This window comes from Meriones unguiculatus, chromosome 5 (genome assembly GCF_030254825.1).
Source record: "Meriones unguiculatus strain TT.TT164.6M chromosome 5, Bangor_MerUng_6.1, whole genome shotgun sequence".
NCBI lineage: Eukaryota > Metazoa > Chordata > Mammalia > Rodentia > Muridae > Meriones > Meriones unguiculatus.
In genome coordinates, this window is record NC_083353.1 from 51,922,436 (window position 1) to 52,499,151 (window position 576,716).

The window sequence follows — 576,716 nt, forward strand, 5'->3', positions numbered from 1 at the left end:
TGACATTGAAATCTTAATCCTCCTGCCTCTGCCACATTAGCCATTTCCAAGCCTCCAGTTCTGCCACATTTGCTGAGTTCACTGTTATGGAGCAGTCCCTGCCTCACCCCCATCATTTCATCACTCGCCCTCCACCATCCTAGCCCCACCATCCTAGCCCCACCATCCTGCCTGACCTGTCAACAGGGCTTTTCAGTTTTCCAAATAAAACCATGTACTTTAAACACCAGCCCCCAAGACTCCCCGGTCCCAGCTCTCATCACACTCCCTTCCCAAGACTCTGATTGCCTAAGGGACCCGGCTTATGTGGAATCATTGGGTCCTTTTGATTCTGGCTTATTCAGGGTATTTCAGGTAGTATGACTTAACCTCATTCAGTACAACAAACTCAAGACTCATCCATATCATCACTGGTCTGATTTTCTTCCTTTTAAAAATCTCAATTATATCCCTTAAAAAAATTTTTTTTATAAAAAAAGAAAAGGCAATTGAGAATCTAATGCCAGTTACCCAGAGGCTTTGCAAAATCGTAAGGTCTGGTTACCACAGGGACACAGTGTCCAGTGACACCACTGCTGGTGACCCCCAACCTTTCCAGCTCCTCCACTGCTGCCTGCTGAGCTGGGCTCCATCACTCCCAGCTGACCCGCCCCTCCCTGCACAGGCTCTGAACCCTTCTCTCTGTTCCCCTGGCTGGGATGTCCTTGTTTCTTCCTAGTCCTGTTTATTGCAGCCTTGCCAAACCTGTGAAGCAAGCCTCTTTCTTAGCAATCCTCTCTCCTTTGACCCCTGCTGTTTACTCCTTATCATCTTTCCCCTGGGTTGGGGAAGCCGCACTACCTCTCTCTGTGTGTCAGCTCATGAAGGTCGGTCTGTAGGCCTCCTGCTCGCTTAGGTATTGGGATGTCAGCGTTTGGCCTGAAGTGGGCCTCAGGCTCCGCCCAAGGCTGCAGAGGTATGGTGTGAGAAGGGCCTTGAACTTCCTGAACACACCTCATCTCTTCTGAAAGAGCGAAGATGTGTTTTCAGGTCCCATGGGTTCTGGTTCAAGGTGGAGCTACAGTGGGGGCTGACACTGACACTTCCTTTTACCTTCAATGTCAAAAGTACATTCTGGGCTCTTCCAGGGGGAAATACAGTGGACCACTGTGGCTTCCAGGGAAAAAGTCCCAAGAGTGTCAGGTGTGTCTTGCAAGGTGGGATGTGGGCATCTGAATAGGAGGACCCAAGAGAGGAAAACTCTGCCCCCAAAAGAACTTTTGTAGCTGCAATCCCATCTTCAGGAAGCTGAGCTAAGAGATCTGTGTCAAGGTCCAGGGCATACCCTGTATCCATAAAAGAAAACAAAGTGTGGGTCACTTACCCTGCTCACCTTGACTTCCCAAGGCCACAGTTCTGGCTAGGTTAATGTTTCCTTGTACCAGAGCCAGCTGAATCATGCTTATACAACAGAGAGAAAAGGTGTTCTGGCCATCTGCTCACCTGTGCTGTGCCTCTGAGCCAGACAGCCCCTCCAAACACCTCAGGAGTAAGCAGTAGCCCTCCCCCCCAACTTCCGTTCCCCTCCATCCTCTATCCCTTCGTTTACTCCATCTCTTTACCCACAGCCTAGAGAATGGCCAGTACATGCCATTCTTCCTGGGAACCTAGTCACAAGGCCCTACAGAGAGAGCCAACAGTTATCCTGGCAGTAACTGCCCACCCACACCCCCGGGAAGGCCTCTTCAGCATCCTTAGTAGAGATGGTGGCTTTAAGACAAAATAGTGCATCCCTGCTCCCGTAGAAAGATAAAAAAAAAAAAAAAAAAAAAAAAAAAAAAAAAAAAAGCATGGGAACTATGACACTAGAGTGTGGTTTGTGCTAGGGCACACATGCCACACTCATGCAACTGCTGGGTACTGCTGGCATGGTGGAGTGGGGTGGTCATTCCATGAGTACCACATAGGCATGGGACACAGGCTGGCTCTTCCACTCTCTGATCTCAAATCTGTTTCTCTGTTTGCCTGTGAAGGCATGGATCCAGAATCCACACAATATGATTCCGCCAGTTTTCATTTGTTTGAAACAAGTCCGTATATCCAGCCCATACAGGAAGAAATGAGACTCCACAGGCCCTAAGGAAGGAGTTTTTAAAACTGCCATGGCCTGTGTGCCAGCCACAGTCATTTACATTTCCCCCACATGCAGAACCAACTCACCGATCTGGGCACTATGAAGGGAACCATAATCCCACACTTGGGAGGCAGAAACAGGAAGATGCCCAATTTAAAGCCAGCACGGCAAACATTCACTCAGAAAACAAACATTCACCCCTCCTCACTTCCTCCTGAACCCATCAACTGCAGTTTGCAGTTGCAGTCCAGGACTGCCCTCCAGAAGAAATGACAGAGAGGACCTCAAAGGCAAGAGCAAGAGCCAAATCCACTCACATCCAAAACCTGCATCTACTCAGGGCTCAGATGCAGCCTGGCATCTTGTTGCAGTCCTTCAAGTGTGGCGCCTGGGGCCAGGTATCCTAGCATGGGGACAAGCCTAGGGCAAGCACTTTGCTGTTCAAAGTAAAAGGTGAAGGAGATGGTGAGTCCCATACTCTTCTGCCTTTTGAGCTCCTCTCGGTTGTCCTTCAGGAAAAGTAGCCTAGGTCTGCACTACAGCCTTCAGGAATCGTGGACTTCTGCATGCTCTTTACCGTCCCCAGGAGTTAGGATGCTCCCATTGACACACATCTTCAGGGAAGCTGTCCCTACTGCAGCCCCTGGGGAGGGGCCTCTAACTGTTTTTCTTGACCTTCCAATTGCAGTTTGAGCAATCTTAGGCCACCCACAGGAGTATGAGATGATACGGCCTCATGCTTTCTGCCAGTTGAATTTGGGGAGTCAGTGCCGTCTTCATTCGGTGCTCTTGCTAATCCTGCGCATCCTCCTTGTCCCTTCTCTCCAACGTGAGAGAAGGTATGTCTTGTCTGAACTTCATTGTAGCAGCTGATCTCGTGATCTCGATTGTCTTATGGGATGTCAGGTCTCCATGGAAACAAATCTCTGGGCGCAACTGCGAAGGAATGTATAGATTCAAGTTAACTGAAAACCCACCTTAAGTGTGTGGGCTGAGGTTCAGTATTGCATAAAAAAGAGAGAGGGAGCTGAACACAGAATTCATCAGTCTCTACTTCCTGATCTCAGATGTGAAGTGACCAGAGCTGCCTCACTCTCTGCCACCATGCCTTCACCACCATGGACCACACCCTCAAACCATGAGCACCGACAGCCCTTCCTTCCTTTTGTTGGGCATTTTCTTTTCTTTTTTGTAAATGAGACTAACATAGAGGTCTCCCTATTACTACAGGGAATTCTGCTTATGTCCCCTCATTATAGAATGGATCCCTTCAGATTTTCTGATGCCTCCGAGGGACAGTCAGCCTCCAGGCTGCTCTTTGGGGGAGATTCCATCACCTACCCTTCTGTCAACTCCATTTCAGCACCAAAGCAAGGAGCACGCCAAGACCCTGAATTTTAATCACGTAACCTGCGATTTTTACCCCTTCTGCTGGCACACACACGGCTCAGTGTTGGAAAATTGCGAGGCCAGCATCATCTCACACTCCTGTGGGTGGCCTAAGATTGATCAAACTGCAATTGGAGGGTCATAAAGGAAAATTAGAGAGCCCTCCCCAGGGGCAGCAGTTAGGGACAGCTTCCCTGAAGATGTGTGTTACTGGGAACATCCTAACTCCTGGGGATAGTAAATAGCATGCAGAAGTCCACAATTCCTGAAGGTTGGTGTATGGGCAGGACAGTAGAGGCCTGGAGAACAAGGCCGAAAGGCCTCAGCTAGGAACCACCATAATCCTGCCTGTGCCGGCACAAAGGAAAAATACATGCACTGAATCACTCAACAAACATTTGTTGAGCAGCTTCTCTGTGCCTTGGGAATGAAACAGTAAAGACCACTCTTGCATTTCCTGCCCACAGAGAGCTTACATGGTAGGGGAGGGGGCAGGGGGTGCTGTGGGTATGGTTAGTTTCTCTGTGGGCAATAACTGGGGGTGGCAGGGCATGGAGGAACCTAGAAGGCTCTTAGGTTGTGTGAAGGGATACAGCATGTTTGGGCTGAGTGCCTAGAACCGTTGGTAGGCTGGTAGAGACAGAGGTGCCTGCTATCACAACCGGAGGGCAGAGTCCATGCAAAGGTTGTGGTTAGAGCCAGCCCGGCAGACTGAAGGGGTAGGAAAGGGCCACCAGAAGTGGTTTTTTTGTGGTAGGGCTGGTGGGACGGGGGTGGGGGGTGCTCCGGAAGGGAGCCTGCAGGACAGAGCTTTGGTCTGAAAGTGATGGACAGGTTACTGGAGCCTGTATTCTCTTCTGACTTACCTCTACCGGAAGGACCATGACCCTGCCTAGGGAGGGTCTGTGGCACCCAGACAAGGTGGAAGGGCGGGCAGAGAGGGGAACATCTGAGAAGAAAACCAGAGTCAGGGCTGGAGAGATGGCTCAGTGGTTAAGAGCACTGTCTGTCCTTCCAAAGGACCTGGGTTCAATTCCCAATACCCATATGGGAGCTTACAACTGTCTGTAATGCTAATTCCAAGGGGTTTGACACCTTCACCCTAACGCACATAAAATTAAATAAATTATATTTTAAAAATTTAAAAAAGAAGAAGGAGGAGGAAAGAAAACCAGAGTCTGTGAAGAAGTGGGAAGGGCATGAGTTTGGAAGCTCAGGCCCACCAGAACACAGCCCCGGGTCCATAGCCGGTGGGTGATCTTATTTGCCTCAGTCCACAGCACAGAAGTTCTCCTCGCTTATCACTCTTGGGTGCGGGAAATGACCCAGGTAATGCAAAGCCTTTTTAACGTGCTAGGAGTGCTTTGTGGGTGCCCTGTGCCACCACGAATGCAGGGACCAGGCCACATAGCGGGGCTAGCCCTCCCACTCCCCTCCCATGGGTCCCGCCTCCAGCAGGTTAGGTCTTAACTGTGCAAGACTAGAAGGCAGATCCCGCCTCCTCTCCTCTTCGCTGTTGGATTTATGCCATCTTCAGTCTGAGAAGCTCACTGCCGTCCCATTGCGCGGTCCGGTCAGGTGAGTCAGCAGCTGGCTCTGGACGGTGGGTGACCAGCTGGGCTCCAGGGATGCTGGGCCTGGAAGCTGGAATGGGGTACAGGTAGGTCTCCAACCCAGCGAGAGATACTCAGCTTTTTGAGGACTGGCCTGTGGCTTCAAGGTGCTTTGTAGACGACGGCGGCCCGTTTTGCAGAAGGGAAAGCTGGGGCCCTCTGGGGAGCAAGGTACTTGTGAATGGATGGCCTGTGCTGGGTTCTGCTAGTCCACTTTCCAGAGCCCTCACCCCATTCACAGGACTAGGAGAGGATCCCCCGATTGGTCGTATCTGGGGGCCTGGCCTGAGGGCCTCCTGCGATTGGAAGGATTCGGGCTGGGCGTGCTCCTCGTGTCCGCCCCTCCGCTTTGTGTGGAGGAGGAGCTCTGACCCCAACCCGCCCCCGCACAAGACAAGAGCTTGTGAAGGGGTGTGGGAGCTCACTTGCCCTGGTGCGGACAGACCTTCGCAGCTAGCAGGTACTTCTGAGTTGCAAGCCCAGGGCTCTGGGCTGGTGACCCTGTTCTCCTTACTCCCCCTCTTTGACCTTGGGTAAGTTTCTTTTGTTTTTGTTGTTGTTCCTGAGCAAGGCACCCAGAGCCGCTCTGCTGCAGGGAGGCGCTGAACCTTGGAACCATAGCTCCTGCTCTGAAAAAACAGCTCCTGCCCTTCTTTTTTTGGGGAGGGGGGGAAGGGGGTCCGTGAGTAGCCCTGGCTGTCCTGGACCTAGCTCTGTAGATCAGGCTGGCCTTGAACTCAGAGATCCGTCTGCCGGTTCTCTCAAAAGTGCTGGAATTAAAGGCATGTATCACCATGCCAGACTCATGCCCTGGGAAGTTTCTTAAGCGCAGCTGACTCTTGGCTTCTGGTCTGTAAAATATGGAGGTACTGCAGCTAACAGTGCACCTCTCCTGAGGTTCCTGGAGAATTCTGATCCTAGGAAGCTGCTGCTGAGTGTTGGCACTGTCCTCTGTCTTGATAAGTTCTCCATGCCCAGGAGAGAGCAGGGTCAAATTTAACAGAGGCGCTTGCGGTGACAGTTTACTTAGGACTAGCTGAAGTCTTCAGGCTTGAGAGATAAGTTACTCTACTTTGCCCTGTAGCCACACCCAAGATCATGGAAGCGTCCGACTGATCTTGACGCTCTCAGGGACATATCCATTCCCTGCCTGGAGTCCAGGCAAAGAGGCTATCACATGAGAAGGCCAGCCTTGCACAGTTGTGGAAAGGGGTCCTGTGTATCCTAGCAGAAAGCCTGGCCGTGGGATGGTTCATGGCGTGGGCGGTCATGGTTATGACCGCCACCAGGTCTGCTCCCAGCCTGAGACACCGACAGCTATAGAACAGAGGACTCCTACTTCTGCTCTGCTGACCTGACCCAGGCCTGGAAGAGGGCACCGCAGGGCAGGAGCTCTCCAGAGTCCCTAGACCCTGAAGTTCCAAGGCCACACTAGCCCCTGGGGGTATCCCCTTCACAAGAAGACCCATCTGCGAGGCTGCACTCCCTATCCTTGGGGCTCAGGATGCCCTCAGGCCCCTCCCCCAGTATCTGTATGGCCAAAGGCAAACTTTAAGTGAGGGTTCTGGCTTCATTTTCCTTCCTCTTCCTACCTTCTCGTCCCTGGACTGTAGTGATGGCTGATCCGCAGCTACCCTGACTGGCCCTCTGCAGCCAGAAGTGGAGTTAGGTTTTGCTTTTGTTTGCTTGTATTTCACTCCTTTAGTCTTTCTGTATAATAGATGTTCACAGGGGAAGGAGGCAGGTGTGGTAGTACTCCAGATCTGAAATCTCAGCACTCAAGAGGCTGAGGTGAAAGGATGGGAAAGGAAGGGCAGCCTGGACTGTGCGCTGAAACTCCCTTGAAAGGGGACACACACACCAAACCACAGACACCCCCACACACTGACACACATTACTGCTTTGGGAAACGGCAGGGAGCTGTTATCTGCTGGAACATTTTGGCTCACATATTCCCAGCCAGCAACAGTTTGCTACATCCTAATAGCACGGCCTACGAACTACAGCAGCGTGAAACCCACCTGCTGTCCTGTGGCCCTCCCATGGTTTATAAGGGAGATAACCAACTCAGGAGCTATTTTCCAAGTTCCCTGCACACATGAGAGAATTTGCACACACTTACTGTTTTCCCATAGCCTCGCCGGCACAGCGTATTCGTATTATTTTCACTGCCTGTCAATATTACGGGCGGATATATATGCCGTGTTCGACTCTTTGTTTTTCCCATTGGCTGTGATTTGAACATGGTTTTGTCTGTTGGATGTAAGTTCTTCCTTTTAGAAATTGCTTTATCTGTGACATTCATCATGTTCAGTTTGCATTTCCACTCTTAGAGCCAGACCTGTACAGCCCTTAACACAGTCCTTCACTCTCCCTCTTCTCCCCTCTCTTCAACTCCTCCTTTTCCTTCTTCTCTTCCTCTTTCATTTTTGAGACAGGGTCTCATGTAGCCCAGGTTGACCCCAAATTCTCTAGTAGCTGAGGATGACCTTGAACTCCCATCTTCCTGCTTCCACCTCCCAAGAGCTGTGCTACCTTACCTTTTTTGAGCAAAATGTAGGCTGGAGAGCTATATTTTGTTCCCTTTAATTAATAATCAACTTTCAGAATTTGTTTTAGGTTTATGGAAAAACTGAGGGCAAAGCTGGGTCCCCATATGTTCACTCTACCCATGCCTTCCCTTGTTAAACATTTACCATGCTGTGGGAGCCGATGCCAGCAAATCAGCAGAGGCTGTCGTATGGTGTTTGTGTGTTCTTCAGGTTTGAGGTGTGTAAGGACGTGTATACACCCTTGCAGTCTTAGATCCCACGAATGTTCTCCACCCCACCATCCTCTCCTCAGCCCTGGCAACCACTCATCTTTTTTGTCACTGTCTCTGGTACCCCGGTTTGATTTTTCAGAGTGCTGTGCAATTGTGATCAGAGTGGATGGCTGGCTCCTTTGCAGATTAGCTTCTTTCACTCAGCAGTTTGCACTTAGGTGTCTTGAGCATCTTTTCACAACTTCCAAGCACACGTTCTCTCGGTTCTGGGTTATATCTGAACCCCATCACACAGGATCTTTTTTTTTTTTTCCTGTTCACTCTAACGGTGTCGTAGTTGTTTCCAGGTTTGATCAGCGCTAAGTAATGCTGCTGTCAACATTTGCATGTGGGGCTTTATGTGGACGTTAGTTTTCTGTCCATTTGAAGAAATACCAAACTCTACATAGGGTTTTTATCCTTGTGATGAAACACCATGACCAACAGCAACTCCAGGAGGAAAGGGTTTATTTGGCGTATGCTTCATCTTTACTGTTCTTCATCAAAGGAAGTTAAGAACTCAAAGAGGGCAGAAACCCAGAGGCAGGGGCTGGTGCAGAGGTCATACAGGGGTGCCGCTTACTGGCTTGCTCCACATGGCCTGCTCAATCACTAATTAAGAAAATGCCACTTAGGCTTGCCTACAGCCTGACCGTTTGGAGGCATTTTCTCAGTTGAGGTTCCCCCCTCTTCAGTACTCTAGCTTGTGTCAAGTTGCTATAAAAGTAGCTGGCACAGAGTGGGTTCTGGAACCTGTAGTTAAAGTGATCTTTGCATTAGAACAGGAACGCTTTTGGGAACTGGAGAGCACTTGCTGCTCTTGCAGAGGACCTGAATTCTGTTCCCAGCGCCCAAGCCAGGCAGCTCACAACCTCCTATGTCTCTAGCCCCAGGGAGATCTGGTGCCGCCTTCTGGCCTCCACAGGCTCTGCAGTTTGATGGCTTAGATCTTCATTAGCTTCTGTTTGAATTGTTTTCCTTCTGTTTGAGTTTTGAGGGTCTGCTGTTCTTTCTCAGGTTTCCAAGTTTATGGATTCTTATTTTATTTTCTTGATGGAGTCTTTTAGAAGTAGAAATATTTAACTGAATGAAGTAAGACTTAATTCTCTTTTTCACGAGCTCTCTGGTGCTGTGCTTTGAAAGCTGTTGATGAATGTTGATGAATTCAAGGCTGTCCATGTTTCTCTTATTATCTCTGAGAGGCTTTTAACCTCAGGTCTATGATCCATTTGGACTTGATTTTTGTGAAGATTGTGCAACGTTTGAGCCAGCACGGCCTCCTATGACATGTTCACACACTGACCCCTGAACGTTCACACTCCCACAGGCTAGTGAGATGGGGAGGGAAGCAGACATGGGTTTGGGTCTGAAAGGCTCGTATGTGAAGTTGGCCAAGCAGACAGGCATCCCTGCTCTGTGCTGTGTGAGCTCTGGGTGCTTGGTGACCAACAGGCATTTCAGGGTGTTCCTTGCAGCAGCATGCCATGGAAAGCACATGTGTGAAGCAAATGTGTGAAATTCATGAGGCTGCTTCACACTGAGGTTTCTGCACTTCTGAGCTGGTGAAGCTTACAGGGTTTTTTTGTTGTTGTTGTTTTGTTTTTTTGTTTTTTTCCCTTAAACCAGGCATATGTGGTAAAAGGACAATTTAAGGAAGGATACCAGTGAGAACTCAGGATTTACGGGAAGGTAGTGAACTTAGGAGCCATCACACTCACTGAGTTCTGCTTCGTTTCCTCCGCCCTCTCCTCAGCCTTTCCCTTTGGTACCGCCCCCACCCCCGAGTCCCTCTGTGCTGTGAGCCTGATGTTAAGCAAAGCTTGTTTTTGTCCCTCTTGTGGCTTTTGGGCCTGGTGTAATAAGCCTGGCATAGCCTCAAGAGAAGTGTGGTAGCTTTCTCATTAACACCGAGGGAACAGAGGCTTAACGGGCGGTGACCCAGGTCACAGAACTGGTCAGTTCCAGGCTGTGTTCCAAAATAGCTCTGAGGACTTGCAGCAGGTTTGTGACAATTTGCAGGGATTGATGAAGGGACCCACTAAAACTACAGTCACTGTTTGACCCACCAGCTGTGGCCAGAGTCTTCACATTCACAGATGTCAGGATTACCCGTGTCCCCTGGCCACCTTGCAAAGTGGCCATCTTCCCAAAACAGCCTCCTGTTTGTGGAGCCCCAAAGATGACCAAGGCAGGGAAAGCACCTGCTGGAACCTGGGCTCTTTCCCCTGATTCCAAAGAGCCCTTTCTAACCCTCCGGCTGCTCCTTCAACAGGTGCCTTCCAACCCTTTTGTTGCCATGAAGATTGCGGTAATCGGGCAGAGCCTGTTTGGCCAGGAGGTTTACTGCCAGCTGAGGAAGGAGGGCCATGAGGTGGTGGGTGTATTCACCATCCCAGACAAGGATGGGAAAGCAGATCCGCTGGGTGAGTGAGCAGTTCAGGGATAGGGAGGGGCATGGGGAAAACCCCACCTCTGGGAACAGAGGTGCTACAGTGGGCAGTGGGTAAAGTCTGGGGGCTCATGGTGCAGCCCTTGCCAGAGGGCACTCACACACCTTCCACCCTGAATCCACGCTGATGCCAAGTGGCTGCTGGACTAAACCTGGAATAAAGTGACTGTGGGGTGGGATCAGTGTCCTGACCAAGGGCCATGGAGAAGCCCACCTTGTCCCGTGCACCGCTCCTAACTTCTCTGACCCAAGCACCTAATCTCTGAAGGGCTCCTTACGATGGTCACCTGGGATTGTCAGCTCACCATCTCTGGGGCTCTGTTAGCTCTGAGTACTCAGCTCCCTCCTAGGGTTCCTGAAACAGCAGAGTGTGTGGAGCTGAGAGGTTTCCCTTTTAGCATCTTCCAGATGTTGCTACCTCCTTGGGGAGGAGACACTTGGGAAGCAGGAGCTCAGTGCCCAGGATGCTGGGGCCTCGGTATGACAAACAGACCCTTATCAGGCCTGATGGAGAAAGACTGTAGAGCACACAGGAGACTGAGAGTAGGAAGGCAGCTTTGTGGGACCAGCCAAATCCAGGACAGTGTCCTGGACTCTGAAATGACCGCTGGACTCTGCACTACCACTGCTGGTGCCTGCCAGGCCACAGCCTGCAACTGACCACAGCATGATATACATGACCCCACAGCCTGAGCTCTGCAAACAGACACTAGCGGTGACCAGACAATTTCTGCTCCAGGTGCCAGCCCAGGCCTGGTTGGGACCACTGCTTGGCCTTGGCTGTGGATGGCCTATAGGAGTGTCTCACTGGCCACAAGGAGGCTGCTTTGGATGTATAGTTCAACCTACTCTCATCACAGCTTGTCACATTACAAAACAGATTTGTCCTGGTGTTCGGCTGGCTTCCTCTTTTTTTTTTTTTTTTTTTTTCTTTTTTGTTTACCCTGGGACATGGGATGGTGTTATCCACATTCTGGTGACTCTCCTCTTTTCAGTTAGCACCTTGGAAACACCCTCATAGACTCACCCAAAGTGTGCCCCCTGCTGATTCCAAACCTGATGACTTTGACTTATGTAGATTAGCCCTCACCTCAGACATGGTGGTCAAGATGAGGACAGACAGAAGGGTCAGGCCAGCCAAAGGAAGACATTACAACAGGAGTTTTCTCAAGAGAATTGCTAAGGATATTCATAAGTACTGAAGGACAGAAGGACAGAGAGCCCTGCAGGGTCAGGGTTGTGCCTTCCAAAGGCAGCTGCTACAACCAGGCTGAGGGTAAGAGGCTATGGGGCTATGTAAGAAACTGGGCCTGTAAGGAGGCAGGAGAGGCCCTACAGGCTGGGGCTAGGCCTCCAGGCTGCAGGTGTGAGGAGTAGAACGTGTACATTGGGGCCAAGTCTGCAGGCTGGAAACGAGGACTCAGTAGCTCTGGGAAGGAACTACTGTAGCTGGGATGAGACAACCTTGGGTGCCAAGGGACAGGACCCCCTTAGGAAGGACCAAACCCTTTCCACACCCTTCTTGTCCTCCTCCCTCCAGTCTTTCCACCTCCTCCTGGCAAGGAAAAAGCTGACAAGGTGGGACAAGAGAGAGATCCAGGGTGGAAAGGGAGAGAAAGAGAAGAAAGGGAGAGGAAAAGGAGAGAGAGTGAGGGAGAGGAGGAAGATGTAGTGTTGGACATGGCTGGGCCTCTGGAAAGGCCAGTGATGAGCGTGGTTATTGGGGACCTGTGGGATCTGAACAAGAAGGGCACTTGGAGACCTCAGTGCCCAGCAGAAGGCAGCATCCAGGCAGGAAAGTTCCTGCCCATCACTCATGCTTGGCCAGTAGTGCCCTACCCACATCCTAGCAGAGCCTTGCTGGGCAGTGGGAACGGGAAAGGGCACCGGGAGCAGACCAGTAGCCACAGGTAAGCACAGCTCCCAGTGAGTGGATGGCACAGAGACGAGTCTCCCACCTGTTCTCTCCACAGGCCTGGAGGCTGAGAAGGACGGTGTGCCCGTGTTCAAGTTCCCTCGGTGGCGGGCTCGAGGGCAGGCTCTGCCTGAGGTGGTGGCCAAATACCAGGCTCTAGGTGCAGAGCTCAACGTGCTGCCGTTCTGCAGCCAGTTCATACCCATGGAGGTCATCAATGGCCCCCAGCACGGCTCCATTATCTACCACCCGTCTCTGCTACCCAGGCACCGAGGGGCTTCGGCCATCAACTGGTAAGATGAGGTCCACCCCCAATCTGCCTGGTGTGACATCCTCCTTCAGCCTGGAACGTCTCTCTGGGGCAGTCAAGCGCATTGCACAGGTGCCTGTCCTGTACTGCCATGCGTCTCCCTGAAGCACAGTCAGGGGTATAAAGACAGCATGCTTGCCCCTGGTGGTGGCACACACCTTGAATCCCTGCACTCAGGAGGCAGAGGCATGAGGATCTCTGAGTTTGAGGTCAGTCTGGTCTACAGAGGGAGTTCCAGGACGGCCAGAGCTACACAGAGAAAACCTGCCTCGAAAAACAAAAACAGAACATGTTTTGCAGCAGTGGGATCAGGAGCTCCGTTGGTGCAGCACATGCAGCAGGACAGGGTGCAGGGGGTTGTTCTAGGATGTCTCAGAGGCTGCAGAGAGCCAGGCTTCCTTGTACTCATCCCACCTGACATGGGGGCTGCTGCCGGAAGCAGAATACTTCAAACATATAGCTGGCATGGTGGGTGAACATAAACACTGTTTCCTTTCTTCCCTTTTCTATAGGATCAGATGTCGGCCCTCCTAGGGGAGGAGGTGGCCTTCTGGTGAGTGGCAGAGGCCAAGGGGCAGCTCCCAGGGTCTGTGACACATTTCCCTCCTATCCTTCAGGACCCTCATTCACGGAGATAAGAGAGGGGGCTTCACCATCTTCTGGGCTGATGATGGTCTGGACACTGGGGACCTTCTGCTCCAGAGGGAGTGTGAGGTGCTTCCAGATGACACCGTGAGCACCCTGTACAACCGTTTCCTCTTTCCGGAGGGCATCAAAGGGATGGTAAGGCTGAGGGCTGGCCACACCTGCCCTCCCATCACACACCTGCCCTGACACAGGCTCTCCACTCTTGCTTCCGCTGCCCTCCCTGATCCCCGCTGGCCAGTCCAATTTCAGGACTCCTGAAAGGGGGTGCTCACTCTTCAGGATCTCAAAGAGATGGGGTAATGAACATGAAGGAACTGTGGGCAGAGCCCAGCTCAAGAGGGTGTTACCCCAAAAAGGCATCTTTGATTGGGGTCATTGACTAGACAAGTACAGGGGCAGGATGGGCCAGGTGTGCTTGAACCCAAAAGCCACCTTGGATCACTGGGTTCTCACACTTCAATTTGGCCTCTTTTCTGTTTAGTTCATTTTATCCTCAGGTCAGGTGCTCTGTATGAGATGAAAGATCATTGACTCCTAAATCTACGCTTATTCCCTATTCCTTGGGGTGACATTTCTCCAAGATACACAGGGAAGACACTGGACGGCTTGGGGTCCTATGATTTGCTGACTTGGTCACCGGGCATGGCAATGGAATACTCTGATTTGTGGGGGGTTCTTCAAATACTGTAGCTAGCAGAGTGTCAATCCGGGGAGGCAAGAAGGAAATTCAGTTCACCATGACTCAGTAGCTGGTGTTGGTTCAAACTTCGAGGTTATCTTAGGCATATTTAAGAACAGCACAATTTGGTGGAAAAAAAAATTCCTGGCAATTAACACTGAGTGCACACTAAAGCTTAAGACATGACTACATTGAAACTCTTTGTAAGTTGCATGTGACATCTTCCATAAAGATAGGTTCTGTAGATTGAGGTAAAACAAGTTCATGATAAGGGTCTCCAGGAGGGTGTGGTGTGGTCTCAGCCACACAGATAGCATAGCACAAATGTCACCAGGCTATTAACCATGTCCTTGCTGAGACTTCTGGGCAGAGAACCAGTTATTATGCATCTCTCTGTTTGAAGAGGCAAATCTGCATGGTTTTTGTAGTTGGTTTGGTTTGGTTTGGTTTGGTTTGGTTTTTTTCGAAACAGGGTTTCACTGTGTAGCCCTGGCTGTCCTGGAGCTCACTCTGTCAGGCAGGCTGGTCTCAGACTCAGAAATCTGCCTGCTTCTGCCTTCCAAGAGCTGGGACTGAAGACATCACCCCAGGCTAGCCCTCCATGTTTAGCATTCCTGATTCCCCTAGGGCTTGTCTGTGAACACAAGGACCTCTGTGTCTCCTACACTGATTGTCTGCCTCAGAGACAGACATACTGCTGTGATCAGTCAGGGAGGCTGGGCACTCAATGGCAGTGGTGGCCCAAACTTCCCATCAGGCAGGACCCTGGAAAAACTAGGAAGGACATGAATGCCACTTATAGCTAGTATCCCCAGAAAGGTCCTACAGGCCTTGTGTGCCGACTGCTGTCGTTCCTAGCAAGAGAGGACCAAAGCCATTGATAATCAGGCCAGGAAGTTTCCAGACAAAGAGCCCTGTCATGTGGCAGTGAGCAAGGTGTCAGTCAGCCACCAGAGACCTTTACATCCTGAGCCATATGACCCCTCACCTTAGTCCTTTTGCACATCAGCTGTCTCTTTGCCTTTAATGTTTTTGTTGTGTTAAACAGTAGTGAACCAAGCTACCTTGTTGGATATTTAGCCTGAGACAAGAAGACTTCACATTCTATTAACAATGTGGCCATTCAGATGGCCATTAGAGCTGGAGTGTCCATGGCAACCACTGCTCACAAGTGTCTACTTAAATTAATTACAATTAATTTCCATTTAGGCATTTTGGGGTGGGGTGTAACTCTGTAGAATAGTGATTCTTTTGTATAGGGGAGGCCCTGGGTTTCATTCCCTGTGTTACAACACACACACACACACACACACTTTGAAGTCCCCAGGAACTGCAAGTTTCCTGGCCATTGCACAGGACTGTGCAAATACAGCCTATGTTTATCACTATAGCATATTCTCACTGATACCCTCTTTTTTTCTTTTTTTCTATTTATTCGTGTTATATGTGTGAGTGTTTGCCTGGGTGTATGTATGTGCACCACGGATATCAGAAGAGGGTATCAGATCCCCTGGGAATGGAGGTACAGGAGGTTGTGAGCTGATGCATGAGTGCTGGGACTCTTACAAGAACAACCAGTGCTCTTAACTGCTGAGCCACCTCTCCAGCCCCATGATACTCTATTTCTTGTCAACAATAGCTCTTCTGGGCCCTTCCTCAGGGTGAGTTTCAGGCTCCTTGTCACTCCTTGATTCAGACCCCAGAGAAGCTACTTTACTGTAGATGCCCAAGTCCACATCAGGGCTCAGGATCTATTCCCCTTCAAGATCGTTCTAGACAGCAACCAACAGGCTTGTACATCTGTTAATCTCTGATGGGGTTTGGCAGTTTCCTCACCTAGAGATCTAGAACATCTATATAATCTAAGGCTATGCTGTTTTGCTGATGGTCTGTGGTTCATTACACACACACACACCCCAAACCCTGTCACCCACACCTTGTGTCCATGCTCTTCAGGTGCCTGCAGGGTGAGGACCAGGGCTGGGTGTGGGCAGGACCCCTGATGCCGGGGAAGCTGACTGCAGAGTCTCTTTACAGGTACAGGCTGTGAGAATGATCGCAGAGGGCACAGCCCCCCGCCTCCCCCAGCCTGAGGAAGGAGCCACCTATGAGGGCATTCAGAAAAAGGAGACGGCCAGGGTGAGTACCAACCCGAGATACCCAACACTGCCCGTGAGTGGCTGGAGTGCAGGCGTGGCTCAGGGAAGCAAGGCTCAAGTGACCGTAATAGAGCAACAGACTGTGGTGTCACAGCAGAGTGCTGAAACATATGGGAACAAGGTCCCTTCAGGTGTCCTAGTCTTCCTGTTTCTCTTTAATGGAAGGAGCAGGCAGCACTCCAGGAAGGGAAAATAACCAGGGCTACGGCATTTATAATGCTAGAATCTCCAGGACATTGTCTGGGAGGTTTCTTGGAGCAGCAGTAGTCCCGTGGCTGCCTCCGTGGCCTGGTTATCTCTGAAGGAGGTCCGCATGAGCCCTGGATGTATGAAGATGCTGTGGTGGGGCTCCACAGGATGGCCCTGGGGACTCTGAGGGGTTCCAGCTGCCTTGACAACTGGAGAGTAGCCTCTTCCCAAAGCCATCCTACAGGTTGTGCAGGAAGACACCTGGGGTCAGAGCCCCAAGCCAGAGAACCCACTCTGCACTCAGACCCGGGTCCAGGAGGAAGCCCAGGTCTTACCTGCAAGGCAAGGCCCACTGTGCAGCAGTCTTCAGGACTAGGCGAGCCTAGCTGAGGACTCGGCATCTTGGTCCCCACAGATCAACTGGGACCAGCCAGCAGAAGCCATTCACAACTGGATCCGTGGGAATGACAAGGTACCAGGTGCCTGGACGGAAGCCTGTGGGCAGGTATGTTCCCATGAGGTTGGTATTCAGGGGGAGAACTGCATGACCCCATCCTGCCAGCTGGAAAACTACCCACTAGGTTTAAAATGCTTAATAACTTCTACAGCTCTGATTCTGCTTCCTCCCAAATGCCCTCTTCTCCGGGACTAGGAGATCCTGGACCATTCAGAGCTAAAACAAGATGTCTGCTGCCTTTCCTCTGGCTAGTTTGTCTGCAGCAGTGGCCAGCAAGGGTCAGTGGCCTTATGGCATACCTAGAGAAGACTTTTCTGGAGGTCTGTGCCCCCGAGGTTAAAGGCCCTGGGTCAGTACAAGGGTCTCAAGGATGACAGAGGCTTGAGGGATCCAGGTCTTCAGATCTTCTGGGTCTCATCCATGGCCTCAAAGACTGGGTCCAGGTTCTCCTCAGCCTTGTGTGTAGATCCTCTGGGTTTTTCCTCTGTCCCATGGAGGCTGCTCTCAGGCCCACTCAGCCTTTCACTCTCTAGTACCAGCCCCTGGTACTATTTGGCCTTCTCAGCCCTGTGGAGGTACGGCTGGGCTGCAGATAGCAGGGCCTCATTGTACCTGTTGTCTCTTGGCTTCTCTCCCTCCATAGAAGCTGACATTTTTCAACTCAACACTCAACACTTCAGGCCTGGTGGCCCAGGGTGAAGCTTTACCCATCCCAGGAGCCCATCGTCCAGGCATGGTCACCAAAGCAGGACTCATCCTCTTCGGGAATGATGATAAAATGGTAAGGTGACAGCACACCACTGTGAGTTACTTGCCTGCGTCGTAGGTTCAAGGTCACCCGCACTGCTGTCCTTTTGCCCAGGCCCTACAAGAAGACCCCAGGCAGCTCTTGAAGAGAGAGAAAGAATCAAGAGTCAAGGAAGCAGCCCCCACCTGAGCACAGGCCATGTGAAGTAGGGCTGTGCCTTCTCTGATAGGTTGGACATTGTGTGACAGAAATCCTTTCGAGTAGCCCCAGCCTTGGACTTCATATATGTTATCAAGGCCAGGTCCGTAAACCCCTAGGCCTCAGTTTCCCTCTCTCTGAATGGGGGTGGCATAGTGACTTGGTACAGGGAGCTGCTGGGCTTTGAACTTTGCACTGAACTTTGTACATCAGTATAGCAGCTAAATTGAATGGAGTGTGCTTAGGCACCAACCATTATTTTAAAACAATGGATAGGCATTGCATCTCAACCTCCAGACAACCCTATGATGTAACTGTAGATACTGTTTGCGTATTTCGGAGGAGCAAACTGCAAAACAAAGACTTAAAAAGTTTGCCCAAGGTCACCCGAGCTAGTCAGTGTAGAGCTGAGCTTCAGACCCTAAAGCCCTGAGACTCCACTCTGGGGATTTTCTCATGGCAGGGAGAGGCAGGGCCTCCAACACGTGCCTGTGTGAGAGGGTGGAGTGTGGAGAATTGTGCTGACTGACATGGCTCTCTCAGTATTCACGTGAGGTATTATGCCTCTAGGGAGGCCAAGGTATTTAGATGTGCATAGTGGATGTGTGCAGATCAATGCTCTCTGTCTGTTGTCGAGGTCCCTAGAAATAGCATCTGAGAGGGGAATTCTCCCACAAATGATAATTCAGGAGCACGCTGGGAAAATCCTATGAGGCCAAGAGGGCAGAGGAACAGGCTCAGCAAAGTCAAGAGGTCGGGGACTGGGCTTGTCTGATCCAGGGGTCTCTGGGGGTGTACATCAGCCAGCATCTGCTGCTCTTGCCCTTGGGGAAGTGTGGAGCCCTTGGCTTCTCTAGTCACAGTGCTTTCCCATCTAGCACAGTTGGAGGGGAGTGTGCAATAGGCTGCCAGTGGCCAGCTCCTTGCAGCAGCTGGAGGCTGGTGTTAGCATTCCAGGGCAAGTTCCGAAAGGCCCTGACTGCCTCTGCCACTACAAACAGCAGGGCACAGGAGCCTTCAGGAAGCAGGTCTCAGGCTTGCCTGCTGTGTCTAGCTGGCCTTCTGTTTCCTGAAAGTTCCAGAACATCTTCAAAGGTAACTGGTTGGCTCTCTAGACCCTGCATCCAGCCCTGGTTGTGGCTCTAGAATTCTGTTATATTTACCTGAGATATTGTAATGTATTGTATGAGTTATCTGAACCCTGATAGCTCATGAATAAATGTTTAATAAATGTTAGAAGGCTGGGCAGGGAGAAACAAGATAAATAATTTTGGTGGAACTGGCTGCAAGCTGACATTTCTCCATTGGTAAGGGTGACTCTGGAGACTTTGCACACTTTCCACAGGCTCCACAGAGCGGGAGCTAGGCTCTGCCTGGACTGCTGTCCACATGGATGTGCACTAGGCTTACTGGACTCTCTATCCTCTCCTCTCTCCACCTAAATCCCAGAAAGGCATTTGTCCTCTAGATCTTTCAGTGGGTTTCTGGGAGTGAGCCAATGATTAATGGTCCATCGTTTACTCAGACTTTTGAAGTGGTTCTGCAAGCATTTTTGTTTTTCTGATGAGAAGTTGTCCTTTTAGTAGAATTAGCATCATTATTCAACAAAAGAAAGTACTCAGCCTATGCTTGACATGAGGGAAGCCCTGGGTGTCTCTGTCTCTGTCTCTCTCTTTCTTTCATGCACATACACACACATACACACACACACACTCTCTCTCTTTCTCTCTCTCTCTCTCTCTCTCTCTAGAAATCAAGCAGCAAGCACAATGTAGCAAGTGATGGACAATTAGGATAAAGGACAGACACAGGGTATATGGTTTCTTCCATGTCCCTAGGGCAGTGTGCCTTACTCTGCACATCCCTGTCATTTTCCTGTGGCTCCCTGCCCCCTCTTGGCTGTAAGAACAAGTGTGAGCCCTTCTTAGCTCTCCATCCTGCCCTGGTCTTACAGATGTTCTCCCTTTTGCAGCTGCTGGTGAAGAACATCCAGCTGGAGGATGGCAAGATGATACCAGCCTCCCAGTTCTTCAAGGGGGCTTCTAGCAGTGCCCTGGAGCTGACAGAGGCGGAGCTGGCCACTGCAGAGGCCGTGCGGGTAAGAGACGCCATCCATGGTACCCTGCAGTTGGGCAGGTTGTACGCTGCACGTGTGTTCTGTGTGTTCATGTTCCCTGGAATTGGGTATATGCACTGGCCTTGGAGACTGCATTGCCTCTGTCCCATGTTGGCACTTTCTGATGTCCCTGGGCCCTTCCTCCATCGTACCTGGGCCCCTGAGATTTAGGTCAGCCGAATCTGGTTTTCCTAGGAATCCAACCCCAACAGTTAACAAATGAAACTATTGGCTTTGGATTTGTTAAAGGAGGCGGTGCTTAGCCTCATCACCTGTGATGAATGTGTGGTGTGGAACTGGCCCAGGGAGGGGACTGCACAGTAGCGCCCAGGCAGTGACCAGCACAAGCTCATAGTGAGGTTTGCTTCAGCTCAGTCCCTACATGGTCTACAGGAAGCTTCCTTCTCTGGTTGCATAGTCTGAAGCTGCATCAGCAGCCACTTTCCAGAATCTGTTCCTGGCCCCTACCCCCTAGCCCCCTGTCCCCAGAGCCGTGTGTGGTACTGAGCCTTGTTGAGTAGATGACACTGAAGGGTTTCAGTTTAGTCATCCATCCAGTCAGGAGTTCAAAGACAGCTGCTGCTCTGCCTGTGGCTCTACCCAGGCAAACCCGTCTGAGAGGCAAGCCTTGAGAGTTGAATCTGCACTGAGTGCAAAGTTCAGCAGCAGCACGCACAGTGGAGTGTGTTGGTGTGATGATGGAGCTGCCTGAGAGCTGCAGCTCACCCCACTCTGGGCATCGGGAAGGGATCCCACCATGTGGGTAGCCTGGGAAAAGCTCTGAATGCCGCATTCCACATGGGATTCACAGTGCACGAGGAACCCATGTATGTCCCAAATTAACGTGGCATGAAGAAGAGAGTAGCAAGGCCTCACACACTCAGGGATGTGGGAACACTTGCTGAGCTGCTCCTAATTGCCAGGCAGGGGGTGGGGATGGTGGGCGAAGCTGCTGTATGTAGAGAGCTCCCAGCGGTTCAGACGGAAGGCAGCTTCAGAGAGAAGACAGTCTGGATGGAAACAGGGGCTGTGAGACAAGGCCTCCAAGCTGGGGTTAGCATTGGATGGAGAGAAGCTGAGGGCTGGGTACAGAGAAAAAAATTTGAATAAACCTTAGGGCAGAGGATGTTAAGTATAGGGACACTACAGGTGCAGGGACACCACGGGTACAGGGATATCCCTGTTTGAGGAGGACACCACTGCCATGACCCAGGAATAAGAGAGGGAGCTGAGTAGAAGTGTCACAGCTCATTTTATAGCACTGAAGAACAAGACCACAGCACTGAACAACAAGTATCTATAAGAGACAGACAAGAGGTGCCATGTGGTCCAGGGCAGCAGAGAGCCAGCATCTTCCCTAGGGACGCCGGGCAGTTAAATGTCTGAGAGGGAAGGGAGGAATGAAAGGAAGGGGGAAGAGAGAAGGGAGGGGAAGATGGAGGGAGCATCTCCACATTTGCTGTCTTTAACCCCTCTTTCCAAATCAGGAGACAGAGCAAACAAAGCAATTTCCAGAATATTCCTGGAGCTTCTGTGGCTATGGCCCTGCCGTTGAGCCTGCCTGGGATTATTGGGTCAGCTGGACCAAAAGGCTCTGAGCCAAAGATGCTTGCTTACAATGGCTGCCGTGCAGGCCTGTGCAATGGGGTGAAAGTCATCTCAGTGGATGCTGATTGGATAGTGCAGTCTGGCAGCTAGGAATAGCCATCCTACCGTGACCACTGGTTGGCCTTCTGTATGTGGGAATGCTGGCCACTGGGCTGGTGGCCCCAGCCTCTCCTCACTTGCCCACTAGGCCAGCAGCTGGTTCTGCTACACTTCAGAGGGCCCAGGTCAGAAGAGTGCTAGCCAGCCAGTATGTCTGAGCAAACAAGATTCAGGTCCATGAGGCCCTCACTGTGTCTGGCCTTCACTATCACAAGCATTGCCTGCTGCCATGTCAGTGCTATGCTGGAGACACAGAAACCCTGAGAGCCACACCAAGGCCAGGCATGAGCCTTTCTGATAACCAGCCACTTTCCACATGGTTGGTACTGGGACACAACCACATGTTAGGAGGCCAGCAGCCCAGTGTCAAGGTGGCTGGAGCTGTGGCACACTCTGGGTCCTTGGATAGAGACATAGAGACAGTGCTTTGAAGACCACAGAGGTGAAGCCTCCAGTCAGCAGTGAGAATAGCACCCTACTTCTCCCAGCACCTGTGTCTCTCATGGCCTTTGTCTTTCAGAGCATTTGGATGCGAATCCTACCCAATGTCCCGGAGGTAGGAGACTCTACAGATTTCTTCAAGTCGGGAGCTGCATCCGTAGATGTTGTGAGGTGAGCCCAGGGGCAAGGAGGTCCTTTCCAAGGACCTATTGCAGACCCACTGAGGCCACTGTTGGTTATATTTGTGTATCCTGTGTGAGGAGATAGGAAAGGGCCCAGTTCAGAGATCAGTTCAGACAGGCAGATCTGAACTGCTATAGAAGCTGGGCCCAGATGACAGTTCCCAGCTGGCCTCTCATCCCAGAGGGCTGCTGATGCCCCGCTATCGCTGCTGACCCTCGGATGCTGTTGGCTGGTGTTGGGGACTTGGGCACACATGTCGCGGCTCCTCGTCCTGAAAGCTTTAGTACCAACGAGGAAGGCATATGTGGTAACCTCACTGTATCGCAGCTGCTCTCTGGGTAATTCCCAGCCATCCCAAGCCAAGGATGGGGACAGAAAACTGACCTCTCTGACCCTCAAAAGGAGGATGTGACCAGAACCTGTGTGTGTTCGAGGGTGTGGGAGCCAGGGAGAGGAGGGACGATTGTTGTTACGAGCACTAGAGTGCAGTATACGTACGAGGAGTGGCACCGGCCCTTAGTGACCAGTGGACGATCTGCCACTTAGACGCCTTTGACTTTGCTGTAGTGGCCCTGCTTGTCACAACAGTGGCAAGTTCTAACTATAACAAAAGCAGGAAGCAGGACCCATCGCTATGGCCGGCCATGCTTGCAAGAAAGAGTAACTTGGGGCTGGGGGAGGGGTAGCCATGCTGGTTATCCTAGCACTGTGTGTGTGTGTGTGTGTGTGTGTGTGTGTGTGTGTGTGGTGGGGGTGGGTATTGAGCTAAGCTTGGCAACATAACAAGTTCAAGATGGCCTGTGCTATGAAGAGAGTAAGGTCATTCACATTGATTTAAATAGGTAAAACAAGGGGCCCAGAGAAATGAAGCATTAGTTAGGAGCACTTGCTGCTCCTGCGGAGGACCTGGATTCAGTTCCCAGAACCCACATGGCGGCTCACAGGCATCTGTAATTCCAATTTCAGGGGCTCCAATGCCCTCTTCCAAAGTCATCAGGCACACACATGGTACACAGACAGACAGACAGACAGATACTCATAGACATGAAAATCTTTTAAATAAAACAAAGCTGGCAGTCGTGGCACACACCTTTAATTCCACTTGGGGGCAGAGGCAGGCAAAGCTCAAAGCCAGCCTGGTCTAAAAAGTGAGTTCCAGGACAACCAGGGCTACACAGAGAAATCCTGTCTTGAAAAATAAACCAACCAAACCAAACAAAAAAAGCAAGCAAACAAACAAACAAAAGAAACACACAAAAATAATGAAACAGCAACAAAGTCCACAGTCAGCTGTCCTGAGCTAATGACCACAAAGACTCACATTGCATCATACTTGCATGATCTCTTACCTAGAGACTGGTTCGATTTCAGGCAGGATTTGTCTTCATGGTGACAATTCGGCTGCACAGTTGCTGCAGTCTGATTCACTATCTTGCTACAATCCTAGTAAAATGGGCTTTTCCTTTCCTGATGGTTTCATCACATTTCAAAATTTCATTTAATTGGCTTTAAGGCAGTTACACACAGCAGTAAAGCTGAGTACAGGCCAGAGAGAGGCGCACTTTGATTGGCCAAGGCTGGATCCTGTGCCTACTCTAGGGGCAGAGGTTGAGTTGATTGCCTTCTTCCACATTTGAGAAAGGACCAAGGCCACTCCCCTGGGACATGCAGATGCTTTTGCAAAAAGGCAGAGCAGCCTGAAACAGCAGAAACAGAGCTGTCATGATTTGGGAGGAGCTGCTTACCTCTGAGGACTGTTCAGAAGAAGATGAGGAGTCCAAGTGGGAAAGGGTTGTGCACAGGAAGGAAGAGGGCGAGTTGTGTGCAAACTCCAGAAAAAGGCATCTCCAGAAAGCATCATCTGTCTTTTCAGTTTACTCCCATGGTGAAGGCATTGCTAGTGAGTGTGGACATAGAGGAGAGCTGGCCCCGGAGTCCCCACAGACTTGTCCACAGGCCAATCTGATGGAGGAATTTTCTCAGTTGAGGTTCCTCTTCCCAGATAACTAATGTAAGAATTGGTTTTCTGTGGCTTGGAAAAACACCATGACCAAGGGAAGCTTTATTTTGGGATTTCAGTTCCAGAGAGATAATAGTCCACGGTGGCTGGACAGAGATGTGCTGGCAGTAATGACCGAGAGCTCACATCTCAGACCACAAACAAGAAGCAGAGATAGCTAGAATCTTTTGAAACCTCAAAGCCTGCCCTCAGTGACACACCTCTTCCACAGAGTCCACTCTGTAGCCCTCCCCAAATAGTTCCACTACCTGGGAACTAAGTATCCAAATGCCCGAGACTATTGGGGGGCCATCTCATTCAAACCACCACCAAATGTGGCTTGTGCCAAGTTGACAAAATCAAGCTAAAACAAGTAAACCAACAAACAAAAGCCAAGCACCATAACTAGCCAGCAACCCATGATGCTGGGAAGGGAACCCAAATCCTAAAGCAGACAGAGAACTCACCCCACCGCACCCTGCCCCATCCTGGCCCAGGCCTTTTCTTTTTAAATACTCCTAAGTGTGTCCCTCTGGCTCCCTGTTGCTCACATTTCCCCAATGGCGTTTAGCACCTCACTGGGTTCATATCTGCCTCAAGCTGCTACTCTAGAAAAATATCCCTCTGGGCTTCAACCCATTTCTAACTGGGTTTGCTTTCCTGAGGTTTGGGTTTGGAAAGTTCTCTAAATATTCTAAACCTAAGTCCTTTATTGTGTACTTGATTTGGACACACTTTCTGACAATCTGCGTCCTTTGAAGGTTATTCCTAATCTATTAGTTATCACTGTCACTCAGTGTATTGTCTCATACAGTCACAAAATTTGAGAGAGGCTGTCCTGTTACTGTTTATGTTTTGTGATTCAGCCCTGTGCTAGTACCCGGCAGAGCGAGAGTTTGAAACCAAGGCTTTCTGCATCCACAGCCTGGGAGCCCCAACCCCAATCCCAGGCTCTTGAGCACCACCAGGGGACCCTAGTACACAGGAGCAAAACACAGGTCTGCTGGCTTTCCGCCCTGCTCTCCATTATTCTCCTCTTCCCGCCAGGCTGGTGGAGGAAGTGAAAGAGCTGTGCGATGGCCTGGAGTTGGAAAATGAAGATGTTTACATGGCCACCACCTTTGGGGACTTCATCCAGCTCCTAGTGAGGAAGCTGAGAGGGGAGGACGAAGAGAGCGAGTGTGTCATTAACTACGTGAGTGCTGCCCTGGGCCTGTAGACCTATGTGACACCATGGGGCACCTGAGCACCAGGGAGCCAGGAGCCTGGCACTTACCCTCCAGTTTCACCAGTCCTGGGTGGCATTTTCTGCAGAGGATATTACTGGCCAGTGCACGGAGTATGGGCAAATCCTATGTTTCAAAGCCTCAGAGGGACTAGAGTGGAGAGGCTTCTGTTCCCAGTGAGAAGGGGACAGCTCCCTGTGTGTTCAGCTTGTGCAAGGGAGGTGCCACAGTGACTGTAATTCCATTTATGAAAAAGTTCATGACCGTTTCCCTTCGGCTAGCTGGGCAGCCTACCATCCACAAAGGAGTGGGTTTCTAGGTACTTTGTTCACCTGGTAGTTTGGAACAAAAGCTGGGGAAACAAGTGGCCAAGGTGGACGCCAGCTCACCCATAAGATAGTGGACAAATAGCCAGTGAAGTGACTTCAGGGCGGGCTGGTGTTCCCAGGATCCCTGGGTTCAGGGTGAAGAGGTCGATGCAGGAGTGGCAGGCAACATGTTTGAGGGTAAAAGGACTTCACCACCCAAAGCAAGCTGCCACCACGAATCCCCCTACCTCATCCGGGTCACCTGGGGATCTGGCAGACCTGGCACTCTGCCTGAGTCTGTGTGCCTTGGCACTCCTTACCACACAGTGGCCCCACTCTCTAGGGAAGTTCCTGGAGCCGCAGCCTTCCTGTGGTTATACACCCCTCGGTGTGTCCCTGGGCATGTACTTGTCACAGGTGCCTATGCATGAGGGTCCCCTGTAACTGAGCCTTCCATCCCAGGTGGAAAAGACAGTGAACAAGCTGGCTCTCCGAATGCCCTACCAGCTCTTCATCGGAGGCCAGTTCGTGGACGCCGAGGGCTCCAAGACCTACAATACCATCAACCCAACAGATGGAAGTGTGAGTACAGGCCTCCTCTGACCCAGCTTAGGGGCACTGGCGAGGGGCCTGGGCTTCGATGTATATGTCTCTATTGCATATGTGCAAGGGTCTAATCTAGGCCTCAGGAGTGGAACAGGGCGATGAGGAGAGGAGTGGGAGAAGGCAGGAAAGGGCTGAAGAACCAGAATCTGCTTTAGAGAATGAGGATGCTTAGAGCCATTGGTCCCCTCCACACTGCTGCCTTCCTGACGCATGGAGGCACCATCAGCACGTCTTCCTCTAACAGCCCTGTGTTTGTCAAACATTCTTTTAAAAATTTATTTGTTTATTTTATGGATATGAGTGCTCCACTTTCATGCACACCAGAAAAGGGAATCAGATTCCATTACAGATGGTTGTGAGCCACCATGTGATTGCTGGGACTTGAACCCAGGTCCTCTGGGAGAGCAGCCAGTGCTCTTAACTGCTGAGCCATCTCTCCAGCCCTGCCAAACATTCTTGACTGTGAGTCTATCATGTCATGACCAAATGCATATGCTACATCACGCAACAGATCATACACCTGAGGGTCTCCAAGACAAGACCCGGCACTGGGATGACCTTCCTTCTGCTGGTACCCACTCAGTCCTACAAGAAATAGACATCTTAAAATGGGTCATCTGGGGGACGTCGATGAAGTGAATTCCAAGGGGCAGGCAGGATGGGTGGTGCCTCAGGGTGACAACCTTGCAAGTGTGACATGGGCAGGTCTGCCTGGCAGGCCCCGGGGCCTCAGGTGCAAAGGGCAAGGCTCTCCATGGAAGCCCATAGGAGATGCCAGCCTTGCTCTTTGCACAGCCGCTCCGGTTCTCCTTGTCTACTGCCACATCCCTCAGGACCTATCAGGCCAGGCATGGGACTGGGGCATGGATACAGAGTCCTGTGTGTTGGAGCCTTTCTGGCTGGCCTCACTGAGCCAGTGGATCTCGGTTCCCACTGCGAACAATGTGAGACTGCCTGGGCCCCTCAGAGGCAGCCAGGCTACCGGCTCCTTTGGGATCTGTGGAAATGTGAGAGGGATGTGCAGATCCCAAGGCCTTCACGCTCCTTTGCTGCCTGATTCATCCACCAGCACTCTCCCTCAGTGCCTGCCTCTGCGTGGCCTCAGGATGAGATGGGGAGCCAGGGAAGGAGGCCATGGCTTTGTTTCATCCACAGGTCATCTGCCAGGTGTCCCTGGCCCAGATGAGTGATGTTGACAAAGCAGTGGCGGCAGCAAAGGAGGCCTTTGAGAACGGACTGTGGGGGAAGATCAACGCGCGTGACCGGGGCCGGCTCCTGTACAGGTGAGAGTTAGGGAACACATGCTGCCCTCACCATCTTCAGCCAGGAGTAGGGGCAGGGTGGGACCCTTTAGAGGGCTCTATACCTGGGGTCCCACCAGTGGTAGGTGGCCTGGGCACTGCAGCCCAGGGCTTAGAAGATGTCCTGCAGAAGGGTTGGAGAAGCAGCAAAGCTGTCCACAGCTGGCTGTGGCCTCAGAGGAAAGTTGCAGGGGACGGTGAGGAGCTGCAGAGGTGAGGCTGTGCTCCAGAGGGACCACAGGCTGTGGTGCCTGAGAGATGGGCTCAGCAGAGACTGGGGGCTTCTGTCAGCTGAGGACAACAAGGGCAGGCATGCCTGGTCCCATCTGCTTGGCACTGCTCAGCTTGGCTGCTAGCAGCTGGAACCTGCTGCCGTCAAGTCTTTCTTTCAAGGTTTTTAAAAACTGTTCTTATTATAGTGTTGTGCGTGTGTGTGTGTGTGTGTGTGTGTGTGTGTGTGATGTTTGTGGGACATGTGATGTGTGCTGCATGGTGTGTGTGTATGTGTTTGGTGAGATATGAGGTGTATGTATAGTGTATGTGGTATCTGTGTGTGTTTGTGGTGTGAGGTGTGTGTGGCATGGTGTGTGTGGTTTGAGGTGTGTGTGTGTTGTATGTGTGTGTGTGGTGTGTGCGGCGTGGTGTGTGTGTATGTTTCTGTGTGTGGCGTGTGTGGCATGAGGTGTGTGTGATGTGTGGTGCATGGGGGTGAGCGTGTGCATGGTATGTGGCATGAGGTGTGTGTATGATGTACGTGCAATGTGTGTGTGTGTGTGAGATGTATGTGGTGTGCATACAAGTGTACATGTGTGTGTGTGCATACATATGGCACACCATGTGCGTGGAGGCTAGAAGACAGCTTTCCAGAGTCAGTTCTCTCCTACTGGGGGTACAGGTTCAAACTCAAGCTGTGAGGCTTGCATGGCAGGACTTTTGGGCACTGCGCCGTCCTGCTAGTCCCCATCTTCCCCTGGATAATGTGTTTAGTCAGAGGAAGGGGCCTCTCTCCCCGGAGTGCCAGCTACAAGTCTTAGATTTCTGGTTGCTTGAGCTTGTGACAGAAGGGTGAGCTGTAGAGGGGCCTGAGTGAAAGCCTGTGCCCCTAGCGCCGATGCAAAACATACCTCATTCCAAAGAGGCAAGAGAGCACTTGACGTAACAGGAGCAATCATGGCTGGGAACATGGATCCCCAAACTGCCCCAAATAATGTGCTCCAACATGAAAGCAGTTTCATGAAGTTAAAAAAAAAATGTGTATTCATGTATGCATGTATACACAAAATGTATACATATATATATGTATGTATGTATGTATGTACATGTTCATGTGTGTGATGTGTGCACGGGTGGAGATCAGGTGGCAACCTCAAATGTTAGTCCTGGCCATAAGTCTTAAAACACACACACAGAGCAGCACAGCAGCAGCAGGCAAACTGGGGCACAGCAAAGTGGGGAAACCTCTGCCATAAGGCTCAGATGCTCTCTGATAACATCCCTAGCTTTGGGTTTGATAGGAGCTAGTGGTCTGATACATTCAGACATTTCAGGGGCTGGAGCCATGGCTCAAAGGTTGCTCTTCCAGAGGTCCTGAGTTCAATTCCCAGCAACCACATATTGGCTCATAACCATCTATAGTGAGATCTTATGCCCTCTTCTGGCACGCAGGTGTATATGCAAACAGAATATTGTATACATAATAAAGAAATAAATCTTAAAAAAACAAGAACACTGACTGTTCTAGAGGATCCAAGTTCAAATCTCAGCACCTACATGGCAGCTCACAACTGTCTACAATTCCAAGATCTGACACTCTCACACAGACATACACACAAGCAAAATACCAAAGCACATAAAATAAGAATACATAAATTATCCAGGCGGTGGTGACGCATGCCTTTACATCCCAGCACTTGGGAGGCAGATCTTTATGAGTTTGAGGCCAGCCTGATCTACAGAGCGAGTTCCAGGACAATAGCCAAGGCTATACAGAGAAACCCTGCCTGGAAAAGAAAAGAAAAAAAAAGGACATTTTAAAAAGTTTCACCTCAGAGTCACAGGAATATTAGATAGGCAGTGAATGGCTAATGAGGGGGCCAAAGTTAGTCTGTGACAGTTTGGCTTGGGATCTGCAGCACCCCAGCCTTCTATAATCACAATGTTCTAATCAGTCAGTCTACCTCGGAAAATCTTTAATCTGGCATGGCCTTTCCCCGATCCCCAGAACTTCAGTTCACACTCTGAATTAGGGAGTGCTATTTCCAGAATCAGGAGGTAATGGGCAGATGAGCCAAGCAGACTCAGAGGAAGCCAGTAGACATTCCGTGTCCTGGGAACACTGTGGAGCTCAGTTTTGCTACAGGCCTCCCCAGTTTGCCTGGTGACGGGTGGGAGAGCCTGGTCCTGCAGTCCCAATGGTGTTTTTGTCTTCTGAAGCCAGTTATTCCAGGTGGCACAGGAGCGAGGAACCAGAGCCGGCCCTGTGCGGCCTGCAGGATAGGAACCAAGGAGTTGAGACAGACAAGGCTCAGGAGGTCAGCCACGCCCTGCCTGTGGAGGCATCCAGGCTCTCTGAAGAAGCCATAGACTTTAGGAAAGAGTCAGCTTGCCACCGAACGGTTTCCAGAGCTGGCAATGGTCTCAGCTGTGACACTCCAGCTGCCCTTGGGCTTTAAACTGGAAGCATCCTCCATTAGATGATCTGCTGCCACCTGGTGGCCACTGTTATAATAACCCCGCTAGCTCATTGGGACAGGGCCAGACCTAAGAGGAAACTGACTGGGTGGAAACCACACCTCCAAGGGTCCCAGCTGTGTGCCTGTGACTGCTGAGCTCAACTCAGGTCAGCTCAGCAGGCCTGGGGCAGGCAGAACAGTCCTGGAGAAGTAGCTGTAGCGAGCCACTGGTTTGGTATAGTGCCTCCGGCAAAGGTCCCAAGGTCAGAGGCCTGGGTCACCTGAGTAACAGGCAAGGCAGGCAGAAATGGGTGGGAAGCTGGAGCCCCGAAATGAACTTGTTACGGGGCCTCAGGGCAACTCAGCCACGCATAGACTGTGGCTATGTCCTAAGTAAGGAAGGTTAGGACAGGGGTGCCCTAGAGAATGTCAGTGGCTTTGTCAGGAGCAGCCAGGGTCTGTGTGCAAAGATGGCCAGGATGGGAACTGACCAGCCGCCTTCAGTCATACGCTCAAGCTTGGACGCAGGTGCAAGACTGAGGCCTTCTCCCGCATCAGCAGAGCCTCCTGTCAGTGAAGAGACAGCACTGTAACTCCAGGATGCCCTGCAGTGACCACCAGGAGCAGGGCAGGACAACCAGATGCTGACGAGGGCAGACTCACCACAGCCCGAAAGGCACCTGCCCCTGCTTGTCTCTCCTGCTTATAATAAGGGCTGGAGCCACCTCTCAAGCCCCAGAGCTCAGCCCACAGGCCGCATGATTCCAGAGCTGAGCTGTCCATCTGATTGGGTTACTTTCCCTCTTTTGGAGCTATCCAAAAACAGGAAGGGTAGCCCAGGGCTTTGGCCTCTCAGCCCTCGGCCACGGGCAGGCGAACACCTTTTCAGGATAACTTCATGGGGACATTGTAAAGTTGTCAATTCATAGGCCTTCCGGGAAGAAAGAGGAGAGGAGGGGACAAAGGATGTCATTCTCACAGCCATCCAGGGAGGTAAACCAATTGTCCCATCAGACAGATGAGAAAAGTGAGGCCAGCACATCCAAGTGACAGTTCTGGTAGCGAAGGGCGGAGTCCTCCACTGTAAGGAATGGCATTGGAAGAACAGTGCCACGCCTAAGCCAGTCTCCTGCTCCTCTCTTGCTGTTGGCCAGGTTGGCGGATATCATGGAACAGCACCAGGAAGAGCTAGCCACCATCGAGGCCCTGGACGCAGGTGCCGTCTACACGCTGGCCCTGAAGACACACGTGGGCATGTCCATCCAGACCTTCCGTTACTTCGCTGGCTGGTGTGACAAGATCCAGGTGGGTGTGGGCTCACCCCCTCCCATGTGTGCAGGTGGCTTCTTGGGGAGGAGACTTGAAGGGCGGTGCCCTGCCAGGCCTGCTGCGCACCAGCTATCACAGCTGTGGCTTAAGATGTTGGCAGCTCAAGGTTGGGCTACTGGGAGCCCAGCAGGCTTGGCCAGTTCTGTGCTAGGATCTCACAAGGACGCCAGTCAGCTTTGTTTTGCAGTAAGGTGTACCTAGTCAACTTGCAAAATGAATGGCTATATTTTGGCTCGTGTCCAACCTGTTGACCCCGTTGTTCTTGGGTCCGTGGGCACACATCGTGGGACTGGGGTTGGAGTAGCTCCTTGAAGGACACTCCAAGACCTAACCTCCACCACCCTCCTCTTAAGAATTCCTCTATCAGGCAGACGAGATGCCGCATGCCTGTAATGCCAGCACTTGGGGGGCAGAGGCAGGCGGATCTCTGTGAGTCTGAGGCTAGTCTGGTCTACAAATTGAGTCCAGGACAGCCAAGGCTACACAGAGAAACTCAGTCTCAGAAAAAAAAAAAAAATCCTCTACCTCCCAGTACTGCCCTTCTGGGGAACAGTCCATTACCGTGCAAGTTTTAGGGAAACATTCAAAACCCAACTATGACAAATACGTGTGAAGGCTAGACTTCATCTTGAGGCTCTGAGGTGAGCTTGTTTCCAGGGCCATTCAGGTGTTGCCAGAGTTCAGTTCTTAGGGGTGCAAGGCCTGTGTCTCTGCTGGCTACAGGCAAGAGCCTCTCTGTAGTCCTCCATCTCTCTCCTGAGGCCTCCGCCTCCCAGTGACAACATGTCATCTGTGAGCTTTGGGTCTCTGCTGATGTCTTATAACTATGGGATATGGTCCTGGGACTTCCTATGCATGGTCCTCCCTACCTCCTTCTCCCCTGTGAGAAGATCTTGCACATAGCCTTCCAAGAGTGGGGTCAGCCACTCTTGGAAGTTTCCCTAGGGAGAGAAGGGCCCAAGGCTCCTCTTCTCCCCACTAGGGGCTGAGAACTATGGAGCACGATGGCTATGTGAGAGGTAGGCCACCAGGCCTCACCCCCATTCTGCCTCCTTGTGACTTCCGTGGGCCACCTCAGCACTAATGGCTCTAGGGGCAACCTGGCCTTCTCCCCAGGACACCTCATTCTTTCTTTGCCCAGATATGAGAGGAAGAGGCCTTGTCCCTGGGAGGACCGGCCTCCTCTCCAAGGGCTGTGTCTGACGTGGAACTACTACTTTGCTCCCTCTGGTTGTCCAACCTGATACCTCTGAACTCCAGCCATGTCCCTGTCAAGTGTAAGCTGGTTGCTTTGGTCTCCTACCCAGCTCATTGTGGGACAGTCAGCACTAAAGAAGACCCTGTTTCTCCTGGGTCTCCTACAGGGACTGACTGGCCAAGGAGAAAGGATAGGAATGCCTGTCCACCCTCACCCCAATGACACTGCTGTGCTTCTTCTAGGGTACCACCATCCCTATCAACCAGGCTAGACCCAACCGCAACCTGACCTTGACCAAAAAGGAACCTGTTGGGTGAGTGGCAAGGCACAGGTGTTCTGGGACACCACACACCAGCCTGTAGCTTATAACGTCCCCTGTGCATATCCACGTTGGCTGTTCCATTCACATCTAAAGTATCTGCTCTACCCGGCACAGCTATAGTCACTGTGTCTTCATTTGAATGCACAGTAACTGTTGGTCAGAGCCATGAGGGTAAACAGGAAGGCTACATCCAAAATGGTTGGTGAAGGAACTGTGTATACACAAGTGAGTCAGAGTTAGCCAGAGGGATAGAGCCAGCAGAATGTACCTGTAACTAAAAGACCAGGTGGCTTGGCCTCCACCATCAGAGGCTCTGTAGCCCACCTGGTCAACTTCAAGCTGGAGGGCTGGGGAGACAGAGCCACTTCGTCTGAGAGGCTGGAAGATTCAAAATAAGAGTGACACATGGCACATACCATTCCAGGGCCGAAGGCCTGGGATTTCCCTGGAGAGGTGCTGGTGTGGCTCTGGATTCAAAGGTTGAAGAATCTGGAGTCTGATGTGGATGGTTCTCCCCTGAGATGCCTCACGGCCATCCTGTCCACTGGCCTCTGCAGACAGCTTCCTGTCTATTGTGCTTCCTCAAAACTTGGGCCCAACTAAGAAGCCTCCTTTCCGGATGGTAGCGATGTTGACACAGACGTCAAGGGCAGCAGAGCCACAGGATCAGGCTGCAGCCTGTATACCTGCTTTTCACCCCCAGGCTATTCTAGCCCTGATCTGAGTGTGAGGCTCACACACTAAGCCAGATGTCCCCAAGCATGACTGACCTCATCAGGCCTCCCACACAGACCCCATCTTTTCCTTCTGCAGGGTTGGCCTCCAGCCTCACACTCAGGAGGACCCTGTCCCAGGCCCTCCCGAGCCATCTTTATGACCCATGACCCTCTCGTGACTTTCTACCCTGAGTACACACCTGTGTCTGCCCACTGTACCATCCTCTACTTCCCTTCCTCCCTAGACAGCTTCTCACAGACACTGACCTCCGTTGCACCCAGTATGTACCGGAGCATCGGAGGCATTGTCTACCTCAGCAGGACCGTTGCCTTTCCTGGAAAGCCTGGCTTTGACAGTGGCGTACAGTCCTGGGTGAGGGGCTGGAGCTGGCAGGTCCACTCTGGTCACCCTGGATGAGGAAGGACAAAGGCCCTCTGCTTCTGTTTGCAGTGTCTGTGGCATTGTCATCCCCTGGAACTATCCCCTGATGATGCTGTCCTGGAAGACTGCAGCCTGCCTGGCTGGTGGAAACACGGTGGTGATCAAGCCTGCCCAGGTGAGTGCGCACTCTCTAGACCAGGCCGTGGCCTGTGAAGGGAAGGGAGAACTCACTGTCAGGAGGTAGGCTGTCCTTTGCCTACATCACACTGCTACCCTCAAAGCCCAGCTTACAATAGATAGAGACATGGGGGTTGAGAACTAGCTGCCTGAGCAGACTGTGTCCAGCTGCCAGTAATGGGGACCTGGAGACTGTGCTGGGTGTCACTGAGATGTAGGGGTCTTCCAGCCCTCAGCAAGCAGTTACCGATGGCAGGAGAGTAGAGATGTAATTTCAGGGCACAAGTGACCCCCAGGTGTGACAACAACAGCCTCAGCTTCAGTTTCATCCGAGCATCAATCACCATTCACCCACTGCTTGCCTCCTGCACAGGAGAAATTGGGCACGAGGCGTCACCTTTGGAGGGATCAGGGCCCAGGAGATGCTGTCTCTCCAGGTTCTTTGACACACACTAGCCTTGAGGGCAGCAGCACAAAACCCAATGAGGATTCTAGAGAGGGAATGCCAGAGGCCACACTCCTCCAAGCATTTTAACACGTTTTGTGGGGAGGGAGGGTCTTTTTTTTTTTTTTCCATTTCTCAAACTACAGAATTAAAACAGCAAATGAACAGTTAAAAATCCCCATTTGTATTTTATTTCTGGAAATACCTTTTCAGAGTGATTTGTTTAAGAAGATTGCAATTGGGTCAGAAAAAAAAATAATAATCCTGTCTTCTGAAAATAAAATACCAGAGAGAGCGAGAGAGAGAGAGAGCAGTGGTTAAGAAAATTGGCTGCCATTCCAGGGGTCCCGAGTTCACTTTCCAGTATCTACCTCAGGCCACTGCCAACTGTCTGCAATCACACACACACACACACACACACACACACACACACACACTCACTCACTCACTCACCACACTCCAGCTTGAGTGGGCTCCCACCCAGCTCTTCATATTTCTTCTTTCCTTTTTTTTCTTTTTCTTTTTTTTTTTTTTCTTTTCTTTTCTTTTTTCATGTTTAGAGGGTCTCCTTCCCTGAGGCTGGCTCCTACTTGCTGTGTTGCTGAGGAAGATCTTTAGCTCCCCTTCTTTCCAGCTGCTGAGCAGAGGCATGGGCTAGCACACCTAGTTTGCGCTGCAGTGAGAATGGGCACTTGCGAGAACCCTAGGCTCCCTCCATCCCCCACACACCTAGGGCAGATCCCCAGAACTGCCTTCTCTTGTTGTTGTTGTTTTTCCCCAAGTTAATGATGTTTATTTTATTAATTATGTTTGCGTACTGTTTTTTGTTTCATTTGTATTGTTTGCTTATTTACTTTGGGTTTTTTGAGACAGGATCTCTCTATGTAACCCTGGCTGTCCTTGAACTCACTAACACATTCAACAAATTAGCAGTGTGCAGGCACCAGCTTATTTAGGATTGATGAGACCCCCTGAGACAGACCTTGATTTTCTGTCAAGCGGGTGGTGCTGCTGGCAGGTCATGGTCATTGTTTTGGTTCAGGCCAACCTTACCTTTATGTACTCTCGGGCCTAAGGAAAGACACTGACAAGGACTGAAGCCCCAGAGTCATAGGCAGCCATTCAGCCAAGGCACCATGGGATTATGAAATGACCTAACCTTGACTGAAAGAAACTGACCCAGCAGTTTACAGGAGCCAGGGGCAGGTGGGGGTGAAGGGGTTGTTGGGAACTGAAAGGGCTGGAAAATGGCCTCCCTTTGGTTTCCAGATATGGAGCAGTACTCAGTTACAGAGAGGCATGGAGAGTGGGTCACTGGATCCCCTATGGGCAGTACAGTTCCACCAGGGGCCTCCTTAATAGGCTGGCACCTGCAGTTCTCTGAGCCAAAGCTGGTCTCATGCTGAGGGGTTACTGAGGGCCACCTTGTTGGGGGAGCTGAGCCTCTGTGGATGGGCCTGATAGCCAGTCCCATTGGATATTGGGGCTTCCACACTAAGTGCAAACATACTGAGAAGAGACAAACATGGGGTGGAAAGGGATCCAGGCCTAACTGAGGAGCTGCCGGTAGAAGAATTTAACACACTTGGGGTCTACAAGACCTCATTCCCCATGGGAGGTGTTGGGGATGCTAGCTGGGTGGGCAGCGCCTATGTTAGCCATGAACATGGCCTCCCTATGGTCTTCCTGCTGCTCCAGGCACTGCTGCCCCTTTCTGTTTCAGACAGCTAGCTTCTAGGAGAGGTGCATACGGAGAGAAGATACGAGGTCTGTCTACACCCTGCATCCAAACTCCTCCACACCCATACTCCTTTCCTCTTCTCCCTTCAGGTGACCCCACTCACAGCCCTGAAGTTTGCAGAGCTGACCCTGAAGGCTGGCATTCCCAAGGGTGTGGTCAACATCCTCCCAGGATCTGGTAAGGGCTGAAGAAAGGGATGGGGCTCAGAGCATCCAGGTACGCACATGGCCAGAGCAGTGTGGGGAGGACAGTGCTCATGACCAGCCTGTGGTGGAGAAGTTCACACTCTGTGGAGACCTAGAAGGGGCTTAACCTTCACATGCCTCCTCGGATGCTTTCTGCTTTGTTCTTATCTACACTCTGCGTGATCTATGTGGCCTGAGAATTGTCTGCCCTCAGACATATATGAGAATCCGTCTGTAGAACGTTCTAGACTTAGAGCACTTGAGCACTCAGTGTTGCTTTAACTTCCGTGGTTAACTTCTTGTTTATAGGCAAAATTGTCTCATGCCGACTCAAAGTCTGTTGGTAGAGCTGTCTATGATATTCTTTTATTGTTTTGTCTCCTATGCTGTTATTTCCTTTGTCTTTCCCCTCAGTTGGTACCTTTTGCTTAGGTTTGTTCTGGTGTTGATAGAGGTACCTATGATTTTGTGACCTTTCTTGCCTGAACTTTTACTTTCAACAATGGACATTTTTTTAATCTTAACCACACTCCAGATAGCGTGTATGGTCAAACCTGGGGACTGCTGCTTTTTCTTCTAGTCTTGCAATCCTTGATTTTTTTTTTCAAAGATGTATTTGTTTTTATTTTATGTGTATGAGTGTTTAGCTGCGAGTATGTTATGTGTCACATGTGTGCAGTGCCTGCAGAGGCCAGAAAAAGGTATTGGGTCTCCTGGGACTGGAATTACAGATAATTCTGAGGCACCATGTAGATACTAGGAATCAAGACAAGTTGTCTGAAAAACAGCAAGTATTCTTAATTGGTGAACCATCTCTCCAGGCCTGTTCTTTGCCTTTTGATAGATGGCTTAATCCATTTACATTTAATGTTATTTTGCTATTATTGGATTTGTCAATATACCTTTTACTATCAATCTCTTTTACTGCTTTATTAAATGGTATCATGTTTTAATTTTTTTTATATGGAATCTTGCTGTGTTACTAAAAATTGTCTCACTCCTGGACATGATCCTTCTGCCTCAGCCTCTTGAGTACTAGAACTATAGGTTTAAACAATTGTACCTGACTAACAGTTTAACTTTTCAAGAATGAGTTTTTGCCATGTGTGTATATATATATATACATATAAGTACATATAGACATATATGTGTGTTAAACTTTTTTGTTAAGGTTTTTTTTAATTAAGACTGTGTATGTATTGCTTTGAGACAAGGTCTCACTATGTAGTTTTGGCTGGCTTGGAACTCACTATTTAGACCAGGTTGTCCTGGAACTCATAGAGATTGCCTGACTGCCTCCTGAGTGCTAGTATTAAAGGCATGAGCCACTGTAACTAACTAGATTATTTTTGGTTGTGTATTTCTGTGTCTATCTGTGTGCACGTGTGTGTGTGTGTGTGTGTGTGTGTGTGTGTGTGTATGTACATATGAGCACAGGTTCCTGTGGAGACCATGAGTATGCATTCTCCCTGTAGCTGGAGTTACAGGTGATTGTGAGCCACTAGGATTGGGCTCTTCTCACAGACTACCCTGTATCCTCTGCAAGAAAGCAAGTGCTCTGATTTCAACCACCAAGCCATCTCTAGCCCATTGTCTGTTTTTTACTCCTCATCTTAGAAGCTTTTTAGGACTTAGCATTTACTCTTAATTCGTGGAAATCTGCTTTATACTGACTCTTGGCAAACATAGAACCATCACTTTATGTAGCTCTGTGATCTCCTTTTGGGTGGTTACTTTTGTGCATATACAAATGTACACCGGTGTAATTATGTGGCACCTAGCATAGCTACTGACGCTACTTTGTGTCAGGTCATGTCTGCTGATGAAGCTGGAAGAGGGGCCTTCTGCAGTTCTTATCTGTTCCCCTTTCTGGCCTCCTAGACCTGAGTCTCTGTTTGCCATCCCCTTTCTCTAGTTTGCTCCTCCCTTCTGTTCTTGGTGTCCAGACTCTTACATAGTAACCTGTTTTAGATGTAAGGAAATTGTACAGATGCTTCATATAGCTGCTTTTAAAATTACTTAAAGGACAAAGGGAAGATGAAGCCGTGCATCACTTTGAGTAACCGTATTCTTAGTTCTTGGTCCCCTCCCCCATTTCCCCAGAGATTCGGATTACTGTCGGGTACTGATTCTAGATCACAGGCTTTTATCTCTAAGAGCTTCCTTCAGCATTTCTTCTGCTTGCCACAACCTCTCAGTTGTCTCTGCACCAGTGTGCTTATTTTCCTCCATCTTTTGAAGATTTTGAAGATGGCTTGGCTGGGTGTGAAGCTGCTTTTTTTCTCGGGCCTTCCCCTGTTGTCCTACCTGCTGTCCCTGTGTCACCAAAGTGCCTCTGGCCTCTGGTTTCTGGTGAGAAATCATCAGTTAGTCTGATTAGGGTTCCTGCGTCTCTGACAGGTCATTCCTCCCTCACTGTTTTCCTCAGAGTTCCAGCCTGTGTGTCAGGACAATAGATTTCATTGTATCCATTTCTTAGTAGAAACTTCAGCTTCTTAGATGTATAGGTTAAGATGTTTCTCAAAGTTCTGGGGCATATTCATTACAGTTGTTTTGCACCTTTTTCCTTATCCTCTCCTTTTTGGTACTCCTATGACATATATCTATTGCCACAACTAACGGTGCCCTGCTTTTCCCAGAGGCTCTGGCCATTTTTTGAACGCTTTTTGCTCTCTGTTCCTTAGATTGTGGCATCTCTGTTGATACTGTTTTGCATTCACTGGTTCTTCTGTCAACCCTTACCTGATGTTGAGCCCTTTGGCTTAGTTTTAATATTCCCGGCTGGGTTTCCTTGTATGCTTTGCTCTGTTGCCTGCCAGCAGTTCTTTGTGATACACTTCAGTTGTTTCTTTTTATGCCTTTTTCTTTTCTTTTGCTTCTTCTTCTGCTGCTAAAAATGAACTCTTGTAGGTTTTTAATATTTAGTATTGATTTATCTTTTAGTTAAACAGTGGTTATTCCTAAATCAGCTGTATACCCAAATCACCACACAAAGACTGGGATTTATTTAATTAACCTAGAGAACAATACTGGGCAATAGTTACTCTATCCTAAACCTCCAAGCCAGCATAGTTTCTTCCCATTCAGATTTCCCACATTATACTTGCTTTTAGTCATATCTCAGGTCCAGTTCATCTCTCCTCATGGTTCCAAGTCCTCTCCTGCTGATCTCTCCTTTCCTGACTCCTCCCACTTGCTTCTTTCTCCTCCCCTCCAGACCAGGATGTCCCTATTCTCTCCATTGCTCAGCATTGGCTAGTTGTTTTATTGACAATACAGAGAACAGATGGTGGCATTTTACACAAACTTTAGACAGGTGACATTTAGAATAAACATCACAATGCAATGTCCTTATTGAAACCAGATATTGGGGTAAAGAAATTTGAATGAGCAAGGGTAAATTGTATACATTCCACAAGAACATTATACTAACAGTAAACATTTTTAACAATATTTTGTAGCAACTTTGAATACTGTTTCCCTCCCTTTTCCAAGCTTGTTTTCCTTTGCTTGCTTGTGTAGTGACTTTATTACACACTGCCAGTGAAATCTCTTTCGCCAAAGCTTGTAGCCTAAATATCATTTCTTAGAGGGTTGAGCTGGAGCCTGGCAAGACAGCAATCTTATCAGGGTTCATTTGACTGAATTTCTTTGTCTGCTGTTAAGCCATATGCCTTTTCAGTGTCACTTAGCTACTTAGCCCATTGATTGCAGGTTAAATACTCATATATAATATATATTAATGTTTATGGGTTTTTTTCTGCATGTATGTTGGTATACTGTGTGCGTGCCTGGTACCCAAGGAGGCCAGAAGATGGCATCACATCCCCTGGAACTGGAGTTTTAGATAGTTGTGAGCCACCAGGTGGCTGGCAATCAAACCTTGGTCATCTAGTTCTTTTAACCGCTGGCCATCTCTCTAGCCTCTGCTCTTCATTTTTTTTTTTACAGTATCCCATGGCATTCTACAACTTCAAGCCATTTGAAGAAGCAATTTTTAAAGATTTGGTTTACTGTTTTAGATTACGTGTGGAGGGATAGATGTGCATGAGTGTAGGTGGCCACGGAGGTCAGCAGCTTTTATCCAGATCAGTGCTGGGAATCAACCCAGGTCCTCTGAAAAAGCAGCCAGTGCTCTTGACTGCTGAGCCACATTTCCAGCCTGTGAAGGGGTAGTTTTTTAGTGCCAGTCTTTGATGTTTGAAGGGCCTCTCCCTCTTCCTCTTGGGTACCATGTGACCCGCAGTTTATCTTATTACCCACTAGAGCCTCCTGCTCCTTCTAAGTTGCTGACTCTCAAGCCTGTTATTACGTATTCTTAAGGTTGAGTGTCTCTAGCTGGTTCCTTTTGGGGGTGTCAGTGTGTTCTGTCCTTCCTTTAAGCTTTCCTGCTGGTCGGAGTCTGTCATGTGAGGGAATGGGGGCAGTTAGATGATGTTCTAGAGTGCTCCTTCACAAAGGGTTTGGTGAAGAAGAGATCCCCAACCCCTCAGCCATATTCGCCAAGTGGCCAACCCAGCTAGTGAAATGCTGCATGCAGAAGTCAGAGAGCAACTGAAAGGAGTCCTTTCTCCCCTCTACCACATGAGTTCCCAGCTTTACGCTCAGGCATTCAGGCTTGCCTCAGGCACCCTTATCCACGAGCTATCTCTCAGGCTTTACTGTGTTCTAGTTTTATTATTCTTAGGTCTGAGATAAGTTCACCTTTCTCTTTGACCCTAGAGACGCAGGGCAATTCCAGAGTTTTAAGGATTGTTGTTCCTAAAGCTTCTCATTGCCCACGTTACCATCAACGTACCCAGCCATGTATCATTGTGTCAGGGTGACTGCAGCAAAGCCACGAAACAGGGCATTTCCCTTACGATGCATGCTGTCGGCAGGTGGAGCGCCACAAACTATAGTCTTGTTGTTTGGCAGGCTGAGCCAGGAGGGTTGCTGTAAGTTTGAGAGCCTGGGCTACATAGCAAGGCCTTGTTTCTCATGCTTGCTTGCTTGCTGTATGCCCAGGAAGGCATCTCTGTGTATCTTTTCCTGGGTTTTAGTGGGCCATTTGTTTTCTTACTGTAGTGTTTTTTTTAAATGCTTTTGCATATTTCAGATATGAGTCCTTTGTCACATCCATCTTTACAAACATCTTCTTCCCTAAGCAGTGATTTAACAGTTGTGTCAAATGGAATTAGCATCGAGGTCAGCAGCTCCCGGGTTTTCCTCCCAAATAAGCTGGCTGCATGAAGTGTCCATTTTTCCAGAGTATGGCCCTGGGATTGCAAGCAGGGACCAGGGCTGGTGAAGAAAGACTAAAAGCACCTCTTCAGAGGTGTTGGATTGGAGAGGCTCTACACCACCTGAGCATGAGGCTGAGCAAGCTGAGCAGGATAGATGGCTCTAGGTTCCAGGGAGCCTGGCTGGAGGTGCAGATTTAGGAGATGACATACCTAATGGCCTTTGGAGGTCTGGCCATGATCAGCTGAGGAAGCCCTGTAAACTAAGATGTCTGAACCGAGGACCAAGCTAGCCCCGGGTGTCTGAAGGTTGCATAAGCCATGAAGATGGGAAGGAGCGGTCAGGGATAAGAACAAACCATGAATACAGAAACCAAGCCAAGAAAGAGCCTGGGGGCTCTGGGGAGGGGTTTCTACTGAGCCTGAGAAAAGGCAGCTGTAGGGCAGCCCACGTTGCATCTCGCTGAGCCAGGCCACAGACGGACACTAAGGACTTGGCATTTGCCGGCCTGAGAGGTCTGAAGGAGGGACGGGTAGTGTGGGGAGGGCTGGAGCCCAGCAGCGCAGGCAGCCAGGGCAAGACGCGAGGCTAGCAGCGTCCCAAGGGTGGGGCTCTCAAGTCTGGGATGCTCCTTCATGGACCACCGCAGTGTCTACTCTGCCATTTGAAAACCACTGAGTTTAGGTGAGCTTTAGTCACCCCTGATTTCCACATTTCATGCCAAGTGCTGCCATGATGAAGTGCTGAGACTGGGGGTTTGCTCATCAGAGAGCTGTGGTTACAGCCCTGGGGGGTTGCAGGGTGGCATCCTCTGACGCCTCTGTCCCTGACTTGAAGATGCCACTGCCTCTGTGCCCTCGCGTGGTCACCTCTCTTGTAGATCTATGTCCTGATGTCCTTTTCTCATAGGGACACCGGTCACGTAGGGTAGGATCCATCCTATGACTCCTTAGCAGACCCTGCCTCTAGGTACACTCATGTTCAGAAGCAGGGTTTAAGCACTTTAGCATTATAATTTGGAGGGACGTTATTTCAGCCCCTAGGAGGGCAAGCTCCCCCTCCCCTCCACACGTGGGCTACCATGTAGAGAGCATGGTGTGGTAAGCTCTGGTGAACATGTGAAGGACAGGTGACTGCCTTGCTCAGACCCCGAAGCCTCCTTGACTTCCTCACCTCTCCTACCACAGGCTCGCCGGTTGGCCAGAGAATCTTAGACCACCCCGACGTGAGGAAAATAGGGTTTACAGGCTCCACAGAAGTGGGAAAACATATCATGAAAAGGTAGGTGGGGCACAGGGAGGACAGGTCACCCCAGCCAACGTGTCTGCGAATAAATGATGTATCCCATAAGCTGGGTCCTGCTTCTTGGGTTTTGGTGGGCCTAACCACCTCCAGCAGCCGTGTTGATACAGATGCTAAATTTCCACAAGCCCTTGAGAGGCCCGTGGGTCTGATCAGCGGAGGCCATACGAGCCAGCAGGATCCTGGTACCATGCCACCTCCAAAGCACAGCAGTGCCAGAAGTCAGTGGATCTGATGAGATTGCCATGAGTATGAACTAGACACCAATTTTTTTTAAGTTTTATTGTTTATTGTGTATACAATGTTCTGCCTGCATTATGCCTGTAAGCCAGAAGAGAGCACCAGATATCTTTATAGATAGTTGTGAGCCACCATGTGGGTGCTAGGAATTGAACTCAGGACCTTTGGAAGAGCAGCCAAGTGCTCTTAACCTCTGAGCCATCTCTCCAGCCCTAGACACCACTTTTAAAACCTCAACACACACACTTTTAAAATATACTCATTCACAACTTTGATATTGATTACAAGCTGACCTGGCAATGTTTTCCTGATCCATTAGATTAAATGGGACCTATTCTAATTGGCTTTCTGTATCTAAGTCAATTTTGCCTGTGCTGAATGTGTCCTGCTTTACACATACCTAGCCAATACAAGTGTTCACACCATGCTTACCCTGTGTTAGGCCTGGACGTCATGGAGAGAGCTGTGGGTGCAAGAGGATAAGAACAGCCTCTGTGTGTACACACTGTTGTCCATAAGAAGCCTCAGCGCCTGAGAGCGTTGATACCCACAAGGCTCTGAGTCACCTGTGGGCAGTGGTGGAGCAAGGGAGCCTTCCGCTTGGGTGTCCTGAACAAGGAGACTTCTTCTCACAGGCCATGCTTGGCAACTTTTTTTTTAAATTAATTTATTTTTTTATTAATTATAGTTTATTTAATCCCAACTGTAGCCCCTCCCTCGTCCCCCTCATTCCACCCTTCCTCCATCTTCCCCACCCATGCCCCTCCCCCAGTCCACTGATAGGGGAGGTCCTCCTCCCCTTCCATCTGATCCTAGTCTATCAGGTCTCATCAGGAATGGCTGCATTATCTTCCTCTATGGCCTGGTAAAGCTGCAACCCCTCAGGGGGAGGTGATCAAAGAGCAGGACAATCAGTTCATGTCAGAGACAGTTCCTGTCCCCATTACTATGGAACCCACTTGGACACTGAGCTGGCTTGGCATCTTCTTGAGGGTGGCATCACTCAAGTATGATTCTTGCCCATGGACACATCTGTGATTCCCAGCATCTTTCTGCTTGGCCATTAAAAACATGAGATGTCCCTCTCTGGCCAACATAGCTGTCTGGCCACAGCTACCCCAGCTGAGGGATGATTCCCTTGAGGTCATACTCGATGTGCATTTCTGGGGTACCAGCTGTGCGCTAGGCACTGAGATGTCATAGGAACCGGACAAGCACATGCTGCTGTAGGGAGGCCTGCCTTCCCCCAGATGGAGCCATTCATAAATATGCAGTGGAGGTGGGGGTTTTATATGGGAGGATCAGAAAAGGACCCTAAGAAGGGTATGGAGTGGAGCAGAGGAGGACACTAGTGAGTGTGAAGGGCCAGGCCTGGGCTGGGTGTTAGGGGGACTAGGAATGGGCCCAGTGACAGGAGGTGGCAGCGGTTGTGGGGAGAAGGTGTGTCTGGTTGCTCTTTGTAATTCGTCACACTCTGGACCTGCCTTATCCCCACTTGTAAGGCCCTGTGTTCCAGGCCACCTGACAACTCCACTATTCTGTTCCTTCCAGCTGTGCCCTGAGCAACGTGAAGAAAGTCTCCCTGGAGCTGGGTGGGAAGTCGCCCCTTATCATCTTTGCTGACTGTGACCTCAACAAGGCTGTGCAGATGGTGAGGCTGGGCCTGGGGCTGGGGTGGGTGGGAACAAGATGGGAGGAAGCGGAGGGAGGCACCCAGGCAAAGGCAGAGAGATGGGCGTGGGGGATCTCTCGGCAATAAACGGTTAGCATCATGTGTATAACCATCCACAATGTCACCCCAAGCATAGGTAACATAGCAAGAGGCACCCTTGGGGCAAGGATGACGTGTGCTCCCCACAATGTATTCCCGGCATGTCCTAACCATCCTACCATTGAGCCAGCTGCTCAGATTGGCAACTTTTTTTAAAAATTAACTTATTTTTTTATTAATTACGGTTTATTAAATCCCAACTGTAGCCCCTCCCTTGTCCAGGAGCAGGCTCGCCATCTCGGCACGTGTAGAAAGCAAAATATCCCTAGATCTCTTGGGCATGACTCTGTTGACAGCCCCAGCTCTGCTGATGACCCTGCACACATGCCCAGCTCTCCACCCACTCACTGAGCAGCCACAGGCTAGACCTCAGCACTGCCATCTGCACAGGGCGAAGGAAGAACCTATCTGTGGTGGCCTCTTAGATTGGCCTCACTGAGGGCTGCCTGTGGTACACGCCATGGGAGTGGTTTTAACGTTGGTTTCATCACTCATACCTTGGTCTCCTTTCCACTCCTATGAAAACACATCAGTCAGGGCCATTCCTCCAGGTATCCACCTATCTAAGCAGCCCGCCTAAGCCTCATTCTGCCTTGGAGGAGGCCATGCCACCCAGCATAGTCCTGAGAGGGAGTCCAGCCTCGCTCAATGGGAAGCTGAGGGAGGCCAGGACCTTGTTCATGTCCCCCCTGAGCCTAACAGCCCAGGCTCTTGGCTCAACGCAAGCTGCTGCTGCTGCTGCTGAGCCTTGCACACTGCAGGAGGCCTATGCCAGCTGTTGGGCTGTATCATGCAGGCCAGGAGAGCTGGCCTGGACTCTGCACCCCTCCCTGGCCTCCTGCAGCCGGCGTCTCAGCTGCTAGTGTAACCTTCAGGTTTCCTGTACTTCCCTGGAGTAAAAGCTGAGCCCTGCTCTCGGCTCTGTGATCACATGCAGCCTGGTACCTTTTGGGCCACCCAGTGAACCGACCTATGGGCTGGGGCGGGGGGTCCAGGCAGGCTCAAACTCACCCCATATTGTTCTCTACTGTTTGTTGTGTGGCAATGGGAGTGAGGTCTCTAGAGCATGGCTTCCTCTGACTGCGTGTCCTCATTTCCCACTGCCACCTCTTGCCTCCACAGGCTAAGGATCGCACAGGACTTATGTGTCCTGTGCTGGTCAAACCTGACCCATGGGAGGAAGGCAGGATGCAGGCACACCCCCTCTCCCCTGAGGAGGATTAACAAACAGTCCTGGTGGGCACTAGGGCAGAAGCACTGTGGAGATCTGTGACCTGGCATTTCTGACCTTCTCTGAAGGGCATGAGCTCCGTTTTCTTCAACAAAGGGGAGAACTGCATTGCAGCAGGCAGGCTCTTTGTGGAGGACTCCATCCATGACCAGTTTGTGCAGAAAGTGGTAAGTTCGAGGCTGGAGTCTGAGCTGGAGGGGCGGGCTGCAGGAGAGGTGGTGCTGAGTGAGGAGTGGCTGGGCACCTCTCCTTGGGTACAACCTGCCTGTTCAGACAGTCCTTGGGGAACCCTCTAAGACTTCAGCTCAAACTGACATAACCAAAAGGGCCTGTGGGTTTAGGGTATCTCAGTGGACTAATGCTTGCTCAATGTTTGGTATTCCATCCTTAACACCACCAAAAAGGAGCATTCTCCAGAAATAGAGCCAAGGGTAAGGATCAGGTATACAGGATTCACAGGGTTAACTCATTAGGTAAGACCATAGGAGTGAACAGAAGAAGGCAGGACAAAGAAGAGGACAGTGAGGACATGGCCTCAGGACAGCATCTCTGGAGAAGGAAGCACCCTGTGCTGGTACCCAGAGTCAAGAGGCCAGGCTTTGTGCCCAGGCCACAGTATTGGGCAGTGGTTGCCCAAAGCTGGCCGTGGAGTAAGGGGTTGGGGGAGGCTTCTGCCAGCTCACAAGACTGTCAGCAGTAGCCGGTCAGAGCCTCTGGGGGACCTGGGGAAAGTTACTAGGATACATAACAAATTCCCAAAGGGCCAACTCAGGATGGCTTTGGGAACAAAAGGGTCTTCTTGGCCCCCTAGGGCTGTTTTGTTTGTTTGTTTGTCTGTTTGTGGTGCTAGTGTGAAGCTCAGGGTCTTAGCTTCTGAGATTACTGCTGTGTCACTGAGCACTGGCCCCAGCAAGGCATGTTTCTAATGCCTGACTTCTGGGTTTCTCTGTGGATTGGCTTGTGACCAGCTTCATCATGTGAGAATGACATTTTTCTAAAGCCAGAGAGAGAAAAATTCCAACTGTTGGTATGAAGTTATGGGTGAGACAGGTCAGCCCAGCCAGAGCCCCACCCCCACCCGTCTTTAGTCTAGACAACGGTGTCTAGGTGACGGCATCTGAGAATGGAGCTGCCCTTGTGACAACTGTAAGCCCATCCTACATCCCGGAGATCAGGCAGGAACCCAACAGGAGTGTACGGGGGATGCTGAGAGGTGGGGAGTCTGCCACTTTACCTACCCTGTGGCTGGGAACCTTAAAAGGATGGGGTGACACTGCCATTTAGGAGCACTTCCTGTGGGAAGGTCTGTGTAATAGAAGACCTGAGGGAAAGGATTCATATGGAAGAAAGGTTTGTCCTTGCTCATGGTTTCGGAGTGCGAGGTCACTTGGCCCCCTTGCACTGGGCCTGTGGTAAGGCAGAGTTATCATGGGAGTGAGCGCACAGCAGAGCAAAGCACTCACTTCATGGCTCTGGGAAAAAGAGAGGGAAGTGCTGGGTCCTGATATGTCCTTCAAGGGAACAACTCTAGTGACCTTACTCCTCCCTAGTATGTCCTATCTCAAGGTCCCACCACATCCCAATAGCACCCTCCCCCAGCCTGGCAACCAAGCCTTCAACATATGGGCCTTGGGAGGACACCAGTGCCAAACCAGAGTCGAAAGGTGACAAGGACCGGAAAAGACGGGGCGGCTTTGCTGTGTAACATATAGCATACAGTACCTGGTAGCTGAGTGCACCAGGCTCACAGCCCATCCTGACCAGAGTGAGCCCTGAGAATGTGGGTGGAAACAGCTTTGCCTGAGCTTAAGACTCCAGGACAGGAGCCTGGGAGCCAGGCCACACAAGAAAGAGCCTGCAGCCGCTCTCCCAGAGGCAAACAGATCTGTCTTGTTGGACACTGATTCTGTTTACCTTTATTTAGCTTACGTCCTGACTCACTTTTTAAAAACAGAGTAGTATTTCATGTGCTTGTCTCTCCCACATGTGTGTACATACACTGCATGATTCGTATCCACAGACATCAGAAGGGGGAATGAATTTCCTGGAACTGGAGTTGCCGATGGCTGTGGGCCTGTGTGTGTCTGGGTACCAAACCCTACTCCTCTGCTTTTAACCCATGAACCATTTCTTTAGCCCCTGACTCATTTTCTGTCTCCCTACCACCCCAAGCTCCAGAGTCATTAGATCACCCCCCACTATCACACCCTGGTGAAACCGCAGTAAACATCTCTAAACTACAAAGCCTAGACTCGCTTGAACTGGCTGAGGACGAAGGAAGGCTTCCTGGAGGAGGCCGTTCCCAGGGCATTTGTTGAAGCTAAGGAAAATGAAAGCAGAGATAAGCAGACTTGAGCCTTGGAACCCTTCTCTCTGTTCAATATCTGTCCCTGAGAGTACGATAGTAGGTAGGTTTGGAGTGAGGCTGGAAAAGCCCCGTTAGCTGGGAAATGGTCTTCACACTCTTCAGGGACCTATGATCAATACAAAACTGTAAAGATGTCCCAGTGTTGACCATCACAGGACGCTGTGGTAGTCATGAGCAGGACCTGACTCGAGGACTCTCTGCAGGTGGAGGAGGTGGGGAAGATGAAAATCGGCAACCCCCTGGACAGAGACACCAACCACGGCCCCCAGAATCATGAGGCTCACCTGAAGAAGCTGGTGGAGTATTGCCAGCGAGGTGTGAAAGAAGGGGCCACGCTGGTCTGTGGTGGGAACCAAGTCCCAAGGCCAGGTCAGTCAGAGTTCTCTGAGTCACTTGGGTAAACTGAGGCAGCAAATACTAGGCCTCTGGTTTCTGGCCCAGCCTTAACTGGGTACAGCTGAAGGCCAAGTACCATTGTGGACAGGATCCAGACCTCTAGGTCAAATTTGGATCTTGGATATAATGGGCCTTGGCTGTTTGGTCACCCGCTGGACCCAAGCCTGGGTTGGAGAAGATGAGGACTCCAGAACATTCCTCAATGCTGGTGTAATCTGCTGTGCAGGGTGTTGCTGTTCGCATCACTCTACCATGGCTCCCATCCCCTTTGACTTGATTTCAAGGTCCTCCGACTCCTTTGGTTTCTATTTCGAACAGTTGTTTTGTGGTGCTGTAAGACTTCTGGGGAGACACAAACTAATGCCCACTCACCCCAGATAGGGCACCAGTGATGGACCAAAAGACACAGACCTATCCACGTCTAGTTTAATGAGCCAGTGAGGGCCACCTACAGGAACCTGAATGGCTCAACGGCAACTACCTCAGAGCCTGGGCAACGACTCCCAAAAGCTTCATCCTGGAGCCTCCACCTTACAGACTCCACCCTGTGTTTTCTCCCTCAGCAGCTGTCATGGCTCAGTGAGCAGGTGGCAGGGGCCTTATGTCTCTTGTGTCAGTTACTTGAGTGTTCTGAACCTCCCTCCTCCCTGCAGGGAATATTTTAGTTCAGAGGAAATAGCTAGGCATCAGGTGAACATTCCACAGTGTCCCTCCAGTGATGGCCAGCTGCCCTTAGCTGGGGATGAGCCTTTGTCTGGCGCAAGCAACCCTTGAGATGGTGCAGACCCTCACAGACACATGGCTCAGGTCATCCACCTGGAGCTCTTGACATAGCCAGCACTAGAAACTTTCACCTGCGTGGTCCCAGGCACTTGGCTTCAGCAATTATCTCACTGCCTGTGTTAGTTACTTCTCTTTCGCTGCAAAGAAGCCATGACCAGAGCAATTTACAAGAGTTTATGGGGAGTTTACAGCTTCAGAGGGTGAGTCCATGACCGTCCATAGTGGGGAGCATGGCAGCGGGCAGGCAGTTATGACACTGGATCAGTAGCTGACAGCCTCTACCTTAAGACAACAACTATGAGACAGAGAGAGCTAACTGGGAATGATGTGGGCTCTTGAAACCTTACAGCCTGCCCCAAATACATACCTTCTTCAACAAAGCCACACCTCCCTAGCCTTTCCAAGCAGTTCCACCAACTAGGAACCAAGCACTCAAATACATGAGCCTGTGGGGGTCATTCTCATTGAAACCAGCACAGTGTCTGACCACAGACACACTTGCTTCTCTGAAATCTCCCATCCAAACCAGGAAAGCAGAGGCCACAAGGATGGAGCCTTGTGCTGCCTAGCCATAGCACCGCAGCTCCACATGCTGCCTGCCTTTACTGTCTGCCTTTTACACCCTGTACGGAACCGTGCGGAGAGGAGGCTCTCATTAACAGATGAAAGGAGGGGAAGAGAGATTGTACCTCTCTGTCTGCCCTCTTGATTTGAATCCCCTCCTGGTTAAGTCTGGCACTTTGTTTATACTGCGGCTCTCCTGGACCACCACCACCTTCTGTACCTCATCTTGCCATGTGTCCCCGTGAGCCACTGACCCTTTGTTTACTCACCCTCTGAGAGCTCTTGGGTCCTGATGCTCAGCAGCGCCCTCCTACTTCAGGGGCAAGTTCCCTGACTGCCTGACAGTCTCATTTGTGAATGCTGTGACCTGCCCTTAACCCACACGCACCATCTCTTGCAGTCTCTCTGGATGCTCCTACCATCTGTATTGGCTGCTCCTCAGCTTGGCAAATAGCTCCCCGGTGTCCCACCAGGAGGACATTGGTCATTTAGCTCAAGTGGCATCCAAACACAAACTTCCTTCTGTCACCAAAGCAGTGGTTCCTTAAGGCTGGGAAGCCCTAGCAGGGGGTGGATGGCAAGGTTCGATCTGAGCACTAGAGAGAGACCCAATGGGGCCAGTGCAACCCCTGAGACCACAGGGGCAGCACATCTTCTCTCTCAACTAGAAGGTGGAGAAATTTCTAGAACTCAGTCAAGAACAGGGCAGATCAGGGCTGACTCTTTTTGGACATTTCTATCTGGAAGGCAGAGAATGAGCACCTGGGTCTATAGTGAACCTGTTAGAACCAGAGCCAAACAGAATGCTGTGTGAGCCAGGCCCTAGCCAGAATAGGGAGGAGACTGTCAGGGACCTATACCTCCTACCTACCTCAGGCCCCTGTCTCCCCTACAGGCTTCTTCTTCCAGCCAACCGTCTTCACAGACGTGGAGGACCACATGTATATCGCTAAGGAGGAGTCCTTCGGCCCTGTTATGATCATCTCTCGGTTTGCTGATGGGTATGTGATCCGCCATGCCTGTCGGGGCCTTTTCTCTGTGTGCCTGGAGCCTTGATATGAGCTGTAAGAGATAGTCCATGACGAGAAAACTAAGTCAGCGAGGAACCTGTGCACACACAATGCCTGAGCTGCCTGCTTCTTGAAACACAGGGGCTCTAGCATCCCTTTGCTTCTCCTTCTCTGGGCCAGAGGCCAAAAGGCAATTAATTTCCTTGCATGTCCCTGCTGCCCCATGTCTGCTATGCATCTCTCTGGTATCATAGCCTGCCAGATCCTGTTCTCATGGTGTCCTGCTGAGTACTAAACTTACCCTAACCAAGCGGCCTGGGACAACTTGGGTCATACTCATGACTGAGCCCATGCTTCTGGTTGGTTGGATGGAGTAAGCCTAGCTCTGCTCTGTGCCACATCTGGACTTGCCTGATACAAAGGAAGTAGCTGAGCTCACCTGGGATCAGGCTCTCTCCCCGAGGCAGCCTCAGGTCACAGGCCAGGAGCCTGGGTCCCATAGAAGCCAGCTGGAGGTTGCAAGAATTCTCAGGAGCTAGCTTCAGAGCACACCCTTTGGCCCAGCAGTTATCCAGGCCATCGGGCTAAAGAGAGGAAGGGTCCACTCACATTGAAGGGGGCTACAGATCTTTGAATACATTTGCCTGGCTATGCCACTTTTCTGACTTATTTTGAAGGCAAAAGGACATCTTCTCCTTCATCTTTTCCAACCAGTGGTCACTGTCCGACTACAACCACCAGCTTATGATGACTGTATTAGACCTCACAGTCTTTGCCAAGCAGGCACAACCTTAGCTCTTAGGTCTGATGTCCACTGAATGCTCAGCCCACCTCTGCCCCAAGCCACCTTTCTGGACTCCATTCCTGCCTGGATCATGAGGTCCCATTCCCAGATCTGCTCTGTGAATACCCTACACCCCTGCCCCTTCTGACCTCTGCTCTCTTCTATATCGTCCCCTTCTCCAGTCTTTCTCTGGCCTCAGGTTTTTCCCTGCAGGGTCTCACAGGTGGGTAGCGAGAGATCTAGGAACTTTAGGGAGGTAGATTCTGATCTTGCCTTGTCCCAAGCCCAGAAGTGGGTGCTCTGATCGCCCCTCAGGGAGCTCTTGGATTTCCTCCACAGGGATGTGGATACCGTGCTGTCTCGTGCCAATGCCACAGAGTTTGGCCTGGCCTCTGGTGTCTTCACCCGGGATATCAACAAGGCCCTGTATGTCAGCGACAAACTCCAGGCAGGCACAGTGTTCGTCAACACGTACAACAAGACTGACGTGGCTGCACCTTTTGGAGGATTCAAACAGTCTGGATTTGGCAAAGACCTGGGTAACCAAACGCTGTCTGTGGGGCTGCTTTCATGTATTCACTCAGCAAACACCTGTCCAAGGCTACCAAGTATCAGGTCCTGCCCCTCCTGCTGGGGGGTCACGTTAAACGAGATAGCTGGTAGCTGATCAGTCCTTGCTGGGAGGGCTACTCTCAGGGCTGATATTGCTGAGACAGCAGGCAACAGTGGAAAGGATACGTGGAGTACCGTCCAGTCATAGGCACACAGGAAGGCAGCTTCCTGGCTGCCCGTAGCCAGTAGGGCACCCATCCCACTTCCTCTACCACCAATGCCGTTGGGACTAGAGAAGGTTCTAGAATGGCTGCTCGAGATCATTCCCCTGCCTGCCCTGGAGCTTGCTGGGCATGTGATTTCCCCTAGGAAAATCTCAGTTTCTCATCTGTGGAGAGAGCCTGGCTGCCCACAGGTGTGTTCCATAGGTGTGTCCCCAGAGATGAACCCTGTACAGCCACAGGTGTCCCAGCGCACGTTCTGTCTTGCAGGAGAGGAGGCCCTGAATGAGTACCTTCGGGTCAAGACGGTGACTTTTGAGTACTGAAGCCAGATCTCAGTGGTACTTCTGCTGTATGCTGTTGGCCTCCCATCAGGAAGCCCTGGCCCCACCTGGTGGCTTAACACTTAGCACTGCTCCCCTCAGCTGCTGGAGCTATCAGCCTGGACCCCTGCTGCCGACAAGACAACCCCCAAACAATCACTCCAAGCGGAGTGAGCAGTCATGTCTGAGATGAATAAAAATTGTGAGCAGGGGCCACCTGCGTTTTGTGTCACCACTCTGTCTTATGGGTGCCCCAGGATGGCCCCAGAAGTCACCCTGAGTCCTGGGCATGTATCACCACTTGACATCCAGTGAATGAGACCCCTTAGTGGGAACACAGGAGGAAATGCATGTGTTCCAAAGGCAGGAGCTGAGATGGGTGCAAGATAGGTGGAGAAGGGTAAATTTCCAGAAATAGGAAATGGGAGTTGAGGGGTGAGCCCCAGGCCATAACACAGCCCGGTCTCCTCTTCAGGGACCCAGGTCCTCTGCACTCAGTGGAGTTGAGCTGTCATGATGGCAGCCTGGAGCCTGCAGCAGGGCCTCCACCCTGCCTGGCATTTCCCTGGGCAGCACTCCCATTTTCTGCCGTCTGTATTTCTTGTCATCTTGCACCACCCGACTCAGCCAAGAGCACGGCCCCTTGCAAGGCTTCTGCCTCGTGCATGCTCACCTGGGGGTGACCGAGGCCCTCTCTCCCCATACACACATCCTGGAGGTCCCATACACAACCCAGCAGAGTTGCTGTTGCTTTGGTTTGCCAAACATGCTCATTCTCTTCTTGGCACGCCAACCATTACCACTTCTCTCCGGCTCTGCCTCTCTGGATCCACAAGTCTTTAAAGGCCTCTCTGTCCTTTCTCAACTCCCCTGGCCTGGGAGGGAGTGACCTGGATCAGCCTGCACTTGTGTGGCAAAGATTTCAGGCCTATGTGCTATCCTGGCCTTTCTCCGCACCCCTGCCCTTCTCCCAAGCACCCAACATGGCTCAGAATGACATTTTGGTCAACGAGAAGCCACATATCTAATATTGGTCCCGGAAAATGGCAGAGGATCTGAGAAGTCCTGTCACCTATGACGTCATAAGTGATGTGATGTAAACCTGTCACTCCTGTATTTGTGATGGGGCTGTGTAAACACCACTACTGGAGTATGAAACTGCAGTGGTCACAGTCGCACTGTCACTGGCCTTGTGTCCACTCAGCACCAGTATACACGTTTTTAAAGATTTATTATTCGTTTTTTTTTTTTTTTGTCTGTGTGTTTGTGTGTAGGTGCACATGCATGCAGGTTCCAGAAGAGGGTATCAGCTCCCCTGAAACTGAAGTCACAGGCAGTTGTAGACTGACAGACATGGGCGCTGGGAACAAACTCAGGCCATCTGCAAAAGCAACACGCTCTAAAGCCATCTTTCCAGCTTTTGCAGTCTGTGTGTTCGTGTGTATCTGTGTGCATCTCTGTGGGTGTGTTAGTTGGCTCATCTATCAGGTGCATGGAGTGATGTCGCCAGCAGATCATGTCCAATGAGTGACCTTGACATTCTAGATTACATGGGTATGCACTACTGTGACACGCACAGTGACAGTGCCTGACAGCATAGTTCTCAGATCAGGTGTGACATAGGACAGTAGACTGTATGAACCGCCTGTGTGCACACTGGTAGCAATGGCAACCACTGTAGCTGGGTGAGTGCTGCATGCCATCCAGGCTGCTAAATCCTCCCTCTCCACACATTTGTATTGTGCATGCTACGGTCTAGTGAAGGAACAGCAGCTCCCCACAGAAGCACAGAAGCCAGCTTGCTTGGGGAGCTGTGGCTGCTGTGAGCTTCTTTTCCTTTCCCAAACCATAAGACCCTTGAAGCCCACGCAGTGCTCAGAAACCCAGGTCCTGAGTCTCTGGGAATGGGCCCAGAGCCTTCACTTTCAGGCCACAGCTATGAGACACCAGTTCCTAATGGGAGATCTAGATCATGCCCTCTGTCATGGATTTTTCACTCCTGTGCAGGGGATGAAATGGGCTGCACCCTAGGGCTCTGGCTGCAGCCCCTCAGAAGTGTTCTGTCAGGTCTAAGATGTGAGGCTCCCTCTTTGAGGCTTGTTCTGGGTCCTATTGTGTGTGTGGTGGGGTGGGGGTGGGGTGCTTCTCGATTATTTCTTTCCTGCTTTTCCATCAGTCCCCCTCCCCCTCTCTGAAGGGCTCTGGGCATGTCCAACCTTGCTTCCTGATGCCCACAGAAGGGAAAGATGTGCTTTACTTCCATTGCCCATTTTTAAGTGGGATAAGGACATACCACTGTGTCCATTTGAAAGTGTGTAGTTTAGTGACATTAAACACCACCCATCATTTCCAACTGTTACCTCCTTCCTTTCCCAGAACTTCATCTTGCAAATCTCAGGGTCTTTCTACTTCCAACCGCAGGCTTTTCATTCTCAGCAAAGGTGAGCTGAATCTGTGACCCCAGAGTTCACATTCAGCTGGGATGGAAAGAAACATCCCCGAATCTGAACTGTTTGCGCATGCCCCACAGCCATCTAAAGGTCTTTCTGGGTTGGGGTTAGCTCAGTGGGAGAGCAGTCATCTAGGTGTGTGAGGCTCTGGGTTCTATCTTCAGCACATGTGTTTGAATGCACGTTAATAATCTGCAGACACGGGCTGGAGAGATGGCTCAGAGGTTAAGAGCACTGTCTGCTCTTCCAGAGGTCCTGAGTTCAATTCCCAGCAACCACATGGTGGCTCACAACCATCTATAATAAGATCTGGTGCTCTCTTCTGTCATGCAGATGTATACGCAAATAGAGCACTCATATGTAAAATAGAGAAATAAATATTAAAAAAATAATAATAATCTGCAGACACTATTCTAGCACATTGTCATGTATGAAGGATGTACTCCATGGAGTATTTAAAACATGCCACAGGGCTTGTCATTCTGTTCTGGCATTTCTTCTTTTTCATATTCTGCTGCCCTCCAAACATAAGGTAATTCAAGCTCTTTGCAAGGTCCTGAGGAGAAAGATCTGGGCCCTGTGAGGAGACCCTATGCTCTGGCTCTCTCAGCTGCCCTGGGATACCCTCCCCTTGCCAGTTCCTCCTCATGTGCAGTCAGCTAAACCTATCTTTAGCGTCAGGTCAGTTTCCTCATGGCCTCAGGTCAGTCCTGAGGGGAGGGGATTTTAGCTGCCCGGGTGCTGTCTCTGAGGATTGCAGCAAGACAGCAGCAGTACTTATGTGCGAGCTGTCCCTACTGTGACCCCACAAGCCGAACAGCCACTCTTGAGTCCCACCTTCCTCCTCTAGACAGTGCTGAGGCCACAGCAGAGTCCGCACTGCGAAGTACGGTAAGTGGTTGTCCCTGGAAGTTCTCAGCTTGGGGTTAGCCCAGGTCCTGTAGGGAGAGGCTTGCTAACAAGTCAGGAGCATACCTAACCTTTAAAATCTGACACTTCCCGACACCCTCTGGTGGGCACGCTTCAATTTCCTGCCTGAAAACAGCAACTGCAATGCCGGCTCTGCCCACTCCAGCCTCACATGGTGATGGGTGCCACCATGGTGTCAGTGGGTGCCATAAAATCCAAGGGCTAGTACCTTATGGTTTTGCAAATTACTAGTGGGTTTCCAATGACAGCCTTGTCTTCCTGGTAGCATGTGGCCACATACACAGCCTCCAGGGAGGTCTGAGGTGGGGGGTAGGGTGTGGGGAACTGCTTCAGACTTGGCCAGTCAGGGCCTCTTATGGGGCTGGTCTCAGCTGTCTGCGGCAATCTTTGGCAGACCAATTGACCTGACAGGACAGAGTGAAGATGGACTTACCCATGTATAACAAAAGCCAGGGATGGCATTGTGTTCTAGATGGACAAGACTGGTGGGGGTGGGGGTCCTTAGCTCACCCTTGGGTATCAGGAGAGGAGTGGGAAGGAGCCACCCTGGGTGGACTTGAAGCATCTTCAAATTAATCAGAAAACAATTTTTTTTAGAGCTTTCTTTCCGTTTTGCATGTGAAATTGATATTTTAAATGTCATGTTTGAAAGGCTATGACAGGTGTGGTGTGGCGGAGCTGAAATCCTCGCACTCGGGAGTCAAAGGCAAGTTTTGTGGGGTTGAGGCCAGCCTGGTTTACATAGCAAGTTCCAGGTCAACCAGGATACCCACAGGATACAGGATAGTCTCTGTGTGTGTGTGTGTGTGTGTGTGTGACCCTGATTATCCTGTGCAAGCACTCTGGCACTAAGCTACAGCTCAGCCCTGAGCCATCCTAAAGTGTTGGCTTCAGGTGGCCTGATCTTTGCTGGTTCAGGTGAGGTATCTCTGAGTTCCCCAGAACTCACGCTGTTGGCCTGTTGGTAGTGAACCTCCTGTTTTGCTTCTGCCTCCCCTCTGTCCTCACACAGGGCTTTCTAGGTCAGCCTTCAAGCAGAGGGTTTGAGCGGGGTTCTGTCTCAGGGAGGAGGGGCTGAAGTCTGCTGCTCCCTTCAAGACTGTGACACCAGTTCCTTGGGTTTCCCCGCATACTAGACCCACTTCCCTAAGGCTCTGCTGTTAAACCTTTATGAAACCTCCAAAACTATGGGCCAAAACAAACCCTTTTCTTTGCATAAGTTGATTTTGTTACAACAAAAGAAGGCAGACCAACATGGAATCCAAAATCAAGTTTCAAGGGCATCCTGGTGATGCCTCTTCCTGCCTTTCTATGTCTTACCTCCATGCACACAGGGAGAATGAGCTGTCAGGGTGCCTGGTCTTCCAGACAGGACTCCAATCCTATTGTGACTGCACCCTATGACCTTATTTACTGTTACCTCTTTACGTAAGCCCTGTTGACAAATGCAATCACTCTGGGGGCTCAGAGATCAACACTACATTTTGACAGTGTAAGCAATTCAGTCTGTAATCTTCTCTAACATGTGGAATGCTATCATCTGTGTTTTGTTTTGTTTTTCATTTGCTGAGGACAGACTCCAGGAACTGTCCCGTCTTGCATCAGCCCTGCCCTTTGCATACTTTTTTGTATCTGTTATATTTACTTCTCTCTTGTAAACTACGGTCTTGCACAGCAGGTTTCTGCAGATGCAATTGGCTGCTTAGAATCCAGCCAGGGTTCAAAATTCCTGAACCAGCAAAGAACAGGAAGGGGTGGGGGGTGGGAGGCGGCAATAGGATTAATTGTAGGAGCTGGTGTCCACCGAGGCTCTCCACTGCTGGGTTTCCCAGGGCTTATCAGCTCTGGTAGTCCACAGCTACCCCCGCAGGCGAAGGTTGCAAAGGACCCTCGCTTCCCATCAGCCCGACTTACCTTCTACAGTAGCAGAAGGGTGCAGAGAACTGGGAATTACCACTTTTGATAAGTGTGAGAGCATCATAGCCATGTTGAAGGACAGAACTTCCACGACACATAGCCAAATGCTTAAAGGTGAAACATCTAGAAATGTCATCTTGAAAACAAAACAGGCAGCTGTCGCACCCTGAGGGAAGCTGGCCCTTGCAGTGTGCTCCTGGAGGTCAGTGGCACTTAGCTCGGCAGCCCAGTCATGCCTCCGCCGGTGGCCCCGTCCTACTCATAGTTCTGCTCCCCGGTCCAGCTGATCCCCCTTGGTCCCTCCCCTCAAGCGGACCAGCCCCTAAGGCGTGCCATTGGGTCCTTCAGCACCCAGGGAGCATCCCTACACACCCCACTGCAGGCTCAGCGAACTGCCCTGTGCTCATTGGAAACCTCCGGTGTTGCCAAGCTGGGCGCCTTTTGCGAGTTAAACGGATACCTCAGTCCACCAGACCCTTACTGGAAGGCTTTAAAAACTGGGTTTTCCAAGCTACAGCCCTATGATTTGGCCCCGCCCAGTGAGCCCCGCCCCTCACGTGGCCCCGCCCCCTGCGGCCCCGCCCCTCTGTCCGGGCGCCTGGGCAGGGCGGGGCTGGCCCACCGGCCGCCCTTCCCGCTTCCTCCCGCCGCAGGCCTCCGCGGTGCCAAAGCGCGCGACCCGCCGCCTCGCTTCGCCGCCGGCCGGGAGAGGACCGGTAAGCGCGGGCCGGAGCTAGACTGGGGACTGGGAAAGCCGAGGGAAAGAGAGGCACCAACGGGCCTCCGGAAGGGGCGTGGGGCGCAGGGTCAGCCGGGTGGCACACGGGGCGGGTCAGTTTGTGGCTCTCTTGCTCCAAAGGTCTGCAGGGACCGGCCCCACTTATCCCCTTTCCTCTGCCCGTGGTGAAACCCGGGACGCCTGATTCTGGGGATCATGATTGACTTCTTCAGCACCCCGACAGCATCCCTGCCCATCCCACAGCAGGCTCAACGAGCTGACCTGCGCTCAGTGGAAACTCCCCAGGCTTGCCAAGCTAGAGGTCGTTCAGGCTTGAGAGGATAGATACCTCAGTCCACCAGACCCTTTCTCGAGAGCTTTAAAAAACTCAGGGTTCTCAACTGCATCTTCGCCAGAGACCACTTAGAGATGCAGCCTCTCTAGCCTGACCCAGATATCTAGTTCTCTGCTTCCTGAAGCTGGCTTTATGCCGCTGGTACCGCGGTAGTTTAAGAACCACGGATGTAAAGGAGTGCAGAGGGGTCTGGAGACAAGCTCGGTGCCCTGTAAGGAAAACACATTACAGAAGGTTATAGTAATCTCCTTGTATCTGAGGGAGGCACCAACATGTTCCTCAGAGGATGTCCGAATCCTGGAATGATACCCAGACATATAGATTGTTTTCCTAACATACATACCTCTGGGTAGCGTTCAGTTTGTGAACTAGGGCACAGTAAAAGATGAACAACCAGTAAGACAGGACACGTATAATGCTAGACTGTGATATAACTGTCACCAACACTATTGTGCCATTATTACCTAGAATAAGGGTTGCTTGGCCAACCGCACCGCTCCCCTAACAACTGTTGTGAGGGTAACCAGCAGGTGGGAGGCCTATGCAGCATGGATACACTGGACAAAGGAATGGTGCACATTCTAGGAGGGACAGAGTGGTGGTAGCCGTGCTGCTCAGAGCTGAACCCAATTTAAAACTTATGAGCTGTTTATTTCTAGAAATGTTCTCTTAATATTTTTGGAGCAAGAATGGTTGCCAGTAACCAAATCCTCTAAGGGGGCAACTGGAGAAAGCGTTCGACTATGCTCCATCCGAACGCTGCAGCGGGTAGTAGGAGTTACCCCCTCTCCCGAGGTCACAAGTCTACAAAGAAGAGAAACTGGGATTCTAACCCTGAGTTTGGGTTCCTGTACATTCCCACTGGGTGTTCGCTATAAAGTCAAGGAGATGATGCCCAGACCTGTTTTCCTTGTTGCTACCCACCGGGCAGCTAAGAGGCTTTCTATCCATCCCAGAAACTTAGCACACCCATGTCCTGGTTAGAATCTCCCTGTCCCGGTTATGTGAGCCTCATTTTGTATGCTGTGCCAGAACCGGGCCTCACAGAGGGATGCTAGTAGCCGAGTGCTAAACAGGTGCTCACAGGCCTGTGTTAAGGACAGTTTCTCTGGGCAGTACGATGCTTCCTAATGCTAGTGTTCAGTGTTTGAGTGACAGACCACGCCTGTTGCCAGCTAAGGAGGCTTCCTAGGGTATGTCAGGCCCTGGCCACAGGCAGTCCTGTCCCATCCCTTTCAAGGCCAGCTGATTCATGGGAGGATCTTTAATCACTAGTATCCAGGGCTGATGTTTCTTGGACTCCACACAGCATTGAACTATGAGGCTGGTGAATAGCAGGTACTTCCTCAAGGCGACCATACACTATCTGGTGTACTTAGGGGGTTATCTGACCCTGGGTCGACCCTAGGATCCCACCTTCCAGTCAGTACCCTCCTCCACCAAGCCTCCTGCATACCTTGAGCTAAAAAAAAATAAAAAATAAAAAAAAAATGAGGTTTTTCTGAATCTACTGCCCACTCCTCATAGGCACCACCTCCTCTCCTTTGTCCTACGGGGCCTGGCTTGTTCACCTGTCTAATTTATAATGACACCAGCGACATTATACTCATTAAACACTTGAACATTTCCAGTGACTCAGAGGGGCCTTCAGCTGCCTTCGTGGGGTGAGGCCCCAGCAGCAGAGGATGTCCCCAACTGATACAGATGACTGCTGGATGCTGACTGCTAGGCTGAGCCAGCTTAGGTGACTGACTTGATCCCCAGTGTTCGCCCTGGCCAGGGCTCTGTCTGGAACCCACATATGTGCCTGTGCGGTGAGGATTGCAAGGCCAAATGGTCACCACCAGTTGGCAGGTGTGTGACCTTTTGTGTGTGTAGGCCTTGGGTCCTTCTGGTGGAGACGCAAGGCACTTCCCCCAGGTTGCAGTTGGCTGCTTTCTGATCTAGCTTCACTTTGCCCAGGTGAACTCCATAACTGCCTAACCTTTCATTGTCCACGCTCAGCTGTGTGATTTTTATTGGCACCAGATACTGTCTCCTAGACTTTAAGTGTTTTAAAGTCATACTTATTTATTTGTTTGCTTGCTTGCTCGTGTGTGTGTGTAACAGTGCACTTGTGGAGGTAAGAGCACAATTTCAGAGAGTCAGTCAGCGCTCTCCTCCCACTGTGCGGGTCCCAGGGATTGAACTCAGTTTGTCAGGCTTTGTGGCAAGCACCTTTACCTGCTTAGCCATCTTGATGGTTCTAAATTCACTGTCTTGTGAATTGTGTTCAGACTTTTGCCCTTGCAGTATATTTAAACTTTGATACTCTTGCTCTCTTATTCTATTTAATCTTCCCTACTCTCTAGGAATTTGAATCTATGATTTTGGATTAAAAGGCTTTCTTTTATAATTTATTTTTTTCTTGTTTGTTCGGTCCTTCTGACTTCTCTCTGGCTGTTCCCCATGTCCAAACTCTACTCTGCCAGCAGAGGGAGCCTAAACAAAGCTTTAAGACCCGTCTCTGAGACCTGGAACTATCTGCCTGTTAGATTCATACTGTGTGTGTTGACTGGGTTTGACTCCCTGCTGTCCTCTGTGGCTGCATCCCGTTATTTGCACAGCACACTGCCCAAGTTCCTCAAACACTAAGAATGGCATATTATTCTTCCCGAGACATTTAATTGCTGACTGTATCACATCGTGTTTTGAACCCTTCATTACAACCATAATTGGTACATCCAACTCCTGTAATGGTTTTAACATGTCCACAGTTGGTACACAGCTACCCCCTCCGATAATCTGCTCACCGTAAAACTGGCTGGAAAGTGTCAAACAACATGGTAGAAGTGCCGATCCAGTCCTCCTCTATGTCTGTGGGTTCCTCGTCTGTAGAGTCAGCTGATCTGGAACCTGAATATATTCAGCAGAAATAGCTATATCTGTTGAATATTAACAGAGCCCTGTGCTCGTCATATTAGCTGACAACACACAACCAGCACGGGCTTGTGCCAGGCATTGTCACAGCCTAGAAGGTGTGGTATATAAGGAGCTTGAACACTGGAGGGTTCTGACACCTATACAGGCCATCCTGGAACTCCCTAGCACCACCACACACACCTAGGGAAAACAGAAAAATTCTTCCATTTTCTTAATTTCTGTAATTTCACTGCTATTTGTGTGTGTGTTTATAGTTTTAGGAGCCTCGCCAAATTCAAGCAGGAATGAAATGCAACCTCCCTGCGCAGTAGCGGTAGATATGTGGTCATCCACCACCTACTTGGCGAGGAACCACAACCTGACCCAGGTGTCTGGATCAGCCTGTCGAGAAAGCCCCACCTCTCCATCATGACCTGTTTCTTAGTATATTTGGAAGCGCATTCGTGTCTGACCTTAATCTCAGTGATTAGTGCTCAAGCAGGAGTGACAGCAGGCTTGTTAGGCCCTTTGTCTTGAAACAGAGCTCACTCTGTTGCCTGGGCTGACCTTCAATTCTTGGGCTGATTTTCCCACTCAGCCTTCTGAGGTGCTGACCGTCGAACCGGGCAGGTGTGTTTCCTGTGCAAGCTCTGGTGCGTCCCTGCACCTCTGGTTCCCTAGTTCTTGGAAAATAGTCAGGGGCCTCTCTAATGGCTTATCTTTCCTGGCCACATGTACTTAGCAGCTGTGAATGCTGCCTTCTGCCTGGTGATGCCATGGCACTAGGTTAGTTCAGCTTTCCTGTCCAGTTCTTATTTTCCTGGCATATGTGGACTGGTTACAAACAGATGTGGCTCAGTCGGTAAAAGTGCTGGATTCAGTCCCCCATCTCTACCCACCCCAACCCCCCGCCACATGAACACGGCAGTGCATGCCTGCAATCCCAGCACTCCAGGGGAAGAGGAAGGAGGATCAGAAGGTCAAAGTCATCCTTAGCCACCCATCCAGTGTGAACCAGCCTGGGCTCCGCGCAGCTCACTTGCCCTGCATTTGTTACTGCTTGATGCTGGCACTGCTGCTGTAGGCTCTCGTGGTGGTCTGACCCTCCTTCACTTTAGCCACTCCACTTTGCTTTCCCATGCTCCTGTGGTGATCTCGTTATCTCGATTACTTTATTTTTTTTTTAACTTCTCTTCCTCCAAGTTATGGGACTCGTTGCCCCAGAGCATTGGGAGAAAGCCTACAATTTGGATGACTTTTATAGAGTTGCTTCATTTAGGTTCACATTAGTTTTAGCCCTTTGATGCTGTGAACCTGGCTGTCCTCTAAGCATGTGGCACAGGTCATTTTTTTATCCACACGGGCATTCATCTGCTCTCATCCCTGTCCCCTAGGGAAGACTGGATGGACTATTTTGGAATCACAGTGAGGTTGGCCATTATCTTGTAGTGGCCAACACATTCTTCAATGGTGACTCATTGTTTCTCAGCGTTCTGGGGTTCTGGGCAATCCTCGGCCCCAGAAGGCCTTACCAGGGTCACTGGCCCTGATTCCCATCTCCCTCCTACAGGGCCTCATGAGGCCCCATGTGACAGACAGCCCCGCCCACTGCTCTGTCTTGGGCTGCCCCCCTGTTCTCACAGCCATGGCCTGCCTTCAGAAGCATGCACGTGGCCTTGGGCTTGTGTTCTCTGCCTGAGGGGAGCATCTTCAAGGTTGTGCACACCTGCCACCAGTTTTGTCAGTTCAAGCTAAAGGCTTCCTTGAGCTCTTTGGACATGCTAAGAGAACCACCTTGAAGTTTTCTCCAGGCCAGTGTCTGGTCCTTCTTGGGGACACTTTCCGTTAACTGTTTTTTCCTGTCAGAGATGTACTTTCTTGTTTCTCTGTCTCATGTGTGCTGAAGTGAAATTGTTTTTATGTCTTGTTTGCTGTTGAAAACTGGGTTCTCTCAAGAGTGAGCCATTTCTGGGACTGAGAATGTCTCCTCTCAGGAGGACTTGCTGTGACCACTGTCTGGTGACGTCTGAAGACACTGAACACCATTCTGTGCTCTGTGTGTCACTGTTGCCAAGTGATTCATTATGACTCACCACCACAATCTACAGTCCCCACTGAGGGGTAATCTGGGCCCCCAAGGCCCCGCCCATGCTAGAGCCCTTAGTACCCCTTCTCGGCCTTCACCCTCTGCTGGTCAGCCACTTTCTGAACTTGTTTCTCACGTTCGACACGAGCCTAGTGCGTTCCCACGTAACCTTGGAGCATCTCCTGCCCCTGTGGATGTCTCACTCCTCAGCTTTTGCTTTTGAACCTCTTCATCAGTCTATTATTGTTTCAGAGGTTTTTAGCGCTAGGGGTCTCCAGAAAGTCTGCAGAGGGAGTGTCCCCAGAACTTCATATGGGTACAAGGACCGGGATTCTTCTAGAGCCAAGGAGCTCTGGCTGCTGCCTTTCCACAAGGCAGGGTGTCAGTTTGTTTCCTCACTGTTCTGAACAAATACTTGACAGAAGCACCATAAGGGGTATTTGTTTTTGCTCAGGTGTCAGAGTGCAGCTCACCATGGGGGAAGGCGCCCGGGCACACAGGCCGGAGCTGTCATGGTGGAAGGCCCACGGCTTCGCCGGTGGGAGCTTGCCTGCTTCTGGGCAGTCTGGAAAGCACCTTTCTTTTTATTCCATCTTAGACCTCAGCCCACAGAAAGGTTTAAACTTCTCCACAAGGCGTGCCTCTGCAATGCCCGGGCACTTCTTAATCTAATCACGTTGGCAGAGAGATTTAACCCTCCCAGACACCTATCTTCCAGGCTAGAGGCAATGAGACCGACGGAGTTGCAATGTCACTAATCTGATGAAGGTCACAGTGTTCCTGATAATCCTTGGGTTGCTATAAGCCTTGGCTAACTTCCCGGAGTTCTGAAAAATGTTCTGACTGTATTTCTTGCTGTGTGTCCATTCATTCATTCATTCACTATTCATGTTGTATGTTGGTATTGAGGATAGAAGCCAGTCCATAAGTGTTCTGCTCCCCATCAGCACCGGGTCAGGTTTTTGATTGGCTGGTTGAGGGAGAGCCTCAACTTTTTTGACACCAATGCAGTTTAGAAATCCTTCGATGGGTGTGTTTCATCCTCAGGCCTGTGCATGTGACATTAGACTGCAGAAAATTGGGGTGTTGGAGGCAGTAAAGGCCAGCTCTGAATGATGGCTGCCAGGTATAGAGTCTGAGGTCCTGGGGAGTCAGGAGTTCTACCCTTCAGTGCTGTCACTTTGTGTCTCCCAGGTCAGGGCTGCTGGGCTCAGCCGTGTGCCGATGGAAGGGACAGAGGCCCGACAGCGGAGGCTGGAAGGCTGTGGCAGGCCAAAGGAGCTGGGGCCACCAGCCAGCAATCGGGCAGCAAGACTCTCAGAGGCTTCCGAAGATGGACATCCACGGGTCTCTGAGAGCCAAACCGTGGACGCCAAATCCCTGGAAGGCGAGCAAAGTAGGGAGGGCCACCTGGTCATTGGCTTCCAAGTGTTGATACCCTTCCTGCTTGCAGGCCTGGGGCTATCCTGGGCTGGCTTGCTCCTGAACTATTTCCAGGTGAGAAGACAGCTAGCCGGGGGCAGGGGAACCTGACAGGGAGTGGGCAGGTGAGGTCATCAGAAGGGATGGGAACTATCTGTATACACTACCTTTTCTATGTGCTGGGTGACGTTTCTTCAGTTTAACCCAAGTTAAGCATAGCAGGATAGTGGCTGGGCTCAGGGACCTTTGTCTCCAGCCTGCAGGTCCACCTAGATTCACTGGACCACTTCCTGTCTCATGTTGTTCTAGTGAGGGAGTAAGGAGCAGAAAGCTAATTTGCTTATTGCAGAGACTGGAAGCCCAGTATCAAGGTGTTGCAAGGTGGTGTCCCTCCGAGGCCTCCCATGGGTGTCCTTTTCTTTTTATGGGTACCAGTCATGTTGGATTAGGTCCGTGCCAGTGACCTCATTGACGCTTTTCTTTTAAAGGCCCTGTCTCCAGAAATAATTACGTCCCAAGCCTTGGCCTTCCAGGACTTACACTGGGAGGGACACAGTCCAGCCTATAGTAACAGCTTAACGTAGCCTCACTATCGAACGCTGCCGTGAGTGAGCTTAAGGAGCAGTGCCCCACGCACCTGAGGCAGTCAGTTGGGTTACTGCTGCAAGCAGAACTGCCAGGTCTGGGGATCTGCCTGTGGCTTGGATGGCTGTCCCCACATCTCCTTCTCAGTTCAGGGAAAACTGTAGGGATACCCGTTTCCCAACCCTTGCGGGCAGGTTACTTTAACAGTCTGCCAGGAGATGGGGAGACGGCTCCGTGGGTGAGAGTGCAGACCTGTAGAAGCTGTGCAAAGCTGCAGGTGCACCTCCAACCCAGATAAACCCAGAATTGGTGAATGGAGACAGATCCTGGGAGCTCAGCTCTCCTGGCCAAAGTGGCAAGCCTGCAGGTTCAGCAACAGGCCTTGTCTCAAAGAAATAAGGCCAAGAGTGATAGAGGACACCCACATCTTCCTTTGGCCTTAGAGAACCTGCATACACACACACACACACACACACACACACACACACACACACACAACTGCTAGATAGAAACTCCATTTCACATGTTAATTTCTATTGCTGGCTAAATCTTAGTGGATTACAGTGTCATACTTTTTAAAGCTCACAGTGTCTGTGGTCCAGGACCCTTCTCTCCTAAGGCTCTGGATGTTTCCGTTCTCACTGCCTGAGTGACTGCTTGACCCTGGCCCCTGTTCCTCACTGCTGTTCTTAGAAAGACCCTTGTCCATGGGGCCCCTGATTCATTTGTGTGCAGTCTGCCAAGACCATGGTGGTGAGCCTGTCAGGACCACCTGATCCCAGAGGCTTTGCTGCTTTTGCTTGCAAGCTGGGTTCACTAGGTTTGGTCCCCAGAGCAGCAGGAGGGATTGTGTAAAAGCATCAGTGGTAGGCAGCAGCAATTCTGGGGTCTGTGGCAAAGGCAGCAACCATGTGCATTATGGTGTGGTTTACATTGAATAATGGGCATCTCCGTACTTATTTATATGCTTTGCTTACACACATCCCCTTACTGGTTGATATTCTTTGCTTACACGCTGCGTTTGAATGTGGTTTGTCCCCATCATTGCTCATGCTGAGGCTTGGTCCCCAATGTAACTGTGGTGGTGAGAGGGCTTGTCGAGAGGTACTTGATCACAAAGGCATTAATGTAGTTCTCTCAGAATGGCTCGGTTATCCCAAGTCCAGATTGTTATAAAGTGGTCTTAGCCTCCTTGGTTTTCTCATGTATCCTATCTTCCATGTGTACCTTCTACGTGTACCCGCCTCCTCTCTCTGCCTTTCCACCGTGACACAATGTAGCCTATGGAGGCCTAGAAGCTGACTGCGTGGCACTGAGCTCCCAGAATTCCAGAGCCACAAACTGAAATCAACCCTTTTCCCTTCCTAAATGAGCTCAGAGCCTGTGCCCTCCTCAAGCACTCTCTTCTACCGTTGCCTTCCTCTGGGGTCTGGCACAGGTGCACACAGGCGCACACAAGGACCCCAGGGCTGAGCTGATGGACTCGCAGGAGGAGGGCGTCCTGTTTTGGGAGGGAGTGTTTCAGCTTCTTGTTGCATGTTTCGGAAGTTGTTTTGTCGAACCAGTTGGTGTTAACTGGGAACGTTTAAGAGCAAAGGCTTTCTGTAGGCATCCATAGATTTAGCAGAGCTCAGGTCTGTGTGCCAGTTTCCTGTTGTGGTGTCACATAAAACCTCAAGCTTGGCAGCTGTTATTAGCTCCTGGTTCTCTAACCCAGAAGGGCAGGCACAGGGTATGTGCTGGTTGGCTTTTGTCAACACAGACCTAAACATACATGAGAAGAGGGAAACTCAGCTGAGGACCCGTCACCATCAGATTGCCCTGTGGGCAAGTCTGTGCGGTATTGCCTTATACATACATTTGCATGCGCCTCCTTGATTAATGGGGGGGGAGCGCCCACTGTGGGTGGCACCACCCCAAGCAGGCGGCCCCTCATGGTGTATCAGGAAGCCAGCTGAGCATGGCCTCTGCTTCAGTTCCTGCCTTTAGATTCCTGCCCTGCTTCACTTCCTGTCCTGCCCTCCCTCAGTGATGGACTGTTACCTAGACACATGAAATCAAATTTTCTGTCTTTTCTCCCCATGTTGCTTTTGGTCATGGTGTCTACAACAGCAATAGAAACACTAAGACAGGGCACCCAGGTTTCTGCTCAAGGTTCTGGCCTGGCTCTTCACTGTCATCAGTTCACTTCCACGTGGTTACAGAGCTGAGGTTCAGTTGTCCTTGTTAGTTGTCAGCTAGGTCATCCCCCCTTCCTCCAATTTTTAATTTTTTAACTGACATATTAAAATCATGTATGAAATAATTTCCATTTATTGACACACAGCTCTTCCAGTGTCTGGCCTAATAGTGGGAAATGGCATTCCTGGGAACACCTATTCACCCATCTAGGCTAGACTCCATCTGTCTCCCTTAAAGTCCAGCAGAATTACTATTTGGAAGCAGGGAGCAGACAATAATGTCAGAGTCTTTAGACGAGTGGGACACAGTGGCCTGAAATTTGGGTGGGGATGCTTAGATGAGAAGATACAGAACAAGCTTCAGGAGCTGTCAAAGGAGCAAGGGTCCCTCTCCCCAAAGCCATGAACTTGAGTGGGCAGTCAAAACAATCTCCCGTCCCCAACTGGGTTCTTATCCCAGCCTCCTCTAAGAGTAGAACAGACAGACATTGAAGAATATAAATGGGAGGTACATTTTCGTGAGTTCTGATTAACAAGCCTGAGTAGGAAGGACAAAACAAATACGGATTGCCATGAGGGATTTGAAGGATATAAATTTGAACCCTAGGGTGCAACAAGGGTCGCAGGCTGGGGCTTCTGGGAGATGTTGTATGTGGCTAGCCATTGAAGCTGTACATTGTGTAGGACAGGACAGCAGCCAGTGGACAGTTGGTGGTCATCCAGACACTCCAGGGGCTGTGGGAGAGACAGACACAGGCCTGCTTCAGTGAACAGGGCTCCCATAGGGATTCTTACTGATTTCAGTTTAGACAAACTGTAGAAGTATGGGATAGAAGGGACTATTTGGAGTAGGCTGCTTGGCAAAAGGCATGGGCATAATTAAAATGTATGCATGAATGTTTCCAGAGGTCAGAAACTGTGCTGTCACAGTGTCAGGGGTGGTGTGGTCCCCTGATCATGCTGCCATTTTCAGGAATCTAATTCCCATGGCCCAGCTTTCAGAGCTGTAAGACAGTGTCTCATTTTTTTTTCTTTCTCTCTGCAGGTTTCTCAGTAACTTGTCTGCCCATTAAGGGTATGTAGAAAGGACCTCAAGGGAGGGGGATGTCATACCTTCACTCCTGTGGGCTAGGACAGGTACAGTGCATTCTGCTGAACTCTGTGGTGCTAAGGCCCACCATGGCTGGGGATTGTGGGACCCACCATCATCTGTACATAGGGTACCTCTCAGCAGCCACTCACTCAGTACTGATGGGGGGGTCGTGAGTAGGTTCTTAGTGATGGGAATTCATTAACACTGTGGTTACCCATCCCAAATCCTTTCTTTCTTCCCAGCTTTGGACAAAGGCCAGGCTGGCCTTCTCCAAGGATGAGTACAGCAGGGTCCTCATCCTTCCTAAGTCTGGAAACGAGCCTCACTCTTCAGAGGCCTGATTTGAACCTGTGTTGGGCAGTACTCACCGAATTGGGGGTGGAGAGCATGTCCCTGGGGCCGCCATTTTTCATACAGCTCACAAGTCCAGCCAGTTGGTAGGAGCACCAGGGAGTGCCTACCAGACCTTGCTGCTCCACCCTGAGAAAAACTAGTCAGGATAGTTCTCCCTGTGGCTGAGAACAGCCTTGGGGTGAGAGGAGGAGGCTCTATAAGAAGAGAGCAGAGAGGGCAGGCTTTGTGTGGAGCAGGCTCTTCTGCAGCTGGCTGCTGTGAGCCCATCTCCTGCAGTTAGCTAGCAATGCGTGCAACATAAGAGCTAGACAGATGCCCTGGGTCATCCTGGGATCCTTCCTGCATGAAACTGACTGGAGAGCCCCTCCTGCCCCACTGGTGAGGCGGGGGTCCCACTCTAGGCTATAGAGATAGTGATTCTGGTACCTATAGCCAGATGAGCAAGAGACACAGCATTTCCTACTCTCCCACACTCACAGCCTGGGGAGAGGGCTGCCAGCACATGCGTGTGGAGCCATCTAGGAAGGCAGAAGAGCTTTCTTGGCAAGTCCCTTGGGCTAGCAGAGTGAAGCCATCATTTAGGGACAGGCAGGCTCAAGGCCTGGACCCCTCACTATAGAGGACATTTGCCAGGGGACCTGAGGAAGGTGTGTTCCTGAGCCAGTTGCTGAGGAGGGCAGTTGGTCGGAGAGTTTTCCCACAAGAACGGGAGCCACAGGGACACTCCTGATTAGAAGCCCTTCTGGCTTAAGTGCTGGGGACAGTTCATTGTCATCACTCTGCCTGTGGGAAGGGTCAGGGGCTTCCTTTCTGTCTTGTGGTGCTGAGGATGGCAGCAAGGGCCATGATCATGTGAGGCCAGTGCTTTCCTGCTGATTAACACCCCAGGGTCCCCTGACCAGGTTACTTTTCCTTGTTGTTTCTGCCATTCTGTTTGTTCATTCGTTCATTCGTTCTGGCAACATACACTGTGTGTGGGCAAGCCAGGCACCACACAGGATCGTGGTGAACAAGATAGACAAACAGGCTGCGCTCCTGCAGCACTCATGACTGAATGGGGAGAGACAACAGATGCATTTGTTTGTGCCAGATAGCAGCAAGGCCAGACAGAGAACAGCTGAACTATGCCAGGACAGCTAGGGAGAGGGGGTGGGGGGGATGGTCCAAGGTTCACTAGAGGAGATACTGGGGAGGAGACCTGAATCTCTCCTAGGGAAAAGAGCACCTGAGAGCTGCCCTAGGCCTTCACCTCCTCCCCTGGGTTCTGCTGGCTCAAACCGGAAAATAAAGGAAATCGGAAAATGAAGGACTCAGTCTGATGTCTGAGGCCTGAGCAGCGGGGATGTTTTCAAGGCTAGCTAGGCTGTCCTGCCCAGTGCATGGCACCCGGAAACTGCTCCCGGGTTGATGCACAGTTCGGGAGTGGTATCAGACTCAGAAAGCTAGGGTGGGTCACAGGTGTGCCAAAGCCCTGTGCTCTCCCCTGCTGTGTTAGGACCTGACCTCACACATGCCTCGCTCACCACACTATACCTTCAGTAGGGGGCAGGGAGTCATGGTACCTAACGCTTGAGAGCTTCTCACGGGCCCCAGTCCCAAGTGTCCAGGACTCTAGGACAGGCTGGCGGCCCAGGGATGCAAAGGACTGTGCAAGGTCACCCAGCAAGCCACTTGATGCTTGACCCAGATCCGAACGATGCCCAGTCAGGCTCGGAGATTTTCCACTGTGCTGGAACTATTTTTAAAATCACATTGAGACGTCTGTGTTGTGACCCAGTAAGCCGTGTTGATGTATGTTGTTCTCAGCTTTCCCGGGAAAGCACTTTTTCTCACATGAGTACACGCTTTTATTTATTTCTGCTGAAAGCTTAATGGTCCTAAAAGCAAGTGATTACAATAGTCAGCACACACGGAAATCAAAACGGGTCATTGTATCCTGCCCACCAAAGGTGACCACTTCAGCATTTGGTTTTAATAACCCCCTAAACAATCACTTCTCCCTTTCCCCTCCCCTTCCCTTCCCCTCCCTTTCTCTCTTTCCCTCTTTCTCCTCTCTTGTGTTTCTCTGAGGTTGGTGAGTTTATGGTTGTTTCTCTTTCCTTACCGATGAGAATGTTTCAGGAAACCGATGTTGTGTGATGATGCAATGAGTTCTGTTTAGATGTATGATCCCGAGCTACAGTGACCTTGTGGAAGGTGCCGGGACCAGCATAAAACGCTGACCTGACTGTCTGGGGATGGTTCTCCTTGGTGTTCGGCAGCCAGCACAGTGCTAACCTGCGGGGGCTGTCTCAAGCCAGCCAGTGCCCTGACCCCAGCAGCTTCTGTAGTCCTCCTGTCTGCTGTTTCACACTAATTCGTGCGTGTTTAAACAAGCCACAGATCGCAGACCATAGGGAGGGCTGCCCGGGTGGATGCTGAGTGCGTGCTCTCCCATTAAACTGTACCTCTGTGGTGGGGAGGCTGGTGGGGACCCGCCTTTGTCTTTCTTGAGTGTCAGCGCACATTGTGATTGAAGGTGAGCCTTCCTAGGGTTTTAAATCCCTCATTTGCAAAAAGTAGGTGTCTTTAGCTGTGGATGCAGTGAGGTGTTTTGTCCACTGACAGGGCTTTGTAGAGTGTGGTCAAGAGTGACTTCCTTGCTCTCAAACCACAGCAGGGCTGCCTGGACCAGCCCTTGCTTGGGAAGAATGGTTAGGTATTCCTGTTCATACTTCCACAGGGCCATTGTGGTACTTGCTTGCACTTAGGGATTCTGGGTAAAGAGCTGTGAGGCTTTGGCTGGAAACTAGTGGGGTTCAGAGATCAAGAGGCACCTCAGCTGGCCACAAGGACAATCACTATTGAGGCCAGCCAAAGGCGTAAGGAACATAGGGTGGCAGAGGGATTCATGAGAAGTTCCTTCCGGGTGTACAGGGTAGCGTGGCTGTGTGCCAGGACAGAGATGGCTCAGGTGTGGGTGTGTTTCAGATGAGAATTGCTCGCACGCCATTCTCATGTCACGAGGGTACCTCATTCGAATGCCCGTGTGGATTGTTGGTATGGAGATGGAGCGTTGGTTTGTTGGGAGAGATGGGTGAGGGGCCACAAGGTCATGACTGAGATGGTCCCCAATGCTGGAGCTGAGGGGACAGATGGGGGAAAGCTTAGAAGGCAACATATGGATGTAGGGCCGCAGTGAGAGTGTCTGGGCTCAACTTGCCTTTCTGACAGAGGGTCACGGAGTGCGAGTCTTGACGGAGGCACTGTGGAAGAAACTACCAGGAACAATGGGGAATTGAGGGTCCTTGCTCCTGACAGTATGCTGAGAGGAACAGTCTGGAAGCTTAGAAGAGGCTGGGGCTAGTGGGGAGGCTGGAGCATCTGGGGTGAAGAAAATCTAGAGCACAGACAAGGTTCCGAGGTCCAGTTTTGGCAGCTGTGTGGCTCAGCGTCCCGAACTTGGAAGCTCCTCTCCTACCACTCACTGTGGTCACTGATCTTCAGCTTAAGCATCTCAATGGCAGCACCTGTCGGCCACGCGCACCACCCTTGCCCAAGGTGCCTCACCTGCACGCAGCCTCCCCTTGTGGTCTGTCCTCCTGGCTTTCAAAGATGAGCGTGCCAAGAGACAGACAGGCCCAGAAACCAGCCCCTATGGCGGCTCCTCTGCTGTGGCTGCTGGCTAAGTAGTCAGGATATGTAGAGATGGCCCACCAGAACCAGGATCAAAGTTTAGAGCCTGCACGTCTGGCTCCTGTGACAGGCTTAAAACTCCAGACAAATGAGCAGAAGAGAGCGAGTGAAGACGCAGTGTGGATTTCCGGGGCAGGTTGTTGGGGGCGGGGGGGGTGGGGGCGTGCAGTTAGCTAGTGAGGAAGTTCTGTCTGGGGAGATAAAGGAGTTTGAACTTGAGCATGGGATGGCTGATCTGTGAGAGGAGAAGGAGGCAAGGTGTTCAAGAGGGTGGTGCGGTAGGCATGGGACAAAGGGGAGGCCAGGACTCCGAGGTCAGTGGGACCCTGGGTCAGTGGGCGTCAGTCAGACCTTCAGCGTGGCACCTTTGCTGGCGGGGTCCTCAGTTTGTATTCTGTCAGCTCTTAGGCCTGGAAATGTTCTTTCTGGCCCATAGCATATTCGGGGAGCACCCTCAGCACCCAGAAATTCTAATGCGGCTTCCCAGTGGGGGCCCTTCCTTCTGGGCCAAGGGTGGGGTCAGCAAGGCCTGTTCTAATTGTCCTAAGCTGAAACAGCTAGACAAGTCTTCCAGGCCTTTGAGGAAGAGGAGGGCCACAGTGCTTCTGTGAGCACAGGCTTATACTATGGCCGTGAGCTCTATGGACAGCAGCATAGAGCTGATTACAGGTGTCGCTTTCCCAGAGGGTCCTTGACCTTGCAGGATAGAACCCCATATGTGGGCCTGGGTGAGTATCCCTGGAACTGTCTCCTGGCCCTTCTCAGCCAGCAGCCCATGGCACATGTGCAGAGGGTACAGAGGGTGGTGCTGACCTCTGCGTGGGTTCTGTCTCTGCCCAGCCTGACTAGCGTGGGTTGGACTACTGGACACTGTCAAGGTCGCTGCTGAGGGACAGTGAGCCTCTCTGGCAGGCTGGCAGAGGGAGGTCCCGGCAGATACACAGCCACACTCTAAGGAGAACCTGAGCAGTGGAATGGACAGAGGACACTGGCAGCTTCCTGAATGAGGCTCTGAGCAAGCCTGGCCTTGTTTGCTCTGGCCCTCAGCCAAGGGACTCTCAGGGACCCACTGTGGTGCTTCCTGGAAAGCTTCTGTCTGTGTGGACCTCTGCAGAAGAGAGCCTTGGTGGGCAGGGAGGAGAGAGGACAGACTCGACTGGGGCCCAGCCATGGTCGTCACTCAACTCAGCCTTGAGTTCCGCTTTCAAGGCAAGAAGCTTCGGGGCTTCAGCTGCGAGCTCACCCGCTCCCCTCATGGGGTCCTCCCTGAGTCCGTCCTTACCACCACATGCCAGGTCACCATACCCATACTGTTGTCGGGCCTGGGCATGATGACGGCTGGCTTGGTGATGAATACTGTTCAAGTACGTACAGGGCTCCAAGGGGGAGAAGGGGCAGACAGGGTGGAGGGCGGGAGTCAGGGGCTCCCCGTGGGTGGCAGCTCTGAGCTGGGGTCCAGTGTCAGCCGTGCTGGCGAGAGGGCACACTGGGCTCCCAGCGTCTTAAGAGTCACAACATTGGCATTTGACAGCCTTGAAAGGCCGCCTCTGTGAGCCCACAGCAGCCCATATCTCCTTCCTGACACACTGTGAGCTTATTGGGCTCTGCTGCTACTCAATACAGGAGTCTTTAATGCCTCTCTGCCTCAATTTTCTCTTTTGTAAATCAGGGAAAATTAGAGCACCTGCCTCTCTGGGTTGTGAGGACCCGGTGCCTGGGTGCATGCCTGCTGGTCTCTGTGGTCTGGGTGATGGGCAGGGCTGAACAACACACCCACCTCTCTAGAGTCCCTGCGTAGCTCCTTGGAGGAAGGGAAGGGTACAGAACAGGGCATGGGAGTCCCACATTCCCCCAGATATCCCCTCAAGGGGCAGCAGCCTCCATCTGGCAGGGTATTTGCTGAGAGACATCGTCTCCCTGCATTGGCAGGCACCCTGAGTCTGCTTTAGGAGACAGCATGTTGATGAGTGAGTTCCTCTGTCTGTCGCCTGCAGCCTGTGTTATGGAGCTAAGGGTTGCTTCAGGGAAACTGGATTAAGTATCTGTCATGGAGGAAGGATGCCCATCAGAAGCTGGCAAGGTTCTGGGAGCTGGAAGTCTGAGATCAAGGCGTTGGCAGGGTTGGTGTGATCATCCAATAGGGCCATGTATTTCGCAGGTCATCCCCCTCTGCACAACTGTGCCCCCATCTTGCTTGTGAGTTGCTAGTCCTGTAAGACTGGAGCTTGCCAACCCATGGCCGCCTTAGCTCAGCTCCCCTCTGAGGACGGTCACTAAACACCTGCATCTGAAGGTCCTGGGAGTTAGGGTTGCAGTCTATGAATTCGGTGGTTACCAAAGTTATACTTTGGTATGCGTATAAGCACAGATGTATGTGTGGTGTCATACAATCACTTGTGTGTGGTTGTGATGCTGGGCATGGAATCATGCCAGACATGCACAATACCACTGGCTTCCATCCCAGCCCCAACGTTTTTGTTGTTTTGTTTTATTCTTCAAAATTACATTGAATTTTCAACCCACAATGGTGTCTTCGTGTCCTGCACATACTCAGTAGTCCCTCCGCGATGCACAGTGCTTCCCTGGGAGCCTGTGTCCAGCTTCCTGAAGTTGGCGGTGAGTGTCAGTGATTTCTGGGCACGTGCTTGCTCACCTCAGGGAGTGGGACACTGGGTCTTCAGAATTCTGGGATCCGTCTGTTCCTAGAGAGTCTGTGCAGCCTTCTTCCGTGATGTCCTCTGCCCCTACCTGAGGCTACCCGGCTAATCCCCAGAGACTGAGCCTTGCCAGCCTGTACAGCATGAGGTCATCCATCCCCGGCCTGCCGTGTGCTCCCTCCTCCCAGTGTTTCAGTTTCTGTAGGCTCCCAGAAGGTCTGCTTGTCAGTCAGTCAGGACTGAGCAGCACATGGAGGTGGTGAGCAGTCTGTGTGAAGAGGAGGTAGCTCCTTCTTCCTGTAGGTCAAGGATCTCTAGAGGGAACAGGACAGGACCATTTGAGTGGACCTTGGAGGACAGTGTAGCCGTTTCTACACTGTGGGAGGGTGTGAGCTCCAGGCGGAGGCCCGAGTAAGGTCTGTGGATGTGTAGGAGTGGGAGTTTGTGGAGAAAGGAACATTGGGTGGTTTCTGTTGAGAGTGTAGACACTGCTAGCTGTGAGGACCTCTGTCTACTCTGCCAGGAGCCAGACTTCACACTAAGGGCAGAGGGGCTTGGCATTCTGCTTAAAGGGAGTGTTGCCTTAGTGTTGCTGGAGTATAGCATAGCCTTGTGCAGACTCTCTGATTGGTCCATAATAGATGGTAAAATACAGGTGGGGATGCTTTAACCACTGCCTGCCCAGCCACAATGCCCAGAAGGGCCCCTCTGACAGCCTATGCTGGTGTTTGGCTGTGCACGAAGTGTGATGCTGCCAGCCACATTCTTGAACAAGTTTAATGACCCGAGTGGGGTGCATACTCAGGAGTGGAGTTGGCAGTGCAGGGTCAGAAGTGCCTGGGTGACGTGATTATATTTATGTCACAAAGCTCAATCCTGGCAGCAGTATCAGCAGCGTGGGGGAGGAGAGAGTGAGGGAGGCTCTCCCCCAGTACCACCGGCTACCACTGCTGATAAACCTCACCCTCCCACACACCCTCCTACCCTGCCTGCATCAGGAACGGACATCTTTAAAGCGTTTGAGAGATCAATAGCAGAATTTAAAAGTTGGGATGACTTGAAGTCAGATTAGGGGGGACACAGGGTTAAACTCTAGTGGGCAGAGCAGGATGTGGGCAGGAGACAGGACCAAGGTGGAGGCAGGAGTCTGGAGATGGTGAGTTGAGGTTCCAGTGCAGTCAGCTTACCGCCATAAGGTGGGTAGGATCCTGCAGATGTTGATGAACACAGGGCATCAGTCAGCCAAAAGGGTCTTGTGGCCTGGAGAAAGTGCTGTCATGGAGCTGGGTGATGTGTGATATCAACATTGTCCCTTTTGTCATCAGCCTCAGTCTGGCAGGGCTGCTGTAGAGTGGCGGAGGCCAGGCAGTATACCCCACAGAAGTTGACACTGTCATGGCTCTGGGGGTTAGAAGCCTGAGAGTGGGTGTTGGCAGTATTGGTATCCTTTGCCAGTAATGCCATTTCCCCCTGTGCCCCACATGCTTGCCTCTCTGTGCATGTCTATGCCCTAATCTTGCTTGTGGGGTACCAGTCTTGTAGGGTTGGGGATCACCCACCCATGAGCTTCTTAACTCAGCCCCTCTTTGAGGACTGGCTGTTGGAAGTAGGTCCAGCCTTGAAGAGAGAGAGGGTGTGTGTAAAAAGAGAGAAGAGTCAAAAGTGAGAATGGGTCAGAAGAAGGAAATGGGGCCATGGTGGAGTCGTTAGGGAGACCAGCAGGGAGCTAGGGCAGCATCATGGAGGGCAGAGAACAGTTCAGAGGCAGGCCTGTCCCTGTATGTGCGTTATCTTCAGTTGTCCCAGCAGGAGAGGGGGCAGCACCAGCAGGCACAACGTGGAGCTGTGACAGGGAGGATGGGAACTTGAGTCAGGAGTTCCTGGCACTGAGGGAGGGGAGAGCGTAAGTCGGAGAGAAGGGAGTTTGTTCTGATGTGGGCTTAGTAGATGCTTGGCCTCGTGTGTGGCAGAGAGATTGTGCACCAGGCTGTGGGGGAGGCAGAGGACGGTGGGTGAGGGCTGGGGCAGAGGACATTCAAGGAAAGGACAGGGTGTGCCAGACAACCCTGGCCAGGGGTAGGAGTATGTACGTTGGTGCTGTGGCTGGTGTGTGCCCCGGGGTGTGCAGGGCTGATAGGCGGCTGCTCATGGGCCTGAGGCCCCTGCTGCAGAGAGCGGGGAGGCAGTAGCTGGACTGATAAGGAGGGCCCCTGCAGGTGGGCCTCTGCCTCCGACATAGTCCTTGTCTAGAAGCAGGAAATAGCTTGTATTTCTTAAAGGGCTAATGTCTGTATATCATCAAATAGCCAAACAAATGCACGAATGTGGTCAAATGCAGATACATCATTTTCAAGAGGGAATATGTTATGAACAGGGTAAAATGTTCAGACTCAGTACTGAAAAGCTAGGCACATTAAGTCCACATTTTGCTCCTACACAGACAAGAAACACAGAGATAAGACTTCTGCAGAGCTTCTGACTGGTCCTCCTCCTCCGTCTCTCCAGGACACCCCCAAGAGTACTGCTGCCTGGGGGTGACTCCTGCTTTCCCCAGGGGTGACATGTTTGTGTACCTTTCCCTACTCTCACCTGGGGAAAATGGAAGACTGGAGCTCAGGCCCCCTGCAGAAAAGAAGGAATTTATCTTTAGGCCTAGACCTAAGACCCTATAAGATCTTATTCCATCAAGGTCCTACTTAAATCAGATCTGTGGGTGTTTAATGGGGAGTGGGGTGGGGTGGGGTGATTTCTGTCACCACAAACATCTCCTCTCTTTGCCAGCTTTCCTGGCACATCCCTCCTATTCTGCCTCTCAGTTGTTATGTTTGAAGGAGATGTGCGGTCTCCATCAAACGGAATTTTCTGTTTTGGAAAGCCCGGGGCCCAGCAGGGTGGTGACTGAGAGACGATGTCAAAGCGCCCCCACCAGCTAGTTTGCCAAGTGTTTCCAGGCTTCCCAAATTAGGAGAAATAACACCCCGAATTGGTGTCTCACTCCAATGTCTACATAACTGTAGTTGCACACTAAACAGCACGTTTTCAGGCTGGGCTGGACCAAGACCGTCGGCCTCCAGTCTAGCCCTGCCTTTTTCCTGGCCTCTGAGGATGGGAGGCAGGAAGGAGCTTGCTGGAGGCCACTGCTGATGATTTGATTAATGGCTTTTAACATGTCCTGTTTTGTGTTTCATTTTAAACCACTTAAACTGGGTATGGGGTGGTGCATGCCTTTCATCCCAGCACCAAGGGGCTGAGGCAGGCAGGTTTCTGTGAGTTCAAGGCCAGCCTGGTCTACAGAGTGAGCTCCAGGACAGCCCAGGCTACATAGTGAGACCCTGTCTCAAAAATAAAACAAGAAACATTTAGGACACTACTTGGTCTCACAGGTTGATTCTCGGGGTGGGGTGTGGGGTGGGGACAAGGTCGTTGACGGAAGGTCATCTGCAGACATTTGCAGAGCTGTGCCAACAGGCTGGCCCCATCTTATTCCTTCTCTTCCAGCACTGGCCAGTGTTCAGTGACGTTAAAGAACTGCTGACCTTGGTCCCACCCCTGGTGGGACTGAAGGGAAACCTGGAGATGACGCTGGCGTCCCGACTCTCTACAGCAGTAAGTGGCAGCCGGATGCCTCAGGTCTCAGTGGCTTGTGGGTAGGGACTGGAGTCTCCACCCACACAGGTCTTGTTGGACTTTGGTGTCTCACAGGCTCTTACTGTCTCTCCCTGCTGCTTTCTGTACTGTTTATTTTTTTCCTGGCTACCACGAGCTGGTGAGGGAGCAGCACAGCGCCCCAGTGCCTTTATTCTTCCTCAGCTGAGTGTCAGTTGGCTGTGTCCCTGTTCCCCAGAGTCTGCATGCTGCTGCCTGCACTCTAGGTCACACTCCCTTACTCCCTGGCACACTCACATGAAAGCTTTAGTGGGCAGTACAGGTTCAAAAGAGGATTCTGGGGAGGGACCAAGGAGGGGGTGGATGTCAGTTGCCCATTAACCTCCTCTGTTCCTGTGATAGCTGTCTATATTTGGCTCTGTATCCAACAAAGGTCCTACCTCGGCAGGCTCTTCTCCCTTCTTTAGACATGCCCAGGAGTTGTGTTCTTTCCCTCCTGTTAATACAGAAGGGTTTTCCCTTTCTCCACTTGGCATCCAGCATGTGAAAAGGATGGTAGCCAAAGGAGATATATCGTGTTCAAGGGCCTGAGAAAAAAGTCCCAAAGCCGATGAAGAAGACCCAGGGATAGAGACCTACAGTGTACATTGTTCACTGTGGGATGTCAGCATCTCCAACTATAATTACAATGCTGTTTCTCCACAAAAGAGGCTAGGTCAGGGACTGAAGAGATGGGTTGGTGCTCTTCCACAGGACCCCAAAGGACCTGGGTTTGGCTCCTGGCACCTACATGGAAATTTACTGCCACCTGTAACTCTAGTCCTAGGGACCCTGACACCCTCTTCTGGACTTCACAGGCACTACATACACATAGTGCACAGGCATAACACAGGCAAAACAGCCATATATAGAAAATTAAAATAATCAAAACTGGGGGGTAAGGGAGAAGTCCAGGTCTATTCATTAAAAGCAAGATGTGCGTGTGGCTAGAGAGCTGACTCAGCAGTTAAGAGAACATACTGCTCTTGCAGAGGACCCAGGTTCCCAGGTTTAGTTCCCAGCACACACGTCGGGCAGTTCACAACTACCTGTATCTCTAGCTCCAGGGGATCAGATGCCCTCTTGTGGACTCCTCAGGCATCTGCACTCACATGTGCACATACTCAGACACAATTATACACATAGTTAAAAAGAAAATAAATCTTAAAGGGAGCAGGGGAGGCAGGTCACAATCTAGTAAGCCTAGTGGCATAATCTGTTCTGAGTCCTAGTTTGTTTCCTGAGAGAGAAGCTGGCTATGGCCAGGACACCTGGCTTCTCCGGCCTAGCCAGACTGACACTGCTTTCATCTCTGTGTGCTAGGCCAACACTGGGCAAATCGATGACCACCAGGAGAGGTTCAAAATCATCAGCAGCAACCTCGCCGTGGTTCAAGTGAGTCTTGGAACATCGCATCATGCCTCCGCTCCCCATCCTCCTCCCCCTCCCCCATGGATCTGCAGCCTGCCTCTTTCTGTGTAGGATGAGAGAGGCCATGTGAGCCTTGCCCCTGTACTCTGGGCTGAATTTGGAGGACAGGTGTCCATGTGTCTGTCCATCTCTCTATCAGACCATATCTGTAGCATAGTGAAGAGCATTACAAGGAGCCACCATCCCTGCCTGGAGATGCCTTTAGGTCTTTGGTCCCTGCAACTTCCCCACTACCTGCCTTCTGAGCCAAATTTGTACAGGGCCTGAGTGTACTCAGCATTTGTCATGCCCTGCATTTGCTGTGGGCTTCTTCCACATTTAGACCAAGAGCATGTTTCCCGGGGTTTCTGCTGTTTCCCAGATGGGCACACCGTAACTTTGCTTTCTGCCAGTGACTTCACTTAATTTTCCTGGGACCTAATGGATCATTTCCTACCTGGAAAGCCCCCCATTAGTCCTGCTCCTGCTGCTTAACCTGCCTGTCATATCTCAACCTTTGCAAGAGGCCTTTGTGGCCCTCTCACACAGTTCTTCCTCCTGCCAGGCCCTCTATGGACTCAGTTTGTTTTAGGCCCCTTTCACAGTAAACTAAAGCCAGGGCATCCAGGCAGGAACAAATGAGGGCAAGACAGGCTCAGGCAAGAAGGAGTAAGGCTGGACATACAGCTGTGTCTATGGTTACTGTGGTCCAGGATCTACCGAGCTTCTCTGGGTACAGGCAGCCCCTGATGGCACAAGAAATGTGCTCTGAGTTCAGACTCTACATCACCTGTCGACTGGGCAGCCTGGTGAGGGCTGTGTGTCCTTGTCTGTTAGTGACACCTATTCTTCCTGTTGTCAGGGTCAGGGTATTGCCTCTCTGAGAGGCATCCCCCAAAGAGCCAGTTAGAACAGGCCTCACAATCCCCTCCTTGTGCCTGTTCCACTGTGGTGAAGGAATCCTGCCTGTGGAACCCCTTCTGTCTTAGGCAGGCTTCAACTGCTGTGATAAACAGCACGACCAAAAGCAACATGAGGAAGAAAAGGTTTATTTTATCTTAGAGTTTATAGTCCCTCACTGAAGGGAAGGCAGGGCCAGAACTCAAGGCAGGAACCTGGAGGCAGGAACTGAAGCAGAGGTCATGGAGGAGTGCTACTCACTGGCTTACCCAGCCTGATTTCTTAAATCATCCAAGACTGTCTTCCAGATATGACACCACCCACAATGGGCAGGGCCCTCCTACATTACTCCTTAGTGAAGAAAATGCCCCAGTAGACTTGCCTACAGGCCAGTCTGATGGAGGCCTGTTCTCAGCCGGGGCTCCTGTCTTAGTGAGTGTTCCATTGCTCCGAAAAGCCGCCACAACCAGGGCAACTCTTATCAAAGAAAGCATCTAACTGGGGACTTGCCCTCTCTCCCTCTCAGGTACATGTGTGAGCCAGCCCTCTCCCTCTTGGGTACAGTGGATGTGCCACCCACCTTACTGTCCAGTTGTTTCAGAGGCTTAGGTCATTGTCATCATTGCAGGGAGCATGATGGCACACAGGCAGACATGGAACTAGAGCTACATCCTGATCTGTAGGCACAGAGGGATGACTGGGCATGGCATGGGCTCAAAGCTCACCACCTCCAACAAGACCTCCTAATCCTTCTAATCCTATCAAAGAGTTGGCTCCTGGTGACTAAGCATTCAAATATATGAGCCTATGCCCCCCCCCTTTTTTTTCAAACCACCTTTGTCTCTTTTCCCGTTTGACTTTAGCTTCTGTCAAGTTCACAAAAACAAAACAAAGAAACAAACAACCTAAGCAGGACCCCAGCCCTGCTTATTCTGCTTTCCTTTCTGGCTGTGAGGGGAACTGTTTGCATCCTCCATGATGCTGCTTTACCAAAGGCCAAAGCAGTGGGGTCAACGTGCCATAGACTGTTCCCTCGAAAACTGTGAGCCAGAATAAACCTCCTCTCTGATTATCTCAAAGATTTTGTTACAGCTGATGGAAAGTCGACTATCATGTGGCCACTTCCCGGTAAGGACTGATCCTTCCCACCTGACCAGGTTGGAAACGAAGTTACCCTCTCCCGCTCTCTCCCCCTAGATCTCACTATGAAGACCCTCCCTCTGTGCCCCATTTGAACCGAGCCTTGCTTCTCCTCCTTTCCTGCTGATGTCTGTAAACCTGTATGCCTTGCAGCTGCTCCTCCTCAGTCCTCTCCCTCTCGAGTACACGATGTGTGGCCCTTCAGACCTCTCTCTTTGTTGGATGCAGTAGATGCCTCCCAGCCTACTGTTCTGATTCAGATCTATCTTGGCCTCTCTTGCCTTCTGTAGCTGGGCTGAGTCTTATAGGCCAGAACTAAGCCTGTGGCTGAGTAGCTAGGAGATTAAAGCAGCACTAAGATCAACAACAGAAGGTCGGGGGGGGGGGGGTAGGGGAAGAGGGTTGACAAATACCCAGCACTGGATATGCCGCTCTTGCCTTTCTAGAACCTTCCGTACAGTGAGCCTAAGGACTTACGAAGCCTTCCTGGACCTGGCTTAACTTACGTGCTGTCTCAATCTAGCTTTTGTATGATTTTGTTTCCTCTTTTTTATAAAAGGGCTTAACTGTGAGTCACAATTTGTCGGGTAAATTTCATAGTTGGACTTCTAAAAAATTTAAACATGTACTGTCATTTAAACGTGAAACCAAGGGTGAATTTTTTAAATAATTTTAAAAATTATTTGACAATTTCTCATGTGTTCAATGTACCTTGATCATATCTACTCTATTCCCCATGCACACCTTTCTGAACACCACCCGACACATCCCCTCCCACCTTCATGCTCCCCCTCTTTGTGGTGAGCCGCTGGATGCAATTAGTGCTGCCTGCTGGAATACTGACTGATCTTGGGCAGATAAGCATAGCTGCAGTGAGCTCTAAGTGCAGTGGCCATGTCATGTCCAGGAGATGGCTGTTACCCACCTCCTGTTCTGATGTTCTTTCTGTCACCTCTAAACTGAGTCTTGAGGAGGTTGATGTCACTGTTGTGTGTAGGGCTGAGAATTAAATAGTTATTCCTTCTTGGCATGGATTTATTTTGATTTTTAATTTTATGTGTATGAGTGTTTTGTCTGTCTATCGGTGTTTTATGTGTGTGGGTGTTTTGTCTGCATGTGTGTCTGTGCATTGTGTGCATACCTGGTTCCCACAGAGGCCAGAAGAGGGCATCAGCTCCTCTGGACTGAAGTCACAGATGGTTGCAAACACCATGAGCATGTTAGGAATCAGACCTGTATACTCTGCAAGAGCACAAGTGCTCCTAACTGCTCTTAACCATCTCTCCTGCCCCTCAGTGTGAAATTGTGAGTTGTGGGGACCCCCAGCAAGACTGAGGAGGCCAGTGGCAGGTCCCCACACAACCAGTGAAGCCCCCACTCCCTTGCTCTGTCTCAGAAACCATAGCCTCAGTTCTCCCTAGTCTTTATTTTCTAGGTGATACTGACATGGCTACATTCTCTTTTACCTTAAGGCTTATTGTTCAGTCTGTCTGTCTGTCTAGGACTGTCTAGGACAGAGTCCCACACAAACTGGATAAGCATCTTGTCACTGAACCATGTCCCCAGCTGTTTGTGACCTTCTGAATAGTTTCAAGTTTAGATTTTTCTCTGGGAAAAAAAACCACAAAACCGCATCCCACAAAATGTCCAGGCTGTGGAGCATTGAAATGACTAGTACTGGCAGTAGCATGTGAGCGGCTGCTCACTGACTGCCCCATTGCCTACCAGAAAGCACCCCTTCAAAACTACATCTCCCCATCTCCATGCGCATGACCACAGAGACCTCTGACTTACAGACCTGGGGTTCTTTCCTGTGCTTGTGCCTCCCCTGGGATGACTTAGACTCACTGAGCAGCATGCGAACAACCAGCCACTCTCGTCTGTCACACTGTTACCTCCAGTCTGTTCACATACACAAAAGCTTCTTTGAAAAAGACGCTAGGTCTCAACTGCCCCCCTCCACCTGACGCCCATCCTAGTTTTCACCACCATCAGTGAATAAGGGAACCAACTTCACACGTATTTGTCAGTAAGTTTCCTCTGTTACCAGCTTTTCGGTGTCTATGAGTGTTACTATGAGTCTGTCTTCCGTCTCTGTGACAAAGTGCCTGAGGCAGTCCGCTTGTGTGGATGGAAGGTTTGTTTTGGCTCACTGTTTCTTAGATTGCTGCTGTCACTGCGTCCGTGGTGATGAATGATGGAGCAAAGCTGCTTGTCTCAGGGTGTGCAGGAAGCAAATCAGAGTGGAGGGACTGGGGCTCCACAATCCTCTTGAGACTCTCCCAAAGCCAAAGCTTTCCCAGGAAACTCTGCCTCTTGATGGTCCACACACCTTCCTGTATATGAAGATGAAGATGAACAGACTTAAAGCGTGGGCCTCTAACAGTGCAAGGCCTGAAGGATAAAGAACAGGCCTCCCAGTTAGTCACCCATTCATTCCCATATATGATCAGTAAGAGGGACGCAACATCCGGTGACATGCTTCCTGTCAGATTTACTTAGAATCTTCCTGAAAACTAGGGAAGTCAGTCATTTTCTCTATAACTCCATGGTATCTTCATCATGAGGCATCACATGAGTTTTATGTTTAAAGTATTGACAGTTGGATCACATGCATCAAGGTGAGTGCTCTACCATCCAGCTCTATCTCCTGCTTCTGTTTATTTACTTTAGATTTTGATACAAGAGTTTGCTTTGAACTCACTCTGTGGTCCAGGGAGGCCTTGGCCTGTGACCTTCTTACCTCAGTCTCCAGGGCAGCAGGCATTATACGTGTATGCCTGGCTTTGTACTTTTCTTTATGGATTTTTATGTTGTAGCTTTAAAAGAAGTTCTTTTCTGGCCGGAGATATTTTTAAACATTTATTTGATTTTGGCGAGCTCTCCACGTATAATAGCTGACCTTGATATCTTGTGCCTCCTGCCATGGCTCTAATTGTAGGAGCAGGCATGTGCAACCAAGCCTGGCTGCAAAAACCGTAAGCACACTATCCTATATCCCTTAGTGTTTAAGGGTAGAAAGTGGGGTTGGGAGTGTCCACCTTTATCCTGGCCATAGCCCTTCAGCTTCCTTTGTCTGGGTGTTTAATATTCATCCACTGGAGTCATATATCCAGGATGTACCCTCTTCATCCCTTCTTGGCCAGCCTCGTTTTCCAGAGGCATTTCCTCTGCTCACTTTCTGGGCCTTCTTCTGGCCCACGGCTCCAAATGTCTCTTTCTGGCAGTGCCGCGCTGCTTTTGTTCTTCCAGCTTCATAGTGCGTTTTGATCGGTCGTATTTTATAATGTATCCAACATTTATCAGTAACCCCCCCCCTCCCCGGACCTCTTTTCACTAAATGGTCTTGGCTCTGCACGTGTGGTTGCTCATCTCTTAGCCTGTGGAGTGAGCAGTCAAGCACCGAGAGAAATCTTGGGGGGGCTCTGCTTGGAATCACATTAGTTAAATTGGGACTTTTGTTGCTGTGGTCACTGCCCATGCACCAAACCTGAGTTTGATCCCCAGAATTGGCCTAAAAAGCTCAGCGTGGAGCTGTGCGCTTGTAGTGGAGGCAGAAACAGGAAGATTTCCCGGAGCTTGCTGGCCAGCCAGCCAGCCCCATGAGAAAACAGCCTTGAGTTCATGTCTCAGAAAATAAGAGGTAGGAGCCACAAGATGGCTCAGCTCGTAAGGGCACTTGCTGGCCCAGCTGGCAACCCTAGTTCAGCCATGGGAGCCACCTGGCAGAAGGAAGGAACCAGCTCCACACATTATCCTCTGACTCCCCTCGATGGCCACACACGGAATATTGGTAAATAAATGAAAAAACTCAGGTGGAGGCCTATGAGATGGCTTAGCAGGTAAAGGTGCCTGCAGCTGAGCCTGCAGATCTGAGTTTTTTATCCCAGACACCCATGTGTGTCTGGGGAGAGCAGACTCAGCAAGTTGCCCCACATGTGCCCCTGGCCCCCTCACAAACATGTAAAAGATATAAATCAGGGCTGGGTGTGGTGGCGCACACCTGTAATCCAGCACTCAGGGAGGCAGAGGCAGGCGGATCTCTGTAAGTTCGAGGCCAACCTGGTCTACAAAGTGAGTCTAGGACAGCCAAGGCTACACAGAGGAACCCTGTTTCAACTCCCCACCCCCGAAAAGATCTAAAGCAGACAGCTCCTGAAGAGTAGTACCCAAGAACTTCACTCTACACACACACATACATACAGAACACACACAGAAACACAAATACATGTGTACCTACATGCACACACAAATACACATATACACACACCCACACCCACACCCACCCCCCCCCACACACACACACACACACACACACCCGTTAGACATTTCAAGCTCTACCTGTGTTCCTTCATCGTTTGGTAACAGGCCCCATTCCATATAGATATTTTGCATTGGAGGTCTTGATGTTGGCTCAGACCTGGGCTCTAGGTGGTGAGGGTCTTAGCAGCCCAGAGCATCATGCTCCAGAGACAAAGAAGCGGCCATAATGGGAATGTGACCTGAGGAGAGGATAGTTAGGGTGTGAGCCAGGCCTGTGGGAGGATGCTGTGGGCCTGGGCTACCACGGGAGGGAGAGGCCAGTCAGTCCTGCTGTCGGGGTTGCCTAGTATGCACCTGTGCCAGTAAACACGGAGCTCTGGGCCAGAGCCAGGTGTCTCTCCAAGACCCCGCTTTCCTCTTTCAGGTGGCATCTCACATGGGGACAGAGGTAGACAGGGAGTCTCTTGAGGGAGTGCTGAGGAGGAAAACTGCCAGCAGGGCCCAGGGTGAAGGGTATACGGTAGTGATGGAGGCCTTGTTTGACCCCTTAGCTGACCCAGAGTCAGAAGGACAGGTGTGGTGACAGTGCTCAGGGACCCTTCTCATGGGTCTGATTTCTGTCTTGGCAGGTGCAGGCCACTGTCGTGGGGCTCCTGGCTGCACTGGCCGCCCTGCTGCTCGGCATAGTGTCCAAAGAAGCATTGGATTGGGACAAGGTGGCATTGCTGTGCACGAGCAGCGTCATCACTGCCTTCCTTGCTGCTTTGGCCCTAGGTGAGCCGTGCCCCGTGCCCCTCAGGCCCCATGCACCTCAGGTCTCATGCCCCTTGCCCCTCAGGCCCCATGCACCTCAGGCCCCATGCCCCATGCACCCCAGACCGCAGGCCCAAGGCTTGCTTCTCTGCTGTTTTCTCCAGAAAGGTGAGCAATGAGGCTGTCGTGGTGCTGAGGTGGAACTTCAGCTCTGAAGTGGGTAAGAAGAGTCCATTAGGTCCTCAGTCTGCCCTGTGCCCTCTCCAGGACATGTGACATGCACGCTCGTGTGTGTGTGTGTGTGTGTGTGTGTGTGTGTGTGTGTGCAGAAAGCATGTGCATGCCTGAGGGAGCTCTATTGTCCCTTCTCTAAGCCTGGACAGACTTCAGTATATCACTTTGCTAAGGTCAGAGACCTGAGCATGTCAACTTTCTTCATCTAGTTTGTTGGCCTCTACATGTGTCAGGAGTGTGATGTATAGAGCTGTGTGCAAATTGGCTCACAATTATAACAGGCCTCCTCCCTCAGCTTCCTGAGTGCTGGGATTACAAGTGTGCATAATGGTTTTTAATAAGCATCTCCACACCAGTAAGCGCCCTTTATCAGGCTTCAGTGAGACCAGCACCAGCCCATTGGCTCAGCTGTGTAAAGTGAGGTCCACTGGAGCTGGAATTTAGAAAGACAGGGCTGTGGTCACACATAGGATACAATGTGGCAGGTGGTGGCAGCATTAGGACAGCTTCGAGAATGAACTAGTTGTTTTTATTTTTAACTCCCTTCATTTTGTGGTGCCAGGGACCAGGCACGGGGCCTTGCTATAAAGGATTCTAAGTAGTGTTAAATTCTAAAAGCCAAGATGCAGAGCGTTTCGAAAAACCAAGGGGAGCCCTGCTGAAGTAGAAGCCCCAGCCGGTGATAACAAGGCTTGCAAGACTGCAGGACAGGTGCCCTCAGACAGAGCAGAGGGTCCTGGGGCTGAGACCTCAGAGAAAAGCCTCTCTGATCTCCCAGCCAACCCATGAAGCCCATGACCACCTGCATCTCAGGGTCATGTGTTTCATCCACGTGACCCAGGGACATCATGGCATAATGGACCCCCAGGAGGTGTCTGATATCTGGGCCAAACCCTCCAGTGCAATGGTGTTGGGACACACACCCACCTGCCCTCCTGCTCCCTCCTCCGTTGGTACTTGGACCTGAGAAATATCTCACATCAGTTACTCAGAGGGCTCAGCAGATATTAGAGGCCAGGTCCCCTGCCCCTCGGGCTCCTGCTACTTATGGTATCCTAGGAGCAGCCATCCCTCCGTGCAGCAGAGGCTGGGAGCGCTGTGTCCCTGTAGTTCCAGGTGGTTTGAGAGGCTACCTGCCTGCTCACACATGTCTTCAGGGTTTTCAGGGCAGCCCCACAGGTCCCAGCCGGTGACAGAAACTCAGGGAGGTAGGCAGCCTGCTGAGCAGCCAGACTTTGAGAGATTGAACTATTTAGTTTCTAATCATCTGCTTGATCCTTCGTGGGGCGGGCCTGGGAGGGGTGCCTCTATGCCATCTCAACATCAACCGCTCCCTTGGCCTCCCCTCCTCCCATTGCAGGGATTCTGATGATATGCATAGTGGTCGGTGCTCGGAAGTTCGGAGTCAACCCTGATAACATCGCCACGCCCATTGCAGCCAGCCTGGGAGACCTCATCACACTGTCCATCCTGGCCCTGATAAGCAGCTTCTTCTACAGGCACAAAGGTAGGGGAGGCTCCAGGGAAGGGCACTCGCAGATACCATAAACATACACACAGACACACAGACATAAACATACACACAGACACACACACACACACACACACACACACACACTCGTGTGCACCATCTCCAAAGAAAGGAGCCAGGGTGCTGTGACAGGGGGACACCTGGAGTCCCTCAGCAAGTCCAGGATGGCTGGAGAAACAGAGTGTGGGATGAGATGAACCGCTCAGGCCTGCAGATGCGGGATGTCAGTTTCCACCGAGGCTGCTCTGGAGGGGGATGAGTCTGTCCTTCGGGATGAAGCCAGCCTCGGGAGAGGGGTTTGGAAATGGTAACAGTTGTTGGAGGAGATGCCTGGCACAGCTCAGTGCCCTATGGAAAGAAAGATTCGGAGGTCTGAGAATAATCAGCAGGTGCAGACAAAACCGCTCAACGTGGCCTCCACCCTCCCTGGGATGCCGCTATCTGGTCTGGACTGACTCCTGTCCGTCCTGTCCTGTCCTGTTAGGTGACAGTGAGGAGCCTTGGAATCAGAGAGGATGAAATAGTTGTACTTTTAGGCCACACTGAGTTTAAAACAAGATTTGCATAGAAATTTGTTATTTGCATTTGACTTTCAAAGCAAATAAAAGTGCCACCCCCCCCACCCCCCAACCAACACACACACACACACACACACACACACACACACACCTCTGCCTATGCTCAGGGCCCAATCCCAGGAGAGAGGTCTTTGCTGACTGGGAAGTGAGCTAGCTCATACTGCCAGGAGCAGTCAGGGAGGTGCATGAGTGTGAGAGCTGTACAGCTCCTGTCAGAAGTTCTGGAGATCCTAGACTGCCCTCCCAAGAATCTTGTAAGGAGATGCTTCCACACAGGTGTTAGTGACCTGCTTAGAGATTGAGGGGTCTGCCTTCCGGCTCCAGGGATGGTATGGAAGCTGGCCATATCTACCACGAAGCGTTTGGTCTATAGCTAGCCTGGAGCACCTGTGGCAGACGAAGGGACTGCAGTTGTGGGCTGTGGAGAATAAAGAGGGGCTATGACAGCACACCCAGGGACTCCACCCAGTGACCCAGCCAGAGGAGGAGAGTGAGACAGACACCAAGCATGGCCACCTAGCACTGGGGCTTCTTGGGAGAGTAGGGACAGGGTGCAAGTCAATGTCCTGTGCACGTGTGGGAGGTGGAGTCAAGAGAATGAGGCTGGAAGGGAGCAGAGGCAAGTAGTACTTTGAGGTAAGACAGGCCTGGATAAGCAGGGCACTGACCTCACAGCTGGAGGTGGCTCTGGGATAGGAGTAGCTACCAAGCCAGCCTGATCCATACCCCACAATAATGTGGATGTCTCAGCCAGGAGAAAGTGGCCATGTGCCCTGGGAGCTGCCTCTTTGCTCTTCTGGTTTAATTTATTATTTATCTATTTATTTTTCTTTTTTTGGTACCTCTAAGGAGGGCTACGGAGAACTGCCATGCACGTGCAAGGCTGCCTCCTGCTCAGACCCTGTCCTAGTGCTATTTATCATAACACTGGGTAGGGGAAAACCTGATCAAGGGTCTTGACAATTTCCAGAGAAGTGCTGGAGGTGACAGGGCAGAGACGGACTTTCCTGAGGCCCTCTGGCAGGACAGCCGTGCTAAATGGCAAGTTCCCAACTCACTCACACCTGTGGAAGGCCACACCCCAACCAGCTCCTGTGTGCCAGCCTTGACCATATGAGCTGTGTATGTGTGTTTTCTCTCAGAGACGTGGTACCTGATGCCGCTGGTCTGTGTCGGCTTCATGGCTCTCACCCCTCTGTGGATCATCATCGCCAGGCAGAACCCGCCCATCATGAAGATCCTCAAGTACGGGTGGTTTCCCATCATCCTGGCTATGGTCATTAGCAGGTGAGCATCGTGGAACAGCAACCCCTCCATTCTGTGACAGAAATGCCTGACAGAAACAACCTCAGGGAGGGAAGATTTCTTTTTCTCTCTGTTGCAGAGGATTCAGTCTGTGGTCGTGTGGCCATGTGCTTAGAACATGGTCCCAAGAGCATATCACAGAGAAGTTCTGTTGACGTCAGAGATGACTGGGATCCAGGCTAGGCTCCCAGTCATCTCTGGGAGGCCAGGCTAGCATGTGGCCTCCAGGGGTTCACACCCCTAGTGAGCTGCTCCTCCTAGCTAGCTGTACCTTCTGCCTTTTTGCCATCTCCCAACGAGGTTATTAATCTATCAAGGGTTCCATCAAACCCCAGTGAGCAGTCATAATCAAACCCTTTCTGGAAATGTCCTGACAGACACATGCGGTACTGATCATCTAGTGATTCCAAATCTGTTAAGCAAACAGTCAGGATTAACCATTTCAGGCCAGGCAAGGTCCCACATGCCTTCAGTCCCAGCACTCTGAAGACAGAGGTGGGTGGATCTCTGTGAGGCTGAGGCCAACAAAATGAGTTCAAGGCTGTCCAGGGCTATATAGTGAGGCCTTGAAAAAAAAAAAAAACAGCCATCACAACCCACCCTTATCAAGTTGACACACAGACAAATTACTTCAAATCATAACATTGCATTATCATTCCATGGGGACGTCAATCATCCCTGTGGTGCTAACAGTTCCCACACTATCCAGCAATCTAAGATCAAGATCTCTTCCAAGACTTTAGACACTGTAAGCCAAAAACAAGTTGTATCTCAGAGAAAACACAGACTACCAAAGTAAGACTGCAACAGGTCAAGGCAGACGCTCAATCTGTAGCCCCATGTCTGGCGTCTGGAACAAATGGTGGCATGATACAAGACTCAACTGGCTTGGGAAGTCCAGCTCCTGTGGCCTTTCAGTCACCTGCCCACAGGGCCTCCATCTTTGACCGTCTCTACACCGAGACACCTTGAACACACTCAAGTCATCCCTCCAACTCCCTCTTGTCTAGGCTCTGACTCTCCTAGCTTCACATATCACCCACTCAGGCTGCCTCAAGAGATCCTGACCTTGCCATTCATTGCCTGGCCGAGGACTTTCCCCTGAAATGTGGGTGGAAGCTTCCATGACCTTCCACGCTTGCATTCTACATGCTTGCAAGCCAGCACCACATGTCCAACACCAAGGTCTTCCACGATCTCAGGCAGTATCCCTTAGACCATGTAGACAGCAACCTTTAGGTGCATGGGTGGCTCGATTCAGAAAGACCCTCCCTGGCTGGACCTGTGTGAATAAGAGAGCTCCTGAGCTATTCTCAGGAAAATGACATTCACATGAATTTATAATTTAACATCTCAGACCCTGGGAAGGGTAGGGTCTGGTCAATTCCTGAGATGCCCTGAAAGTACTTGGCTTCTCTTGACTGTCACTAATTTCTTGGGCAGCCGCATCCACTATCTTCAACTTTTCTGGAGTTAGACATTTTCCCCAGGTCCGACTGATCTGCTTTCTGCTCCCATTTCTCACTGTAAACCTAACTAAAAGCAGCCAGAATTACTATACCACAGCCTGAGTGCTGTGCTGCCTCAGCATCTCCACCAAATAAGTCATACCCAGCCCTACCACTTTTGAGGGCATAACCAAAATAAGTAAAATTCCCTTTACTCCTACATTTTATTTTGGTCAAACTCACTCCTCAGTGTTCCACTTCCAGATCTTAGGATTCTTTCCCATCCCTGTCCTGACTTCATGTCCTCCACAGATGGATGGATGGATGGATGGATGAATGGATGGATGGACGGACAGATGGACAGATAGATAGATAGATAGATAGATAGATAGATAGATAGATAGATAGATAGATATGTGTATGTCTATATATCCTACTCAGTCTAGTTACTTATGGGTATAGGGCTGTCCACTGTAGTGTGGACAGCCTACTGAGGGCTTCAGCCTTGAAGAAAACTGATTTTCTGTCCCCCAGCAGCCTTTGCTGCCTTTGGCTTCTCAACTAGGAGTGGGCCTTGTGAGTGACTTCTAGTCATACTGGAATATTATTGCAAAATTATTTGCTAGCATTCATCATGAATGGCTCCTAGCTCAATTCCCATCGGAGCCCTCATTCCTGTGTGAAGCCTCACAGGGGCCAGGCCTTCACTGTCCACTCCCTCCCTAACTTCACTTAGAACATTCTAGGCTCTCCAAGCCCATTAATCTGGATTTCCCCAACTTCCTCCCTCGAACCAGTTCCAAAGAGTTCAGAAACATATGGTCAGGTTTGGTCACATGGGCAACTTTGTGTCTGTGGTTCTAGTTTTCCCTTTGGTTGCTGTTTTTGTCACTGACAAAAATGCCTGGCAGACACAACCTGGGGGAAAATAACTGATTTGCTCATGGATTTAGAGGGTTCAGTGCATGGCTGGTTGGCCCTGTGCTGCTGGGCAGAAAGAGGAGACGAGTCTGCGTGTATGGAAAGCTGTCCATGTCATAGTGACCACAATGCATAGAGAAGGGCACAAAAGGAAAGACCAGGGCAGGGCGTGGCCTCACAGACACATCCCCAGTGGTACAGCCTAGAGGTGTGTCTTAACTATCCACAGGTATTTCTTAATCAATTTGCTCCCTCCCAAGAGCCATGGAGCACTCAAAGTGAGAACAACACAGGTGCTGTGATGGCGACACAGGTGTCGTGGGTTTTCGGCTGGTGTGGCCTCGCCACATCACCTGTGAACGGCCCACACTGTACTCTCTGAACCTCTCACCAGGGCCTCATCTCCTCTCCTGAGGCCACTTACAGCCACAGGAGTGCTGGCAGCTGGGAGAGCCGAAGCTGAGCAGAGCAAGTGAGAGGCCCACAGCCCAGCTCCAGACCCTGTCCTGATGCTGTGGGACTCGGACTGTAGAGACTCCTTTGTCTTGGGGTTACTATTGCTGTGACAAAACACCATGACCAAAAACAACTTGGGGAGGAAAAAGCTGATTTTAGATTAGAAATTTCAGTCCATCACTAAGGGAAGTCAAGGCAGGAGTTCAAAACAGGACTCTGAAGACTGAAGCAGGGGCCATAAAGGAGTGCTGTTTACTGGCTGGGTCCCCATGGCTTGCTCAGGTTGCTTTCTTATATGCCCCAAGATCACCTGTCCAGGCATGGAAGCACTCACAGTGGGCTGGGCTCTCCTGCATCAGCCATCAACCAAGAAACGAGCCACAAGCTTGCCTGCAGGACAATCTGATGGAGACATTTTCTCAAATAAAGTTCCTTCTTCCCAGATGGGTCTAACTTTGTGTCAGGTTGACAAAAGCCACCCACCACGGTGAGCTTCAGGGTGCCTCATCCTGGCTCCAAGGAAACAGTCCTCACCCTGGCCACTATCTCAGCTTGGTCCTGACATGGTTTCTGGTAGGAAATGTTGATGAGGACCACTGTAGTCCATTCTGTGGCTGCAGTAGACATTCTGTGCGAGGATGGGATGGTGTTTATGAAGCCCAGGAAGGTGGCCAGTGGGCAGATGGCCAGGCCACTCTAATGCCAGCTCCATTCTTCCCCCAGTTTCGGAGGCCTCATCCTGAGCAAAACCATTTCTAAACATCAGTTTAAAGGCATGGCTGTCCTGACTCCTGTCATATGTGGTGAGTGCTGGGTGCAGCTCCTTTTGGGGACTCTGGGATGGCTAAGGGAGGTAGTTGGGCAAGCTGAGCCTGCACAGTGTTCAGGGTCTGATTTTCTCAGATGCAGAGGATCTGAAGGGACCCCAGAGTGTGAAGAGAATGAAGCACATCTATCTTATTGTTTTTGATGGGGTCTCACTTTGTAGATCAGGCTGCCCTGGAACTCTGTAGCCCAGGTTGGACTTGAACCCATGGTGATGATATTCCTCCTCAGCCTCCTACGTACTGGCACTAAAAGGGCAAGCACCAGGCCAGGTTTTCATAGTTTGTTTTAGAGTCACACAGGAGACTCGGGATCTCTGACTTCACCTTAAAAATCAAGCCCACGACAGTAGAGGGCTTACTCTCTGGGCCTGAAAACAGCCAGCATGAGCAATTCAGCACTCGGCCCCACAGTTCCCTGCTGTCCTGCACTGACTCGCTTCCTTTCATTGCCTTACTGTCATTGGTCTGCAGGCTTTGGGTTGCTGATACCCTGACTTCTCTCCCAGCTGCTCAGAGATGTCAGGCAAGCAAGATGGGGAGCAGGACTAGCTGGAGGCCATTCTTAGCCTAAAGGAAGTGCTGCCTGCCCTGTCCTTCCAGCCATGGTGGCTGTGGGAAGCTGGATCCTGGTTCCCAGGGAGCTCACAGGTTGAGAGAGACTGGGAATTGGGGCCAAATCTATAAACATACCTAATTTATTTGCCTTCTTTTTAAAGTTGTGTACAGTGGAGAAATTTTAATTTCCAGCCACGTGTGCCTGCAGGTCAATGTCTTTCTCCACTGGGGCCACCTATGTGGCTGAACTCAGACCCTGGTCTATTTGGGAAAGTTCTTGTAGGGCTGTGGACCCCTGTCTGGGACAGGTCCATACGCTGGCAGCTCCCAAGAGAAGGCTGTGGCCAGCTAGCTCATCCCATCCTGCAGGGCTCACAGCCTCAGAAGGATGTCTCAGATCCAGGGCATGGACATGCTCTTGGTTTTCTGGGCTCTTGGTGGCCTCCTGGCTCCTCTGATGTTCTGTATACCATTCCTCTGCCTCTTGAGCCCCCCTGAAGACACCCATCACTGGGTGCAGAGTGATGGCACCCAGTGCCATCTGAGTGGCAAGGAAAGAGTTGATAAATACTGTGCCAATCAAGGATCCCATCCCAGAGAAGGCAGTGTACGGTAAGAGCTAGAAGCCAGAGGTCAGAGCATGCCACACCCTCTCTCCTCACAGGTGTTGGTGGCAACCTGGTGGCCATTCAGACCAGCCGCATCTCCACCTTCCTGCACATGTGGAGCACACCTGGGGTCCTCCCTGTCCAGATGAAAAGGTTCTGGCCTAACCCGTTCTTCATTTTCTGCTCCTCAGGTCAGTATGCTGTCTGCTGAGGCCACATGACTTCTTTATTCCCCACCCCCTTGTTCTTATGTTTGCAATGTGTCTCACTATGTTCCCCGGGCTGGCCTTGAACCCCTGGGCTCAGGTGACAGTCGTCTCACCTCAGCCTTGCAAGCAGTGGTGACCACATGCACATGCTCCCATATCTTCTAACATAATTCACAAACTGGAGACCCTTCTTCTGTGTTACTTATGTATCATGGATTTGCTTAATTCTTCCTGTTCACACATGGTTTTCCTACAAATTTTCTCGAGTGTCTAGTCCAGCTGCTCCACTTGGCATGCTGCTCCTCCAAGCTGTATATTCTGGGTAGTCATCCACTCCACAGCTTCCCGTTTAAGTTCTCTTTATATACCTTTAAAAAGACAAAGAGTTGGGGCTGAGGAGATGGCTGGGTCAGGAGAAAATGCTTGCTGTACAAATGTGAGGACCCAAGTTCAGTCCCTAACATACCCTAAAGACCAGCAACCACCAGCACAACAAAACCCATCAGCAACAGCAAAGACCAGGCATGGCGGTGCTCCCTTGTGACTGTGGTGCTGGGAAGGCGGAGCCGAGGGAATTGCCACGGTTTCTTGGCCAGTAAGCTTTACCTCATGAGTGAGCTTCAGGCCAATCAATGAGAGACACAAGCTAAAAAGTAAACGGATAGCCTGAGGATACTGATACAGGTGGTGCACACCTGTAATCCCAATATTCAGGAGATAGAGGCAGGAGAATCAGAAGTTGAAGGCCATCCTGCTCCTCTTTGCCCCTCAAACGTGGTTTCTGCAGAGCTAGGGATGGAGAGGGCCTTGAGCATGCTCAGCAAATGCTTTGTCACCAAGCTACACTCTATTCTAACAAACAAAACCAAACCAAACTGCTTTAGTTCACGTCTCCTTTAGTTGATTTTGTTGTTCTTGGGTTTTCTGAATTTGACATGTGATTCCGTGCCTTTCCTGACTGTCTCACTTTTACTGTACCACTGTGTTTTGAGAAGGGGTCACATTCACTTGCTGTAATTTCCAAAGGTTTGTTGTTGGGCCTGGGTGCGGTGAAGCCCACTTACTATGGATCCTTAAACTCAGAGAGCAGAGGAAAACCAGAGCTTAGAGCTCACTGATGGCCCAGCAGTACTGACAGGGCTGAGGTAGGGGGAGCCCAGGAGCCTATGAGTATGTCACACTCCCGAGTGCCACAGGCTTTTTTCCACAATCTTTCCTCCACCTCAGCCCATGTCCTTTCCACCCAAGGGTCTTCAGAGAAACTGCTCCCACTTGTACACACTTCCTGGTTTGAGGGTTTTTTGTTTGTTTGTTTTTGTTTTTAATATTTCTGACCTTCTGTGTTTGGACTCTTACATGATTCTAATCCCTTCACTAAAGGAAGGGAAGGCCAGGACTGAGTCCCCACTTAATCGAGTGTGCTGCAACACAGGTGTTTGTAGGCGAAAGAACTTGGGTATCTCACTAGGGACTCTTACTTTGCCAAGATGGCCTCTGCAAGTAGGTAGGTTTTGTGATCCTCTTGGTTTCATTTCTTCCTCTAGAAGTCAATTCTGTGTCAGCTCGAGTCCTGCTCTTCCTGGTGATCCCAGGACATCTGATTTTCTTCTACCTCATCTGCCTGGTGGAAGGCCATTCAGTGACAAGCAGCAAGATCTTTGTGGCACTGTACCTGGTGGCAGGCATCGTCCAGGTGAGGGCGACAGTGACATTGACACACAGCTCCACAGCCTCTCGGCCAACATCAGTGGTCCTTGTCCTGTGGGAGGTCCTGAGCGTAGGCTTCCCATCAGGCAAAGCTTCCACCAACTTGCTCAAGCCCAGGGGCATGGACTAGACCCAGAGGCCACTGTGCTGCATGCCACACGCCTCCCACCGCGACTCTGCTGCACGTTGCGCGGCTGTACCTCAGCCCTTATCTTTCACTCGCTTTGCACTGCACTGCACATGCCACACAGAATGCTGGAAGAGCGGCTGAGACACACTGTGTTCCACAAAGGCTGAGTCCACCCCTCACAAAGCCCCTGCTTTGCACGGTACTCAAGGGCTTGTGTCGTCGCCCTTTCACGTGCAGGGTGGCCTGTGGACGATGTGAAAGAGATTAAGCTGCCGCTGCTTTAAGAGGGGAGCACTCGGTGCTGCGGAGCTGGCAGCTGGCTAGTGTCCCTGGTGTCCGCAGAGAGGCCTATAGGCACTGTGGACTGCTCCTTGAAAGCTTCCTGAGGGGCTCACCAAGTCTCCCAAGGGGGAGGGGTTCAACCAGGGAGGGTCCTGGCTGGTGAGTGGCAGCAGGTCCCTGGAGTACTTCTTAGGCTAGGGCAGGACCCAACCAATAGGAAAGGCATACAATGGTTGAGTCTAGAGCCTTCATTAGACCCCAATCTGCCCTCTTCTGTGTTGCTGGATAACTGACAAATAAAAGAATTGATCCGCTCACACTTAAGTTGCTGGGGGTCCAACCAGCCTGTGACAGATGTGGGAAAGTGGACAGAGAACCAGCTGTGGTGTGCGTAAGAAAGCCAGTCAGCAGCAATGGCCAAGTCTCACCCTTTAACAGCCTGCTTTGAGACCTGATTCAGACAAGAAGTATCAGTTTATTCATGACCTTACCATTTCTCACTAGGCCTCAACTTAGAACAGTCCTCCCACCTCAGTGCCATCCCAGTAGGAAGCAAGCTTTCAGCCCATGTCCAAGACACTGCAGGCCCCAAGCAAAGCTGGAGAGAGGGAACTTGCTGGGGTTGGTTTGTCTGCCTTGGTGGTGTCCTTGGAAACTGGCTGGTGTTCTTGGTTGCCATTGGGCCTCTGATTTGTTTTTTTCCATCTCTTTGCTCTTCTGGCAGGTGTTAATCCTACTGTACCTGGCAGAAGTGATGGTTCGGCTGACCTGGCACCAGGCCATAGATCCTGACAACCACTGTATACCTTACCTCACAGGCCTTGGCGACCTGCTGGGCACTAGCCTCCTGGCACTGTGCTTCCTTCTGGACTGGATACTGAGGGCCAGAATTGGTCTCGCAGAGTTGGTTTCAGAGCTAGTTTCTGTGCCTCCCTGATGGAGCCTGCCACCTGCAGGTCTCCATGGAACTTTCCCTTATATCCACAGTATCTGGCAGGCCGTTCCTCCTGCTGGGGCCTCAAGCTGCTAGACATCTGCCTGGGCAGTGGCCTCATCCGTCTGCCAGGGAGACGAGCACACACCTTGATTCTGAAGTTGGTAGCTGAGCCAGAGGTGGAGCCCTGGCATCAGGAGCTCTGCTTGCAAGTGTGTGAGTGTATGTATGCCTGGTACACATATGTGCCTGTGTGTGTGTGTGTGTGTGTGTGTGTTTGTGTGTGTGTGTGTAGAGAGAGAGAGAGAGCAGGCTGTTCTAACCTGAAGATGCTGAGGAGGAAGCCTGTTGGTGTAACACAGGTTGGGTGGAGCAGGATGGAAACTCTTCTGCATCCCCAGGTCTCAGGGCTACCTAAGCCCGACTTAGCTGCCATCTCTGGGTCCAGCTCGCTGGGCCCACACTGCTAGTGCTCTGGGCCCAGCGACCATGCCCCTCACCCCAGGCAGGCCCTGCAATACCCCTCATGTATAACCCAGCATTTAATCTTGTAGCTGCTTTCTTTTTATTTCTCCTTTCCTCTGTTTTATAGCAGAACCTTCTGTTTAGGTTCTGGTGATCAAAAGATGTATAATAAAACATAGCTGACTTTGCACTTGGTGTTTGGTGTCCTTCAGAGTGATCAGGGAAGCCGTAAGGCTCAGTCTCCAAGCAGTAGATGAAATTTCTCTAGGACGGTGTTGCTTGTGGTTTGGTAGAGTGTGCACGTCACCTGCCAACTGAAGAAGATACACAGACCCCACACTGCCCTTCCATCTCCAGCCTGTCTCCCATTGGCCAAGCCAAGGTAGAAGTTCACGGTCTGCGGAGCAGGTTGATGGTCCACAAGGTCTCCCTCCTCATGGGCATAGAGGCGGGTGAGAGTAAGAATGGGCTGAAGGGGGGGTGTGGGCTCAGCTCCAGGCTACCTGGGCAGAGCCTCTGTCCTGAGGCTCAGATGGAGACAGTCAGTGTCACAGAGGCATTGGCTTGCATCAGTTCTGTGAAAGAAGCAGATGGAGTCGGAGAGTAAGGTGAGAGAGTAATGGTAAGGATTGCTGGCCTTCCATCGTACTTGCTCATTTACATAGTAGGTTTCAGGCTGAAGTTTAAATCATAACCCAACTCAAACACATCTTTGTTTGGTGAAAGGGAGGGCTGGTTTGATGGACAAGGCTACACACTGGGCCTTTTTTGCTCAGCTTCTGAAACGTTGGTTATGTGACATGGAGTCAGATGTAGAGGAGAATCACACCCTTTCTGGTGACGGTGCAAGCTGAAGTGGTGTGGTGTTGGGTGCCTCATGGATTCACGTGTCTTAGGTGTAATGGTTTCGCCAGACGGAGAAAGCTACAGTGAGATTAAACTGGTAGCAGACCCCAAACAGTAACCAATCCTTCCCTAGGTGCAAGATAGACCTTAGGAAATCTTTCTGGGTCTAGGCCAGTGTCTAGTGTTTCTCAACCTGTGGGTTGTGACCCCTTTGGGGGTTCTGCATCAGATATTTATATTACAGTTCATAACAGTAGCAAAATTACATTTATAAAGTAGAAATGAAATAATTTTGTGCTTGGGCATCACCACAATATGAGGAGCTGTATTAAAGGGGCTCAGCATTAGGAAGGCTGGAAACCACTGCTCTAGACACCCCACTTTCATTACATCTATGAGCCATGGAGAAATGGTCCTTTGTTGTTGCAAAGAACAAGTCCAAAACTACCAATATTTTTTTAATTCCAGCAGCTCTGAGGTGTCCACTTAGAAACCTTCCCTGTGAGTTCACCTTAAGTGCTGAATGACTCTAAACAGTCTGGCTGAATTCTTTGATTTCTCTGTAACGGTAGGAGATTCTGCTTTGATGGTTGCTGTTGGTCTCAGTTGGTCACTATCAGCTCCCAAGGTGGCCAATCTTCGCTCCTCATCTTCAAGGCTCTCCTCATACAGAGCTGCTTGGCTGTTGCACTTTGAATCCTTAGCAGTTCCTGCTGGATGGGCAGGAAATTACAAATTGATCCTATCTTTATGACTTATTTTGAACTTGGATAAGAAAACTGCACAAAGTTGCTCTGTGTCTAACATTATCTTCATAGTCTAAGAGAAATGTAAAATAAACAAATTGTCTTAATTTTAAATTACTGTGATAAGATAACATGACTGAGGCAACTTAAGAGTTTATTTGGGGTATAGTTTTAGTGGGCTAAAGTCCATGACCATCATGGCAGGTAGCATGGCAAGCAGGCACGCATGCCTGCTCCTGGAGCACTATGTGAGAGAATGTATCTTGATCCACAAGCAAGCGACAAAGCGAACTGGGAATGGCTTGGTCTTATGAATTCTCAAAGCCCACCCCCAGTGATACACCTCCTCTAACAAGGCCACACCTTCTAATCCTTCCCGAATAATTCCACAAACTAAGGACTGAGTATCCAAATACATGAGCCCATGGGGACCATTTTTGTTCAAATGGCTACGCAGTATCATTAGGAGAAAGGGATGTGAATTTTTTTATTGTTGGAATGCATATTAAAATATGTGCCACGGCCACGTTTATTAAGAATGTGGGCTCCATCCTCAGCAGAGAAGAGACAGGCTTTGCAAGGCTTCTTTACCCTTCTATATCTATGGCTGCTGAGCAAGAGCTTCCAAAATTTGAATGATACAGTCAGCTTGTGTGTGGTGGAAGAGTGAGATAGGATCCCAGATAGCTGTAAAGCTGCTGTTAGAGGAGAAGCAGGAGGTAGGGTGTCGAGGTAATCACCTGAGGAGGTCTGGAGTAAGCAGAGGTGACCTTAGGTGAACTGGGGTGTGGGATGACAGACCTGGAGCCTGAGCACCTTCAGCATCTGATGAGCCTTTATCTCTGGCAGCTCTTCAGTATGGAGGTAGGAAAAGAGGATACAGAAAGTTAAGGGGAACCCAAGAGATTGTCCCAGAGTCCAGGGAGAGTGCAGGGAGGGTGGTCATCAGCGTCTGGTGGTACTGAGATCCGAAGACCCAGCTTCTTCAAGGTACCTGCTGATTTGGGGAACAGGGTTTCTTGGGTGAGGAGTGCGGAGGGAGACAGGCCAGAGGTAAGTGGGAGGATTGAGGAAGGGAGACACCCAGCTGGACCTTAGGGAACGAAGGGCAGCAGTCAACAAGTGGCTCTCCCAGAAGAGACCAGGAGAAGAGGAGCACATGACCAAACCAAGGCCATGAAACCCCAGCCCTGCCTGACTAGTGCTGCACCCCACTAAAGCTGAGCTGGAACACACATGAAGAGATGTTTCCGAGAACTCAGCTGTAGTTTCTGCCTGGTGCTGGGACAGCTCACATTCTTTGTTTGCAAAGTTGGCTTTGGAAATTTTTTTTTTCATTTTTTTCCTCTGAGACAGTCTTACCTGGTAACCCAGGCTGTGCCAGCCCCTTCGTGTTGGAGTTGCCGATGTGCTTCACCATGCCAGGCTATGATCTGACTGGCATGAGAAAGTTAATTCTGGAATAGTGTCAGGCGGGGTAGGGCCAGTGTAAGAGCTGGGGTTGGGGACACATTTGCTGCAGGGAGGAAGTCGGGATCTGGGATGGAGTCCCATGCAGGCATCAAGGATGAGCACACCTGTGGGGGCAGCATGACTTGAGTTTGATTCCTACACTCCAGAACTCTGAAAAACACCCAACCAGGACGTTACCTTTCCGAACGCCCAGCAGAGATGTGTTTGCTTTTAAAGGAACTGTTGTAGTGTCTTCCAGATGGCTGTGCCATTCTGTAGTACAGACGACTCCTGCTGCCCAGCATTCTTTTTGGCATTTATGGGGTTGTGCTTTTAGATTTGGCCAAATTTTCAGGTGTTTGACTTTGTCTCAACAGGTTTTAACTAGATGAGATTAATAAATTTCTTAACTTATGAAATTCCTTGATTATCCTAATGCAATGTTGAATGTGTATGCACGCGCGCAAATCCATGTGTCTATGTGCAAGTGTGCTTGGGTGTAAGCATGCCCCTGTGTGCATGGAGGCCAGAAGAAGGCGACCTATAGTCTCATTCCTCAGGCACCTTAATTTTTGAGTCAGGGTATCTCATGAACCTGGAGCTCATGGATTGGGGTGACTGGCCAGCTAGTAAACCCAGAGGTCCTTCTGTCTCTGCCTCCACTGTGCAGGAAGTATAAGCATGAGTCACCATACTATCTATTCTGCATGGGTTCTGGGAGTCAAACCCAAGTCCCGGTGTTTATATAGCAGGTGTTTTACCATGAACTCTTTCCCAAGCCTGAACAGTTTTTCTTTTCCCTTTTCCTTTAAAAATAATTTAATTTATTTGTATTATCTTATGTGTGAGTGTTTTGCTTGCATGTATGTCTCTGTACCATGTGTATTCCTGGTGCCTAAGGAGGCAGTGAGCCTTCATGTGGGTGTGGGAAACTAAACCTACGTTCTTTGCAGGAACAAGTGCTCTTAACCACTGAGACATCTCTCTAGCCCATCCCTTTCCTTTTTTTCCTCCCTGTGTGTTTGTTTGTTTGTTTGGTCTGATTGAGACAGGGTGTCTTCTGTGTAGCCCTGGCTGTCCTGGAACTCACTTTGAAGACCAGGCTGGCCTCAAACTCATAGAGATCTGCCTCTCTCTCTCTCTCTCTCTCTCTCCCTCTCTCTCTCTCTTTTAATAAGATATCACTACTCTTGTGGGTTATTAATATTTATTATTGATTTATCTTTTAGTTAAGCAGTAGTTATTCCTAAACCAGCTGTATACCCAAATCACCACACAGAGACTATGATTTATTTAATTAACCTAGAGCACAATACTGGGCAATAGTTACTCCATCCTAAACCTCCAAGCCCATGTAGTTTCCTACCATTCAGATTTCACTCATTATACTTGCTTTTAGTCATATCTCAGGTCCAGTTCATCTTTCCACATGGTTCTAAGACCTCTCCTGTGGATTATCTCCTCCTTTTGCTTCCTCCTCTCCTCCCAGACCCTCCTTCCCCCTGGACCAGGATGTCCCACCCTATTTTCTCCATTGCACAGCACTGTGGCTGATTGTTTTAACTGACAACACGGAGAAAAAATGGTGGCGTGTTTACACAAACTTGAGACAGGTGATGCTTAGAAAATAAGCATCACAATACAATGTCCAGATTGAAACCAGATAGTGTGGTACAGAAATCAGCATTTGAATGAACAAGGGTACATTCCAAAAGAACATTATACTCATATTCCCCCCTGTAAATCCAATAAAAGGCTCCTTTTCTTTAAATACAATAATAATAATAAAAGTTATGAACACTGTCAGGTAAGATTTACATGTACAATGTCCAGTCCACGTGCATTTGGCAACTTAGGAGAAAGTATTTAATTATCTTATCTTGACAAGTTTAGAGTTCTATACTTAAATTAACTTTAATCCTTATTGGTATTACCTATATGAAAACATTTTCCTAAATTCTAAACAACTTAAACTTAATTGTGGGATTATAACTATTTGTTCTTCAAACAACCAGAGACTTGAGAAGGAATAGTAGTTACTAGAGTAAATAAGAAGTGCACGTTAAAAAAAAAAAAAAAAGAAGTGCACGTTAGCAGCTTCCAAAAAATAAAAAATTAACAGAGACAGTCGCTGCCTGAAATGGTCACCCATAATTCTCTATAACATTGGAGCATCATCTTCAGCCTCCTGGCTCAGAATATTTGATAGTCATATATGTGAAAGCAGGAACTATTTGGAACTTGCTTACCCTGTCTTGGCAGAGTTCAGCAGTTGACTTGTCCTGCATTTAAGCTTGCCCATTTTTGGCAGGATTCTGTCTGTCATAAAGCAAGGGTATTTTTTTTTTTTTTACCTGAGTAAAAATGTGGCTCATTTGCCACATTTGAAGCCATCTCTATATGGAGGTTTTTCGATGCTCATCTTCTTTGAGGTAGGCAGGATGCTACCAGGAGATGATCTGTCTCATTGTCAAAGAGTCTTTAAAATAATAAAGATATTTTTAAATGACATATTCTGTATGTCTCCGACATTTTTGAAGACTACCTATCTTTATATAATTGATCTGCCTACAAAATCATATCCATCTGTTAAACCCGGGATGTATATCCAGTGATAAATTAGACTAGTGTTTGACATGACTGTGAGTTGATTAACTAACAATTAACTATTACCTAATACTCTAAACAGTTTGTAATAGCAGTTTAAAAGTATTGGAAATAACCTTGAATTTGTATCACTTATACTAAAATTTACCAAGGTATTAAAAATACTTATTTTTGCATCAATATACAAAATCCTATACCAGAGTTAAAATTAACCTGATTTGAAAATAACAAATAAAACCTTGAGTAGATTCAATAATGTACCTTTTGTGTTATTATTCCTATAAGATATCCTTGTATTCCCCTTTCTTTTTGACTCCCTTTCTCCTTATCTAAGAAAGAAAGATAGAGAAAAGAAAAAGGAAAAGAGAGGAATCCCCGAGTCTAACCTTGTTTTCTCTCTGAATAATACCATTAATAATTTATAACCATCTCCCAATGACAATAAACATTCATAGCCATAGAAAACAACCAAAAACCTACTCAAACCCCTTGAGGAAATTGGATGTTGTTCTCATGTATTTCTTCTGACATTTTGGACATGCAGAAATCCTCTTAGGGGGCCCAAAGGAAATTGGGAAAAATGGTTAATTAAGGAAGCATTAACATTTGTGGTCTAGTCTTTGAATGTTGAAAAATTTTAGACACAATAGAAGTCCTGTTTGAATCAGTCTAAAATGCTGGACCAATTGAGATTTAGTAGCTTTCTTTAAAGCTCTCTTGGGAGCAGGCTGTAACAAGAAACAGCAGTTGAAGCAGTTGAGGCAGGAACAAGCAGAGTGCTAGAGTATGCAGGGTGCTGGAACAGATGTGTCAGAGTCTCAGCATGCTGGAAGGATGAATTTTGTCAAGTTTGATCCAGCATCTCCAGTGTCCAGTCCTTTTATTCTGCAAACATACAACTTCTCACAAGCATTATACACTACTAAAATTATAAATGTATGAAATGTTCAGAATGAAACTAAACGGTAAACCAATTTTATCTATGCCAATTAAAAGAATGGCATAATAAATTTTGAGGCTATTATAGCCAAGGATTTGAGGAGAGCAGAGAATCCACAAGAGAGGTCTTAGAACCACATGGAGAGATGAACTGGACCTAAGATATGACTAAAAGCAAGCATAATGGGTGAAATCTGAATGGTAGGAAACTACACAGGCTTGGAGGTTTAGGATGGAGTAACTATTGCCGTATTGTGCTCTAGGTTAATTAAATAAAATCGCAGTCTCTGTGTGGTGATTTGGGTATACAGCTGGTTTAGGAATAACCACTGCTTAACTAAAAGATAAATAATAAATATTAATAACCTGCAACACACTACATAGCCCAGCTAGGCCTGGGATTTCCCATCTCAGCATCTCGAGTGCTGGAGTTATAGATGCAGACCAAGAAATAAACATGCTGCAGAATGATGTCTGTGGACACCCCTTGTTGAACATCGTGTTGCATGCACATGCTTTGACATGGCTGATGTCCAGCCATTTGCCAGTGTCTAAGTCTCACCTCAGTGCAGAAAGTTCCAGTGGCTTCACATCCCCACCAGTTTTGTACATGGCTTCCTTCCGATATTGCTCAGACACTGGGTCTCAGTTAAAGAACCAGGACTCCCTAAGGACCACATCCACAAACAACAAAGCCTGGAAACCAGTTATAGGCTGAAGGAGATGGATGAGCCATGACAACACAGTGTTGATCCCAGGAGAGAGCGCACAGCCTGTATGAGTGCAGCAGTATGGCTGCTCTTAGACCTGGGTATCTCTCAGCTTTGATAACACTACCATGGCTCCATTACATTCTGTCCCACAGGCCCGAGCGAACGGTTTACAGCAACTTAATACTATCCAACAACTTTTCTTACATTCAAAACTAACTCAAAAGGTTTAAGGGGCAGAAGGGGCAGCTCAGCAGTTAAGATCACTTGCAGCTCTTTCAGAGGACCTGAGTTCCATTCCCACAATGACTATGACTCTAGCTCCAGGGGGTCTGATGCCTCTGCTGGCCAATTTGAGTGCACACACACACTATACTCGCACACACTATACACACACACTACACACACACATACACACACAGAGAGAGAGAGAGAGAGAGATTTGCCTGTGGTCAAGACTTGTAGACATTTTCTTGATTGATGATTGATGTAGGAGGACCTGGCTCACTGTAGGGGGGACCCATCCCTTGGCTGGTAGTCCTAGGTACTATAAGAAAGCAAGCTGAGCAAGCCAGGAGAAGCCAGTAAACAAGCAGCAGAAATCCTGACTAAGACAGTACCAGCTCATGAGGTACTGCTGTGCCAGACCTGACTATGTGGTTTTTGGAGCACTGTGAAGCATTTGGACTTTGGGCTGGAAAAGCTGTTGAGTGCTGAGACATCAGCAGGCAATTCTGTGGGAGCTTGGAAAAAAAGAATGCTGGCTTGTGAAGTTTCAGAGGGAAGTTTGAGAGTTTTTCAGAGACTTTATTATGAGATTTTTTTTTTTAATTAAGAATTTGAAGTCAGCGAGTGCCTGTAATCCCAGCATTTGTGGAGGCAGAGACAGGTGGAACTCTGAATTTGAGGCCAGCCTAATCTGCAAAGTAAGTCCAAGGACAGCCAAGGCTACACAGAGAAACCCTGTCTCAAAAACAAAATAAAAAAAAAAAAACCAGAATTTGAAGTTCTCGTGGTCTGGGGCTGAAGAACTGACCGTGATTAACAAGAGGCCAACACCATTTAAGTGCTTTATTGGAACAATTAATGCTCGTCAGCTGGGGCTAAAGAATCACTGTGGATAAGAAAGACCAGCAGCAGTGCGGATCATAAATCTGGGAGTATTTTCTCAGGGTCAGCATACAAAAGCTGTGGCTCAGAGGGGGCCAAGGCTACCCTGCAGCGTAAGAATCCCCCAGGTGGTGCTGGTTTTGAAGGCCTGAGGGATCACGGGGAGCAGCTGAGGCACCAGGAGAGGCTGGGAGAGGCCACTGGTGAATGTGAAGCCTCAGTAGCAATGACAACCTTAGAATTGAAGGGTGATAGAGAAAGGCGGAGGGTTGGCATCATAGGGCAGGGTCAGGGTCACTGAAAGGAGCCTGGAAGAGGTTGCTGGTGAAGGTAAGGCCAGGTTGTGCATTTTGAGATGCTAGCAGCACTGAGGAGTGGAGCTGATTTGGGCTTTTGTTGTGTATACTGAGGAGCCTAGAGATTGTCCCTCAGTCTGACACTAAGCTTTCCACTGTTGAACTTTGGTTTTGCTTTGATCTGATTGTGTTGGTGCCTGACTTTTTCCTCTTGGAGTAAGAGAGTAAATAACTTATTTATTTGTTTGCTTATTTATTTACTTACTTATTTTACAGAAGCCCACAGTTAGGAGACTTTGAAATTATGGAGAGCCTTTGAACTTTTAAAGAGATTTTGGATATTTTAGAGAGCTTTGGATATTTTTTTAAGAGACCGAATAAAGTGTTCGCATTTTTAAAGACTGAGACTTAAAGGTTGGAGTGTTTTATACTGTGATAGTAACGTTAATGTGCCATCTTGGGAACACATGGTAAATAAGAGGTTCTGGTTGAATAGTTATGTGTTTGTGCGTCAAGCTGACAACAGGTCAACTGTGTTGTCTCCTTTATTGTGTCAACTCAACACAAGGTGAAATCCTTTGGGAAAGGGGAACCTTGAGAAAATGCCCCCATCTGATTAGCCTATGGGCAGGTCTGTGGTGCATCTTGATCGATGATGTGTGTGAGCCCAAATCATTGCAGGTGGACCTGCCCCCTGGCCTGTGGTCCCGGATGGTGTAAGAAAGCAGGCTGAGCAGGCCCTGAGGAGCAGAATAGTAAACAGTGCTCCCCATGGCTTCTGCATCAGGTCTCGTCTCTAGATTCCTGTCTTGAGTACTGCTCTGACCTCCCTGGACGATGGAGTACAGGCTGTAAACTGAAATGTAAACTCTTTCCTCCCCCGAGTTGCTTTCGGTCTTCCTGTCTCATCACAGCGATGGAAATAAGACACTCTTCTCGTTCGGTCTTTGCGCACTCTTTCTTGTTGTGCTCGTTACTTCTGTTGCTGTGATAAAAATACCATGACCGAGGCAATTTACGAAAGAATGATTTTGTTTGGGTTTATGGATCCAGATAGTTCGAGCCCACGATGATGGGGAAAGCACACAGCAGGAATGGCAGCTGAAGCAGAAAGCTGAGAACTAACACCCTCAATAAGCAGAAAGCTCAGCACTTCCTAAGGCTTCTAAGTCTTTGCTACTATGTTTCTTGTTGATGGGGATACAATGTCCATAGCATAAAACATCTAAGAGGACGGTACCTTGGCTGTATACCATTCAACATTTTACTCACTTCACACTTTGCCACCTCCACTACCCACCTCCTCCTCCCCCAATATCTCCTCCCATTGCCCGTACTGTCTACCATCACTATCTCCTTCATCCACCACCACCATCTCCCCACCCATCCACTATGACCCCCCCAGTCCCCGCCCTCCACCATCACCCTTGTGCAACCCCCATATCTCCCATCCATGTCCAGAAAATTTTCATGTGTTATCTTTATTTAAAGTGTTGGCTTTGCTTCTGGGGGGACCTTTAAAATAGAGGCTTCCTTGGTATAACAAGGTATAACAAGCTGCATAACAGCAGCTCCTATGCCCACTGTGGACTTGTCTGTCTTCGGTCCTTGTCACTCTCCATTCTCAGGTCACAGCTCTGCCTGGACAGGCAGCCTTGCCTTTGATGTCTGCGAAGGCCTGTGTCAGGGTTCTCTGCTGACATATATTTCTCTTTTAGCTCTGCTCCAGCTTCTCGTGGCTTGTGCTGAGCCGCTGGTATTCTGTATCAGTTCCTTGTACTACGCTGCCTGTAAGTGGTTTCAGGGAAACTGGCTGTTCTGTACTGATGGTGTTTTGCATATTTTTTGCTTGCAGTTCTCTGAGCTTCTGGGCTCTGTGGATTTATGCTGTGTGGGCTTTGATAAACACACGTACACCCAAATGCAGTGAAATATCGAACACACAAACCAGTCAGTGTTCACACCTCCACAGCAAGGGGGCGGGACCCGGGGGTCCCCACAGGTGGACACTGCCAGAGGAGAGAAAACCTCCATGAATTTATTTACATACAACCCAAAAAGTAAATAATTGTACTACCTACCCGTCAGAGGCTCATAGAGGTCCGAAGACAGGACAGACTGGCTCATCACAGGCATAGGAGTCCTCTGGTGGGAAAGGGGGAGTTTTCTTGCCGAGGTGGAGGTTTTGTGAGTGAGCACATGCTCTGTCTTAAGCCTAGACTGAAATGTTGCCCGCTGATATACTGAGGAGGAGTTTGCACGGCAAGCCAGTAGGGGGAGCTTTTCTTGCTGCTGTGGCTGGTTGGACTTGTCCAAAGGCCAAAGCCTGAGGCTGGCCTCTGTCTGTGCCACTGAGGCTGGCCCTGGAGTCTGTCTGTAAGTGCCAGCTGGTCTAGGCCAGGACAACAGTGGAATTCGAAGGCACAGAGGTGTCAGGCTTTATTACTGAAACCTTTGAATCTATTTTTGTTTGAGTGTGCATGTGTGTGTATACATGTTGATATGTGTGTACGTGTTTGTTCACCTACACACGTGTATGTGTACGTCTATACATGCACACCTGTCCCACCCAACTTTTCCCAATCTGTGTTGAGGTGCTCACTATTGCTTGGGGTGGTCAAGGTGACTCTAAACTTCCCTCAGAAGGAAATGGTTCAACCACATTACCATGTCCAGAGAGACGGCGAGAATGTTCCTGGCCTAGAGGATTCTAGACTGGTCAGAGACGTCTGTGCTAGGATCATGGCTTTTTTCCTGAGTTTGGATACCCTGCCCCTACCCTTGTGGTACAGCCAGCATTGGCTACTTACTGCTTCAGAACTCTATCCCGGTTACCCAACCCCACTGTATCAGCTCTTCTCCACCCCCATCACTCATACTCTTCAGGGAAGGAAGGATATATTCTATTTTGTTTTTGTTTTTCAAAGAAAACTGGCTCCTTCACAGTATAAAAGAAGAAAAAACTTGTTTTGACTAAAACACAGGCATGGCAGAACAGGCAGAAAGTTTAGTATGGCTCAGATTAAGGTGTCAGCAGGAACCTGCTCTCCTGCTGGAGCACCTCTCTTGTGTGTACTCTCATGCCAAGGTCTCCAGGTTAGCTCTGTTATGTATTTGGTGACATCATGACCTTAGACTCAGTTTATCATCTATAAAACAGATGTAAGGCTCCTTAGCCACCACTGAAAGTTGAAGATCAAACACAAAGTAAGCTCAGTGTAGTGGGCCCTCTGGCCTCTCCCCCGTCCTGTCCTTTTACGCCCAGAGCAGTGATTTCCAGAACACAGTTTTGTTCCACAGTCATTTGGGCCGTGTCCAGAATCAGTATTTTGCATATAAAAGTAATGGATGAGACAAAAGACCTGTGTGGGTTGGGAACACACTCAAACCATTGCCAGTGTCACTCTTGCCCTTTCCCTGTGAGGATGGACAGCAGTTTCCATTCTACCACTGGCTTCAGCATTGGCTTGTCATGTGTCTATTTATGACCATCTTAGGGACTGAGCTATGCTTTTCGTTGAAGGGTTTTGTTTTGTGTGTGCATGTGGCTTTTTAAAAAATATTATTTATTATGTAAATAGTGTTCTGCCTACATGTACACCTGCACGCCAGAAGAGGGCATTATAGATGGTTGTGAGCTACCATGTAGTTGCTGGAAATCAAACTCAGAACCTTTAGGAAGAGCAGCCAGTGCTCTTAACCCCCGAGCCATCTCTCCAGCCATTTGCCTGTGTGTGTGTGTGGTGTGTGTGTGTGTCTTTGTCTGTCTGTCTTATGGAGATAACTATGATTTTCCCTCTCATTTCAATAACAATGGTGGCTTTTACCAAAAATTCCCAATATCAAACCATTCTTGCATTACTGAAATAAGATGGTTTGGTTTGTTCGTAATGCTCTCATTGATGCTCACTGCGACTTCACTGGCAGTTGCATGGCTGCTCCATAGATGTGTGTTTTAGTAACTTTGACCACGCCTAGAAAACACTGACACACCCCTTTGCTAGGGTCAGAAACAATCTGGGCAGTGTTGAGACCATGTGGTTCTTGAAAGTTTGGGACATTCCCCACAAAACTGGACTTGGGAGTCTATGGAACTTTACTCTCTTCTGCTTACTTGGGGCCCACTATCCACTTCATCAGTGTTTTCACATTTGTCTGCATGAAGTAATTACAAATAGCATCATAGGTGGAAAAAAAAAATTACTGCTGCTTGCACAGTCCTGCCTGCCTTGCACTTCTGTGTTCTCACTTCTCACTGTGTTCTCACTTGCTCAACTACTCTGTTGTCTGTTTTCTCTACTTTTAAAGAACTAGGTTTTGGCTGATGAGGTTTCTTTTTTATTTTACTTATTTAGTGTGTATGTGTGTGTGTTATGTGCATGTGCCACAGTGTGCATCCTGAGGTCAGAGAACAATTTTCAAGAGCTGGCTCTCTCCTTCAACAAGCACCTTTGGTCCACTGAGCCATCTTGTCAGCCCCCGATGGCACCATTTTAAAAAATGATTCTACATTTTACTATTTATTGAACAAGTTGGCAATGGCAATGACATTTCTAAAGATGTGCTGATCTGGTTTGACCAACTTGTGATTACAGGATATTGGTATTATCTCAACCTTAGCGGCTGTTGACTTTTCCTTTGTGAAAGGTCATGTGGTCAGTCTTCACCCATCTTTCCTGTGCCGGAGGCAGAGGCTTGATGGCCTGGTAGGACCTTGCAGTGATGTACTGAGCCTGTATGGCTGGATACCTAGATGGACCTAAGTGTTCATAGCTTCATTGGGAATTTAGTTGCACTATAAATCACATGATTTTGGATCTCGCTTTTGAGACTGCTTTTTATATCATTAGACACCAAGATATAACTCCTGCCCCTACCCCCACCTTTGCCTGTGTGTGTGTATGTGTGTGTGTGTGTACCCTTATCCTTATTTTTATTAAACCTTTCTATAGACCATCTTATGTGTGCCTAAGAATAGGGGCAGAGCTGGCTGGGTTTGGGTTTGGTTCTCGGATCCAGCACAGACTGAATATGATGAATATTCTGGTTCACATCTATCATGATTTCATGGAAAGCTGGATGATTGCTCCAACCCTTGACTTCCAGGATGGGTCCACACTCTCAGTGTGGCCATAGGAATTTTAAATGGTGAGGCATGATGGAGGTCTCTGTGTGCTAGCTGGCCTTCAGACCATGCCACAAACAGGTCCTTGGTCAAACAAGACTCCTGTCCAAACCAGTTGAACCCCAACCAGGCTGCAGGTGCATGGCTTGGAAATGAATGCATGCTTACTGTGTATGTATGTGTTGCATGATGTGCATGTAGAGAGGTCAAAGGTCAAACTCAGATGTCATTTCTTAGGTATCATCCACCTTGTTTTTGAGATAGGTCTACCATTGTCAGGAACTCACCAAATAGCCAAGCCTGTTGGCCAGTGAGCACCTAGGGACCAATGTCAGCTTCCCCAGCACATGCCCAAGCCTAGCTTTTTTTGGGGGTGGGGTAAGTTGGGGGGTGGCTACTGACCTCATGTCCTCATGCTTATACAGAAAGTACTTTCCTGGCTGAACATCTCCTGATCCCAAGTGCTCATTGTTCAGTGTCAATGAGTTTGAGCTCTTGATCAGAATTACTTGGCAAATGATGAGATACAAGCCAATCTTACAGTATTTTCCCTTTGATGAAAGTTGAGCATGTTTCCTCACAGATGTGGTGGCATGGCTGTTGTTTTAAGCTAGGTATTTATTGTACTCCACTGTCTTTCAGTGTGTCCTGGTCTCTGGAGCCTGCAGAGCTATGTGGGAGGGGATTTATTAAAGGAATTGGTTTGTGATGCTGGGGGCCTATGACATCCCATGGTCTGCCATGTGCAGACTGGAGATCCAGAACAGCTGTAAATCACATGCCCGAGACCATGGGGAGTCTGAGGTGTGATCTGTGGTCCAGAGCCAAAGACTGGAGGTGGGATTTCCAGATGCAAGAATCTGGAGTCTATTTGAGGGCAACAAGTGTGTGCTCTAGCCAAAGCCAGACCAGAGTTCCATCAGTCACCTGCTCTGTGTGGGCTCTATTCTATCCAGGCTGTCCATGGATTATTGATGGCCCCCTTGTCAGGGTGAGGCAGATCAGCTGTAGACAGTTACCAGGTCAAATGTTGGTTCCTTCTTGAGAACCCTCTCAGGCCACCCAGGAAAAATGCACCTAGTCATATAGGTAGGTATTTCTCAGTCCAGTCAAAACCACACCCCAATCACCCATCACAGCAAGTCATCCCAGTGAGCTGACTGCTCACAGTACCCTCACTCTGTTTCTTCATCTTACAATGCCAGTCCATCTTCATCAGTAATGTGCTCTCATTATTTGGTGGTCCAGTTGATACCTTCTTTATCTTCAAAAGTCAATAATTTTATAGTTTCTTCTCTTGATGAGAGAATCCTAGTCCACTCCTGAAGTCTGGTGAGATGACCCCTCAGGACAGTGGTTTCACTGTCCCATTGCTCTCCTTCAGGGACTTGTTACAGACCGCTAGATGTTCCCATGTCTCAGCCTGTACTCTGATCTCAGATTCTTTCCTTTAGTTTCACACTCTCGGATCCTTTCAATTTAACCCCCATCCCATGGTGATTATGAGTTTTACTATTCATGAGGTGACTGTATTTTTTCCTGCAGTTTTTCTTACAGTGAGCTTGTGTTTCTGCTTAGGACTGTTTTCATATCCCTGCTTGTTTACTTATGCTTCATAAAGGGAAGTGCTCTACTTAACACTTTCTGTTCCTGTGATAGAACACTGCAACCAAAAGCAACTCTGGGAAGAGTTTATTTCAGCTTATACTTCCAAATGATAGCCCATCCCTGAGGAAAGAACTCAAGGAACCGAAAGCAGAAACCAGGAAAGAATGCCTCTTTAGTTGCTTCCTGATAGATTCCTCTCAGTTGGCTTTCTTATTCAGCCCGGGACCACAGGCTTAGAAATGGTACTGCACACTGTGGGCTGGACCCTCCCATATCAAACATCAATCAATCTAGTCTCTCATAGACATGGCCACAGGCATGACATAGGCAATTCCTCAACGGAGGTTTCCTTTCCTAGGTGACATTGTGTCACCTTGATAATAAAATCCAGCACAGGTAGGTTGTCTTATAGTTACCTTCTGCTTCTTTGTGTATATGGAGTATGAATATATTCACGTGGGGGTGTGTGCCTGTGTATGTAATCTAGATGTCAGCATTCAGGATCAATTGCTCTCCATCTTATCCTTTCAGACAAAGTCTCTCATTAAACATGGAGCTCACAGATTGGGCCAGGCTAGCTGGCCTGAGTTCTAGAGGTCCCCTTGTCTCTGTGTCCCTTCCCCTGAAATGCTGGGCAGATGAGTGCCCCTATGCCAAGCTTTCACATGGTTGCTGGGGATTTGAACTCAGGTCCTACACATTTGACTTTTGCACTTACTTGTGTTCACGTTTCTTTGGTGTTTGTAACCAGGCAGTGAGTGAAATCCCATGATAAAACTTGCTTGTGGAGGTCTGACTCTCCATCCTTAGAGCTTCCTAATGAACACCTTTTAAGGGTCTGTGTGCTGGCTGACTGTATTGTGCTGTGGAGTTCATCCTGACTCTGCTGGCCTCAGGGGACTGTCTTCCCACTAACCTGTGATATTTGTGGCTTTTGCTCTCCTAAGAGCTGTGCATAGCCAAGCTGCACATGGAGTTGCCTGTTTTCTCCAGGATAGTTCACAAACTGCAATAAGCCCATCTTTCAGATTTAAGTGGGATATCTCTGGCTTTCAGATTGGTTTTATATTTTATAGACCGAATCTTGCTATGTAGCCCTGGAACTTATTGTGTTGCCCAGGCTGACCTTGAACCTATGGCAATTTTCTTGCCTTGGCCTCCCAAATGCCGAGATTTCAGGCATAGGCTGCTGTGCTTGGCCTTGGCTTGCCTTTTTGAGATATTTGCTACTGTAGCCCAGGCTGGACATGAATTCAGGGCATTCCTCCTGCCTCAGCCTTTTGATTTCCAGAATTACGAACTTATGTCATCATGCCTGACTTTCAGATTTAAATGAAAGTTTTTCTCCCTTATGGCCCTGGTCATATTGCTTTAATAGGAATAGAGGGAAGAAAAGGCATGAAACTAGAGGTGAAGGCAGGGACCTTCATAGTACATGATGTACTGTGAACTTGCTGGCAAGGGATACCATTTCAGAGTTACAGGCTTCATGACATGGCCTAGGGAGAGCAGGTAGAGATGGGCCTAAATTGGCCTCCAAGGGCATCTCATAGCTCCGTGGAAGACTGGCCATCCCAGGGAGCCTGGCAAAGGAGTCCAGAGAAGAAGGGCTTGTAGGATCATGGGGCCATGCAGAGTTCTAGGAAGGGATGTGCAGGCACAAAGCTGCTGAAGCAGAGGTGAGGACCCCATACTTCTGGGGCTGGACCCATCCATGTGAAGCCTGCAGGAATCAAATCGTCATAGAAAAAAAAAAGTGCCTGTTCCAGGTAGGCTATGTCTCCCTAGCCAGGTTTCATTCTGTCAAGGGCAGCAGAGCTGGACACACTGTTGAGTCTGGTGACAGCATAATGAAGAACATATTCTGAGCACAACTGCTAGTGGTGTTGCCCCAACATCCCCATCTCCCAACATCAGCTCATCTTAGGGGCGGTTTGTCCAATCCAGCTCTAGGCTGGTCTTCAGTCAGACATAGCCCTTGTTCTCAAGGGAGGCAAATAGCTAGTACAGCTTCAGAAAGCCCACACTATAGCTCAGCCCTTCCAGGGAGCCCCAGGCTGCAGCCTGAAGGGGTCAGGTCTAACTTGGGAGAGGACTCGAACGGCACAGAGCAGTATGGACCACCTGCCACAGACAGACTGCACAGACCATGGTGCTCATTTCCATGAGTGTGGTGGTTTTGAAGGAGACCAACAAAAGTTACTCTGGGAAGGTCCCACATGGAATTGGACACTCACTGGGAGTTAGTATTCAGTGGAGATAGCCTGGAAAAACAAATGATACCCACACAAGTCAGCTTCATACATCACATTAGCCAACGTGGAAGACAGGCAGTTTGCCTTGAGTCATGGCCCTGTTTTTGGATAACTGGGGACTGAGATCCTTCTTATCTTATCCTTCTCCCCATATGTTGCTCTCAGCCCCTGCTGGTACTGTTACCCATTTCCCCTCTAGCTCAGTGAGAGCCCCAAGGCCCAGTGTTTGCTGAGATGGACATGATGGGCATTGCTGAGCACTCCTGGCTCATCATTCAGTCTCTCAGCGGCACCCTCAAGCAGGCAACTTTGGGGAAGCTGTGTCCAGACAGGACAAGCCTGGTCACATCTGCAGGTCACACCAAGCCCTGAAGACCAGAGTAAAGTGATAAGAAAAAGTAAGACCCTGAGCCAGGCACAGGCTTTATGGGACTTCCCCAAGGACCTGTGTTATAACCTGGCTGGGCCTTCCTCACAGTACAGATGTCAGTCAGCTCCCTCCCCCACCACATAGCAACAGGGTGGCTCTCAGGTCTCTGAAAAGCAAAGATGCAAATCCTGATGCTTAACCCTTTAAAATGTGCTAGACAGCATGCTCCACACCAGGTGGCTGGGGACACTGATGGCACATTAGGGTGAACTTTATTTTCATATTACTATACAACTCACTTGGGAACTTAAAAAAAAAAATACAAACCCACAGCTTCACTGTTGTCCCTGGAAAGCCCTTTGTGACATTACCACCTGCTTCCCCTAAGGTACCCACCTGTCACCAGTTCCACAGATGACCAGAATAACTCATATCATTAGAGAAGGCCCCATGTGCATCCTCACAGTAGTAAATAGAAGTTTACTCAGGGGCCCTGCCTCTTCCTGTCTCTCCTCTCCTCAGACAAGGACCACAGTGCCTCAATGCCCTAGGTGACATGAGACATCAGTATGCTAGTAGCTTGTGCTTTCCAAACTAGTTCTGCTGTGTGACTCACAGGTCACATTCTCTGAAGACTCGTCTCTGTAACACAACACAGGATCCAAAGTCTCATTATCCTGACCCAATAACCCATGCAGTTGGGAACCCAGAGAGAGAATGAATATGCATGGAAGTCTGTAGAACCTACCCACTATCCTCAGCTTACCTCCAGGACACTTGGAAGGTAGGATAGGAGGAGCCACAGCCCTGGCTAGCCAGGGGGAGTGCAGGAGACTGTGGAGTGAGGGAGGCCCCACCCCACCCCACCAGATAAATTGGGCCTTCCTTGTTCTTGAGTGGTGTTCCCTCAAAAAGTGGGAGGGTGCACTTAACAGCCATGTCTTTTTTCAGAACCTCAAGTTCACGGTTGACTTACCACTGGCTCAGAAGAGGCTGAGAAAAAGCCGGCATATTTAATGTTACCACTCCAACTATTTGCCAACAGTAACACTGGTGTATTTTGTAAATGTACAATACAGAGAGCACAGCCCCACACGATTGGTGCCAGGTGACATGCAGAATAGTTTCCTTTCCTCGTCAGACAGTGTCCTTCGACTCAGGACAGACAGTGCATGGATTGTAAGCAAGGGACTCAGGGCACCATGAAGTGGGCAGCTCCTCACCAGCTGGCCCCAGTCAGATACACTATGCTTATCAGTTCTCTTTTTGTGCAGATGACGAGAGAAAGATGAGCCATGCCGAGAGAGGATGGGACAGGCAGGCCGGGCCACTGTGAGACAGAAGCCTGACCTCCATGTTGCAGGATTTGCTCTCTGCAGAGATACAAAGTGCTCAGTTTGCAGATCTGCTGGTTACGTGACCTTGACGATGACGACATGACGGGGATGAGAGGAGGGAAATGGGTGAACCCAGCGGGCCAGCAAGGTGAAGATGGGCCAGATCGGGATTTTGATCTCTTGTGGTTGGGCAGGCCGCGCTGGCACACAAGGTCCTAGACGCAGCCCACGGTCAGGCGGCAGCTCCTTCCTTTCTGAAAGGGCCTCCGCGCAGGCAGAGGCCACAGGCAGTCCTCAGGTCCTAGGCTTAGGAGCACAGCACTGGAGGCTGCGGTGGCTGGAAGGGCTGAAACTGTAAAGTACAGCCCGTGGGTGACTCAGGCACAGGAACGTGGGCAGCATGTGGCCCCAGGGGAGTGCATGGTGTCACACACGGAAGCGACAAGAACACAGCTGGGGCATGTGGGGCCTGGCAGCTCACTGGACCATGAGAGGCAGTGGGGGCTTCACTTGGCCAGGGCCAAGCACTCATTGGCCAGGCGCAGTGATGACACAGGGGTCACGAGCACATGGCTGCATGGAATTACAGTGATCGCTGTTGCCACTCAGAACACAACACGGGACACACACACCGCCCTGGGCCGCCCAGCGCTCACGCCACCCGCCTGCTGGGGCTGGGAACTGGATGAGGGAGTTATGGCATTGGGTAGACGAAGATGAGTGGTCATTGTGTTGGGGATGGGTCCCTCTGCCATGTGGGCCCTGGGAGGATTGTGGGAGAGGGTGAGTGTGGCTCACCATGTACAGAGGGAAGGAATGTAGAGCATGGGAGTTCAAAGTTATGGCAGCCAGTATAAAGTGTCTAGGGATCTGTGGGGCTGAGGTCCTGAGACAGCCAGCTCTAGACTGGTTGCCCAAGTGCTAGGGTACAGGTGACTGCGCTTTGCCTAGTTGCTTACTGGAGATAACAGCAGTTATAATACTGGTTACTTAGGATAGTACTCTGTTAATAAAATAGGGGGCTATACAGAGCAGAGAGGGGTATTATTAGACAGTCAGGTGCTGTGTTACTTGGCACAGTGAGTCATGAGCGTGTAAGGTTTCAGCCAGGCTAGAGGGGGGTCTCTTCGTATGAAAATATGGAAGGATCTGGGTTTGTTCTAGCAGGGTTTTTGGTCTACTCACACATTTATCTAGATTGACTTCCTGTCACTTAAGTGGCAGTCCTTAGGAGGTCTCTAGTGCTAGCTTTGTGGATGAAATGCTTATCTTCCACACATAAACACTACCTATACAGTATGTATATATATATATTTATATATTTATATATTTATATTATATAAAGTTTACTTACGTATTTTCATCACCCATATCAGGTCTACTTATTATTATTTTGCCCACTGCCAATAACAGAACAATGACACAGCCAGTCTGGGGGCTGGTTCTGTTGTGTCTGACTTTTCTATCTCATATTTTCCTTGCTAGGTTGGGTTTTCAGATGTTTACAGAGTGAGGGGCTGAGGGCTGACAGGGTGGGAGGCAGTTCCACTTCTCAGTCAGTGCCATGTCAAGGCCAATGGTGGCTGAGGCCCAGCCTTGGGCCAAGGGAGGCCTGGGTACCAGGGCTAAGCCAGAGTGGGAGCTCTGCTCCATGGAGGGTAAGCCCATGAGCCCACCCAGGTTGTGGGGGCGGAGGGAGTGGAAACAGTGGTGCCTTGGGCTGGTCTGAGGCTGGTGCCCGGTAGGCCCTCATGTGCCTGGTGTGTGGGAGGCGGCTGCCTATGCTGTCTACACAACTGTGCTGATGCCACTGGGCTTGGCCTTGCTGCTGGTGGGGGGCGGTGGGGCAGGAGGCTGCCCATGATGATGCACTGCATGCCCATGACCAGGGTGAGTTGTGGGCAAAGGCGGGTGGCTGTGCGCATGGGCCCCATATGGGGGGTGCCCGCCATGTGGGCCATGGTGGTACTGGTGGGTGTGCTGCAGGTGGGGGGGGTGGGTGGTAGTGGTGGTGGTGGTGATAGGGGGGTGGGTTCTGCTGCGCATGGCAGTACTGTGCATGGTGCCCATGCAGTGGGCCCTCTGAGGGCCCGGGATGATGGGCATGAGGGGGTCCTGGGGGAGGGCCTGACGGGGGGTGGACCTGGGGAGGGGGCTTCCCTCTCCTGCTCCCAAACAAAGAACCCAGGAGAGAGGAGGAGTTAGGCACGGGCTGGGGGGGGCGAGATGGGCACTCTCGTGTTGAGGTCGCTCTCCGGCGCATATGAGGACTGCTAATGATGGAGCCCTAAAAAGGAAATTCATAGAAACCAAAATTAAAAGATCTCAAAGCACACAGGCCAGACCAAGTTTTCCAAATTCAGAAGTCACCCACTGACTGCTGGGCCCGAGGGTGGGAAGGATGCGGGCTCGGCCTCACAGCCACTGTGTGGGGGCAGCTGGGGGCTGGTCCTGATGGAATTGGGTGGCATTTCCTTTCTGTGCAACAGCACAAGGATGCTTCTGCTCATGCTGTGCTGCTGCCAGACTGAACCATCAGCCCACATGACAGGGTAGGGTAGGGTGTTGTGAGCATGTGAGGCCAAGGAATGGCAGTGAGTGTGGAAAAGGAATGAACCAGATTCCTGTAAAGTTGGGCCTTAAGCTCTCCTGGGACCTCTGCCCATGTGGGGGTCCAGAGGTGTCTGGGAAGATGGTACCAAACAGGTAGAACCCTATAACCTTATCCTTGGGGGTGTAGGGCATGGCCTAGGACTTTCCTCGCAGCTGCCTTTACAAACCCAGGAGGAGTAAAAGGTCTGCAAGTTGAGTCAAGGTGTGGGCAGCAGGGAGCAATGGGGGTGGGGAGAGGGGAATGAATGAGAGCTCATGAAATCCACACTGACTCTTCCTTTCTCTCCGAAACTCCTCCTGTGAACTAGCGAAGCGATTCCATTGTGTCCTGACCCCAGACACACAGCCAGTAAACTCCAGGAAGTAAGCGATGGATGGCGGAGCATAGGGACAGGTGAGTGGGGCTAACACATCCAACAGTGAGAGCTGAGGATGAGTGAGGGGCGGGTGGCGCTTGCGCCCGGGGCGGGACCTGAAAGCCAGGACGTTTATCATGCTCAGGGACCACAGGGAACAGGGGTTAAGTGGAATGAGAACACAAAATCCACACCCTCCCTCTCCCCCACCCTCGGGTCAGAACAAGCAGTTGAGAGGCATGGATGCTTCTAGGCAGAGAAGCTGCATGCAGGGCGGAGGCAGGCAGGGCGGGAGGGCCAAGTCTGTGTCTCTGCAGGAAGGGGAGGGAAGAGCAAAAAAAGACAACATAGAAACCAAGGGTGGGTGACACAGGATGGCCAGCTGGACCGGGTGCTTCCTACTTACTTCCACATTGCTCTCTAGCGATCCCGCACTGCTGCGACGCCCTCGCTTCCCTGCCCAGAACATGCAATACCAGAGGTTAGACACGCACACCAGGCCTGGTGCCACTGCCGCCTGCCGCTGCCACTGCCCAGAACTGGGGCTGGCCCATGTGTCTGCCAGGTAAGGGGCTAGAACGGGCTCAGTGGGGAGGCTGGCAGCAGTGCAGTGAGGAGTTTTAAAAACAATGGCGTGAACAAACGCTCAGCGAAAGGGAGGAGATGTTTTTAAAACTAGGTCCAACTTTGTAATGCTTATCCTGAACTGTGTTTTTTTCGGGGAAGGGTGTCTGAGGTGTGGATGTGTGGACCACCGCCTCAAACTCTTGCCTGCTCACCTGACTCAGTGCAGCCAGCCTCAGCTAGGGTCTGGGGGTACAGCTTCTGCAATAGCACAATGCCCCTGATCCCCAGTGGATTTCACATATATATATGCATATCCACATGCATGCTCACACATATATATATATTCCTCTCCTTGACTTCTGGGGCAGAGCAGTTGGTCAAAGGGAAACTGAGTCTTGGGCCCCTTGTCCCAGGTGCCTCTGGGGCTGTCGGTTTAGTTTGTGCAGTGCCCTGGCTCCTGAGCCTAGCTCCCCTACCCAGAATACTGCAGTGCGCTTTAAGTCCAAAAGTGTCTGAGGACACAGCACATAGTAGGTACTCTTCAATGTATGCTGTTTATGTCAAAGGGAGGTGGGGTCTTCCAATAGCCCACTCATGCCTCTTCAGAAGCCGCTCCTTGCCTTCCTGTATGAGGGTGCAGAGGCATGGACTCCCTTCTGGATCTCTGGTAAGCTTCTGTGGGTGCAACTCTAGCTGTGAGTTGCGCACCATGCTGTGAGTCAGAGGGAAGCACCACAGCTGAGACAGGGCACGGGCTGCCTCCACTTATACATGTGTTGGTGGGCACTAGAAGATGAAGAGGCTGCTGTGTGCCTTTCGGGTGGCCATGGCCTATCACTGGGGGGCCTGAAAAGCTGCTCAAAGGAGACTGGATTGCACAGAAGTATCAGGTGGAGACAAGTATGGATCTTTCAGCCTTTGCCATGATCATGGAGAGGACCAATAGTGACATCCCCAAGCCTCAGATTCATGGGAGAATCTGAGTCAAGGGAATGTCATGATATCAGCTGCTGGGCATCCAGGGGAGATGATCCCCTCCTTTGGTGAGAAGAAAGGTTGTTTCCCCATCTGAAGGTACAAAAGAAGCTTCCCAATGAGGTCCAGGGACATGGCAGAAGCAGACTTTGAGCTGCAAAGGATATACTCACTACTGCTTAGGTTTTTGGCCTCAGTTCCCATCTGTGAGAAGGATATTTCCTGCCTCAAGATTGCTCTCTTGGGTGGCCTGGAAAGTGTGGCACCACACAGGCATGATGAGTGTGCCCTTTCTGTTGTCATTTTTCAAACAAGCTCTCAAGCACCTCTCAAGCTTGTGGCTCTCTAGGAAAGACCAGGTGTAATATATGCTGTAGCCTGAACTGGAGCAGAGAGAGGCTGTACTTACTGCCCAGGGGTGGGGTGCGGGCTGTAGTTTCTTCAATTTTATCTTTTCTACTTCTCAGCTCTCTCTATAATCAATCACAGAGCTGTGTGTTCACGGCTGCACCCCACCAGCCTGTTGAAACATTGGGCCAATGGGAAAAAGGCATGCTGGGTGCCTAGACTCACCCTCTGGTCTGCATGGTTGATCTGAAAGGCTCTCTCTCATATGGTCCTCAGAGCCTCAAAGCTGCATTGCAGAGGTAGGATGAACTCTCCTTTTCGCATTATGGCCTCAAACCTCACTCATTATTGAGGACAACAGACCAGTTCTAAGTTCTTCACATGCATTGACTTGTCATTGTAACTGGGGAAACTGAGGGCAAGAAGAGCCTGCTCAAGAATGGTAACAGAGTAATGGCATAAACTTCAGACAGCTGACTCCAGAGCCCATGCTACCCACAGTCTCTGCTGGACAACGTGCAGGAGGTGACGCAGCTCTTCATCTGCCACCAGTTCTCACAGGTGGACTCCCTGGTACAGGATACAGAAGCCTCATTGATTCCAGGGTGGCTTCTGTGTGGGAACCTGGAACTTGTCAGTAGCTGGAGAGGCCAGGCTGGACACAGCCACTTCAGTGTCTGCTGTGACAGCCCTGGTTCTTGTGGCTCAGGAAAGAGGACAGGCCTAAAGGTGGATCTCCTTCCATCTCCCAAAGTGAGGTGCTTATAGATGGGCTTGCCTGTGAGCCATCCCAGGTTCCTGCTGGGCTCAGGCTTTGTCCATGTTAGATGGGCTACTGCAGATCAGAGGCAGCTGCTCTCAGGGTACCCTGACCCAGAATAATGACAAAGGCCTGCATCTTCATGATAGCACACCTGACTATCATCACCTCAGGCTTAGCACAATGCCAACTGTGGAAAGTCAGGCCAAGTTGGCTGTCTGCTGGGGGCTGGTTGCCCAGGTCAAGCATCCTGCCTCCAGGTGCACTGCCAACATCTTCCAGGGTAAGCTGCTGCTTCACTGGACATCACACGTGGTCTTGGTCTGGCCTCAGATGCCTGGGATCCCCCTGAGTTTTTTGACCCTGGAATCCTTTCCTTGGCCAAGAAAGTACCAGTAACAATTCAGAGAGCAGCTGCATCAAAGATCTCCATCCTTGCAGGGATACAACGAGGAAAGTGTTCTACCCCATCCCTGAGCCTGCTGTCCTGGGTCTCAGTCACAGCAGGGCAACTGCACAGACTCAAACCACCCCAGGGCCCAAGCAGTTGATTGACATGGGCTGGGTTGAACAGGCCACTGGGAAGCTAGTGATTCTCAACCAGGAGTGATCTGACACCTAGCATTTCTGGAGATGCATCAGGTTGTCACAACTGGGCAAGTGCTGCTGGCCTCAGTGAACCCAGGCACAGTGCAATGGCAGACAGTTGTTTGCCCCAAAGTGTCTCCAGTGCTCAGGTTGAGAAGCCCTGGCTTAAACCCTCATGCTGGTGGTGAGCATCAGATCTTCACTATGGAAAAAAAAATGACAAAAATAAAACTCAAAAAGAAAAAAAAATTCCCGAGAAATGAGAAAGCAGTATGAAGCAGAGCTGGGTGGGAAGGCTGGGAGGGAGTGCTGGGCAGGCTCCGAGGGCCCCACCTCACTCAAGGGCTGAGGCAGGCTTAGGGGCTCATGTGCCTCCTGAGGGACAATAAGCCCAGGTCACACTGCTCCATGCACACTGACTGGCTAGACACTTGTGGTAACTAAGGGGCTGCTGCTCTGGCAGCGTCTGCTTCCACTCCAAGGCTGGATGAGGCCACTGGTAGCAGCTTCCAGAAGCTCACAGTACTCTCTACCTCTAAGAAATCTAGGAGACTTGGGGGTTCCTGTCTTCTGAGGTCAAATGGCTGGCAGCAAATTAAAATTAAACCACACAAATGAGAAAACACCATTGACAGAGAACAGCTTCCGCCAGGGTTTCCCCACACCCTGCCACACCTACTGTAGCAGTGGCTTCTGGGTAGATAGGGGTCTGGAATTCTTAGGAAAGGAGCCCTACGAAAAGCAAAACCAGGACAGTGAGTGGCAAAGGGGGTTCCCAGACAGCTCAGGAGGCTTTGCTCCATTTCATTCATTAGTATAGAACACACAGCAGCAGAGAGCACTTGGGGAGCACCAGCCTGACGCTCTTAGCCTTAGAGCAATTGGTACAGGGGAAAGCAATAAAGACCCCAGGAGAAGTAGGGAAATGGGGCACCATCCCTGGCTGTCTTGCACAGACTGTCTCTTGGACACTTCTGTATTCTGCTACCGTCCTGGGGTGCTCATGGACATCCAAGAGCATTGTGTCCATGCCCAAGCAGCCCTTTCCAGCACCGTGCCTGCCCATGGATGCCAGGCCTCAGCCCTGCATGCACCAGCTGGGAGGGTGCTTCTCAGCCCAGCTCTTACCCGCTTCTGAGAGGTCTCTCAGGGAGCTGCTGAGGGCGCTACGCTTGAGGCCCTCACTGCTGGCATAGCTGTCATCCAGGCAGGCCCTGCTCAGTGTCCCGTTGCCTGACTCCTTTTTGAGGCTGGAGCACTGTGACATGCTGGGCCGCACGACACCCTTCTGCTTCTCGAGCTCCGCTGGAATAGAGCAAAAGGACCAGTGAGAGGCAGTGGCCACTGTCCTGGGCCCTAGCTCCTGAAAATAGGGAAGGAGATTCCTGGGAAAGGAGAGGGGCACAATGGCATCCTAGAGGTCCAGCTGCCTGTCCTAACAAAGACTAGCACTTTCAGGCTCAGGAGGGCTGCAGGTTAGGCCTGGATTGGGAAAGGAGTGGTCACAGGAAGAGGTGGGGCCACTGCAAAGACCTAGACCCAGAACTCCAGCAGTTACTGGGCCAGAGTGATGATAAATATCAAATGGCATAAGTCAGCTCCACAGTGACCAGAAACAAGGGCCAAGACAAGCAGTGTGCTGAGGGGAAGGATGGCTCCCCAAGAGCTGTCTTAGCACATAGTTGGGGGTGGGGTGACAAAGACTTGTATATCTCATTGCTGTACCACAGGGAGTTCTGGCACCAACCACTTCTGAACGTTGTCATTGCCATGAGGTAGGAAGGCTCCCTGGGTAGACCACTTAGGACTTAGGCACTATGGAGTGCTTCTCGGTATCCTGCCTGGGACTTACACTCTATCCGGTGTTTCTCCATCTCCTGCACTTCAGCAACAGACTCCCGCAGATCATCAGTGAACTTTTTCCGGTCCTGAGGATTGGGAGCGTTGAAGTTTATTAGCACTTTGATATCTGCTCCAGGGACAGCAGACGTTAGCCGGATGCCATTGGGGTAGTCTGCAGGGAAGGAGAGGAAGGGCCATAGAGTCAGAAGTCACTGTATGGTCCACTGAATTCTGGATAGCAAAGCCATTTACTCCTGAATGGCCTTCAATTGTGGCCGGCTTCCTTGGGGTTACCATATCCTCTACCCCATATCAAACAATCTCTCTCAGTAGTATGGCTCTCTTGAAAGTAAAGGCCTCTGGATGAGCATCTCCCTGAGGCACAGGGAAGTGAGTACTGAGTGGCTCCAAGCTGAAGCCTAAGTTATCTAAATCTGACGTGAAGATTTAGATATAGACTGGACAATTTTCCCCAAATCGTTCAAACCACATATGTGCCTGAAGGAGGCATTTCCACCGCAAGGTGACTGGTGCTCCCATCTGGCATCTGGGCTGGAAGGCATATGGACATAACCATCAGCATTCACAGTCTGGCTTTACTCCTGGGCCCACTATGTCTCTGTTCTGGCCTGAGCAGGCTGAGTTCATCACCCTCGTAGGGTATGGACTGAGTAGCCCAAACCTTGCCAGCTCCAAGGTGAGAAAGGGTTATGAGGGGACAGGGCAGGTATCTTTCTGCCCCTCAGTCTGAGGAATAGAAGTGCTGAAAGTCTCAAATGCAGGTTGCTAGAACTTGTGGCCAGCTGTGGCTGACAGCTTTCCAGAAACCTACAGGTTAAAAACCTGGTCAGATGACGGTACCACCCTATCCTAAAAAGAGGAGGGGTTCCCCATTAGTACAGAACCCCTTAGCCCTGCTACACACACTAAACAGGGCAAATGTCCCAGCTCAGGGACTCCTGACAGAAGTCAGAAGACAAAGGAGAAGAAAACAGCAGGCTGGGGAGAGGGGGCCAGACCTAAGCAATAATGGGTCCACAGGTGTGAGCCAGCTCTGGGCCTAACTACACTATACTGTGGAGAGCACCTAAAGGTAGGCAGTGCTTTGCCCACATTACAGACCAGGGGTTGGTCCCAGGGTAATGAATTCTCAGCCTCTATGTCATCAGACTATTCACCGAATTCTTCTCTTGGACATGTCATAGATGCACCCACTTCTGCTGGAAAGCCTTGTCCCTAGCAAAGTACCATTCTATTTGTCTAGTCTGAGAGGAAAGGAGTATGTACCCAGAAGGCTTAAGTCCCAGCTGGAGGTGACCAGGATGAGGGAAGAAACAGGCCCTCTCACATCCCACAGGTCCCAGGACTTACACTGGTTCTCGAAGAGGAGGACCTGCATGCCGTAGAGGGAGAAGGACTGCCGGAAGCTGTATGTCACTGAGTTCTTCTTCTTCTGGAAGATCTTGGTGACCTAGGGCAGCAGAGGTGGAGCTGAGCTGCAATGTCTGTGTGGAGTAGAGGCTGGGGTCCTCATTCCATGTTGGTTGGCACCAAAGCCCAAAACACAACAGAGGGGCAGGTGCCCATGCTTTCAGATGGGCACTTAGAGCTAGGGGTAACTTGTTCAAGAGTTTGAACCTTCAGATCTGAGTGAGGTCTCTGCCCTTCACAGTAGGCACTGTTACCAAAGGGTCCAGAGGCCAGCCAGTAGGGTAACTGTGTTGGTTAGCTTATGGCATGTTGACACACTAGACTCATCTGAGAAAATTCCTCTATTAGAGCAGCTGGTAGGCAAGTCAGTGGGGCATTTTCTTGACTGAGGTAGGTGGTGCTGCATCCTGGGCAGGTGGTCCTGGGTTGTATAAGAAATCAAAGTGAAGAAACCAGTAAGCAGCATTTCTCCATGATCTCTGTTTTCTTTTGGTTCCTGCCTGACTTCTCTTCAAGATGGACTATATATAAGCTAAACTAAACCCTTCCCTCATCAGGTTGCTTTTGATCAGGTATATATCACAGCAATAGAAAGCAAACTGGGAGGGGCGCTTACCTGCCAGGTTGGGGGTGTGTGACCCAGTAAGCAGGGCAGAGTCCTACACTGCCAAGTGGCAGTGATACAGTTGGGAATGGCATGTGTAGGTTAGAGACTGTTCCACTAGAAGCCTTAAGAATTTCATGGAGCAGCAGAGTGGGGCCTTCATTGCTCAGGGTGCAGAGTCCTGCAACACTGAAGTGCTCTGGAGTCAGGCCCCTTGGCTTTTCACATGGGCCAAAGAACACCACTGCTCATGGCATGAGTCCGAGTCTCTCTTGAACACATGACTCTGGGCTAGTGCCCTTGTTCAGACATGGGCATAAGGACACCTGGGCTCCCAACTGCCCGATACCCTCCACATACCACCAGGAGGTCATTGAATAGGAAGATCTCTCGCTGGTGCAGTCCCAGCTTCTGTGGTTTGTTGGGGTCTGGAACTTCGAAAAGCCGGCAGTAGCAGACCAGCCGTCGATGGGGAAGAGAGAGCACCTGTGTATGGAAAGACACCTGACTATGGTCACCTGCTCTCAGGGGCCTACACGGAAGCACTGCTACCACTCTGTCCCCAGAGGCACTCTCAGATTCTTGACCTCTGCTCTCCAGCAAGACTGCATCTGCTACACCCCTTTCCCATGTGTTCAGATAGTTCCCTGATGCGTCACAGAAAACTCAATGCCAGACAGGAAGTCATGTGTACTGATTCCTTCAAAACTGCCTTCACTTATCAGCCCTGTTTCTGCAGACAACCTTCCCAGAGTTCTCTCTACATGAGGAAACTGAGGCATGCAGAATTTAGAGTAGTTGGTGCTGCAGGACACTGCAGAACCTTGCTTTGATTTGAATCTCTGGAACATCTCCCCAAACCCTACCACTGGTGCCTTCTGATGCCTTATAGATAGCTGGAGCCACTCTGTGGATCTGGCCAGGGCCTTGTCCTATACTCTGCACACATGCTGCTACATGTATTATCACTGGTTCACAGGAGCACCCCACAACTGAACCATAGCCAAGCTATCACCCTCCAAGCCAGACGGCAAGCCAATATTCTGAGGTTGAAGGGGTGAGCCATCAGCAAGACCCAGCTCTGCTCTGGGCATCTTGGCTCTCACAGGACACAGGTGGTTTTGTAGAGTCAACCCTCTGGACCTGCTCACAGAAAGTCACCTAGCTGCCAGCTGTTTGGTGGAGCCACTAAGTTTGGGTCCTGATTTCAATGAGTGGGCTGCAGGTGGCCAGAGCGGAGACAAGAGGACAGGGTTTTTGGAGTGTTTCCCTGGGCAGTCTGGAATGGGGGACTGCCCTTAGAGGGCTGAAGACAGCTAGCTAGGTATAATGAAGACTGCCAGGCATGTGCTTGCTTGTGTGTTTTGGGACATGGGTAGCCAAACATGGGGTGGCTGGGATAGCAGAGGTATTAGGTATGACAGGCAGGGACAGAGCTAGGGCAGAACAAGGAATTCATGGAGGGGAGTTGGGGAGCCACAAAGGCCCTTTAGTGGCCACATAAATGTCCTCTCAGGCACAGCGTCTAGGTCTTCGGCCAGCAAAGTACCCACAGGAGAGGCCAGGAGCCCATCTGCTTGGCTTGCCACCATCACCTTTCTTGAATGGCTTAAGGTCTCAGGACCCACTGAAGTGTGATGCTGGGTAATTTATGAAATTGAGATTTGGCTTTCTCTAGAAATTAAGTTGGACTCTGTAGCAGCCCTGAGGCTTGGCAGAGGAACTTCAGATGGGGCATCAGAGGAAGAGCAGAGAGTTACTCACACAACCAAGCCCGTGATGCAGGGATCCAATCTGTAGGAAAAACAACACACAAAAAGTAAACTGACTTTCCCAAAGATAACTTGTGTCCCTACCTCTGCCCAGAAGACATGTTCTTTCTTTCCAGCCACCAGCATGCCCAGGAGTACTGCCAAAAAGAGGCCTTGGTTTGCTGTGGTCTCTTGGAGGATCTAAGTGCATCCCTAAGCCAGTGTCGAGCAGGCACAGACCACATGCCACTGTCACCCATTAGTCACCAAGGACTTCATGTTCTCAGGTTAACAGCTGCAAGAGGAACTACTTAGAAAAGCTCCAGCCGTGGCTAGGAGGGCCCTTCCAGTGGTGGCAGAGCTGACCCAGGGTTACACTGGGGGTGGGGGATCAGGCCCACCGCATACCGGCTTCTTGCCCACGATGAGCTTCTCAACCTTCTGCACCTGGGACACATGGTCCTCATTGGTCTTCAGTTCTCGCTTACGGATCCGCTCATAGATCCCAATCAGTGTCTCCCGGGGAATGTCTTCACCGTCATCCACACCTGGTCAAGGAACAGTGGTTAGACAAGACAGTGGCTGGGGTTTGGGCAGCAGTGCCTCCATCAGCCTTGGGCCCCCAGATTCACATGTCTCTAGCTGGAACCAGCAGAGTCACAACCTTTCCAGGGCCCCAGTTATGGGTCCCCTCAAGTCCTCCCACCAGAATGGGGGCTGTGCCACCTTCTAAGCCATGCACACAGACCTTTATAAACATATATCTTACAAATGAAGCCAAGACCTTCAACATGGCCACAATGGTCCCAGCTCCACAAATGAGGCTACAGCAGTGGTTCTCAGCCTGATGCTGCGACCCTTTAATACAATTTCTCATGCTATGGTGACTCCCAACCATACAATTATTTTGTTGCTACTTCATAACTGAAATTTTGCTACTGCTATGAATCATAACGTAAATATCAGACATGTAAGATATCTGATACCTCTTCAGGGTTGCAATCTACAGGTTGAGAACCACTGGGCTCTGCACACTGAAGTGTGAGTCAGGCTCTGAGAGACTTGGAGCTAAGCCCTATTTAGGTCTCTTCCCAGCTCACAACTATGGGAAAGCGAGCTTTGGTGTCCTCCTTTGTATAGCAGGTCACCAAAAGCATCAGCGATACATGGGCTTGTCACAGAGAAACTAGGGAGACTCATGGTGTGTCTAAGCCACCTCTGCAGGGCTGGCTGTGGTGTTGCCACCTGAGAGCTCATGTCTCTCCACTGACTGCCTTTGAGGAGCTTGTCTCATGGGAGATGACACACATGCTAGCGAGTGAAGTTCCCACTCACATCCTACATGAGCCACTCAGACACCTGTGTGCCTCCCAGACAAGGACCACAGCATGGTGAGAAAAGACACTATACAAATGGTCTGAGAAGAAGAACAACAGCAGCAGGGCTCTAAGAACTGAGCCCAAGACCTTCAGGGAGGAGGTGTGGCCTGGTGAGACAGGGGATACATTGGAGAATTTTCACTTTCTGTTTTTAAAAGATACACTATAGGCTGGCAAACTGGCTTGGTGGATAAATGTGCTGGTTGCCAAACCTGATGACCTAAGTTTGATCCCTGAGACCCCCATGGTGGGAGAGAACTGACTTCCCCCAAGTTGTCCTCTGACTTCCAAACATATGCCCTGGCAGCACAGGGCTAATCGCAGACGCTAGTGAAAGCTATGGAAAAAGAAATCATAACCTGAATATTTTGCGTTATCCCTGGATTGAAAAGGAATGCAAGAAGAGGAGCACTTGTCCAGTATGGAACAGCAAGAATTGATCTTGAAAGAAAGGCTTTTCCTTGGTTGTGTTTCTCCTATATACCCTGACCATGGTCCTGGTAGCTCTTTCCAGGGCAGTTCTTTCACAATGCCCTGCCTTATTTATTTATGTATATTGCTGTTTTGCCTGAATACATGTGCTTCCTTAGGAAGCACAAGTTTCCTTGGTCAACACGCAGCTGAGGGCCTCATGCAATGAGCCCTCTCTTGGCCTGCTCCTGGCTCAACTGCCCTGGTCCACTCAGTACTCTTCTCTCCTTCCATAAGACCTGCAGGAATCACTGGTGTGCCTGGAGCTCAGCTAGGGCCACCTCCCAAGAAATGTGGGGTTCTCCTAGCCTTCTTGCTACAGTGGTTCTGCCAGCAAAGGGTGAGTAACGACACCAAAAAAGTTCACAGGAATTGGAGAGCACGACCCAGGGGCATCCTGCACGGGGGAGGAATGACAGAGCCACAGTTGGCACCAATAATCTGATCAAGTGTAGGCCAGCTCTGCTCCTTTAGGTAATCATGCACTGTATCTCCAACAGATGTTCTCATCTATAGCCAAAGGCAGCACCTGTCCGGCTGGGACTCAACATGCCTGCCTCCTGTACAATGCATGGGGTTTCTGACTACTACCTCTGTGAGCAAACACCATGCTAACACTGGGAATGGCACAGGGGGCGCCCTTTTAAAATGCATCTGTTAGGTAAAGCTCCACAGGAGGCAGGTCCTCTCTGCCCTTGGGGCAAGGAGGCTCTTCCTCCCCTGTGGTAAGGGGCATGTGTGGCACAGGCTGCGCTGCACTCTGCTGAGCATGTGTAGTGCTGGGCTCCCTAAAGGGCCCTCTGTGCCAGGCCTATCAGAACTCAGATCTCAGGTACATGTGTCTCCTCTCACTGTGTCTGGGCCCTCAGGGCAGAGGGGAGCAGGGTGAGGCGGCAGTGTGTCCTGCTCCTGGCTCACCTCGGAGGTTCTTGACGAAGTCCTCCAGCTTCATCTTGCGCTCAGGCTTGACATTGGGGCTGTACATGTCTGTGTTGAGCAGGATGATGGCGAAGGCCAGAATGAAGATGGTGTCTGGGTTCCGGAACTGTCGCACCACCCCAGGGTTGCAGACACAGTACCGCTGGCTGGGAGGACAGGGAGCTGGTTAGGATCCCTAAGCCTTGCACTTGCTGCTAAGCTAACCTAACCTTTGGCTGATGTAGTCCCTCATGTCCTCATCCCAGTGAGACTGATTACTGGCTGTCCAGACCTCCCACTGCAGCTAGCTCTCGAGATCCAGTTCACTCATGGGAGGGCCCTTTCATTCTCTTACCTGGAGTGAGAACATCTCAGTAGGGTAATGTAGGCCACCTAGGACCACCGTGAGGAAGCCAGCTTCCCTGCACTATGAGCCTCACAGTTCCTGCCTGAGACCTCTGCCTTCAGCAGCTGACCCAATGTTCCACTCACTTGCTCTGCCTCACTGGTCACCACAGATGTCTTTCCCCAACAGCCTCTCTACTGGAGACCTCACGGACGGTCAGGGACAGAGCAGATGACTGTATCTATGTGCAGAATAGCTGCAAGTCAGCCTTCTCCAACCAGGCCCAGCTGAGTGCTGCTCCCTCCAGGAAGCCACCCTGGAGTGGTCTACCTTCTGTGTCCTCATTCCTCCTATCCAGTGGATAGGAGTCTTCTCTACTCAGCCTCAAGCATGGAGGCCTCAACATGGCAGCTCTGTACACTATCCCAAAGAGAATGACTACAAGTTCACTGTGACCATTCAGGTGCTGGGATAAACGGACCACTTCATCTTTCCACCCTTCTCTCTAAGTGCTAGTACCTTCCCCACCTCACAGGTGGAGAAGGGAGGCACAGGGAAATTAAGTAGTCTGTGTAAAGGCACAGCAGGGAAGTGGAGGATTCAGTGAGTAACCCAGGTCATGTGGCTTTATAGCTCGTGTGATGGGTTATCACAAGACACTGTAAGCCTGGGAATGGAAAACTGCCTCCAGAAAGCCAGAAAACTTTGAGACAGTGATCAGAATGCTAGCAGTGGAGACATTAACCTTTGAGCCTTGGTTTCCTCATCTGAAAAATCAGAATAAGGTCTGTCTTTCCAAACTCCATGTGCCAGGAGCCAGCGACCCTGCCTGGTGCCTGGTATACAGGGAACCATTTATGCATTTATGCCTGTACTGCTGTGACCCTGGACCCCTGCACAGCCAAGTGGGGCATGTCCCTCCACTAATGTAGTATATCCCACTTCACCCCACACAGGGCCTGACCTGAATGCCTCGATGAGCCGTTCCACTTTCTGAGCCTCCCCCTGGACTCGGATGTGTGCCTGGAACTTCCGGAGGGCTTCATCGAGCTCCATGGCAGAGAAGTCCATCTCATCCACAACGCAGCTGGAACAGAGATGGATGGCTTGTGAGAGCAGCCGCATGCCCATAGGGGTGGCATAGCCAATGTAATCACATGATGGGGCTTGGGCCTCAAGAGTCATGGGTCCTTGAATCTACGGGGAGAAACAAGACTGCCTCTGGGAAGCCTGTACCTCAGATTTCCAGGTTTCTGAGACATCTTGAGACCCCAAAGTTGTAGGGGACATATGTTTTCTGCATGTATGCCATTCTCCAAGGATGTGGCTGTTCTCCAATAGAGATCAGCACTGCAGTTCACATATTCTACGGGTACACAGTGGATGGCCCATGCAGAGAGCCCTCAGGCACCAGACAGGGTGTATGCCCAGGCAGTAATCTTGCTCTCATGTGGAGGGAACAAGATTGGCAGGGCTTGGCAAGAGCCTCTCAAGAGCTGCCTTGAAGACTCTCTAGTGTGAGGGAGCAGGGCAGGAGAAGAGATAGGCACACCTTCAGTTCTCTCTGTGATGAGGCCTGAGTGGAGAGGATGGGGCTAACGAGGCATTCCCCAGGATGGCCTAGTGTCCACCACACCTCTGAAAGCAGCTATAGCCACAAAACTAGAATGGATTGTGGTGGTATCATAAGCCAGGGGCCTGTCCTCACTCCTGGGCCTGTGCTGGGACCTAAGGAGTGCAGCAGACAGGCAGAATCTGGGCAATTCAGCAACCCTCCAGGAGGCCTGGGAGGTGGGCTGGGGGCCTGGCTACTTCCTGAGGCCAGTGCTATTTTCTAATGGGAGTAGAACAATGGAAGGATATCCTGAGACCAGAAATTCAGTGGGTGGGGGTGGGGGTACTAACAACACTGTGGCAATGGATCTGCTTTCCTTGCACCTTGCTCTTCACGCTGATTAGTGAGAGGAGGGGGAAGAAACACCTGAGGACATGGAGAGCTCTGCTGCATGCCCTTGTCTAAGAAGTGTCAACCTTCTGCTGGCACCTGCTCTGTGGCAGCCTCCACCAAAGCTTGGTCCTTTGATTTGTGTGCCTGCTCATGTCTACATGCACATGTGTAAATGCAGGAAGGGTTTCTGTATCAGTGCATGTGTGGGTGTGTCAGCACCCAGGCCCGCTCCCTCAGACCTGGTGTCTTGTGTGAAAAAGGCACAGTGCTAGCCACCATCTCTCTGAGATGGAGGCGGAGGGGCAGTAGTCCTTGTCAAGCTGCTGAGATCCACTGCAGAACACCCACCACAGGACACGCCTGTTCCATCTCTATTCCCCAGCTGCTGCTGTCCTCTGTGTAGCACATGGCAGGGACGATTCTATGTACCCTTCCCAGTACTGACTTCTCCCCAGGGCTCAGCATCTCAGTATTTCTGCCAGTTGTGACATCCCCCAGTCACAGGACTAGGCACAATCCTAGCAGAGATAGCTAGCGGGCCATGTGCACAGGGAAGAGACACTGTGGAGAAACTGTGCATCCTTCTACTAGGGTAGACAGTAAGCCAGTACTCACAACAGAAAGTAGCTGGAGGATGGGCCCCAGAGCCCTCCTCTCTGCAGGGTTTCCAATAGCCCAGTGTCATATACTCTAGCTTTCAGGGATGTTGGAATGTGACTGAGTGCTGCTCACCAGGGAGATGGGATTGTGGGTTAGGCATAAGCAGGGCTACTTCTCTATGTTGGATGGTCAATTGTCAGGTTAAGGTGGCCACACAGACGTGGGTCACTAGAAGATTATTTGTTATGGCAAGAGGCTCTGGGGGTTAAGAGGAAGGACTATGGGAGATAGTAGAGTCTATATTAGACACAGCTGGCCATATGTATGTGGCAGGGTAGGGATATAAAAAAATGGCATGGGGTGTTGGTTTGGGCAAATAAGACTGGGTAGTGGCTGGGGTTGAGGTGGGGTCAGTTCAGGCAGCTCTCTGCATACCTGGGCTCCCCAACCTCAGATTCATCAACTGTGGGCCCAAAATAGTTGAAAACAAAACAAAACAAAACAAAACAAAACAAAACAAAACAAACCAACAAATTTTGTCCATGGTGACTTCTTTTTTTAGGTGCCTCCTATACAATTGCCTATACAGAGCATTGGCGACATGGGGATATTAGTAACTCTGAGATACTGATGTCTGCAGGAAGATGTTTGACAAATGAACATTTTAGGATGTGCCTTGAGCATCCCGGGGTTTTGGTCTCTGTAGATGGGTTTAGGATTCATTCCAGGAAAACAAGAGGCAACTCTATGTGCCAGCAAGCAGCATGCTTGACGCTGCAAGAGTGAATGTAGGTGATGTGGCATATGAGGGATTCCATGGCTGACAGCGTGTTGTGCATGTGGACTAGGGCCCTGACCCCCCAGACTTACTCGAGCACATCACGGTTGAACTGCTTCTGCCGGTTTCCCAGGAACTCACCGATCATCTGGCGGCTGAGGCCCTTGCGCTGCAGCAGGAAGTGGGCCACCCCCACTGGCGTGTCGGGCACGAAGCCGCGCTCAATGAGATACTGGATGCCCTTCTCAGGCTTCCTGGATGGGATGGACATGAAGAATACATTCAGTAATGACTGCCTGGCCCCTGGAGCAGGGGGAGGGGTGGGTCTTGTAATAGGTGTTCCATATCCTCCCACTCTGTTTATCTGTGTCAGCCCCTAGCCCTTGTCGCTTTGTCTTCTCCTCCTATGTGGCATGGGTGCTGACTTCAGAGTTCAAAATGACATCCTGCCTTGTCTGGTTCCAAGCCCTTTATTCAACTGCCTAGATTCCATGCTGGCGCTGGGGAGGCTTCTGTGGATGATAAGAAACATAATTCTCAGAATTACCTACAGACACTTCTGCAAGCATTAACTACACCACACAGTGCAAGATTTGTGCCTGCTCTTCCACATGGAAGCTGCTGCTGACAAGTGACAGTAGGGATGCTAACACCGGGCCACGATTATGTGCAGTTCCTGGACTCACACCCGCACCGCACCCATTCCTCCCTCTCCCATCTCTCTCCTCTTCCCCCCACCCCCCTCCCAGCTGCATGGCCTGCCTTGGTGTAAGGACAGTTAAGTCAGAGCTAGAGCTAGGGGTGGGAGGGTCCCCTGAAGGTAAGGGAGTCACAAATCTCAGCTGCACCAGGGTCGTCCTAGCTTGACAGCAAGAGTCTCAGGGCTAGGAAAGGCTGGAAAAATCAGCAAGCAGCCTGCAAAGACAACCATAGCTCTTCCCTGATTGGTCTCTAGCTCTTTCCTGATTGGTCCCCTTTCTAACCTTACTTTGTATGCACATTCATCCAATCAGAGTCTAGCTGACACCCTATAAATCTGGACCTTCCAGGGCTGTACGAACAGAAGACTTAGTGCGCCCTCAATGGAGAAGGAAGAGGGGTGGAGTAGGAAGAGGGAGGGGGTAGGAAACAGAAGACTGCCATAGAAAGAAAAGGGAATTGCTAAGAGGCAGCCTCTAGGATCTGAGAAAAGGCCACTAAGCAGGGGGACTCATTTCTGCCTCAGTCACCAGAGACACAGGACTGCAGCTTTGAGACTTGCTGGAGGCCTGCTCCTGCTTCTTCTGCCAGTGACCTGCTGACTTGCACTGCAAAAGGACTACACCTGGTTGGCCCCCCAAAGTCTGAGAACCCCAAATTATAAGTCTCTTAGTTGGTACCCAAAGCCTGCTGGGAACATGGACATGTAACCCCTGCTGTCTTGGCATGCAGAAGCCAAGCCCACTGCAGACCCAGAGGTGAAATACTACAAACCCCTTGCCAATCTGTGGTTACCAAAGGCATCAGCACTCCTACTGTCCCATCCAAACTGTCACTCCCATAGCAAATAGTTTCCCTATTTTCCCTTATGTGTCTGTGCTTCCCCCCCCCCCCCCCCCCCCGAGGAAAGCAGGACAAGAAGCTAGTTGGAGGCAGGAAGAACAGCAAGAAGCTGTTGTACCTACTGACAGGTTCAACAGGACCACCCAGGCTTTCTCTGTAAAGAAGTACCTCTCAGCAGGAGGAAGCACAGAGGCTAGACTTCTACCAGAGGCTTTAACATTGGCTCTGTTGGGGAAGCCAAGACCCAGGAAGGTGTCTGGGGCAGCACTACCAGGTTAGGTGAGCCCCCCACCCCCATCCTCTGCTAGGGTGTGGTCTCATTAGCTAGGTCCTCAGGGGATAAGGGACCATACAGGCCACACACAGCAGGTATAGACAGAGCCTATATCCTACCCTGGCTCCAGAGCAGATCATACTACCTTTGACACTGGACGGCTATGGAGGGGCAACTGAGGGTCCATAAAAGGGAGGGGAGGGGTGTCCTGTGATTCAAACAGGCTTCTTCCAGCCCCTGGCCTCTGGTTTCCTGTCTGTCTTTGTGTAAGCCCAAACCCTTAGCTCACCTGGCAGGGAGGTCCTGTTTTCACAGAAGGATGACATGAGTGAGTTTGAAAATAGCTGTACAGGTGACTCTCAGGATATGTGTTCTGCTCTGCTCAGTTCAGCAGACCACTCAGAGCTGTGTGGAACCCCTAGGGCCAGGCTGGCCATTGGATCAGCGTGGCTCCCTTTCCCTCTGCAGTCACTGAGAGCTGTTAAACAGTGAGGCACCCTCTAAGTCAGCCCAGGCACACCCAACTCTGTGCCCACTGTATGGGGAGACCAAGCACATTCTCTTATTCCAGTGGGCAGAGGTCTATTCTTCCGTCTCCTGGGTAGGACAAAACAAGTACCAGTGTCTATTGGTCCTTTGACAGCAGTGTCCTGGAGCTATGCTAAGTCCATGAAACTGGCTAGCCAGGTCCTGGCACAGCTGGTAATGAAGTAGCCCAAGATGACCTGGTCATTTCCTACCCCCATAATACTCTGCCCCCTGCTTTGGCATACTCTTACTTCTTTGTCTGCTCCCGTAATTATACACAGACCCATGATATAAGGGCTCCTTGACAGGCTTCTCTGACCAGATGTTCCACAAGGTATGAAGCTGTGGCATCTCCCAGGGCACATATACTTCAGGTTAAGGTGCCAGGCACAGAACCTGAAGTGAACACAGGGCTGCTGGCACAGCCAAGGGGGCTGGGAGCCTAAACAGGGATAGGCCCTTAAGTGCAGAAGAAAGGGTCTTTCTAAGCGAGGCCTAGGGATACTCTCTAGGTAGAGGCCCACAGAGGGGTCCCAGGTTGCTTGGCAGTGGGGACTGAGGAGAGAAAAGGAAGAGTAGACAGCAGAATGAATGGGTGTAGAAGCCTGAATGCTTAAGATCCAATTTCTGTGTTCTAGAAGTTTCCCTGGCTGGTCTGATGGGATCAGAGTCAGGACACCATATTGGCCAAGCTAGGGGCACTCTAGCACCCAGTCATTGCACAGAGGAGGAGCAGGGTGGAGGTCAACTTGAGACCTGGTCTTTGCTGCTGCTTCTGTTGCTGTTGTGTGTGTGTATGTGATGGTGAGGGGTACAGTAAGCAAAGCTCAGACTTACAATCCTTAACAGCTACTGCTTGTGACCCAAATCCAGGGCAGAAGGGACTGACCCTATCTAGATATCACAGAAGAGAGGAAGCCACTGTCCCTGGGGCTGAGGAGTACTTACTAGTAACTGCAAACTATTTTGAGGGGTGGGATAGACAGGGGGGACAGACTGTAATGAGGGGTAGCTCCAGGGCCCAATGACAGCCCGTAAGAGGCTTCTTGCAGGAGTGACTATCTCATACCGGCCTCCAAGCAGGTGGACAGCCATTTTGCTGCATGTGCATGCTGTGTAGCCATTGCAGGACAACCTTGTAGTCCTTCCTCCACTGTGAGTGAGGCAATCCCTGCCCTGTGTGCACATGGTGGCCTCTATTCAGGCTTCCCTGTAGGAAGAAAGCCAAGGACCTGCTTTGATCTTTGAACTGTAAGTAGAGGGATGTGCCACAGTTCCCTTTGGCTACCTGCCATAGGCCAACGAAGTCCCCACCCTCCAAAACCATGTTTTCTCATTGGTGTGTGAGGCAGGGAGGGATCTGGCTATGGAGACAGATAACAGGAAGCCTGGGCTTAAATCTCAGTTCCACTTGCTGGTTGGGGACCCTGAGGCAAGTTACCTAACCTCTCAGAGGCCTTTGTATCCTAGGGATGACCGGGTCATCTGGCAAGAATGAGGCAGGAAATTCAAGCTGAAAGCTTCGGCCAAGCCCCTAGGAACTATGCAGACTCTAAGGAGAGAACAGGCCACCTCTGAAGCAGAGGGACACCACAGCAGCCTGGACAAAGTGTGGCTTCAAGTGCATGGTTGGAGAGACTGGGGCCTTCAGAAGAGGAGCTGTGTAAGGGAGTTAGGAGGGTTCCTGGTGGAAGGAACCACTCCCTTTAGAGACAACAAAATGAGGGGTCAGAAGAGTCAAGTCACTCAGCTCCAGGGTGCCCAGCAAGATAGTTTAAATACTCTGATGCCTCAGGAAGCCTCCAAGCCTCCCTAAGCCACCACCAGATGCCACAAGGGAAAGTCAGTACATACTTCAAGGACACAGCATCAGAAAGTGTTTCTCTTGCCTCTATGCCTCACCCACCTCTCTGTGTAGACATAGAGTTCCTTTTGAAATAGGCAGGAGGTTAGCAGTGAGCCCACTCACACACAGTTCTACCCGGCTATCTACTTCTAGGTCTGGCATGCTTGCCTCCTCTACAGCTGGTTAAGCCAGCTTTCCTAGACATCAGGTTGATTCAGACTCAAGTGTGACTAGGAGTCCACATTTGTTGTAGTTACTTTCCTCCACCTGGGTCTCTCTGGTCTCTATCAATCCCCTACATGTTTTCAGTGGTAATAGGAGCTATGGATAACTCTGGGTGAGGACAAGAATGAGACTGTGAAATGACCTTATAGAACATGAATGCTCATTTGGCTCTCCCACAGCCAGCTGCACAGGGCCAAGAGCCTCCAAGGCTGAGCTGAGCCTGACGGCAGACACCCATAATACCTCCTGAAATGGCAGCTGCAGCCAAGCCTTTGTCTCAAGTCTTGTCCAAGTCCTGGGTACAGGGACCCACACCCATTTTCCAATTGTGCCCAAATGAGGCTCAGAGACACAGGGATACACTCTGGGTCCCCCTCTGCCTGGGTCTTCTGGATTCCTGCCTTCTCTTAGAGCTGCCTTCCAGATGTGCAGCTGGGGCCTGGACAAGGGGCTGAGCATCTTGGGGCCTGAGACAGGAGCCTGAGGACATCAGGAGGTGGCACAGGCTCCTTAGTGATGCTCTCACCACTTGCCTTACTTTCTCAGCTCTCCCATTTCATTTTTCTTTTTCTGGCTCACTGTGGGTCACCATGCAACCCTCTGCAGACCTCTGGACAGATAGGTACCTCACTTGTTAGAGAGGTAGTAGGACCTACATGTCCTAAAAGGTTCTCAGAAGGGGTGCAGGCAAAAGTGGGGCCTGCAGGGAGGAAGACACCAGAGACTCTCAGAAGAGCCCTGGGCAGTGGTAGAAGAGATAATCAGGAGGCAGTGACTGGGCGTGAAGGGAGAGGGGAATAAAGGTTGGATCTTATGGATAGGGACCCAGAATGGTACTAGGACTGCTGAGGACCATTGGAGGCCTGGCTAAAAACTACAGGGTCTTAGGGCAAAGTAGTTACAGTTCAGCCAAGGACACGAGGGCTCAGGCTCTCAGATCTAACCCTGAAAGGGCCCTTGGGTTCTGTGAACTACACCTAGAGCTGAGCCCCAGAGCTCTTCCCTAAGGAAGAGCCTTAGGAAGGGACCTAATTGCTCTAGGACTGGCAAAGAGGTTCTGGCTTGTTTAACTGGCAAAGTTATAAGCAATTCAGAATCTCCAACACTCGCTGACCTGGCATCATGATGAAGTGAAGGAGGAAATTGAAGCTGGGTGCTTTCTTGTTAGAGGCTGAGGTGAGCACCAGCCAGGGTCTTGGGGTCTGTTTCATATGGAACCTTACTGGCTCCTACCAGTAGCCACCAGCAAGATCTCTCAGAACCAGAGCTGCTGCAGGCTGCCCCATTGGGGCTATAGGCTGCTCTGGCCTGTTTTACAATTATGTACCTATCCTGGTCTCCAGTAACCACATGTGTCTACTGCCCCTGGAAAGCAAAGTTAATTTTTATTATTTTCAATTAATACACACCGCTAGGTTGGGCCTTTCAGTCCTGTCTCTGGCAATAAAGAGACTATCTCTCCAAATTCACCTTCAATCTGGAGGTGTCTCCAGTTTCCCTGAAGGGTTTCAATGAGTTGATTCTAAAATTCATGAGGAACAACTTTATCCATAAGGAGTGTGACAATGGAAAGAGGTCCTTGTCTTAAAATACCATGGCACATGAGTGGCTGGGGAGATGACATTCACACACATATATATGCATCAGCACCTGCACACTCATGAATATACACATGCACAGCAGATACATGAGAGTGTAATGGTTAGACCTGATAGTAAGGGTTGGTATGTACCTCGGCAGTGAGCATTTACTTAGCCTTTGCAAGGTCCAGGGTTCAGTCCCCAGCAGGGTAAAATAATTAGAAGAATAGAAAACAAAACATAAAAAGAAAAAGCAATTTCAAACACAAAGGCACTGGTGACTACACTAAATAAAATTAAACACTTTCATTAGATAAGAGCAGTACCGTTAAAGCTAATTAGATTCCTCAGTGTCCCTTTCATTGTGTTCAAATTATATCTAGAAAGAAAAACTCTAGGAGAAAGACAAGTAGTCAGCAGGGGACATAATTGTAATTCTGAAAGAGTCATCCTTAAGAAGGCCTCATAATGACACATCCTTAAAAGCGACAAACATTGGACATCAGGAGGCCAAGGCAGGAGGGTCATAAGTTCAAGGCCTGCTGGGGCTGTACAGTGAGTTCCAGGCTAGCCTAAGCATTTTTTGAGATCCTGCCTCCAAATATAAGGGCTGGGGATGTAGCTTGGTAACAAACCACTTGCCAGTGGCCCTAAGTTCAAGACTTAGAACTGGAAAAAAAAAAGAAAAAAGACAGCCAATGAAGAAATGACAGTGAGTAATCTGAAAGGTGGGTTACAGAAACCAAATAGTAAGGTGCTAGCAAATGGTGCCTTTAAAGTAAGCAGAAAGTGCTAATTACAACAACATATACTCTGCCTGGAGGAAGCAGGGCAGTGCTAAATGGAGTGGGTGGGAGCAAGCATTGTCAGATCCAAGGGTAGGAAACAGGTACAGTCCCTTTAAACGTGAACTTGGCAGCTCTGATACCAAAGAAAGTCTCTACCCAGGAGCCTACGATCCCACTCAACTGTCATCCTGAGAAGGTGCTGGGAAAGTCCACATTCCAGGGATACAAAGAGGCTGAAGCAACAGCCAGATAACCCTCAGAGAACCACTCTGGGGTGCATCACATGTGGCACACATGAGAAGGGACAAAAACCAAATGTAATAACAACAAAACAAAACATAAAAACCCAAACAAACAAAAAACAAAAAACAGCAAGCAAGACCTTCAACAACCAGCCACTAAGAGGCCCTAAGTCAAAGTCATCTAGCGCAGGCCACTAGTGATGAGAGCTGGGTCATGTAACACATTTGTCCTTGTACTCTTCACATACTAAGCTTGCAGGCTCAGAGTCTGGAAGGAGGTGCCATCAGCACCAGCCCTCCTGTTTCATAGATGTGGAAAACACAGAACAACAGGTCCACAGACATAAAGACCTGGATGGGCTTGGGGAGACAGTTCAGTCATAAAGAGTTTGCTGTGCAATTACAGGGAACTGAGTTCGATGCCCAGCACTCATGCCAAAAGCCTCCCATCCCAATTCTGGGAAGGCAGAGACAGGAGGACTCCAGCGTTCACTCGGCAGCCAGCCTAGCTGACTCGCTGGCTTCCAGAGTTAGAGACACTATCTCAAAAAGTAAGGTGAAGAATACAAGCAAACCCGACATCAAGCCCGCTGTGCTCACCCATGCACATACACGTGACCTCAGACAAAGCAGAGGCTCCCATAGTCCAAGATGATGCGCCCTGAACTAAAAGGTTTTTGTTGTCAGGCAGGATGTATTTTTGTGTTGCACATGTAATTAAGTAATGACAGATTGAGAAAGAATCTACGAAGGCCAAAGCTGGCTGGTTGAAGAGATTGTTTCCTTTGCCTCCTGAACCCTACTGCTGGCCTCCACCAGTCCACTCTGCTGCAACCCCCACGACCGAGGGATGCGAGGCAGTCCTGGAGCAGGGCAGTGTGTAGGAGTAGCAAGACCAACATAGGACAGATGAACTAAGCAGGAGATGTTCATCAGTGACCTGTGGGCTCTGGCTGTGGCTTCCACAGTGGTGGGTTGGCTCTTATATGCAACAGGCCACAGGTAAGGAAAAAGGTTATAGGAGTTCCTCTCTTGGCAAACGTGAGGAGGGGTCTAAGACTCAGCTCCTGGAAGCCTCAATGAAGGCTACACAGCACACCCTTCCCACCAGGCCCTTCTTGCCCCACTCCATCTGCACTGTTAGGGATGCTCAAAATCATGCCATCCTAGTTTCAGAGGAGCAGAGGAACATCAGTATCTGGCTTAGATGTGGCTGGCCCCCACTGTGTCCCACTACCCTCCTGTGGCCCTTCTGGGAAATCCCTAGGGTGTATGCTTGTAACCAGCAGGAAGGCTAGTCACATGCTTTCTAGGTCCACAACCCCCAGGGAGACCACACCAAGCTGGTGACTGATGACCCCAAATCCCAGAGGCCCCAGGGAAGGAAATAATGTAAAATCTCAGGTTAAACAAGAGCTGCCAAGGTCCCCTCTGAGGGTGTGCTCAGCCCTCCCCACTTCCCATGCTATTTTTGACCCTGCTAAGAATAGCTTGCTTTAAATATCCGCTTCTTACCATTGCTTTGCTCTCAGGGCTGCTGGCTGCACCTTCCCCGAACCCCACCAGAGCAGCCACTCAAGCTGCCCAGTCCACAGCTCCCCAGACCTTGCCTTTTCCCCTGTGCCCCTACAGACACAGACCTGCCACGGGCTTGTTCCAAGACCTTTGTGTTTCACATTGGCTCTTAACCTGACATCTGAGGATGAGCCAGCTACAGGGACACAAGGGTGGATATGATGGGTAGGAATTTACTACAGAAAAGTTCCCATTCTGCTGTTTAGCCCATGAACATCTGCTACCTCTACAAATGGCCCTTAGAAGGAGATGGGTCTCTTGGGATTCAAAGCTGTTCTAACCATAAACATGGTACAGCATCCTGCCTTGGCCTTACAAAGGCTGCCTTAAACTTCGGCCTCAGTAAGGGTGTGGGCATAAGCTCAGAGCAGGAGGGAAGATGGATCATCTCTTGCTGGCCCAGCCTAGGTCCAGGGTGTGACTGTCAAGGACCATATGGGTCCTTCCTCCATGCATGAAGGGGGAACTCACTTGTTGAAGAGATTCAGGCCAATTCGGTAATGCCTTTTACGGATGACATCATTGCTGAAGGCTGGTGAGTCCCAGCTGTTGCGGGTCTCCTTGTGGTACGTCTGCTTGCTGAGCGTCTGTTCCCGTAGGCTGTCCCTTGATGAGGACTCAGAGCTGCAGTTAATAGTGTCATTGGAGTTGGACGTGCTGTTGATGCTATCATTGTCCCCATCTGAGTAGTCAGACTCAGATTTGCTCTGCCGGTTCGCTGAACCATTGATGGCTAGGTGGCTCTCGAGAGGTCTGGGGGGCCGAGGCCGCAATTCAGGTTCCTCCCGAGGGAGGCCTTTGGGGGGGCCACCGTGGGGGCCATGCTTAGGGCTGCCCTGCTGCCCACCGAGGCTGCGCTCATAGGCACTCTGCCTCTTGAGTGAGCTGCGATCCGAGCGGTCACTGAGTTCCACAGAGCTGTCACTGGGCGGCTCAATGGTAAGCAGTGGAAGGTGCTCCACTCGGAGCCTTGGCTCTGGCCGCTCCAGTGATGGTGTGCTTCGGCAGCTCGTGTCCGTGTCAGCCTTGTCCTCTTTGTGGGCCAAGGCCCAATAGTCCTGGGCTGCACCCCCAGACCTCAGCCGCAGGTCCGACTCTGTGCTGGAAGGCCTATCACCAGCTTGTGAGAGTGGTAGAGGCGGTGACAGCTCTTCCTCATCAATGTAGAGGGTGACATCACTATACGAGGCTGTCATCTCATCCAATTTGCGGTGGTCCATGCTATGCAGGCCCGGCTTGGGCTCAGTGTCCCGAGCCCGGGCCGTGTCTGAGGCTGGTACCTCCTCACTGTGTAGGCTGCGGCAGTTGAGGGCATCATCAATAGACTCAGCCAGGGACTTCACCTGCCGGGAGAAGGCATCCTCCAGTTCCGTGATGGCATCTGCAAAGTCACTGGAGGGGGCCGGAGACTTGAGGGCTGGATCGCTAAGGTCTCCACATTCTGAGGGCACCAGGGCACCCAGCTGGGAACCATCATTGGTCACAGAGACCTGCTTGCCCTCAAAGTAGGAGCTGTGCACCTTCTCGGGGCCCTCAAAGGAGAACTGCATCCTCATGTTGGACAGCACAATGCGACGTGACATGCGGTTCTCCGACATGGAGCTGCGCAGGCGCTCAAAGTTCTTGTTCATCTGGTACTGGCGGAACGCCGTCTGGATGGTGCGGGCTGCATGGCGGGTCACGAGGCGTCCCCCATACTTGCGTTCTAGCATTTCCACCTGGTGGGGTAAGGAGAGGAGAATGTGGGCCCTGTGTAATGGCACAGAGATAGATACCTGTGCTCCATACAGACGTAAACTGGGATGGTCTCACCACATCTCCAAGTTGCTAAAACAGCAGCTTAGGGCTGCTGAGGGTTTTCAATGTCAAATAGGACAGATAAGTGCCAGGGTTGGGTGAAATGGGGTAAAGGTGGTGGTACACATATGCTGAGCATCCCAACACCTCTGGTTACAGAAAGTGCGAGCCCTGTGGTTTTTCTGAAGATGCATCTACAGATTTGACCCCCAAGGCTGGGAGGCTGAGGGGGTCAGGACCTAGTCAGAGAGCCTCGCTTGACCTTGGCTCTGACTCTCATCAGCTGTGAATGAGCCTTGGAACCATGAAGCCCACCATTTCCTTATCTGATGAGAGGCAGCAGCAGGGCCCACTTTCTAGTGCCTTAGTAAGTTCACAGTGATGGAAGCCAAGTGCTTGGCACAGGCCAGGGGCAGCTGGCTAAAGACCTACCCATTTCTAGGTAGCAGCTGAAGTTGTGCGGTCTCTGTCCTCCTTACTACAAAGATGGCTGAGTTAAGGCCCAGGGAGAGACTGGCAGGGCAGGCTCTCCTTCTTTGCCCTTTGGTTCCATGAGCACAGATGGGTGCACAGCTATAGCTCTGCAGGGCATGGTTGTGAAGTAGAAGGGGTTTTAGTTAAGCAGTCAGACACCTCAGCTCAACATCTCTCAGAGTGACCCATGGCCTCCTAAAGTCCCAGACGTCATGGTCTGCCTAGCCTAAGGGCTAATCCTGAGTCCGGATCCTGGGTAAGTAGGAAACACACTCCTTCAGCTACAGCCTGGTTGGTCTGCAAGGATCAGCAATCTACCTCTGGCTGTTGGGGTCAGGCTGTATCTATGTAGGGATAGGGAGAGAGTTCAGGTCCCCAGGAGGAGGTAAAACCCTGATTCCAGCTGTCTGGCACTATAAACCAGGATCTCACCATGTGTGACAGTGCAAATGGGAGACACACAAGGTCCCTGTCCTGGGGAAGCACAGAGTGTGTGAGGTTAGACAAATGTACAGTCAGATACAGAACATGAAAGACACTGAGCAAGGCCAGGGCTGTGGTCCAAGTCTGGGAGAGGCTCCTCTGCACACCATCTCAGGGCCTCCAGGGACAGCCACAGAGGCTCTGGGTTTTTCTCCCTGTCATCCAAAGATGGCTATACTGCCACATCAACAAGCAAAAGCACTACTGGCTGAGGGGTAAGAGAGCTCCGGGTCAGAAAGGGACCAAGGCTGAGCCTGGGAAACCCTCTTCCTTCCCTCAAGTGCTTCGGAAGCCTTATCCTGGAATCCCTGCCAAGAGCTTCAAAAGCACCAGTCACCAAAGCTTACTCCATGGCCTTCCCTGATGACCTGCACCTTGGAAACCATCCTGCTTTCCAAGTTCCCAAAGTTTGTGTGTATTGTGTTGGAGGGCAGAAATGGGCTCTGTTATGAGTCACCAAAGAAAGCCCCTTGCTGTCCCTCCCCTAAGGCACTTGACCTAGCCCCACTTTCTCTCTTACTCCTAAAGTCACCATAGCTATCCTGCCTCTGGTCTGGAAGTGACATGAGGGCCCATCTTCTGGGACCCAGAGGAGGGAAAAAAACTAATACTTGCTACCCCATGGGTTGCCAGGGACCGAATGAACCACACCCTCACACAGTTCTTAATGGTAAACAAGGGACTCTGTTATCCCTGCTTCCAGATGACAGGAGGGAAGCCAGTAGCCAGGCTCCACAGTCAGTGCCAGAGATGCTGGCCCTGGGGCCAGGACTCATCCTTATAGGCTTACTTGCTAAGGATTCTCTCAAAGTAGCATGCATGGGGATCCAGAGGAATTTCCTTCCACAAAGTGCAACTGCCACCACTCAGAGACTTGAGGTCATTCCCTTATCTATATGCTCGCCTCTTGCTCTCAGGGACGGGGAAGGAGAAGGGGCAGAGAAAAATGCATCTGATTTCCCAGTGACTCTCCTCACAAAGATGGGACTCTACCTTTCTCTCACAGCTCTCATGTAATCTACCCTACTCCTACGTTTGCCTTGCTTGCCAGGAAGCTCAGTGCAGAATGGAATACTACGTGGCTACTAATGTTAACTCCTTTTGCCTTGTTCCAACTTTTCCCTGTCTTTTTTTCTTTCTTTTTTACTCTCACATACACCAAGGTCATTCTTGTCTCAGAGCCTTGGAGCATACTGTTAGCTCTTCTCCAAATGCCCAGTTTTCAAGCCAGCCACTGTCATTTGCTACAGCCATGATACTCAAGAGTCCCTCTAATTCTTCTTCCAGAATTATAACCCCCAGGGTCTGTGTCACTTCCTGCAGTGAAAATGTCTTAACTGCTGACCTGCTTGTCCATCCACTGTCCAGCAATGTCGCTCAGGTACAGCAGCCTCATTTTGCTGGCTGTCCCCATCCCATTATCTGGCACAAAAGGAAATTCAGCTAGGGGTGGAAAGAAGGTGAACAGCTGCATCTTTGTGGCATGTAATCATTCCTACAGCCTGTATGCTGTCTTAACCATGCCCAATTCTATTTCATGGTCCTGGGCAGATGACAACAAACGCTTCAGGAATCACTCTGAATCTAGCCAAAGCTGAGAAACTCAATGTCGGCTGTCCCGCTTGCTGCTGGAAAAGGAATCATGGGCCACAGCATGGGGGAATATCTGCTACTAGGCCCCTCGTGAATCTCAACTAATAGGAAGGAGAATAAAAGCGTATGAGCAGAAATGGACAGGGTATCCTGTGTCACAGAACATCAATCCAGGTATGAGAGGTCAAGGCTGAGGGTTATCTGCTAAGGGAAATGATCCATCTGAGGGCACCTCACCATGCCCACAAGAAAATGTGGCTACGTTAAGCCTAGACCTCTATTCTTCAAGGACAGAGGCCCTTGGAGAGCAAATAGGACAAAGCGTCTAGCAGACATAAGCAGGAGGGAGAGCACATCATCTGTGGCTGTGGGAAGGGGTCCTGGTGTCAGCCCATGGGACTGCCTGGGAAACACGAGAGCTTGCCCAGAGCACAAGGCCCGGAGCTATGGAATGCCGGCCACATGTGCTTGTCCCTACATATCCCTGAAGCTCAGGGCTCTCCTGAAACCTGGCATTGCTCAGAGACACAATCAAACATCAGGCACTCACTCCCACACTGGCCTGTTCACTGCTGGGCACCTATACCATGAGGATTTTCTGTGCTCACAGCAACCCCAAGAGTGGGCCAGGCCCTCTGAACCTTGGGTCTGAGGCCTGAGGAAGAGCTAAAGCTATCAATGCAGACATCTTCTTGAGTCTACAACTGTGGAGCCACATGCCAAGGGAGAATACAGTAAGTAGCCCCCTCCCTCAGGCCTTTCTTGGGCCCTAAGAACCTCTTTATGGCTACCTTATCCTGGTGGTGCTAGGCCATGACACTTAGACACCCAACACAGGCCCCATATCTTGGCAGTGAGAGATATTGAAACCTACAAAGGCAACATTTGAAGAGAACTCTATTTAAGTCCCCAGAAAGGATGTCAGTGCCCGTAACCATCAGTGTAAATTCTTTCCCACATTTCAGCATAGCTGGGCTGGGAAAGGCGCAGAAAGAGGTGGAGACAGGGATCTCCTCATCCTCAGGTGTGCACACCAGCTCATATCTGGAACCCATCACCAAAAGCATCTGGCAGCTGAGGCTTCGTGTCACTTGGGAGACCATGTAAAGCAGGCAGAGACCCCGCCACCTACCTGCTTGTCTTGCAGATCTGAAGAGAGCTCATAGCTCTCAGAGAGTGACCGAGAGCGCTTGATGGCCTCCTCCTCAGCCTGCTTGCGCAGGACTGAGGTCGAGTGTTGCAGCCGGGGCCTCCGTGTGCGCTGTTGTGGTCCTGGCCCTGCGTACAGCCCATAGGCGCCCACTGATGTATGCTCGTAGTGGTCTGGGCTCAGGCTGGAACCAGGCACCAGGGGACCCTGATGGTAGGCTGAGGGGCTGTCCAGCGACGTGCCAGTCTCGCTGCTGGGGACCTCGCCCTCAACACTGCAGAGGAGAGAGAAGAGAGACATATGCTGAATGGGAAAGCAGAACCCAGGGAGTAGGGCAAGAAAGAGCCCTCCCAGGCAGCCAGAGACCCTACAGAGCCCTCTGCTCTGCATCTTCCTGGAGCTTCTGAACAACTTGCATGTTCTAACTTCCAGCATACTGTACTGATGAGGCTGGTTTCCCAACCAAGAATATCAACTCTCCAAAGCCAGAGGTTTTGACCCATTGTGCTGATGGGCCCCACAGTTAGAACAGAGCTTGGCCCGTGCCAAATGCTCAGTGTGTTTTGAATAAATAAGACCATTAACCTCTCCTATTACCTGAATTAAAGGTAGGGCTGGTTTTGTAACCCATATCCCCATGATCTTTTAAAGTTAATTTTTCTTTATTTTATATGTAGAAGTGTCTTGTCCGCATGTATGTATGTATGTATCTGTGCCTGCATATCTCCTGGAACTACAGTTACCGACAGTTGTGAGCTACCATATGGGTGCTGGAAACTGAACCCAGGACCTCTGCAAGAGCAAGTGCTCTTTAAAGCTCAGACATCTCTCTATATCCTGGAGACAGCATCATCAAAACAAAACACATTAGGTTGGACCCTGGTATAACTGAACTGGTATCCTTCAAAGAAGGGAAATTCAGGATACAACATGCACAGGGGAAGATAGTGTAACGACATGAGGAGAAGGCGGCACACCAAGGAGAGAGGCTCAGGAGAAGACAGTCAGGCCACACCTCCATTGCGGACTGGCAGCCTCCAGAGCCTTAGATAATGGAAGCCTGTAGGTGAGGTCCACCTTTGGTATTTTTCATGGCAGGCTTAGAGGCAAACATAAAGCTGCACAAGTGTTTTAAGTTTTAACACTCCCTGCAAAGAGGACCTGTAACTCCCTGTACAGGTGAGAAAACTGAGGCCCATATAAACACTGTCCCAGGTACCACAGCAGAAAATGGGTCCCCTTCTACCTCACTGCCTCTTGTCCCTCAGAGTACCTTCATGCCAGGCAGGAGCAAGGCCAACTAATGGGGACAGAGGGACTGGCTGCTGACTCATCCCAACTCTGGGCCTGGAACATTCTATTCTGCACAGACACTGGTTTCCTCTGCAGTTGCTTTTTAGTGAGGAATGGGAAGAAAAAGGAGACACTGATTTAAAGAGTTTCTAACATAAGCCCTCATCTTTTGCCAGGCTCCCTCTCCCAGCGGGACCAGACACCCAGGCACTGGCAGGGACTTTAAAAGGCCTGTAGTGCTTGGGGCAGGGCGGAGGGTCTCTAGAATGGGCACAGAGAAAAAAGAGAAGGGCCCCACCCAGGCTGCAGTTCTTTCCAATGTCCGCTCTTCAGAGCAATGGGGAATGTCTTGCACTAAACAGCTTGGCAGACAGGCTGCCCTTGCCTAGTTCTGCTAGAGTCCTGTTGTTTGTTCTCCAGGGCAAGAACAGACTCCAGAGGGTCCATCCAGGGTGGGGCTTGTGGAAGGGAGCCTGAAACAGGAAGGACCAAAGCTGCCTGCCCTTGGACTCTAACCGCTCTGTGCCACGGACAGCAGCAAATCTCAGTACCTGCTTTCTGGCCCATATCTTAGAAACAGGACTTCCGAGGCAGCAACTGTCTCTGGCCTCCAGGGACAGGCAATGGAACATGCTCCAGTGGTTAAGGTATGACAACCATTCTTTGAGGAGGACCTGGATCAGGAGCTAGAGACATATGCTTTGCCTGGGTCTGCTTATAGTTTTCCTTTCAGTAGTATTAGTTGCTTAGTACAAACACAACACCCTTCAAGGATCTCTGGTTACCACAGAATCACTGGACCCAGTGTGTGTGTTTGTGTTTGCACACACAGGGGATGTTAGATCTGAAAATTCTCCCATAGTTTTTTGAAACTTGGACTAGCACTTTTCACTAAATGCTCAGAACTTCAACCAACTGTCACAAGGAGGGAATAAGTCCCATTAGAATTGGGCCACCCAGGGTACAGAACAGCAGCCTCCACTGGGAAAGCCCACTCTGCCTCTCTGACACCAAAGCTGGGTCCCACTTTGGTGTCACGTGGGTCAGCACACACAAGGACGTATGCCCCTTAACTGAATGCATGTTCTGGTCAGGGGCTGGAAGAAATACAGCCTGTGCCTTTTGTAGGGGGTTTCAAACCAGCTGAGCACTGGATCAGAAGAAAGAGAGCAGAGCCTGAAGCCACTTGGTGGTCAACAGACTATACCAGAACCACAGGGCACTTGGTCAGATAAGAGTGGGCTAGGCCTGGCTCCTGGTGCTCAAGCTCAGAATCTTTTCTTGTTTGGCCCAAGAACAGCTTCAAGGGCAGAGCATTTTGTTCCTGGCCACAGGGAGAGATCAGGACCTAGGCTGCCTGCAAGCCTGGGAGTTCTAGCCTATCCAATAGGCTTCAGCTTGGGGCAGAGGAGCTGAGCACAGAGACTTATCTCCAGCTGGCTTTGCCTCCATAGATGAGACACCAAAGTGAGTGTCTGCCCTGGAGAGGAGTATCTTTGGGATGAGTCTAGGATGAAAGAGGTCAGGGATAAACAGGAACTTTCTAAAGCTCTGGGCAGTTTGGGACCAACAGGTTTTCAGAATGTGCTTGGGAGAGAAGACTAGGTTTCTCCAAACCTTTGTCTGTAAGAAGGGAGGGGGTGAAGTCACCAAAAGGCAGCTCATCAGTGACTCCTCTGGAGCCAACCCAATCTCAGTCAGCTGGAATTACCGTTTGTCAATGTCTATGTGAATGGCAGCCCTGGATTGTGTGGTGGAACAGACTGTCCACAGTCCAGAAAAACCATACCCAGGACCAGAGAGATGGCTCAGCAGGTAAAGGTGCTTGCTTGCCAAAGCTGAAACCTGAGTTTGCTCCCCAGGACCACATGGTCGAAGGAGGGCCTACTCTCTCTTAAGTTGTCCTCTGATCCCCATACACATGCCATTGCACACACACACACATACATGAAAGAAAAAAATGTAATAATAAAAAAAAAAGATTCTGCTCTAACCATCCCGTCGTAGTAAAAAAAAAAAAAAGTGTGAACAACTTCATGGGGACCTGCTGCAGACGTGAGGACAAAGCCAGCACCCAGGACCTTCCATAGGTGCCTCAAGGACCTATCGTGACAATACAAATCCAAAGCCACACAGTGTCACGCGCCAACAGAGGTTTTTCTTGACTGGAGTGTTTCTGATTTGGGAGGGGCACAGACATGCTAAGTGAAAAGGCCCATGCTAGGGCAGGCATGAGCAGGGCTGTCCTAGTTTACTCTGGTGGACACTTGGACATTCAGGGAGGGACCTAGGATGACTTTTCTCTGCAATAACCCCCTAAAGCTTCTTCATGAGGTTGACTGAGTGCCACCACACATTCTTTGGGGGTGGGCTGGGGCAAAAACTGTCCCTGTTGCAAAACAGCCACAGACGCTCACAGTGTCCTGGGATACAGCCATTTGCACTGAGATTTTTCTGAGTTTGAGGAGTGATCAACACATCAAGTCATAATATTTCCACTTAGGATCTATTTCCAAGGACATCACCATGCTGTAAGTGAGGAGTGTTCTGTATGTTAGTCTCTAGCCAGGACTCTGGGGTGGCAACAGCTAGACCAGGTCCTACATCCTGACCTGGCACCTCCTCCAGCCTGAGCTCTGGTTCTGTGTCTCACCTTCCTGACACCCAGGTTCATTTTCCTAAATCCAAGTCTGTCAGACAAGGCTAAACACCCCAGAGTGTGTCTTCAATAATAGCCCTCAATCTACCACATCTCTTCCAGACTCCCAGACTACACGCAGACCAAGGAATGGGACGAGACTGGCATTCCACATCCCTGACAGTCCTTAACTATTCAGTTTCTAGAATGTTCTATGGCAGTTAGGTGGTTGCTGCCTGTCACATGTCTCAGAAGATGTTTGTGGTTCAACAATCTTTCTAGGCAAAGAAAGCCAACACACAAAGGGTAGATACAAAGATTCACAACGCTGTGGTCTCTAAGCGCTGCAAGATTAGAAATAAATGTAGACGCCCACCTAAAAGGGACTGACTGCAATTACTTTTATACCCACACAAGGGAAGTAATGTCAAGACGGGGAAGATTTGACCTGACAGCTGTTCTTATGAAGAGACCTGGAGAGGTTTCAGCTGACTATAAGATTGATGTGAGCTGATGCCGTAACACAGCTGAGGCCCTGTGCCGCACTCAACAGAAAGCCAGAAGCAAAAATAGCCCTGGTGCAGTTGTCAGATCACAGCAGAAGCCTCTGCATCTTGGAGCTAGGCTGGAGGTGGCAGACCTTTCATCTTTCCCTCACCAGCCCCCTGCAGACATTGCTAATCTATCACTGACTCCCTCCTGCTGATCTTGGGTGGAGTCTCAGCTGGGTTCCATATAGATTCCCTACATCTGATCCTAGCTGGCATGGGAGATGGACCCTGTGGGTCAGACCCAAATTACTGCAAGCTGGGTCAGCTAGGCCAGAAACAGCCCCTCTCAAGATATAGGATCCCTTGCCTCAATCCTAAAGGATAAGCTCAGTCCTAAAGGATTTCCCCATGGAAATCCTTCCCATGTAGTCCCAACATGAGAAAGGAGGTGGTGAGCACTCTCTCTCTGGAGGTATATTAGCTGCATGGGTCATCTGCAGAAGTGGGAAATATTGCTTGCCTGTGTCCCCAGGGCACTAGGGCAGCAGGAAATCTCCCTAGTTCCACAGGGCTGGTCTCAACCTGTAGCCTTTAGTTAGATCTCATAGTCTCTGAGCACCATGCTCTCATCTGATCTCAATCCCCACTCCTTTTGGAGGACCCTGTCACTTGCCACTTGTACAGCAACTGGGGTGAGTGCATGTGTGGTTCTTCAGTAGACGGGGGATGAGCTCCCATGTTCAAGAAGAGGTCATGGTGGTCGGGTAGGCCTGATGCCACCCATGGACAGGTGCATTCTCTGCCCCAGTGCCCCTTCCTACCTGAGGCTTTCAGGCTGACTCAGAAAATCAGCTTCCCACCCTCTCCAGTCTCAAATGTTTGTACCTCACAAGAGATGGTCTGTTATTTTTTTCCAGAAAGAGTGAGGCAGAGATCACTCAATAAACCCCAGAGTCCTGCTGCCCTAGTATACTGGGGACACAGAGAAACTCTGCTTGCTGCTTTTTTGCTTGCACACTGCTTAGTAGTTGTATGACATGAGCAGGGATAGTGGTGTCTCACTTTTTCATTCCAATGCAATGAGAACAGAGAATGGCTGTTTCTGGGCATAGCAGTGTTGATACTGTGCCATCCTGCACTGCCTCTGCACAGTGAGAGCTCCACACATGAAAGAAACACACTTTCTAAAGGCTGTTTACTCTGACTGGAGGTGGGAGGAGCCCAGCTGCCCAGGACAACCTCATGAGGGGATCTCTGAGGCCCTGCCCCTAGCTCAAAGAGAAAGTCTGGGATCTCTGGACTCAAAACTCCAGGGGAAAAGTAACTCTGACCAGACCCCAGGGGCCAACTAAGATGCCACATCCTGACTCTGGCCCTGGCTCAAGTTCTAACTGTGTGTGAGTCAGGGTCCGGGTAAAGGCCTTGACCTTTCTGCCTTGGATGTCTCTAATTATGGTCTGTGAAGTCATAAGTGACTTTTTCTCAAGAAAAATGTTAGTCAGAGGTGGTTCCAGGGACCTGCTGTTTACCACTAGTGCCGATGATGGTCAAGGCAAGCTAAGGTCTACACACCTAGGAATGTTCTAAGCTTCACATGTAACTCAGCCTCCTCTCCTATCCCACACAGTAAACCAGGGAAACCAACACTCCGGGAAGGTTGGCTTGAGCCTAGCACCAACCCACTTGTATTTCTTCCTTGAGAGTGAGGTTCATACACAGTCTTATCTGAGATGCAACAACACAGGTCCTGCCCATACCCACCCACACACTGTTAACCACCTAGAGAGGACTTAGAATATGTAATCCAAAGACAGTGCTATGAAAAGACTCAGTACACTATAATGTTTGAACAAGGAGGAGACTGCATCTTATGGGGAAGCACCCTCTTCAGGGCAGGCTGGGACTGGGCTAGGGTTCCTAAACTATCTGTGCTTAAGCATCCACATTTAAGTGTCTTGGGCCAGATTCTAGGCAGCCTGTATCTGCCAGAGGCAAACAGCTTCCTGGCATGTGCATGCCTCTTGAGGCCTCCCTAGACAGGGTTTCTGATTTTCAAGATGGGAGGCTGGAGTAGGTTAGGCCAACCATTCTTTGGCCTCACAGGCTCTCACGAGGGCTTCTGTATGGCTCTTAGCTGCTTGGGTGGCATTAATTGAGGTTAATCAAAGACAGGGGGCAGACTTAGTCTCTTACTGGGCTGGGGTCCCATGAATTCCATCATAGCCTCAAGTTGGCTAGTTGGGGTTGTTAACACAGAACCAGAGCAGGGTCTGGGGAGGAAGTGAGGAGACTGTGTCCTCTATGCATGGGTAGGGCTGGCACAGCTCCAAGGGGAGGGCTATCACCATAGGTCTCTTTAAGGAAGTCCTGGGGCCAAGGAGTCAGAAGCAGAGGGGAGGCAGTGACATGGAGGAGTTGCTGGAGGTAGCGAGGGGAGACAGGGGTGGTGCTTACAGGGTTGGGAAAATTAATTAGTCTCCTGAGTGGCTCTGGTCCAGCTCACTCCCTAGGTAGGCCAGAGCCAGCTCAGGAAAACCACTGGGACATGCTGCTCTTCATTCTGTGGCTCATGGAGGCTTCAGCTGAGTCAGGATTTTAGTCAGGGTAGTCCTTAGTCCTTTTACCATGGAATGTTCCTAGGCTGTTGTGGCCTCAGGAGCAGAGTGCAAAGACACAAAGGTATGGGTTAAGGGAAAATAGAGTGGTGGGGGAAGCCACTCCTTGGCAGGTCCTGCACTCCATTGGTAAATGGTTCCTGGAAGGATTGTGTGCTGCTGGTGATTCAGGAGTCTTAGAGACTGAGGGAATCCCCCTATCCCCCAGGGAGGAGGGCGGAGACCTCTAAGACTGACCCAGAAGAGCTGGAATGAGTATGATTTGGGAGAGAGAGATCATGCATGGAGGGTGTTGACATAGCCAGGGATCTGGGCAGGGGTCCAGTAGAACAGAGAGCCCATGAGAGAGCAGAGTATGAGCCCTGTGCTCAAAGCTTTAGATGCAGCCAGGTCTGGAATGTGGAGGCCATTTGGGAACACAAGAGTGAAAGATTTAGGGCCCATGTTAGAGCCCAAGTCTTCAGGGGACACATGGGCCCTGACAACCATTCAACCACATCACCAGGGCTCTAGCTGGGTAACCAGGAAACACAGCTCTTAGATCAAAAGTTGGTAAACATGCACTTCTAATAGTGCAGAAACTTTCCCTGCAGGACTGGATGGAGGTGGGGAGGGGTATCAGGTGGATTTCTGCTTTTATCCTGTTCTGAAGTTTGCATTAATGAGGACACAGATAATCAGAGGACCCAACATCCCCTGACCCAGCAAAGCAGGAGTCCTCAGCAGCAGGGGGTGGAGCTATACTCTACCCCTCCCACCTCCAGGAGGGCAGCTTATCCTTTTGGCAGCTCTCTCACACACATTTTCTCCTGCCCATCTGTTGGCATCCCTAAAGCAGAGCCAGCTCTGACCACTTGACTGGCCTACCTGCTACCAACCAGTGGACACCAACCGGGGATACTGCCCTGACCACTTGGTCTTCTCCTGTAGCCTCTCCCATAGTCCCTTTGGAGCCTCCTGTTAACTGGACCCCTCCCTATAACAGCAGTGATGCAATCAAGGCATAGCTCCAACCACATCCCACCTCAGCTCCTACCCAGAACTGGGAAATTACATCATCGCTATGACCCTGAAGACTCACAAGACCCAGCCATGCCTCCTGGCCCCCTCCTCTGTACCCAAAGGGCTACCAAGCTCAGCTTAATCCCACTAGTCTCCTGGCTAGTCATCTACGATCCAGCTCCCACCTCAGAACCTTTTTATATATTATTTGCATAGCAGCTGCAGGCCCTGGTAGAGGAATGGGGGGTGGAGGTATCAGTGGAAGACTGTGGCTAAGAAAAAAAATAAAAGACTGGGTGGGAGTCAAGGGTGCTGGACCTCAGGCAGGGCAGTGGTTCTGGTGTTCACACAGGGGACATAGGCAGGAGCACAGTTCTAGAAAGAGCTGCCAGAAACAGGGCTCTGAGCAGGGCTGGGTTCTCTTAGGCCAGTCAGCTGCTCACTCCTCCATATCCCAACAGGCCACAGCCTGAACTCTGCACTGGGCAGTTCAGGATCACTCTGGCCCATGCCTGCTATATATAGAGAGTGAGGTCCAGCTCCCATGGCTTCTGTGGCCAGAGGCATCCTGGGTACTTGGGATACCTTGGGGCTACTCTAGCACAACCCAAGCACTACCTTCATGGGGACACTGGCCTGGCTCTGGCTTTACAACCTTACTGATTTGTTACTGGTCCCAGCTGGAGAAAGATGCACTGCAGCCCTGGTCCAGCCCACAGCCTGTGGCATTCTCTGACTACCCGCACCAGACTGCCAGAAGCTACCTTTATATATGTAGAAAAATATGGGTCTCCAAACAATGGGCTTTTCAGAGCAGTGGCTATTTTTAGAGCTCTGCTTACTGAACTAACACTCAGCATTTCACTAACTTGTCAGCTGCCGCCCAGAGCCAGGCAGGCGGCAGGAGGAGCAGAGGTCAGGATCTGGGGGCTTCTTGAGCCATTTAGGGGACATTCTGGTGTGCAGAGACAGATGGGGCTGCCCCAGGCTAACAGGAGGCATGGCTAGCAGCCTGCCCATGTGTCCCACCCCGTTCAGCATGGCACCTGCCCTCCCAACAACTGTTCTTTTTGTCCAGTGTGTTATGGGTTGGAGTTATACATTCGTGACTGCACACCACCTTTTCTGAGCCTCCATTTCCCTTCTTCATGTGGGGCAATGTTGCCCCTCTGCGACAACACAGAGAAGTTGGTGGGAGTGTCTGGGAGCCCAGAGGGCAGGCTGAGCAGGAACTCCTTCCTCAGTGTCCTGGGCAGCTGACCTCACACAAGTCTGTTCACCAGTGCATCACCACAGGGAAGGAAGAAAGGGCTCTGTGTCCCTTGACCCAGACCCTGCAGCAAGGCTCTCACAGTGTCCTATCCTGTCAACAACATGTTCTAGAAGGCTGGTCATCCATCCGGCCTCTGAGCCAGCCCTCCCTCCCACTGTAAGCAGCGGTGGGTGCATGGTGGGGGAATGGGACAGAATGGACAGTCTCTTGGCTCTGTTGGAGTGTTGATCCACAGAAAGTTCTGAGTATCAACCTCGGCTTTGAGCCAGGCCCAGAGAGTGAAACCAGCCAGCCTTGCCCATCCACGACCTCGGAGAGGCCCATCAAAGGAAACACAAGAGTCCTGCTATGTACAAACACTCCCTAGCCCAGGACCAGGGAAGGCCTAGCATCCATGTGAACAGTGCAGGTGTCTAGCTAGCTACGTGCACCCTATCAGCAGCATGCAGGAGTAAGAAAAGGGTACAGACACCTACAATTATCACCACTTGGGATCTCCTTAGCCCTCTCCCAAGAGTATCAGCTTAGAGGGCAGAGGTATCCATTTGCTCACAAGACAACCCCAGGACCCAAACAGGGCTGGGCACAGACGTCAAATGGTTGAATGATGCTGACAGTGAAGGACTTGAGTAAGTGGGACCAGATCTTCTGATCCAGAGCCCAGTTTAGACAAGCCACATTGAGGTGAGAAAAGACAATGACATGGTCTGGTGCATTCCCTCTCCCCTGGCCCCTGCCTCCCATGGGTGGGAGGCTTAGGGAGGCTTACAGGTAACACACATGGTAGGAAGCAACATTGTGGAGATGCTACAGATGCCACATAGGTACAAATTCATCATATTATAGCACAGTTCCTTGGCCTCAAGTCACCAAGTATGGAGGACAATGCAGATACACCCTTTGGGACACACTGGGCTCAGCTTCAGGGCCACTGAATCTGCTCACTTCTCACAAACCCAGGATGCTTCTAGGAGCTGTGCTCTAGCAGGCCAGACAAAGGCAGTAGGAACAGAGCCCCTGACACAGGCTGGCAACACACACCCTCACTTGGGAGGAGAGCCAGCTGGCAAAGGGGACAGGAGGCTCTGGGTGGGGGGGCAGAAGCAAACGCCCTGCAATCAAGCCCAGCCAGTCCTCAGTCTGGCAAGGTGTCATTCGCACAGTCACCACGATCTGCAGAATGCCCCATCATGCCTGAGGATGCTGTCCCACATCCCAGGGCCATAGCACCAAACAGGGCAGAGGCCTAGACTCAGAGGAAAGCTTACACTAATGACCCGCTGTGGGCAGCCTTTCCAGAGATTCTAGACCAAGGCCAGGGTAAAGGTAAGGCCCATCCACCTGGCTGGGAGGTTAGGCAGTCCCTGCTCATAGAAAGTCTCTGAGGGCACAGGGCTCTTAGTACATTATTCCAGCACAGACTGGCAGCGTGTGGTGTGGCTTCCCACAATATTTTGTCTTAAAAATTAGAATAAACTAGGCATAGTGCTACATGCCCATATCTCGGCACTTGAAAATCTGAAGCAAGAGGATCACAAATTCAAGGCCAGCCTGGGGTACAACAGTGAACTCTTGTCTCAAAACCAACCAACCAACCAACCAACCAACCAACCAACCAACCAACCAACCAACAAACCAACCAACCAACCAACGAACGAAAGAACTAAATAAACAAACAAAAATAAAGAGTAAGTTGGTACCATTTTAACATCTAGAGATTGGATACAAGAATTCTGACTTCTTAGAGGGGGCAACAGCTAAGAATCCTGCCACCTGGGCCTACAACCCAGGGGTAGAAGCCGCGGCCAGCTCTAGAGTGCTTGTACTATACTCTGCCACAGTCCCCATGATCTCATCACGGATTCCCACCTCCCCACCCCCCGTCTGTGGTGGAGATCTGTGTGATGATGAAATGCAAGGCCCACTCATCATTCCCAAGAAGCCTCATTTAGAAGGCAGAGTCCCCAGGGCAGAGCTCTGCAGGGATGGCGAGGAGCTGAGGCCTTGCCCTCGATGGGTCCTCAGAGTGTGGGTTTTTATTAGACTCCACAAAGGCCACCTCATTACACTGACCACAACCCACTCATGGTAGGTCATGAGAGCTGCCATGCCTCTGTGTGCCAGACAATCTTGAGTCTGGGTCTCAAAGAATGAGGACACTATTTAAAACGTCACCAGATGGCAGTACTTATTTCAAACCGTCAGAATGGCATTCTCTGCCCACCAAGAATATCAGCCCATGCTTGGGAAAACATTTCACAGCTCCAAAGGTACCCAGGGCCGAGTAGGTGAAGTGCTGTATGACCTGAGGCAATTGACCACACCTCTCTGGGGTCACTTTGGCTAGTGCTCCTGACCACTGGAAACATGGGGTCAAGTAAAGACAAGCCTTGCCAATAACAGCTCCCACACTGGGCTGTCCTGCCCTGTGCCATTGACTAGTGAAGGGCTCAGTGATGTCCCAGGGCATCAAGAATGCTCCCCATGCCACTACCCAGCTAAACCCTCGATGGCTCTGGAGACAGACACATCAGGGAGAATTCAAAAAAGCTCTGTTTACTCCAAATCACTCCCTGCTGGGTCCAGGAGCAAAGTTCCCCACAGTTGCTACCAAGTTCTTATCTAGCCTCCCCCTTCCTCCTCCCTTCTTACTTTCATGGACCACTCCCTGCAGCCCGCCCTCTGCCAGCTTACCCCAGCTAGCAGGGCGGCTCTTGTTGGTTTTGAATGCACAAAGATGACCAGAAGCTTCCGACCCCGGGGCTTGCTCGGAAAGATTTTTCAGAATACACATACACACACAGAGCCAAAAATCTTCCCGGCTGAGCCAAATTAAATACAGAGTCCTCTAGTTATTTCCATACGCGCAAAATGGACTTAAATAAAGCGGCTCTCTGTGGCAGGCTCCAGCAGACAGGGCCAGGCTGGGCCCCAGGGACACCCTGGGAGGGCTGGGGGGAAGGGGGAGGCACAGGCTGGGGAGGCAGCCCTGGAGAGTATGGGCTGTGCCAGGGAGAAAGAGGCCTGTGTGACAGGCAACCTCTTGGCCCACTCTGCCTGGCGCCAGACGTAAAGCTCCCAGAGGCCCCAAGTACATGGCAAAAGTGGGCAGAGAGCACAGTAAACTACTCCTGCCCCACCTGACACAAGGACAGCCCACCATATTTAACATGAAATCCAAGGGATAGTGTATCACAACTGAAGACCCAACTGCCACACAGGACCACCCAGCACCTACAATGAGGAGCACCTAGATATCACAAATGGCAAACTTCTGAAGGCACGCTGGGTTGTCCGCCTTCCCATTTTGTGAAGGAAGAAAACCAAGGCACAGACAGATGAAAACTTAACCAATGCCATAAGCCTCACAGAAAAAGGGATGGGGGAGGGCTCTGCCAACTGGGATGTGGACTACCCCCTCCCCCCCCAAGACTCGGCTACTTCTCTGTTCCCTGCTTATATCCCTCTGGGTCCCTCTGGGGCCAGCCCACTACTCCTAGTCACACAGGGCAGAGCAGCCAGTAGGATCTCACTGTTTTTTCAGTCCCCTAAGACCCTCATCTGCCCCACCCCTGATTCCCTACATCACTGGCATACAAGACCTTCTCCCAGTGACTGCATACGCCTCAGGCAGGGATTATGAACACAGGTTAGGAGCTAGGCTTCTCTAGGCCTGCACTCTATAAGGTGGGGGTATCAGCCAGGTATAGTGGTGCATGTCTTTAACCCCAGCATTTGGGAGGCGGAAACAGGTGGATCTCTGTGCGTACAAGGCCAGCCTGGTCTACACAGTGAGTTCCAGGACAGCCAGAGCTATGAAGTAAGACCCTGTCTCGAAAACAAAACAAAACAAAGCAAAAGAAGGTGGAAATATTACTGACTACACAGGGCCTCATGATGACATACCCACAATCTTCAACTGGGGCCTGCAGGCCAGGAGGTGCTTTTAGGAGTGTTATCGCTGCATCACACCCTGTCAACAGGTGAGAGGTGATGAGCAGGAGGAAGCTCAAGGAGGGGGATTGCCCTGTGAAAGCAGAAGCATCCACCCCCAGGGTAAGGGTGGGAGTCTCACCTAAGTATGCTCCCTGCACTGAGACAGAGCCAGAAACAATTCGGGCCTTTTCTGACCAAACCTGGTTGAGTCCTCTCTATTATGTGCCAAGAACTGTGGTAGGTGGCAAGGATAGTCATAAGACATTAATAATAATGACAGCAACTGACATCTAGATACCTACTATGTGACAAGGCTCCCAACCTAGCACTGAGGGCTGGCCAGCCCCTAAGAGTACAGGCCAAAAGAGGTGTCGGGGAGCCTTAGTGGGACAGACTAGACAGGGAGAAACAGTAGAGATGAGAAGGGAACAAAACTTCTCCAGGACTTGGGCTGTAGGTACCCATCAGACCCCTCGAGAGAGAGAGAGGTGGTGTTAGTTGCCTAGTGTTAGCTGGGCCTGGGCTGGGGTGGAACTACAAACCCTGGATGAAGGAGGAAGGGGCTGGGTGAAGGCTTGGGACCCTGACACTGAATGGCAGCATGTCAAAGGAAACAACAGGCTAAGCAAGAGGGAGGCAAGAGCCATAGCCTGACTCACAGCAGGCTACACTCAGCTGAGAACCTGAGTCAACAGATCTCATGGGAGAAGCCAAGAGCCCATTTCCATGGCCTCACTCTCAGGGGTCCTGAGGTGACAGAGAAACAAGTCTTACACATAACCAATGAGGGAGCCATAGGCACAGCCTCTTTCAGACAGCAGGCCTCTCAAATGGGTCAGGCATCAGTACATCACTAACTGGGAGCTGACCCAAGTGTAAGGTTCTTAGAATGGAGTCACCATGGCTAGGGGCTGTGCAAGGCACCCACCCCAGGAACAGCATATTTCCAGGCCAGGATAAGGCTACCATGAGCCAGGTCCCAGAGTCAAAATCAGAGGAATTTGCTTCAAAAGAATAGATGGCAATAAGATGAATTGCCCACGGAATTAATTAATAATACTATTCTATATTTCTTCAGGCATTTGAAATTTTCTATAACGGGCTTAGCAGTTAAGATCACTTGCTGTTCCTGCAGAGGAAATGAATTTGATTCCCAGCACCCACATGGAAGCTTACAAAACTAGTTCCAAGGAACCCAAGCTTTTTTCTGGCCTCCTCAGTACCTCATCAGTACCACACACAAACGGTATACATACATACATGCAGGCAAACATACACATACACATAAAGATAATAAATATTAAAAAAATATTAAAAAGTAATTTGCCATACTAAACATTTAGTTAAAAGACTTGCTTTTGCATCGAGGCCTCTTACCCTCTGAGGGCATTTTGCCTCAAAACAGAACAAGCTTAAAGTGCATACACTTAAGCACTGGGACTGATTTGACTGGGCAGCCGGCCCAAAGGGGCCCTGAGCAAGCCGGTTGCTCCTCAGCAGCAAAGAGCTATTCCCCAGTCCCAGTCCCACCAGGACTTACAGCTTGGGGACACAACCTGAAACTCACACCATGACTGAATATGATGGCTGGACCCAAGCATTTTAGCAGGAATTAAAGTGTCTAGTAGGCACTGCATTCCCATTCCCTGCTTGGACTGATTCACCCTTCTCTCCTGTCATGGCAAGTAGAGCGCTGACCCTGTCCGGTCTTGAAACCATAGGGCAATCTTGAGAAACAACAGGTAACTTTCTGTGGCTGGCAAATGGACCCAGAGAGGCAAATGGCAGTACACCCTAGCATCCATTCCATGGGGGCACACAGGAGCCCCACACTGTCAATGGGGGTTGGGTGAGCCCAGAAGGGTCTTATAGGCTCTGGTTTCTCTATAGCTGCCACTTCCACCCTTCTGACCATCTTCATCCAGGGTACTATGCCTGCGTGTCACATCACCACAGTGCCTAAGGCTGGCTTTCTCACCAACCAGAAAACCTTACCTACATACTGCAAAGCTCAGTATGTCTGTCTGTCCAGCCTCAGTTTCCTTGCCTGTAAAATGGAATGATGGCAGCAATTCCACAGTGTTCATGGGAAGTTCCAATGTGTGTGTACCACTCAAAGGCCCTGGAATGCATCTTCTGTTGTTCTTATTCTGTCACCTGGCCACATCCCATTGAAAGCCTGAGCTAATAGTCAGACCCACTAAAAGTAGTTGGGGCTTTGTCTAAACCCAGCACCCTTTCTTTCCTGTTGTTATGGACTGGGTATCTGTTGTGAGCCACACCCACAATGGCTCTCCCTGCATAGTCCCCACTGACAGATAAGGCAGCAGCAGCTCAGAGCGGTGACCACTTGCCCCAGTAACACATCTAGAAAGGGGCAGATCTGGGACTCTGGCCAGGTTCCTTCAGCTCTCATTGCCATCCTATAGCCACTGACATCGCTTCTAACCTGGGGTGGTGGTAGGGTGGCTAAGGAGTGCTCCCTATCTCCCCTTGCCAGGACTAAGCCAGGCCCTGAGCCCTGGGCCTGAGGTGCCAGAAGCAGAACAGACAGGACCAGAACCACCAGAGTGGCTCAAAGCTCCACCCAACAGAGGCCACCCGCTGAGCCCTAGGTCCCACAGTCCTACTCCATCTGCCTCTGGGCTGGGCACTCTTCCTAAGGTCTGCAGTGTCCAGCATCCCTGGTTTTAGGATTCTGCCTCCTAAAGCACACAGGTGCCTTGGCTGAACAGCGAGCTACCTTTCTGGCTCCCCTTCCAATCTGTGGCCAAGCAATTCCCTTCACCTCTGGGTGCTTCTTAGCAGGGGTTCACAGCACTACACGCACACTAGCCTGTGGACATTCATCACTTCCTCCTGGTCTGCCCTTTTCCCGCTCTGCCTTGTCAAATTCATGACAGTTCTGGGCCCCCTCACTGCTATGTCTGCCTCCCTCCCTCTTTTAAAACGAGTTTTCTCTGTGGCTAGAAAGTGAAGTTAACTACTCCTGCCCAGTAAGGTATTTTCCCCTAACAAGCAACATGGTTCTGTTCTAGTGTTGGAGAGTCACACCAGCATGAATATTCAGTGCTACCACTTGTCACTACTGGTTCTGTGCACCTCCACAGAGTGCCATGTGAATCAGTGGTTCCTGTCCTCACAGCTACTCCACAGCCACCTGCCATCATCTACACTTCATAAGTGGGGAAAATGAGGTGCGGAAAGGCTATGGGATGTGATTAAATCGCAGAGACAGTGGGGAGCAGAGCTGAGGCTGTGGTCAGGATACAGGTAGTCGATGAGTCTGCTCCCAACAAATGGGCTGAGCACCCTTATCTACAGGTGACCACAGGACCTTTATAGGGATGGAAACAGAAAGCCAGAGGAAGTTGACAGCCAGTGAGGGACAGGCCTTTCTAAGCAGTCTCCTCTTGAGGGAGAGGTGACCCTTCAAACTTACTAATAAACACATACAAACCCACAAAATAAATGACAACTATAGCCACTTTCTAGTAAGGGCTTAGTGGGACCACAAGCTCTGGTTCAAATGCTCTCTCTGCATCTGAGTGCCCACACCACCTAGCTTCCAGTCAAAGGAGAAACAATAATACCAGACACTTCTTTTAAAGCGGGTCTCTGGGAGAATGTATTCAGGTTGCTGACAGATTACAATCCAGCCTGGGCAGTAGGCAATTTGGGGGAACCCTTTCTGTTTGTGTGTATGAGATGCTGTTCCCAGCTGGGGCCTCTTCCAAATCTTCCAGTTTATTAACCATCCTCCTCCTCTCCAGGGGATTAAGTTCACCGCCCACAGCCATCTGTCCTTTCATGCCAGAAGCCATGGGTTTCCTCACCATGTGGAAGCCTATTGCATTTGCATTGGTCCCTCAGTGAATCAGCAAAAGAGTCAGCTTTTGTCCCTGAGACCCCAGGCCATACATAGCTGGAGTTGGGACTGCACATAGAATGAAAATATTAGAAGGAGGAGGAAGAGGAAGAAGAGGAGGAGAAGGAGGAATAGGAGGAGGAGAAGTGGTACTACCCATATACCCCCTGTAGAATGCAGAGAAGGGGGTCTTGTAGTCTGTTGGGAAAGAGATGTCAGGAGAGCCTGGCACATTGTCACTGACCAGGGTACAGGCTGGGGCACTTGGGAAAATTTTGGGAATCCAGACACCAGGGGATACCAGATCTATTTACACTAGTGACATTTTGCCAGACATGAGTTAATCCCAGAGGAAATAGATCCTGGCTGTGGTACACACAGGCCCTGAAGCCAGACAGACAGGGTGCAAATCCAGCTCAGCAATTCCTGGCTAGGGGCTCTGCACCACTTCCCCACATCTGAAATGAGGGATAGAAGCCTGTACTCCTAAATAAAGAAACACATATACACACTGTACCGCTATGCACAGCCATGTGGCTATTACTATTACTGCACTGACCTTTGAACAGAAAGGAAAAGCAAATACAGTGAGTCTCCCTGCTTTGCAAGCAGGAAGGAAGTTTCATGAAAGCTCTACAGAATGCCTGAATCCTGACAGTTCAAACTGAACTGTCACTGTGGAGAAAGACCTTGCATCAAGAGAATAAAATGCGAAGGATGCCACTTCCATGATGAACAGAGAAGCTGTGGCCACAAACAAATGACACAGACAACAAACTCTAAGTGAGCGGCCTCAGAGAGTGTTCCCATGTAGGGTCCCAAAACCAGTCTAAAGAAGAGAAGATACTGGGGACCATTTTAATACAGCTGTCCTGTCACAGAAGGGAAAAGCTAGACAGTGACAGAAGCAACCATTCACTGGGCTTCTGTGGGAAGACCTGCTCATCGCAAACCCACCACCACTCACAGCTACAGTCTCATTTCATGGGTGAGACAATCAAGGCTCAGAGAGGGTAGGTAACATACTCAATACTGCTCAACGGGAAGGGACAAAGTCAAGGCTCTATGACATAACAGAGTACCTATCAGTTCAAGGCCTGACCAAGGAGATGCTCAGTAGATGTCATGTGAATGAAAGAACACAGGCAAGCCCGAGGCTGAGTACCCCTTGGGTCAACCTCCTATACCTATTCACACTTGCATTCCTGGATGCAGTGGCCAGTCTAATCATGGGGTAGGTAGGTGCTGTACTAGATAGGGGCACATGCCATGGGCTACCATTCAATAAAGCCAGAGTTGGGACAGGCCCAGCTGGCACCATGCCACATTCTCCCCATAATTGCCATCAATTTTCTCTCTGCAGCAGCTCCCGCAGTGGATCAGCCAGATCCTCTAAGGCCACAGCAATTAATTCTTCAAGAGCCTTAATGGCCTTTAAAGTCATTAGGATCTGCTTTTGAGGACTCAGGGTAAATCACACTCAACAGCCTTGAGTGTCCTCTCTCCAGACAAACACACCTCCACAGAGAATCTCCCCCAGGCCTCCAGCCATGGTCCAGTCCCAGCCCACTAGAGCTGGGTGGTTGCCTTGCCTCTGTGCTTGCTGGGCGGATATTTCACACGTCATCATCATTCAAAGGAAATTTACAAAAGAGGAAGGAAGAAAACGCAGCGGGTCACTGGCAGCTGGGAAGTGCACAGTGCTGACTTGGACAAACCGAACAGCGGACTGGTTGGTGGCTTCAGGGCTGGCCAGCCATGGAAGGCCACCCATACCTGAAAAGCCCCTGCCAGGCACTACTGTCATGCCCTATCATTAAAGGGGAAACTAAGGACCAGAGGGCTGTGTTAACTTGCACTAATTTACAAAGTGACCTGTGATTTGAAAGAACTCATCTCCCTGAGCCATCTTCCTGCTGTTCTAGACTCCTGAAGCTCCAGCAAACCAGGATTTCATGTCTCTACAATGTAGCCAGGTAAATGTGCTCACACATGTGCATGCACACACACACGCATACACACACACACACACACACACACACACACACACACACACACCCTGAGTGCCTGTCCAATCCCTTCCACAAACACCCATCTGCCCAGTCATCAGGCTATTCAACCATGCAGCTGTCAGTCTTATCCATGTTTTAAGCCAAAGCTGTGTAAATATTAGCACAACTAGTTCATAGTCCGACTTCCTTGAACAAAAGCCTGAAGTCCTAGCAGGGGCCTCCAGAGGCCTAGCCTCTTGCCAACATCTGGACCTGAGCCCTTTGAGCTGCTGTGGTTCAGGTATGGCCACTGGGCTCTCTGTTTTTGCTTGTGTTCTTTTAGAAAACAAAGGTAACCAATCCTGTGTTGCTGTGATGTGGGAAAACAGTGAAGCATCAGATGACCAATTCTGTGCAAGAAGCCTGTGCATGCAGGGTAGTGTGCCAGTCTGAGAGTGACCTGAGGCCCTGTGACGACTGAGACTAGGGTTCTTTAAGTCTCTGGAGCATGCTGGCTCCTATCTGAGTTTAGGGAGCAGGGGATGGCTAGGTGAAAGTAAGCTGCAAGAAAGTCCTAGCAAGGCACTGTAACCAAAGGAGGGCTGCACATAAGCAGGGCTCCTTGCTCTCTAGAACACCTGGCCCCACTGTGGTTGCAGAGCAGCTGTGAAGCAGCAACCCAGATCCACGATCTAGGCAGGAACCCCTGCAGCTGGAAGATGTCCACCAGAGACACAGAGCAACTTTTGCTGATGGATGTGGAACAGAAATACAATGGAGGCAGCCATGGACACACCAGCTAAAGTGGCAACACTGGGAGGTTCTAATGGAAAGAGAAAAACAAAAACAAAAACAAAAACAAAACAACCCTTATCCCCTTCAGCTCCAGGGAAAAAGTGGTATGGAGAGAAACCACTGACCCATTTCTCATGGTCATATTATGATCATGGTCATCCCTAGACTGCTGGCTACATGGAGACAAAAACCACAACTCTGAGCTATGTTCACTGTTGTGCCTTTCCCTGGTCCTTAGGCTAGAGACTAGTATACATACACTAGGCACTCAATAGACCACAGAACCTTAATAATGATGAGACTGAAGGCTCAAACTCTTTGCTCTCTTGCAATATGAGGATGCTGGCACCACAGGACAGGAATGCAAACACTGGATGGGACGGCTGAGGAAGTGTGCAGGGTGTTGAACACCTGTGGGATCTGATGGTGACCCGCCAATACTAAGTGGAGCCCATAATTCTACACAAATGGTTTTGCAGCTGCAGCTTGCCTGGCCTTTGCCTCAGATGCTGGGAGTACTGGGTCTTAGGAAATGGCGCCTCTTCCCACAGCTCCATAAAAACCTCAGCCCCAGAATCCCAGGCTTGGGTGGGATGGGGTACAGCAGAATACACCCATGTTTTCATTGCAACTGCTAGGCAGGCTTTGTGAAAAATTTTAATGAAAGATTAAAGGTCTCTAGGTGGGCTTCCCCCAGAGAGAGGCCCAGTCCAATTGTCAACAAATCCTCTCAACCCCAAACCCCTGCTCATGGAGGGGCCTGCAGACAGCTCTGGGGCAGCTGTGCTGCCAAGCAAGAGAAAATCAATATTCCTAACACACACACAGTCTCCCTCTCTCCATAAACATAGGCCTAGGGTACTCAGACAGCCTCCCATAGGCCCCTAAAACCAAGAGGGGCAGGCTTTTCGGAGCCATCAGATTTCTTACTGGACCAGGCACAAGCTTCACTCCATCAGGTAAACAACACCCACCCTCCCAACCAGCAGCCTCACTAATATCTGCACTTGGTCAAAAACAGCAGCCACACAAACTCCAGGCATCAGAGCACCTGCCCAGGTGGCCTTCCAGGTTGTGCAGTATTTAAACACACACACACACCCCTGCAGCACACCCTTGCTGGAGTCTCCCTGACAGAGTGAATACGTAGCTGCCGACAGACCCAGGGTTTCCAACAATCAGACTTGTAGGAGAGGCCCCTAGCAGCTTGTGCACTGAAATCGGACACAAACACAGACAGAGACAGAGCTGGGTAGCTTCCCTGACAGACTCCTGGCCATTTGCTGTCTTGCCCTTCACACGCACACCGAATCTAGTTTCCCCCACAGCCCCACAGAACTCCTGTCCCTACAAACCCACTTCTATCCTTACACACCCTCACTAATAGAGACCTGCTCTTAGCAGGCAGGCCAGGAGTGCTGCCCCACAGTCACACAAATCCCCCGCAGCCCCTCTCTGGCACACACTTGCACGATCCCCCACTGCTGGCGATTCCACCCCGGCTGGGGCCCACCTCCCTGCGCCGGCCTCCGCCCTCGCCGGCCCCGCCTTACCCGCTGTCAAGCTCCAGCTCCAGCAGGGACTGTGTCCTCTCTGAGTTGCAGTGCAGGCACCACATGACGGCCGCCGCTGGAGCGGCCCGGGCCGGCGCCCGGCGACCCAGGCCGAGCCGCGCGCCCGCGACTGTCCCCGAGGCCGCCGGACCCCGGGGCCGATCCCTGACAACCGGTCCGGCCGCCACGCGCCCCGCCGGTCCCTCTGGGGAGCCTGCAGGTTCACGCAGCCCTAGGCCCGCGAGTACAATCGCCGGCCCGGTGGGACCCTCCCGCCGCCGCCGCCCGCCAAGCGTAGCTCAAGTCTGGCCGGAGGAATGTGGTCGGGAGGGGGCGGGGCCACGGGAGGGCGGGGCTCTTGCGGGGGCGTGGTCAGCGCCGTGAGTTCCGGGAGGAGCGCAGATTCTGCTCTTGCCAGCGCATCAGCAGAACTCCAGGCTTGCTTTACAGGGTGTGGGACTACAAGCCCTCATCTTCCCCACGTGTAAGCGCAACAGTTAGAATGCGCCAAAAACCTCAGTCTGCGCCAGTCACGACTGGCTTCAGTGTACACAACTTTGCACCCTCGAACAGCCGGGCAACAAGTGTTTCCAGGGCTTTAGCGCGCCTATTCCAGATCTGGTGGAAAGAGGTTTCTCTCCAAACATACTCACACATCCTTTACAGCCAGTGACATGCTAGAAGCAATAACGATCAGCATAGTATAGGACTTTTCTGTTACCGGGGCACTCCGGGCCCCATTCACTGATGACGAACTGAATGAAGCTGAGGTTCCTTCCTCGCCTTCTCCCCCATCTACAAGCTCTCATAGCCTGCTGATCTCTTGTACGCTTAACTTGTTTATGACACATAAGGCAGGCAAGGTGCCCAGTATACACTCTGGTAGAGTGCCCACATGTACAGGGAGAGAGCAAGAAGATGCACACAAATCAAAACACCTATCCCACCAGCAAGACCATTTCCTGAGGGAGGGAAGAAGCTGCAGGAGCCGCTGTGTGTGGGGCATCTTGTACTCATCCATTGACAATGTTAAAAATACCCAGGTTGACACGACTCTATGTGATTCCAGAACCTAGGCTACTGAGTCAGGAGGATCCTGAATTCAATACCAGCCTGGGCTATGCTGTGAGCCCTAAATCACGAATAAATAGAGACTCAGTGTGGGAAGAAATGCTTATATATCAGATCTGATAATACTCTAGTGTCCATCTCCTAAAAAGAACTCTTCCTTGTCAGTAAGAAGGCTGATTTTTGGCAAAAGGCAAAGGATGAGAATGAACAAAGAATACATAGCCAATAGCCAATAAGAACACTGAAAGACAACTGGCATCAGTGGCTGCTAGGGAGGTATGAATGGAAGTGTGAGGCAGTACCACTCCTCGTCTGCTTTAGAAGGCTACAAAAGTTCCCATGCACAAACACAGTGGCCACATCTGGCATCTGCTTGGCTGGGGTGAGTTCCAGAGGTGTCAGGAGACAAAGACTGTAGCAGCCACGTGTGGGGAGGTCAAAAGAAAACTCTCAGCTCTGCCCAAGCTGCTCTCTAAAAATAGGTGATATTAAATAAAATAAAGAGGATCCCCCAGGCCTAGCTTCAGGAACTCTGTGGAAACAGGCTCCAGCTTCACCATCCAGATCAGCCAGGAATTCCAGGCACTCCTCCCAGGGCCAGGGCACACTCCCAGCCAGGCTGGTCTGGGCAGCAAAGTTCAGGCTGGGATGTAGATGGGGAGAGCTTTCCCCATGGACATGGATGGGGTAGTGGGGTGCGTCCCTGGAAACCAAACACCTCTATTTCCTGGTGTCATCTTCCTGAACACAGTGGGTCTTGTGTTTGCTCCAGTAACTGCCTGGCAGATTCATAACAAATGGCCATGAGTGGGAACAAGGAAAGCCCTGGTTGGGAGACACAGGGAACACTGACTTCTCTGCAGAAATGACTAGCCCGGACAGAATCAGTTGTTATTCCTGCCATTTAGGCAAATTTATTAGCCCCCAGAGTATCGGATTCCTCAAATGTTCGCTCATCAGACATCTCTACCCAAACTGATTCAATGTACTGTTTAATTTACTCAGCCCCCATCTTCCAAGGCTTCAATGAGGAGACACTTTGATAACAAGTATCCCCTAATATGCTGTTACTGCCCCTGGAAAGGTCACAATGATGGGGACATTTTAGATTAGGCCTTGAGGGATAAGTAGGAGCTTCTCTAAGGGATGCAGGAAGCAACAAAATCATAAAAATGTTTAGTTCCACAGCTTGGGCCTGAGTTACAGTCCTGAGATGATTGCTTTGGCTTGTTTTACATAACATAATCCCAACATATTACCATCCTCTTGGCTTCTGATAGTATCCCTGCTCTCCTTGGCCAGACATGTGACATCCCAAGCTGTCAGGGTGAAGCCCAGCTCCTCCCTACAGCTGGCTGAGGCTCATGTGGCCTAGCCATAGGCCATCTCTCCAGCACTGCCCCCACTCTCCCCTGCCTTGCCAACAGTAAGCTTCTTACTGCTAAGCTTTACTGAGCTCTAACCCCCATGACTGAGATGGTGGGGTTCACATTCCATGTCCCTTTTCCCAGACAGCCATCAGACCAGCCCCTAGTCCAAGTCAGAACCTTCCCCTTTGACTCCGGTTACTCTACTAAGCCCCCTCCTTATTTGAATAAGCTATGTCACAGATGTGAGGAAGGGGTGGCCCTATCCTTCCTGCAACTACCCCTATGCCTACTCTGGGGAGCCTGGGTCCCAAGGTACCTAGCAGCCACATATACCAAAAGGTTTGGCTGAGACCTAGATCCAGCTTGCCGTCTGTCTTTATCTTAATAAAGTTTTATTAGAAGGGAGCCATGCTCATTCACTCAGGTCTTGTACTGACTAAGTAAACAGTTGCAAGGGAGAAATATGGCCTGCTACCCAGGCCTTTCCCAAAAGGATCTCAAATCCCCACCAGGAGCTTCACGGAGACCCCAGCCACTCAGTAAAATCTGTCCACCCAACCTACCACACATCTTGTGCCTGGGTGGGAACTGCCAAAGTAGAATGGAAACACTGTGGGGGAAGACAGTAATGAAATAAACAGGCTAGGTCAGATAGTCTGTGCACATGAGAGCCTAATCCTTATTTCCAGAAATGAATCCTGCAATACTACCTGACCCCTGAATGGAAACTCACACTGAACAGACAGTGGCCATGGCACTGCAATGCTCTGGCAGTGATGGTGGTGCCAGTGGCTGGCAGGGGCTGGGGGTGGGGTGGGCATTGGAAGATATATGTAACATTATAGGATGAAGGCCATAAAACATGCTGTGTTTAGTCAGATGGGAATGTGAGCATGCTTCCACAGGACTGCAGTCACATGACTGCTGAGATTGTGCTTGTTTTCTTCTATGATGGGGATGAACCCAAGGCTTGGGACATGCTAGGCAAGCACTCCACCACTGAGACGTACCACAGCCCACCCAGATCATTGTTTACAAGAGACACAAGGAAGAGGTACCAAAGACTGCCATGAGAAGGGAACCTGGGGATCCCAGACAGTCCTGGTCCCCTGCACCTGAAGCCTGTCTGGGACAGTGATGGGAAAGACCGACAGACTTACACTGTCTGACCTCTGATAGTTTTCAAAAAAGTTAATGTTTATTTTCATTGTTTTTAGGCGTGTGCATGTGTGTATGTGTGTCTGTGTGTAGATATGTACATATGAGTGCTGGTGTCCACAGAGACCAAGAGAGGGCATTGGATCCCCTGAAGCTAGAATTACAGGTAAGCTATGACCATCTGACATGGGTTCTGGGAACTGAACTTGGGTCCTCAGAGAGAACCTCAGCACTGGGCCATCTCTCCACCCCAATTTAAAAATTTGAAAATTTAATCCATGTTCGTTACTTTGTAAAAACCTAGCACAGCAAAGAAATCAATAAAATACATCATACTTCAAAGGACAGGAGTAACAGGAGTTGATTTATCAACTTCAAGAAAGGTCTTCAAGGCCACCAGACAGAGCTGGTCCGTAGAGACCCCAATTCTAGCTGGCACTTGAGCAGCAGTCTCTAGGGTTGCATGAGGCTGTATCTTGCAGGTAGCCGGGAAGAACACCTGGCGCTTCTTCACAGACTTAAGCTGCTCCCTCCGTGTCTGTTAATCATTAGCATGTGACTAGCCACTCTGCTGGAAACTTCCTATCACAGTTAAGGCTCTGTGCTGAGAGGGAAGCTATGTAGCCTTCCCTGAGCCCAAACCCTCATGCATGAACAGGGAAACTTAGGCACAAGAGGATAACCATGGGATGTACCTGGGATTGTGTAGACATGTAATAGATACACTATCACTGACACAAGTTTCGGCCATGAGTCCACCAATATCACTGCCTTGGTAGCACCGACAGGGACCTGGACACTGGGGCAGATGACCCAGATGGCTTTAAAATCCGCCATTCTAACTCAGGCATCGTGTGGGACTTAGTCTAGTGTCTAGGCTGCAGTGAAGAGCCAGGCTGAATGGCTACAGCAATGGTCCCAGCTCCTCGGGAGGTTGAGGCAGGCAGATTGCCTGAACCTTTGAATCTAAGACCAGCCTAAACCATGAAATGAGATCTTGTTTTAAAACCAAACAAATACAAACCACTGAAACTACCTAAACACAACAAAGACAAACCCAGAGGTCTGGGGTGTGACCTATCAGGGAGCCAGGCAACCCCCTACTCTCCACCATCTCTCCCCTCCCCGACAGAAACAGTCCCAGGTAAACAAAGGTCTTTCTGAAAAGGGCCAATTTCTCATTTCAGAACTTGAGCCAGTTTTCAAAGAAGCTTACACATGGGGGCTTTCCCTCTCTCCCTAAGTAAGCTAAGCTGGATGAACTTGAAAATAAGGGGAATTTCAAGGCTCTTACTCTGCAATCTTTAAATGAACATGAAGTCTGAAGGCATGGTAACTCATAAAGGTCCTGGGGCTAGGAGCTATGGAACACAATCCTGACTATAGAAGTTCCCAGACACCCACACACCTGCAGCAGCTGAGGAAGGGCTTTCCTGCATAAACAATGAGGCCAAGATGGTCTTATTCCGGCTGTGCTTAGATGGCTGTATGTTTCCAGGTCCCCAGTGTCCTCTGCTACCATGCCACGTACCAGGGTAAGAAGGTGACCGTAGAGACCCTATGTGCCCCATATCCCTCATGTACCTGTCAGCAGACTCCACTTTCCTGGTCCCCCTGCTGTCCTGGCCAGATGAACTGAGGCTGGTGTCCTGGAACCAGGGGGATGGGCTTGTGGCTTCAGAAGTACAGCCATATGAACTATATAGTCATTGTCCAAGAGCAAAGGAAATGGCTCAAGGCCAGTCTTCCTGCTGAACCAGGGACCCAACAACTTCAAGAGGAAATGCAGCCATCTGCTACCTCTGTCAGCTACCAGCTGTCCTTTTACACACACACACACACACACACACACACACACTAGCCACATTGCCTGGCACTCTTCAATTCTAGTGCCCATAACCTCAGCAAACAAGTAAAAGTACTTTAGCTCCTTGTCCCAGCCTGTTTCTTCTGGGGAGTAGTAGCAGGGAGCTACAGCAGGTCCTCAGGGAAGGTACAGGATGACCACAGCCACCCCAGCCTCACCATATTTCTCAGGCCTACAGAACCTTCAGTCCAAAGGTGCCTGTGAAGTGCAGTAGTGACTCTACTCCACATGGCCAGGGCCACACAAGGCTGCCCCCTGGAGCCTGAAAGCTCCTCCCTTCCTCTACCCCCACCTCCCACGGGGCTAGAACTCAAAAGCAGTCAGCATGCTAAGTGAATAAGCACCCTGTCTAACCTGGCTGCTTCCCACAGTGGGGATGCGCAGAGCTTGGGGCCCAACAGCTTTGGTGTGGTTCAAAAGGTTTAGGGTGAGATCTTGGATCTTGGGCAGGTTGTCAGGTCTCATTCCTCCCTTCCCTCACCTCTCCTTCTCTTTAAGATGAACTGTTATGGCCCTCAAGCCAAACTTTACAGAAGCCACCAGACTGAATCCTCAGTTAAGCCTTCATTTCACAGATAAACTGAGACACAAGAGCCTGAGAAAGTTATCTAAGGACATACAGCTAGTGCCTGGTGATCAGGGATAAGCCAGGTACATTTGGCTCCCAGTCATGAACTTAACTATGAAGCTAGACTCCAGGTAATAATTGGATGCAGGCTCTGGACTAAGTGTACCATGATCCAGAGAAAAGAGATCTGGGCTGGGCAGCATTAAGAGCAAAAGTGAGTAAAGAATTTGAACCCAGGGGTGGTGTCTTGAGTCTGTGCTTGCTAAATGTTCCATTGAGCCTTTATAGATAGGTTCTGAAAGCTCTTTCAGGGGACTGCCTCCCTCTGGATGATTATCATATAGATACAGGTCAGAAACCAGCTCTGTCCTTCTAGTGTGGTCATGGACAATCCCTAATCGGCCTCAGCCTTCTCTATAGCATGACAACATGCACCTCAGAGGTCTCAGTAAGAACACAGTGGTTGCAGCACCCTTCCCCACCCAATCTGAGGTACTCTGCCCCTATGCAGCCTTCTCTCTTTCCTTTACACTGCCACTTCCCAGCATGCCTCGATTCACCCTGTCACAGAGGGCAAAGAGAAGAGCAGGGACATCTGTTGGCCAGCCCTGCCAGACCATCCTGGAAATCTAGGTGTAATCCCAGCAGAGGCCACTCTTACCTTTCCCTTCACTTCCCATCTCCAGAACCTTTCCATGTTTTCTTTAATATGTGGGTCCTCAGATAAAGCCAACACTCAGAGGACCTAGCAGTGAGCTCTCCAGGGAGCTGAGACCAGGGATGAGTTTATGTTTGGATGGAAGATGAGTAAGCAGAAGATCTCAAAGACAGTACCTATATGCTCGAACTTCCAGGAAACCCTCTAATACCTCGGCAGTAAACACACCCCACCCTATGTCTCCCTAACCTGGCTTCTGAAGTTCATCCAACTATCAAGGCTCATGAGGCAGAGGAAGACTACTGCATGTCCAGGGTCAGCCTGGGCTGTATAACAAGATCCTGTGTCAAAAGCAGATGAATGAATGAATGAATGAATGAATGAGTTCACCCTGGTCCATAATCGTCTTGCTTAGGACTTGTCTACTGGTGGTCACTTCCACCAGAGTGAACATTCTGTTCCTGGTCTGTAGTAGATGATCAATAAATATAGCTGAGTGATTCCTTCACCCCTCTGTACTCTAAAGACTCTAGGAAAGCCAGGTGAAACAAAAACTGATGGTCCCATGTGTGCTGTGTGCTGAGAGGGCCCACCATCAAGGGAAGCCCGCTGGCTGAAGTTTATAACCAAGACAAAATAAAATGACACCATGGCCACTGCTGGCATGTATTTCTTTCCTTCCAGCTCTACCAAAACAAGGGCTTACCTGCCTGTTAAAGCAGGCAGAGAAATAGAGGGAATCTAGAAAAATCTATCTGGAAAGCTGCTTACCCTCCTGCAGACCATCCCACTTGATTTTTCCGTCTGCAGGGGCCATGGCAGAGCAGGCCCATGTATTCCTAAGTACTGAATTCACAGCCAAGGGCAGCTGGCTGGGTGGTGCCAGGCCTGGGCCTGCGGCCTCAGCTTAATGAATAGATGTGTTCCTTTATAACAAGGGCTGGGGCGCCTGCCTGGCAAATGGATGCCATTAAGGGCTCCTGAGACACCAGCCACTTTTTAAGTGGGTTAACATTCCCCCTGCAATCTTCTCTATGTAATTGATTTAAACAACACCATCTTTTGTCCCAGTGGGGAGGAAGACTTCGACCAGTGTGACCCCAGCACACTGGCTGGATGACTGAGGTGGGACCCTGGGAGGGCAGAGACACATTTGGCACGAATCTGAAGCTGATCATGACTGCCCCAGCATTATCTCACCTGCTCCAAGGCAGGGCCTGCCTAGGTCTCTCAAGATGCAGGGAGACGCCTGCCCTCAGGAGGCTTAGGCTTGCCTGGGTGAGAGGCATAGTTTTTTGTTGTCAGCCAGTTCTTTGAGTTTCACATAATCCTGAGAGCAATTCTCCGACATAGGGCTGGTTTTCCAATTTGATCACAGAGGGCTTGGCACCTGGAAGGTGAGTTTTCCCTAAGAAATCACACTTGTAAGTGATGGAGTCCAGTTCAAACCAGTAAGGTGAGTCACATATGCATACTGGGTGGCAGCCAGTAGCAGGATGCAGCTCATGAGTGGGTAACTGCTCATCATGGTCACAGGGAAGCTGCCCAGCTACCACCAGCATCATGTTTGTCGAAAGCCAGTATAACAGCTCTCCTCAAGCAGCACTCGGCATGAAGTGCATGTTCACATGTTAAGAAATCGACAGAACCAGACATTGCTGCAGAAGCCTGATCCATCTTGTATAGGCTGGAGATGGGCAAGTGGGGAGAATCCAGCTGGCAGAAGGCTGCTCATCAACCATTCAAACAGAAGGATGGTTTTCACACCTGATAGGAGCTGACCTTCGAGAAACCTTGCTAAATGAAGAGGGAGATGAAGAGCACTACCTTGAGATAGAAAAGGGGGGGGGACAGCGGTGTGGCTCAATGGAGCACTTGCTTAGTATGCACAAGGCTGAAGGGTTCCATATGCACCATGGCAGAAAGAAAACAGAAAAGGTGTGTGTGTGTGTGTGTGTGTGTGTGTGTGTGTGTGTGTGTGTGCGCGCGCGCGCGCAAGCTTGGGTATGCAAACTGAGCAGTGGTCAGCCCTGGTGAGGAGAATTTGACACATCTGGGACTCTGCGCTCACATGCATGCTTTGATATCTTTAGCTGCAGAGCATATAATAGCGTTACTATGCATATAATCTAGAAAGGTAACTAAGCCTTTCTGGTGACAGGCACTTGAAGACATGTCCTCTTTGATGGACACCTTGGTCTTAAAGAAACAGAAGAGTTAAGAAGGCAGTGGAAGGAGAGTGACTACTCCATTGTGTCCCTTGGTGTAAGGTCTGTAGACTGCCTGGAAGCGCCTGTGGCCTGAATCTCACACTGTCAACATTCTGCTCTGTAAATCTGAGCACACACTATGTGCTATAAGAAATGGCACAGTCAAGTCCAGTCAAAGACTCGGTCAGGGCTACCCAAGGCAAGTAAGGAAGCTGCCGGGGCTGGGCAAGGGAAGTCGCCACCTCCCATGCGCACAGCAGGGAAGAACTGGGTTCTGCTCCAGCCCCCTGCTGCCCCCTGCAGGTCAAGTGGAGGAGAAGCATTCAGTGCCCCAGAAGCACCGCTTAGACAGTTGTACTCCTTTGACCTATGCAGTCTCTCAAACACTTCCAGCACCCACTCTTCAGTTTACGGAGACCCTAGGAAACCAAATTAATTGCTTCAAGGCTGTTCAGCCAGTGAGGCAGAGCTGGAATTTAATCACAGGCCTGCTGCTAGGGAGAAATCTCAGAGCCTTGCTAGCTCCTAGGCCTCGGGCTAGTGAGAGAGCTGTCCAGGCTACACAACAGAGCCCTTCAGATCCTGCAGCCTGCATCTTCCAAGCGACACAACCCACAGACCCTCTGGTCTCTAGCAATTTTCATAATCAACCATAATTTATGTTTAACAGCAAAGATATCAAGGGCGGGACCCCCTGGGGTGCTGAGAAGGCAATTTATACTTTCTAGCACACAGTGTTTGCTCAGAGCATCAGCCACCAGCTGCGTCACCTCAGAGACTATTACCCTGGATACTGGTAATTTACACTGAGCACACCATACAGTCAGGAGAGGGGCTGGGCTGGCTGGGTTGTCATCCTGGCTTTCACACCATTCCATCATTTGAAGGCACTGAGGAGCCTGAGAACAGATCCATCTTGGCTAACCCATCCATCCATCCCATGGGTCCAGACACAATGATTATTTTCCATTACTTACATTTTCTCCTTAGTATCCAGTCAGCTATACCCTATTGTTCCCAGGGTGCCTTGGTGTGTGGCTGAGCCTCCATGAGTGACCATCTGCCTTCCTAAACACAGGATGAAAATTGAACCAGCAGAGCCAACACTGCCATCCTGGGCATGTCTTCTAAGGTGGGTACTCCCCCAGGAGAGCCACAGTAACTATGACTCTCCTAATACTGGACTGATGGAGGGTCAGACAGGCCAGGATGCCTGCAAAAGACCCAAGGTCACACAGTAGAATCCAGCCACCTAAGAGCCACAAGTACCTCTACAGCTGGGCTGGGACTGCCTGGGGCTTATGGCTATAGGCTCACCTCTTAATGTGGTAACAATGAAGAGTGCGCATAGGAGGCATGGGGGATGGCATAGGTTCAATGGCAGTGGCAGCAGCCTGGGGCCCTTCCTGAGGGGCATATGATACCTCCTGAACCATGAGCCAAGTATGTCTGTGGCACCTCAAATTATGACTAAAGGAATAATAAAAATAAGCAAAGTCAACAGGAAATCACAGCTGTTGCTCCAGGGCAAAACACTTATGTGTATGTGGGGGGGGGGGGAGGGAGGGGCTCTGTTCTGCAAAAGCAATAACAAACAACAAAACAAAAGCTAATCTTGACCATATAGCATTCAACAGGCATAGGAGGCAGAGAGGTTAATTCCCTTGCCCAGGGCTACAGAGCTGGTCCAGGCAAAGCTGGGCAAGGCACACAGGTTCTAGAGGAGTAAGCAGGGCTTGTGTATGTGGAATGCTGGGACCAAAGCTCTGCTGCAGGACAAAGCTCTTTTGGAAAATGATGGAAATACAGACACAGGAGATGAAGAGACAGAAAACAAGCAGCGTCCCCCACCTCTACCCCTGAACCCACCCATCATGTGCGGCAGGGCTCAAACCCAGGATCCTCCTGTTTTTGCTTCAGCAGATCTGTTTCAGGTGAGTTCCAGCCATAGAGAAACAGGGTAGGAGCCAGCACAGTAAAGGAACAAAGTCACACAGACACTCCCAGGTCTGTTCTGGGGTAAGGCTGTGTGGGGTACTGCCAGAAAGAGAAGCAGCTGCCATCTGCCAGCTCAGCTTTTGGTTCCTGGCTCTGTTGTTTTCTAGCTGTGCAACTTGGTCAGATTAAGGACCTCTCTGAACTTCAAACCCTCTTCCACATAGAAGATAATGAGGTCAGTGTCCCAGAGCCAAGTGAGAACAGCGGACTACACAAGGTGTCAGACACTGTCTGATCTCATCACCACAGTCTGCGCTGAAAAATGGGATGCCGAGGGACTGGGCTGTGGCTGAGCAATGGAGTATTTGCTTAGCATGGGTGAGGCCCTGGGCCTAACTCCAGCAAGGCAAAATAAAGTTGAAGGGAATAATGTTTATATATACTTGGTTATATAAACATAAAAGTTAAACTAGACATGAGAAGCTGAACCATGATGAGCAAAATCTAGAGAAGAGCCAGGCAGCTGAAAACTACAAGGTTTGCTACAGACCCAGCATGGAGGGATAAGGGGAGGGGACATCCCCCATTGTCCTCTAGTATATTTTGAATACTTAACCATGTAAATAAACATGATATAAGTGAGAAGTATGGGCTTGAATACAGCTCATACAGAGCTGTTCTTTATATTTGAGGAGAAATACTGAGGTACTGTCTGGAATCCTCCATGTCCTCTTCTAGCACTTGATCAGAAGCCAGGCCCAGAGGAACCAGGAACCAGCTCTGGACAATAACCTCCAAAATGACCACCAGGTGGCAGCCTCATTGGCACCTGGCGTTCACCCCATCAGTAGAGGCCTGGTAGGCCTGCTCTCACCCTTCCCAGGAGGACATTCAAGTGTCTGAGTTCAGATATGGCCCGAAAAATCCCCTACACATAAGTAGAGGCTGACACTCCAGGCCAATGGCTACCAGTGGGTGGCTCCGAACCAGAATGGCCTGGTTTGACTGATCTGGACTCTGGACTACCCTGGTCACTGGAACCTGGTACCAAATCAAAGCTGGACCCTGTAAGTGGCTGAGCACTATATGGCTGTAATTACCACCATTCCTATTTGTCCCATTTAGAAACAACTATCAGCTGTCTTTTGTCTATCAAGTATTCTTAAATTTTTGTTTTTTTTTCAACATAGGCAAGTGATACTCAAACTTTTCAGTCATAAGTTCTTTTTTTTTTTTAAATGCTGATTTTGCCCAGGCTAGCCTTGAACTCAGGCAATCCTATTGCCTCAGCCTCCCAGGTGTTAGGATTAAAGGCTTGTATCACCATCTTTCTTTTCACTCTTTATTGAAGATCAGCAAATTGTTTATAAGGGCTATCAATAATTACCATATAAAAAATTAGACATCTTTTTAGCACACAAAGACAACAGTGCTATTCCATTAACCAACATGGCGTATAGCCTCCAGAAAAATTCCACTGAGAGAAAATGAAGTGAAACAGATAGACAGCAGCTGTTATTACAACGATCTGAACTCGCAACTCTTGCCATCACACTTGAGAAAACATGGCTGGCAAGGAATGTCCTCAGCCTCAATGAAGCCCATATGGCCTCACCAATGCCTACCCCCTGCTGACACCTAGGTCTGACCCTGTCTAAAAAGAAGTGAGTATTCTCTGGTTCTATAGGCAGAATCAGTGGCTTGCCCACACTGCCCACACCACAATCTGAGCCTCTGGCCTGCACACTATTTACTTGCTGCTGGGTGCCTTAGGAACCTAAGATTCAACCCAAATGTGCTCAGCTTGCAAGAGGCAGTGCTGGGGTGCTGGACCAGGTACCCTAGTGCTGCAGCTAAGGAAGGAGGCCCTGAACATGGTCAACAAGTTCCAGCAGGGGTCACCGCCTGTCCTCTCTGTGCACAGATAGAATGACATGGCTTCATCTACATATACTCCCTGCCGGACACTTGCTCACTTACCAGGGCCCTTGTGGTCCTTCTCTTGTAATCAGCATTTCATGTTGAAATCTGCAAGAGCTGAGATCTAAACCTAGGCACTATGATTCTAGCTCCTGAGCTCCACTGCCTGCGAAAGAGGGATTCTACCAGCTGTCTCCAGGTCAGGCAGCAGTGGCAAATGTATATTGGCTTAAGACAGCCAGGGCACAGCTGCTGGAACAATCCTCAGAGGGGATGAAAGATGGGGAATTGGTAACTGCATTTGGGGCCCAGGAATGGTGTGTGGGTGAGGGGCAGAGAATCCTATCCAGTCAGGAGGGAGCAGTCTTCAGGTATGTTTGTTTGTCCTAGGCCTGCTAGGCTGGAGCACCCACCACCTCTCGGGGGTTGGTGCCACCTGCTGCCTTGCTGGAGAACTGCAACCTTGCTGGCCCAGCCTGGAGACTTGTGGTTGAACCCAAAGGTGCAGCCTTATGGCCTGACTAACCTCAAAGGTGGCTTTGTGCCTCAGATCCTTTGGGGAAAAATGAATTAGCTCACCTCAGCTCTCGGGTGATCTGTGGGAGAACATGGCCTTTTCCCTGGGTAGGCTGTCTGTGTACCTGTCCCCAGGCTCAGCACAGGTTTAGTGTTACTGGTTGTAAACAAGTTTTTGTGGATGAAGTTAAGTTATACTGGTTCATGTGAGTCTCTGTCTACATCCTTACACCTTCATAAACACAAAATCCCCACCCTTGGAAAAGGTGCAGAAGCAAGAAGGCTTTTGCAGGCTCAGGCTGGAAAGAGAGGGGGCTGGAATCTCCACAAGAGGGGTCCTGACCAGATGCACAGCCAGGAAGGGCAAAAGCAAGATGCTGCACATCTCTTTCTAACCAGAATTCACAAGGCACTTTCCCACGGTTCTTCTGTGAGAACTCAAAGTCCCTCTTCTGGTAGACAAAGACCTCAGGTCCAGGGCAGGGCAGAAGTGCAACCCTCCACTGCCAACTGCCCTTGTGTGGGTGTATAAACTCAACATCTGGAAGAGTTTGAGGTTCTGGCCCACTGAATGGCTATGAGTTCTGGTCTCTGCCACCCATCCCCAGGCAAACTGAATTGCTTTTTTTGGAGCGAGTGGGGAATTCAGGTGAGGGCTGAAATATTTATGACTTGTGACCCCATGCAGCCACCTGCTACCTTCTCTTCTTAGACCTGAGGTAAGATAAAGCCCTGTTCCAGCCCTCTGGGAGATGTGGAAATGGACAGAGATAAGAAGTTTGCAGACCCAGATGTCACAAGGCCAGGCTTAGCTTTGCTTTCAGCTTCCTCCTGGTGTGCCACAAAAGTTTATAAGCCACAAAATGCTGAACGCAATAACCCCCAACCCCACAACACAAGTCTCAGTCCTGGTGGCTCAGGTGACAACACGCAGCTTGCTTAGTTCCACAAGGGGACACAGCCTCTACGGATTCCAGCAGCTGCCACAGCCTGGGCTCCCCACTGAGTCAGGAGCCTGGAGGACAGTCGCCAGAGCTGGCTCAAGGTCACACAGTGGCCAGCTGGCAGTCAAGCTGGGCCTGAGCCAGGTCCTTAGGCCTCACTCCCCCTCCCACTCCAAACCCAGAATCAGCTGGTGGGGGGGTAGGGGCCTAGTTCCTGCCTGGGGCCTTGCTGGGCACAGAGGAGTCGTTCTTTCTGCTCACAATTCCTGCTGTTTGCCCCGTGCCAGGCTGCAGCCTCCCTCCAGCCCTGCTGACGAGGACAGTCTGGTGCCAAAGCTGACAATCTGTGTGCCTTCTGGAGGGCGGTGGCCGCCAAAGGCCCAGTTCAGAGCGGTGGACACAAAGTCACAGCAAGCTGCCAGGGGTACTTTAAAAAACACCTATGGTGGTTGATCAAGATATACTTGACGGGCACCCCAAAATGCTTTTCATACTTGCTCCGGGGAGGGGCACACATACTCTCTCCTCTGCATACTGTTCCGGGATGAAGTTCTTGACCACAGTTTGTACTTCCTAGCAAGCATGGGTTACTAGACACGCACACAACACAAAAAGCCCCAGAAAGAAAGAGACAAGAGCTAAGAACTCTATAAGACTAAGGGATCTCAATTATTGATCTGTGAAAACAGCCTAGACTAAGTGCCAGAGGGATGTAGAGCGCAGGACAGGGATCTTGAGGCATATTCTTCATCATAGCATTTCAGAGTCTGTGGGAAACTAACAGTAAGATAGGTAGGTACCACCGTGACATCTACAGTACAATCCCAATCCAAGTCAATCCTAGCAGCCTAGGCTAACTGCACATTGTGGGGAGGGCTGTGCATAGCTGAGTGGGATCCCATGTGCTGGCTTTTCCCTGACTTTCTCCCCCAAACCTTGGATTCTCTATATGAGAGGTACTGCCCTTTGTCACACAACCCAGGAAATTCACTGAGGATCAGTAGCAGAGCCTATAACATACAGGTCCCTGTGGGCAGGGCACTGAAATGCTGGGTGGGGCCGGTGCAGAAAAGTATCCTCGAGCCTCAGTTTCCATAGCTGTGAAATGGTTGGCTCTTTCCCACTTTGTAAGTTAAGAAGAGCAGTGGTAGTGAGATACCCGGACCTTAGCCCTTCCTCCCGTCTTGTGAGAAATGAGGAAAATGAAGGCCTTTTTTTTTTTCAAAAAAAAAAAAAAAAAAAAAAGCAGGCTATGTCTATCAGGCCAGGAACTGACCACTGATCCAGTACAGGCTGTAGGGCCAGACTTCCTCCCAGCGTAGAGGACACATTTGAGAAGTGGGGTTGTTGGGTAGAAATCCTGTGCCATGTGTAAGCTCCGGCAGGCACTTGGACCAGGCAAGTAAGGTCTGAAGGCTGAATCCTGAGACAACTCCCAGCTCCCTAAACACCTAGATAAAAAGAACCCGAGATGGGATAGTTCAGCTTCTAGTCAGCACCCAGAGCTGGGTGGGGCATCACTTTTCCTTACCTGGGTCTAGGGATGGGTGGGGCCTTTTGCTGAATGGTGGCCACAGTAGCCTCTGAGGAGCCTCTGCACCCCCGAAGCTGAGCGTTTCCAGCCCTCTGCCTGTCAGAGGCCAGCACAGGTCATAAACCTCGAGCCCCTGCTTAATCCACCACAGCCAGAGTCAGCCACAGGCTGGACACGTGACCTGAGGCCCCAGGACCTGTTTGGCAGGAGCAGCAGCTGGTGGGGTGGGGCGGGGAGGGGCAGTGTCTGCCCTCTGGTTGCTTCTGGCCATTTTCCCCTGCAGGGCCCTATTGCCCAGAGCCTGCAGCCAGTTCTAGGCCTAGGGGGAGGGGAGAGACACAGGCTAGAGACTGAGCGCTGCCTGCGAAGGCCTCACCCAAAGATGCTGAGCCGTCTAGGAGGTATTTGCTAGAGGACCTGACTGCACACAAACCTGTTCCAGGTGGGGTAGAGTCCTAATGTGAAAGGCGGATTCTGGGTAGGACTGAATTCCTCAAATGTGTGAGATGTCATCGAGAAAGATGAAGATGGGAATGGATAGTTAAAGAAGGAACTGAAACCATAAAATCCCTCCCAAGGCATCGTTAGAAGCGACAAAGGGGGCGGGGAGACAAATCAACAGGCCCAGGGGTACAGATCAGGAAGGATTAGGATGAGAATTACCCAAATTCAAATTCTACAAATCAGGGAGGGAGGAATGAAAACACTGAGATGGGGCTGACTTTAAAAGGTACTTCGCCAATTGAGAGGAGATGATGAGTAAAGGACAAAACACACCTAATGGGGCCAATCTCACATTCTTTTTGCTTCTTATTTTTCTGTACATGTACATCATTTCTGTGTGACAGGACTGGGAACAGGCATGGCCCCAAGCTGGGACTCAGGGCCACCAGGCAATGGTAGAGCTCATTCTGTTCTTTCCTCTCAGACATGTAGTTTTGCTCCTGTGGTTGACTGACCTCAGCAATGACCACAAAATCTATCATTCCGTAAATGTGGACCTGACATTGCTATTTGGACTGTGAGGTTCTAGGTGGTTCCTGCCATCTCTCCCAAAGGAAGTAATTAAAAATAACCGTAAGACATGGTGTGCTTGCACGGAGTTACCCTTCTCTGTGCCTTAGCTGATGGTCAGTGTGGTCTTCACCCCAATGAGAAAGAAAGCTAGGCATGGTGGAGCAACCTGCAGTCTCAACACTCAGGAGGCTGAAGCAGGAGGATTGCTGAGTCAAGAGGCCAGCCTGGGCTATATATATGTAGTCAGTTCTGGGCAGCTTGAGCCACACAGCAAGACCCTGTCTCAAAAAGCCAAAAACTGAAACACACACACACACAGGATAAAACAGACTCTGAGAGGTCTAGTGACTTGTACCAAGTCATGTTCAAAGCCAGAAAACTGGATCTAAATTCCCATTGGACTGAGGACACGATGGCTATCTCCATGTCCTGCCTCTGAAGCCCCTGGAGCATACATCCAAGTTCATCACCTTTCAGTCCCTCTTTTTGCTGTTTATTCCCACCTCCTGTAACTTCTGAACTGTGCTGGCTAGTTTTATGTCAGCTTCATACAAACTAGAATCATCAGAAAGGAAGAAGGCTCAACTGAGAAAATGCCTCTATAAGATTTGGCTGTAGGCAAGCCTGTAGAATATTTTCTTAATTCGTGACTGAAGCCTGGGCTGGTGGTCCTGGGTTCTATAAGAAAGCAGGCTGAGCAAGTCATGAGGAGCAAGCCAGTAAATGGCACTCTTCCATGGCCTCTGCATCAGCTCCTGCCTCCAGGTTCCTGCCCTGTGTGAGTTCCTGCCTTCACTGCTTTTGATGAGGAGCTGTTATATGGAACTATGAGTGAAATAAACCATTTCATCTTCAAGTTGCTTTTGGTCTATAGTGTTTCATTACAGCAATAACAGCAATAGTAACTCTAACTACGACAGAAACCATTTTTCTCTTCTAGCCCCTGCTCACTGTAGGGAAGCCTGGGTGATGATAGGTTAAAATGAGGGATGTTTCAACTTGGCTCAGAAAAGGACCTGTGCATAGGAGCAAGAAGGGCAGCGAGGCATTGCCAGACTCTCACAGGTAACAGGGCCTGAATGTGCTGTAAGGTACTCACCTGCCTTCCTGGTTTGCTTCAGGCCAAATGCCCAGGCTAAGTCCAGAGCCTGCCCCATGCCTGGCTACAACGAACACCCTCAGGACTCTTGCTATCCTCTCACCTCAGGATTCTTGCCATCCCCTCAATGTTTCACAAAGTCCTTGGAGGAATTAAATACAAGGTACAAAACACATCACTGGTGCTGGAGACTTGGAGTTAAATACCTCTTGGGGGGTGGGGGGCAGGCATTAAAGTTCACCCTATCTTATATACCACTGGTAAAAAGGAACTCAACTACTCTCTAAGGCAGGGTGTTTCTTTTCTGGGTGCAGCCCATGACAAAACTTACATTAGTCTCAAGCATTAGTGACAGGCAGGGTCACCTTCCCTCCCTGCAGCATCACTATAGAGATGGAACACATGCAGATGGGTTCCCTTCTACCCAGGCAGCAGGAGCTCACCAGCCTCCACACAGTATCCACTGTCACAAGCAATACACAGAGACCCATGCAGGTCAGCACGAACGCTGAGCCTCACATGTACAACCATCCTGCCCTAAGGACACCCTCCCTGAGGGAGTCCGGACCCACAGACTGGCAGACCACCGGTGCTCTAGGATTATCAACTCACTTTGAAAAGATCATTGGGTTATAGGTTGAAGGGAGTAGGTTTCCACATTCTTCCTGCTGGTCTGCAAGGGTAACATCATTGTTTTAAGATGAAGCTTCTAGAACCATTGTGAAAGTTAATAGACCAGCTTGGGGTTTTTCAGATGGGATGGATGCTACCTGTGAGGCCTCTGTGACCTGCCTGTCATGTAGCAGGTGCCTAAGAAATGTTTGTGGGGGCTTCAACTGCATGAGGCAAGATAAAAACCCAAATGGTTCTTCAGAGTCGCTAAGAACTTGCTTGCTCACTGCCTGGCATCCCCAGCTGACCTTTGCCTGGGGCTAGAGGACTGAAAGACAATGTACCACCATCAGCCTGAAGTCACTGTACCCTGCCATAGTGATGATGGTGCCCTGCAAAGAACTCAGAAGCGGCAAAGAAGAGAACTCAGAAGAATAAATGGTTTCTAGATGGCAGGAATAGGGGGCAGACTCATTCCTGCAGGAGCCAAGCCAGAACAAGGTGGAGGGTTGGGGGCAAGGAGATAAGAGCACCAAAAGATATCGCCTCCAAACAGAACGGTGCCACACACATCTGTACTGAGAGGTTACATCAACAGCTGTTCCTGTCTAGGAACACTTAGGGGCTTAGATATACCACATACCAGTGTCAGAAGGCTAGTATATAGGCTAGCTGAGGACGGGGGTGGGGGGTCAGCTCTTCAGCCACAGCCTTGGTACTAGTCTCCAGACAATGGGGAAGTGGCCAGTTATAAGATGGCAGGCAGAGCAGTGACTGCTATGGGCCCTTTAAGCAGCCTTGAGACTAGTGGAAACTTTAGTCATAAGACCTAAGATTACTTAATGTGTGCAAGCTGCAGGAGCCAGAGTTCCTTACAGGGAGGAGCACTGGGTCCCCTTCTTTATTCCTCATTGTACAGACCTCTGTGGTGGCCTCCAGTCCTGTGGCACCTTCTCCAGGCAGCAGCTACCCAAGAATGCCTGGAGTGCTCAAGAGATGGGTATAGCCCCTAAACCTTAAGTGTGCTGTGTGACCTTGGACATGTCCCTGCCTCTCTCTGGTGTCAGACTCCTGGGTACTCTCTCCAGCACAATATTCAGTGGCTGTGCTGTGGGCACGGTGGCACACTGAGCAACTTCTAAGCATGTCTTTTCCAGCACTGGGGATGGAGGGCTAGGGAGTGCAGCTGGTTTCCAAATTCAACTCCAGGGCTTTTATGGGCAAGTGAGTTCAGAGGCCTGGATACCTTGCCAGTCCAAGAGGGACAGAGCACAATGCTGAGGGCAGGAAAGGGTGACTAGAAGGCCAGACTGGTATCACTTCTGGAGTTGAAGAGGAGCTACACTGGCCAGTATAAACAATGTCAGGTAGATGCTGGCCATGAAATGGAACAGTGGCTCAGCAATGTGCATAGCCAGACCACCTGCTTCTGGCCACCAGGTAGGAACCGAGCATGCTCAGAGCAACGCAACAACTGACCAGGCAGAGCCCACTGCTGTCCTTGCGGGCCTCATGGATTGGACAGAGTCAGTGGAGAGGACAACCACTGTCATCTTTCTTCTGTTTGTTCCAGTGACAGAGCAGCCGTGACAGTTTACAGCTTGGCAATTTACAGTGGCTACCACCCAGCAGAAACATGGAAGGGGATTTTCCCTGGGACTCCTGGAGGTGTGGGAGGTCCTTATACACCTTCTTTGCTGACCAAGTCTGCCAAGACACAGACTAAAAGCAGGGGTGGAGTGGGATTTCTCACACCAAGCCTCACCCGCAGGTCCTCGGCCCAGGCTGTTAGATAGGCATGGGCTTTCCTTTACTAGCCCCCAGCACATCTCAATCCCACACTACAGCATACCTTTTGTCCCATACAGAAGTGGGTCCAGAGGTTTCATGATGCCCTGCCCCTAATTCTTGACCCTTGAACTTATTTCACTGGGGGACCTACCAGGAGGACCCCAGAGACCAGGATCCAGCAGGAGGGGCAGGAGGGGCTGCCCATGGCCACACAAGTGGGGCCAGTTTTGGATCCGGTCCCTCTGGTCCAGGCCCCTCAGCCCGAACTAAGCTTTCACCCACTCCCGGGCGCGTCCAGCAGGCTGAAGCAAATTCCTGAGATGCTTCTACCTCCCAACTGCGCCCGCAGGCTCGGGACTGGGAAGCGCAGGAGGGATTTCTCCAGGTGGTAGAGGGGGGAGGGGAAAGGAGGCGAGGAGCACAGGACGACCCCCAGGGTCCGTCCCAGAACAGCAAGATGCACCGCATTGGCGTGGAAGGCGCCCGCCCCTACCCGGATTCCCGGCACCCCGCTGCGCCGTCCGCAGAGTGCCGTGGCTGCTCGGCCGCGTCCTCCGCGCGTCCCAGGGGCCGCCCCGCACCGCCCCGCTTGCAAGGCCGGTGGCGCCGGGTCCCCAGAGCCTTCAAGCCCGCACGGCGCGCGCGCGAAACCACCGCGGCTCCACCAGCCCTCCCGGGTCCGCACAGCCCGGCCCCGCATGGGGGGCCGGCGCCCAGCCCGCCCGCTCCTACCTCTCGGTGCCCGCAGCTGCCGAGTGCGCGCCGACCCGCCGAGAGCGCGGCCCCTACGCGTCGGGCCGGCGGGGCGCGGGGTCCAGGGGCGCACAGAACCGAAGCCTGACCCCGCGCCCCCACCCGACGTGACCTTGGCGGGGGTCCTCTCTGTGCCTGGCCTCAGTTTCCCCTTCCGAAGGTGTGTGTGTGCGCGCGTGTGTGTCGGGGGGCGGGGAGGACGGGTGCCGCCCCAACCAACGACGTCACCCGAGCCCGGGCGAGTGGAGGGCGCTGGAGGCCGCGGGGCCGCCGCAGCGGATAGGCCAGGTGGCCGGGCACGCAGAAAACCGGCGCGGAGTCGTCGGCACAGCGGCCCCTTGCCTTTTCCCTAGCGCACCTCAAGATCCCCAAAATCAACACCCAGTCAAAAAGCTCCCTGGCTCTCCCAAGGAGAACCGCATCCCCTGCGGCCAGTCTGCTACTCCCGCACTCGTCCGCAGTTCGCTGAGATAGGCTAGAGACGGCAAGCCACTGGTTCGGAGACGCACAGGGTCGGGGCTGCTGAGGTTTACCGGGTCACCACGCCCCTCTGCTTTCCCTTTAGGACCCACGCTGTTCTGTCGGGCGAAGGGAGGGCGGAGGATCTGGGCCTGGAGGCTGCAACCCTCGTCCTGCTAGCGCAATGGACTCCGCACCAAATAAATACTGGGACAAGCCACAGGCAGCCTGGCAACTATCTTTGAGAATGGGCTAGGGAAGTCTTAACCGGGGATCTTAAGTTGGGGGGGAAATGGCCTGGATAGGGGAGCTGGGCCTGGAAGGGATAGGAACAGGGTGCGTGCGCGGGGCTGTGCCTAAGGAAAATACAAGGATGGGATTTCGTGCTGTGCAATGGAGAGCAGAGGCGTGGGGAGCACACGGCAGCCCACTCTGAAAAAGGGGTTGCCCTTCCTAGGCAGAGGCCCAGCGCCCCTGGCCAGGTGGAGCAAGGGCGCCAGGAGACGACACTGCATCCAGGCAGCGCCCCCTGGTGCCTAGAAGCGGCGAGGCGAGAGGCTGGAAGGATTCAGCTGCCGCGGTCCAGCCTGGAGGAATCTGGAGGAGTGATGTCACACGTGAGCAGATAGGGCTGGACAGGGCCGCCATTGGGCTGTATGACCTTGGACAAGGCACTTTCTCTTTCTGGGATTCTATTTTTCTCTTATCCCCTGCTTTTTTATTTATTGAGATGGAGTCTCACTTTAGCCCAGGCTTGCATGGAACTATGTAGCCCAGGCTAGTCTTGAATTCATGACAATCTTGCCTCGGCCTCCCCTGTTCTGTGATTACAGGTGTTAGCTACCACGCTGACACCCAACTCTTTTAGAATTTACTGAACCTTAAAACATAGGGTATTGATGGCAAAGCTAAGAGGCAGTCTAGTTCCTGGTGTGTCTTTCCTGCCCTTGGCAATCATAAACCCAGGCCTGGTAGCCCACTCCTACAACCCCAGTACTTGGTAGATTATTTTTCAAGACCTTTCCCTGCCTGCAAAAGTAAACCCATAGGCTGGAGAGATGGCTCAGTGGTTAAGAGCACTGGCTGCTCTTCTAGAGGTCCTGAGTTCAAGTCCCAGCAAGCACATGCTAGTTCACAACTATCTATAATAATACGATCTGATGCCCTTTTCTGACATGCTGGTGTGCATGCAGATAGAGTGCTTGTATACATAAAATAAAGAAATAAACCTTAAAAGAAAAAAGTAAACCCATGGCACCTTGCTAGTGCCCATAGCAGGGTAGTAGGATGGGCTCACAGGCAAGGTGTGAATCTTACCCTTCCCCCAATCTAGCTATAGACTTTCATGTTGTTAGAGCAAACAATTATTGTTTTAGTTATATAGCCTGAGCTAACCCGGGACTCCCTTGGGAGATCAGACTTACCTCAAACTCACAGAGATTCTCCTGCCTCTACCTCTCGAGTTCTGCGATTAAAGGTGTTACCACCATGCCCAGCCTACTTTACTAGTTTAAAAACATATTTTTTAAAAGAAGCCCTTCAAGGAGGGAGGTTCTTATGTCTTTTGTTGTTGTTTGTTTGTTTCATAGCTAATGTTGCTTGCTGGTGTGGAGATCAGTTACTGTGCTGGTAGGCAGTCAGGTGATAGAAGATAGGCTAACCGGGGCCGTGGCAGCTGTCTGACCCCCGCAGGGCCCATCACCTCTCCGAGCTCCATATAAACTGTGAGGTGGAAGTGACGGCATCCCCACCCTGCCTTCCTCTAGGCTGCTGAGCATGTCGGCTGCACTGATGTGTGGAAGGTGTGCAAAGGGCACTGTGCAGATGCTTCATTCCCAGAAGCCAAGAAAGCAAACGCTGATGTATTGAACTAGTTCAAATTAGACTACATAAACGGAATCAGAATGCCACAAACAAGGTAAAAAAGACAAATGGCACCCTGAAAACAATGTCTGCCACACATAGGACAAGTTAATGAGGAAAATGAAAGGAAAGTTAATTTCCCTAACATAGAAAGTGCTCCTTCCAATCGATAGGATGACTAACCCATTAGAAAACAGCCAAGGCTATGAAAGCTCTTCAGGAAAAAATTCACTCCTGCTTGTAATTAAATGCACATTAAAGAAATGTAATCAAGGGGTGCTGGCTGCCTGCTGTCGAAATGGGCAAGTTCATGAAACCCGGGAAAGTGGTGCTGGTTCTGGCAGGACGCTACTCCGGACGGACGCAAAGCCATGATCATGAAGAATATTGACGATGGCACCTCAGATTACCCTTACAGCCATACTCTGGTGCCTGGAATCGACAAAAGTGACAGCTGCCATGGGCAAGAAGAAAATCGCCAAGAGATCAAAGATCAAGTCCTTTGTGAAAGTTTATAGCTACAGTCACCTCATGCCCACAAGGTACTCTGTGGACATCCCCTTGGACAAACCTGTTGTCAACAAGGATGTCTTTAGAGACCCAGCTCTGAAACCCTAGGCCAGAGGGGAGGCCAAGGTCAAGTTTGAGGAAGGATACAAGATAGGGAAGAACAAACGTTTTTTTCAGAAGCTTCACTTTTAGGTATATTTTTGTTTCTATCATTAAATTTTTTTTTTAAAAAGAGAAAAAAAATGCAATCAAAACAATTCAATTCACTTGCTTAAAAAAAAACAACTACCTCCATTTGGGGGGCTGGAAAAAATGGCTCAATGGTTAAACACTTGCTGTTCTTACAGAGAACCCAAGTTCAGTTTCCCACACCTACAGTGTGGGAAACTCTTTTGCTTGTCTTTTTGTCTCAAAAAGTCAAGTACACACAGCCCCCAAGCTATGATGGTTCAGCTTACATTATCCTCACTTTAAAATGGTGAGTAACACGTATTCAGGGATATGCCCGTGAAACATGCACCCCATACCTAAGTCCTGATCTTTCTCTGATCTAGTGTGATGCAGTCTGATCATTGTCCAAAGTGTTGGGATGAGACAGCAAACCAATGTCCCACAGGGGGCAGGACATGACATCAGCCCGCTCTATACCAGTGCTTGCCAGCTGCACAGCCAGTCAGCAGCTATACTGAATGAGTTTTCTACCCAACATTATCAGTTCATGATGGGTTTGTTGAATGTGATTGCTTGGATCTTAAGTAGCCCCTCCCCCCAGGGTCCTTGTAAAATAGGTTTGGCCTTCAGGGTGGCAGTATTGGGAGGTGGTTGTATCTGCTCTTCCTGTCTTCTTTCTCATGTCTTGGCTAGTAGTTCCATCTGCTTCCTGATCTTGATGCGCTATGCTTCCATGGGGCCCCCCAAAAAATGGAGCCAAGCAACCACAGAACTACAACTGTAAGCCAAAACAAGATGTTTGTTACAGCATTGGAGGGCTGACCTGCGTGCTCAAGTTAAGTATTTACACCTTTGAAGGTAAGGGGGGCACAGAATATCTGCTGGTCCTTGCACATACTACCTCTGACAAGAATGAGCCAGGGATGGGCATAGCAACTTCCTGGGAAGGGCAAGGAGAGTTGGGAACAGGACGGGGGTGAAGGGAACTGGTTTTCCACTGAAAGCATTCTACTTACACAGTATGTGTGTATTTATGTATATGTATGTTGTACACACGTATGTATAAGTACATATCTCACTATATACTTATGTCACTATATACTTTGTTTTTTTGTGGGGTTTTTGTTTGTTTGTTTTTTGTAGCTCTGGCTGTCCTGGAACTCTCCTTGTAGACCAGGCTGGCCTCTAACTCAAAAGATCTGCATGCCTTTGTCTCCTGAGTGCTGGGATTAAAGGCATGTGCCACTACACCTAGTTTAGACATGTTGCTGTTTTTTAAAATCTGTTTGAAAATAATAAATTTCTGTGGCTGGAAAGACAGCTCAGTGCTTAAGAGCTCTTGAAGATGATCTGGGTTCAATTCCCAGCACCCACATGGTGGCACACAACAATCCTTAACTCCAGGCCTAGAGGATCCATGAGCACCAGGCACACACCTAGTGCACATATGTACATGTAGGCAAAACATTCATACACATAAAATAAATGTAACAATTAAAAAAGAAAATAGCCAATTTTGATCCTAGACAGGGTGTTGGGAGGTATGGTGTAGAAAGCCTGCTCTGACATAGGCTTGGGATGATTGCCTAAGTGACCTCAGCATGGAGGGTGTCTCTTCCAAACCCTACAGTTCCCTCTATCAATGGACAGGAAGCATAAGACAAGTGCCCAGCTCATAATGCCAGATCAGAACCTTCTCAGCAGAAGAGCTAAGCGGGTGTTGAAATGGCTCCCAGGAAGATGAGGATAGCAGAACTGAGTGTCAGGGGATCCAAGTGACTTCTGAGGTCCCCCTGGCTCCCTCAGGGCCAGTCCTATCTAGTTTTCCCACGTCCATATCCTGCCTGGAAATATTTGGTTCATGTTTCCTGCCTGGGGTTGCCCTGGCAACAGCTCTGTCATCTGACTGGGTTGGAGGTCAGTCCTGTGGCATGGGACAGATGACCAAACACTGGATACCATGTGGGTCTGAGATGTCTGGAACAAAGCCTCATATTGGGCAACCAACCCTACTCACACAGAGAACAGCCTGGGTTCTCTCCTGCCCTGCCTCCTCTACATGTAGAAGCCAGGGGACGGATACGGGGGAGACCACAAGGAACACAATAGTATGCTCACAGCAGTACAGATGCTTGCAACACAGGAAGTGTGTGTGGCAGAGGCCATCCATCCCCCATGCCGGTGAGTCTGTCCTTCCTTTTCCCTCCCACCTCTCCATTATCAGCCAGCATGTTTGTGCCTTCTTCCTGTGGTTAAAACAAGGCACTCTTTAACCAGACAGTCATGACCTGTACTTTCCAGCTTCAGTCTACACTTCCAGCTCCTCCTTCTATCCATTATTATCCTTTATTCAGAGCAATATTCAAAAATTGATTCAATCCTATCCCTTTCCTGCTCAGAACTCCTCTAGGGCTGGCTCCCTGTGTTCTTGGGATAAAGAGGTTCCCTTCCCAGCTCTATCTCCAGCAGCTGCCCAACCATCAAGCTAAACTTAATGGCTTTGAGCACACACTGTGGTGCCATGCCATCATGTGTCTGCCCATTTTAGTCTTCTGCTTTACTATCTGCAAAGGGTTCTTCAAATCAACAATAAAAAACCCTATTCAAAAAATTTTAAAAATCCAACTCACTAAAGTAGCCCAGATAACAAAAACATAAATGAACTATAAACATATAAACACAAACAGCTTCACCAGTAAAGACAGAGCTTGCACAATGACAATATACTGTTAGCTTTTAGCACAGGGGCAAAACTTCTTAAATGTCTGTCGACTGTCCAAATCCATTAAACCCAGCTCTGAAGTTGTATCATCTTCTCTGATCCTACTGTGTCCGACACTTCTAGGACACTGCTTTGGTCAGAAGGTCTACAGATGACAGCTACTGATAACAGGAGCTAAGCAGCCACACTGACCAGTGAGATTTGCTCAGCTGATGGAGGGCTCTGGGGCTAGGAAAACACCCAGTTCATCTTGCACAAACCCTGCAGCAAAGCTGGCCCCAGAGAAGACAGCAGTGAAGTTGGGACAAGGGTACAGAAATAGAGGAAGGGCTGAAGCAGGGGCCAGATTCAGGGGCTGCTCTGCAGAGATAGGAACAGAAGAACCTGGGGGGAGGTGGCAGACACAGCCATTTTCTGTTACTTGGTACCTGCTGTATGTCAGTCAGGTGTTGCTACCCCACACTCGGTCCTCACGGTCCTCCTAGATAATGGCTCCACGTATACACATATGAGAGGACATTGGCAGGTCAGGGACTTTCCTAACTAGGCTCTTCTTACCACTCTCTGACAACTCTGTTGGCCTGGGGCACAGTGGACACCATGACATGGGTTGCTTCCCTTACCTAGCTTGAAATTCTCTCTACCTTCACAGCTCTCTACCATGGGATTTTCAAATGTAAGAATGTGGTCTGTGAAGCCCCACTTAAATAAGCATTGATTCCACTGTTTAGCCCTGCCACATTGGAGGGTCCCATGATAGGCACTGCTTCAGAACACAAGCAACAAGACTATAGCTGGGTTCTGGGCTAGACCCAGGGCCTCTTGCATGCTAGGCAAGCATTTGCCCCTGAGATACACCCCCAGCCTTCCAAACTTTTTTTTTTTTTCTGGAGAGGTATCCAAATAACCCCTTAAAAGGGGGGGGGGACTTAACACTACGAAAATAGCATTTTAAAATGTACAGTCAGGCCTGGAGTGTGGCTCAGTGGCTTGGTGCTTTTCTAGCACACACAAATCTCTTGCTCCATCCTTAGTTTAAAAAAAAAAAAAAAGCCAAACTGGTAGTGCAGGCCTATAAGCCCAGCCACTCAGCTCAGTAGGCCAGGGTAGAAGTGCCTCAAGGAAAGACTACCTGAGCTATGGGGTAAGTGAGGGTAAACCTGAGCATTCCAGTGAGTTCCTGCCTCAAAATAAAGAGGGCTCAGTGACAGTGTACTTGCCCAGCATCTTTCAAGGGCTTGGGGATTGGGTTCTATTCCAAGCACTGTGAAAAAAAAAATAAAAACAAAACAAAACTAAGTACTGTAAAGTGAGTTGTGACTTTGACCACGATGCTGAGGTAATTCATTGGCCTTACTTCTTCCTCGTGACAGCTGGCTATCTATATGTAACAGGACACTTTGAACACTGACCTCCTACTGCACAAGACTTTGGCTCAAAACAATCAAAGATCTGAATGGGAGAGAGACAGCTCTAAAACTCTTGGATAAATTAAAGCACTGATGTGAGTTAGGCCATGATTTCTTACACAGCACTAAAATGCAAAGGATAAAATAAAACTCAATAAATGAGACCTTATCACAAAGAGAAATTTTTGCATATCAAAAAAGACCACCAGGGTTAGTCCCAGTACTTAAGGCAGAGGCAGGTGGATCTCTCCAAGTTCCACTGTAAATCTCACTGTATAGCCTAGTCTACACAGTACATTTCAGGACATCCAGGGCTATGTAGAGAGAGCCTATCTCAAAGCACGCCCTAAAAGGAATAAGATGCCCACTCACAGGGAAAAATACTCATTAGTGTCATAATCACTGTGAAGTGCTTATATTTGGAACATAAAATGAATGGCTCAACAAAATGATAGAATAAAAAACAAGATCAAGGTTGGAGAGATATTTTGCCCTTGGAGATATACGAGGCCCGTGAATGCAAGAAAAGCATCCCAATACGATTGGTGCAGAGGACATGCAAATCAAAGCCACAGAGCAGAGTGCAGCCCTTCATACTGAAGAGGGTGCTGTAAGTGCTACAGATTACAGCTAATGTTGGAGAAGACACAGGCGTACACTCAATGGTGCAGTGTGGTGGTGGGTGGGATGGGACCTCTGCTTTGGAGAACAGCTTGCCTATTTCTTCTAATATGACCCAGGACTGCACTCATGGTTAGCTGTTTGAGAAATGGAAGTATTGCCACATACAAGTATTGGCAAAACCCCACAGCACTATCATTTGTAAATGCCCAAAGTGACAACCACTAGTGTCTGCCATCTAGGACCAGACAAGCCAGAAATGGACAATAGACTGTTACTTAGCAACCTATGGAAATAAAGTGCAGACATGCTACAGTCCTTGACTCCATACCAAGATATTAAAAGCCATATCTGGCAGGTCTCCATTCATAGAAGATCCTTCCAAGGTAACTCTACAGAGACAAGATGGCTGATGGGTGTCGAGGATTCTCAGGAGAAAAGGGAGTGGAGTGACTTCAAATAATTCTTTGGTGCTGGTTATACCCTTGACCCTGATATCACCCTTGCTGATGTTGTGGAGCTAAGTTTTATAGCATATACACTGTCCTTGAAAAAACACATAAAGACTTCAGAAAACACACAAAGACTCAATGCAATGGAAGAATTAGATGGAGCTGGGAGTGGTGGCAGCACCTGTGATCCAGAACTTGGGAGGTAGAAGCAGGAGGATTAAGAGCTCAATGTCATCCTCAGCTACATGGAGAGTTCAAGCCTAGCCTCAGCTACATGAGACCCTGCCTCAGAAATTGAAAGGAAGAAAGGATGGAGGGAGAGAGAAGGAAGGGAAGAACCTGACTGGGGTAAATGGCAAAATAAAAACATGGCTTGTATAAACCTCATATGGACCACGGTTGAATGTCTTGTTCTTAGGAAAAAGACTGGTATATTATTTAGGGGTAAATGTCTCACTGCACATTTGCTGTGAACTCAGAGTCAAGAGGGGAAAGTGTAAACACACCAGAACACAATTGGGTGACATTTTACTAATGGTGACTGGGGTGAACAGGACATGGGAGAAGCCTGCCTTTGTCAAATAATTCTCAAAACTCTGCTGTGAGATTACTAGGCTGTGATATAGCAGTTGCCTAGCATACTTGAAGCTGTAGATTCTGTCCCTGGTGATGGAAAACTAAAACTAACAGGTTAAGAGCCAAAAAAAATGTTTTATTGAGTAAATATTCTTGCCACCAAGGCAGACAACCTGAGTTCAATCCCTAAAGTTGTCCTTAGACCTCTACATGTGCACCATGGCATATGTGCATGCTCACACACATACTTTAAAAGGCTTCAGATTAATTAATTGGTCCAAGATAATTAAATATTGTTCAAAATAATTAATTAACAGTCCTTACAACTCAAAGAATTCAAGAGTTAAAAAAAAAATGCTGTCCAGACCTTGGTTAAATCCATGCATTGCTACAGGGAACAGCACTGATTGGGTGGTGAGCAAAGGTCCTGGGCAGGTGGAGGTAAGGGGCTCATGCAGTCTAGTCAGGGAAGGCTGTGTAGCATGAAGAGAATACGGGCACCCTACAGCAGCACCTTGTCCCAGACCCATATGAGCCCAGTGTTCTGGATAGTGTGACTTGTCTTTACTTATCTCTGCCCTGTGGCCCAAGATTATAAGGAAGTCAAATTTTGTAGAACTCACAAGCTTAGTGAGGGCCTTTGGTGATTTGTTTATGGTTTGTTTCCCAAAGGAGCACAAGTAGACATTTGGTTCCCTTTGCAACAGCACCAAGAGGTGGTAGGGACCTTTCAGATTTGATATGGAGGTATGGCTCTAGGAAGAGGTTAAGGTAAGAGGAGGGAGCTGTGGTTATCAGGAAATCAGCCTCTGCTTTATAAAGTGAGGTCCTTGGCCTTTTTGCACTCCGGCCAATTCCCTATACACTTGTCCACCACATTGTGTCCAAACTGAGACTCATACCAGACACTGGCCCCTTGATGCTTGGATCTTCTACCACTAGAATTCTGAGATAAATAAAGCTCTTTTCTCAAACCAACACCCTTCTTTTCTTTATAAAGTATCTCGTTTTCAGCTATTTGGTATACCAACCCAAAAGAAAGGCCCTGCACAGGGAAAGTACATGCACAGAGCAATCTTCTGGCCAGCAAAGCTGAGAACTGCACCTGTGAGAGCAAATACAGAGGTAGCCAGGCCACTAGTTAAAGGCTAAGAGATGAGGTGTGACATCATGTGGTAGGGCAGGGTTGAGGAGTGCTGAGAGATAACACCTCACCTCCCTCCACAAAGCACAGTGCTAACTAGGCCCAGCTCTAGCCTCCTGAGGACCCCACAGGGCTTCCACACTACCACATAGCTGACACTTCTCAGAGCTTCCAGCTCCTGGAGGTTTAGGGGATTCCCAAGCTGGGAGCCTTGACTTATTTTAAGGGATCTTGCATCCCATATGTACAGCCAACACAGTGGCAGACCAAACAAACACTGCTTTTCACATGCTGACATCCTTCAAACCCAAACACACCCGTTGCATTGCCAGCTGCAATCTCCCTAAGCTGGGTCCTCAGTTAAGCTCTACGGGAGGGGAGGGGGCATCTCACAGTTTCTTATGAAAAGCAGCCAAACTCCTTTTCTGAAAAAGTCTGACAGGAAGATGGAGGCCTACTTGCTCCACTGCAGGGCAGTAAAAGATCAAAGAGAGGGTTTGCTGCGGTGGATGAGGCCATCCATCCAGGATTGGTGGGAGGCTGCACCTGAGGCTCTGGAACCCTGAGGAGTTTGGGAACCTGGTACCCAACTTAGCAACCCCCACCAACAGATGCAGAGTTCCTTCAGTCAGTGCCCAGCACAGGTGGTCATGTTGGATGTTAAGTGGCCAGCCCTGACATCCAATGCCAAGCCTTCCTTCTTTCTCTACCTCTTAGCATGCGGCCACTGAACTCTCAGCATGTGACTCAGAAACAGAGATTTTAATTTTATCTCATTTAAATATCAACCTATGACTAGTGGCTAACAGCCTGAGCAGCTGAGCTGAAGAAACTGAAGAGTGAAGGGGTCCTGGAGGTGGATGGCTGTTGGCTGCTCTGCCTATCGCAGTGGGGGCCTGGGGTCCTCTCCTCCCAGCAGAAGATGTAGTACCCAGCACTGACACACCACAGCAGACTGGCCGTGCTGCTGTGTGGAACAGCACACAGAACGGAGGTGCTAAGACTTGGGTGACTGAAGTGTAATCTCAATAGAATAAGACCTAATTTTGGAACAATGACTTTGCCTAACCCACGTGATGAAGGCTCCAGCAATATCCTGAAAGGTGTCCCATGACTGAAAATTATGGCCACAGATTCCCCCTCCTGGCACCCATGTCTTTCCATGGCAGGAGCTGGCCTTTCCTGCAACCTGAGTTCTAAAATGTGGTAGAAGTTCTAGTCATGGCAGATCCATGGGCTCTAGCCTGGGAACTTGTAGCATATATTTCTCTGCATGCTACCCTATGGCTGTAGACTCAGAAGGCAGGGACTGGCATGCCCTTAGGAGACCACATGGAGGGGTATGGGAGGGGGCTGCCATGTAAAGAGGCTCATTTGCCACTGAGAGGCCACTTGGAAGGTGGCGGTGAAAAAAATCTGAGATGTCTTAGACTTTGCAAGGCCAAAGGGTAAGAGGACAGTTTTGAGTAAAACAAAACTACCCCAATAACCAAAAATTGCTCCATACTCTTGAAACTATGTTGAAACACTGGGTACTAAGCCCAGGGTACATCTCATTGGTAGAGCAGTTACTGAGTATGCACATGCCTCCAGTAAGACAAAAAGTACCCCTAAAAAATCTGGGGATGGGGAGGAGGATCATTAGGGTGCATCCCACCCTATTCACCCTCCCTTACCCAGAAGCAAAAGATCCCTTTATAGACTGTCTTCCAGACTGTCTCTGCCTGTTGTTTGCCTTTTCCCTCCCCACCCTATCCTGGCCACTGTGGCTTCCAGTGCCTTCCACCTCACATTCCTAAGAAAGACTCCCAGCTTTGGTCTGGTGGATAGTTTCCACCTGCCTCCTTGACCTGCAGCTGATGTTCTCAGAACTTACCCCAGGACTTAGCCCTTTCATTTTCTGGTAATGGCTCTATAAGCCCTTCTATGGCCGAGATTCTTCTTTTCATCTCAAGAGTTGTGGTGCAATAAGGGATATAAGAGTCTGGGCTGGAAGAGACTATCCTTTGGCAGACATGAGAGTTGAGCATCTCCTGCCTTCCAACCTATCTGGCCTTCCTGGGAGACCAGCAAAAACTGGCAGATCCCCTAACCCACAGATCCCACATCACAGACCACTGCTGTTTCAAGCCATAGCAGCACACCACTTGTTACATAGCAACAACTAGCACTTAAGAATTCACCAATGACTTCCTGTGGTGCTCAGGCAAGGGCACCTGTTTGTAGGACTGAGACCCTGAAGCATTTCCTATGCTTTGGGAGAAGGGCCAAGAGTAGTCTCTACAACCCCCAGGAAACTCACAACTTTTCAAACAGACCATAGATCCACACAGCCAGAGGGAACTAAGGGAGATGCTAGGGTTGTTCTCTGAGTTTCTGGTGAGCAGCAGCCCCATAGGCCAGCTTCTCCTGGAGCCTCCCAAGTAAATGACATAGCCTGTGTCCTAAAGGGAATCTTTGTCCACCTCATAGATGAAGAAACAGACCAAGAGGCAGGAGACTATGTCCACAGTCATCCTTGCAAGGAATTGTCCTCCTCTGGATCTGGCCTTTCTGGTCTTCCCCGAAATGGAAGATATCCATTCAGTTCCAAGTTGTGCATACAAGAAGAGTCCAGAAGAAGTGAGGAATAGCCATCATACCCTGGATTCTGACACCCTGAGCTTGCAAGGGACACTGACCACTGTGAAGAAAGCTAGGTGGCTGCTAGGAAAGGGGCCTCATCTGCAGGACCAGGTAGGGACCAACTCTCAGAAGCTGCCCCAGGCCATTGTGATCTTGCAAATGAGGGAGAGGTGGAGCCTGTTGCCTGAGGGAAGAGGGTGGAGTTTGCTTCCTAGAGGATAGAAAATACTGAAGTCTGTTTAACTCAGTGTTTGGGACATACTCTCTCAATTGCAAAGCAAAGACCGATTCTAAATTCCAATTCTGATGCTGCTACTTTGCAGAATGTAGAAAAGAATTCTAGCAACACACCTGGCTGCCTCAGTTTCCCCAGCTGCAAGATAAGATCACAGCCAGTTCTGGCAGTGTGGGCCTTTAGCTGAAGAATCACAAGTCCAAGACCAGACTGGGTTACAGAAAGAGCCCGAGGCCAGTCTGAATTAAGTTAGTGAGATGCTGTCTCAAAGAGTAAAAGGATAGCTGAGGGTGGTGCTCAGTGGTGGAGCACTTGCCTAGAATATACAAGGCCATAAATTCAATCCCCACTACTAAAACAAACAAACAAACAAAAATAGCACTAAAAGGCACCCCTGCTTGTAGGATTTGCTGTGAGAAATCAATGAGGTGTTTTATTTTGCCTCAAACCAAAAGTAATCCCCCTGCCTCAACTTCCAAAGAGCTTGGTGAACCATCAATGCCCAGGACCCCAGTGAAGTTGTAGCTGGACTAATCCTTATATAGATAGAAGCTAGTTGAACAGTCAACAACTCCACAGGCAGGGCGCAAGGTATGGCGGTGCTTGCTAGCTCTAGCCCTTCTAGCTATGGACAAGGCTGAGGGAAGAGGATGGCTTGAGCCCAGAAAAAAAAAAAAAAAGGAGAAAGGAAAAGGGAAAAGACAGGAACAGAAGAGAGCCAGGCCTAATGCTGTAAGGGGGGCAAAAGGACTGCCAGGAATTTCATGTGATATGGCTCAGTGGTAGAATGCTTACCTATCATGCCTAAGGGCTTGGGTTCTACTTTCAGCACTGTAAAAACAAACAAACAAAAAACCAAACAAAACTCCTAAAACAAAACAAAACAAAACAACAACAACAACAAAAAACCACATTAAACCAATATCATAGGTTCTCTACATCCTGCCTGGAGGCCCCTTGTCCCTGCCCTGCCCTGCCCTGCCCTAGCCCTTCCCTTCTCCCTAGTGGCCCAGTGGGTGGAGCTCACCCTTATCTCTGCTGTGTCTCTGCAGGCAGATGAAGCAACAGAATTGAAGCTGAGGCTGAGTTGCAAGCCTCTCCCTGTTCTGGGTTCCCCACCCCTTACCTCATCCTTTTGGCCCAGGGCTCATCATGCTTTGCTTGTAAGTACTCAGCTTGCCCTGCTCCCCCCTCCAAAAAAAAAAAAAAACCAAAAAACAAAAAACAAAAAAAAAAACAAACCTCACAGGACCTTCTAATAAAATAGACCCTCAACCTCCCTAATTCTGCGACCTAATTCCCCAATCGTAAAATTATTTTTGTTGCTAGTTCATTGCTGTAATCTTGCTATTGTTATAACGTTATGTAGGACTGGAGAGATGGCTCAGAGGTTAAGAGTACCGGCTGTTCTTCCACGGATCCTGAGTTCAATTTCCAGCAACCACAAGGTGGCTCATAACCATCTAATAATGAGATCTGGTGCCCTCTGCTGGTTTGTAGGCATATATGCAGACAGAATACCGTATAAATAACAAATAAATAAATCTTTAAAAAAAATTAAGTCATTATGTAAATGTCTGTGTTTTACAATGGTCTTAGATGACCCCTGTAAAAGGGTCATTTGATCCTCAAGGGGTTGCAACTCACAGGTCGAGAAACTGCTCTAATAGGTGGGTGACTTCTCAAAATCCTTCTAGCCTAGGCTTCTCCCTAAGGGAGCCAGCTTTAGTCTGCTCTTTAGTCTGCAAACCCCATCGATTCTGTTTCAGGAAGAAACCCCACAGTTTGCCATGTGAGTGGACAACACAGGGCCACATCTTTTGGTGTTTGTGTGGCTCTGGTTCCTACCTATTACTATTGTCATACCTGTGGCCAAGAGAATTCCCCTTGTTTTCAACATAAAGGTAGCCAATCAGGCCCCCTTAGCATGTGTGACACTGCCTTGGGAGGGGCATTTCAAAGTTCCACAACTGGACTCTCCTTTTACTTGAACCAGCTGTATCCATGACATCCAAGAGAAACCTGGACTCATGCAGAGGATCCAGTGTTTCAGCTCTGGGTTTTCTTGCTGGACAGCAGATGCCCAGCATTTCTGACACAAACTCCTTCTCAAATATCGTCAGTCTTTTCAGACCTGTTCTCAACACATCCAGCAGACCCCCACATGCCAGAGAGTCCTGCATAATGTTACCAATACCACAGTGAGGTAGGGATGGGGGACAAAGAGCCCATAGTACCTGGCACATAAGGCTGCCCAGCCATAGCCATGACTTTACTATACTGCAGGAGGCCAGCACTAAGGAGAAACAGTGACTTGTCTTGGGCATATGTTCTAGAACTAGAGCTGGGTCAGGTGACTTCTGGGGTTTACCTTTGAAGAGGAAACATGGATGCTTATGTTTTGACAATGGGACTGATCTCCACTGCCTCTCTGAAGTATAGCTCTCCACTGCCCTCATCACCTTCAGTCTGGGGCTGCCAGCCAGGCTACCTCCCTATCACTGCAGCTTGTCCTCTTCCAGCCTGTGCTGAGGCAACAAAGTGAGCACTATCCAACAGTGGAGTGTCCAGATTCTCTGCCCAAACAGACATCCCCAAAAGGATTCTGCTGGAAGTCCAGGTCCCTCTGTCCTTACAGCTGGAATCCCCAGCTGGTCCTTCACCCCATGGCATCCTTCTTCCTGGCCTCAGGTTCCCTTTGACCACCCAGGAGGCCATTCAAAACTACACTACTCCATTGCACTCTGTAGTCTGTTTCCTGAGCCCCAGACACTCCAGAAGGAAGGAATTCCAATGTCACTCCCTCACCACTCTGGGCAATGCCCAACACACAGAGGGCATTTAGGAGATATTAACTGGGCATATTTTTAGCCAGATAACTCACTCAGCCCAGCTCCTGGAGGAGAAAGGTGTCAGTGGAAAAGACGCTTAGGTGCCTAGCCTGACAGGTGGGCAAATTCATCTGGACCAGGCATTGGTTACCCTTTCTCACCTATGCCAGGATAGTTATTAAGCCATTTTCCAGATGAGTTATCCAAGGCCCAGAAAAGCAGAATGATTGGTCCAAGGCCACCTAGCTTGCTCAGGGCAGAATGGAGTCTGAGGCCAGCTTTCTAAGACCTACAGTTATCCTACTCTGAGGCATGGAGGGTGTGACCCTTGGAGTCGACCACCCAAAGAGAGAGAAATCCTAAGTGCTTGAAGTCCCTGGCACTGGGCCAGAGTCTTTCCATGAGCCTCTTTTTCTACTCTGAGACAGTTCAGTTTTGCAAATGCTAACCTAAGGCTCACTGACTTTTTCTAAATAACACAATGAGGCAGTAGATCCAGAGAGCAGTGGAACCCCTACCAACAGACTTCCCCATGTGGTGACAGAATGAAACACATTGAAGTTACTGCTTCAGTTTCCGCTTGTGCACTGGGGGTGTGGGCAGGGTGACCATTGACAGGACATGAGGTGATTAAGGAGGCAGGCCAGTCACACCTTCCACATCGGGCTGAAAGGGGAAGTGAGGGAGTAGCTGTTTCCTCATGTCATCAGCCCCACCCTGCCCCAGCACCTGGTGGGTAGCACCTCTCTGGAACCAGTCCCACCTCATCCCCTGGTAAACTCCCCCTGAAATGCCCACAGTGTCAAAACCCAGTGTTGCTGCAGCTTCTAAGTTGGGAGCTCAGAAGATTGCCACAACATTTAACAATCCAAATTTCCACACAGCCTGTATCTACAGGTACTGCAGATTGGATACAAAATATTTTATATCCTTGAAGAGACAGTGGATGAAGCAGAAAAGCTTGAAACACTACTGTTGCAGAATAGGAACCTTAAATAAAACATCAACATTAACCTAGGAAATAAGTCAGCTTGCAGAAGACTAGAAGTCTTTATCTGGGCTTCATAACCCACAGTGCATGTGGGAGAAGAGCCCAGAAAATACAAACAGGTGAGGCAGACAACACAAAGAACTTAATCCAGGCTCCTAGGCCCACCTCTAGACTTGGAGTACTTTTCCTTTCTTAACCGGCCATCTCTATGTCTACTTCTAACCACCAGCCCCTTGTGCCTCTGGGCTGGACACAAGATCCTGGGATCTGATGGCATCTAAACTCAGATCCACAGCTCTGTACTCCTAAGCATCTTTTCCCAGCCACCCTGGGCTTTCTATTCCTCTGACTTCCACGTCTAATTCAAAGGCATGACTCTATCCAGCATGCCTTCTCTTGGAGGCTGACGGGATTTCCAGCTTGCCTGTATTGTATTTCCTTTAAACTCTAATAAAATTATCCCAAGTTCCTTTTGAATCTTAATTTTTAAATTCTTTCATTTGTAAGACTAAGAGTCCCAAAAGGACACTCCAGTTCTCCACTAGGATCCATCCTCTCTGTCATAGGGCCCTGCCTCTTTTCAGCCCAGGGCCTGTCCAGCTAATCTATCCTCCAGCAAGTACCCCAGGCATCCTGGGGCACACTAAGAACTGGGGTGAGTTCAGATAAATCAATGGATCAGGCTGGGTCTGGATGCTGACCCAGGTGCCAGGACCTCCTCAGGAACAGAAGGGGGTAAGCAGCTTTCAGCTTAACCAGTGTGGGGTGACTTGTTCTTAAATCATGAGGAAAATGACAACTGTTGATTGACTCTCATGGAAGGAGATGATAGCATGCTGGACCTCTAGGCTTTACCTGCCTTTCTTCCTGGCCTTAATGTAAGTCCTCAACATGCCCAGACCCATGTGACTCTAGAGGGCTGGTTGTTTTCTACATACACCATTATGGAGGCTGACCTAGCTACCCTATCTAACACTCTATCCTGGCTCCCATCAGACCTGCCTTCAACACCACTTCCTCCTGGAACCTTTCAGAACTTCTTCCCTGGCACTCTGAAGTGTCTTAGGCATCTACCTTGGCTTCCCAGAAGGGCTGCAGCTTTAGGGCAAAGGGCACTGGTTGCTTTCTTTTTCCTCTCAGGTCTCTCTGTCTCACTGTCAAGAACATCCAGGAGTTGACATACTGGAAACTCTGCTTTCACATCAGCGTTTGCCAAGCATTAGGCCTGACTGCTACACAGGCTAAACTGGTGCCTACCTCAAGGCACTGGGCCTGAACCAGCTTCCCAGTAAGCTGAAGTCCAGGGCTGCAAAATGACAGCACTTTAAGAGTTTAGATCAAATTGAGACCATGCCTCTTCTTGGGAGTTAATAATCCAGGTGTTTATTGATCTGTTGTCATAACATTGCCCCGGATAGACTCCTTGGTATTATATAATCCTAACTTTGGATTTCCCAGGTGAGGAAACTGAGGCTTCCAGAGGTATAGGGAGCTACCCTCGCTTGCTCACTCCCTGTGAAGTGGTTCTCAGCCATGGAACACAGCCATGTTCTTTCCATCAGCCCCTCCCATCCCCAGTGGGATACGACACTAGGAGTCAATTACTACACAAGATTTAAACACCCTGCTGCTTAAAAGCAAGTGGATGTCCTTTGTCACTTCAGCCAAGGCTTTTCTTTCACTTTACCCTTCACCAGGCTTGGCTGTGACACTTGTCTCCAGGCTCTGGTTTCAGATCAACTGTGGCTGCCTTCATAGCAGCTGTTGACAGAGTTTCTACAGTTAGCCTGCTGGGAAGGTATTTCAACACACTCCTGAGCACATGCCTGTTCTGAGCATGATGACTTCCCTATATATCACCTTCATGGGTGACATCCCAGCAGCCACCTGACAGCAGTCAAGGCTACAGAGCCTATCCAAAGCATGAGCCCCAAGTCAGTCTAGCTCTAGATCCAGACATTGCTGCCCATTCTCTACAAAGGAGTGAGGAGCTTTCAGTAGTGGTCACGTGATGCAGCAGCAAGGCAACATACAGAGTTTTGGACAGAACCTTGAACACAGTAGGTGTCCACCAGGCACTTGGTCAACTGCGGCTCATAGCCACAGCTGGAGCCCTCTCCTTACTCTCAAGGATGGGGACAGAATCCGCAGCCTTGTACCTGTCAGACCAGTGCTCTTCCACTACGCAGCACGGAGCCTAGGACTAGCTTTCTTTTTTTTTTTCTTTTCTTTTCTTTTTTTCTTTTTTTCCTTTCTTTTCTTTTCTTTCCTTTCCTTTCTTCCTTCCTTTCTTTCTTTCTTTTTTCAATTTTTTGAGACAGGGTTTCTCTGTGTAGCTTTGGCTGTCCTGGACTCCCTTTGTAATCCAGGCTGGCCTCAGACTCACAGAGATTCTCCTGCCTCTGCTTTCCTGAATGCTACAGGGTTATCTTTCACATCCACTGGTGTGGGTTCAGTAGTCCCACACCACTTGTGGTGAAGATGAAGTAGGGCTCCTTCCTAATTCAGGCCAGGCTGGGCAGCCCACCCTGAGATCTGCCCAGGCCAAGTCCCCACCCCACCTCATTGCATTAAAATATAACACAATTGTTACCTCCCCCCAGGAAGCCCCTGGGGAGCCCATGTTGAGAACTGTGATGTTCCTTCTCTGGCCTGATGGCTCACCTCTTCCTCAGCCCTGACTGTCCTGTGTGGCAATTTCCTCTTTTTTGTCCTACCTCCCCCAGGGCACGGCAAACAACCTTATGAGTGAAAACTGTGTTGCTCACTGCAGCTGGCTTGTCACAGGGTGGTGACACTGAATGGAAGGAGATGGCTAAGGTTTTCTGAACAGTTGCTACATGCCAGGGACGTGAGGTGATAGCCTGCCTCAGGGTGAACACAGTATGTAAATATGGAAAACACCAAATCCACCAGCTGAGCCAATGGATCCTGCTGCTCCTGAAGCAATCACCCTTCACCTTACAGTTTCTCGAATCACTGAAGTCCTTTCTTTTCTGCTTAAGCCTGCTAGGTTTGGACATTTTCTCACTTGGAAGTAACAAGGTCCTCATGGCAGGCTTAAACCTGGGGATGAGGTTTGTAACAGGTCATATAACCAATAAAATAGCAGAGCTGACACCCTGAGTCTGGGCTGTTAACCTGCAGCCTGACCACACCCCAGCACCCTACTTTGTGTGCCAGCTGGCAGCCGCCTCAGTGCCCCACTTGCTGGACAGAGCCTGGACTCACCTTCTGCTTGGCCAACCCTGCTACCTCTGTCCTGGAGTTTCCGGAGTCATACTGGCTTGAATTTGAGGCACAGGTTTGTTCACAGCAGCCTGGCCTTACAGGAAGCATGGAGCAGAGAAGAGGGACCATAAAGAGGACTCCCCACCCCTCTGACTGGCCTCAGCAGCCTAATGACTAGCAGGTGCTTTCTCAAAGGGAATGTGGGTTCATCAAAATAAAACAGATCCTAGCATCCTGCCTTCCCTTACCCTGTGTCACCTACCTTCTCAGATCCACCACACTGCTATGTTAGTTCAGTTTTGTCTGAGGACCCTATGCAAGGTGAGCAACTAGTTAGATCAAATTTATCACCTTTTGCAGTCTCACAGACAAAACAGTGGCTTAGCACTCAGTAAGTACCTAATAAATGCTTAACATGTGATTTGATTAATTTAAATGTATTCATGTGCAAACAACTTTGCCTGAAGTCACAGTCACCAAGTGCTGAAAGGCTCCTGATCTCACTTGGCTAGCTCACAGATGACAGAAAGAGTGAGGCAACTGTCTGAGATCCCTGTGGGTACTTGGTTGTCCTAGCTCCTAGTCACATCCTTTCTGACCTGCGCTAAGGTCTTTTGGGTTGAACTGACATGGGACTTGGGCACAGAAGCCTGCATCTAGCTTGGGCCTTAGAGTCCCATAAAGGCTGCAAGCAAAAGCCTGACCATCTAGAGTCCCTCGTGTTATCAGGAGGCTTTTGCTAAGCTACAAGAGCAGCAAGGATGTCCTTACTCCCTCAGCCCAGCTTCCTACACCCAGCCTGGATCTTCAGATGGAAGCCCAGCTCTTGGCATATGGAAAAACAAACCCAACAACAGGGAAGTTATGGAACATTCTCTCCTTCCCTGGCAGCCAAACAAAAGGCTGCATAGAAGTGAAGGCCTAGAACCTTTCCAGATTTGCACTCCAGCTCCTGAAAATCCACTGGCCAAATGACACCAGACAGATGTCTCCACCTCTCTGAGGCCGATTTTACACAGAACCAACATTGAAAGTCTCCTTGTCTGGGGTGTCTCGAGTCTGGATGGGATCAGGGAAGACAACCTTCTTGGGATGTAGATGAGCCCAGCTACCTCCCCCTCCTGCCACTCACACACAAACACACCAAAAAGTATTTCCCTGGACAACAGCATCACTTGGAGGACAGGGACTGTCCTCCAAGACTCTCCCAGCCCCAGGATTGAGAGCTTCAGGTTCTATCCTGTACTGGCTCAGAAAGAAACAAAGACATGAAATGAGCTAAATTGCCATTGGTTAGGTGGCTTCTGATAGGGGTGGAGGTGGGGTAAGTGGCACCTCAGAGGTGTGGGTCAGGACTCTCCAAGGCATGATCTTCCCAGCACCGATTTCCTCTAATAGGCAGGAACCCCAACTGGGCCTAGCTGGGACTCCTCTCCCAAGACTCCAAACTTTATGCTTTAAGATGTCAAGGGAGGATGATAGTGGGGACAGAAAATATATCAGGCCACATACCAGAAGCCCTGAGCCACTGTGTCCTAAGAGACTCAGTTTACTCAGCTGTGGAGTAGTTGTGACCAACTCCCCTTTCTCAGGTACCTGTGAGGCACCTGGACATATAGTTTCGTAGGCACAGGGGCCTTGTGTAGCTCCAGGCCCACGCTGGCCTAATGTCCCCGAAGAGCTTTGCCTGTAATTGATGTCACCCTCTGACAGTTGTAGGGAAGCACCTGGGGTTCCAGGGCCTGGCTCAGACTGTGTCTCTCAGGCAGAGAAAAGCAGTTACTCTAAACAGCTCCTAGAAGCAGCTGAGAGTAACCAGCCCCTCACAGGCTCCCAGATGAGGCAAGTGGTACTCACGGTGTCACAGGGGAAGACTGGAGATCTCCCTGGAGCCAGTGCCTGGCCTGCCTCCTTAGGCCCTGGGGACGAAGGACCTCAGGCTCTCCCTACCAGGGGACCTCCCCACCACAGCCCTGACGTCTAACTTCCTCCTCACTCAGCCGGCATCCAGGAAGCTCCGCCCCGGGTGAGGGGGCCAGCACCCTGGGGCCCACACCCACCCTGTACAAGATACTGCCCAGAGAGTTCCTTCAAGGCCTGGCCAGTTTAAACAGCCTCACTGGACAGACAATAAATAATGCAGCTGCTCTCTGGCCAGCCTTCTGTGACCTATCGCGTTTCGGGCCACTCGAGTTTCGGCCAGCCTGCTTTGTTCAGAATGCCAAGCCCAGGCTGGGTTTCTGGCCACGTGGGTACCATGGTCCCACTGAGGGCCAGTCTGAGCCTGCCCGACAAAGGCTAAGTAAGGTGGCTATCCTTAAGAGAATGCCCTACTTACTTTGAAACCAGCTTGGGACTAAATAGGATGCAGAGGTGTCATTTTGACAAGACCGGGTGGCCTTCCTCATCTTCCGGGTCAGAAGGGTTCTCTGAGGCCTGCAGGAATCAGAGACCCCACACCACACAAGGCCACACTGGAGAGTTCTCGCCATCACTCCTTGAGGTCGCATCCAGGGAACTTTCATCTCACACTGCAGCCCCCTACAGTCCCACTCCAATGGGGAACACAGCTGCTTCTGTCTGAATTCTCACTGTAGCCATCTGCAGCCTGCGCTGTATCCCTCAGTGACAATGTCTCCTATTTAGACAATGACCATCATCTCCTTATTGCCAACTGCCTCCCTCTCTGCACTGGTCTCATTTCTCTATGGAAGTGTAGTGATTGTCTAGAGACTTCATGCACTGTTTCTCCTCCACCCACCCACCCTTCACGCCCCAAATATACATGTTCTCCGTAGGGGCTGGCCCTGCCCACTTCCTTCCTCACTCCTGCTTGACTGCCTGGCTTCTAACTACATCTGCAAACATACAGGTGGCTCCTGTCTCAGGGCCGTTGTACTTGATGGACCCTCTGCCCAAGGGTCTTCTTCTGCTCACTCTCCTGGTCAACCTCCATTCAAGGCTACTTGCTCAGACCATGTTCTCTTTTCTCCACTTCCTTCTATAGAAATTCAGAAGTAATTCCTGTGCCAAGCAATTCACCCAGTTAAAGCGAGCCCATGGATGCTTTAGAATCTTCATGCCTCTCACCACATCCTAGTTCAGATTGACCTTGCCTCCAAAACAAGTCTATACCTGTTTTTCTGTGCCTTTCCATGGCCAGGGCAGCCCCTACTATGCTTTCTATCTTGGTAGACATGTCTGTTCCAGAAACTTCTCTGAACGGAGTCAGACAGCATGTGGCCTTCATGATGGGCCTCTTTCACTTGGCACATCTTCCAGGGTCATCCAGGCTGTAGCTAGGGTTGAGATTTCACTCATTCTACGGCTAACAGCATTTCACCGTGTGGGCTTGCTACATCTTGGGTCCATTTATCCTTAAAGACTTCTGTTCTAACTGTCTCACTTGTCACTGTCATCCCTCCACTTCTGCATTCTTGGGAGTGACCCCCATCTGATGACATCTTCACTTGTCTGTTTCCTATGTGCTCCTTGAGGCCTGGATGTTCTGCCTTGTTCATTGCTGCAGTCAAGCTCCTGGCATGTACTGAGCTGGCACATAGTAGGTACTAAGTAAACACTGTGTATCATGATGGAAAGAAGGCAAGGTCCCATGTGCAGGGACTGCTCCTGGCCTCCCTGCCTGTGAGCTCTGAGAATAAGTGCCACCTAGTATGGATCACCAAGAAGGGCCTCAGGCAGAGTAAACAGTGACCCTTCTTAAAGCAATGTTGGCTGCTGCCTGTGAGAATCTCTCCTGAGGTTCCGGTCTGGCACCCTGGTGGCCCAGAGGGGATTGCACTATTGTCTATTGAGATTAGGTAGGACCTACCTTGGAGCACAGCTTTATAGTCCAAGGAATTCTAAGCCAGCATGGGCTATGCAGTCAGGGAAATTCTGGCCACTGTGGGCTCAACAGGATGGGCCAGCAGGTAGGTTGGGACCTGTAGTGCAGAGCCAACCACCCAGCAAGGAGAAGGAACACAACAACAAGGCAGGAGGAAGCTAAAAGTGGGAAAGAGGTTTCCCTTGACATAGGTTCCCTGGGCAAGCACAGTACAGAATGGGAACAGCACAGGCTCAGGGCCTCCTGTGGGGGGCACCAGATGGCTGATTATCCAGGAAGCTCCTGGGACGCTTTCAGGGCCTAGATGCCATCTGCTCCCAGCCCTCCTGTCCAGAGACAGCTGCAGCAGGAGGAGAGAAGGGCCTACCAGGCTCAGGGTAGGCCTGCTCCTCTGAGCCCACCCTAGTCGGCACTGTATGCCCAGGGGCAGCCTGGTCTAGGAGATGTAACTGCCTCTCAAGGGACAAACTCATCTTTCTCACCCAAATGTACTAATATGTGTCAGTCATTCTCAAGTCTGATGGAGACAGGCTGAGGATTCAGTCTGATGGGAGACAGAGTGAGAATAAGGTCTTTGGGGAACTGGCTGAGTGTGGTAGCTTGCTTTCTGTTGTTGTGATAAAACATTCTGACTGAAAGCAACTTGGGGGATGAAAGGGTTTATTTGGGTTACACTTCCATCAATGAGAGAAGTCTAGGCAGGAACTCAAGCAGGAGCCTGTAGGCAAGAACTAAAGCAGAGACCATGGAGGAATACTGCTTACTGGTTTGCTTTCACCAGCTTCCTCAGCTACCTTCCTTATAAAACTCAGGCCCACCTTCCTGGGGCTGGCATTGCCATAGTGGGATGGGCCCTCCTGTATCAATTAGCAGTTAAGAAAATGCCCATCAGACATGAGCTCAGGCCAAATTGATCTGGGTAATACTGCAGTTGAGGCTCCTTCTTCTCAGGTGACTCTAGACTTATGTTAGGTTGACAGCTAAAGCTAACTGTTAACACTAAAGATGTAGCATCATGGGAAACATAATGAGGATATGGCCCATGGGAAACAGGCTGGGGATACAGCCTTATGGGAAAAAGCTCAGGTGAGGTATAGGGTGAGGGTGCCCACAGAGAAATGGTAGGGGGATTGAGCACTTGCTGAAGGCCACTTACAATACTAATGTCACCAGATGAAGCAAATAGGGGGCGGCGATGTAAAAAAAAAAAAAAAAAATCTGATAAACTACAGCTACAGGTACCTCTTCACTGGGGCCCACTTCTTGCAGGCATCCTGTCAATGCCTTCCAAATGTATCCAAAGTGGTTTTCATAAGGCTAAGCCAAGTTTCTAGCTCAAGTGAGCCCCTCTGAGCCTGTGTTCCCTCCTCTTCCTCTCTGCCCACTGCTTCAGCCCCCTCTGAGACTCAAGGAAAGGAGGGGAGAGAAAGGGGTCACACCTAGGTGCTCCACTGGCATTGTCCACCAGAGCCTATTGCTAATTTTCCTTTGGAGCCTGGCTCAGTTTGCTTCTCTCCCCGGGAATGGAACAGCCTAGCAAACTCAAGCAACAGCCAAAGAGATATCTTCCAAGTGCCTGGGTATTGGACCCAGATGGCCCTGCACCCCCTGCTGTCCTGCCTAGGAGCCAATAGCAGCCAGTATGGCCCTCACAGAGACCTTGACTTGAAGCCTTGGATCCCCTTGGCAGAGAGCCAGGGCTGGCAGCAGTAACAGCTCTATGTACACCTCACGCTTTTCCAGATGTGAGTGGGACCCAGCCAGGGGTGACGGGCTCATGCGGAGGGGAATCTGAAGACGCAAGTGGAAAAGTATGTGCTGTCCCATCATAACCCTTCAATTTGTCCTCCAGCAGCTGCCAGTTCTCCCCCACCACAGATTTGTGGATTTAGGTCTCCCCTGGCAGTCTGGGGTTGGGATTGCCCCAGAGACTGCTTATGCTCACATTGAGCTCTGGGGAGTGGCTTCAACTTTCTGGAGATGGGGGCAGGGATCTATCCTGAACAGCCCCTATCCATCCCCACACCACCCCCCAAGTCCATCTTTCCCAGCTAAGCACAGGACACATGGTCTCTATGAGGGCTGCACAGTGCGGATCACAATGCCCACACCCACCCCAAGCTGTTCTCCCATTAGCAGTGGGGAAATGACCACCCATCAATGCTAACTACCAGTGGCCACAAGCACTTCCTACCTTCCCACAGTGAGTTTTACAATATTCCCATTCTGTGGGTGAGGAAACTAAGGCACTTGTGCAAACAGCTAATCAGAAGTACAAGACACAGGGCCCTCCTCATGCTGGCCCATTACATTCTCAAACAGGTCCTAAGGGTCCTCCAGTGAGCCAACCACTAGAAACCCCAGGAGAGAATGAGGCAGGAAAGCCTATTGCAGTTGTGTGACCAGAACACTGGACACTTGATGGGGCCCTGCCTGGCCCAGCCTCTGAGCTACCCACCCAGGAAGTCCATCATGGACCAAAGCAGGGGAAGGTGGCCAGTGACTCACTCCAGGACTGGACTCTGCCTCTCCGTTCCCACAACCAGTTGGCATCCCTGTCCAAGCAGAATGCCTCTCACTGTTGGCCTGGAAACTATAAATCTGTCTGGGCCCAAGGCCCACCATCCAGGGCTCTAGACAGTCTTGCCTTGTAGCAGAGCAACTGTGGCTACTGTACATGTGCTTCTTATTAAAGTGGGAGTGAACTATGCAGCTACATTTCCCCTTTCCCCTGGACTCCTAGGGAGCTTGGCAGGTTTTACCTCAGCAGAAGAACCCCAGGTGCCTGAATACCTGATTTGTTCATCATAATTGTCACCCTCATCAAAATGAAATCTTATTCTGAATTATGCTCTTTTTCACTAACTAGTATTTCCTATATGATAGCACAAATACCTTGTGGAAGAAAGAAGGCAGGAAGGTAGAAAAGAAGGTAAGAGGAAAGGGAAAAGGAAAAAGAGGAAAAAAAATGAAGGGGGAGGAGGATAAAGGGATAGGAAGGAAGATATTGTGCAGTTGATATACCAGACAGTGAGCCAGGAAAGAGAAAGGTCCCTTTACTTCATTATTTTTTATAAAACATTTTCTTTAAGTAAAATACACACTAGTAGGAAGTATTCAAAACTCCAAGGCATATTCCCAGTGGGTGTCCTGCATGCAAATTACAGACCCTATGATTCTATCTTCAGAGGAGAAAGCCCAGTCTTGCCTGAGATCTTGTGTCACCCTGCCTTCTAGTCCTAGGCAGGTCCTATCAGGTGTGGTAGAAGTTGGAACCAAGCCCAGGTATTCTGCCCCCTCCCCAGGTGAACCCTGTCCCTAGGTGGGTTCTCTCTCCAGAGGTTCTTAAAATTCTGCTCTACCTTCCTTTACTCTTTCTAAACAGGGGTACCTTCCAGGCACCCCCCACAGACTTCTGAGGAGGTAGGGTGATGGACGTAACAGTGGCTGCAGGTAATCACACTTGACACTAGCTGGTGGCTGCTGGCACTTGGGTTGCATCACATTTAATCCTCACACCAACCCTGAAAGCCGCTTCAGACGGGATGATTACTGGAGGAGCTGAGTTGGTGTGCACAAAGGTTTAAGAAAGACTAAGCCTGCCTTGAGTGGGCAGCCTAGCACCTGATTCAGGACTTTGCTCTCTGCCATGGGGTGACTGATGTGGAAAGGTAGAGAAATCGTCACTCACTATACACTGGAGAAGAAAGTACCAGCCCTGTTCACCCAGACATAACAGTCTGGGAGTTGGGGGTACCCAAGACCCTTTCCAAAGCCAGTGGTTGTTATGCAACAAGTGCCTCCTGTTCATTGTACCTCCAGTGGCCTTCCCCAGGGGGAAGCAGCCAGCACATGTCCTGACTGTTGGTCCACTCTCTCCTTCCTGCTTCCATCCTTACCACTAGACCACACATTTATCTTGAGGGAACCAGGATCAGCTTTTCCTATCTTCCATCCCTGCTCCCTCCCGAGAACTTCCAAACCACATAGGTCCCTCACCTGGCCCACTTAGGGAAAAGCCGCCTCCACACCCTGTCCCTGGTACCTGAGGGTCCTCACAGAGATGCAGTACTTCCACATGAGGCCCCACACAGCGCCACCATCACCCTTCATGCTTGGATCAGTGAGGTGCAGTGTCTGAGGGCCTTTGCCACTGCCCTGGACCCTGGGCCTCCTCGCAGCCAGGGGATGTCTCTTGTCTTGGGCTCTCAGGTCACTTCCTTCTTCATGACGATGAAAACAAAAGGTCCAAAGACAGGGTGAGGGGAGGTCCTGACTCCCCCAGGCCCCTGCAGGTTCCTGGTGGTGTGATCCCAGGCTGGCCTCTGTTTCTGCTGGAGGACGGCAGCTCCAGACCCTGGCGGCTAAGCGTCCCTCACACTCCAGACCCCGTGGCTTCAGCACAACCTTGCGCTTGCCGCCTGCCAAGAGGCAGGGGTGGCGGAGGGCCAGGGGAGCAGTGAGTCACTGGGGCGGGTCGGAGGGGGGTGTCTACCGTGAGGGAAAGTGGAGGCTCTGGTAGCCAGGGGCCGCCCTGTGCATCCAGAGGCCAGGGTGGGACTGGAGAGGCAATACTGAGGGAGGGAGGTTGTGGAAGAGAGGGCGGGCCCACATCCTCCACCAGTCCCCAGAGGCCTAAACCCAACACCGCCCCGTGGCTACAGCCTTGCCTGCATGACCGACAAGGGTCTGCTCTGCTGCTGGCTCCGGAAGAAGCCTGGACAGAGAGGAAAAGAAGTCCAAACTGGGACTGTGCCTTAGGATAGCAGCCTCCTCCCAGGGCTCTAAGAGAAACTAAGACACACAGGTACAGAAACTAAGGCACACAGGTCATAGGCCTGAAAGGGGTATTGAGGCTGGGTGCCTGGGACTAGATTCTGAATGCCAACCAACCTTCTTTAGAGACAGGGGTGAGATAGGCCCCTGTGGGTAGTGGACCACAGTGGGCTGGGCTCCTGGGGCCTTTCTAGACTGGGGCCCAGCTGGAGCCCCACCCACCTGACAGCTGCTCAGGGCCCGTCCTAGGGCTGACAGCTGGGGCTTCCCAGGCAGGGGTCCCTGGAGACAGTGACTCACAGGCTACCGCCCACTGGAGGGCTTCTTTCCACCCAGGGCCCCCAGGAAGACCCTAAAGGGCAAGGGGCCCAGGACCTGCAAATAACTGTCCTGTCCAGCAGGCACCAGAGCACCAAGTCACTGGAAGCTCAGGGGCAGGCATGGCTCTGCCTCACTGTCCCTAGGGCTCTGGCTTTGTCCTTACACACATCACAATCCTGCCTTGATTCCAGCCTGATTCCCACAGCAGAGCTCCCAAAGCTGCAGAATGTCCATTCCCCAAACTAAAACCAAACTTTTAATCTGAAAACAAGAACTCCCTGGGGGTTCTGGAAGCCAAAAAGAACTCAAAAACAATAACAACAACAAGACAACCTCTCTCCTTTTCACCACAGGAACCTCCATAAACCATCCTTACAGGCCCTGTATGACATCAGAGCTCACAAGAAGCCCTGGCTGGCCTCTGCTGAGCACCAGTGAACAAAGGCTCACGGTTCCTTAAGGCTGCCCAACCCTTACGGAGGCCATGATCTAAGGAAACTCTGAGCTCATGGCTCTTCTCAGCCTCACTCTTTGTAGCACACAGAGCTTCATGGGAATGCTCTACAGCTGAGTTTTCTCAGGGCCTTGTGAAGGCAGAGACAATTTCTGTTTTCACTTCTCTATCTGCCCATCTTGGTACCTGTCTCACCACCTGTGGGCTCTTGGGTTAAAGTATCCAACACATCGCCCCTTCCTCCCTCTGTTACCCTTCCTTAAGTTTATCACCACTCAATGTGCTCTTCATCTGTTGATTTTCTCTTCTTTCTGTCCATCCCTTCATCTACTTCTCCCCCCTCTCCTTTCTTTTCCATCTATTCCTCTATTCATCATCTTCCCAATCTGTCCTGTCTACTCATCCATCATCCCCTCATTAATGCATTATCCATCAACCCACCCATTATCCATCCACCAATCATCCTCTCATTCACTCATCATCCACCAATTTAACAATGGATGATTGTTAAATCATCCATTCTCTGTCCATCCATACCGACTCTCTATCCATCCACTGACATACTATCCTCTCTCTACCCATCCACTATCAATTCATCTACCCATCCTCCATCCATCACCCTCCCATCCATCCATTTACCCATCTTCCATTTGCCTATCATCCATCTATCCTCTATCCAGCACCTCCCACTCTCTTTTTTGACCCAGGATAGCCTCTCATCCCCACTCTGCCCAAGAACAAAGGATGTCAATTGTCATAGCAGCTTTCTCTTCCTTGCTGAGCTTCCTCCCAGCCTCCCTATCAGCACTTTATATCTCATGTGGTCCCCCAAGTTTCCATCCATAGCTAGGAATCTGCTGTGTCTCTGTGACAAATTTGAGGCCCTGTGTTGCCCAGATTGTCCACTGGGCTGGACTTTCCTAAGTCTCCTAGCCCCTCAGCTCAGGCACAGATGCTCTTGTCCTAGGCTTACATGGCACCATGACACTTGTAGCTGAGGGTACAGGTATTAGTTACCGGTACCTTAAATACCTGCTATGTAGCAGATGCTAGCCAGGCCGGCTGCCTGCTAGAGAGAGCAGGAAGCATCTTGTGCCCAAGAGCTGGTCAGACAGAGTATGACATTGTCAGTAGAGGCCAGGACCCTCTGGGGGCTGACACCAAAACCACTGAAGGGTTGGGTCCCACTGCATTTTTTTTTTTTTTTCTTGAGACAAGGTTTCTCTGTGTAGCCTTGGCTATCTTGGAACTTACTCCATAGACTCTCTGGCCTTGAGCTCAGAGAGATCTGTCTGCCTCTGCCTCCTGAGTGCTGGGATTAAAAGCGTGTGCTACCACTGCCTGGTTTGCATTCTTCTTTATACTTTGTTTTCCTCCTTACCACAAGTTCCACGTCTGCCCAATTTATAGCTAGTAAGCTAGGCCTAGAATGGGCATAGCCCAAGACCACCACATTCCCAGTTTCTCTGAAGGCTGCTTTCTTGTCTTGGGGCAGCAGGAGACTATTTGAAGAGCTAAGAGTATCTGGAGGAAAGTCAGGCTGAGACTGACTTAGTAAGGAACTTAGTAAGTCTACCAGAAGGGGCAGACTCACACCACATCCTACACCTCTGTGAAGGGGTCATCTTCTTTTCCTTCCTATTTGCTGGGGATGGTCCTTGCAATGCTCTGCCACTGAACTCTATGCACAGACCTATGGACACCACTCTTGTTGAGCATCTGTCTCTCTGGGCTAGGAAACTCAGTGGGCCAGCAGCTGTCACGGGGAGCACTCAGTAGCATGATCTGGGGCATGCCAGGCTCCCTGACCAGTTCCATACCTGCCTTCCTTGTGCCGTTCAGCGTGGGCAGTTAATAACAGTATTCCGTCCCCCCTCTTTCATAGTGCAGGGAATGGGACCCAGGGACTGTGCACACTCTACTGGGCTGTATCCCAGCCCTGACATGTTAGGGATAAGGAAACTCAGGGCACCCACTAAGATATCTTGCCCATGGATACTACCCCTGCCCTGCACAGGCTTGTCCCTGGGAACAGTACAGTTCCTTTACTCATCTTGGACTTCTGAGATACTCTGTCATTATGCACCTCAGTTTGCCCCACTGAAGTATAGGAGCAGGAATCCCACCATACTGGCAGAGGACAATATAGAACGGAGTAACCCTGGGGATGTGAGGTAACCTCTCACTATTACGGTCCAGGGCAGTGTGGGCTGGAATGTAGTGTGCTCCATGAGGGCTGGCTATCACAGAAGATTGAAGAATGAGGGTGGGCAGTGCTCCAGAAAGAGGGCTCCCTCGATCTTCTCAAAGGCATAGGGAGTCACAGCCCAGAATGAGCTGGGGAAGGAGGGCAGGTCTGCATGGAAACTCTGTGGAGAGCTGCCCTCACCCTCAACTCTGACTCACATGGCCCATGGAGTCACCACCACCAAGGCACAGAAAATGTCCCATTTGTTCCCTGAGGGGTGGTCACCATTAGGAACTTAGCCTATGGGCAGATTTTGGCTCAGGGATCAGACACGCTGGCAGGCAGAAATCAGGCCAGGGAGGGTGATGGGTGAGCTTCCTGCTCAGAGGGTGAGGATAACAGAGGTGATTTTTAGGTGTAGACAATAAACCCTCATTTCAATTCACAGTTCTAGTGATCCCATAAGTGAGATAATAAACTTCTAAGCTGGTCACTTGCATTCTCTGCAGCTTCTTGTCCTTTATGACCTAAGTACCACCACTACTACCACCGCCACCACTACCAGAAAGCCACCCCGGATTTTTCCAGCTCTAGGTATGTCTGAGGTCTCTCTGGGCCACTACACCACTGAAACCGCTGGACTGAAAGAATTGAGGGTAAAGGGGGAAGGGTATGCTTCAGTTCTTCTTGCCCTAGCACAGTGGGTAGCCCAGAGCAGGGCCTAATGAGTAAGTGACAGCTGAATTAATGAATGAGCGGTTCTCTCACTTGATTCTTCTTCCTTTCATTTTGCCAGTGAGGACACTGAAATCCAAAGAGGGGACGTGATCTACCTAGCATGGATCCAGGGTGGGGTCTGAAGCCAGGGCCTACTCACCATTTGGGCTATTTTCCAGCTGTCCCCAGGGGCTGGACAGGCAGGAAGTTTGAGGACAATTGCATGGTCAAATGGAGTTCTGTCTCTGGGAGACAGCAGGAGCACAGACAGCTGCGAGCATCCGAGGGAGCTGGTTCTGGCCATAGTCACTTGGAAACTTGGGAACAGAACCTCTAACTGGTGTTAGGATAGAACCAGAGCCCAGGATCAATTGGACACACCAGCAACTAGAACCTGGGACACAGAGTCTGCCAGTAGCCATCAGTGGAAACAAGAGCTAGCCCTTCTGATTCTCTCCATCTTCCATTCAGGAAAACGAGGCTTCCAAGCAACGGGGGGCCTGGCCCAACTCTTCTCTGCTGGGTGTGAAGGCAGAGAGGCCTAGAAACGTGTTCTGACTTGCCTAAGGACACTGCAGATCTAGGTACTGGCAGGGCGCTGGCTCTGAGACCCTGGTCCTGTCATACTGCTGAGCTATACAGCTGTGAGGTTCTCAGAGCCTCTTCCCCACCTGGATCTTCACCCACAGAACAAGGAGAAAAATGAATCCAAGGACCTTGTGGGAACCAAGCCAATTGGAGGAGCTAAGGCATGGGCATCCTTCTCAAGGTGGATTAGGGAACTCTGACTCTAAAGCCTGCCCCTCCTCACCCCTGAAGCTGTTTGGCCAAGCCAAACAGTAGCAGTGCTGTCTCTCCCTGTGAGCACTCACTGCCAGCTCATTGTAGCCAGCGTTCTGTGTCACAAACTCACATGCTCCAGTTCATGCTAGAAGTAGCTCTGAAAGAGACTAAGGTGTGGAGAGGGTATTCAAATAGTACATCTAAGAATTGAGCCTACCAATTTTACTCTAAAACAGCCCCCATGCAACATGGCTTTCTAGTCACCATGGAAGTCTTTCACAGTGTCTGCCCCAACCTGTCTTGTTGCCAGTACTCTGTAACCCACTCATAGGTAAAAGCTTCTTTTCTGGTTCTCATCTGTGCTGAGAGGTCTAAATTCCCTAGAGGACATGCAAGTCAAGGGGCCTAGAAAGGACCACCTTCTAGACTGTGTGTGCACATAGGTGTGTGTGTGTGTGTGTGTGTGTGTGTATGTGTGTGTCCTTCTAAGAGGATCCTCCCTGGATCCTCCCTGCTGCATCCTCCCTGGGTCTTTACCTCCTCTCTGGCCTCCTTGCCTTATACCTCTCCCATCCATTGCTATGTTTCACAGATACAGAAGACACACAGAAACACACATACAGAGACAGACAGAAACACACATACAGAGACAGACAGGCAGACACACACACACACACACACACACACACACACACACTGTACAGACCAGCTGGTTGGTAGAGGCTCCACTGTGACCTCCTCCTCCTCACTGTCCTTTCAGTTCTCAGTGCCCTTTCAGACGCTGACTTTCTCAGTGGATCATCCTTACCTCACAACATTGGCCTGAGACTGAGCCCACCGGGAGAGACAGGGCTCTCTCCTGTTGGCAGGAGCGATCCAAATAGAGAGACAGATTAAAGGACATCTATGGAAGATGATCTGCCAGTCCTGAAGGTGGGATGTGCTGAAGGTAAGTGGCAACATGTAATATCAAAAGAGCCAGGCATGATGGCTGAAGACTGGAAGCTTGGCACTCAGGAGACTGGTAGAAACACCCAGGCAAGCTCAAGGCCAGCCTTGGCTACACACTGAGTTCCATGTCAGCCTGGGAGAAGGAAGGTGAAGAAAAGTGGAGAGGCAAGGGGAGGTAAAGGGAGGAGAACCATGTGTGTGCCTACCACCTAATCAGAAAGAACAAAAGCCACAGTGATAGGGGAGACATTTCAGAGATGATTTGGAAAGTGGAACTAAAAAGGTGGTGTGGAGTGAATGGGGAAGCCTGGAATGGTGAGCCATGCTGGCTTGCAGGTAGCTTTCACTTTGGAGTCCTGTGCAGACCCTGCCAAGAGCTTCCAAGCTCCCACAACAAAACTAACAACAGTACACAAAGCAGCAAGGGAGCTAGCCTTCCCAACTGAACATGCTTATGTTAAAAAGAAACGTTATCTCCCTCCTCTCAGTGGAAAAACCAGTGTCCTTGCTGCAAGTAGAAGGTTACAAGGAAAACTAGAAGACACTACTGAGTTTCAGCAAGTACGTTTCCTGGCAGCATGCTACTGACTTGCCCATGGCCACCTCCCGGTGCTGCTGACTTCCTTGACCACCACCTCCATGTGCTGCTGACAACCTGACCACAGCCACTTCTTCAAAGCACTGCTAGCAGGTAAGACCACACACCTTCTGCTGACCAGGAAGCAATGACTAGCCTGAGGAAGGGGAACAAGGTATGTCAACCTGGCTCAGGGGCTTGAAAGGGCTGTCGGGTGGCAGAAAGGGCTTAGCGGAGGGACTCCTTTCTAGCAGCTCAGAGCTTTCTGTACAACTCAGAGCTTTCAAAATCTTCCTAGCTGGATACAGATGACAACGTTCTCAGTAGGGCGGCATATGAGGCAAGTGTGGGACCAGGCTCCAGGTTCTGGTTAACCCATCTGTTGTTTCTGGAAATAACATCAGGAAGTAGGAGACAAAAGTCCCAGGTGCTAAGCAAGCAAGTTAGGTAACTTGCCAGGGTGGAGAAGGCAACCATCAAAACAAAGAAGGGTGATATGGAAGAGGAGCAGAAAGTGGCATTACCTTAGACAGGGTGTCAAGGAAGGCTCTGGAACTGAAGCCTGAGGGAGAAGAGGTACAGGGCTCCAGCAGCATCTAGAATAAGAGCAGGTACCACTGGCTCTCTGAGCTCTACCCTCCGCTGTAAGCTCCATTAAGTGCAGATTTGGGAAAGATGAAGACTTAGGGATAAGCTTAGCCCCAGGATACTTCCTTCTGGGTGCTCTCCCTGGGCAATGTTCTAGCCATGTACTTAGCAGGGAGCATTGCTACACATGCACACGTGTGTGTATGTGCGAGCACACACACATACACCGTTCTTAACTGAGAGTAAATCAGCTACTCCAACATCCTGCTGCTGTGGAGTGTCTTTCATAAAACAAGGACATGCTAGGACATAATCACAGCAGGGCATCTGGACTGATTGAAGGAGGTCAGCTCCTCTTCAGACCTCAGAAGAGCCGCTAACTGACCTAGTGAGCCCGCCCCCATTCTTGATCATCTATCATGCACACAGACATTAAGGGTAGTAATTTCCAGAGTGTCTTCCAAGGGGAACAGTCAGCTGATGGATGGACAGCCTTACCCTGAGAATCTTACTTGTGGCCTGTCTTCCCGGTCCTACAGAACACAGATGGGTCAGCTCAGGGCCCGCAAGAACATGAATGAGGTAGGGCCACGATGGAGCCTGATACATATGGAAAATGTGCATCCCGCACACCCCTACAGACCAAGCACCCTGACACCACATCTCTTTCTGTCATGCACCGCTTTGTACTTATTATACATGCCTCTCTACTGTGCACAACTAGGTTTCACATACCTTTAGGTAACACATACCCCTATGTACACACTGCTCACCAAGATGCCTCTCATCCTCTGAGCCAAGGGAACTGTGCTCATGAAGCTCTGTATAGCCTATGCTATAGATCTACTCACATGTCACTATCACCCACAGAAGCCAGCCTCAGGCCTGGACACTGTGGCCCCTTCAACTGTTCCCATTACACAATGATAGGGTGGTGAGACAAGCCACAGCCTGTGCTTGCTTCAAGCCACTGTGTTGTTTACTTAGTGGCTGGGTATTTTGGCATCCCCCTAAATTCCATGTTTGGATGAATGTTCTACCCCCTCCCTAATTCCTCCACACACAGAGCACATGGACTCTGCAGTGATTGGGTCTGTACACGTGCCCTGTGCTCCACAGCCTCAGGATAAGCTGGAGGTAGGGCCTCATGCCCACTTAACAGAGTAAGATGTAAGTGCAAGACTGGTTTAGAAGGACTGCATTACAGTTTGAATTTGTTTCCCAAGTTCATGCCCCAACCCCAGAGCAATAGTGTTAGGGTCTGGAAGAAGTGATGTGATCCTGCAAGCCCAGTCCCTCAATGGAGCAACAATGTTATCCTGGGGGCAGTGTGAGTATATTTTGAGTGTGTTCCTGAGAAAACAGATGAACCCCATTCTCAGTCTTCTTTGCCCTCCTGCTGTCTGCCATGAGGTAGGTACTGCATGTGCTCCCTTGGGCTTCCCTGTTTCCAGGAGTGTAAGAGGAAGGGCTCCATTCTTCATAATGATCTGCTCCAGCACAGCGTGGAGGTTGACATGAAAAACCCCTTTTCTCTGAGTTCTATGGAGGTTCAAACCAAGGTGCCAGTGGGGCTGGTTTCTTCTGAGACTCTTCCCCTGCTTTGTAGATAGCCCACCATCATCATTATCTATATGCATGTCTATACCCTTGTGTATCTATGTAGCCATGTCTATACCCTTGTGTATCTATGTAGCCATGTCTATGTATGTATGTATGTATGTATGTATGTATGTATGTGTGTATGTGTGTGTGTGTATGTATCTATCTACCTATCTATCTATCTATCTAATCCAGCCATCTACTGTTCTACTTACAGGATTACAAAGCCAAAAAGTGCAGGGCCCAGAGACCGTGTTTCAGTCAGCATCTAAAGGCAATAAAATGATCACAGGCAGGCAGGCAAGAGTCCCTGTTACTGAGCCTTGTCTATTCAGGTCTTCAACTGACAAGACAAGGACACCAAACAAGGAAGGCTTATCCAAATACTTCTAATATAAACTCTTGGTACCTGTGGCCCAGTGTAGAGGACACAGCCAACCCTCACAGCAGAGTTCCCCGAGCATCTGTGCCAAATTTCCTCCTATAAAGAGATGGACTAGCATCCATCCTAATCACCCTATCTTACCTTAACTCCCTTAAAGACCTGATTTCCAAACAGGGTCACATTCTGAAGGAGTTGTAGTTATGAGTCCAACGTGAGAAGTTAGGAGAATGACAATTCAACAAACAGCAGGCCCTAACAGGGGAAGGGTTCTCCTTCTCTGCACCAGCTGGGCATGTGGGCTGGCATGATCTTCCTGCCACTAAATTTGGCAGTGATCAAAGGCAACAAGTGTCTCTTGTGATAACTCAGTGAGGTCTTGGCCAGCAGCAATGCCCGCATGCATCAGATCTCCCTGAATTCAATACCACCTTTCCACCTCACTACCACAGGGAAATTGCCAACACAGAAGACAGTGCCAGAGCCTGGCCTGGCCCACAGTGCCTCACCCCAGGGTCTGGTTCCATGTATAACTGGGTAAGCTGCTAAGACTAGAAAGGCCAGGAGATACTTGTGTACCCAGAGACATGCATTCCCTTCTCCTCCCTTGCCTGTCTTGTATTCTTTCATTAAGCTGGAGCTGTGCCACCATAAGCTTTTCCCCATCCCTGGCTGTTCAGCCAAACTGACCCTCTGCTGAATTTCCCACCTGCCCACTCCCCCACCTCCGACACATACTGGCCAGATGTCTGGTTGAAGTGTCTGAAGTGAGAGGGCAGCTGGCAAAAGCCTGGAACACTCTCTACTGCCCTGTAGCAGACTCCTTCTGCAGAGCCTCTCTTCAGCCACAGAGAACAGATGCTGGATTCTCACATAGAACAGGGTACTGCATGAAACCCAGAAGATTATCACTCATGGAGGCCAAGAGTATCTGGAGACTTCTTCCTGCTTCCGTTCCTGTGCATGAAGTGATGGGACACTGAGACTTAACCACCCAAGTGGGGAAACACAGCTATGCAGGCCTTGTTCAGACCTGTGAGCCTGCACTTGGGCATCCAGAGTGAAGGTCCCCTTCCCTGGCTCTTAGTCCACTTTTCTAACTTCCTACTGAGTTCTGAACTTCCAAGTGGCTCCATGACCCTTTGTTCCCTTGCCTGTGGCCTTCCTTTTCCTTCTCCTTCCTTCCTTCCTTCCTTCCTTCCTTCCTTCCTTCCTTCCTTCCTTCCTTCCTTCCTTCCTTCCTTCCTTCCTTCCTCTCTGTCTCTGTGTGTGTCTCTCTCTCCAGAGATTCTCTGTGTAGCCCTAGCTGTCCTGGTACTCGCTCTATAGACCAAGTGAGCCTCAAACTCAGAGATCTACTTGCTTTTGCCTCCCAGAGCTGGGATTAAAGGTGTGTGCCACCATGCCTAGTGCCTGTAGGCTTTTTCCATAGCCCCTAGCAAGTGTCCTGTTCACACCCTTGTTAAATCCTTCCCCAGGACATACTGCCTTTCCTTGTGGGCCTCTCCCAGCTCCCAGCCCCGGAAGTATAACTTAGCTTCTTTCCTTTATTGGAGGGAGTGACTTCTTTCCTCAGTCTGAACTTAGAATCTCACTGATAAGAGTACCTACATTTGCTTAGGACTGGGTCTCAGGTACTCCTTCCCTTTCTCCCCATCAGCAACCTTCCTAAGTTCATTTCAGCTCAGGGACCTGAACATCATGGGAAGAAAGTGACTTGCTGCAATCAAAATGGCTGACTCTGTTTCAAAAAATGCCCACCACCAGAACCCTGATGCAGGCCAAGAGGTGAATAGTCTCAATATCCATCTAGAGTGGTCAGGACCTTGTGACAATGCAATGTGACACAGGTGTCTGCTGAGGTCTGGACTCACAAAGTGACAAAGGTCCTAGTGGGTTCTTCTTCTCACTCACCCCTTTATACCACTCTCTTAGGTAGTGTTTCTGGATCTTCCTAATGCTATGACCCTTTAATACAGTTCCTCATGCTGTCATGATCCCCAGCCATAAAATTTTCATTGCTACTTCATAACTCTAATTTTGCTACTGCTATGAATCATAACGTAAATATTTTTGATGACAGAAGTTTGCCAAAGAGGTTGGGAGCCACAGGTTGACAACTGTTGCTTTGAGGTGTGAGGCATCCTGGATCACAGGGAGGAAAAGAACCAAACAGAGAAAACATGGGTGAGGATGATGTCAGGGGTGCTTCTAGGAATCTAACCCTAGGCCTCAAGATGCCCCAGGGGACAGTACATAGTGAAATTGCTGTTCAAAAGAAAAGAACCATTGGTTTAAACCACTAGGCTTTGGATTAATTTGTTATATAGTCACAGCAACTTCAATACTACAGTGATCTTGGGAGTGTTAATTGGCATGGATAATGACTAAAGCAGCCTAGCCTGCATAAGCTGATTGTATGCCGCCTCTGTGACATCAGGAAAATAACTTAGTCTCTTCTGGTCTCAATTTTTTTTCTGGTCTGAAAAAAACGGGGAACCAACCGCATTCCTTCCCTATATCTTTTTTCCATTTTGTAAGTTTTTCAAAATTTATGTGTGTGTGTTTATGCATGTGTGCACATGTGTGCATCTGTTTGTCTCTGTGTATATGTGTGTCTGGTAATATGAATGAAAATGGCTTCTATAGGCTCATCTATTTCAATGCTTGCTTGCTTGCTTGCTCTCTGAAACTGTTTTGGGAAGGACTAGGAGATGTGGCCTTGTTGGAGGAGGTAAGCAACTGAGAGCAGGTTTTGAGATTTCAAAAGTCCACACTAGGTCCTGTCTTCTGTCTCTAATTAAAAGAGAAGACGTAAGTGCTCAGCTACTGCTCCATCGCTATGCCTGTCTGCCTCCTGCCTTGCCCCTGGCCATGATGATCATAAACTCACCCGCTGAAACTTTAAGTCCCCAGTTACATGCTTTCTTTTATAAGTTGCCTTGGTCTTGATGTCTCTTCAAACAATAAGTTTCTCTCTCTCTTTCTCTCTCTCTCTCTCTCTCTCTCTCTCTCTCTCTCTCTCTCTCTCTGTGTGTGTGTGTGTGTGTGTGTACAGTTGCCTATGGAATCCAGAGAAGGGTTTTAGATCACTTGCAGCTATAGTTAACAGTGATTGTGAGTCTCCTACCATGGGTGTTTGGCTCCTAACTCAGGTCCTCTAGAAGACCAGCAAGCACTCTTAACCACTGAGCCATCTCTCTAGGCTCCCTTATTTTCTTCTTTGTGGTCCTCACCCACCCACCTGCCATGCAGTTCTGGGGATGAAACCTTGGCCTTGGGCTAGGCAAGCTCTCTGCCACAGAGCCATAAGTCCAACCCAGCAGTAGTCACTAGACAAGCTGTCATTCATTGAAGTAGCACAAAGATTTAACACCTACTTCTCAGCGACAGGGAGACTTCTTACCATCAAAGGGCTGCATTGATTCTCATGAGCCTGCAGGGCCCCTCAGGTTGCCCCACTTCTTATGGACAATGGGAGCCAAGACCTGAGACCTAGTGAACTAGAAGTGCTTGTGTTCCCTCAAAGCCCTGCCAGATCCCTTTTCCAGCCATGCCCCAAGAGCCCTCTGAGCTCTGTATTGTATGGCCTTAGTTTGGAGAGCAGCCTTATAGGTTAGTGTTCTGACTTGTAAAGCCCAGGCTTCAGGAAGTTAAGTAGACAACTGCTATGCTGTGAGCTTGTTCCCCTACCCAGTGTGTTTGGAGGAGAGGCTACAAGATCATCATGTAACAGGGTAGGGGCCCCTTTTAGGTCCCCCCACCTGTGGGAACTGGAATCCCAAAGCAGAAGCTTAGGTGAGTAATGTACCACCCTCCTGAATGCTGGGAGGCCCAGAGGCAATTCCACACCACTGACACACCTCTTCAGCTCACTCTTTCTCTTAGCTTTTACAATAAAAACAACACAAGGCTTTTAATAATACTCAGCAAGAGCGTGGAGCCAACGCTCACCCACATGCTGTCACAACTGCTTTAGAAAGTGACCTTGCCCAGCAAAGTAGAAGGCTCTCACTCACACACCACCCTGTACACATCCACAGGAATGCCAGCTCAAGAACTAAGAAGCACGGGCAGGAATGAATCATGAATCTCTGCCCTGTCTATAACTTCGAACGCGCAGCTATTTGTGTAACAGAATCCAATACAACAACAAAGATGAATGGAGGGAACCATGCACAGCAACACCATGAATCCCACCAGTGAAGTGTTGAATGAATGGGTTGGGGTTAGAATTCAGTGGTAGAACACTTGCCTAGTGTGCATGAGGAATTTTCTCCCTGGTATTGAATAAATAAACCTTAAAATACTGAATGCAGAAAGCAAGTTGTATTTTTTTTTTAAGACAAGGTCTCCCTACATAGGCCTGGCTGGCTTTGAACTTACAAAATACCCCCCTCCACCCATCCACAACCTCACCCCTGCCTCTGGCCTCTCAAGTGCTGAGACTTGAATATGACTCCAGGCCTCAAAACAAAGTACTGATTTAGTACTGATCCTAACACCCAAGGAAGGAGCAACTGGAGTGCCTCACCAGTAGAAAGGAGTAAAACAAGGTAGAGACTTCTAATAGATTTCAGCATTAGAAAGGGAGGCACCTACGGCATTTGTTAGCCTGCAGACAGCCGATGGTGTACCAAAAGAAATAAGAAGTCCCTCAAGGACAAATACTTGGGTGGGTGTGGTGGTGTGAACAGGTATGGCCCCTAGATTCATGGTCTTAGGGAGTAGCACTATTAGGAGGTATGGCCTTGTTAGAAGAAGTGTACCATAGGGGTGGGTGGCGACAGGGGCCTTGAGTTCCATACTCAAGCTCTGCCTAGTGTGGAACTCCAGTCTCCTCTTGGCTGTCTTCATATAAGCTGTAGAACTCTTGGCTCCTCTAGCACTATGTCTGCCTGGATACCCACATGCTTTCCGCTATGACAATAATGGACTAAACCCTCTGAAACTGTAAGCCAGCCCCAATTAAATATTGTCCTTTATAAGAGTGGACTTGGTCATGGTGCCTCTTTACAGCAATGGAAATCGTAACTACGATGGTGGAGGTACTTAAAAATAGAAAGTAGCACTGTGGGGCCATGGGAGGGGATGAGGATCAGTGCTTAATGGGAAGTTTTGATTTGGGAAACCGGGAACATTCTAGAGTTGGGTGATGGGATGGCTGCACAAGTGTTAATGTGTGCCACAGGGCACAGTGAATTGGTTACCACGGTAGCTTTTACTGGGCTCAGTGGTGCAAATCTCTGTTCCTAGCACTCAAGGGCTGAAATAGGAGGGTGTGTTGAGTCCAGTTCAAGACTAGCTTTGGTAGCATAATGAAATAATGAAACTGCCTGTTTGCTTGTTTTCAAGACAGGGTCTTACCATGTACCTCTGGCTGTCCTGGAACTAACCAGGCTGGCCTCAAACTTGCAGAGATGTGCCTGCCTTTGCACCTGAGTATGTATGCTGCCACTAGGCCTGCTATTTTTCTTTTTAATACTAAGTTTTATGTTACATATTTTACCACAAAACATTTAAAGCAAATATCAGAACATCGTGCTCTGTGTTTCAAATGGAAACGTGGAAATTCATCTTTTGTATTAGCAGAGTTATCAAACTATGCCTGGAAATGCAGGACGTGGGGTCCTTTTAGGGTCTGGGTCTAGGATGTAGGAAGGAAGGATGAGACTTGAGGCATGCAAAGGATGATCCCGTGGAAGCCAGAGGACAGAAAGCTCTTCCTTTCTTTTCTCTGTATCTGGTTTATTTCATTCACAGTGCCCCCAGATCTGGCCGGCCAGGTGACTTGGGAGAAGGTCCTTGCTCCTATCATGGCTGAAGGGTCTTGTAGCACCCCACCCATAGCAGCAAAAAACAGAGGCATTCCTGAACTGTTCGATATGGTTTCTGGTTGAAAGAAGTCAAAAGCTCCAGCCAGGCCCAGCCATTGGCGGGGCTCCAGAATCAGTCTACATTAATTTAAGATCACTAATGAAGAATAATTAACAGCTTCAAGGGAGCCTGGCACACCCTGTGTTTAGAAGTGGTTAATTATGCATTGTCTGCACAACACCCTTTTCATACTCTTTAAGTTTTGGGTCGCAGTTTTAAACAAGGAAATATGGCATCAGGCAAACCGCCAAGTGGCTGTGCTCAAAGCCTCTGTGAGGCGGGCCCCTGGGGGCTGTGCAGCCACTCGCTAAGCCCCACTAGGTACACAGCCTTTGGCACTTTCATGCACTTTTCCATTGTCCCCAAAGAGCTTCTAGAGGTGGGTTTAGCAGACCTGACCCTTTAGAGAGTACCCAGCAGAACATCAGAGAATGAGGAAGGGACTTCTCGAAGCTCCTGGCCAGGCAGGAGCTGACTATATCCAAAGTTCCTGCCCATTTCAATGATACACCACCATGGCTGTGGTGAAGAGCAGATGGAAAGAGGACTAAACCCCCTGCCTTGGGCATGGTGCTCACTGGCACCAGCACTCAGTGAGCAGCAAGTGACTTCTCTGGCTAAACAGGGTGCTTACCTTACCTAACCAGCCTTGTAACTACAGCCCAAGTATATCTCCCTGTGCCTTATTTTTTTTTTCACCTAGAGAGTGCGATGTGCCCATCCCCCATTGCATGGGGTCAGCACTCAGTCGGTGCGTGTAGTGGAGTGTCAGAGCCTCACCATTTCCATCACCATCCTGCCTTTCTTTGTAACCTTCGTTCTTGAATTTACCCAGTACTATCACTTCGCCTCTAATTATTCTAAATATACAAGGACTGCCCAGTGCTGGTGCTGTTCCTGTCCAAATCCAGTGCCTAACCCTAAACATAGGTTAGATGGCATTGCCAACAGTAAGTCTTCCCAGCTCCTCCTGGGGGCCTCCCTCATGCTGCAGAATCATGCAGCTGCTGTCCATGGGTTTCCCTTGGCAGGCTGGAAGAAAGGGTACATTTGCTGAATAAGAGCCTGTCACACGGATGGGTGGGAGGGGCTGCTGTTGGCTTGGTCTTTTACTCTTGGACCATGAGTGTAAACCTGGGTTTGCTACACCCAAGATCCTTAGTGGGCTCTATAGTGTATAGCACAGCATCCAGCCCTGATGGCGCCCTGTGGGTTTTCTCCTTAGGCTTGTTCTATATTGTGCCTTTCTCTGCTGGGACCCCCAGCACAGACCTTCAGACATAGCCTCCGCTATGATTAAGAGGTCACTTTTGGAATCCAGACCCAGACCCTCTGCTCTGCCAGGGCTCTGACGACATGCCTTCGATAGCTGACAGGATCGGCTCCCCTTCCTCTCTACCTGCTCCAGGGCCCTGGCATCTGGATGGTCTTAAGTTATAGATAACTGAGAAAATCTGTCCCAGAACACAGAAACCTGAATCTTAATCCCCAGGTCACAGGGACACAGCTCTGTGCTTGGGTCTGACTCGGGTCTGAATCGCCTTCTTCAGGGGCTTTACTGCCCTTTTCTGGCTGACACTAACAGAGTATAATCTACTGCCCCACACAGTGAGGACCAGGCACAGGTGTTTCTGGGCACACAGCACATTCACTCCTGGAGGGCTACACACACAACCTGAGAGACAAAAGTCTCTCCAGCTGCATGTGCTGTGTGTGCTGAGGCACTGGCCGAGTACCTAGAGCTATAATGTGGCTGGAATAATTAGATGCAGGACGGGCCTCATTGCTTGGCACCCACCCAAGTATGAAGACTTCCTTTCTATGGTGGTTGTGGGACCCTCAGCACCCTCCTCCAAGAAAGCTCTCTGGGAGTGAAAGCAAAGCTCTCATACTTTCCCAGAACTGCGTGCATACTAATGGCCATGGACTTCACAGAGTGTGAAATCAGGAAAAAGCAATTCCCCCAGAGTAGGTAAAATAGTTTGTTCCTCGAAGTCTGTGATTACAGCCATTCAGACGACCTTGCCATGGCTACATGGTACTCCCCTGCAGGACACAGCCTAAGTGACTCGAGGAAGGTGTACATGGAGGCACACACACATACACACCACACATACACAAACACATACCACACACACACACACTTAAATACTTTATACATATTTTACACAGATAACACAAAGACTCACAAATACTGCACATACACAGTCACAAACATTCTCACACATTTATCCATTCATAGACATACATATACACACACCACACACACTTAAATACTTTATACATTCTTTACACAGATATACACAGCCTCACAATACCCCCACATACACACTCACAGCCATTCTCATACACCTATCAACTCATAAACATACACACATAAACACACCACACACATTTAAATACTTTATACATACTTTACACAGATATACACAGCCTAATACCCCCTACATACATACTCACGGCCATTCTCATACATCTATCAACTCATAAACAAACACACACACACACACACACACACACACACACACACACACACACACACAGAGCCTTGCAGCTTCTGCAGTCCTTGTCACTGTAGGAAGCAACACTCAAATCCCACTCACTACAGTTGTCAGGTCCAAATCCCTGCTGATGAGATAGCTGGTGCTCAAAGAGGAAAAGTGACCTGCTCCAGGTGGTACTTGATTCCTCAACTTCAGTCCTCTGACCTCCAGGACAGGTATCCCCAAGTCTGCCATCCATGCTCGGTGGTAAAGTCAACCAATACACTTGTCATAGCAACCCTTCCTACTGGAAGGAGTGTGGCTACCAGCTAGGGGCTTCTGGCTCCCATTGTTGCCCTCCTGGGAGTCAGAGCCACTCAGTACCTCACCGCTTCCCTGGATTGACCCAGCAGGAGGAATTATGAAGCAGTGTTGTGCTCTAACACAGTCAAGGAACCATGTCTTTGCAGAACCCCTTCAGTGACAGGATGGAGGGAGAGGAGCCAAGTTGTTAAGCCAAGTTGCAGAGCAGACCTCACTAAGTACCAGCAGCATTCCTGGACAGTGGCGGGGACCCTGAGCTGAGCTGAGACAGTCTTGCAGCTGGGCAGACTCAGGGTGAACTTTCTAGGTCCCACTGCCCTCATGGCCCAGGTCCTCTGCAGAGGAGGATCTGCTTACCTTTTATAGGCCCCATGCAGCGGCTGCAGGCACAGGAACTGCCAGTAATCCAGGCAGAAGGCCTTGAACTTCAGCATTTTCACTTTCCAGTCTCTAGTTGACTGCAGTGGTGTCTCCAGAGAGACACAGCAAGGGGCTTCAGGGAGGTAGAGGCCTGGCTGCTGGTCCCTACCACGGCCCCCACTCACATGGCCCAGCCCTGCCTGGTGCAGCTCACACACTGCGCGCCTCCAATACAAAGAGCAGTAAGCACAAAAGCCTGCAGCTCATCCGCGTGCACGCTCTCACCGGGCAGGCTCACGCTGCTGCTGTCTCTGGTGCCCAGTGCTTCTGGGGGATCCCTTGGGGGTCCCCAAAGCAAATCAGGGCATTTCTGGCTATGCTGACCTGGGGGGCCCCCCAGCCCATCTTTCTGAGGAGCCTGTGAGCAATGGCTTCTGCAGCTGCTCTGCCAGCTCTTTTTCCAACTAGGCCGGGGTTCTGATGGCGAGCCAGTGTCCACCCACCTGCCTTGACTGAAAGGCAGGGACAGGGCAGGCTGAGGGGAGCAGGGAGGGAGGGGTCCAGGTAACAGACAAGACACTGGCCTCTGCTGCCAGATAAATTAGGTGTGGAGGAATCCCAGCCTTGCCTGAAAGACAGAAAACTCACCACGTAGCCACATGGTGCTTGCGGTGGGGGTAACTGGGCTCTGAAAGGCAATAGGGAAGACTGACAAGGCCGCCAGCTCCGTTGCCCAGGCGACAGGAACACATTGATAAAATCTAAAATGGAACCCGCAATGACAGCTGCTCATTGGCTGCTGGAAGAGACTCCTGTGGCTAATGAGGGACGGTGGGAGGGCAGTGGCTGGGCTGAGGGGCCATGGGCAAACAGGGGCATTGTTTCCCAGGCTGAGTCGGGGACTCTGTGGGCTACTATGAGGCCTGGTAGCTTCAGGCCAGAAGCAGAATCTACTCTTCCTCTTGTCTCCTTTCCTGCCTCTTGGCTAGTTGGCTGGTCTCTACCAACCCACTGGCCTCTTCCTCACATGCCACCCAGTATCTTAGTGCATCATTTTGGTTCCAAATACCAACATGATCCCCCTGCTGCACTCGGAATAAAGGCAGGGTTCCTCACCAAGCAACTGGTGGTGACTCTGCTAGTGGTCTGACTCCTCTGATACCCAGACATGCAGCCCCAGCTGTCCTCGTTTCTCTCTGATGCATCAACCTAGCCCTGTGTGGGGTTCCCTCTACTAAAAATGCCTCACATCAAATCATGCCCCCATTACTTCTCAGGTGCCTACCTTCCCTAGATGTCCCAATAAAGCAGCACAGCCTCCCTTGTCACCAAGTGTGATTCTTCCTGGATGCCTGCCTCTTCATGTCTGACCCACAGCTTCCTTCATCAGCTTGGAGTGCCCCCAGGGAGGGACCATCTCTTTCCATCAATGTCTGTGCCAGCAGCTGCTCCACCATCAGCAGGGGAAAGTGTGAGGACCTTAGGCGGCAACTGGGACAATCTCAGAACCCAAGGGACTTTCCTAAGTGCCACACTCACTTGGCCACCTCGGGCTCCAAATCTGTACCAGCTCACATCTTTACAAAGAAGGCCACTTTCTCCCTACAGATGATGAAATGAAGGCTCAGGGAACAACCTGCACTCAAGATGTATACACAGAGCTCTGAGTCTAGCAGCCAGGAGAGACCTGATCCCTGCAGAGCCTGAGCTCTGTGTACCCTGAGCTAGAAGGCCCTACTCCTAGGGGGAAGGTGGAGCTCTATCCTGTACAAAGCAAGGCACCTGTCCTGGCAAGGTGTTCTCAGCTGTGGCCACCAGCAAGCTCTGCATCTACAACAGTGGCTTTCAACCAGAGATGACATGTCACCAGTCTATCATCTGGTTAATGCCTAGAGAAGTGAGTGTTTGGTTGTTCACCACCAGTGCTGGTGTTAAGGGACGATTAGATGCTACCAATTATGGTACTCAGCACAGAACAAGGTTCCTAGGCCCTGACTCCTTTGTTGGAAGTGCTGGATTGAGAAAGTGGGTTTAGAGAGTGGGTCCCTGGGGCTACACGGCTGCAGGAACCACAGCAAGCTCCCCTGCATGCACTGGCCTGTGGCTGGAGAAAGGGAAGGGTTATACTAGTTTTCTTAGAGCCAAGCAGGACCCCCTGCTTCATAAGCAGGAAGACAGCTGGAGGGCACGCAGGAAAGGGAGGTGGCCATCTGCCTGAGAGATGAGCCTATTTGCCAAGGTGGCTTACTTACACTGTTCCCTTCCCCCACCCAGAGTGCCATTGCCCCCTCCCCGGGACAAGGACATTGGCTTCCCTCTCACGCGTGTGGCAGAGGAAGCTGGCTATGCCTGTGAAAGGCGGCAATTACTGGCTGGGACCTTTGTTTCTGATTTCCCAGGCTGCAGAGTCTTTAGAACTTTGGTGGGGAGGGCGGGGCAGAGACAGGCTTGTGGCAACCCTCCATCAGAGCTTGAAACACACTTTCCCAGGGACTTGCAGACCTCTGCCACTTACGAAGGCCACAGAGGCCAGGTGGCTGGAGGGGTGCGGTGGAGCCCTGGGTCCCTGTCATGAATCTGGTCCAGTGTTCCTGATCTCTCTGGGTCTACCTTTCTCATGTGCAGAATGGGCACAAGGAGCTAGCTCTGGTTAGATCCAAGGGGGCTGTAAGGACCAAAGCAGGTCACATGTCACACCAGGTGGCAGACTCCAGCAGATGTCATTTAGCATCTGCTTCAATGCTGTGCTACAAAAAGACCCCTTTATTCCACCTCAGGGCCTTTGCACTAGCTGTTCCCAGCAGAGATGCTGATCCCACCTATACCCCTCAAGGCTAACCAGTGGAGACTCCTCAGAACCACTTCCCCTAACCTCCGACTGGTCATTCAGTGCCATTTACTGTTGTGGATGTTCCGGTTTATGATATGTAAACATATTTTCATTAAAATTCCAAGTTGGAGATTTTAGTTTGCCCACATCTGTTAAGTGTCTCATGCAGACCGTGGTCTTTACCAGGTGGAATTAGTTAATCAATCCTGAGGACTTTGAGGGGTATAAACATGACAGCCCAGAGGAAGAAGGTGCGGCTGCTTGGAGGGGGACTGCTTGCTGCTGTTTTGTCCTGCTGCTGCATTTGCTACTTGCTGATTTGGGGGTTACCTGGACTTCTGGATTTCTGGATGACTGATATTGATACCCCTCCCCACACACACACAAAGAATTCTATGACCCTACCTATGGGGAAGTAGCAGAGAGAACTCCACCCCCTGTCCCCACTAATCTGGTGCTGGGGAGTTGAAAAGGGGGTGGAATCGTTTAATAACCCTAAATAAAGTAGGTCTGTCAAAAAAAAATCAATCAAGGACAACAATTTGCCCTTTTTCTTCACAGCCCTTGTTATCTCCTTCCCTGGTACATTACACTAAGGGCAGAGTTTGTACCTTTGTTGCCAGGCCCAGCCACACAGAAGCTCTGCAAGGGTGACAGGGTTGTGGCTATGATGTTCTAGGGGCTTGATACCCACAGGTACTTAGGAACCAGAGCTGGATGGAGGGGTGGCTGCCTGAGCCTTCCTCTGACCCTCAGCTCTGCCCTCTAAGGAGCAAACGGCTACCCTCACCGTGGCCTTGCCTGGTCTAGAGAGAGCTTGGGCTGGCTTGATATAAACTGTACAGCCCAAGTCAGTGAGGAACTCACCCAGCCCCTGCATATCCTAAATCAAGAGCTCCATCCGCCCTTTCCTTTCTTCATTCCAGAGTTTTCTGCCCTTCCTCTAGTAGGCCCCCATGACTGCTGGGATGGCAAAGAGGATCATGCCAGATGTAGACACTGCTCTTTGTAACTGATCTGGGTTTTAGAAAGTGACAGAGGCCCAGCGGCTCTCAGGGGTTTCTTGATCCCTTTTCTCTGGGGCCCAGCACATCCTGCCATGACATGTGAGTACCCTGAGCCAGCCTGGGGTAGGAATTGGGAATGTATTCAAGTGTGAGCATGGACTTTGTATGTCCCGACATGGATTATGGTCCTGGCATCCCAGGATGTGTGGAAGCCCATGGGCAAGTGTGAGGATACTGGGTCTGCCTGGGAGGAACCAGGACTGTGTTCTGGATCTCATGTACGCAAGAGTCTGTAAAGTGGATGAGAAACTGCTGTGTCAAGTGTGTCTCACATGTGGGTGGGATTGGGACAGCATGTACACCAGGACCCCAAGGCTCAGATCCCAGCTCTGTTTCCCAGGTAGACATTGAATAGGAAATCTTTGTCGTAGGGCTACAACTGTCCTGTCTCACTGGGTGTCAGCAAATAAATATGCTTTAGTAGCAGGTGTCTCTGGAGTATACATATACAGAATTGTGTACATTACAGGCATGTGCCACACAGCTCTTCATTCCTAACTCATATCTTGGGGCAACACTCAGCTCTGAAAATGTGAACAGAAACTGTCCCCTTACTATATGCACACACAAAAGCTAAAAATTTCCCACTATAACTTCCACATTTCTGTATTCTGACATGCAGGTCTGGCCCTGCTTACTGTGCCCAGTGATGGGTTCACACCCATGAGTCTCCTCTCTTCTTCCAGTTCCTGAGTGCCACTCTACCCCCACCCCACCCCTGCATCATCAGTTCAGCAGACTGGGCCTTTTTCTGGGAGAGGCTTACAATACAACTACAAATTTGGACAGCCAACTTCAAATCAGATGTACCCCATTGCATCAAAACACAAACACATACACACATACACACACACACACACACGCACACCTGCACACACACATGCACACATGTGTGTTCTCAGAGTCACTTATGCCACTGATAAAGGGAGCAAAGCTCTTCAGGTCCTGGCTAGGGCAGGGGTCCAATATCTAATCTGTCTTTGGATAGGTTTTGGATTTGTTTGTTTTTGAGACTGAGTCTCAGGTAGCCCAGGCTGGCCTTGGGCTTGTTGCACAGCCATGGGGGATCTGGGACTTCTTATCCTCTGCCTCCATTTCCCAAGTACAGTGTGCACCATCACTCTTGATTTATGGAGATGGAACCCAAGGTCTTCTGCATGCCAAGCAGTCACTCTATCAACTGAGCTGTATACCCAGCCGAGTACCTAATCTCTATTGGTAAAAATGAAGTGCACTGGATAGAACACTGGGATCTGACGCATACAGACACAGCGCCATGCCCCCAGCTTGTACTCACTGTCAATCAATGGAAATCCCTGGCTCTCGCTGACTCCAGCTTTGGTTGTCATGGGAACTGCCTGCTGCAGGCTGCTTCTCAGGGGACCCCAACCTTGGATCTTGCAGAAATCAGACCCAGCACAGCCTGACCTCCAGGGGACCTCAGTTCTGCTCTTGGGAAGGCCTGGGGCTAAGCCCTTGCTTGGGAGGATCTACTTCAATTGTATGTATTTTCTGGGGAGGGGGATACATCAGCAGGACTTCTGGTATCTAGGAGAACTGGGGGACCTCTAACTAGGAAAGTCAAATTTTCACCACCCCCAAGGCTTCCTCTCCACCCCAAGAGCATTCTGAGACAGGAGAAGCAGATGCAGGACAGTACCTGTATCGGTCAGTGGAGAGGCTGCTTCCGGTATCCAGGGAGCTCCTGGTGTGGTAAAAGCGAGACAGGGTTACTAATGGTCCCACGGCATGCCCCTTGGCACCCTGCCCACTCAGGTCACATGGGTGGCCTCAGAAACCATGCACTTTAACCTCCCTCTGCTGTCCCTAAAGGTTGCACTGCTACCCACACCTCAGCCTGATGCTGGCACAAAGGGTCTTTGGCAATGTCAGCCCATCTGCTGCCTTCTCAGATGGGGAAACCAAGGCTAAGAAGAGGCTGTAGTACAGACAGGGTCAAGCAGCTCTCAGGACTGGGATTTTTTTCCCCCTAAAGAGAGAATATGGATGCTGGGAATCATGACAGAAGGCCTTGTACATAAGCAAGCTCCTACTGATGAGCTATGTTCAGCCCTGGTTTGGGATTTAAACTTGTACACAGTTGACAGAACACTGTCATGACCCTTTCCTACAGAGTCCTGACCAGGCTTTACAGCCTCCATATTGGAAGAGAAAGTCCTCCCCCGACCAACCCCCAGTCCACAGCTCTGTCTTCCAGCTCTGGGCCCCAAAGCTTGGTTCCCAACACCTTTCTTTGCTCAAACTGTGCTAATGGGTATGACTAGTGGCTGACCACACTGGTATCATATTTTGACCCCATGATGTACAAGCTGAGAAATAAGTTTGGTACAAGTCATTTTCCATCCCGAGTCTCAGTTTCCCTGTGTGTAAAACGTAAACAGTAATGAGGCAAGCTTGCCCTGCCCAGTACCACACTCCAGATTCTCCCCTGCATCCTACAATATTGGGAGAGGAGGTCCAGTTGGCACCTTCTACTGGTCATATCAGGGTTTCTGTAAGGAAAGAGACATGTCCTGTGTGGTGGTTTGAAAAATGGCTCTCACCGGCTCATATATTTGAATGCTTAGTCACCAAGGAGTGGTACTATTTGAGAAGGATTAGAAAGCATGGTCTTATTGGAGTTGGAGAAAGCAGGCCACTATGGGTGGGCTTTGATAGTTCAAAACCCATGTCAGGCCCAGCCTCTGTCTGTCTCTCTGATTCTCTCTCTCTCTCTCTCTCTTTTTCTCTCTCTGTCTATGGATCAGGATGAAGCTCTTAGCTAATTGTCCAGCACTCCATCTGCCTGTGCACATGCTTCCCGACATGATAATAATGGCCTGAGCTCCTGAAACTGTAAGCAAATGTGAGCACCAAAGTTTCATTTTAAGTTTTAATTACTGTGCCTAAGAAATCCATAAAACAAAAATGCCTCTAACCTTGCCCAAAAATAGATACTTCCTGAAATCCTAGAAGCTATTCATGTAAGATAACAAGCCACATTTTCACTCGCATAAACAAGTTCGTTTGACTCAACTGACCGTATATTCTTGATCACATGTAGAAGAAGAGGTATGTAGACAAGGAATTACATTAGTATATATGCTTGTCTCTGATTGGATGTAGGTGGGGAGTATGTAGGCGGGAAATACATTAGGATATATTCTTGCTCCTGATTAGATGTAGGTGGGAGATATACAGAGTGGAAATATGTCAGTGCATATACTTGCCCCTACTGGACCTTATGGGAAATACATAGCCTTATTGTTTTGCCTTTCTAAGGCTCTACAAAATGTGACTTGTGGCCAGTTTCTGGGAATCCTGAAGTGGACCTGGCCAGAGTCCATCTTCCTGGCCAGTATTTAATTAAAGCTTGCTTCAAAATTGGCTCAAAAATTGTGGTAGTGATCTTATTCTCATATAATGGGATTAACACAAGTTCTCAATTAAATGCCTTCCTTTATAAAAGTTGCCTTGGTCATGGTATTTCTTCACAGCAATAGAACAGTGACTAAGACAGAAGTTGGTACCAGGGACTGGAGTATTGCTGTGGCAGGCCTGACTGCTGTTTGCTGGAGGAATGTGGATTTGGATTAGGAAAGCAGTTGAATGCTTTAAATGGTTTTAATGAGCCATACTAGTAGGAGCATGGAAGACAGTGCTGCAGATAGCAATGTGAATTATAACAGCCCAGCTCATGAAGTTTCAGAGGGGAAGGATATTAGTAAGTGCTCTAGAGACTATTCTGGTAATATTTTGGCAAAGAATGTAGCTGCTTTTGCCCTTGTCCTAAGAATCTGCCTGAAGTCAAATTGAAGAGTTCTGTATTAATGGCATTGTCAGAAGAGATTTCAAGATAGCCTAGTATTTACTGTGTAACATGGTTATTAGTGTTCACTCTTATGCATATTTATAGTGAAAAGGAGGAAGATGGGCAAGAAAAAAAAGACAAAATATATTTTCAGGAGAAAAGTAGCACTAGGAAATGTAATGTTGGAGCCAAGGTCAGTGCTCAGTGAGATAAAAAAGTTTAAAGAAAAGCCTAATGCTAAATGTAATAAAGAGAGTGGTGACCTCAGAGCAAGACCCCACTCTGCTAAGCTTCCAACTTGTGAAAAGGAATTAATGAAAAGCTTAAGTAGTGAAGGAAACCATCAGCAACTGGAAGCTGATACAATGTAATTGAAGCAGGGGGCCACATTCCAGGCAGCAGAACTTGGCAGCTTCTACCTCGTGGTTCTGGCTTTAGAATTATGATTAACAGAAAGGGCTGTGTAATCTCTCCACTCACTAAGGAAAGTTGCTGAGGCCAGATGTGTATCAAAGGGCCTAGAGAGGACATTGCATGAAGCTGTAAATGTAAAGCCTGGATTGCTGGATTGTGTTAGAGACCCCAAGATACTGGAGATCCTAGAGTCATGAGATACCCACCAAGAACCAGCCCAAGAGAAAGAAGTGTGTTGCAATCAACAAAGCTAAAAGGAGTTGGAGATCTGAAAGAGTGGTTTGACATCAGATACAGAGATACAGAATTTGGGGTTTGCCCTGCTGGGTTACATTCTTGGTTTGTTCCAGTATTTCCTCATTATGCTCCCTTTCCTCCCTTTTGGAATCATGATGCATATTCTGTGCCATTGTATGTTAGAAGTATGTGACCTTTTTATCTTGATTTTGCAGCAGCTTACAGTTAAAAGATTGTCATGAGTTTCAGAGGAGAATTAGAGTTTGGACTTTTAGACAATGTTGAGACTGTGAAAGACTGGGGACTTTTGATTACATTTTGCAATATGGCTATAAGCCTTTGGGGACCAGGAAATGGAATGTGGTGGTTTGAAAAAGAATAGCCCCATAGGTTTTTAATATTTGAGTGTGTTGGAATCAGGGAGTGGCACTATTTGAGAAGGATTAGGAGGTGTGGCCTACTTGGAAGATGTGTGTCACAGGGAGTGAATGCTGAGGCTTCAAAAGCCTCTCTCTATCTGTCTGTCTGTCCCTCTCTCCCTCTCCTCTCCACCCCCCCACCTACATATCAAGATGAAGTTCTCAGCTACTTCTCCAGCACCATGCTTGCCTGTTGCTAGGCTCTCTGCCATGATAATGGATTAAGCCCCTGAAACTGTAAGCATCCCCAATTAAATGCTTTCCTTTTTAAGAGTTGGCTTGTTCATGGTGTATTTTTTTTTTCACAGCAATACAACACTAAGACTTCCTGGGACTGACTTTCTCTCTAATGCCATGCTGCCTTCCCACATAGGATACCTTCCTACTGCTGCAGTGGGCACTATGCATCTTCCCTAACTAGGATTTCCCTATCGCTCTTATGCGAGTCTATGTGTGACTACCAGGGGCTTGGACAGTCCAAGCAAACGCTGGGTTCCTACATCAGCAATCCAAATTTCAGTCTCAATTTTCCTACTGTCCTTGCTGGAGCTTCTCTGATGAAGGCCAGTGACAGCTATCTCTGCCACAGATCCAGAGCTCCCTGGGGCTATACACCACCAGCTCTAGAGCAGCTCTACCTGGGTGTCAATGGTTCACTGAACAGCCCAAGCAGAGCAGGAATCATGAAGGACTATGTCAGAGTGTCCCAGAATTTTCTAGAATGCTCATAGTCCATGTAAAGGCTCCAGGGTGGTCATCAGGGCACTGAGGAATGAGTGGGCAGGGATGATAAACAGGTTCCGTGATGACATGGGTGGTAAGCTGGCCTTCAAAAGCCTTACCTGAATGAGGGACCAGTCCCAATTCCCCAAGCCTGGCTGCTCAGCTACAGATACTCCATGTAAAGTAATACCAGGATGAGGTAATAAGATGCCTCCAAATGGTGGTAGGTCCCCTGGTCACCCTGCCATGGGACAGGAATTCTGCCTGCACTGCTGATTCTAACCCCAGCGTTGACCCTGCTGTGACCACAGCAACATCTGGCCTGCAGTGAGAAGTACATTTCACACAGGGTCCTATTATCAACCACTTTTATCTAATCCTCCTGAGAGCCTTATAAGGTACAAGGAGTCATTTCTCTTTCCGTAGGTAAGAAGAGTTTTGGAAGCAGCACATTTACACACCATTCTACTTCCCCATTCACCCAGCAGTAAACTCCTATTCAGCCTTGAAAACCTAACTAATATATCTAATGTTAACTACTTCATGCAGCCCTCTCCTACTGCCTACCTTGTTTCCATCCCATATGGACTATTTTTCTTTGTTCCTTCCTCATCTCTTTTTCTAATGATGTATTTGGTTGTAGGATCACAAAGATATGGACTGGGCAATACCTTCCCACCAGAAAACTCAGTCAGCAAAGGCTCTACGTAAGAAGGGAACTGTGGGACAAGACACAGGGCCAAGGGCTTAGCAAGGAGATACGACCCTTGCTGCCATCTATACACACAGCTTTCTCCTTGACTTCTTTAACCCATATCCCTATCCCTCAGGATATTCCTCAGGGGTTGCTTGATCTGACCATTCCACAGCCCCTGTATATCTTGGTGATCTCTGGCATGTAACCAGGTCCAGCTCTGAGAGGATCCTAATCTGAAACCCTCTGTCCCCCATGCTGTGGTCAGGCTGCCTGAGGTCTTTGGTGCCCAAGACAGGCTCCATTACTGCTTTTCCTTTCTTACTGCTTCCTACTCAGCATGCACACATTTAGGACTCCAGCCTGGACCCAGAATGAGATACAAATTCACCTAAGTCTTTTGGGATTGTGGAGGGGAAATGATAAGCTGCTTCTAAGTGCCACTGAAAGCATCTAAGAGACCCTGTAGTGTCTTGATCACCATGACATGTTTACAATATCAAGATGTCAGACCTGCAAGGTTACAGCCTGAACTCCAGAGCCAGTGTTCAAACCCCAACTGCTCCACATGAGCTGTGTGACCTTAGGCAAGGTTGCTAATCTGTCTGTGCCTCCACATAGCTTCCTTATTGATAGTGTTGTAGCATATTAAATGGGTTAATATACTTCAAGGACTCAGAACAATGCCAGGAAGTCTAAATTTTGTAAATGAGAAGACAGGATTCCAAAGGCTGGCACATATGAAATTAAGTCATGAACATATTAATTATGATACAATGTCTACAATAAAACACAAATTAACACATTCTACTAGCAGATTAACTTTGTTTAATGGAGATTTGTTTTACTTGCATGTACACACTATTTGTATATGGAGCTGAGAAGTAGGGGGAACCCATATCCCTTCTACCCCCTGTTCAGAGTTCCTCTAACTCCTCTGGAGCTGCTGCTTCCTACCCTGGGGACTCTAGAGTCTTTGAGAACCCCTGGACCAGACTTCACGTCAGTCAGGTTCTGCAGCCCCTTTTCTGTAACCCTGGAAAAGGCATCCAGGCCAGCCTGAGAGCCCCCATCTTAAGCACTGCTACTTCATGTTCTATCCCCAACTCTGCTCTTCAGCATCCTGGGAAGGCAGCTTCTATATCTTTTCCAGAATCTACTGGATACTTCTTCCCTAGTAAGAGGCATCAGCCATGGACACAATTCAAGGGCAGGCCAGACAATTCTGTGGTTGGGAGTCAGAGAGGCTCCCAGGAACTAGATGGGGGCATAGGGCGGTGTGTTCTGGGATCCGGATGTTGGTAACACACATCTTAGTTTGTGATGTGTCTGCAAGCCTCACACTGCTCCTGTATGTACATAACAGCTCATCGAAACTTATGTTAAAGATGAAAATCAGTGTGGGGACTCTAGCCTCCAACCTGCAGTAGCCAAAGCCCAGGCCTGGGGCACCAAAAAGCTAGCCTTAATCTCCTCTCAGTGCAGCTCTCTCTAGCTTTAGTCTTCTCTACCAAGTGTAGGGGTGGTCAATGCTTCTGTCCCTGGCTACAGAGAGGATGCTCTGGGTCCTCAGAGACAATTCCTGAGCCTTGGTGCCCCAGGGAGTCCCTGCATGTATAGCTTGGCTACCCCAGCAAGAACACCCTGCTTAACTGCAGAGTGTCACCATCACTGTGAAAAGTTTATCAGTCAACCCACAGAACTTATGATGATATACAATGGCACGCCTACATGTGTGTGTGCATGCATGCATGTGTGTATGGCTGTGTAATTCTGTCATTTTGGTGGCCTTATATAAAAAGACCCGTCATGCCACCTCTCCACCATCCTAGACCCTTGGCCACTGCTCATCTCTGTAACTGTATTATTGAGAATAATAATACAGTTATATAGATATAGCCACATGGACAGGACTACTTAAGGCGGACTTTCTCACTTCGCATGGTTCCCTGATACTCATCCAGATGTCACATTCCTTTTCACTAATGAGTACTATCCATGGCATGGATGTGCCATAGTTGACTTAACCATTGTAGGATACCATAGCTTGGTGACTGAATGCCCCTCAAGGCCCATCTATTAATGGCTTGGTCCCCAGCTCAGTGTAAATCATAGGTGATAGAATCTTTGCATCTTCCTGGAGTGTGACCTTGAAGGGGCTTTTGGGGACTCTGGGCTCTTCCTCTTTTTTGTTCTTGCTTCTTGCCAATGAAGAAAATGATTTTGTTGTATCAAATGCTTCCCACAATGCCATACTGCCTCCTCACAAAAGGGGCTGGAGACTCAACAGTTAAGAGCGCTTGAAGAAGAGGACCCAGCTTTGATTCCCAGCACACATATGGGGCAGCTTACAACCATCTGCACCTCCAGTTCCAGAGGATCCAATAATGCTCTTCTGGCCTCCATGGGCACCAGGCACACACATGGTACACAGACATACATACAGGTAAAATACCCATACCCAGAAAGTAAAAATACATAAATAAATAATAAAAATTTTGAAAACACAAAACAAAGTACTGGGGTCAAGCGACCTTGGACTGAGACTCCAAAACCATGAGCCAAAATAGCACGTTTTTCTTTAGATGCTGATGGTTTCAGTTTTATTGTAGGCCTGAAAGCTGACTAGCAGCAAGAACATCTGGGTGATGTCCAGTTGCATCCATGGCAAGGAGCCTGTGGATACAGGCTGTTAGCACAGAGCTTCCATTCACTGGAAGGAAACAGCCCAAGGGTACCTCCACTGGCTTTATGGGAGAGTATGTTTATTATTAAAACAAACCACACTGACTCCGGAGCAGATGCCTGCTCTGCACTCCCCATGGTATGGGGTGAATGACTTCACTCCACCACAGCCTTCCTGGTATTGCACTAGCAGTATTCTTTATTTAAATTTATTTGGTTTGAGTAGCAGCTCTGAGGTGTGGGGTGTCAGGTGAGGAGAGGATGGAGCTTGCTCCTGAAATAGATAGGGAGTCCATGTAAAGCAATTGGGAAGAGGAGGCCCACCAGCCAATGCTGGCCCAGTATGGGTGAGGGCTGGTGGTGGTGGTGGTGGTGAGTATATGTGTGTGAGAGAGAGGCAGACTTAGAGCTCCTTCCTCGAGTATTGGCTCAAAGCATGGTGCTCTTCTAAGGGGCATACCTGTGGAACCTCCGAGTGGGCGGTGCTTATTTGAGCTGAATCTTCCTTTCAGAGAAAGCTAAAAGCAAGGAAGATTCAGACAGACCACTATGAGCTTTGTTTGGAGGGATTTTGCTTCAGTTTCCAGAGAGAAGAGAGGCCACTGCCTCCTGTAACTCATTCCCCTACTTCTTATTAGATATTGAGGAACACACAAGGCACTGGCTTAAAAGGTGAACACTGGGGGCCGGGGAGAAAATAAAGTGCTTGTACACAAGCATGAGGACCTGTTCAGACCCCCAACATGAATGTAAAAAAGCTGGATATGGTGGCATGGTCCTGAATCCTAGTTCTGGGGAGGCAGACACAAGAGGATCCCCTGGCCTCACTGGCCAGATGCTCTTGCTCAGTAGATGACCTTAGGTTCCATGAGAGAGACCCTGTCTCAAAAACTAAGGTGGAGCAGGATAAAGGAAGACACGCGATGTTGATCTCTGGATTCCACATGTACATAGAGACACACACACACACACACACACACACACACACACAGTAACTACTAAGACAAGAGAAGATCAGCTCCCCTCCCTGCAACTCCCTGGAGACGCAGTGTGACTGCTTCAGGGTGTTTCTGCTGGCTTGCATCTCAGGAAGCTGCATGGGGCTATGAATATTTGTGATGTCCATTCTATGACACTATGCCCCCACTAACTGTGTGCTTAGGGGTTGAAGACACATTCCTTTCTGCCCTTTGTGGCTATGGGGTGTGTGGCAAAGTTCCTAGCCCATTGGGGTAGCTGTGGGCTTGGCTCAGCTCTCTTGCCTCCCTGGTAAACAGACCATAGCAGCAACTCAATGAGGTGCCTGTGCTCAGCTAGGGCTCCTTCAGAGCCGTCCCTAGAACTGTGGGCACGGGGTGGAGATGTTTTTATGGCCTTGGGTAACTCAGATGACTGCACAAAAGGTCAGACCCACCTCCTCTAGCCAGCACTGGAGTGTTCGCCTGTCTTCAGGGCCCTAGAAGTTTCCCTGTTTGGGGCAGAAGTTATGGCAAGAGAGGTGGTAGGCACAATCCTGCCCCAAATCTCCTTCTTGCCAGGTCCTAGTCCCTCTGTAGGGATCAGGTACTGGCATTCTACAGAACTATTTAGCTATGCTGAGATGAGACACTCAAGAGCCCATGTAGCTGGCCATTCTGTGGCTGCAGGAGAGCTGATAGCCTAGCACAGAGGTCAGTTGCCCCTTTGCTTGGGACACAGGGTACTTTCACTCTATTTCCAGGATTTTTGAGGCATAGACACAACAGGGAGCCATGGGTTCTAGGCCCTATACCATGCTAGGTGGGTACCTCATGATCCTACACCCTAGGCCTTTGGCCTAGAGTCATATGAGGCTTTAGCATAGGCTGGCACCATTGCCAATCTTGTGAGCTATGAGCCTTTGTCTGGGCCTTTCTTTCCTTGGATGTAAACAGGCTCATCTTCATGCTTTGGATAGGGAGTCTGAGGTGCCAGTGGGCAGACTCACCCTTCATCCTGCCTGGCCCTGAGCCTCATCCACAGGCCAAAGAGGACTTATTGGCTTTCCTGTGCTGGCTCTGGCTAATAGACAGCCCTGCCTTCCAGCCAGGGGCCCCCACCACAGGCACAAGGAGATGATTGTCCCTAGGTTGGCCTCTACACTACTACTTGCCGCCAGACTGCCCTGCCCAGAGTTCAGCCAGAGTCTGGAAAAGTCCAACTTCAGGGGCTATGTGGAAAGATGCAGGGGTCCAGGTGAGACAGGGTATCATCTGGACTCTGGGCCTGGGTCTTTCCTTTACACTGGAAGGAGATTTGTCTAGAACAGTGGTCATCAGCTCCAGGAGGGTGCAATTTGAGACAGTGAGTCATTTTATTTGTCCAGCCTAATATCTACACAGTGCCAAAGCAGTCTCTTATACACAGGGATATTTTCCAATATCCCTGGGCGATGTCCAACACCATGGCAACAACGGTTTCCTGTATGCATATGTTCAACACACAGTATATTGAGCAGAGGCAGAGAGGGTTAAGAGTCACAACTACCGGGGCTGGAGAGATGGCTCAGTGGGTAAAAGCACTTGTTGCTCTTGCAGAGGACCAAGGTTTGGTTTCTAGCATCCACATCATTACAACCATCTGTCATTCCAGTTTCAGGGTATCCGATGCCCTCTTGTGGCCACTACAGGCATTTACACATGTAGTACATTTAGACGCAGGCAAAACATTCAGAAATGACCATAACGCACCATGACAGAAGCCACAGAAAACCTATCAAATTATTTCTGGAGTTTTCAATTTTTTTCAAGCCTTGGTTGCTTGTGAAAAACTAAAAATACAGAGAGAAAAAGCCATGGGCAGAGTACCACATGGGTAGTGCATGTGATAGTATGAATGACAATGGCCCCATAGGTTCATATATTTGAGTGCTTGGTCCCCAGTTGGTGGAACTGTTTGGGAAAGGTCAGGAAGTGTGGCCTTGTTGGAGAAGGTGTGTCACTGGGGACAGGGGTAGGCTTTGAGGTTTCAAAAACCTATACCATTCCCACCTCTCTTGTCTCATATTTACAGATCAAGATGTAAACTCTAAGCTATTGCTCCAGTGCCATACCTGCCTGCCTGTTTCCATGCTTCCTGTCATGATGGTCACAGATCCACCTTCTGAAACTGGAAGCCCCGAATAAACTCTTCTATAAGAGTTGTGCTTTGGTTGTGGTGTCTTATTACAACAATTTAAAAGTAACCAAGACTTCACCATGCCAGGCACCCAGTGACACAGGAAGACCACAGACACCCATCTCAGAAGAGTATCCAGTGTGACTCAACAACTCCACTCAGTGGGCAAAGCCAGAGTGGGTGATATAAAACCTCTACCCCTATAGAAGGGCAGCTAGGCAAAAAGGCACACAGCAAGGTGGCCACAGAACACCGGGACCCTAAGTAAATACAGGGCAACCACCTTCACTAAATAGACCCCTCCAAAGTCCCAGGGGAATCTGCACTGAGCCCTGAGAAAGGATGGTCAGATGAGAAGAGGACTCTACGGGACCACTGGGCTGGGCTTGAACAGGGAACCTTACCTGGCTAGGTCCACTTGCCAGGAATCCAAATCCTCTTACTTCCCAAGACCTGGGGTGTATCCACCCCTTCCCAGGCCAATAGTAGTAGAGGCTTTGCCGTACAGCTCAGTACCCTGCAAGGCCTGTGTCCCAGTGGCCTTGGTCCTGTCCCTGAGACTACAACATCCTGTTTTTTCCACAACTAGACTACTTATTGGAGGACCCACAAGACACAAGATGCAATGCAGGAAAGAAAAGGTCCTGCTCAGCCCCTAGGCTCAGCTCACCCAGACTGCCACATGCCATAGCCTGGCATGCCAAACCCTCAGGTGCCACCCAGCAGCAGGGCAAATACAGAGGTACCAACTTTCTGGGTCTTCTTGGCTTTTCACAAGGTTTAGCTCAGATTCTGGGATGCTAAAGTGGTCCCATTCAGTTGTCAAGCCAGAGCTACAGTTGCTGATTCCACATTGCAGATGAGGAAACTGAAGCTCAGAGAGGCAGAGACACCCCCGCTACACACACACACATACATGCAGGCCTCCTGACCAGTAAGGAAGACACCCTACCATCCACAGGCAGCCGGACTTTAATCCCAAGACCATATGCTGACATGAGCAATCTTCCCAGCTTTGGAAGCTCAGAAATCAACCCAAATCACCACAGTCAGACTCATGCGTTTTACACATGAATTTTTAAATAGCTAATTGATCCTCATGGTTCTGAAGTAAGGAGGAAGGAACAGACAGACATGTATGTCTATTAGGAGCTGCCCAGTTATTGGTTAAATGACCCTTCTCCTGCCAAGTCAACATTATCCCTTGCCTGGGATGGCAAGGGCCAGAAGCAGGGCTCTCTGAGCCTCATGCCCTAATGCTAGTGTGTTCTGAAGATAAACAGGCACCTGACTGAAGCCCAAACCAGAAGAGAGGAGAAGACGCAGGAGGGGCAAGCCTTATATGCCAAACTAGTGGGGTGCCTACACTTCTATTTTGGGGTGCAAGATGGTGTGGCAGCAGGCACTGTTCCTCAGTGTTTGCTCTGTTCAAAAGGCAGAGCTTCTCCTAGCAGATGGCAGTGGCCTTGGCAGAGGTCCCATGTGACCTTGGTTTCAGAAAGGCTGGTAGCACTAGAGAGGAGAACCTGTCCTGAACCAGGTTTAGGGGCATCTTTTCAGAGTCCAGTAAGATGGGGAGAACTATCCCAGGCAGGCAGACCTTTCCTGGAATCTCCTTACTCCCTGTCAATGAGATCACTGTCCTGAGTCTTTAAGGATAGTACTGCCACCACCTGGGCCCTTTCCCAAGGCCTATGGATACCAGGGCCTTTGGGATTTCTTTTCTCTCACTCCTCACTTTGAGCTCAACCACAGTGGGACACTGGTGACCTGTCGCAACAGCTGCCTTAGCCCCCACCAGAATTCCTTTGGCTTTTCCTACCAAGATTTATCTCCACCCAAGGCCTCATCCACATGCATCAAAGACAAGTATGTGTATGTGTAAAAGAGAAAGAGATGACATACCGACAGGTCACAGGCTGCAAAAGACCCATAGAATATCCTACACTTATTCGACACACACGTACTGAACCAACTCCATGCCAGGTCCCATGCTTCCCTATGCTCACTGATGGCTCCACTGGTCCAGAGACATGGTCAAAAGGAATAGTAACTCTAGGCCATGTGCCAGCTATGAACCTTCAGGGAAGAACTAGTCAGATCCTGAAGGACTGAGGTGGTTCCTAGTCGCTGCAGGAGGACTGGTAAGACAGCACCAGCCTCAGAGCCAGGGCTGGCCTTGGGAGTGTGAGTTTCAGAAGCAGAAAGGAAAGAATCAAAGGTCCCAAAGGAGACAGGTGTGGATGGAAGTAGGGCAGGGTAGAGAGTGGCTGGAGGATGAGAAGAGCAGACCCTGAGAGCAGGGGGCAAGCCTTAGATATTCTCAGAATCAGCAGCTATTGACCTTTGAGGCTGTATCTGTTAGCCCCACAGGCACAACTCTCAAGCTCAGCCCCATAACCTGGCCTCCTACTATAGCAGTGATCCTGGGGAAGAGTCCTCACACTCTAAGGTACTCCCTGGAAAAGCCACCTTCCCAAGGCCAATGGCAAAGCCAAGGACATGTCTGAAAATGAGACAGAAGGGAAGTAAGGCTATGTACCCAGTGGCCTTGTGCACTTGGGCATAAGTCGGGACAGCATCTGCCCTGTCCGTGTGACCCCTCACCAGTGCTCCAGAAGAAGTGGGGGTTCTGGTGGAGGGGCCCTCATTCTGAAAGGGTCTGAATTTGAGGGGATCCTTCTCCCCCTTTTTTAAAGATTTATTTATGTATTATTTATACAAGTGTTCTGCCTTCATGCCAGAAGAGGGCACCAAATCTCATCAGAGATGGTCGTGAGCCATCATGAGGTTGCCGGGAATTGAATTCAGGATCTTTGGAACCTCTGAGCCATCCCTCCAGGCCCTGATCCTGTCCCTTTTGAATTCCCAGTTTTCTCTGAAGAAGCCCTAGGGTCAGACTGAGTCCTTCTTGCTCTCCTGCCTAGTCAGGCATGGGGAATGTTAATGCCAGCCACAGTGCCCTAGGCTGCCTGTGTCCTCAATATTCAAGAAGTCTTCTTTAAGACTCCAGGAACAGCCACAGGGTCAGGCTGTCAGCAGGGGATGGGGGCACAGCATTTCTCTCCTCTGCTTTTCTACAGGGAGGCTCAACCCAGCTGGGAAGGGCTTCTGACACAAGATGCCAGGAAGGGTTTGAGGTCAGTCTGTCTAGAATAAGTGATGAGTTTTCTTGAGGAACATGCAACCCTTGGCATGGTTTACAGTTATAGAAATACCAATGAAAAAGATAAACATGAAAGAACAAGGTATTAGCCGTAGCCAGCAGAGCACAGGAAGTTGGGGTACTCTGGTATGGGGTCCCAAGGTTTGTTGTCTTGCAGCCTAACTTTCCTACTCCACATAGGGCCCTTGAGTGGGGTCAGGGAGGCAGGCTACAGGCTCAGTCCTGATATGCCCAAACTTGCCTGGCCCAGCTCCCTTCTAACACTGAGAAAATCCACTGATTTCTCTCTAGCTTCAATTTACCCTCCCTGACTCACAAATAAACCTCTTCACAAAAGTGACCTTCTTCTCTATTTCCAGTCCTGTGGTTCAGGTGGGGCTTCCCAGGCATCCAGTTCTGGGATGGCCTGGTGGCAGAGATAGCCTGTCCAGTACTGGCTCTCGGCCTTAGGGTTGTTTAAGGGAGTCAATTTACCTCAGGACTGGCCAGTGGGCTTGAAGTTTCTCAGGACCTTCATGGACAGTTGCCAAGGCTCAGGTTCTGCTGTATCTAGCCTAGTCATATAAGAACCAGGTCTTTGACCACTAATGGCATCCATTTGAATCCCTTTTGACTTGAATTGGTATTGCAACTCAAAGATTCCTGGTAAATGCATCTGTTCCCTCAGCTCAATAAATACTCATATTTCTTAAGGCCTAGAATGTCCTAAGGTATGCCAGACTGCGGAGAGACCTAACGAGGTGCCAGGGGACAGCAAGGCAAGGACACTATTTACAGGTCCTGACAGCCACCCCACAAAGGTGGAACTCAGAAGAGGAAATGGGTTTAGAAAAGTTAAGACCCCTACTGAAGTCATACTGCCAACAGGCAACAGATACAAGGTCCTTGAGAGCAGCTTCTTGGAGACATGAGAAGAGGTCTGAGTTATCCCCACACACTGGACCCAATCTGGTTCCGGAAGCTCTGCCAAGGAGGCCCAATCACTCTTCGGCTCTAAAGTCCAACCACGAGTGAGACTAAAGTCCAACCATGAGTGAGGGGTCTGAGACACTTGGGGACATTTCTCATACTGACACTGGAAAACAAATGGAGGAAATGTTGAGTGTTATCCAGTAGCTTCCAAGAGACAGGCTTTGAATGTCAGTAAGCACCATGGCAATTAAAAACTCATCATGTTCCTCGTGAGCCACTCCAAACAGATATCTTTGTGCAGAGGAATGGAGCTGCTGGGACATGTAAGACATCCTGTGGCCAGGCGTGCTTCAGCCTCCCTGTCTTTTAACCCCAGCTTGGCTTTGACCACTCTGAGGCTAGGCTGTGTAAAACATGGGCTCTTATAGCTCTTGCCTAAGTAGATCCCAGGACACAGGACAGAGTGGGAAGGTGGGACGTGGCTGCAGGCATCCAGTGAGCTTTGTCCTACATCCACACCATGCCCACCTGGCTTTGACAACCCCAGCCCAGTCCAGCTCAATGGCCCTGTCTCGCCTCTCCCTTAGTTGGTGACAAGGCAATTTGCTGAAAGCCAATTCACAGAATAGTCAATTTGTAGAACGCCAAAACCATCAAAAGGCCTTGTTTCCCGTAACCTTTTAGTTTTAGCCGACTGGTTTCCATTTTTGTCTTCAAAATGGCATTTGCGGGAGTGTTCAGTTTGTCTCTGTCCCCGCCGCCTGCTGTGGCGGCAGCAGGCAGAGGAGAGCGTGGGGACTGTACCATCACTAACATATGTAGCTCTGGGCAGAGGAAGAGCAGGCATGGCTGACAGCCAGCCAGACGCACAGGCCCAGGGGAGAGGGGAGGACTTCTTGAGAAGAACCCTCAGGTTGGGCTGGGCCCTGATTCTGGGAAGGACCGAGGGACAGTGGGCCAGACCCTGCTCCAGTAGCTGGCTGATGGTCAAGCCTACTAGTCTCCAGAGGGGCTGATACTATTGTCTTTAAGAGCTGGACTTGCCTGAGCCTTGGAAGGGAGGGTAAAGGGATCTCAGCTGATAGGGAAGAAGGCAGCAAAGGGTGGTAAGCACAAGGTACCTTAGAGGACAGCTCCTGTCCCATAGTCACCAGGGTCAGAGCCAACAGATGCTTCATAGAAGCCTCAATTTAAAAAAAAAAAAAAGATATATTTTATTTTTACTGACTTGAATGTGTCTGTCTTAGTAAGAGTTTCTATCACTGTGATAAACACCATGACCAAAAGCAACTTCTATGTTGGAGTCCATTATCAAAGGAAGTCATGGCAGGAACTCAAAGCTTGGAGGCAGGAGCTAATGCAGAGGCCATAGAGGAGTGCTGCTTATTGGCTTGCTTCCCGTGACTTGCTCTTCCTGAATTCTTATATAACCCAGGACCACCTGCCCAGAGGGATAGCATCACCCACACTGGGCTGAGCCCTCCCACATCATTACCAATTAAGAAAATGCACGACAAACTAATCTGGTAATAAGCTTTCCCAAATGACCATCCTAGCTTGTGTCAAGTTGACATAAAAACCACCTAGCACAGTATCTGTGTGAGTGTATGCCATGTGGTGCAGGTGCCTGTGGAGGACAAAAAAGAGTTAGAGTTACAGGTAGTGCTGAGCCGCCTGATGTGGGTGCTGGGAACTGAACTACGTCCTCTGGGAGAGGAGCAGGCACTCTTAATGGCTGGACCATCTTTCCAGTCCCCAGAGCCTCAGTTTTTTTAAAGACTGAATTTGTTGGGGCTCGTGTGCAGCTTGGTATTATATCACACACGTACCCCATTCCCAGCACCAAGCTCTCCAAACAACAACAAAACAAAAACCAGATAAATCAAATGTGTGATTATGAGATAATTTTAGACTCATCTGCAGTTATGAAAAAATAATATTGGGAGTTCCTGCCAACACTGTATTCATTTCTCCCAACAGTACTATTTCAGAATGCCGTAGGGTACCAGCTCCTCAGTATTGCTCATCCCTTGAGTAGAGTGAACACGTGGTAGAACGGCAAAGCACTAATACCACACACGCACACATGCACGAGCACATGCATGCACATCAAGGCACAGCTTCCAGGAGCACCTGGAAACAAGTTCTTCATCTCAGAGACTTGGGTAAGTGGCCCAGCCTAGGCTTCCATGGAGCACATGACTCTCAGGAGTCACCCTACAGATTCCAGCTTGCCAACTTGCCCTCTGCCTATCCAGACCTCTGTGCCCTCTAGAGCTGTTATACTCTTCCTTCCCCAGGGTAAAGAAATGAGATAGTGAGTGTGAGGAGATAGAGGAGCCAAATGGAGTGCAAGCATTGAGCAGGGCTGGAAAGCACATCCAGAGAGACTACAGGACCACACTGCCTCTAAGTAGGAGTTTGGGCCCCATTCTGGGCTTCCAAGGACCTTCCACAGTTTGGCTTGGTTCTGTAGCAGCCACAAATTGGGTTTTCAGAGAGGACAGGAAGCATAGAGGAAATGACAGGAAGAAGGGGCAAAGACAGGAAAATGGTAGGCATGTGGGGTCAAGAATGTCTGTCCCAGCCAGGCTTTTAGTGCCAGCTCTTGAGAGGCAAAGAAAGGTGGATCTCTGTGAGTTTGAGGCCAGCCTGGTCTACATAGCAAGTTCCAGGACAGCCAGGGCTGTGACAGAGGGAAACTTTGTCTAGAAAAACCAGAAAAACAAAAAGGGTGGCCCTTGGTCCTCAGAAGGATTAGCTTGCAGACCCCTTCAGATAACTGGGCCCTGGTCTTGCCATCCTCCTGCCTCAGCATCTTGAGTACTAGAATCACAAGTGCCCAGAATCCCAAATACATCTAGGTAATACAGCATGTCAAATGCTGGGAAGATGCTGTAAAAATAGTGGTGACACTGTGCTGTTTTTGGGAACAATGGTGTGAAAAGTCCATACATCAGGAGCAAGCCAGTTAGCAGATGTGACTGTCACTGTCCCACATTCTTGAGATAAGCAATATTAAAGAGCCAGGTTTACGGGGATGAAAGACCTGTGGAGGAGAAGCAGCCACAGCAGGGTGTCTGCACATCAACAAATTCCTGTGGGTTCAATGACGTGCTTGGTACAGGGTCAAGCAAATCTGAATTTCATTCTTTGGAACTTTATGGAAATGACACCCCCCAACTCCCTCTCCCACACTAACCAAATTTCTATCTGCAGTTGGCTAAATCCAACTGTATCAAACCATACTGAACACAAAAATCTCATCATTGCAAAGACCCCTGACTCTATGCCCCTCTGTCCATCCCAAACCACACTGCACTGCCCACTTCTGTTCTGAAAGGAAGTGCAGACACAAAAACGCTTGTCCATATCCACACCACACCAAGCCCTGCTCTACATGAACACTGCAGAAAGGGAAAGACCTGGTATGGAGATGACAGTCATTTGCCAAGCAGTGGCCACCCTTAGCCAGCTGATCCCATAGGCACCTGCTGGGGCAACTTTGTTCCTAGGAAAGCTGCTGCCTTTGGGGACATAATGCTCTGGGTGGTGACAGCTCTTGGCAGAGCTCCCAACATATCATAGTCTGATCTTCCCTTGACTTCAAGAGCAGTCACATTCCTAGAAAACTCAATGTATAGCCAAGTCATGTAAAACACATTTGGACATCTATCTTGTTTGACACAGGCAGGGGCTCGACATCTTGCTTAAGCAAGCCTCAATTCAGAGGCAGTTTCCCCTGAGTTCAATCCCCAAAACCACAAAGAGGTGGGAGGAGAGAACTGATGCCACAAAGTTGTCCTCTGACCTCCACTTATGTGCCCTGGCATGCACCTTTCCACCATATATACAATAATAAATGAATGAATGAATGAATGTATCAACAAATGAATGAATATTTTAAATCCTGTGTCCAATAGAACTGATCTAAACAAAGATTTATAGAAAGGGATGATAAGGGCATGGCATGCAGGTACTTCTTAGGGGCACCTGACCAGTGTCCTGCTACTTAGGCCTTTTGGCCACCCTTGGACCCTTCCTTGCCTTTGAATCTCACCTTCTAAACACCTGCTGCCTACCAGCCATGTCCTCAAGGACAGACAGATAAGGATTAATGAAGAGGGTATGGGGTCTAGATCCAGATAGATTCCTGGCCATGAACCTGAGCAAGTCACTTCCTTGCAGAATAGGCCAACCACAGACTCAACATGACAAGTATGGGGGCTGTATAAGCCTGAAGTCCTCTGAAAGCGAGTTAAGCTAGTGCTATGAGGTAGGCCAAAACCCCGTGAGCAAGGTGCCTCATCCTGAGAAACATGGGGCCAGTGTTAACTGCAAGGAAGAACGCACAGCTGCTCTCAGCCTAGCCTGGCCCCTGTAGTTTTCCCCAACTGCTCATTGTGGCCAAGGGGCAGGTCAGGTTCCTGAACCTCTACTTTCCTGCAAACTCAGGCCCACCCTCCAAGGCTCTCTCTGCTCAGTAGTCCACCCTGGGTTGGGACATTGGGAAGCAGCCTACAGGGCCCTATCCGTGCTGTTAGTTCATCTCTCATGTTTCCTCACACTTAGTCAGCATTTGCCATTTCAGCAAAACCCTTCAGCATTGTAACAGGCTTTGGGGTGAAGATTGCCCAGGTTCACTCCTGCTTGACTGTTGCCTGGGACAAGTTGTTCGGGGACTCACTCCCATCGTCTATACAAGGCAGGTAAGAATAGCCCCACCTCCTAGAGGGGATGGTCAAATGTGCTGAGGGACATGACATTTGCGTACTCTGAGTCCCCTGCCCTCTTTGATAATGTGGCAAATGCTGGTTGTACTCCTCAGGGTTCAGCCAACTCTGGAGACCACTCTCTGTGTTGGGCTGATGTTGTTTATGTTTCTCCCCAAGAGCCTGTCACTGCACACTCCGTAGTTCACAGCTCCGCAGTCCCGCCTAGGACAATGTCTGGTAGGACCCAGGACTTGATCATGTATCCTGAGTGCATTCAATGTGCCTGGCATTTTTCTAGGTGCTGGAGGTCTCTGAGTCTTACACTCCATCAGGAGTCTGTCAAGCAAGCTGATATTCTAGTAGTAAGGTAGACTGACCAACCAACAAGGGGAATATAGCAGCAGGGTAGACTGAGGTACATCAGGGAAGTCAGAGAATGGTACATTTAGCCTTGCTTGGCAGGTCAGAGCCGGGGGGGGGGGGGGCAGGAAGTTCCAGGCAGTAAACAAATGAGCCAGTTAGTGGATAGATGGGTGGACCGCAGAACCGGAAGAGGCAGCCAGTGCCTTGCTCTGCAAATCCTTACAGCCCCACTGCATAAGCTGGAGCCCCAGGAAGTGCTGAGCTGAGAGTCCTCCTCAGCTATCAATGGAGGGTTGTGAAGGTGCTGCTGTGATCAGTCAGGATGGGGGCCTTCCTCACAGTGCTACTAAGCTGACTAAGCTCTCAGTGGCAGCCTGGTCAAGGATTGTAGGCCTTGTGATTTCTCCACTCAGTTATTATATGTTGCTTTCATCGTTATCTTTATCCCATCACCAGAGCACCTTGATAGGAGACTGATCTCTCAGTGATAGTCCACTGAGTGACCCACAGTTGGTTATGGGGGGGGGCAAAAGGAATGAGGATGGGTGGGGAGGTGGAACAGAGTACACAGTTTGCCTGTGGGGGGGCACCTTTAGGCCAAGGAACACCTTGATGACACATGGTGACACATGGGAACACATGGCTGCTCAGGTCTGGGGTAGGGCACAGGCAGAGGGACAGAATCCCTAATGGCACAGCAGCAAACAGCTACAGGAGCCTAGTCAAGTTCCTTTCTCCGTGCCTCAGGTTCCTGCTCTGTATAAGGGGATCAAGCACACTATATTTGCAGCAGTTGAGGGGGACAGGACCAAGCCACAGGATGTGAGAAAGCGCAAAACTAGTCAAAACTGCTCTGAGCTAATAGCCCTCAGTCCCTTTCCACAAGACTAGCCTGGAGAACCAGAAGTCTGGAGTAGCAGTTACTGAGAAGTCCCTGTGCTGGGCTGGGTCCTGCCCTGGTCAAGTGGAATATAATGGTGTGCAAAGAGGCTGCTGAGTGCCGAGCAGGTAAATCAGCAAGGCCTGCTTGACTTCAAACCCTCTGCAAGGGCAGAGGCCATAGCTGATCTCCAGCCCTCCCCAGCCAATCTGTTTGAAATGGTTGATACCAACAGAATGTAGGAAAAGGTGGGGGTTATCTCAGAGATATCTCAGTCTATAGAGTCCCAAGAGTTAAAGAATAGAGAGACCTTCAAGGAAGGGAGGCGGGGGACACTGATCCCCAGGCAGGTGCTGCCAACAGGGCTGCCTAACGCTGTGTGTTCAGATGCAAGTCCCTGGCCCTTGACAGCTTGAGTGACCCTAGAAGTGTAGTAAACTCTATTGACAAAGCAGTGCAAAATGATTTCCACGGAAAGCCCAGGCCCTACACCTAGGCCAGTGCACACCAAGTTTCTAGGCTTTGCCCAGCCTCAGTTTCCTCATTCAATCTTGCCCAAGCAAAGCCTTGGGCAGATGGCATTCCTGAGCTTTGGAAACAGGCCCTGAGCCCAGCTGTTCTCCTTGAGAACTGTCACATTTCATGCTAAGGACGTCTTCCCTTCACAGCAGCTTAGTAGCCTCTGCAAGTTGTCATTTTCTTTGGCACTAGAGGCTCCGATGCCAGCAGAGGTGTGGCAGGTAGAAGGGAAGCCTGGGAGCACCTTCTTCAAAGGTGAGATGAAGCTCCATTTTGGGAAAAGCTTTACTATTTCTGCTGTTGCCACAGACGGCAAAGACTCTGTGCTGTTCCCTCATAACAGCAAATCAGTTCACAGGCTTTTCCAATGAAAATGTAGACCCAGACCAGTGGCCAAGGTCCCCCTCCTCCTGCAGGAGCCAAGAGCTCAGCCTGCTGATTCGGCCTCAGGCTGTGTTTACTTTCTTGCAGGCTCATTAGCATGGGAGCCGCCCCTCGAAGGAGGGGAGGAAGCAAGGCCTAAGGAAGGCTTGGAGGATTGTTGATGGGGCTTGGGGGTCTCTGTGAGTTCAAGGCCTGTTTGAGGAGAGTTTGAATCCCCCAAATGACCACCTACAAATTGTCACAAGCCCCCTCACCTACTCCTGGTGGCTGATCCCAATTCAAGAACATCATGCTTTGCTTTGTAACTTCACAAGATCCAAGATCATGGAACTGTCCCTAGCAGCTTCCAAGCACTGAACAGATATAGCTTAGGGCAGGCAGAGACCAGATCCTAGTCTCAATTCAGTCTCCAGGGCCTAGAGTGCCCACACAAGGCAAAGGTTGTTCTTCCCAGAACAGCACCTGCAGAGCCCCAGAGAGCCTAGAAGGAAGCCAGCATTTGAATCCCACTGCCCCCTGGAAAGCCTGGATTCACCAAGCACGGCTTTACTTCCATAAATACCCAGTCCCATGATGTCACCACCCTAAGCCCGACTTTCTCCACCTCCACTGCTGGCATCAGGCCCAGCAGACGGGTGCTCTATACCAGCACATTACACCTGCGCTCAACAGCTGGACAGTGCTGCCACCTTCACCTGTCTATGGAGGATGCCATCTCTTGCCACTGTCTCAGCCTGCTGATGGCCTTCCACCTGGTTTGGGTGCAAGCCATGGGCTTTCTTTAAACAGGCCTGCCAGGGGCACTGCCAAAAGCCTAGACCATGGCGATGGGTCTGGGACATTCATTTATGGATATGGATTAGGAGGAGGATGCCTGCTTCAGCAGAGGACTTTCAGCGCTCAAGGAAGACTTGCTGACTAAGATCCTTTTTCTCCTCAATATCAACAACACTGCCTCTGCCGCAGGGGACAAACACTGGAGGCAAGCTTGCTCCTCCTGGAAGACACCTGCAGAACAGCCACCCCACCCCCACGGAGCCCCTCACTCCAACAGGAGTTGTGGTCCTTTCTGCCTCAGGCTTTAGGATTAACCTGTCTCGCATACTCACAAATAGCGTCTTCGGCAAGCCATCCTGCCCAAGTCTGATTTCCTTCTCTTTCTCTCTCCCGCCTGGGCTGAGAAGACTCAAGGTGGCTCAGAGGAGGAGCAGGATGCTCAAGCGAGGTGGAAAGGAAGAAAATGAAAGCCAAGGGCAGTCACTTTCCCAGGACTAGCAGGTTCATCTAGAAAAGCTGGGTGTAATGTGGCAGGGGGCTCCAAACGGGTCCTCCTACGCAGGGTTTACACAGTGCCCAGGAGCCTGGGAAGACGTCGAGTCACCATGGTCGCCAGGTTGGGCGGGGGCGTCTGCCTCGCTGCTACCTGGGACTTCCTTGGGATTTTTCCCTCCTGCACATCCGGGGTGGCAGTGCGCTGGGATGAGGAGGGGAGGGCTGGGGGAGGGGGGTGTCTATGCCGGTTTGCTCTCGCAGCATCCGGAGGAGGGACAGGAGTGCAGGAGCGCCCCCCTCCCTCCAGGAGCAACGTAGTGCGGCCTCGCTGGACCAATCGCCAGAGTGCTCGTTGCCACGGTAACTGCAGCATCAAACAGGGCCGCCCTGCAGTACGGCTGCAAAATTAAGAGCCCTGGCGCTGAGACCAAGGCGGCTCTTTCCTGGACTTTACTGGAAACCTGGAAATTAGTTACTAAAATGCAGCCCAAAGAATGTAATAATGGCAGTGCTTTCCAGGGCAGCTTTTTCGTTCTTGGCACAGAAACATAGAAGCCACCAAACTAAGTGCTCAGGAGATTTTGTGCCCTGGAGTTAGGGGCCACGAGACTTCTGCTAAGCAGAGTGTCTCCTGGGAATCTCAGATGTGCTACTGTAAAATGGGCTCATTACAACTGTGTAACCGGTTCTAGAGAGCTGGCCACATACAGTAGCTCCATAGCAGATGACATAGCTTGGGCCACTGCTGCCAGTCGTGACCTAAAGGGAGTGGGGCTGGGGTTGGGGCCAGTTTGTTCTAGCTGTGATGCCCCTCCTACCCATCTTCCCAGCACCCTCAATATGCCTGCAGAGCATTTGCCTTCATCAAGGATACATTCTAAGTGGTGGCAAGTGGGTGGGGTGGGGGTAATGAAAGCTGAAAGTGAAATTGTGCCTGGCAATCAGATCAGGGTTCAATTAAGCAGAAGAGAGAAGGGGCAGGCAGGAGCCATCTTCTTGACCTGGGAGCAGGGAAAAGGAGGCCTCTCCATGAGCCCTCACCCAGGAGGTGGACTGTGATGGCAGGAGCTTTCTGAGCAAAGAGCTGTGCAAAGACCCTGAGGCAGAAAGAAGCCGGATGGATTTGAGGAACACTGACACAACCAACATGGTGGAGAGGAGATGAAGATGAGAAATGTTCTGCTCCTCCTCTCCCTGTACACTTACCTTCTCTCCCCTCTGTGTATTTCATGTTTCCTTGAGCAGGTTGTCTGTTTACTAAGTGTCAGTCAGGAATCTCAAACCCAGCCAAGCATGTGCATAAGGAATGCTTTTTAATGCACACATCAGACCCCAAGGAGGCACAGGGTCCTCGTTCATTTAAGGACTAATGGACAGAAGGTGGCATAGCCAGCACTTTGTCTAGCCTGAGTCTTTACTTGCAAAGCTGCCTTCAAGGGAGGGGCACACAAAAAGATGAGGTAGTAAGAGTGTAAACCCTCTGGCTGGAGGTGGCGGTTGCCAGGCTGACTCTATTTTCTTTCCATTCTCTTAGTCTCTCAGACTCACTGAAGTTAGGGGAAGAGGGACACTTCATTCTTGAGTTCTGTTTTCTTATTACAGAGATAATGGATCTCAGAGGCAGTGAGCAACTTATAGAAAGTCACACAGCAAAAAGGGACAGAGGCCAGATGAAGAGGACCTCATTCTCCTGGCAGAGTATCTTGTGTGCAACATGGTAACTGCTGAAACAGCTGGGTAGCCAAATGCAGGGAACTCTGGAAATGGCCAGGCTGCCCATGCTCGCCCCGCCCCCAAGAATGCTGTCATAATTCAGATTTATGTAAGCTTAGCACATGATGAACTGTCCCAATGTCTCTCCTTGATTGAGTTGCACTATAGTTTATCAAGATCAGAATATCACCACAGCATCAGAATGGATCCTTCTATTTTGGTCCTATTGTTTTCATAGCTGAGAACATATCAGAAACAGGTATGATTAACCACAGCCTCTCAAAGCAGCAGTGGGAGGGAGGGGCACTAACACTGAGGCAGTACAAGATCACCAGTGTGCCCATGCCTAAGTGATACCCTTTCAACCTTCTTAAAGAAGAACTTCTTTTTCACTCTCATTTCACAGATAAGTAAACTGAGGCTGTGATGGAGAGCTGGCTACTCTGAGAGCACTGTGCTATAAAGTTTCCATCATCGGCTCCTTCTCATCCTCCCTTCGGACCCATGATATCCATTGCACACCCGTATCTTTTCTGGCCCTTCTTCCAGAGAGGTACACACATCTGTATTACACTGTATTTTAAAGTAGGGTAAGTAATAAAGACCTCCACACTCAGAAACAGCTGCCAAGGCCTTCCGGCTTTGACAAAGCATTGAGTGCAGCACACAACAGTTTTTCTCACACCTGACACTCTATGCCTGGAACCAAGTCAGGTCTGGTCAGGTAAAGGAGACTCCAAAAACCCAGAAGGTTGACATTACAGCTGGTATCTAACTTGAGACCCCAGAAGACCCTGAGTTCAAGGAAGTAACAGAACGTGCAGGAGCATGCTATCACCAAGTGGGTCAGAGTGGTTAGTTCAGCTTTGGCGATGTGAAGCCCAAGGGCACAAGAGGGTTCAAAGTCACAGAACTGCTGTGGCAGACTGCACCTGTCCACTTCAACTGCGACTAGATGCCTCAAGTGGGAGGGAATGGCAGTCAGCCTTGGCATGACTGCCCTTGGCTAGGATAGTTGAAGCTGACACAGAGCACTCCATAGCCATTCTATGGACCCACGTTCCCATCTCATTTCTGCAGTCTGGGAGAAGAAGCAGCTTTCAAGGCTGGTTCCAAAAACTTCCTATCTAGAACGTTGCCTCATAGACTGGAAAATTCCAACCTGCAGGCTGACAGGGACATTCAGGCAGAGAGTCTCTGTCTTCTAACCTGTGGCCATCTGTCCTCTAGGCAGGAGCATAACAGCATTTGGGAAGAGGGAGAAGGCTGCTGGCAAATGGCAAGGAGATATGCCAGTCTCAATCATTGCAGGCAGGCAGCCATACACCTTAGCAGCAGACCATCTTCATAGGGACATCAGCTCATCCCCCTTTCAGGTGGTCAAAGGCCTAACTGTGGAGCTCCAGTATCTGTACTACTTTTCCTGTACCAGTCCCCAAAATACAAATGCTTCAAGCCCCAGCACTGAATTTCCCTTTTTCTGAAGCTTTACATTTTCAGTAAGTAAAATGCAAAATGCAGAAATAATGTGGACATCTTTTCTTTTGAGACAGGGTCTATGTAAGGTTGCCTGGTATGGATCTCACTGTGTAGACCAGGCTGGCTTGGAATTAACAGAGATCTGCTTGCCTCTGCCTCTCAGAATGCTGGGATTAAAGGTGTACTTCACCAGGCCCATCAAGAACGACTATTCATAAAGTATGTACATTCCTCTTCCCATCAGCCCCACATCTTACTACTTCTGTTCATCTCTGCAGAGAAAATAGTTCTCATCCATCCGGAATATATCCTTCCAGCCCTTTCCTACATGTTCATGCATATATGCATGCATGCAGGAAACAGAAAGTACTACATAGAACCTAGAATGATACTGTGCTATGATATTAGAAATGTTTTAAAATTTCCAAAAGACATAAAGATGAGCACCGTGAGCCCTGATGCACCCGCTGCCCTTAATGGAAAATCTCACTTGATAAACATGCTGGAAGCCTTAGGGTCACACTTCATCATCCTCTCTGCAGCCCAGCTCCTAGCCTCCTGTGAGTATATGAATGATCTGTAGGTTACCTTTCCTACTCAGTTGTCCACACACAGACATCCTAAGCAGAATAGTCTACTGTGAGTATTTAGAGCTGTACATAAGTGGCCTCACACTGTGTGTCCTTTTCTGTAGCCAGCTCTCTGCTCAACATCATATTTGGAAGGCTGAATCACACACTCTGCAAAGCATAGGCTTTTTTATGCTGCAGTTGCACATCACATGCCTCTCAATTCATAGTTCTGGCCAGTTTTCTAAATGTGGGAGACCCTGAGGGGCAAGCTGAGATGGGAATTCCATTGTCTACAGCCTCTCCCCTCACATGCAGGGTAGCTGAGAAAGGAGCAGCCCCTAAGCAATTATCTCTGGAAATGTGTGTGGGCTTCTAGAATCTCAGCAAACACTCCTTTCTGCAGTATACCAGATAACACTGGGTGCTCCATCCCCTGGCTTGGGAGAAAAGATCAGATTCCCACACCAAGGTAGCTAAGAAAGGTCCTCAGGGTACCCTTGGGAGGGAATGAACATCTGAGACCACAAAGGCTGGCATCAGTGCCTCCCTCTTTCCAGGCCTGCATGTCCCAGAGTAGCTGTGATGCACCAAACTTGCCAAGGCTGATGACGGTACTTCATGGGCACACCTGAAGAAGCCCATTTGTACTGGGCAACCATGATTGGGGAGAAAAACATGTTGGTCAGGGTTGCCCTGGAATATTCACAGGGAATAAGAGAGCATGCCCAGCTCGAGCTGGCCTGAAGAACTCAGTCTGGAAGGTGGGGTGAACAAGAACAAAAGGGGGTATTGGTGAGTGTTGAATTCTGAGACCCTAAGCTGGGAGTGTAGAGTGATCTAGGACTGACTAACCCTGAGATGTAGTGGTTCTAGGCTGGGGGGTCCTCCCACTCAACCCCTAAACCCCACCTCTCATGAAGCAATGAGTCCAGTGGTCAAGACTTGGAGCCACCTCTACCATCAGTTGTGGATTTTGGGTTGGGGAGTTCTCAAACTTGAGCCAGGCTGTGCTCCCCACTCACAGCTGTGAGACAGTGACTTCAAGCTCTGTCTATGTCCCAGAAGCCCCACTTCCTGAACTAAGCTTATCTGAGGTCTTTCCATTTGAAGGATTTTTTCAATTTCTTTCTTCCTAGATAGAGGCTCGTGTAGCCAAGGTTGGCCTCTAACACAGTGGAGATGTAGATAACCTTTAACTTCTGATCTTCTTGCCTCCACATCCCCAGTGCTTGGTCTACAGGCATGCGCCACTATACTTGGTTTATGAGGTGCTAAGGGTCAAATTCAGGGCTCCCTACATGCTTTTTCCAGTTATAGTCAATACATCATGTGTCAGCCAAACCCCTCCACTGAACGACATCCACATAAACACTGCCATGGAACAAATTTGATCCCTATGATCTCACACAGCCTGGGGAGCTGAGTGCCAATCTTGGAACCATGGGCTGGTGTGAGGGTGCCAGGTAGGGTGGGTGCCTGAATTTCCCAGTACTCCCAGCTTATGCTGTCACAATTTAGCACTCAGTAACAACTCCTCTTGCTCCTATTCAACCCACCTCTCAGACAGGACCCCTCAGGACAGCTCTGGGGATGTGCACTTGTACCCTCTGGAGGCTGCAGCATCCAGCACAGGGAAACATTGACCAACATGTTTTTTCCCCAGTCAGAGTACCCAGTGCCGCTTAGGCTACCTAGAGCAGGACAGGCCTACACGCAGGTTAGGCAGATCAGAAACAGAGAGATATAGGTTCTTCTGGGCTTCTGAATGGACAGTGGCCTCATGTAACTTTATGAGACATACTGGAGTGAGCTGAGAGAGGGCCCCTCCTTTTGGCAGCGATGGGCAGGTATGAGATGAAGGACATGAAGGATTCCTGAAGGAATCACCATAAAGAATTCATGAGGGCTTACTAGAACCTTGGCTCTAGGAAAGTGGGGGACAAAGGGTTAAGACTGATTGGAGAAATGGGCCTTGGAAGGGAAGGGTCAGAAGGGAAGCCACTAGAGCAGAGGAAAGAAAACAAGCATTCTGGCCCCCAGCTGCAGTATTCCTGCCCTCTGATGGGCACTGCCAGACAGACAGCACATGCTCCCAGCCCTACCTCCCCTTACCCAGGGACCTGCCATCTGTTCCTTTCTACCAGGGTGATTCAGGCCCTGATTCACCTCTCTAGAATCTGAGATAAAAGTAGAACATTCTCAGTGAAAACAAAATAACAACAAATGTGTGCGTGTGCGTGTGTGTGTGTGTGTGTGTGTGTGTCAGTGTGTGCCTGCTACTCAGAGTCACCTGCCAATGAGTACAGACAATAGTCTGAACATAACAATGTCAAAAAATTCAGGCTGGAGAAACTTCTGGAAAGGCACATTATGAGACATGGCACAGTGAAAAGTTGCTGTCTCTCAGCTATGGAATTACTGGTCAATTGTATGCCCTCTTTTTCAAATGTTCTACAGTGTAGGCAGGGAGAAGCTCAGAGGCAGAGTACTTGCCTAGCTTGAGCTGGGCCCTGGTTTGAATTCCCAGCTCACCTCACCCTTCACCACAAACAAACATTCTGTGGTGAAAGCCTCTCACATAAAAAAAAAAAAAAAAAAAAAAAGAACTTCAGCCATCTAACAATTACTAAGCCTGCCAATGAGCTGGTTTTGAAAGGAAGTACCTGGAGACCTGAACAGGTTCAGAGTAGGCTGTGGATTTGAAAGTGACTTTACGAAAAATCAGTTCCGATCCTTCTCACAGAGGATTGTGAAAAGCAAATAAATAGGGCAAGAGAGATGGCTCAGTGATCAAGAATACTTGCTGCTCTTACAGAAGACAGGAGTTCAGATCCTAGCACCCATGTTAAGCAGCTCACAACCACCTGAAGCTCCAGCTCCATGAGATACAACTCCCTCTTCTGTCCTCTGCAGGCACTGCACTCAAGTGCATATACCCCCACACACACGTACAAATAAAAATAAAAATATTTTTATTTATTATTTATACAGCATTCTGCCTCCATGTGAGCCAGCAGGCCAGAAGAGAGCATCAGACTTCATTTCTGATGGTTATGAGCCACTATGTGGTGGCTGGGAATTGAACTCAGGACCTTTGGAAGAATAACCAGTGTTCTTAGCCTCTGAGCCATCTCTCCAGCCCCAAATAAAAAATATTTTTAAAAGAAAGAAAATTAGATGAATGAATATGTATGGTGGGCCAATGAGAGCAGAGTGACCTATGACAAATGTCCAACAGTGTCCCCAGGGAAGTGTGCAACGAAATAGGTGAGGACAGGGCCACTGGGTAGGGCAAATGGTGCAGCCTGTGCACTGCACTTTGCATGGAGCAGCTGTTAGCCACTGATGCAAACAGTGTGCCAGAGCTGTGTAGGCTGCACAGTCTTTCACAGAATCATGTAACAAAATGATAGGCAGTGGGCATGGTTCCAGAATTCTGTGGGCTCTGGGACCCCCTTTCCAAACCCTGACAGATTAAGGAAGGGAACTTGTGCTCCATGAGGATGGCACCTCCTACAAAGTCCAGGACAATCAGGGCCTGACAGGCCATGGTTCCTTATAGTCTTTGTCTCTCTGGTGCCTAGAGCAGGCTGGGCTGCAGGAGGAGTTCAGGCAGTGTTTTCTGGATTGAATATTCCACGTCTCATCTCTATACCAGGATCGCCTAGGAGAACATGCACTTTTCTACCTGAGTAAGCCAGTGTCCCACTGCTCCACTCTTCTTCCACGGAGTTTTTGTGGTGGCCCGGGTGGGTGGAAGGGCGGACCAGGGCTTTGAGGGCATGGAAAGCTCAAGTCCCAGGTTCATTAAGAAGAGGGTCTTAATCTTTTCTGTTCAGGGCTGTGACCCTAGTGCCTGGGACACCACAACTATTCAATACAATGCTGTGAGTTGATAAATGAGAGAATGACTGAAGGAATATGACCTGGGTTCCAAGTACAGTCTCACACTGAGTCCCACTAGGGCCTACTCCCCTTTGTTGTCATACTCCCTGTCTTTATCTCCCTACTCCACAGCTGGCCATGAGAGCTATAGCGGCAGAACTCATAGGGTATGCAAGGCAGTAAGCTTACAACCTTCTGTATGGATGGTCCCCAGAACCTCAGCCAGGCCTCCAAATCCTTTAGATTTGTGTTTCCCATTGTGTTCTCTCTCCTGGAATATTTGGGTGTCTGCTGAATACCAGGGGACCCCATGTTCTGTCAACCAGTGAACTCCAAGGCAGGCTGAATGAAGCCTAAGTACAGAGCACCTGCACTGCCCCGACCACTAGCCCTAGACCACATGTGAGCATGCTCATCACAGAGAAACTCAGTGGTTATGCTGGAAGATAACTCATGAGTGCCCCCTGGCTGACTTGAACGTCTCTGCTCGTGGGCTGTGGTCATCATTAGATACCCTGCCCAACCACAACTCCCTTCATTTAATTCCTCAAAGCTGTCCTTCACCACTTATCATTTAGGTCTCAGGCTCATTCAACATGAGTTCAGCAAGGTCTCTCTCCCACCTCTGCCCCTGCAGCCCCGAACCATCCCTCTCTAACACCACTCACAGGTCCATTGTCATTCTCAGAGGGTGTCACCTTGAACTCATGAGGGCTGGAAGACCATGTCTGAATTCACTGATTGGCTCCAAAGCTCTTCCCCTACCGTGTCCAACACACAGTTGGTCTTCACAGGACACTGGATAGATGAACAAATACATACATCCTGTGACCCAGGCTGATTAAGGCCTGGGGCAGGGCTTGCTCTCTTACTTAAGTGAAGTGGCTCTTGTAGGCTCTGTATCCCTGGATTCAGCCAGACTGGACATATTCCCTAAAGACACTGCATCTGTGACAAACAAGCCAGGTTCCTGTCCTTACCCTAACCCACATGGCAGAACAACCCTTCATACTAAATACTGCAAGATATCTACAGCCCATCCAGGCTTACCAGAGGTGTTGTAGAACATGAGGCTGTTCACATGCGAAGCTCAAATGACAAGGCTTTTGATGTACAAATGTATCCACTTCAGATACCAAGGGATGGATATTCTTGGTTTCATGTTTCTACCTTGTGCCCACCTATCCCTCCACTTCCCTCCTGACAAATGACAAAACCTTTGCAGCTATGGCAGAAGCAGATCAGGGCTGTGAAGGGTCCTAGAAGCCCACAGCAAAGCTGAGCTGCTTCAGCTAAGTCACTCCTGTTGTGTTACTGCTTGTCCCCATGGCCTCTTGGGACTACCCTGCCCTACTCTATTCCACTCTGTGCCTAGATCCCTGTCCTGTCCTCTAACCCAGATGCTGTAGATCTGTCAGGACAGAGGTGTGGGTAGGCAGAGGGTGACAAGTCACACGTTGTATGGGGGACGTTCTCTGAAGTTCAGCTCCACCATGAAAGATGAGCAGGCTTATGTGGATGAAGGTGGGCAGGGTCTGAGGAATTCTGACTGGGCCTTCTTGAAGCAGGTTGGTTATTTTGTGTTTCCTGCATCCTCCCCTATCCTAAGCAGCCTTGAGGCTCAGAGATAAGGCAGAGATCATGACAAGTGCTGATCTAGGGTACCTGGTCAGAAGAAACTGCTTGAAAGGGGGCAGAGGGAATGAGAGTCCTGATCTAGGGCTAAGGGAGACAGTGAAGGCTGAGCAACTGCAGAAGGGGACTTGAAGCTTCTGAGGGCTATCCTTTCTCAGGAAAGCTCTGAGTGTTATACACAGACACGCCAGCAGAGGGCAGTGTTTGGCTGAATCAATATCATTGAAAGTGTGAAACCCTAAGGCTGATTCCACAGCAGCTAGACTCCAGTGGCTGGGTTACTCCTTGGTCCTGCAGCCAGCATCCCCCATTCTCAGGCTATTTTGCTGGATTCTCTCTTATAACTTCGATTCCTTCTGCTACCTCCTGCTCCAGAGCCTCAGTGGGGCCTGTCATCTAGGCAAGACACGGGTCATGGAATACATACAGGCGTTTGGGCCCTGGCCCACTCCAGCCTGGCCTCCTCCTCTGGACTCATGTCCCGATGCTGGGTCCCTCTAATCTGTTACAGGCACACTAGCAAGCAGAAAACTTTATCAAGCCTCAGAGCTTTTGTGTTTATCCTGTCTAATGTCCATGGTGTCCTTTCCCTTCCTCAAAAGCTATGATCTCAAATCCCACCTCCTCAAATAGGCCTGTTGAGCACCTTGGAGTTCCAACTCCCAGTCCTCTGTGTCATCTCAGTGCTCTGCAGCATCTCAATCCCTGGCATTATTGTAGCAAACCCCACAAAATAAAAGGGCCAGTGGTCTCTAGGTAGATAGTCAGAACCTCCATTCTCACAACTCCTAGGACTGTCCAGGGACAGAGAAGACTGGAGGCTTCTATTTATGCCTGCCCATAGGTACCCAGTGGCTCCTTGGAGCCGGAAGACCTACTCCCCCATATGCACAAGGCAAAACCACAAAAAAGCTGCCAGCCGTTCTGCTTTGGAATGAGCAGCTTCTTCTTGGACAGGCTTTATCCTGCGACACATGGATGAGTGGAGATCCAGGAAGGCAGGGCTGCCTCAGGATGACCCATAGATGATGTAATTTTGCCCCACAGGAGGCTCCTTCATCTGGCATGTGGTGTGTAGCAAGTGGCCAAGGGCACCCAGGAAGCATTGACACCTAGTGATTCTGATATGGGCACTGAGGACCATGTAGGCAGCCACGGCTGGATCTTGTGCTTGTGTCCAGGCTCCACTTGTGGTTGGAGCCTCCGAAGGCATTCTTCCAGGCCCCTGATGCTTGGAATTCTTGCCATATCCAATCCAACGACTCAGCTGGGTCACCCTCTTGGTCCTAGCTCCCCAACCCCATCCCCACAGGCCCAAGATATACATGAGATCTATCTAGTCTAGCTAGCATCCATGCCTTCTGGGCTCAGTGATTTGCTCAGAGATGAGGGTATGACCTGAATGTGGCCAGTAAGAAGCAGCACAGGCGGGATCTTCTGGATACTGGGCTTCAGAAGTGTAGGTGGGGAAAGATGGGAGGCACCTTAACATTAAAATACAGACTTCCTGAGACCGAGGACAGGGAAGCAATCAAGGCTGGGACCCCAGATGGTGCTAATTGTAACATTATCTTCTAGCCCATCAGCTAAGCCCAAAGACTTATGGACTGGACTACTTTCTCCTTTGGACAATACCCCCAATCCCCTTACGATTTAGATCAAGACTCCTGCTGACACAGGCAGGAGGAATACAGGCTAAAGGACCTACTACACAGCCCAACCCCTGCTCAGTGTGCTCACTAGGAGCCAAAGGGCTTGCCAGATACAGGAATGGGAGCTGGAGATCCTTGGCCTTTTCATTCAGTTCCCACCTGAACATGAGGACCTAGCCCAAGCTCAGCTTCTTCCCTAAACAACCTTGCAAAAGGCTTGTGCTGGGAACTTTCAATGGATAGGCCAGCAAGAAAGGCCCCACTATTGTCCCACAGCACAGATCCAGAAACAAAGACAAGCAGTTAGGGGACTGGCCACCTGCATACTGCCAGACAGAGGGCCATGGGGGTTCGACCCAGGTTGACTGGATGCCTCAAATGTAAGCTCCTGGCCTTTTTTTTTTTTTTCTTTTTTTCCTGTGGAGCTCTGTGGAGCCTGTTCAGCTGTGTGACCTTCAGAGAGCACTGGAGTTCTCTGGATCTAAACTGGGACTCTCAAGTAGCAGGAGATTAGAGTTTAGCATCTCCCAGGCTTCTCAGTACCTCCCATCAATCCTGGGCTAAGTGCAGCATGTCTCCAAGGGCTGGCAGTGTTCATTACCTGGTGGCGGTGGAGGTGTGTAGTTAGTTGGATCCCAGGGCAAGATTTGGGACTAATCTCCTCTGAGCATTCTCCCTCCCTCTACACTTCAGTCCTGGCTCACACAGCTTAGCAGGACTAGAGGTTTCCTTGGGCAGGCCTGACCAGTGGTGGTGTCCTTCCTCCCTAGAGATAGCCCTAGCACAGCCCAGTTTTTGTTCTTCCTGCAGCCCCTTGGGGCCTGAGGATTGTATGTGCTTGGTCCCCAATCATTGTGAGATCTTTGGGGGACTTGTGAGTATCCTCTTGGGTCTATTTAAACTTTCTGGGCCAGAACCTTTGGATTTATGAGCCTGGGCCTCTGGGAATGCATCTCTGATGAGCTACATTAGGGATGTATTGCCTTCTGTCTACAAGAGCACCAGGAGAGAAAGATGGAGCAGAGGCTATACCTAAATGTTCCCTATCTGATGCACCCAGAATCAGCTCCAACCACAATCCCTTCCTGCTGGGTGCTCGTCACTGCCTCACCCCTTTTCACCGACACCTGGGGCTTTTTCCATCACCTTCCCCTCTGGTAGGCCTGGTGGGACACTGAGGACGCAATCACCAGCCTTTTAGGAACTGGTACTGTGGAAAAGAGCTGGGATGTCCTCCTGTGGAGGATGCTGAGTGAGACTCATGCTGGCAATTTGCAGCACAGGCAGATGTGGAGACAATGGGAGTCTGATTGGCAGGGAGGGAGAGGCTGCAGCTGCACTTGGAGGGGCTGGGAAGGTGGGGTATCTGCAGGCCCAAAGGAAAACTGCTGAGCCAGCTGCATGGAGGGAAGCTGGAGGGGAGGCCATAGTAAGGCCATGCTCTATGCTGCATTTCCAACTCTAGGAGGCTCACAATGGGGCAGTGATAGCTCTCAGAGCCCCTCAGTTATACAGTTCCCACCCTGGCTCCCACTTACCCAGACCTTATGCCTAATGGACTACTTTTGTGATGCCAACTATCATGAGGCAAAGCAATGGGCAGAAGTACCTGGAGTATCCTTGACACAATGGGACCTCCCAAGTGTGGACTCAGCCTGCTGTCACTGTGTTTCCTTCTCATTTGTGCAGACATCTATTGAGCAGCAAGTGTATACCAACCTCCTAAGAGTGGGCTCAGCTTCCAGCTCTTGTTTTCTTTTCATTCATGCACTTATTGAACACCAACTGTGTACCAAAGTCTGACCTGGGCAATGAGAGCCGCAGAAATGGACTGCACCCAGGACCCAATCCTTCAGGAGTTTGGTCTTAAATGTGGGAAACAGTGGTCTCTAAATAACCTCAAAGCAAAGGCAAGTGTGGGAGACCTACTCAACCATGGAGTTACCTCCTTCTTCACTTAGTCATCCAACAAAACTGATTACCGTCACACTGAGTGACTGCCATAGACGCTCCCACTAGGGATTCAGTCTCGAAAGAATCAAGCCTGAAGGCATGATGCTGACTTATAATTAGAAAGACACTGCAGAGAAGGTGCTATGGGAGGTGGGTTTTGAAAGGTGCATAAGAATTTTCTGGGACTGGGAACTAAGAAAGCATATTTTTTTAAAGGAAACAGTCTGTACAAAGGCACAACCACCTCTCTGATGTTTGAGAAGACTGTCCCAGCAAGGAGGAACTGCTTCAGTCCAAGCCCGGACACCCTCCTGGACAGGCACTGGGATTTTGTATCCAAGAGCTAGATCTGCCCCCTAACAGAGCTTCCTCTCCCCATCCATGCCAAGCAATGTTCCAGGCTGCTCTCTATCCCCCAGACCTTGGAAGAGCACTGTGGCTGCTGGCCCACACAAAGAGAATACAGCTAGACCAGGGTAAGAAAAATCACTGCTCAGTGTTTAGGGGGTCAGAGCTGAGTTCAAATCCACATTTCAGCCCACATTTGGGGCTGGCCTTAGCTTGACTACCTGCTGTGCACCCCCAGACCCAGCATCAGGCTCCCTTTGTATTTGCCACTAGTCCAGCTGGAGCCTCAATCTTCCCCTGGGAGCTGGCCCAGCCCCTCTGCATGACCATACCACTTCTAGGTCACAGGCCTAAGGAAACATCACTGGGCCTTGAAGGCCTCACTTTCTCTCCACTTCAGTAGCTGCCTGCAGAGCAATGATTGATGAGGAAGAAGGAGGAGGGGGGGGCATTTGCCTCCGGAATCGCCTGGCTGTGCAGTCAACTTTAAACTGATGAATAACGCACAGACCCAACATTCATCACCCGCCATTTGTCACTGGGAAGCTGGGCAAGTCTGTTCTTTGTGTCCATCTGCTCCAGTGTCCCTGCATACTATATATACTGAAAGGCCTCAGCCCATGGAGCTCCAAATCCAGGCAGGCTCTGGAGACCAAAGCTGAGCATCCCTGAGCCAACCCCAGAATGTCCTTCATGTCCACACAGACACAAGGTGACCTCACTGCACCCTGGGCTGGGTCAGAATAGTAAGGGGACTCCAGAAGACCCCAGCATCTTTTCACTCTCTCGATAATCATTCTTTGAAGTACCATTATGCACAACTATCTTTCTGGTCACTGAGGGCCAAGTAGAGGATAAGACCTAGTCCCCAACTATTCAGAGAGGTTGACTGGCAACAGTACCGACAAGGAAGTAGACAAGTTAAAATCTAGTAGGAATTAGGTAATTGGGGGGCACAGAAGGAAGGAAACTGATAGCACCATGGAGGAGATGCCATGGAAAGTGGGTTTCAAAGGATGCACAAAAGTTCATTACAAGTTCGAAGATGTGAAGACTTTTCTAAATAAGGAAAAGTTTATGAATAAAAACAAATACAGTTTAAATTGGGAGGAGGAAAGGGGAGAGAGTGTTATTAATTTAACCGGGGCTAGAGAAGGCCACACTGATGTGGGTGGCAGAGAGCCATGGAGACATGAGGGAATGGTGTTTGAGGCAGGGGCAGTATGCAAAGGGCCTGAGCTAGTAGAAATGGAGAGTTAAAAATTACAACACAGAGCTCAGTGGTTAATAGAGAGATGCCCTAGTGGTTAAAAGCACTTCCTATTCTTGCAGAGGACCCAGGTTTGATTCCCAGCACCAACATGGCAGCTTACAATGTTTGTAACTCAAGTTCCAAGGGATACAATGCCATCTTCTGGCCTCTTGGAATGTATGCACAGGCACACATCCTACATATAAACTAAAAATAAATATATTTATTTTAAAATTCACACACACAGCATGAGAAGAGCCCTCCCTGAAGATCAGAGTAGAAGGCTCCATTTTTATGAAATTCCTGAAACAGTCAAACACACACACACACACACACACACACACACACACACACACACACACACAAGTCATTCCTGGTTCCCAGTAATCCAGAGGAAGGAGATAAGAGTGGCAGCTGATACAAATAGGGTTTCTTTTTTGGAAAAGGCTCTGAAGTTGGCCTGAAATTATTCTCCTGTGCATATATTAAAAATCCCCTCAATTGCTTACTTTAAATAGCTATACTACAAAATGTAGATTAGGAACCAGCCATGTTGTTGCCACATAACCTCTTTAGACACTAGACAATGACCAGCATGTCAGGGACAAAGACAATAGGACTCCAGGGAGCCAAGAGTTGAGTCCAAAAGAGGTACTTCACCAACTGTGTCCCTCATCTGCTGTGTCTCACAAATGACAGGCAAGGGCTGCAGTGATCTATGGGTAATATAGAGCACAGTGTTAGTCTCCACATGGCTGCAGGGAGTGACCTGGGTAGTAAGCAGGCCATTGCCTTGAGTTCTATCACCTCAGAGAAGCAAGATGAACAGTTTTAGGCTCTGGTAAAGAGCTGCCACCACCCTAAAAGTGAAGGTGGCTCTGAGAATGGCTCAAGGGAACTGACAGGCTCCCTTCCCAGCAGGTGGCCCTAACACAACAGAGCTCTGACCATGTCCCCCAAATGACAGGTCTCCTTTGCATTACAGTATCAAAGCCCTGCCCCTAACCCCTGCCCACCCTCCTTGGCCCATAAAAGCAGAATACACATGAAGGAGGCCCTTATGTGTTGTGCTAGCATTCCCAGCAGAGGGCATAGTGTATGTAAAGGCTCTGAGACATGCCTGCAGTGCTGAAGGACAGCATAAGGCCAGGGTAACCAGGCAGAGGAAGGTGAAGAGCAGAGTTGGAAGAAAGGTGAGTAGGTGTCAGGTGACAGGGATAGTTGGGTGACATGGATGACTTAGCCTGTACTCTGGGTGAAGCTTGGAGGGTTCTGCAGAGTGGGAAAATCCTCTGGGCTTCACAGCAGAAAACAAGGGCAGGAGCAAGGAGCGGGGCAAAATGTCCATGTTCTCAGCTTGTCATTCCTTGGGACAGAATAGGCAGAGAATAGCGTCCAGCTCCCTGTGTCTACTCCGTCTCTTCTTCTAAAATAAGCTTAGCAGGCTCCTTCATCTCTAGCACATAGCACTCTTCCTGGGAAGGAGCCTTTACACATGCTGTATCCTCTGGCCTATTATGTCCCTCAATGCTGTGGGAAAGAAAAGTCACAACCTTCATGACAGTAAGCACCCTGGGAGTTTTCTGACCTGGGCATGGGTATCAGGTCTCCAGGACAGCTCTGGGAACTCTACCCTCGAGGCTTAGGGCTGGATGGAGCCAGTGGCTGAGGGTGCTACAGGTATAAAGATTCTCAGGTCAGAGCTGAGGACTCAGTACAGTGCCATGAAGTGCTGGTGACTCCTGCAGGGCCCAGGGCTGCAAGCAAACCAGTTTCCTTCCCAGTAGAATTCCTGCAGATCTGCAGTTGTTCATTGATTCATTCTACAAATGTTTATTGAACCCTGGCTCTGGGAACTGAGCAGGAAGAGGGACAGACAGAAAACCAATGAATAAGTATATACAAAAGATGCCTTAAGAAGGAGTTCAGACAGCTTGGAAGCTCATTCAGGGAGACCCTCCATGAGCCTTATCAGAGACCTGAAGAAGGCCAGCCAACATGGGAAGACTTCCATGGTCCAGGCTGCTGGGATAGCAGGTACAAAGGTCCCGAGGATAAAGAAGGACTGGTGTGCTGGCAGAAAGAGCCTAAGCTGAGTAAAAGGAAGAGAGGAAGGAGGCAGGGTAGGTTGAGAGTGGGAAGACCATGGGGTTGGGAGGCCACTGGTGTGAGTCTATGAAGAAGCTTGGTATTATATTATGCAAGAGTCTCAAGAAAAACAGTGACAGAATGATATAGTGTTTAAAAGCTCCTTCTGCTGCTGGGAGGGCAGATCAGAGTTATGGAGATCCAGAAGCAGACGAGAGGGAATTGACAGTGGTGCCCCACTAGGTGACAGCCAAGCATAGGAGGTGGGCTGGTCTATCAGTAAGGAACAGGTTCCCACAGGGAAACTGGCGGGAAAAAGAGAAAAAGGAGTCAGGCCAAGGGTTCTATAAGGGACCCCATGCCGCCTAGCCAGCTGTCATCTGTCTTAAAGACAAGCGCTGTGAAGTCCAGGAGCCAACACAGAAGCCAGCAATGGCTTCCTTCCCTGGGGCAAGTTTCCCCTCAAAGCTCTGTCTTATGAACATGTGTCCAGCTGGCAACAGGGGAGGAGGGCAGCTTAATTCCAGCCATTCTGTAACCTTTCCCCTCTCTCAGAGGATTGCTGTAAAGCCTGGGTCCTGCCCATTCCAGGGCTCTGGAGGAAAATGTAGGCAAGACAAGTAGTATTCCACCATGTTGTTGTGGGCCTGCTCAGGGTGCCAGGGAGTGGCTGGCTGATGCCTCTCATATTCAGCTGCTATTGGTGCCTGCAGTCATTGGATACCCTGCCATCTGCCTTTCCTGGCATTGCACATGCGAACCTGGAGGGCAGCAATTAGAGTCCCCATAGTTTTTCAGCAGCACAAATAACTTATGCCTGCCATACTCGCCTTCATTCATCTCTTCTTAGTCCTTCCCACCATACCAGGAATCAGGAGCTTCCAGATGACAGGGGCTAAGCATGAAGACATTCATCAACTTGTCAAAAATTGAGGCCATTGGAGGTGACAAGGGGTTGGGATGGGATCTTTGAGCTCCCTACCAGGGTGTCAGGATGGGTTCTGCCACAGCCTTCCTGCTCAGGCCCCCACTCAGAAGGCAGCTGAGGGGAAGAACTCATCCACATGCCCACCCTCAGCTGGTCACCGCCTGTTCCGACTCCATCGGCTTCCCATTAAGCAGATCAATAGATTCCACTGGTTTCCAATTTGTGTCTCCAGAAATTCATCTTCCAGCCACCTTTTTAATTAACCCCCCCTCCAGTACTCAGCAGCACCAATAGATCATGTCCTCCCTCCTCCTCAGGCTTGGAAGCAAACCACAGGCTCCTGGCTCTCTGGCTGGGGAATGGCAAGTTTGTTTCAAGCCACACCATTACTTTCCTGTTATCACAGAGCAGCTGGCTCTGCCATCTAGAAGCCACCATACCTGTGCCCTGCTGTCTCTCCAACCTTGGAGGAAGGGCTGGATCCTCCACACCTGATGAAAAAAGAGCACCAGGGAGGTGGAGTGGGATGTCAGGACACCTAGCTGAAGAGCCAGAGCTGAGGCACTAGCAGTAGAGTGCAGGGGCTTTTCAGACACTGAGGACTGCTAGGCCAGGCAGTCAGGGTTACCAGAACCCCACCCTCAGCAAAGGCCATCCAGTCCTGATTAAAGAAAAGTGAACTCATGTCTTTCACTACCTGGAGTGTCTGTTCTTCCTTAGCTCATCCAGAGAAGTGATGAAACTAGTCACCACCCATGTGACCACCACCCTGTAGCCACCATAGCCAACTGTACAGCAGGCTCCACTAGACGCTTTCTGTGTCTCATCTTCTCCGTGACCAATTCACTGACTTTTCCACATTCCATGTGAAGAAACTGAGCCTTGGAGAGGTTAAATCACTTGCTTGAGGCCACCCAGCAGCTATGGGACATATTTAGGATTTGAATACACTTGTTTCAACACTGAATTTTAAGAGGAGAATTTGCTGTGCACCTGGCTGGTAAAGTCCCTCATTGTGTCTTGGCAGTCTCTGTTCTCTTTTTGCTCACTGAATGCCATTTCCTCAGCCCTGGCCCTGGTGACGATCACCTAAACCTAAGAGTCCTACAAACCCAAACCCTGAGCTTCCAGCTCTAGTGCTCTGGTTCATGTCTGAGGGCATGGAATGGGATGTGGTTCCTAACCCTGTCAACTGGCCTCTGAATCTAACTAGAAGGATGTATGTGGACCCAAGGCATTCTGTTCCCTCCCTACAGCCCTGAACAAGGTCACACCATGCCTATGTGGCCAGCCCATGCTGAGCTGTGGACACTGAGAACTGGTGCTTCCTGTTACCCAAAGCTTATGCATATCTAGACCCAGAAAACAGAAATGCAGACTGCTAACATGAAGACCTGACTTCAGTCTCCAGCACTCAGGCTTCATGCCATATGCTTACAATTCCAATGCTAGGAAGGAAGAGATTAAAGGCACTCTAGAGCCTGGATGGCCCATCTAGCTGCATCGATGAGCTCCAAGTCAGTGAGAGAATCTGACTCAAAAAACAAGGTGGAAAGTGCCTTAAGTTGTTCTTTGGCTTACACACATAGTGATGGTGGGATATAGAACTGACAAAAAGTTCCTAAGAAACCCAAACCACCCACAGCCCCCACCTAGAGCCAGCTGCCTCCCACATTTATCCTGGCCTGGCCTAGTGGTGTGACATCTAAGCTTCCACCAGCTATATTTCTCCCACTATCCATTATTTTATGAGTATCCTTTGTCCTCTCTATTGTTTTTCTGTTTTAAGACAACTTCTCACCATGTAGCCATAGCTGGCCTGAAACTCATTTAGAGCAGGCTGACCTCGGCTTTGTGGTAATAATCCTTCTGGCCATGGATTCCAAAAGCTGAAATTACAGGCATGCGCCACATGCCCAATCAATTGGGTATATGCTTGCATATCTATGTATGGGTTTATGCGTAAGAGTGCTCTAGAGGCCTACAGAGGCCAGAGGTGTTGGAAGGCTTGGAGTTGGCACTAAAAGCTATTACCAACTGCCAACATCAGTGCTGGGAATAGACCTCATGTCCTCTGCAAGAACAGTACATATGCTTAACTGCCGAGCCACCTCTTGAGTCTCCACAACCCTAATTTTTAATAGTTCCCCTCTATTATAATGTATATTATAAGGCAATGCCCCTATTTTGGGATGTCAAGACTACTGCCAACATTTTTTAGTCATAAAGCAATGCTATGAGGCATTTGCTTGATTTAAGTCTCTGAGAGTTTACTTCAGGAATATTCTGGGCAGAAGAATTATGGGTGGAAACGTATGTACATCTTGACTCAGTCCACATGGACGCCCACACTGCCCAGACATCAGCCGTGTTGGCACTTCCACAGGCTGCCATCTGTGAGCTCCTCACTGAGCGCTAGGGCTCCCAGCACCCTCCTCTCTCCTGCAGATGACCTCTAGAGAATTCTTACAATTCAGGGAGCCAGCGTTGGTGATGTGAGGGGAGGCGCCCAGGGTGAAGTGCATTGTCCATCAGGGTCTAGAATAGGAGCTCAGCAACTCCAGGTATAAAACCTGGTAGAGACCTCATTGAACACAGTCACTAGCTAGTCAGGACTTATTGGCATGGAAAGAGCTTCAAATCAGCAGTCAATAAGGGAGGCTGTTCCATATTGGAAGGTTAAGCACCTGAAATTCCAGCTACTTGAAAAGCTAGGGCAGGAAGATTTGCTTGAACCTAAGAGTCTGAGGCCAAGGCAACACAGTGAGACTGTCTCGGAAAAAAACAAAGTAAAACAAACAAAAGTGGGGGAGGCAAGTTGGAAAGAGCTGGGCAGTACTTGAGCATGTGCACACCTTGAATAAAAACTGCATTACCTGACCATGCACACCTCTCAAATAAAGCAGGAGTGGCACCACGCATGCCAGAGGGGTAAGGGAACCCCTTATTGGCTCAGGACCCCCAAGTCCAAGTTCTCAGCACAAAGGAGATTTATTTTGCCCAGAGGGACAAAGGACAGGGAATAAGAAACAAAGACAGGAGATAGAGGATGAAGGGGGAAGGGGACAAGGGAGAGGGAGAAGGAGTATTTGTCCTGGAGGGTGGGGATGAAAAAGGACTTTGGATAGAGAGGAGACAGATGTGGCCCATAGGAAAATGTCAGTTTATAAAGGTCAAGGAGGAAATAGTGTCAGGATGAGGTGTTTAATTTTAATTGGGCATGTTAACTAGGTGAGCCAAAGGGGGCTTTTGATTGCTAGACTTCAATACTTTGATAGCTGGGCCATGATAGCCTCAGGAAGAGGGACTGGCCAAGTAAGAAAATAGACTTTGGTGGCCAGCTTTAGGAATGTAATCTAACAGTTTTTAGCAAGGCATAGGGAATGGGGGAAAGAGCAAGGCCTGCCAGAACCATGCTCGCCATGCTCAGGCCAGCCAGCATCTCTTCAAGAACTCTATTGGGTTGTGGGGAAAGGCCTCAATCAGGATGTGTCCAGAAAGCCAAGTTCAAACATTTCCTTGCTTCAGGGTCCTGACCACAGATGCCAACTCCAAACTGATGGAGCTGTTTGCAGCTGTTGCAGGCCGAATGCCAGCATGGAAGCTGATGCCCAGAGTATGAGCAAGGCATATTCCTTGGGGAATCAAGGATTGAGGAGTGGTAGGAATGACAGCTCCTGAGGTGCTGGCCTACATGGGGACAGCATGGTAAATGCATTCACAGGGGTCAAAGAGGGACTGTGCAGCCGGGGAAGGGCATAAGTGCTACGAGCACGTACTATCCCCTTCCCTTTCTTCGGGTACCAGGCTCTTTAGCATTAGTAAGGTAAAATACACACCACAATCAGGATACCAAGGTTGGGTGTATGTGACATATAGGGTCCATACCACCCAGGTTCAAATCCACACTCTGTACTTCCCAAGGACACTGTGGTTCTGCAGTTTGTCTGTTTCAGGTGAAGCAAGTGTAGCCAAATGCAGGGCAGTTCTGAGTACCCACTCAGGTTTGTTTACCTGGCGTTTGGAATGGTCTGGGTATGTGGGAGGTGTTCTTGTTTGCACTACTGCTTTGTTTTCCTGTAAATCTAAAATATTTTGGAATTAAAAAAATTCCAGACAGGTGCTAAATGACTCCAACAGAGGTGCCCAGACAAGGCCATTCACCAGTCCTACCATGGGCCTTGTCTATGCAGCTTTGTGGGTGCCCAACACCAACAGTTTTGGGATTAGGTTTAGCTGAAGGTGACATAACAGCTCTGGAAAGTCTCCAGAGTGGTTCTAGTATGGTCCCCACTAATACTGGGAGTGGTAGAACCTTAGTGGTATGGCCCAGAGTGAGGCTTGAAGGTCACTGGGGATGAGGCTCCCTACAGGGACTGTGGAATGCCAGCTCCTTCCTCTCTTTCTGTTTTTCATTCCTTGGCCTGTAGGCAAGTGGCTTGGTTTTGCCATGTGATCCCACTCTGAAGTAACATGGGGCCCAATAATTGGACAGATGCAGAGTGAGGATGAGTGTCCCCACCTCAGGCACTGGACAAATTAAAATAACCCAGACCAGGCTGCTGCTCAGGTCGTGCACACCTGAGCCGTGTCCACCCACCCTCATAGCTGATTCTGTGTACAGGCCCCAGGTTACCAGATATCTGTGATGCACTCCATGTGATAGATGGGTATTAACTAAAATAGCTCTCCTCCCTACTTCCCCCATGTCCTCAAGGCCACACATTCATTCCCTGAAATAAAAGACTCCTTTCTATCCCCCTGCCATCAAGCAATCAGAGACAGCTCCACTGTGTGCAGTACTACAGAGACTACATCAGTCATGTGGCACAGAACCCTTTTTCTCTGAAACTTAAAAGAAGATACTCCCACTCTGCCACACAGAGCTGGACTCTCCTCAGAGCCTCCACTATGCTGCTTTCTGTCTGTCTGTCTATGGCATTAGTAACTCTTCTAATAGGTCTCATTTTTCAAGAGGGCAATCTACCTCAATGTCTACTTTGAACCCATCTTGAGAATCCAGTGTTTGGAATGGTTTGGGTATGTGGGAGGTGTTCTTCTTGTTTGCATTACTGCTTTGATTTCAGAACGACCCATTCTGACAGCCTGGGAGGACTTGAATCTCACTGTTACCTACAATCTGTGGAATAACAGGATGAGAGCCAAGAGGTATGGGCTGCCCAGTGAGGAACACCAAGACACAACGGCACCAACAGCCTCCCATTCCTACTTTTGTCCCTCATGGCTTCAGCTAAACTCCCTATAGTTGGGTCTGAATGTAGCCTTCTAGCTAATGTAGCCTTCTAGCTCCTGCAGGACTTATTTGCAGCACAGTGAGGGATCCCCATGCCACTTAGCTCCAGCCTTTGACTCTTGTTACATTAAACTGGAAGGCCAAGGAAGGGAGGCATCTAGCTGTTCCTTGGCTCCTTCTTGGTGAAGGAATGGCTGGCAGCTCCCAGAGACTCACTTCCCTGGCAGTGCTGTTTTGGGAGTATTGCTGACTCAAAAAGCCTGTACCCCAATCTTTCCTTTGTGGTAAGCATCTGCCTCCTGTAGATGGAACTTAGGGTTCAGGCACAGAACCCTCAGTCCCAGGCACATTATGCTTGGAGAGAGGGCTTTAGAGAACAGATGAGTTTTAAAGGAGGCCATGAGGGTAAAGTCCCACAGTGGGATTATTGTTCTAAGAGGAGATATGCCTCAGACCCCCACCACGCAGGTGAGGATGCAGAGAGAAGGCAGGCCTTTTGGAGCCAGGAATCTGAATGATACCATTCCCTTTAGTGCTGCCCTTCCTTGCAGCCACATGCAGGCACAGGTGAGTTGTCATTCTCTCCAGCCATTCCTCATTGGGCTTCCCAGGACTCTGATGTGAATGCACAGACCTAGCAGCTTCTTTCTGGTGCCCAGCTCCTTGACTGTTATGGTTTAGATATGATATACCCCCCAAACTCACACTGAGACTTGATCTCCATCATGGAGGTGAAGCCTCATAAGTGGTTGGTGCCACTCGAGAATATGGGCACTGTTTTCATGGCAGAGCTGCTGTGACAAGTTTCTTCCTGATCACATTCTTTGCATGCTTTCACTCACTCCTCTGCTTTCCCATCAGTGCCAGAAAGCAGTACCAGGTCCTTACCTACCACTCAATCTTGGACATGCCAGCCTCCAGAGCAGGGACTCTAATAAGCCTGTTTTCCTTATGAAGTTCCAGTTGCAGCAATCATTCAGTAAGAGCAGCAGAAAATAAACTCACAGTGACCATGCGAGTCCCCAACTTTCCTATACTTACCACAAAACAAGACTTACAAGACTTCTGGCAGCTGTAAGCAGCCAGGAAGGTCCTTGCACAGTCTGAGGGCTTCATAAGTGAGGGCTACCATGCTCTGATGGGGGATAGACAATGGGGTTTTGCCAGACTTAGGCACCATAGAGCAGTTTGCCCAGAGTAGTTAGGGTGAGCTTCCTGAGGAGGCTGTGCTCATCTCTGACCACAGCTGTGGCTTTCTACATCTACTCAGCCTCCAGTATTAAGTAGTAAACTTCTCTTTCTTCTGGAGAGTCCCAGTGTCCCTGTCCCACTCCTTGGATGCCTACCCCAGACCTGCTTCCAACTTTCCACAACTCAGGAACTAAAAGGTTGATATCAGGTGTATTAGGACACCTCCAGGATGCTGCCAGAGGTTACCAGCCTCCAACAGACCCCAGGAAAAGAAGGGTCCTTATAAGGCTGGGCCCATAGGGGATAGAGGACTGTGGGGATATTCCGATCCCCTTCTCAGCTTTGGAGGAAGGCACCATGGTGCTAAAGGCCTGCTGATTGGGCTTGGGATGGCTGAGGGAACACAGACCTAGGAGGGCAGATGGGGCCATCCAGGATGGTGCAGACAATATTTATAGCTTAAGAAGCCAAATGTTCTTTTGGCTCTGATTCCCCAGTTTCTCTAGAAAGCAGCCACAGGCAATACACAAGCAAAGAGGTGTGGCATGGCCAGTGCAGCTTTGCTTACAGAAAGAGCAAAAGAAAGCAAGGAAACCCTTACAAACAGGGTCCAATGTTGGGATGTTTTGGTTTATGATATGTAAATGTGTTTTTGTTAAAATTCAAAGTTGGGGGTTTTAGTTTGTCCATACCTGTTAAATGTCTTTTGCAGACCGTGGCCTTTGCCAGGTGGAACTAGTTGAATCCTGAGGACTTTGAGGGGTATAAATATGACAGCCCAGAGGAAGAGGGCATGGCTGATTAAAGGAGGATTGCTCGCTGCTGGCTCATCTTGCTGCTGCATTTGCTGTTTGCTGAGATGCCGGATACCTGGATTTTTGGAAGATTGATATCGATATTGCCCCTCAAAGAATCCTACAACCCTACCCAGTGGGAAGTAGCAGAAAGAACTCTGCCCCTGTACCCACTAACCTTCTTTTCCTTCTACCCAGTGTTGAGGGATTGGAAGGGAGGTTCAATAACCCTAAATATAGTAGGTTTGTTAAAAAAAAAAATCAAGCTCAACAGTCCAACGACTCCTGACAAAGGTGATGAGACTGTTGAAGGAAAAGGCAGCCTTGCATGAATTATGCTGGGAAAACAGGACATTCATGTGGACCAGGATGCAGAGGGAGGAATGCTGGTGCTCCGCTTGCGTCCTCCTTTTTATTCAGTCTGGCAGTTAGGGTGAATCTTCCCATCTCAATTAACTTAATCTAGAAGCTTCCTCACAGACCTACACAGAGATTTGTCTCCAAGGTGATTCTAGATCCTGTCAAATTGACAATATTAACTATCATACCACTGAACTTAAACATAGTTAAAATAGTTTTTCTCATTCCTCCCCTTTCTTCCCTCCCACCCTTTCTTCTTCTTCCCCCACCCTTTTTTTTTTTTTTTTTTTTTTGAGATAGGGTCTTATTATGTAGCCCAGGCTGGTTTCATAGAAGAGATCTGCCTGTATCTTCCTTACTGGAGCTAAGATTATATGTGTGCACACCATGCCCAGCTAAAATGGTAACTGTTGTGGTCATGATATTTTACTGCAGTTTTAACAAGCAAAGGAAAATGCCTAAAGCATCTGGCCATGTAATGAGTGGCGAGAAAGCTGTTTTCTATTCTACCTTTAAAAGAGCCCCAGGGGAAAAAAGGAGCTCAAGTCTGGTTTCTTTAGCTACAAATGTATTTCTCTAAAAATTCTGTTATTGTTCTATGAGCTTGTGTGTGTGTGTGTGTTTGTGTTTTGATTTTGAGACAGTTTTGTATAGTCTAAGCTGTCCTCAAATTTGCTATAATTGAGGCTGGCCTTGAACTCCCAATCTTCCTGTCTCAGCTTCCCAAGAGAAGGGATTGCCACTACACTGGCAAAACATTAAACATAAAATAATTTAGGCTAGCAAGATGGTTTAGCAGGTAAAATGCTTGTGACCAAGCCTGATGAGCTGAGTTCAATTCCTAGATCCTACATGGTAGGAGAGAACCAACTCCTGAAGATTGTCCTCTGACGTGCACACATGCATGTATGTGTGTGCACACACAATAAATAAATAGCCAGTTGTGGATGCATATTTCTTTAATCTCAACAATTGGGAGTGGGCAGAGGCAGGCAGATTCCTGTAAATTTGAGACCACCCTGGTCTATATGGCAAGTTCCAGGCTATACAGTGAGACCCTATCTCAATAACTGCCTATTTGTATATTTGTGTCACATGCTCTAATGTTAGCTGACTCCCCCACCCCATCTCCATATGATTCACAATACAATCTGGGAACAGGAATAAACCACAAAATAGTTTTACTATGGCTTGGATGTGGTTTGCACCTCAAAGGTCTATATGCCTGGTCCCCAGCAGGGCAACACTGATCTGGTATCCCTCAAAAGGTCAGGCCTGGTAGGATGGTAGGAGTCATGGTGGTGCCACACTCACAATGGATGGTGTTCCACTGGGGCTCCCTGTGGTTATATCAGTTCTCATACCATAGCTTGTTTCAAGTGAAGCCACTCATGCTTTGCCTCCTTCTGCATGTAGCTGTTTCCCTTTCTGGTTTTTTCCCCATGTTATGATATAGCCAGACATCCTCACAGTGATGCGAGTACCATGTTAGCTGGACCTTCTGCTGCCAGAATTGAGACTAGTAAACCCCTTTCCCATGTAAGTTACTGATACTCTGGTATTTTATTCTGGCAATGCAAACACACTAAGACAAACTTTTAAAAAAGGCCAAAAAAGCTGTTTTTGCTTTTTTTTTTTTCTGTGTTGCTGGTTTTTTAGGAAATAAGTAGCAAACCTTTCATATATCCATAGTGAAGACAACAGGCTGATAGAGGCTGGGACAGAGGCTGGGTTCTCTTCAGTGTGTTCCTAGCTACAGAGGAAGGGACAAAGCAGTCTGGATGGAGCCCAAACCTAGAGGGTATCTGAGACATGGTATGGGCTATTATGTTGACGTTCTACTAACCTCTCCCTAGGAAGAAATAGCATCCATGGCAGCCTCTTCAATAACCCAGGACCCTGTTCAGCAGTGAGAGGGGTAGCCTCAGTGACTTGACCCTAGTGACTTGCTGCGTGCCCCCAAAGCTTTGAAAACAGTTTCTGGCTCTGCTGTGTGTTCCTCAGAAGACATTCCCTTGGCACATGGACACTGAGAGGCACTGAGCACATAGAACTGCGGCCAGTTGCTCTGCCTAGGGACCTGGCTGCTTGAGACAGCCAGGAGTCTGCAGCAGCAGTGACCTTCAGAACCTGTCTTAGTTACTTTTCTATTTCTGTGGAGAGACACCATGACCAACACAACTTACAAAGAAAGCATTTAATTGGAGGCTGCTTACCATTTCAGAGGTTGAACCCACCATCATCATGGTGGGTAGCACGGCAGCAAGCAAGCAGGCATGGTGCTGGAGCAGTAGCTGAGAATTTATAACTTATTGGCAATTTAGAAACAGAGAAAGTGGGCCTAGAATGGGCTTTTGAAACCTCAAAGCCCACCCCCATTGACATACCTCTTCCAAAAAGGCCAGTACCATGTTAATCCTTCCTAAAACAGTTGTATCAACTAGGGACTAAGCATGCAATTTTATTAAGCATTGAGGGCCATTCTTATTCAAACCACCAGAGATCCTTTCTCTCTCTCCATCCTTTCCCCCTCTCTAAATCCTTAGAACCATTATAAAGTGTCTGTAACTATTCCAGTTTGCAGATTGTAAAACTAAAGCTCTATAGGTAAGCTCTCAGCCAAGGGCTCTCTGCCTCTAAACCTGCAGTCCTTGTCCCAGTCCTCTCTCCCTCAGGACTAGGTAGTACATGAGGCAGGAGGGCAGTGGACAGAGGGACAAGCTCAGTCTGATGCTGTCTGTCAGTGTGGCTGTGGGCAGGCAAATAACCACTCTGGGCTTAGCTAATGTTCCCCAAAGCTGGCAAGTGGTTCAGCTTGATTAGTATAAGTTCATTTTTCCTTCCAGAGAGTAGCTCAATCCAAAGGGAGGTAAGGCTAACTTAAGAAAAGCCTGACTGTGGTCTGTGATGGGGCTGAATGGAAGAAGAGCAATGAGGTCTCTGTGCACTCAGGGGCAGGAGCTATACAGTCAGGCACAAGAACAGTAAAATCAGAATATGAGGCCTGCAGGGTTCCTATCAGTGTTCCACTGTCATCAAAGATCTTGCTCAGGTATCCTTCAAAGTAAGAATGATGATGAGGGGCAGGGGCCAAAATGGGTTACCTCCTCAGGGCTTGTTGGTGGAACTCAATGGCCAGTTAAGTCCTGACTTTCTTTTCTCAAGGTACTTAAGCTCACTGCATTATGAATTAAATACGGACCTGGAAACTGAATAGAATGGAGTTTAAGCAGAAAGCAGTTACATTTAAATTGCATCTCCCACCATCTTACCCCACAGTTCCCATCAGTTTCTTAGCCTAACCCTATATCACAAGAGGATGACCATCTTTTTGCCATCAACATCATCCCACATTTGTGGTAGCTGCCACTCTCACTCTGTATCTGTCTCATCCTTCAGTAGACCCAGGTCTGGTGCCTCTGCCTGAGGCTCATCTATCTGCATATTCTTGGTCGCTGCAGCTCTAGTAAGCATACTGCTGAAACACATACCTAACATTCAGGTACTATAGGTACTATGTCACAGTCAACCAGAGGGAAGTAGTTACCACCGAAGCTGTGTGGATAAAAGCCTGAGATAGTACAACCACACCCTACCCTTAGAAACCTTGTAGATTCCTGGTCCCTCATGTCCCATGTAGGGAAGCCTGTGTTGTTGTGTCATTTTTGTTTCACAGATACTGATTCTGAGACTGGGTGAGAGTGTGAGGTGGGTCCCACCAGAGTAGGCCTACAGCGTGGGTCGTAGAACCATAGCTTGGTGAGCACTGGCTGAAAAAAAAGAGAATGGACAGTGAATGGACTTTGGTTCCCAAATGGTCTTTCCTGGGAACCTTGAGCAGTTTCGTATCCACAAACTGAAGTGTTCTGAGATGCATGTGCCAAGGCCTTGGACATGCTGAACACAACTAGGCAGAGGCCAGTTATGACAGGGAAGTGTGGTGGCCTGGCCAGTAGCTTGCAGCTAGCTTCTACAGAGTAGATGTGCCTTAAGAAGATAATAGACCCCCCCTATCAGTGGACTTGGAAAGGGGCACGGTGGAGATGAGGGAGGGAGGGAGGGACTGGGAGGGAATGAGGGATAAAAAAAAAAAAAAAAGAAGATAATAGACTGGAGGCCTGCTTTGGGGCAGGGCCAATAATAAGGTGCTAAAGAAGGCAGTAAGAAGGGGGCTATCATTTCCAACCTGTAGCAAAGAGGTACTTCTGGGTGCTGGATCAGCCAAGTAAAACCCAGGAAGGGGCAGTGAGTGCCAGGCTTGCTAAACCCAGCTCTGATCACCAAGGGGGCAGACCAGGTGGCAAGCTGGAAGTGTAACAGGCATGCAGCCCTGTCTCCTTTCCTAAGTTCAGGAGATAATGGGAGGTTGAATGGTCATAACACCTACCCTGGGTTCAGGCTTGCACAGAGCTCAGCTTCCATTCGAGGCTGACTAAATTTGCAAAGTAAACACTAGTCAGTCCTCTTCAGGGAAGGAGTCAGGTTACAGATGCAGGTAAGTGGGTCAGGGAAGGTCTGCTTGAGATTAAAAAAAAAATGTGAGTAAAAACCTGTAGGAAGTGAGGAAACCATATGGAAACCGGACACAAGTAATACAAAGACCGTGGGGCAATAAAAAGAACAAGGAAGAGTTGAGACCAAGGAAAGAAAGGAACTAAGGACTATGGAGGTCACTGCAGGGATTTTGAATGAGGAAGAAATGACAGCAGGGTATTGGACAGAAGAAAGACATAACAGGTTTTATCAGGACCCTTCTGGCTGTTCAGTAGAGTAAGCTCACTGTGTGTGGGTTTCAGGGAGAACCTGAACCTGTGTGGGGCCTACATACAGGAGATGTTGGGCAGAGGAAGCAGTGTAGTGGTCTAATGGGGCTGAGCCCTGCAGACACCAGCTGGTGCCCTCACAGCTGGAAACACTGAAGTATGAACAGGCCCATGCAACAGGCTTTACTTTGTTTTCCAAGACCCTGAGGCTCTGAAAAAAAAAAAAAAAAAAGGCTTTGCAAAATCACACAGGATTATCCCTAAGTGTCAGGACTCAAATCACATCCTTGTGGGTGTGGGCATATAGACTGGCAACCCTGTGTAACCCCAAGAGCAGCACTGTGCATACATCCCTCAAGAGGTATGCTGAGTGCCCTCAAGCTCTGGGGCAATGTGGGAATTGACTGTTCTCTCTATTTTAATAAAGACTATTCAAAGCCTTGAAAATTAATTTCCCCTAGGAAGACAATTACATGTCAAATATACACCCGCTGAGCAAATGATTAAGATAAAAACCCAGCTGAGAGGGCTCTGCCCAGGCTGATTCCAAGAAAGGCCTTCAAAGGTCACTGCCAGAGGGTAATGAAAACAGTGTCCAGTGGACAGGGAGGGGTTCTCTCCCAAAGCTATCATTTCAAGTCTATTTCAGCACCCTCCATCTTCTAGTGAAGGGCATTAACAGTATTGTTGGGGCCAGCACAGTAGAAAGTGACACTCAGGACTGCTATAGCCTGGCCTGATCCATTAGGTAAGGCTGGCCCGATCCAGTGCTCACCTTAGGGCCTCCTTGGACTCCAAATCATCCAGGGCTGGTATTTTAGGAAACCTAGTCACAACAGCCAGTGGAAGTGACTGGCTCAGCCTGTAGGTATGCACGCATCCCTTGGTCAGCCTTTCTTAGTCAAAGGGCTGAACACCATTGCAGAGCCCTGACTCAGGCTCAGAGGTGAGGAAGGTCAACTGTAAGAAGGAAAGCAAGGGTTTAAACCCAGATGAGTGCTCTGTAGCCTCCAGTTACCCTCCACTAGATTCAGGGTTATCAAGATTTGGTGTATGCAGATCAGAGATTTAGAAAATATGGCCCCTTAGCTTACTTCTGTAAATAAAGTCATACTGGAACATGGCCCATTTGTTTCTGCATTGAGGGTTGCAGTTCTGAGAACCACAGTAGTCCAGAAATACTGCCAATCAAGCCCCACCTGGCTGTGGGAATCACAGGTAGAGTGTGGTCCCCTATTGAGCATCTCCTCTGTCCACACAAGACAAACCTCACTAAATGAGGCTGTGAGCTAGATGGATCTTAGCCATGACTGCAGAGCATAGGGGACAAGTTGCAGACCAGGTTGCCTGTCTGTGTTAGGAAATAGGAATCACATCAGGGTCCAGCCTCCTGGAGCTCCCTGGGGCCCATACCAAGTCAGCAGTATGCGCTCTAATCAGATTCCTATGACTTCAGATAGTATGTTGGCCATGGGAAGTCTTGTCCCACCCTGCCCTAGAGCCTCAGTTTCTCCTTCTGGAAGAGGAAGATATCTGGTTTCCAAGGCTCTGCTCTGACGTGATGACCTGTGAATTTCAACAACTGTCACAAGCCCCAAGGTCTCCTTTTGACACCTGGGAAAACCAAAGCTCTTCTATAGAATGAAGAAACTGCTTATCCATACTGTAGGGCAACTTCAGGCAGGCCTCCAGGGAAGCACGGGCTTCCCCACCCTATTCGGCCTATGTTCCTCCCAGTACCATCCTCAAGCACAGTTCTTCCAACACTGTAACACAGTTCCCCACACTCACATGCTGCCCTCCTACCGCACACCACATCCTGCCCCAGCTACCCAGGGCTCTACAGATGCCACCAAAAGGTCTCCTTGCCTCTTAAGCCACACAGAAACCAGAGGACTCTTAACAAAGATTTCAGATGGCTGCCTATCACAGGTCATTGCTCTTTGCTGCACTTAACCCAGCATTTCTAGCTTGGCTCCACTCCAGCCTTGTTCTTTCCTTTATTTACCAAATCCTCTGCATAGTGTCCACTCTCATATCTTCCTCAAAAATGCCACAGAAGCCCTTGCTCTCAGCTGCTTTCTGGAACACAGCACCCCAGCTCTTTCAGTGGCAATAACTCCCTGTCTCTTACTGTAATCCTCAGAAACCTTCCTTGACTTCAGCCCACAAGAGGGCACTTTGGTATTCCCTGTCAATCACAGCCCCATACTCATTCTCTGCAATGTCTGGGAGTTGTGGTGGTGGGCTGTGACTTGGGTAGAATCCAAAGGTGTGGAGACAGCCATCCAGAGGCAGTCAGTGGAGCCTGGCACCCCAGAGGAAAGACTTCAAGCAGAGTCTCCTTCAAATCCCACTTATGCCTCTGAAGCTGTATCCCAAACAGCCATCCATTTTCAGATCCTTCCTCTGTGAATTCTACATGACGACCGTCTTTGCCTTTGAGAACTGTGGAGCAGGGAACATCAGATCACCATAGGCTGGCATGTGTCATTGTAGGAGGAACCTAGACTCCAGAAGCAGATCTAGCTTCCGCCTAGATCACAAACAGCTGGGGAAAACTGACAGCCACACCATGTTGCATTCATTCATCCATGCACACGGTATGCCTGCCCACGTCACTGGAATTTCTTTGTTTGTTTTTTGTTTCCTTTTTTTTTTTAATTGTCTGTGTACCACATACATGTCTGGGGCCTAGGGAGATCAGAATAGGGTGTTAGATCCCTTGGAACTGGAGTTACAGACAGTTGTGAGCCACCATGTAAGCACTGGGAATCAATCCTGGGTCCTCTGCAAGAGCAACAATTGTTCTTTGACATTCCAGCCTCCAACTCTTTCACATTTTTTAATCTGCACTGTTAAACATTCAAACTCAGACCATGCCTTCAGTGTACTGCCCCTGAGTACATCCCACTAGATCTGTGTATGAGTATGCTGTTTTCTCAGAGGCTATTATAAATGGTGTTGTTTGTTTTGTAGTTTGAGACAGTGCCTCAATGTAATGCTCAAACGAGTCTCCACTATTTGCGTTCAAGCAATTCTTCTACTTCAGCTTCCTGAGTGCTGGGATTATAGTGTACACCACTGGTAAACTCATGTATGCCTTTAACTTTGGTTTCCAAAGGGCCAAATCCTTTCCAGTTATTATTTCCTGAGTATGAGAGTACATGATGTGTGTCAAAGAGGAGAAGGTTCATGTGCCACACTGTACATGCAGAGATCAGAGGATGATTTTGTGGAATCAGTTCTCTCTATCTATTTATGTGTTCCAGGGTTTGAACTCAGGTTTCTGAGATTATGAAAAAAAGTACTTTACCTGATGAACCATCTCAATGCTCAAATTAAAAAAAAAAATGTTACACAGAAATATAATTCTTTTTTTTGCAATAATCATGTATTATATAATGTTACTGAATTCATTTATTTGTTCGCAGAGTTATTTTTGGAAGATTCCTTGGGATTTTCAGGGCACACAATCATGCTGTCTAAACATAGACACAGATTACGTCTTCCTTTTGAATTTCTCTCTCTTGGTTTCTTTACTTATCTCCAGTGATCTACTGACTCACAGTGGTGAAAGACAAGCTTGCTTTATTCCCAGTTTTCAGGAGAAACTCCTGTCTGTCCCTTTCAAGTATGACAGTAGCTGAGGGTTGACTGCAAGGGGATTTTGTTGTTGTTTGAATTTTTTGTTTCGTTCTGTTTTTTTTGTTTTGTTTTGTTTTGTTGTTGTTTTAGAAAATATCTCACTGTGTGGCCCTGGCTGGCCCAGAATTTACAATATACAACACACTGGCCTTAAACACAGAGATCCTCTGCCTCCTCAGTGCTGGAATTAAAGGAATGTACACCATGCCCAGCTCCTTCTAAGTTTTTAAGCATAAACTTATTTAGAACCCTCTATTATTAGACTTTAAAGTTCCACTATGTTCTGCTGTTACATTGGTCTGATCTCTGGTATTGATACATGTATATTTCCTTTTTCTATTTTCCTTTCTGAATCAGTCTGACAAAAGTTTTCTCTCCCCCTCCCCCGCCCCCTAACTCTGAGACAGGGTTTCTCTGTGTAGCCCTGGCTGTCCTGGACTCACTCTGTAGACCAGGCTAGTCTCAAACTCACAGAGATCCACCTGCCTGTGCCTCCTGAGTACGCCACCACTGCCTGGCAACAAAAGTATTTTTATGTTGATTAATATTAAAAAACTAGGCTTCTTGTATCTCAGAGATTGAAGGTAAGTCTTATTGCTGAAGACACTATGTGATTCAGATGCAGAACCTGGAGAATCTGAGCTGGATCTGACCTAAAAGCCTTCTCCCTGAAGATTAGTTATCTTTCATAGTACCAGAAGATGCCATGCAAGTTTTCAAAAGATAGAAGCAACCAATAGCCCTATCAGCTATGATGCATAGGAACCACAGTGTTATCAGCATGGCATGAAAACTCTAAGGACGCAGTGGTGGCACTTATCTTGGCGGTAACCAATAGCTGTCTACTTGGACTTAAAACCTGCTCAATATGAGGAAAGTCATAGCTGGTACTGGAAACCTAAGCAACTACCCAGGGTTAGTAAAGTAATATATCTTGGAGAGGAACCTACACCAGCTACTTTGTGAATCCAGCTTAATTGCTAACTGCATTCTAAATATTTATTTTTATACCCACAGTGTAGCTCTCACTCCTCAACAAAGGAACTTCTCTTTGCAACAGATGGAGATTATTACAACTGATCAAAATGTATAGAACAAAAGTGAGTGAATGAGTGAGCGTATGTGTGTGTGTGTGTGTGTGTACGTGCGTGTGTGCGTACACCCAGCCCCACTGATCATCTACAACACAACTACTGAACCTAAGTCTCAGGAAACCTTTTGGACAGGGGAACACAAAGATCAAAAGGGTCAAAGAAATGGGATATCTGCTGGGAGAGTGCAACTTCAAAAAATTTCAAAGGAGCTACACTTATGAAGTACCAATAACCTGGCTACCTAAACAAGACCTGAAAAAGTACACCAACAGACTTATTAACATGGAAGGGGGAAATTCTACGGTGATTCAACCCTAGAATACAACTACTAGCAACTAAGGAATGCTGAGTTGGGAGAAAATAGTTTCTCTGTGAAGAGTTCTCAAATTGTTTATCCACTACTAAGTGGTCAGCCTTGAAATCATATACATACATACATACGAGTAACATTAAACAGACTGACTGAACACATTATCTTTATATTTATACATGTAGGTATGAAGGAGTGTGGTTTTTTTTTAAAGGCCAAAGAACATGAATTTGAAAGAGAGCAAATAAATGGGTACATATGAAGAGTTGGAAGGAGGAAAAGGAAAGGGGAATGATGCATTTATACTGTAATTTTTTTTTTAAAAAGTACTAGGCTCAGTTTTATTGAACTATAGTTTTTCAGTTGCATTGGTTTACACTCTGGTATTAATCCTTTTCTATTTCTTTAAGTTTAATATATTCTTTAAAAGGACAATTTCTTAAGGTAAAAATTAAACTTGATTTAATATCACTTTCTTTTATAATATCATTTAGTGTTCTAAAAAGGCTCACTGTATATTGCTTCAGTGGAAGCCTGTCAGTTTTACACACACAAGTATATGTATCCATATATGTATATGAATATATGGTTTTTATTATTGTAATATGGGGAATGAAAGCCAAGGCCTTTGCACATGTTAAGAAAGCCTCCAACATTGAGCCCAGAATCCTACCACTTTGGATATACTTGGTATTATCATTTAGCTCAAAGTTCTTTCTTTTGCTTTCTTTTTTGATCTGTGGATAATTTAAAATATGTTGTCAAAATCTCAAATCTCCAAATATATGTGTTATTGATTTTTAACTTTTAAAATTGTGGCCAGAACACATACTCTGTATGATGAGTCCTTTTAAATATAGTGAGTTTTATTACATAGTTACATGGTGTCTGGTAAGCCTTGCTGTTTTGCTGTGATCAAATACCTGACACAGCAATTCAAGGAAGGATTACTTTTGGCTAACCATTTGAGGGGAAAGTCCATCATACTGGGGAAGTCATGGCAGCTGCAGCATGAGGCAACTGCAGTTGGGAGGCAGAGAACGATGAATGCTGGTGCTCAGCTTGCTTTCTCCTTTCTATTCAGTCAGGGACTCTAGTCCATAGGACGATGCCACCCACATTTAGGGTAAATCTTCTCACCTCAATTAACCCAATCCAGATAATCCTTCACAGACATAGCCAGAGGCTTGTTTCTATGGTGATTCTAGATCTTGTCACGTTGACAGTACTCGCCATCCCCATGTGTTCCCAGTACACCTGAGAAGAATGTGTCCACTATTAGGTGGGGTGTCAGCTGCATCAAGCAGGTTGGTGGTACTGTTTGAGTCTTCCACATCCCTACTGATCTCTATTTCCTACATTTGTTCTAGCAAGTATCAAAAAAGCGGGAATGGAAGTTTCAAACCATATCTATAGCTTTGCTTTCCTACAAACTTCCCTCCTATATGTTTAACACTTGTTAAAATTTCAGAACTGCCACTCTTCTTTGCATGAATTGACTCCTAATGATCATGGGTTGATCTTCATTTCTAATCACATCCTGTATATCTGGACATCTCTGAAGTCTACTTTATCTGATATTAATGACCATTCTGCTTCCTCTTGATCAGTGTTAATAAGACACATTTTTCAGTTTTCTACTTTTAACCTGTTTGTATCTTTTCATACTTAAAGACTGGCTCTTATATATAGTATATAGTTTTTGTTTTATTTTGTTTTTATCTTAAAAAACAAAAACAACTCTACACTGATCTGGCCTGGTGGCACAAGCCTATAATCTCAAAAGCATGAGGAGGCAGAGGCAAGAGGATTACTGAAAATCAAGACCATCCTAGTCTATATGTGTTCTGGAACAAGCAAGGCTACATAAGCTAGAAACTTGTCTTAAAAAAAATCTAAAATTCACTCCCTTTAAATTAGAATAGTTAGATAATTTATATTTAATGGTATTACTGGAATGAATTATATCTACCCTCCTCCTCCTTCTGTCTCACTGGGTTGTTTTGGTTTTAATTTTCTCTTTTTCTGTATTAATAATTCTTCTTCTTCTTCTTCTTCTTCTTCTTCTTCTTCTTCTTCTTCTTCTTCTTCTTTATGCATCTGTGCATGCATATGCATGCGCGTGGGGGGGTCATGTTCATACTATGGCATGAACGCAGAGGTCACAAGACAACATCTGGGCATTGGTTCTTTCCTTCTACAGGGAGTTCTAGGGACTGAGCTTAGGTCATCAGGCTTCTGTAGCAAGTACTTTTACCTGCTGAACCATCACACCGACCATCTGTATTTTTAAATATTACTTGAGTTTTAAAATGGTCCCACTGTATTTTTAATTCTAGATCTTGATGTCAATTTCTGTACAGTAAGAAGCACTACCTATAAATCAACCACTATAGCAGCAGTGCCCATTTGGGGTCAGTCCTGAGTATCTAATTCTCTTTATATGGGTTTTGTCGTCTTGCCATATTTTTTTATGCCTAAAAACTCTGTAGTCTTGGTCATCATGTATTTTACCTGCCTGAGTATTTCTGCATCTGACTACATCTTGACCTTTGTCACAGTGAGGCATGTGGGAACAGAAACATCTGTAGGGTCCTGCCATTAAGATGCCTAGCTGGAACTGACCTGTGCTTAGTTTAAGGAACAATATTTCCTGCCACCAGGAGAGATTTTTAGAATACTTCCACTAAGATTTTGTGAATCCTGAGATTTTTCTAGGTTGGCACTTCGTCTATGAGTTCCAGGCACTGTGATATCCTTGGGACAATTAATCTAGAAGATTCTTCAGTTCTAGGGCTCTAGTGGTTCTCTCTGTGTCTCTGTCTCTCTGTTTCTGTCTGTCTCTCTCTCAAGCACACATACACACACACACACACACACACACACACACACACACACTCAGTATTTGCTGACCCCCCTGGGCAAACCTGTGCAGTTTCCCTTGGTTTCCCCAGAAGTATGGTTCCCTCTGGTTCAGAGTGACTCTTCCCTGACTTAGACTTCCCAGACTCTAGGTCCCATTCCCCAATCAACAGTAGTCTCTGAGCTCAGCCTGGCTCTTCTGGGCTGTTGTCTGGATGCTCCCCCAGGTAAATTCATGGTAAAACAGAGGTCACTCCCCACCTCTCAGGGGCTACTTACATTCACTGCCTTATCACTGGTGTCTTGAAAACTTGCTTTATAATTTTGTCCTTTTTTGTATCTCATTAGGTCTGAAGACTGGCTTTGAACACCACATGGGTTTTGTTTTTCCAGGAAATCAAAAAGAACTCTGGAGATTCTAACTTGACCCCACATTACAAGCAGGGACTGTTTTTGCCTTACTTCCTCCCACCCTCCTCTGCTTTCCCAAGAATGACCTTTTTGTATCAGAGGACAACAAGCAGGGAGTTCTGTTGGAATATAGGAAACTAAGCTGCAACCCACTTGCCATATTTGTTATTGACACGTGATATCAGCATTGTCATGGCCTTGGTGGGCTTGAAGTGCAGCAATGTTAACCTTGTTCACATCTGGCTGATGTGAGGGTCTGTGGCAGTGGAAGAAAGGCTGAAGGATCCAGACTAATTGTAGCTGGTCAGGACTCTTTGAACTGCCTTCCACTCTGCCCAAGCTGGGTCAGGTGCCTGGATTCCAACAGTGTCCCCAGAGCTGAGTCACCAAGATGCTAACTTCCTATAACTATAGGCATCTCAGGTGGTACTGAGCTCCCCATTCTTGGAAGGGTAGAAATGGATGCTCATGATGCCTCAGAAAAGATGCCATGTAGGCTTCAGACCAGACACACTCTGGTTCTTCATACCACACAAGAAGGAGTACCAGCTTAGTTAATTCATAAAACATCTTTGCAGGGAGTAAGTTTCCACGGCAACATCAGTGAGGCTGACAAGGACTGAGGGAACCTGCAGCATCTCCCTGTGTCAGCCCCTCAGGTGCTGTGTGGTCAGTGTCCTTGCCAGGCCCAGTTCTGCCCAGCTTTGCTGAAAGGACTGGGCCACATATAGCTGGTTATGTAAGTCACTGCCAAGTCACATGGAACTGGCAAACTAGTTCATGATAATTTATAACTTTGGGATGCTTTAGTCTCTAAATACAACAGACAGCTACAAACTGCAAACACTTTAAATTTCTGGCCCAAGGGAGATGTCATGGTGCAGGCTGGGCTGTACTGGGGCCTGGCTAACAGGGAAGGTTTGTGGAGCAAGTCTGGCTAACCTAAACACAGGTCCATAGAAGCCCACTCTTGAGGATCTTCCTGTGGTATGCTGACATCTAGTTTCATCCAACACATACACACTTTGCTGTTCCCCCTTCTCTCTCAGCTTTGTTGTAGCTAGTGACTGAATTTCAGCCACAACAGCTTCCAACCTACAAAATACCACCCGGCTTCAGGGCTTTTGCATATACAGTATCCTCACCCTGGAATACTGTGCATACCAGGGAAGAGTTGAGAAGAGAAGTGAAGGGGCTGATGGCCTGGAGAGTATAGCAGAGGCCTAAGCTCTGCCTCATCACTGGGGCCTGGCATGGCAGACCTTTATTTGCTCCAGGCTTTAGGGTGTCAAGATTCTGTCTGTGAGTGCCCCATTTTGTTAGCAATTAAGAAGGTTGAAGAAGGAAAGGAAGGAGGCTATTATGTGTATAAAGGAGACAAGAGACAGAGGAAGAAGCCCTACAAATTCAGGACCTTTGGAGAAACAAGCCAAAATGTCTTCCATCCTGATGAGAGATGTAGGAGCTAGGAAGACAGCAAACAATCAAGTGACTAGATCAGTCCAACTATGTACAGCCTCTATGACGAGTGTGTGGACGTAGCAGAGGCTCAGACCTGTCATCAGGGCTTCTGGTAGTATCCATGTATGGATCAAGCTGGACCAGTACAGCTATCAGCATGGACCAACCCATCCTCCACTCCATCATCACATAAATGCTTAAGAAAGGCCACACTGGCCTACGATAGAATTCACATAGGCCAGAAACCACAATGGGAAGAAAAGTGTGCTAGGAAGGGACACAGAAAGTACTGTATAGGTCATGAACTATCCAAGGTCCTGATACCTGGGGTATTTAAGATGTCCTGATATATAGCTGAAGAGAGAAGGTCTGTCCTGCAAGTGCTTTTGGGATACCCATGTGACCACATGGAAAAATAAAGGCAGATTCCAGCTTCATTCCACACTCAAAACCAATTCCAGACACACTAAGGTGAAAGGTAAAGACAGAAGATTTGGAGAAGCAAGTGTGGGGGAAATACAGTTGAGACTACAACAACTCAATAAGGAATATAAAACTCACCCAGCGAAAATCAATCAATAGATCTAACTGCAGTTAAACTAAAAATCTATATCCATGAAAGCAGGGCCAGCAAGATGGTTCAGGTAATAAAAGCACTTGCTACTAAGCCTAAAGGCCTAAATTCAATCCCCATAATCCACATAAAGATGAAAAGGAAGAATCTACTTCCATGAGTTAGTCTCTGATTTCAGTGTGCATCCCTTCACATACATGCATACACACAGAGAAAGAAAGAAAGAAAGAAAGAAAGAAAGAAAGAAAGAAAGAAAGAAAGAAAGAAAGAGAAAGAGAGAAAGAGAGAGAGAGAGGGAGGGAGGGAGGGAGAAAGAAAGAAAGAAAGAAAGAAAGAAAGAAAGAAAGAAAGAAAGAAAGAAAGAAAGGAAAAGGAAGGAAGGAAGGAAGGAAGAAAGGAAGGAAGGAAAGAAGGAAAGAAGAAAAAAAGGAAGGGAAAGAATGAGTAAGTAGAGTTATGGAATAGGGAAGCAGTAAAGGAGTGGTATCCAGTATACATAAAGAGCTCCTACAAGCACATAAGTAATCAAAAGGGTAGAATAGACTTCTCAAGAAGAGCAAAGGATATATGCCTAGGAGTGTTATAGCTGGATCTTGAGGAAGCGATATTCCTAATTGTTAGAGAAAGCACCAGATTGATTTCCAAAGTGGTTGTACAAGTTTACATTCCCACCAGCAATGGAGGAGGGTTCCCCTTTCTTCACAACCTCTCCAGTATGTATTTGTCACTTGAGTTTTTGATCTTAGCTATTCTGATGGGTGTTAAGGTGAAATCTCAGGGTCGTTTTGATTTGCATTTCCCTGATGACTAAGGATGTTGAGCATTTTTTTAAGTGTTTCTCTGCCATTCTATATTCCTCTACAGAGAAGTCTCTGTTTAGCTCTGTACCCATTATTTTTTTAAATTGGATTACTTGATTTGTGGCTTTTTAACTTCTTGAGTTCTTTATATATTCTGGATATTAGCCCTCTGTCAGATATAGGGTTGGTGAAAATCCTTTCCCAGTCTGTAGGCTGTTGTTTTGTTGATGACAATGTCCTTTGCTTTACAGAGCTTTTCTGTTTCATGAGATCCCATTTATTGATTGTGGATCTTAGAGCCTGTGCTGTTGGTGTTCTGTTCAGGAAGTTGTCTCCTGTGCCAATGAGCTCAAGGCTCTTCCCCATTTCTTCCAACAGATTTAGTGTATCTGGTTTTATGTTGAGGTTTTTTATCCACTTGGACTTTAGTTTGGTTCAGGGTGATAAATATGGATCTATTTGAATTTTTCTACATATAGATATCCAGATAGACCAGCACCATTTGTTGAAGAGGCTGTCTTTTTTTCATTGTATGGTTTTGGCTTCTTTGTCAAAAATCAAGTTTCCATAGGTGTGTGGGTTTATTTCTGGGTCTTCTATTCAATTCCATTGATCAACCATTCTGTTTCTATGCCACTACCATGCAGTTTTTATTACTATTGCTCTGTAGTACAGCTTGAAAAATCAGGGATGGAGGTACCTGTTGTTGTACAGGATTGTTTTGGCAATTCTGGATTTTTTTGTTTTTTCCTTATGAAGTTGAGAATTGTTCTTTCAAGGTCTTTAAAGAATTGTGTTGGTATTTTGATGAGAACTGCATTGTATTTGTAGATTGCTTTTGGCAGTAAGGCCATTTTCACAATGTTAACCCTACTGATCCATGAGCATGGGAGATCTTTCCATCTTCTGACATCTTCTTCAATTTCTTTCTTCAGAGACTTGAAGGTTTTTTTTGTTTTGTTTTGTTTTGTTTTTTAAACAGGTCTTTCACTAGGACATTTGCTCAACCATGTTCATAGAAGCTTCATTCATAATAGCCAGAACCTGGAAACAACCCAGATGTCCCTTAACTGAGGAATAGATACAGAAATTGTGGTACATTTACACAATGGAATACTACTCAACAATTAAAAACAAGGAAATCATGAAATTTGCAGGCAAATGTTGGAATCCAGAAAAAAATCATCCTGAGTGAGGTATCCCAGAAGCAGAAAGACATGGTATATACACACTTATAAGTAGATAATAGACATATAATATAGGATAAGCATACTAAAATCTGTACACCTAAAGAAGATAAGCAAGAAGGAGGACCCTGGGTAAGATAATCAATCCTCACTCAGAAAGACAAACAGGATGGACACTGGAAGAAGGAGAAAACAGGAAAAAGGACAGGAGCCTACCAGAGAGGGCCTCTGAAAGACTACCTGTAGTGTATCAAAGCAGATGATGAGGCTCATAACCAAACTTTGGGCAGTGTACAGAGAATCTTACAAAAGAAGGAGGAGACAGAAAGACCTAGAGGGGACAGGAGCTCCATGAGGAGAACTACAGAAAAAAAATCTGGGCCCAGGTGTCTTTTCTGAGACTGATACTCCAACCAAGGACCATTCATGGATATAACCTAGAACCCCTGCTCAGACGTCGCCCGTGGCAGCTCATTGTCCAAGTGTCCTAGTAAGGGGAATAGGGACTGTCTCTGACATGAACTCAGTGGCTGGCTCTTTGATCACCTCCCCCTGAGGGAGGAGCAGCCTTGTCAGGCCACAGAGGAAGACAATGCAGCCAATCCTGATGAGACCTGATAGGCTAGGGTCAGATGGAAGGGGAAGAGGACCTCCCTTATCAGGGGACTTGGAGAGGGGATTGGAAGGAGATGAGGGAGGAAGAGTAGGATTGGGAGGGATAAAGGAAGGAGGGGGCTATAGCCAGGATATAAAGTGAATAAACTGTAATTAATATAAAACAATAAAAATTAAAAAAAAAAAATAAAAAGAGTAGTAAAGGACACAGCAGCCAAGCACCAGAAGTGACAGTATAAATCCCCAGCATGCAGGAAATTGAGAATCAAGGTCTCAATGCCATGTTGTTTACCCCACTATTTTTGCTTGTAAGCACACAGATCAAGAAGCATATGGAAATGCCTTTGTCAGAGTGCAGATGGTAAGTATCCAAGTTTGCCTTCTATCACTGTAATAAACACATGACCAAGAGCAACTCGGTAAGAAAAAGACTCATTTCAGATTACAGTTGTAAATCGTCATTGAGGAAAATCAGGGCAAGAACTCAAGGCAGGAACCTACAGGCAGGGAGTGAAGTAAAGGCCATGGAGGAATGCTGCTTAATGGCGCTCTCTCCATTTCTTGCTCAGTTCGCTTCTTTATGCAGCTCAAGACCAACAGCTAAGAGTTGGCACCATTTACACTGATGGGCTCTCCCACATCAATCGTTAATCAAGAAAATGCCCCTCAGCTGAAGCTCCCCCTTCCCAGATATGTCTAAGTTTGTGTCAAGTGACAAAAACTAGCCAACACAGTAGCACTGATCTGAAAAGTTATTCCTGTAGCTTTATTATTCACATGTGTGTTGACTTTTCAGGTTCAGCTTTACACAATTCTCAGGGCACTCGAGGGAACACCTCACTACCACACTCTTAGCAACAGAAAGAAAAAAATCACAAGGTATGATTCAAATCTCCAACAACAGAAAAATGCATTCTCACCACAAACCTTTACATTACTGAAAGGAAACCACACACCACGCAAGGCACAGGTGAATCCTAGGATAGTAAGACACTGAGTAAAACTGAAAACTTTAGAAGCCGCTTTGCAGCTACCATTTTTATAATCTGGCAACAGTCCACCAATATATGGTTAGGCACTTATAACCAGCACATCAGCAGAATAAAGGCAAAGATAAAATTCTGGATAGCAGAGACCTCTGGGATAAGACAATATGTGAACACTTGGGGGTTCTACGGCTGTGGAGCTGAGCAGGGACTCCTTGATGCCTTTTTATTACACTTTACAATACATAAATGCAGTATACAGAACATACTAGCTACAGACAGGCAAAGGAGAGGTTTGGCATATGCATTTTCTCTATATTGACCCTCTTCATTATACATTTCAACAAACACTGGGGTCTGTGGGTAAGCAGACCAGAAGGTAGAAGGCTCAGAACTAGGTTAAGGGCACCCCTACACACACACACACACACACACACACACACACACACTCACAGGCACAGCAAAATGATGAAAAATGAGGCTCTATTCCATAATGTGTATGACAAATGGCTAACAGGCATAAGTCTCCTTTCCTCACCCATACAGACATTGATAACCCATAACTGGATTCTTAAGTTAAGAAACACCTGTCTTGACTCATCGTTGTGGCACTGCTGCTAACAGTGATAAGATATTATGAACCAAGTGAAACTCTTGCTGATTGCTATGGTTGAGCATATACTCCAAGTTCAGGCACTGGAAAATCAGTCCTCAGTGCAACAGTGTCAGAAGGTGACTAGGTCCTGAAGGCTCTGCCCTCCTGAGCGGACAGACAGCTCCCCTAGAGGGGTAGCTTAGTTATCACAAGAATGGATATGCTATGAAAGTGAGTTCGGCCCCACTTGCTGGTTTATTCTCCTGCCCCTCAGCCTCTCCCCATGTGATGTCACAGCACAAAGTCTACAGTAAATGTTTACACTATGTTCTTGAATCTCTCCGCCTTGGAAACCATGAGCAAATCAAGATTTAGTTCCTTACCTAGCCTCAGCCACTCTCTCATAGGTCAGAAAACAAAGCACAACACTGACCCAGATGGTCTATCAGCTGAGGCCTAGGAGTCTAGGTACAGCCAACAAGCACTAATGACTCCAAGAAGCAGTCCCCCTCTGTCTAGAGTCAGCTCTGAGGAGAAACCCTGATAGTTATGGTGTGAAGCCTCACACCATAAGGCTGTATGTAGACATGTCTACCTTACAGCTCAAGTTCCTGCAGTTGACTATGCTTTTGCTGTCCATTACCACTGATTAACTCTCCTCACTCTTGCCACAGGAAGGGCAGGCTCCTACCTGCCTTATGTTGGTGACTTTTTCTGTAGCTGAGAACAACCTGATTAGCGCACAGGCCAAGCATTGCTCATGCACTAACCCAAGGTACCTGATTATGGCCTGATGAAGCTGACCTGCCCTGAGCTGTCCTTCATATTATGGGGCAGACAGAAAGGGCCTTCATATAGTCTTCCTTACTGTGCCCTTGCCATTCTTGCCTCACACCCAGTTCAGAAATCTCATACTCACAACTGTCCACTGCCTTCCTCCCTAGGAAGTGAACCAGACAGGTCTTCTCACAAAGTGTGCTAAAAGGCCCCAATTTACTCCTCACTTAGATGCTAAGATTGAGTAAGCTCTGATTCTCATGGACAGGATGTAGAGGTTCCTTTGGTCCCAACCCTCACCTTTTATAAACTTTGGAAATCACACACTTGAATCCTTGTATGCCCTACTACCCATCCCATGAACTCCCCTTTTCAAATATTCCTAGTTTTCCTTAAAGGTCATTTCAACATTCCTGGGGGAGGCAGCATCTCTTGCCTTCTCTCTACTTAGCACCCTGTACACATTTCTGCTAGAATGGCAGCCCTGGGATAGAATGTCGATGCCTGCCTTTGTTTCCCCAACCTGGGGCAGGTCTACAGAAGCAGGCTATGTCTGACACTATCCCTAAGACTAGCCCCTCAACACGGGACTTGGTATATAGCTAGGAAGAAGGTCTCATGCCACCTCAACCAACGGCTGGCCACGTGGGACTAATCTATTAAACCATGTGATGGCAGTGAGGGTAAGCCCCAGGTGCCTTGAGCCCAGGCTGGACCATCCCTCTCTGATGGTATTACACTGACATTGAGATACCCCTGGTGAGGGATGTGTGAGCTGGACAGAAAGAGAACTTCCCAATGAGACAGCTGCACAGGGCAAATGTTCTCAAGAGGAAAAGATAACCTTTGCAACTACTGAGAGGCCAGAGGGACCCCAAGAAGTGGGTCACAAATTGGCACTCATAGGCTGTGTATCTCATCCAGCCAGCCAGATTACAAGTGGCTGCATGTCATGATGGCTGATGGACAGGTTGTCTCTAATGCCTCCAATACCCCAGCATAGGTTCTCAACCCTTTGCCAGGAATGACTGCCATTGGGGCAAGGTTGTACAAACCTTTCAGAAGGCCCATGACCCAAGGCCATATCCATGTTCATCTCCCAGGAGCACCAAACCCATTGTATGGGGTAGGGTTTTTTGTTTTGTTTTGTTTTTGTTTTCTGTCATCTGGTGAGAAGGAGCTTCAGCTAAGGAATTGCCCCTATCAGATTGTTCTGTGGGCAAGTATGTGGTGGCATTTTCTTAACCGATGATTGGTGGGGGAGCCCATCGGTGGTGGGGCCATCCCTAGGCAGGTGGTCCTGGGTGTATAAGAAAGTTAGCTGAGTAAGCCATAAGCAGTGTTCCTTCATGGTGGCTGCTTCAGTTCTAGTCCACAGATTCCAGCTTGCCCGTCTGCTCTCACTGCCATTCATGATGGGCTTTGACTGTCACCTAGCAGCTGAAATAAACTCCCTCCTCCTCAAGTTGCTTTTGGGTCATGGTATTTTATCACAGCAGTAGGAAACAAGCTAATACACCCATTTTCCAATGTGTGCAAATGTCTTTGGACACACTGTCAAGAAGAAGGGTGGGAAGTGGCCAGGGTATATTTGGCAAGCAAAGTTAAGGCTTTCAGTTTTCCTGGCAAAAGAAGACAGCACTTTAGACCAGGGTCAGGCAATGGCCATGGAGAAGAGCCAAGGGACATGAAGAGAGGAGGACACAGTGCTGTGTATAAAGAGGACATGAGAGACTATATGACCCAGGGAGGCAAGAGAGTGAGGCAGGCTGAGCTCCAGGTGCCATGCCTATTGTCAGCTCTAGGATTCTGGGAACCCAGCCACTCTGTACACTGTTTGTTCTTGCATTCCCTTAGCAAACATCCCTACTGCTAAAAGAGAGGGATCACACACTAAAGAAAAGAGATGGGGAAACAGCTCAGCCAGTGCTTACTCCACAAGCATGAGAACCTGAGCTCTATCCCCAGAACCCACATAAAAAAGTTGGAAGTTGCCAAGTAGATGATTGGAATCACAGCACTAGGAAGGTAGAGACAGGTGGGTCCTGGGGCTAGCCTAATTGATGAGCTCAGGCCAATGAGAGACCCTGTCTCAAACGGACATTGTGGATGATGTTTCTGATGATAGTATCTGAAGTTGCCACCTATCCTCAACAAACATGAAAATTTTGCACACATCCTTGAAAAGAAAGAAATGGAGGAAGTATTAAGTTAATTAGGTGATGATAAACCAAATGAACTAACATGAATGACAGAGGAGGGAACACATTCCCATCGCCTAACAGGTCTACCTCAGAGGGGTCCCTACTCCACTTTTGTGAGCCAGAGGACTCTTCTTTCCCAGAGCCACTATCTGCCTCTGCTGGGACAGAAAAAGATGGATGGAGAAGAACGAAAGAAGGAGGGAAGAGACAGGAATGTATGATGGGGGTTCTGTGGAACCTTTCCATCTTCCTCACTGTGCCTGATGTAGCCTTCTTCCATTCCCTTCTCAGAGACCTAAGATTTGCCATCAGAGATGGGAGAGCTTGGGATCCATGAACAACAGCCATTTGGAGTGTCTTAATGGCAGTGGCAGCATTAGGCAGCTAGAAGGAACATAAGGCTGGAGCACTCAGACTGTCTCTGTGTAGTTTGGTAGTCAGGATGGGCAGAGCCACAGAGACAGTACTGCCATGTCTGGGAGTGAGCAGCATTCTGGCGGAGATGAGGTTGCTGTCAATGGTTCTGAAGGCCTCCTGTTGCTAGAGAGAAGCGGGTGAGTGTTCAAAGGATTCTGGAAGCTCTTCCCCATCCATAATCAGAAAAGATATGCTCAAGGCCACGCACAAGTGTCTGAAAAGTGCCAGATCAACTCTTGGTGCAGACTCAGCCATGACTCGCCTCCTGGAGAGTTTGAAAGGCGATGCCCACTGCCCCAGAATCCCTGCCAGCTGACAATACCTCCCAAGGGCTTTGGGATACTAGAGCTCCAAAGCTGAAGGGTGGCACCAAAGTTGGGCCCTTTTGTCTGTTTCCCTTTCCAGTCAGCTCTATGACTGCTTTTCTCTCACTCTTTCTGTCCCCCAGGTACCTTTGTGGCTACTGCACATGAAGTGTGCACACTGCAGCCTGGATACCAAGTGGTTTATAGTAACATCAGTTAAGGAGAGTGTTACACTTCCTTTTTGCTTGTGTAGGAGTGTGTGCATATATACATGGAGGTGTAATGTGCACAAGGAGGACAGAGTATAACCTTTGGTATTGTTCTTCAGGCCTATCAATACAGTCTTTTGAGAGGATCTCTCACTGGCTTAGGTCTCATGAACCAGGGTAGGTTGGCTTGCCAGCAACAGCAGGAATCCTCCTGCCTCTCCCTCCCAGTGCTATGATTATAAACATGCACCACAACCTAGTTTTTGTTTGTTTGATTGCTCGGTTCATTGGTTTGTGTGTATGTTTTGTGTGTGTGTGTGTGTGTCTGTCTGCATGTATGTGTGTGTGAGTGTTTAAATATGGGTGCCAGGACTCAAAGTAAGGTTCTTCTGCTTGTAATACAAACACTTTGCAGACTAACCTATCTCTTCAGCCTTACTTTCTTTCCTTATCCATTCACTCACTTATTCATTTATTTGAAGCAGGGCTGCAAAGAGCCCAGACTGGCCCCCAAATTGCTAAATGGCCAAAAAATAACTTAATTTCTAATCCATCTTTTTCTACTACTAGTGTGAAGGGATTGTAGGGCTGGGCCACCATGTCCAGGTTAAATTGTTTTGCTTTATAAAGATTTGTTACAACCTTATTATTTAAGATGAAAACCGTTCAGATAAAAAAAATCACATAGTGAAATTAAACAGATCTAAAGTCGCTACAGCTCAGTGATCTGTAGTTAGAACATTCTGTACAGTTAGCCATTCTGAAGCTGTATAGCTTCACATTGGATTTTACATTTTCACTACCAAATATGTATTTTATACATTTATTCACACACCCCCAAATTCCATGGCAGAGTTAAAACTAGAAAAACAATTGCCTTTATATCCTTTCATAACCCAAGTGTCCATTTACATTAAGTCTTTCCTTATCACTTAATATTTAATATTTCCTTTTCTCCTTTCTACATGCTATACTGTACCCATGTCTATATTTATGTACATTATATTATATATTGTATACTATAACATATTATACATAAGTTAAGACACCTATATAAAGGAGAATATGTAGATTTATTTCCCTGAGATTGTATGACCTTAATTAATATTATACATCCTGTTCATCCATTTTTCCTACAAATTTTATTTCATATTTTTCTTTACAGCTAACTATATTATATAATATGGCTGTACTATCCTATTTTTTATATGTGCTAGATTTTCATTACCCATTCATCTGTTGATGGACAACTAGGTTGGTTCCATTTTCTTGCTCTAGTGAATAAAGCATTGATAAACATGGGAGTGTAAATGTCCCTATGGTAAGGTATGGTAAATAGCCAGGAGTGAAATAGCTGGGTCATATGTTTGCTCATCTAAGTCACTTTGGATTGGATTCCATGCCATTGACCACTGAAAGAATCATGAATGAGTGTGTGTTTGTGGGGGTGGGGGTTTGCATATGCACCACAGTACCCATATGGAGGTCAGAAGAAACTTGTGGGAATTGATTCTCCCTTTCTACTGTGTGGGTTCTGGGTACTGAACTCAGATTTTTGGGATAGACAGCAAAGATCCTTGGCTCCTGAGACATTTTGCCAGTCCCATTCTGGTTTTAAAAGACAAACTGTTATCACTCCAGAGATAACAGTTGCTTGTTAAGCTCATCCTCTGCCCGTTTGTCTACTGTGACCCCTGCTTCTTCCCAGCCTCAGCCACAGCTCATTTCTCTCAGGAACCATGTTCTTAGCCCTTACATCAAGGCATAAAACTGTCCCTTCAGCCATCAACCTTACTAGAGTGACCCATATCCAATTTCCTTCCCTTCCTGCTACCATGGTTTCTATATCAAGTGATCAGGGCTCCATTATGGTAGTTTTTTTCAAAGTGGGAGCCAAAGATTTAGAATACTCAGTCTAGGAGAAGACTGTTTCTCATGATGTGGGCAGGGGTGGCTCAACAAGCTGAAATTTCAGCAGCAAGGACACTTGTAACCAAGGCTTGGGTGGGGGAGAAGGTGAGGCCATGTGCTGGTCTCTCTACCATTGATATCACTGGGCTTGGAGTCTTGGCTGCAAAGGGATTCTTAAGGGTGAAAATGTAGGGGCCAGAACACAGTCTCCAAAAAGCAGGGGTTCAGACAGTTTTAATATCAAGCTACCTCCATCACATGACATGTCACCAGCACAACAGGTACCTTTGTCCTTTCAAACAGTGTTGGAATCTTCTTCTGAGGTAGGCAATATTGATTACAGTTCGGTTTCACTCTATCCAGGCTAACTGGAGATAGGTACTCCATTTCAATCTGTTGCTGTTGCTAGGTCCCTGATGTCTTGGCTAGGGCCCTAGACTTTTCTTAGAGTGTTTAGGCTTTGAAGGCCACATAGTCTCTGTCACCACCAAAGGACTATGCATTGCTGGTGCAGTGTATTCTTGTCAACCTGCAGTTGGCCTTGGGATACAGAAGGCTGCCTTCCTCTGTGGGATGCATGAAGATGGGGATAATGATTTGCCTGAAGTCAGATAGAATTCACTCCCTGCATGTCTCCCACCATTCCCATTCAAAAAGGACAGAGAATTAGTATATCCTGGTCTGAGCATGTATGTAAGCAGGTGTGTGTGTGTATGTTGGGGGAAGTCTTGGAGCTAAATGCAGAGTAGCAGATGCTCTGGCCTTTACTGAAAGGCCTAAGAAGAGTTGTGTCAGAGAGGTACAGTTAGGAAAACTCAGATGTAACTTCCTGTGCACTGTGGCATGCTCATGCCACTGCCCTTGAGGAGGAAAAGACCCCCATGCAGTGGCTAAATGTGCTGTGTGATCATTGGTTTGGCTCCTCAAAAATGTTTTCTGGGATATGTGCTGCTTGTGGGAGAAGACAATTTGAAGAGATGGCTTTACTGCCTGACAGTCTACTCAGGCCAACCCTTAGAAAAGAAAGCATTTAATTGGTGTCTTGCTTTCCATTTCAGAGGTTTATTCCATTATCATCATTGTAAGAAGCTTGGCAGCATGAAGGCCAGCATGATACTAGAAAAAGAGTTGAGAAGTACATTCTGAGCCAAAGGCAGAGAGAGAAAGCTGAGCCTAGCATGGGGCTTTTGTAATCTCAAAGCCCATCCATGCTGGCACACTTCTTCCAACAAAGCCACACCTCTCAATCCTTTTAGTCCTTTCTAACAGTTCCACCAACTGGGGACAAAGCATTCAAATATATAAGCCATTCTTATCCAAACCACCACATGGAGTTCTAACTGGTCACCAGGCCTCTCCTTAAATGTGGGCTTTCCCAACTTTCCACTCTGTATCCTGGTGTAGAATTTTCTGAGTTCAACAGACTGATGATCTGGATTTGGGTTAATTAGTTGATGATATACAATTTAAAGGGTTGCAAAGAAAAGCAAAATAAATAGCTGAACTAAAACTGAGACTCCAGATGCCAACCTCAAACTTTCCAGTGTGCAGCCTGCCATGGCCTTAAGGCCATTGCACTTGCCATTCTCTCAGCTCAGAACACTGGGCAATGCTTATTCTCAGAACACCTTCAGGAGTCCCCATAAGCCCCTTCTGACTTCTTCTTCTAGATGGCACCACCTAGTTCATGTTCCTAGATCTCTCCCACTGTGCTGTCAACTCCTAAGAATAGGGCTCTCCTGCTTCACTCCCCACTTAGCAGATTTCTGGAACCATGGTGGATATGCTTGGAGTGAATCAGAACTGTAGACCACACATACACCAGGGGTGACAGCAGCTCACCACTCACTATTTACTGAGTTGACACTGAATGTGGCAACTGACTGGGCTGTGAGAACAGCAGTGAAAGACAGAAGCACTTGCTGCTCTCTGAGATTTCACAATGACCAAAACAGGCTGTGGTGGTTTGAATGAGAATGGCCCCACAGGTGCATATGTTTGACTACTTGGTTCCCAGTTGGTGGAACTATTTGAGAAGGATTAAGAAGCATGACCTTATTGAAGGAGATGTCATGTGGAAGGGAAGAGATAAATTTTCAAAAGACTCATGCCATTCCCAATGGCACTCTCTTTCTCTCCTTTCTCTCTCTCCCTTCTTTCCTCCCTCCCTCTCTCCCTCCAACACTCACTCTCTCTGTCTTGTGGTTGTATCTCCAAATGTGAGCTTTCAGCTACTGACGTGCCATGCCATGCCATGCCTGCCTGCTGCCATACTTTTGGCCATGATAATCATGGACTTTAACCCTCTTAAACTATAAACCCCAAATAAATTCTTCTGTAAGTTGCCCTAGTCATAATGGTTTATCATAGCATTAAAAAAGTAACTAATAGGGCATAAAAGTAACTAATAGGACATAGGGCATATGAATAGGGGCTAGTGCTATCATAGAGTAAGCAACTCTAAGAACAGATGGATGGGGATAGGGCTGAATGGGCCAGAGGAAGAGTGATGATGTTGAGAGAGACGTGAGGGAGGTCTGGTAGCCTAGACCACATGATGTCAGGAAAATAGAGAGGACTTGCTCTGGTTGCACAAGAGCCATAAGTAGGTGCTAAACACAAGGGCATGAAACTGAACGTGGCATGGGAAGTGGGGGATGATGTGAGGGAGAAAGTGGGAGGCTCTCTTTGCTGATAGGATATGAAAAGGAAGCTCTTTGAAAGAGGTGACAGTGTAGGCATGCCCTCCCATGTGTTTCTGATTTCCACCCTGTGTCCATGCTAGACACTGGTTATTGTGGGCAAGCTGCTGATGGAAATTCTCTGATGTTGGCCTTCTGACTCTACTTTCACCTACCTATCCCTCTTAAGAGGACTCCTCTTGAGGACGCACTTTCTAAATATAAACTGCTCTATCCAGTCCTCTCCTTTGCCACGCCAGGGCTACTCTCTCCTGTCCCATCTTCTAGAAACAATCTAAACTACAAAGCTCAGAGACATCACTCAAACTAACCTGTCCCCCAGGCTGTTTCCCTTCACTATTCCTTTCTCCAGGACATGGCAACAGCTCTTGCTCTATACCTCCCATTCGCTTGTACCCTAATATAGACTCTGGTGTTCTGTGAGATCCTATGAGGATGCACTGTCCCTTCCTGGAACTGTTGAGTAGAAAACTGTGTTCTGAAGCCTCTTCCCTGTGCCATGCCTACACTCCTCCAACCATACACTATACTGTGAAGCCTTTTGCAAACACTGAGGAATGAAGAGAAAAAGAACAAATGGACAACATGCTGTCACTCACTGTCCATAGCACAACACAGTCTTATACCACTGAGACTAGAGATTTCACTAGTACATTCTACCACCCCCATTCCCAAGCACCTGCACAATGGGGTAAAGGTCCAGCAAGAACTTCCAAGAAAAGATGGAATTGCTTAGAGGTCAGGAGCACCATGTCCATAGAGGGCAGCTCAGACTGGCCTGGATGAGCACTGATTCTGTCCCTGAACACAGCACAGTCAGTTTTCTAATTAAGTGTTTCAACTTGTCAGCTAAGCAGGGAGCATGGCAGTTCCAGAGGCTTCTCTCTGGCGATAATCTAGTTATGCTACAATACCACGGCCTATCCCCCCAGTTATTTAATTAGGAACTGCAGGTGTTATCAAGCTCAATCTCCAGGGGAGCCTGGGGTGCAGTGTGGGAGGAGGAAGCAGCCACTGCCCCAGAAGATGTTGAATGCACTGTGTTGGAGGCACTGGCTTTCACCTGTGAGTCTTCTGTGGAACAGCCAGGACAAGGGTGAAGAGGGATCTCAGCCCCACTGTCTTCATCCCAGGAAACAGGAGCTGAGCATGGCAGGCAGTTCAGTCCATAGAGTAGCCTGTTCCAAGGGAAGGACAAAAGAAAAGTCCCCACAGTCTGCAGGGATAGCCAGGATAATGAAGACAGCAGTAAATGAAAGTGTGCAGTTCCCCGGTGTCTGTCAGAGGCAGACAGTTCCTCCCAGGCTGTGCCAGAAAAATGTCTTTGCTTCATGTCCCTGTCAATCAGAAGCTGCCCTCACTCTTACCAGATGGCTGCATCTGAGTCTCACCCCTCTCTCCAGCAGCAAGACAGGCAGAGGGAAGATGGAGAACTGCCTTTCTCTACAGAAAGCAACACTCATTGCCAACGGAGGGCAAGGTTTTTCCCCACCACAGCTCGGTTCAGGAGGAGGGGAAGCTATATGGTCTTTGGCACCCATCTACACAGCTCGGAGCCAGCTGTGGGGCAGGGCTTGCAATGGTTTGGATCTGGTGTTCTTCAAAAGCCCATGTGTTAGAAGCTGGGTTGTGAGCCTGAGGTACTATTGGGAGTGGGAGGAGCTAGAGAAGGCAGGGCCTAGAAGAGAGATAATAAAGTTTCCCTTGAGTGGGCATAGTTCCTCATTTTCCTCTCTTTACTTCCTAGGAGATGAGCAATTCACTCCATCACAGTCCCACCATGACATACTATGCTGCCACAGGCTCAAAGTAATAGGGCCAGGTGATCTTGGACTGAGACCTTTGAAACCAAGAGCCACATGAAATCCTTTCTTTTCAGTCACTCACCCCAGGCATTTGAAACAGCCACAGAATGGTGACAAGTACAGCAGTCTATGGGAGAAATGGAGAAAGGCTATTAAAAAGAATCACCAGGTGCCCTTTCCCACTCCTAACTGACCCCCTGTGTGGCCAGAGTGCCCACTGTGTGATAGTCTGTCTGCCTGGTGAATTGTATATATGATCCATCATTCCTGATCAGCGGAAGACCATAGGCCAGCAGGCACCACTCACTAAATAATGCTGGCACATGGCTGATGGGAATCCACACCAGCCTCAGGGCTCATCTAGAGGGAGACAGTGGAAGGTCAGAGAAATGTAAGAATGAAAGCAGTGTTCAGAATAGGCAGAGGTGGGCCAGGGTTACTCTACTTCACAGGAGAACATGTAGGGTACAGGCTGGTCTCAATGCCTATACTCACCCCCAAGATAATACTGTGAGAAGATTCCAAACTCTCCATTGAGACAAACTATTATCTGCAAGCCCTTGTAAAACCAAAAAGACAATCATGTATTTTCTAGATACAATGAAACCTCACTGAAGTGAGAATACTCCATCCGTGCTCCTCACCAGGCAGGCTCCACAGATGCTGTCTAATTTGGGCATAAATTATATCTCCTGTATATTCTGCCAGCAAGGAGCCAGACCAGTGTCCACAGTGTAGGCAGAGAGGATGCCATGGATCTTGGCTCATGTGCATGCCTTTTAGATGCATACTCCTAGTGCAATTTTGCTGAGCCCCATAGATATTCAGAAACCACAGTGTACGCAACCTTTCCAGACCTGCCTCAAGGATGGTGACAGCCAGTGTGTTTCAAGTATTCACTGCTGTATTAGTTAAATGGTCCCAAATCACATTGTTTTCAATGCCCTATGCATGGAAACCAGCAGAGCAAAGCAGAAGCCCTCCAAAAAATATCACAGCAGTAATTTAGAGGCCAAGAAAAAACAACTGGCCTTTTTCCAGACCAACCTTGAACTGATCCTGTTGCCTCTACCTTTTGAGTTCTGGTATTAGAAGTAGGAGTGATCCATGCCTTGGCGATAAAGCTTTCTGTGAGTCTGAACAGACTTCCTGGTTCCTAAAGGGTCTACTAGTTCTCAGGCATGGCTACCCTTTCTCACCTTCTTAGTCAAAAGCACAATGCCCTCCCCATTCTTCAGGTCAGAACGCTAACTGTTCCTGGTCCTTCTTATTCCCTCGCCCAAGTCAGCACTTGGGCCAGCTGTTCCTACAGAGCCTGCTTTCATTTGTTAGTCACATTTCCTTCCGTCTTCTGGGAGTACCACAGCACTACAGTGCTAGCCACTGACCACAGCAGGGTCAGCTGCTGGAGTGAAGTGTGGTCCAGTGATTAGACTAACTCTAATCATCTTTCAGGAGCACCAGCTTCATCATTATGAAAAACGGAATTCATCAAGGACCACCGTCACTATCCCCGCTATCCAGGAGGCCAGGAAAGAGGAAGTGTCCCAGCTCTATGACTTTTCATCTCCAGCAGACCTCTTCTCAGGGACCTTTCAGCTTGTGCTCTTGGTATGGGGTACTTTGAAAGGCTGGGCACCATGCTGATACCCTCGTAACTGGCATAATCCCGCTGTCTGCACACCTCTTTTCTGCACTAGATAGAGAGCTCTGGCCTACGCATGCCAGACACATAGAAGAAGCCTGTCTTCCTACCTGGCTTGTCCTGCAGCTATTTGAGTCTATGCCTGCTGATTCCCAACACTACGGTGTTAGGATCTTGGGAGCTCAACATTTTCTAGTTTGCCACTTAAAACTCACAGGGACATGTGCAATGGACTTGCTCAAGTGACTTTGAAACACGCAGGACATTACTCTTAACTGTGGTTACCCTGTGGTACCACAGCTCTGCAAGCGGATTCTTCCTATCTGGAACTCTGTGCCCTTTCATTTACCCCTCCTTCTCTAGATTTCCTCCCTCCCCAGCCCCTGGCCATCATTTCCTGCTGTTCACTTCTGGTTCAGGCTTCTTAGGTTCAGCATAAATGACACAAGGTAGGATTTCTTTCTGAGATGATAGATACAGTACATGATAACCATCCCATAGTATGTAGATATACCTATATAACATGTGCACTCCATAAACCATTGGAATGACTGCTAATCAAAAATGACCTTAAAGAATGTGCAGCTAAAATGCAGAAGTACAGCTGACTACCTGCCATCTTGATTCTGTTGCTACCTCTGCTGTCTGCCTCTCTTATTGAAGCCACTTTGTTCCTTAGTCCAGGGTGTTATTTTTAGGCCAGAAGGCAGTGGCAAATTCTTAGAACACAAGTGGCAGTCCTCCTGGTCACCCCCTTCCAGCCTCCCCATCCCTCTTCACTTCCCTCAATGGGCTAGTCTAGTTACTCCCTGTGTGTCATGCTATAGCACAAGGTATGTGGCCATCGCTTCATCCAATTTTCTGTTTTGTAAAGGTTCCTGGATCCTCTAAGGGTAATAACCACGTCAGTCATTATGACCATGATTATGGGTTTTGGGTGGATGGAGAGTATCTTGCTAGACTAACTGAGTAAAAATGCCCCAATTCTAGTGTCCACAATGTGCTGTGACAGTGTGAGCCTCTGTCTGGGGCCCAAGGTTAAAAACTGATAGTGCAGAAAGGTGACATGTAGTGTTATGCTTTCCACTGAGGACTTGCTGCTGGTCCCTTCAAACTGGCTAGACTCTATAACTATGAAGAAGGTGGAGGATTCATAAATATGTCCCTCAGGACCGCAGCAGCTTATACCTGGCTATACACTTGGGGTCCTGGCCAAAGCCACTGACTTTGCATTGCCTCCAACATTCAGGATGATGTTTTTGGACTCAAGATCTACAAGCATATCTGCTAACAATCTGCCTGTAGACCCTCCTCCTGAAGATGAGCAGACCATAAACTGGTGTGGTCTCCCTAACCTGTGTGCTTCATCAACACTGACTACATACATAATCACTAGCCATGCTACTGAGGATAATGAAATAAAAAAAGAAAGAAAAAAAATCAATAAACAAATTAAAAACTGAAAGAAAAAATGCAAAAAAAAAAAAAAAACCTAAAAATAAAACCCAAACTTCCAATCCAGAAAAGAAGTAATAAGGTAGCCACAAGTCCTACTGTATGGATTGAAATTCAGACTGGCCTGTCTCTTACATACATGGTGTTTGTAATCTGCTGTTTGGCTCCTTCTGGAGGTAAAACAGGAAATAGAGCAACCATAGCTTGGTATAGCCTGAAGTGGTCATCTTCCCTTTTGGCATTAAGGACTCTTTCAACCATACTAACAATGATGATGATGATGATGATGATAGACCAAGGAAGCTTTCATGGAGACTGATATTCACTTGTTTGGAGATTCAAGTCAGTAGGTTGCTTCAATGTCCTATTCACTTTGAGTCTAAGAAGCTTTAGGATTTGGCTTGAAGACCTCATTATTCTATATGTGCAGTATTCAATTCCTTTTCTAATACCAGCCTGACTGATGTCAAAAGGATGGCAGCACCTCACTAACTTTGTGCTACTATCACAAGTCTCCTGTCCTCTAAGACAGGAGACAGGAACATTGCTAACATCTAAGGGACTGGGAGGTAGGGCTTTCCCTGAATTTCTCCAGAAGGTCTTCATCAGATTTCATACCAGAAATCTTGTTACTCAGAAGGTAGGGGGTTGATACTTTTACAGTGATGAAAGACAAAACCAATAGTGAAGAATCCTACTGCCAGAGAAATGGTCCTTCCAACAAGACTGAGAGATGGGGCATCTCCAGATACCCTAGTTCCTCTGTGCTGCTTCAACAAAATGCCCAAGACTCAGTAATTTGTAAACTATTTTAGAGGCTGGTAAGTCTAAGACCAGGACACTCAGTACATGGAGAAAGTTCACTTTTTCTCTCTAACAGGGCATTATTTCCTCATGCAGCACAAGGTCTGAAGTCAAGCCCTTTCTCCAAAGGCAATACATTCCATCCCAGAGGGCAAAGCATCATTGTGTCATTATCTCCTAAGGCCCCATTTCAGGACTCTTCCCTTGGAGGTGAGGTCTCAGTGGAGATTTTGAGGAATACAATCATTCCAACCACAGCACCAGATAAGCAAGAGTTTGGTCTCCTCTAGTTGTTCCTTGCATGAAAGGAGTCCTTAGGTTGATGTGAAGGGCAATTGATTTGACAGCAATTAAGAACTGAAAATAATTACAGGCCACTGGCAAAGGTGAATAGGAGTTTTTTTTTTTTTAATTTTCAACATGATTCAGGAGATAATATAGAAAAATGAAACAAGTATTAGCTGATGTTGGATGCCCAACTCTGATATCGTTAAGTGAGAGGGTAGATTGGAGTACAGGAGCAGTGTTCCGTATTATTGAAACTATACTGCAGAGTGGTGATCACTGAATGTTAAGTGCACCCTTGTGGGACCCACAAAGAAAGAGCTATACAACACACCTAAGATGAAAGGGATAAGAATCGAACTTTTCTCTATAAAAATAAGCTGAATAGAACAAAAGACAATAGGAAGAAAGGGCAAAGACAGAAAACAAAGAATGAATGGCAGAATTCCTTACTTATCAGGAATTGATTTAAAGAGAAACAGATCTGACACTCTACTCAAAAGATAGGCATGGGCTGGAGAGATAGCTCAGTAGCTAAGAGCACATACTACACTGAGAAGACCGGGCTTAGTTCTCAGCACACACCTATAACTCCAGCTCCAGGGGAATTCAATGCCTCTGGTCTCAGTAGGCACTTGTACCCATGTGCACATCTCCACACACAGACATACATACACATAATTTGAAAAAAATCTAAAACAACAATAAAAGGTAGAATGAATCAAAAGCAATATTTGGCTCACTGTTTAGAAGCACTGCCAAAGAACATCCAGCCTGGACAGAATCTCAGGAAACATGTCCTAGGCAAAGGAAATGACAAGGACAGGGGTCCTGGGCACTTGTGAACTCAGAACAGGAAGGCTGGAAGGCCAAAGTGTGAAGACCAGAGAGGTGGAGCAAGAGTGAATGGAAAGCTCAAAGACACTCCAAGAATGGAGCATTCTTGTTTCTGTGTGAAGTGGGGGAAACTGAGGCTCACAGAAATGGAGCCCTTCCACTGCAGCCCTCACAATATGGTCCTAGAGTCCTCATGTACTCAAACCCTGATCATGGGTCACAGACAGAACCAAGTATGTACTCAAAATGAGAGCTACAAGGATTCAGAGACAGGCTCCTTAGGCAGACTTAGTAACTCTGTCAAATCCCCACTGAGTATGTCAGTAGGATCCTCCCCCCCCCCCCATTCTCTTTGGACCATCTCCTAAGCAGGCACCAGACTATTCTAAATACATAGGTGGCTTTTTTCCTAATTTGAATTTGACCTGAATCTGATTCCTATAACATGTTTCTACTTGTGTTAGGAATAGGTCAATTGTGTCCCCAGAATCAAGCAAATCTCTCTCTCTCTTTCACACACACACACACACACACACACACACACACACACACACACACAGTGTTCTACATCAGCATTGGTGTCCTGTAGTCATTTCCTACTAATTGAATCATTACCTTCTGGAGGAAAGTGGGAGGCTCCTAAGACTCAAGGAAACCAACAAAACTCACAAGGCTCAGAAAGCACAGAAACCTTTAACATAAGAAGCTCAGAAAGTTACAAGACACATGAGTCCCACTCATGAGGTTCTCCTGCAGGCTGGGGTGAGTAAGCTGCCTCTAAGTAAACGCATGTAAACTCAATGGTTCACTAGAATAGATTTTGATGGAAATGTCTTTGGGTTGTCATTGGTGCCCTATCTGGAGTGAATAGGTGTTTTTTTCATGCCTGCCCAGGAGAAGTCACACAACACAGTTTGAGATCTATAATGCTCTGGTCATATAGCACTCTAGATACAACTGAAAGGAATATTAGCAAAATGGAAGGCTTTCCTGGGAAAATTGCTCAGGATATGGTACTGAGAATCTAGAAGATAGCGAAGTAAAAAGCCAAACTATGAAATCAAGCAGGTCCCCCAGAAACTTCAATCAGAATCCCAGAGGATTCTGGGGGAGTAGGATACATGGTGGAGAGACAAATGAAAGCTCTCCAAGCTGTGGCTCTAGTACTTTCTGTTCAAGACAACAGCGGCTCCCTCAAACCCTGCTTGGATATCCAAAGAGTTGTGTCAACAAAGATTAGTAGGGAAAGGGGGAAAAAAAAGTAAGTAACAGTCACTAAATGTGACATATATTATCTGCTCCCACACACCCACTTTTTTGTGTGCCTTAATTGGCCCACTGGCCTTGAGGATGAAATTCTTGCTCTCATTCCCTTAGGGAGCACACATTACACTATATTCATTGGCCTTGGTGAGAATAAGGCATCACACACTATGTGCTCAATAAAGACTTCTTAATCACGGGTGAACGCTGAGATTTGTTCAGTGTCAGACCCAAGTTGAGAAAGAAGTTAAAAGAAGAAGAACAGCTACAAATTCAGAATTGTCTGACCCCAGTGCCTGTACTGATTCCATAATGCTAAGCCATGTGTGCGCATATGTTATAGTTTCTGTCTGAAAGTAATCCTAAAACTTATATGCTCCATGTTTGGTCCCAACATGTCAATCATGGTATGAGGCTTTTGGAAGATGCAGTGGATAGTTTTATGTCCATTTGGCACAAGCTAAAGTCATCTGAGAGGAGGGACCTTCAATTAAGAAAAATGCCTCCATAAGATTAGGCTGTGGGTAAGCCTGTAGGGCATTTTCTTGATTAGTGATTGATGTGGGAGGGCTCAGCACACTGTGGGTGGTGCCACTCCTGGGCTGGTGGTCCTGGGTTCTATAAGAAAGCAGGCTGAGAAAGCCATGTGGAACAATCCAGTAAGCAGCACCCCTCCATTGTTTCTGCATCAGCTCCTGCCTCCAGGTTCCTACCCTGTTTGAGTTCCTATCCTGACTTCCTTCAGTGATGGACTGTGATGTGGAAGTGGAAGTCAAACTCTTTTCTACCCAACTTATTTTTGTCCATGGTGTTTCATCACAGCAATGATAACCCTAACTAAGACAGAAGGTGATTGGATCTTAAGGGCTGAGACCTCATCAATGGATTAATCCACTTAAGGATTCATAACAGGATATGGAGAGGTAGTAGAAACTTTAGGAGATGGGGCTTAGTTGAAGGAAGAATGTCACTCCAGCATGCCCTTGAGTGGTGTGTTTCCACCACATGAAAGCACTGAATTAATGTTCTGTTTTGTCAGAGGCCCAAAGTGATGAGGTCATGTACCCTGGATTATAACCTCTGAAAGCACAAACCAAACCAAATCTTTCCTTCCTCTAAATTACTTTTCTAAGGTGTTTGTCACTGGAATGAAAACTGACAGACATATTTCCTGAATTGTCTGCCACATTTAGCATTTCTCATACATCCTCATGAGGAAAACTAAGAATATATCTGGGGTTTGGAGGTAAAGAAAAGGTCCCAGTTAATTTAAAAGGCCATCTTTGATGGAGCAAGGAACATGTTCTTCAAAACCAGATCCATTTTGTCTAATTTTTTTTCACTAACACAAAGCCTAGCGTCTCCAGGAGCCCACTCACTCCCCAGATGAATAGTCCTTCAGACTTTGTTCCCAAACCCAAGTTCCTTGATGTTGCCTTTGGAAAATGTGTCACAGTTCAGAGGCCCAAAGAAGAAAGACAAGTTACACAGAACCACCTTCCTAACTTTCAGAAACAAGTTTTCCACATATCCTTAAGCTCTTACTTATGAAGTAAGCACATGTTCAACCCTGGACAATGGGTGTGATAGACTGATACAGCCATTGCCTCAAGAAGCTGCCTCTTAGAATTATGCAGGGGTTTGTCAATACAAATTTCTGGGTACCAGTTGGCACCCTGGCCCTGGGAGTCTGAATTTTCAACAAGCACAATGGACCCCACTGCTGGGCAAAGGTTTTGTGGTAAGACCTCCTCTAGTGTGTTCTGCACCAGAAGGCTGCAGTATTTCAGAGAAGCTATGTGGCATTCATTGCCCTCGACTTCCTTGAGCTGAGGAAACAGCAATCACAGATGTCTGAAGGGTGGGGTGGGCTGTGCAATAAGGTAGGTGGGCCGTGCAGATGAGGCACATCCTTCATTGAATGTTATTTATTCCTCTTCCTGAGCACAGACAGCAAAGTTCATCTCAAGGGTTTGACAAGCAGCCAGTAAAAGAAAAAATGCAAGGTTGACCTGTGCAAACCGTTTGCATTTTAAACAGCCTCGGCCCGCTTTTCCAGCCTGCCTTCATCTCCCTATTTCTCTAGAATCCAAATTCTACAACCCTCTTTTTTCCCAAGCCACCCTCCCTCCAATAAAACATCATTAGAGGATTCAAATTCAGGGCCTCCAGAGCTCTCTCTAAATGGAATCAAAAGTAGACACATGGTCCCAGGAACAATGACCAAAGTCCTGCGTTTGCAAAATTGTTCAGGAAAAAATGAGTCATTTCATTTGTGCAAAATGAATACATCTGATCTTGCAACGTTTTTGCCTGGGGAAAAGTGGTGCACATGAATTCCCAAACACGCTTATGCCCAAAACAGCTCCCTGTTAAAGAGGCTCAGAGAATCTGCCAGAAGGCGGCAGCTTGAGTCACAGGAATTCAGGAAGAGTACCCCCATCTAGTAGAGCCCCAGACAGGATTAGGTGTCCTGGATCTCTGTGTGTGACCTTCACTCTGAGCAAAGATGGTTCTTGACAACCATTACATCTGCCTTAAGTTACAGGCACCCTAAGCAGCTAGTATGTAGCCACTGTCCACAGGAGAAACCCATACCCCAGACATCATTCCTTCCTCCTCAGACTGTTCCTTATTTTTTTTGCTAATTGTTTGAGTAGTATAGAATACCATTCATGCGGGAGGATCACCAGGTTCCTGCTCCTAGCTGCCAAAGAGGTCATCTTACTAGTGACTTCATTTCTTTCCTCCTCTTTTATCGTCTCACATCTGCCTTTTCTTGTGGAAAAGGAGCTACAGAACACAGGTTCTCTCCCCCTGCCATCTCCTTAACCACTCACTCCTTCTGAGGTTTTCTCCTGCCAATACAAAAGCTTCCTGTTCTTCCCACAATAGGGCCACTTCAGCTGCTTTACTGACTACCCTACCATGTTGTTCTAGTCACCCATCTGATGCTCCACTTCTACCCAGTTTCTGCCACCCAGGATATCACCCTTCTTAGATGCCAGCTTCCACTGCTGCCAGCCTGGAAATTGTGTTGTCTGTCCCAAGCTAATCCCCTTGCCACTGCACTAGGATTCTTCTTTTGGCCTTTCTTGGTATGCTTCTGCTTCCTGATAGATGATGGCACAGGAACTCCAGAAACAGTCCCTTCATTCAATGTAGACTCCCTCCTGAGCCGATATGCCCAGGAGAGACAGTCGCTCTCCTCTCCATGCCTCATTTTCAGGGTGCCTAAAGAACCCTTCAACACTGACACCTTAGGTCTACCAAGTTATCTTACCTATCACCCAGAGCTGTCCATCAGCTGTTCAAAGAGCCCATGGGTTCTTAAGTTGCTTCCTTGTCTCTCCTTCCCCAATGTGATGGTCCCTATGACCCTCTTGCCTCCCTGACTCCTGTGCTGAGACCTGACTGAGACAGAGGCACCTACTCAGCCTTGCCCCTCTCTTTGGCCTACTCACTGTTCCCATTGCAGATAGTACAGCCTGTCCATCCACATGTTCATTAGGGCAAGAAGGGATAGCAAATTCCCTATATTTCCTGGCCCCATGGAAATGCACCTGTGTGGCAGTGAAGCAGTGAGAGTCTGTACCAAACCAAACACCTTAAAGATTTGTTACATTGTGCCCATCCCAGCCCCAGCAATGACAGCACAGAAACTTCTGGTTCTAAACTAGTTACAGCTTAAGCACAGTAGGACACTAGCAGCCTTAAAAAGGAGAGACAACCACCAATGCATATAGCCCAGAGCACACTCTAAACCAGAAAAAGCCTACACCATAAACCCAGGTTTGTGTGCTCCTACACAACATGCCAGGGCCCCTGGGACAGCAAACCAGAGCTAGAGCAGTACTCAGGGGAGCAGAAGGACCCACAGGGAAGAAATTAAAGCACATGGTTTCTGAGGACCACTCCTGAGAAAGAAACACAGAAAGGGTAGATGAAACACATACCTAATGCTGCGGGAACTTTCTTCTTCAGACCTGCAATGAGAAGAACACACACTTAGATGCCAAATTTTCCACTTAAGGGACCTGTACAATACTACCTGCAGGTACACACAGGCTCCTCATCTATTCCTGAGTCCTGTCCCCAGCACAGCAGACTGCTAACAGGCCAAGCCCCCGCACAGCTTGGTGGTTCATTTCACCTGACTCTAGCTTGAAAGCCACCCATCCCAGAACTCTTGGGGCTTCATTCTCTTCATTATTTGGACCCATGTCACCCTAGGAGTTTGTAGCAAACCCAGAGAAGTGACTTCTTGCTCAGAAATGTTACACAGGGCACATACCACAAGTTAGGTAAATGAATGAGAGAGGAAGAGGCTGACGGTCTCTCTGTGCCCCTGAAGGGCCCCTAGAATGATTCCCACTGCCATCTATAATTTCAAGAACCCAGAAATCAATGACAGCCACTTCTCAGAACAGACAAGACTAAATGTCAAGAAACTGGACATTAGATTCAATTGCACAAGTATCACAGGGTGCCAACAGTACGACCTTCTTTCTCCACTCAAAGAAGGGGATGTGGATTTAAATCCCATAATGACTGAAGCCGTGGGTAGACTTCCTGGGTTAAGAAGAAAGCACCGCAGCACACAATCAGGAATTTAATACCTGGATTTAATTGCCAGAAAGAGAAGAGAAATAATAAAGTACTTAACTGAAGTCAGACAGCTTATCCTTCAGCCCAAGGCCTGTCCGGCAATGTGACCAGGAGGAACTGGAGCACTAGTGGGGACCTTTTCAGCACATGCAGGATCAAGACAGCTTCCCCAGCAATGTGCCTTTCTGACCAGTCTCAGCCTTCTCCATCAACTATCCAGTAACCATGAGAGGGAGAGCAGGTACAGTGTCCCCTTTACCTGTGGAAGATGTGTACTAAGGCTACAGGAGATGGTTGAAAAGACAGCTGGTAGCAACCCCTATGTGAGGTTAATCTTGACTGTCAGTTGGTTGGAACAAGCTGCCTCAGATTACTAAGGCACACCCCAGGGTGTCTGTGAGGGTGTCTCCAGAAGTGATTAGATTCTGAAAGCTCTGACCCAATCCATGGCTTGATCCACTGATGGATTCAAATTTGAGAGGTGCCTAGGCTGCAGAAGGTGGGGCCTGGTGGGAGGAAGTGGGCTGCTAGGGCTGTACTTTTGAAGGGTGTTTGTGGGTCCTTGCCCTGGCCCTGGCCTGTTACTCCTCTTGGCTTCCTCTTGGCCACTATGATATGAGCAGCTTTGCTCCTCCACACCCTTCAGCCATGATGTTCTGCCTTACCACAGTCCAGAGCAAGGCAGCCAGCCCACCACAAAACCCTAAGCCAGAATAAATCTTTAAACTGTTGGCTTCAGACATTTGTCATGGGGATGAAAAGTCTAACACTTGCTCTAATTTAGTGTCTTTTCCATCTTTATGAATTCTAAAGTTGGAGGTATGAGAGAAAACACACCAAATTCTTTTCTCTTACCATGACTTCAGACAGATGATTCTTTCTTACCATACCTCAGCTATGAGTTTCATTAGTAGGTCAAGAACTTTGCACTCAAAGCAAGCACTTAACAGCTGCTCCTTGGTATATGTTTGTTGCCAGTGTCACTATTCTCATGTTTTGAAACTGCAGTTAAGTGAGGGCTACTTGAGCACAGCACTGATATGTCGTAGAACTGATAAGCAGAACAGCCTATGAGGGACTAACAATGGGTAGCATATATAGCATGGATACACTTAACATGTCCTAGGCAGGATAGAGCAGAGGGTTAAGATTTTTATCCCACTAATCAGTGTGTAATTACAAACACAGCATGAGGGCTGCAGAGAAAGAAAGCGTGTAAGAGTACTTGTTGCTTGTCCAGAGTACCCAAGTCTAATTCCCAGCACCCACATTGAATTGCTCATAACCTCCTGTAACTCCAACTTCAGGGGATCCAATGCCCTATTCTGGCTTATATGGGCACCTCCACACATGGCCTGCTGCCATGCTCCCTGCTCATGATGATAATGGACTACACCTCTGAAATGTAAGCAAACTTCCAATTAAATGCTTTCTTTTCTGAGAATTTCCTTGGTCATGCTGTCTCTTCATGCAACAGAACAGTTACTAAGATAGATACAGAGCCCCTGGCCATGCTGCCACTGGACTCCTAATCTGACAAACTAAGATGGTCTCCTCTATGCATCTTTCTTTCTGTGTCCTTACTCAGAAACACCCTCTGTAGCTCAACAATTTCCTGTTTCCCTAACAGACTGGTCCCTAAGCTGAGGTCTTTAACCCCACAACCCATGAGGAGGTAGTGTTGTTGCTCAAAGACTGAATAACCCTAGATATTGCCACACATTAAAAAATAACTCTGACCCTGAGCAATTTCCTATGTCCTCCTGTGGCAACTAATCTTAGCTGTCAACTTGTCTAGATCTGTGTGCTTCTTAGTTTTGTCAAATTGACACAATCTAGAGTCAAATGGAAATCTCAATTGACAAATTGCCCAGGTCAGACTGGCCTATGGCCTAAGTCTGACAGGAACTGTCTTGATTGATGATTGACATGGGAGGTCCCAGACAATTGTGGGCAGCACCATTCATGAGCAGGTGAGTCTGGACTATATAAGAAAACTAGCTGAATGTGAGCCAGTGAGTGAGCTAGTAAGCAGCATTCTTCCATGGTTTCTGTTTTACCTCTTGCTCTGAATTCTCTTGATGATGGATTGTGACCAGGGAGTTGTAAGATGAAATGAACTACTCCCCCAAGGTGCTTTTGATCAGAATGTTTTATCATAGCAATAGAAAGCAAACTAGAAAGAACACCTCCATACCCTGGCTCCCCTTAGTGTTTGTGAGTCTTCTTGTGACTGCTTTGCATGGCTGCCAGAGAACTTGGTCACTCTTTGAAATCACAACCAGTCTGATCTCTGTAGGGAAGTCTTTTGTGTGAACTTCTTACTACTCTTTTTAGGGTATCTCCAACTGTGGATGCAGTTCAACAAAGATGGAGATGGCAGGCATTTGTTATCTTCATCATTTTGGGGTCCTGTATCATACAGCCATTGGAAGGTAGCTCCTTCCAATACCTTCCACGTAGCACACTGGAGCTTCTACCTAGCCCCCATATGAGGTCCTCACAGTGCCCACCGTGTCCACTGTGCAGCCCCAGGGCTCACACAGGCAAAGACTTCTTGCTACGTGCTGAATTACAGCAAGGCCAGCTCAGCCAGGAGCCCTAGCAACCGGAGATACTACAAGGATAGGAGATGCCAGGTAACAAAGCAAAGCCCTGAGCTGCCAGTCTGTCTAGGATACATCCCAGTACAGCTCCTGACTGGCTTCCGTGTACATTCTAAAGTCATCCAGCTAGTGTGAGCCTTCATTTCCTTATGGATTATAGACAAAAATAACAAATAGTCCTCAAGAATATAATAAAGAGAAAAGCCAGGTGCTCAGCACATAATAGCTGCCAACAAGGCTGCATTTTTGTTTGCTATTTGTCTGCAGGTACAATGGGGACAGGTATCCCAGCCATGAGGCTGCTCTGTGGATGCTGAGCCTGGCCATGGGGCTTATAGGTATAGTGAAGACTTCTGGAACAGCTAGCATTTGAAGAGCTGGGCCACACAAATGGGCCTGGCATGGAGCAAGTCAAGACATGTCTGTAGTGGGAAGTTGTGGCAAAACAGTTCATTCCTCATCTAACAGTCACAAGATGGCCCTGAACACCATTGATTTGTATTGCTGGTTCAATAACAAGAGCAGCCAATATAGAAACAAGAAGCAGAAGCTGTAGAAACTCTGAGGAAGATGAGGTCTCTGTGCTTTATGTGCAAGTGTGCACACACATGTGCCCATAAGGGCATGAATCTGTGCATGTGAGTAATATGCGAGCTTAGAGGTAGGCACATGTGCCTGTGTGAATATGGGTATATGTCTTCATTTTACATAAATATGCACATGTTGGCACACATGTGTGCCAATTCATGTATATGCATGTATGTGTTTGATAGCTGCATGGGAATAAATGTACGTAAGGAGATATGCATTGTGACTGTGTGGTATGAGTATACTTGACAATGGTTCTGTCATCAGTGAGCATGGGAAGAAGAAGCAGAGGATCCAAAGCATCCCTGAACCCTCTCATTCCTTACAAGGAAGATGAGCACCCAGAATAGGATGGATTTCCAAATTGAGGGGAACAGGTGTGAGGTCACAGGGGCTACCCTCACACTTGCTGACAGGTCTTCAAAGGCAAGATGATCTATTCACCATGTGTCTATTCACATGTGTTGAGATCCCAGATGTTATATTTTATGTTGTCCAAGAGATCAGGAGGTAAGCAGTGGTTTGAAAGGGGGAAAACAAGGATAAGGTGGAGGAGAAGGTAGGTCAGCCTGGCTGGCATTAAGTTGTCTCCTGCTTCGCCTGCTACACAGGTATCCAAGGGCTTCAGCAAGCAACAAAATGAAGGTTCTGGCACTTGGCTGCTCAGGATAGTGTGCACTGGCATGCATAGTCCTTCCAGGCTTTGCTGGACTTCAGCCTCTACAAACTGAAATTTTCATTTTCAAGAGAGCTGGGGTTTTCAGGGGGTTCTCCCCACTCTGAGTAAATGCCTACCTAAACAAGAGGGCCCACATGAGCAACACAGGGTATTGCAGAAAGACTCTACGTGGCAGAGGATACAAGAGTCTGCTTCTCAAACAGCAGCTAACACCAGGGTCCATGCTTGTGCGTCACAGACCATGAGATTCCATGGCAACAGCCGGGTGAGTAAGTTTTTCAGGCTGGGCTGTTCTCTGCCTTGGTGGAGCCAATCTTGGTCCCCTGAGTATTGGCATCTTAGTCCTAACACCCACAAATAAATCCCCCTAGGCAAGAAGGGATTCTGCCATCTGCAATGAAGTGCCAGGATTAGTATAAATTCAAATCTGAAGCCACCACCATTTTTGTATGGTGACAAGCAGAAAAGCCTAAGAAAAACAAGTAAAAATCAAGTGTCATCTGCCACATGAGGCCATTGCTGTTATACTCTTAAAGTCCATGGCACACTGGCTTTCCTACACATCTTTTGCTGTAGTGGAAGTGACACAGTTGACAACGTTCTATGCTAGCCTCACTCACTTAATGTGAATTAAAGCAGTATTCCTGTCACCTTGACCAGGAGGCCCTTAGCCTCCCAGACCAAGGCACACCCCTCTCCATCCACTCTGGAGCACATTGCCCTGAGAACTCAATCCAAATTCGAACCCAGTGCCCACAGCCAGGGGATCCAGGTCTGCCCTCCTCTCTTCCCTACCTTCTTAGGGGTCCTATATACTGCTGGCCGCCTGTTTTAGCCATGTATACTCCACTCCATGTCTCCCACTGCCAGGCACCCCAACCAATACCCTCTGTCTGGGAGCTGTTCCTGACTCTTGAATTAAATGCTTCCCTCCCATCATTCACACTCCACTTCAGATACCACTTCCTAGGAAACAGGCCCTCCCTGAATAGCCTGGTCCATCCAGCCATGACTCCCCCCGCATTTCCTCCACCTGTCTTTACAGGGACATGTCATGATCTGAAGCAAGCCGTCCTGGCCGTCTGTTTACTTACTGCCTTCTGCTCAGAGAGGGCAGGCAGGATCTGTCTTACTTACTGGGATGTTCCCTGCAGATCCACTGTGGAATGCTTCAGAACATTTGCAGCAGCAGTGTCACAGGGCAGTGGCCACATTCTTATCACCCTTTCTTGCTACTGTACAGAACTGCCCTCTGAGCCAAACTGCCATCATCTACATCAGATTATCAGGACCCACTTGCTAAGGATTATCATGGCTGTGCTGGACTTGTGGACTATTGACATTCCCTCAGAGAAGGTGTGAGAAGGGCCACTGAGTCCTTACCTATTTGTAGACAGCTGTATGCAATTCTGCCCAAAAAGCATGTGGCCTTAAGGACTTTGGGGAATATATAAAATAGGGAAGATTCAGGGAAAAAGGCTCCATCTATGGGAAAGCCATCATCCCTGCTGGGTAAAGACTTTCCAGTCTGGACTTTCTTGGAGTGGGAGCACCCATAATCCAGTAAGTCACCCAACATCTATGCTCATTTAGGAAGCCCAATAAACTCATTGTCTCCCCAGAGTGAACATGGGTGGAATTGTTCCCACTAGTCATTGGGACCTTAGTGAGGGGAAAGGATGTTGTGCATAACTTGCTCATTTGTGGATGCACCCTACTTTCTGAGCATAAATACAATTCAGAAGAACATCTTGGTGCCAGGCAGTCTAGTCCCTGCCTCTAACAATAGTTTTATCTAGTGGGCTCAGAATTACAGCTCAAAGAGAGTTGCACTGGATATTCAGAGGCATCACCATGCTACATCCCCAAGAGTCTGAACTAAAAACATTACAGAAGCTCTGGCCATAAGTAAACAGCATCCAGGGCAGCACTGCCTAGTCATCATCCAGGGATCAGACTCAAGTCTAGAAAGCCTGAATGGCCCCAGATTTTTATTTCCAACAAATTTCCAGAAGAGGCCTTTGGCAGCCTGTCCTCATGCTGCCTTGTGATTCCATCAGTGGTCAGTGCCTGGGCAACACACTGACCCAGCCTCTAGTACTGTGCCTCTGTCCTCCCCACTGCCCTCCCCTGGCCCACTGGCTACAGACCCAACAGGAAGCATAAGCTTGTACCCACCTTGCTGCTCTAGAGGGCTACCTTCATATGGCTGACTGAGTGGGTTCATGTCTGTATTTTGCATAAATGTGTGTGGAAGTATGCATGTAGAATCCATGTCTGTATCATGTTTGTGTGTGTATGTGTGGGGGGGGGGAGCCAGGCTCGTTCCATGATCCCCAGGTACACCATATCTGCCACCCATTCCTTCTGGGTCCTCACTTCATTCACGTTCTCCTGGTGCAGCAATAGTTTTGTATCTAGTCTATCTTATGCCAACATCTACCAACCCTCATCAGGAGGTGATCATTGTTATCCTCCCCATTAAATTCACTGACTTGCCCCAGGCCACATAGCCAACAAGTAAAAGAACAGATACTGTATGTTGCTCAAGTCTCATGTGAAAGCCTGTGGTGGCAGCTGTGGGCTGCACTTCTCAACAAATCACAAAAGCTGTAAGTAAAAGCAGAAACAATCAAGCAACAAAAAAAAATGTCAACATTTGGGGTACATCACATTTGTCCAGTCTTCCCTTTGTCATGGCTCCTTCCTGATATCACAGCTCCAGGAGCTTGTTCCCTCCTGAAGGAATACCACAGGCTCAGGCCACACAGATGGGCACTAATTACGTCAGCTGTTTCCTCATAGTGACAGAAAGCTGACTTGCACAGCCACAGCAACTCTTGCATTGCTGTTTCCTGAAAGGAGGGCCCTATGGGGGAGAGCATGCACCCCAGGGCCTTGACTCCAAACTCAGACTTGTGGTGGTTGCTACCTGTGAGATAACAGGCACCAAGAAGGAATGGGAACCCATGTCAGGCTGTGCTGTCACCGGAGCACCACTCCTTCTAAAATGCAGGAGGAGTGTGTGGCTTCTCTATCCTGGCCCTCACTTGTGACATGAGGGACCTGGAGATGGTAACCTGTACATCTCCCCACCAGCTAGACTCTGGTTTGTGACTCAGCCATCTATCTTAGACACATGTGGTTATCACAAAGCTTGGAGCTGGGCACCTACTCAGTGGAAGGACATTTGCTTAGAACATGCAAGGCCTTGGGTTCCATCCCAAGCACCTCAGAATAAAACAAAACAAAACAAACAAACAAAGGCTTTTGTTACCAAGCAAGTCTCTTTTCATTGGCTGTGGCTCCTTACTGAGCTGCAACCTCACCCGTGTGGGGCAGCCATGTGAGAATGCAGGCAAGGCCAGCACCTGCTCACTGCCTAGGTTGTATGTTGGATACAGTCTGCCCCTGCTACCACCTGAGGCCTAACCAGTGTACCCTTTCAGGCAAGTTAAGTCATTAACTCTGGGCAAAGGTCATATAGGTGCCTGAAAAAAAAATGCCTTAAAAGGTAAAACAAGTTTCTGGAATTCAAAACCTCATTGATATACCTGCTGCTGCTGGTAGTCACTAACCAGGAAAAACTTCCGGTGATTAGTATACCACACAATGCACTGTGTGTGAGGCCTCGGGCTGAGGACATATTCTCAGCCCATTCTCTTTGTTTGAAAATCAGCTGCCCTCACAAGTCTGTAGCTCCTATAAGGAGGTTCCTGAGGTATTTAAAAGGCAATTTCAGGTAATTCCCAGGGCTTCTGCTCTGCCTTTGGCCCTGATTGCCACAAATGTCTCTTATTCTGAAACTCAGATAGAAACCAAGTAGGCAGTCACTAGGGACAGATTCCTTAGTGACTGTGTGACAGGCACAGATACTCCTGAGGGACACACTGCATGGTGCCCTGCACCCAGACTCTAGGAACTTGTGTGGCTTTGTTCTAGAGCCAAGGTTGCTTGTGGGTGGGATATAGAACAGTCCTCCCCAAGGGAGTTCTAGTACGCATGATCCTGGAGTCCCTTCTTCCTGGTGCTGGTGAGGGAGCACCTGTCAGTCAGGACTGAAGCCCAAGTCTCCCATATTGCAAGGAGGGGAAAGTGCAGCCATCTCTCTCACTTTCTTGCATTCAAAGGTTCATGTCTGACCAGAGACAGAGTAGGATTTCCTTAAAGTCACATCAGGGAGTAGTTAGGGGATATGGAATTCAACAGGCCCTACCATGCAGTCCCTAGCAGAGGCACAGCTAAGGGTTCTGCACTCAGGCTCTCTCTGCATCAGCCTACTGGGAAGCCAGAAGCAAGCCAGAAGCAGTGTGGTCACCAGGCTGGTTCTGCTTTGAAAGTGGCCTTTGCCACATTTGTGGGTTTGGGGTTACAAGATCTGGCTCTTCACAGGCTATAAATGCTGTGTTCATCCAGGCTCCCAGTTCCCTCTATGGACATATATTCATGGAATCAGCCTCTGTCCTGTCACTTTCCCCACCTGTCCCCAGAGAGTTCCTGGGGTCCATACTTGTTGAGGTACCTGACCCTCTCCAGCAAACATTGCCCTCTGTTCCTTCACCCATACTGTCATCTTGGCTAGCTGGAGCCTTCCCTCCTGGTGTTTATCACATAACACTGGAAACCAGCCCTCTTGCAGGGCTTCTAGAGTCTAGCAAAGCACTGACTCCCCTAGGAGCTCCAGGGGCTCAGAGAAACTACATTGAGTTAGTGGGACTAAAGAGGAATGGGCCCACTAAGCCACATGAGCCCTAACTGTGAGGGTAGGCCTGCTTTGAAAGGCTGTGGTGGTCAGTGTGAGGCCCTGTAAGAAGCCCATGTAAATTCAAGAAGGGACAGTAGCCACCTGTACTTCACCTGCCTCACCCCTTCCTGGGCTGACTTTGTCAGAGGGCTTCATGAGACCACAGTTTCAGAGGGTTCAGCCCTAGCTGGTAAGCTGTGTTGCTTTGACCTTTGGCAGCTCAGCACACAGTGGTGGAAGCACACAGCAAAGAAGCACCTTATAAAACCCGGGAACTAAGGGCACAGCTTAGTGACCTCATTTCTTTCACAGCTTTCTTCCATTAGGCCCCACCTCTTAAAGCTTCAGTCGCCTTCCACTAGCGTCACAGGCTGGGGACCAAGCTTATAACACATGGACTTTTGAGGGAAACGGGCAAGATCCAAACCATAACAGCTGCTTTAAAGGTTCCATGTGTGAAACTCCTTAAGGAGACTATGCAGGCTCCTGAGCCTCAGGTTAAGAAGCACAAGAAGTCACTACCACCAGGAGAATGGGAACATACTATACTATGTTCAGTTTTCCAGAAGCTTGGGCTGACCACTGGGTATAACAACTAGCCTGAGCTGGTCCCTCATACCTCAGCATGGACTAGATAGGAACCTTCCTATGAAAGCCTGTGGGGAAAAGAAACATGGCCACTTCTTCCTCTCTCTCTCTCTCTCTCTCTCTCTCTCTCTCTCTGTCCTTCCTTCCCTTCCTCCCTCCTTCTTTCCTTCCTTTTCTGAACACAGTGGGCTCTCACCTTCCAGCCTGCTGTGGTAAGGAGTGAGTTGAGGGCTGAGGAGCAGGAATCACAGTGGCCAGGAGGTACCAAAGCAAGGCTGGCACACAGGAGAGTCTGTCCTCACCACATATTGAATGAAGGAAGGGAGTGAGAATGGCCATGCTACAGTCAACCTGACTCAAATCAGGATGGAAAAAAAAAAAAAGGATGTGTAGGCACTTGATGTTAGCAAGCAACAGGAAGCTGAAGCAGGTTCCTGAGCAGAGGGTGACTTGATAAAAACAGTGTACCTGAAGTATAACATCAACTACCTAGAGTGAACAGCAGTATAGCCAGAGAGAAGAACCAAGCTGTGGTGACAGATCTCTGACTCAAAGCTGTTGATGTCCCTAAAGCCACTTGTTCAAAATTCATTTCCTCCACATAGGATCACTTTGAGAGGTAGAAATGCTACTGTCCACTCTCTATAGGTGAGGGACGTGGTGTTCAAGGTAGCATGGCTGGGAAATGATGGCACAGGGCCCCAAACCAGACCATCTACTCAGGGCTGGTGACACTAAGGAGGACAGTGTGCTGTGGCTACCAGTGTCCTCTGTGCAAACTCATCTGCCAATGTTTACTCTCATCCAGAGACCAAAGCCTTTTCCCTAGGCTTTAGGCAAAGCCATCCTGGGAAAACCTCTGCAACTGAGTTCTTGCAGGAGGCAACCTCACAGGATGGCTCGGAAAGGCCTGGTGCCTGCAAACGGCCTGCACTGGGGCTTTCCCTAGTGCTTTACTTTGATTTTTGTTCTTCCCTGAAAGAAGTTCAGGGAACCACTGGTGTGAACAAAACTTGGAATACTGCCAAGGCCCTTCCATTTCAGCCCTGGATCAGACAGTTACCTTGAAACCCAACCCAGGGCTCCCTTGGGATGGACACACGTTTGAGAGTGTTTAGTGTGCCATGATTACACTGTGTGGCCCCATCCCATGTTCCCTCCACTGTTTGGAGGAGAACCTGCCTACACAGAAGCAGACCTACCTGAGCTCAGCCCCTCACCACCACAGGGCACAGGCACTGGTTACCCCAGAGGGAGGCACCCCAGTCTGACCTAGCTCTAGTACCTGCCACTAAGACCTGGTTTGGAGTAGCCTTACCTTGCTGGACAGAGGGCCTCAAGCTCTTGGGAAAGATGGTTCCTGCAAGGGTGAGCATGTCTTATCTCTGACAACAGAGGCCCTTGGGAAATCCCAGAAGCCTTGTTCAGGGAAGAGTCCTGGTGTCTGACCCTGCTATAAGGATCCCTGACCACTCAAAGATTTTTGTGGCAACAGCTGGCATTCTGAAAGTCAGTGGGGCTGGACTTTGAGTGGGTCCTATCACTTGAGGCCTCAGTTTCTCCAACTGTCACCCTTGGAATTGGTCCAGGCCAACGCTTTTAAGTGTGGTCTGGGAAGCTGCAATAGATCATCACCTGGGAACTCACTAGAAATGCAGATGCTCTAGCCCCACAGTCCTCCTGAATGAGGAACTATGGGCAAGCTATTTAAATATGGCAGCCCTTAGTGCACAGACCATGTGTTCTGTGGATCCTCAGAGGAAGCTGCCTCTGCTCACCACTGTAGCCTGTCCAGACAGTCAAGGACAGGAATATGTCTATCCATACAAAGTTCCAGCTGGATGGCCACCTGTCTGGCTCCCCAAATCCTTCCCCCATCACTTGTTGGATGTCTGTGAGGGGCAGCAGTGATGGTACATACTATGTGTCCAAATACATGCTAAGTGCCCATGACCCTGGGGCCCTTGCTATCACTGTGCTATGTGCAGCCTCCAGGCCAGAAGCCCATATTCCTAACTAATCCCACTGGGTTATAGGTGCTCCTGGCCTGGTTAGTACCCATACTTGGTTAGTACACAACTCTTGATTACATTGCTCTGGGCAAGGGACCTGCATGAGTGACCAGATCACACACTGTGGCTAGACAGTATGGTCTCCTGGGGGACTCATGGGGAGGGCTTGTCCTCTGGGTCAGTCAGAGGCTAGTACTATCACTGTGTAGTAACAATGGCTTCCCTGTACAGTCACAGTCCCTCCCATCCTCTATTGCCCCATGTTCTCTCTAATGGCTATATTGTCTCTCATATCTGCTCTGCACTCATGGCTTCCCCTCACGCAGTTGTAACCTAAACAGAACCCTGGTTGATCTATGACCCCCATCTGAGCTCACCCTGTGCTACCTGGCTCCCTTAAACTCTGGGCCACTCTTGCCTCAAGGCTCTTTGCTCTTTCCATCCATTCCTCCTGGTTCCTTCCTGACAATATCCACAGGATTTCTTTACCCTTCAGGCTCTGCTCCAAGGACCTGTCTCAGGAAGAGAAGTTCACCTGAGTTGGGGGATTCCCCTTCCTACCCTCATAATTCCCATTCTTTCCCTCACTACATGAACCCCATGTGGTCTCTGTTTGAATATGTACTTGCACTTGCACTCACCTACCTATAGCCCTAAGGAGCTGCCCACAATAAGCAAAAATATTAAATCCTGGGTGGGCCACTTACCAACTGGGTAACCTTAGGCAAGTTACTTTACCTCTGTGCCTCTATTTCCTCATCTGTAAAACATACCTTCACTTCATTAAATGAGTACAAAGAGCCTGAATGCAGCATTTGTCCAATCAGCTATTATTAGAACCATTATGTGCCATGGGCCAAGGGCTCCTGGGCAGCAGCCCAGAGTTTGGGCTCTAGTTCGCTCCCATCCCCACCCCAGTGTGACCTTGGGCAAGTCTTTTTCCTTAAACATGTCTTTCAGCTGCAGAGTCTGGGTGTTAGCCAGGAAGGCTCTGAGGCCCATGTGGATTAGAGCATGCCCACAAAAATCTCCAACATTTCTCCAGCTAAATAGAGGGGCTAACCCTTCCATTCCCAGACCTTCTCTGGGATTAGTGGATTAGAGGATTGCATGCCCCTGTCAGTTTGGGCTCTCTAACAAAATGCAGTAAACTGGGTGGCTTATAAACAAGGGCAACTGACTGCACCCAATTCTGAAAGCAATGAGGCTAAATCCAAGGTGTGGGCAAATCCAGCATGTGGTGAGAGCCTGATTTCTGGTTCATAGATGGAGGTGGAGCCTTCTACTCTTGCATGACCGAAGGCACCAGTGCTCACTGTGGTAGTTTCTTTTACAAAGCTACTAGTCCATACATCACAGCTCTGCCCCAGCCCCTGCTCCCCTCCCTGCACCCTGACCTCCTAATACCTTGCTTTGAGATTAGGTTTCTTCATTGAACAAGCATTCAGCCACAGTATCAGTATCACCAATGAACGGAGGGTGGCACATGTCAGGTCACCACAGTCACTGCTAGGCAGCCATGCTCTCTGGGACTGTTCACCATGGGACCACTCAGGTAACCTTTAGCAAATTCCAGCACTGATTCCCTAGGTCCCCTAAGAACTTCACCCCTCAGGCTCAAGCCTCAAAACAGGCTTTCTGTTCTTACTCCTCCATTTTCCTGTCCCCACCCCACTCTACCACAGCTGGAAAGACCAAGCTGGAGCCACACTGCCAGTTTGGCTTGCTTTCTCACGTCCCCACTGAGATCTGGCCCAGCTTCTCTGAGGCCGTAACTGGGTCCCACCTCTCCACCCTGCAGGATGGCCCTGGACAGTGCCAGAGCTTACCTTCTTAGAACATTCTCTACTCCTCTGAAAGGCAGCTGGTGCTTACTGCTCTTTCAAGCCTCCTTAGAGAGCTTCCTGTAATAGTTCCTGACCTCCTGTCATCTGGGTGTCAAATACTTTCCAGAGCTGAGCTGTGCCTTTCTTTCCTGGATGTTTTCAGGAGGGATAGAGCCTTGTCTGTGCTCATTCCCTGCAGTACCCTGGGTCTGAAACTGCAATTGACATACAGAGGCACCTCGATGAACAATTTGTTGGCAAGCACAAAGTATGATAATGGATGAAAGAAGAGCTTGATGATGTCCACAAACAGGGAGATCATTACCTGAGTAAGACGGCCACCTCACTGTATTTAAATAAATTTTTACAGTCCAATATGAAGTATACGTAGTGTTACACACAGCAGGAAGTGCTAGGCCCATCTCTCCCCTAGTAAGTGGCTAGTACCTGCTTGTCTTAGAATTCTGAGTTGGAGAGTTATATTCAGTCTGGTATGATCAGGAAAGGGGGCTGCCCTGGGATGGTCATTAGATAAGGCTGTGTCCTAAACCAATAAGATGGAGAGTTAGGGAAGAGAGCAGGTCTGGGCCTATGGAAGAAGGGGACAGGGATTGCTCAACATCGAGCACACCAGCTATTTTTGCTTCTCTATGCTGCATCCCTTTCTGGAGAGTGTTCATTAAAAACTGCTTCATTTTCACCAGTCTCTTGAGTTTTTTCATTTTATTTTCAAAACATAGTTAACACATCCTGGGACAAAGATTAGAATGCTAAAATCAGTAGGACTCTAATATGGGAGAACTATGCCCCAAGAGGAAAAGGTCACCTGAGGGCCAAGGAAAACAGGGTGTTTTTTCGAGAAAATTCTCTATATCCACAGCATCCTAGCTACTGGGTAGCACACTGGCCTAGCTGCACTTCATTCTCCAAGAGGCAACGGCAGCTTCTGATGGTGTTCCTCTTCAATGCCAACTCTGCCCATGTCTCCAGTATGCTTTGCTCCATCCCTTTTCAGGGCAGATCTGTAGCAGGGCTCCTGCCTCAAGATGGTAACAGCCTCTTGTTGATGCCCTGAAAAGGAGGCAGTGAGCCTCCTCAGAGGGTGAGGCTCTCCCACCATTACTTAGTTCCACCTCTTTCTTTCCTGGGCTGTCTCACTCTGGTTAGCAGGTCTCATCTCACCCCTGGCAGAGGGCTGTGCTTTGTCCTCAGCTGCCCAACAGGCACAGAGCATGGTCACAGCTCCTCTAAGGTTCCCATAGCACCAGGCAGCTACCACTGGCCCTCCCCACGTGTGGAGAATGGCATCTCAGGCAGAACTACTTCTGGGGGATAAATTCACACAGCCAATGCATTTCTGGGAACTGGTACTTGTTTGGAGAATATTTCTCTTCACAAGACTATTCCAATTTTGTCCTTAAGTGTGTCTTTAAGCAGCTGCCTATGCTCATGAATCATTCACCAGGAGAGCAAGCTCATCCTCCATTCTTCACCCTTCCTGCTCCTTGATGGAAATGAAAGTAGAACTGTACTAGCCCCCGGCCAGGAGCTTTCAGAGGTATGAGCTGTCCCAGATTACTGGAGTCACTGACAGGGTGTACGGTGGGGAAACTGAGGCTTACACAGCTCCAAGTATATGATTCATCCAGTTACAACATAGACCATATCTAAGCCAAGTCTTCTACACACCAAATGTTCATGTGCCCTAGTAGCCAAAGTTGATCCTGCAGCCCAGGATCAGAATGCCTAGCTTGGACAGCTTCACATTCTTGGAGTGGAGCCTAGCCCATGGGTACATAGGTCCTTGGAATAGAAGCAAAAACTATTAGAATGACAGATGAAGGCCAGGACAGACAGACAGGAGCCAGTTGTGTTCAACTCAGTAGTGGCCTGGATGAAGCCTTACTCAAAAGTGAGATCTTATCCTGGAAATCCAATCTCAGTTCCATGAACAAACACACGGCTTTGGATACGCTGGGCACATTCCTTGCCAGGGCCTCTGCACCTGCTGGCTGCTCTGCCAGGCTTTTGTACATCTCCCTTGCTCCCTCCCTCCCTTCCTTCCATCCATCCAGATTTGAGCCAAACCTGCCCCTCCATGCCAACAATTCTATTCCCAGATACTCCATGCTAAAGGGTGCTTTATATTTAAAGCTCTCACTCTAGCAAATCTCCCTTACTTGCACTTAACACCTGAAATTCTGTTCTGTCAGTAGCATCATCTTCCATGGCATGCTGATTTCCTAGGGGCAGGGTCAGCCAACTCCTTTTTCGCTGGGCCTGGGACCATGCCTATCTCAGAATGTAAGTTCTGTAAGTAAAGCAAAGCTTGAGTATGGAATAGATCTTTTCATAGATATGAATTGTGATCAAGGAAGGCACAGTAGAAGATCTGTACAGATGATCATTACCAGAGATGAAAGTCTGACAAAAATGGTGTTTACGGCAGCTTAAAATACCCAACACCTGTTCAGAGTCATACAGGCTAAAAGAGGCTGGAAAAATGGGCTCTTGGGCATTTCTGCAACTTGCCTACTTTGCAATTTCTTTAAAAGCAGAGTCTTGAGCTATGGCTGAATATCCTCCCACTCCTAGAGGACCCCTATCCTCAGCTCAAACCAATGGCAACGGGCTGAGTACTATGCAGAGAAGCCTGCATGAAATCTTGGCTGGCCACTCTCGGCTGGAGCATGAGTTACTATAGAAGGCCCTAACAGAGTGAGATTGGCCTGACACAGGTCCCCTTCCCAATGTTCAGCATAACTGCTCTGACCCTTTGCCAGGCAGGAGTTCTGTCAGCTAAAATGGATTCTATCTAAAACTGAAAATCCTCAGCCACAAACCCTAGAGAAGACAGACATCCAACAGGGAAAGGGGGGCCCAAGACTCCAACTGTGTGTGAAGGATAAGCACTTTGCAGCAAAGCTTCCCCCATCAAATTTACATTCATCCACCTTCTCCATCACATCTAAACATGTAGGTGGAAGAGTATGTTTACCCAAAAGAATGTATCCTTGAGTTGCTCATCTATCCCTTCCTCTCTTCACTGTTCATATATCTACACACCCAGTTACTCATGCACACATCTGTCTGTCCTTCCATCCATGTATCTGCCAGGAAACAAAAGTGAGGAGAAGTGTTGTGAGACCTTTCCTTAAGACACATGGCACAAAGTTTATATACCACACATTAGGAAGTTATGACAGATCAAAGTCATATGACACAGTGTCAATGTTCCACACATTAGAAACTGACAACAAATCAATGTAACAATTTTACCAAAGTTCAACTTAGCAAACCATTGAGTTTGTTGAGGTTACTTACAGGAGCAGGAACAACATAAGTGTAGCTACTTCACCCAAAGGCCCACCCCAACACAGGTGATAGCTCATGGAAGCTGCCTCCTGGACCTCTCTGCTTGCAGGCAGGCACCTCCACAGGCCTGAGAGTCTCCTCAAGACAGGCTTGGCAGCAGTCCTTTGCTGTATCCTGGCTGTGGGGAGGGTAACTCATGAATCTTACAAGTTGTAGTTCTCCTGGACTTGGATGGCTATTTACTTTTTGAATCTTAGGAGCCTGCCTCAAGGATAGAATATTCTAACATGGAAGAAATTGCTATACAAGAAGAAACCAGGGTCCTATAGGAACCTTCAAGAACATATCTCCAGTGACTTAAGGACCTCTTGCTAGGCCTCACCTCTTAAAGGTTCTATACATGTGTAAATAGCACCACCATGGGGACCCATCCTTTAGTGCATGAGCCTATGGAGGACATTCCAGATCCCAGACACCTATTCACATGCTCATTAGATCATACATTTGCTCTCCTACCCATTTATCCATTCATAGGCCATACTGGAGCTCTAGATCAAGCTAGGCACTTAGCTAGCCAGAAATGTATCAGGTCCCTCCAAGAGTTTATAGACTAGACTTAGACAGCTCAATTCTCCTGTATCTTGCCAGCACTGTGATAGATAAAGCTACAGGGAACAACCACTGAAAAAGGGGAGGACCAGATACCCAGCACCTGGTGCAACAAATATCTTCAATACATATTTGACAAGTACATGTGCTTTGCTCATTTGGATGTTTTACATATGGCTTTAACATGAGACATTATGGAAAACAAATATTTGAATCATGACTATATTTGACTTGGCCATCATCTCTCCTACCAGATGCAGTTTCCATGAAAGTAGTGACTGCTTGTTCCCAGTTTATTCACTGCCATGCCCTATGAGCTAGAATGATGACTAGCATACTGTAGGTGACAATAAACATGTCTATTCCAAAGACACTGGGGAGTATGCCACCATAATCTAGGGACTCAGTAGGCTGTGTTAGGGGAATCATGAGTTCAAGGATAGCCTTGCTTATATAACAAGACCCAGTCAAAAAGAGGAAAAGGAAGCTATCCTGTGTTTGTCAGAGTCCCATGTCTATAACACATACCTAAAATAAATCAACTTTAAAAGAAGAAAGGTTTGTTTTGACTCATGGCTTTGAAGATTTCTGTTCATGGTGAGGCAGGTCATCATGGTGACGTTAATCACAGCTCTGACCCTTTAAAGTAAATGCTTCTCAGCTTTTGGTAGACAAGAAGCAAAGAGTAGCCTGAAAGCCCAAACCCACTTCAATGAATGTCCCATGTAGCTGGAAGACATCCAGATAGCCTCCACCTCTCAAGTTCCATCATCTTCCAGAAGCAGCTACATCTAGGGACTATGCCTATAAAGGTCTGTGAACCAGAACACTGAATGCCCCAGTCTGCTGAAGACACTGTACAGAGACCAGTCTATAGAGCTTACAAATAAGCACTGGCCTGCCTTGTCCCCATTTCAGCCACCCTCTTTGCCAAGGAACAAAGCCACTCTTCACTGCACCTCTCCCTTCAATACTTTTGTAAAATCTACAACTAGAATCACTTCTACTTCTCTCCATGCCTGTCTAGGATAAGCACATGGGGCTGAACCCTTCCTCTACTCCAGGACTCAGCAAGTAACCTCAGCTCAGCTCTTGAAGCCTGGTACCTCCCAAGGTAGGTAAGGTTAGAATTCAGTTGCTGTTCATGCAGCAGCCTCTTTTCTCTCTTTATAGATTCCTATGGGCACCCTACTGAGGCACTGTGTTGAGTCCCTGGCTAAGAGACATCCTGGTGTCAGGATCTCTTATTTGAGAAGTAAGCTAACATTGACTCTGATTCTCCAGAAGCCCCACTATGCTGTTACCTCTCTGTCCATCTGTGGGATTAATAACTCTTTTAATAAGCTCATTTCACAGTTATCCATTTCAGTGTCCTCCTGAACTGCACACCCACATCCTAAACCTAACAAGGCTCAGGGTGGTCATGGTAAGAGTAGCAGATGACGTGGTAGTGTATCAATTATAGTTTAAGGCTTCACTTGTTAATACCTTTCATCTTGGCAACAAAATCTTTCAAATAAAGTGTCTATCACCTGCCTTACTTCTCAAGTATGGGAATGGGCCCAGAAAGGTTGTGTGGTTTCCTGAAGTCACAAAAGACTTAAATGGCAAAGCCAAGTTTGAAGCTTTTCCAAGCATTATTTGGCTCCAAAGTTCATGCGCCAAACTGCCATGCCCTTTGAGAAAAAGGAACAGTCATCTAAGTAAGGGTCAGATAAGACTTGGGGTTAGTGTATGGATCAAGAAGAGGCTCTTTCTTCGGCAAGTCTATAGCTATTGGAGCCACAAAGGAAAGAGGCTCCAGTGGAAAAAGTTGAAGCAACCACAAAACCTCCAGGAGCTAAAGGTATGCTAAAGAAACACTTGTGTCACTCCCTTTCAGCTAACACCCTTTTGAGACAATGAGCCCCAGGGATTGGAATGTCCTCCAGCAGTCTCATCTTAGGGCAACACTGCCAGCCTGAGGAGGTTGTCTCCAGGACAGATGTCTCACATAGTGTAGACAACTGTCAGACCACCTTTCAGGAGATTGGAGCCTAGATATTGATGAGTCAGTGATGGGTGGGACCACTTTCTGACCAGGGCTTCTTGCCCATGTATACATCTGGGCCCTCTGTTTAAACCTCAAACCTAATGTCAAGATCCTGAAGGTTGGATCTCTTTGTTCCTTTTCCCAGTATGGTCACATTGAAGAAATAATTTTCTCTGTTTTTCATTCTTACTTATCTGGTCTGTGGAGAATAGATAGCCCAAAATAGTTTGTTGAAGTTGCAAGGCCTAGGTTTTGCCCCCAACCCTGGTAAAGAAGGAAAAGTGAGCCCAGCCCTGCCTCTCTTACTTGCAAGACAAACAAGGTTCTCTGGGTCTTGATCAAATCTCTTCTATCTTGAATCTAAGTGTTTAGACCCAGGGCTGACAGTTGCTAAGGTCACTGTTCCCATTCTCACCTGTCAGATACAACATCCTTCTTAACCCACTACTTTAGAAAATCAGTATTGCTGAGGTAGAAAAACAAGCAAATTGAAGCTGTGCTTCTGGGGGAAGCACACTTATGCTTTCTGCCATGGATTTGCTAAGACCCCATTTGCAGGGCAATTCCTCTTGAGAGACCTGGCTGCCCATGTGCTGGCCAAGGACTATCACTCCCAGGCCACCCATTCTAGAACACAGAAAGCTCTGTGCTCACTTTATAAGAATACTGGCCTCTGATGTAGGACCCTCATCCAATCTACTACCTGTCAACTAAGTGCAGGTGAGGTGTGGCAGGTGGGGCAAGGAAAAGTGTTACCTTGACTCCTTCTGATGACATACATATACCCTCCATAATCCCCCCCCAATGGCTCACAGCCCCTCAGCAATATTCCACTGAGGGCACATACACCCCTATGTGACCTCCCATTGACTTCTCCCACACATACCCATGACCTCCTACTGATGGCACACACCTTTCTTCTTACCTCCTACTGATGGCACACAGCCCCTTCCATGACCACTTACTTAAGGTACACACACCTATCTGTAGCTTCCCACTGATCTAGTGTATGCCAACCCCCATGTTTCTGCCAGGTTTTCCTTCCACCAATGTCATACACACTCCCTCCATGACTTCCTAATGAAGATGCACACAATCCCTCCATGACTCCCACACCTCTGTTAGGTCCTTTTCCCACTGACAAAGTGCACAACCCTCTCCCTCTCACTGACTCCCATGCCTCTATTGGGTCTTCCTCCCACTGGCAATGCACACACACCCTCCATGATCTCCTTGCTCCATTAGGTTCTTTCTCACCCACAATACATACCCCAAACCACCACAGCACCGTGAGGTTTTCCTTGTGCTGACTATGTGCATACACCCTCTGTCCTTGTCAAAATACTGCTAAACTCTCATACTGCTCACTACTACTTATCAGAATTGCCATAAAGCAGGGCAAGATAGAGGTGTGTCTCAGAGGACAATGGAGAACAGGGGCAGAAGGGAGGGTCTGTGTACAAGAAATTCCAAGGAAAATCGTCAGTTTATGGACATCGCCACAAAGGAATCAATAGAACCTAACCTTCTTTCTTACACATTAGAACAGCACAGAGGAACCAAAATTCAGCTCAGACACAGAGCTAAATGTCTGTAATCAGCATCCATTTCTAACCAGCATGAAAGAGGCCCTTTAGGCATACATGAGTCCTATAAACAAATCACCAGCCTCCAGGAGCCCAAGATCATAAGGTAATTACTGTAACCATTCTTATCGCTAATAGGAACTTGCATTTTAATAGTGTCTTGCACTACACACAGAAACGCACAGACAGGTAGAGAGAGCTTGCTATGTGCTGGCTGCAGAGTGATATACCCAGGCACAGTTCAGTTTTGGGGAAATGGATGAACCCATAACTCTGAAATTCTGTGGTGGGCCTAGTCACAAAGGAATAAGATAAAAGCTAACTCAGCCTGGAGCTGAGGGAGGGTTGCCTGCACCAGGTGACATTCTGATAAGTCTAAAGAGGACAGTCAGACATTTTCAGAAATAGAGAACAGAAGGAGCTAAGATGGGGCAGCAGGCTGTACTGAGCAAATGACAAGCTAGTCTGTTCAGTTGGAGTGCACAAGTAATTTCTAGGAACCCAGGAGTAGCACATCTGGTGAGATGACACAGAACAGACCACAGGTTTCTCACAAGCCATGTGGACTTCCTCATGAGCCATGGGACACCACTGAAAGGTTATAACTCCTGCACAGTGCCCCTTGTGTGCACTCCACATAGTTTCTAATCTCAAGAACACTCATCCAGTGTCCCTTCAGCTCTCTACTATCCCTTCAGAGTCACATCTGCAAGTTGGTGTCAGAGCTGCTTATCCAACCATCCCAGGCCCCATACTAGCTTGTCATTCTTATTTCTAAAAAGGGAAGAAACAAACACACCAGGCATCTTTTGACTGATCCCCAGAGCCCAATGCTTAGATAATCTGTGGGGGTCCTATCACACCCTGACCATGGTTGTCACTACTCTTTTGATGGGTTGGTTATATCCTTGGTATTTAAGAACTCTGAGATGTAAATACAAGTTTTTTTCTATTCATTTTTATAAAGTTTTATGTTATTTTATTTGAGATAGGGTCTCTCTGTGTACCCCTGGCTGGCCTCTTAAGCTCACAGAAATCTGCCTGGCTCTGCCACCCTAGTGCTGGGATCAAGGTGTCCATCACCATATCCAGTCTGTTTTTATAAAACTTTAAAGTTTTAAATATTTTATTTAGCATCATAATCTATTTCTTAATGAAAGATACTACAGAAAGGATGAAAACACAAGGTTTGACTGGTAAAAATATTTGCAAGCCACATATCTGATAAAGAAGATGTATATAAAACATATAAAGAATATCTGAAACACAACTGAGAAATGGACAAAAGACATGAATAGGCAGTTTGTCAGACACACAGATGGCAAATAAGTACATGACATGTTCACCATCATTAGCCATCTTAGAAAAAAACAAGGACCACATAAGGATGTGTCACTGCATTCTTAGTGTGGTGATTCAAATGAAAACTATTATCACATAGAAAGCTAGTAAGAATGAAGAGAAACTGGATCAGTCACCCAAAATACTCAGGAAAAAAAATATGTCTACACCAGATACATTGACTGTTCTTTCTTGCCCTTACCTAAACATGGCACAGTAAAACATGTTTAGCATGTTTGTCACATGGCGTTCTAAGTCCTTGACAGCTGATCTGAAGTAATCTAAAGACCATAGGTGTGTTCTGTACCAGGCCTGAGTGCACTGACACACACAATCCAGATGGGTCCAAGGACATTATGCACAGCAAGATGCTATCCTCACAAAGTTATATACATATCATGTGATCTCATCTAGGTATCATTTTTAAAATGACAACATTATAAAAAGGGGGAACAAAACAGCAGTTGCAGGAGAGGGGGCATGAAAGAGGTAAATGCAGCTATAAGAGGCAACTCTGTGTTTCTGGAATGTTCTGTACCATGATGGTAGGGTGACTAAGATAAAGCTACTTCACATAATAGATGCACAAGAGAAGGCAAGCAAAGCTGGGGAGACTGGAAGATGGTTCTTTAGCCACTGAGGTAATCAGAGTGCAGAGTGCATGGACCTCTTTGCATTATTTCTTAGTCTACATGAATCTGTAATAATCTCTACATGAAAGGCTTACATTTTAAGAGGTTTTCACTGTTTTCTTTTGTAAGGCAGTATAGCTTCGGTCTCTTGCTTGTCTTCTCTTTCATTCTCTCCAGTCCTTCTTTCTTCCAGAATCCTCACCTCAGTAACCTAGCCATGATGCCCGAGGGATCCCAGGCAACATAGGGAGACCTGGCGTAGGTGATGTATCAGGCACTGAGAAGGTGCCAACAACAACAACAACAACACAGTAAGACTCAGGAGAGTGATAAAGTGTTCATACTTCATCAGACCCTGGGAACCATGAAGTCACCTTTCGCCATCAAGAATTCTAGCTGGTGGCCCTGTAAGTCAAGAACAAGCAGTTCTAACCCAGAGATTACAAGAGATGGCATAGATGATACTACCTTTCAAAGCAAGTAAAGTTTGGTACCACAATGCCTAGAGGTGAAAGGATTCCCCTCCTCTTAAACCAGAAATAGAAGTTACCTCTACCCACCCATATCCTTCCTCTCTCCTTCACTTCTCTAACCTTCTCTCTTTTTTCCTCTATCACCCTTTCCTTTTTCAATATAATTTTATTACAGTTTATTCACTTTGTATCCCAGCTGTAGCCCCCACCCTCATCTCCTCCCAATCCCGCCCTCTTTCCCTCCCTCATCTCCTCCCATGCCCCTTCCCCAATCCACTGATAGGGGAGGACCTCCTCCCCTTCCATCTGACCCTAGCCTATCAGGTCTCATCAGGACTGTCTTTCATAGTCTTCTTCTGTGGCCTGGTAAGGCTGGCTATCCCCTGCCTCAGGGGGAGGTGATCAAAGAGCCAGCCACTGAGTTCATGTCAGAGACAGCCCCTGTTTCCTTTACTAGGGAGCCCATTTGGAGACTGAGCTGCCATGGGCTACATCTGTGCAGGGGTTCTAGGTTATCTCCATGAATGGTGCTTGGTTGGAGCATCAGGATCAATAAAATCGAATAGAAGACCCAGAAATAAACCCACACACTTATGGACACCTGATTTTTGATAAAGATGCCAAAACCATACAATGGAATAAAGAAAGCATCTTCAACAAATGGTGCTGGTCTAACTGGATATTTACGTGTGGAAAAATGCAAATAGATCCATACTTATCACCCTGCATAAAACTAAACTCCAAGTGGATCAAAGACCTCAACATTAAACCAGATATATTAAACCTGTTAGAAGAAAGAGTGGGGAAGAGCCTTGAGCTCATTGGCACAGGCGACAACTTCCTGAACAGAACACCAACAGCACAGGCTCTAAGATCAACAATCAATAAATGAGACCTCATGAAACTGAAATGTTTCTGTAAAGCAAAGGACAGTGTTGTCAGAACAAAATGACAGCCTACGGATTGGGAAAGGATTTTCACCAACCCTATATCTGACAGAGGGCTAATATCCAGAATATATAAAGAACTCAAGAAGTTAAACAGCAACAAATCAGTAATCCAATTAAAAAATGGGGTACAGAGCTAAACAGAGAATTCTTAATAGTGGAATATCAAATGGCAGAGAAACACTTAAAGAAATGCTGACCATCCTTAGTCATCACAGAAATGCAAATCAAAACAACCCTGAGATTTCATCTTACACCCATCAGAATGGCTAAGAGCAAAAACTCAAGTGACAACACATGCTGGAGAGGATGTAGAGAAAGGGGAACCCTCCTAAAGAGGAATGTAAACTTATACAATGACTTTGGAAATTAATCTGGCGCTTTCTCAGACAATTAGGAACAGTGCTACATCAAGATCCAGCTATACCACTCCTAGGCATATATCTAAAATATGCTCAAGTATACAACAAGGACATTTTCTCTATCACCCTTTCTACACCCCTCCATTCTTTCCTTTCCCTTTCTCCTGCCTCCCTTCCCCCTTCCTCCTTCAAGCCAGACCTCTGACCCTGCAGCCTGCAGAAGCATGCAGCTGGCCCTGTGTTTTTACTTATCTGCTGCCACTTGACCTATCTGCTGGTAAGCAGCCTGAGAGCTGGCTGGTGAGCAGCTTACCAATTCTCCTTGCTTCCTTTCCAGTAATAAGGCTTACTTCCTACCACTTTGAGAATGTGACATCTTTTCCATGGCCAACCCTGTCCCTTGAATGTATCAACAACCTGTTAGAAGTTCCTATACAGAAGAAAAGGAGCAGAGCTACTAAGGAGATCTCAGCTAGGTGGGAGGATTTCTTTCACCACCCCTACAATTGCTCTGGAGTCCTGGGAGTAGCTCCAAACCCTAACCTTTGAGAGGAAAACTAGGCTGGCTGGAAAGCAGCAGCCACAGGGCCAATTCACTATGTCTTAGCCAGATTTGCCCCATGTTATGTGCAGCAGAAATCAGGGAAGGGTGGCATGGGTTCCCAGATTGGCTCACAACCAAGGAGAGTGTTCTCCAGGACAGAGACAGGTAGGGAGGATTGAAGGGCTGTAGATGGGATGCTCTCAAGAGGGCAGGCTCAACTCAGAGGGCCTACGTGCTTTAGGATGAATGTGGCAAAAACATCAAAGGCCACTGCCTCCTGAAAGCCTGGGGATTCACCTGCCTCTAATAGGGACCTTGCAAAAGTCTTGAGGTTTCTTATGAACAAAGTGCTCCCTCTACAAATGAATCCACAGCTCCCTTCTTCATCATGGAAAATATGTATTCCTACATAAAAGTGAGACTTTAAAAAAATCAGATTCTCCAATACACTACTCAGGTGCTCACAATCATCTTCATGAAGGGCAGTCTCTGTGGCAACAGACCAGTAACTCAGGACACTGTCTAGGTAAGTGGTACCCACATGGCCTTGAACAAGGGCAAGGGGCTCAGTTTCTGGTCAAGCCTGGCACACATGAAATTCTTCCATAGTCTGTCAGCAGCCAGCATTTACCACCTACATGCACATTTACCCTCTGTCACATTTGCAGATGTGACTTGGAACCCAAGTGGCTGGAGATGTGGCTCATTTAGCAGAGTGCTTGCTGAGCAGGAACAAAGCCCTGAGTTCTATCTTCAGTACCAGATAAGCCTGGGTAAAGTGGTGATTGCCTGAAACCTTAGCACTTGGGAGATGGAGACAGGACCAGAAGTTGAAGATCATCTTTAGTTACACAGTAAGTTGGAAGCCAGCATGGGCTGCATGTGCTGAAGGATAGCCAGGATTCCTATTACCATGCTAGCTGCAATGTTCAATGGCATCCAGATGCTGTTCACCACAGGCTCTGCTGGCCACACAGCTGCAGGAGATACTAAGGTGAGTCCCAACTTACAAGAGGAAACTATCATTCTGAGAGAGTCAGGATAAGCTAGGCATTAGCATCCTAACCCAGCAGGGATCCATCTGTCCCCTTTACAGGTGAATACGCTGAGGTTCAGAGGGGCCGATAGGAAGACAGCCAAGGTTACACAGCCTTGCGTAGCACCAATACTATCTGAAACTCCAAGCAGGAGTGTGATTAACTTATTTGGTGACTTTACATGCCAAATCCATATGAAGCTGAGGTAAGCTCGAAGTGGCCACTACCTTATGCTTTCCAGATCAAGGCTTTTAGGGATGGATAATTCCTGCCAGCACTCCCCTCCCAACAGACTCCACTTGGGACTCTAGAAGTGAAGCAATGCTCTGCCTCCCATATTCATGCCAAGCCCCGGAGAAGGTGAATTCATTACACTTTAGCACAAGGTCAGCCAGCCATTAGATTGCTAGTAGTAAGTGCCCCAGTCCAGAGGAAAGGGAGCCCCAGTCTCAGAGAATCCTAGTGACCTGCCCAAGGTCATAGGTGGGAGTGGAGCATGGTGTTCCCAGCCTGGATACGTGGGCTCCTCTGGGTAGCCCAAGGGCAGGGCTTATAAACTGTTAGCATATATGATCTGAAATAACAAATGAATTTTACATAGAGGAGAACCTGCTAAGAAGTGCTCAACTGGGGCCAAAGCAGCTGAGGGCTACCAGGCTCACCTTGATTGTCTTCTCCGACTCTCACAATTTCCGGCTCTTCACCCTAGAGAACCTCTGCAATTTAGTCCTGTGGCCAGCAAGCTCATCTGGACATTAAAAGTTCATTTACTTGCTAGTCTCTTGATGCTAATGGCCCATTTGTGGGCTCCCCCCACCACCTCCCTAAAACGTAAGCCTGCATCTTTATATGCATAAAACATTTAAACAGCCATTCCACAGCTAAAGACGGCTGCTCACTGTTCCCCCTGAGGCATCTGTACCCACCTGGCGAATCAGAGTAAAGAGTAATTACAGATGCTCTTTGACTTACAATGGGGTTACATCCCAGTAAACCTGGCATAAATTGAAAATACCACCAAGTCAAAGACACACTCTGCCTAGTCCCCCTTAAATATGCCTTCAGCCCATTGGCCAATGGTGGCCAAACCCTTGACCCAAAGCCTGTTTTATATGAAACTGTTGATTGTCTCATTAAATTTACTGAATAGGGCACTACAGTGAGAATCATCTGTATGGGACATTTCATGCCAGTGTAAAGTCAGCCACCATGAGTCAGACACACCCTGAGAACAGGACAACCAAGGAAGACATAGGACCAGCAATGTGACTTAGAATAAGAAGCATATTTCATGAAGTTCAGTCCCTGATGGTATCAGCCTCCTGGAGCATAGTAGGCTGCAATATCCTCGGACATTGTGGCCCTCTAGGGAAATGTTCACAGTCTTATGGTGACTCAGTGGTAACTTAAAGCTGGGACCCAGACAGACTTCAAATCCTGGCTCCAGTGCCTGCTGGCTGTGCACACTTATTTTTTGAGTGACCTTTGGCATAGCCTATCTGTCTGACGTGATCCTCCATTCCTCAAGCTATGATCCCACCAGAAAGCATTCTGTCATATTGAAATAGGTGAGCTCTAAGTACAGGGCCTACCAGGGTGGATATCCCTGGGTGGGGTGGCTTCTCCTGCTAAAGTAAAGCAGAAACCCATATTTACTGGTTTTGTGGGAAAATGGAGCAGTGGGGAGTGCACATTGTGACCACAGCTGTGCCTGGGAAAGCTGATGGGTCATTTTTTACCCTCTCCCTTCCAGATTTCCTGTAATGCTTTCTCTTGCTTGGATAATAAAAACACATTTACATAAAAATAGTGTATTCAATCTTCCATGCATTCGACAGCCAAGAATTGCCTGCCTGTGGCACAGGGGACAGAGATCTATCTGAAAAGCAGGGGGCAAAAATAGACAGTGTCAAGAGTGAGATCGGGAGCAGGGGAGAAGGCTCAGATGGTAAAGTGCTTGCCTTGCAAACATGAGAGGACTCTGAGTTTGAGCCTTAGCACCCATATTAAAAGAAAATGGCTATTGTGACAGTGTGTGTTTACAATCCCTGTGTTGGAAAGGTAGAGACAAGTAGATCCTTGGAGCTCACTGGCCAACCAGCCTAGCCTACTTGACAAGTTCCAGGCTAGTAAGAAACTCTTTCTCAGAAAACAAGGTGGATGGTTCCTGAGGAATGACAACCATGGCTATCCTCTGCTCCCGCCCCAACACAGAAATACAGAAAATTCCAGGGTGGAGCAATGGTATATAACTCAGCTTAGGCAAAGACTACAAGGATAAGAAGATAGCCTGAGAGGTAATATCTACGAGGATGTATGATAATATCTTTTTTGGGAAATGAGTGGACACAAGAGCTAAGGACTCAGAAAGTACATACTTACAAAACTGCCACTCTGAGCACACCCTTCTTCCTTAAGGGTGAGCCAGTTCCTCACAAAGAACTGCAAAAGCACTACACACAATTCTCCTTACATCTTGTTGAAGCTGTGCCAACAAGCCCAGGTCACACATTGTTCACCACATGTCTTCTGCATGTCCCACCTCCCACCCTGCCTACCATCCTCTTCAGCTTTCTTTTCCAGCCCTGGACTTGAGGTTGCTCCACACCATCTGCTCAGATCCACAAGATTCTTTGCCCAGAGAAGCAGTGACACCTAGGATCCCACCTGCTGTCCTTAGGAACCTGCTCATGCAAATGACAGAACATCTCTTAACCAAGGTAACTTGAGGGCAACCTTGCTGCTTTTCAGGGTCATGGTCTGAAAAGAACAGCTTTCCTGAAAGTAACTGAAACTAGGCACAGACACAACTACGATAGAATTCCTAGGAGACATATATACAACTTCTACCCAATGCTATAACCTTAAGCACCACCTTGCATCAACATACCACACAGATTATACATACTACACATGGCATACTGACATGTCATACACATATCATACACACGATATAAACCATACACATGTATAACACAATACATACCACACATACACTATATATACCATACAAAGCATACATGCACCATAGTACCGTACCATATATGAATGCACACACCACACATCATCCCAACATATCGAACACACCACATATACTGCTGAAGTACAATAGGGGCCCCTGCAAGGAGGGCCTGAGAGATCATTGTGTGAAGCTGTATAAGCTGCAACAGAGACCCCAGGATGTTGGCAATTCCAGGACCATAGGCTGTCAGCTAAGGAAAACTGCAAATCTGGAGTAGAGCCTATCCAAGAATTGTGAAATGTGTAATGTGAAGGCACCAGAGATGGAGGGGGGCAGCTAGCTTAGTCCTTAGTAGCCCAAATGATTCTTTCATGAGCCCCAGAAATTGAACACAGAGATACAGGATTTGATGTTTGCCCTTGCTGAGTTTCAGTCTTCCTTTAGCCACATATTTCCTAACTATGCTCCCATACATATTTTTTTGGAATGGAACTGTTTACCTTGTGCCACTGTATGTTCAAAGTATACAATTTGTTTTATTTTTCATTTTTATTTGGGGTCTCACAGTCTCAGAAGAGACTTTGGGCTTCTGAACAGTGTTGGTGCTGTTAAAGACTATGGGAACTTTTGGACTAAATTCATTTTTCATTATGAGATAAAAATGATATTTTAGGAGCAAAAGGTAAAATGCCATGGTTTTAAGTGATGTGTTTGGGTGTCAAGTTGATAAGGGTGTACTTATGATGGCTAAGCCTCACTGTCAACTTGACTGGATTTAGAATCACCAGAATCACCATGGAAACATAACCCTGTATCTATGAGGGTGTTTCCAAAAAGGTTTAAATAAGGAGAGAAGATCTATTCTTAATGTGGGTAGCACCATGCCATGGACTAGGATCCCAGACTGAATAAAAAGAAAAAAGGAAGCTGGGCACTAGCATTCATGTCTACCTCATGATTTTAGACAAAATGTGACCACACTTGTGACACCACAGACAGAGCTGTTCTCAGCAACATACCTCCCCCAGTGTATCCTCAAATTGTGAGCCAAATCCCCTTCTTTCCTTAAATCACTTTAGTCAGTTAGCACAACAAGACAAGTAACTAATATAGTTAAAGACTATGATTTCTTGGACTTACAAAGATAATGGATGTAAAAGTGCTGAGTTAACTGCAGCAGGCTATGACATATGCCCGCAAACAGTCACTAAGATGAGCAAATCAAGTTGAGTGATTTCTGGTTTCCAGCGTTCTCATTTTAACACTTGATTAACAAGAAGCTATGTAGACTTACTCATCTGCATGATGAGTAGAGATGAGGCTGACTATTCTTGGTCTTACTGAGGAGTGATTGATCCTCAAAGAATCTGCGTTCTTGCTCATGGCCACATGGCTAGGGATCGAAGTGTCTGAAGCTTAAACTTGAGTTCTTGGAGCTTGCACTTCATCACTGATTAGTACTGAGCTCTGTAAGTCATTCCTATGGACCGACTGGAAAAGGATCTGGGAGAGGAGACAGTGAGAAGACTGATGTAATAAGATGCGTAGTGCTTGTCACAGCCATAGCTTTCAGCACCTTGAAGGACCTTGAAGCACCTTGAAGCAGCAGTGTGTGTGTGTGTGTGTGTGTGTGTGTGTGTGTGTGTGTTTTCAAGTGATGGCTTTGTTGACAGGGCAATATTTACACTCTCAGTATTCCATAAGGTGGGTTGTGCTCTAAACATCACAGCAAAGTATATAGTCACTAATTCACTACTTCAGCCTCTGCATCCATATTGCTAAGAACTCATTTATAGCCATACATGCTATGGCCTTTTGAAGAGCTTTGTTACATCCAATTCCTAGGGGCAGGTGAGGTGAATAGTTGGTAAAGCACATACTGCACAAGTATGAGGAGCACCTGAGTTCAAATCCCCAGAACCCACATAAATCTGGGTATGATAGCACATATCTGTGACCCTAACACTGGGAGAAGCAGAGACAGATACATCCCTAAAGATCACTAGCTAGATGGTCTAGACAAATAATGTGTTCCAGGTTCAATGAGAGACCCTGCCTCAAAACACAATATGGAGAGTGATCAACATTCACTTCTGGCCTCCACAAGCAAGTGTACATACATTCACACACATAACCAGTACACACACACACACACTTAAATATCCTGCTAATTAAGACAAATGATAAAATTTACAGAGTATCTTAAAAGAAATACTCCATTATTTTCTAATGCACACTCTAGCATAAAGTTTCTATAAAAAGGGATATCTTAGTTACTGTTCTATTTATTGCCGTGGAGAGGCACCATGAATAAGGCAACTCTTATAAAAAAAAAAAAAAGCATTTAACTGGGGGCTTGCTTACAGTTTTAAAGGCTAGTCCACAATAATCATAGTGTGAAGCAGATAGGCATAGTGCTGGAGCAGTAGCTAAGAGCTTTATATTCTAATCTACAGGAAGCAGGGAGAGAGAGAGAGAGAGAGAGAGAGAGACTGGTAAAGACTTTTAAAACTTCAACACACAACCCCAGTGGCACACCTTCTCCAACAAGGCCACACCACTAATCTTTCCCAAACAGTCCCATTAACTGGGGACCAACCATTCAAACATATGACCCTATGGGGACATTTTCATTTAAACCACCATAAGGAGTCTTGCTTTAATAAACAGACATTGCTGCTATCCATGCAACTTATACATCTATACATCCAACCACACATCCAACCATCCATCTATTCATGCAACTAACCATCTATACATCCAACCATGTATCCAACCATCCATCTTTCCATGCATTCACCCATCTATCCATCCATGCATCTATTCATCCATCCATCCAACCATGCATCCAACTACCCATCTATTCATCCAGTCAATTATTCATTCACTCATATATCGATCCACACACCATTCATTCATCCAGACAACTACCCATCTACCCATCCATCCACCTGTATATACAACCACTCATCCATTCATTTAGCCAACCACCCATCTACCCAGCCACATACCATTCATTCTTCTAGGTATTCAACCATTTACCCATGAATCCAACCATTTGTCCATTCATCCAACTACCATCCATCTACCCATCCATACACTATCCACCATCCATCTGTGCATCCAATCACCTATCTATTCATATTTATTTTTTATCTTCTAATTACTGGGATAGCTACTATTTAAAAAAGCAATAGGAGGCTAGAGAGATGGCTTAATACTTAAGAGAATTTTCTGCTCTTGCAGAGAATTTGGATTCAACTCCCAGCACCCACATGGTGGCTCATAACCATCCGTACGTAACTCCAGTTCCAGAGAATCTTATGCACTCTTCTGATCTCTGCAGGTACCTAGCATATACATACACACAAGCAAAACACTCAAAGACATAAAAATAATATAAATGAATCTAATTTTTAAAAAACCAAGGCAGTAACAAGTATTAACAAAGATGCGCAGATGTGTTGGTAGGGCTAAATGGTACATGTTACACTATCAGTATGAAATCTCCCACAGGCTCTCATGTTTGAACATTTGATCTTTAACTGGTGGTGCAATGTTGAGATCATGGTACCATTAAGAGATAGCTGGGGTAAGTAGATTGATTGGGGGAAGGGCACCAGTGTTCCAGTCCCACCTCTGTGCTTTCTAATTGATGATACCCAATCACCTCCCATTCTCACGCCACAGCTTTAAGTCGCTCTGGTTTCCATGACTTCCCCACCATGATGGTCGGTATCCCCTCAAAAAGAGACAAAGTCAGTCTCTCCTCCCTTTTATTTCATTCATTAATCCACTTGTTTGTTTGTTTATTTATTCATTGTGTGTATTCACATGTGCAGGTCAGAGCACAACCTTTAGGTCTGTTCTTTCCCTGTATTGTGTAGATGCGAGGGATCAAACTCAGATCCTCAGGCTTGGTGGCAAGTGCCTTTACCTGCTGAGTCATCTTGCCAGCCCCCTTAAATTACCTGTCAAGCATTAGGTCACAGCGAGGAGAAAAGTAATGAATATAGTACATTGTTACAGAAACCCCACTGGCAGCCTCAAAAACTCCAGCACAGACTCATGTATGATCAGTGATTTCACTTCTGCCATGTACACACAGACTCAAAGCCGAGTGTCAAGGGTATTTGATCAGCTGTGTTCATATAGCATTCATCATAGTAACAAATTGTCATCAACAAATAAACCCAATGTAGCCTATTCACATTATCAGTGTATAATTCAACATTACAAAGGAAGAGAATTCTAGCATACAATAAATATACTATGCTAAATGAAATAAGGCAAAAACAAAGGACATTGTACTCCACAGAGACAGTATGGAGCTCCTCAGTCTATTGGTCACTAGCAAATACCTGAGAGAAAGCACTGAAAGGAAGACAGATTTATTTGCAAGCACTGTCTGAGGTTAGCTGGATCTATTGCTGTGGGCCTGAGATGAGACAGAATGTCAACTCATGGCAGCCAAGGAAGTAAAGAAAGAGGCAGGAGGGGTAGGGACATGATAAAGTATATCATTCTAGAACACACTACCATTTATGTACTTCCTTCAAAGTAGGCCCCACCTCCTAATTTCCACCACTTCCCCAAAATTAATCCACCACCCAATTAATACATTGATATGGTAAGGGCATTTATAATTCAATCATTTGCTGAAAGTCCTGCCTCCAGAAGCTGGGGAAATGGCTCAACCATTAAAGCTCTTGATGCACAAGCATAAGGACCTAAGCCTGTATAAAAGCCAGGTGTGGTAGTTCACTCTTGTAAACCCAGCACTGGGAGGAGATTACAAGGGTGTGGTGATTTGAATGAAAATGGCTCTCATACACTCATAGATTTGAATGCTTAATCCCTAATAGATGGAACGATTTGGGGAAAGGTTAGGAGATGTGTCCTTGTTGGAGAAAGTGTGTTCACTAGGGGTGAATTTTGGGTTTCAAAAGTCCAGTCTTGCTTTTTGCTCTCAATTTGTGGATCAGGATGTAAGCTCTCAGCTACTGCTCCATTGCCATTCCTGGTTGACTGCCATGCTCCATGTCATGCAGGCTATGGACATACTCTCTGAAACTATAAGCAAGCCCCCAAATTAAATGCTCTCTTTTACATGCTTCCTTAGTCATGGTATCTATTTACAGCAATAAAAAAGTAGCTATGACAATGAGGGCCCTTGGGGATCACTGGCCAGCCAACTAGCTTTGGCAAACCCATAGGCCCAGGTCTCTGTGACCCTATCTCAGGAAAACAAAAAAACAAAACATTGTTTGTTTTTGTTTTTGATTTTTGAGATGGTGGATGATTTCTGAAGAAAGATACTTTAAGTTGACTTCTGGCTTCCACACATTCACTTATGCACTCCCAAACATGCCCACATACAAAATAAAAATAAACAAAATAAACAAGTAAAAGCCTCACATTTGAACAATGAAAATGGAGGTTATAGCACATAAAAAAAAAAAAAACTTTTGGTCAGACACTTCATATCTGTAGTGGTTTGAATAGGAATGGCCCCCATAGGCTCATATATTTGCATGCTTCATCACTAGGGAGTATCAACAGACAAACACTATTAGGAGATGTGCCTTTGTTAGATGGATGTGGCCTTGTTGGAGGAAGTAGTCACTGGGGCTGGGCTTTTGGGTTTCAGATGTTCCAGCTGGTCTCAGAGCCACTCTCTCTTCCTGCTGCCTGTGGATACAGGTGTAGAACTCTCAGTTCCTTCTCCAGCACCATGTCTGTCATGACAATAATACACTAAACCTCTGAACTGTAAGCCAAATATTTTTCTTTTTAAGAGTTGGTGTGGTCATGGTGTCTCTTCACAGCAGTAGAAAACCGAAGAACGAAGAAAGTACTCAAATCATAAGAGCAGAATGGTGACTACCAGGGCTGGAAAGGAGGTCAAGACTTACTGCAGAAAGTTGCAGTATAGGGAAAGTTCTGGAGATAGGTGGTGGGGATGGTTATATAAAAATGAATATACTTAAAGCCCCAAGACTGATTAAGTTGGGAAGTTTCATGACTTACATAATGTCTGTGCTGGGAACCTACTCTGAGGGGCATAGAGGGACCCATAACAATAATAAAGACTGTTTATGAGAGCCCTTGTTGAGCCAGGCAACGTTGAGAGCACAGTAACCTCAGTTGCTCCCACAACCTTAAGCCCTGGACTCCCATCCTTCAAGTGTCCTTTCTTCCCAGCTATGTTTTGCATAAAGGGGGGCTGACATCCACAGAGTGTATCACTCAGGTTTTCCTTCTCCTGTGTACGTGAGGACACAGTAGGAGGCAGTAAAGACAAAGGAGAGACAGGCAGGCCTCTGGAAATGGAGATGCTGTGCAACTCTGCATGCAGCCCCTTTTGAAAGTCCTCCCTGTAGCTATGATACTCAGAATGTTCTTTAACAGCACCCCTCTCCTGACCTCCATTACTCCTTCTCCCTACTGTTGCTGGTCCTTCAGGGATGCATGAGCCCTGATTAATTTCCTTCTCACATACAGCTCTGTAAATTGTCTCTTTACCTAACCTCCGTTTGAATATGCCTCAGTTTCCCACGACTTATATGACCCTTCTCTTTGCTTACATGGACAGTTCAAATAGTGGGTACCCCCAGATTCCAAGGATACCTTAGTCTATCCTCAAAATGTCCCTATTCTATACTGCCATAAGAGAAGTTGTACACGGTATGTTCTAAACACAAGAAATAAGCACAGGACACAAAAGATCACTTAGAAGGTGAGAACACAGGACATGCTCTACCCACTTTGCATGGAGATAACCTAAGATCCCTGCACAGATGTAGCCCATGGAAGTTCAGCATCCAAGTGGGTTCCATTGTAATAGGAACAGGGACTATCTCTGACATGAACTGATTGGCCTGCTCTTTAATTACCTCCCCCTGAGGGGGAAGCAGCATTACCAGGCCACAGAAGAAGATAATGCAGCCACTCCTGATGAGATCTAATTGACTAGGATCAGAAGGAAGGAAAAGAAGTCCTTCCCTATCAGTGGACTTGGGGAGGGGCATGCATGCAGAGGGTGAAGGAAGGGAGGGATTGGGACGGGAGGAGGGAGGAACCACAGGGGGTATACAAAGTGAATAAAGTGTAATTAATAAAGAAAAAAATAAATGCTACATGAAAAAAATAAAGAGATATCAATGATTAATTTTTTTTTTCATTTTACGTATATAGGTGTTTTGCCCATATATCTGTGTACCACATGCTTGCCTTGTAGTATCTGTAGAGGCCAGAAGAGGATGTCCATTCTCCTGGGACTTGAGTTACTAATGGTTATGAGAAACTATTTGGGCACTTGGAATTTAATCCTTGTCCTCTAGAAAAGCAGTCAGTGCTCTTTTTAAATTTATTTTTATTACAATTTATTCACTTTGTATCCTGGCTGTGGCCCCCTCCCTTGTCTCTTCCCAATCCTCTCTCCCCCTATAACCCTCCCCTAAGCCACTTATAGGGGAGGTCCTCCTCCTCTTCTATCTGACCCTAGCCTATCAGGTCTCATCAGGACTGGCTGCATTGTCTTCCTCTGTGGCCTGAACAAGGCTGCATCTCCCAGGGGGAGGTGATCAGAAAGCCAGCCACTGAGTTCATGCCAGAGACAGCCTCTGTTCCCTTTACAAGGAACCCACGTGGAGGCTGAGTCTATGGGCTACATCTGGGCAGGGGTTTTAGGTCCTCTCCATGCATGGTCCTTGGTTGAGGTATCTGCAGGGACCCCTGGGCCATTTTTTTTTTTTTTTTTTTTTTTGCTCTATTGGTTTCCTTGTGGAGCTCCTGGCCCCTCCAGGTCTTTCTATCTCCCCCTTCTTTCATAAGATTCCCTGCACTCTGCCCAAAGTTTGGCTGAGTTTCAACCTCTGCTTCAATACCCCAATCAAGGAAGTGATGAAATTTGCAGATAAATGGATGGAACTAGAAAAGATCATCCGGAGTGAGGTAACCCAGAAGCAGAAAGACACACATAGTATATACTCACTTATAAGTGGATATTAGATATGTAATATAGGATAAACATACTAAAATCTGTACATCTAAAGAAGCTAAGTAAGAAGGACTCTAGGGAAGTTGCTAAATCCTCATTCAGAAGGGCAAATCCTTATTCAGAAGGGCAATCCTCAGTCAGAAGCAGGAGAAGACAGAGAACTGGAAAGGAGCCTACCACAGAGGGCCTTTGAAAGACCCTGCAGTCAGTGTTCTTAACCACTGAGCTATCTCTCCAGCCACGCACTTCCCAGTTTTTATGGCTACATCATCTGCACATCATTCATGTTTTGTATTTATGATTGTGAGCCTAGCCTTTAATGGCTGAACCATCTCTCCAGCCCATCATTCATATTTTAAAATACACATGTGTTCTTCCTTTTCCTCCTCATCCATTTCAAGTTTCAACTGTTTAAAAATGCAAGTCCTGTTCTTGATCATAGCTTCTCCCTTCCCAGATCTTCATTTGGGTTTATTTACAAACCAAATATGCCTAATCTTTAAGCAGACTTTTCTTTTTTATTTTTATTAATTTTTTATTTATTTACTTTGTATCCCAGCTGTAGCCCCATCCCTCATCCCCTGCCAATACTGCCCTCCCTCCCTCCTCTCCACCCCTGCCCCTCCCCCAGTCCACTGATAGGGGAAGTCATCTCCCCTTTCATCTGACCCTAGCCTATCAGGTCTCATTAGGACTGCATGCACTGTCTTCTTCTGTGGCCTGGTAATGCTGTCCTCCCACCAGGGGTAGGAGATCAAAGAGTCAGCCACTGAGTTCATGTCAGAGATAGCCCCTGTTCCCCTTACTAGGGAACTCACTTGGAAACTGAGCTGCCATGGGCTACATCTATGCATGGGTTTTAGGTTATCTCCATGCATGGTCCTTAGTTGGAGTATCAGTCTCAAAAAAGACCTGTAGGCCCAGAATTTTGATTCTGTTGCTTTCTTTGTGAAGCTCCTGTCCTGTCCAGGTCTTTCTATCTCCCCCTTCTTTCATAAGATTCCCTGCACTCTAACCAAAGTTTAGCTATGAGTCTCAGCATCTTAAGCAGCCTTTTCAAGGAAGTTCCCTCTCTAAGTCTCAGTGAAAGTGTGCTAGCTGCTTTCATGCATAAACCAAATCTAGGTTGTAGGTGTTGCTCTCAGGGACACCCCACCACCCACGGCCTTGCATACACATATCCATCATTTTCTGAAACTGTGTTGGCAGAGGAGAAACCAGCTTCCTCTATGTGCCCTTGGTGTTGACAAGTATGGTTCCTGCCTTCATCTTGCCTTGGGTGTGTCTCAAGTGGAGGATTTTATCCAAAAGGTAGGCGCTTAGCTGACCTGTCAATTCAATTCTTTCTTGGCTTCAGTCCCCTAACAACTGCCCATATCCAGACACTATGATCCTTGTGGGAGTCACCTGAGCTTTCTTTTGGAGGAAGTGGACTGCTTTTCCCATCCCACTTCACCCCAGCCCAGCTTCTCTCTGTGCACTGTCTTCCTTTCTGATCGTTCCTTGTCTCCTATCCATGAGCACATGTTCTGTCTGTTGATGTTGCTAACTTATGCCCAAACTCCTGAAGCACATTCCTTTGATCGCAGATTTTTTTCCTTCAGTTTTTACTCTTTCTTTTCATCTCATCCTGGTTTTTATTTAAATCTTCTAATTCTGAATTACTCAATTGAAGTTCCTTTTAATTGCCTTAGACTGTGAAATGATTATGAAGGAAATGCCTTCTGTTCTTTCAGGATTTTTTTTTTCAAGGTTGTGTTTTGCTTTCTTACAATGATCCATTCCCATCTCCTAACTAGCATCAGGTTACACAGCATTCCAGAAAAATACCTTTAAGGTGAATCATACTATATTGTCAACAATATAACCCATTTTTTTATTCATAAAGATAGAAATATTACATATTTTAAGTTAATACTAAGAGCACACTCAGCAAACATTTGTTTACACTTTTTTTTTGCTTAAAAAAGGTTACCAAAATTATAATGCTTCCTAAAAATTTCATCATGTATTTCCTAAAAAGAAGCTGCCCTACATTCAAGATTCTATGTTGAGCTATTTATTTCTGCTCCTTCCTTCCCTCTAACTTTCTTCCTTTCTGTCTCGTTTTATTTTTTCCTCCAGCATATTTGCATGGCCTATTCCATCTCCCACATGCTAAGGCAGATCTGTGCAGGCGATCCATGTTTTCTGATGGGGCTGGCATGGTTTTTTTGCTCATCTATCATTACTGGGACAAGAAACAAGGCACAGCACAAGACTAAGTCTTGGGGAGTAGCACCCAGACCCTCTCCTAGGCATGGAAGCCAAGCTGCAGAAGGCATAATACTCCAGGGGACTACAAACCATCAACATAGCATTCTTAAGTCCTCCTGTTTATAACAGGTTTGAGATCCAAATTTCCAAGTTACATTGGGGTTCAGTACACCAACCCTGAGTCACATGTCAAGATGCATCTGACCCGTGATTCATTATGTAGTTTTTGGGCTTTGTTGGGCATTTTTGCAAATATCATAATAGCTAAATGGGGTCAGGCATGGACCACTGACAAGAGATAGCCACCAACACATCCAAACTCTGACAAATCTATCCCATGCTCCTGAGGTTCAGGGTGGGCAAGCAGGTGAGCCTTGGTATTTCTGTATCTAGCCTGCAATTAGAGAACCCCACCTAAGCTTGCTAGAGATGGGTGTGGCTGTAGCAACACCTATCATTACAATTTCAGCTGCTGTGAAGCCATGAGTACCCAACTTGTGTATCTGATCACTCATCTGATCCCTTCACTTGGCATCCTATAGAAATCTCTACAAACAACACCCAAACCAAGCCCCAAGCCCCAGCCTCAACCAGCCTAGTCCACATCAGAGTCCCTGTTTCTTTCCCTCCTGGGACGCACCCAACCCTATGAGCTAGTTCTGGCACCTTCATCCCTAAGACCCATCATCCATATTCCTCTTCTCCCCACAGTCACCACCCTGACCAAGCCTACCTATCTCTATTTGGTCACAAGAATGTCCTCCCTTCTGGCTGCCCCACCCCCAGCTGCCATTTCAACTCTGCTCCAGGATCCATCCCACAGAGCACTTTGATAATGTCACCGCCTACTTCCAACTTGCCAATGGGTTCCCTTCACTCTCTGCATAAATTAAAGTTTGACACAATCTGGGTCTGTCCCCCGTACTTACTCTGCCCACACCAGCCTCCTGGATGTTCCTCAAGCATTCCTACCTCAGTGTTCACAGTGGCTGCTTGGCTGCTCATTCCTCTGGAATAGCCTTCCTCTAGCTTCCTCTCAAACTTATTTCTGCCACTCACTGTGCAATTACTGTCTTTCTCAGAAGGCTCTCTGATCACCATATCTAAGCTATGCTCTCAGGATACCTTTGTGTGGTCTTTATACCTCAGCCACCTCCTTTCTTGTCTTCTGAGTTGTTGTGTACTTCATTTATCTTGCCCTACCATAACATAAGATCCAGAGAGAAGAATGCTGTCACTACTGTACCCCAGAGTGGCACACAGCAGTTGCCCAATAAATCTACCATGAATAAATGATAACCAAATATTTCTACTAAGGACATCTTTCTGTGACATGCCAATCAATTCATTTACCAAACCTCTCAGGTTTAAAGTCCAAGTAAATGTTCATGGTAGATAGAAGCATAGTAAAGATTGGTGGGTGCATCTGTATGTAGTAATATAAAGAGTCACACATAGCAACAAGAGCGGGCTTACCACAGTTCACACTTGACCAGTGGTTGGGGTGAAGATAGTTGTTATAGAAAAATGTTATCCCTAGGCTGGTGTTCTCCCCCAGACTGGAGTAAGAAAGAGACTCAATGACATGCCAGTTTCCTGCTGTCTCCAGTTCCATTTGTCCTTAGAAAGATGGCTATCGTCTCCTTGATGCAGCCCAGAAGAGTCAACCAGCTTGTGCTCAAGGGCCAAAATTTCTATCTTTAAATCCTGGACTCTGAATCAAGTGGCTCCTGTTGCCTGACCCTGGTTCACACTGGGCAGCGTGAGCTAAGGGCTAAGAAGTGGATGCAGATGGCTTCTACCATCACAGCTTCTCCCTCTCTCTCTCTCTCTCTCTCTCTCTCTCTCTCTCTCTCTGTGTGTGTGTGTGTGTGTGTGTGTCTGAATGTCTGTCTGTCTCTCTGCCTCATGTGTCTCTCCTTCAACCCCTCCTCTTTCTCCCTCTCTCCCTTCCTTCCTCTCTTTCTTATCCTCACCCTCTACTTCCATCTCTCTAGCTAATATGGTTAAATTAGCAGAGATTAAACGTGCCTGTGCTGCAGTTCGCTGTAATGAATTTCTTCCCCTGGGCCCAAAGCACCAACCAGTATTTGCTGACCAGCTGCAGATGCATTCCATGAGGCTTCTTTCCAAGGAGGTATCCTGAGGACCTTCTTGCCTTCCAGGAGCCTAGGGTCTGGCTCTGCTAGAAGCTCACTGCAGTTTCTGTTCCCTCTTAGACATGCCCACCCCTCAAACGTCTCCTGGTAACCAGGACTTTGGACATCTCATGTCCTGGGGCTTTTTTAAGTTCTAGCCCACAGCTCACTCCTCTCAGACTGAGCACATGCAAGCTGCCTGCAGCCCCAAACTATAGGCCAATACTGAACACCACAGCTTTGCTCCAGTTCTTAGAGCTAGATGCAGCCTGAGTCCAGGTCTGGAGCTGTTTACCTCTCATGATACCTGCAGCTATGCACCCACCCCCCTTCCTGCTCTCCCCTCATTTCCCTCATCAGAATGGAACAAGGCTATTACCCACACTCTACTTAATATCTTGCAGTAGAAGCTCATGAGGTGCAGTGATATTACACACTGGCTGTGTAGCCTTGAGCTACTTCACCTCTTGAAGCCTCAGCCCCATGGAAGACAGGAAAAGATGGTGAATGAATATCTGCCTCGAAGACCAACACTCCAGGCTTGAATCCCAATTCCACCCAATGTCACTGGTGTTTGTTTGGTTGGTTGGTTGGTTTTTATCCCCAGACTTGTTCCCTATGAGTAAAAGGTAAGTTACAGGAACACCTCCATCCATGAAAACCCAGTGAGACAGCTGGAAGGTCAGGCACTAGCACATATAGGTTTTCAGCTGATGTAAGCTGCCCTCACCTTTGATACCTTCAGAAACATCAGTTTTGCATCTAGCCTAATCTGGAACACATCTATATTTGGGCAGCTGTTTTCACCTCAATAGGCTGCACTGAGAAAGACAATCTTGAATTCCAGACCTGCTCCTAGCCACAGATACTAAATGCCAGGACACCACACCTTCTAGTGCTATGTGTTGTCCTTGAGAGAAGAGGATTCATTAGTATTTCTGGGGGTTAGGCCCAGGAGCCCCAGTAAGTACTCAGAAAATTCCAGTTCACACAGAGAAGCTGCAGCAGAAACAGCACCGCATGCAAAGCTTTACAGGTAAGGGCCGGCATCTCTTCCTGATTTCCCCAGTAATGTGTCAGTGTGGACCTCTGAGGAGCCAAGTGAGCATTCAGGACCCTTAGCTAATACTCAGTGTATTCACCTTGCTTTGACCCAAATGGGGACATTCCTTGGGAAAGAGAAAGTCAGTAGTCCCCAAAGCCCTGTAAGCATATGTTGTCAATGGGAATATGTGACCTGTTGGGAACCGACAGTTCCTTTGCCTGGCTAACGAAAAGGAGAAAGCCTCAAATCCAAAAATACCATGGAAAGGCCCCAGATACATATCTCCTAATAAGAGTCACTCAACAAATATTACCACTTTCCTAGGTGCTAATGGGTATGATCTGAGGCTGGGCACTGGGACCCTGGATGCTCTGTTCCCAAACTGCCTGGCACTCAATAGGTGCACAGTAAAGCTTGCTGTGACCTCTAACTTCCAGAAATTCATAGTTCCTTTATAAGAAAAGAAGGGAGGAAAGAAGGAAGGAAGAAAGAAAGGAAAAAGGAAGGAAGGAAGGAAGGAAGGAAGGAAGGAAGGAAGGAAGGATAGGATAGGATAGGGTATCCCAACTTAATTAATGTGTGCTAGGAGTACAGCCTGGGGAAATGGGGGCCCAGATTCTGCCTTTATATTGTGGGGACAGGGCCCTCACTACCACTTCCACAGCACTGAGTCAGGAAGGCCCTTCTGGCGGTAAGCTGTTCATCTTGCTGTTTCGGAACCCAGAAGTCCCTGGAAAGTGTTCACAATACTTCTGCATGAGTGTGGGAAGCACTACCCTGCTGAGGTCTTCACTCCACTCTCCGGGTTCCCTCAGATCCCATCTCTCCTGGTCCATGTCAGCCTTATGAGGACACAGACTCAGAGTCCAGGGTCTCTCAGGTACCCCTTCCCCAATGCCCCTTTTAGGAGCAAGTCCAAGCCATCTCCTCCACTTCCAGGAATGCTATCAGTGCCACAGTAAGCCACTCCCATTGGCTTGCCATGACCCCCAGAAGAACTAATCACCCAGAAGGCCAGACTGCTCCCAGACTCTGCCACTACCTGGCTCTGCCCAGTAACTATGCTCAACCAAACTGAGGTACCCAGGCACCAGGCCATATCCTTGAACATCCTTCTTCCTGGGATGCCTTTCTCTCACCCCACCTCCTGGTGACTGATGCAGACCTTAAAACTCCACCACAAACACCACACCCTCTGGAAGCACTCATTATACTGGAAGCCACCATTACACTGCTATTGTTCCAAATGCTCAGAGCCCACACTATGACCAGAGAACTTCTGACACCCACAGGACCCTTCCCTCTCATGCATGCCTGCAGGTTTGTGTGTCAAAATGAGCAGTGGCTTTAGAGTCACACAGTACGAAATCTGTATAAGGCTCTACCCGGTTAATGCCGTGCAACCTCAAGAGCAGGTTCCTTAACCTCTCTGAGCCCCTTCTGCTTGTCTGTAAGGCAGAATAACCACATTTTCTAATTAAGAATTTCACAGATAAAATAAAACAATAGGATTCACATTTCTGTATACAACCTTATAAGAAGAGATCCTAATAAATCATAGTTTTTAGTAAGAATAACAACAAGGTTGGTGATGAGAACATTTTATATATACCTGGCAGGTTTTAATTTTTTAATTGTTTTCTGTGTATGTTTTGTCTGTATGTGCACAATATGTGTGCTGTGCTTGAGAATGCCAGAAGAGGGCATCAGATACCCTGGAATTGGAGATGGTTGTGAGCTGTCATGTGGGTGCTAGGGATAGAATCCAGGACCTCTGGAAGAATGGTCCATACTCTTAATCACTAAGCCATCTCTCCAGCCCCACCCTGCAGACTTAAATGGCAACAAGTGAACTTTACAGCAATCCCAGACAAGCCAGTTTCTGCAGTGAGAAATCTAGGTGTCCAAGGAGACCAGCAGTGTCCAAGCATTCTAGATGAATCCTGGTGGCTAGTCAGAATGCGGGTGGCAGAGGTAATGAGAAACCCTGTCCATAGGGCCCTAGCTTAGACTGAGTACATAAAAATTACCCCACAAGTCTACTTCCCACTGGAGCCTTTGCACAGGTCAATGGCAGCCATGAAACCAAAAAGGTTCTGGGATTGCAGTGACTCCCAGATCCCAGAGCCCTTTCACTGTGACAGACCATAGGCCTCCTAGTCCTGTGACCCTGGCCTTGGCTTCTGAGTATTGTCCTCTCACTTTCTTTCTTCCTTTTTTCTTTTGTGTGTGGATTTTTAATAGTATTTTTAAGGCACAGAAGGATTAGACTTTGCATAGTCTAATTTAATGTCTCTTTTCTTTGGTTGCTCATGATTTTGATGTGATACCTAAAAATTCTTTGCCAAGTGTTGTGTCATGAAGATTAGTCCTGTTTTCATGCAAGTACTTTTATCATCTTTAGCTCTTTCAATTACTGTTAAGGTTCTGGTCTGTGGCCTAAGCTAAGATTCTAAACCCACTCATTTCAAGTAGAGAGCCAACTGTCCAGTGCCATTTGTTGCAGAGATTGCATGACTGTTCTTTCCCTCTTGGACAGACCCAGATTCCCTATCAAGAGTAGCGCAGAGATGGAGGGTTCCTTCTGGAAACTCAGCCCTACCCCACTATACCACTGCTGTTCTCCTGGGTCAGCATTGCACCATCTCCATCACTGCACCTCTCCATCACCACACATCCACATCATCGCACATCTCCATCACTGTAAATCTTCATCACTACACATCTCCATCACCATTGCTGTTTTGTGAGTTTTGAAAATAGGATTGTGAGAACGACTCCATTTTCCTCCAGGAACCCTTACACTAACAGTATCAAATGAACTATAGGGTCAGCTGATTACTCTCATTCCCAATTAATCTGATTCTACAGTGGAGTTTTATCCAGAGTCCCTATAAACAAAACAAACAAAAAACAAAAAGACAGGGTCTCACTACATAGCTCAGGCTGGCCTGGAACTCACTATATAGACTAGGCTGGCCTTGAACTCATAGAAATCTTCCTGCCTCTGCCTCCCCAGAGCTGGGATTAAAGGTGTGTACCACTATATCAGGCCTCCTTTAAATATCCTTCACTTGTGTTGTTTGGGGGGCATAAAAGCTCCATATAAACCCAATCAAATCCTATCACTCAGCATATTAAACACACCCAGACTATGAACTAAAGCAGCTAAAAACCTGGAACACTGTGTCCTGATTTACAAGTGATATGCATGGCACACTGGCACAAGAGTGGTCCAGAGCCCATTCTTACCTCTAGATCCCCACCTAGCAAGACACAGAGGCACCAAAGTGAGTTTAAGCTGAGGCCCTGAGGTTGGAGGATGGCCCTCATCCTGACAAGCCTTCACTTCTCTGGAAACCAGAAAGAAACCCAGGACACAGCTTGTGTGGCATGCATGCCTTAGAAGGCCTCTCACTTCTAGTCCTTGGCTGGAACTCTGACAGAAGTCTGGAGAGGGGGAAGTGGCTCCTGTAAAATGCCACTGCAGCACATGTCTGCACAGTATGGATCTGAGGGCTCAAGTGAACTTGTCTGGGCTTTCTGTGCTCCCAAATGAAGGGCAGTCACTGGCATCCTTGAGCAATGTTTGTCTCTGCCAGACTGACAAGAACAAAACTTATTATCTGCAACCAAGCACAGTGTTCCAGGTTCTACAAAATGCTGGCTGACAGGGCCATTGCACTCTGGTTGTCCCAAAGTCATGCAGTGTGGACTGGCCTATGTTTGGCTGAGTGACATCTCAGTGTAGTGTGAGCCCCAGTGCCTAGCTAAGGGAAAGATCTATTCTGTATTGGGGGACTGGCAGAATGAGTGAGCACCTACTGTTTATAAATTCTTGTGCTGTTTGTGCTCTAAAAAGGCTGGGGGAGGGGAGATGCAGATGGTGGGGGCTCAGCTCCTTTTTCACCATCTGGCAAATAAAGAGAAGGTGACTCTTTAATCAACTGTCATCTCCCTTTGTTCCAGCAAAGCAGGATGCATGGCCTCTGTGTCAGAGAGAAAGTCCTGAAGATAGGGTCCCACATCACACAAGAAAGAAGCTTGAAGACAAAATCCTTGATCTAGAGAAAGGAAGTTTCCACAATAAACTGCTGACCACGGTGCAGAACGGCTGCCTTGAGGACCTGATGGAGGACAGCGCAAGCTGCGTGCCAGCTGTCTGATGGAATCAAGAAGGACATGCCAATTAAATTAGTGGCAATCTTCAGCATGAGCAGAATAACCTCTTGGGGCCTGAGCTTCATGTACAGCAAAGCAGCAGTGTCCATCTTCTAGGTCCTTGCTAATGTCTATCAGGTAGCTTTGTGACAACTGCAAAGGTTACTTTTAAACTCCTTCAGAAAACCAAACAGTGACAGGGTGTCAAGATATTTTGTGTGTATATGTATGTGTGCATGTGTGTGCACATGTGCATGTTTGTGTGTCTTCTTCAATCATATTCAGCCTTTATCCCCTTGACACGGGATCTCTTAATATTTTCTCAGCTGGGCTGGCTGGCCAGCAAGCACCAACAATCCTGTCCTATCCCTACCCTGAGGTTACAAGTGCATGCAGCCACACCCAGTTTTTTACATGGCTTTAAAGGATCTAGACTCAGGTCCTATGCATGCAGCAAGCACTCTTACCCATGGAGCTGCCTCTCAGCCCCTAAAGCTCTTTATGCTTTAAAATATTGTGACCCCATATGGCTGCAGAGACATAATTAGCCAGACGATGCACTCTCTGGATTAGAGGAGTTAATAAACGCCTCTTTGGGGCCAGGGAGGCAAAAGCACACAGATAATAAAGCACCAAGACATTATAAAACGTTCTCAGCATGGATGATTTATCGATGTGCCCATGGTGCCTGGAGAAAGCAAGACAAGGCTGCTGTATTTCATCCCTGTGCAGCCTAAGTGGTTTGTATGTTCAGACAATTTCAACCCATCCTGTGCTAGCCCACGACAAATAGCTTCAGAACATCAGACCTCAGAGGACAACGACATGGGCACAAATGAAGAGGAACAGAGATGGGATGCAACATGTGGTTCAAATATCTCACATCTGGACAAGGGCACTTCAGGCAGGGCCTGTTTAAGAGCTCACAAAATAAGCATTGTCTGCTGTAGAGATGGCTCCACAGTTAAGAGCACTTACTAATCTTGCAGGAAATCTGAGTTAAGTTTCTAGCACCCACCTGGCAGCTCACAGCCATCTGCAAATCAGTTCCAGAGGGTATGATACCCTCTGGCCTTTCTATGCACCTGCACACATGCAGAATACATACACTCATACAGGTACACATAAATACACATAAAAAAAAAATAACCATAGGCAGTGTCCAGAAAGAAATTGATCTTGGGGTCTCCAAATCAAATTGCTGTCTTTGGCTCTTACAGCCAAAAGTTTATGGGTTTTGGTAATGGTTTTGGTTTTGGTTTTCTCCCCTAATGATTCCTTGACACCAGATGAAGTGCCCTAGAGCTATACGGCTACATTCCTGCCGGAGCTCTGTCCATGATCTCCTGAAAATCCCTCTGACAGGACAGGTCCTCTGGTCATGTAGCTAAAAAATATTGCTCTGATGCAAAGCAGCATTCTCAGCAGCAGGATGCTCAGCAGCAGCAGCTCCTGTTCGTGATCAGGTCTCACACATGGCATGGGAAGTTACACTACTGCAGAAATGTTCCTGGAAAACAATGTCCTCCTGGATGGGTATCCCGTAGGCCATTAGCTCCAGGTAGCCTCTTTGAGAAGCACTGGTCACATCATTTAGGACACACTGCCTAGCAGGAAACAGTAGTCCCAGAAGGGTCACTGGGCTCAGGAAACCAAACAGAGACACCAGAGTACCCAGCCTGGTGCAACAGGACCAACTCACCCCTTCCTGGAGGACAAAGGAGGGAACATCTACTTAAACTCAGAAGGACTGTATGGAGACAACTGTGGTTTGGGACAGAGGAACCAGAAAAATAGGGCTGGAAGAATGAAACTCAGCCTCCCATCCATTTGGCTCACTGCTCTCCTGTTGTCTTTCCTTCCCATCTTTGGACTTGGACAGCATGAGCACAGGTGAAGGAAGACTGCCTTCTAGGACAGGAGATACGCAAAGCAGGAGACAGTAGATCCTGAGGGACGAGAGACACAACACCCAATATGCTCTCTCCTTCAGAGCATCAAAACACTCTAGTTTTAGTGGCCTACACATACATAGTTAATTCTGCCTTTCCCTACTCATCTCCAAGTTTACTAATTTTCTTTCTGGTAACTCTGGGTTACAATTAATAACAGGGTAGGACATTGGAGCTGGGGTCTGTGGCACCGTGAGAAAGGACTAGCCTAGCATATACAAGGCCCAAGGATCCCAAGGATCAAAAACCAAAAAAAAAGTATAGAACAATACCATAAAGCCAATGAAATTAACTGCAAAACCTGACAGCATGGCCTGATATATTTGAACATGGAGAAGAGCCCAGAAAGAAATTCTACCCCAACCACGGATGACTAGGGATAGTTTTTATTTTCTTCTCTGTGGTTAAAAGTTATTTTCCAATAGCTGATGTGACCATGATTCAGGTTTTTTTTTTTCTATTTTCTTTATTTTATAACAGTTGTTTTCAATCTTCCTAATGCTACAACCCTTTAATACAATTCTTCATGTTGTGGTGATCCCCAACCATAAAATTAATTTGTGTCTACTCCATAACTAATTTTGCTACTGTTTGAATTATAATGTAAATATCTGATATGCAGGATATTTACATTGATATGTGATGGAAGTCACAACCTACAGGTTGAGAACCACTGTTTTATAATCCGGTGTGTGTGTGTGTGTGTGTGTGTGTGTGTTTGGCTGTTCCCCCCCCCCCTTGGTGGTAGGAATTGCACTAGAGTCTCAAGAATGCTAGGCAGATGCTCTACCACTGAGCTGTACCCTTACAGGGTGACCCCTAGCATAAATCAGTTCAAAAACATTTTCTTCCACAGATAAACCCTTCAAGTCTGTTGACATACGATGCACTTTCCTTAATGATCCCTGACCCTCAGCAAACAGTCACTCACTCCTGTCTCTATGGACAGAGCCTCCCACGACAGCAGCCTTAGTCCTGGCTTTCTCACTTAGTGCTATGTCAAGTTTATGCACAATACAGCTTTGCCCATCCACAAGCACTTATTTTTTCTTAGAGTCAAGCAATGTCCCACTGTATGGATACATCTCTAGATCTGGTCACAATGCTTTCTAGAATGTTCCTATCCAGAAACTATGAGGCACTAACTCTCCAGAAAGGGCACGAGGGAAGCACCTCCAAACCCATTTGAAAGTCTTGCACCTGGCCAGCTCTGAATTTTCCCCATCCTGATTCATCATACCCTCTCCCCAGGGTTGTTGCCTGGCCTTTGGTAATGACTTCATATTTCTGCTTAAGTGGGCTCCAGCCTGGAGATGGAGAGATGGCTCAGCAGTTAACAGCACTGACTGTTCTTCCAGAGTGCCCAGGTTCAATTCTCTGTACCCGTGTGGCTGCTCACAAATGTCTGTTAACTCCAGCTCCAGGGGATTCGATACCCTCGTACATGCATACTCACAATCCCTCACTGAGCTGCTGTCCCACAGGTGCTGCTGTCCCAGTGGTGCCATGGATGTTTAAAATGCCCATTTCCAAATGTACTAGAAGGATCTAGACTCAGCTGATGATTCTTCTCACTTACAGACAATGGCAGGGATGTATAATACCCAGGGACTGGAACTGCCCCAGGAAGTGCTCACAATGACAGATTATTTCCCACAGGCTTCAGGGGGGCCTCCCCAGAAAAAAAAAAATTCTGGGACCCTGATGGCTGGAAGTTAGAATAAGCAACTCTACCCTGGTAGGGAGATCCATTAAGCAGACACACCTCCCAACGGCTCTATTAATATTCATTGCCAATTTACCAACTGCCCGCCCTGCCTTCCTGTGGGACCAGTGGAGGATGTGAAAAATGGACTCATTAAGATGTTAAATAATTCAACAACAAGCAGACCCTGCCACGCACCCTGCAGCTTTGCACTTGCTGGGCAGCAGTGTGAGGCCTGCCCAAGGACTGGCCACCTCTACAGAACAGAGCGGGGTTGGGAATGTGGAAATATGTGCTGACTTCTGGCCAAGAGAAGGGGAGACAGCAACTCTTTCACATGATCCTGGGCATGTGCACAGCTCACTTCAGCAGCACTGGTGCTGTCCATGTGCCCAGGGGTTTATCTTTGGGATCTGCTTATTTCGATTTTTTTTTCTTGGCTGCTTAATTCTAGCATAGTGACACTGAACTAGAAATCTGAAAAGAAACAAAGACATTTGCATCCCAGTCCAGAAAACTGGAGACCAGCAGCCACCTGTGCTTAGGCCTCAGTCACTCCTGTTGGGACACAATTCCTAAGCCGAAAATGCATTCATGCTATGAGTGCAGTTAAAAATCTTCAAGGGTGCCTAAGACTGGGGTTTGCCATCTATGTGCCTGCTGCATGGGGTCATAGGAATGAGTTGGCTGGCTGAGGACCCTGAAAAGGGCCAGTCTACTCAGCTCACCTGGATTCCTCAATGCCCAAAATGTCAAACTTGGAAGCACCACTTATGAAAAGGTCAGCTTGTGACCAACACTGTCAGTTGAAAGCTTAGACTGGGGAAGGGCAGCCTTCTCAGACTGATGGGCAACTTTGCCCATCAGGAGCTCCACAAGCACTCCTTCTTTCTTAGAGCCAAGCAGTGTTCCATGGTATGGATGCACTTTTAGATCCGGTCACAATGCTTTCCAGAATGTTTCCATCCAGGAACTACAAGGCACTAACTCAGCTTCTCAGACTGAGAAAGGCTTGTTCTCGTGCAGCTCCTTTTCTCTACATTTTGATGTTCGACTCACATCTGATGAGCTTCTCCTGGAGGCTTCTTCCATTCTGTGACTATAATTTGTTGGTAGACCCGGACTTGGAATCTCCCTAAAGCAGGGCTTCGGGACACTCAAGGATGAGGTGAATTCCTGGTAATTGAAACTTTAAATAACTAATAAATGATTTTTTTTCTGGTCAGAAATAAGATACAGCATTACAGCTGCTACTGGCTTACTCTGGTTTACAAGGGCCTCAACAGCAGCCCCAGCACAAATATATGCTACCCCTGAAACCCAAAGGAGTGACCCCACTAAAGAAATGGTCAAAAGATACCTATATTCTGGGCCATTTAAGCATCCAGCCTCATTCACAGTCTTGCCTGGCACTGCTCTCAGAGCCACTTGAATCTACAGCCGCATGGACACAGTCCACTGCCAAACACTGCTTCTATTAATAGCTCCTGGCTCTGGGGACACTCCTCAGGCATGGATGCCACTTATTTCTCAAACTGGCTTCTTAAGCTGTCCGTTCCATCCTACAGTTGCATAAAGGATGTCTCGAGAACAGCAGCAGTGGGGTCTTAGGTCTGTGAGTAGGGCAGCCAGGATGAACTCAGTGCATCTAACAGTGAGGCCATGGCTCATACCCATTCCTGGACAGGAAGGGCCCTACATACTGACAGCACAGGACAGGTCTTAAACAAAGGTGACAGGAAGCTAGTGTAAAAACAGATAACCTTTAAACCTCTGAAACTACTACCCCAGACCCCCATTCATGGTAAGATTACTCTGGTATTTTCTTAAGTATTACAGAAGCCCTTCTGCTTGGCCTGCTACTCAGCTACTTTTCTGGCCAATGGCCCTCAGGATCCACCAGAAGAAAACAGTTTCTCCAACAGACCCAAGAATCCTTCAGAAATGGCAAGAGCCAGAGACAAGGTAAAGTTAGAAATGGGCCTCAGGACTATTCTGTGGCTGTCACACTCCAGCATCTTGCAGGAGGCCTGTGGAGAACCTGACAGACGAGGCCCCATAGGAAGCCCACCTTCATGAATCTCTGCTTTCCAGCCTACATTGCCAATGAAGACCTCCCAAATACCACACTGTGTCCCACACCGCTGAGAATACATGCCTGCAGTGTGTAATGGCTCTGGATCCTCCAAGTAGTACTCCACCAGCTCCAGTAGGGTGGCATATGGCGTGGTGACTGCATGCATCAGAGGGGCTAGACCTCCTCAAAGAGGTGCCAATGCCAGCATCTGCTAGAGACCCAAAGATCCCCTTGCAATTAGCAATCTGTGTAATGAAATTGGGTTCACAAATGACCTGGGGCCAGATGGCTCCATGATCTAAACATTTATCACACATCCCAGGAAGCATGAGCTTCCTCAGCCAGGATGAGGTTCAGTCTAGAGGCAGAAGGCTCTAGGTGGAGGGGTAGGAGGGAAAAAAAGCACCCAGTCCTACAGTCTGTAGCATCCAGAGAGGTGAGAGACATGTTGTTTAAGCTAGACCTTAAGCACAGTAAGTATGAAAATTCTGGCATGAGACAATTCACACTATGTAACCACCCATACCACCCATCTCCAGACCTTTCCCATTTTCAAAACTGAAACTCTGTCCCCACTAGATACTGACTTTTTCTCTCCCTACCCAGCCTCCGGAAATTGCCCTTCCACTTTGTTGTCTCCATAAATCTGACTACTCCTGTGAGTTAAATCATTCAGAATTAGTAATGAGTTTATGCTACTTAAATAGAGTATCCTCAAAGTCTATGTTGAGGCATATGTAAAGATCTGTTTTTAAGACTGAATAACATTCTACTATATAGCCAGACCACACTTGTCTTTCCCGATCATGTCACAGACACTTGATATCTTCTATGTTTTGGGCACTGCCTGTGCTGTCTAGTTTTATGTCAACTTGACACAACTGGTGTCATCTCAGAGGAGGGAACCTCAATTGAGAAACCGCTTCATAGGAAAAGCTTCCTAGGCAAGCTGTGGAGCATACTATTAGTTAGTAAATGTAATAGGGCCTCGGCCATGGTAGGTCATACCACCCCTGATCGAGTGGTCCTAGCTAGGTGCTTAAAGAAAGTAGGCCACACAAGCCAATAAACAGCATCCTCAAACAGTAACAGTTCTCAACCTTCCTAATGCTGTAACCCTTTAATATAGTTCCTCATATTGTGCTGACCCTCAACCATAAAATTATTTTTGTTGCTACCTTATAACTATAACTTTGCTACTGTCACGAATTGTAACATAAATATCTGCAATTTCCGGTAGTCTTAGATGACCCCTGTGAAAGGGTTGTTCAATTACCCCAAAGGGGTTGTGACCCACAGATTGAGAACCAATGCTCCGTGGCCTCTGTATCAGCTCCTGCCTCCAGGTTTCTGCCCAGTTTGAGTTCCTACCTTCACTTCCCTAAGTAGATTGTGATTCAGGATATGTAAACCAAATAAACCCTTCCTTCTCAAGTTGTTTTTGGTCATGGTGTTAGTATCATGTGATAATAGGAGATACTATCAAACAGTGACAGGAACCCCTATCTAAGACACAGCTGTGAGCATGCCTATGCTAACAATTGCTCTAGTTCTTCTGAGAATATAGTCAAAAGTAGGTTTGCTACACAAATGGTAATTCTACGTTAGCTTTTTAAGGAACTACCGCATTGTTTTGCACAGCAATCCCACTATTTTTGAACATTCCCACCAGCAACACCCACACTCTATAGTTTCCACACCCTCACTGCCCAGGAAAGGGTTCCCTGTGCTGCAAAACCCCAGAACTTACTCCTCTCTAATTATATTCTGGAGTCTTCTCTCTGTGATCACTTTCCTTCTCTTCCCAGCCTCTAGTGATTCTATTCTACTCTCCGCTCTACTCTCAACTCTTTCAGCTTTCACATATAAGGAAGTACTCAGCATGCAGGAGCATATGCAGATTCCATACCACTCTGACACCCAAAGCATGATAGCATTCTACTATAGTAAAAAACACAGTGAACTGGGAGTAACAAAAAGGACCTTTCATCAGAAAAAGGCTAAGAATTCTCTAGAAGCCTGTGGTGACATACAAGACTGGAAGGGCTAGTCTCCCAGTTCATACCCTGCCCAGCCTTTCTAAAAAAAGAGAGCTGGCCTGCTTGACCCTCTATGCAACTCTCCAGGTAGCAACACTATGGAAAAACAGACCTTCCTACACTCCATACCATCCCATCCTCTAGCTGGAGCCTGATACCAACAGAGGGCACCCTGGGAGGATTGTAGCTTAAAGACTCCAAGGCCTCAGTCCTCCCAAGAGTAGATGAGAGACCATCCTAGCTTTATCTGACCTCCTCTGTGATACTGGCACCCTTCTGGAGCCCCTTCCTCAGAGGCAACAAATACATTCTGCACTCTGAGCAGAATCCTCCCTCTGCCAGAGGCTGTGGCAGAACTTAGGGTTAGCAGTCCTTCCTTCATGTCAGGGATATGAAGAAGGATGGTGAGGTGGCAGGTTCCAGCAGCTGTGTAGAAGGTGAATAAACAGGCCTCCACCCTTACTCCCACCCGCACCAATGTTCTCAGCTGTCACACTGGATCTGAGTATCTGGCACACTGAACTACTGGGAATCCAAGGCTGTCTGCAGAGGAAGTCAAAACAAAGGCATGAGAGGGGGAAGGAAGAGGTTATTAATTTGGGGCCCATTTCAAACTGTACACCTGGCCCAGTTCATTGTTTCTGAACTGACAAGCTCAAGCAGAAGGAGAAAGAAGGGGACATCTTGTGTCCTAGAAATTCACTGCCCAGGGCCACCTCCTAGGGTGGCCATGATGTGGAATCACAGGATACTAATTAGCTATAGAAGGTAACTGGAGGTCAGCACAATTCAATGAGTGAGCCAGCTCCAGGGCCCAAGTCCTTCCCTGTCTTCAGACCTGCTGGGTGACCTTGAAAAACTTACTTCACCTCTCTAAACCCCTAGCTCCATATCTGAGAAGTAGAGATAAGAAACTCCGGAGGCTGTCAGGAAGCTACTGGGCAGAGACAGGAGTGCTATGTAATGCAGCCTTCTACAGAGTGAGAATCCAGCAGAACAGTGACTAACCCCAGGGTGACCAACAAGTCCTCTCTGCAGCCCAGCCCAGTCAGAGGAAGGAAGAAGAGGCCCTACCCAAACCCCTTCCTTCACAGGAAGCAAGCTGCCCTGACCCAGTTGCCAGGCCCTACAAAGGGTGAAAGGGTGCCAGTCTGTGTTAAGACCACAGGTCTTCAAGACCATAGCCTCAGGATCAGTCAAGGTAAGGAACATGTCTGTATTCATGGAAGAAAGGGCACTGTGCACCATGAGGGAGTCTAATTTTGAATGGTCCTTACTCAATGCTGCTATGTGACATAGCCACCACTGGCCCTGTAATGCCAAGACAGGATGGCATTGTGCCCTATTCCTACTATGGCTACCACAGTATATTTGGGGTTCAACACATGTTCAGAAACAAATAGCTACTTTGCACCACTGTCCACTGAGGACAAGAGCATGCTGGCCAGCAAGGTGATATCAGGAATCTTCCACAGAGTTCACACAGCTATCTGGGCATGATCCCCACTGGCATTGCTTTCCCCACTGTAACCACACAGATACAAAGAGAGGCACTACACACTACACAGGTCTGGGAGCCACCCTAGCTTAAAAGCCTTTTGCCTCCTAGTAGCCAGTACCTCCAGTAACAATTCTACTAGCCAAATGTCTGGATACCCAACGAGCAACACCCCAGCCTAGAATCACTGTGCACTGAGAAGCACAAGTATGGGGCCAATGGTGTTCCCAGCTGCTATTCACCAACCAGAACTATTTACCATTAACAACACTGTCCAGCAACAGCTGGTATCAGCCTCCTGCTGGTTCCAGGGAATTATCAGGAAGAAACCTTGCAAGGGAGTTAGTTCCCACATTGTTGTGATGTTCCTCAATACAGAAGCCAACACATCTCATGATCAGGGGCTCTGTACACTCCAGGGGCATGACTGGCCTAAACTGTCAAAGTGGACCTCCAGTTAGTTTTAGTCTCTGCCATGTCTTTTTCTGCTGGGACACTATATAACTGCACATCAGAGTGTTGGCTGTTTTAACTTCCTCCACACAGCCTTTCCCAGAGGCTTGGCCTCCCCAGCAATGGTGTGGAAGGCCTCAGCTAGATGTGGTTGCTTTCAGTGGTTTAGGATTTGGACCTGAGTGCTCTCTTTGAAAAACATGAGCAGAATGAAAATGAGCATGCATCGTGTAAACAGTGTCTGACACACATAGCATCACTTGGTGGCTGGTAAATGTCAGGAACACTGGAGTCTCTCACTCAACAAATATTTATTATGTTCTTCATATGTGTTAGGCCTAGGCTGGGAGAGTCTAAGATGACCAATAGACCCCCGCCACAAGAGACTCAAGGCCAAATGGGGATTCAAAAAGACAAGACCCAACTAACCTGGGCACCATGCACTCCTCTTTGGCGGTGGGGCTGTGTAGGCCCAAGCTGCAGCTTGTGATTTATAATAAAAAGAACCTCATGTATTTACAGCTGAAAAAAAAAAAAAAGAAAATAGATTTTAAGGACTATGACCAAGTAGTCCCTAAAAATCTATTTCCTTGTCTTTTTGACAAGGTAGTAGAAGCAAGGGGGAGGTGCATAAACTTCCTGGTAGAGGAACCATTCCAGTTGTTTTTGAATTTTTAAAAATATTTTACTATTTTGTATATATAGGTGTTCTACTTACTCAAGCGCATGCATGCAGTACCCTCAGAGAACAGAAGAGAATGTCCCATCCCCTGGGACTAGAGTTATAGTCCATTGTGAGACCCATGTAGGTCCTCAACAAGAGTAGCCATTGCTCTTCATCACTGAGCCATTGTTTAAGCCCCTGGTTGGGTTTTAAAAAAATAAATAACAGTTCTTATGTGGAAAGGCTCCCTAATCAGAGGGAACATAATATGCAAGGAAATAAAGATAGGAAAGAAAATCAAAAGAAGGAAAAGACTTTATGATACAGGATGGAAGAAATTAAAAGAACTTTGGCATTCTGTAATTCATTGATGGGAGGCGCTACCTCACTACGTAGCTTGGCTGGCCTGGAACTCATAGATATCCATCTGTCACTGTCACTTCAGAGCTGGAATTAGAGGTGTGTCCCATCATGGCCAGCTAATTCATCAAATTTTAATTGAGAGGCATCATAGGAACCAAGAACATGGATTGTTAACTCATCTGCCTAGTTTTGAGTCCAGAGTCTGCCATTTGGCACTTTCATAAACCTGAACATATCTCTTTGCCTCAATTTACTCATTTTTAAGCTGGTGATAGCCATAGAAGTTAATTACTGAACATCTCTGATTGGCCAAAAACACAGAAGAGAAAAAGAAAGGCCCTTTCCCTCCTCCATTCAATGTTCTCATGGGGCAATTGGGGGGTTGGTTTTAAGAGGAAGAGCAATGTGCTGTGACATCAGCAGTGTGGTGAGGACAGATCTTGCAGGGCTTTGGCAGTTCCTGAACAAGGAGAGAAGCCAAGCAGAGAGGGGCATGAGTGATATCTTAACTCTCAGAAGCAGCCCACTTATGTATAGCAGACCAGGGCACAGCCAGGCAGAAGCTAGGCATGGTGAGGCAATCTGAGGCTGGAAGTAGACAATGCTAAAGAAGTTAGTTTTCAAGATCCATAAACAGTTGAAAGGTGCAGGTGTGAGGAGCACTCGAGTCTTCAAAAATCAGTATATGATGAGCAGGTGGAAAGGCAATTTTATAGTGTCACCATTCTAAGCAAGTGCCAAAGGGTGAGGGGTCCTGAGGATTCCTTCAGGAGGTGAGAGCAGGTTTCTTGAACAGACTGCAATAGGCTGAAAGGGACTAACTGAGGAAGGCCAAGTGGCAGAATAGAACCATAACACATCATGGCAAATCAATGATACACATTGAACAGGTGTGACTGTGTAGCTTCAAAAATGAATGCCAAGGCCTGAAGCTACCTCCCAGCTTGGGCTGCCCACCCAGAAGTCCTGTTGCCCTGAAGACCCTAGCAGCCTGCTCTCAGTTTCTAAACCAGGCAAAAGGCAGGAGCCAATCCATTGCTGTCTGCCTTCCCAATACATATCTGAAGCCTCCTTGCCTTCTTAATTGTCCAGACCCCCCTCAGGTACAGGCATGCAGGAGTGGAGTTACACCCCTACTGAGCAGCAGGGAGCCTTGCTCCACAAGCTGCTATCATGACCTATATCTGCTTTCTTCTCACCTGGAACCAGGGGAGCATCTTGGGTGCCATAGTCTGGGAACAGCTGGGGTTCTGATGATGCTAAGAAACTCAGAACTGCTTTTTCTTCATAAGACTCATGAAACTCGTTGCAGTAGAAAATACCAGACACTTTTCTGAAGATCCTTACTGGAAGAAGCAGAAATGACTGACTGTCTATATAAAGATACATACATGATGATACAGAATGCAAACAAGTACTCAAAGATTAGAAGGTGAAACAAATTCACAGATCCACAATTTTAAAATTGTACCTCCCCCATCCAAAACTTTTACCTATTTTGTTTGTGGGCAACTAAATCTATTTATCAGGAATCCCAATGACAGTGCAATTTAATGACCTCTAGTAGTCATATTAATGGTCCATATAAGTATGGAATAATCATACAGCTTTAAAAATTATGAGCTCTTGCCTTTTGCCACAACAGTGATGAGCCCCGGAGGACATTATGTTAAGTGAAATAAGCTAGGCACAAAAAGAGAAATGGTACATATTCTCAGTTATATGTGAAAATAAACAAACAAGAAATTCAGTCTGTAGAAAGAGAACAAAACAGTACTGAGCACAGTGGAATGAGAATGAGGAGTCAGAGGGTAAAAGGAAAAGCAGCAAGACACAGTCTACAAGGCAAAATATGTTCCTGGGGGACCTAAGGGATAGGCAATCTCTGTAGCCCTGACACCAAGTTATCTGGGATCCCAGCAGTAAACTAGAACTAGCAATGGCCTCAGGTAAGACAGAAACAAAGGCACCAGACACTTGGCAACAACAAGCATTATAGTCATTATTTTACGATCTTACATTGAAATTTTCTGTGAAGTTGAAAACAAGCCAAACTCTTAATTTGGCTTACAAAGGACCTAATTTGTTTTTGGGGGAAAAAAAATTGAAATCTTTGAAAAACCTTTCCCAAGCCCTTCACATGCCCTCTGAAGCACTTTGGAATCTAAGCCTGCTCATTTCTCTTTTTCCCTCACTTGGCCTCCATTCTGGCCTTGCTGACATCTTTTTTTCTCTTTTTTTATTATCTTTTGTTTTTATTTTATGTGTATAGATGTTTTGCCTGCATGTATTTCAGTGCACCAGTTGCATGCCTGGTGCTCTCAAAAGCCAGAAGAAGGCCTTGGCTCCCCAGGAACTAGGTAGTTGGGAGCTGCCAAGTGGGTGCTGGGACTGGAACCAGGGTCCTCCAGAAGAACAGCCATGTCTCCAGGCTCTTGCTGACATCTTAGTTTTCCAAATAAGTGAAGGTACGCTACTTTAGAACTCTTGCACACAATGCTCACTTTGCTTGGACACTGATCACTCCATCTAGTACCAATAGGCTCCTGCTCTCTCCTTCAGGCTTCAGTGTAAACTAGTCACCAAGGTTTCATGGCTGTTCAGTCTCTTGTTTCAAGTCCTTTTCTCCTTCTGGTGCTTAAGAGAATCCCCAACTGTCTCTTTGAAAATTCAAATTTTCTGTCTATCTATGACTCCATCACTGGAACCCACCATGGAACCTGGGACACAGTACATATAATGTAATCAACACATGGTTCTTTGACATGATTTGGCACCACTAGTGTACACACACTGTTATGTATGTGTTTTCACACATCGAACCAGCACAGCAGAGCAGCATCAAATTATGAACTGCCCAGGTTCAAGTCCTGCCTATGCCTTTAACAGGCCTAGATAACTTATAAATGAAATAAACTAGAAAGCTCTATCATCATGGTAGTCTGCCTAGGTCTTAACATCAAGATCTCACATTACTACTATTTGTTGTTGATATCATGTGATATTGTGGTGCCAGGAGCCTAGCCCAGGCTGGCTGCTAAGTAAGATGATCACACAGCTGCTGTGGCACATACCAGAGACAATCACCTTATAAAAAGGAAAGGTTTGCTGAGGCTCACAGTCCATGGTCACTTGGTCCAGGATAGCTCAGTGAGTCACAGCTAGCACATTCCCTAGGTCCTGCCTCCTCTGGGTCTCCCCTCCTCAGGAGTGGCATATGTCAGGTATACGATGGGTCAGATATTCCCATCATAGGACACTGAAGTTGAAGCCTTTAACTCTAGAGACTAGTGTGGTAACATCACCTTCAAGAGGCACAAACACATCGTCATTCCCTGTAAACTGAGGTACAATGTTTCACTGTTGTCCCTGTCAATGCAGTCATAAATGTGTGTGTTTCAGATACCCTGAAGAGGTCCAGCTCTGATTCTTCCTTCCTTGAGCTCCTACCTTCTAGCATGGTGAGGGACTGTGCAGGTTTTTAACAAGTGGAGGTAGATGCTCTGATGCTCAGTGCAGAATCACTGCAGAGGCTACATGGTATTTGCCATCTCAGAAAAGCTGTCTGAAATCCCTTGCAATGGTCATTCTCGTCTGACTACAGGATACCCCAGGCAGCTAACTTCTGAAAAGAGCACTTCCCTTACAGACTTAGAGGTGTAAAGTGCAAGATGGGTGAGGATGGGACAGTGGCTTAGTCTCTAATAAGGGTGATAGGTAATAGCACAACCAGCAGGGTCAAGAGCTGGAGTAGGCGGGGCTGTGCACATCTGTAAAAGCTGTCATACACACAACTCTCTCTGCAGACACACTCCCATGACCCAAGCCTGCTCCTCACCACTCCCAAAGGATCTACTGCTTCCCACAGCACCAGCTGGGAGATAGGCTCCACACACAATGGACTATGGGGGCACGTTCAGACCATGGCAGCCTTGTACTCACTCTCAGTCTCTCTGCTTCCCTAACATGGATAGATGAAAACAGAGGCCCAAAAGGATAAAGAAGAGGTGGGACTTCTCATCAAGTGTTACTCTGCTGCTCTGCCCTCTGTGTGTGGCCCAGCCGCACCATGTCCAACACTCTCATCCCCTCACAGGAAGTCTGCATCAGAAAATGCTGGTGATGGAAACAGTCACTTCTAGAATAGGTATTACCCATGTTCCTAAGAGAGGAAAGTGACTGAGGGGCCTCTAAATAGGGGGGGTGACTGACGTTAGGAAAGCCCAGCTTGGCCAACTAAGGGTCTACAAAACAGGAGAAGAAGTTGAATGGAAAAAAGACACAGAAGATGGACTAGGGTCAGGGTCTCCTGAGAAAGACTGTCAGTGAGAGAGAAAGAGACAGAGGCAGAGAGGCAGGTCTTCACACACCAAACTGGAAGAACCATATGGACAGTCACATGTTCAATATTTAATAATAAACAGAAGCTCACTCAAGAACTCCAGGACAGACTAGACAGACCAACCATGGTCTGTCCATACACTGGAATCTTTCTCAGCCTGAAACAGACAGGAACTCTGACATATGCTCTCAGGAATTGGCCCTGATGATGCTGAACAAAATCACACATAAAAGGAGAAACAATGTAAGATCCCATATCTATGTCCCTAGAGCATCAATTCATAGAGACAGAAAGTAGAGTGGCAGCTGCCAGGGGCTGAGGACAGGAAGGAAGCTTTTGTTTAACGGGGACAGAGTTTCTGTCTGGGAATCTGGGTGAATTCTGAAAATAGGTGGTAGCATGGCTTCGCAGGCTGTGCTTCATACTACTGACTAGACAGCAGGATCCATGTGCATAGTGTGAGTCAACACAGCGTATCTGGCCCACCATTGTCCAGCCCCTAACTGTGGCCCAATCCCTTCACTTCCACTCCACATAATAGCCCTCACATTTCTTCCCTGGTGCCTATGTGCCCCTCTCTATTTAAAGACTCTCACTAGTTCTTCCATCTTTTAATCTACAGATTTCTCACCCTTTCCTAAAGACACTCATGTGCAAGGAATGAGCAAGGGCCACTGGGCAGCTTCCTAGGGTTTGAATCCTGGTTCCATACTTTTATAGCGGATAGCTTTAAGGCAAGGCACATTGTTTCCTGGTACCACCCCTGTAAAAATGCAGTGATTCTAGTGCCAAGCAAGTGTGCTTCCTTCTCCCAGCCGGTGACCAGGAGTGCCGGACTAGGTGTTAGTGCAGTGTTTGGAATAGAGGTTCAGTCAGCTGTGCTTCTCAATTGGCACCTGGTGTTGTTAGCAAAAACTCAAGGCAGCCTTTAGGCTCGTGCTGCTCAAATTTGGATAGTGCTTTCAAAATTATCAACATGTTCTAGATTCTTAAAGTTGTATTTTGATTTTATGTGTATGACTATTTGACACGTGTATTTATGTATACAACATGCATGCAGTACATGTGGAGGACAGGAAAAGGCATTGGATCCCTTGGAACTGCAGTAACAGATGTTGTAAGCTACCATGTGGGTGCTGGGAATTGAACCAGGATCCTCTAGCAAGAACAGTGTGTGTTCTTAACTATTGAGCCATCTCTTTGGCTCCTTGCTGTAGCTCTTGAACGTGAGCATGTCTCATTTACACTTCTGAAGTTGGACAGATTGTGTATACATGTGCATCTGAGTATATGAGTCTGTGTGCACATATGCATGTCTCCAAGAGAGAGAGCTCACCTACCATTTTTCTACAGACTCAATGTCTGTCCCTAGGAGAGAGAGCTAGGTACATCCGTAGTATCTGCAGATCTGAAACAAGCCATTGTGACTGCTCCTTGGTCCTCCAGGATCACACTTTCCTTCCCATCTGATCCCTGAACTCTCCACCCTAGAGCCCCCAGACCCAAATAGACCAACAGACTAGGCTTTGTCTGCTATGATGGGTTCCAGTTTGAACTGTTGCCCCTTCTGCTGAAGATCCTGATCACTCTCGCAGGGCACCTCCCTTCCTCGGCCTCCCACAATGTGTTTCACTGCTGCTGAGCTTCCTCTATACACTCTGCCCTGTGTCAGTGTCCTGTATACACTGCTGCCACCTTGGGCAGCAGCTTGCAGGGAAGGGATAGAAACAAGCAGCACTGGATGTGCAGGGCTCATCAGGAGACCTTTCCCACCTTCCCTGCTAGCAGCAATCTGAATTTCCTCTGATCCCTTCTTACTGCTGAGGACACCAATACACACTTTCAGGACTGGGCCAGCTAGAAGCCATAGGTTATATCTGAAGCAATGTGGATAAACTATGTGAAATTGCCTGGTGGTTGCCTGACCCCAAGTCCCACATATGAGATCGCTTTTCTTTCTCTTCTCTCCCCTGCATTTCACAACCCTCACAGTGCTTGGTTCAAGACAGAAAATATTAGTTCCTTTAATTCTTTCCCAGCGTTTACAACTAATGAGAAATGTATCCTATTATTCTGGTCCTTGCGGTCTCTCACCCCATGAAAGCTAATAAATCTCTCTTTCTCCCTGACTGCTCCGCACGGTGTTTATTTTGAAATGTGATTTGAGCTCAACAACAGTCGACTATGAGAGGCGGATTATTGCTAAGGCCCTGGGAATAGACGAAAGTAGAGGGGCAGCTTCGTGAAATGAGCCCACAGGTCTTGGGCAGGCTCCATCTGATTTTTGTTGATTGAGGAGATCCATCAGTTTCCTCTGTTAAGTTGGAAACCCAGAAGATGAGCAGGAAGGATACCAATGAAAAGGGCTGGGCTGTCTGGTTCCTCATACAGGAGCCTGGTAGGCTGCTCGCTAGGGTTCCCGTACATGCCATGTCCCCCTCAGTGCTGGCACCTAAGAGATACAATCAATCCCTTACCTGACGCATAGCAGGACTACGTGGCACATCAAGTTGCTGGTACCTCCATCCTGCTTTCATAGGTAGGAAGAGCTCAGATCTATCTAGAAACATCCTGCTTCCATCTTGCATCTGTAAACCCCACATTACATTACACACCAATACAATGACTGGTACCCGAATCACTGGGGATCTGAGGCTATTGCTGCAGAAGGGCACTTGGTCAAAAAGTCCTGAAAGGGACTCAAGATGCAGGTATATCTGCTGATGCCAAGAAGCCCTGCAAGGCCAGGCACATTCCTGTGGGCTTCAAGCTACTGGCCCCTGAGCAATGACAGGAGTAGGGTTGGAGGAGGGAGGGAGGCAGCAGGGGCAAACAGGTACAGAACAAGGAGCAAGGGCACATCCCAGGAGACTGTCCCTTGTCCTTAGACCCCTTTTCATGGATCTTCTATTGCCACTGGCCCTATCTCACGCAGCACTCTGCAAGTGGGCAGCGCAGGGGAAAGCTGTATCTTTCTTACAAAGGCTGGTCCTAAGTGGGTTCTGCAACCATTTAGGTGGGGGACCCTAGGTAGGAAATGCAGCTTTCTTGTGTGTTTGTTTCCTGGGAAGCAAAACAAACAGCTCTTACTCCCATGCTTCCTGTGAGGATGGATGGGAGCATGTACTCAGAGCCCTGGCACTGTGCTGGGACAGCTGACATTCTCTCTGATCTTGCTGCAAAAAAGTTTAAGGGCAGAGAGCAAGATTGTAGCTTCTAGCTGGGCTGAGAAATAAGGTCATGACTAACAGGAACAGGGACAAGGTGGATGACTGGACCACAGTCTGCATGTATGCATATGGCCCCCACATACCCACATACCCACTAGCCAATGTCACTGTTTTCCAAGCCTGGACATCTAATTAGAAAGTTTTCTGACTTCAAAGACAGAAACTGAAGATTTTAAAAGATGAAAAGATCTCCCATGCTCACAGATCAGTAGGATTAACATAGTTAAAATGGGCATCCTGCCAAAAGCCATCTACAGACTCAATACAATTCCCATCAAAATTCCAACATTCTTCACAGACCTGGAAAGAGCAACCATTAACTTCATATGAAAAAAATAAAAGACCCAGGATAGCCAAAACAATTCTGTACAATAAAAGAACTTCTGGAGGTATCAACATCCCTGATTTCAAGCTATATGATAGAGCAACAGTAATAAAAACTGCATGGTATTGGCATAGAAACAAACAGGTTGATCAATAGAACCAAACTGAAGACCCAGAAATAAACTCATACTCCTACAGGTACTTGATTTTCAACATAGAAACAGACAGGTTGATCAATAGAGCCAAACTGAAGATCCAGAAATAAACTCATACTCCTTCAGGCACTTGATTTTCAACAAAGAAGCCAAAACCATACAAGAGAAAAAAGAAAGCATCTTCAACAAATGGTGATGGTCTAACTGGATGTCTACATGTAGAAAAATGCAAATAGATCCATATTTATCACCCTGTACAAAACTCAAGTCCAAGTGGATCAAAAAAAAAAAAAAAAAAAAAAAAAAAAACAAAACCTTGACATAAAACCAGAAACTCTAAATCTCTTAGAAGACAAAGTGGGAAAAAGTCTAGAACTCATTGTCATTGGCATAGGAGACAACTTCCTGAACAAAACACCAATGGCAGAGGCTCTGAGATCAACAATTAATAAATGAGGTCTCATGAAATTGAGAAGTTTCTGTAAAGCAGAGGACACTGTCATCAGAACAAAACAGCAGCCTACAGATTTGGAAAAGATCTTCACCAACCCTACATTCAAGAGAGGGCTAATATCCAAAGTATACAAAGAACTTAAGAAAGTAAACATCAACAAATCACATAATCCAATTAAAACATGAGGTACAGAGCTAAACTGAGAATTCACAACAGAGGAATCTCCAATGGCTAAGAAGGACTTAAAGAAATGCTCAATGCCCTTAGCCATCAGAGAAATGCAAATCAAAATGACTCTCTAAGATTTCATCTTACACCAGTCAGAATGGCTAAGATAAAAAACTCAAGTGACTACACATGCTGGTGAGGATGTGAAGAATGGGGAACACTCCTGCATTCCTGGTGGAAGTGCAAACTTATACAACCTTTCTAGAAATTAATCTGGCTCTTTCTCAGAAAATTGGGAATAGTTCTACCTCAAGACCCTGCTATACCACTCCTGAGCATATACCCAAAAGATGTTCCACCATACAACAAGGACATTTGCTCAACTGTGTTCATAGTGGCTTTATTCATAATAGCCAGAAACTGGAAACAACCTAGATATCACTCAACCAAAAAAATAGATACAGAAATTGTGGTACATTTACACAATGGAATACTACTCAGCTATTAAAAACAAGGTCATCATGAAATTTGCAAGCAAATGAATGGAACTAGAAAAGATCATCCTGCGTGAGGCAACCCACACCCAGAAAGACACACATGGTATGTACTTATAAGTGGATATTGGACCTATAGAACAGGATAACTTTACTACAATCCACAGACCCAAAGAAGCTAAGTAACAAGGAGGGCCAAAGGGAGGGTGCCAGAATGTCACTCAGAAAGGGAAATAGAATACACAGCAGAAGTAGATAAATGGGCAGGCAATGGAATGGGAAGGGAAACAAGGGTGAAGATATCAGATGGGTAGAGAACAGGGGTGTTAGGTGAGAGAACTGGGGGGAACAAGAAGGGAAACTGAGGAGGGCATCACTTTGTCAAGCTGGAGGCCTGTGACAGGGTAGGCTCCCAGGAGGATATGGGTATGACTCTAGCTGAGACTCCTAACATGGGGTAACATGAAGACTGAAGTGACCACCTCCTGCCAAGCAGGACTAGTGGAAGAAGGGAACAACATCCCACCAACAAAACCTTTGATCCAAAAATACTCTGCCTACAAGAAGTACAGGGATAAGGAGGAAACAAAGATTGAGGGAATGTCCAACCAATAATTGGCCCAAACTCAGACCTACCCCATGGGAAAGAACTAGCCCTTGTCACTATTAATATTGCTATGCTATCCTTGCAGACAGGAGCCTAACTTGACTGTTGTCTGGGAGGCTCCAGAAAGCAGCAGATCCAGACAGATGTTGGGACTTGCAGCCAAGCATGGGGCAGAGCTCCAAGGGGCTGGAGCGACGAAAGACGGAAGGATCTGGAAGGGGCAGAAACCTCACAAGAAGACCAACAGAGACAACTAACCCAGACCCATGAGGGCTTACAGAGACTGAGACATCAACTAAGGAGCATGCATGGTCTGGATCTAGGCCCCCTGAACATATGTGGCAGCTTGGTCTTCATGTGGGTCACTTGGTGAGTGAAGGTGGGAGCTGCTTCCAACATTGATTCTATTGCCTGCTTTTGGATCACTTCCCCCTCGAGGGCTATCTTGCCTGGCCTCAAGGGATGAGGATATGTTCAGTCCTGATGTGACTTGATGTACTGGAGAGGGCTGATACAGGGGGAGAGGGCTCCTATATTCTGGGAAGAAAGGGAGAGGGGGAAGGATGAAGAGGGGGTGATTGGGAGGAGAGGAGGGAGGGAAAGCCTTGGGATGTAAAGTAAATAAACTTAAATTTTTTTAAAGAAAGTTTTCTAACACTGATCTTCCCAAGTTTATGTTTGCATATATGTTGGCAGTGCTGAGGATTAAAACCAAGGCTTCCATCATGATAGGCAAATAAGCCACACTCCAGCATTCTTCCAGTACTCTAAATACAATCAGCCACCTTGCCAGCTCTATCAACATCTGGGGACTCTGCCAGGTTTTCATTAGTACATAAACTGTGGTTCCAAGGTCCCTCAAACTTGCCCCCACACCCTCCAACTCTTAGCCCCCTGGAGAATATCCAGAAGAGAAGGAAGCTGAATGTCTTGCATCTAGTACATTAGTTTACTTTACCCTGCATTGCTGTGAGTTAGGTCCTATCTTCCATTTTCATTTGTTCAGATAAAAAGCTGGAGTCTCAGAGGTGTGTGGTCATGAGACTGGTACCCAGCCACTCTGGTTCCACAGTCCTGCTCTAAGTGGCCACAGTGTGTACCCTGCTATGGTGCTGGGCAGAGAAAGTAGAGAGGACCTAGGCAAGAAAGGCCATAGCTCCTCTGATTCTCTCCTAACCTCATGCTCCATTCTGGACTTGGTGCTTTGTTCAAATATAGGACAGGGGGCTCACTACCTTACAAAAGCCCTCACCCATCTTCAGGCATTTCTGACTCCCTGAACCTTCCTTATCTTCTCTGACAATGACTATCTTCAGAGGCAAAGGGAATAAGGGAGACTCTGATAGGGCTAAGGAGGTAGCTGGAAGTGTGGGGCTATTGTCCCCAGCCTCCTCAGGTTGTGCATACATAGTTTCTGCCCCTGATGCAATGGATTCTGTTCCATTCTTACCCTATCCAAGGTACCCTATTGAAGCCTACACGAAGACTGCCTTTGTAAAAGCAAAAGATAGCCCCTGGCTAGGTTTTGAGAAGTCACTCTGACTGTCTGGGGCCAAGGGTCTGGTGTAGGGTTTTCTTGGTAGCACCAGGCCTTACCCACAGCTCCTGCATAGAGAACCATGAAGAGGACTCAACTGCTCCCCAAGGTGCTAGGTCCTGGTAGGGCTATATAAGAGCCCTGGCCTGGTCCTCCTGAGGGGTCCTGCTTTCCTTACTTTCCACAGGCTGCCTCCATAGAGGAGAGTTTGCTGGAAAATGGGGCCTGTTGTTAAACTTAAAACATATACAAGGTCCAAACATTCCTGTTAGAAAAGCTTCTTTCCCTTAAGGTATGCACAGCCAATTCAAAGGCTAGGATGTCATGACCTGGAATGGGACAGCCCGGATATGACAACAGCCACATTGGGGGTGGGGAGGTTAACAATACCCAATTTCCCTGAATTTAGGTGCCACATAGAACCTCCACCTGCACAAAGTAGAGTAATGTGGGTTTTTCACTCAGGAAACACACACAGAGCTGCCTTCCAGTCCTTTTACCCAGTACCTAGTTTGCTCCTTTCTTCTCTGCCACTGATTATACTTGAGTAACTATATTGAGATAACAGAATCAAGGCATGGAAAGCAAGTGACACAAGATTCTCCGATGTGCCCACAGGACCTGGTCCACAGCACACAGAAGCACACACAGCTGTGTTCAGTCCGTTTGCTGTGATAAGACTGTTCTGGGCTAACGGACAAGGCTCAAGGGCAGAGCACAGAAGTCATGAGCAGAATATATTCAGGTTGTGCCCATCCTGGATGTGGACAAGCTGTGTGAGACTCAGCTCCAAGGTCAGTTCCAGTCTGTAAGCTCCCAAGATCCTCTATAGAAGTGAGGTCAGAAACAGCACCTGTCATGGCTTTAAGCAGGAAGCAGACCCTTCATACATGCAGCTCAGCTTTTAGGATGATATTAGGAACTCATGACCCTGCAGCTTGGAGTTGACAAGTCACAAACATATGACTAACCATTGCTTTGTCCTTTTATTCCCGAAATACTTCATTGGTATCATCTCCATGACCTGTTATAAGAAGTACTGAGGGGTGGTCCTACTATACCACCATGATATCTACAGTACAAGCAGAGGGGGAATCGTGACTGGTGGTCAGGTAAGCTTGAGTCACATTCTGGCTCACACTGTGTTCTGAGCAGCCTAATGGAACTTTCTATATCTTCACATGCTTAAGACCATGGGCAGACCAATCCAGGGCACCAATGCCCACAACCTGATCCAGTCAAAAAGTACTGGATCCCATTATTCTTCCGCATAATGTTCCATGGTTCCCAAATCTCAAACACTCACACAGCCTAACCTCTTGAATGCTTTTGTGTGGCCCAGGTTCCTAACTCTGTCCTTTGCACTTCACTCAATCTGAGAACAGAGATGTTCTCCTGACATCCTCATGGTTTACCCATCCCTTCCATCAGGCATCTGCCCAGCCACAGTCTCTTTAGAGATGGTCTCTATTCTCAGGCCAATACTCTTTCTGAATCTGTCAGTCTTAATAGATCCTTCCATCCTTCCTACAGAATAGTATGGCTGTGTCTTGGCCTCCCCACACTCTAGAACCTAAAGTAATATTTCATCAACACTTGCTTGATGAAACCAAACATCCTCATTCAGGAGGCTAGATCATCTTCTACACCTGCCACAGTTTCCTGACCTTCCTGCCAAGTCCAGTCCAGGTAGGATGGTCTCTCTCCCCAGGCTGCCCCTTATCATGTGGATCTGTTCCACACCCAAACCAAGAGTAGACCCCTAGGCCTCTGTCAAAACTAGTATGTGTTGAAATGTCCAATGTCCACTAACTCTAGTCCCAGGAGAGGAGGAGGAGGTTCTTACAAGGACATACCCTGCCCACCAGCCTCTCTGTCTGCCTGGCCCTAAGGATGTGGTGCTCTTGGGAGGAAGCCACTGCTCCCGGCAGATCTTCCCTGCTGGGGCAGAGACAGGCAACACAATTAGTGTCTCAAAAGAACAATGTTGGAGTAAGTTATAAATTTCCTGTGGTTACATTAAATTAAAACTGAGGAATTCCCTGGAAACCCTGCCACCCACTGGGAGACTCCGATTCATACCACAGATAGAAGTTCAGCCTCGGCCTGGTGTGCCTCCAGGCAGGCTCCAGCCCTGCACAGCACTGGGATCCTGGAGCCAGCTCAGAGCTTGGGGCCTTTACCTAATCCAAGTCTCCTATCCTGAATGGGTTTGGAGGAGGCAAGTGAGACAGGAACATACAGGTTTGACAAAGTTGATGGAACTGTCCTGTTTCGTAGGCTCTTTATTCTCCCCGCCACTTGAAATTCAAGAGAAAGTAATTTTACAAATTCTGAGTTCTCCTGGCCATTAGGTCTCTGAGAAGAGCAAAGTCAATGCCCTCACACTTGGGACTTGGAGGTCTTTGCAGGTGTCTTCAGAACACTGTATGATTCCCTAAAGGATCTCCTTTATAGTTCAGAGTAGTGTAATGGGTATCAGTGGCTGGGGTGGGGAGTCAGTGACCAAAATGGGCAGAGTTTCAGGTGGGGAGGGGAGCTGTAGGGATGGCTGCACAAAAAGTTGAGTGTGCACCATGTTTCTAAGTTGCACATGTATAATGGTGAACGTGCTTAACTTTAGATCATGCATACTTTACAATAAATCAAAATATAATTTCTAAATAAAGAAACAAAAACACCTGAGTTACTACTGGAGGCTCTCTGGGGGAAGGGCCTTTAAAATACAGGAAACAAACTAAGCTAGAACTCTCAAGCCTGAAGGAACCTGGTGGGCTATAGACATATAACAACATGGGGGTGATTCCAGTGCAGAAAGGAGGGAGCCTGATGAGGAACCTAGGGCCAGTTGCAGGGGTCTCATGGGCTGCACCAACTTCAGACCTCAAGTTGCCTGATTAGTGACATTCTCAGCATCAGTACCATTCTCCCTCTGGAAGAACTGAGCTATATGAACAGGCATTGGGGAAGGGCATTCTGTACTCTCCAGCACCCAGGCAGAAACCCAGTGCCTGGCACTGGAGAAGCACTCACAACCGAACTGAATCAAGTACATTTCCCATAAATGACCAGGAAAACACAATCCTGGTAGACAAGTGAGGAGCAAAGATCTTAGAAATACATATCCAACACACTGTGCAGATGTGCCTTAGGTTACAGGAGATTCATGCCCCAATAAACCTATCACAGTTAGAAAAAACAAGAAGTAAAAAATGTATCTAATTGATCTAAACATAACATCCTAACTCCTAACTCAGACTACCCTCCTTTGAATGTGCTCAGAACACTTACATAGACACCAACTCGGGAACTCCACTAGCTCAAGGCCAACTTCACACTAAAGCTCTTGTGCAATTTATGGAATGCTATACTAAAAGTGAATATCATACATGTAGAAGTAGTTCTGGCTTCAGAAACCAAAATATGGTAAGTAGCACAGATGAGATCATCTGTATATGGATGGACATGTTCAGAGAATCTAGAACAGCAAGCAGGCCCAAGAAGTACCAACCACAGTGAACTAGTCATTTACTGAACAAGTTCTTGGCAGAAGTTGTCTTCCTTCCACTAAGAAATCAACACCAGAGGCATTTCTCAATTTCTGCTGCAGCACATAAGTAGCTCCAGTGTAGTGACATCTTCAGATGGACTACTTGATCAGAAGATAATCAAAGCATGTTGCACAGACCACCCTTTCCTTGTGGATTCTCACTGTCTATTAACTCAAAGAGGCTCTAAAAAGGCCTGCAGTCTGGCCTGCAGTCTGGGCCCAAACTGGTGGGCCCAGCAGTCCCTTAGCTTCACTGACAATGAGACATATTGCTTTGTGGCCTTAGAGACATCAGGTTTAGAAAATGTAAAGAGGCCATGCACGAACAGGCTAGAAAAAGCATGTTTTACCAGTGTTGGGAGTTTCCTAAAGCCTACTTGAACTCCTTTGCTGTGATGCCTGAGCTGAGTTTTGTCACCTGACCAAAGATGACCTAGAACAATTTTCTTTCTGTCCTTTATCAACGCCAGAGAGCAGGTGCATCAGCTCTGATATCCTTTAGTAATGACGTTTACCAGGGCCACCTTGCCCAGCCCCTGAAGTCACAGCCTCTCCCCTAAGCTTCTTTCCAGGCCAGCAAGTTCTCTGGCACTTTGCCTTCATCTTCTGAATTAGCAAAGGGGTCGAGCTGTGTCCTGAGTGTCCTTGTTGCTTATGAGAAGTGTGGGTCTGTGAGATTCAGGACAGGGTGACCCAATACATTCTGACCCAGTTCCTGTGGCTCCACACTTCAGAAATGGGACAACAGGCCCCTTAGCAGCTGAGACCATCAGAAGCAGCACTAAGAGCAGGGAGCCCCAACAGATTCCTCCCTCCTACAAGTATTCCATGGGAGCCTAAGGTTTGAGAAGTGGTTGTGTGTGGCACTTTTAACAACAGGAGACAGGGGAAGATGGTTCAGTGGTAGAGAACAAGACCACATGTGCAATCTTTAGCACTAAACCCAATAATAAACTATAAATTAAAGTGAAAGAGAGGGCCAGCGAGATGGCTCAGCAGGTAGACTCTTGCCACTAAGCCTAACAACCTAAGTTTGCTTCTAAGGTCTCTCATGGAGTTAGAAGAATGCTGACTTCTATAGGTTGTCCTCTGACCTTCTCCCATGCGGTATGGCACAGGCATGTCCACAAAAGGCGTGCATACAAACTAAATAAAGAAGTAAACACATGCTTCAAAATGTTTTTAAAAGTGAACATGACACAGAACTTTGGGAGAGGATAAGGAAGTCCTGGAGGTGAATTAAGGTGACAGTGACACCATGGTATGACTGGGCTTAATGCCTTTGAGGTGGACACCTCAGAATTTATTACAGTGTAAATTCTATGTTGAATCCATTTTATGATGCATTAATGAAACAACCCACAGGGGCAAAAGGCAAGATTGTACTACACCCATTCAAGAGCTACAGGACAAGTGGGGCTACAGGTGGGGACTGAAGGGAATATCCATGGGAAAAAAATAAGTCAGGAGCTACTGGGATCAGGTTCAGCTTGTTGTCTTAATGGCTGTGAGCTCAATGAATTGAATCCCAACATATACACTGTGGAGATAGGCTGGCCATCTCCAGGATGACCAAATACAAGGTGGTGATCCTTCAAGTACAGATGTTTCCTGAGTGGCTCCTGGCTGCTGGGTTGCCCAAAGGCAAGACTAGCATGTAGGGATACCTTCACACTCAGAGGGCTTAACTAACTCACCCAGATTGGAAAGTCAGCAAGTCCAAGAACATCCACCCACCATGCTGCGTCTACCATGACTAAGCCACTGTCTACCCCTATGCAGTGTCTTCTCTGACGAAGATGAGGAATGTCCATCATATTCTGCTTCTAGTATTGGACAAGATCAACTAGTATGGTCACTTTGTCACAAACCAGTTGCCACAATCCTCATGCTTATGGATAGATGCTTGACTAAAGGAGAAAAAAACAACAACACTCTTTTCACCTTTATAAAACCCCAGGAGGAGGCAACAATCCCATACAAAGAGCCTTGGAAGTACCTTTCAGTCCAACAGAGCTCCATATATGAGCTTGGGAAGACAGCACATAACTGACCCTACACACAAGACAATGAGATCTACAGCTGGTTCAAATGGAGAAAGAAAAAGGAGTCAAAGTGGGGAGGAAGGGAAGGTGCCTTTGGCAAGTTTGAGGCCCCCACATAAAACTCTAAATCCTAGGAGAGACAGGGATGTTAAGTGCATGAGAATCTACTGACCTTTAACCTATACAGATCATTTCTGCTGGGTAAGGTGGCTCTCAAAATTGTCCTAAGCACATTAGGAGCTGGTCTTACAACTGAGGAGCACAAAAGATAGCATACAGGAGCCCCTGGCCTAGCACAAGTGGTAGAGAAATGATCCTAACTTGAAGTTATATCTGGCCCAATAGTACACCATCCTTGCCAGGCTTCGCCATAATGTATCCAGCAAAGACTTCCACATTCAGCCCATCACATATGGTCTGCCAAGCCCCTCAGCCACAAGCTGTCCCCCACCCCAGGAGAGAAAAGAACTTTAAGATCACTTCCAGACAGAGCCTTCTGGAATGAAAGCTTTCTTCTGAAGGTGGCTCTTTACTACAGATGGCTGGAAGGAGGTGCTGCTGGACTGAAGCCCACTTTGCCTCTGCCTGCCTCCAGGCTACTGAAGAAGCTAGAGTCAAGCAGGTATGCTCCGCTGGAAAACAGTTCCAGTTCTGAGGGATTAGATGAAGTGTTCCCATGGCAGATATGCCCAACAGAAGCTCTGACCCTTTTCATGGTCAAGGATAAAGGAATGAGGCAGTTCCCTCATCCATCTATGGTTAACAATATCTGGATTTGCAGTTGTTCTCAGGGCTCCATCCAAATTTCTAGAAAAGGTAGTCTGGCAGCACAGGCAGTTGCCAAGAGTCCTTTCTCTACATCCTTGCTGGATGGTCCCTGGCAATTCCATTGCCCCTTGGGGCTAGTGTCCCTCCAGTTTCGGAGTAGAAACAATGTCTGCACAGCACCCTGGAGGATCAGATGAGATTGAATGTCCTTTTATTCACTTGGTACATATTTGTGCTGTATCAGGCACTGTTTCAGATACAGAGGTGGCCTCCTTTTGTGACCAGAGCTAAAGACAAGCCACCTGCCCATCTGACTCCTTCTTGGTCTGACTTCATTGACCGCTTTCACTTTCCAAAGGAGCAGCAATTTTTTGAAAAATACAAGTCTGGATGTGGTGGCGCATGCCTACCATCTCAGCACTTGGGAAGCAAAAGCAGGAAGATGAGTGCTCCAGGCCACCCTGGACTACATACAGAGACCCTGTCTCAAAAGCAAAATAGAATTTTAAAAAGCAACTAGTAATTAAATACAACAATGTCTACTTAAAAAAAAAAAAACAACTCTTAGAAATCCTCCTCTACAAAGAGTACAAAGTATAAGAACAACTAAAATGGCAACAATTATCTACAGACATCCTAGTAATTACCAGAAAATGTAATTCACCTGTCACTCATACAGGACACCGTGGGCTTGACAAACAGCGGTGCTAAATAAATGTCTGCTGAGAAGACAAATGGGGAGATCTGCTCTGCTCAGAAAAAAACATGGCCCCAAAAAGTGGGCAACTCTATAAATACCTGTCCTAGGCTTCCAGGCATGATTATGAGCAACCCATCCAGACATTCATTCCTTACTGATCCCAGCCCCTAGTCTCAGTGGATAAGGCATGCAGTAACCAGTGGCAAAAGAAATATCTTCTTTTAGGCAAGCCTGGTGGTTCTCACTTAAAATCCCACACACAAGTGAACCTGGAAAGCATACTGTGAGAGAAACAAGCCACAAGAGGACAAATACCACAAGAGACACTCTCAGGAAGTCTCTCCTGCATTTGAATGGTGATCACCAGGATGGATGGAGGATGGGTGAGAAGTCAGCTTGAAAAGATGGAAAGGTCCTGGAGAGGGAGTATGAATGTTCTCTGTGCTACTGAATTGCATACTTAAAGAATGGTGTGGATTTCATGTTAGGCACATTACAACCAAAACCAAACAAAACCAAAGCAAAGAAAATAGGAATGCAAGAATGACAGTTGCACAGACTCCTATTGCTTCAGTGTCTGTAATCCACTTTCAAGCCTTCACCCTGGACAGCCTGTTGTGTGACAGGTGGCTAAAGCCACATACTGCTGATAGTCCTTCAGCCCTAACTTGGGAATCCCCAGAACAGCATGATCAATTGGCACACAATCAAAAGCCACCTTCTTAGGCAGCTTATGCCTGTCTCATATTGTGAACTTCAGCTCTGTGTCCCCAGTCCAGTACACAGGGTATGATAATTAGCATAATGCTAATTATATAAACAGCAGGTTCTCATGAAGATGAGATATGGCTTGTTAATTACAATGGCTGACATATAGATGGCTTCTAATTGGTCAGGTGGTGGTAGCCCACCATATCCCAATAGGTCCCCTCTCCTAGTCAGAATAGGACAGCCAATGAACCCTAAGAATGAGTCCTTTTTGGGTCCCAACTCCCACCTGTAGCAAATGGGGAGATTTCGTGCATTCCCAATTCCAAAACTAATCAGGGTATCATTTCTTCAGAATTCCAATCCACACACCCTCCCTCATGAAGATGTCTTAAGACACCCAAATGGTGCTTATGGAGCAGCTTCGAGTTTGGGAGCTCACAGTACCTGTTTGCCAGGAGCTGTTTTACTCAAGGCAAACCTTGGTCTGGGACATACTTTTCTTAGAACCTATTGGAGAGACCTACAGGGGATGGCTATTGACCCATTCATCATTGCCCTTCTTTACTCCCTAATGTACTAAATACAACTGCCTAACACACTGCCTGCTGGCATTGTCTTCTGGCAGGTCCTCACACCTGACTGTCTCACCCTCAGAAGGCACTGGAATTGCTCTACTGCCATTCTACTGGGACTTGCTGCTTGTTCCCAGCCTGCTTTTGGGACCTCTTAGGTCCCCACTTCCTCAGTCCAGAGATGTCAGCGAGCACATGTAGCAGGCCAGCACCTGGATGAGAACTTGGACTCCCACAGCTTTGTCTTCCTTGTCATCCTCTTTTGCACCATGAGGTAGCTCACAGAGGAACTGTGGGCCCTGCCTTTGCCATCTCCATTTCGGCCCTCCTTGCTCTCCCCTGGGACTTAGCTGTCTTCTCCCTTTCTCTAGCAGCAAGCTGGAGCAGATATTTATCTCTAATAATTTTCACTCCAAGAGCCTTTGCCCAGCAGTGCGAGTGTCAGCATCACTTACGATCTTGATTCCATCACATTAGCGGCCTTCTCGCCCTCTCAGTTCCACATCAAGTGCAAATGTGATAAGTGAGCTGATCTTTAGAGGCTCCAGGGCTCCCTCTGGTAACACTCTGTCATCTCCAGAGCTATTGATCCAGCCCCTGCACCTTACATAGCCTCATGGGAATGCTGAGGGTCACTACATCCTGAAAGTCCTGTGAAAATGGTTCTTGTGTCCATTGGGGGATAGCTTCTGTTCCCCGGTGTTTGCATTGACCCTGCAGCATTTTGTTCATGCTCAACAGTCCTTCCCAGCACTGTGCCTGAGGCAAATTCAAGTTTGTAAGAGTTTAGGTTTTCATGTAATAATACCCTTGTGGTACAAGGGTACAAACTAGAGTTACCTGAGAAGACAGAACCTCAATTGAAAACTGGCCTGTATCAGATTTGGACACATATATGGGGAAATTTTCTTGATTAAAGGCTGGTGTGGAAGGGCCCAGCCCACAGTTGGTAGTGCCACCTCTGGGCAGGTAGGACATGGTCCTATGAAAAATCAGTCTGAACAAGCCAGTAAGCAGTATTCCTCCATGGTTTCTGCTTCAGTTCCTGCATCCTGGTTCCTGTTTACATTCCTGCCTTGGCTTCCCTCCGTGATGGACTGTAGCTTGTAAGATAAATAAATTCTTTGCTACACAAGTTGCTTTTGGTTAGTGTTTTATTCCTTGCTCCCAGAAGTATAAGCAGACTCACATACCCACCCTCTAAACCTGCCCAAGCTTCTCCTCTATGAAATGCCACCCCCTTTCCATGCTCTGGTGCTCTTTATCCTGTTCTCCCGGAGGCCTTTCCTGAGAGATGCAAACTACACGTGTTCTGCCTCCTCAGAGCCCGGGTGACTGGGTGACAACAGCTTAACGCTACACACTTTGCATATACATGTATCTTACAGACCAGGACTCTATGAAGTAACATGTTAGGAATGAGAAAACTGAAGCACTGCAGGTTACTAAGTTTCCCAGAATAACACAGCTGCACAGAGGGGAGACTTTCTAAGAGCCTCCTAGCTGATAGATCACTTTCTTAGTCAAGCCACTGTATTTAGTCAAGACACTGAACAAAGTCTGTGTTCCTGATCCATTTTACCCTATTTAAAAGTTCTACTTCAGACTTACCCTGGGCAGCGGGGTCTGTTTCTCACTCATTGCTAACTTTCCTTATTGAGTCTCTGATGCTGTCTTCTTCCTAAAGGGTGAGACTTCAACCACACAGTGTTGAAAAGAAAGAAATTGTCCTTTGGAATTTCCTTATGGTTTCCTGTTGAAACACAGTCCAAGAATGGAGTTGTGTGAGGGGAGTTCTGAGCACTTGTGAAAAAACTCCAAAAAAACAAAAGTCTTGTGACCTCAACTGCTTTAAAAAACAAAAAATTGTTTTGTGTTTTGAGAATGTGCTTTCCTGGCCCTTCCAGGTGAGGCAGATAGGAGAGATTTTACTTCAAATTATTCTTCACAATTGACTATTGTTATATGTTTCTAAGCCTCTATGAAAAAATTATGGATTTCTTTTTTTCTTTTTCTTTTTTTTTTTCTTTTTTTTTTTTTTTTTTTTTTTTTTTTTTGCCACACACAGCTTATCCTTGTGATTTTACACTTTAGTCAGGTGAATCTTCTTAACTCTCAAGAGTATAAATTGTCTGATGCTCTGAATAAAGTTAGCTTTTGCATGAGACTCACCTCATTTTTAGGCCCCATTCTCCAGGTTCACACCAGCAATTAGAGAGGTAAACAGCTTCCTAATGGTTTCACTACAAAAGGTATTCAGAGTTTTGCTACACCCTTGTGCAGTGACTCCAATTAACTTCAGAAGCCAAAATGGACCCGTGATAAAGAATCCGTGCTCTTGGGTTTTAATTCCAGGTTTTGCTGTGACCATGGGCAAATCATCCCAGTCTTTCTGAGTCTCAATTCCCTTCTGAAAACAAAAACAAAAACAGGTAGATGGCCTGATCACAGAGGAGTATGGGAGAAGGTGAAACAAGGCACAAGCCAGAAACCCGATTCTGAGGAATAGATAATAGCTACCACCATCACTCTATGGGACAAGGGTTGAAATACCTGGGTATCTTTAGCAGTCCTGTTGCTGACAAATTGTAGTATGAGTGCAAAGAGCTACTCTAGGGCTCAATTTTCCCATTTATATAATGAAGACCCAGAGCCATCTCTCCTTAGGTATCTAAGGTTCTAAGGCTCTGCTTGTTAACAGTGGCATATGTTAGACTCTTTTACTGTGACAATTTAAAGGAGGAAAGGTTTGTTTGGGCTTGTGGTTTCAAAGGATGTAGACAATAATTGGCTGGCTCTGTCTGTTGGCAGACAGCTGGGTGGAGCAGCCCTGTTCATTATATGGCAGCAGAGAACATGCCTGTGCTCATACAAAGCTTTCTTCCCTTTTTAGTCCATCATGGCCCCCAAACTATGGGATTGTGCCACCACACTCAAGGAGCCTTAGCTAATCAGCTCTGGAAAAACTTCACAGACACGCCCAGAAGAGTGCATTACTAATCTCCTAGGCACTTCTCCATCCAATCAAGTTGACCATCAAGTTAACCAACTAGGTGTCATCTCTGTTGCTGCCATGGTTACTGTTTCATAGCCCAGTTCACACTGCTGGCAGTACAATGCAGGCATGAATATCCTCCTTGGCCTCCACAGGGCTTGTTACAATCTTTCAGGGAACATTAAAAAACAGCAAAAGATCTGATGACTCAAGGAAGACAAGCCAGATTTAGACCAACCATGGAGGAAAACCTATAATGCAGCAGGAACCAACCGGCAGCAAAGTGACAAAAATCAAGGCTTAACCAAAATGGGAAGCATCACCTGACAGTAGAAGAGAGCCAGATCAAATACAAGCCTCCTGTAAATGGCAATCACAGGAACAACAATGCTACAGGAGATAGTAAGTGCAACCATCTTCAGCCAGGGATAGTGATACTGTGTCACATGATGCCAATAATCCAGCTTCCACCTGCTGTCCCTGAAAAAGCCACTAACATCTCTTTCCTGTATTTTTTTTTCTTTTTGAGACAGATTCTTATTAGCTCAGGTTGGCCCAAAATTCTCTACTTGTCATCAAGGCTGACCTTGAACCTCTGATTCTCCTGCCTCTACCTCCCAAGTGCTGTGATCACAGACATGTACCACCATACTTGGCATATTTGGTGCTGGAGTTTTGTACTTGCTAGGTGAGATTTCTACCAGTTAAGCCATATCTCAGCTCCCTTTTACCTTGATTCCTCTCTGGTGGCCCACACACCCTTCAAATCTCCTCTGAAAGCATCCCTGAGGCTCCTGATTCAGGTGATGTCCCTTCTATGCTCAGCAGAGGATCCTGCCATCCAGTAAGAAGAAAGTCAGAGCCTACCAAGAACCTATGTGAACAATCCTCCCTCAACCTGTGCCTTGATGGGTAGTACCTCTGCCTGGATATATATATATACTGTTTACCCCCTGCTTGACACGGCTTTTTGCTTTGAGTCTAAGATTATAACACTTCTCACCCACCCCAGCTTTCCCCGCTCCTGTTCTGTTTATCTCCTAAGCACACTTCCAATCAAACGCACTAAGTATTAGCCATATTCATCTCCATTATTGTCTACTTCTCACTGCAGTGCAAGTCCGTGAATACTGTTGTCTTACTTTATACACAGCAGTAAACTCCCAGTAACTGGAAGAAGATCTGGCAGAGGTAAAAATGCAATAAGCATTTCCTGAGTGAGGGAGTGAGTGGATGGTGCTTGTCAAAAGAACCTTCTCACGAATATATTAGGGAGCTAAATTCTCTGCCAGCAAGACACAGAGGAAAACTTTAGGAAACCATCAGAAACAGAACCCAGAGGACATTAAGAAGGAAACCATCATGTTTACACAGTGTCTGAAAGACTAAATGTGTGCAAGGCAGAGGAGGGTGAAGAGACTGAGAAGGTACACACCTAAAATGGCTATGCCTTAATGCCCAGGCACAGACTCTTGTCCTTCCAGCAGCACTCTAATGAGTCAAAGCACAACATAAGGTTCCTGAAACAAGGCCAAGGCAAGGCAACCTCCCCAGCTCAGCAGGGGTTGGCAGTACCCCCCACTCATCTCCTTAAGACTAAAGACTGAGATCATCATGTCCAAAGAAATGAACCTGGGACATATAGCCCACCATGTAAGAACAGAAGCAGCTTGAAACCCACAAATCCAGCACTTGCTGGAGGATGCATACTATTTTCCTTTCAAGCTTTTTAATTATAATAAAACACACATAACATAAAATTGAGCATCATGACTTATTTAATTCTCACCTTTTATTTCTGTGTATATGGACAATGTATATATAAGAATGTGGCCATGGCACACAAGTGAAGGTCAGAGGACCAATCTGAAGAGCTGGGCTCTCTTTTTCTATCATGGGATCTGGGTATGTACTCATGTCATCAAACTTGCATGACAAGTGTTTTCACCCACAGAGCATCTCACCAGCCCATCGTATCCATTTTAAAGCGAGCAGCTCCACAGCATCAAGTATATTTATTACACCGTGCAACTGCCACCATTATCTATCTCTAGGACTTCCCCATCTTTCCAGATTGAGATCCAGTCACCATTAAACACATCCCCACTCCAGGGCCTGGCAGCCACCATGCTACTTACTTTGTACACCTGTGAATGTCATCATCCACACCTAAGAGGAACCAGAAAACACATGTCTTTTATATGTGGCTTGTTTCCCTCAGCCATCAAGGTCCATCCATGTTATAGCCTGTGTCAAAAGCTCCTTTTAAAGGCTGAGCAATGTTCCATTGTGGCATATATTTTGTTTACTCTTCATCTGTTAGTGGACATCCAAGCAGCTTCTATATTTTAGCCACTGCAAATGACACTATTAGGAACCTGGGTGTTCAGATAACTCTCCAAGCCTCTGCATTTAGCTCCTCTGGGTGAATACTCAGGTGTGGAATTGCTGGGTGCATGCTCATTCCAGAGTTTCGACGCGCAGGGGATTGATTCCAGAACCTCACACACATTAGATAAGTGTCTATCACAGTAACACCGTCAGCTCCTGTTTCAATTTTTAATGACCTACCATGCTGTCTTCCAAAGAAGATGCACCATTTGTGTTCCTGCTACAATGCATGAGGTTCCTGGTTTCTCCACATCTTTATTGACAGATTTGCTTTCAGTGTTTTTGTCAGTAGCTGGTGCCTGAGAGTTGGTACTACACTGTGGCTTTGACTGGCAATTTCTAATGCTGTAGAGCAGGGATAGATTCTACTTAAAGTGATTAGTATTAACTCATTTAGGCCCAAACAGTATAACGGGATAGATATCATTACCATCTCATTTCGCAAGTGTACACACTCATAGGCACAGGGTGTTTTAGCAATTTGCCAAATAGTGCAGAAGCTAACGTCATCAGCCAGGATTTGAACTCGGAGTGTATGTAAGCCTTTACTGAGAGTGCAAGTTCCCCTGTAAGGAGAATGGCACCCAGCAGTCAGCTGATTCCTCTCAATTTAATCACCTCAGTCAGGGCACCATTAAAATGTGAGTTTAGCCACCTCAGCTTGGGTGTTGCAGTAACAGTGAAGAGGGAGGTAGAAAAGCTCACACAAGGTTCAATGAAGCTTCAGTAATTGTTATAAACATGCCTTTATGCTACCAAAGAGAAAACGAAATGCAATGCCATTTTCCTAAAAATGCCATCCATCAAAATATTAGATAAGAAACAGTCAGCGTCTGCTTTCTAAACATGGGATACAAGTACACACAAGGGCGGTAACGGTAATGATAGTCTTAAGCAACTCTATTTTTGAAGTATCAGTAGCTTCATTTTCTGGGGAGATTACTGCAGGTGGGAGAGACACAGATGCCTGGAGCTCTGCTGCACAATAAAAGCTCAATTAGGAGGGAATCAAAAGCCAGGGTTTAGTGGACTAAATGGCGCTGCAACACCACGCTTTTCCACTGAAGGTAGTAGTCAGATGGACAGGGCTGACACCAGGAGTTCCTAGGCAATGGTGCCTCAGAAAGGCAGAGGTCTACAGGAAGGTGTGCATATGACAGACCACATCAGACCTGCCTGGCCCTCCTTCTTACTCAGATCTCCACTGGCAACTCTTGAGTCCTGCATGCTTGTTAACCTGAATGTGGAGAGGCTGGCTATGACAGCAGTCTCCATGTGTACACACACCTAGAGGTTCAGTCAGACTTCCTGCTGTTGTCTTTATGTCTCCCTTTGCTTTATTTCCTCATTTTCCAAACTAGGAAGGAAACTCCACCCACATGAAACTACACCTCTGCCTTGGTGTAATTATTCACATAGTAGACATGAACTTGAAGCCGTTCCCTTCAAGTATGTATCAGGGTTCCCAAGAGCCTGGAGATGCTGGGGTAAAGCATGGATGCTTGACTGATAGCCATTAAAGTCTGATAGCCAGGTCCTGTCTCTACCCCCAGTGACCCGTCTCTTCCTTTGCTCCCTACACCTCCAGCTGGATACCTGGCTCTGCCAAATAAAGAACTATCTCCCAAACGTGTCTGTCATGGTTCTGAGCACAAATGTAGCCAAATCTCTCAGAAAAGGGTAGTGATACAATGCCATATAGCAAAACACAGTGGTGGGCATTCCCATATCTGGCTGGAAGCAAACCAGCACAAGCCCCAGAACAGGAGAGCAACACACTCTGAGTAGAAACAATCACGAAGGGGCATATCTACAAAGCCAAGATTACAGTGGGGCTGACAGTGTCCTCATGCCTCCTAAAAGAGAGATACACTCTTCCCATGCTGTGGTGTGAGTGGTCACCCTAATCTGTCACTCTAGCCGCTGTACAGAAATATGGCACTTGGCACAGAAAAGTATAGAGAATGCCTAGAAACTGATAGCAATCATTTGTGATATTACCTCATGGTTGACAGGTCTACCATCTACTTTGCATCTTTATTTTAGTGTGTTTCCCTTCTGATTATAAAAAACAAGGTTTCGAGATGGGAAGAGGGGGTTAGAGATGGCTCAGTGGGTAAGGGAACTACCACACAAGCACAAGTACCTGAGTTTGAACCCCCAGAGCCCACATAAAACTGGGCACAGTAATGCACATCTGTGTTCCTACAGCATTCCTACAGCAAAATGGAAGGCAGAGACAAGAGATCCTGGAGCTTCCATGCCAGCTAGCCTGGCATATGAAAGGGCAAACAAAAGACCATGTTTCAAACAAAGCAAAAGGCAAAGAGCAACATCTGAGATTGTATTCCAACCTCTACAAGTGCACTGAGGCATGAACACACATCATACATATAGACCATACACAGAGAGAGACAGAGACAGAGACAGCGACAGAGAGACAGTGAGTGAGCTGCAAAGCCTGTGGTGTGCCTCTTATGCTCTGACCACAGAAAAAAGCCACACTGTGTGACTTGTCTCTTTAAGCATTCACAGGACAGAGCCACCTAATGATGTATGTGTTCCTTAGAAAACTTCCCTACTATTAAGTTAAGAGAACTTTAAACTTGTTCCTACTCATTTTCCTACCTATTCCCTCCATCCATTCATGTAAAAGTACAAGTACCTAACTTATACTGCCTGCACATGACAGAAAGAAAGAATTTTTTTCTTTTTCTTTCTTTTTTGGGGGGGGGGACTTTTGAGACAGAGTTTCTCTATATAACAGAGTCCTGGCTGTCTTGGACTGCTTTGTATGACCTGGAACTCACAGAGATCCACCTGCCTCTACCGCCCAGGTGCTGGGAGTAAAGGTATGTGCCACCACCCCTGGTAGAAAGAATGCTTTTGATGGCCCTGATTGGCAATCCTGTTTGACCTTTGCCCACCCCCAGCTTAAAGAAGTATGCATGAGTCCCAGGATGCTAAGGCAGCTCTGTGTCATGGCTTGGTGCAGGCTACCTAGGTAGGAATTGTGGGCAGCCTGTGTGTCCTTTACACACTCAATAGCCTTCTTCATATGACTCCAGAATCCTAATAAAGTTCCACAGAAAACTAGTCACATCCACATGGCTTCACTCTGTCATTCTTCACTAACTAGAGGCACAAAATCTAAGAGCATACATGCTTTCAGAGATATCCAGAAAGGCTGTACTGAACCTCTATATCCTCACTGGGTACTTTAGATCCTGAAGTTTCAACTTAAAGGCTGGCATTCTGGTACTGAAGATAGCATGAGGGGCAAGTTCTTTCCTTTCCACAAAAAAAATAAATAAATAAATAAAAATGGCCTTGACCAAGCTATTAGTCAACTTCCATCTCTGCAACAAAATACCTGAGCTGATTAACTTAAGAGGAGAAAAGTCTTATTTGGGCTCAGTTCCATAATTATTTCAGTCCACTGCTTCTGGACCTGTAGTAAGATAGCACAATGTCTCGGTCACTGTTCTATTGCTGTGAAGAGACAACATGACCAAGGCAACTATAAGGGAAAGCATTTATTGAGGACTTGCTTACAGTTTCAGAGGCTTAGTCCATTATCATCATGAAAGAAAGCATGGAAGCATGCAGACAGACACTGGAACAATAGCATGAACTTTTGAAACCTCAAAACCCACCCCCAAGAACACATTTCCTCCAACAATGCCACACCTCTTAATCCTTCTAATCCTTTCAAATAGTGTCACTATTTGGTGACTAAGCATTCAAATACATGAGCGTATGTGGACCATTCTTATTCAACCATCACACACAGGCTATCAGGAGCATGTAGTAAAGCAAAGTTGTTAACTACATGGTAGCCAGGAAGTAAAACAAGAGATAAAACTCCCACAATGATCTCACTTCCTCTCACCAGACCCCACCTCTTAAAAGCGCCACCACCTTTCTATAGCACTAATCTAGAAAGCAAGCCTTTAACACACTGGCCATTGGGGGAAGTGGCAACTCCAAAATGAAGCAACCAGAACCCACACAGGACTTAGGTAATTCTGTCAGTGAAAGAGTCGAAGGGCATTACTTCCCTCTCCTGGAGGAGATAGACAGGATAATGAAGATCAGGTCCTTCAATGTGGCCTTATGAGGTGGAAGTATTTCTCCAGATCCTGAGGGTGCCCAGAGGAAGCATCTTGGTTCTGAGAAACTAAACTCAGCCATGAATGGGGCTGGGTCAACCACACCTAAGTCTCTATGCTTGAAAGGTAGAATTTGTGCTTGCTTACATTCACATGGTGCCTCGCTGAATTACATGTACCATGCAGTTAACTCAAGGCCAAGTGCTCCACCTTATAATATAGTACTTAGACAGCTGGCTCGAGAACTCATAGTAGCCAGTGGCTGCAAAAGCATTATGGTGTTTTAATGATAGGGTACTTGGTTTTCCAACTTGCTTCAAGTTCTCAAACCATGTGCTCCTAATCATACGACTGGATGATGAGAAAGGTCTGATCTTCTCTTTAACTGTTAGGACTGTAAAGCAAATGTCATTAGAGTCTACTGTCACCTAGGTGCTGCCTATTATGCATAGTCCAAAAGGCTGAAAAGGTAGACACCCAGAGGCGTCTTAGGGGAAATCAATAATAAATGACAACTATTACTATGTATAAATAATAGGCTTCTGCTTGATGGGAAAAGTTTCTTGCTAAAATGACAAAAACGTACTAAAGTGGATGGTTACATGACACAAGGTTTTACAAATGTCACTATATCAATAGGACCCAGTGACTACACTGTACTGAATGTCCACTTGAAATAGCTAATATGGTCAATTCCATAGCATATGCATTTTAATGCAGTCTTAACTATGGCTTATATTTATACTACATATAATCATACATTCTATACAATGGAATAACATTAATTAGAGATGATTCTCAGTTTTTGATACTTCAAGTTTATAATGGTACAATACACTCAGCAGAAGCCATGCTTGGAGTTTGGCATCTGGATAGTTCCCTGGCGAGAACTGTGCACTATGATAGTCTTTCGGCTGCGGTGCAGTGGCAACAAGCCACAATTCCCAGCCATGCAATCACAAAAGAAAGCAACAAATGCTTCGCAGAGAACTGCTGCTGTGCTAGGATGGGTGGAAGTTTGGATGTATTTAATGTTCTTTCCAAACTAACAATATTTTCAATTCAAGCTGTGTTTATCAAGAGGTGACCCCATTATAAGTTAAGGTGCAGCTGCAGCTCATAATGTCAAGTGTTTATTCTGTATCAACCACCATCATAACCCAGGACATCAGTCCCATTGTGAGCTCCATTGGAGTGAGAAAGAACCAGTCAGAAACACTGTCTCTTAGGGAGCCTCAGGCAACAACGAGAAAAAGAAAATAAATAGAAACAAAACCCAAAAGACAACATGTAAGGCCTGTCAGATGGCAAACACAGGGGAGCAAGAAAAGAGGGACAGGAACCAAAGGTGAGAGTATTCATCAGAAAAGCAAAGTAGGAGGAAGAGAGGGGTCCATAATAAGGTGAGCACCAACAGCAACTGGACCCTGTTCCCCAACCCAAGAACAGGTTTGGAGATTGCCATACAGGATCCCAGCCCACCTGTTGGGTATTCACAGGCACATTGTGCTCTGTTTCCCACCCTATAAAAGGCAAAACCTACTTTTGAGTATTGTCACAAGAATGAGGCAGTATGTGTATTCAGTGAGCACAATGCTAACCATAAAAAAGACTACAGTTAATAAAGTAAACATAATAAAAGCAACAAGATACAGTCACACAGATAGACACCACAGTACTGGGGACTTGCGACAAACATGCCCAAACAAATATTCTTACATATGAGAAACTTAAGCAGGTAAGTGCTCACTAGAAGGCTTGATATTCTGTCAAGACAGATAATTTCTAAAGACAACCCCATTTGCTCAGATTATTCTGAGCCTTGCAGTGCCAGGGTCATACTTTTGTTAACTTCATTAGCTCCATATTACACAGCCCCTAGCTGAGCCAAACATGCTACCTCAACTCCCAGAACAACTAAGCCCAAACCAGACAGACCAGCACATGTCCTGCCTGCCCTGCACAGCCTGGTATCCAGGGGAACTCATAGGCCCTTGAGAACAACTTTGTGTTTAGGTTCATGGGGCTCCATGTGCTCCTCTGAGTCTGAGAAGACTGAGGATATGAGAGGGCATTCAAGCTGGTGAAGTTCTGTGGACTGGGAGCCCCATACAGAATCCAACATTCAAAACCTCAGATATTGCCACTTCAGAAGACATTTGGCGGTTTCTAATAAAATTAAACCTTCTCTTACCAACAATAACACACCACACTGTAGGGTTTACCCCAAGAAGCTAAGAATTTGGGTTCACATTGAAACCTGCGCGTGGATGTTTGCAGCAGCTTTCATCCTGATTGCCAAAACAATTAAGAAAGATGTCCTTCAGCAGGCAAGTGGAGAAACAAACTGTAGCAGACCCAAACAGTAGAATGGCATTTGTCACTAGAAAGAAAAGAACAATCAAGCCACAGAGACATATAGCAACTTAGGCCACATAACTAAACGAAAGAAGTCCTACTAGTTGACATTCTGGAAAAGATAAAACACAGGACAGTAAAAAGATCCATGGTGGCCAGAGCTCAGAAAAGGGGAGGAGTGAGCAAGTGGCACCCAGAGGATTTTAAGAGCACTGACACTCTTCTGAGTGAAGCTGTAATGGTATACACACATCTCTATACATCTATCCAAGCCACAGTGCATCTAACACCGAAAGTGAGCCCTTATGTAACTGTGGACTAGACTGGTGATAATGACACATCAATACATAGGCATCCATATGACAGAGGTGCTGCACTGCTGCAAAGACCCCATACACAAGTTTCCCATACATCTAAGGTGCCTTATAAAGGAAATCTACTTTAAAAAAAAAAAAGAAAAAGAAAGAAAGAAAGAAAGAAAGAAAGAAAGAAAGAAAGAAAAAAACTTTTAACAAAAAGTCTGAAACCAGAGAAGATGTCAGAATCAGAGGACACCATCTGTATGAAGTATAACCATAAGGAAAGGTTAAGCACCTCAGACTGAATTATACTCCTGTCACCCTCAACTGAGTAGTAGCTGCCACTACTACTCTCTCAGCTACTCAAGCCAGAATCCCTGAAGTCCTCATGATGCCATCACATGAGGCCCACCTCATCTGGAGACTTCTGAGCCTTGTCTCACAAAAGCCTTATACTTGGGCTTCTGCCCAGTGCCATCCTCTTCCCCCACAAGTACTCTCCAGCCCTGCCACAACCTCCCTTCACATCCCATAGCCTATTCTACAAAACAGCCAGAGGCAGTTACTAAAATGACAAGTTGGTCCATATTATACAAGCCTGGTATTTCCATATTTCCATCCAGAACAAAATTCCAATTCCTCCCCATTGCCTTTGTAGGCCTCCCTCTTCACCTCATTCTCCACTATACAGGACACCCATGATTTCCATTAGAGTAGGACCTGGCACATAGTAAATACTTGGTGAGGACACCTTCAAATGAGCAATCCCAAACTGTGCGTGACAGATGAAATCATGTGTAATCCTGAAAGGAGGAAACCACGGTACAAACCAATGTTACCATGCTCACAAGCAGCCCAGTAGCTGGCCTGCATAAACTCCAGTATCACACATACAGAAAGAGGTCATTGAGAAGGTACAATATTCACAGGGAACATGATCACTTCCAGAGGCCAGCCATCTGAATGGGGGAGAATGTGGAGTCAGGCTGATGGATGGAGTGCTTAAAGCCGTGACTGTTTTCACTAAGCACAAGTTAACTGGATCCATCAGGTGGTTCTGTTGCTGTTCAATGTTGACTGCTCTGGAACCATCTCTGTAGGTCTACAGCCACACCCCATCCCTTTTGCTCTTGCCCTTATGTGAGACTCCACTGGTCTCCACCTCTGATCAGCAACAGATGCCAGGAATGGGGCAGGCAGATGCCACAGACGGTCAACAGGCCCGTTTGTTGTAGCTCTCAGTAAGAGAAGTTTCAGCATATACTGTTATTAATGACTTTATTTATATACCAATATTTAGAACTGCTTGCAATTAAGCAGATCTGCTTTCAAAATATGACTAATTAGAACAGTCGTGCTGGCAGGGAGACTTCCGTAGGAAGCCACATTGCTCTAGCAAAAGTTGCCCCTGCCAGGGGCTGACCAGGTATAGGATCTTGGGGTGCAGCTTCAAGCTCTCTGGGCCTGGAGGGTGAGTGGGGGTGAGATCAAGAGGAGGGGTTGCAGGAGGGTGAATGGGGCTTGGAAGCAGGGAAGAGAGAGGTATAATCCTCAGACCCAGAGGCTTAATCTGTATGATGCTAGTTAACCACATTCTCTGGTCTGACATTTTCTGCTACATTCTTGGAAGGCAACCAGAAAGGTATGGAGTTCCCTAATTCCTGAGTTGACATTTGGAGGGGAGCTGGAAGAGGGGCATCTATGCAGTGATGTGGAAACCCCAATCAATAGCAACAAACTGTGTGTTACACTTGACATTAACCACCACTGATCTTCTGTCCCATCACCTCCTTGTTGATTTCTATCCAGTAAGAGGAAAGACTTTCTGCTCTTCACTGAATGAGTGATTTTATTCAATGTGGGTACATCTGGATAAGACAGCCAAAGACTATATCCCTGTAAATGCTAATTGCGCAAGATCCAGTACCTAAATCCAAGGTCAAGACTCAACCACCACTGACTCTTCCCTGACTCCAGATCTGATCTCTATTCTATGCCTGGCCCTAAGCATGGGCTGAGAACACAGAGACATGCAGACACCCTTGGCCCAGAGGCTGGCTTTGACCTCAACCCCAAAGCCCTGCAAATGAAGTGACATGGACAGGGAAAAGAGTCAGCCACACTTCCTTGCAGCTAAAGAACAGGGCCCAGCCTGAGAGACTAAGCTACGCCTCTGAAGGAGCTACTACAGGGTAAGATCAGAGTTTCCTCCCCAGGGACACCCATTTTTAGTGTCCAATCTGGAAGAACACAGGCCAATCCTCTCACCTAGAGTAGGGACCACTCTGCAGAGTCATCCCAGCTCCAGGGCTTTGGAGACATTGGTGGGGACCCTCTGTTGAGATTACATTGCTTCAATGTCACCTCTTTCCATAACAAGCCTTCTTACAAGCACTGTTCCCAAGAGCTTCTCAATGAACTCTCTCTCAAAGTCTCATCTCAGACAAAACACACCTAAGTCCCCTATCAGAACCTATTCTGTCCTCTGCTGCTGTTGCCTTGCTAGCGGCTGGACTGCAGTGATAGGTATTCATGCATTTGTCCCTAAAATTCTAGGACAGAGCTAGGGCAGAGAAGATGACCTCAAATCCTAAGAACCTCACTCCATTATTCTAGATACAGCCTCTGAAATAACAAACCCCTGAAATTCACAGCTCAGCTCCCTCTGTAATCTTTGGCACTCGTGCTACAAGCCTTGTTAAGTATGACCCTGTGTACTGTCTCTCAGGCAGGGCAGCCAGACCCAGCATAAAAAAAACATCTACCTTGGGCTTTATGGATTTGTAGACTATCTGGATAGTTTTGTCTTTGGCAAATTTCATTAGTCAGAGTGTTTTATATCTTGAGGAGAGCCACAGCTCTTGACACGGCATAAAGCCACTTGTACATCTACTTAGGTGTCAAGAACAAGACTTCCTTTCTGTGGTCATAAGCAGGACCTCAAACAGGCCTGCCCCTTGGTGTGCTGGGCACAAAGAGCAAAGGACCTCCATGTCTTAGGCCAACTTCCTCAGATGCCTGGGGTCACCTAACTAATTAATAGTAGTGGTAGTGGTTACAGCAATAAGGAGAGCCAATTACTGGCTACACTAAATCCCAGAGTCTCTGTACTCAGCATTTTGGAGGTCCTCACCTTCAACAAGCTTGAGAAGGAATTTCATTATCCCCAATTTACAGATGAGGAACTGAGGCAGAGAGAAGCCCTGTGAAATACAGAGGCCACACACTGAGTTGTGGACACCACACACCCCCAGCAGTTTAATGACAGAGCTCATGCTGTTCAATCACCTAGTGCCACCCAGGCCATGGGGAAGGATCACCAGGGACTGGGACAAAAACAGATGGACTCCTGAAAGGCAGCTCATCAACCCATTTCACAAGTGCGGAAACTAAGGCTGCAAGAAGAGGAAAGATTTCCAAAAGGCCAGGCTAGGACTGAGGCCCACATCTGGGCTTCCCCGACATGGCCTACGTTGGAAGCCACTGTTACAGAGAAGGAGACGTGAGCTGTCTGTGACTCCCAGGCCTTTTTCCACCTGGACATTGGTACCAATCTACACAGGGCCCTTCGGATGACTTCCTCTAATACTGCCTCCTGCAGGTGGAATACATAGCCAAAGGAAGCAGAGAGGGTAAGTTTTCCCTTGAAGAGAGGACTAAACAGGGCCCTACAGGCCTTTTTGCTGTTTATAGACATGATGTCTCCAGAGATCTCAGGAGGCCAATCAGATACTGTTGACAAACAAGGGCTAGGAAGGTTTCCCAGAGGAGGCAACATCTGGGCTTGGTCACTGACTACAGTCTATAGATGAGGCAGAGGTATAGACCACACAAAGGTAGGAGAGCAGGAAGGTGAGCTATCACCCTGGAGCTAGAAAGAGCTGTCCCTAGGGGGACCAGGGATGAGAGGCAAGAGCTGAATTGGAGTAAGAGGCATATCCAGAGAGTTTGAAGGCCAGAAGAGCCATGTCTTTGCCTTTGATGGGGTGAAGGTGTAGGTGACAGTGGCATATATGGACATGGGCAAAAGCATCACCTGGCAATCTTTGAAAGAAGATAATCCATTTCACGTGGTCCAGTGGTGACCAGATGCTCTACCCTCCATGAGAAGCCCCAACAGCATCCTCACAGTTGCCTGTGGAACCATACAAGAAGATGTCACACTGAACACAACTCATAATAAAGGCAGTCCAGGCATCCATTCCTGCAGTACAGGATGGTAGAGTCAGGTGGCACCCTTCCCTAGGGTTCTGATCATGTAGAAAAGCAAATGCTGGATGCAGAGCCAGGGCAGAATGAACCTACCACACCTGAGCACACAGCACATGCAGGAAACAGAAGCCTTGGAAAAGGGTTCCCTATAGATTGAGGAGCACCATCCCAGTGTAGATAAGAGAAAGGACTCACAAGAAAGTCTGTCCATGTCTAATCCCATAGAGGCCAAAGAGTAAGCTCGAGAGAAATGTTCTGCCTGTGGCCAGGCACTGGACTTCTACAGCCCCCAGCATAGGTCATTTGCACCTGGAATGAGGGTAAGAGCTCTAGGCCTGACTAGGTGAGGACCTTATCAGCCAAAGGTATAGCCTTATAGCAGCCAATGGAAGCAACAGTGAATAAAGAGGATCTAGCTCATGACAACCAAAATATAAATGGGAGTTCTCACTTAATGAGGACACAGCAAACAAGGACAGTGTCCAGCAAAAAAAGGAAACTTAGACATCAGGGGATAGAGCAGGAAGACATGGTGATAGAGAATAAATGGCCACACGGGGATGGAGAGGTCTTGGCTGGGCAGTAATGATAAATGCCCTGGCACCAGCCAGTTTGATTACCTTGATCCTCTGCACTAAGGGTTATTGAAAAGAAAGGATATGACTAAAGTTATCATTTGCTATAGACAGTGGGAGACACCTGAAAAACTGCAGCTGGGACTATAGTGTCAACATAGCTGCCACCACCAGCACAGACAATACCATATGAGGAGTAGCCAGAGCCCCAACAAACCCAGCTGATAATGGCAGCAGCAGAGACTTCATTACTGAGTGCAGAGTATACTGGGTTAAGAGGCTACCAAGCTAGGCTTCCCCTTGTACAAGTCAAGTCCAGGTCAAGGTATCCCTCAGCTCCTTGGCTGTAGGATGAGGCCTTGCAGAACCAGTGGAGAAGTGAAAGAATGCCAGCAATATGCAGGTAGTCACTCAATGGGTGCTCCAGCGGCCTACCACATCACCTACTGAGACGATGGGAGTAGCAAGACAGACAAAACTGTCCTCCAGTGGCACACATCCTCTACAGAGACAGCTAATAAGCAAACATATCCACATGTAGCTCAGAGAATGGTGCTAAGAATGAAAATAAGAAAGAGAAGGGAACTGTGGTGAAAGACGGGACTAGGAAAGGCCTGGGAACTGCAACAACCACATGAAAATCCGAGATGGAGGAACAGGCTAAAAACAGAGAGAATAAATAAAATAAGAAAGTCAAAATTCTGTCAATTGAAAAACTGGGTGACAGTTCCATAGATCTCACTCTATTTTTGCATGTACTCCAAAGAAATTTTATTTAAAAGTCATAATTAGCTCCCTATTGAAGAAAGAAGTGAAGGAGTGAGTGACACACCTCTCAGGGTAACTGAGTGGCTGCCCTGAACCCACCCTTATCTTTACCTACCATTTCTCTGCCTTAGTTTCCTCATCCAAAACACAGATAACAATGCCAGCCTCAAAGGTTATATGGAAATCAGTGACATCTACCCCCAAAACATGCTCCCACTCTGGTACCCACCCTGACCACTGAAAGACTGGCTTTAGAGAAGGGTTTTTACTTGCCTGCTCAGCTGCAGCATGCCGGACAGAATAACAGAAGACAGGAACTGAGAATTCTGCTGACCTGTCATCCCTACAGTAGTCACAGAGTAGCATGGTGGGAGCCACAAGGAGGAGGAGGAGGTGTAGGGGTAGTGCTTAGTGAGTTTCCATTTGGGAAGATGGGCAAGCTCTAGAACTTGGTTGTCCTGAGGGCTATACGATGTGAGCATGCTCAGTACCACTGATCTGTACATCTAAAGACAGTGAAAATTCTATGAATTTTGTGCAGTATAGATTTGTCACAACTTTTGTGTGTATGCATGTGTGTGTGTGAATGCAGACAAGCATATATGTGTCACTACACACATGTGGAAATAAAAAAATAACCTCAGGTGTCAGTCCTCAGTTTCCACCTTGCTCAAAACAGGGTCTCTTTCCTGTTTTTATGCTGTATATGCAGGCTAACTATTCTGCCAGCATCTGGGAAGTCTCTTGTCTCTGCAACCCCCTAGGAACACTGGAATTAGATATTTGGATCTAGCTTTTACATGGGTTCTGGTGATTCAAACTCAGGTTGTCAGGCTTAAGGGGAAAGTGCTTTCACCCACTGAGCATTCCTCCAAGTTCTACAAATCTTAAAACTAAAATAATCTTCCTTTAAGGAAAAAAAAAATTAAACACCTAAGACATAGTAGGTTTTCAACTAATTCAGTTTCGGATAGCATCCCTCTGCCCTAAATACAGAGAAACACTGAGAAGACAGTATTACAGAGGGCTGGGTGTGAGCTGGCTGCCCAGACTCTAAGGTCCCACGCTGAGATATGGACAGGAGGCCACCTAACCTTGACACTCTTGGAATCGTGTTTTCTCCCTTCGCATGTCAGTCTGAGAGGACAGGATGCAAAAGCCAGCATCACAGAAGCTTTGCCCAGGATCATCAAGATCAAAAGATTTGCTGGAGTGGATATAAATAGCCCCAAAGCTCTGTTTCTGAGTAGGCCTGCAGCAGGGGCTGTGCAGGGGGACCTTTGCAAGGCCAGCTGAAAACAAGCTTTGCTGTATGCCCAAGCTGCCCAGTCCCTAGTGAATAAGTGAAGCCAGCCACATTCTGCCTTTTTCCCAGTCTCAGGTTCAGGCTCACTGCCTGTCATTTCACTGCCTGTCACATTTTCTCTTTTGAAACACAAATTGGTTTTCAAATCCAAGCAGCAGCAGGCCCAGCACTGCCTGTGGAAAGCTTTAGGCTTCTGAATAACACACACAGGGGCAGAATGGGCACACCCAGGCAGCAGGGCAAATGGTCAATGCAGAGCACATAGGAAAAGCAAGCATGTCCATGTCCTCTGTTCCACCCAAGTCTCACTCATTCTTGTACAGATTCTCACCAGTGTCAAAACCAATCGCACAAGCATCACCTTCAAATGTGTGGCATTTTCTGACATGTGCCTGGCACCCCTTCCCCACTCACCCACCTCCTTTCTGCCCCACCAGCCTGGCACCCTGAGGACTGATGGAGCCTCACCCTGCAAGAAGGCTGGCACTTGGAGGTGCTCTGAGAGGGCTTGTTAGGTGAAGGAATACATGAATATATTAATGACAATTCAGCATGGGGGAAGGAAGGGAGAAAGGGAGGAAAGGAAGGAGGATGAACCCAGACACAGTGCCTGGTGCCTGTCAACCTCTGCCTCTATGGAGCCTATCTCCCAGGCTACCTCCTTCTGTCTGTTTATTTGCTTTTCTGTCTTTCTCTCCTTCTGAGATCCCTGTCTCTCCTCTGCTCTGCTTCCCTATCCTCCATCCTTGTTTCTCTCCCTGTTTCTCTCCTTTGGGTCTCTATCTCGCTTTCTCCACCTCTCTTCCATCTCTCTACCTTTCTCCCATCTCTGACTCTAATTGTATTCATAACTCTCTCTTCTGCATACATAGCACACAACAGACTCTGCCTGTCAGGGAGTCACCATGTTCTTACACCCATGTTCCAAATGAAGAAGCATTCCCTGCACTCTGCAGGATAGAACCAGCCTCCAGCCACAGCTCTACGAACACCCGCCTACCTCAGCAATTAGGTTTCAACCAAACTGCACTTTGCAGATTAAGATCCAAGAAGTGACAGTGTTCAATCTCAATTTCACAGCCCTTCACCTCAAAGTGGAATCAGAACCTGGGCCTGAGACATCCCTGAGGGCCTCATAACAGGGAAATCTCCAAGGACCAATCACACATGTAACCAGCCAAGCCCTGACCTTTCAAAGGCAGAAAGCAGAAGTAAGCCTACTAAGTGGCCAGGTGGGATGAGCTTGCAGGCTTCTGGGATCCAGATCCTGATAGGGATATGCTCTTTAAACCAGGAAACCCTGAGGACCAGAGCAGCTTGTGCAGAGCCAGCAGAGCCAACAGCCCCAGCTTCCATGTAGGAGAGGAAGTGATGGATGTCAGTCAAGTTCCAGCACAGAACTAACTATTCATGGAAAAGCTATGAACTTAGGCAGAAGGTGTCACACCTGAGCACACAAAGATTACACAATCCAAGTGGACTGAGTCCCCAAAGGACAGCGCAGAAGTGTGAGCTGAGAACCTGGGGCTATCTTTCTCCACATCCCCTTGCCACTATAGCCAGAGAGGTTGCTCCAGCAAGTTCCTTCCCCAGTCCTCACAGGCTCAGAGAAGCACCCGATTCCTTACTTAGCAGGGCCAAGGGGCAGAAAGGTCTTGGTCATGTACTGCATCCCAGCCCCCATTCCTACTACCATCTACATAACTGACAATTAGGTTGGGCCTTCCATGCTCTAAGTATTTGCCTACCCCAATATATATGCTAAAATCTTAACTTGCTAGGTGACAGAGTTAGGAATAGGGTCTATGGATGGTGATGAGGTGAGGAAAGCAGACCACCCACAAATATAGAATCAGTGACCTTATTAAAACAAAACAAAAACAAAAAACAAAACCCTAGAGACCTCCTTTGCCCCTTCTGCCATGTGAGGACAGGGAGAAGTTGCTGTCTGTGAACCAGAGAGCAAGGCCACCAGACTCAATCTGTCAGTTCCTTAATCTAGCTTCTAGGCTGCAAGAAACCAACAACTGTGGTTCAGAAGTCACATAGTCTACAGGGTTGTTAGAACAGCCAGAAAGGGCCAGTTTAGGACAAGGATCAAAGAAACTACATTTCACAACAACAAAAAACATTCTATGCAAGGAAGACAGGCTGTCATCACAATGAAGAAACAACTGTTTCTCTATCTCCCTGGTCTCCAGTGGAAGAAGATGGAATTGTTGGCATGTAGTAAGTGAAAATCTGGAAAGAGCGCCGTAAGCCAGCTGCCCCACAACTCCGCCCTATGTCTTGAGTCAGCACCTCATTGGGCTCTCCCAGACATAATCTTGACCTCTCCTGCACAGGGGTTCAAGAGGGTCTACTATGAACAACCATGAGATCATTGATATAGCAGGACAATCCTCTGAAGAAATCACAGAAATAGAAGCCAGTTCCCACCCAGCTACAAAGCAGAGCCCAAGAGCTTGAACACTGCACCCCAGACATGGCAAAAAATGCAAACAGCACTAGGTTGGGAATCACACAAACCAGTGCCACTTCCAGCCCAGCCAGGAGGGAGGCTTCATCATTTTGGGTCTCCATTTTCTCATCTATAAAATTGTGTGGATAAAACTAATCAGTTAATATAGGCAGTACTCAAAATGTGCTTGAGTCCATCTCCTAATGACACCCTCAAGTCAGAAAAGCAGCAGTCATGAGGAAGATGGAAACAGCTAAGACTTAGCTGTGATCATGGTCAAAGACATTATTCTTGTTGTTAGCAGTGGCCATAGCATTTTTCAGTGCAAGGGGTAGAATGCAAGACCTCATCAGTTGTAGTCTTTTTCTTCTTTTCTCTTTTGTTTTTGTTTTTGATTTTGTTTTAGAGACAGGCGCTAACTATGTAGATGTAGCTGACCTGGAACTCACTATGTAGACTAGGCTGGCCTAGAACTTGCAAATATCTGCCTGCCTCTGCCTTCAGAGTGCTGGGATTAAAGGAATACACCACCATGCCTTGTTCAAACCATAGAATTTTTTTGAGATTCCCCAAACAGAAGAAATTTTTTGAAAGATAAGTGATAAATGAATTCATGTATTTATAAGAGACATGAAGATATGACTTCACTGACATGATATATATCGCTGAGGAGCCCAGCAAAAATAACCTAAGGAGTAAGAGTAAATAACGCATGGACACAAAAGTTCCGGTCTGTTTTTATCCTGTTCTTCAACAACATACTCATACCAGGGGCATGCATGAACCACTTTGAAACCCCTTAGTCTTGCACACAAAACAATCATTAAATATTTGAAATATGTTACGTTAAACATAAGCAGTCGGGGGTAGGCACTCTAAAGGCAAATAGCTGTGACTGGTCCCTATCCTGGGAAAGAGGAAGTAAACAAACAGAAGTAAGAACTGGGAAGCTGCCAGAAGGACCCAGCGCTACAAGTGGAAACTAGACACATAAAAAGAGGAGACTTATTCTATGTGTTAAACAGAAAAGAGGCTAAGATAGGGAACCCATCCTTCTAAGAAGGTTCAAAAGTCAGGAACAAGGGTGTGGAATGAGCTTTCTAGACAGAGAAAATGGTGTGAAACACAAAAATGGCACATGTCTGAGAGAAGTGATAGTGTTGGCTACGTGAGAAAGAATAGAAAAAAAAAAACCACTACTTGGCCACCCTGCCTTGTGCATGTTTGTGAGCAAGAAAAAACATGTCAGCAAATATATGTATCTGTAGCTGGCTTGGTCCCTTTTCAGTAGCTTTTAGCAAGACCAAAACTGGATTGCTTTATAAAGAATAAAGGTTCATTGGGATCATGTACTGGAAGCTGACATGTCCAAGATAATAATAGTGAGAAGCTTATGAGGGCCAATGTTGTATTATGACATAGCAAAGCATACTACTTGGAAATAGCAGCACTCTATCTTGCATCTCTTCCACTTTCTAAAAATGTTTCTAAAGTCATGATGAGGCCCCACCCTCAAGATCTCATCCAGTCCTATTTACCTCCCAAAGACTACAACTTCAAATACTATTATCATATATGACCTTAGGAATTAGGTTTGCTGCACAATAACTTTCAGAAGACACAGTAGAAGGACAAAATACCCAAGGTAGACATAAAGAAACAAAAAGAGGGAGAGAGAAAGCTGGAGAGGGATAAATAGGTGGATGGCACAACCTGCTGCCTGTTAACATCTCAGAAGGCCACAATTCAGAACACTGCACAGCATGCCCCTAAAACTTCAAGAACCCACTATCACATGTGGCCATTCTCTCCCACATGAGCCCCTCCACCCAGGCTGGCCAGAGGTCTTGAAGATGTCCCCTATATCCCTAGCTGGATGACAGAGCAGCAGGGTGATGATGCTCCTCATGAGTTAACAGGAGGGAAGAGGCAGGAATGAGAACAGGGACCCTCCTGGCTGACGTTATCAACATTGTATCCATGAATATGATTTTCCCCAGACTCCCTCCTGGGTGTTTTGGCTGATTCACCATATGGCAGGAGTTAAAAATACAGCTCTGAGTGTGGGAAATGAAGATGAGATGGGTAAGCACTCTCAGAGTGACTGGGTAGAGGAATCCTGCCAGCCCTAGCCAGTCCTCACCCAGGGCAAGGGTCAGATCCCAAACATGGGGATCATCTTCACCTCAGTGGGCACTGGCCTCTTCAGACACACCAACCTCTCTGAGTGACCATCATATCCTACATCTGGAACACCCCCAAAGGCCATGTGTTAAAAGCTTGGCTCCCAGCCCATGAGGAAGGGTTTCAAAGGTGAAGCCTCGTGAGAGATCTCCAGGCCACTGAGTGTCCATGGAGGACACAGTAGGACCCTAGTCTCTTCCTCTCTACTTAGCTTGCCAGCTATCATGGCACATGGCACATGTTACAGCTTCCTTTATCATGTGCTCTACCTCACCACAACCCCAAAAGCAACAGAACCAAACAATTATGATCAGAAACCTCAGAAAAACTGTGAACCACAGAAAAGCTTTCTCTACTTAAGTTGATTATCTCAAGTACTTTTTTAGAGCAACAAAAAGCTAACTTAACACAGTGGCCCAACATAGGAAAATCCCTATGATAAAATACAGATACATGCACAGAGAAGCAAGAGATATGTTCCATCTGAGAGTAGCCACAGTGGAACTATCACTAAACTTGGAGAAAAGGGAGTGACAGGGTGTATGGTCTAAGCAAACCTATTGTGGGAAATTAAAGACACAATGAAAAAGGGGTTATGCTGGTTAAATGGCACTAGGCACAAGGTATAGTCATCTGAGAGGAGGGAACCTCAATTAAGAAAATCCCTCCATAAGGGGATGTAGGCAAGCCTATAGGGCATTTGTTAATTAGTGATTGGTGGGGGAGGGCACAGGCCATTGTGGAAAGTGCCAACCACGGGCTGCTGTTTCTGGATTCAATAAGAAAGCAGGCGGAGTAAGCCATGATAAGCCAGTAAGCAGCACCCCTTCATGGCTTTTGCATCAGTTTCTGCCTCTAGGTTTCTGCCCTGTATGAGTTCCTGTCCTGACTTCTTTCAGTGGTGAACAGTGATATGGAAATGTAAGCCAAAGAAGCCTTTCCTCCCCAAGTTTCTTTTGGTCATGGTGTTTCAGCACAGGAATAGTAACCCTAACTAGGACAGGACCAAGTCCCATGCCCAAGAATCTGTGCTGGCCCTACCACCTGTTTGATTGACAAAACTAGTAGAGGTGACCTTGTGGGACTTTCAAGAGTATGTCAAACGGAGTCTCACATCTTCCTCCCAGGAATTTCAGAATATTTTTTTATCTGGACTCACTCCCCAAAGTCTACCACACTGAAGAGGCCTCATATGAACACTCCAATCAGTGGTTCCAGGTGAGCCCAGCTTTCTAGACCCTTCCACAGGTGCCAGGCATGTGAATGAAGGCACATGATCATCCTCCAGACAATGCCATCTCCAGTTAAATACTGCAGAGCAACTTCCCTTGATGATACAGGAAAGAGAATAGCTTACCCAGGCCTTGCTCAACCCTGGACTCAAAAATCTTGAGATTAAAAAAAAAAAAAATGGTGTTTAGGTTTAAGAGTAAATTTTAATTTAGTAAATTTAGTAACTAAGTTTAATTTAGTTAACACAGTAAAAACAGAACATTTAGAGTAAGCAAATGGCTAACTGGTTGAGTCACTGAGTTATTTACTCTTTTAATTGCTAATTATTCATTAAAATCTCGTAAGGGTGAAAAATCTAGAGAGGTGAGTCAGTCAGTAAAGTGCCTGCTGTGCAAGCATGAGGACCTGAGTTCAGATCCATAGTACCCACGTTAAAAAAAAAGTAGAAGTAATACCTGTGCCTGTAATCCCAGACTGGGGAGGTGGAAACAAAAGGACCCCTGGGACTCACTGGTTGGCCAGCATAGCTGAAATGCTGAACTCCAGGGTCAATGAGAGACTCAGTCCATTCTTCCCAAAAAAATAGAGAAGGGATTGGGGAAGACATGCAACATTGACCTCTGGCCTGCCTACACATACACACGCATGCAAGCGTGTACACAACTATACATACAACTACACAGACATGCACAGACACACACGCACACACACACAGAGTACATATAGCTGGGGCAGGGCCCCATTTAGGAACAGCAGAGATAACTTGTTCCCACAGAGTTTCTGGTCTGGTTCCATTGTGTCCACACAGTTTGTCATCCATGTTTGTCATCTTCTCCCCCACAGTCTGGATTTCACTGCCAACATTCTTGACTAGTTCCTGCTCCTGCCTTCTTTCTCGCCAGGTAAGGATGAAGTATGAGTTCTGTATCTGGTTCTATTCACTGTTGAAAAGTAGGTATTGATGTCCTTGCCTGTTATTTTTGAATTGTTTCTCCTTTATTTCTGTCAGTTTTTGCTTCACGTATCTTGAGGTTCTGTTGTTTAGTGCATGCTTGTTTGCTATTGTTATGTCTTCTTGAGGGACTGATCATCTTTAAAATTTTCTTGTAAACTGTAGCAATCTTTTTCTCAAATTTTAATATATTTTTGCTGTTGGTGTATTTTTAAGACAGGGTCTCACTGTGTAGTCTGGCTGGACTGAAGCTCATTTTGTTGAGTAGGCTAGTCTCAAACTCACAGAAATCTGCCTGCTTCTGCCTCCTGAATGTTGGGATTAAAGCTGTTCACCATTATTCCTGGCTGGTGTAGCCATACTATTTGCCTGGTATACCTTTTAAGCTTAATGGACTAACATCCAAGGAGGTCCCTAAAAGGTGATCCTCTCATTTGATGTGCTTGGCTGATTCTCCCTCAAAGCAACCCCCCCATACCAACTTGGCTTCCCTACACTATCTCCTCATTTGAACTATAGAGTTTAGCAAGTGTTGACAATATAAACAGACAATCATGATATCGAATAGTGATTAATCATTATGATGAAGGGTGGGAACAACACATTTCATTCTTTAAAAAGATTTATGAGTAGGTATGTGTATGCATGTGGGTATAGTTGTCCCTCAGTGAATCCCCTGGAGCTAAAGTTACACACCCTCCCTAGGTGGGTGTGGGAAACTGAATTCAGGTCCTCTGCAAGAGCAACAAATGCTCTTAGCTGCTAACCATCTCCACAACCTTGTCTCGTTTCATTTTTTTTAATTTATTTTTTTTTCAATGCAGTTTATTCAGGAACCTTGAACAATCATCTGACCCTGGGTAAAGCCAGCCCACTTTAAATAGCCTTGACCTCGTGCAGGAGCAAATTGATACCCTATGGCAAATCGCTCAACTTGTCTCGTTTCATTTTTGAGTAAGGAAATGCACCATAGAGCCATGGTGTGGGCTCAAAGAATGCCTTTGCTCTCATTATTTAAGCTGGTACTTCCTGAACCCCCGGTGGATCATCCATTAAATAATATTGGCAAATTCCAAGTACAGTGCCCCTGAGGTTGTTTTGCCATGAAGGGACAGGGGCTCCTGGAAGCAAAATAATTCCTGCAAGTAGCCCTAAGTCGCCAAAGTTTAAATCAACTGCTGTCTCTGGGTGGATACAAAGCTGGAGTTAATTCTGGTACCTTAAGTCAAAGGTCTGGGTGATTGAAACTGTACCACACCTAGAAGGGTTTCAGATGTTCCACACAGTAATGAATCCACTTATGAGCAGCCCCACAGCCACAGAGCACAGTGAAGCATGCTGACCATGGGCGCAGATCCTGCCTCTGAAACTGGGTGAAGAAACTACTAAAAACTCTGCGATTTCACATCTGCAAAATGGGATAATAAAGCCCATACCTAACAAGAGGTTCCAGTGTCAATGCATAGAAAGAAGAGAATCTGGGGCTAAGGAAATAGCTCAGTTTGGAGACTGCTTGCCTAGCGTACACAGAGCCATAAATTTGACCCCCGGCACTGTACAACTGCAATCCCAGCACTCAGGATACAAAGGTAAGGCAATCAGAAGTTCAAGGTCATCCTTGGCTACATAGCAAGTTCAAAGCCTAGAATACATAAGACCCTGTTTCAATAAATAAATAAATGAATAATAAATAAACAAATAAATAAATAAGAAAATGGAGAAAAAATAAAATAAATAAAAAACCAAGCACCTTTAGGGCTTAGTTAATGCTATGGTTTTGTTGTAATTTGATGCATTCTAAGGTCAGGAGACAAACAAGACTTTCTCTCCTTTTTTTTTTTTTCTTCTTTTCTTTTCCTTTCAAGAGTTGTTTATTTTGTGTCCATGATTGTTTTTCCTGCATGTATGTATGTGTATACATACATACCTGATACCCTCAGAGATCAAAAAGGGTGTCAGACTCCAACTAGAGTGGCAGATGTTTGTGAACCACCACATAGGTGCTAGAAACATAGGTCCTCTGCAAAAGTAACAAGTGCTCTTAACTGGTACGGCATCTCTACATCCATTCTTCCTATTTCTTTGTAGCGCTGGCCTCCTCCTGGAAGAATAGACAACCATTTCTAAATCAAGACTTTTTCCCCTAGCCCCTGCCAGTCTGACATCTGGGTCCTGAACAAGGTAAATGTGTCAGATTCATCTATGCCTGTCTAGCCTCTTCTGCCCAGCTGTTCCCATTCACAAACATTTCACAGCTACTTGGGGCTTCTCTTCCTCATCTCTTGTTCCTCTAGCCCTAGCTCAAATGATACTTCCTGCAGGAAGCCTGTGTTGATAGCCACAGGTGACCACTTAGTTGGCATGCTCTGGGCCTGCACACTGCTTGGCCCCCTTCTTACTCCAGCCTAAGCTCTATCCCTGTTCATGTTTCCAAATGAAGGCAGTGGGAAAGCTGCCCTAACAGAGGACAAGAATATTGCCTACCTGTGTGACTCAGAAACAGGGTGAACAGAGGATGTGGCAATCACATGCCTGTTTCACTGAGCCCCATCCCTGGGACACAGTAGGCACTTCATAAATGTTCACTCCCATCCATGTGCTTCTAAGCACTCTCAGGGGTACAGAAGTATGCAATAAAGCAAATATTGAAAAACTTTAATTGCAGAACCTGGAGGGAAGGAAGGGGAAGTGGTGTTCTGCTCTGCATGATTCTTTCTACTTTTCTATACGTGTGAAAAATGTTGGAGCTAAACAATCCTCAAAAGCAATTTCAATGCCCTAGCTAACCCTGTTTCAAAGCCATTATCTATTGAGTCCTCAGTGGCAGATATCACAGGCAGTTCCTATGTCTGATCCCTTACAGAAATGGTTACTCTCTTTGTCATGGGACTTACTCAGAGTTTGAGCCACTGGAAAACAACTACAGTAGGGGATAGGTCTTCCAACCCACTGCTAGAGGAGAGCTAACTGCCCAGGGACTAGTTATGAGAAAGCCTTAAAGGTCTTCCAGAGGAAGCCTAAAGCAGTTAGGGTGATGTGGCTTTGCTACATCAAAGCTGCCATGATCTATTAATGAAAACAGAAGTCCTTTCCATAGGTAATAGTGGCCAGTGCACTCTGCACAACACCAAGTTACCAGCTCCACAGAGAAAACCTGGTACACAGGAATTCCATCTGTGTCACTCAGTCACACTTAGCCTACAGTTGGCAAGACCTGGGCTGCAGCCTGGCTTGTGTCTACACAGGGACTGGGTCAGTAAGCAGGAGACCTACTGAACTCAGATTGGCTCATGACCACTTCAGTAGCCCTTACTCCTTTTCAGATAGGTCAATTTCTCCTTGGATTCCAGTTCTTGACAAACTCCCAGTTTGTCTGTGTTTGTTTCTCTGGTTGCTCAGTGGTAATTATTCCTGTTGACACTCTGACAAGCAGAGAACAGTGCACTTCCCAAGTTAAGCCAAGTGTTGCTCTTCTATTAAAAAAAATTAATAATAAAATAGCACAAACAACCCCATCAGTTGTCAAAACAACATCATAGATAAAATAACTGACAAATAGCCATCCTGATGACAGAACATACGAACATGCCCAAATGCCTGACTCCTCTGTCCAAGTGCTCACACTTTCCTCCCCATGGCAAAGCCCTGAGGTCTGAGGTTTCCACAGGCACAGTGGCCTATATCCAGTGTGAACATTCACAATGAAAGCATCAGCAGCTCTCAACTGCATTTCACATACTGCACTGCTCACTGTTTTTCTCAGTGCCGGCTAGATAAAGAAGCATTCCCTGATTTATTTTCTGGGTTGTAAAATAATAATTTGCTTAGCTTGTCAGATGGCTGAGAGAGAGCTTCAGAGAAACACTCCCTCATCTTTCTGCGGACTCTACCATCTGCTGGAGAAATAAGAATGGCTCACCCTGATCCCTTACAGTTTAATACATTTTGTCCAACTAGGACAAGCGTCCCAAAGTGTGGTGCAGCTTGTTCCTGACAGAGGGATATCTTCCCAGCACTGGATACAGACTTTATCTCAGATGGGAGAACAAGAATATTATTTAATAGAAACATAAACACAGCGTCTCCTGCAACCAGTTTCTCAGCCACAGTCATAGATGAGGAGAAAAAGGCCCTCCTGGCCTCTCCCAGGCTCCTAGTCTTTGCTCAGAGGGAGAAGGGAATCTGCACATAAGAGCACTCTGCTTCCTGGCCCCTACACCCAGCCACTTTGAGGAATAAAACAACTCAAAAGCTTCTTGCCAGGACCATCTTTAGTAGTGCTTTCTGTGTCATCCACCTTCTGCCAATTAGGGCAATCCAATTTTGTCTTGCCACCCCCTCTTCCACGGCCACCCTTGAGCATGCCCCTGAAATGAAGCACCATCATCATGGTTTAATGTCACCACAAACCCAGGAAGAGCACTTTGTTTGGTAAGTCAACAGACACTGAATGCCACTGAAAACCTCCCCCACAATGAGTCACCGATTCAGAGCTTCAGAAAAATGTCCTCTCGGAGTGATGTGTGATGTGACAGCCCTTGAGGGCTGGAGCAGATGAGAAGGCGGAAGAGGCTGTTCCACTGGGCCTCTCAGCCACTTGAGGCTGATGTTTACTTCTGCCAAGCAACTTCAGGAGATCAAAGGTTAAAGAGAGGTCACCTTCTACCATCTTTTCCCATTTATACAACCACCACCAAAAGTGCTGCCTTGGTGACAAGATTCCATAGGGCAGAAAGGATCCACACAAGCTGTGAGCCCTCAAGCACTGGCCAGAAGCCAAAAAGGATCCTGAGAAGTGGTCTGATGATTCCACAGTGTGAAAGGCAGGCAGGAGGTGAGCAAGATTTGGAGCCAGACAGTGTAAGATCTAACACTGGCTTACAACCAGATGGTGGGGCTTAAACGAGGCATGTGATCACTCTGAGCCTAGATCACATCTGTACAATGGGAGCAGCAACTGTCTTTACCTGATATGGGTGGCGACACATAAGGGTGTAAGCACACATCAAACCTTTGGGGGATGTTGTCATGCTCTCTTCAACTTGGTTCAGTGTATTCATCAGCACCTGCTACATGATGATCCCAACAACCTTTCCCCTCCCAGGCTTTACTCACTCAAGCAATATCCTCTTAGGATCTACTCAGAGGATCCCTCACCAAACCCTAGTGAGGGGAATGTGGTTCTAGAAATGAATCACTAGAATGTAGTTACTGCACACTGCATGAGTGCTGATGTCAGGGGAAAATCAACATCGATAACGACAGAAGCAAATAACTCCCAGCCAGCAAGGGCACCGTGAATGACTGAATTTCTTCCCTGTTTTAATCTTCTCCCTCAGTGCTGGGAACCAGTGATGACTCTTAGCACTAATGGTCAAGAATTCAAGAAAGCCCTCTGAGAAAGACCTTAAGGCCTGCTGGGGTTGAAAGCTTCTAACATATCCAGGTGTCTTGTGCCAAATGAGGTGAGACTCTTATCTCAAGGCAAGCAATGGACCACTGAAGCTCATCTATGTAGTGTGCAGGGAGCTCCTAACTTGTGCTGCAGTGGCTACCAGCTACTTAGAAAGGGGTCTTGCTCAGTCAGCAAGCTTGTCAGACCCTCTCTTATAAAGGTCACTATGTGCAGACAAGGAGGTCTGGGAATGACAATCATCCATACCCCAAGGTAGTAAGAAATAGAGCCCAGGCCCCTAGTTCCATTCCCCCCAAAACTGTGGCGGTGTACTGCTCTGACACCTCTGGAAGCTCAAGCTGAATAATAGTTGTCAGTTCCAGCAGCCCTTTCCCACAGTTCCATATTCCCCATTGCACATCTCCTGCCCCTAGCCTTTAAGTTCCCACCTCCTGCCTGGACTCAGCTGATCCAAAGAATTGAGAAACTGACAGACATGGGAAGAATCTAGCCTGCAAGAAATACCTATAGAGTACCCATTCCCCCCTCCCCCCACCCCGTCACCTTATGGAAGGCAGCTAGGCCAATTCCTGCTTCGTGTGCATTTAAGAAAAGCTGAGATGAAGAAAGGTGGTGTGACTTGTCCCACAGTCACCAGCTGGGATGTGCAGAGCTGGGCCTTAGTCCCAAGTTCATCTACCCACATTCTTTTCTTTATGTAGCATTATTTATCTCTTCTGTGGTTCTTCCTGTATCTCCAAATATTAGCTCTGATGGCCCTGCACACACAATACTTAATAAAAGCTCTCAAGAGGCACTAGTCATCCATGTTCCTTCACATTAGTTATTCACATAATCCCTGACACAACCAATCTATGTTTGGAAAAGCAGCCCCTAGTGCCTCAGCACCTAAGCATACAGCAGTTAAATACCATCTCACAGAACTAGGGGATATGGGGTATCTCCTGCCAGGAGAGGATGGAGTTGGCATTCCTTTTCCTAAAGGGTTAGGAAATGAGCTGCAGGCAGGAAAACAGAGCTGGCATGTTGTGTCTTGAAGGGAGCCTCCTGTTCCTTTTCCTATCCCCATTCCTCACAGCTCCTTATCAGGGGTCTTCATGCCAGCAACATAGACTGTCCCAGAGCTTGTGAGAGTAGCTTCTCCAGCCTGCCCCAGACCTGCTGGGTCAGAATACACATTAAGCAAAGAAGTCCAGATTCCTAGTGTGCATCCTCAAGTTTGCAAACTGCCTTGGATCTAGACCATAGAGCAAGAACTGTGCTGCCACTTGCTTTCCTTAAAGGTGACACTATACTTTTTTAAGGTGACACTGGCTTTGGCTGTGCCTCTGGTAGGGGGAAAGCAAAGCCAGATGGTCTCAACTCTGAAAGCTTATGAAATAAAATTTCAGCATTTGCACCCCCTGACCTCCTCAGCCAAGATCACTAACTGGATAGACAATGGAGATTCCCCACAGCAGGGAGAGAAACCTCTTCCCCTCGGAGTTCTCCTGTCCACATACTCCAATTGGTCAGTAGGGGTGACTTTGAAAGAAAAAAAAAATATCTCTCTCAGGGGAGAGTGTGGTGAGGCGTCAGTTGACCAACGTGTGTCACTGTTCCCTATCGAAACAGGAATGTGTGTCCCCGCCCTGGTGCCACCTCCCTAGGTTGCGAGGGAATTCATTTTGACAGCACAGACTTTCTTCTACATCCTTGCATATAGCATGGGCTGGCCCATAACCTCTGTAAAAGGGGCTAATGAAGAGCCTCAGAACTAGGAGCTCCCCTTCTCTGTGCTCTCGAATGGCAGAGAGGCTCTGCATCAGTGACCCCAGTTAGGAGCTAGCTGTAAATCCCCTCCCTTCCAAATGACCCGAAAGAAGGGGTGAGTATAATACCTCATCCTGCCTCCTAAAGAGACACAGAATTCAGCCAGACTCTGGCTTTTCAGACACCCACCACCACCACCACAAACAAAACTCTCCTCTTCCAAAAAGTGGACCAGCCCTGGCATAAATGCCTACAACTAGTGTTCCAAGCAGGCTGTAGCAGGCCTTCTGTCCCATGTCCATAGCAGGAAGCAGCCGGACCTGGGGTAGGAGAAATGAGGTCTCCAGAGCCTGGATTCCCACTCCAAGGAATCAGGTTCCCTATCTGGAGTCAGCGTAACTCCCTCCTCCAGCACTGCATGCCCAAAGCCTCTCGGGTCGCTTGTTCTAGAGCTACTGACCACATCGAACACTTTTCCTAGTCGACCCCTGACAGCCCAAAGGCAACCACAGAAGGGGTAAGCAGAGGGCTCGCAGCAAACCCGGCAACTCCACCCCAGCCTAAGCCCCCAGCCTAGATCCCGAGCCCCGCCCAAATGGGCACCGAAGACTGCCAGCAGGGCTTCAGCACCAGCACCCAGATGAGGCAAAGCTGCTGCAGGCTGGAGCTCCTGGGACGCCAGGGGCCAGGGCGGTGGGGCTGTGCTTCCTCGGCATCTCCTTAATCCTACATCCGAAATAGCCGGGGTAATCTCGGGTCGAGGCGGGGGAATTAAGTGTCTGGCGGGAGGAGGACGAGGCCCCGGGGCTGGACGGCGCAGGGTCGGTGTAGAGAGAGCTCTAGGCAAGAGTGGTCCAGGCAGCCTCGGGCGGGCGGGCGCCGCACGCGACAGCCGCTCGGCGAGGCCAGGCCGGGTGGCAGTTCCGGGAGGTCCCGGGTGCGTCAGGCTCCGGCCGAGGGACTCACTCCACAGCCCCCTGAGAAGTTCGCGCACCCCTGGCACGCCCGCTCCGCCACTCTGCACTTACTTGTCGCGGCGGCTGCCGAGCTCCGGGATGGCGCCGAGCGGCGAAGGGCCAGGGTCCGGGCGCCGAGCGCACGCGGCCAGGTGTCGCCGGTGCCGCTCCAGCAGGCCGGCGTTCTCGCGGCTCAGCCGCGCCACTTGGCGCTCCAGCTCCTCGATGCGCCGCCGCCGTTGCGCCAGCAGATCTTGCTGCGCCGCGACGATCCGGGTCAGCTCCTGCAGGTACTCGGCCGCCGTGCCTGGGGGCTCGGCGGCGCTCGCCATGGTCCCCGCGGCGGACGGCCGCGCCTCAGGAGAGCGGGCAGCGGGGCGGCGGCGGCGGCGCGGCCATGGCTGCGCGGCGGGGACGGAGGCGCGGCACGGCGCGGCGCGGCAGCGGGGCTCGGCCCGGGGGGCGCGGCGGCGCGGGGCTGGCGCGGCTCCGCCTCGGCCCCCGCCTCCGCCGGCGGACGCCCCGTGCCTCGGCGCCTCCCGCTCCCCCGCGCCGCCGCCACCTCGCTGCCTGCCGCCCCGCCGACGAACAGGGGCCGGCGGGGCGCCGAGCTGCGGCCGCCGCGGGCAGGAGAGGAGTTTGTAAAGTGCCGGCTGCGACGCGAGAGGGAGCGGGAGCCTTGCGAGCGAAGAGAGGGGAGGCGCCTGGGAGGAAGGGCGCCGCCTGCCGGGCCCGCCTCTCCACCCCGCGCGCCTCGCTCCTCGCTGCCTCGGCAACTCGGAGCCGGCGCTCCGGAGCCCCTCAGCCTAGACCCAGCCCCGCCCGTAAGCCGCTGGTCCCAGAGCCCCGCCCCCCTAGCCCCGGGCCCTCTGCTTCTCACCCCGCTATAAGCTCCGGCCCGCCCCTTGGCGCTCCAACCCAATCCCCTAAATCCTTCCGTCCCGCCCCCTTATCCTTTCGTCCCTCGGCTCGGCTCCCTTCAGCTCCTCAGCTCCGTCCTTTAGCCTCAGCCCCGCCCCTCAGCACCTAAGCTCCGTCCAGTAAGTCACTCAGTCCCGCCCCATCAACCCGCTCAGCCCCGCCCCCTATGTCCTTCAGCCCCGCCCGCTTGGCGCCTCAGCTTCCCATCCCAATCCACGCTTCTTTAGCACTTTGCCCTTCGGCTCGGTCCCCCATCTCTGGGTACCTCAGCTCTTCTGCCGGGTTCTTTAGTCTCAGCACTGCCACCTAAACCTCCAAACCCTACTCCTTCGGGACTCAGCCACGCCCCCTTGGTACCTCAGCACTTCAATCTCAGCAGTACCGTTTCAGCATGTCCCTCTCATCCTCTCCCTGCCCTATCCCCGTCTTTCACTACTGCCCCCTCATAACCTCAGCCCCTCAGCTCCCCTCCACCCTTAGCACCTTCTCCTCAGTTCTTCAGCTCCTAGCCTCTGCCTTTTCCTCAGTTCCTGGGTTCTACATCCTTCCTCCTGCCTCAGTCCCTTGGCCCTGAGTACCTTAGCTTTTCAGGCATTTCAGCCTCGCCCTTTAGCCTGTTAGTGAGTCAGGAGGTTGTCTTTTAGGAGCCTCTCAGGCCTGTGTCTTTCACTGTACTTGAGCACCTTGGCCCCAAGCTTCTCAGCACTCCAGCTTCTCCATTCCGGTCACCCAGATTCCCATAACCCTACCTTGAGACCCTAGACCCTCAGCTCTTCAGCCAGGAGACACCCCCCCCCCCCCCAGCCCCCAGCACTTCCTGTCCCCTCTTGGCAGCCACTCTGATGTGGAAAGGTTAATTAAAAGAAATGAGAAAAACTATCTTTCTTCATGCTACTGACCCATGATTTTAGGTTGTGTAGACAGAAAAACACGCAACTCATGGGAAGTTTGTCATGTTTTACAGGCCTAACTCTGCTAAAACACAAGAATGATTTTGTAGCAGCAGACACTACTCTCATAAACTTCCTTGTGCAATCAAATGCGCTGGGACCTACAGCAATTTACCTTGCTTCTGAGTCTCAGTTTCCTCAGGCATAATATACTATTTCTTGATTGTTTGACTCTTTGTAATTTTCATATCCCAGATTTCTTTGAACTAAATTTATTTGTTTTGTCTTCTTGGTTTTAAGTGTTATTTCTTTGGTTTCTTGTTTTCTAGCAAATGCTTTTAAGGCTATTAATTTGCCTCTGGGTAAAGCTTTGACTACATCTTCGAAATTTCTAAAGCCTTATTATCTATATTTTAAGGACATGGCTTTTGTTAAGGCTGGCATTACCCTGGCACAACATTGGCTTCACTAATTCATATTTGTTGGTATACCTCTAAACCCTGGGCATGCCCACAGAGAGGGAGAGAATGATGGTTGGGTCCTCCCTGGGGTCCTCAAATTCACCCACATCAATCTAAATGAATAGTCCTTTGTTAACTAGGCTACTTGACATGCTATTAAAAAAACCTCATGTTACCTTTGTAAATTTTGTAACAGTCTTGTGAAAAGCAGTGTCATGCTACATCCCATTTGTATATCTAAAATATTTAACATTTTGACATTTACATTTAATGTATACTAATTTTTTTTTTTTTGCAAATGTGTTCTAATATATCAAGAATGTCTCCAAAAGATGTTCGAGGCTTCATTCCATCTTAAGGGAGACCTGCTTGTATCTCTACCAGTGTTTAGGAATAAAGGAAGATCAAACTCTAAATCCTGGTACAGATCTGTGAGGAACTGTGGTAGAAGGAGCAGAATCCTCATGCTCAGTGCCCATGTGGTTTCTTCATGTCTGTATACCCCAATAACAGTTTTGGAGCTGACCTCACATTTCTTTTTTTATTATTATTTTTAATTATACTTTATTTACTTTGTATCCCCCTCTAGTTCCCTCCCTCGTCGCCTCCCAATCCCTCCCTTCTTCCCCCTTCTCCACACACTCCCCTCCCCACGTCCACTGGTAGGGGAGGGTTTCTTTTCCTTCCTTCTGATCCTAGTCTGTTAGGTCTCATCAGGCGTGGCTGCATTGTCTTCCTCTGTGGCCTGGTAAAGCTGCTCCCCCTCAGGGGGAGGTGATCAAGAGACCTCACATTTCTATCCGCACACAGCCTCCTTGCCCTCTGAGAACTGCCACCGTGCCATGCCACAGGCAAAGCACAGACTGATGAATCAGGAGCCTTCAGGCACTGCCAGGGCAGAAGTTATTAACAGCTTCACAGGGGGAGGTTGAGAGGAGCTAGTCACACACCCCAGTCCTCTGCGGGACCCTAGCCTTCTCTAGATCCCCTGCTCCAAGGCAACAAATATACAGGGAGGTGACAGAGAGCTTGATGTCTTTAAGAGGGGCACACATTCCACATTGCTCACATAGGAGCAAACTCCCAGGAAAAGTCTACCCTACAGTAGAGGGGAGGTCTCTTCTTCAAAAAGCGCTAGCCAGCCACACACGTAGCGAATGTTTCTGGGTATCAGCTCTGGCTAGAATCTGGGGGTGCAGAGCAGGACAGACATGGCCCCTGATTTCTTGATGCTTTCCAAGGAGTGGGTAAGTAAGCCAAGAAGCATGTAAAGGGGTGGTCACACGGAGCCTGTTCTCAGAAGTGCCTTAGATAGGTTGGTGTCCCATTGTTGCTGCCTAGATAACTTAATTTTTATCAGGGGCACAGAATTTTCACTATGGTCTGGGCCTCCAAATCACGAGGCCATCTTGAAGGAATGCAGTGGCATTTTAGTGAGCATTTAATAGCCAAACAAACGCCCCACTAGGGGCATTTGCCCATCTCTGTTGTATAACTGTTCCCATTAAGTCTGACTTCAAGCTATTCATTGAGCTCAAAGATGATGGATGTTACTGGGATATGGGCACAGGTAACATCCAGGACAAGCGTGAACCAATGTCAGAATACCCAGCCATTTATAGTACAGAATATGTACAGGGTATTCTGACAACAGTAAACAATGTAGCATCATGAGATGCTACACAAACCTGGTCATAACAACAGCATGTGAGCAATCCCTCCCTTCTTCCCCCTTCTCCACACACTCCCCTCCCCAAGTCCACTGATAGGGGAGGGTTCCTTTTTCTTCCTTCTGATCCTAGTCTGTTAGGTCTAGGTAGGCTGAACCCGAGACTAGAGTTGTAGAAATCTCCACTCTTATTCCTATTCTACTCTAGGCTGTACAGTTCTCCCCAGCTCTTCTCAAATCAAGAGACCTGAAACATTTCAAACCCTGCCACATAAGCTTGGCTTGGCTTAGCAAAATGGACAAGCACAACCCACTGGTTACCCTGTCTGCTGCCACATCCTCTATTTTCCCTGGTTTTGATCTTCACTGCTGGACACCAAATGTGCTGAGATCACGGACCTGTTTCTAGACTCAGCTCCCTGCTATCTCTGAGTTCTCTCAATGCTCCATCCCTTGATCTAGACAAACAGCAGCTCAAATAGGTGAAAATAAAGCAGAGGGGTTCCAATATGATGAACCAAATAAAATAAATTCCACAGTGCACAAGGAAAGGAGCAGAACCTTCAACTTCCCATGAGCACACTGCACAGGCTGCTGTGGTGGATCACAACTTAGGATAACACCCTTGTCATGATACATGCTGGCAGCTAATGGCTCCAAACTCAGACTCTCCTGGGAAATCACTCTGTAATGACAGGTTTAACTTGAAATTGGCAGGTTTCTATCTCCCCTTCCTCGGTGACTATCACCCCAGAACTGGTTCAGACAAAGCTCTACAGCTGGGCCCTCTTGCTTCAATGGGCCATAATGTGGGGTCATGCCAGCTCCAAAGCTCCTGAAAGGACCACCAGAGGCCCCTTCAGGATCTCAGCACATTCAACACAGCTCCCTCCATCCTTAGCAGGTGCCACACCCAAAAGCACTCCCAGAAGAGCCTGGACATCCAGCTCTACCTTTGAATGTCCCTCTCCAGAGAGTCACCTGGAGGAAGCCACCTTTACCCACTCTCCCATCCTTATCTCGACACCCTCACTTTTTTCTTGTTAAGATTTATAGGATGATGTAAAGCAAATAAATTATAAAAAATAAATAACCTCCTTTTTTAGAATTATAATTGGGTAAATGAAAGGCCAAGTAGTGCATACTGAACTGAAGGAGGAGGAAGAAGAGGAGGAGAAGAAAAAAATGTAATAGGATCCATAAACACACCAAAGAAAATAAAGGTAACGAGACTTAGGAGATGACAACAGAAATAAATTGTTTTAATCATTCATTAATTTTTATCCACATGCAGTGAGAACATTTATTCTTTCAGCATTATCTGTGTTTGTGGAAACCACATCTTTCTCCTTAAAAATCTTCTGGGAGCTCTCTGGCTCACAGCTAGAACTTGAGCTGGCTGCTCTCTGGGCCTGCTACATGGTTCACTGGGGATTTCTTGGCATTCTGCTTCTGGATTGGGTCCACTGTTTCTTGGATCCTGTGTACTCTTTTTGAATTCATTTTATATATTGCAGAGAACATCCTCAAGTAGTTCTCCCAGAGATAGCCTGTGAGAAGGTCTTTGAGTCCTTATGTGTCTGAAAGTATTTATTTTGCATTTACATTTGATTGATAGTTTGGCTAGGTATGGAATTCCAGATTAAAAATCTATTTTCTCAGAACCTAAAAAGGCTGGCTTTGTTTTTGTCTTCCTTAATGTTGCTGATGCTAGCCTTCCTTTAAATAGGAGATTCTCTTTGGGTGTAGAGGTGCTCTGGTCTCTCGCCAGGACATTTGGAAATCTGGTGGGGAACATTTCTGGCCATCCCAATGACTCTAGATACTCTGCTGGTGGATAATGATATACAAGAAAGTCCCATCTTTAAAAATAAAACTACCCTTTCAAATTGTAAAAAGTAAAAAAATAAAAGTTAGAGAACTCACACTACCTGACTTTAAGACTTATAATAAGCAAGGATAATCATAGAGAGTATGAAGATAGACTATAAATTAAGAACATAGAAGCCCATCCAGAAGTAAATCTATGCATATCTGACCAATCTCTGACAAAGAAGCTAAGTCAGCTAATCAAGGGAAAGGAGATTCTTTCAGCAGATACTGAAATTGGTTATCTATATGCCAAAGAACGATCCAGGCACCCCACATTCTATACAGCTCAACTTGGATTACATCATAAACCTGAACATACATGACAAGAATATAAAACTGTAGACACAAATAAGAGAAAATTATCTTGACCTTGAGTTTGGCAATAATAAACATAGCATCAAAAGTGCACACCACCAAGAACCACATTTTTAAAGAAAAAAATCAATGAGTTAAACTCAGAAAATAAACTTTATTCTTTAAAAGATGTTGCTAGGAAAAGGAAAGGTGGGCAGGAGAGCCAGCTCAGCAGTTCAAAGCATGACCTGCTCTTGCAGAGTCAGTTCAGTTCGCAGCATCCACATCAGGCAGATCAAAACTGCTTGTAAACGCAGCTCCAGGGAACCTGACATCTGCAATGGCCTCCTCAGGCACCTGTAATCATATACACAAACCCACCCACCCTCAACACACACATACATAATGTACAACTTTTAAAAATTAAAGGAAAGGAAAAGACATTCAGGTCTAATGGCACATACTTGTAATCCCAGCTACTTAGGAGAAGCTAAGGTCCAAACTCGGGCAGGGCAACACAATGAAAGCCCACTACAAATAGATAGATAGATAGATAGATAGATAGATAGATAGAGGAAGGAAGGAAGGAATGGAAGGAAGGAAGGAAAGAAGGAAGGAAGGAGCAAAAGAAAAAAGCCTTGTAAAAAATACTTGCAGACTATATATCTGACAGAGACCTTGGATATAGATTATTTACAGAACCTTAATAACCTAATAGCAATGTAAACAGCTTAATTAAAGAAGTGAGTAAAAGGGCCTTGGAGAGACAGCTCAGAGGTTAAGAGTACTTGCTTCTCTTCTTGTGTCCTGTAACTCCAGCTTCATGGGATCTAAGGCCCTCTTCTGGTCTCCTGAGTACAAGCCATGCACAAGGTACACACACATACATATAAGCAGTCAACACTCTCACACATATGAAATAAAAGCAAATAATTTTTTTCAAGACAGGGTAACACTATATAGCTCTAGGTGTACTGACCTGAAGCTCACTATATAGACCAAACTGGCCTTGAATTCACATCTATCTTCTGCCTGTCTCTGCCCTGTGAGTACTAGGATTACAGGTGTGTGCAACTATGCCTGAATAATAAATCTAAAAAAAAAAAAAAAGACAACCCAAAAGGCCCACTAGCCACATGGCCTGCCTGCAGCACGATCCACTATGATGTACAAGTATGTAGTGGAGAGAAGGGAGAGAAAGAGAAGCGAATGGTTTGAGCACTTATGAAGAGGAAGAGAGATGGAACTGGAGACTTGAGGGTAAAGAGGAACAGCCGGATGTGAGTAGCCTGCCCTTCCACCTGGGACCAAGACTTCATCATGACAAATGAATGGCCCATGCTACCACTGAGGCCCATAACTGGATCTGTGGCCCTGAAGCAGCAGGGGTGTGTGTTGATTTTTATGATCCTAACTACCACCAAAGGACATTCAGATGTCCCTGGTGTGGACTGCCACCTGGGACCATGTTGATCTACAAGGGCTGAGCAGAGCTGACCCTGCCCCTCACTGGCTGCAGCATTTGGGGGAGCTGGCCCACACCTGGCCCAGGAAGCACATGAGAATGGGAGATCTGGCCCCACCCCTTGCCAGCTTTGGCATTGGGTGAGCTAACCCAGGCAGTGCTGGAGAGCTCACCCTGGTGCTGCTGGTGCCAGAGAGCTAGGGAACTGACCAACTCAGCTACCCCCCAGACCCAGAACCAAAGCTGTAAGTTGGCCTACCCCAACATCTACCCCATCTAATGAATTGCTGGAGTGTGTGAAGTGGCCAGTCCTGCAGATTCCAAGCTGCAGAATCTCCACAACACAAGGCAACAAGAGGATATTCAAAAGGAGTCCTGGTGAGGATCAGTATTGATAGTGTAGCAGAAGTCAGAGGCCTTAAACCAGACCAATGACTCATTTCAATGAACATCTGCAAGTAAAGATGTGTGGACAAAAATACTGTGTGACACATGGTGACACACTGCAGCTTCCACGATGAGACTGTTTTTTTTTTTTTTTAATTTTCTTCTTGGGGGGAGGTTTCAAGGGCGGAGGGCAGATACAAAGGGTCGGGAAGATGAGTGGGATTAGGGTGCATGCTGTGAAATTTACAAAGAATCAATAAAAAGTTGAAAAAAAAAACAGTTTAAAATGAACAAAGCATCTAAAGAGATATTTCTAAAAGAAGAGACAGTGGCATGGAAAAATGCTTGACATAGCTGGGCATTGCTGGTACAAACCAAGCCATAAAATACCCAGGCACACAGTACGGTGACAAGAATGAAAACAGCAGGCAGTAGCAGCCATTGATGAGGATGCAGAAAATGTAAACCTTCACCCACTGGGGCTTCAACAAGACCAAAGGAAGGACTCTGTTCAAGTCCAGTTAGTGAAGCAATGATTTTGCTGGGGTTACTTACAGAACCATGGGAACCAGAATACAATTATGCCACCAGGAAGTCCCAAGGACACCTTCTATGAAGAGTTATCTACCTAGTTAACTGTTGACCGTTTATATAATGTTGGGAGGGAGAGGCCTTGGGAAAGCCTATGAGCCCCATGAGTTACTCCCTCCCTCCAGGAGGGAAGGCTTGCAGTCAATTTCCTGAGGGTCTCACTGAATCACCTTTGATTCAGGATAGCCAAGTCATGTCCAACCCAGAGGAAATATATTCTACATTTCCCATTGGTACTTCATAGTTTTACAAAATAACAACAGACTAGCGGCCTCAGCTTAGGAAGTCCAGACACTGTTTTCCATGTCCACGGGTCACTTTTCAAAGTAAGACCTGCTCCTGAGCTTGAGGCTCTGTGATTGTCTCCCACTCTCCGCACTGGGTTCTGGCAGCAAAGGCCATGTGACTAATCTTGCATTCATAGCTCCCACCCACTGCTGCCAAGAGCTTCTCAACAGCAGATAAAGGAGTGAACAAACCAGGGAAGGAATGATTGGGAAGCTTGTGAGATCACCAGGCCATGGCACCTCCGAATTCCTGGTTGATATCTAAATCAGTAAAGCCTGTGGGCAGGAAAGCATCATGCAAGGCTCCTGGGGTACAAGACACCTAGAACACAGATACATGCACACACACACACACACACACACACACACACCATCCACACACATACACATACACAAACACATACACATATAAATGCATATACCACATACAACCATGTACACACATATACACTTGCACATACATATATACACATACATGAACATACATGCACATACACATATATACATATACATACAATTAAGCACACACATACATGGAATCACATGGGGGAGGTGTTGAAGGCATGAGAAGACACAACATGAATGCTCCCACTCTGTTCTGCTCTACAGTGTGTCTGATACTCCCTGAGGAATACTGAAAATGCACATAGCAGCAGATGGATGAGCCACTCAGAAGGGCAGCACTGGGATACCTGGCCTTGTCACAGCAGCTGAAGAGCCCTTGTATGGTTCAGCTCTTTGAACTCCAGCATTCCTCCTATATAGCTAAGACCTTAAATCCCACGCACAGGCTGCTCTGAGGGTCAAGGGAGACCATAAAGGCACATAAAGGCAGTGCCTAGCACAGGGCAAGCATACATCACACTGTTCTTGCCTGGCCTTTGACTCGGAGATTTATCAACACTCATCATGCCCAAGTCAGAATACACACACTGTTACACCATCAACATGAATATAAAATTATACATTGGTGTTGAAAACTGTAACAGAAGAGCAGAAATAGAAAGCATCATTTCCAAGATGATAGAGGGACAATTTTACCAATTTAAAAACAATAAACAAATGTTGATTAATTGAAAATAAAAAGAAGATAGATGAATAAGTCCAAACAGGTCGATAACTACATTAAACATAAATGTCCCTACCTCACCTATAAAAAGGCAAAGACTAATAGCTGAATGTGGTGTTGCATGCTTGTCATCCCAACTATTTGAGAGGCTGAGGCAGGTGGGCCACCATTCCAGGCCAGGCTGTCTAGTGTATTAAAAAAATAAAAAGGCAGCCAAGTATGGTAGCACATGCTTTTAATCCCAGTACCTGCAGGAGGATCTCTGAGAGTTTGAGGCCAGCCTGGTTTACATAGTGAGTTCTAGGCCAGCCAGAAATACATAGTAAGACCTTGTCTTAAAAAATAAAAATAAATAATAAAAAGGCAAAACGTTTGGATTAAGCCCAGCTATTCATGTGAAGAAAAAGAAAGGTGGCTTAAGAGCACCCTATTGGATTGGAATTCAGCTCCTGAAGAATGACTCCCTAGGCTGTTCTCTGACCTCCACACACCTGCATATGTGCATACCCCACACAAATATACACATATAAAATGAATTAATAATCAACTTTTTTTTTACCAGTATGTACTTAGTATATAATGACAATCAAAGTCACTTGCCATAAATTGAAGGTATTCTGTGAAATGGGATAGAGGGAAAATGTTTTCTGTTAGAAAATGCTATCAGTTTAGACTTTGGGTTTGAGACCTGCTCCTTCTCAGTTGAAAAGAGAGATTCAAGGGCTGGCAATGTAGAGGAACTTGGTAGAATGCTTGCCTACCATGCACAAAGCCCAGAGTTCAATTCCCCAGTGCCACATAAAACTAGATGTGGTGGCACACATCTATAATCCTAATACTCTGAAGCTTAGAGGCAAGATGATCACCAAGACTTCAAGGTTAGCTTGGTCTACAAGCAAGTTCCAGGCTAGCCAGGGCTACATACACTGTCTCAAACAAACAAAACCAGTTAAGCATTCTGGTGCTGAAGAGATGTTATAGGCTGGTACCTGCTGATGCATTTTTCACATAATTGCAAGATTGTCAGAGACCCAAGAGAAGAGTGGCTTGCCTCTCTTTGCCCTTCCATGCTTTTTAAGGTGCTTCTGTTCTCAGTAATTTCAGGGACTTTGGCTTGTTCTAGGATTTCCACAGGACTGCTCCTAAGTGTGATACCCCTTACATACCAGCTCTCTGCTGGCACAGCTGTAAATTGGGCATGATTATATCTACTGCCAAGGACACTGTAAGCCATAAAGTTAAAGGAGTTTTCATGCAGCCTTCCAGTCCAATGTCCTGCTGTGTGTACCTGTTAGAGTCATCATAGATCTCCCCCTTCCTATGTGCCCGGCCACTCAGGCAGGTGGAGGGACCTCCCATTGACTTCTTTGTATCCTGGCTCCCATCAAACTTGGTGGGCAGACTTGCAGCTGCCACTCTAGCCACCTATTTCTGCAAGGCACCTGCATAAGCTAATACCTTAGACTTCAGGTTCTTTAAAATCAAATGTAGCGCTCACAGCTCTGAAGGGTAGGAGGTCAAGGATCCAAGTCCTGGTTTGGCCAGTATCTGGGAAGAGTTCCCTCTGAATTTCAGAATGTCAGGGCTGCATACTCCATGGTAGACTGTGGGAGGGATGAATTATATGTCTTTACTTGGGTGAAGGGCCAGAACCACCCTGATTTTACCTCCTGATAAGGGGCAAATTTCTAAGGAGGACTAGTAGCTTATGGTCCATTCATCTCCCCAAAGCTATGTCTCATGTTCCTTTCAACTCGGGCTCTAAAGTTCCAACATAAAACACTGGAAAATACATACACCTTCCAACTGCTGCCTGGGCTTCAGCAGGCTCCTCTCCTCCCAGGCAGGTGCTAGCAGAGCTCTGCTCCCAGGAGCCCACCCTGCAGGCAGGTGCCAGTCACAAGCCTAGGGCTGCAGGCCAGCTGGTCACATTTAAGGCACAGCTAAGGACAGCTAGGCCACAGATAGTGCCCCCTTCCTTGGGCCCTGGGGCCTTGCATCTCCACCAGGAACCTGTCAGGAGTTCACAGATGTACCCGGGTTGGGGTGTAGGGGAGGGAGGGAGAAAAATACCACTTTGACACGTCAAAATGAATAAATGTTTAATTAAATATCCACAGAACGTAACATTAGTCAACTAGTCAATTGCATCTCAACTCCACTCTTCTGTAGCTCTACATAAATTTTATTTAATGAGGCAAGTGGGTGCCTTTTAATATGTTTGATATGATGAGGTATGGAAATGCCAAGCAGGGCCCAGGCACAGGTCTTAAAATAGCTGTGCCCTCAAAAAGCAAAAGGTTTGCAAAAATCTCTCCTTCATGTGTCCATTCACTGGACAGGCACTCATGAGTCTATCTGCCTTCGGACAAGCCCCAGGTTCTGGAAGGGACAGCTCAGCCACCCTGCCTTACCCCTCATCTCTCTAGGTCCTGCTCTGGATTTGATCTCTCTTCCACCTTCCCTAAGACAGGGTTTCTTTTTGTTCACATGGGGAAACCAAGGCCCAGGGAGGTTAGTTCAGGCCTGAGGTTTGCCAATGGCAGCTGAGAGACCTGAACAGCCCTCCAAGAAGCAGGTGGGCAGAGGAGTCCCAGGGGAACTTTCCCAACTCTCCATAAATATTCAAGCAGCTGACCTGGCTCCCCTTTTCGGTCCAGGAAGTAGCCCATTACCACTCACCAGCGTCTACTGCATTGTCAATTATGAGAACACAGTTATGCTAATTTTAACCCACTCTCCTACTACCTCAGTGCCCTCCCTGCCTTCATTTATAGAAGGGCTGTTCCGCCTCTGGAAGCAGGATGTAGTGTTTTCCTGCCTGTTGCTCAGGATGACTCATCCTCTCTGGGGCTGTTTGTACGTGGGTGACAGGAACTGCTTATTGTGGGGTCCCCCACTGAGCCCCTCCTGGAGCTCCTGGCCCTGCTGGAGGCTTTAGGCTCTGTTGCTGTTAAGCAAGACCTTTAGAAGGACATCTAGCTGCATCCCCAGCTTCGGGCCCTTCCTGGCTCTGCCTGCCACGCTGATTCAGTCATGTCCCTCCCCTCCCCCTTCCAGCCTAGAGTTGTCAGATGAAATACAGTGTGCCCAGCTAAATGGGAATGTCAAATAAACAACAAATGATTTTGTTTTAAGCACAGGAGTGTCCCAAAAATATGGAATGTGCTTGTACTTTTTTTTTTTTTTTTTAATATTTTTTGGCTTCGTTTTCCACCTGCAATTTTAGTGTAATTGGATTTCCTCAACCTGGCTACCCTCCTCCAGCCATACTGGCCCCTGCTGGTTCATAAGCACTGAGGATTCTTGTTTCACTACCTCTGGGCCTTTGCACATGCTGTCTGTTTCTTGTGGCACGGAGTGTAGGCTCTCAGTCTATTATGCAGCCCCACCCCCCACTAGACTGTCAGCTCTGGAGCAGAAGTTCATCTGTGAGTCTCACTAGCAGTGGGTGGGGACTCAGCAGGTACTCAGCACACATGAGTGATATCGTTTAATATTTCTAGGTATTGCATGAGATATTCCCTTCTTCCCATTCTGCAGCCAAAGAAACTGGGGCTTAGACAAAGTGAGTGTCTGTCCCAAGGTCTCTCGGACCCTTCAAACACAGCTGCACATTCACTTGAACAGCTGCCCTTTGATGGTGGGGGGGCAGTTCAGGCAAGCAAGGTAGGGAAGGCCTCTAAGGACAGGAAGCCAAGGGAGAAGTGAAGATAGTGGGGAGAAAGAGGGGTTCCAACCACGCCGCCATATATATGCCTTGGCACTGGGACAACGTCATGGATGGCCCTGACTATCACTTCTATCACTTTAGTGATTATAGGTATGCTTCAATACACAGTAGAAAAAAATAGGACAAGTCACAAGATGTGTGATTTCATGGATGCTTTTTCTTATGACAAGGCCAAGTTCAAAATACACCAATTGAAAAGAAAAAAATATTCCAAAGAACACAAAATGTCCATGAAGCTGCAGACAGCATAGACAGCTGTGCCTTTGACATCTGTGGTAAGGGTGATAATGATGTTAATTCTCAAGTCAGCTCTCCATTGCTGTGACAAAACACTCAAGGTGACTAACTTAAAGGACAAAGAGCTTATTTGGTCCCATGACCTTAGAGGGATCAGTCCTTGGCTGCTCAGCCCTGCTGTTTCTGGCCTGTAGTTGTGTCATGGCTGGAATAAGTGGCAGAGGCTGTTTGCTACATAAAAACTAGGAAGCAAAGAAAGAGGGGAGGGAAAGAAGGGCTAGAGTTAGAATATTTGCCATCAAGGGCAACCCCAATGTCCTCATTTTTACCTCCTAGGCCTTGCTTCTCAAGGTTTCTGTATCTTCCCACAGTACTAAGGCAGGTGACCACGTTTTTAGCCTGTGTGCTTCTGGGGGATACTTATGATCCAAAACCTCAGCAATTCTTCTTTGCAGAATATTCTGCACACATCTGACACTCTTTGTTTAGTTAACTCATATATTGCTCAAATCCATGCATTTGATGAAGGCACTATTTTTCTGGACGAGGAAACAGCACCAAGAGGTCAGGCAACTTGCTAAGAGTTACAGAGCTTGTGAGAAGTGGAGCCAGGATTGGAACCTGCAGATGGGAAGCAGCAGCCTGGCCTAGGCTTCTCCTTACCACTCTCTTTACTGTTTTCAGAAGGCCAGTAGAAGGCCTGGCCCACCTCATCACTCAGCCCCAGAACTCTCTTATCCTCAGCCCTTCTTGCCACCATCCCAACCTAGCACCTGGCTTCAGCCCCACCTCTCCCTTGAGAGGCCCTTCTCAGAATGTCTCAGGCACGAGCTGAGTCTAGTCTGTATTCTTCCTGAGCTTCAGAAGACTGGGGAGGGGCAGAGGCCTCCCAGGTCCTGTCCAGGGAGTGCCTTCCTCCCACACAGGGATGCTCAGTTGCTCTCTCACAAAAGAGGCTTTGAGGAGAGCAGTTTTGGTCCCCTCCAGGTTAGGCTTGCCTAACCAGAGTCTTTGCTGTGCTGTAGACTGAAGCCCCAGAGTAGGTATGGCTGGCTTAGGGGGAGGGGCCTTGCAAGGGCTTGAGGTGCGACCTGCACAGAGGAGACCCTTGGCCCTGTCTGAGAGGTTGTTGATGAGAAATGAGTAGAGAATTATAGACTGCACGTGTGGGGCTACACGCTCATGAGTGAAGTGGGGGTGAGGAGATTGCCTTGAGCTGCACCTGTGCCCTGCAACTGGCCTTTGCTGACACCTCAGTGTCATCTCCACCTCAGTGTTCTCTCTCACTCTGGTTAGTCACAGTGGCCAAACTCCCTTCAGACAGGAGCCTCTGTCCAAGCTCTTCCCACTATTTGTAGCTCCCTTGCCTCCCCTCTGTCCTTGCTTAATACCAGCCTGTCAGTCAAATCCCAGACTGGCCACTGCTTCCCTGGAGAGTGCTCCCTGATCAGGCAAAGTCCCTAATCACATGATCTTCTGGGAGCATATCCCATTTGCAGGTCCTGGTATTGCTGTGAATCTTGATTTATCTTTCTCTCCAGTTAGACTGTTGGCATTCTTAAGGCAAGAACAGATTCTTTGCACTCTAGAGCAAACCTAGAGGCAAACATAATGCACATAGTAGGTGTTAAATAAACATAAAGAATGGCTGAGGGATAGGGACCACACTTATTGACATAGCAAATGCCCAGGGGCTATTTTCATGAAGAACATAGGTTATACTATTTCCACAGCTTGCTGACATTTCTGTGTGAAGTATATTCCTCTCTGTGGATATATATATATATATATATATATATATATATATATATGTATATTTCACACAGGAAAAAAAAACTTGGAAGAACAAATGTAAATTAGTACAGCCATTATGGAAAACAGTGTGGAAGTTCCTCAAAAAATTAAAAATAGAAGTGCCACATGACCCAGCAATCCTGCTTCTAGGTATTCATCCAACGAAGTGAAGCCAGCAAGTGGAAGAGCCACCTGCATACCAGGAGCTTGGCAGCCCTGGTCACAACACTCAGGATGTGGAGGTAACCTACCGGTTAATGTACAGCAAAAGAAAATGTAGCTTATTTGTGCAGTGGAATGCAACTCAGCCAAACAAAACAAACAAATAATAATAATAATAAAAAAGATGAAATCCTGACATCTGTGACAACATGGAAGAAGTTAGAGATCATTGTGTTAAGTGAAATGAACCAAGCACTGGCCAGGTGAACCACCTCATGTAAAGCTGATGACCAAGAGATTGAGAGTAGAGGGGTCGCCAGAGTGTGTGTGGGAAAGGTTGTTAAAGAGAAACAAGTTACAACTCAGGTATGGTAGCTCACATCTATAATCCCAGCACTGTGAAATTGAAGGCCAGCTTGAGCTACATAGTAAGAGCTGGGCCAGCCAGACTACAGCAAGTAACTCTGCATCAATAAATCTAAACCAAATAGGAACAAGTTAGTGTGTCAGAAAGAATATTCTATGGTGTTCTCTACCTGGACAGGCCATAGCTGACAGTAATGTACTTGAGCCAAAGAGGCCAAAAGAGGAGATCTTAGGTGTTGTCATCTCACAAAAATGACAAATGATGAAGGTGGTGGGTGTCATAATTGCCATGATCACCACTATTCAATGTATACATGTCATGAAACATCGAACACTATGAAACTGTATAATATATCAATTAAATGTTCAATCATGTCAAAGTGATGGTATAACCTGTGTCAGAGGCAGTGGCCACTCAATTTTCTCTTTGCTTATGTTTTCTATTCCAGTCAACTTTGCCCATTATCTGAATGATGTGAGCTGATGATCAGAAGATCCCAGGTGGAACAGGGAGGGTACAGGCACTGCATTGAGACAGGAGGAGAGAAAAGAAGGGGAGAAAAGAGGAGATGTCTCAGCTGCTTCTCCTGATGGATGAACTGGGCCAAGGGACACAGACCATGGGCTAGAGAAGCCCTGCAGGCCACAGTGGGAGGTGGGGTGGCCATGAGGAAGGGTGTGTCTAGATTGGAATAGTGGAAGAGTCAGTATAGCCAGCTTGGTGTGCAGACAACTCCCTGGTGGGAGCCCCTCCTTTCTCAACAATCAGAATCCCTGGTGCCATCTCCCCCATCTCTCTAGAATCAGGCTGGGAGGGACAACTATTGACTTTGTCATTCAGGCCTCCTGACCAGCAATCCTGACTAATGGACTTATTAATCAGTTTGGAGTTTGGGAGAGGGGTCAGCCACCAGCTTTCCTAAGGCTCTGAGGTCTGGACTCTCCAAGGCCACATGACTGCACCCCATCTGAGGGTGGCTGGTTTGCTTCTTGATGGTGTAGCCAATAGGTCCTGTTAGACCCCCAGCACAGAGGTTCAGGGTCAAGGTGGAGGGTCTGGCAGGGCAGGCAATACCACATCAGAAGCCTAGCCTCTTCCTTTTGCCCGGAGAGCACAGAGGGAACCTGGTTAAAGAATGTAAGTGCAGGAACTGCTGATGGCTCAGTGGTTAAGAGCATTTTCTGCCTTGACAGAGGACCAGGGTTCAATTCCCTCACCTACATAGCTGTTCAGAACCATCTGCACTCCTGTTCCAGGGGGTAAAAGCCTTCTTCTGGCCTCCACAAGCAGCAGGCATACACACGACATACACACAGGTAAACAGTTATACACATCATAAAATAATAAAATATAATTTTAAAAAGGCAAAAGGAGACAACAAAAGGACAAAGAGGAGACAACAACTCAGATTTCCTGCAAAACAGCCCTGTACCTCTTCCCAGGACTGACCATCCATGCTGTCCACTGAGGAAGTCCCATTCGCATATACCTCCCCCTGAATAACCTTCCTTGTCTGTCACCAAACACTTCCCATCCTGGGCCTAGCACCATCCTTGGATCCCTATTGTCTACAGGAGGGATTTAACAACCTTTTTGTTTGTTCCCTAAGAACTCTGATGAAACTGTACCACTCATAGCTCCTCTCAGCAGCATCTGTAATTTCTCTTCCTGTGTTTAGTGGTATATTTTTATTAATAGGAAATAGACACTATTAAGCCATTGACAAGATGAAACACAATGAGGATTAACTATGATTAGATTATTTTATGACATGACTTGATAAAATAGGTTTTAATTATCAAATTAAATAACCCACTCGGCCTGAAATCATGTGGAATTTTATAGAGTGGGTCTTATCAGCTGTGTATTCTGAGAACTGCACAGGCTGCCTCTCCAGCTGCCCTACTCTGTGGGGCTGTCTATCTGGCCCATCAGCCTCCCCTTATACAAGTCAGTACTGGGTTGATTACTGATTTACTTCTGTGTATCTGGTAAGTGGCTCTGGGGACCATTCAAGAAACAAGTCCTGCAGAGAATACTAAGGCCTACAGAAACTGTGTGTGTGTGTGTGTGTGTGTGTGTGTGAGTGTGGCTGTCCTGGACCCCCAAGAAGGAGGAAAGAGAAAAATGCATCCTCAACACAGGCTCCTCTGTCACCACATGAACAGCTGTAATGCATCAACTTCCAAGTCAGGATTGTGTGTGCTCATGGCTGTAGTCCATGTCACTTGACCCACTGCAGTGGGCCGGGGATGAGGTAGACTGTGGTAACACGTGGTAGAGCAAAGCAGCTTACCTCCTACAAACGGGAGGGAAAGGGGAGAAACAAGGTTCCAACAGCCCATTCAGAGCACACCCTCTGGGCCCCACCTTGTAAGTTCTACTACTTTCTAGCAGTGACTGCCAAAGGCTGACAACCAAGTCTGTATCGTATGGGCTCTTCTGGGACATTTAGGATCCAAACCAAGATACCCACAGCTGGGCATGATGGTACATGCCTTTAATCACAGCATTCAAGGAAGCAGAAGATCTCTGTGAGTTCAAGGCCAGCCTGGTCTACAGAGTAAGGCCAGGACATCCAGGGATACACAGAGAAACCCTGTCTCAAAAAACAATAAATAAATAAAAATACTCACACAGAAAACTTATGAAGGAGGGAAACTAAGGCTCAGATGTAAAGTGCACAAGGCCACCTACCTGATAACCAAATGAGACCAGACTGCCACTCACATCTTGTTGCCTGGCCCACAGCTCTGTGCCCCAGCTCAGTTGGCCTTCACTGAGGACTTCATTATTAGGCCTTGTGTAGGGAGGCTGGCTAAATGGCTAGTCTTCAGATTTCAGCTCCCTGGGTCTTATAATTTGCTTTTATTTGCTTTCAGTGAATAAGTTGCTCATTTCAGTAAATGAAAGTGGTCACCTGATGAGGCAGCTGCTGAAATTCTCCACAGATTTTTGTTTGTTAACTACATACAACATAAAACTTAACAAAGCAATAGCCTGTCCCAAGTCACTGCCAGGCTTTGGCTCTCTTCTACCTTGCTCTGCAATAGCTCCATGTTAAGGACTCAGCTCTTTATCAGAACTCCAGGCCTCTGAAAGAGCAGTGCTCTTTCTGAGCAGCTGCTAAGCCATTCTCTAGTCTACCTCTATTGTTTCTTGATTGTTACTGGTTTGTGGTCTGTTCTAGACCCTGAGCAAGAAAAGGGAAGCCTATCAGGGGCCTCCAGAGAATCTGACTTCTGACCTCCAAAAGCACCGGCAGTCACATACGCAGTATCCAACACACAACTAAAGAAAAAAGAAGCTGGAAAGGTGGCTGAGCCATTTTTCCAGTCAAAGATGGTTGCTCTTCCAGAGGAACTGGGTTCAGTTCTCAGTGCCAACATGAGAATGTCACTGACAACTATACCAACTTCAGTTCCAGGGGACCCAATGCTGCCTTCCAGCTTCTGCAGGCAGCGGATACATACATAGTCCACAGGCATACATGCAGGCAAAACACCCATACACACAAAAAAATTAAAATAATAAAATGAATCTTTAAAAAAAAAATAAAATTGCTTTGGAAATTTTGATCCAAATTTATTAATGAGGAAAACAAGACAGGAGGCATATGCTAAATGAGATTTTAGTCATACTTTCCTGTCTGCTTTTATGGGAAAAAAGCAAAAAAGCCCTAAAACAAAACCAAACCTCACAAAACTGAGAAGCCCAAGGTCATACTACCAATGAACTATCTGCAGAGCGTGGCAGGCATCAAGTTTATCACACCAGTCTTTGTGCTCTTCTGTCACTTTCTTTTATGAAAAAAAAAATTTTTTTTTCCAAGAGTAGTGGTACATACCTTTATCAGGACAAAAACAAATCTCTATGAGTCTGAGGCCAGCCTGGTCTATAGAATGAGTTCTAGTCTATCCATGGCTACACAGTAAGACTCTGTCTCAATAAAACAAACAACAAAGCCAACAGGAATTTTACTATGGAATTTAACTGAAAAACTTTAATCCTTTTATGAGCTCTTTTTCTTTTAAAATGTTTTTTTCTTTCTTATTTCTTACAGACCAGGAAGATGGCTCCATGACTGAAAGCACTCACTATCAACTATCAACCTTGCTGGCCGAGGTTGGATCCCCAGAACTGACATGATGAAAGGACAGAACCATTGCCATGCAAGTTGTCCTCTGACCCCCTCAAATAAATACATGTTAACAGTAACAAAATGTTATTTTCTCGTGAAAATAATTAGTGAGCTGTTTATTTCATAAATTAAAGTCTTGTCCCTTTTAGCTACATGGTCCTCCTAAGTAGCAATATGCTGCCTAACTACAGACCCTATAGCAGGATCTGGGAGCAACCACCTTGTTTTCCCAGGCACTGTCTGCAAGTGGGCTTATCTGGGATGGGGAGGGAACACCTGAGTCCCATCTGTCCATTCCACAACAACAGGGCTTTCTGTCATGACAGAACCTTGGGGCAGGCCTTGTCATATCTACCTACCATATATGCCAATGAAAGCCACATGATCAACATGCAATTCCTCTGGGTAGGAAGACCTTCAAGTATTCTCTTAAGAGTTTGCACACAGGGAGGCCAAGAAGCTGGAAAGAGGGATGCAGTCTGCCACCAGCTTCTCGTTGAAGTCACCTGCAAAAGGCCACTTTGCTGCTAAAGTGACAACCTCAACGAGACAGGCCTGCCTTACTGCCTATTAAGGGGTTCCAGGGGTCCTCATCAACTTAGATCCTTCTGCTCAACCTGTGTCCACATTTCAGACTCAAGATGAAGGGTTTCCAGGCAGCTTATGTGCTGTTTAGGTTTTTTTGTCAACATAACACCGAGTCATCTGGGAAGAGGGAAACCTTAAGAAAAAGCCTCCATCAGATTGCCTGTAGACAAGTCTGTGGGGCAATTTTCTTGATTGATGATTGGTGTGGGAGGGCCCAGCTCAGTGTGGGGGCTGCCACCTGGGCATGTGATCCTGGGCTGTATTTAAAAAGTAGGCTGGGAAAGCCCTGGAAAACAAGCCAGTAGCATCACTTCGCCATGGCCTTGAGTTCCTGTCCTAACATCCCTCTGTGATGGACTATAACCTACCAAATAAACCTTTTCCTCCTCAAGTTGGTTTTAGTCAGCAAAAAATAGGAAACAAACTAAGAGCCCAAATCTGTCCAACAGGTGAACATGCAGACAAAAAGCAAGGCTTTGAGGGTTAATTTTTGTTCAAACAAAAACAAAACACCTCTAGAGACAAACACCTCTTTGCAATTCTGTATTCTTGGTGCTAAAAGCATCTTTAGTGAGAGCTGCCCAGCTGGCATGGGAACCCAGTCAGCTGTGTGGGTCCCTCCGAGCTGGCAGCATCCTAGTCAGGTTTACTATTGCTGTGGTCCCCAATGTGCTTTGAAAGATTGCTGGCCCCTGAGGAGAGGGAGCTTAAAGGCCAGCTCTTATCAGGTCCTCAGTGCTCCAGATGGGCAGGAGGAAACTCACTACCACAGAACAAAGGTGGGCACTGCAATTTTTCTATTTCTTCTGCTAGGAGCCAGTGGTTGGGTTCGTGAACATCTAGAGGTCCTCAAGATATGATCTTTCCACTGTACTCACAAGCCACAGGCCAGATGTGGCTCAGACCTGAGTGATGAAGATAGTGAAATTGTCTTTGAAAGGGGTGCCTTCAGTCCTTAGGAGACAGGGCTTGCTTTCTTTGTTCTTCCGGACACTGCTATGTCTGGATGTGATATGCTTGCTGCCTGGACCCTGGCAGCCATCTTATGTTTCAGAACAGTCTTACACCATGTATGTTGTACTAGGCAGGTACATGTACAATAAGTACAGTATCAAATGAACTTAGCATTTGACACTGCTGAACACATTCTAGATCTTCTCATGTATTATCCTGGGGATGACACTTGTCACCACTCACTCACATGGAGGTCTGATTTGGGATGCAAAGTGGGGGCTACATGATGTTCCCAGAATAGACAGTGCTGTGGTAACAGGTCCCTGAGGCTGAGGAAGCACCTAGCCTCCTCTCCCATCAAATATTGCATGAAGCAGGGAAGAAAGGGAGGGGAGGCAAAGCACAGGGAGACAAGAACACAAAGGAGCAGGGCCTACTAGGATCCTGTTTGCTGTGTATGGTGGCCAGGTATGAAAGGGCAGCACCCAGCTCAAGTGCAGGGGCCCCAGGAGGAATGTGACAGGACTAGTACCTGGCTTGGGCACTAGCTTGGGTTGGGCCTATGAGGGTTTCAGGAAGGCAGGGTATGTGACTGGGGAGGAGAACACTGAGGGTAGCATAGCTGATCCATTGAGGCATTCAAGGTCTTGGGAGCACAGCCCTGGAGGGCAGGATAGGGAAAGGCCATTTTAAGGAGAAAAGTCAGAAATTTCAGATGACAATGAAGGCAGGCAGCAGATGGAAGTAGGGCTGTGCCATCTTCCTGCAGACAAGGTCTTGCTACTGCCCCTGGTCTCTAAGGTAGGGGGGCTCCATGGCAGAGAGGGGGAGGGCACCACTGGAAACAACAGGTCATAGTAGACACCCAGGCAGAGTCAGCACCCCAGGAACTACCACACCCTTAAGAAACTACACAGAACTTTATTAAACAAACACAGGGAAGGCTCCATAACTGCTCCAGAGAGAGACTGAGTGGCAGGCTGGGCATAATTTCTCTGTCCCCAGCTCCAGAAAAGTCCACCCTGTGGCCCAGCCTTCAAGGATGCAAGGGATCACACATGGCCTTCAAACTGCCCATACACGTCCATTTGGAGGTGAGTCTCTGGCTCTTTCTGAGGGTAGCACAGCATCTGGACAGCATCTGGGCCTGGAGCATAGTGGCCATGTCCCTGAGTTCAGACGTGAACAGGTGTTGTATTCTCAATGCATCCTCTTCTGTTCCTGGGCCAGCTAGGAGAGTGGTGATGGCAGAGAAGGGGGAGAGGGTGAATGGGTGGCTCAGATCCGCTGAGGTACTTACTATATTAGGTGCTTTCAAGACAGAAGAGCAGGTCACACTGGGTCTCTGTGCTCCACAAGGCACAGCAGCATCTCAGAACAAACCAACGGATCAGAAGATCCCTGCCATTGACTGCATGGCAGGGCTGATGGTGCTCTGGCTATTCCCAAGCTGCCCCAGGGAGAGCGAGAGATGCACCAAAATGCCAGTGACCCTTCTCCTGTGAAACAAGACTGAAGTCCTCACAGGGGTCTGAGGAGAGAGCCACTCTGCTGAAGCTCAGTGTCTATCGAAGTAAGAAGGCTCAGACACAGCTCTGGGCATAGTCACCCTTAGGAGACACTGACACCTGCTCCACATTTCCTAGCAGCAGTAGGACAAAGAAAAGAATGGGTTTTCATGAAGAAATGCATACACACACAAGGGCTGATGTGTGCATGTACGTATACCAGTGGACAAGCACTTGCCTAGCAAGCATGAGACCCAGGGTACCATGCCCAGCACCACAAAAACCCCAGGAGCAATGAGAAAACCCTTTCCCTGAGATTGCCACAGTGACATCATCTGTAGACAATGTAGAAACAGTTTCCAGCCACTGAGCTTCCATGAGCAGGAGAACACAGCACCCCCAAATGTTTTAAGCCACATGGGAAGGGAGGGAGCCAGGAAGCCCTAGCCCTCAAGACTAGGAAGGAGTTTAAAAGCAAACAGATTAAAAACCCTTGCTTGTGTGAATCAGGCAGTGGTTCAGCACAGCCAGGGCAGAGAGGATGGCCCAGGGCCCAGGTATGGTTTCACCCTAATATGAGCATGACGGTGACCCTTCCATCGAGGTGTCAGTTTAGCTGTGCAGCAATACTAGCCCGGCATACTGGCTAGTGAGAGGCATAGGCTGGGCTCCAGAGCCCTGAGGGAGGACTGGCTTTTCGACCAGGAGGCAGTGTGTTGAAAGTGGCTGGCGATGAGGCAAGATCTAGGAAGGAAAGGGGAAGTGAGCATAGAGAAATTACAGCCAATATCCCCACCACACTCTTCAGGTAAAATAAATATTTAACTGCCTGAACCAGGCCAGGAGGTTGCACCTCGGATAGCAGAAAGAAACTGACAGGGTCAGGGGAGGCATGGGAACTACACCACCCAGCCTGTGCTTCTGTACTCAGCTGCTCTCTGTCTCTCCTGACTCCCACTTGAGGAAGTCTATCTCCAATGAGGTATCTATGGGCTATAGTGGGCTAGCTCTCAGGTCACACTGTGTTAATTCTCCATGGGGCCAAGAGAATGGAAGGACCAGAGTCTGAAGCACAATGCTGTAGTAACAAGGACCTGGAGGCAAGTAGCAGGTCCTTTGGAGGATGGTACAAAGACCCCCTGGTGACTTTAGCACCAGGAGGAAGGGTAACAAAAGGCTTGAGATTGTAGCAGAATAGCCAACAAGCTAGAGCCACAAAGACAGGCACCACCCAGCATCCTGGGATACTTAGGAGTCCCACTTGAAGACCAGAGGCAGCAGGAAGAAGCTCTGATTCCAGGGAATGTGGGGGAGGGGCGGGGGAAGGGGCTTGTCTCCTAAGGACACTGCTTCTGGCCATAAAACTGTCCTCTGTCCAGAACTTCGTAACACTGAGATGAGCAGACACTAGCTCAAGGGCCTCTTACACAGGCAACAGACTACCAAACAGGAATCAGGAGACAAAGGGCTGTTGGGTACTACTGCATGGGTAGGACACTGTAACAGTTCCATAAGACTCTTGTAGAGGGTAACTAAGACCTTGGACCACAAGAGACAAATGGATTAATGAAAGGGGTGGGCTTTGCTATCTTTCTCTATTGGCGGGGGGGGGGGGGGAGAGGGGCGGAATCAAATCAGGACTGTCTAGAATCTCCATCCTCCCATCTCAGCTTAAGCTCTCAGTGGTAGCCCTGTCCTTCTGTCTGTCTGTCTGTCTGTCCTGGAATTCACCTGCTTTGACAGCACTGCCTCTACCAACTCCTCCCATCCCATAGTCTGCTGGGGAAACCTTCAGAGTCAGGACTAGTATCTGAGTCAATGTGATGTCCTCCTCCCCTGCCACATCTGTTTCTACGGCTCAGTTCTAGTTGCCCCTTTTGCTCTGACATAGGCTACTGAGACTGGAGTTCAGGGCCTGGATCCCACCCTTCCCCAGGAGATTGCCCTTGTGGAGGCTCTACCGGCTGTGCCTGTGGCTGGGGTACTCACAGTGGGGGCTGTGCTGAGGGCTGGCACGGGGCGTGAGGGCCAGGGGTGAAGCAAGTTCCCGGGGCGCACAGACTGTATGGTAGGCTGCAAGGGTACAGGCTGGTGAGAGTGGGCAGGATGAGAGGGAGCAGGATGTAAAAAAGGATATGTGGTTGGCCTCACCTATGATGGTGACCGCTGTTCCAGCCAGCAGGGCAAAGAAGGTGAAGAACATGACTTGGTAGGAGTCCAGGAAGTGTGACAGTAGGCTGGCTCCATCTGCAACAGGGGAAAGGCAGACATCAAAACCTCAGCGACACAGCTGGATCCCCCTGGGTTCCTGTGCCGCTAGACAACTGCATAGTCCACCATGCCCTACTACCTGAAATGCAGGGGCAAGCATGTCTTAGATGTAAGGTTGTCTAGACAAGGGCAGTGTCTCATTCTGTCCTTAGACCATCTCTGCCCTTCTTTCCAGAAAGTAGCCTTAAGTAACAGTGTGGCACATCAGGTTTTGGTGTCCTTTCTGCCAGGGAAGCAGCTAGGCTAACTCAAAGAAAGAAAGGCAGTTTTGAAAAATGCCCTGTGGACTTTAGAGCTTGAGGAATTGGTGGGCCAGAAGCCCACAGGATAGGAGCCCCTGCTCTGACTCCTTGCTAAGAGCCCCAGGCACTTCTGCCCCAAAGCTATCTACCTCTGTGGAGTGGCCTGAGTCCCTGATCCCTAACTCCTATCTGCCACCGTGTTATACCCTCCACTTGTCCCCAAGTACTCTCCAGTGGAGACACCAGACTACAGAGGCCTCCTTTGGCTACTAGTCCCTTTGATCTATGCTGTATCCCTCTGCAGCTCTGTCCTCTGCATGCTGGCAAGTGGCTGAAGCAGAACAAGCCTTGTACTCAGCTGGGTAGGAAGTGAGTAGCTTCTGGCATCAGGATGGCCCTGAGCAAAGTACTGTCCTCATACTGGACATCTTGAGACAGTCAAGCAGGAGTTCCAGTCATGAATGTTACTTCCTCATAGGCCAAAACACGTCTAGGAGTAAGCTTCTAATCTCCTGTGTTAACTAAGAAATGATACTTGAAGAACAGTGTGCAGCAGCTGAGGACATTGGTCAATGGGTTCTCTGAGGGAAATGACATTGTAAGCAGAGGAAACAGTGACGCCAATGGCTCAGGTTGGGGACCTTTGTGTTCTAGAAACAGGCAGGAGGTCAGTGCTAGAGCAGGAAGCACAGGGTGAGAAAAGTCAAAAATGGACAGGAGAGACCATATAGCTATCAGAAGCCATTAAAGGGATGTGGATTGTGTCACTGAGAGATGGAAGCCATGGTAGGATGTTGAGGAGAGGGCCTTGCTGAGGATAAAGTGACAGGAGAAGTGATGTGTGGTGTTGGTGACAGCAACGACTGTCACTTTGACAAACATTCTGGGTTTTTGACTCCTCCAACTTTAACACTATAGGTGCCCACTGATACTCAAGCCCCCCGGCTTGTCTCTCCCTTGCCTAGGTCTGGGTCAGTTGCTGTCTCATCCATGACTCACAAGGACCAGGCCCACGACGATCCATCACAAAGGCCACAGTGACAGGAATGGTGATGGCCTGATTAGTGGCAGGGCTGGAGAAGGTCAGAGCAGTAGACAGAGGGCCCTGGCTGCCAGCGGTGGGATCCGAGACACCAACTGTGTATGTGATGAAGCTGGGCAGTCCAAATGACTTCTCCTTCACGAAGGCCAGCACTGCTGGGGACCCGGATTTCACCTAGGAAGAAGGCAGTGTTGAGAAATCATGCTCTGTAGAGAGCACACTCTGCAGAGAGGCTGGACCACAGTTGGGACTGCATGTGTCCAGCTCATCTCTGGACACACCCTTCTGACCAAACATGCTAGACTTCTCTCCCAGAACCAGGTGGGCCTTAATACTCAGAAGCATGACCTACATTCAGGGTCTGGTAACACAATCAGTATTGCTGAATTCTAGCTGAGCACAAAATTGTTAAGCCAACCCAAAGCAGCACCTAAAACCAAGTCCCCACAAAGCAGCATCCCCAGCTCATCAGGGTACCTCAGCAACTATATACTTCTTCCTCTTCTTGTGAGCAGTTAGCCATGGCAAGACAAGAGAAGCACCAACAGGCCCCTAAACTGCCCCCATCTACACATCAGAACTGTCCCTGCAGGCTTTCTAGACTGAAGCCTCAGAGACCAGTCATTCATCAGTCAGAAGAGGAAGAGAAAGAAGACGGGGAGGAAGCAGAAGCAGCAAGGCATGGAAAGAAGAGGCCCATCCCCGCATGGAACAGGGCACCGTGAGTTGGAGTGTGTTTCTGCTCTAACTGTACAAAGCACATTCTATGTATGTTTGTGAAGTAGAAAATGAAATCAAAAGGATGAACAGAGTACTACAGTACTATGTAATAAAAAAATTACATAAAAATTATTTCAAATTTTAATTTCTAATTTAATTTTTAACTTTGAAGAGCCTGAGGCTAAGGTGCACAAGTTTCTCCTTTCTTTGGGTCTTTCCAGATCTAACCCTAATACAAATCACAATCTTCAACATCAAAGTCTGACCCCAATTCTATACTGACCCTAAAACCAACATCTAAACCTAAGCCTCCAACTCCAACCTAAACCCTAACCCTCATCTCAGACCCAAGTCCTACTCCCTAACTCTAAGCTCTAACCTAACTCCAGCATCTAACCCTAACCACTAACCCCAATCACTAACCCTAGCCACTAACCCTAACCACCAACCCTAGCCACTAACCCAAGCCACTAATTCTAACCTCTAACAAATCCTACACTCTTAAGCCCAACCTTTAATGCTAACCCTAGTCTGTAAACCCAGCAACTAAACATATTTCTAAGTTTAAACCCCTATCTAGCCCTAGCCCCATAACTCTGAATCCTAATCTTAACCCTAGCCTCCAGCTTCTGCCTGAGCTGTAGCCCCCAGAGCTGCTTACCTCCAAGTTTTCCAGAATCTCCACAGCACCAAAGACCTTGACCTCGGAGCTGGTATAGTGGTTGCTCAAAAGGATTTCTGCCTGGTTGGCATACAGCCCTGGACTGAAGGGGACCTCAGCTCCCACCTTCTCTATAGAGGTACGGCTGCTTGGGATCGAGGCAGTGACCGCCAGTGCTGTCTTCTTCATGCTCAAGTGCTTCAGTTGCTTATCTGTCAGCCTGTGCATAGTAACCGAGCAGAGGTACTGGCCTGTGGAGACAAGGCTTGTTCTTCTCCTGTGTGTGCACAGATCTCCAACCTGGCTCCACTCTCTGACAGGGGAACTCCTAGACATACTTGAGAGCCCGCTGACAAGTCACTTCCTCCAGGAGGTCTTCTAAGAATGTCCCTTCAGAGGCCCTGGGCCAGTCTGGACACCTTCTTTGTAACCAATGGTCCTTTTATTGTCTCAGATCCCTCTGCTCATGAGGTTTCCATCTTAACAGTACTCTTGGGGCAAGGCATCATGTTGAGGCCAGCTCTGTACCTCAAACCCCAGCCAGCCTAGCCCAGAATGAAGGCAGATCATGGCAAACAGACACATGACCCAACCCTGTGCTATAGGTCAAGAAAGACATGACTCCAAGATGCCCTTGTTCCAGGTGTAGCAGGAGGGTGCATGGACAGTGGGTGATTAGGTCCTGTCCTGTGCTTAGTGCCTGGCCCAGGGCATATGAGCCAGGTGGAATAAGCAGGGCCTCGGGCAGCTGAAATCTGGACACGTGGGCTGGACCCCATCAATGGCACACAGCTTAGAGGTACCTAGATGAGTTAACATCCTTGCTCAGCAAAGACCTCCTCTGTGCTACATGCTAGGTGAGCCCCTGACTGTGCCCTTGGGGTACACCTGCACTCTCAGCCAGCAGCATCCGCTGTCAGGCTGTGGGGCAAGGCCGGCTCACCAGCCTCTACAGTGCTGGTCACCAACCCGATCACTCTAGTGTCCTGCGCTGTGAAGCAATTGTGTCTCAGTATGCTCAATATAGCCCACAACTATTTCATATGGTGCCAGTCACCTCTCACTTGCTATATGCAGGCAGCAAAGACAGGGCATCTTCAGTCTAAAGAGGGAGGTTCAGAAAGGTGAGCCCCTGTCCAAAGCTGAGTGGTGGGATTAGAGAAAAACAAACAAACAAAAACCAAAAACCAAAAAAATTCTGGCCTGGGTTTGGTGCTGAGCTCTAAAGAGTGTGGGTGATGCCAAATGCTACTCCCTCTTGGCAGGCATGAAGCAGCAACAGAGACTACAGCCTATTAACAGCCCCAGGCTGAACTTCCAACAACCTCTGCCTCTCTGGACATATGGCCATCATGAAGTACACACTTATGACCAACTCCAGACATCTAGCAGGCACTTACTGCATTTTAAATTATTTGAAAATTTACCCAAAGCAGCATCAAATCCTGGCTCCACAGAGAAGACATCACGAGCAGGGAAATCGAAGACATCTTGCTTGAACTGGAGTTGGCAGCTGATGAGGGACTCTGGGTGCAAGGCTTCAATGACTTCTCGCTGGGCAGGGGAGCACTCACCTAAAGGCACAGAGTGGTAGGCAGTGATCACCCGAGAAGGGCTTGGACCAAACACAAAGCCACCACACCCATAACCACCTAAAATAAGGGAACAGGCCTTTTGGAGACTGGGCAGGCATGAATGGCACCAGTGTCCCATACCATTCCTAAGTCAGGAGCTCAGGAGTCCATGCAGCTTGGTGAAGGTACTGTCTTTTATTAAAGCTAAGGATCCTGATGCAGGGGATGGGCTACTCTGAATGCTGGGGTCACTTCAGATGAGAATCCTGTATGGGCGCCGAGACTGTATAGTGGACACATTGACTGGCAGCCTGCTGATGTGTGGCCCTGTTGTGACCAGCAAGGAGAATGGCCATTGGCCACTTGCTTATGAATTCTGGGAGGGCAGAGGCTCTTCATAAACACACTGCACATAATTCTGGCAACAGCAGACTATTTTCCCAATTGCACTAAGGAGGAAAACAGCATTTATGATGTAGTAAGTGTGCCCCATTAATCACGACGAGAATGATGGAACTTAATTCAACCGTTAAGTGGTCAAAAAAATCTGTATTGACATATTTATTTCTGGCACTTGCTGTCCAGGGTTGTCACAGGCAAAGAGTGAGATGGAATGTTCTATGCATGACTTGGGAGAGGTAATTATAAAAATCAAAACCAGCTACCAGCCTGCAATGTCATTAGTTTCCACCATCAGCTGCGGTGGACTGTGGCTTGCTCTGCTCATGCCCTAGGGCTGCAATCACAGCTCTGACTCAGCGCAGCCAGTGTCTTGGAGCTGTGCTCTTATGAAGGCGCCTTTCACGCTTCAGCTTATGGAGGCCTCAAATTTCTTAAAAGCTGCAAGGAGTGGATGAGCTGGTGCTAAAGGCCTTCTCTCTGGAGTTAGGGATGAGTCTCAATATGAAAGAGAGGGCTGAGGATGTGATCCAGTGGAATAGCACATACTTGTGGTGTGTTATGGCCCTGGGTTCAATCTCCAACATCACAAAACAACAACAAAACCCATCAACAGGCCCAGATGCTACTCTCCAGTCCCTAAGCCTGGCAAGGTAAGCTCAAATGCCTAGAGTCCACTCATTCAGTACCAAGCAGGTTAGAGTTCCTGTCTCCCACGCTGACAGTCACTCTGGAGGCTGTGGCTTCCTGAATACTGGTCTGGGAAGAGTGGAGGCGACGGGCCACAATCTTCTGAGGGTTGCCGACCACTATCTATGGAAGCAAGACAGTTGTGTTGAGTGCTGGTTGTATGCTGGCTTGAGCTGGGTGTTTTTCATGACCTCACTTGCAGCTTGTATCACCTATACCCTAAGCAACAAAACTTAATGAGCTCCCAGCTTAAACACCTGGCTGGAGTGGCAGGACGTCCCTCAGAGCCCGTGAGTGGGACTGAACTCTCCCATCCTATGATAGTAAAACTGGAGCTGACAGCAAAGCCCAGGCATGTGCTAGAGCCAGGGCACTTGACAGAGCTGGGATCAACAGCAAGGCCAGGGCTAATGGCAAGCTGAACCTACTCAGTGGTCCAGGCCAGGCTACATGCTCCTGCATGCTCAGAGAATTGGTTAACTAATCTTGCCACAAGGACAAAGGATCCACTTAGTTTATTATCCTTATTCAGAATGGATCAATCAAACCCAAATGCCTACTGAACAAGGGCCCCCAGAGGCCAGACTGCTCAGACACGCCCCACCAGGTACCCCTTGGGCATACGCTACCCCCATATAGACCTTCCTCTACTGCCCACAGCCACATGCCCCTCTATGGCTAGAAGGCTGGCCACCCTTACTGGGTGGGGCAAGTGTACTGGAGGCTCTTCTTGTGGGCTCCTTTCCTGCAACACAGGAAAGCTGTGGTCACAGGAAGGGCTCCCTTAACCTGCAGTCCACAGCCCCACTGTAAGGCCTTACCAGCACTTCCAGCTATCACTGTACTGCCACCTTCCAGGAATAGCTGCTGCCCAAGAGACCAACAGTGGTGGCCATCACTACCCTCCCTGGCCCCGTCTCCCATTTTTCTCTTTTCCTCCTGGCCATGCTAGGTTTTCTCATACTTTGTCTTCCTCTGTCTGACCTACTCCTATTATACTCACCCCACTCTCAGGTGTCTCCCAATATACCATCCCTGCCCTAGACAGCCCAGTATGGCTCCAGCCTTCAGGAAGGGACTGCAAACTCTCACCCGTCTGTGCTCTACCACCTCAGCTGGAGGAGTGACACCCATTTCAAACCTTCCAGGACCCACTCATTATCTTTTTCTAGCACCCTCCCCTACTTCTGGTCCCCCTTCAGAGCAGAGAGCCATCACCTACCAGGTCACTGGTGACAAACCCTCCTCCATACCACCCCAATCCATCCAGTCCACCAGTGTCTGATCTTGGATTTGAACCCAGACAGACAGTATAATTCCCACAATCTCAGCCTTACAAGTAACTGATACTGCAGGGATATGCCCAGCTGAGGCCACTCTTAAGCCCCTGCACCAAGCTTCCTGGCCTCCTAGGCATTTCATGATCTGCCTATAAAGCCAGAACTTAAGTCCCTCCCACACATACTAAGATCCAGCTCACCCCAGGCTCTCTCTCAAACCCCAAATACTTTGGCTCTTGCTGGCTCTTCTGACCATTCTCAGGGGCCTCTCCTGGGAAGCACAACTTTATTAATCAGAGTGCCTGTATCTGCAGCCACTCACCGGAACCGCAGTACTAAATATGCAAACTATTAGGTTAAACTGCTGGATTTGATAAAGCACATGCTGGCTCTAAAAATGAGACAGGTTTGGAACTCAGCCAGACCAGGCTCATTGATTCATTCTCGGCTGGAGAGAAAGGTTTTTGTTCACTTTCATAAAGACTCAAAGGTGACTTGCTGGGGAAAGTTTAACTTTGCTGGTGACACCAAATCACTGGGGTTCCAGTCCCAGGGCCTGAACTCCCTTAAGGAAATGCCCTCCCCAATAGCTGCGTGGCCATGCTGGCTGCCAGACAAGCGTGGGTGTAGGTAGATGGGTAGAATCAATCGACCATATCTCTCTCCCCAGGCTGGTTTGGACATGAGAGGGATGCTTCGGATGAACAGGGAACTGGTTCCCATCTCACACTTGGTGGGTGGCTGATTCTCCTAGATCTTGACAGTTGCAGACAGCTCTGGCAGGAGGCCTGGTTATTTGTTTCTTAAAGAAAAGAGAATCAGAGGTACAGCCATCCTTTGTACCTGCTGCTTTGGCAGCTATGGATTCAACCAACAGAACAAAAATAGTCAGAGAAAAAGTGCATTTGTTCTGAGCACAGACAGGCGCTTCCTAAACAGCACAAGCTAACAGTCACTCACATGACGTAGCATCAGTTAGTTGTTGTATGTCATCAGAGGTGATGTCAAGTATACAGAATGTGGCAAACAGCCGGAATGTACCCACTCAGGAGATTCAGTTTGAGGCCAGCCTGGGCTACACATTAAGACCCTGTCTCAAAACAGACAAACAAACAAACAAACACCATAAAACAAAACAAAATAAAAATAAGGTGTTATGCCTTTGTGTAAAGAGATCTGGTCATGATCAGATTCTGGTGCCAAGGGGCATATATACTATGATGTGCTGGGGATACAATGACAGACTGTATATGTTTGTTTGCTTGCTTGATTTTTGAGTTAGTCTTGCTTTGGAAGCCAGGATGGTCACAAACTTATGATAATCTTCCTGCCTCAGCCTTCCAAGTACTAGGATCGCAAACATGTGTCTCCAAGCCTTGTACAGACAGACACACACTGAGACTCTTACTATCTCCAATAGGGTTGGACATAATTGCCTCTGGCTGTTCTCTAGTCCTACCTCTTTGAAGGTCTTCAGATGTCCAGCGATCTCATAGTAAACAGTCACAGACCCTGCATCTCGGGCCACAGCCACACCAGTCTTGGGGTCGATGTAGAGGACATTGCTAGCTGAGGAGCTCCAGGTCCCTGAGATACCTAGGAGAATAAAACCAGATATAATCCATTTTGTTCACATGTGAATACCATAGCCCAAACCTATCTCCCCAGGCTCGTCTGCCTGTGAGGGTCTCCATTTTCAGCCTCTGGGAGGAATCCACATAGGTCACCTCTAAAGTGGTCCTTCCACTTTCCCAGCTCTGGCCACCTGTGGCTCTTCCTCTGCACCTGTTCTCTGGGGGCACTAGTTCCCCCTGCCCATACCCTCCCATCTGGAATCTCGTCTTCACATGAAGCTTTTCCAGTTCCCTGTCTTGGGCTGGGCTGGGTGCTGTATCTCTGGGCTCCTGTCACCCCAAAGCATTATCAGTTCCTATTGAGAAATGGAGAGCAGATCTCACTGGCAATATGTTGCTAATAGAAATAAGAAATCACAGGCTAGAAGAGAGTGCTCAGTGGTTAAAAGTGCTTCTTGCTTTTGCAGAGGACTAGGCTCAGTTCCCAGAAGCAGGCAAAACACTTATACACATAAAATAAACAATTTAAATAAATAACTAATAATAGCAATAGCAATAATCAGCCCAAACCAACCGAATATTCATAAAATTGCTATCTGGAGTAAATCACTAAAATTTACTTTGTAAATACTTGATTTAGTAAATTTTTGTTGCTGTTGTTTTCAAGACTGTTTCTCTATGTAGTCTTGGCTGTCCTGAACTCACTTTGTAGACCAGGCTGGCCTCAAACTCACAAAGATCCATATGCCTCTGCCTCCCTGAGCACTGGGATTAAAGGCATGAACAACCTTGCCCAACTAGTAACATTTTTATAATATGTATGTTAACATATTTTAAATGCCTCTTTACAAAAGCAGATCCTAGGCCCAATGCCACACAGCACAATAAACAATAAAAACTCAACAACTTCCTTCTATTTGTAGCAGGTAACAGTTTTCTTTCTTTACTCTTTTTGAGACAAGGTCTCATTGTAGGCTAGGCTAACCCAGAACTCACTGTACTAACCAGTCTGGTCCCAAACTCATGTCAATTCCCCAGTCTCAGGTTCCCCAATGCTGGGATTACAGGTACGAGCCACCACACACAGCTAGTATTTAATTTCCTTTGGAAGTGAATTAATGAGGCTTAAAAAAAAAAAAAAAAAGGAACCAATGAGGAGAAAAGCAACTGTCTGTGTATGTGTTACAGGGGTGTGGGAATGGTGTGGACACTCATTTTCTATTTAGGTGTTCCTCTGCCATGCTGCTGGTATGTACCACTAGTCACACAATTTATCTGATGCAGATTCTTTCCCTTGCTGTATCAACCACATGGTAAGCATGTACTTGCCAAGGCAACTGGGTGGCAGAGCATACATACAGGATACTTCTGCAACAGCAGGACATTCTACTGGGCAGTGTTATTCCAAGGCAGAGGCTGGCAGACTTTCGCCACAAACAGACGATAAACACAGAGGGCTACATGGCCAATACCATCTCCACTGCTACCTGGCCACAAGCGAACAAGCATTGCCAAGCAGCAGGCCTTTAGGTAGTATCCTCCAAGCATCATCTAGGTTCCACCTATCACCTCTTGTGATGTGGTACCCAGCACCTTCTGGAAGGTCACTCCCTAGCAGGAACCGGTCACATCCCTCTTACCTCCCAGGCTAATGAGAACACTAGCCAGACAGAGGATGTCACCCACCACCACAGCTCCCGACAGCTCTGGGGTGATGGCCTGTAGAACGGGTAGGGGTACAAAGTCGGAGAGTCCCAGGTGCTCCACATCCCACACACGAAGCAGTGTCAAGCCCACACTGACTGTGCGGATGACGCAGGTGTTGTTGGTGGCACCCTTGCCAATCTGCACAAAGTCATCCCTAGGGACAGGGGAAAGGAGGGCTGAAGTTCAGAAGAGGGAAAATATAGAGAACTATGTAGTCCTATTCCTATTGAGTGACACTAGGGACTAAAGTCCCAGGTGTGGCTCTAGTGCAGGGGGCATAGACTTGACACCCCTTCTGTGTCATTCCTGGGACACAGTCCACAGCACTCATCAGAGATCTGCCAGGATCATCACCCCCACACTCCCTTATACCTGTCCTTCAGGGTTCTTAGCCAAAGGTGACACAAACATTTTCAGGCCATGAGAAGCCCAAGTTGGAATGGTAACTAACACTTAGATAGCTTAAGGAGTCTCAGCCAAAGTGTCTTCCTCACACCTCTGTAATGCCCCAGGACAATGGCCATCAACCTTTAAAGTCATGGATGCTGAGCCTTGTGGAAATGTATCCCTAACCATCTACATAGGATGCTGATGCCAGACTGAGGACCATAGGCCGAGAGCCACTGCTATCTAGTGGACTCAGAGATTTGGCAGGCCACATTGAAGCCAGGGTCCTCTCATCACCCTCACATGAGGACTGAGGCTACAGCAAGGATTAAAGAGCCAGCCTAAGAAAATCATGCTTGGAGCTGGATAAATATAATATCAAACCCCACTTCCTAGCTATGTAGCTCATGGCAAATGGATTGACCTCTCTTGGCCTCTGTAACAGGCTCAGGGAGGAGCCAGAAAGATGTGGCAGCTGACTCATGTACAGATGCTCAGTGACTGTGGCTTCTGTCTTATGTGCACATGCAGTGTGGGACGTGTCCCTTGTTCTTCTCCATCCATTGATGACAGGGCCAGAGTGGCTGCCGATGCTCACATCTCCCTGTACTTCTTTTCCTGGTCACATGGAGAGCTTTCCACAAACCCTCCAATCACAATTCTCAGTTCCTGTGCTCTGCTTCCTGCCCATTAGGGAAGCCATCACCTAATAACTTCCTGCCACATACAAAGACTTGGGTTGGGTCTTTCTTTCCCCTCATTCCCTCTGCTTCTCGATTGGACCTGCTGCTTCCAGGCTTGGCTTGTGTGGTGTGGCATGCCATCCCTTTAGCCATTCTTCCATGGCACCTGCTTTTCTTTCATCATTCATCTGTACCTATATACATGAAATCCAGACACAACTAAGACCAGCCTCCTGGGAAACGAGGAATTCCCATGTCCTACCTGTTCGTGGCAAAACTGAGTACTGAATTGTGAGCATGGAAGATGTCTCCAGAGTTGTCATGGAAGTGGACAGTGAAGGTCACGGTCATCCCCAGAGGCAGAGCCGTCAGTGCCTCCTTGTGCTGAGTGTGCAGGACTGGGCTCATGGAGATCCTCAGGTATGAAACGGGAGAGACCTGGAGGATACCATGCAGGTGTGGTGATACCTGCTTGAGTGGGTCCCTATCTCAGGGACTTGAGGGTATGGAGAAGAAAGACCTTGTTTCTTAAGAGTCCCCACCTACTGACACAGTTTCCATCACTCAATATAGCTAGTCAACCTCTAAAAAACCCAGGTGAGCCAGGATCTATGACTGAAAACTTAGGTCATGGCTTATCATGGCAAGAGCACCCTCTGGACTGTGACTGTGAATGTTCTGGGAGGAGCTGGCTCTCAGGACATCTGAACTAGAAGCAATATTCACTGGATGGAGAGGGGATGTCACTTGCCTACTGGGGTGCTGATAAAGGCCAACAATGTGGTCTCTAGAGACATCTCTGAACCCTGTCTTCATGAAAGGCAAGAATCCTCCACTTGCCTGGCCATCAAAATCCAAAGCTTATTAGGCAGGGTAACCGTTGTAGGGCTGGGATAGGATGAACACCCAGTACTTTCTGTCACTCCAAAAGTAGGTGGGCGGCACCTGCCAGGCCCACTAAACAAAACAAGCTACAGCCCAGATCTGAACCAAAGTGTCCAGTGACTGAGTGAGCTTCATCTTCTAGGACTTAGGAGGTGGCTGCAATGAGATGGGGCGCCCAAGGAGAAAGCCTCTGTCCCTGGTAGGCACAGAATGACAGAATAAGCCCTTGGACTTGGTGAACACAATCCAGAGCTACTGTGCAGCCTTGAATGATATCCTGAGTGAGTTTCACTGCTGCAAAATGAGTCATTATGTCCTCAGAGTTGATGCAAGGATTTGCAAGTCTGGTACTGAGTACACTCCACAAGTGAAAGAACTGACTATGCCCAGGTTCTGTGCTGACCTGGGCGAGGATTCATCAGTGGGTGGTATGAATGTCAGTGGTCAGATGCAAGAGAGAACATCAGCTTGCTTGCCAAGACTGCAACTCTGGGACTTTGGGTCTTTTGGCCTTCACAGTGTCTCAGTTTCCCCTTTTATGAAACAAGCTAGATGGAATCAATAACTCTACAGAACATTTGGATCCAGTAGCTCAGCATCTAGCCAGGGCCTGTGAGTGATTCCTGGATAAATTCCTAAGTAGAATTCCTCAGTTGGAAGGTGAGTCACCGTCACACCTGAGAGAAGTAACACCTCTGAGCTATTGCCCTTTTACCCAGACAGTGTGAAAAACAATCCTACCTTTACAGCAACAATGACAGTCTGGTTGGTGCCGAAAGGTTCCTGTGCAATTACTTCAAGGGTGGACACCCCAATTCCAGAGCCAGACACCAGGAACCCCTTCTCATCAATGTGCACAATAGGAGTCTTCTCAGGCCCATCGAGGACACGGTAGCTTAGAATGGCTGCACCATCCCTTTGGGAAGCAAGATGATCTGTTTTTATGATGCATGGAGGGGTTGAGACACAGGTAGGCTGAGCCTACCAAATTATCTTGAGATTTCACATCTGTGGCTCTGGCATCTTTCGACCTTGATATTATGGCTCAGCAGTACCTCGTGCTGCTGCTGCTATACAGCCTGTCAGTCACCCACAGAAGCCTAATATAGAAAACTCATAGGACTTTGAGGAGAACAGCATATATGCAAGGGTCAACCAGTGGGATGGGAAACCATGAGACCCGTTTCATCATACATACTTTGAGAAAAGATCATTTCTGTTGCAAATCATTTTTCCTTACTGAAATGAGGAACCCTGGGTGAAGGACAGTGTGTGAGTGAGCTTTGAGCTGTATCAACCAAGGGCTAGCCTCTATTTGCAAGGGCTGCAAGGAAGTGTTCACAGTACTTCATGCACTCCTTAACATGGTATCTAAGGACAAACCTCCAGTTCCCACTGCAAGCTCCTGCAAGCGCCTCACCTGTGCTGGCACCACCGAATCTCTCTCGATGAGTTTAAGCACATATTAGAGCGTCTTTGTGGACTTTCTTACCATCCTTCCTCTGCCTCTGAGGCACTGTATATCCTTTACCTCTGTGGTCACAGAGCCTAGCACAGCACCTGGCCCTGAGTTATTTCTGCCTGAATAAACCCTGAGTGCCTCATGCAACATGAGTGGCCCAGAGTCTGCCACCACCAACTGCCACTCAAGTGTAGGTCATGCTAGGAAAGGCGTCCCTGGTGCATCCAAGGAGAGTCAGTCAGATTTGAAGCCAGCCTTTAAAACAGCACGTCACCAGCACTGACATGTGCTCTCACCACCTGGGGACTTTGTTAAAGTGCAGCTTTTCCTTCAGTAGGCCTGGGGTGGGGCCAAAGCTTTGCATTTTATCCTGTTCCCCAGTGCCACTGCTATTGCTAATTCATGGGCTCTACTTGAAGTGGCAAGTCTTGGAAACATAAGGGCATCTGAAAAATTTAACACTTCTAAGTTGGTACTTTCATCCCTTTTAAGGACTGAGTTCAGCAGTGTTCATAAAAATGATTTTTTTTTTCTTACAGGGAACAGTAGAGGCATCCAGAAGGGCTAGAGAGGAACAGAGGATGTCCACGGGAAGAGAAGGGGATGCAGAAGCCACTCCAATTCAAGAACATCGCCCAGAAAGACTACCTACACACACTGAGGACACCTGACAACTTTGACAGATGACTTGTAGGATGGGACAAGGGTGCAGCTCTTGTCCTCACAGAAACAAGAGCTGAGTCACATACCTGTTTGTCAGCAGCTTTATAAATGAGTTGGGTGACATTAGTATTTGTTCTGCTTCTATTTCAGGGTTCAGCAGCCGCAGCTTTTCGAATACCTGGAAAAGGGTGAGCCATGTTTCCTACCCAAATCAGACTCACAGACAGTCTGAGCAGATGTTCTCCATCAGCGAGGGCTGAGAAGAGACATGAAGTTGCCCTTAGCACCTCCCAGGTGGCCTGGGATGTAACAGGGAGTGCTGGCCTTTAGGGTATGACAATGCCAGACCAAATCTGATCATTTCACTCAAACATGTTGAGGCCTTGATGGGAATTTGATCCTTTCTCCACATAGTCCACTCCCACCTCAGGGCCTTCTGTTTAAGGTCTCCTAGGGCTGCTGGATTTTAGACTGCTTCCAGTCTGGCTCAAGGGCGTACACCTTCTGACACTGTGCACTGAACTCCCAGTTTCTAACAAGACCAAATGGACCTCCCTAGGGGTGTGTACGTATCTGCACAGTCCAGATTCTGAGCAGATGGGCAGTTCTCTGAGGGAGAAACAGCTAAAGTCTCCCGCTCCAGCACCTCTGTGCTCATCTTCTACAGTGGATCCCCACACCTACAGTGTGGGTTTTGGTACCTGTCTCCAGGAGCTGGACCTGAGGCAAATGGCAGTGCATTCCAAGGGGAGAATGAAAAAACATCCTTAAGAAGACCCAGGGGGCTTTGGTGTCAGGGTAGCTGGGGCAGAATCAGAGGACATCTCCACCTGCATAAGGTGGAGAATCAGAGGACATCTCCACCTGCATCAGGCAGGTGGTCCTGAGCATGGAGTGACCTCACTGACAGACTGGGACAGTGGGAGCTGTCAGTGAGGACACCTACAAGCAGGCATCTCCTGTTCCCTTAAAGCATGTCCTCTTTTCTAGTTCCATTTGCCTGAAAATTTCATGAATTTCTTGTTTTTAATGGCCAAGTTGTATTCCATTGTGTAAATGTGCCACAATTTCTTTATCTATTCTTTGGTTGAGGGACATCTAGATTGTTTCCAGTTTCTGGCTATTACAAATAAAGCTTCTATGAAATAATAATAATAATAATAATAACAAATAAAGCTACTATGAACATAAAAAAAAAAAAAACCATGTCCTCTTTTTAGATGAAGATGAACTCACTTCACGCTCAATTGTGAGAATGTCAACAGTACCAGGACCCTGGGAAGCAGCAGCTGTAAGGCAGGCACCAGGGACTGATGGGACCTTGTGGTAAACTAGAGAGTAGGCTCCAGTAACAGGAAGGCTGGGCTTCATTCATTGTTGATTCTACCATGCAGTAAAACCATATTGGCAACAAATAAAACACATCTGGGGGCTGAATCCCATTTCCCTGGTTTGACTTACTTAAACTCCAGTGGCTGTCAAGGAGGAAGCAGACTCAACGTTGCAAAGCCCTGCATATAAGTCATGTGTTCTTTTTAAGCAGTGAGGTCTATAACTATGTCTGAGTCTGTGTGTACCTGAGTGTGTGAGCCTCCAGATACACATTGGTCTGTTACCTACATGTGTCTTTGTGTAGACACATGTGTATGTGTCCCTGTGTGAGTGTGTATGCAGGTGTCTGCTTCTGAGTGTGCACACATGTTCGAGAAGAAGTGAGAGGATAAGTGAATAGTTGTTTTTTTCTTTGAAAATCTACTTCTTTGTCCCTCAGCCTAGCATACAAGAGTAGGGGGAGGGGGAAATGGAGGGGAGGACAGAAAAGGTCATCTTTTCTCCAGGAGGGGATGTGAACCTTTTTTTCTTTCTCCTGGTAGTCAGGATACTTTCAGTTTTTCTTTGCAGCTTACAAGGGCTCAGGGGCTACAGAATCCCAGATCAGTAGCAAGATGCCCTTGATGCAAAACAGCCTCTTCAGAGGCAAGTTATCAACTCCTCTATTAGGGGTGTGTGTGTGTGCCTATAACGGTGTTTCTGTGTGTAGGCTCATGCATGTGTTGGTGCATAAGTCAGAGGTCATCTTCAGGTGTTATTTCTTAGGTACTGTCGACCTTATTTTTAAAAACAGAGACTCTTATTGGCCTTGGGCTTGCAGATTATGTGAGGCTAGTTGGCCAGCAAGTCCTTGGGAATCCCCTGTCTTCACCTCCCTAGTACTGAAATTACAACTACAGCCACCACACAGACTTAAAAAAAAAAAAAAAAAAAGTGTAGGAAGCCTGGTGTGGTGGCGAACCAGCACTCACTGTAATCCGAGTACTCAGTGAGGCAGAGTTGGACAGAACTCTATGAGCTGGAGGCCCACCTAGTCTACAAAGCGAGTTTAGGACACCAAGGCTACACAAAGAAACCCTGTCTCGAAAAACCAAAAAAAGCATAGTAGTGTTTTGCCTACATGTATGTATGTGTACTACATGTGTGCCTGGCACCCACAAAGGTCAGAAGAGGGCATCAAATCTTCTATAACTGGAGTTACAGATGGGAATGAATCACCATGTCTTCTGTAAAAGCAACAAGGGCTCTTAATCTCTGAGCCACCTCTCTAGGCCCACACCTGGCTCTTTTATGAATTTTAAAGCTAGAATTCAGGTCCTCACACTTACACAGTACTCACTTTACTAACTGCGCTCTTGTCTAGCCCAGCTCCCTTGTTTTACATGACCTAAAGGAACAAAGTCTCATTTCCAAAAGCAGGAGGAAAAGGTCTAAAGAGAGCCTGGGAGCAACAGGCTCTGGCAGAGGAATCTCTGGTCCAGACTAAGTTGGTCTCAGTGTTGGCCAAAGGCCCTCCCTCTCCACAGGACAGAACACAGTTCCTCCAACCATGTGTGAGTGTGTATGACCCTGACACTTTGTCCCCTGGGCTTCTGGCTCATCCACAAGTGGTCTGCTTCGTTGGCTCCATGTAAACACTGGACGTGTCAAAGCCAGAATGAGGGAGAAGCAAACCTGTTTCTATTAGGAAGCCTAGACGTGATTGTTAAATGGATGCACATGATTAAAACTCAGACATGATGGGCTTCTGTCACTATCAGCAGTCCTTAATATCAAGATCCTCCCAGACCTAAGAGTGAGCTCTATTTCTGAAACACTTCAAAATACTGCTGACCTCCAGGCCTCTCTGCACAGGCTAGTCACAAGCCAACCCTTCTCATACTGCAAAGACATTCCTCTTTGGAGATGTAGTCGGCCCCATCTCTGCCTCCCCTGGCACCTTCTATACATCCTACTCTTCATCTGACCCCTTCCCTGATCATCCCATAGGGTGAATGCTTCTAATTCCTCAGCAGTCTAAGTGGCCCTCAGGGTTGTGATGGTGCAAGGTCCCCAACATAGAACTCAGGCCACTGGTACTCCCTGTCCCTTTCACGTGGCTCTCACTGACCCACCCCTTACCTGAATTTGGATCTCATCTGAGAGCTCCTTGCCGAAGCCATACAGCTGCCCAGCTGTGGGGTCCAGAGCTTTGACCACCACTCGGAGTCCAGTCCGACCTTTCACCCGGCCGTGCACATTCATGGCAAAGTTGTACTGAGGTGGGAGCCGGATTGATGCCTGGGAAAGACATCAAATGTGTTTCCAGGACAGAGGCCTAGGACCTCAGCATTCCTAGAAGGTGACAGATGAAGACACTGGCCCCAGAGAGGTATTTGACTTTTCTCAAAGACCACTGCCTTGCTGCCAGGGCCAGTTGGCAAACCCATTGTGGAATGGACGGTGTTCCCAATGTGGAGACATTTAGAAAAGTCTGTGTTCATGCAGCAGGTCCCAAGCCTTCTGTGTGCACAGGGGTATCGAGAGTACTCAGAGGCATGCTGGACCATTTAGGGTTTCTTGCAGACCAGCTGACACAGGGTATCTAAATAATCACACTGCCAGTGTCCCATGTAAACAATCTGGGCAATACAATACCCCGGCCCTTGGGCCAGGGCCCTAAGAAGCATGGGACCTACCTTATATAAACCTGGACAGTTAGGAAAGCCTTCCCCTGACTTTGGCCTTCTCCTGCTGCCAGCTCCACCACCCATGACAAAGACCAGAAGGGGCCTTCTAAAGCAACCTCACTCAGGACACTGTAACCAAGGCTACTGTGGCCAGAGCCTGGGACCATAGAAGCTGGTACCCTGTTCAGTTCTCCCTAGCTAGGGGAGCCCTAGGCAAGTCCTTCCCTGTCCATGGGCTTTAATTTAATTCAAAGTCCATCCCCAAGATCTCAGTGGTGGCTGGGAAAAGGGCTGATGGACAGGGGTTTATGGCTAAGCTAAACCAGAGCAAAGACCCAGGGCTGCCTGCCACCATGACCAAAGGCAGAAGCAAGGTTACAGACTCTAGCCCAGAACCCCAGACTACTATTTCCGTTAGTAGTCACCTGCAGCTGTAGTTTGGCTATGGTTTGCCCCAAGGGTTCCTGTATTATAAATTTGGGCACAGAGGTGCTGGAGCCTGTGTGGAAGGGGTCAGAGCAAGGTAACTGCTGTTGTGGGCACTGTCCTCAGAAAGGGACATCATAGATTCCTGGTAATCCCTAAGAGTGTGCTGAGATGTGTGTATGTAGGTATACACACACATACACACACACAGGAGGAGGGGTGTTGTGTCACAGACTCTAAGCCCTGGCTTCCTGTTTCATCATACCATCTCTTTCTATACATCTCATACCATGATAACAACTGCTGTGATGTGACCAGCAGACCATCCTGTGAAACTCCCCAAGCTGAAATCTAAATAAACTCTTTTTCTAGATAAATATCCCACCACTGGTATTTCATTTAGAAAGGAACAGATACAGCTCTAAACAACAGTGTATAGACTTCTGTGAAGCAATGTGTGGGACCCTCACCCAGTAAAGATACTGGTTCAGGCAAGGAGTTGGGATTTCTGGGAGGTTACCTCATGGTGTCGCCCTCGGAGGTCCAGGACATCCCGCTTGGTGACAGACCAGTGGAAGGTCAGGCCTGGCACAGCGTTGCCAAAGGAGAAAGGGCTCTGGTTGCTGGTGATCCCGGTGATGTAGACAGGCATCTGGTGGAAGCAGGCCCTGTAACTTCTGGTTCCAGTACTTTCCCACATCCCCTTTCCCACTGGCCCCAAAGCTTTCCTGACTCCCTTATGCAATGGGAACTATGCCCTGGTCTTTCTTAACCTGACAAGGGCAGGACAGAGGATCAGGAAGTTTGACCCAATGCAAACCACACACATAGGCAAGATTAGTCCCCCACCCTGTCACTATCAGAGTCTGTACAAGTAAGGTTCCTTTTTGGAATAGGCCCTGGAATTCTGGGAGGCCCAATTTGTCTCACACCCCACACCCTAAGGCATCTCTTCTGCCACTGCCCCATGCCCTAAGGCCTCTCTCCTGCTCCAGCAGGGAGACTCTGCTCTTGGGGATGGACACAATGGGGTGAACACTTCAATCGTTTGCTGAGTGCCTGCTGGCTAGTGAGGGTGATGTGACTAATGGCAAGAAAGGGACACCAAGCTAGGTTGCCTGGGCACTTCCTAGCCGACTACTAACCACTGGACCTCTCTAGCCCCACATCCCTCAGTCATGCACCAAAACAGTGCAGAAAAGACTGAGTCTGCCATGGACACTCATGGAGTTTTTCTCATCTTTATTCTCTATGCAATACGGTCTGACAGCCACTCAGAAGCACTTACAGCACATTAGATGCTGTAAGTCACCCAGGTATAACTGAAAGCACTCAAAGGAGATGGAAGACAATGTCATTCCATTGTCCTTAGGAGACTCGAATATCCTCAGATACCAAAGAACCACCTCTAGCTGTGTGAGCTTGGGCAGAATGCCACCTTCTGCTCATCTGTGTTGTGAGCCAACCCCACCTCGAGTACTATTAAGATCATCCAATGGGACAAGTGTATGGAGCATATACTATAGAGCAAGTACCACAGAACCGGAATCTACTGTGCCAGGCCAGGTGTCAGCCTAGTTGCTGAAAGGCAGTAGCTTCAGGAACAAGCATGTGTCAGTAAGACAGGCCACAAACATGGTACTTGAGCGTGAGTGTGACACCTGTGCTGCCAGTGACCTGGGAACCACAGATCAACATGCTCCACAGATGAAGAGTAGAGGTGGTTCCCTCACAAGGCTCCAGCAGGCCTGTTAAGAGCCTGAGGCCTCCTGACCCATCAGGCTCCCGCCTCACCTGAGTCCCAGTCCTCATTCGTGTGATCGGGGCACGGATCCTCACTGCCTGGAGCTGCAGCACCTCTACTTCCACGTGATCCTAAGAAAAGAGCTGGGGTTCAGACTACCTGGGGTGTCAAGAACTCTCCAAGGGAAGGAGGCATCTGCCTAGCCTCAAGGCACCAGCAGCATACTCATTTGCCTGAGAAGGTATTGCTTTGGAGATGGCTTACTCCATGGGACCAGCCTTTTCTTCTCCCACACCCTGCGAGTCCAAGCCTGGTCCTAGACCTGCAGCGCTATCCTATTTAATCCAGCTGCTGCAGGTCAGCATCATAGGATGGGGACTTGCTCTTCTCTAGGCTGGAGAAGAGCAGCTGGATTTGCTCTTCTCTAGGCTGGGTGGACCCCTCAGACACTCCCAACTCCATACTCAGCTTATCTGCTTCTCTGACTCACCAATATAGAAGAATGAGTAGAGGAACCAAGTCACATCTGATGGCAGCAGGCTTTACACCTCCCTTTATCCTTAGCCCCATACATAATTAATCTGACCAAAGACTAACTGCACTGGCTTCTTCAGATGCTGCTAACTAATAGGAGATTTGGGCTAATATGTTTTTTAGACCTTTGCATATTGCACATGTGAAGTCCACATTTCTTCTCTGCTGTGGTGGTATGAGAACAGCTTCCAAAGACTACTATACTGAATGCCTCGTCCCCCAGTTGGTGGAACTGTTTGGGAAGAACTAAAAGATATGGCCTTGTTGAAGGATGTATGTCACTGTGGGTGGATTCTGAGGTTTCAAAGGCCCATTCCACTTCCAGTCTCTCACTCTTGGCCTTGTGGTTGTGGCTAAGATGTATGCTCGTAGCTGCTATGCCAGCACCATGCCTGCCTGCCTGCCTGCTGTCATGTTCCCTGTCATGATGGAGATGGACTCACACTCTGAAATCAAGCAAACCCCCAATTAAATGTTTTAAGGGTTGCCTTCGTCATGGTCATGGAAACAGAAAAGTAACTAAGACATCTACTTAGTGCCATTATTTAGGGAATTGCTTGCTTCATAGGAAGGGCCCAGTAGGTCCTTTTCCCTGATCTTTCTCATTGTTCAGTTCCAGCTGTTTCTGAACCACCCCTTGGCCTTGGGATGCTAGTGTGTTCAGGATTAGACAGATGGAGCCAGCAGCATCTGATAGATTCATATGCCCAGTGTGGAAGTGGAAACTATAGGCTGAGCTTCTCAGAATAGCTGGGGACATGACCTCCACACCCTCCCAAAGACTATGAGGAGACAGGTGAAGGAGAGGCCCAGCAAGGTGAGAACAGAGACAAGGCACATCTGGGGGTAACAGGACAAGAGCAGACAGAAGGCCATGGGGAGGGCCAGGGCAAGAGTAGAAAGCCACAGGAGGGCCAGGGCTGTACTTTCTGCTTGATGGGAAGAGAAAAAAAGGGGCCTGTTTCTGAAGTCAGTCTTTTCTACAGAAAGAAAAGAGCAGGGCATCCTGAGGACTTTCATTTTACTCTCTGGGATGTCTACATGAATCCGGCACCACCAGGAATGTTTTATATGCTCAGCGCTTCCTTGCCATCTCCACAAAAATCGATACATAAAACTGGGATGGCTGCCTCTGCCATTCAAAAAGACTTTGTGGTTTAACTTGGATTCTTGGAGGCAGATACTAAAACTGCTAGAAGAAGGAGCCAATCAATAAACTCAATGTCGGATCAAAGTCAGCCTCAGGGAACCAGGACTATCAGGCCCATGGGGGTGGCTACTCATTAGGCCCCCAGGCATGTGCTTAGATGCTCCCAGTGTACAGCTGTACAGGCTACCCATAAGGGACCTCCTGGAGGGATAGGATGACTGAGACTTAAATAAACTACTTGTCACTGCACACCACATGAGCCCTCCTGTGAGCAGAACCACAGGAGCCTTCCAAGTTGCCTGTGTGAGCCACCGTGGCAAAGGAGGTGATGGTGGGGAATCCAGATGCCCTTCTGGTTTTATCATCAGGCCTTCTTGGGAGTAGAAATAATCCCCACTGCAATCCTGAAAGAGAAGCTGTCAACCTTTGAAAACTGACTTTGACCTGTTGTCAGCAATCCCACTGGTGTAGTTGGGGGAAAGCCTCCAGGGGAAGACGACTGCTTCAACTGAGGCTCAAGCTTCCCTGCTGGCCATAAAAAAAAGCCCACCAAAGAGCCTAGATAGCCAGAGCCAGTGGCCAGTGGTTAAGAAAGAGATGAGCAGATGACTAAACTATAAATTCAGGTCCAAAATTACTGGTGGCCATACACCATGCTTCTAGCACCCAGCCATGAATCCAGGAAAATACTTGTTACACGCAGCATTTCGTCAGGACAGACCCCTTCCATCCCATCACCATGTGCTCAGGACACACTACACACAGTGCACAAAAGGACCAAGAGCTCTGACCTCAGGTAGTCCTGAGCCAAGGCTCTGAATCACAACAGCCATGGGCCACTAGCAGGCTCATCACACAACTCATCTGCAAAGGGGGAGGGTAGCAAAACAAACTGATGAATCCAAAGTACAGAGATCAGTGTTCCCCAGCACAAGTATCCTCGTTATACACCACAGAGCTTGTGGGATGGAGATACTAAGGATCTTATCCCAGAGAACAGCTGGAAGAACCTAGGAGGCCCAGTTAGAGAAGAGACATCTCAGGTCTGGGTGTCCTCAGGAGACAGAGTCAAACCCAGCAGAAATCTGGCCACACCAAAACTCCCAAGAGCCAGTCCTTAACGGCACATGAGATACCTGAGAGACAATGATGACCTTGCCAGTCTCAGCATCCACTGCCTGCACGACCCCCAGCACAGAGCCGTTGCCAACCATGAGCCCACGCACCAGCCCAGCGCTGCTCACTGCTGCCACACGTTCATTGTTGATGGAGAAGAGGATGTTGGACTGAGGCTGGGGGCCACCCTCGGAGGTGATCTGAGAAGTAAGAAACAGTGGCTTTGTCAGCACCCACCATGTTGAAGAGCCCTCACATCCCAAAAGGTTGAGGGTGCCGACAGTAAAGGCCTGTTTAGACTTGCAATGGCTCCTACCTGCATCATGGCTCCAATGATCAGTGTCACCTTCCTGGGTATCAATCTGAATGGGGGGAAGACCTGGATGTGGAGACAGAAGAGAAAAAGGACTGGCAACTGCTAGCTGACATTGGTTGCCATGGTATACACTGAACTTGGAGTATGAGGGTAAATGGCAGGGGCTGGGCTACCAGGCAGTGCTGGAGAAAACTATGACCACAGAAAAGACCCCTGATTTCTTGGTGCAGGTCTCAACCAGTGGGCCTCAACCAACAGCACTTCCTGATGGGGTTCTGAGGACCTGTCAGGAATTCTCTGGTCTGATCTACCTGAGACCCATAGACCCGGAGGCAGGTCCCTGCGATCTAAGGCCACATAAGCCCTCTGATAATTGAGGTGTCTTTTGAAGTTGTGACTGGTTCAGGAGTCTCCAGAATCCTGACTCCTCTTTGAAGAGCTGCTTCTGGCACTATTGAAAACAAATTGTCTTGGAATAGGGCTATATTTCAACAGCTGCGCTACTTTCCTGCAAGAAGGGCTCACAGGCAGTCAGTAGCCAAAGTGGACACCCCATCTCTGTAGCATCCTTGCCCCACAGCCCCCACAAGTTCCTGCTTGTCAAGCATGTAAGAAGTGCTTTAAGGAGAGCGTGGAGACTGCTCTGTGCTGAGAATTAGTCTCGGTTAGGCTGCGCTATTTATAGGCAGAAACGAATTCCTCACCACCAGTAGGAAGAAGGCACACTTCCATCTGGAGGCACAAACCGCCTCTGCCTGCTTCTGAAGGCAGATCAATGAAGCCTGCCAACCCTGTGTGGCCGAGGCCTGAAGAAGACTGTGCTGTTGCTGCTGCTAGTGGATACCTAGTAATTCTTGGGTAAGGTAGACTGACCCTAGCTGCCCTGACGCTGGCTGCTCTGACCTCTGCCTACAGTGGGGTGCCTGTGAAAACCTAGATGCAGGACAGCGTAAATCATACTGAGATGGTATAGGGGCCTCAGAGCTGAGCTGCTCCTGAATGACATGCCTCAGGAAGCCCCCTTCTCACTGCCTGACAAGCCCTGGCTGGTGCTCATGGGCCCCCTGGACTGGGCTAAGGCTCAAACTGATTATAGGAATTAGCTCTACACAAGCTAAAAATCAGTCTATGGCTTCTGGAAAGAACATCTGCCTGTCCCTTTGCCATGGGACAATGCACAGCATTTCTCTGAACTGCCTGGACCCCTCTGGTCCAGAAAAAAGAAGGAAGTTAACACCTCAAGTCATTCACTCCCTCTGGTTCTGCATCTAACTGCTGCTATTCACATACTTGGGAGCTGGTGACTATGTCTTCTGCTCAGAGGACATGATAAGGCACAGATTTCAATGTGGCTTCTCCTTGTAGCTGAAATCCTAGTCTGTTACCATAATGACAGGTCCAACCAAGATGCAGCCCACACAGAGAAAAAGGAGAACTACCTCAATTTGTTGTGGGGTGGAGCTGACTCTTTGCCCAGATTTGTCCGTTACACTTGCAGACAGACTGGTCTGACCAATGGCCACACCTTGAACAAGGAATGTGGCCGTGTAGTTGTCTAGAGCTTCATCCAGAGCCCTGGGATAAAAAGACAGTCTTGGAATGAGAAGAGCTGCTTGAGAGGCTACGATGGGAGTCAGTCCCATCCCCAGGACACCCTTCCCCTGACTCCTGTGAGGACTTACACCAGCGTGATTATCTGGGAGGCGGCTCGCAGCTTGAGGTCCATAAAGGTGAAGTACTTGGCCAGAAAAGGCTTCTTGTAGAAGTCCAACACACGTACGTAGGCCTTCACTGCCTTCCCGATCTCCACCTAAGGCACAGGCTCAGGTGGTCTCTCAGTGATCATTCCCCCAACATGTTGAACCCAACGCTTTCAGAAAGAGCATTACCAATCTCCAGCTTAGAGCTTGGGAACTGGGGACAGGTCACCCATAATGATGTCTGGGCTTTGCCAATCAATGAGTGGAAAATGATCAGGAGGGTTAGGAAGTAGGAGGCTTGGCCGTAGCATGAAGAATGGACTCCACGCTCTACTAGTGGGCAACTAATAGAATTAGGGAGACAGGGCACAGCGGTGCTCAATGTCCAAGCAGCTCACATTTATGCAAACTATCAGTAGGCACATTAAGAAAGGAGGGTCCAGAGAGCCTACTGAAGAGGGATCTAGTGAGCAAGCTCGAGAGAAGCTAGCTGTGGTGGCACTCAGGAGAGGCTGAGGCAGGAGGACACTGGGCTAAAGGTTATCTTGAGATACCTAGCCAACCTGTCTCCATGAGAAAATACTCAGGAATATCTGAGGCTGGGTAATAGAACCTTAGCTTTTGAGCTAATGATGCTTTTTAGCTATGAAATCTAAACTGCCTGAAAATCCCTTTTTCAACGACTAACCTTTTCATCAGCACAGGAAAATGGGACTGGGAAGTATGCTCTGAAAGCCTAGCTTAAGCCACCTCAGCTCTAAATCAGATTCCCACTCACATAAGAGGGAAACCTAGGTTTGTTGTTTATTCATTTCACGGGAGCACTTGGCAGTACTGTGTTTTACTCATTTGCCCCTGAAATTCCCAAGAAGCATTATCCTACATTCTGGGGCAAAACTCCATGCTCAGCAAGGTAGTGGCAGACTGGTGAATAACCTATGTGAACCAGAGGACATGCATTCCCAAATCAACGCTAACTCAGTCAATCCTGCAGACAGAATTTACTGCCAAGCTTTCCTGGTGACAACTGAGATGAAGAAATATAGCAGGGACATCAGCTTGCACTGTCCACAAGAAGTACGGGAGTCAGAGATGACAACATAAGTTCGGCCATTCTGGAGGGGACGGAGTGGTCAGGACTCAGGGGGAAAAGCAAAGGACACAAGGAAACACCTCCCAGCACACACTATCCCTGCTTTATGTACATCAGCAGAGAGGAGGCCACGTGGAGAAGCATCTACTGACCTTGTCCACCACTCGGACGTAGAGCTCCTGGATGTCGGAGACATGAATGACGGCCTTTGCTGGGGTTGGGAAGGCCAGGCACAAGTCATGAACCATGACAGTTGATGAGCCTGGGAGCAGAGGGTGCACCTGAAAAGCAGAGGTGGACAGGGTCACAATATTGCAGGCCCCATCTCTGTTCAGGGGCCATTAGCAGTATCTTGCCTCCTGAGATGCCAATACCCAGGAACTACATGGCCAGAACTTTAAAAAAGTGGACAGAGAAGATCCTCTGCCACCTCTCCTCTGCATGAACTGCCGATGGGGTATTACTGCCAGGGGGACCTCCAACAGCATTCATCTAACTTTATGAATCTTACAAAAAACGGGGGGGAGGGATTTGATCAAAGTATGATGGATGAGGACACACAGTAACCTGGAGGAAGAAGATTCAAACCCCGGATGGCCTGGCCAGATGGCTCTAATAACAGCAGCACACCCGTTGGAGTCTCATGTGAAGCTCCAAGTCAGAAGCTGGGAGAACTGGGGACAGCTGCTTCCAAAGAGAGCTCACTTCTGTACTCACAGCATAAGAGACCTGAGAACAGACCACCCAAGTCACCCACTCCTGGCCTCCTGCAGGTCTACCCATCTCTGCAACCCTGCTTTGCTTGAAGTCATGATCAGTAAAGAAGTTCTAGGTGAATGAACAAACACAAGCTTGAATTTCCTAGTTAGCTCCCAGAGCAACCTTTTATCCTTCCTCACCCATGCAGCCCCAGAGATTCTCCTAAGCAACTGCAGCTCCAAGCACTGGCCCAGATGCAGTGGCTCCTCGGAGGAAACATCTGACTATCAAATATGGACTTGTCACAACATGTCCCCTAGGCATGTGTTTCAGCTGGGTGACTTCTGAGACTGAGCAGGCAGGGGGAGGGCAGGGAGCCCGTGACTGACTTTGCGATTACACTCTGTCACAGTGGGGCTTGGGGGTATAAATGCATTCAGCAAGCAGCTCAGCATTTGCAAAGTTCCAATACCAAGAATTTGTGTGTTGGGATGCGGAGCAGGGTTGGTATAGGTTCTCCCCCAAAGGGAAATAACCAACTTTCTGCCTCTTCCCCAGGCCCTCAGGTGCTGGCTTCAACTTCAAGCCTCACTTCCCTCACTGGATAGGCATGGTCTTCCCTCCACTGGGCTGACTTCCCCTTATCCCTGATGGGATTTTTTCTGTTAGCCTTTCCCCTCCATGATGACCTCCTTACCTTCCAGAAGACTTACACAGAGCCTGAGGTCTGGCAGCCTACACCCAACCTCCATGCCTTAATTAGACAAAGGCCCATAGCTTTGAATGAACTAGTTTGGCTAAAAATGGGAATTTCTGAAGAACTATGCCGAGAACATAGACTCTATGGATTCCACGTCTCAAAGGCAGGGTGGAAACAGCCTGAAGGGAAGCTAGAGATCCAATCCAAGTAGCTTAGTTCCCAATACAGGGGCACTGCCTCCTTCACAGAAAAACAAGTTCTACACATCTAGAACAGGAGCAAAGGAGAGGAGAGGGACTGACAGGGAAAGGCTAAGCTGAGAAAGGCCTAAGCCCACAGGTAGCTAGGTAGGCTCACAGGTAGCTAGGAGTTGACAAAATTGGAAAGCTGGGCTAAGCTGCTACATGCAGGTGTAGCTGAGCTCCAGGGTATATCCAAGCAGATGAGGTATGCCTGGCTTATTTAATATGATGGCTTAAAGTAGATTAACAAAGATCCCAGGATAGGAATCATACTTACATTCCAAAATGATGGCTGTGGGGATTTGAGCTGTTGCTGCTAGCCAGCCTGGCATTAAATATGGGTGGAGAAGCTACCACTCATCTGGCTTTGCTGTGGATAGTTATTATACTTTCCCTAAAGAAAGCTCATGCAAAATTACATGGAGGAATGAGCACCTCAGAATCAGACCTAGGCCCTGGTCTGATGCTCATGCAAGAGCTGCTGCCATCAGGAGCTGGCATGTCCTCTATAACCTGAGGAAATTACACAGTGCACACACTAGCAGACCCACATGGGCAATGCAGGCCTGAGTGGTTTTCTTTTTCATGTTTCCCTCTGTCCTTCAAAAAACGAAGTCACTTTGCACATTTTAAACAAAGGCATAAAATGGCAGTGGGGAAATCAATTCCTTTTCCACTTGGCTTCCCAGAGGATGGACGTTTAGCCACCTTCCGGATGACAGAACAGGAGGACAGAGCCAGGCTACACGTAAGGAAGTGGCGTGGTTTGGCCTGCTCTACTCCTGGACTTACTCCAGCTCACTTTCCCTGTAACGAAGCTTTGAGTCTGGAATATAAAGTCACTTTGCAGACAAAGAATCAGCATGGAGGGAAGTAGAGAGCTGACCACTAGCTGGGGACCCTAGATCACTCCTCACCAGACTGTGTAGGTGGCTTATACTTCTCAAGAGTCTGTTACCACATGCTTCTTGATGGACATTCAGAACAGAGAAGGGGCAGTGGGAATGTCTGGAATGAGTTCTCATTTCCAAGTGTTGGCCATGCCACTGAGAATATCATCAAGTACTGAGCCCAAGGGAAAGTCCTGTCATCAATTTGGAGACGATGAATGCATTATTGCTCATTAAGAAACTGTATGGCCTATGAGCTCACCAGCCCTGCCTTCCTGGGCTCCATTCACACTTCAAAGTTGTTTTGGCAGGTGACATTTTCAGATGAATAAGGCTCCTAGCAATATTTCTGACCACCACAGGGACCATTAGCTTCTCTCTCTTCTGATGAGCTCATCAAAGCCATGAAGCAGGCCAAGATACCATGCAAAAGGACTGGGACCCATATCTGGAGTCTCTCACCCGGCAGTCTACAGGGATGACTAGAGCTCATATGAAGACCACAGGTATCCAGGAGTCAGCCTGGAGAAAACTTCATGCTGTGGTCAGCTCTGCCAGTTCCCCAAAAGTGAGATCAGAAGCTAGGCACCACACCATCAACAGCCAGCCTCACAGAAGATGTGGAACACCTGAGTTCAAGCCACACAACCATCACCTCCTACTAACTCATCCCCATTATGCATCTGCGTATGTCCCAGGGTATCATGGCTGGCCACACAGTGCAGTAATGAGGAGAAGCATGACTGTGGCTCACCAGAGCAGAGCCTGGGAGCCTTAGTCCTTGTTACCACCATACTCTGCCCTAGAGCTTTCTCAAATGAACACAGCAAAAAGAAGTGTCAAGTGCTCAGGGCACACCAAACTCTTAGTGACAGGCTGAGCTCAGAGGACTCATGAAATATGAGGAACGGTTGAGAAGGAAGAAACTCTTAAGTTTAAATCAGGTAAACACTCTTTCATGCAAACCAGCCAAAAATGAAATAAAGGTCCCTTGCAGAGGTCCTGGGGGCTGTGTGAGCAAAACTAATCAGCCCTGCTCAGCCTGGAGCTCATTGTGTGGGCATGAAAATCTCCACCACAGCCTGCTGTATGCAACATGCATTCACATCTCTTTCAAAGACAATGAGAAGCCAACTACAAACACACAGGAACCGCTGTGGAGCCTCAACTGCCTATCAATAGGGAAGAACGAAGCATTGTCTAGGAGCTACGTGAGAACGGCTGTGGACTTTCTTGTCTGTGAAGGAGAGAGATGAGAATGCTGCTAATTAGCAGCTGCAAAATGCCAAAGAAATGTGCAAATGTGTCCTTCAGAGACAGCCCTCGGAAGGAAGCTGGGAGCACCCGTCACAGCCCATCAACACTCTGAAAGATCCTGCAGGTTCCGGAGAAGGAGAAGGAAATAGGAGCAGATTTCCCCTTGAAGCAATTGGAGGAGAAAGCGGAAACCCAAGGTCAGTGTTCCATGGAACACTCAGAAGGCCTGCCTCCAATGCTGCTTCCCAGGGTACCAGGCTGGCCATGGGACAGAATGGTTCCAGCCCACTGTAACCCTGTGAAGATGGGGGTACTGATATCTACAGAGATAACCCCAAAATAGCAGTATCTTAAGGAGCTCAGAGGTATTCTAAGGGAAACTGTAATGCTGGAATCCTTGAGCGTTTTAAAACAAAGGTTCCAGTTTGGGTTTTAAAACAAAGGTTCCAGTTTCTATTTGACCACCTCCAGATATGGTATACTCACTACCTATATACACAGCTTCTATTTGAACATCTCCAGATATGGTGCTCTCACTACCTATACACAGAGCCAAGCCCCAAATTGACTCTCAAGAGCACTTGGATGAAAGTTATTTTTTCTGGCCATAGGTTTACCCTCATCTTACTCTGGAAGGGCAACCTGGGAGGGTAGGGAGCTGGAGAGATGGCTCAGAGATCAAGAGCACTGGCTGCTCTTCCAGAGGTCCCAAGTTCAATTCCCAGCAACCACAAGGTGGCTCACAACCATCTATTATGAGATCTGGTGCCCTCTTCTGGCCTGCAGGCAGAGCACTGTATACTAATAAATAAATCTTGAAAAAAACAAAACAAAAGAAAAAAAAAAAGCAACCTGACTAAGAGGAACTATTGCTGGTTGCTGTAGCAACAGATATACCTCTCCTGATTTCAAAATTCCCTTCTTCTTGATAGCGGCAAGTTATTTTTAATCTCTTGAACACAAAGATAAGTTAAATTTCCAGATGTGTGGATAAATTTCAACTAAAGCTTTTCCTTCTAGTGTCAAGCTTTGACAAGGCACACTCACATAGAAGGCTGTACAACTATTCCTTACTTTATAAAGGGAACAAATGAAAACGCTTGGGAAAAGTATGGGTACCACACCTACAGTTCCAGCTACTCAGAAGGCTGGGATAGGAGGAGCACTTGAACCAAGAAGTTAAAGGTCAGCCAGGAAATTTAGGGATAGCCCACCAGCTGGAGAGATGGCTCATTGGTTAAGAGCAATGGCTGCTCTTCCAGAGGACAGGAATTCAATTTCCACCATTCACATGGTGGCTTAAACCATCTGTAACTCTCACTCCAGGGGATTTGATGCTCTTCTCTGGCTTCTGCAGACACTGCATACATGTGGTACACACATACATGCAGGCAAACACTCATACACTAAATAAAAAAAAAATCTTTTAAAAAAGGAACTAAAACACAGAAAATTAGAAAACATAGGCCTAACACATAAAAAGATAGTAAAGGAGGAACAGAAAAATGAACATCCTCCAAGCAATGAGCAGCTCCAGTGCCTCTTGAAATGCACTCAGTCACATCAGAGCTTGGGAAAAGGAGCATCCTAAAGGTGCCTTCGAATCTACCAGCAGCATGTATAAACAAGTCCTTCTACAGCTGCTATGACCAATTCCCACAGGCCCTAATTCAGCTGAATTTGATGCTTCCCTGCAGACGGACACAGAGTTTGCTGACTACTAATGTCATCAGTATCACATGTTAGTCAGCCTGGCACAGAGCTGAATTAGAACACAGGTAAGAACCGAGAGTGAGGTGCACCCACAGCACTCCCCTCAGCTACCTGCCTCCTTTTCCTCTCACCTGGCTTCTCTGATGCTCTCTCTTCATTAGTTCTAAACAAGATACAGAGATGGCTATTTTTTAACCTGAATCCGGCAGCACCACACACATACTTACTCAGAAACATGTCCTTAGGTTCCTCAGCTCAATGAAGAGCCGGCAGGAACTCTCCTAGATCTACAATGGTCTGCACTACCACCATCTATATGCCTGTGAGCACCTTTGTACAGGAGCTAGTCTCTGCCTAGGCAATCATAAAAGACAAAGGAGATGTACCGGGCATCTGCTCTAAGTCTGGTGTCTACTAGACCAGCAGCAGAAAGACCCATGACAACCTCGACATGTCTGTGACCAGAGCCCTACAACATGGCCACACTCCTTTACCAGTGTTCAAGGGTGACCTGAATGGTGGGAGCAGAGATTTACTATCTGAGCAAGGGAACAATATCACTGCCCAACACCCTCACCTCACACTCACAGGCAAAGAGAGAATTCCTGAGCAGAGGCAAGGCAGCATCAGGGAGATGCCCATTCCTTGTCTGCTGGAAGTTCTGGAAATCAGATGAACCCGTGGGGGAACTGAGTCTGTTTTCTCCCAGAGGCCTGATCTGCACCTACACTAGCAGAGACAAGGTAGGATAAGGGTGGGGTGAAGAATATTATCTGTCCTTATCCTCCAAACACACTTAAAAATACTTAAAAAAAAAAAAAAGTCAGGTATGGTGGTACACACATTTAATCCCAGCACTCAGGGAGGTAGAGGCAGGCAGATCTCTGTGAGTTCAAGGCCAGCCTGGTATACAAAGTGAGTTCCAGAACAACCAGGGCTACATGGAGAAACCCTGTCAAAACCAAAGCCAAAACTAAATTTTCAGCCTAGTCTAGAAGCCCCTTGGCTACTATCCTATCTCAGAAATCTGTAAAATGCCAACATCATACTTAGTGGTGGAAGGATGCAAGCTTTCTCTCCACAATCTAGAGCAACACAGTGGTGACTTTTCTCATACTTCTATTCAGTAATGTACTAGAGACTGTAGCCAGAACAAAATAAGGCAAGAAAAAGCAATTAAAACGTCCAAATTCAAAGGGAAGGAGTCCAACTACCTATATTCACACATGACATGATCACACACACACACACACACACACACACACACACACACACACTAAAACACTAAAGGGGCCTGGGGAATCACAGCCAGCCAGCCAGTCAATCAGCTGTCATAAGTTGAAGTCACATGCCCTCCATTGCAGCTTGGCCCGCCTCAGAGTCCAGGGTAAGCCTTGACTCTTTAGGAATGAGGTACGTACAACTTTCAACAGAGAAAGCAGAATTTGGGTTCAGAGCTGCCCAGTGGCAATGCCCTACCTGGCAAGTGCTGACCACTGTGTGAGTGGGTATCATTCTGGACCTCCTTTTAGGAAGAACTTCCTATTTAATGACTGCAGAGATACTGCATCAGACACAAGTGTGGACATTTAGGACAGTTCTCTGTCTCCATTCTTTGTCTCTATTAAGAAAAGAAAATTATAAGTATTGACAAGAATGAGGAGAAACTGGCACTCTTATCCACCACTGGCAGGATGGATCATGGGCAAACAGTGGTTCCTCAAAACCTTCTATGCAGTTACCATTCCTGGGCACATAAACAGAAATGAAATACGTATCCACACAAATAGTATACACAGGGCTGGAGAGATGGTTCAGCAGTTAAGAGCACTGGCTGCTCTTCCAGAGTAGCTGGTTGCAAATCCCAGATCCTACAAAAAGTTCACAACCATCTGTAACTCAAATTCCAGGAGATTTGACACCCTCTTCCAGGCGCGTACATTTTGTGCATTACATACATGCAAACACTTGTACTTACAAAAAAGTCTTTCAGAAAGACCCTCCTGTACACAAATGTTCACAGCAGCATTATTCTCAACAATAAAGACAAACTAGGGCAGGGAACACAGCTCAGGTGGTAGAGTGCCCACCTGGCATGCAGGAAATGCTGGGTTGGATTCCCAGCACCATACAAAAACAGGTGTGGTAGTGCGAACCTATAATCCCAGAAATGGAGAAGCAAGATCAGAAGATCAATTATCCTTTGCTAAAGGACATCCTCAGCTACACATCCAGCAGGGTGAAGTGGACACTCTGGAGAGGTAGGAGAGAGTGAAGAGAGAACTGGAGAAGCTTTGAAATGCAAGTTTTTTAGGGTTACCTCAAAGCCGCTTATGTAATAAAAGAATAATTAAAAGATGAATTGGAAGGTTGATTGAAAGGAAAGAATAGGTAATTAACAGTGCTGGTAATTGTAGATACAGAAGAGAAAGCAGAGGTGGCATGGGAATGGCAGAGGCTTCAGAGTGCCTCAGAATCTCAAGGCCCTGCTCAGTACACAGTGGGTGTTATTAAGAGTCAGTTTTTGGAATAATGTCAACCTGACTAGATAGCTGGGATCCCAATGCCCAAGCTTACCACAGCCACGCCCCGGGTGTCCTGGTAGGCCACCTTGATAGTGTCCAGAGTGCTTGTGTTGAGGAAGAAGTAGCCAGAGCCTTCTGTGATGTGGAGTTCTACCTGGAGGGAGATACGGGGATGAAAGCAGACAGGCTGAGTGGCACAGAGTACACGGCACCTTGTCTGAAAGGGTTGGGGAGGCAAAGGGTCATACCTGGACACCTGGATGGTTATAGATGGTCACTTCTTCTGGGCTGACCCTCACATCTTCTACAAGAATAAGCTCGATGGAGGCTGTCACGGGTACTAGAGGGTCATGCTGAAAAAGAAAGGACAACATTATTGGATCCAGAAGACCACAGACAACACCAGCTACCTCCAAGAAAAGCAAGGCTCGATGTTCCAGGTAATGTCCTCATTCCAGGAACAGAAACTTCAAGCAGTGTCGGTACCCAAGGGAGGCCTGAAAGGCAGAGAGCCTCAGAGAGGTCAGAACCATATATGAAGGTCTTTAGAGGGTGTCTGTGGGGCATGAGGCTCCAGTAGAGAGCTCAGTGAGGCTATTCAAAAGCTAACCGGTTCCTAGAAAAGTAAAAATAGAATGGGGTGAAGACATGTGGGATGGCCCTTCAGCAGGCCATCTCCTTCCAAATGGGGATAGCTTTCTCTCACCATCCAGACTCCTTAGAATGCAAACTCCCACCTTCCCTGCCCATGAGTATCTACAGCCTCCACACCAGTTCAGTAGCAGCTAGGGGGTGGTCTGACAGGGTGGGTCTCATCTAGACAGGACCATTCTTGGGAAAGCGTTCCAGTTCCTCACATGCACCCACTGGAACCCTCCACCCCAGAAGCAGCACATTTTCTTGAAGCCCCCAAGAAATGCTGGGGAAGGGAGAAGAATCAAGTAGAAGTGATCCCCAGCATGGAGGGTCAGGGCCCTCACACACCAGATAGAATCTACACAAAACAGGAGACATTCTGGCCTTGCCCATGGTCCCGCCCACTGTGTCCTCTGAGAGATACCGGCTGCTTCACTCTGGCTGCATTCAGGTGAGGCTGCTGGTAGCCAGTCGCTGTGACAGAGATGGCTGTGGTTCCTGATGCCTCATGAACTGCAACTGCCTGCAAACCTGAGGGCACAGATGGGAAACAAATGTTGGTCAGAAGCTACCCTGGGGCAACCTCATTCCGCTGCTGACTCTGTTTCAAGTTTAAAAACAGCTAACTGGGTTTGCTGAAGCTTTTAGTCCTGAAAAGGTTAGCAGACCCAAAACAGTTTTGAGGAAAGTTGAGAGGACAGGCTCAACACTGGGCTGCTGAGGAAGTTTGTCACTGCCACAGCATGTTCAAGGGACTTGGGACAGGAGATTTGTGTGTTCTGGATTCTGAGGCTCTGGTTTCTACCTCACATGCCTTTATGGGATTAAAGGAACACAGCTGGGTGTACCAACACAGGCCTGGGATCTTAGCATTCAACAAACAGGAAGACCTCAAGTTTGAGACTGCACAGGAAGACTATGTCTCAAAAAACAAGAAAGAAAAAAAAAAAAAGAAAAAGAAACAGTAGACAGCTGTGGTGCTATATCTTTAATCCCATCCCTCAAGAGGTACAGGCATGTGGATCTCTGTGAATCTGAGGTCAGCCTGGTCTACATAGTGAGTTCTGGGCCAGGTAGTGCTACAGTGAAACTTGGTCTCAAAAGAAGGGGTTGGGGGACTGGAGATGAGCTCTCTACATTCAGCTCTGAATGAAGGGGAGCCCAGATACCTGAGGTCCTAGGCATTAGCTTAGGCAGGATCTTCCTACATGTCTGGGGCTTCCTCCATTTCCTCCAGCCCCGGGCCCTCTGGCTAAAGACCTGGCTCACCATGTAGTTTCTTTTGGCCATTCCCATCAGCCTGGGATACCAGCTGCATGGGCTGGTCAGGTTCAATGCTGGCCAATGATGGCCGGGAGGACTCCCATTGGATGCTCAGAGAGCTGAAATTATCGAATCGTCGGCCCTGTTGGTCATAGGCACCCAGGTCTAACAGAGGATTGCGGTGACTGGATACTGGAACCTAAAAGAAACAATGATCAGATGCTGTGAAAACACCCAGGACTCTCACGCTACTGTCTGTTACAGGTATGCCATGAAGCAAGCAGATTCCCTTGTGGGCTCAGAAAGTACTAATTGAAGGGGTTGAGATGAACCACAAACCAATGCTCAGGAATTCCACCACTAAAATACCCAAAGCCCTGTTCAAAATGGCTCCTGCTTCTCTATAGGCAATAAAGATCCCCTTCTTCCCTAAGAAAATGACACAGGGGGTATATGGCAAGGAAACAGCCAAGCACAGGCAGGAGCATCTTCCAAGTCTACACTGACCCTTGGCTCCAGCCCTTCCTGCCTAGGGCCTCCATCTTTGGCCGTTCCAGTCAGGGTAGGAAGCAGAATCCATCTGCCTATATTTTCTTTTAAGAAAAGATTTTTTTTTCTTTTAGATTTACTTATTTTATATGTATGAGTGTTTTGCCTGGATGTACAGATGTACAACACATGTTTGCAGAGGCCAGAAGAGGGTACCAGATCCCTTAGAACTGGAGTTATGGATGGTTGTGAACCACCATGTGGGTGCTGAGAGCAGATTCCAGTTCTCTATAAGAACAAGTCCCTTTAACCACTGAGCCATCTCTTTAGCCCCAGGATTCTCTTCTAAATATTAATCCTGTACTATTGTTTTGGAGAGACAAATTTACACTGAAGTGGTGAAATGGGCTCGGCTCTAGCACAATTTATAACTGATCTAATCCATTAGGCACAGCCCAGAAGGAAGCACTGTCCTTTCTCACCTAAAGGTAACTATCACAGAGCCTGGCCAGTGAGATGTGGCAAGTAATTTGTGACAATCCTGGGGCACCCTTTGAGGGAGGCCTAAGCACAATCTCTCTGCACAATGGCTCCTAGTGATGGACTCCCTAAGACTGTTACACTGCATGGGCAAGAGCTGAGCTTAATTGCAGTTAAAATGTGGGGCTATAGGGGTGGAGGCTGTTACTGTGGCATGGCCATCCTGACTGATGTTGCCATCAAGCTCTCTGCATCTACCTCCAGGATCCCTCTCCCTGTTCTTCTAGCTCTCCTCATTTCAGACCAGACCTAACCAAGTGTGCTAGCAGTTCGGCTCTTCACCTGGGCACATCAAGGGTTTTAATTGGGCAGGACACAAGCTGGGGAGCTCTGAGTATGGGCAGGAGTTGCAGAGATCTATCCCCAGACATCTCACTCTTTTCTCCCAAACTCTGATAGAAAATCAGTGCTTTCCCAGAAAAGACATCAGCTCTCTGCAAGCATTGCCTGCAGGCTGACTGGAACATGCCACTTTTACAAAATGGAAAGCTGTGGCTCAGCCACTTTACAGAACTTGCTCACAGTCTCACAGGTTTAAGGCAGAACACCATGGATTCTCCAACCCATGACTTCCTATGACTTTGATTTCTCCTTGGGCACCATCAGCTCGACCCAATCCTGGACTAATTAGTGTTCACCCCCACCCCCTACACAAGTAGCATCCAAGCTTGGTGAGAGGAACATTGACTAGCCTTCCTGGAGGCCCTGGTCTGACTGCAGTCTGTCATTCCCACTGGTTGACTCTGTTCTGGTATCTCACCTTGCCAATAATTTACTCTGCAAACATGTCCTAGGTGGCCTTTGGATTGGAGAGCTATAAAATTAAATTGATACTGCACCCAGATGCACCTCGGGGATATATCTTCTTCAAGGTCCCCTAATGAGACCATAAATCCCAGAGGGCATGCCTGAGTGGCTGGCTCATGGCTCAGGAACTCAAGGACTGATGGATCACATGGCAGTTCTGTGTCCAAGGCCCATTACTTCTTGCTGACATCAACGACACATAGTACATTCTGAGTCAAGCTCTGCAGTCACGCCATTACCTTTCAGTCCACAGCAGCTCTGGGCTAACCCAAGCTGGCTGAAGACAGCCCAGGAACCCCTTGCTCAGCTTCTCACCAATGCTTAAAGACAAGGAAAACACATTTCTATCTGATTTGGGTTTTGCCCTGCTGCAGCTCAGTAGCACAGACTGCCCAACATGAAGGCCCCTGCTATCCAGGTTAGCATCTACTCGCCATGCTCTTGCTATCTTAGTGTGTCCCTCAGTTTACATAAGGGTGCCTTCCAGAGGGACTCAGGGACAGTGTGCTCCTTACTTGCCCAAGGTTGTTTGCTGAGCTACTGGCAGAAGCCAAGCTCTCTATTCTGGTGACTATCAGAAACTAAACCAGGCAAGCAAATTCTACAGTGATAGGTCACTGTGGAGGTTCTTGGGAGTAGGGGAAGTGGGAGGGGATCAGCTACACTGAGGTAAGTACATCTTTAAGTGCAGCCGAAGACAAAGGAGAATCTGGATAAAGAAATGAGGCAAGTCAGAGCAGGGGCAGTGGGGGCAGGCAAGGGCACGGGGGCCAAAGATGGGAAAGTGACAAGCTCAGTTCAGCCTATCTAAGTCCCAAGCACTGATAGCAGGTAGGGGGAATGACAAGGCATTCAAGCAAGAAAGGCATAGGGTCACTGGTAAGAGTAGCCAGAGACCAGGGAATCAGGCCCCCACAGGCTACAGAAGGGGCTTGGCCTTCTCACTGAGCCCAACTGTAAGCCACAGGCAGTTCTAAGCAGAAAATACTGAATATATAATGGCTACACTCTGGACTCTGCATCTGGTCACATATCCCACCATTGCTGGTCTCTGTCACCACCAATGGTCGGTTCCCACAGCAGGTGGGGCTTGAACACAAGCCAATGATCCTGAGTGCTGGGTTCACTGTGGAACTTCTGCACCAGCTCTTACTCCTTACCTCTGGTGGGTGATCCAGCAGGCAGATATTTCCTGAGAATCCAAACTTAACACATTGCTGTTCCCTCTACCAAGGACAATTACACAAAACACATGTAAAATGAAAGGTAAAAATGCAGACAAACCAGGCAGAGAGAGAGAGAGAGAGAGAGAGAGACAGGTGATGCAGGCTCTCACACATATGATCTCACAGAAGCAGAATAGAGCCGGTGAGGGTCACTAGAGGCTGGGAAGAGAGGGGAGGGGCAAGAGGATGGGAAGCAGCTCTGAGTACAGGGAGCAGTAAGCTTTGGGTTCTGCAATTCAGGGGGCCAACTAGATACCAGAATAATACAGCACAAAAACATCGACAGGGGAACAGTCTGAAGCCTCCTCCCAACACAAGAGAACCATCGATGCTTGAGAGGGAGGGGTCCCCATCCTGATTTGAGAGCTCACATTACATACACACATGGAATCAATCACAGTGCATGCCACAATGTCAACAAATACGTCAATATTATGTCAACAAAAAGCTTAAAGGGCTTGAAGCAGGTAACAAGTACAGGACGTTTTCTGAACAATCCAAGACAGAGAAGTCTTTTCCAGAGCACCCCAATCTGAGGCCAGAAAAAAGACAATCATTCACTCTTCAGCAGACACTGGGGCTGAGCCATCTGCAGGCCCTGACCTGCATCCCATCTCCTTGATGAGCGGGGGCAAGATACATACTCTACAGAATCTCCATGGGCTCAGTGGAGAGTGTACAGAAGCTGTACCTCTTACTCTAAACCACCCTTACTTGCCCAAGTGAAGCATGTGGAGGAGATAAGTTCAAGTATGTGGAGTGGTCAGTCTCAGCTCTGGTGAGGCAAAAGGGCCAGAAAAGGCAGAACCATCCCACAGATCCACACCAGAGCATGAGGATAAACAGCTGAGCTTAACTCCAACAGGAGATGAAGGTTGGTCTTCAAGCCCCAGGCATTACAGCTGTGCAGCTCCCCTAACCAAGCTTTGGATAGATGGGTACGGATCAAAGCTGTCCTTCAGCCACCAGAGACTCAGCTCTCAAAGCACATGTCCCACACCTGTGGACACACTCAGAATCAGAAGGTTCCTTCAGGTTCGCAGGGAGCCTGGGTGCACAGAGGTGAGCAGTACCTATTCTGAGATGGCTTCAGGGAGACACAGACCCTACAAGGAGTTGCTCCATTTAGGGGTGGGTAAAGCTGGTTCAGCATTTTAGACTCTGCCCACCTCAAAGATGGCTATGGTGACAGGGGAATATGAGGCTGAGAGGAGAAGGTTCCAAGTACAAAGAACTGTTCTGGGCACAATGTGGAGGAATATTAGAGACCATAGCCTGACCCCAGAGTTGTTGCTCTTGCTATCTTACCTCCCTGGGGCCTTTCCCTTGGCTCTGCTAGGCTGGCATCAACTTGTCCTGCTCCTCCTGCCACCCTCTGTGGCGCTTCTGACTCCCTGGCAGCACTGGCCCTGCCCAGCTATATTCTCTGTAGACTTCCTGCACTGGCCCTCTTGTCTCCTGCTGACTCTTCAGCACTCCGCAGCACTGTATTGTTCCAGAGCTTGGTGCTGAATGGACAGAAGGACCTGCCAGACAAGTACATGCGTGCTGGAGGAATAAGGAAACCATAACTTCCTTCTTCCATGAAGGGCTGAGGCTACTTTCTCCCACATTCCTGAGCAGGATGCAATCAGGGCCCAGGGCTGTTATGCTCCAGAGCTAAGGACTGGACAGGTGGGCCCTAGCTTCTGGGAGAGCCGACCTTTTACCCTCATAACTGTTGTTTGAAGGCCCCAGGGACTTTCTCCCCTCTTGACACTTACTTTGGAATACCCTGTCCCATGACAATGCAATGCTGCAGATGTCCCCTCTCCTCACAGCTCCCAATCCCACTCTGACCACACAAAGACAACACCCCATGTGAACAACTGAAACCACAGAACACTCCACAAGGACTCTACAGCCCCTCAGGTGCCCAGCAGAGGGCGATAGCGAGTCTGGAATCAGAAGGGGTGGGGAGGAGTTGCATCAAGCATGGCCACTACAGAAGCTCCTGGACTTAGGATGAGGTTACACCCTATCCTAAGTCCACATGAACCCATCATGAGTTATCACACAATTCCATACATAGCCTATTGTGCCACCCCACTCACCTAGCCTAACCCACATGTGCTCTGACATGACAGATACTGACATCAGCTGACAATATACCCAAAGGCTGCACTCTAACACGGGACTGAGTGCCCATGAGGTAAATATGGACTTCAGAGCTCCTCAGAGCATCAGTTTCCCCCTGTGATGCTAACGTTGACTGTGGGCTGTGACTGGTTCACTATGCACAGCATTAAGGGGAGATGGACTGCCTATTACTAGCCTGGGAAAAGAACAAAACTCCAAGTAGGCTTTCTAACAAGTGCCTGTTACCTTCCTATCCCTATAAAGTAGAAAATCAGAAGCTAAGTCTCTGTAATCGAGGCATCAACTATACAACTGGAGTTTGGAACTGGAAAGTCTATAGGCTCTGTATCCCCAGATTTAAGGTGCAAATGGAAATACCCTGCTCAGCTTTGGCTGTTGAAAGCCAGCTGCCTGCATGTGGCTCCCAGATATCAGAACACTCAAGACCATGGGTGCAGGGGGCTGTGGTTCTCCTACCTATCCAGCAGGCAATGTCTCCTCCCTCCCCAAGAGTGGCCATACTCACCACCTGCTTATTCTGCTGCAGCAGTGGACAGGATAGGTCCAATTGCGGGAGGGCATAGACAGGCATGAGAGTGAGCCTGGAAGGTGGAGCACAGATGGACTTCACCACAGTTGGCTCCACGGCAGGGAAGGGGTTAGAGAGGCTTGGCCGGTTTCCCACGGACAGGCCGATGACCTAGAAGGGAAGGAGGAGCAGTCAGACATCTGAGCATAGTCCCCTCTCCTCTGAGCTCAGACTTAACTTCTACAGGATAGTGATGATGCCTATATCCCAAGTACTGTCGACAGACCTCTCAGAAGAGGCAGGTCAGGAGATGTCTGTGGTTCCCTAGGACACCAGGAAAACCACAACTGAATCTGCTCCTGGACATCTGAAAGAGTCTGTGCTGACTTCACACCCATGGAGGTGAGGCACAGATGTGGGAATCTGCATACTGAAGGTTAAGAGACCTTAACTATGAAGGAATGGGTCAGAAAACAGACCCTGTAAGACAAAGCCCGGTGGAGAGGCCAGAGCCACATTTGGAACCACCCCAGTCCACATCTGATTGCTCCTCGCTCCTCTAAGGCGAAGGAGAGAGACCACACTTACCACCTGCATGTACTATGCAACACTGTACAGGAGAGAGGAGCTGTCATATGAAACAGAAAGGCCCGTTTGCTGCTAGAGTAGGGACTCTGAAGTCAAGTGTGGGTCCTGGCTTTATATGCAACACAGCTAACAGCTGCACGCAGGAAATGAGCATCGTTAGCCTCCTCAGTGGCAGACAACTGCGAGGACAGAGCAGTCTGCTTTGAGGTAGGAGGAAGGAGGCTATCTGCCCATAACACCACGGGTGAGGGAGCCCAGAGGCCTGGGAGTCTGGAAGATCTATGTGGGATCCTGCCAAGGCAGGAACTCCAATGGCCTAGTCAAGCCAAGATAATTTACTGCTACTCTTCTTAGTCTTTTTATTTATTTGCTTTTATGCATTTCTTGTACTTTCATTTTTTTAAGATTTAATTATTTTATTTTGTGTGTATGGGTATTTTGTGTGTGTGTGTGTGTGTATACACCACATGCATGCCTGGTGCCATAGATCTCCTGGACTGGAATTACACACAGTTGTGAGCTACCATGTGGGTGCTGGGAATTGAACCCTGGTCCTCTAGAAAAGCAACCAGTGCTCCTAACCACTGAGCCATTGCTCCAGCCCTGGCCTTTCTTGTTCTTAATATTGTCCTATACTTCTACTAGCACCTTTAGTGGGGCCTTTCTCCATGCACTCCTTTGACCAAGATTGCTGATGTCAAAGGGCTTAGTCAGAGTGTGTATGTGTACCTTCAATTGAATCTTCAGTCTTTTCACTGGCAGACATGCAGGAATCACTCTCATTTTTCAGTTCATTGTTCTACCTGTTTTCTGTTCCTGCCTGTTTCTGTCCCAGGAGGCCAAGTGGGACTGAGGGCGGCTGTCCACTCACCTGCTCACCCAAGGCCTGGCAGGTCACAAGGACCCAATGCTGCTGGTAATTTCGGGAGGCTGGAGGACTCAAGAGAGCTAGGCTGATGCTGCCTGTGTCTTCCGAAGTGACATTCCGAAAGAATTTGGAAGGTTCTAGGACCCATGGCCTGGGACCTCCTTCGAACAGCATCTCTTTTGAGGAACCCAGGGTTACCACAGCAACAGAAGAGGGATCCACAGCCTGGAGAAAGAAGGAAAAGGCTTAGATTGCAGTGGGAGTAGGTGGCCAGGCAATGCTGGGCATCCAGAACTCAGGTCCTAACCCTGCTTGGGTGGGCTACCCTGTGTCTTCTTTGAAAGTCAGTCTCCACGTGGGCAGCACACATAGGGTTGCTATGAGTTAGGGGCTCTGCGAAGAATTAGGTCCTCACTGGAGCAGGGAGAATAGTGGTGCCAGGAATAGTGGTGCATAGTTTAATTCCAGCATTTAAGAGGCAGGAGCAGAGGCAGAGGCAGATGGGTTTCTATGAGTTCAAGACCATCCTGGTCTACATAGCAAGTTCTAAGACAGCAAAGTTAAGTTAAAGAGACCTTATCTCAAAAAAAAAAAAAAAAAAGACAACCCAAGAAATTCCTATTTGTGATCTATCCTAACACAGAAACAATTTTGTGAACAAAACCATGCTCTCCATGTTCAATTCTAACAGTGAAGAGCTAGCAGCACACTGGTACCCACAAAGAGGGTGCTGGGGAAAGCATGATGCTTCTCACACAGGTTCCACCACAGTACTAACCAGTGTTGAACACAAAACACAATACTGAACACATGCATTCAACCCCACTACACAGCTATTATTGGGGCCGGAGGCAGGGGCCACGAGGCTGGGAGAAAGCAGCAGGAGAGGGATAAAAGGAAGAAGGTGGAGAAAGAGGATGTGGCCTGATGGAACAGAGCCAGTCCAGACAGGACGACTTATTGGCAAGTAACTTGGGAAATGCAGCTGGAAGGTAGCCAAACTAGATTTAAAAATTAGTTTAAATCGTACATGCCCAGTTATTGTGCTAAAGCTGTTTAAATAAATCTATAGGTCTGTGGCTCAATTGCTGGTGGACTAGCTGGGTCATAGAACAGCTCTCTAGAGTTTAATAAATATTCTGCAGCAAAGATCTGTACACACGTACACACATACACATGTACATGCACATACAGAATACTATAAAAAACAACAACAACAAAAACAAAACAAGAAACCAGAAACCAGCCAGTATGGAGTTATAGGCCTGTAATACTGCTACTTGGGAAGCAAAGGTGGGAGGAATTTGAGTTTAAGACCAGCCTGGGCTACATAGGAAACCCATCTCAAAATAAAAAGTAAGAAGGTTTGAAGATGTGGATGAGTGCTTGCCTGGCGTGCTCAAGGCTTGCTCTTTGGTTCAGAATGCTGGTGGGCGGGGGGTGGGGGGGAGCATGGGGTATAAGATAGTTCTCACAGGAAGCACAGCTGCAGACAGGAAAAGCACAGGCTTCAGGTGCTCCGGACCATTTCTCACTTTTGTTTTCCTGTTTATTTGGGTTCTTTTCTTTCTTTCTCTTTTTAAGATTCATTCATCTATTTATTTAATGAACATGAGGGCTCTGTCTGCATGAATGCCTACATTCATGCAGAGGGCAACAGATCAGATACATGGTTGTGAGATATCATGTGGTTACTAGGAATTGAACTCAGGACCTCTGGAAGAGCAGCCAGTGCTCTTCACCGCTGAGCCATCTCTCCAGGCCCATTGTCTTTCTGAGGCAGGTCTCATTATTGAGACCTCACCTGGAACTCAACATTCTCCTGCCTCAGGCACCTGAGGGCTGGGCTTATAGGTATGCACCACCACTCCTGGCTTTATGGCTTTATCTTCCTCACCAGTATACAGAGGTACCCAGCACAAGGATCTAGACCTGTTTTCTACATGGCAAAGAACAGTACCCAGAACAGTGCAGTTCTGAACACTCACTGAAGCAGTGAATTGGTTAGTAAGAACACGAGGCCCTCAAAGTCTCCAGTAACCAAAGGGAAAACTGACAGATCTTTTGACAGAAAGCTCCCATCTGTTCTTATGAACTAGGGTGGCTGTGATGCTAAGGGACTCATGGCCTGGGCACAGGCACCAAGAACAGCACCTGGGATCCGTTCTAGTTTGCTTTCTATTGCTGTGACAAACACAAAAGCAACTTGGGGAGGAAATTACTTATTTGGCTTACAGGTCCCAAACACAGTCCATCATAAAGGTAAGTCAGAGTAGGAACTCAAGGCAGGAACCTAGAGTCAAAACTGAAGCAGAGACCATGGAGGCACTTTCTTTGGTTTGCTCACCCTGCCTTTTATACAACCTGGGACTATCTACATCAATCATTACTCAAAATACCCCATGGACCTGCATACAAACCAATCTGATGGGGGCATTTCCCCAACTGAGGTTCCTTCTTTCCATATGACCCCAGCCTGTTGTCAAAACAAAACCCAGCACAGGATCTATGGAGGGAGGCCAACCTCATCTAATCTCCAGGAACGTTCAAGAGAAGGTGGAGGAAGGAGAAGCACAACTCACCTTGAGGGGCAGGTAGGCAGCGAGAGTGATCTTCGCTTCCAAGTGTACATGGCCGTGTGTGTAGCTCACAAGGAGGATGGTAGACCCCTGGGCCTCAGCTCTCACCCTGACTCCACTGCAGTGCTCAGGCCCTGGTAGCATCCTCCCTGCACAAACAAACAAACAAAACCAGATGTCATCACAAACTCGTTCTTTAAGGGAAAGGCAGGGCAAGCCAATGGCTCCTTTTCATTCTAGACCTCATATACAACTTGCGTTTGTTATAATTTAAATCTTTCAGGGACTAGAGTTATAGTTAAATGGTCAAACAGTTGCCTAGTACAAAGCTCTGGGTTCCATCCCCAGCACCACAAAACACAAACAAAAGCAAACTAAGTATGATTCATATGTATATGATCAGGTACACAAACAACTAGCAATGACTTCCCATATCCCCCAGGTATTCAACACACCCTTGTCCAGAATCCAGGTCACGAGAGAGTCATCCCAACCTCCCATAAAGGCTCCCTCTGGTCCCCAACCCCACCCCATTAGAACAGCCTCACTGTGCTGTGCTGTTAAATAAAGAGGGGTGGGGAGCATGGGCTGTGTTGGTCTGACCCCCGCCAAAAGTTCTCAGAGTCTTCGTGGTCAGGCAGCCTTTACCCACATTTCTGCACACGGTTCTACTGTGGGGATGCATGCACAGCAACACTTCTTCATGCCACCATGAACATTCCAGGTGGTTCCAGTGTAGGCTGTGCTATATAGTGCCAATGTGGACCCCAGCACTTCTGCTGGCTGTATCCAGAGGAAGTGGACTCGTGGCAGGCACATATGTGTGCAGTGAAGTGTCTCTCCCAGATTACAGCTTTTCATCTGTGCTATCATTTTTCCATCAAATTTTAACTAAGTTTACAAGAAATGTATTAATGTTGTGCCAGTTTGTTTTTGTCAACGTGATACAAGTGAGTTACTCTGGGACAAGGGAAACTCAGTTAAGAAACTGCCTCCATCAAGTAGACAACTTGTGCCTGTAGATAAGTTGAGCAAGTCTGTAGGGCATTTTCTTGGTTAGTGATTGATATGGCAGGGCCCAGCCCACTGTGAATGGTACCACCATGGCCCCGGACTGTATAAGAAAGCAGGTTGAACAAGCCAGTAAGTAGTATGGTTTCTGCTTTAGTTCCTGCCTCCAGGTTCCTCCCCTGGTTTCCCTCAATGATGGACTGTAAACTATAAGCCAGATAAACCCTTTCCTCCCCCTAGCTGCTTTTGGTCATGGTGTTTATTCATAGCAACAGAAAACCAAACTAGAACAAATTCTAATTACAGTGAAGCACACAACATATAAACTTCTCACCTCAAAGGGATGGGGCCCATCACAGTGGCACAGGCCTTTAACTCCTGCACTCTGGAGGCAGAGACAGCAGGCACACCTCTGAATTCAAGGTCAGCCTGCTCTACATAAAGACTTCTAGGCTGGTCAGAGATTAATAGTGAGACCTGGTCTGAAAAAAAAGAATTCCACCTCAACTTTGTTACATATATGTCACATGTAGGTCACATGTCACAGGCCACAGGGCTATGCAGGCCCCACTACCATCTGTCACTCAGGGTCTTTGCCTTGCAAAGCTGAAATGTCTAGTGCTGACTCCTCCATCCTGGCACCCATTATTCCCTGTCTCCATGAGTGTGTCTACTATAAGCAGCTCACCTAAGTGGAATCACGTGGCACATATCCTCTTGTGGCCAGGTTAGTTCACTTAGCACAACGTCCTCAAGGCTTCTCAGTGTGGCACCACATCAGAGCTTCCTCCCGCCTTAGAGCTGAACCTGCCCTGTGCCCACTCCTCTGATGGGCTCCTGAGCTGCCCCCACGTGTGAATAATGCTGCTATAGGTTGACAAAAATGTCTTTGCATTTGCGCTTTCAATAACCTTAGGTCTATGTCTAGAAATGGACTTCCTGAGTCACATGATGATGTTCACATTTATGATTGTTTTCCACGGTAGCTGCCTTTAACATCCTCCAACAGAGCACAGATTCCAGTGTCCACATCCTAATGTTTTCTGTTGCTGTAACTGTAGCTGCCCCCATGGATGTACTTTTCATTCTAACTATGTGTGTGTGTAATGTGTGTACATGCATGTGATGCCCAAAGAGGCCAGAAGATGGCATTGGATCCCCTGGAACTGGAGTTATAGGTGTTTGTGAGGTGCCTAATGTGGGTAGTAGGAAAAGAACCTTGGTCCTCTGAAAGAGTAGCATGTGCTCTTAACCACTGAGCCATCTCTCTAGTCTTTTCCTGGCAGTTTTACTTTTAAATTTCTGTGATGACTGATAAGCGTGGGCATCTTTCCTACAATAGTGTGCGTTATCTAATCATTTATGTTTTATTGTTGACACACAGACGTTCTTTACATATTCTAGATCTTAACCTTTTACTAGGAAATGATCTGCAAATACCTGTCCCACTCCATACCTGTCCCACTCCATACATATTTTTGCCCAATAGGAACCTGATACAGTCCCTTCCTCAACCATGTTAACTGTACCCTGGCTTGGAGGGGTAGACACTACTAACTTATCCTGAGAACTATATCTGCGCCATGGGTCACGTGTGCCCTAGGGTGGCTCTCACACATACATCTGCCCTAGTCTTCTGGGTCTCAGAGATTCCCATGGGCATCTGTATGCCCTGACCTAGAGTCTAAGTTTCTAAGATAAGTCCCACACCCTGTACACTGAGGGAGATCCTAGCACTTTCTAAGAGAAGTTTTGACTACACAAAATTCACTGCCTTCAAAACCTGGACTCCTTAAAGAAAAAAAAAAGAAAATCCTCAGGATGTTAAGAAGAATGTCCACATGTAGTCTTCCCAGGATGCAAGAGCTCTTGCACCCATTCCCCGTGATCCATGGAGAAACCAAGACTCAGAGCGGTTGGACAGCATGCCAGTAAGTAAAGAGGCATATCAGCCTTAAGACTGCTAAATTACAGGCCCTGGGTTTTGCCTTGTGTACTATTTCCCAAAGATTGAGTGGCACCTTACAGATGCCCTATGGGATGGGCATGGGGCCAGTACAGGGGGCAATCCATCTCTGGCTGGTAGCAGTCTCCATCCCTCAAAATGCCACTTCCTCCATCCACAATAGCTAATATGTCGAAACATAATTTTCTAAGGCTACCAGCCAGTGACTTTGCTTGGACACTTTTCAGAGACTCCCTCTTCCTCCTCCTCCTCTGTGAACCTCTGGATGGTTCACAAGCACAGGTTATACACAGCCACATGGAGAGCACTTGTGCCATTAAAAGACTCACATCCCTCTCTGCTCAAGTATCTCCAATGGTTTCCAGCCTCTAGGCTTGAGCCCTTTGTGATAAAATAGGTCCTGACATTCTAGGCTCACCATGTGATAAGCCCTGTCAGAATTGCCCATCTTTGGGGCATGGCATGAGCACACTCACTCACTGAATGCTGTCCTTGTTCTCACCGACAGCCTGCCCACAGCCTGCTCCCACTCACAGCCCAAGTGTCTCTTAGATTTCCTAACCTGCAAATCAGAGCTAATCTTCACCCTACCTAGATCCACACCTCTGGGAGGCTACAGCTCACAGAAACTGGAGCTGCAGGTCTGTACCCCATGCCTGCACAGGCCACATGTGGCCATAAGCAACTGAACCACCCCCATGTCTTCACTGGACACATGGCCCACCAGAAGCAGCTCCTGTACAGACTCATGAAGTCAGCCAGGCATACTGCTTGCCCCACACATGGAGGCTAACACAGCCACAGACACCACCAAGACGAAAGGCTGAGAAGGATGTACTCAGGGGTGGCTAGGCCTATCACAGCAATTATGAGTAAACTAATCAATATCTCATATATATATATTATAGTCTGAGCACCTGCTGCATTTCAAGAACTGAAATATGAATTTTGATTAGAGATGGAAGAGACACAGAACATAGAGATGGCTTGTCAAAGGTAACACAGGCAGGTTCCAGAATGAACAAAAGCAGGGCCATTCCTCATGTCGTGGCTCCTCTGGTGCCCACAGAGAACACACACCATCTGGGCCCCCATTCTGCTAATGGCTTACCTGGCAACGGCTGGAACACAGCCTGGTTCTCCACCTCCACCACCAGGTCAAAGTGGGAGCAGTCGCTCAGGGTGACCACCTCTCTGGCCCCACCAGGCATGAAGCCACTGATTATCAGGGGCAGCTCCAGGGTGTGACCCACTCGAGCCTCCACCTGGCACGGGGCAAACTCCATGCTGCTGGGCTCAATCACATACACCTAGAGAAAGAGGAGGCCAGGCCCATCAGCTTCCACAGGAGGAAGGCTCCCTGGTCTGCTGGTGCTTCCAAGTACTGCGGTGGGAGGGACAATGTGAAGGGCTGGGTCACTGCCTGCGAAGAGTGGGGTTGGCAGCAGCAAGTCTCTCCCAGCCCTCTCCTCCCAGGCAGGAAGGCTATCCCAGTCTCCCTCTCCTGACTGGCAACCAAGCACAGCTGGTGGGAACCCCCATCATGTTCCAGGTAGCCATGCAGTCACGCTGCCTCCTGAGGACTGTCTTTGGTTTCTGGCTGACCTGTGGTGAAATGTGTAACAGTTACAGAGGAGGAAGGGACTGGGGCAAGGGACTCACAACTGATCCCAATATGGGCAGTTGCATTTCCTCTGTCAGGCCTGGCAGATACACCTGTAACTGAGGATAGACCTATGTTTAGCATATGTGTGCAGATCCCATGGAAAACCCACATCCCAGTAATGTAAGAGGGAGCTGGGACAGGACACACCATGAGAACTAAGAAGGAGAGCTCAGCTGTAGGGGGCCACCTGCTACCAACTTAGGCTCCTGATCAGTCAAGATCCATTCCAGAACCAGTAACAGGACACCTGAACTTGCACCGTAAAGAAGCAAGTTCCTCACTTCCTCACACTCACTTCCTGCTGAGGGCCAGTAAGCCCTCTTCTTCTGCTAATTTTCAGTCCAGCCCTTGATGCCTTTTCCTATTGGGAGTCCTGTCTTCTGTGTGGCAAATTTTCTGCTGTGGCTCTGTGGTATTTCATGTCCTCTGGCACTGTGGCTGTGGCTTTTCTGGCTCTGCCACTGTCTGGTGTGCAGTATTCTGACCATCCTTATGGGGCCTGACTCCTTGAGGTCAGGGCTGGGATGGGCCCACCGATCCCCACATATCACAACTACCAGGCGGAGAAATGAGAGCTCTAAACAAGGTCTGAGGGCTGGTGAGAGGGGCCAACTGGAGCCTCTGTCTTGAACCTCTCCACGGGATGTCCTGTCACCATCTTACCTTCATCTCACCAAAATGGAGAGGGTTCTGAACATCATGCGCCTGGATCACACTGAGTCCAGTGTCACTGCCTGTAGTCATGACTCCCTTGACGGTGACCGTGGCAACCATGTAGCTTGACGAAGACCAGGTGAAGTTCCCGCTGCCCCCATGGGCCTAGGGAGGAAACGATCATGGGATTTATCAGCCCCTTGACCCTCCCTGCCCAGGGAAATACAAGGTTGGGGCAAGTGTGTACTCTCTCTCACTCATTCACTCATTATCATACAAACAAGCTCATCTATTCAAATCCTAGGTGTTAGTTGCCTATTCTCTCTCACACACACAAACACACACTCTGACCTGCTCACAAATCCCCACCGTCACACATTCACATACCTGTTCACACTCAACTTTAGCATATGTCTCCTCACACTCAGTCACATCTGACACCTACATTCACACTCACTTGTCTTTACACTGTAAACTTACCACATATACATTAGCGTACTATGCAAACACATTTTCATACATTGAAAATTACACCTACCCACACAGCCAAAGTCCTGCCCAGGGAAAAATGTGGCACAGGCCAACATTTCCTCAGGAGTTCCCTTTTGGTGCTAACTTTCTCCATCCTATCTCATTTTCAGTCCTCCTATTCTGGGGACCTGGGGACTGACACACAAATACACAGATGGTGTCACCTCCCAGAGCTCAGACCTGGGTAGAAACCATTCTTGCCATGGAGACACCTACAGAATTCTGCTCTGGGGCTGACAGGAGCACACTCAACACACAGCTCTGCCTGCTCCTCTCCATCTTTGGGAAAGAGAATAAAGGCCTTCTTCTTCTAGGTCAGGGGTCATCTGTAACCCTGAGTCAAGAACATCCTTTAAGCTGACATACTTTGGTGTGCAGGTGCCAGTGCAGAGAGGATACTGTCATCATTTCTGCAGGTGGAGCACAGGAATGACCAAGCTGATGACTGGGGCTTGGGCCCTAGCTGAGGGCAGTCCCTGGCACCAGCACCATGAAGGATTGGGAGCATCAAGGGACACTAATGCTAGGCACACGGGATGGTGGTATTTCTACTTGCTTTCACTTTTTTCTATAATTATATTTATATAACTTTCAAAAATGATATCTTTTAGGAAAAAAATGACTGCTAAGCAGAACTCAGATTTATAATCCATTTCTGTGTTTTAGTTACTGCCTTTGATTGCTTCCTATGGCTGTGATAAACACCAGGACCAAAGGCACCCTGTGGAAGAAAGGACTTATTTCATCCTACATGGCCAGATACAGGTTATTACTGAGGGAAGTCAAGGCAGGAACTCAAGCAAGGCAGGAACCTGGAAGCAGGAGCTGATGCAGAGGCCACGGAGGGTGCTGCTTACTCGCTTGCTCACCTTGCTGTTCTTCTCATTTTCGTTTCTTTTTATTTACTTGTTTGTTTGTTTTGGGACAAGATCTCTCCATGTAGCCCTGGTTGTCTTAGAATTTCCTATATAGACCAGACTGGCCTTGAGTTCTCAGTGCTCTGCCTGCCTCCACTTCCTGAGTGCTGGGGTTAAAGGTGCACCACTGAGCTCTACTCAGTTTGCTGCCTTACGAACCCCAGGAGCCTGCCTAGGAGCTCAATCATTAATCAAGAAAATGCAACAAAGCCTAACTCACAGGCCAATCTGACTACCTCTTCCCATATGACTCCAATTTAACTTAACAACAAACAAAGCAAATAAACAAAACCAACTGCAACAGTTATCGTGGGGATTTTTATCTTGTTAGTTGCACTGCCATGAAGGACACCTCAGAAATCATAAAAATCATAAGCCTATCTCACCTAAAATTGTCTTCAACCTCTTGAGAATAAAACTGAAGACAAGAGGATAGCCAGATGTGGCATACACCTGTCACAGCAGAGAGCAGGAGAGTTCATTCTAAGCCAATCTAGTCAGACCTAAATAGTTTAGATCCTGTCTTAATAAATAAATATAAAAAGAATGAAAAAGACAGCCATTTGTCAAGGAAACATCCCAAAGAAAGCATCTCACATACCTTTATGGTATACTGATAGGCTCCTGTCTTCGGTTGCCACGGAAATGTCAGGATGCTGGGATAGAGTGTGATAGGGATATGAATGTCTACTTCTTGCTGGTTCCACACAGGTACCTGAAGCACATGGACCCCTCCATCCTGCAAGGATGAGTTTGCTACACATTACCATGGCAACCACATTATCACAAGTTATTTTCCTGTCACCCAGACCCTGCCCCTCCCTGAGGACCACGCCAAAAAGGTAGCTTTGTGCAACTGTGAATATGGGAAAAACAGCAGGTTTACTGGGGAAGGTTTGCTGTAGATCTTTAATGGCCACTCAAGTAAATTCTACTTTTTTGAGTCCTCTGGTATTCCTCACAGGATAGATGTGGCTGTCCCTGCTTTATAGATAAAGAAACTGAGGCCTGGAGCATCTCACCCAAAAGCCAGAGCTTCAGTGCAGATGATGAAGTACCACTGTCTGGAGTACAGGCCCTTCCTGTCTCTCCACATGCTGCCTCTCACAGTACTAGTGTGAGGCAGGGGAAGGGAACACCTTTGACAATGTGTCAGCTGGTAAAATGCTGCTCCCCATTAGGACTGAGGAGGTTTTTCAGTACAAGACAAAAACAAAAGCTGGAAGACTCAAGCAGATAAAACAGATAATAGGGTGCCAGTGGGCCTGCTATCCCCCAAACAAAATCTGTGTTTCATCTTGGAAAGTGCAGACCACTTTAATAGGGATGGGTACAGAGTGGTAGAAGAGGAAGCCTGTGGCAACAGCAGGATCCCCTACACACAGAGAGAGAATAGTCAAGGACATCTGAAGCTCAAGCCCAAAGCAGGAAAATCTCTATGGTAGCTTGAATGAAAATGGCGCCCATAGGCTCACAGGAACTGCACTATTAGAAGGTGTGGCCTTGATGGAGGAAATGTGTGACTAGGGGTGGGTTCTGAGATTTCAAATGCTCAAGCCAGGCCCAGTGACATTCTCTCTTCCAGCTGCTTGAGGATCTGGATGTAGAACCCTCAGTTACTTTTCTAGCACTATGTCTGCCTGAATGCCTTCACACTTCCCACCATGACAATAATGGACTAAACCTCTGAAACAGTAAGCTAGCCCCAAGTAAGAGCTTTCCTTTCTAAGAGTTGCCATGGTCATGGTGTCTCTTCACAGCAATAGAAACCCTAACCAAGATAGTCTCCTCAGGTACCAGAGCAGTGGCACCAGATGGGTAGTAGGCAAAGTACCTGACAATTGACATTTCCATCCTCAGAGTTGGATTATGGGGGCCCAGGGCCTAGGACATGGGAAAGGACTGACATCAGCTCACCTGGTCCACCACAGAGGTGAGGGTTGCACTGATGGTCGTCTGGCCACTCTGGATTGCCCTGACGTGATGATAAGACCCATTCTGGGAAGATGACAGAATCTCAAAAAACTCAGCAGGAAGTACAGCTTCAATTCGGATGTTCTGGAAAGGCAAGCAGGGTGGGTAAGGAGAGCTTCTAAAAGATGATTGTGACATCAAGAGACTATGAGAGTTTCAAAACAGCAGCTAGGCCAGGCTGAAGGCCTTTGTGGCCCCAAAGCCTCTCAAACAAAGCAGGTAGAAGTAATGAGGCTGCAGGGCTCTGATCTCTCCCCATTCAGTAGTCAGGCCCCAAGACCCAGCACCGCAGTTCTAGTTGGACATGTGGAGCTAAGAGGAACCCATGGCCTCCTGTCACTCTCCCAGGTCCCGGAGTTGCAAGAAGGAACCAATAAATATAAAAAGAAAGCTGAGTCCCTGAAAGCTAGCTTCAAACACAGAGACTGGCTCAGTCATTGTTCAAAAGAGGACAGAAAGACCTCTACAAAAGAAAAAAGAGCCTGTCCTTCTAAAACCTCTAACATCACAGCAAGAGACAGTATGATCTACCTGAGGGTACTGAGACATTTTCCCACAAAACAGAAGAATGGTCACCACTCCCTAACTCATCCTGTATGACTTTCCAGAGCCAGAAAAATAAACATGGTAGCCTTGGCCACTTGAGAGCTTCTGGAAGGCAGCAGGTACACCCGAACACCTGACCCTCTCCAAAGCAAAATGAACTGTCAGTCTCAGGGACCCCACATAAAGAACAGGAGGCCAATGCATAGAGAGACACACCCCAACACACACGCACGCATGCATGCACACTCACTCACTCACCCCACAGGTCCAGCTGACTGCATATCTACCTTAGCCCAGCAGGAGGGGATAATGCCAACTCACAGCCTAACAGGGTCTTGAAGTGCTCCATGGACCCAATGACATTGTCTCTACAGCCCTAGGAGTATCATAGGAAGCTTTGATCTGCTTATGTGTAGACCCTATGGCTTTGGCTGCTCTTGATCTCACAACATCCTCCCATCAGAACCCCAGCGGGCACTCACGTCAGATGGGTAGACCTTGTTGCTGGACCTATCAAATACTTCGATGGTGATTGCATATAGGCGTCCAGTCTCAAGTACCCATCTGTCACCAGGGTAGACTGTAAATCCTAGAACAGGAAGCAGGCATTCAACATGTAGGTTACAAGGGCAGCAGGGCTGACAAAGAAGATGGAGCCAAGCACTACACGCCTATCCATGTAGAAGGGCCCAGAATATTCACCAGGTGCCTCCTGGGACCAAGACCTGGGTGTAGGGGATATATGGAGTTTGGAACCTGATGGCCACCATTATTTCTGACATAGAGAACCACACCTGATCTTTCTGGTTCCTGGGACCAACAATGAACATACCAACTCTAAACGCTCATAGACTCATCATGAACTCATCAGAAGTTTAAGCTCTGAGGCTATGGCAATCAAGGTTCTGACTCCCAATGGTCAAAGCTTATCTAGATTCTGAGTCCTCAGCTGGTCCATCCATTGGCCAATACAAGTCCATTCCAAAGCCACATAGATCCACCCAAGACTGTGGCAGTCTAGACTGTGAGGCTTAAGCACGTGTACCCTGTGGTGAAACTGTGTCTTATCTGTAGCCAAAGGAGGTCCAAACTCTCAGGCATGGCAGGTCTAGCCTGAAGACAGAACAGGTTTTGGATCCCAGGCTAAAGCACTTGAGAGCTCGGGGCAAGGTGTACTGGGCTCTGAGGGTACTGAGCTAGCCTTATTCCCACACAGGATGCTACACTAGCTACTTCTATTCCCACACTGCTGTTTGCCTTCTCAGCTCGGTAACTCTAGCCAAGCTGTTCACTCTGTTGGGGTGCCCTTCCCACCACAGAAGTTCAGTCTGACACAGCACCTGCCTCACAGGAAACCTCCAGAAGTCTTTCCTCTGCCCTTACTCTCACCATGCTCTTGCTACTTGTTTGTACCTCTGCTGTGAAGCTAGTGGTACAAAGCCCAGTCAGGCAAAGGATATTGCTGAGACACAAAGGGTCACCCTCCCTAGGCTTTGCTGCTTTTGGGTACTGTACCACAAGAAGCTCACAAGCTCCCTGACAAGAGGATCTTTGCTGCCTACCTGACTACTACTCTCTGGACTGAACTCTCTGAAAATTCAGTGTGTTTCACAGGTGATGCCTGTGCCTCAGACCCCAGGAAATGCCATGGTGACTCCCATGACACATATATGCCAAAAGTCTTGGTGCTGGCAATCATTGCAACTCCCAGGTCCTCAGTGTCTTTTACTGCTACAGGTGTTTCCCTCCTCTCTCTGACACCTTCTTCTTCCCTGCTGAGGCACTGCCAACTGTCATATCAACCAAAAGATGCTCAGTAACTCAGCTAAGCACAGGGTCCCCAACCTTGAGAGGTCTGCATGATGCTGGGTCTGAGGACTGATGGCTTTGTGCCTGGCAAATAGAGGACATGGACAGTGTGAGAACTGCTGTACCTCTTCAGTTTTGTGGCTTTGCTCTTGCTGGCTGGTCCTAGAGATTGAACCCAGGGCCATTCTCATACTAGCTAACACATACACTGCCAAGCTGAACCTCAGCTCTTGCTTTTACTCTTTGAATTGATATAGTCACAAGCAATCAATGTCCAGGAAACCCCAGAGGGCCACACTTACCTAGATACCCAGCTTCAACCACATAGATGGTGCTGTTGGGCAGCCTAGAAGCTCCTTGCATTCGGATACCTGAATTCTTAATTAAGGTACAAAATGTAAAGTAGATGGGGCTCTCGCCTGACTCATATGGCTTGAGCATCATGCACACATTCTGTGCACTGAGAGGTGGGTGAAGAACCCCTAGCTTAAGCCAATTAGAGCAAAGGTGTTGGTGAGTCAAAATTCTTATTATACTGTCTACCCTACAAAGCAGGGTCTCTGCAAGGGACCCCAGGGACCAAACAGCATACAATCAATCTTAAGTTATTAACAACCTATGTGCCAGTATTCACACAGCCTCTGCCAGGCCCACTCTGAGGGGGCTGTGGTTCTTGAGAAGCTTCCAGATGCCTGGAATGACGTGTGCCTCTACCAGACTTCTGTCTCTGGGAATCTCTGTGAGTCACCCACAGAGGTGAGCAATTCCACTCAGCGGGTTGCTATTTAGGTTCTTTCTGAGTTTCAGACAGATGGGGAAAACAGTGCTATTTTTAGTCCTGGCTGGCTTTAAGGGAGAAAAACAACTTGGCTTCAAAGCAGTCGGCACGACACGGTGCCTGCCAGAGTGGAGGATATTCCTGTGGCCCAGGACCAGGTTGCTCTGTCCCATCTGCATGGCAGTGACTCTTGATGTGTCCTGTGTCAGGATGGCAACAGGACGGGCAGGGTCTCCCTGAGGATCTGGGATGCTGTTCTGAAGCTGCAGCTCATACTGATCAGAAGGCATGGAGAGTTCTGGGTATGAAAAGAGAGACAAGAAGAGGGGGTTAGGGGAAGGTGTGAAATGCTGCATACCAACACATCCATCTTCAGCCCTGACTCTGGGGGCCTGCTGTCAAGACAGCTGCTTGAAGAGTGCTAACATTGGTGGGCATCCGACAGCCCCTGAAGCGAGCAAGTTCTTCTCTATGTCCCAGGCCCAGTGATGTTCTCATCGGTATTACCAAAAAGGCCAAAGCCGATCGTCTCTCGCTGAGTTTCAGACACTCGGCTTACCATGGCAAAGAATGGCTGAAGTCCTGACCACTCAATGTGCTCCTCCTGTGTCTATTTTGTGTAAAAACACCTTTCCCAACAAGAGCCCAGGGCACAGAACAATTTCCCAGGAAATCACAGGTTCTGGGAAACCCACCATCTCCACCATCTGGGCAGAGAACATTGTCCATGTTTGAATGACAGCTGCTGGACAGAAGCTCAATTACCCAGGAAAGGAAAAGTGAGAGCTGACTCCAGGGTGAAGGTGCCCTGGTCTTGCTTAGGTGTTTCATGACCAATTTCCCTACCCCATCTCTCAACATCCCTAGTAATAAGGACAGGGCTGAGCAAGTCAGATGAGAAGCTAGCTCATGGCCTGCCATGACTTCCACTGCTTTGAGTGAGAACCTAAACTTCATATGCTAAGAAAACATGTCACACACACACACACACACACACACACACACACACACACCCCTCAGCCAGTCAAAGGGCATGGCCTGGGACCAGAGAGATGTCTCAGCTTGTAAAGCACTTGCTGAGTAAGGATGAGGATGGATGTTCAAAACCCAGCACCAATACAAAGCTAGGAGCAGTTGCACGTGTTTGCAATCCCAGCATTCCTATTTAACAGTGAACAAAAAAAGCCTCTGTTTTAACCAAAGTGGACAGTGAGGACCAACACTGAGGTTGTTCTCAGAGCAGTGGCAGGGCAAGCGAACCCCCATGCTCACATACAGAGAGAGATGAGATGATTGGGGGCTGGTGAGTTGGCTCAGTGGTTACGAATACAGAAGGCCTGAGTTCAATACCCCGCACCCATCTGGGCAGCTCAAACTGCCTGTAACTCTAATTACAGGGGGAACTGATTTCTATGGCCATTGCAGGCACCTATAACCACATACTATTACTCGTAAAGAAATACATAATCTTACAATTTTCAAGGACACCATAAGAAGAGCTACAGAGTAAACTACCTGGGCCCATAGAAGTTCACAAAGACTAACTCACCAACCAAAGAGCATGCATGGGCTGGACCTTGGCCCCCTACACATATGTAGCAGATGTGCAGCTTGTTCTTCATGTGGGTTCCCTAACAATTGGAGTGGGGGCTGTCTCTGACTCTGTTGCCTGGCTCTGGTCCCTTTCCCACAGCTGGGCTGCCTGGTCTGGCCTCAGTGGGAGAGGATGCTTTTAGTCCTGCTGCAACTTGATGTACCAAAGTGGGTTAGTAGGTATGGGGGACCTCCTTTTCTCTAAGAAGAATGGGAGGTGGGAAGTAGGGTGAGGGGTGTGAGGGAAGGAATGGGACGAGAGGAGGGAGGGGGGCTGCAATCAGACTATAAAGTGAACAAATAAACAAATTAATGGGGAAAAAAAAAAAAGCAAAACATGTGGCTTAGGGGTAGGTGGTTAGGTCACCAGGGCATGGCCTTGAAAGGAATGAAGGCAAGTCTAGAACCCTAGTTAGCTCCTGAGAGAGTGGATTGTTATGAATATGCAAGCCTGGCTCATGAACTCTTGGCCTCCTCCCTTATCACATATTCTCCTCCTGCTGCACATGGTGCCACAACATGATCCACCTGCCTGAGGGAAAGCAGCCAAGGGAGCTGCAAACAAAAGGCAGAGCAGAACAACAGCTGGTGCTCTTGTACCTCCAGAATGTGAGTCACATCAAGGAGCTTCCTGAGTATTTCATCTAACAGAATATAGACTAAGATATGGCCCTATAGCCAGTTAGGAGCAGACCAGCAGCCCTTGTCCCCACGACTAACCACTTTCCCTTCTCTCCCCTGCATCCTTAGCATGTCCTAGGCAACTACTCACTCACTGTCAGTAGAGCTATAGCCATGTACCACTTCTTGCCCTGGAATTTGATATGGCCGGTGAAAGTGCCTAAGGGGATTTGGAAAAAGACACAACTTGCCTACCTTCTGCATCTCTTGTGTACTCCAAAAAGTCCAGTGATTTGCTTTTGGATCACAGGCCCTCAGAGCACAATCCCCAGACTATCAGCATCACTTGGAGCCTCACATGGGGGAGGGGTGCAGGTGCAGAGTGTATGTCTGAGACCTGCTGCAGCAAACTCTAGGGGTGGCCCAACGGTGCATGTTTGCCCATGTCCTCCATGTGTGTTACTATGTGTCCATGAAGCATCCTAGCAAAGTGTTTTCCCACAATTTGTTTGCTGTCTTCTACTGCCCAGGTACTCAAGAGGCCATAGCAGCTGAGGCCAAATCAGTCCAGCGACTGCTTGACCTGGCAGCAGATCACGGTTCCATCCCCATGATGCTGGTTTAGAAAACTTGAAGAATGTCAGAGATGTTAAGAGTTAAGGAGTCAGAGAACAGAACGTCGGTCTTTGATTTGTAACATTTGTGGCATCAACCAGCCTGGAGCGGATTAAATATGGGTGATGTTGAGAAAAGCAAGGAGATTTTTGTTCAGAATTGTGCCCAGTGCCACACTGGAAAAGGGAGGCAAGTATAAGACTGGAGAAAATCTCATGGTCTTCTTGGGTAGAAGACAGGTCAGGCCGCTGGATTCTCCTACACGGATGTCAACAAGAACAATGGCATCATCTGGGGAGAGGATACCTTGATGGAGTATTTGGAGAATCCCAAAAAGTACAGCCCTGAACAAAAATGATCTTTGCTGGAATTAAGAAGAAGGGAGAAAGGGCAGACCTAATAGCTTATCTTTAAAAGGCTACCAATGAGAAATTCTACTGCCTTATTTATTACAAAACAAATGTCTCATGGCTTTTAATGTGTACCACAATTTAATTCAGAAATCAAAATTCAGATCATGAATGGCTAACAATGTTATTGTTGGACAGTCCTGATTTAAGTAAAACTGACTTGTAGTAAAAAATAAAAATAAATAAATCAACAAATAAGAGTTAAGGAGTCATAAGGACTTCTGCCTAGATTCAGTGGAAAGCTGTGAAAACAATGGGTGAATGAAGCTGTGAGGATGCAGCCTGAGTCGTGATGGGGACTTGATGCTGGGAGATGCTAGGAGGATGGAAGGTGTAGGCAACAAGTAGAGCCAGCCCTAGAGACAGGCTATGTGGGACACAGATGGAAAGGGCACAGGCGCGGGGCTGCCCAAGCCCACTAGAGCTCAGCTATACCATCAGCACATTCCTGCGATGCTAGAACTGAATTACAGGGCTGAGTGCTGGCCCTGCTGGGTTTGGTCTTGCTTCCGCTCCACCCTTCCTTTCTGTGTCCCCATTCCTGCCTTTTAGAACAGAAAAGGTCATTTGAGGACTGTTTTAGTTTGTTTTCGATCGCTGTGATAAACACCATGACCCAAAAAGCAACTTGGAGAAGAATGGGTTTATTTCAACTTACAGCTTTAAAACTTTAAAAATTTTATGTGTCTGCATGTATGTCAGTGCACCAGGGTGGTCCCTGGTATCCATGAAGGCCAGAAGAGATAGTCAGATCCCCTGGAAATGGAGTTACAGATGGTTGTGAGCCACCATATAAGCACTGGGAATCAAATCTGGGATCTCTGGAAGCGCATCCAGTGCTCTTAACTACTGAGCCATTTCTCTAGCACCCACCCCAACTTAGAGCTTACAGTCCAGTATAAGGAGGTCGGGGCAGGAACTCAAGGCAGGAACCTGAGGCTGGAACTGAGCAGAAACCATGGAAAAATGTTCCTTACTGGCTTGCTCAGCCATCTTTTTTACAGCACCCAAACCACCCGCCCAAGAATGGCACTATCCACAGGGCTGGGCCCTCCCACAACAATCAATCATTAATCAAAAAAATGCTCTACAGACTTGCCTACAGGCCAGTCAGAGGGAGTTGTCTTCTCAATTGAGGTTCCCTCTTCCCAGATGGCTCTAGCTACTGTCATGATGACAAAGCACTAGCCAAGACAATGACAAAGCTGTGGACTTTCCTCGTGGAGTGGCAGAACATGGCAACTGTATGAAGACCCTCTACAGGGTGTGATGCTGCAGAACTGTAGCAGCCTAGTGGTGCTGGGTGCTGTAGAACAAACCTGTGAGAATCTGTAGGCTAATGTATGGATTTGGGTTACAGTATACAGCAGAAAACCCCAGAACCTAAGTGAGGGGCCCAGTACAGACCAGCGGGGAAGATGAAAAGATATTTTTGGCATGTTGCAGTCACTAATAGTAGTACATCAGATAAAGAGATGAGTGAGGTTCACTGGGACTGAGGATTAAGGCCAACACTGCAACACAGCAAGACCCCAGATCGTAAAATGCAAGAAAGCTTCCTATTGTAAGTGACATGACATAAAAGTGTAAGAGAAGAATGTCTAAACTTTCAACAGAACCTCAAACTCTTCTGATACCAGGCATCCCATAAAGGTGTTGAACACAGGAGCACGGCATAGGGAAGCATAGGGCTCATGAGAGTCTGCATCAAATGTTCACATAGAAGCACTACAAAAGTACACAGTGCACGACACACACACACACACACACACACACACACACACACACACACACACGAGCATCAACCAGCAACAGCCACTACAGCTCTTGTAGAGAATGCATCAGAATTTTACGAATGAACTGGCCTATGGATGTAGCTCAGAGGTGCTCTGCTTGCTAAGCCTGTGTTTCTGTTTGCATTAGAAAGTTCTTACAGGTTGGGGCTGGAGAGGTGGCTCAGTGGTTAAGAGCACTATCCACTCCTCCAAAGAACCAAGTTTCAATTCTCAGCATCCATCTGGTAGCTCACAACTGGGGTCTGTAACCCCAGTTCTGTGGGCTGACACCCTCTCCTGGACTCCATAAGCACCAGTGAGATAAACATGCACAAAACCACCCATACACTATATAATATGTATGTGAGTGTGTATGTACGTACATATGTATGTATTTTAAATTAAAAGGTTCTGAGGTAAAAGGTTCTGGCTCAGTGGTGAAGAGCACTTATTGGATTTATCCCCAGAACCTACATGAAGGCTCACAACCATCCATAATGCCAGTTCCAAGGGATCTAATGTACTCTTCTGCCCTCTGCAGGAAACAGAAAACAGGTGGAGCATATACATGAGGTCCAGATCTGGTTCTTCCCCCTTGGGTATCCAGGTACTGTTGTGTAGCAGGCTGGATATCAGTTGGCGTGACTGTGGGAGAAACAGCCTTCTCCAGAGACAGTTTCAGTGAAACAGCTCTTTTTATTGAGGGTAAGAGCTAAAAACCTTGGGGAGTGGGTAGGGATTTTCAGGTGAGTGTACATCATTGGCTAAGGCTGAGGTGCTGGGAATGCTTCATTTGCATGAAGAGGAATTCCAGGTGCTAGCTTGGCACGTCCTTATAAGGAGAGAGCAAGTTTAACTTGAAACCTGGCCACCAGGCTATATGACTACCTCAAGGGTGGCAGAGGTGGGGGTCGCAAGCAAACCAAGAGCAAGGAGGAAGCAGTCCTACTCCTGCCAGTCTCAGGACAAGATTTTTGGTGTTTGGACACATCTCAACCTCACTCTTGATCCAGACTGGTTCCCCTGGTCTCATAGCTTTCCGAATATACATGCAGGGGGAAACATTCACACACCTAACTAAAAGGTTTGTGTAGGTCATTCACAGTGCCAATATTTAGACTCAAGACAAAGCTCTCACCTAGGGAAACAGCTTTAAATTCAGAATTTCTGACTGTGAAGAGGCGCCTCTTTGATCACTTTCAACAAATCTTCATACTTTTCTATGAGACAGGGCCTTGATCCATAGCCCTGGCTGTCTTTGAACTTGTATTCTACCCCAGGCTCATCTATATTCATGATCTGCCCGCTTCATCCTCCTGAGGGCCTGAGCAGACTTGCTTCCATGCTCAGCCACTGATCTCTTTAATGTGAAAGTCTCAGTGAAATTCCCAATTTCTAGACTTCATACATTTGTGAAAGAAAATGTCAGCTAACATAAGTTGGATGTTAATTTTCAAACAAAATGGTTAAATCCAGCTTTGGAAGTTAAAGGACGTTCCAATGACTAACTGTGAAGATAGCACCAGAAAAGACATCGATGGAAGAAAACAACCATATGAAGAAAATGGTGGCGTTTCCACATGTGGGCTCTGCTTCTGGTAAACCTATGCCTGTGGGCTGTTTCATAGGACATCCAACTGGAAGCCTCTCCAAGCCTGGCCAACACCATCACCCATCACTTAGGGATGTACCCAACTGATGAGAGCAGGGGCTGGGGCGGGGAAATGGGGATACAACTAAAGCAGGGGGTGGGATGGGATTGGGACACAACAACTATGATGACAATGATGATGACTACAATGGCCAGCCTCTTTTTAGCTCTGGCATATCTCTCATGGGCTCTCACTCCTCAGCTTCTATGGCATCAAATCTCCAAGGTTTCTGGACCTTTGGTAGGTATAATTCTCTGGGCTATAAAATGCTATGTTAGCTACTTACCAAAAGGCCTTTGAGGAAGGAAAGACTTTGGGGCTCACAGTTTGAGAGGCACGGTAGTGTAAGGGCGAGGCAGCTGGTCACAGGCATCCACAGTCAGGAAGCAGAGAAGGGTGAATTTGGGTGCTGATTTAGAATAAGCTCCTAGGATAAGCTCCAGCGCCTCCTACATGTGCTGGCTCTCCCTCCAACCCCATCTGGGCTGTTTCAGCTGTCATGGACCCTGTGTAGCAGACTGTCTCCATCTTGTTGCTGGGAGAAAGCCCAGCTACTATCCTTAGCATGGTTTTCTGACTTTCTTGAGAGGACAGTGGCAAAAGACAATACTTAGTTGGACCATATAGCTCCATGACCTTCAGGTTTTCCTCTGTGTCCCTGCCTACATCAGGGAGTCTTCATGAAGCTCACTTCCTAGGGCTGTTGAGTCCTAACAGGAAGTGCTTTCAGAACCTTGCTAAGAGCCTCAGAGGTGCTCAGTCCTAGTAAGACACTGTTGGCAATATCCACCTGTTACTAAAATCCCTTCTCAGGAGGAAATGTAAACAATAGCCACCTCTCCTCTACAATGACAAACCCAAGCACAGTTCTACCATAGGTCACTCTGGGGAACTGCTTAGAGGATGTTTCTGTGCACTGTGTATTCAAAAATGTTGATTTCTGTACCAAGAGCTCTGGTTAAAGTCAGACTTTGGCACTGTCATTATTATGAAGCATAATAATGCTCATATGTCCTGTCTCAAAGTTGTATTAAAAAAAAAGATGCTTTCTATCATCTTCTGATTGGTTAATAAGAAGAGGAGAAGGTGGGACTTTCTGGGCCCATAGAAAGAGAGAGGGTGGGGACCAGACAGCCTCCAAAGGAGAGCTACCACAAGAACATGGATGAAGAAAGAACAGCCAGGGCTAGACTAATATGGCAGGTAACAGACCAGATGAAGTAGACTAGACCAGCATAGTCAGGTTAGACTAGCTCAGTATCTACTCAGGTACAGTGCCTGAAACTTACAATAAAAAATAACAGGTCTCTGTGTCATTATTCGGGAGCTAGGGTGGGCATGAAAAACCCCTGTTTTTACAGAGAACCAAAGCGTTTATTGGACTTCCTTACAGAGCTTAGGTGAGGAGTTGCTTACAGGGCTGTGGGTACTCCTCCACAACGAGCCATACTGGAAAGCCTTATTCAGCAAGGATGAGGAATTTCCTATAGACCCATGCAATTGAGGCACCCGGGTGGCAGAGAGCAACTGGGTACTTGGAGAAGAGGCCCATCCTCTCTGTACGAGGGGGTGGGTTGCCAGCAAGCCCAGCTGGGATGATCTCTTTTGCAAGGGGCACAGATGAATGTCCCAAGATGTCAGCTGCTTAGCTCAGAGGACAGTCTCTCACAACACCACCAGATCCTCATCTTTCAAGGCAAGGACACTTCTGGTCAGCATCTGCATTCACGTAGAATTTTATATAAGCCTGTGTGTGTTCTCTTGTCTTTCACGACACTCCCCACCATGTTCCTTCTTAGGATGTCACATCAGTGACCACAGAACTCCACTGCTTTGCCAAGGTCCCAGAAAGCTTCACCACAGTCTTAGAACCATTCTTGTCCTTCCAAAGCTTCTTCCCAAGAGTCGAAGATGAAATCAAGCTGGGACAGGACCTTTGGGCTTCCTATACATCTTCTTGTAAAGCACCTTCCCCCTAACTGGACACCAAGCAGAAGGCTGACGTCTTCTGACCAGCATGCAGCACACACTCATAAAACACAAGCTTGCTTCCCTCCATCTCTGTTCTCAGAAAAGAGGGTAAGGAGCAGGAGGTCGAGGACCAAGCAATACCCACCCCAGATGACTAACCATACACACTGCTGGTGGCTCATGGAGGCAGTACCTCTCAGGTCCCATCCATGAACTGTCATCTAACCTAGAACTCAAGATAGGAGACTGGAGCCCTTACATCGCCTATAGGTAGCAGCACCTACAGGCTTCTTAAATGCCACCTGGAGTGGCCCTGACACTCTGGTGGCCAAAGCCCTTAGATGAGCCAACCCTGAAGCAGCACACTTATGAGATCCTCTGAACACTGTGGTCTGACACCATACACGTGCACCTATGAACTAGACCGTCAGGATTCCCAGGAGAACCAACTCCATCAACGCTTACCTTCTAAAACATGTGTGCCCCAACCACAGACTTCCCAGACTAGCTCCACTTCTGTCAATCATGTTTTCCTCACAGCCTGGGCAGAAACGGCCCACCTGAGACCAAGCTCAATTCTGCTCAGTAGTCAGAGGCAGGCCCGGGGCACAATCTGATCAATTGAGAGCCAAAAACTCTGCAGTTGTTTTAAGTGAAGCCAGAGAACTGAAAGCAGGAACTCAGCTATAAGCATAACCACATTCACAACATTCTTCATGACAAACAAAAGATGAAGCCATGCCAACTGTCCAAGGACAGACAGATAAAGCGTGGTCTGATGCATTTTAGCCAGCAACCAATCTTGAGGGCACAGTCAATGGCAGCCCCATCACAGACTGAGCACACAGGACTGAAAGCAACTTGAGGTCCCCACAGCAGTCAGCTTCGTAAGACAGGGCTTGCAGGTGCTGGGTGAAAAGGAAAGAGACTGGGTATGTTTAATGAGGACATCAGTTCAGCTGGGGAAGATGGAAAAGTTCTGGCGATGGATGGTGGTGACAGAAAATGCTATGAAGGAATGTAATACTATTGATCTGTACACAGGAAAACTTTATAGTCGTAAACTTCATGTGCCATCTATTTTTATCACAGCAATAAAAACAAAAGCAGCTGAAGAGATAGCTAGGTGGTTAGGAACACTGGCTGCTTTCACAGAGGACGAGGACCCACGTTCAGTCCTCAGTACCCATACATTGGCTCACTACCACAGCTAGTTCCAGTGGATCCACTGCCCTCTTCTGGCCTCCTCAGGTATTGCATGCACATAAAGCAAAACACCCACCTACATAAAGAAATTTAAAAAAAATATTTTTTTAAAGAAAGAGCATCTAACATGACTTCTAAGTCACTACTGTACCTGTAATCTTGCCCTGCCTGATCTTCTGAACCTTATAGCGAATGGACGTCCCCACCAGCAGGTAGACATCATAGGCTGGATTCAGAAGGATGTTCTCTAAGATCAGCAGCCTGACTTCCGCAGGACGAACATTCTGAGCACAGAGAAAAGGAGCAAGAGGTTGAGGTGGGGTAGAGAATGGGGTCAGGGGAGCTATGGGTAAGAATATGTGTATATGTGTATGTGTGTGTATGTGTCCATGTCACAGTTCAAGTGAGGTCTGAGGGCATCCACGTGTTTTAATGTGTGCTGGTGTTTAGCCTGCAAGTATTTCTGTGTACCACATGAATGCCTCGCTCCCCCTGAGGCCAGAAGAGGATGTTGGATCTTCTGGAACTGGAGCTGTAGATGCTTATGAGCTGGCATGTGTTCGCTGGGGAATGGAATCAAGGTCCCCTAGCAGAGCAACAAGTGCTCTTAACTGTCGAGCTACTGTTGTTGATGGTGGTTTTAATATTTAATTATAAGTACATGTCTGTATCTCTGTATGTACATATCACATGTGTGGGGGTGCCTATGGAGGGAACTGAATATCCTTTATCTGGATCTTTAAGCCACCTGATGTAGGTGCTGGAAACTGGACTTGGGCTCTTCGAAAGAGCAGCAAGCAGTCTTAGCCACTGAGCCATCTCTGTAGCCCCATTTGTTCTGTTTTTATGCAGTTCTGGGGACTGACCCCAGGACTGGCCATGCTAGGTCCACAGCTCAGGTATGCTTCTCAGTATGTACCTATAGGAATAAAGAAAGCATGGACAAACAGGACATCACTTGCAACCCCACACCCTAGAACCTAGGAGGACCCTCTAAGTATGGCACCAGGATGTGCTCAAAACTGTCACTGCCAAAACACATATGACCACCCATTGTACCTTACACATGCTCTATCTTGATTTACAGTGACAGTAACTACACAGAAAGAAAAGTGATGAGCCAGAAGCAATGTCTACGGCTGCTGTAACTACAAGTGCTCAAACTCTCACGCCACCAAAGCTCAGAGGTCCAGGATGACCTGAGAGAGGGAGTCCTATGTGTCCTCAGTTCCTACTCCCCAGTCTCTTCTCCACCTAGTCCTCAGGAAGGAACTTCAGAGACTGAGACAGGATTTCAGGGCCTGCTGTCCAGTGTACCCTAGATGTCAGATTCCCCAGGAGCCTGCGGCTTTCATTGTTGGAGAAAATTAATGGCAGAAATGATCCTTGTTGACAGAAATGCCAATAGACCCAGACTGTTCTCGGTGGATTTATGGCCATTTTCAATCTCCATAAATTTGCTTCAACACCCTGATAGCATACATGGGTCTGGACTCAGGGTGGGTGCTGCCATGCAAGGCTAACACGAAAAGCCTTTTACTAGCTGGAGAGAGGAAGATGCAACCATCTACAAATGGCCACTGAGCCAGGCTCAAGGTCCCCAGCTAGAGCACAGGGAGAAATAACATGGGGATAGCTGAAGCCCAGGCTATGTCTCAGGTAGTAGTTGTGTCCCTGAATCAGGATGAGGAACACTTTCTGGAAATGACAAAACTCCTTGAAACTCCCTCAAAACTGAGGAGCATAACGCTGTGACCTCTGAGATGATGACTTCTGAAGCCTCGACCCATTCTTATGCTATGGCTCACAGAAATCAAACAAACAGAAAGAAAAAGAAGTCCAAACACCCTAGAGCCTGATCTATAACCCACTGTCATCCATACCCCACTGTGGGGACAGCACAGTGGAACCTAGGCCCACCTTGTAGACAGCCTCCTGAATGCGAGCCTTGAGCTTGGAGCTTCCAGTCTTCATCCCAGACACTAGGATGGTGTCGCCCTGCTTGGAGGCCTTCTCCATCTCTGAGATATAGGAAGGCGGGATATACGTAGACTCCAAGAAGGTGAGGATTCTGAAAGGGGAACACATCATGAGATCTAAACAAGGAATTTCCCAGAATCTAGTGTGGCATTCACCAGTACTAAGGTCCCATGCTGAGGGCTGGATCCCAGAATAAGGGACATTGATATCACAAAGCACACTGCTTTGCAACACTTAGAAACACATCTTTGCCATTGAGTCAGAGCTGCAGTGTCTCTGTGGAATACACCTGGCCTTGGGAATGGGCACTATAGCAATACCCATACATGATGACATGCACTGGATTTGTGAGACTAACAGCTGGAATCACATTAAAGGCAAGCCCAAATCCCCAGCTCAAAGAGGGTCAGTAACACCTATCAGCTCTGCAAATCAGACACATGGCAAACCCTCCTGAGAGCACGCTGACAAGCTTATGGGGTCCCTACTTCAACTCTCAGCCTGCAATTCACAATAAGCCCCCTGCTCTACCCAAGAAGGAACAGCCCCCAGGATAGCCTAGTACTTCCCTGTGCTGTGGTTTATCATCAAGTAGCTCAGTGACAGGGTGCAGCTAGTATGCACAAGGCCTGGGTCTCATGCCCAGCATCACACACATACCACCTGGACTGTCATATTCGTAAGTTTAAAGACTCTGAAAGTAAAAGAAAGACCAAGGGACTGTCCCATGCTGACAAAAAAAAAAAAAAAAAAAAAGTGACAGCATGCAATGTGTGACCCTAGGTTCCCACTGTAAGGTCTGAAGATAACATGCATTTGGGCAAGTTTCCTGGTTTTTTTTTTTTTTTTAAATACTTTATTTTAATTTTGTATGTGAGTCTTGACTGCATGTATATCTGTGCACCATGTGCATGCAGCGCCTGTGGAGGTCAGAGAGGCTGTTGGATCCCCTGGAACCAGAGTTACAGACAGCTTTGAGCTACATGGATGCTGGGAACCAAACCTGGATTCTTTGTTAGGGCAGCCACTGCTCTTAACTGCTGAGCCATCTCTCCAGTCCCAATTTCCTGATCTTGCTAACTTTATTGTAGATACTCAAGAAAATATCCTAATGGTAGCAAAAGCACAGTGAAATAATCAAAGGTGACAGGACATCACGCTGACAACAGGCCCTCAAGCAATCCGCACTATACTCTTGTTTTAAATTGAATTGCTCCACTGCCACTCTAGCCAACAGACAGCCTTCAACCACGGCTCTAAATAAAATAGGCAGACTCAGGAAAGAAACTTGAAAAAATACTTTCTTTTGCATTTATTACCACTTCTCTCCCACCCCTCTGTGTGTGTGCATGTATGTATGTTTGTTCATGTCATGGCTCAAGTGAGGTCAGAGGGCAATTTGCAGGAGTCAATTTTCCCACCATGTGGTAAGGCCTGAAGCCTCAGATCATCTTGGTGATGATCCTTTGCCCACTAAGTCATCTTGATGATCCCAAAGGAGCTTTTCATTCTATCAAATGTGCATTTAATTCAGCAAGGACTCAGCAGCTCTCACGCTGGATATAGCAGCTGGATACAGAGATCTGAATGCAAACACCAACTCTGCCACTTACCAACAGGCCCACTTTCTCCAAACCTCCTTTCCCTGGCCAGAAAGTGGAAAGGTCAGAGGTGGACAGTCCAGATGGTAGCTGGGGGTAGGGTGTAATAAGCCCAGATGCTCTGATGACCCCTCTCTATGAGTCTATTTGTACCCTATGCTGGGGACCCAGCCCACCCTAAGAACTGATTTCACTGCTGGCTTTTCCTCTTAGCCAGAATTTGCCTCCCCTTTAACTTGCTCACCAAGGAAGTACTGCCCTCTAGGACCACCCACATGTCCCTTGTATCCCAAGACAGCCTTCCAGAATTCTGTATCTTCTTTGTCCAGTCAGACATCCTAACCTCTTTTACAAGTTCCCACAGAATACACCACAGTGTCCACAGAAGCTACCAGTTGTCCTCATGCTTGGGAGGAGGCACTAAATTTCCCGAGCTAGCTACTGTAAGCACTGAGCATCCTGGGAGGTGCACTGGCCTCTTTACTGGCAGGGGGAAACCTAAGGACCTCCAATTTCCTGCATCCACCCAAAGGTAGCCAGGCCATGTCACGGAGCCTCTTACCGTAGTGCATTGTGGGAGTCTGAGAACCCATTGGCCTCTGTATCCTTCACAATTGTCCAGTCAAAGACCAGTCCTGCCAGGGTGCTGAAGGTATTTCCTGTAAAAGAATTCAGAGGCAAAAATGCATGAGTTTGCTCCCATGGGTCCAGAGACAGGGAGATGGCAACTTTGACTGCGTATAGCCACAGTGCTCAGCTCCACATCCCTGCAAGGTGCATACCATGACCTCTGTTTAAGAAAGGGGAAACTAAGGTTCAAAGGAATGGTGACACTTGCTACTTACCAAGTAGCAAGCTGAGCCAAGATTTTAACCCAGGTCTGTCCCTCCCCACTTAACCTTGAACCCTCTGTAGGGGCCACTATAGAAGCCACTGAGACCTAAGCCATTAATACCTCTCATCATTTCCTGAAGAAAAAAAAAATGCTCCTCTTAAGACACAGGAGCACATCTCAGCAGTAAGAACCACAAAGGGAGGGTAGGGCAAAGCTTCTCACTTTATGGAGTCAAGCATCAGGGACAAAGGGGGAAAAGAGAGACAGGGTAGGGTCTTTAAGAGTGTACTCCCAAGGGCCTGTTCAGGCTGATCCATCTCCTGAGTTTGTGTTACCTCTCAAAAGCCTGTCAATTATGAAGCCATCGACCACTGACAAGGTCATATCCTTCATGAGCCTCCCTCCCAGGCCACATCTCTGAACACTCCTGAACCTGCAGTCTTCAACATGAGCCTACAGCAGACATAGGCTCATTTAACTGAACTGGGGCTGGCTTATAGTTCAGGGTTTAGTCCATTATCATCATGGCGGGGGCATGGCAGAATGCAGGTAGACATGGTACTAGACATAATCATACCCAAATCACAAACAGTAGGATCTTCATTGTCAGACCACACTAGATGGAATCTCACCTTCTCCACCCAAGATCTCAAAGGCCAAATCAGAGGTTAGAGAGGTGGCTCAGAAGTTAAGAGTGCCGACTGTTCTTTCAGGACACCCAGGCTTGGTTCCCAGCATCTATATCAGGTGGCTCACAACTGCCTGTAACTCCAGCTCCAGGAGATCTGACGACCCCTGGATTCTGTAGGCATCTGTATACAGATGGTGTAGCACGGTGAACTCCTGCAGGCACACACGTACACATAAAGACTAAGCTAATAAATCTTTGTTTTTGAAGAACAAACCAAACCACACTTAGCAAAAAGTCCAAAGAAAAGTGACTTTGCCTTTACTTCTCAGGGGAGACTATAGGAAGGGGAATGTGATGGTCTGAATGGAAATGGTCCCATATACTCACAGGGAGTGTCATTATTATGAGGTGTGGCATTTTTGGAGGAAGTATGTCACTGGGGGTGGGCTTTGAGGTTTCAGAAGCTCAAGCCAGGCCTAGTTGTTCATGTCTGTTCTTGCTGCCTGCCAATCCAGATGTAGAACTCTCAGGCCCTCTCTAGTACCATGTCTGCCTGCACTCTGCCATGCTTCCTACCATGAGGACAACGGACTAAACCTCTGAACTGTAAGCCAGTCCCTGTTAAATGTTTTTCTTTATAAGAGCTACTGTGGTCATGATGTCTCTTCACAGCAACAGAAACTGTAACTAAGACAGAGAACCTCTTCTCAAAGTTCCTCAGGCATCTTTCTACCTCTGTGGACAACTAGTCTAAGTGAGGCAGGTACGCCTCACCGGAGTGGATGAAGGTATGGGGAGGTGTTTAATAGACAAAAAGTTATAGTTCTCAAACTCTAAGCCTTTAAGACCAAAGTAGCTTGTCTCACTAATAGCCATGAGACAGATACTGAAACCTACACCTTGAACACACATGACAAGGACATTATCTCAGCAGCCCATGGTGCTGCTTTCACTGCATGGGAACTGAGCCCTTTCTTCCACACCCCAGAGAAAAGGTGCACAAAAATTCACAGCCTAGCCCCTTTCTCTGTGACACTGCTGGGACTAACAGGAACCTCCCCCCTTTTTTCCCAGGGTGAGTACACACAGCCCGGCCCATTTCTAGCTCCCTCTGGCAGAAACAAGCAGGCTGACCCTGCAAGATGCTGATGGAGACAAGAGGATATCTGTGATCTCCTTAGGTTATACAATCACTACCAGTCATTCTATAATATGATAACCTAGTGGGTAGTCTACTCTCTTGAATGTGGATATTTGCATATCCAAGAGTACTCAGAGAACTCCTCCTGGCTCATTCCAGACCTCTTCTCTTTACTATAAAACAGGAACAAAAACTCCACCATATGGACCAGCTGGGTCAATTCAAGCCTCTCCAGCAGGCTGCAGGCGCAGTGGTTAAAAGTCATGTGCATTGCACTGACAGAGGATCTTCGTTTGGTTTCCAGCATCTACACTAGGTGGCTCAGGTCCTGACCACTAAGGTCACCTGCACTCTCATGAACAAACCCACACATATACATAAACAATTCAAAATAAATCTTAAGAAAGAAAGAAAGTGTCCCCTGTGAGCAGGAAGAACTTACAAGGAGTTTCAGGGAACATAGACACCCCACAAGGGGTCTGTCTCATAGAATGTCTGTGGCTCCACTTACGGCTCCTGGGCTCAGTTGTTAGCACCTTCTCTTACCCCATTGTCACCCACATTCACAAGAGGAAGAAGGGACAAATGAGATGAGTCTAAGAGTCAGAAGAACTAAGCGCTTCTTAAAGGTTCACCAAATCAGAAGGATGTGCTAGGGAACTGACTGGAATTTTCTAGGCTTCCCGAATATGCAGATGTGGGTCTCTCATTCAAAGGCAGTGGAAAGTGCCAGAAGGTTAGAAGAGAAACAGAAGACCCTTCCCTAGGTATGGAACCAGATGAAGGCATGTTCGCTTAGGGTAAGAGTTAGTCTGGGGTGACAACAGACCCTCAGAGGGGCCTGGAAACTCTGTTCTCCAACTTGGGGCACAAACAGGCCAGGAACAGGCAACTACTTATTTTTCCTGCCATCCACTGCCACCCTGCACCCCACCTGGTTTGAGCTCTAGAGAACTCAAGTCACATCTCTCCTTCCGAAATGGGTGGCCCTGCCCTGCATATGCCCCAACCCTCTCCACCTAAACTCCCACAGGTAGAGGGAAGAAATAGTTAAGAATGAAGAAAGGGAATGGGAGGACCCAGGAAACAGTGAGCCAAGGGAAGGGAGGCAGAGAAGCCATTCCAGGATGCATGGAGGTAACAAGGATGCAGCACCCTGAATCACTAAGGTTCCATGTCAACAGCATACACTCCACTGTTCTACCAGAGTCCATAATTATGGTCTTCCAGAGAGCAGGAGTTGAGCTGGCCCCTTCTGGAGACAAGGTCCTGTGTGAACCTGTCCCATGGGTGGGGTTGACACTGATTACTCCTAAAAAAAATCAAAACATAGGAAGCCATATAATGGCCCAGCACCCTCCAAGAAGAAAGAGTGAGAGAAGCACCACCAAGCAAGCATGCCCCAAGAGTAACATGTTGTGGTGAGGTGTTACAGGTTTATAGGATGGACAAAGCAAAATGGTCACACAGACCAGGTCTTAAGTCTTGCTTCTCCAGTTGAAACATACCTATAAGCACCACTGTGTGCCATCCACAGAGCTCTTGACCCCAAAAGCCTCACAACCAAAAGATATACACCAGGAGACTCCAGAGCTCCAGAGGACACACCTTTTCTGTCCTAGTCCCAGGAGGGCCACAGAAAAGCATTATGCAACTCAAATGAACAAATACATGTCCGAAGCTCATGGGCTCCAAAGTCCACAATCAGCGAGAAGAATAAAGCCAAGAGCTAAGCTCAACAAGTAACAAGCCCTGAAAGGCCGGTAAGGGCTGAGAGAAGCCAGAAGGAAAGAGCAAATTCCACCTGGGAAGCCAGGGAAAAGGAACACTTGAGCAGGAAGGCCTGCAGGATGCAGGGCTTAAGACAGCAGACACTCGGGCCTAGACCCTCCATCCCAAAGGTGCAGCACAAGCATGGGGAGGGGAGTATCTCAGGGGATCTGGAGCATGCTCAGTTCCAGTTCACTGATGCACAGGGCACATGAGAGATGGGAAATGATTCTGGAAACACTCATCCCCGGCTCTTAAACTGTGAGTTGTCACGGTGACTGGAGACCACAAAAAATTGTAACAGTGAAACATTTCTACATGGGGACAGCGACCAGAAAATAATGAAAACTCAAATGTGACGTGAAACTTTTCTTTTGTAAAGATTTATTATGTACAGTATTCTGTCTACATGTATACCTGCATGCCAGAAGAGGACACCAGATCTCATTATAGATGGTTGTGAGCTACCATGTGGTTGCTGGGACTTGAACTCAGGACCTATAGAAGAGCAGCCAATGCTCTTAACCTCTGAGCCATCTCTCCAGCCCCATGCCAAGCAACTTTACTACAATCTCGGTTATGAACATGCAACATATGGACTTTGGTGAGCTTTTTAGTTTTGTTTTGTTTGCAATGAAACATGGTCTCACTATGCAGACCATGCTACTATTGAACTCATAGAAATCCACCTGCCTCTGCTTCCCCAGGGACAGGATTAAAGGCATAGGCAACTACATCTGTCCAACATGAGCACTTTGTATTGAGCATGCCATCCTGCTCAGATCTGAGACCTAGATGTATTATAAATGTAGTATTTTTACAAAGGTTTCTGCTCTTAAAAATATCATAACCATTTAATTAAGAGAAATAAGGACTTTCCCTCTTTCCTGTCATTCCTCAGCACATAGCAAATTATTTTATCTTTGGAGGTGCATTGTGTTATAATTTTGATTTTAAGAGTTGGTCCATGAGGGTATGTGTGTAATCCCAGCACTTGTGTAGTACAAGCAGGAAGATCAAAGGTAGAAGTCATCCTCAGCTATGGGGAGTTTGAAGTCAGCCTCAACTTCAGATCCTATCTCAATCTCTCCCTCCCCACAAAATACTGCTGTTTGAGTTGCCAACTAAAGTTGCACAGAAAATCATTATGTGAGTTTTGGCTTGGGATTTCTGAAATGGCCCTAAAATGCATTTCTCCCAACTTGCACTATGTATTTATGCAAAGTATCATTCTCAGCATTGACACCTCAAAAATCAAAATATTCATCAGCTCTGAAAAGCGCAGCAGACACTGTGTCCCTCAGTATAAAACACCCAGCTGGGATTTAACTCTATGCAAAAGGAGCAAGTACACCCATCTTGTTAGCATGTAAATTTGCTTTCATCTTTAATAAATGGTAAAATTATATGAATATGAAAGCATTGTTTTAAAATAAATGCATGATTTACTATGAGTAAAAATTTGACTCAATGCTTAAGTTCTTATACACACCAAAAACCACATGAAAATTGCAAAAAAGGGCTGCAAGAGGAGAACATTTAAGGAGTCCTGTCCCAGATCATCCAGTTCATAAAATAGAACACATCTAAGACAGAGCATTACAGTTTGGATCTTGAACTCCCCCAAAGATTTGGCCACCAGCTTGTGGCACCTCTGAGAGCGGGGGCATGCCACTGTGGGGGATACTGGAAAGCAATAAGGTCAAACAACCATGTACTGAAACTTCTGAACCTATGAACCAAAGTAAACCTTTCTTCTTTCTAAGCTGATTGCCTCGGTATTTAGTCATAGTAGGATGCTAACATACCAGGTAAGGTATAGAGGAAACCAGTTTATTTAGCTCATGGTTCAAGAGGATGGATGTGCAAGATTAGGTTGTCACATCTAGTGAAGACCTCATGTCAAGATGCATCATAAGGGATCGGGACATGGCTCATGGATACAGTACTTGCCTAGCATGCATGAAGCCCTTGGTTGAAATCCCAGCACCACAGAAAACTAGTTGTGGTAGAACATGCCTATAATTCCATCACTCTGGCAGCAAAGACAAGGAGGCCTGAAGTTCAAGCTTATCCTCAGCTACACAGGGAGCTAGATGTCAGTCTAGGCTACATAGGAGCCTGTTTGTTTCATTTCATAGCCTTATAAGCATAGTAAAAAATGCACAAGGACAGGCAAGCAAATGGCAGACTTGCATAGGCATAAACTGAACAAAACAAAGCTAACTATGCCAAATCAGCAAGAACTGTTTTGGTCCCTCTTATGATCAAGAACCAAATTCTAGGCAGGCAAATCACATTCAAACCACTGCAGGCAGATAGTCTATGCAGAGTGCAGAGTGCTGCCAACAGCCAGGAAGAGTACTGAAGCAGGAGAATGAGCAGCAGCAGCTCCACCAGGCCCTCTGTGAACCCGGGGTTAGTTATCACAGCTTCCTCATCTATGCAATGGGCATTACCCAACTTGCTTGTGGCCTAGCACTGGGGCTGGCACCTACAGGCTCCCACACAGCATCTGAAATGCCACAAAGCTAGTGTTGAGCAATACCAGGGATCTAGACAAGACACAACCCTTCTCAGAAAGTGAAGTCCTTAAAGCTTACAAGGGTCAAGTTCACTCAGAGAAGAGGCCTGGACCTAAACACACCACAAAGGTCGAAGTATGTCTGGCTGAGAAAAACCAGTCAGAAAGCATGTCACTTAACTGCTTCTTAAAGACTCATTTATATCTATGAATATGGGCCTAGTGTCCACAGAAGGCCAGAAAAGGGTGTCAGATGCCCTGGAATTGGAGTTACAGATGGTTTTGAGCCACTATGTGAGTTCTGGGAATCAAACCTCGGTCCTCTTGCAAGAGCAGTCAGTGCTCTTAACTGCTGAGCCATATCTCCAATTTTGCTCATCTGTGTTTAGTCAAGAGAACCTAAAACATGTGTTTACACAGAGGTTCACAGTCACAAAGCGGAAACCCAAAATTCCATCAACTGATGGCTGGAGAAACAATGTGGTTTGTCCACACAACGGAATGTTGTTTGACAATAAAAAGGATAAACCCCCCATTCAGAAAGGCAAAGAGGATAGACATCAGAAGAGGGAGAAAACAGGGAACAGGACAGGAGCCTACCACAGAGGGCCTATGAAAGGCTCTACCCTGCAGGGTAAAAGAGAAGATGCTGAGACTCAGCCAAACTTTGGGTGGAGTGCAGGGAATCTTATGAAAGGAGAGATAGTAAGACCTGGAGGAAACAGGGGCTCCACAAGGAGAGCAACAGAACCAAAAAATCTGGGCACAGGGGCCTTTTCTGAGACTGATACTCCAAACAAGGACCATGCATGGAGATAACCTAGAACCCCTGCACAGATGTAGCCCATGGCAGTTCAGTGTCCAAGTGGGTTCCATAGTAATGGGAACAGGGACTGTCTCTGACATGAACTGATTGCCTGCTCTTGGATCACCTCCCCCTGAGGGGGAAGCAGCCTTACCAGGCCAGAGGAAGACAATGTACCACTCCTGATGAGACCTGATAAACTAGGATCAGAAGGAAGGAAAGGAGGACCTCCCCCATCAGTGGACTTGGGGAGGGTCACGGGAGGAGAAGGGGGAAGAAGGGTGGGATTGGGAGAAGGAAGGGAGCTACAAGGGGGATACAAAGTGAATAAACTATAATTAATAAAAATAAACTTTAAAAAAAGAAAAACCATGCATTTTACTCAGACATGGAAGTACTAATAAAAAATAAATAAATAAAAAGGACAAACAGCTGCCACATGGTACTAAATGCATGACCTGGAAGCACCAGGTTTACTGGGAGTGCGAGGAGACAATCAGAAGATTGTGTGGCTGTGTCACATAACTGCACTTCCAGGAAAAGACCAAAACAGGAAATGCAGACAGAAAGCTGGCTGGGGGTAGGGATGGGAGGGGTGCCAGGGGCTGGGCATCAGTCAGCTGGCAGTAAGTGTCCACAGGTTTTGGGTTTCCTTCTAACTGATGACAAGGTTCTAACATTAGACAGTGATACAGTGATGATGGCACAATTCTGTGAATTAAGCCAAAGCCCACTTTTCATAAAGGTGAAGAAGGTCTGGACAGATGGCTCAGTGGTCAAGAGCACTTGTTGCTTTTGCAGAGGGCCGAATTCTGTTTCCAACCCCCACGTGGTGGCTCACAACTGGAACTATAGTTCCAGGTGACCAGAAGACCGCTTCTAGCCTCTGTGGGGACTCCACATGTACGCATGTGGTGTACATACATACATGCAAACACACACATAAAATAAACAAATCTAAAAAAATTAAAACAAGATGAATTAATGCATAACTCTCAGTAGGAATAATCTTTAAGTACCTTTAGGCAGAAACAGCAAGGGTTAGCAAACTGCAACCCCTGGAGCAAGTCTGGCCCCTGCCTACTTTTATAAATAAAGTTTTATCAGGACCTATCCACTCACTGCTGTATCCTGTTGGCTACTCCAGAGCAAAAAGGTCCCAAGTGAAAAGATGTGACAAAGACATCTGTCCAGAGAAGGTTGGTCACGTCCACTATGTAGCCCATCATAGAACAAGATGGCTGTCTTCTGACCCAAAGCAGAACTCCTGGAGCCAGGTTAAAGTTCAGATTCTGGCTCAGCTACAAGGCTGGTAAACCCACACTCCTCAGTGCTTTCCTCAGCCTCATTTCTTCCTCAATCGTTTTCAACCTGCAACCTACACACACACACACACACACACCTCAGCTGTCCCCAGGGTCTCCTCCCCAGCCCTACTCTCTCCCACACTTTGATTATAAACAGCAGTGTCCGGCAGATGTTTGGGACCAGAAGTGATTCTGATTTTACAGTTTTCAGATCTGGAGATGTTTGCATAGACTCTTCCAAGTGTTTCAAGAAGCCTAAGACTGAACACATTTCTGACTTCAGATTTTCCGATATGGGCCACCTATACCATGTACCTACCTTGTTTATTTGCAGGAAGTATCCTCACTGCCTGAGGTTTGGGGGAGCAACAAATATGTACTGAAGGCTTAGCTATCATCTGTGGTGTTGCACTGCTTGGAGGTGGTAAACTTTTAAGCAACTAGGGCCTAATGGGGAGAAGTTAGGTCACCAGGGGTAAGGGCTTGAAGAGGATTCTCAGGACCCCACTCCTTCTTCTGCCCCTTTGCTTCCTGGTTGCCATAAGCAGTGAGCAGTCTCTATGACTAAAGTACCCACCATGATGCTCTGCACTGCCATGGGCCCAAAGACCCGGACCAAAACCTCTAAAAACATGCACCAAAATAAAAACATCCTGTTCTTAAGTTGTTTTTCCCAGGAGTTTTGTCTCAACCATGCCAAGCTGAAAGACTTGTTCTCGCTCACTTCCAAGAGATCAGCCTCCAGCCGAGACAGCCTGCCAGGCAATACCCCACACAAGAATCCCATCCCAGAACCAGTCACTATCCATGCTAGTCAAGAAGCAACACCCAATACTCTGAGCCAGCATCCCACAGATGCCCTCATCTATACATGTGTTTGAAGGTCTGAAGTGCTTAGGAAATCAAAAGCAGCCTGGAAACTGGACAGGAAGAAGGGTTCCTACTTCCCAGTGTGGTCATCACCTCTGTGGCAGCTCTCCCATTCCCATCACAGCCCAGAAGTCAGCTCCAGAGACAGTGGTACGAAGGACCATCTCTGCACCAAGCCTTCTCCCAGCGTCAGCTAGGACCGGCACACACAGGCCAGGCTGTAGGGCCCCTGCACAAGAGGAAAGCTGAGGCTTGATGCCACCAGGTGAATACAGCCACCTCAGACATAGCTTCTACCCCCTCCTCTTCTCCCATGGCACTGGCTCTTCCCTTCCTGTGTGGAACAGCAGCTAGTCATGAGAAGACACAGGAACCAAGCGTATGACCAAAGGGCAACGGTTGCAGTCACCTTCTGAGTCCAGAGCCTGGATCTTCAGCTCCAGTGGCGAGTCTTCAAGATAAAGTTCCCGGGTGGTAGAGACGATCTGAATGCCATGGATGAGGTCAACAATGGCGTCACAGCGCAGCACTTGGCCTGTGGCTTCAGAGACAGAGAGGAGTCAGCACTGAGGATGGTGCCCAGCCACTGTCCCACCTCCAGGGCCTCCTGGAAAATTGTTTGGGTCTAGTAGTTCAGAGCCAGAATGGACCCACCTCAAAACAAAAACTACAGGCTGCATAGAGGCCTGAGCCATTTATAGCATAACTGTTCTTCCTAAGAACACAAATTCAGTTCCCAGCACCCATGACAGATGGCCCCTACCCACCTACAGCTCCAGGGGGATCCAAAGGCTCTCATGCCCATGAGTACCAACACTCACATGCATGTACTCACACACAAATACACACCCATACACATAATTAAAATACAATTAAAAATAAGTAAATTTCATATGCTATGACCCTGTAAAACTTGGAATCTATTCTAGGCAGGGAATAAGCTAAATAAACTCAAGTTGTTCTGTGCACACATAAAACTAGCATTTCTGCTGGGTTTGGTGGCACATGTCTGTAATCCCAGCACTCAGGGAGGTTAGATATCTGTGAGTTCAAGGCCAGCCTGGTCTACCAAGCAAGCCCAGGACAGACAAGGCTAATAGAGAAAGAAACCCTGTCTCAAACAAACAAACAAAACAGCACCTGGGGTAACAAATTCTAATCAAGGAGTTTAGAAAGTCGTCTCCACAAGGAAAACTGCTGTAAATCAGTAAGGAAGGACAAGGAAGGATGTTTCTTAAGCTCCAGGCAGAGGTGTCAACGTGGTGTTTCCCTGTCTCAAATCCCCACCGAGGATCCCCCATAGCACATGAAATCCTTACTGATGTCTTCTGCAAAGATGATGCTGGTCAGGCGGGCTGGCTGGGTCAATCGGGCCTGCACCACTGCCTTCTGGGAGCACTGCTGTTCACTGGGGCCCAATGGCTCTATGCTGGCTACCTCTGGCCGGGTAGATGACCTGCAGTTAAAACAGGAGAGATCATTTCCTAGAGCAATACTGTAAGACACAGCCAGGCCCAGAAGCCAGGACAGTAGCTTATATCTGGGAATCTGTTGGACTCAAACACAAAGCAGAGGTGAGGAACCTTATATTCAACCTGAAAGAAAGAGGCCAAGCCAAGGCCTCGTATTGTCAGACCTCCACAACCTGAGGTCATGAGTCATTGCACAGAGCCCATACTGGGAAAATCAAACCAGACACGGGGCACCTGGACACAGCCTTGGTAGTCAACAGTCACCATCCGAGATTTCTCCACAGGGCTATACAAGGACTCCTTACCTAATGGGGCAGCCCCAAGACCCTACAGGACTCCTGAAACCATGGAGGTCTCTATCTACCTCCCCACACACAGACAAATACCTATAGTGAATTTTAGTTTATATATTAGGCCCAGGAAGAAAGTTAAGAACAGCAGCATAATAAAGTACAAGTTATAACAAAACTGTAATGAAAGTTATTTAAAACTTATCAATTGAGTGTTTACTTCTGGAATTTTCCATGTAGTATTTTCAGCCTGCGAGTTGCTCATGTAATTCTCCATCAGCAAGAAAAGGATTTATGCATGAGGAACAAATACTGGAGCTGATCCAGGCTGGACTCAGAGAACTCACCCAGATGTTTTCCTTCATCCCCACATGGCTTCTACAAGGACTGGAGACCACTAAGTATAATGACAATGTGCACTTGGAGCTGGCATCACACTCACACTGGGGAGAAACGCAGATAAGCACATCAGCTGATAAGTCAAGACAGCCTGAGACATGATGGGGAAGCCATCAGGGGTCGTGACCTCAGTTCCTTAACACAGCACACAACAGTCCCAGATCAAGGTGAACTGGTCAAGATGCCAACCAACAGGCTAGAGGACAAATGTCAGAGAACAGCAGATGTGGCACTAGGAATGCTAAGTGGGTATTCACTGTTACTGCTGGTCCCACGGAATCCTGTGGGCAAGTGTCCTCTGAATGAATGCCACAGAAATGACAGGGTGATGGTGGAGAGTGGACAGGCAGGCTGTACTCTGAGAATAGTATGTACAGAGTGAGCAAGGGCCCAGGGCAGGACAGCAGAGGACTGAGCAGAGTGTCAGCACTCACTCCTCAGCCTCTCCCAGCTCAGTCTCCAGCACAGCACAGGTATGCTAGGGTCTGTCACCACTAAAAGCCAGCCATAGTGGCACTTGCCTGCAACCCCAGCAACGTAGGATCATCTGGAATTCAAGGTCCTTCTCAGCTATATAGCAAGTTTGAGGCCAACCTAGGCTTCATAAGAACCTGTCTCAAAACAAAACAGTGGTACACAGCACACCTAAACAGACATCTCTGGCTTCCAGCCTCATCTGATACCTTTCTGGCAGCCAGGTGGGCACAGGCAACATCTCCATCCGCAGCTGAGAACACTGTGATACAAAGAACACAGGTACCAACTGAGCAGCTGCAAGAAGCCTAAAACATGACAGCCATATGTGCTGAAGGCAAATATATTAAATCAACCTCACCCTCCGGTGAGGAGAGATGGAATCCCTGGGGAAAGGCATGTGTGGTAAGCTCAGGGTGTTCTCTGAGGAGACAGCACTTCAGAAGTCAAGGGGAAAGAACAAAGTTGATACAAAAACCCCAAGTGGGCAAGAAAGGGATCTCATACTATATGTGAAATGGACAGGAGAACAGCCTTAAAAAAAAAAAAATCCATGCCCATCAGAGAGACTAAAGAAACAGTACAAAAGACTGCCTTATAGGACGCTAGCTTGGATCAGGAAATTGGAAGAGAACCTTGCTGGAAACCCTGGTAAAGCCCAAATAGACTAGGGTACCGTGAGTAGTCATGTTCTGCTGTGAATGTTCCAGTGGCACAGGTGTGACTTTGGGAGGCTGCTAGAAGAAAGTGTTTATTATCAGCTGTGTAACTTTTCTGTAATTATTCTAAAATTTAGAAAGAAAAATAGAGAAGAGGGGTGAAGATGTAGAGTACAGGTTTTTAGAGTAGTGACACTGTCTATTGTCTATAGCTGCAGGCTGTGTGCTGGATATCCCCAAAGGCTCGTAAGCTATGGTCACAGGCACAGTGCTACTGGGAGGAGGTTAAATCTCTAGTGGGAGAGTATTGGGTCCTGGTGGTGATCCCTTGAAAGGGTAGAGACATGGGTCTCTCTTCATTTCCTATCAAAAAGAGGCATTTCCTCTGCCCTAAGTTCCAACCATGATGTAAGATGTCACTAAGAGAGCCAGTTCTCCTATGTTGGGGTCTTGTCTTGCCTTCCCACCAATAACATGGTGGGCAGACAAAAAGAACATTTGTCACACAGGAGTAAAAAGCTGAATGGAAAACACAGATCCTCCAACAGGAAAGCAGAAACTCTGAGAATCTTGGTGGCAACAGGATGCCAACTAACAGGCTAGAAGTGTAACAGCCCCATGTTCTATGGTACCAGCTGAAAGGCTGTCAGCAAGTGCTGTAGCTCAAAAGTTCCAAGTGGGTGGGTGGAGGCTTGGGGTACCAGGTGGCGTCATCCCTGGCAGAACAATTCTGCAGAGAACGGGTCACCGAGTAGAGGTAGAAGCTGAAGTTCTCCCACCTCAGTCCTGAAGGCTGGAGTTGGTTCCCTGGCTTGCAGCAATAGCAGCAGGCCTCAAAGGCTGAGGCAGAAGCAGTGGAAACAAATTCATCTGTCTGTGTCCATCTGTCTACCTGTCTGTCCATCTGTCTGTCTAGGGAAGACTGGATCCAGCTGGAAGCCTGACTCTATCTGGGAGCTGGACTCTGAGGTCTTTAGGCTTCTTCCTCTGAAATCAGCAGGAAAAACTGAAAGCAGGCTAGGAGCAGGACTGGGGAAAACACTACTTGTGTCCTAGTAATGGGAAGTCTGGTAGTTCCCTTAATCACCTTCACTTTCCTCACATATCAACAGTGAGACAGGCCATGCTGCCTGAACCTCAACCCTGTTGTTTATTGTGTGTTGTCCCATGAAACACTGGTGTGCATTTCCAGACTATGAACCTCTAATTGGTTGTATACAAATGAGGTGCAAAATAGGACCAATCAGGCTGAGCCTGGTGGCACATGCCTGTAATCCCAGCACTCTGCGGGGCAGAGGCGGGCAGATCTCTGTGAATTGGAGGCCAGCCTGGTCTGCAAAGCAAGTCCATTACAGCCAAGTTTACACAGAGAAACCCTGTCTCAGGAGAAAAAAAAAAAAAAAAAAAGCAAAACCAAAACAAAACAAAACAAAAAAACCCAACAACAAAAGAAAGAAAAAATAGGACCAATTAGGAAAGACCTGTAAAACCTGAGAAGGAAAAGAGAACATCCACCAGGTCTGCCCACTGTGGGTAGTGTCATGTTCCATGTTCTGCAGAAGTAGGGCCAGCTCACATGGCTTTCTGCTCAGCGCATCCCCATGTGCTGTCCTCAGGGCACCTCCCCCTGGTTTTTCAGAGCCAGCATTCAGCAGTGTGCTCATGCTCAAGGAACACATGACAAGCTTCACAGTCTAGAAATGGCACACTAGTGTTTCCTGGGGACCTTGGGGCAGCACAAAAAAACAGCAGGACCAAGGATCAGGCAGCACAGCCTTTCACTGTCGATATGTGCAGAAAAGTGAAGGTGATTCAAGGAACTGCCACTCACCAGCCCTATGAACCAACATATTCTCATTTTCAGTGGGAACAAAGTCTAGCTGCAAAGCACTAGGGAAGATCAGACACAACACGATACAAAGCCTTTACCCAGTTGAGGGGGCTGCTGAACACAGAGCAGCAGTCCTTCTGTTGTTAGCAGTACATGGGGCCCCAACACGGAGCTTTCTGACTATCTTTTAGAGGCTCAAGGTTCTTCCCCTCTCCCACCAGGTCTGACAGCTCTTCCCTGATTGGTTCTACTGCTCACCCTATTTGTGTGTCCATATTCAGCCAATCAGGAACCAACTTGGCCCAGCACATACTCTGTAGATATGGATTCGACCCAGGAAGAGTTTGGTGCCTTCAGGATCTGCTGGAGATGGACTTGCCAAGGACTGAAGTCCCTGGCACCTGAGATTTCTATTTCTAGCAGGGAGCTCACTCAAACTAGGCTCTGGGCCTTAGCTGGACAACTAAAGGTACAGGGCCTCCACACCCAGTCTCCAGACATCAAGACTACCCATCCCTGCAGAGCCCTACTCTCCACAAGTCTGTGAGAGCTGTGACACTTCTCAGACCAGCAGACTTGCCCTGCTAGGGACCAATCTTGATTGTCATCCTTAGGCCTTTAAGAGCTTTGAGTTGCAGCACTTCTCAGAGCCAGTGGCTGACATCTCCATGCTAAACTGTATATACCCTGTAGTGGTTTGGATAAGAATGGGCCCCACAGGCTCATATATTTGCATGCTTAGTCATCAGGCAGTGGCACTACTTAGAAGGATTAGGAGATGTGGCCTTGTTGGAAGAAGTGTAACACTGGAGGTGGGCTTTCAGGTTTTAAAAGCCCAAGCCAGGCCCAGTGGCTCTGTCTTCCTGCTGCCCATGACTACAGAACTCCCAGATGCTTCTCCAGAACCTTGTCTGCCTGCATCCTGCCTGCTGCTGATGGCCTAAACCTCAGAAACTATAAATCAACCCCAATTAAATGCTTTCCTTATAAGACATATTGTGGTCATAGTGTCTCTTCACAGCAATACAACACTGACAAACACATATTTGAATCCCATGTGGCACTATGTTTTAAGTTGTTTTACCCCATTTAAGGCTATTGAGCCTGAACTGACAATAAAGTGCCTCTGATTTGCCCTCTAGATATCTGCCCACTGATTCTTGGAGGGTAGAATAAGAACCTCGCTGGGGGCCTGGGGACGGGACATGGTCAATTAAGACCATCTCACTGTCCTATCTACAGATTCTTAACCACAACAGAAAGAAGGAATAGTGGGTAAGTATGCTTCTCTGAATCTTGACCCTGGTGTCCCACCTCCTCCAGGCCTCCCCAGCATGCAACCATAGACTCACAAGGAGGTTCGGGCCCAAGTAGGGGCTACTGCCCCAGGCCACATGACTAGTAGGAACCATAATGCATCTGAAGTCAGATCTCAGCTCAGAAGCCTCTCCCCCGTCCCCCAACTTTCCCATCTCTATCCCTTTGCCAATGCTGCTCCCTGCACATCACATGCCTTTGTTACCTGCCCATCCTGCCCACCCTCACAGCTGAGGCTTTCCGTATCCTCCTCTCCTTCCCTGTTCCTCTTAGCTCCCCCATGTGCTCCTCCTGGAATCTCTAATGCACTGAATCCATGAGTAGTAGTCAGCTTTTAAAACAGTGACAAAATAGTTATTGAAAAAGCAACATATAAGCTGGGCTGTGATGGCACATGCTTTTAATCCCAGTACCCAAGTGGCAGAGGCAGGTTAATCTCTGAGTTCAAGGCCAGCCTGGTCTACAGAGTAAGTTCCAGGACAGTCAGGTCTACATAGAGAGCTGCTGAACTGAAAATTTTTTAAAAAAATGTAAATCAAGCTGAGGGGGCTGGAGAGATGGTTCAGAGTTTAAGAGCACTGGCTGTTCTCCAGAGGTCCTGAGTTCAATTCCCAGCAACCACATGGTGGCTCATAACCATCTATAATGAGATCTGGTATACTCTTCTGGCCTGCAGGCAGAACACTGTATATGTAATAAATAAATTAAAAAAAAAAAAAGCAACATACATCCAGGCACAGTGGCACATGCCTATAATCCCAGCACTCAGGGAAGCAGAGGCAGGCAGATCTCTGAGAGTTTGAGGCCAGCCTGGTCTACAAAGTGAGTCCAGGACAGCCAAGCTACACAGAAAAATCCTGTCTCACAAAAAAGCAGGTCTGTGCCAATTAGTGTTCTCAACTGAGGACTGAAGCAGTCATGTGAGCTTTCTTCTTCTGCTAACATTATACCGAGTTTTTGTTTTGTTTGTTTTCAGTATCAAGCCAACTTTGCATTCCTGGGATTCACTCTCTTGCTCATGTGGAACTATGGATTTAACTCCCTCACACTGTGGTTTTCCTTTTCCTAGACTGTTTTTGTCTGTGGGCAGCTGGTTTACTGTGGGAATGCCTGGTGCCCTTCCCTGCCTAGAGTCTAAGCATTATGGTCTGCCTACTCACAGGTTCACAGGACACTCAGGTGAGGAGTTTTCTTTATACTAAGGCTTTTAAGCATAAAGCAAATTATAGCAACTGTATAGAGTGGACCAGAAGGCCTTGGGGGCTGCAGCTTTCCAAGTGTATTCAGAACCAACCCCAAACTGTACCCTGCCAGCAGATCAGATAGCAGCATCACAGCTGCAAGCACAAGGTTCAGCGGCTGTCATGAAGCCACAGCAGCTCCTCACATGCTCCTTCCAACATCCTCAGATGGCAACAGCTTCCTTGCAAGACCAGGTACCAAAGTATCCTCCTCCTACCAACAGCCCAGCAGACAGGTGCAGGAAAGATACTCTTACCTGGGTGTCACTCACGCAGGTTATGCCCTTGACCTCCATCTACCTCAACCTGTAACAGAACCTAACTCTTCCGTGTGGACCTGCCCAGGATGATGTTGATGTGTCCCTCAAGTTCCCACACTGAAATCCTAAGATGACAGAAGTGAGGAGTGACTTGGCTATGGGGACAGAGCCTCCAGGAAGGACTCAGCACCATTTAAAGAGGCCTCTCAGAGCTACCTGGTTCCCTCATTCCACCCAAGGACACAACAAGAAGCTGGTAGTTTACAACTGGGAAGTGGCCTCACAACACAGCTACTCAGACACCATCTGTGTCCCTCAGACAGCACTGAGGGAAGGTCATTCTCATTGTTTCAAGCCACTCCTCTATCTACGGGTTTGTAACAGCAGCCGAAAGAGATGGAGGAGGCCTCTTCCTCTCTCAGTTTAGGAAGTTCCTGAGCACTCTGGCCTGTGGACACTGACAGACACATACTGGGACTTGGCCAACAAAAGCCATGTGCACCCTGGCCATAGAGAGGGGTTTGAACTGTCACATGTGCCTAGGGCATGTCCAATCAGAACAGGTGCTGTGGCTTATGCCCATGCAGACTGGAATGCGGAAGGACATCAGGTTGCAATGGTATCTTGCTACCCAAAGAGAGGGCCAAGAGACACCACAGCCAAGGCCTAAAGACCACAGAGCAGATGCTGGTGACCATGCATGCATTCATTCTGAAACCCAATGAAGAAACCTGAAACAATCCTGCCTAAGAGTGTCCTTCAGGAGCCACATCCCTTTGTTGCATTGTAACCATTCAGGTCTGTGTTTCCTGTTACATGCAAGGCTGGGGAGCTCTTAAAGGTCTGCAGTAATGTTTCCTCCAGACCCAGGACTATAATAAACACCACCATGGTAATGTTCATTATTATATGATTATCCTGTTCTGTGTCAAACTGCAAACTGTGATGCACACAGATGTGTTCCCAACGATCTTATGAGAACCCAAGGTGACATATGAGGAAACCTCCACACAATGCCACCATATGCCTCAGAAACAATGGGTTCAACACAGCTCAGCCCAGGGAGGAATGACACAATCCTGCTTCTCTGTACAGGATATAACACTCAAAAACAAAGCTGAGGACTTCCTGCTCTACCTTGTGCTGCCCACAAGGAGGGTTGGGCTCCCACCCTGTAAAGATGGCATCAACTACCACCTGATCAGCCCCACCCCTAAGTGAACCCTCAATGTTGCTTCTCAAAGTTGACTTTTTTTTTTTCTTTTTCAAACTTGCTGAGGAGGCCCGAGCAAGCCAGCACCAGTGGAGGAGCCTTAGTCTACTCCACAGCCCTGCCACCCCCTGCCGGGAGATCCACTCCTCAACTGTTGTGGGTGTCACCCCTCCAGAGCAGGTTTGGGGACTTTAAAAAAATAGCTTTAGGATTGAGCGAGGAATAATATTTAAAGGGGCTAGAAGACAAACTAGCTTTAGCATCCTGGTTCCTGCTGGGAAGCAGTAGGGACACTGTTCTCCATCTGGTCCTGCAGTTTCTGGCCACCAAGAACAGCTGCCTGGACACCAGCACCTTCGCACGACCTTCCTTGCTGCTGTGGTTTGTCTCCTAAATGTCCCCAGAAGACCTTGTCCTGAACACTTAGTCACTGAGAGACAGAAGAACTCTAAAGAAGTTACCCCTACTTCTGTGGAAGGGAGGGCGTTAGAGCACACCATTGTAGGAGATACTGGGACCCCAGCCTCTTCCTCCCGCCCCCACCTTCTACTTCCTAGCAACCATGATGTAAGCTGACCTTGGCCCACCACCTACTCCCGCCATGATGTCCTGCCTCACCACAGGATCAAAACCACTGCCGACTGACACTTCTGAAACATACACTAAAACAAAAAGTGTCCCACTAAGTTGCTTGTCTTAGTAATTTTCTAATAGAAATAGAGACCCAACATACCCATTATAGGGCCCTCCCCACCACCTGATTGAGCACAGTCACTTCCAAGCACCGCTTTCATCTTTTCGCTCTTTATATTATGTGTGTGAGCATGTGTATGTCTGTGCACTGCATGTGTGCCTGGTGCTTAAAGAAGCTACATAAAAGCATGGGATCCCCAGGACTGTGAACAACCACAGTGGGTGCTTAAATAAAACCCGTTCCTCTGAAAGAGCAGAAAGTGCTCTTAGCTGCTGAGACATCTCCCATTTCCTATTTATTTTTTTCTTAAACTAACTCTCCGTTACTGAAAAGGTAATGTGAAAGGAAACCCTACACACCAGGTAAGTAAGCAGACACTCTAGTTAGGCTTCCCAGAAAACCAAATGCAAAAAATGTTCTGAACCTGGGTGCCAGTGCTTTCCAGAGGGGCTCTCGGAAGCAGGCAAGCACTTAAGGGTGCTAAAACAGAAGGGGACAGTAACTTAGGAAATAAAACTTTTGGTTAACATTTTTAAAAAGAGAGAAAGAGAAGAAAGTGGAAGGGCGGTTGCCAGGGGTTAGTGTAGGAGGAAGTGGGGAGCTATTGTTTAACGGCTAAGGGGTTTCAGTTTTACAAGTCAGGGTTCTCAAATGGATGTCAGGGTGCTCTGGTGCACTGAACTGGACAAAAGGTTAGGATGCAAATTCTATGTTACATATTTTTTGTTTTAAAATGAAAGAGGGGATGGAGAGACAGCTCAGCAGTTAAGAGCAATTACTGCTCTTGCAGAGGACCCAGGTTCACTTCTGAGCACCCCGAAAGAAATAACAAGGGATAGTGAGCTTTGAAACGGTGACCCATTCTCACCACCATGGCTGCAAGAGACCCACCGGGACACAAAATGTCCCAGCTCTCTGGATGCCACTGCCTTTAAGAGAGTTGTCCCCATTTCAGAACACAGGCCAGGACCAGGGCAAGAGTCAGAGGAACAGAGACTAAGGGAAGGCACGCCAGAAAACAATAATAGAAAAAACAAAACAAAAAATAATAGAAAAAACAAGGAGGGATGGTGAGAGGCAAAGAAGATGGATGGGAAATCTGGACTGGTGGTCAACCCAGCTCACCCTTCACACATCTGCAGGGCCCACCTCTCATGAGCATGCAGAGTGGAAGCCACCTCAAGGTCAGGCAGAATAGGGGAACCCCAGAAGGGAAGTGGAAGAAAACCACCCAGGCTCCAGGTCAGCTCAAGTCAACAGATACTTTCCAGAACCTTACTTGCACTGGTCTGGTAAGGTGAGCAAGCAGGGCCACCTCTAGAATCCAGCCCCTCAGGAACCTCAGCAGCAGGCAGTTCTCAGGGCTGGTGCGCATGATTCTCAGAAAACTTAAGCTCAATACCTGACCTGGCAACCCTTTTCCTGTCCCCTAACCAAAGCCCACAGGTCTCACATGACCTGGGCCTGCTGCCCTCTCTACCCTCCCTCACCTTCTGATACTCTTGTGAGAACCATTTTTTTTTTAATCAAAGGTACTCAGCCAGACAAGGGTCTATATTCCTGAATACCCTCCCCTTCTTTTCCCCAATTAGCCAATCAGATTGTAAAGTCAGCTCCCACCAATGAGATGAGACATAGTCACCACGTACATCTGGGATAAGAGCTATTTTTTTGGTGAATGTGTTAGCTAGCTTCATTTGGGGTTCTGACATAACTTTTTTGCAAAAAAAAAGAAAGAAAGAAAGAAAGAAAGAAAGAAAGAAAGAAAGAAAGAAAGAAAGAAAGAAAGAAAGAAAAGAAAAGAAAAGAGGAAATTGCCTTGCTGAATTACTTTCACTTTGTTCATGTGTTTTCCCAACAGCCTATCCTCAACAAATGCATCTCCTCTTCCAAGACACTCACTCAGCTCCTCTTACAGGAAGCCTTAGCGCTTGCTGTTCTCTCCAGTTAGCACCTACTCAAGGCCCAGCTGGACTCCAGGGAGATATATCCAGGATATATGTCTCAAATTGCCGTCCATTTCTTCCACAGGCCATGTGCAAATGCTCCCACAGCCCAGGAAGTCACGGCATCACCCGTTCCTTCACTGTCACACATTCTTGAGCAGGGTGCAATGAATAGTGGAGTCACCAGTACTTGCCCCCCATTTGTTAAATGACTCGCTGACCCAGAAAGAGCTCTGAGTAGTCTGAGAATCCTTATTGCCAGCAGTTTGGGGAACAGGCAGGCGACATAGCTCCCTACAGTCATTCTCAGCAGCCTGAGGAGTTCCCCTAGACATTGCAAAAACAGAGATCCACGGCTTCAATACATAAAAGAATTCCACGACCAGCTAGTCTATGAAGGGAAGTTGGGGTTTATATTAGGGTTTCTATTGCCAACCTGGGGAGGAAAGGGTTTATTTCAGCTTATAATTCTAAGGTCACAGTCCATCACTGAGGGAAGTCAGAGCAGGAACTTGAGGCAGGAACTTGGAGGCAGGCGCTGATCAGAGACAATGGAGAAATGCTGCTTACTGGCTTGCTCAGCCTGCTTTCTTATAGCACCCATGTCTATAGCTCATTGGTACCACTGCCAACAGTGAACTGGGCCCTCCCACATCAAACATCAATTAAAAAAATGCAGCACAGGCTTACCCACAATCTGGTGTGGGTATTTTCTTACCCAAGGCTCACTCTTCCAAAATAACTCTTGCTTGTCAAGTTGACATAAAAACCAGTCAACACAGGGTTCATTGCAAATTTTTTAACCTTTAAAAAATTATCTTTCCTAATTTATTTCATGGGTATGGAATAAATACCCATGTATTTATACACCAGTATACACATGGTGTATGTATATACGTACACCATGTGTGTACTGTGCCCTCAGAGGCCAGAAAGAAGACATCAGATCTCCTAGAACTACAGTTACACACAATTGTGAACCTCCACGTAGGTAGCAGGAATCAAGCCTGGGTCCTCTGGAAGAGTGAGTTCTCTTAACCATGAAGCCATCTCTTCAGCCCCCAGATATTTTAATATAGGCTTCAGCACAAGGGTAGAGAAAAGTGCCCACAGAGAAAAACAAGACATACCCAAGAGCATGGTTGTCACAAGACAGACTCAAGTGTGTGTGCCGACTCATTAGGGGACAGTCACCTTTATTTACAATAATCATATTACATAGGGGCTGGAGAAATGGTTTGGTGATAAAATTTGTTGCTCTAGCTCCTGGAAGGGGAGGAGGACCTTCTCTATCAGTGGACTTAGGGAGGGGCATGGGAAATGAGGAAGGAAGGGTGGGATTGGGAAGACATGAATGAGGGAGGAGGCTACAGCTGGGATACAAAGTGAATAAACTGTAATTAATAAAAAAAATAAATAAGAAAAAAGTCTAGCTTATGGGAACACTGGGTGATAGGAGGTCTTTACTGAAAAAAGTTAACAGTTTTGTTGGAGATTCTGGGGGAAAGAATGAAACCCTACCCAAAGTCACGCATGAACAGATTAACCAACTCCAATGAGTCCCCAGACTGCCTGGGCCTCATCCTCACTCCTCTCCTCTGTCTGACCTACCCCACTACCCAGCAGAGCACCTTCTTAAGAAACCACAGAACTGAAAGGAAACCACGATGAGCCTGAGTTTGGGGCAAAGTTGAAAGACAAGGGTGGGATTTCTTTCTTTTTTCTTCTCAATTATACAAGTTTTTTGTGGGCATCATTTGTATATAAAAGGTTATCTTTTAAAGGAACTAATAAAATAACTTTCCAAATCACTTTCAATGAAAGATAGCTAAGCTAAATCACAACTTCTTATGTAGCAAGGCTGACTGCGTTCAACTGGAAAGAGAAATGAGTCTGGTGAATCAGCCAAGGCGGTACCACCCCATCTCACCACTATCCCACTGGGTAGGCTGGAAGGCCTTCTGCTTCAGCTTCCACACCACAGTCACTACTCTATGTGAGTGAGCTGCCACCCCTTCCCTCTCAGCTTTCTCTCAAAATGCAGCAACATGGACTAGATGACCTCCCAGGGAGGTGATGCTACAATTCAGAAACTATGAAAGGTAACTTTGAAGCTACAAGCTCAGACCTGCAGCAACTTCAGAGAACCTGGAGCTCAGCAGAGAATCCCAAGGAGGAGTAACACCCTGAGGGCCTGGCACGGGTTAAATTGTCTTTATTTTTCATCTCAAGAGACTTGAAGTACTCCTGGATAAAGAGACCATTTCCTCCCAGGAGAAGTGACTGCAGGCATGAGTCTTAGCTTCTTGCCGACTCCCAAAACCTCCAGGTGAGACTCCTCAAAACTAAATGAGTGACTGTATTCAGAATAACATTTCTGAATTGTGCTTGATTGACAGACCATCTTCCTGTGAAGTACAGGGGAAACTGCAACCAAATGCCTTCAAAGAAGAAACTTAGCTGAGCAGTCAACCACACCTTAGGATGAAAGCCACCAAACACTAAACAACCCAGAAGGTACTTAGCACGCCTCTGATGCATCCGTGGAGCTTTTTAATGCTTTTCCCAGTCCTCCTACTGAGAAAATAAAAATCTGCCAAGATCCATCAGCAACTCTCAGGAAAGCACAGTTAGGAGGAGATAAAGAAAGAAAAGTTTGTTATTTTACAAAGAAAAGTAAACTGCAGAGCTTCACAGGAAGCAGTGAGGGGATTCACTTGGAGGCAGCTGTTTTAAATAGCCAGCTTCCTCTTTCTTGGCCATCTATCAAGCAGACAGTTTCAACCAGAGTGAATGTATTGCTCCACAATATTAACAACTGATCGCCCCACTCAGAACAAGGCCCCAGAGAGGGATAAAGCGCCTCCTCGTGGGTTAAGCGTTCACTCCAAACCGCTACAGAACCGCTCTACCTTTTCCTACTTCAGAAGCTAACTTAATGATATGGTCTCATAACCCAGGCTGACCTCAAACAGGCGATCCTCCTGCCTCAGCTTCCCCAGAGCAGGGATTACAAGGTGCAACGCCACCCCTGTGTAGCAGACTTTTTTTTTTTTTTTAAACAAATAGGTTTGAGAAGTACGTGTAACAGCATATGGGTCTGAGCTCTACACATGATAAAGAACACACACACACCTAGTTAGGCCTAATCTAGACACATCCTCGAGTCTGGCGGCTAAGTGTTGCCTGAGGGAGGAGAAGGAGTAGTGACTACCTATCTATCAATATCGAGGTTAGGGTGTGGGTCACGGGTGCGACCTGGTCACACCCTACTTAGTCTGCACCCTGAGACGCGAAGCTCTCCTCTCCTCTGCCTAGCCAAAGGCTGAACCAGAGCACTCTGCTAGGTCAGAGCCTGGCCAGATAATCAAAGCAGACCCCACTCCACCAGCATCTCATCCCCTAGCCTCTCACTTCTGAGCTGGGAAATGGACCCTCTAGCATCTTTCATCCAAGACTTAATGATCCTCCCAGAGTGGCCCAACGGGTATGGTGTGTCTCCCACAGACGCCTTGCACAGGTCTCCACAGACACGTTTCCCACACTAGTCAGGCGCCAGGGGTGAGTCCCCGTCTCCCAGACTCCAGAGCCCTGGCTGGTTCAGACCGGAGCTCCTCAGAGCCCTGACAGCAGGGGACCTTGGCCACGTGCGGCGCTGCCTTCTGCAGCCCGCGATCAGCGACTCCTCTTCCCGCGCAGCCCAGACACGAGTGGCCCAGACGCCATGCGCAGGCGGCGAGGACGCGCGCCGCGGGGTCAGGCGGGACCGGCCGGAGCGAACACGCCGCGCACCTGCCACCCAGCCCCCCCCCCCCACCCGCCGCGCGCACCTGCCGCCTCCCGCCGGGGCCCGCGCGCCTCACCAGCGGTAGCAGCCCTCAGAAGCTTCCAGAGTGAAGTTCACGCGCGTAGCCCGCGTGAAGGGCAGCAGCACTTTGGGAATGTTAAGCTTGGCGGCCGCGGCGGGGCCCGCTGCCTGCAGTAGCAGCAGCAGCAGCAGCAGCAGCAGCGCCCAGAGCGGCGGCTGCAGCCGCGCTGCCCGCGCCATCCTCCCGGCCTCGCTAGCACCCCGGCGCGCGCTCCCGCGCCCTTCACCGATGCGCGCCAGGCAGCAGGTGGCCGCGGGGGGCGGGGCGAGCGCCGTGGGGGCGGGGCGCGCGGCAAGGCTGAGAGCGCGCCCCCGTGCTGCGCGCCTTTTCGGCCCCGGAGCCGGTAGCCTGTGGCCTCAGGCCGCCGTCGCCGCCGCTCGCGTCACTGGCCTCAGGTGGCAGCCTTCCAGCCGGCTCGTTCTTGTTTATTCCGCCTTGTCTGGAGCCTCTGGCGGTGGAGCCAGGATATCACAATAAGATGGGGCGCCCCAGGACATTGTGGGTTGCCATGTGGAGCGCCCACCGGCCCAGCATTCCAGACCACACTTCCCCGGGCCAAGGACGTCTTGGGGTTTTTCCGGATCAATCCATCAACAAGGCAACACTGGGAACTTTCTGTTTCCCAGGCCCATAGATGCTCCAAGGGAGTTATCCTAAAGGCCAGTTAGGGCGCAACACTGCCCTAACTGAAAGAAAGCACAGCAGCCTGAATTCGTCAGAAACTAGGTAAAGCAGTCGGGTGTGAAGGAAGAGTGACAGGCTGATGTCAGGAACAAGGACTGCCTGGGGAAGCTTTCTGAGGATGAAGCCTCTGGAATGAACACCAACCAGCATCTCACTGGGTTATGAAAGGCCATCATTAGTGGTCATTTTTCGTTGGTTTTGAGGGCTTTTGTTTGTCAGCTTGACACAAACTAGTGTCTTCTGGGGAGAGGAACCCTAATGGAGAAAACACTGCATCAGATCGGCCTGTGGGCCTGTTTATGGGGCGTTTTCTTGATCGACGTGGGAGGGCCCAGCTCACTGTGGGCAGTGCCACCTCTGCGTGGTGGTGATGGTGCAATGGTATATAAGAAAGTAGGCTGAGCCAGCCATAATGAGCAAGCCACTAAGTTCCATTCCTCCATGACCTTGGCTTCCGGTCAAGGCCTGCTTGAGTGTTTGCTTTGGCTTTCTTCAATGATGAACTCTGGTTGGGATAAGTATCCCAAATAAACTCTTTCTTTCTCAAGTTGCTTTTGGTTATGGGACATTTGGATAGAAGGAGGGGCATTTGGAGAGCATCCTCAGGGCCTGAGGACCCTGGACCAGGAATGTGTGTGTGAGTAGCCACCAAGAAGACAGCATATCCTCCACGCTTGGTACCAGGAGCTATGAGAAGGAAAGTCCCACCATCTTCTTAGAGGAAATAAAGTGTGAAGAAATCTGCCCCAGGGTGTCTGTGCAAAGTCTTCCTGGGTGTTCTTGATTATTTTTTGTTGTTATTAATTGCAGTGCTGGAGATTACACACAGTGCTTCACTCCTGAGCCTTTCATGACTCACTTTTGAGCAGGTACTGGGATCAGGTGGCTAAAATTAAAGAGGTTCAAAGGAATTCATAAGTGAAAGATTCTGTCATCCAGTTCTCTTGTGGGCAGCCAGTGTCTTCCACACAGAATGCCTTAGTAAGTTTGAGATTGCCTGGACCCTATGGCAGACAGGTAAACAAAGTATGTTGGTATAATGTTCTTTTGAAATGTATACACCTTACCCTTGTTCATTCAAATGCTGATCCCACCCCACACACACACTCTCTCTGGTTTCAATCCGGATATTGCATTGTGATGCTTATTCTAAGCATCCTGTCTCAACTTTGTGTAAACATGACAAAATAAAGAAACTAGCCATAATGTTGAGCAATGTGAGGAGCCAGAGGGCAGGAAATGAATGGGAGGAGAAAGGGCGAGGAGAGCTAGGAGAGCAGAGCTGGAGGAGAAATCTTAGAAGATGTGGAGAGATCCACTGGACCTAATAGATCACTAAAAGCAAGTATAATGTAGGAAATCTAAATGTTAGGAAACTATGAGGGCTTGGAGGTTTAGGATGGAGTAACTATTGCCCAGCATTGTGTTCTAGGTTAACTAAATAAATCATAGTCTCTGTGTGGTGATTTGTTATACAGCTGTTTAGGATTAATAGCACCATTATCAGAAGATGTATCAGTAATAAATATTAATCATCAGTTACAACAAAAGTACATGAAAGGGACCTGGTAGGGCACAAGAAGACTTTAGTCTTTGGACCATTAGGAGCACAGGGCCCTTTAGTTTCAGCTCTCTCGTTATCAAAAAGCCATATATATCTATATCTATCTATCTATCTATCTATATATATATATATATATATATCTCAATTTGACATTCCTAAAGTCTAACAATAATGACAGCTTTTTTCCCTTCTATTCTTTCTCTCCTATCTAGTGTTGGGGGGCTGGGATGGTGGGAGAAGGTTGGAGAAGGGTGGAAGAGTATAAGGAACCCACAAAGTAAAAAAAAAACTTGAAAACAAACAAACAAACAAAAATGCCAGCTACATTTCTCTATGTATTTGTCTGCCACATAATTCATGTAGAGATCAGAGGACTTTGCTCCACGTGGGTCACAGGAATGGGATTCACATCATCACACTTGATGGCTCTTATCCACTTAAGCCACCTCCCTGGACTCAGTGATGGGTATTTAACAGAACATCAAGGCTGTAAATGATGGCAACACGTTTATTTTTTCTTAATTTATTTATTTATTCACTTTACATTCCTATCAAAGCCCCTTCCTCCTCTCCTCCAGGTTCCACTCTCCCACCCTCTTCCCCTTTTCCACCTTTTCTTTCTCCTCAAAAAAGGGGAGCCCTGCCACCACCAACTCACCTCAGCACATCAAGTAGCATCAGGACTAGGCTCACACATTTTTTTTTAATACATATAACCCAGAGAAATAAAAATTGATGTTCTCGTGGCTGGTGAGATGGCTCAGAGGTTAAGAGCACTGGCTGCTCTTCCAGAGGACCTGAGTTCAATTCTCAGCAGCCACACCATCTATAATGAGATCTGGTGCCCTCTTCTGTCATGTTGACAGAACATTGTATATGTAATGGGTAAATAAATCTTTAAAAAAAAATGATGTTCTCACAACCCTGTGGATAAGATGGTTCATAGGTTAAGCACAAACTGGATGCAGCACAGGAGCCCTTTGGTGGATGAGTACACTGTGGCCTGCTCATAATATGAACTATCATTCAGCAATAAAAAGGAATGCATTGTTGACATATGTAACAACTTTGATGAATCTCCAGAGAACTGTACTGGATGGGGAAAAAAATAAGGTGACTGGAGCTGGAGAGATGGCATAGCAGTGAAGAGCAGTTGTTGCTCTTGCAGAGAACTCAGATTTAGTTCCCAGCACCCACATGACAGCTCACAGCTGTTTGTAACTCTGGTGCCGGAGAATCTAACATCCTCTTCTGCCACAGCAAGTGTGTGAAGGTCAGAGAAACACTTGCAGAAGTCTCTCCTCCCGCTACATGGGTCCTGGAAATGGAACTGGTGTTACTAGGTTTGGCAGCAAGTGTCAGTACCCACTGAGCCATCTTGCTGGCCCTCTCATGGTATTCTTGACAAAGTGAAGGAAGGGCAAACAGGAGTGATGACTGCCAGGATGAGGGGTGGGAGTGTCACTGTCAAAGCCCACATGACTGTTTTTAGGGTGAAGGGAATGTTAGTATTGACCTCACTCAGGACAACTCCCTGGTTTCATAAGATGTTACAGTTGCAGGAACAGGTAGGGTACATAAGACTTCTCTACTGTTTCTTTAAACTCTACATGAGTCCACAGAGAGAGAGAGGGAGAGAAGTGTAGTTGTAGTTTTATCTGGACTTGTGGATGTCTACCCATTGTGATTTCTGCTATGGGCCACATATGCAAACAGTGGACACACTTGCCGACTGTGTTCCTTGGGTAACCAGGACATTTTCCTAGCCCCAACCAACCAGGGATTATCAGTAAATACTTAAGAGTTTATCTCTCACATTGTACACCCCCTTCCCAGAGTTACAGTCATTTACAAACAGGGTAAGGAATGTTGTCTGCTGCCCATGGGTGAAGGGCCTCCTACATAGAGATCTCAGCTCCCCCCAACTACTTCTTTCCCCAGTGTGTTAATACTTCATCCGAGAAGGTCTGAGAAGGTGTCCCAAGCAGTCCCCATGGCCCCCAGCACAGATCCCTAGGGACAGGAGAAAAAAACAGATTGTGTGAGGACACTTTGTCAACCTGATAAATAAAATAAGAAAATATTTCCTGCAACTTGTCATCCGGTTCCTCCCAAACTTCTGTCATTTCTTTAACACCCTATTTTTTTTTTTTTTTTTACAATATCTGAGTACCACCTGCACTGTTATTTCCAAATTGTCTTTGCATCAGAGTGTTTACATCTATTTGTCTAAGCAGTGGACGTTGCTGCATCTTTAAATAGAAAACCAGGACCAGCTGCCAAAATAGAAGCAATCATGAAATAAATAAAGGAAACAAAAGGATTCCCTGATACCCAGACAGTGATTCCTATAGGAGTTCAGAGCCAAAGCTTGCTCCCAGCCTTCACACAGAGGATGTCAAGTCAGGGTCAGGAGCCATGGCGCCAAGCTGGGCCTTTCTTTGTCTAGAGCACTGAAGGACTGGGGAAAAAAAGTCTCACACAGATAACTTTTCCTGTAGGGTGCTGTGATATTGGAGCATAACACTACCCTTTTGTAACAACTCAGCAATTTTGAAAAATAATTTAATAGTAGAGTCACAACAGGTAACAAAATAGTATGACAAGGACCAGGGACCTTAAGCCTTATGAAGGTCCAGTGCTGTGTCACCTACTCCAACTGTGGGTCAATCCCACTCTCCCTGCAGCAATTACTCTGTTTTGATACAGAGGATGAAGACAGCGGTGACTCACTCCATCTGGATTTCACTGTGGATCTAACAGGAAGGACCCCTTCTATATAGAATATAACCACAATATTGCTGTCGTTCCTGAAAAATTAACAGCAATACATAGGTTATATAACACACATACAGGGATAGCCATGATGGTACACAGGTTTAACCCCAGCACTTGAGATACAGAGACAGGCAGATCTCTGAGAGTTCAAGGCCAGCCTAATCTACATAGTGAGTTCTAGACCAGCCAATGCTGCATAGGAGACCCTGTGTCAAATAAATAGATGCATGCATGTAGAGGGCCAGAGAGATGATTGAACAGGTGGATACCGGCTAACAAGCTTGTCAACCTGAGTTTCATCTCCAGGATACATGTGATAAAGAGAACAGATTCCCACAGGTAATCTTCTGACCTCTACCTGAGTGATGGCACATGCATACCAATACATGTATGCACACAAGATTTTTTTAAAGTGTAAAAACTTTAAAACATAATGCTCAACTATCTCATAAAGCCCTTTTTCATATATATACATATACATATATATATTCTGTTTCTCCCTGCTGTGCCTGGATGTCACTAGGCACCATGTTTTGGGGAGGAAGCTCAGTGCTTCTCCCTAGAATGTTCAGGCACTGCCAGACTCCAGGCTGAGAGGGATGGAGTGCAGAGCAGTGTTAGCAGTGTGTTAGGAGATTTCCAGTCCACCTGGGGATGCGGGAGAAGAGACTGTCAGCAGCAAAGTGTTAACAGCTCTCTGAGAAGTAGTAAGCAATAGAGAAAGACCCTCTCTGCAATACAGCAGAGTGTTACAGCTCTTTCACCAGGCCTGCTAGCACCAGGCCAAACGACTGCTGGAGCTTAACCGATCAAGGCGGTGGCGAGAGCCTGGCCTGACTCAGGTGAGTAGGGCTGCTGCTTTGTAAACAGCTGGCAGCAGGCTGCAGCAGATGAGCCCTTCAGGTGACCAACTGCAGTGGTAGAGACTAGACCCTGACCTGACAGGTGAGTCCAGGAGGGTCCAGTGATGGGAGAATTCTTCAGGGAGAAGGGGAGCCCTTCTTTCCCGAGTGTTACAGCTTGATAGGAACAGCCAGTCTCAGATGATCTTCAGTGAAATAGATGGTGTGTCTTTATTCAATGTGAACAAAGACTTTACAAACCTTGAGCCTTGGGAAGGAGTTTGAGGGGTGAATACCTCCCATTGGTTGGGGCTAGCAAGCTGGTGATGCTCTATTTACATCCAGGTGCCTGCTATGTGACTGGCTATCAGTGAGCACATGGCTGGGGGTCAGGTTTATGTGCTCCTAGGCAGGCACGGAAACAGGGAGGGAGCTGTCCCACTCCTGCTGGTCTCCCGGATGAGATTTTACATCTCAAGTTTGAGACTTCTGGGGTTTGACCATACTCCACATTGCCAGTTGTATGCCAATTTCTCTGGTGGCATGGTCCACACACTCACATATATACATATATGTTTATATATATATATATATATATATATATATATATATATGATTCATACTGTCACAAAAGTTGTAGAGAGCTAAGCCAAAATCAAAGACTATAAAAAAGTCCCCATTGGGAATAGTGTCTTTTTGTCTTGTTTTGTTCTCCTTTCTCTCTCACATCAGGTGTCCACCTGACCTGGGATAGAGATTTTGGAGGAAACCTTTAAACGAGCTCGCTTGGGGCTAGAGGAGGGGGAGCTACAACTCAACTCCAGAGCCAGCTTTTCACTGAAGAACAGCATGAAGCATTTTAATGTTACCCATACCTAAAATGCACTGAAATCCCTGCAAAACTGAACCCAGTGACTGGGAGAATAGGCTGAGAAAAAAAGAAGGCTTAGCTATAAGAAAATTTTGAGCCCTGCCTTAGTCCCAAGATGCTATAGGAGGAGCTGAGAGACTCGCCAGCCAGTGAGGAGTGTGTGCGTGTTGCAACAGACGTCTATTCCTATTTAAAAAGAAGACGCAACACCTTAAACACAAACACTCAGGGCAACACAAAACAGATGGACAAAATTCTACAATTTGGTGGCCACCAGGACAAATCAAATCCCAAAGAGTGGCCTGGCAGTCCGTCTGACTTGGGAAATTGGGTGCTGCATCCAGCTCTTCCACAAGTCTCACAAATCTGTGCTATAGTCAGGATTCTTACCTATACCTCAGGAGGTTTTCTGATGCCTCTTTTCTCATAATCTAAGCATTGAGAATCAGCCAGTGACTCCCTCCATACACTGGACCTATCTGATTTCTCTGCAGCCAGCATGCCCGGTCAGGAAAAAAAAAAAAAAGGTGGTTCTGGCTGAATGCCCAAATCCCAGATGAGCTCCTAAATATTATGGGTCTGGAGCCATCATGGATTCCCTAGTCTGACCATTAATGAATTTTTACAGAGAAGAAGCTTTTATTTAGATACTGGCCCCAGGTCTATACCTAGGAATCAGGATTCCTGACTACAAAGCCCAGCAACCTCAGTCAGGGGTTTAAAAAGGCGAAGAATACAGTTACAATTTATTCTCCTACAAGCAGAAGGTCTTCTCCTTGAAAACAAGTTTGTTTACATAAGCAGAAAAAGCAATAAAAAAATAATGATCCCTTAACAGCCCTTAACTTTTGGGCGTCTAATTTTGCTTTATAGCTCTGTTAAGTACTTTAAACTTTTAAACATTGCTAGCCATTAATGTTAGTCATCACATCACTTCATCTGAAGGAGGGAGTCATAACTGAAATCCCAAGGCAAGAATCTCCTGACCCTCCCTAGGGAGCATCAATAGCTCCATCCCTATGACCACTGTCTTAGTCTGCTCTGGTTGCCATGGCTACAGGGCAAGGTCTAAGATGGCATCTTGTTATGGTTGGAGGAAAAAGCCCCATCTACATTCTGTTCCCACTACCATGCCTTCCCATTCTCTCAAACCTTGAAACAAATTCTTCATTTCTTCCTTCCCTCCCTCCCTTCCTCTCTCCCTCTTTCCCTCTCTCCTTCCTTCCTTCCTTCCTTCCTTCCTTCCTTCCTTCCTTCCTTCCTCCCTCCCTCCCTCCCTTCTTCCTTCCTTCCTTTCTTCCCTCCTTCCTTCCATTGTTTTATCTTAGCATTAAGAAAAGCAACACCAGTCAGAATATATGATTCTACATCTGTGCGTTCTCTGAAGCAGCCAACCTCAGAGGGACAGGAAGTAGCACAGTGGCTTCAGGACATGGGAAGGGGTGTTAGGTTAATGTTCAATGGGGACACAGTTTTCATTTGGGAAAATGAGAAAGTTCTGATAAAGGATGGAGGGGGAGCTGCAGAGCACTGTGAGTGGGCTTCATCCACCTGACACTGAAGATGGTTGGGGGATGAGTAAACACATGTAGGTCAGAGGGTAAATAA

The 576,716-nt window shown here is 48.1% G+C and overlaps 4 protein-coding genes, 1 long non-coding RNA gene and 2 pseudogenes across 13 annotated transcripts; 4 read left to right on the top strand and 3 right to left on the bottom strand.

Annotated features, from left to right (window-relative positions):
• Positions 1–2,037: 2,037 nt before the first annotated feature.
• Positions 2,038–5,115, bottom strand: LOC132654232 (uncharacterized). 2 transcript variants are annotated; one of them, XR_009591882.1, is made up of 3 exons: positions 4,974–5,112; positions 4,369–4,451; positions 2,038–3,049 (listed from the first exon to the last, which is right to left on the bottom strand). It is a non-coding gene; the product is annotated as an uncharacterized LOC132654232 (long non-coding RNA). The 2 variants fall into 2 exon arrangements; XR_009591883.1 differs by lacking the exon at positions 4,369–4,451 and having other exon boundaries at positions 4,974–5,115.
• On the top strand, positions 5,062–53,706 carry Aldh1l1 (aldehyde dehydrogenase 1 family member L1). 4 transcript variants are annotated; one of them, XM_021639288.2, is made up of 23 exons: positions 5,062–5,080; positions 10,191–10,341; positions 12,341–12,575; positions 13,210–13,375; positions 15,957–16,058; positions 16,683–16,772; positions 17,368–17,505; positions 19,643–19,768; positions 22,014–22,105; positions 25,164–25,311; positions 26,113–26,232; positions 27,412–27,539; positions 31,384–31,534; positions 32,999–33,069; positions 34,246–34,351; positions 36,629–36,716; positions 43,135–43,228; positions 45,041–45,140; positions 46,560–46,658; positions 49,063–49,228; positions 51,498–51,603; positions 52,736–52,935; positions 53,440–53,706. In XM_021639288.2, the coding sequence occupies exons 2-23, from the start codon at positions 10,215–10,217 to the stop codon at positions 53,493–53,495; spliced, it is 2,709 nt and encodes a 902-aa protein (XP_021494963.1). In that variant the 5' UTR covers positions 5,062–5,080; positions 10,191–10,214; the 3' UTR covers positions 53,496–53,706. The 4 variants fall into 4 exon arrangements, with proteins under 4 accessions (XP_021494963.1, XP_021494962.1, XP_021494961.1 ...); XM_021639287.2 differs by lacking the exon at positions 5,062–5,080 and adding an exon at positions 5,461–5,575; XM_021639286.2 differs by lacking the exon at positions 5,062–5,080 and adding an exon at positions 5,482–5,648.
• Positions 53,707–59,376: 5,670 nt separating this feature from the next.
• On the top strand, positions 59,377–101,306 carry Slc41a3 (solute carrier family 41 member 3). 5 transcript variants are annotated; one of them, XM_021639291.2, is made up of 11 exons: positions 59,377–59,505; positions 66,044–66,346; positions 80,314–80,421; positions 81,784–81,855; positions 88,803–88,947; positions 90,521–90,667; positions 92,412–92,556; positions 96,123–96,202; positions 97,446–97,580; positions 99,143–99,291; positions 100,442–101,306. In XM_021639291.2, exons 2-11 carry the CDS (start codon positions 66,074–66,076, stop codon positions 100,652–100,654), a joined length of 1,467 nt encoding a protein of 488 aa, XP_021494966.1. In that variant the 5' UTR covers positions 59,377–59,505; positions 66,044–66,073; the 3' UTR covers positions 100,655–101,306. The 5 variants fall into 5 exon arrangements, with proteins under 5 accessions (XP_021494966.1, XP_060239732.1, XP_060239730.1 ...); XM_060383748.1 differs by lacking the exon at positions 59,377–59,505 and adding an exon at positions 70,082–70,173 and having other exon boundaries at positions 66,215–66,346; XM_060383749.1 differs by lacking the exon at positions 66,044–66,346 and having other exon boundaries at positions 59,387–59,505.
• An 18,868-nt stretch (positions 101,307–120,174) lies between these two features.
• Iqsec1 (IQ motif and Sec7 domain ArfGEF 1) lies at positions 120,175–446,564 on the bottom strand. Its single transcript, XM_021639271.2, is given in 17 exon segments — positions 120,175–122,512; positions 122,514–122,804; positions 123,893–123,942; positions 127,853–128,029; positions 128,577–128,738; positions 129,938–130,037; positions 130,962–131,087; positions 132,366–132,395; positions 132,761–132,900; positions 135,121–135,287; positions 136,431–136,553; positions 138,885–139,046; positions 147,864–149,110; positions 152,872–153,163; positions 246,998–247,042; positions 334,652–334,681; positions 446,239–446,564. Coding segments are annotated over 17 exon segments (3,609 nt in total). The 5' UTR covers positions 446,499–446,564; the 3' UTR covers positions 120,175–122,305.
• Positions 197,991–198,394, top strand: LOC110549849 (large ribosomal subunit protein eL27-like; annotated as a pseudogene).
• A 22,385-nt stretch (positions 446,565–468,949) lies between the features above and the next one.
• On the bottom strand, positions 468,950–568,597 carry Nup210 (nucleoporin 210). Its single transcript, XM_021639284.2, has 40 exons — positions 568,364–568,597; positions 554,024–554,160; positions 553,114–553,245; positions 543,384–543,480; positions 541,161–541,311; positions 539,392–539,524; positions 529,537–529,695; positions 528,922–528,990; positions 527,293–527,399; positions 526,208–526,348; positions 524,892–525,029; positions 522,852–523,007; positions 521,634–521,832; positions 517,549–517,694; positions 514,970–515,191; positions 513,508–513,681; positions 507,808–508,000; positions 506,963–507,069; positions 506,151–506,255; positions 505,955–506,056; positions 498,029–498,157; positions 496,766–496,893; positions 496,523–496,658; positions 495,084–495,146; positions 494,788–494,967; positions 492,018–492,098; positions 490,744–490,875; positions 489,250–489,408; positions 485,883–485,974; positions 484,413–484,587; positions 483,049–483,224; positions 481,650–481,870; positions 479,895–480,031; positions 477,155–477,278; positions 475,920–476,066; positions 474,493–474,743; positions 473,069–473,285; positions 471,708–471,803; positions 471,546–471,629; positions 468,950–470,300 (listed from the first exon to the last, which is right to left on the bottom strand). Exons 1-40 carry the CDS (start codon positions 568,546–568,548, stop codon positions 470,203–470,205), a joined length of 5,679 nt encoding a protein of 1,892 aa, XP_021494959.1. The 5' UTR covers positions 568,549–568,597; the 3' UTR covers positions 468,950–470,202.
• Positions 532,345–532,721, top strand: LOC110549850 (cytochrome c-like; annotated as a pseudogene).
• Positions 568,598–576,716: the final 8,119 nt, after the last annotated feature.

Excerpts from the sequence above, each read along its gene's own strand:
- Aldh1l1 (XM_021639288.2), top strand. The coding sequence starts at position 10,215 with ATGAAGATTGCGGTAATCGGGCAGAGCCTGTTTGGCCAGGAGGTTTAC. Across the intron at positions 26,233-27,411 it reads TCAACCCAACAGATGGAAGT|GTCATCTGCCAGGTGTCCCT; the intron begins GTGAGTACAGGC and ends TTTCATCCACAG. Across the intron at positions 27,540-31,383 it reads CGGGGCCGGCTCCTGTACAG|GTTGGCGGATATCATGGAAC; the intron begins GTGAGAGTTAGG and ends GCTGTTGGCCAG.
- Slc41a3 (XM_021639291.2), top strand. The coding sequence starts at position 66,074 with ATGGAAGGGACAGAGGCCCGACAGCGGAGGCTGGAAGGCTGTGGCAGG. Across the intron at positions 66,347-80,313 it reads TGCTCCTGAACTATTTCCAG|CACTGGCCAGTGTTCAGTGA; the intron begins GTGAGAAGACAG and ends CTTCTCTTCCAG. Across the intron at positions 97,581-99,142 it reads CTTCATTTTCTGCTCCTCAG|AAGTCAATTCTGTGTCAGCT; the intron begins GTCAGTATGCTG and ends TTCTTCCTCTAG.
- Nup210 (XM_021639284.2), bottom strand. The coding sequence starts at position 568,548 with ATGGCGCGGGCAGCGCGGCTGCAGCCGCCGCTCTGGGCGCTGCTGCTG. Across the intron at positions 527,400-528,921 it reads GGTTGAAGCTGGGTATCTAG|GATTTACAGTCTACCCTGGT; the intron begins GTAAGTGTGGCC and ends TTCCTGTTCTAG. Across the intron at positions 474,744-475,919 it reads AGGATTTGATGCTGCTTTGG|GCCAGTACCTCTGCTCGGTT; the intron begins GTAAATTTTCAA and ends TTGTCTCCACAG.